This window comes from Ceratotherium simum, chromosome 2, assembly GCF_057802395.1.
Source record: "Ceratotherium simum simum isolate JZ-2026a chromosome 2, ASM5780239v1, whole genome shotgun sequence".
Classification (NCBI taxonomy): Eukaryota; Metazoa; Chordata; class Mammalia; order Perissodactyla; family Rhinocerotidae; genus Ceratotherium; species Ceratotherium simum.
The window spans coordinates 54,909,316-55,486,031 of NC_141901.1; the positions used below are offsets into that span (position 1 = coordinate 54,909,316).

The 576,716-nt window shown below is 42.6% G+C and overlaps 8 protein-coding genes and 1 long non-coding RNA gene across 23 annotated transcripts; 4 read left to right on the forward strand and 5 right to left on the reverse strand.

Annotated features, from left to right (window-relative positions):
- Positions 1 to 54,546: 54,546 nt before the first annotated feature.
- Positions 54,547 to 72,124, reverse strand: TAFA3 (TAFA chemokine like family member 3). 3 transcript variants are annotated; one of them, XM_087445549.1, is made up of 6 exons: positions 71,757 to 72,124; positions 59,233 to 59,290; positions 57,833 to 57,948; positions 57,032 to 57,181; positions 55,983 to 56,107; positions 54,547 to 54,881 (listed from the first exon to the last, which is right to left on the reverse strand). In XM_087445549.1, the coding sequence occupies exons 3-6, from the start codon at positions 57,945 to 57,947 to the stop codon at positions 54,870 to 54,872; spliced, it is 402 nt and encodes a 133-aa protein (XP_087301675.1). In that variant the 5' UTR covers position 57,948; positions 59,233 to 59,290; positions 71,757 to 72,124; the 3' UTR covers positions 54,547 to 54,869. The 3 variants fall into 3 exon arrangements, with proteins under 3 accessions (XP_087301675.1, XP_087301671.1, XP_087301665.1); XM_087445545.1 differs by lacking the exon at positions 71,757 to 72,124 and adding an exon at positions 60,539 to 60,882 and having other exon boundaries at positions 59,233 to 59,286; XM_087445539.1 differs by lacking the exon at positions 71,757 to 72,124 and adding an exon at positions 60,535 to 60,882 and having other exon boundaries at positions 59,233 to 59,286.
- PPM1J (protein phosphatase, Mg2+/Mn2+ dependent 1J) lies at positions 64,106 to 69,607 on the forward strand. 5 transcript variants are annotated; one of them, XM_004420661.3, is made up of 10 exons: positions 64,106 to 64,432; positions 65,762 to 65,876; positions 66,346 to 66,633; positions 66,920 to 67,032; positions 67,572 to 67,656; positions 68,227 to 68,345; positions 68,548 to 68,611; positions 68,768 to 68,875; positions 68,991 to 69,142; positions 69,286 to 69,607. In XM_004420661.3, exons 1-10 carry the CDS (start codon positions 64,107 to 64,109, stop codon positions 69,431 to 69,433), a joined length of 1,518 nt encoding a protein of 505 aa, XP_004420718.1. In that variant the 5' UTR covers position 64,106; the 3' UTR covers positions 69,434 to 69,607. The 5 variants fall into 5 exon arrangements, with proteins under 5 accessions (XP_004420718.1, XP_087301627.1, XP_087301622.1 ...); XM_087445496.1 differs by lacking the exon at positions 64,106 to 64,432 and having other exon boundaries at positions 64,451 to 65,876; positions 66,346 to 66,456; positions 66,556 to 66,633; XM_087445487.1 differs by lacking the exon at positions 64,106 to 64,432 and having other exon boundaries at positions 64,451 to 65,876.
- A 66-nt stretch (positions 72,125 to 72,190) lies between the features above and the next one.
- On the forward strand, positions 72,191 to 78,624 carry RHOC (ras homolog family member C). Its single transcript, XM_004420662.3, has 5 exons — positions 72,191 to 72,296; positions 75,749 to 75,912; positions 76,496 to 76,616; positions 76,956 to 77,086; positions 78,001 to 78,624. Exons 2-5 carry the CDS (start codon positions 75,757 to 75,759, stop codon positions 78,172 to 78,174), a joined length of 582 nt encoding a protein of 193 aa, XP_004420719.1. The 5' UTR covers positions 72,191 to 72,296; positions 75,749 to 75,756; the 3' UTR covers positions 78,175 to 78,624.
- Positions 78,625 to 78,994: 370 nt separating this feature from the next.
- On the reverse strand, positions 78,995 to 100,808 carry MOV10 (Mov10 RNA helicase). 2 transcript variants are annotated; one of them, XM_014780021.2, is made up of 21 exons: positions 100,529 to 100,666; positions 91,133 to 91,277; positions 89,122 to 89,325; positions 88,604 to 88,839; positions 88,148 to 88,406; positions 87,021 to 87,155; positions 86,177 to 86,345; positions 85,226 to 85,380; positions 84,806 to 84,982; positions 84,546 to 84,693; positions 83,975 to 84,133; positions 83,618 to 83,721; positions 83,352 to 83,449; positions 83,035 to 83,251; positions 81,732 to 81,849; positions 81,323 to 81,514; positions 81,015 to 81,089; positions 79,971 to 80,096; positions 79,803 to 79,891; positions 79,406 to 79,527; positions 78,995 to 79,320 (listed from the first exon to the last, which is right to left on the reverse strand). In XM_014780021.2, exons 3-21 carry the CDS (start codon positions 89,292 to 89,294, stop codon positions 79,229 to 79,231), a joined length of 2,844 nt encoding a protein of 947 aa, XP_014635507.1. In that variant the 5' UTR covers positions 89,295 to 89,325; positions 91,133 to 91,277; positions 100,529 to 100,666; the 3' UTR covers positions 78,995 to 79,228. The 2 variants fall into 2 exon arrangements, with proteins under 2 accessions (XP_014635507.1, XP_014635504.2); XM_014780018.2 differs by lacking the exon at positions 91,133 to 91,277 and having other exon boundaries at positions 100,529 to 100,808.
- A 4,945-nt stretch (positions 100,809 to 105,753) lies between these two features.
- On the reverse strand, positions 105,754 to 154,541 carry CAPZA1 (capping actin protein of muscle Z-line subunit alpha 1). The gene is made up of 10 exons (XM_004420668.3): positions 154,409 to 154,541; positions 131,005 to 131,068; positions 129,048 to 129,099; positions 124,613 to 124,676; positions 119,486 to 119,692; positions 116,033 to 116,112; positions 115,349 to 115,427; positions 110,090 to 110,161; positions 107,784 to 107,846; positions 105,754 to 107,395 (listed from the first exon to the last, which is right to left on the reverse strand). The coding sequence occupies exons 1-10, from the start codon at positions 154,445 to 154,447 to the stop codon at positions 107,255 to 107,257; spliced, it is 861 nt and encodes a 286-aa protein (XP_004420725.1). The 5' UTR covers positions 154,448 to 154,541; the 3' UTR covers positions 105,754 to 107,254.
- Positions 154,542 to 154,571: 30 nt separating this feature from the next.
- On the forward strand, positions 154,572 to 309,830 carry ST7L (suppression of tumorigenicity 7 like). 5 transcript variants are annotated; one of them, XM_087445464.1, is made up of 16 exons: positions 154,572 to 155,366; positions 157,154 to 157,236; positions 161,303 to 161,462; positions 165,932 to 165,986; positions 168,955 to 169,070; positions 174,345 to 174,423; positions 191,097 to 191,251; positions 192,983 to 193,080; positions 193,345 to 193,459; positions 195,748 to 195,820; positions 196,740 to 196,842; positions 214,327 to 214,477; positions 217,631 to 217,723; positions 224,344 to 224,483; positions 253,894 to 253,937; positions 255,010 to 255,475. In XM_087445464.1, the coding sequence occupies exons 1-15, from the start codon at positions 155,159 to 155,161 to the stop codon at positions 253,900 to 253,902; spliced, it is 1,638 nt and encodes a 545-aa protein (XP_087301590.1). In that variant the 5' UTR covers positions 154,572 to 155,158; the 3' UTR covers positions 253,903 to 253,937; positions 255,010 to 255,475. The 5 variants fall into 5 exon arrangements, with proteins under 5 accessions (XP_087301590.1, XP_087301579.1, XP_087301595.1 ...); XM_087445453.1 differs by lacking the exons at positions 253,894 to 253,937; positions 255,010 to 255,475 and adding an exon at positions 308,167 to 309,830; XM_087445469.1 differs by lacking the exons at positions 253,894 to 253,937; positions 255,010 to 255,475 and adding an exon at positions 224,866 to 226,272.
- Positions 242,496 to 255,826, reverse strand: WNT2B (Wnt family member 2B). Of its 2 annotated transcripts, XM_087445510.1 has the most exons (6): positions 255,399 to 255,826; positions 253,259 to 253,351; positions 249,192 to 249,412; positions 247,881 to 248,158; positions 246,907 to 247,171; positions 242,496 to 243,389 (listed from the first exon to the last, which is right to left on the reverse strand). In XM_087445510.1, exons 1-6 carry the CDS (start codon positions 255,584 to 255,586, stop codon positions 243,160 to 243,162), a joined length of 1,275 nt encoding a protein of 424 aa, XP_087301636.1. In that variant the 5' UTR covers positions 255,587 to 255,826; the 3' UTR covers positions 242,496 to 243,159. The 2 variants fall into 2 exon arrangements, with proteins under 2 accessions (XP_087301636.1, XP_004420726.1); XM_004420669.2 differs by lacking the exon at positions 253,259 to 253,351 and having other exon boundaries at positions 242,498 to 243,389; positions 255,399 to 255,820.
- CTTNBP2NL (CTTNBP2 N-terminal like) lies at positions 296,516 to 346,803 on the reverse strand. Of its 3 annotated transcripts, none has more exons than XM_004420670.3 (6): positions 346,752 to 346,803; positions 334,850 to 334,973; positions 331,664 to 331,771; positions 305,514 to 305,744; positions 301,737 to 301,844; positions 296,516 to 300,656 (listed from the first exon to the last, which is right to left on the reverse strand). In XM_004420670.3, the coding sequence occupies exons 3-6, from the start codon at positions 331,760 to 331,762 to the stop codon at positions 299,175 to 299,177; spliced, it is 1,920 nt and encodes a 639-aa protein (XP_004420727.1). In that variant the 5' UTR covers positions 331,763 to 331,771; positions 334,850 to 334,973; positions 346,752 to 346,803; the 3' UTR covers positions 296,516 to 299,174. The 3 variants fall into 3 exon arrangements, with proteins under 3 accessions (XP_004420727.1, XP_087301561.1, XP_087301568.1); XM_087445435.1 differs by lacking the exon at positions 346,752 to 346,803 and adding an exon at positions 346,360 to 346,695; XM_087445442.1 differs by lacking the exons at positions 331,664 to 331,771; positions 334,850 to 334,973; positions 346,752 to 346,803 and adding an exon at positions 322,912 to 325,220.
- A 142,119-nt stretch (positions 346,804 to 488,922) lies between these two features.
- Positions 488,923 to 495,467, forward strand: LOC147918020 (uncharacterized). Its single transcript, XR_015549098.1, has 3 exons — positions 488,923 to 489,000; positions 490,597 to 490,666; positions 493,039 to 495,467. It is a non-coding gene; the product is annotated as an uncharacterized LOC147918020 (long non-coding RNA).
- The last annotated feature ends 81,249 nt before the right edge of the window (positions 495,468 to 576,716 follow it).

The window sequence follows — 576,716 nt, forward strand, 5'->3', positions numbered from 1 at the left end:
TTGACCCAGCATCTCAAAGTAGAGTAACGAAGGATAGGTCTGAAGCTGAGAGACGGTAGCTGAATAGCTGGCACACACATTAAGGTGCTTGCCTATGGCCTAAGCCCGGTCTGAGTAGGGCTTTCTCCTACACAGTCATGCTCTGCATAATGACATTTCAGTCAAGGATGGACTGCATATACAACGGTGGTCCTGTAAGATAAGTACCACATAGCCTAGGTGTGTAGTAGGCTATACCATCTAGGCTGTGCATAGCCTAGGCGTGTAGTATACTATAGTATATGTACTATATAGTATATGTATATAGTATATAGTATATACTATACAGTATATAGTATAGTGTAGTATAGTATATAATCTAGCTATACCGTCTGGGTTGTGTAAGTATACTCTATGATGTTCACGCAAGGATGAAATTGCCTAACAACGCATTTCTCAGAATGTATCCCCGTCATAAAGCAAGGAGTGACTATACTTACCTCCTGGCCTCTGAGAGCTAAGAGGTGGTTGAGTAAAGCAAAGATTAGGGGAAGCAGACATCAGCTGAGAGAGCTGCCATCTTGGGGAAAGCCTGTTAGTGCTGAGATCAGAATGGAGCTGCTGGGAACCGGCAGTGTAAGACACCTGTAGAGAAAGCACTCGAGTGACCTAGCTGATGGAAGGATGGGAGGAGAGGCAAGAGCGAGGGGAGGTCAGCATTCCCTAGGAACAGGGATGAGAAAATATTTAGGCCTTCAGCTGGGATTCAGAAAGTAGAGCTCAGAGAGCTAATTTCATCTGTGATGCCTCCTCTCACCACATCCGTCTCTGGTAGGGGCAGGGAGGAGACAGGGAAGCTTTAGTAGAACTAAATGACCCCCTCCTTCCTTTCAAATCCCTTTGGATTAGGTTCTTAATGGACTTCACTGGGGGCGGGGCGGGGTAGGAAACTTCAGAGATCTGAGAAGGGTGTGGGAACACAGGTGATGGGAGAGTCTAGGCAATTCAGTTATCTGTCTGGAGAGCTCCCCTATGCTAACAATTCTTTACCTCTAATTTAATGTCCTAAAAATTAACAAAAGACACGAGAAGTATTGCTGCCCCACTAGGTCCAGATTGACTCACTCTGTCAGCTCACCCATCAGATTCTTCCCACGCTCATCCCCTGCCAATCAGGACCACAGCTCCTGAACAAACATGATTTATAGACCTGTTACCCATCTCTATATCAACAGGCTATCTGAGCTTAGCCTTCTCAGTCTCCAGCTATCCAAAGTTTCCTGTGGAGGTCCTAATGCTTGGTAATTTGAGTCCCACTCCCAATCTATATGGTCGTATAGATTCCCTCACTCTCCCTGTTCCCTATACAGCCTCCAGACACTGGAAGCATTTTAAGTGCTTACAGTCAAGGACTGGGGAAGACATCGTATAATGCACCGATCTGGCTTCCCATGACCAGATGACCCCTGAGTCCTTCAGCCTAGCCAGTGCCAGGCTAGGGACAGGAGTCCTGGACCCTGAGCCAGGACTCTGGCCACTCCCCTCCTCACGTCTTCCTACAACTCATAGCTCTGTACCTTCTGCATAGGGCAGCCACTTGATGCCTCTTCCTGGAATTCTCAACCTGCACTCTACATCATATCTGTGCAAAAAAAGATGAGAGAACCTAAGCTCACCACTGATTTGGACAAAAGCCTTGGTGACTATTTAAACTGAAATGCATTAATAGCTCTGAATATTTCATGGCAGGTACATTAGAACAACCAGCATTATTTATTGAAGGCTGATCACGCATCATGGGTATTAATATATTTTGCTTCACAGTGTCAGCCAAAGGGAAGTTAGCTTCAAGGAACAAGGTAGGAGGCTTTTGGCCTCCCAGGTATTTTTGCCTCAAGAAATAAATCATGCATGGATGGAAGATGTGACCTTATGGTGTTATCCAACCTCATTCCGGCTTCTGACAAAACTTCTGGAAGGCTTATCAGGAGAGCCTTTAAACCACCATGTGAGTAGGATCCCCACTGTCATATCCCAGACACAATGAGGCCAGGCTGAGACACAGCTTTCTCCAGCAGATATTAATTCCCCAATGTCTGAAATGGAGCCCAAAGTCTGCTTTTTTACACAGGGTAGTAGAGGAGTAAATGGGCTTCATTGATTAGAGAGGGATTTGGTTGATATGAGAGAGAAACACAGCAATGAGCAGCTTTGTTCTCTCTCGCAGGACTGCTGTCTTCATCATCTCGAGTCTCTGACATCTCCCTTTGGCCTGTGCTCTTGAATTCATTTATCAGTCAGGGTCTGCGCGAGAAACAAACCACTCTAGCTATTTTAAGCAGCAAGAAATTTAATACAGAGAACTAGGTGCTTATAGAATTGCTGGAAACGTTGGAGGAGTTGGCTCTAGGCTAAGCCTCCAGGGGTAACTCATGGAACTTCACCCAACTGACCCACCACAACTATTAGTCTAACTTTATCTTTTCCTTATTTTATGGTCATACTGATGTTAATTTACCACTAAAGAAATTAAGAAAGTATAAAGAAAATATATCTCAATGCTAAAGCCATGTAAAACATTTTAGTTATATTTAAAATTTTTTTTGTCATAAATATCTGGCTCTTCAAGCCTATTGCAGGGAGTGAATTAGAAAAAATTTCCTAAGAGCACTGGGCTCTTTTACTCACAGGACAATTTCACTTGTATGTTGCATCCTGCCTGTTTACCCAGCCTTGCTCTGATCCCCTCCCTGGGCTTCTTCTCTCAGCATTCAGCCACTCCATCAGGTCCAGACTGTTAACATCAATAAGGGTGGAGTTCTTTGTTCAAAAAGCAGGGAAAGAAGTGCCATTAAAGTTACTAAAATATAAAGCCCTTTCCTTTCTTTCACAGCTTCTCTCTCGACTGTTATGGAGTTTATTTGCCATGTAGTGTCATTCTAAGTAAAAAAAAAAATTAACCCCTATGTTCATTGCAGCATTATTCATAATAGCCAAGACTTGAAAACAACCGAAGAGCTCATCCACGGGTAAATGGATAAAGAAGATGTAGTATATATCCACAATGGAATACTACTCGGCTATAAAAAAAAGATGAAATCTCGCTATTTGTGACAACATGGATGGACCCTGAGGGTATTATGCTAAGTGAGATAAGTCAGACAGAGAAAGTCAAATACCATATAATTTCACTCATACGTGGAAGATAAAACAACAACAACAACAAACACGTAGGAATAGAGAATAAATTGGTTGTTACCGGGGGGAATGGGCAAGCAGGAGGGTGAAAGGGGTAGAGGGGCACATGAGTATGGTGACGGATGGAAACTAGGTTTCTGGTGGTGAACACGATGTAGTCTATACAGAAGTCAAAATATGATGATGTACCCCTGAAGTTTACATAATGTTATAAACCAATGTTACCCCAAGAAAAAAAATTTTTAATTAAAATTTTGAATTGTTTGTTTTTGGTTTGTTTGTTTTTTTGTGAGGAAGATCAGCCCTGAGCTAACATCCATGCCAATCTTCCTGTTTTTGCTGAGGAAGACTGGCCCTGGGCTAACATCTGTGCCCATCTTCCTCCACTTTATATGGGACACCGCCACAGCATGGCCTGACAAGCGGTGCATCAGTGCGCACCCGGGATCTGAACCTGGGCCGCCAGCAGTGGAGTGCTGGCACTTAACCACTACGCCACAGGGCTGGCCCCTAAAATTTTGAATTGTTAACATAAATTTTACTGTTTATCTTTATATTGCACAATTCCAGTTTTAAATGCAAATGTAAAGTCATTTAGTTCATCTGCAGAATCACCAAAGTCACGTAATTCGTGTTTCATAGTTTGTACATCTATGTGTATTTTGTTCTCACCAGAACAGTGGAAATACACAAAACTAACTCAGGTTTTCTTACTTTACTTCTTGATATGTGCATATCCTACCAACACTTTTTACTTACAGCTTGCTCATGGCTAAGAAAGACTGAAGGGAAAAGGAACTACGGGTTGTCCTGTCTTTCTGTTTCCTTCTGTGTCATCATTTTGAGTGTAAGTGGTTGGCTAATACGAGGAAGTAACAGGAGTGTGAAAGGAAATGATAAGGCTCCTTGGTTGGTCATGTTTCTTAGAACTCTATTGCCTTCCTTCTGGTTTGAAGCAAGTTCCGGTTTGAAGAGAAAGTGTGGCCTCTAGGGACTGTCAGTATCCTGGCACCCCTTACTCAGACTTAAATGTAACACACTTACCTTGTGTTCCTCCCACACATCTGGGCCAAAGCTTGTTGGGCATCATGAAAGCTACATGCAAATGGGGCAGCAAGGAATAGCAAACATGCAGATTGTACATATCTCTTGTTGGTGTACATACCCCATTGTCCCACTGGACTTCACAAACACAAGTTCAAAGACAAAATTATTAAGAATTTCAAGCAGATAGCATTAAAACAAACATATGGGCAGGGTATGGGGAAACCAGAAGGGATGACACATTATTCTGGGCTAGCTGTAGCAGAATATTTAGTTAGCCCTTTGGCCTGAAGGGACTAGCACCCCAGAAGGAGAGGGTGATATTAAAAGTGCTGCCTTGAGAGAAGCTGAGACCTTTGGTTGAGGGGCACAGCCAATCCTAGGCAACTCCACAGGGAAGGAACTGGTGAAATAAGTACTTCCACCTCACCTTCCTCCCTCCATCCAGTCTCCTGCTGGAGCTCCCAGTTGCCAAACCCAATGGGAAGCCAGAGGGCAAGTGAGCCCATTCATATTGGTTAGCTTCCCAGAGCAGAGAGCAGGGTAGAGAGGTGTGTATGGTGGATCTGGAGGGAAACAGAAGATATTCCTGGGTTACGAGGTAGGAAGAAGACCCCAGCTGGGCCATTCAGAGCCTTTCACCTTGGAATCTGAATTTTGAGTGGAGCAATACAAGTATGGGAGGTGATTAGAGCTGATTCACCCTAACTGACAAAGCTGTTAGTTCTTTTTTTTTTTAAAGATTTTATTTATTTATTTTTTCCCCCCAAAGCCCCAGTAGATAGCTGCGTGTCACAGCTGCACATCCCTCCAGCCGCTGCATGTGGGACGCGGCCTCAGCATGGCCAGAGAAGCAGCGCGTCGGTGCGAGCCCGGGATCCGAACCCGGGTCGCCAGCAGTGGAGCGCGCTCACTTAACCACCAAGCCACGGGGCCGGCCCAAAGCTGTTAGTTCTTGCTACCTAGATCCCTGGAGTTGCCTTAGTTCCTGTCCTTTCCAAGACTTGATTATTCAATTGTTCCTGCTATGCTATAGGATACTCCATATTCATCCAGTAAATTCTCCTTTTGCTTTAGTTAGCAAGACAATTTTTATTGCTTGAAACCAACAAACCCCCAATGATATAAACTCTTAAACATGGAAGGAAGGGAGGAAGCCCTCAAACTGGCAACTGGGTGGATTTTGTGGGTTTAATGTGGGAGAGCCAGGAAGCAGCAAGACCAACTAGGAGGCTACGTCAATAGTCCATGTGAAGGATGATAAGGACCTGGACCAGGAACAAGAGGAAATGATCTGGTGAGCATCTAGCCAGTCTCTGCCGCAATTTCCTGCTTTAAATATATAACATCCTGTCAGACCATGTGGTGAATGGTGAAAGGCCTAATTTTGGATTTGGAAAATGTGGTCACCATATGTGTTGACATCCAATCATGGGCCAGGCATGGTGAAATTTTGGGGAGAGACAAAGATTAATAAGTTCTAGAGCTGGCTGGTCCTTTAGGAGGTCACCTACATAAAGATCTCTAATTTGAAATAGACAGTAAGGTGGGCCCTAATGGAGGTAGCAACGAAATCCAGTGAGAGACCTGGGAAGAAGGAAGACTCATTCTGACAGTGGGGATGTGAGAGAGCAGCCTGAAGGACTGGACTTGAAGTTGGTACACTTTATTTTGTTCTTAGTTCTATTAAAGAAAAAATTGTTCTGACACTTGTCAAATTGGTAAAGAAGACTTTATTCAGGACTATTGCAAGAGGGGTATTGCAATAGGGGAGAGAGATTGGGCTCCACTCCCAATACAGGAAAGACAGCTGGGGATTTGTGGCCAATGAACAGAATGCAGGGGTCAGTGGATGGAAAATTATTAAGATGAGACATTAAGGGTAGAAGGATTCTTGCTAAACTGACTTAACAGGATTCTTGCTAAAGGCAAGGTCAAGGATTTATATATCAAAGGCGGGGAAGAGGATCTTGGTCAGATATCAAGATGGAGGAATTCTCACCAAACTGACTTAGCAGGATTCCTTGCTAAGACTGGGCTAGGCAGGCACATAACACAGGACACAGAATGGAGACCAAGGTCAAGGCCTAGTCAAGAAGAGGGCCTAGAGGAGCCTGACTACAGTTTGGTCAAGGAGAGAGTGTTTGTCAGTTCTCAGCACTTTGCAGAGAGCTGTGCACACATGTTTACTGTTGTGGCTGCAAGCATGACTGTGGGGATAAGGAAGGACGTGTATAGGTGGCAGGAGGAGGGGAGTACACAAACAAATACAGGCCTCAGGCTGGGGATCTGGCTCTAGTCTGTTAACCATCAATTGTGGGAATTTATTCTGCTTTGGGACAAGTGGCAGAAACCCTCACTATACTGAAACAGGAGGCTTATTTGTGCCTCAAAATGAAGCCAGCAAAAGCTCTAGGGTTCCCATCCTGACTTCAATTTCTCAGTGCCCTACAGTCTCATTTCCAGTGACTGAGTGTAGGTGTGGGATGGGAGAGCTGGGACCACTAGGTTGGAGAGAGGGTCCAGGTGAACCTCATTCCTGGAGCCTCGTGGGACACCCACACTCCCAAGCTGCTCACTCAGAGGTGTCAGCTGCCACATAATTGAACTGTGAAACTCAGATGGAGTTGTGGGGTACTTCTGGATGTCAAGAAAAATTATCCAAAACTTGTAAATAAGGCAAAAATTTTGCTGCATACACTTTCAGATTTATACTAGAGCATTTCCCAAGGAGCCTGCCTCTTCTGACTCTCAAGGGACTATATCTTTGTCAACTTTGATTGGAACTTACATTCTATAAAGTTAGATGTTAACTTTTAGATGATTGATACGTTGTAAAGGATTTCTTTGTCCAGTAGAGGTGCAAATGTATTCTGTCCAGTTAGAAAAGTAGGTCAAAATGTTTTTGTAGGGGTCGGCCCAGTGTTATAGCAGTTAAGTTCTCGCGTTCCGCTTCGGCGGCCCAGGGTTCGCTGGTTCGGATCCTGGGTGCAGACCTACTCACTGTTCATCAAGCCGTGCTGAGGCGGCGTCCCACATAGAAGAGCTAGAAGGACCTACAACTAGGATATACAATTATGTACTGGGGCTTTGGAGAGAAAAAAGAAAAAGAGGAAGGTTGTCAACAGATGTTAGCTCAGGGCCAATCTTCCTCAAAAAAAAAAAAAGAAGGCAATTTCTTTTAAAAAAAAGTTTTTGTAGTTTTGTAGTTAACTTGGCAATCTTTCTTTCTCTGGCTATATATACAGTCTCACATATCCTTCTTTGCAACGGCTTTACCATTCTGCTCGTTCCCTCATTAAGGAATTAAATAAATGCTCACTATGTATATACATACATATATATATATGACATATATATATATATGAGTCATGTTTTCACTTTTTGAAAATCATATTTTGATAAGGGGTACTTCCTTTTACCTGCAGTTTCTATTCCCTTTAAGACTCCACCATAGACAAACACATCATCTAAACACAACCAGGCAGAGAGACCGCAGGATGTTTGAGCGATGGTGATGGTGATAGTGGGGGTGGGGGGTTTCCAAGGAGGTCTCTTCTCATTTTCCTGGGGGCTAGGACGTCTTCCCACATTCATCTCACAGCAACCGTTTTGCTCTGGAGTCTCTGAATCCCACAGGCCTGAGTGTGGGCACAAAGAGATGAGTAAGACACCGAGGAGAGGAGCCGGAGCCTGAGCCCCCTTCAGCCTTCCTTGGGTGGTCCCTGCTTCACTGACCTATGCAAATTGTAATTATGTCGCCTCCTGTCACTTTGCCCTGCTCTCTCAAGGGAGGGAGAGTAGAAAGGAAAGCACCTCATGCAATCAATCAGTCCACCCATCCGATTTCCATTCATAAGGGGCAGTTTTCCTTTTGGCCCCCTTATGAATCCTTTTGCACCCAACTCTCTCGCACACACACATACACACATATACACACACACCATACACCACACATACACACACACACACCATACACCACACACACACACACACGTACACACACACACACCATACACCACACACACACACACACACACACATACACACACACCATACACCACACACACACACACACCATACACCACACACGACACACACACACACCATACACCACACACACACACCATTCACCACACACATACACACACACCATACACACACACCATACACACACACCATACACCACACACACACACCATACACACACACACCACACACGACACACACACACACCATACATCACATACACACATACACACACCACACACCATACGCACACACACCATACACCACACACACACACATACACACACACCATACACCACACACACACACACACACACACACACCATACACTACACATACACACACCATACACCGCACACACACACACACACACACACACCATACACCACACACACACACACACACACAACTGGCTCCATAGGACCCTGCCCTACTTTTCTCTCTTCCATACCACCTCCCAGTGCTCCTCCTCTTTTTTTCCTAAATGCATTAGGGAAGTTGGAGTTAGAAGGAGAAAGATATAAATGGCAAGGACCCAAAGCCTATTTGTTTTAATATGCTAATGAAGCGTCTGCTGAAATGTATTATTTTTGCATTTATTACTTTGAAATGCAAATTACAAGAACTGTCAGTAACTATCTTGCTAATCTCCTGGGGTTAAAGGACTAAGGGGAGAAAATGACTTGGAAACTCATTTGCCAACTCTTTTGTAGCAGAGAAACCTCTGCCATTCCCCAGTGGAAACCTCTGGTCCCACTCAACAGAGTGCACAGAGTGAAATCCTAGAGTCCTCTTCACACGAAATGGAACATGTTACTTTCACAGCCCGTGGCCTTGCAGATAACTACCAGCCTGGGGGACAGTTCTGATAGTCACAATGAAAACATGGTGGCCTTGTTTCACTTATATTTTCCTCTCTATAACACCAACAGGAAAAAAAAAAAAAAAAACACCAACAGGGACGCCAGAAGAAAAGGGACCAGGGACGTCAGTGAAGGGTGTTGATGAACAACTGAACTTTCCTCAGCAAAGTTGATTAGAGCTCCAAAGTTCAGAGCCCAGGCTAACGCATTTAGCCCTTCTGTTCCTAACTTTATAATTCTCTGGCCCAGCCTTGTAGGTCACAGAAACACTGCTGGTCTGATTCCTTTATCATATACCTTCTGAGGAGTCTGACTCCTGGTTGAAAACCTGTGTGATTTTTCAGGCCGGGCTGCCATAGGCGCTTACAAAGGCTTAACCTGGCAGGCCTTATGGGAGAAGCTGCCCTCCCACAGCCAACTCACAGTCTCTGAGGGGAATTGCAATCAAGAGCTCAACCTCCCTGGTCATGCTCTTTCGCATATTTACGTTTCTCACTCGGTGACTTCACTCCTAGGTCTTTTTAACTGAGGCCTTGGGTGAGGTCCTCCTTCTGCCCAGGCCTCCTTACCGGGGAGGCAGGGAAAACCCTTTTCCCCACCGTTGTAACCACGGGCCCTCTAGGACCAGTTTAACTGACTGTATCTTATCAACAGAGTAATTAAGAGTGGTTTTTCAGAAACTGAGACCTCTTATCCAGTTCAGGCCAGTTGAGACCACCAACCCATCAACTAGGCCTGCACAAATGCCTCATAAGTGACCTTTTTGACATCAAAGGGCTGAAAACTCCACCCTCAGATCGTGCTAACACTACTGTTTTGTGAACATGCATCCTATGAAGAGGCGTGAAGCTTGACTATGCTTGCGCAGATCATCAATTTCCTCTCTTCTCCTCACCTCCAATCATCTATCTCCACACTTCAGACCACCCTGCCCTTTACCCCATAAATTGTGCCCCAAGCCCTAGATCGGGGAGACAGATCTGAGGGCATATGGCCCCCTGTCTGCTTGTGGTTCAATCTAGCAATAAACCTGTTTTCTTTTCTCAAAAGCTGATGCCATAATAATTGGCTTTTTTTATGTTCATCGGGTAGGAGAACCGCAATTTTGTGCGGTAACACCAGGACCCAGGTCTTTCCACTCCTAGCTCTCCCTCCTCGCTCCCCTCCCCTGACCTCAGTGTCCATAAAACTGCCAGAGCCTTTTGTTCTGGGTGGGGAGGGGGACGCTCAACAGTGAGATGACCCCTCACCTGTGCTGATCTACCTGACCCTTGACTGGTGCACTGCTCCATGGAGGAAAATGGAACAGAAGGAGGTGGTGCTTCCTCAGTTTTAGCCTCTTATACCAGCAGAGGAAGTGGTCAAAGCCTTAAGCCTTTCATTTTTGGCTGGCTGCTTTAATCAGCTGCACAGATACCTGACAGCTCAGCTAGCACTCTCTGTCTCTGTCTCTGTTTCTCTACTCCAGCTCAGCTGAGCTCCTAACACCCTCTCTTGCAGTTTTCACATACATTAGACTCGAGATGCTTAAAGTCAACAGATTTTTTTCCTGATAATAACAGATAACATTTAGCATTTGCTGTATGCCACACACAATGCTATGCACTTCAGTATGCATCATCTTGACTAATCCCCATGAAAATCGCCTTTATTATTGATGATTATGTGCCAGAAACACTCATTCCTTTTCTTAAGATGGGGGAATTGTGATTTAAAAACATTATATGACTTACCCCAGGTCACACAGCTAGTAAGTGGTAAAGTGGCAATCGGCACACAGATGTGTGTGATCTTACGTCCAAGCACTTCATCACCCTGCTTTCTGACTGTGCCCCCAGGCTCCTGTATGCCTGGCACTTGCCTGAATTCCTGGCATGCAGCAGGGCATCAATAAATGTTTCTTTTGTGAATAATTCTCAAGTCTCCATCTTCTGCCCTAATCGCTCAGTCCTATGTCTATCACTAATACAGGACATTTCAGTTAGTTGACCTAAAGCCACTTCTACTCAACATGTCCAACACTGAGTTCATCTTCTCCACCTAAATGTCCCTCCTTCCCAATGGTTCCATTTCTCCTTATAATACCACCGTTTTCCAGCCCCCAAGCTAACAATCCTACAGTCATTTTGCACATATTATTCCCCAAGCCCCGCCCCCAGCCACATATCTAATCTGATACCAAGTTTGATTGCTTTTCTCTTTGAAGTGATTCTTAGGTTTGCATCTTTTCCACCTCTCTGAAGCCACTCTGACCTTAGCTCTCCTCACTCAATCTGATGAACAATACAGCGTCCAGTCTTGGAGCCTGTCCCCCTGAGGACGCTTCTCCTTCCCCTGGCTTCTCAGAGTCTTAACCACACACATTCCCAAATTCATAGATCTTGGTGATGGGTCATAGAATTGCATTTTATGATGAAATAATATGCCTGTTTAGGCTTGGGTTACATTGGAATTGAGGTCTCTGTCTTGTTTGTTTGAGAAAAGGAGATTGGTAGTTTCATGTCATCCTAAATGAAATACAAATTCATGCCCTCCAGAACTTGTCATGCTACAAAGAGCACAAGCTGCCCTGGTTGCCCTCCCAGAGCATAGTTTTCGTAGTTTAACCTCTGACCTCCCACCATTTGCTCCAAATTCCAGTTCCCCTTGTTATATACAAACAAACAAAACCCCACCTAATATTTCTGTTTATTATGCTTATTATATTTATTATAGTTGTTATTCATGGCAAATTTCCTAGGCACAGAAAATTGCATAGAATAAGTATTTCTCTGGCTTTGAAATATAAACAGAAATAATTCTATTAATAATTGAATATTCTAAACATACTGGTAAGAGTCAAGTTTGCTGCTCGGGACTACAAAACAAAGATTTTAAAAGGCAACACAGTTGGCTGATTGGATCAGAATTATTGGACAAGTAGACTTGGGGAAGTGGAGAGTAACTACTCTCTCATCCTTAAGGTATCCCTACCCCAAGCCACTGTCAGTCCCATCCACCAAGGGGACCCCATCAGCTTTGGAGCCAGGCCATAAGGAGGGGGTGGAGTGAAAGCCTAAAAGTGGGGACCCAGAGAAGAAAGCCGGGCCCTGAAACCACTGGTCCCCACCAGCCCTCAGTCTCTCCTCTCCTGTCCTAAAATCAAAAGCACAGGCATTTTAAAGACCATATCTGTCAAGATATATGAAGCTTTTGCAGACTATTACGAAAGTTTATACAAATCTGATTATCTCCCTAGTGAACCAAATCATGGTGAGTTCTTCCGACAAGATTAGCATCAAATAGATTTGCTGAATTTACTGCCAGCAGCCTGGGCCAGTAAGGGGGAAAGAGTAGAACAAGCAGACTTCTGTCCCTTCCTTAGTCCTTTCCTTCATTCTCTTTTCCCCTCCCCACTCTCTGAAACTTCTAGATCTTCAAGGGTGAGAGCTTATAAATCACACATGCCATTCATTCAATGATCTGCATCCACTGGGGCGGAGTTTCCTCCATTCCCTTCTGCATCCTGCCCTGTCCTTCCCTCCTGCCAAATGGTAAACAGCCCTTCATTATCTCAGCAGCTTTGTCTCTCTTCCCTGGCAGTTCCTGCCCACTGGGGAGGAATAATTGAACCAAAGTTTGGAGCTGAGATGAAAGTGATTTTTCCTCCCAGAGGTCTGGGCGTGGATTGGGTGTGAATTGACCTATAATTGGGTGCAGCCTGGGGAGGTCCTGCCTCCATCATTACCTAACTCAGAAATTTAATCAAGATCTAAATCTAAAGCCGTTTCCCCTTGGAGTCACCTGCCCAGCTTTCTCTTTGGCATTCGACTTCTGAATCTCGCTTTAATGTGCCAGGAGAGTAGGACTTGCCGTTAGTCATAACTGTCAATCATCTTCCTCCTCCTCCACCTTACCAAGTGGTGTCACATAACTTCATCTCCTCTAACCTCACCTCAGTCCAGCTGTTACCTCTCTTTCACAGAAGATGAGGATGAAGCTCAAATGACCCTGAGCCAGGTGGAACCCCATCCTGCTGAGACCTCAGTGGACTCTACCCTGTGCTCTGCCCACATGCCCTTGGCATTCACCCCGGCACCTCCAAGGCTGCCACTTAGAACATCTGCATGCCTGGCAAACCAGAAGTACCAGAGAGTTGAAGGCCCCAGAGGCGGCCTTCAGCAAATGACTGCAGAGTAGGGCATAAGCACCTAGCTTCCTCCTCCTCAGTGGAGATGACTCCACAGCACATTCCACACCGCCTCCTAAAGTTCCCCAGCAGGACGGGGCTCCAGTTGCCCACAGTGGTAACTGGCTTGATAACACCCCTTTATTGGCTTACTTTCTTTCCCTATCCCACTTTCCCACCCCCACGGGTGTTCCCTGGGATCGCCTCCCAAAAGCACTCTTTGCACTAAGACCCATGTCTCAGGTTGCTTCAGGAGAACTCAGACCAAGACAAGTCACTCCAATTTTCGGTGTCCTAACTTCTGGCCTTGCCATGGCAGCAGTAATAACAGAAGATGATGGGCTACTCTGGAGCTCCCAGTGGGGCACAGGAGGGGTCTACAAGGTGGGATCTGAGTAGAATGACCTGCCCTCACCAAGAGGTGAAAATCCCACACCCTGCAGAATGGGATGGGTGATGGGCCCTCGTGAGAGGGTGATGGTGAGAACATAGCGCTGGAAGTCAGGACACCTGGCATGAGATAGTGGAAAACACTTAGTGAAAACCTGAGTTCATTATGCATTTATTCAACTTTAAAAAACTTCTGCTTCTCCATTTATAATCCTATCTGAGTGACCTCAGGCAAACCATTTAACCACTCTGTGCATTGTTCATTCATCAGACATTTCTAAAGCTGTGTGCCAGGCCCGGTGCCAAGTGCACAGATAGAGAGATGTCTCTGCCCTCTGGGAGATCCAGTCTAGAGGGGCAGACCCAGACTGGACCTGTGCTATGACAGAAGTAAACTCAAGATGCAGTGAGGAGTGCATGGAGAGGCTTCTAACCAGGCTTAGAAAGCCAGGAAAGGGTTCCTGGAGGAGCTGCCACCTGAGATGGGTCTTGAAGTAGCAGTTAATAAAGGGAACAGCATCTGCAGCAGGGGGAACAGTACATGACAGATATGGAGGGCAGAGAAACCAGAGGGAGATGGGGGTCTGAAGCTGGTTCCACATGGTGTGTTCCTGAACAAGTCACTTCACCAGGGTGGACCATGGCTTCCCCACTTGACCTGCTTTCTTCAACAATTGGTATGAGATTAAATACTATAATGAATACGCAAGTATAAAGTTCTTTAGAAATATGAAATATTGAAGAGTGAGCCTGACAGAACTTACCCCACCCCTGTTGTTGGGAAAGAAGATGGTGGTGGGAGAGGGGATGCTCAGGGTCAGATTTCCCTTTTTCTCCTTCTTGTCTAAAGTAGGCAGCATGGTTGGAGAGGCCATAAATCAGACTAAGCAGCAGTAAACATAATCCTGTGTAATGGTATTTGACAGCTGAGGAGACACTTTTACAATGATTTATTCTGTATATGTTTATTGAGCCCCTGTGCCTGGGACTCTCCCACGTGCCGGGAACAAAATGATGACGAGGAAAGACACGCTTCCGCCCTGTGGAGCATGGAATGGGAAAGTCAGACAAGTAAACAGCCTCACAACAGCCACGTGAAGGAGACAAGGCTGAGATTCCACTTCCTGATTTATAAATTAGGAAACTGAGGCCCAGAGAAGAGCGGTGACTTGTCCAAAGTGACAACTAGATCATGGTGGTGCCAGGACCCACACTAAGGTCCCACCCTGACTCCACGCCTCATCTTTCCACAGAGACAAACATTATGCCAATCCCTGGGCTGACCAGAGTTAGAATAAAGGAAACCAATTCAATCTCATAAGACGTGAGGTACACAGGAGAAGCGGCCTCTGAACGCCCAGCAATAGCCCCCAAGCAGGCGAGGTGGAGAGAATAAACAACTGAGCTTGGAAGTTTCTAGTCCTAAATCCAGGAGGGCCTTCATTTTTCATATTAATCCCTTCTACTGCCTCCACTCCCTCAACAAAGCTTGACTCAGGCTTCCTCAGACACTAATTACTTGTTCTGAGAGGAAATAATGTATCCTTGGACTCCTTTTGTCATCCTGGCTCCCTCCATGGCTCCCATCTGTTTCCTTCATGCCTGCAAATAAGGCGATGGAAGAGAATAAAAATGAGACTACAGATAGGTTGCTGCTGATCTGAATTTCTCATATTGAAATCTCCCCTCCAAACATGGCTTGGGGGGCCGTGCTGAAAGGTTGCCAAAGCTTCTGCTAAATACAAACAGCTGTGGGGGGTGGGTTAAACTGCACATGCTGAATGGAAGTCATTAATAATCCCGTGTTTCATCAGGCAGAGCCAGATGTTGAGGCCAGTGGAGGGGGGCACGCTGGGGAGTAGGAATGACAGGAGATTAGCAACCTGTTTTCCAGGAGTCGGAGGCACAAGTCCCCAGGTGCAGCGGGAAGATCCCAGGCCAGGGTCAGGGGACTGACCTTGGGTACCCTCTGTCCAGACAGCTAAAGTCCTTGGCTAGAGAAGCTCAATGACCTACTCATTCATTCATCCACTGGCCAAAGGTTTACTGAGCACCAGCCAGGGACCAAGCACTGTACACAGTGCTAGGAAACAAGGTCAATGAGACACAGTCTTTGTAATCAAGGGACTTATAGTTTAGGAAGGGAGATGGACAGGTTAACTAATGAGTGACTAGAATATTGTAATCTTTGCACAGTGGGGACACACAGAGGCAATAGCCAATCTACTTGGGAATATCTGAAAAGATTTTGTGGTGGGAGGTCAGTCTTGAAAAATGAGTAGTTTGCTAGGCAAAGAGGGAGGAATGGCACCCCAATGTTAATACCATTAATAGCAACAGCCTTTATTGGATATGTAAACATTCCAGACATGATTCTAAGAGCTTTACATATATATTCTTTCATTTGATGCTCATAATGGCCCTATGTGGTAGGTTTTATTGTTATTCTGGTTTTACAGATGAGGAACCTGAGGCCCAGAGTGGTTAAGAAACTTGCCCAAGGTTAGTTTGGGGATCTGAGGTGATTTAGTGGGACTGGACTCACGAAAGTTTGGAGGTGAGGGTGTGCCTTAAATGATGAGACCAGAAAGGTGGGCAGGGGTTGGGCCATGAAAGGCCTCAACAGCTTTGCTAAGCAGTATGGGTTTCACCCTGCTGGGCAGGGAAAAGCATGACCTGGTTTCTGCTTTCCAATATTACTTTGGCAAAAGAATTGAAGCACAATTGGAGGCAGCAAGGCGAAGAGGCCAGTAAGGAGGAAATTTCAAGGTCCGGATGAGAAATAATGAGCTCATGACTAAGTTGGTGACATTAGCAATGGAGACCTCAACACCAGAAGACAAAATGGGCAAGAATTTCTGGCTACCCAAAGGAGAAAAAATGTGCTTTGCAGAGTCACACAGACCTGAATTTGAGTCCTAGTCATGTCACTTACCAGGCTTGGGCAAATGCTCTCTCAGAGTCTCTCCATCTGTAAAATGGAGATAATAATATAAGAGATGATCCCACAGGATTCTAATCACTCAAATCAGAATTATCTACTTGACTATGAGCTCCTTGAGGGCAGACATTGAGCCTAAATATTCTTTGCAGTGCCAGCACTTGGCACTGTGCCTGGAACACAGTGAGTGCTCAATGCTTCTTTGAACGAACATGCAATGGTTAGGGGTGAGGAAAGGGAAGAATCGAGGGTGACATCAGGTTTCTGCCTTGGCTAACTGATGGATGGTGGTGCCAGTCACCAAGACAGAGGATATGGAAGGAAACTGGCACATCTGAGAGGGAAAGATCATGAGCTTTGTTTCAAACAGGGGATAGCATTCACCGTGATGAGGGCTCAAGAAATGGTCACAGGAGTGAGTGGTAGCTGAGGAGGAGTGGGAGGCTTTGAAGTGTCGGAGAAGTTGTCTACACGGTTGTTGAACTCTCTTAGGTCAGACACTCATTATCTCTCACATGGACCACTGCAAATTTACTCCTAATGGGCCTCCTTGTCTTGCTGCCTCTAATTGAGCCTCTATACTGCTGCCAAAGTGATCTTGGAAAGCAGGAATCAGGTCATGCCAGATATATGTGGACTCTGCAAGGTGCTGAAGAATGTGAACAGTGTATTACTATTCTGTGTTAAAAAAAGTGGGGGAGTGTATTGTGGGTTGAATTGTGTTCCCCAAAAAAGATGATCAAATCCTATCCCCTATTACCTAGTGAATATGACCTTATTTGGAAATAGGGTCTTTGTAGATATAATCAAGTTGAAATGAGTTCACACTGGATTAGGGTGGGCCCTAATCCAATGAGCAGTGTCCTTATAAGAAGAGGGAAATTGAGACACAGAGACACAGAAGAAGACCATGTGATGACTTAGACAAAGAGACACAGAAGAAGGCCATGTGATGACTTAGACAAAGAGACACAGAAGAAGGCCATGTGATGACTTAGACACAGAGACACAGAAGTAGGCCATGTGATGACTTAGACAAAGAGACACAGAAGAAGGCCATGTGATGACTTAGACACAGAGACACAGGAGAAGGCCATGTGATGACTTAGACAGAGACACAGAAGAAGGCCGTGTGATGACGGAGGCAGAGACTGGAGTGATGCAGCTGCAAGCCAGGGAATGCTAAGGACTGCTGGCAACCACCAGAAGCTAGGAAGAATCAAGGAAGGATTCTCCCCTAGAGCAGTCAGAGGGAACACGGCCCTGCTAACACCTGGATTTCAGACTTCTGGCCTCCAGAATTGTGAAAGAATAAATTTCTGTGGTTTTAAGCCACCCAGGTTGTGGTACAGTTTGTTACAGCAACCTGAGGAAAATAATACAGAGGGGGATATGAATACATGTATATAATTGCTTATATTTTCAAAACTAAATAATGGAAAGACCCAGGAGCTGTTGGCTGATCTAGGTTAGACTTGTTGGAATGGCTGGGGGGCTCAGCTCTGCTCCACGTTTCTCTAGCAGGCTTGTCCAGGCATGTTCTCAGGGCCTTTGTAGAGGTACAAGTGAGTAAGCAGAAATAGCCAACGAGCCTTAATGCCTGGGCTTGGAACTGGCACACCATCACTTCTGCTTCATTCTATTGCCAAAGATAAGCAAAAGGCCAGCCCAGATTCAAGGGGGTAGTAAAACAGACTCAACTTCTTTAAAGAAATGCTAAAAAAGATATACGGCAGAGGGTGTGTATGCAGAAGCACACAGAGTGAAGAATTTGAGCTATTAATGCAGTCAGTCTACCACACTAATATATATGCATATGTATATATGTATGTGTGTGTGCGTGTGTGTGTGTGTGTGTGTGTGCGTGTGTATGTAGTGGGATAAAACAAATGAGCCATTATATTCATGTTTTTAAGATAAAAAATTTTCAGAATAAGACAAGAGATACAAATCGAATGAAATGCAAAAACAAAAAACCAAGAAGTGCAAATTGTTATATGTATATTTTGAGTTGGAGATAACAATATGAACTCAGGACATGTTTTTCTTTTTCTAATATAAAGAAAAAATGTTTTAAAATATATTTTATTTTTTAATTTAATTTCCAAGAAAAGTTATATTTTTTTTCTAAGAAATATGTATTTCTTAGCTCTGTACATCAAAAAGACCTAGAAGCAGTGAGAAGCTGGTAGCAATGAGCACTGCTACTGTTCATGTTGTGTTCTCAAAGACCATTTCTCACTGGCAAATGACACAACTAAAACAATTTAGTAATGAGTTGATGTCCTTTATTAAAGGCAAAACAATCCATGGATTGGGGGAGTACCGTGCCTCACAACCAGTGGAGCCCTCTTCCTGAAGGATTTTGGACAAGAGTGAGTTTTAAGAGCAATAGAAACAGTGACACAGAAATAGGGCATGATTAGCTAGGCTTGCATATTTTACCTTATTAAGAAAGATCAAGGAACAAGGAAATAAGTAGAGACTCCAGAGTTGGCTTGGCATTTGGAGATTGGCAGACTGGATATATATACTTCGTTTCTGGTCACGCAGAGCATTTACAGGAACAGGAAGTTCAGTTTGCTGACATGGCACCCCGGACAGGAGCAGCTCCATCTTGGCCTAGAAATTTATTTCAACACACTAAAAGGAACCAGGGCTATTTGGAAAAATGGTTAATTCCGGTCTGGAGCTAGAAATGTACAAGATAAGCCTGAGTCTTCTTGTCTTGCCTGAAATCAATAAAGCTCTTGAAGACTTCTGGGTTTATGTCAAAAGGACACAGCAGTCAACTTGATTGGGCCCCCACTAGCCAAAGCTGGAAAAATATGAGCATCAAGAAGAATAATGACAGTAAGGGATTATAACATGTCATAAATATAAAATCTAAGAGTTCATAACTTAAAATACTTTAAACTTTAAAATAAAAAACTCATCATTTTTCACCTTTGGAGGTTGCTGGGACACTAACTCATTTTTCTGAAAAGTGATTAAAAAAAAGAAAAAAATCAATGGAGCATTTATCCTGCCTTTCTTGTATAAATTGTATTCAGGTTAACCAAATAGACAATGTTATTTTTAATGGAAGGACCACAGCTAATAATTTCAGGATGAATTATTGAAATAAAAAACCACCATCATTATAATTCATGATAAAATAACGAATCTAGGCAAGCATTAGGCTTGTTGGGAAATTTATAATAAATAGGTCAAGCTGACATTACCTGAACCCAGAGATCAGTCTTAACTTCAGTAAAAGTGGGACAACCGAACATCATGTTCCCCCTGGTTTGATGCATTAGAAGTGTACAACACAACCTTTGACACATTCATTCGAAAAATGTGAACTAGAATCGAATGGTCTTGGTTTGTGTAACCCTAGAAGCAGACCCTGAGACTAGGATTCACTTTAAGTAGTTTATTTGGGAGGTGAAAACTCCAATAGGGGAATGAGAAAGATACACTGATATATATTCAGATATCTGAATGAAACAGATACACTGTGGATGACTGGAACTCTACCTCACTGGAGAACTTGGACAGCGCAGCACAAATTTCAGAGTTTACCCAACTGAGGGACGATGAAGCTGGGGCCTTTTTCCACCAAGTCCCGATCCACTGGTAGAAGGTTGCTTCTCACGGATTCTCCTGCATTCCCAACTTGCTCAAAACACAAGTAACACAAGTGTGCTTCACAATGGAACAAAGAGTTGTTAGGCAGCAAGATGCCAAACTTTGGCATGTGGAAATGAATGCGCAGGGGAACAGAAAGCATCTACAGTGTCTGCTACATTAATCAGGACTCGAGATCTGACTGCTAGTTTACAGTAGAATACCATGTCAAACACTATCAGGAAAATACAATCAGCCAAATCCAGAATGTGGGAAATGCCTCAGGAGAAATGACAGAGTTTCTTCCACAAATTAATGGCTTTAGAAAGAAAAGGGGGGAGTGCTGTAGATTAGAAGAGACTTAAGAGATGGATCAACCTCATGCAATTTGTAAACTTTGGATCCTCATTTACTCATATAGTAAAAGAACTATAAGAAGACATTTTTAATATAATCAGAAAAAATTGAACATGGGGACTGAGTATTAGATAATATGAAGAAATGACTGTTAATTTAGTTGAGTGCGATTATGGTATTGCGACAATGTTATTTTTTTAATAAGTCCTTATCTATTAGAGATTTTAAAAAGTAAATGAAGCAAAAATAGCAAAATGTTAACAGCTGTTAAATCTAGGTGATGAGTGTATGGTAATTAATTATTCTATTCTCCCTACCTTTCTGCCTGTTTCAAACTTTATAAGAGAAGAGAAGGGGAAAGCCGAGGGGGAGAAGGACTGAGGGAGGAGGGGGACCCAGACTACCTAGGTTTCAATCCTGGCTCTGATGCTTTCTAACTGAGCAAAGTTGAGCAAGTTACTTAAACTCTCTGCCTGTATCGTCATCTGCAAATTAGGCTAATAACAGTCCCTAATTCATAAGATTAGAGTAAAAATTAAGTTAATATCAGCAAAGTGCTTAGAGCAGTGCTCAGTAAACATTAGCTATTTTTACTCCATCAAGAGCTAATTCCAACGTATAGCATCCGGGGAATGCTGACCCCGGGACCAATCACATCTGGCTGGGGCTGTGGTTGGGTAAGAACATAGCAGCTCTCCCCGGAAGCTATGGGGAGATGGGGAGCGGAGGAGAAGCAGCGCTCAGGGAATGGTAATCCCAGGAGGATTAGACTAGACAGAAAAAACATGTGAAGGGGAAGTGTTACTTCCTAGGTGCATTTCACGACCAGGAAAGAGGTAGCGTCAAACTGCAAAAGGGCTATTCAGGCACCAGAGCAATGGTTGCGGAGGTGGGGAGTGAGGTAGAGCCCAAACGTTTGCGGAGTGTCCAAGGGAGAATACCGAGGAGAGCGGCGGGGGAGCAGTTGCTGATATCTCCTTCATTCCAACTGCCACAGGGAACCCAAAAGTCTGGAACAGGAAGCATCAGATGCAGCGTATACCCATTAATGGGCCCCGAAGTGCCCGATGATGTGAATGTCCGTAAGTGAGGCCCATCAGGCTTCTAATGACTCTCTTATTCTGGAAGATGAGTGGTGTGCAAATTTCGAAGAGCTGATAGGGCCGAAGTTACATCTTTCTGCCTCAACTCAAGCCTCTGAAACCAGAGGAAGCATTAATGCCCCAGCCTGGAAAAGAGGTTTATGTTTTAGTTCCTCTCCAGTGGCCTAAATTCACTTAGCCAAAGTCAGAATGAACAGTGTTTACAGAACAGCTTAGGTGATCGGGCTCCTCTCCCTCGTGTGGAGCTCCTGGCAGGTGGAAATCCCTATGAGGTCACCCCTCCTGACTCCTGGATGGAGCATTGTGTTTGCTAGGTTTGGGGGACAAAACTTGCCTAACACACCCCAAACAGCCTTCTGGGCCCCTGGGGAGAATTCTCAGGCCTGTGAAAGCAACTGCTAATGCGGCTTCCTGGCACTCTCCACCCAAAAGTGGCCATTTTCATTCTGTCCTGGACTTTAGCGCCCTCTGAATGAGCACCAGCTTCAGTACACACATTCCCAGGAGCTTGGGAATGAGTAGAGAGAGCAGTGTGGTACAATGGGAAGAAGTTTGAATTTGCAGTTCGGAGAACTGGTTTTAAGCCTTAGCTCTGCCCCTTACTTGCTTATTTATTCATTTGTTTATTTGCTTATTTCCCTTGGGAAAGTCAGTTAACCTCTCTGAGCCTCTGCTTCCTTATTTGTGAAATGGGAATAATAATAAAACCTTAACTACCCGCGGCTGTTGTGAGATCAGCTGAGATAATGCGAGAGCAGAGGAACTCTTTTCAAAATTCAATTTCATGCAGAACCCCAATATATAAAACAGATTTAAATAGTATTTTATATGAATAAATGTATTTTATACGTTAAGATTTATAATGTTAACTTATTAAAATCAATAACTGTAATAATCAAGAGGTTGCTTTGATGAATAGAAAAATTTTAAATTGAAATATTGGATGATAGTTGCAATGTCATGTATCCTGTTTATTTCTGAACTTTATTTTAGTTACACAGAACAAAAATCCTAATTCGCACAAATTAGTAGCTGTAAATAGTAACAGTATTTTAAACCTTATAATCTCAGGATCCTCTTTAATTCTCGTAATACCAGAAGCTTCAAAGAAGAATAGTGAGGATTTCACATCAAACGGAATCAAGAACAACTTCCAACAGCAGCTCAAATTCTTTATTTTAATATTGTAGTTAAACACAAGGTAACTCACACTGACAACAGATGCTAACCGTCTAGAAAGACAATATCGTCACAACGCATCATGTGTTAACTTATTGTACAGCAACAGTCATGCCATGAGAAAAAACGTGCTCCAAACCCAGGAACCTCATCTTGCATTTTACTGAGTGTTTTTTGATCCTGCTATTTCTGTGTTCTCACCAGTATGACTGTGAGTGGACACAGGCAGGCCTGGATTTTTAAAACGACAAATCTACCACCTTCCCAGTCAATGAGGCTTAAAAGTCCTAATTGAGTGCATAGCAATGGTGAGAAAACGTTTATTTGGAGATCTGTCTTTCTGCTAAAGGAGAGTTGGGGAAATATTGCCTCCTGTGCTGCCCCTACATACCCCTAACCTGAGCACCTGGAGGATGGGGGCAGTTGTTCCCCCTCCCCAATGGGCCATTCTGGAACTGCACACTGATGAGGCAGGAGGGGCTCCTGGCAGATGGTCTTTCTAATCCCTTCCCAGCAGACTCCATTGCTGTCAGCTGTGGATGGCAGGAAGTCCGTGTGGCCCACCTGGATGAGAGACCCTGCTGCTCTGCCCCTTTAAGGGGGCACCACTGCCCTGAGGGTTGTCCGAGACTTGGGCAGCCTGTACGCCAGCCACCTGATAGACTTGTTTGCTTCAGAGAACTCGGTTGGTTGAGGTCAGTTGGAGAATCCAGCTGGAAAAAACAAGTCACAGAACCATGCAAGGCTTCCTGAATAACCACAATTAAGACAGAGGGTTGCCCCTTGAGGGGACTTGAGATCCTTAGTCCAAGAGTAGCTGGCAGTTCATTTACTTTTCCAGGGAGGAGAGGAAAGTTTCCAGTAACTTCTGCAGTGATCTGACTTCATGGGATGGGCCCAGTCTGTTCTGAGAAAGCCAGTAGATAGCTGTGTTGTGTTGAAAAGAGCACTAAACTTGGAATAAGGAGACCCTTAGCTCAGAATTACTAGCTAAGGGACCTCCAACAAGTCACCTGACCTCTTAGAGCCTCAGTTTCCTCTTCTGTGAATGAATACAATACCTTAGAGGGTTGTGGTGAGGATTTTACAAAACCGCGTACGTGGAACACTTAATGCTGAACCTCAAAAATTATTACTTACATCTGAATATAATATATCTCAATAGGATACAAACCTTTTAAAATATGCTAACAGATACTAGGAGTTGGGGAAGGAGGAAAGTGTGCAAAAGTATATATGTAGACTAATGTCACTATCTAAGGAACAGTGGGTACCCAGTCAATAGTAGCTATTATTATTATCTCACTTTTGAGAGTTGAAAGGGACCTGAGAAGTCATCTAAGAAGGCTCAGAACAGAAGGACTGTTCAACTGGTTCACAGATTTGTGAGAACTATAAATGTTTGTTTTTAGCCACTAAGTTTGGGGGTGATTGGTTATACAGTAAAAGTTAACTGATACAAAATATAATGGACATCTTTCATTGTTGCCTCCCTACATCCATTTTGCTTTTACGTTTACAGCACCCATTTTTCTTCCACCAGTTTCAGTCCATGTAATTGTGGGAAAGCAGAGTCTATCACAGCTCCAGAGGTGGACCTGTGAACCAGGCCTGGCCAATCAGAGCACTGCACCTGTGGCAGACATCATTGACTGGCTAACCTAACTCCCGTTCCCAACCCCCTTCTCCCTAACCCACTTCAGTTAGAGAATCTGGAAGAGCAAAATGTTTTCCCCAGCCTCCCTTAAAGGAAGGACTGGCTTTGTCACCCAGTTATGGCCCACAGGTTGTAAACAGAAAAAAATCCGCCAGGAGCCTCTGGGAAAGCATTTTCTTTTTTCATAAAGGAACAGTTGATGCTAGTGCCTTCTGTGGGGGAAGAGGGAGAATCCCCCTCTGCCCTTTCCCTTAAGGTTCTTATGGCTGGCCAAATAATCAACAAGACAGGTTAGCAGGAGAAAATAATACCAAGTTTAATAACATGTATACATGGGAGAAACTCAGAAATGAGCAACTCGTCCCTCTGTCTAAGCTGCTTGCTTAAGTATTGTAGCTAAAGGCGAGGAAGGTGTTGGGGGTGGGTAGTGGTCTAGGACTTCAGAGGGCAAGAAGACAATTCTTTTCAGGGTCATCTATAGATAATGTGGTCAGGGAGAGAGAGAGTTTTTTGATCAAAGGGGCTTGGTGCCCCTCCCATTGTAACATCTATTTTACATTATCATTATAGCCATCATGATAGAAGATCTGTTCCAGGAAGGAGCCACCATGTCAAATTCTTTAGACAGTTAGTGGGGGAGGTCAAATGTCCCTCAGAGAAAACAATCAAGGTAAAGAGATATATTTCAGGGTGTCCAAATCTTGATCTCCCACATTACCCTTCTCTTCTTACTGTCTTGATTTTTGGAGTTGCAGCAGCCATTTTGTAACCATGAGGCAAAGGCTAAGAGCATTTTCTAGATATTGATCCATTGCTGAACCGGTAAAGTGACAGTGGCAATTGCCCACCTCCAGACTCCCTAATATACAAAAAAAATCTCAGGGTCAGCCTGGTGGCATAGTGGTTAAGTTCGCGTGCTTGGGCGGCCCAGGGTTCAACGGTTCGGATCCTGGGTGTGAACCTCTGCACTGCTCATCAAACCGTGCTGAGGTGGAGTCCCATATAGAGAAACTGAAACCGGCAAACAGCCATTGATGATTAAGCAGCTAGTAACTATAGGGGATTGGAATTTGCCAACTCAAAATATGTCTCTGCCTGAATGACAGTTTGACCCCCACCCCCACTAACTGACCAAAGAAGTTTGGGATGGAAGGCCTGCTCCCAGAAAAGGCCATTACCATAGACATTTCCAGGTACTTGGGTGGGTCGTGCTAAGCCCATTCTTAGTTCTGGTTACCCTTTATAGGAGATATTTATGTTTGTAAAGAAAATCTCCATTTGTAAAAGTATCTTCTTCCCTGTACCAGGAAGAAGGCGGGGCTGGCCTTACCTAGAAACTTATCAGAATGGAAGGCGAGGACTTAAATCCGCATGATAAACTTACTCATTGTTAACTGTGCTGTTTGGGCAATATGCTGTCTGACTCCCGCTAGGTTCCTATAGATGACATTTCCCTGGAGCCTGGGTCACCATGGTAATGGGTGTTTGAGCTATTTTTTTCAGGAACTGAACCCCTTGTCCACTTCAGGCCGGATTGAGATCACCAACTCATCAACTGGGCCCTTTTGACTGCAAGGGGTTGGAACTCCACCCTCAGGGCATGCTAATGCTGCCATTCTGTGAAGATGTGTCCTACGAAGAGACATGAAGACTGACTAAGACTGACTACGCTTGTGCAGATCATCAATTACCTCATCTCTCCTCACCTCTGATCATTTCAGACCACTTTACCCCCCACTTCTCCATAAATACCCCTGAGTCCCTATTTTCAGGGAGGCAGATTTGAGACTTGTTCTCCCATTTTCCTCACTTGGCTGCCTTGTGATTAAACCATCTCTCTGCAATCTCGTCGTCTCGGTGATTCGCTTTCTGGGCGGTGGGCAAAAACGGACCTGGTGCCGTAACAGAACTAGAAGGACGTACAATTAAGATATAGAACTATGTGCTGGGGCTTTGGGGAGAAAAAGGGGAAAAAAAAGAGGAAGATTGGCAACGGATGTTAGCTCAGGGCCAATCTCCCCCCCCCCCAAATATATATAAGATTAAATTTGCCGTTAAAAAAAAAAAACTCTGTTTTTTAAACACTTATCTTTGTTTTGGTAGTCAGATTGTCTGTTTCTTACAGTTGAAAGCATTCCTAGCAGAGCATTTTACTAGCTGAAATAATTATCAAAGCCATAAAGAAAATAGAGATCACTATGGATTACAAATGATTTTTATATTCTTTTTTGTAACTTTCAGTATTTTTTTAAATGCCTTTTAGTAAGCATGCATTTACCTGGTAATCGGGGGGAAAATGAAGACTGAAATATTTTGATAGCAACAAACCAAACTTTCAAGACCCAAAGGACAGAAGCAGCCTGGTCCACTATCAGGAGACAGACCCAGGTGTGACTTTTTGATGTTCCATTTCCTTGTCTATAGAGTGGAGATAATATTTCCTGAGTACCTACTTCATATGGATATTATTAGAACTAAATAAGATAGTGTTTATAAATGTACCTGGTGCTAAATAAAGATTCATTCTTTTGTGTTTCCTATTAAAGTAGGAGTTCAGATGTAAGTGGCTGGGGTTAGTGGGTGCAAGGAAAAAAGACTGGGGATGAGAGCCTGGACAGCTACCCTCAGGTCACCCCCCATACTCCAATATGCACCCCATCTTGGGTGGTCTCTGCTGTCCTTGGGCAGGGGGCAGCCCAGCCCACTTCATTTGCCTCTTTGTAAAGGAAAATTGCCAGCTCCACATCTTGTCCTCCTTACTCATCTCTGGGATCAGATCCTTTTGTTGTTGATACTTAGTCTGTTTCACCTTCATGAAGCTTGTGTATCCTTGAGGTTATTTTACAGAATCCAAGGAGCAATTCCCTTTTCCCCTGCTGTCCCTGCAGCGTTTTTCTGGCCCTCTAAAGCTCTGTCTGTCTGTGTCTCTTTTCTGTTCTCTTCTCTCTCCCTCTCTAGAGGCTAATTAGCATTCACAGACATGTTCTTTATGGTTATATCTTCAATGTTAAAAAAATGTGAATGGCAAGTAAGTTTCTAGTCTGAAGTTTCTCCTTTGATGTCTTTTAACAAGTCACCGGGGACTGATAAAGGTATAGAAGTAATGTCTAGAATACTGAGACAGGACCCCAGAGCTGTTGCTGCTGTAAGGGAAGGGGTCCCAGGCCCCCATAATTCCAGACAACACTTGAGGAATCCCCTCTGAGGTTTCCTCCCAGGCTTGTCTGGAGACCTCTACAAGAAGGACGGAGAATGCTGACTTCTCACCTACAGAGAGACCACGCCACACAGACTCTCAGAGCTCCATTGACACACAGCTGCCCTCCACAGGCTCACCCTCCCGCACCATGCACTCACCCGCCCCTCATACACGTCATATGTTCTGTTCCCCACACTCACATGTAGTTCTGTGCTCATACTCAGCCCACAAACTAGAGACACATGACAGAGCTGTTTACTGCGTGCCTACTGCAAAGGAAGACGTTACACACACTGTACTCAAATCATCATACTAATTCTGTAAAGTAGGCGTTATTAACTACCTTTTCATGGATGAAGAAATTGGCTTAGAAACGTGAAGACAGTTGCCTAAAGTCACAGAGCTGCTAAGTGGCAGACCCAGATTCTAATCCTCAATCGGTCTGGTCTGTCCAGTGCTGTGCTATTTTGCACTTCACGGTCCCATGTTGCCTTCCATCTGAAGCTGGGCCCTAAAACAATTCGTTAGTGTAAAGAACACCCAACCTGATGGATCTCAACGGGAGGAAGCTGTTTTCCTCTGTCAGGCAATGTGATTTTCTGCAGCAAGGCAGCTTGGTACTTACATGAGCGTCATCAGTGTTTTTCTCCCTCTCCCTCCTTCCTTTACTATTTGCTAGAATTGAGTTTTGATTGAAAAATAAGCTTTAACCATTTACTTAGTCACTAGATATTGTTTTAGTCAAATGGCAGAGAAAACAGCCAAAGAGAAGGGTGGAGCTGAGCCACTTCCTTCAGCCCCTCCTCCAGCCTGGGGACAGCTCCTTCAGCACCCACGGGGCAGGGACCTTCAAAACCACACAGGAGGCGCAGCTTCCACCAGCCAGCAGCAGTGACACCAAATTCGTCTAAGTAAAGGTTGTTTCCTCCAACTTCAGGCTTGGGGAAAGTCATGTTTCAGAGGTGAAGGAGCAGATGTGATTATTTGATCCATTTTCTAATGAAATGATGTTTATAACTGGAATATGGAGAAAGGAGAAGCACATCCAACATGTTGTTAACACCTGGCCTTCCACAGCTGCCTCTCCATACATCCTGGGATGGAAGAAATGGAAAGGCATCTGTCAACACGGGCTGTGTTAGAGGAAGGTCTCCTGTGGCTCTAAACACACTCATCACCCACAGACCTGTGTGCGTGTGAGCACACGTGCACACACACACACAGTCTTCAAAAAGACACACAGAGCCTTGGGCATGCTCCCCAAACATGGTAGTGATTCAACAGGCATTTATAGGATTAGACTCTGTCTATAAGGAAGACAGAAAGGAGAATGAAAGCAAACAGAAATCCATTGTGTTGTTAAACAAACAAATACATGATCAAATAAATATTTGTTCCTATAACAAATATGTACTGAGCACTGTTACATGCCAGGCACAGTGTTTTGGGCTGAAGATATCACAGTAAATGAGAAATGGTAGATGAAGCACAGGCCCTGGCCTCAATGTGTTTACAGCCAGTTGGGAGAGAAAAATGAGTAAACAGGCAATTTCAAAACCCTGTGATAAATGCTGTAATATCAACTCTGTTCAGACTGTACACCCCTGCATTCTACTCAATTGTCAAATTGATCTACGGATCACAGTCCAATCAAAATCCCAGCAGCATTTTTTGTAGAAATTGACAAGCTGAATTACAAAATTCATATGGAAAAGCAAAGGACCTGGAATAGCCAAAATGACTTTTAAAAGAACTAAGTTGGAAAACTAACTCTGTCTGATTTCAATACTTATTATAAAGCTAAGACAATCAAGACACCGTGGTCTTGGCATAAAGGTGCCTGGAGGGTGGAATCTGAGTGGTTATGGAGAGAAAAGAGCTGAGATAGGTAGGCCGTGCCACCTTCTCGATTGGGTCCTGTTTCTGTCTGCAACTAGGTGTGGTCTCTGGGCTTCAGAGCAGGGGTAAATTAGGTGACATCTTGGTTTCCTCACACCTCCGAGAGGCCATGTCTCTGAATCGGGCCAAGTGTATGGGGGCACAGCTACAGTCTACAATTGCATTGAGCAGTCATGGATTTCACAAATAACTTGAGAACAACTCTGAGCAGTCACAAGCCAGGGAAGGAGTCTACATACTTTGCCTAGCAGAGAGGGGTAAGAGAAGGGAAAAGGAAGTGGGCTGGATTCACAGTGTTCACACACACACACATACACCCCGGAAGCTTTGAGGGCTACTTTGGTGAGAGATGGAGTCAGCCTGGTGCCAAACCTCTGCTTCTCATGGAGTGACCCTGGGCAAGTCCCTTACCCTCCTGGGCAGTGGGACAGTAGTCGTACCTCCCAGGGTCTGGGCTGTGGTAGGGATTAAATAGTTACTTTAGGTAAAGTGCTTAGAAAGTGCCTGACTTGTCACTCTGCAAGTGTTGCCAATATTATTGTTTTGTTTGTCGTCTTCTCCCAGACTGGGCGTGGCAGAGGCCACTGTTTCTCTCTGAGAGCCAAGGAGTTGCTGGGAGGGATCAAAATAAGAGACAGCAGGAGGTCTCTGTGGCCTCAATGCTGACCAACCTTCTCACTCCCATCCCATCTGCCCCGACTCTATCTTTCCTACCTTCCACTCTGCCAGTGTCCTGCCCCCTCTGCCCTGACTTGTCTTCCTCTCCCTCTGAGGTAGGAATCAAGCCTGGGAGATGGATCGAAGGAAGGGGAAAGAAAAGAGGAGGAGTGGAGATTTCTTTTTCTTTCTTTCTTTTCTTTTTTTTTGAGTCAGACCTCCAGAAAGGGGCCCAGATCCATTCCAGCCCTGTACTTTGGTAAAAAGAACTGCTACTGTGTTGTAATTACTCTGTATTAGGGAGGCTCCTTGTCCCCAAGGTCAAACCGCCAGATGCTAGCCCAGGTCGGCTGCACCCTGAAGTCCGAGCTCTTTCTACCTCCCAACACCTGGGAACAGCCTGGGAGTGTCTACACACACCCCCCAGCTCCCTCAGGAGGGCGTGTGTCCTGCCTCCATCCCCAGGTAGGGAGCCCTCCCCACTTTCCCCCTACCCTCTGCCCCAGCCCCCAGCAGCCTGACGAACCTCCCCTCTCAGCTAAAGCAGCCTGGTCTGCTCCAACTCCCTCCCCCATTTCTGTCAACTTGTAGGCATCCAAGGTTTGACATTCTCTGATGTTTTCTGACCTTAAGACAAGGATTAAATTTTTAATCTGCAAATTACAATGTTCACTGAGTTCGTGTCTTTGGTAAATATCACCAGTAGAGTCCAACCCCACCCCCTGCCCCTGCCTCCAGTCCCTACCCCACATAATGCAGCCTGTGTCAGTGGGGAGCAGAAGGACTGGGGTGGGGCTTCCCATTAGCTTGAGAGGTTGTATGCTTCAAGCGCCTTCCTCTGAGCTCAGGGCTGGGCGTGGCCCGGAGAGAGCAGGGGCACATGGAGCCCTGTGGGTCCTCTGTCACCTACAGTAACAGGCACAGGGACATTTCAGAGGCTGAGCCTGCCTGTCCACTTGCTTCAGTTTTAATGGTTTCTACATTTTCCTCCTGGGACTCTTTCTCTTCTCCTCTGCCTGGGTCAGAATGTTATGATGGCACTCTCTCTTTCTCTCTCTCTCACTCACACACACTCCCAACCCCGGGGTAAGACTAGCGCATGGAAGCCCACAACAGCCAGTGGAGTGGGAGATCTGAGGAATAATGGAGACGATTCCCATGAGCACCCCTCCCATGCCGTGTGAGTGACCTTGCGGAAGGAAAAAAAGAGGCTGTTCTTCCTCCGAGGGTCCTCATGGTCTGACAGGGGACAAATCCCCCACTCGCAGCACACATCTAGTGACCCAGAGGCCACATAGGAACATGTACAACAGATGTTGGGCTAGTGCGTGTTGGAAGGCAGCGTCAACCCAGGATGCTGGCCTGGAGGTGAAGGGTAGGAGGAGGGGGGTTGCTTCAGAGGAGCCACTCGGGAACACAAGAGGGCCAGGGGAGGGAGGAAGAGGCTCAGGTGCCATCAGCCGGGTAGCCCTGCTGCATCTGCATCTCCCATAATGAAATATTTGCCAGAGACTAATTTCTCCTCAAAGGAAACTCATTCTTAGACCCTTCACCTGTGTATTAATTTCAGAGCAATTTAGTTTTCCCTGATACAGGGACAGGAGGAAATACTGCAGCACAGCAACCCAAATGTGGTGTTTATTCTTTGGTGGGACAGCCCACATCTCCAACCCTACTCTCTCCCATCCCAGGAGATAAGAAGAGCAAATGCTTATTTCATGCCAAGCGTTCTACACAGACTCACGTGTTCCTCGTAATATCACTGTGAACATACTATTATTAGCTCTACTTTATCAGTGAGGAAACTGAGACACGGCGAGCTTAAATAACTTGCCTAAAGACACTCAGCTAATAAGTGATGGGACCTGGTTCAAAGCATAGTGGCCTGGCTCCAAGGCCACAGTCTGAACCACTGTGCATCACTGCCTCTTGGATGAACCACAAGTCTACTTCTTCTTCATAGAGAAGTCAAACAAAACCATCTCTGGAAGCCCAGGGCCTTGGCACTTCCAGGAGCCCTTGTCAGAGGCTGAGGGAGGTCAGGACTCAGGTTTGAAGCACATTGAGTGACAGGTGCAAGAATGGAGGGGGACCTGGAGCAAATGGACCCAGAACCATCAACAGCCATGAGGCACCAACCACAGGGCATCAGCCTAGAGGAGCCATTTCTTCTGGCTATTTGCTTCTCAACAAGCACTCCCAGTCCAGAGCAGAAATGACCTGTACAATGCTGCCCAACATAGGGACAAGGATGATTGCCAGCAACGTGGCTCTCAAGAGGCTGGTAGGGTTCTCTCTGACTCTTGGCCTCTTTCCCACTGCTCTCTGCACCCCTCATGGTGCGCTCCCTCCCTAGGGAGTAGCTCTGCCAACATGGGACAGCTGTCTTTCCCATCCTCCAGTCTCCACCGTGGCCACTTTGACTGCTCAGGGAGAGGAGGCTGGCTGGGATCTGAGATGCTATGCAGGTGAGGAGGTTGAGCAGGAGAAAAGCTACAGCCCAGACCAACCTGCTGAGAGACTTGGTGAGAGCTCAGCCCAGGAGGCCCTGAAACTTGGGGATGAGAGAGAGAATCACACACTAAGTGGGACGCTTTGAGTTCCTTGATGCATGTTGATTCAAAGTCCAGGTCTGTGGTTTTCACAAGGCTCAAGTCTGCAGCTATGCCTGAGGCCCTGTTGGCTGAACATCAGGATATGGGGTTAGCCACTGAATAGCTATGTGGTTTGTGAGCAAATTCTGTGCCTTTATCTGAAGAATAGGATTACAATAATCCTTTCCTCAAAGAAAAATAGGTGCTGACACTCACACTTTGGCAAATCACACGTCCCCTCCTTCTCCCATGTCAGGCCCCCTTTCCCCTTCCCTGTTCCCACAACCAGGAGTCACCCAGGTTGTGATCCTTTAAACCCAAGAATAAAGCACCTCCTCGGCCCCTACCCCACGCCCATTGTTGTAGAGACCAAGGAGACAAAGCACAAAGAAATGCTTTGACAATGGCCAAATGTTTTGCAAACGTTAAACACATATCCAAGCCTGTGCAAAGCCTTTTCTACAAGGAGTGTCAGGAAATCAGTGAGTTCTCAAGTCTTTGTTCCCCGCCAGAGGAAGGGGAAGGAGATTGTAGACCTCCTGCTATGGGCTGAATTGTATCCTCCTAAAATTCATATGTTAAAGCCCTAATCCGCAGTGTGATGGTATTTGGAGGTGGGGCCTTTGGGAGGTAATTACATTTAGATGAGATAATGAGGCTGGCCACCTCATGATGGGATTAGGGCCCTTATGAGAGACACCAGAATGCCAGCTCCCTCTCTCTCCACCATGTGAGAACACAGCAAGAAGGTGGCTGTCTACAAGCCAGGAAGAGAACTCTCACCAGAACCCAACCGTGCTGGCACCCTGATCTTGGACTTCCAGCCTCCAGAACTGTGAGAAAATAAATTTCTATGTTTAAGCCACCCAGTCTGTGGTATTTTTATGGCAGCCTGAGCAGACTAAGACACCTCCCCAGGGAGGGCCTACCTGACCTGTGCTGCTGGTCTGCCCATCCTTTACTCCAGCATCTATGGGTCAACTGTCCAAAATAAGGTACTCCCAGTTCACGTGGTCTGGATAAACACATCACTGCAAACCTAGTTTTTAAATGGAGCATGGAGACCCTGCTTCCTCCATGAAGGATTCATTATGCAATGGTAATTGCCCTCATGCCATAAATAACTAGAAAAACAGACAAAATATATGAAATAGCTGTTTTCAAACACTGAGTAACAGTCAGTGCAGGACAGTTGTAAAAAGAGTTTGACTCTATGTTTGATGTTTGACTGCTGACAAATTTCAAGCCCATCTCTCCCTGTCCCCTTTTTTCACCCTTCTCAGAAAGCCCATAAGAAGGCCACACACTCCCCCCTTGGTGTCTGCAGAGGAAGTCCAAACCACTCAAAACCTAGCCTCTATGTGGGAACCCTCACCCTGGCCACAACCACATTAAAATCTAAAGCCACTCACCCCACCTTTTGCTCAAGCCATTCCAGATGGCTTGGGGCCTGCCCTGCTCTCCTCAGAAAGTCCCATTATTTGTTTCATACCTTCTTGGTGCATGTCTGGCGTCATCAGTCTCTGGGTGGGGAGTTGATCCGCCCCCATGTGGCAACCACGAAACAACAGTGATCCTGAAAGAAGGGAAACAAATGAGGTGAGCCCTGTGATTGCACCAAATTACTGCCTGGCGAAAGTTTCCAGGCCATAGTGCAGGGAGGGGAAACCCAAGCAGAGCTCAGTTACCTTACAAGATTGAGGACTCATAGATCAGAGTTCAGAGATGCTGAAGCAGTTAGAGATTGTGGGAAAAACACCAAAGAGGAGGGTGCTGCCCAGAGATTGAGCTCCAGCAATCTGCAGACGAATCCCCTCAAGTCTTTGGTTGATTACCAATCTGTATATACTTGGGGGTGAAATACGAAGAGGCTGAGCCTGGGCAAGAACAACTTCCAAGGAAAGAAAAACAACCTGGGAGCTGGAAGACCAACAGTGTCCAGAGCTGACACAGTTCTGAATTATTTGATTCATCTGACTCTCCAGACAGAGTAGAGAGATCCCAGAAAGGCTACACTTTAGAAATGAGGCTAAAATAGTCCTAGAATAAAGGCTACTCTAGAACCACAACAAACCAAGCCTCCAGAGGATGACACTAACCCACAAGTAACTTAACTACCTGCCAGTAAAAGCCTAACAATTTTTAAAGGAGTACAACAAAATGGGGCAGGCTAGAAAAGTCCAACAAAATGTAGACACTCAACAACATAAAATTCGTAATGTCCAGCATCCACTCAAGATTTATTAGACATACCAAGAAGCACAAACATGTTACTCATCACCAGAAGATAAAATCAGTCCATAGAAACAGATCCAGAAATGATGCAATTAGCAGACATGGATGTTAAAACAGCTGTTTTAAATATGCTCCTTATGGTCAGTGAGGCCAAGAAGAACATGGAAGTGACAGAAAATGAAAATATAAAAAAGATTCAAATGAAACTTATAGAAACAAAAAAAATACAACAGCTGAATTGAAAAATACACTGGATGGGATTAACAGCAGATTAGACACTGCAAAAGAAAAAATGAGAATAGGAACTAACAAAATGAAGCACAGAGAGAAAACAGACTGAAAAAATGATATTGTTCCTCCCAGTGACCTGTTGAACAGTACCAAGTGGTCTTATTTTACACATAATTGGACATGTACAACATCTACAGGTTATACATATATTTGGAGTCCCAGAAGTAAACGAAAGAAAGTGGAAAGTAGAAAAAAAAATCATGGCTGATTAAAATTATAATCCCAATGATCCAGGAAGCTCAATAAACCCCAAGCAGAATAAACATTAAAAAAAGGCAAATTATAATCAAATTGTTGAAAGCCAGTGATAAAGAGAATATCTGAAAAAGAACCAGAGATAAAAAGACATTATTTACAGAGGAACTAAAATAACAAGGATAAGAATGACAGCAGGTTTCTAATCAAAAACTATGCAAGCAAGAAAGCAATATTACAACATCTTTAAAGTACTGAATGAAATAAAACAAAAATCCTGTCAAGTAAGAATTCTATACCTAGCAAAAATATATTTTTAAAAATTGAAGTTAAATAAAGACTTTTTTCAGACAAAAAAAGGTTGAGAGAATGCACTTTGAGCAGATCTACACTAAAAAAAATATATTAAAAGAAATACTTGAGGCAGAAGGGAAATGATGCCAAAGGAAATCTGAATGTACACAAAGGAATAAAGAACACCAGAAATGGTAAACATGTGGAAAATATAAAATATAACTTTCTCATTTTTAATATATTTTTTAAAAATTGACTGTTTAATACAAAAATAATAACAATGTATTGTGGGGTTTATAGTACATGTATAAGTAAAATGTATGACAACAATAGCACAAAGAATGGGAGGGGAGAAATGGAACTATCCTATTAGAAGGATATTACATTACACATAAAGTGGTATACTATTATGTAAAAGTAAATTACAAAAAATTAAAGATATGTGTGGTAAATCTTAAATCAACTGCTTAAACATAAAATTAAAAGGTATAAGCTAATAGTGGAGACAAACTGTAATCATACATATACTTAATTAATCAAAAAGAAGGCAGGAAATGGGGGAAGGAACAATAAACAGATAAGACTAATAGAAAACAAAGAGGAGCTGGCCTCATGGCATAGTGGTTAAGTTTGGCACGCTCCACTTCAGTGGCCTGGGTTTGTGGGTTTTGATCCTGGGCACAGACCTACACCACGGGTCAGCCATGCTGTGGCGGTGACCCACATACAAAATAGAGGGAGATTGGCACAGATGTTAGCTCAGGGCTAATCTTCCTCAAGCCGAAAAAAAAAAAAAAGAGTAAGATTGGCAACGGGTGTTAGCTCAGGGCAAATCTTCCTCAGCAAAAAAAAAAGCAAAAAATAAAATAAAATAAAACAAATAGTAAGATATTAGATTTAAACGTAATCATATTAACTATTATTTTAAATGTAAATTCTCTAAACATTCCAATTAAAAGGCAGAAATTGTCAGATTGGAAAAAAGCAAGATTCTACAATCGGCTCTCTACAAGAAATCTGCTTCAAAATAGGAAGACTCAGCTAAGTTAAAGGTAAAAGGATGAAAAAATATATGCTGTGCAAATATTAACCAAAGAAAATTGGAGTCACTGTATCAACATTAGGCAAAGTAGACTTTAAAACACAAATATTACCAGGGGTAAAGAGGAATATTTCATGATAAAGGGGTCAATCCATCAAGAAGACACAATAGTTTTAACAGTATAATCAACTAATAACAGAGCTTCAAAATGAAGAATTATAACCTAATAGAACAAAAAGGAGGAATAGACAAATCTACAAGTATAGTTGGAGATTTTAAACTCCTTTTTCAGTAATTGTAGAAATAGACCGGAAAAAAAAAAAAAAAACAGTCAGGCCATAAAAGACTTGAACAATCCTATCAACCAACTTGATTTAACTGAATTTATAGAACACTCCACCAACAACAGTAGAATACACATTTTTTTTCAAGTGCATATAAACATTTAGCAAGATAGACCATATCTAAGGCCAAACTGTGTCACAATATATTTGAAAAGATTACAACCATGCCGAGTATATTTTCTGACTACAGTGGAATTAAACGTAATAACATAAAGATACGTGAAAAATCCCCAAATATTTGGAAATTAAGCAACACACTTCTTAATGACCCATGGGTAAAAGGAGAAATTAGAAAATATTTTTAATTGGATGACAATAAAATCACAACATATCAAAATCTGTGAGATGTAGTTAAGCAGACCTTTAAAGGAAATTAAGAGCGTTAAATGCTATAGTTGAAAAGAACAAAGATCAATGATTTAAGATTCCACCTTAAGAAATTAGAAAAAGAATGGCAAATTAAACCCAAAGTAAGCAAAAATAAAGATGAGCAAAATAATTAGAAAAGACAATGTAGAGAAACCAATGACCCAAAAGCTGATTCTTTGAGAAGATAAAATTGATAAACTACTAGTCAGACTGAACAGGAAAATAAGAGAAAGATACATTTAACAGTATCAGGAATCAAAGAGGGGACATCACTACAGATTGTACAGATATTAAAAGGATATCAAAGAAATATTATGAACAAGTTTATTCCAATAAATTAAATAACTTGGATGAAATAGAAAAATTATTTTGAAAGATAGATTGTCACTCAAGAAGAAATAAATAACCTGAATATTTGCTATAATTCTTAAGGAATTTGAATTGGTGGGTACAAACCTTCCCACAAAGAAAACTCCTAATCAGATGGCTTCACTAGTGAATTCTATCAATCAATGAAGAAAGAAATAACACAAACTCTACATAAACTTTTCCAGAAAATAGAAGAGGAAACATTTCCCAACTTATTCTATGAGCCCAGCATTGCCCTGGTTCCAAAACTAGACAAAGACATTATAAGAAAAGGAAACTACAGACCAATATCCCTCATGAACATAGATGAAAAAATTCTTAACAAAGTATTAGCAAATCAAAACCAGCAATATATAGAAAGGAAGGGGCCGGCCCTGTGGCTTAGCGGTTAAGTGCTCGTGCTCTGCTACTGGCGGCCCGGGGTTCGGATCCCGGGCGCACACCGACGTACCGCTTCTCTGGCCATGCTCAGGCAGCGTCCCACATACAGCAACTAGAAGGATGTGCAACTATGACATACAACTATCTACTGGGGCTTTGGGGAGAAAAAGGAGGAGGATTGGCAAGAGATGTTAGCTCAGGGCTGGTCTTCCTCAGCAAAAAGAGGAGGATTGGCATGGATGTTAGCTCAGGGCTGATCTTCCTCACACAAAAAATAAATAAATAAATAAATAAATAAAAAAGAAAGGAAAATACATCATGATCAAATGGGGTTTATCCCAGCAATGATGCAAGATTGGTTTAACATTCAAAGATCACTCACTAATTCACCATATTATTCAACTTAAAAAGGAAAAGCATATGATCATCTCAATAGATGCAGAGAAGCATTTGACAAAATTCAACACCAATTCATGACAGAATTTCTCAGCAAACTAGGAATAGAAGGGAACTTCCTCAATTTGATAAAGAATACTTATGAAAAAACTTACAATTAATATCATATTTAATAGTAAACACTGAATGTTTACTATTAAACAAGATCAGAAACAAGAGCAACATTGTCTGCTCTTACTGCTTCTATTCAATATTGTACTAGAGGTCCCAGTAAGTGAAATAAGGAAAGAAAAATAATCAATGTCTTCCAAATTAGAAAGGAAGGAGTAAAATTATCTTTATTCACAGATGACATAATTGTCTATGTAGAAAATCCAAAGGAATCTTTTTAAAAAGCTACTAGAACTAAGAAGTGTGTAGAAAGGTCACAGGATAAAAGGTCAATGTACAAAGATCAATTGCATGTCTATACACTAGCAACAATCAACTAGAAATGGAAATTTAAAATACAATACCATTCAATACAAGCCCAGTCAAAACCCCAGCAAAATTTTTGTAGAAATTGTCAAGCTGATTCTAAAAATGACATAAAAAAACAAAGAATCTAGAATAGTCAAAACATTTTTTAAAAAAGAACCAGCTTAGATGGTGTCAAGACTTACTATAAAGCTACAGTCATCAGGACAGTGTGGTGTTAGTATAAGGGAGACATATAAATCCATGGAACAGAATTAAGAGTCCAGAAATATAGTTTCTATAGGTCAGGAATTCAGACGCAGCTTAGATGTGTGGTTCTGGCTCAGGCTCTCTCATGAGGTTGCAATAAAGATGTTGAATGGGGCTAGTCATCTGAATGCATGACTGGGGCTGGAGACTCTGTTCCCAAGACAGCTCACTTACCTGTCTGGCAGGTTGATGCTGGCTGTTGGTAGGAGGCTTTAGTTCCTCACTGCAGAAAACTCTCCACTGAGTAGCTTAAGTATCCAGCTGGCTTCCCCTAGATGAGTGATCCGAGAGAGTAAGGTGGGAAGCCAATGCTTTTATGACCTAGCACTGTAAGATATACTCCACCATTTCCTCAATATTGCTATAGACTGCATGTTTGTGTCCCCCACCCGCAAAATTCATACATTGAAGTCCTAATCCTTAACATGATGGTATTTGGAGGTGGGGCCTTTGGGACGTAATTCAGTCCAGAAGATGGAGCCCTCATGAAAGGGATTGGTGCCCTTACAAGAAGAGATAACAAAACAGATGATCCCTTTCCCCATCATGTGAGGATACAGCAAGAAGGCATTCATCTGCAAACCAGGAAGAGGGTCCTTGCCAGGAATCAAATCTGCTGGCACCTTTATCTTGGACTTCCCAGATGCCAAAACTGTGAGAAATAAATTTCTGCTGTTTAAGCCACCTGGTCTACGGTATTTTTGTTATAGCAGACCAAACTGACTAAGACAAATATTGTATTGGTTGCACAGATCAGCCATATTCTCTGTGGGAGAGGACTACACAGGGGCCTGAATACAGAAGGTATCCATTAGGTGCCATCTTAAAGGCTGGATACCACAAATGCCAAGGTAATTTCATAGGAAAAGGGTCGTCTATTCAACAAATGGTGTAGGAATAATGGAATATCCATATAGAAAAAAATAAACCTCAACTGTTACCTGACACCATATCCTATAAGATTTAACATGAAATAGATCATAGATCTGAATATAAGAGTAAAACTCTTATGTTTAGGATAAGAAAACAGAGGAGAAAATCTGTGCGGCCTTGTATAGAGCAAAAGCTTTCTTAGATAAGACCCAAAAATCACAAACCGTAAAAGAAAATATTGATCACTGGACTTCATCAAAACTAAAACTACTCTTTGAAACACAGAGTTAAGAAAATATAAAGACAAGCCACAGACTGTGAGAAAATACATGCAAAACATATATCAGATAAAGGATTTATATCTGAAATATATAAATATATATCAATAATATAAAGCAAATAACCTGATAAAAATGAACAAAAGATTTGAACAGACATTGCACTAAAGAAGGTATACGAATTTAAAATACCAGCACATGAAAAGATGCTCAACATCATTAGTTATTAGAGAAATGAGATTTAAAAATACAGCGAGATATGACCAGACACCTACTAGAATAACTAGAATTAAAAAGACAAATACCACCAAATGTTGGTGAAGGTGTGGAGATGACTGGAACTTTCATATACTGCTGGTGAGAGTGTAAAATGATTTAACCTCTTCAGAAAACTGTTTGGCAGTTTCTTATAAAATTAAAAATTCACTTTCCATATAACCTAGCAATTCCATTTCCAGGTATTTACCTAGAGAAAAATGAAGTCATATGTCCACACAGACTTGTTCAAATGTTCATAACAGCTTAATTCAAAACAGCCAAAAACTGGGAAAAAGTTCAGATGTCCATGGACAGAAGAAAGGATAAACAAATTGTGGTACAACCAGACAAGGCAACACTCCTCAGCAATAAAAAGGAGTAAACTACTGTTCCTTCCAACAATATAGGTGATTCTCAACAACATTATGCTGAGTGAAAGAAGTCAGACAGAAGAGTTCATACTGTATGATTCCATGTATACGAAATTCTAGAAAATACAAATACGTAATCTATAGTGACAGAAAGCAGTCCAGTGGTTGCCTGGATTCCAGGTACGTGGGGGGAGTGGCGTGGGGGGGTGGGTAGTGCGGAGAGTAGCCTGGGACAGGGCAGGTCACAAGGGAACTTTCGAGGAGATGGAAGTCTTCTGTATCTTGATCACGGTAGTGTTGTACAAATATGTCAAGCCTAAACTTAAATGGGTGCGTTTTATTGCGTATAAACTATACCTCAATAAAGTTGATTTTTAAAAATAGGGAGACAGCATTCAATTGGGCTTCATTTTGGACAGACAGTATCTGCACCTTCTGTACCTCTCCATCTGCACCCACAGGGCCTTGGGCCTTCCTGCCTGGGGACGTATCCTGAATGCCACAGGGCCCGCCATCGAAAGGAATCCGCGAGTTAACACCCTTAGCAGCTCTGGTGCCCTCCTGGGCCGCGGAGCAGGCGGAGGTGGCGCGAGTTCGCTCACAAGGGCAACTGGAGGAGGGCTCGGCCGAGGATCTTCACCGCCGCCTCCTCGCCGGGTGTGGGGGTGGAGGAGCCGAGGCCAAGCCGCGGCGAGGGGGTGTCGCGCGTGCAGAGGACGGAGACCCAGACCACTCAACTGAAGCGCGTCTCCCCCACACCAGCTCCGGCGAGGCCGCGCGGAGGCGGGATGCACCCAGAGGAGCCGGAGCGCGCGTCCACTCGGCGGGGACCCTGCCCTTGCTTCTCTGAGGCCTCGGAATTGCACCGTCCCGTCCCGAGACCTGGCTTCACCCGACTCGGCGGGACAGGCACGGGACGCCGTCCACCGCGGGCCCCCGGGGACTGGGGGCAGGCGGGAGCCGGGCGGGCGGGAACAGCCTAAGGGGCGCCGAGTGCGGTCGCCCGGGCCGGTGGGGTGGAAAGAAGCCTCCTCCGTGCAGGGGGACCTTAGGGGAAGGTCCTCACCCGTCGAGTCCAGCTAATGGGCGTTGGGGCTCAGCCCTCCGCCTCCCGCGGAGTCGCCTCTCCACGGGCCGCCTCCCCCGGGGCGAGCTGCTCGCTCTGGCCCGACCCGCTGCTCGGGATCGCCAGGAGCCGTCTCGGTCCAGGGCACTGTTCGCCCACTGAGGTTCTTCTTGTGGACACCGACAGCCGCAGGGAGCTCGCTCTCTCGACGCCGCTGCCTGCCGCCCCAAATCTCCTGCGGGCTCAAGGGCTCCCCTCTCGGCACAGCCAGACCCTCCCCATCCCGCCGCTGCTGCCCGCACAGCTCACCGCAGAGAGGCATCTCCCTCCTCAAATTTACACACATCCCTCATTCTCCCTAGACCCACCACACACACACACACATACACATACACACACCCTGCACCGTGGCCCCCACTCCACCTCCGGCTCCCTCTTCCACATCTTCTAATTAACTAATGTCTACAGTTGCAACCAATTGTTTCCATGTAAACGTAAAAGATTTTCTGGATAGATTGTTGATGTTCAGTCGGCTTACCAGCAGCTTAATCTTTAAAAATCAGCAACTAAAAGCAAACAACGTGGGAGTGAGGGAAAGAACCTCGACCCTCCAGCCTTGAAGACTGTCTCAGGTATCACTCTCAAGGAGAAGAATTCAACGCTCTTGTCCTCTCAGCCGCTTGGCTGAGGCCTTGAGGAGAGTGTTAGGGGTGGTGCAAGGCCGGCCTTGGGGGCAGGCAGCTCAGCTGCTCCTGCATTTTCGCCCTTCAGCTCCAGGAGCACTGAGGGGCCCAGAGCTGCCCTGGGGACCCTTGAGAGTCTTAGCCAGCTACCAACAGCTTTTCAGCGTCCACCTCCTGACCCTTGTCGAAAAACACATCAGAGGAGATGCTGCATCACATGGATTCTCTGGGTTCACCCAGGCTCTGGCTGGAAAAGACCAAACTGGGCCTGGGAATCCATGTGCATAAAGAGAAGTTAAAGAGAAACTTGACCCTGTGCCAGAGTGAAAGGAAAAACCAATGCCCCAAACCTCCTGGGAGACGAAGGGCAGGAAATATTTACTCCCAGAGCTACCCCAGTGCCCATCCCTCCTGGGCTGTATGGCCCTCTCTCTGTCCTGGGAATTCTTGGGCATCTGATCCTCTGAAATTCCCACAGTTCATCTCCAAACTCCTCTTCCAGCCTTTCCTCACAATTAGCGAAGTTTTGAATGATGGACCCTTAAAATGTCATTAACCACCAAAAGCATCAATAAGTGCTTTGGTTTTGCATGAATGCTGCCCAAATAAGGGACTCCCAGGGAGGGAGAAGGCAGCATGTCAGGGCGCCAGGCTTTCAGTGTCCTTCAAACAGCACAGAGGCAGACATCTGCTTTGTGCATGGGGTCAGTGCTGGCACTCATACCTCTGTGAGTGTGGGAGAGAAAAAACAAGCATCCATTAGGGAATGGAGAGAGACCTCAGAGCTTGATAATGTCCCCATCTTCCTCCATCCCCTCTCTACATGCCCAGGCAAGCACTGCTTTGGGTTCAAGGCCTTATTATTTCTTACCTGGATTATTGCCAAAACTTTTAGCTGGTCTTCTTGTCTGCATATTCACCCGGTCATCTGGGCTTACAGCCCTGTCTCTAACGTGGCAGCCTGCCTCTGCCCTTGCCCCTGGGCCCTTGCGAGGTTCTCCATTGTCTTGAGATACAACTCAAACTGCACAGCATCCAGCTTCTTTCTGAGCTCACCCTTGGCCAACTTTCAGCTTCGTTTCTCACCATCTCTCCTTGCCCCTTATATTCCAGCCACAGCTAGCAACTTACTTGAACTTGTCTGAAGCCTTTCTCCTTTGCAAAGGCTGCTCTGTCAGCCTTTACTCTCCCTTCCTTCTCATACACACACACACACACTTTTTAGCTGGCTGATTCCCACTCAACTTTAAAGACACAGTCCTCAGGCTGCCTTCCTCGTGTTGGGTTTAGTTTCTTTTCTAAATAGTTTCTCCTACAGCACAGAGGACACACCTCTATCATAGCACTTATTACCCAGTCTATTCTCTAGTCCCTCTCACCATCCCTAAGCATTAATTGTAAAGTGTTTGGACTCTGGGCCGCTCAGTCCTGGAGGAGATGACCAAAACACAGTCCATGCATGGTGAAAGGAACTGAGCTTTAGACCTGAGCAGACCTGGGTTCAAACACACAGCTTTTTTTTGCTGTGTGACCTTTAGCAAGTTACTTAAACTCTCTGATCTTAGATTCCTTGTCTATAAAATCAGAATAGTAATAACTACTTTATGGAATTGTTGTCAGGATTAAATGAGACAACTCACACAAAAAATGTCTACCTTTTAATTCTCACTTGCCGTGTGCTTTTTCCTGGTCCTGAACTCCCAGCCAGGAAGACAGCTACTGAAGGCCCTCGGACTCTTTATCCTCTTTGAGCATCTGCATCTGTAAACCACTGTTAATAGCACTTACCTCGCAGGGTCTTGTGGAGATTAAATGATTCAAGGTATGTGAGACCAGTTTATTGATGTGTAGGGCTCACACGGGAAACACTTTTATTCTTTCTTTCACCTTTAACCTCAACATGTGGACTCTTTTTTGTGGTTTTGGATGAAATCTTGGGCAGCTTCTGTATATTTTTCTGGTTGCTTTCAGGTAATAAATAGTCTGGTCATTTTCAGGAGTGGGAAAAGGGAAGAAAATCATTGGTTAAGATTTACATTAATACATTCATACTAATGTAAGGAAGAAATACTTGTGACTACTGTAGTCTTCATTTCTGTCATTGGTCATGTGGTCAAAGCTGGTATTTTTAACTTCCTTCTCTGATATTCATTCCATATCCCCTTCACTTTCAGCAAACATCTCACCAAATACAGTCACTGAAAGATATTAATATTAACATATTTTAAACAAGGCAGATAAATTATTTTCTAAAACAGAAGAGCCCAAAGTTGTGGGTCTAGGAATCAAAATTTTCCCTAGTGGATCACTAGGAGTAACAAGAGAAGCCATTCCCATTTCAGCCCCTTGATTTTCAGACTCCTGAATCCTGGCTATGGGAGAAGACTGCACGATATATTGGTCACTGATTGGGGGCAGAACAGCATCCTGGAGGGCCTCGCCCTGCCCAGTTTTGGCATTCAGCTAGTGTTGTAACTGAGTGTCCAAAAGATCATTCTGCCATTCTTTCAGGCCATTTACTTCAAGGTGATCAGATACATTGTAAGACCTGTGAATTCTATGATCACCAGCCACTGGGCAAAGACAGGGATGACTGGAGAAAATGATGGCACAAAGAATGTGGCATCTTGGTGTCCTGACTATTAAGAGCCTCATCTAATGAGGTTGTGCTTTGGTGAACATTTATGAAAGACATGAATATTTTTACACTTCGTATCAGTTTAGAGTGGTTCATCTACATACCTCTTCCCCAGACTGCCTTATCACCAATTTCCAAACATGTTCCCTCCAATACTCTGAACATCAAGTCAAAACTTTAGCCACAGCACACCGCGCGCCCCCCCCCCCACCTTTTTTAGTGTATATTTGTACCTCTGGCCATCTCTCCTTCCAGGCAAAATGAGCAACCATGTGTACTGCTCAAAGCTCCGCACGATGGGAAGATTCTCCTTTATCATTATCCTTTAGGGTCCCCTCTGAGTGGGGCAGTAGTGCTGCAACTTCCCACCTGCAGGTAGGAAGGCACCTGAAATAATTCAAGCATGCAGAACCAACTCAGACCGTGGAGAACTGTCGGTAAAGCAGGTCAGAGTTTTTTTGTTCCTCAGTCAACTGGTCATAGAGAACTTCCCGTGAGGCCATAGGTATCGGTTGAAAAAAAGGAGGTAGTTTAGCAGGAATAGGAGCCATGGGAATCTGAGGCACTTTTTCATACCACTTACTTTTGCCTGTAAGACTTGCTCAAGTCCAATCGTGTATACGTACCACTTCCACTGATGACGGTATACTGCCGTGAATGCCAAGTTTTATGGATTTGTGGGGAAATCACACTCTGTTTATGATGGGCAGCTCAGGTCACATGGTAACCTGGTGACTCACAGTCAAACATTTAATCTCTAGTAGGGCCCAAGAAAAGCTGGAAGCTATCTCACAAAAGGAAAGTAATTATCTGAAGAGAATGGCATAGTTTGATCCAAAATCCTAAGGGTTTGCTCGTGATTCATCTTCAGAGGCTGCCAAAGGCTCCACACAGCGTCTGTGGCCCCGTACAGTGCCAGACACTTCAAGCACCACTGGATGTGATGGTGTGTATGGCCCAAGGGGCAGATGTGTTTGCACAGCAGCCTGTACCTATTGTAGAGCATTCTCTTGCTCTGGATCCTACTCAAAACTGGCAGACTTTTGACTTTTCTGATAAATTAGTCAGAACAGCATGCCCAAATGAAGTACATGTTATTTTCAAAATCCAAAGAGGCCTGCTAAACATTGTACCTCTTTCTTACTGGTAGGAGAAGCCAGAGGCAGCAAATAGCCTTTCACCTTAGCAGGGATTTTTGACATGCCTCAGATCACTGGAAAATTTACCAGAGTGGCAAGCTCCCTATTTTCTGTGGGATTTATTTCCCACCCTCTGGCATGGTTGGTCTTACCAAAGCATCTAGGGTACTTCCTACTCACTAGGTCCATCCAGCATGATATTGATGTGGGGCCGCTGAGTTGTGAGTCGAAAAAGAATTTTCAGACACGAGCCGCTGGTTCGTCTGTGCACCTTTATTTTGTGTTCAGCATGGGGACAGGACCCATGGGCAGTGAAGAGCTGCAGCGCAAGTGTCTGTGTGGGGCCATTATATACGATTTTAGCTATTTTTACTACTCTAAAGAAATGTCAAAGGAAAAAGTACTAGGTGGTCCGGTTAGTCTCAAAGATTAGGGCATGGGGGCGGTTGAATGAGATGTCTCCTTGCATTCCAAGGTATGGTATACCTCAAGGAACACGTAGGCAGGAGATTAAAGTCATTGATCACCTCCTGAGGTAAATTCCTTCGCTCTTAGCCAGAGGCGATTGCATGCGAGACTGAGTGGAGTCTCATGGAAATTGTAAAATGAGTCATAAACAGGGTTTTGACCACGTCAATATCATCCATGTAGATGATACGGCCCTGAGGAAGGAGAGTGAAGGTGTATTGCTGGCCCTGCCAGTTGAAAGTAAACTGCTTCTGGTGATCTTTACTAACAGATATAAAGAAAAAACATTTACCATATCAATGGCTGCACACCAGGTCCCAAGGTATGTCTTTGCTCCAGTTAAGAAATCATGTCTGGAACAAGAGCTGAAATTGGAGTCAGCCTGATTAAGTTTATGTCACTGTCATTCTCAAAGATCCGTTTGTATTCTACACAGAACAAATGGGCACATTGAAAGAAGATAAGGTGGGAGTCACCACTGCTATATCCTTCAAGTTCTGATGGTGACACTAATCTCTGCAATCTCTCCAGGAATGATATTGCTTTGGGTTTACCATTTTGGTAGGTACAGATCATTCTAGAGGCTTCCACTTGATATTTCCCACCATAATAGCTCTCAGTGAATGTGTTAGTGAGCCGATATAGAGTGGAAATGGGAGTAGCTCTTCTCGTTGCTGTCCCTAATGATGCACTAGCAAAGTGCTACTTCTCGTTCCTAAAACTTTGGGCCCTGCTGGTTTAGAGGTATTAGTCCCCAAGAGAAGAATGTCTCCACCAGGGGACACAAAAACAATTCTATTAAAACGGAAGTAGAGGGCTGGCCCCGTGGCTTTAGCGGTTAAGTGCGTGCACTCTGCTACTGGCGGCCTGGGTTTGGATCCCGGGCGCACACCCACGCACTGCTTCTCCGGCCATGCTGAGGCCACGTCCCACATATAGCAACTAGAAGGATGTGCAACTATGACATACAACTATCTACTGGGGCTTTGGGGGGAAAACAAAAGGAGGAGGATTGGCAATAGATGTTAGCTCAGAGCCGGTCTTCCTCAGCAAAAAGAGGAGGATTAGCATGGATGTTAGCTCAGGGCTGATCTTCCTCACAAAAAAATAAAATAAAAATAAAATGGAAGTAGAGACTGCCCCCTGGCTACTTTGTGTTTGGTTTTCAGAAATCTCAACCCTGCAGCTACAGGAAATAAGGGTTTCTTTTAAGGCAATCATAAAACAATCCTGCTCCCTTACCCAGGCCTTGAGCTGGCAATTTAAAGCCCTGAACTCATGATTTTCTTTCTCCAAGTTCTTGAGTGCACTTGGAAGCAACCAACTAACCCCTTTATACCTTTTATTTTCGTTAAATTATTCACTAGCAGCAACTACTTGGTCACCCAAAGCCTTGCCTTCCCTAGGGATTTGATTACAGGTGACTACAGGTGATAATTAATGTGCGTACCTTGCCACTGCATGCTATGGTTTACCAGTGTCACCTTTACCGTTGGCAACAGTGTTATTAATGCCTTTAAATCTAATCAGATCAATTCAAGATTCCTATCCTTAAGTTTCTATTCCTCCGGAACCATTTCCAGTACTTATAATGGTATTTGATCTTGATCTGATATTGACACTACTGATATTATTCAGGGTTCAATCAGGGAAGGAGAAACACTAAGAGTATTATGTAATACAGGATTTATTAGAGGAATAAGACATACATTTTTGGAGAAACTGGGGAAATAAGCATCTGAATGGAAAAGTTGGTGGATCAGAGAAATGAAAAGTCACTAATCAACCCTTCTGAAGTCAGGCATGTCCAGTTGTTAGAGCACGATCCTAGAGAGTTGGAGAAGTTTATGTGAAAGGCTGTTGCTTCTGCATCTTGGTGTTGCCCTGGGGTTGCTATGGGTTGGCCTGAGGTTGCTATAGGTCAGAAGAGCTGAGAGTTGCTAAGAAAAGCTGGATGTGGAATGAGGGAGCCTGGAACCTGCTGGCACTTCTAATCATGACAACCTTCACAGAGTCATTGCTACTACTGCGCTTTTCTGCCTTCCAAATCATTCATAAATTAATATTTTGGCCAATTCTAATCCAGAACCATGCAGGGAAGAGGATTCTGGGAAATGTAGTTTCAGCTTACCCAAATTGACACAGTACAAAACCACTACACACCATTTATCAGCTGCTTGATATTGAGCAAATTATTTAACTTCTATAAGCCTCTCTAAGTCTCTTCCCATCTCAGGGTTTGGACATTGTCTTCTGAGACATTTTCCTGGGTTTTTGGAAGATGCCCTGTTGCTGGGCATCTTCCACTTACAGGTCCCTTGATATGGGGGATACCTCTTCCCACTGGCCACTTATGACTCTAAGCCTGATGGCTTCTGGCAGTCTTTCCCTAGCTGGGGTCATCTATCCCTTCTAGGCAGCCCTCTTGGGCACTACACATCTGGCCCTTGGAAAACATATAAACATCCGTGCTCTGCTAAGCTCTGGAGGTGCAGCTCACTCCCAAAATAGTTCTCTAGACTCACTCTCCAGGCCAGCAAGCCAACCACAGCCACTTGCCTTCAGATTATTTTCAGGCCTGAGTCCCTCTGTCTCCTGCACTCCAGTGGATTCAAGTCAGGATCTTGGAGTTCTTTTCTGTAATCCCCCTCTTAAATGGGTTATAGTTAGAAAGAATCAACACCTAAACCTTCCCCTTGGCTGGGGGAGGAAGGAAGTGATCACACTCTCTAGACGAATCTTCATTACCGCCTGCCTTTCAAGCTGAACTCTTAGCCCTCTCTTATACAGTCTGGAGGTGGGTAACTGACTATTGACCATGGTTTTTCAAATCTGTAGAAATGGTCTAGCATCTTGATTTAGAATGTTGGGGTAGCTGAGAATTACTGATACCTGGCTTTCTTTTCCTGACCTTTGGGGCCTCTGCCCAAATTTTGAGAAGGGAAGAGTCCCATTTAACATACCGTTACCTCTATAAAGAGCCTAGCACAGTGCTTGACACATGGTAGACATTCACCAACAGAAGTGATGGTGTTTTGCCAATCACCCAGCATGGAGGTCAATCTAGCCTTTGAAAATGATTAGAATCCTCTCCCCTTAAGCTAGACTTAAGGGGAGTTTGTACCCTCATGTAAGGCTTGAAAGGCAGTTGCCTGGTCCTCCTTATGCCCAGTCTACATGTCTATTCCAAATACAATGTTTACAGCCATCTAAGTCCAGTAGCTTCTGCACCCAAGCACACACTCAGACCCATGCTCAGTGACAAATCACGAGCCCAAGGAAGTCAGGAACCAGCTTAGCTCCTCACACTGGGGGAAGGGAGAAATGACCCCTCGCCTGTTCTGAAGTCCCATCTCAGCCACAGCAGGTGGAGTGGGAAGGTACAGTTGTGTGCTGGGCTACATACAGCCAGCTGGCCCTGGACTGATGTACAGGCTGGCATCTGTCTTGATTAGTCAGTCTCTGTGCTGAACTAGTTTTTATATATTTTGAATATCAGCCTTGTTTGTGGGCATGGAGATACTCAAATCCATAGATGCACAGAAACACCAGCAGCATACCTGCATACACAATTACATCTTTACGCATGGGTGTACATGAAGTTACTTTCCTTAAGTTTAAAAGTAGAAGTTACATTAACTTGGAAAATATGAACTGAGCTGATCTGGGATGTGACAACACATTAGAGAAGCAGTGAGGTATCTGCTCCAAGTCTTGCTCTTGGCCTCTGTCTTAGTCTTTACGTCTTCATTTCTTTGGTTGTTACATCTCACAAGCAGCACTGGAAGGGATTAAAGGGAACACAAGAACAGCCTACAAAAAAAAAAAACCCCTCCCAAACCCAGAAATACAACGTAGAGTAATCATTTTCTAGATTGTAATGGTGTACTGAGAAAGGTTCAATAAACACGCTAGGGCAGGGGTTAGCTAAAGTTTTCTATCAAGGGTCCGATAGTAAATATTTTAGGCCTTGTGGATCATATGGTCTCTTTACAATGACTCAGCTCTGCTGCTGTAGCAGGAAAGTAGTCGTTGACCATAACAAACAAATGAGCTTAGTTATGTTCCAATAAAACTTTATTTACAAAGACAGTCAGTGGGTCAGATTTGGCCCATGGGCCTTAGTCTGCAGGCTCCCACACCAGGGTCTAATGAACCCAGAAGCCGTCAAGACTGGCTTCACAGGTCTTCCAAAGGTTGATAGGGGCTCCATTCTGTCTCCTCCAGAAAGGACAAAAATCAACTGTTTTGGATGTGGCATCAGTTTTGTTTTAATTATTTTGTGCTCTGTTTTGATATTCTTCTGAACGAGTGTTTTCAATCCCTCCTTTTTGTCCCTACTTCCCCCTTTCTGTGCATATACCTTCTTCGTTCTGTCCCCTTGCACTCACAGGGTTGGGTGATTTTAGAATGACAATTTTTCACATTCACCCTTGCTAAAATCCTGGCTTCTTTTCAGGCTCCCTGTCTTTACTGGAGTAAAGAGGCAATGTGCAGTAGTGTAAAGAGCACTTGTCTGTATCACTGGGCGGGACATGCCACCAGCTTGCTGTGTGACTTTGAGCAAATCACCTAACCTCTCTGAGCCTGCCTTTCCTCATCTGTCAAATGAGAGAGTCAGCTAAGTGATCTCTAAAATCCCTTCTAGCTCTAAGCTTGTGATTTTAAGAAGCTGCAGCCTCAACTCTAGGCAACTGTCTGGGGCTATTAATTAGGACGTCACTCGCAGACGTTAATGACACTGCCAGGAGGTCACAAAAATTAGAAATGATCTCCTGCAGTTGGCAACCTTCCTAAGGCCTTCACAGCTGAAGGGGTGAGGATGCCAGCTAACTTCAGAGAATCTGAGATCCCATGCCACAAGACAAATGACTCCAGGACCGTATGCTCCAGGAACATTAATTTGCATTCCTAAACTGCCATTGAAGTAGCTGCAAATGTGCACAGAGGTTGACTTGGTTGGAAGCAGGACCCTAGGGAGTTGCTGTGGGAGATGGGATGCTTTCCCTTCTCCACCACACCCTCTCATGTGGGGTTCTCCTGGCCATATACAGGACACCGCTCAGAGCCCACCAAATATATGAGTAGGTCTGGAGGAATGGAAGCTTTGAGGGGTTAAAAAATGAATTAGCAAATTCCAGCACGTGCCAAAGGAAAGACGTCTTCTCTGGAAGCAGGGACAAGGGAGGGCAGGGAACCCAGACGTCAGCTGAGGCAGGGGCTGGTGGTAGTCGGCAGCTCAGGGGAGTCTGTAAAGCATCATCCCCACTCTGTCAGGCGCATCCCCCAGCTCACAGACCGGAGGTGTGTGGATGCAGTAGGTGGGCAGGGGACTGGAGCCCTTTCTCTCCCTCCTGGACACAGTCTTTAGGGGTGGGAAGGGAGTGGAGAAGCCCACATCCTGGCCTGCAGGAGAGCAGGCTCTTATCGTCTGACTCTGTTAAAGCTGTCTCATTTGTAGCCTAAATAATTCACTCACCAAGCTCTCAAGGAGCATTAGAAGAAAAACAAAACCCGACCCAGCCCTCATGCTCAGGTTCCCTGCACCAAAGGCAGGCCAGGAGGCTGGGAGGCAGGCCCAAGCTGCAGAGATGGCCTGCCTTCAAAGAGTCACTGGGGTTGGCAACGTTCCAAAAATGGCCTGGGGCCTGGTTTTATACAGCCCTCGAGATAGGAATACATTTACATTTTTTAAAAAGTTTTTTTAAAAGAAAACAAATAGCAACAAAAGATGCCAAAGAGACTGCATGTGGCCTGCAAAGCCTAAAATATCTACTATCTGGCCCTTTCCAGAAAAAGTTTGCCAACCCCTTCATACATTCCCCAGCCTTGAAGGAGGTGATGACAATCTTTGACCTAATCTCCAACTACCCCACCCTGTGACCCCACTATGTGCAGAGATTCAAAGTTGTCAGAGTTCTGATATTGACAGTCCAGCGAGAAGCTGGCATCATTGTTCACCCCATTACCAAAAACAAAACAAAACAAAAACAAGAAAATAAACCCTGGAGTGAGGTGAACAGTCTTGACTCTACCATGTGGAGAGGGAGAGAGGGGAGGGCCGAGACTCAGCCCCAATCCCTCGTCTGATTTGCCTTCTCTGAGGGTCAGAATGGAGCACTGTCCAGATTGATCTCTACTGACACCACTTCCCTCAACGCCCCTACCACACGCTGCAATCCTGGTGATCCCAGCTGATCCCAGCAATTGCTGAGGCTGTAATTCTCTTACTGATGAGATATCCAAGTAGCCCATGTCTCTGATTTCCTGAAGCCTGTGTGTCAGCCTGACTGTGCCAACCCTCAATCCTAGACAGAGGCTCCACCCAGCCCAGCAGGGGCTCCCCTCCTGCCCATTAGGACCTCTGAAGGGAGAAGACTCTGATCACCCCTGGACCCCATTCAGACCCTCTCTTGGAGCCAGAGCCTCTTAGAGTTTCAATCTAAGGACTCTGGAAGAGATGGGTCGAAGTGGGCAATGGGGCTGCCAGCTCAGAATGCCCCAGACATAACTGGGCTGAGTGACCTCTGGGCTGTCATGGGTCTGTTGGAATTTTAGGGGCTGAGGGCAGACTGGAGATCCAGTGGCCCCACATCCTGGTATGTAGGTATTCTGGATTATTTCAGATAGGAGAACAGAGACCTTTGTAAAACTTTCTGCTCTAGCATCTCCCAAGAAAAATGTTTCTGCTGTCCAGCCAGTTCTTGGCAGGTTCCTGTTCTTGAGATAAAAACAACATGGAAGGCCCAGGCTGGAGTCCCAACATCCAGGCTAATTGAAAGGGCAGCAGTCTTAGAGATTTGGGAGCCCCGGCTGTGAGACCTTGGGCAAGTCACTTCACCTCTCCGGGACTCAGTTTCCTCATCTTTTAAAAAAAGCAAACAAACAAAAACCTGCGGTGCTTGGATGGGGGTGGTTTTAAGGTCCTGGCCATCCCATACTCAATGAATAGCCCAAACCAGGCCACGCCTCTGCAGAAGCTTTGCTGACAAGTTGTATGCCTTCAGCACTGCTTCTCTTCCCCAAATCAAGCCAGTACTATCCAAATGAGATACAGCTGGCCTGGCACAAGGGGAGCATGTTTTCCTTCAACATGTTAGCAGCTTTTTGGGGGTTTGGACTGATGCGAGGAAGGGAAATGGTAGGGGGTGAATGTGACCTCTTGTCTTTGTGCCCTGTGGCCAGGGGGTGGCTGAAGAGCTGTGGGAGTCTCATCCCCAAACCCCCAACATGCCCACAACATATGGCCCAGAAGCCACAGTCTGATACCACAGGGTTTAATCTCAATTACTAAATTGTCTTTTGTCAGCTCTCCAACTTGACTGCACATTCCTTGAGGGCAGGAATTGCATCTCAGCCTTCTTCTGCCCCAGGAGAGCCCAGCACAACACTAGGTATGCGGCTGGAGATCTGTCCACAGCTGCTGAGCAGCTTAACTGAAGTGCCCCTGGAAGGGTGATGCTGCATTTGGCATGGGCGTGTGTCCAGGTAAGAGAATCTCCATATTTGCTGGCTGATAACTGGATACCATCCTTCAGTCCATGGCTCAATCAAGCTGTCCTGTCTAGGCCATGACCTCAAGAGCTATCGTGTGACCTAGAAAGCAGGTAATGGGGCAAGGTTAGAGAAGGGAATGCCTATCCCATCCCAGCGTGCCTGAGACTCCCCAGGACATGCAGCCCACGGAGAAGTCACTGATGCCAATCCCCTCCCCCTGAAACAGTCCAGACTGGGGAAGCGTGGCCGGGGGCCCTTCACAGACATAAACCAGGTGTGCCTCACACTGTTGGCTGCAGCGTGCCAGCAAACAAAGAGCCAGCACAGTGCTACAAACCCAAACCTATCACATGGTGACAAAAGGTCACAAGCTCTGTGGGGGGTCTCACTCTCTTCTAGTCTTAAATATACTCAGAACGGCTGTCTCCCTTGCCTCCCTGCAGATGGGAAGCTCTACTTTATATCCAGCCATACTTTTTCTTGCTCTTTCTGTTCTGTGCTCTAGGAGAATGTTGCTCTCTTCAGAACCCTGAAGGCTACCTTTCCTTCCCTATTTTTTTGTTTGCTCCTTTGCTGTGTGTGGTGGTGGGGAGGCAAGGCAGAGGCAGAGTTCTGACTTGCCCCACAGTGTCACTCACCTGTACAAATGGCGATGACAGAGTGATGCAACTGATTAACTATGATACACATGGAATTGCTAATGAGTTTGATAAAATTTTAATTACCCCTTGTTCTGCAGGGCAGGCAGCAAACCATGAAAATAATAATCCTCTTGGGTGCTGTCACGGCAATTTGACTAAAGAAAGGCAGGTATGAGCTGTAGGTAGTTAATAATCGTGGGAGTGTGGGGGCGGGGCCTGTGGGGAGATGCGGGCAGAGTGGCTACTATAGAGAGCGCCCCCTGAATCATCTAGATAATTTCCTCAACTTTCTACTTTGTTCTTATAGACCTGATATTTTCTGGGAGGCAAACTCGCTCTAGGCAGAGAAGGAAACCAAAGCACAGAGCGTCAGGAATTCCCTAACTCTGGTCCCCAGAGTCAGAACAGACCCAGGGGGACTGTCCGGCAATGTGCCCACATGGTTCACAGATCTCACGTTGGGACACCGCCATCCGAGACCCCCAGGGCTCTTGTGCCCCCTTTTCCACCCCCAGTGAAGGGAGAACAGTGGGTGGATAAAGTGTCCATCCCTGGATACCTTGGTGGTTTTGACTTTGTGTCCACTGCTGCAGCTCCATCCCGACAGGTCCGGGAGCACTTTACACTCCTCCCCCAGCAGGCAGGGCTCCATCTGACACCACCACTTCTGCAAGACGATGGAGGCTGTGGGAGCAGGAGGAGTGAGGGCAGCTCTAATCTCTCTGCGAGTACAGCATGCAGAGAGAAGTCTGTGCAGAATGAAGTGCATGTTTCCACACACTCCTGGCTTTGAGCCCTGCATTTCCCCTTGTCTTTCCCTACTGGGGCTGCCCAGAGAGGCAGGACTCAGGCTGACACCTGAGCATACAGCCACATCAACATCAATCCCACTGACCGCTACACCTCATCAAAGACAGCGCGGGGGGAAGGCAGGGGAAGTTGTCTCTAAGGCAACCCATGATTTGAGCCACCGTGTCATTAGCAAAGAGGCACAGTCTTCAACATACCCCCCTGGTGCTTGCGAGCAAGTGTGCGAGCCGTTTGGAGGGCTCCACAGACCAAGAGTGCACAATCAGGTGTGCGTGTGAGCACAAGCGAGCACATGTATAGTGCTGCAACAAGCGTGAGATAATGAGCCTGGGTGGGGCCGTGAGAAAGGGGGTGGGTGTGAAGGCATGCAAGTGTGAGTGATACACGTGTGTCCACGTGAGGGGAGGGTAAAGGCTGCTTGAGAATGAGAGGAGGGCATATGTAAGAGGCTGGGAAGGAGCAGCAGGTGAAGTCCATGTCTGGATGAGTAAGTGTGAGGCGATGAGTCTGATGGGAGGTGTGAGAGGATCCGTGTGAGGGAATGTGTCTGTGCATGTGCCAGGCAGTGGGTGTGGATGAGGGGGAGGGTGTGCACATACCAGGGGCCTTCCTTATCTATGAACTGGGGATGGTCACACCTGCCCTCCACCCCGCAGAGGTTACCCCATCATTTGAGACTCTGATCACGAAAGCCCTGAGACGGGTATGCAATTGCATCCCCAGCAGATGGCGAGGCCTAGACGGACCTTCTTATTTCTCTGATCAGGCCCTCCCTCTGGGTCCCGGCCTCTCACTAACCGTCCACACAGGAGGGCTTTGCCCGCGTGGTACCAGCCACCTGGCCAGAAAAGCAAGAACATTTGACCGTCTGGGAGTGCTCCTTGATGTGGTTCCGGTTGCAGCAGCGGTGAGCAGCAATCACCTCGCAGGTGCCCTGCTTCACGAGGACTGAAGGGGCCAGCACAAGATCAGCCGCCCAGCCCAGGCCTGCAACCCTGCCCCACTCTCGCCCTCCCTGGTTCTTCTCAAACCCCTCATCCCAGCTTAGGGGAGGGGTGTTTAAGAGATTTGCAGTTGCAGGGGAGGAGGAAACAGATGACATCTTCCTGCTGCTTCACCGTGTTCCTGTCCTTCCTTCCTCCCCACTGAGGACACTCTCCCCACTGAGAAAGAGGGGAGTCCCACACCAACCTCCACCTCCCCAGGCTTCCTCCGGGTGAGGGCAAGGGCCCTGGGGGCTTACAATGCGTGGGGAGGATCATCCGCTTACACAGGCTTTAGCCATCCCAGAAGGAAAACCAGAGAATTAGGCCAGGAGGCTAGACTTAAGCCCCTACCCTAGGGCTTCTCTCCCTGCAGAACACCTTCCAGCCTGGAAGGGAAAGTGAGCAATGTGTCTGCTCATGCTTCCTCTGGGCTGGGAGAGCAGAGGGGGCAGAGTTTCCTGGGTGAAGAACAGAAGAGGAGCCAGAACCCTTAGAATCTGTGGATTTTGCTCCACCTTGGAGATCTGACTGCTGTGGAACAGGGTGGGGTGGTGTCTAGCTCTCCAGGTATCCTGGGAAACCCCCTCCCCGGGTCCCACCACCTTCCTCAAACCTGTGGGAGTTGGAGGCTGCAAGGAAGCAGAGGCCAGGAAGGTCCACAGCCAAGCCAAGCAAAGTGCTAGCAGCCAGCTGCCAGTGCTGCAGTTCCGCGCGGCCCTCTCATGCATCCTGCAGAGACAGCGACACCTGCTAGACTCCAGGCAGGAGCCCCCCAGTGCCCAGCCCCAGCACCTCTGTGCCAGGCGCTCTGGGAGGCACAGATGTGGGGTGCATGCACACCTTATCCCTAGGTGGTCTCAGCCTGGCACACTCTCTGTGGAAAGTGGTGAGGGCTACAGTAGGAAAGGTAGCAGGAAGGGAAACTGTCCTGCTGGGAAAAGCATGGAAAGCTTTATGGAGGAGATGACATTTAAGAAGGGTCTTAAACGGTGAACCAGACATGGTCCCATGAAGGGCTGTGACATGAGAGGAACAACAATGCTCACTCCCAGTTTTTGAGCACTTGACCCGTGCACTTCACAAATATGCTCTTGAATCCTTCACAAATGAACTACAAAGGAGGATTATTGGTACCTATTTTACAGATGAGAAAACTGATATTCAAAGAGCCTGGACACAACCTAAACAGCCATCAATAAAGGACTGGCTAAACACATTGTGGAGCATCTATACGAATGCAGCCCCATCCACGCAGCTGTAAAAAGGAGGAGGACAGTCTTCATGCACTGAGGCATCCAATGATCTCCAACGATAATCCACTGGTAAGGGGGAAAAAGCAAAGTGCAGGATGGTGTGTGTAAAATGTGTAAAAGGGAGGGATTATATATGTTGCTCAAATATGCATAAGCTAGCTCTGGAAAATGTACAAAAAAAAAAAAAAGAACTAATACCATTCGTCGCCACCAAGAAGGAGAACTGGTTGGCTGGGAGATAGAGGTAGAAGGGAGATTTATTTTTCTCCTTATGGCTCTCTCACTTTTGGCTTTTGAACCATGGGCATGTACTAGCACTTCAATTCAAACAAATTTAAATTTAAAAAGGAAGAAATGAAACAAGGCTAATAGAAGTCAAATGACTTGCCCAAGGCCAGGCAGCATGTGGGTGGCAGAGACCAGAGGCCTGCCCTAGTCCCTCTGCGTCACCTTGCTTCTGCTCCATTCTTGATGGTTTAGGCCTCCCAGATCTATTCCAGAGGGTGGGATAGAAGTGGGGGCATCCCAGGGAAGCAGAGGCACAGAGCCGCAGGGAGCTGTCCAGGCATAGAAGGAGCCTGGACCACCCCCTCTGCTGCACTGCTGGCCCCTTGGGCATCGCTGGCTCCCTCAGGTGCCAGCACAGTGCTGGGAACGTCAGAGGCCAAACCAAAGGCCAGGGCCCGGCTGCCCCCTTGGATAGGGTGCTGGATCACCTTCCACCCTCCTGCTGCCCCTCTTCAACTGTCTCCTCACTCACCTTTTTGGGGATCTTTTAGCTTCTGTCTGTTCATCCACTGGCCTCAGACTCACTCTACCTAGACAAGTAGGAAAGATTCTTGGAGGGTTGCAAAGGACAGAGGGAGCCCATTGCCCTGCAGGGGGTAGAGGGGAGGCTGGGTGAGGGCAAGGGGGTGGGCTGGGAGTAGAACCCAGTTGTGAAGCTGTTCCCCAAGGTGCCAGGGCAGGGGGCAGAGTCTTCCTCTGCTCGGGGAATTTGCAGGGGTCCTTGCAGACTCTGGGAACATGTAGGATGGTGAGCCTGAGACGAGTGGCCTGAGGGAGTCTCTCTGTCCCCAGAGTGAAGCAGGGCTGATGGTAGGAAGTGTCTAAGAATCAACATTGTCACCTCTCTGGCCTTAGGATGGAGCTGAAGGCCAGGGAAGGGTTCCTGAGCAGAATCTGACAGAACGCTGCCCGAAGAGGCACCTGGGAAATACCCCTGAGGTCCTGAATCCTCTCTGCCTCCACCTCCCACCCCCATCGCCCCTGCTTCCTGGACTCACATGGAGCTAGCTCAACTCTGCCACCTTCGCCCCCGGAAGGCTAGAATGGGGGTCCTCCAGGTCTCTGAGCCTCAGAGGCCACAGGCCCAAGGGATTCTCCATTTTTCCCTAAGACCTCTCCTCCCTCAGCCTGCAAAGGAAGGTGGAACTGAGGCAGGTAGGATTGGCGCCCAGGAAGGACTGGGAACCCTGTGTCCCAGCTCCCCTGAGTGAGATCCCAGAGAGGACCATGGGGGCAGACGGAGGCAGTGGTGCCAATACCCCGGGAATGGGTGTGCTCCACGGGCAGAGAGCCTCCCACCCTTCTAGGTGGACCTCTTTTCTGGGTAGATGTCTCCTCTCCCTGTCCACATCAGAACCTTCATTTTCTTCGCTACAAACGGAGCTTTGTTTTCTCTCAGACAGTCCCCATCCCATTTCTCTCTGAGCTGCCACACCCTCCAATCCAACTCGCTCATCTCTCTTACGAACTCCAAGACCTAAAAGACTGGGAGTGAGCATTTGAGCTGGGTTCTCTGGCATTCTATTCCGTCCCTCAGAGAGAGCTGGAGAAAGAAGCTTCTGGGATTTGTTCTCGGGCTTCCACCCTCCTGCCTCAGTTTCCCAGGCTGTTTTCTCCAAACCCCAATCCAGGCTATGGTGAGGCTGAGTTAGCAGCCTGCATACCAGCGTGGGGTTGAGGATGCGACCCATAGGCCCCTTTAACCTTTCCCTACCTCCCCTCACCCCCCAGCGCCCACTCAGTCCTCCACGTTCGGAGCCCCCACGCCTAGGACCTACCTGCCCCACGGCGGTGCCACGGGTTCCCCCACCGGCTGAGGCTCTCCTGGCCTCTAAGCCCGAGACCAAGACTCGGACAGGCGGACTTCAGGCTGGAGCGGCCAGCTTGGGTGCTGTGTAGTTCGGAGCCCCGTCCCCCTCACCAAGTTGCTGTGTCGCTGATGCGGCGGGGCTCTGGCCAAACTGGCATCACGGTCATGCCGGGTCCCGCCCTGGGTACAGGGGGGCTCCGGGCCCGGCCCGGCCAGCTCTGCAGAGCTCAGCCGGGGTCCCTTCGAGACTCCCGCCGGCAGGCGAGGGAGCGCGCAGCCGCCGCCGCCTGCTGCTCACCGGGGGCCGCCCTCGCTCCGCCAGCCCCGCGCGGGGGCCGCTGCCTCCTCCCGGACAGCGCGGGGCGCCGCGCGGAGCGCCGCGCGGAGCGCTTGGCCCGGCGGACGGGCGGGCGGGCGTAGCGGCCCCTGGCGGCCGAGGCAAGGCGAAGGCAGAGAGACCTCTGGCTCCCGCGGCTCCGCCGGGATGGACATCTCTGGTGCAGGCTGGGGTAACTCCGAGAGGTCCCTCAAGACTTTCGTGGTCTTGGGGCTTCCTGGGACCGGGATGGGGCGCTGAGTGTGAGGAGTGATTGCCCAGCCCTTCACGGGTTTTGAGCCTTAAAGATTCTAGAACTGCCCTGTCCAATACCATAGCCACTAACCGAATGTGGTTATTTAAATCTAAATTAAATAAAATTAAAAAATTAAATTTCTCCTTCACACTCACCGCATTGAAAGTGCTCAATAGCCACATGTAGCTAGGGACTACTAGTATTGGGCAGAAAATATATAGAACATTCCTTTTATTGCACACAATTCTATTCGACAACGTTCGTCTAGATTGATATGTTAACCCTCCGCTGTTACAATGTTAAAATCCAGGAGGGAATAGCAAATGATCTCTACCCCAGGAGTGGCGACCTCGGGGGAGAGGAAGGACTAGGGGAGGAATGAGGGTAGAGAAGGGGCGGGCAGGAGGGCTGCAATGGGCTTGTGAATGGTCCCTATGAACGGTGTGTGTTAACCCAACTTGGGAACCAAACTCTGAGACCCTGTTTCATTATCATAAAAATTGCAATATAATTACAATTTTATAATTCTTTACAGGGTAAAATTTTAGATGTGAAAGTAATAGACAAATGGGAGAGGGAGGTGGTCTGTAAATTTGTCTCTTAATGGGAGAGACATTCCTTGTAGTTTAAGAGGTCTTTGGGGGTGGAGTAACAGGGAGGAGAGAGGCAAGGGGAAGAAGCCCAGTTCTGGGCCCAAGCCGCTGCATGTGGCCAGGGATAAAGGGGCCTGTCTTGAGGATGCCCAATCCCCCTCTTTTAGCTGAGGCCTCACGTACCCCTGGTAGGGCCAGCCACTGAGCAGAGTCTCAGTTCTCAGCACAGAAGAGTATCTCTCAAGTCTGCTTTCTCCCACCCCACCTCCCTTTTCTCTCTCACTCTCTGCTGCCTCAGGGATAAGTAGAGGTGATGACCTTCTCACCAGGTTCTGGGGAAGTCTGAGGATGGAGGAGGTGTGACGATGCCAGGAATAGGAGGTGAGAGTTTCAGGGAGAGGAGAGCCTTAGGATTTGGGTATGGTCAGGGGCTGTTCTGGAGCCCAAGGGAGCCGGTGACATCCCTGCTGACCATCTGGTGCTGAAGCTAGGCGGTCTCTGGGCATTAGTTCTGTGGCCCACTTGTAGCTGCACCATGATGGGTGCTTCAAAGAGCAGGGATTAGAGAGCCGGGTGACACAGTGAAGTGGTAAGCACACTGTCCCAGAAACACTGCATAATAAAAATAGCCAGGATGTTATATATTTTTTCTTCAGTCTTTGGCCTTGTTTACGCCATTTATCTGAGAGCTGGCTCCAGTTTTTCTCAAACAGGAGGGAAATATCCATAGCACAGCATGTTCTTTGTCCCCCTGTCTGCCTGTGCCCCTCTATGTGCCTATGTCTTATTTTTTTTTTTCTCATGACTTCTTTTTCTCTGGCTGTCTCTGCCCAGAGTGCAGGCATAATTATAGCAAGTCTACAAACCTGAATGACTATTGTGAGCTTTTCATTTGGAAGCTGCCAGGAAAGCCATCCCTTCTGGGGGCACAGTTTAGCCCAGGGAACAGAGAGGGTTATGGTCACAAAGCACTCTGCCAGCAAAGCCCAGAGGTAGAGTCCCAACCATGAACTGGGTGCCAGTGGTCCCTGAGGGCTACCCCCGACTTGCATTAGGGCCACAAGAGCCTTGTCCCCATTTGGACCATGCATGGGGTAGGAGGTGCCTCTGGAGGCCTAGTGATCAATTCCCTGATACCAGGTTTAGGTATAGAGCTCTTCCACCATCAGTACCATCCTCCTCTCTCCGGCAGGGGCTTAGTCTGGCCTCTGTCTCCCCCTGGCGGCAGCCACAGAACTTGTTCCGCAATCCTGGGACTGCCCTCAGCCTCTGCCTTAAGGGGAAGAGGAAGGTGGGAGAGGAGGAACCCCTACTCTTCTCTCTGCCATTCACCTTCCTCTTAACCCTTCCTCTCTCAGGCCGACAAATCAGCTTGGTTCTTAAGACAGAATCGGGTTGGGCGTCCAGGGACTGACATTGGTGTGAATCTCTCACTGGCTGTGTGACCTCTTGGGGGCAAATCATGTAAAATGACAGGAGTTCCAGTTCTGCCTTATCAGCAAAAAGAACATAAGACACACTTGAAGGGTTGGTGTGCGGTATAAATGGCCTAATATATGGAAAGTGCTTTGTAGAGGGCCTACTATGTGGTAAGTCCTCAACAAATGGTAGTAGTTGTTGTTATTGTTATCCTTACTAACTAGTCCTGCTGGGGTCAGGGAAGGTCTAAATGTGGAGGGAAATTGAGTCCTGAGAAAGAAAGTGGAGTCGGAGTGGCAACCGCTCTCCCACATCTAGAGGTGGTCTTCACTGGGAACAGTGCCGACAGGGGCCCAGGACCTCGCCTCCGCTCCCTAATTCAAGTTGGTGGCTCCAGCCTGCGTTGTTACCACTCCCAAACCACCCCCCACCCCCAGCACCAGCTCGCTTGCCCTCACTCTCACTCCAGCAGCCCCAGCCAGAGGTGTTGTCACACCAGGTGCTTTACACCCAGCGGTCGCCGAGGCGGCTGGTTTCGCTGTGAGGTCATCAGTTCCATCACCCTCCGGACGGGCTGGCCACAACGAACCGAGGGGCGAGGGGACACCACCCTCCCGTCACAATGGGGAAGTTCTAGCTGATGTCTAATCCAAAGCATGCCTGAAATAGGGTTTCCTTCTCTCCGCCCCCTTCCCACAACAGCAGACCCTTCTTCCCCAAAGAAACTGAGGCGGGGCGAAGCCGGAATGGGGCGGGGAAGACGCCGCAAGCCTGTGGGGCGGTTCGTGGGGTGGCCCAAAGCAGGATGAAGTTTTGCCGGGGACCGGCCCTGCCCGGCGCGAGCCAATGGCAGGGGAGAACCGGCAGGAGCGAGCACCGCCCACCGCGAGCCCTCGGGGGCGGGGCCTGCCCAGGGGCGGGGCCACGGCCGAGGGCGGGGTAGGGAGGCAGCATGCTAAACCGGGTGCGCTCGGCCGTGGCGCACCTGGTGAGCTCCGGGGGCGCCCCGCCTCCGCGCCCCAAGTCGCCGGACCTGCCCAACGCGACCTCGGTGCCGCCTGCCGCCCCTCCAGAAACGCCCAAGAGCCCTCCGGCGAGGACTGGGAGCGGGAGCGCGGCGCCCGCGAAGACAGTAGAGGCTCGAGCGAGCTTCTCCAGACCGACCTTTCTGCAGCTGAGCCCAGGGGGCCTGCGACGCGCCGACGACCACGCTGGCCGGGCTGTGCAAAGCCCCCCGGACACCGGCCGTCGCCTACCCTGGAGCACAGGCTACGCCGAGTGAGCGCCCCCGGGGGCTTTCCAACCAGGATGGGAACCTCACCCCCACCCCCTCCCCACCTCGGCATCTCGGGCGCTAGGATGCGTCCCCCTCGCCGCGCTTGGTGCCAGGACCTCCGTTTTCCCAGGACCTTTGCTCTCCTCTGGGCTTTGGGCCGCACCCTTTCCCCTTTCTCAAGTCGGGCGCAGCCTTCCTCAGGACCTTCCAGCTCGTTGACTACCCTCACCCGCGCCGCTCAGGACCTTGTTCCCTCCCGAAGCCCGAGGGTGGAGGGCGCCGTGAAGGATGAGTTGGCCAGTTCTCAGTCGCGGCAGGGCCGTTTAATGGCTAAGGGAGGAGAGGTTTCAAGGAGCGGGGCTCCCTTTTAATAGGGGAGATGGCGGCTGGGAAGACTCGCTCCTGGACTTTCCGACCCCAGCGCCCCAGTTCCCTGTTCCTCTTACCGTTCCCCTCCCCCTCCACACCCAGAAATAGCCCGCGACACCAGGCAGCCTCCGGCTTCCCCAGGGACGGGGGAGGGGGCAGCCCGGGGAAGCGGGAGGGTCTCTTTAGAACGCCCCTCGGAGGATGGACTTGCGCTGGCCAGGCAAGGAGGTCGACCCCCGGCCGGGAGCGCTCGGAGTGGCGGGAGCAGCCGGCTTGCTCCCAGACTGCGTGTATTTTTAATGCATCTGCTGGGAAAGCGGAGCACTGGGAGATGGGGCGCTGAGGTCGCTGAGGGTGGTGGCTGGTGGCCCCGTGGCCCCACCACCAGCTCTTTTGGCTTCCTATTTAGGAAGAGGTGGTGGTTATGTGACTCCTGCGCAGTCCAGGTGGGCTTCCACCCCTACCCTATTTCAATTCCTCTTTCCCGATCTGGGCCGGTGCACTTCCTCATTGCCAAAGCGGCAGAAACTTTAACTGGATGGTTTTAGGATAAGGGTGGTCGTGCCCATGAGGGTGGGGTGCTGTGGACAAGGCACTAGAAGAGTTCATTGGGGTTCAGGGTGGGATGTAGGGTCTTGGCCAAAGGAAGTAAAACCTCCTGCCCCCTATGCAGACCCTCCCCCAGCAGCACCATTAGGGGTGCCCCCTTTGCCTGGGAGGGGGGAACTGAGGCAGGCAGGTGCTGCTGCCCGCCTTTCTATGAGGTGGGAGAGCCTGCCACCCAGACAGTACTCCTTGTGCCTTGCCCTGCCTCCCTTCTCCTCCCTCTGGCCTGGATCCCAGGTGGCTGTGACCTTTCTCAGCTTGGCCAGCAGGCCAGAGAGGGTGTGTGTATCTAAGGTGGTGGTTATTCTAGGACCCGGTCTGGTGTCCAAACTGATGTGGTCACTCTGGCCTGGCAGGGTCATCAACGCTGGCAAGAGCCGGCACAATGAGGACCAGGCTTGCTGTGAGGTGGTGTATGTGGAAGGTCGGAGGAGTGTTTCAGGGGCACCAAGGGAGCCTAGCCGAGGCCAGGTAAGCCCCCACCCCCCTTCCTAGCCTCCAGTGACAGGGTGACACCTCTCCCCAGGGATTACAGCTAGCCAGTTTTAAATCTGAGACATGTGAAAGACCTACCTCCTAATTCACTAGCTTTCTGTCTTCTGGCATGGAACCTTTATCTGGCATTGATCAGTTAGATTCTACCATGTCAGTATGAATGTTTAGTTTTCCACTTAAAATACAGATGCTCATGAATTTATGGATGATTTAATTAATTATCAATACTTATTCTTGCATCTTTTATTCTCTGAGTTTGGCTTTTTTGATGCTTTCCTTTCTCTGACACATAGTAGGCCTTTGGTGAATAAGTGAATAAATCTAATTTGCCTTTAATGCCAAGCTCTGACCTCCTCTCTGATGTTTAGATGGATGCCTAGAGGCTAGCTCTTCTTCTGCATCACACACACACACACACACTCATCTCCAACTTTTCCTCTACCAGGGACTCTGCTTCTACTACTGGGGCCTATTTGATGGGCATGCAGGGGGTGGAGCTGCTGAAATGGCCTCTCGGCTCCTGCATCGCCATATTCGGGAGCAGCTAAAGGACCTGGTAGAGATACTCCAAGACCCCTCGCCACCTCCCCTCTGCCTCCCATCCACGCCAGGGGCCCCAGTTTCCTCTGATTCCTCTCACTTGGTTGGTCCTCAGTCCTGCTGGTCTTCGCAGAAGGAAGTGACCCATGAGAGCCTGGTCATAGGGGCCATTGAGAATGCCTTCCAGCTCATGGTGAGTGGGCAGTCTGGACCAAGGGCCTGCTAGGCAGACACTGGTCAACTCTATATGGGAGTCAGGTGGCCTGAGGCGGTGACCCTGGGAACTCACACCACCTTTGAAAGCCCGAGCAGAACTTGGTTCAGAGGGCAGGGAGAAGGGGCAGTTATACCCACGTCTTCCCTCCTCACTTCCAGTGTGGCTTGGCTGGGCCAGTTTATTTCTGCAGATGGAGGGGGGGTGGCTGTGTGCCTGGAACCTCTTCTTCACCCACCCCCTTTGACCCTTCCTCACGTGGCAGGATGAGCAGATGGCCCGGGAGCGGCGTGGCCACCAAGTGGAGGGGGGCTGCTGTGCACTGGTTGTGGTCTACTTGCTAGGCAAGGTGTATGTGGCCAATGCAGGCGACAGCAGGTATGAAGGGGGGCTTTGAAAATGGCTACAGGGGGCATACTCTCTGGGGTGGGGGAATAGAAACAAGTGAGGTGGCAGGTGTTAAAAATCAAAGATTGGAGGGCCAGCCCGGTGGCGCAGCGGTTAAGTGCGCGCACTCCGCTTTGGCGGCCTGGGGTTCGCAGATTTGGATCCTGGGTGCGCACCGACGCACCGCTGGTCAAGCCGTGCTGTGGCGGCATCCCATATAAAGTAGAGGAAGAGGGGCACGGATGTTAGCTCAGGGCCAATCTTCCTCAGCAAAAAAGAGGAGGACTGGCAACGGATGTTAGCTCCGGGCTGATCTTCCTCACAAAAATAAAAAAAAAAAAATCAAAGATTGGAGAGGGTCAGGAGGGATCACAGACGTAAGGAAGGGACTGAAATAGTCATGAAGGAGAAAAGATGGGGGTCTGAGTGAGGGATCCTAAGGGTCATTATGGGGAGGGCCTCGTCTTTCTGGAATTCTCCTTGAAGGGGCTGAGGAAAGCCAAGCCCAAACCTTTTCTTTCTCTGGGCAGAGCCATCATCGTCCGGAATGGTGAAATCATTCCAATGTCCCGGGAGTTCACCCCGGAGACTGAGCGCCAGCGTCTTCAGCTGCTTGTAAGTAGGAACTAAACTCTCTACTCCCACTTTCGGTTGTCTTGTGTCTCTCTGTCCCCAAGAACTCTCACACCCACACCACACAGACAACTCCTTACTGGGAGCTAACTGGGAAGGCCACTCTGCAAACTATGGAGTGCAGGGCTGAGCTGGTAGAGGGTGCAGTAGGAAGAGCGTGGGCTGCTCCAGGGCTCCCACTGTGGCCCCAACTGAGGAAGGAAGTGGAGTCAGAGGAGGGGGAAGGAAACAGCGAAGGCCCCTGAGAGGCGGTACGGCTCAGTGTTTTAAAGCACTGGCTCTGGAGCTGGACTGCTGGGGACTGAATCCGGGTTCGAGTACTTTGCTGACTGTGTCACCTTTGACAATTCCCTTAACTTGCATCAACAGTTCCTGCCTTAGGGTTGTTATGAGGATTAAATAAATTAATAAATGTTAATAGTAGAACAGTGCATGGCACAGAGCACACTCCATTTAAGGGTCTGCTATAATTAACATCACCTCTACAGCAGGGTGTGCTGTCAGCCTAATGCCCCTGGTCCTTCTGCTCTCTCTGGCCACTCCCAATCCCAGGGCTTCCTGAAACCAGAGCTCCTGGGTGGTGAATTCACCCACCTTGAGTTCCCCCGCAGAGTTCAGCCCAAGGAGCTGGGGCAGAAGATGCTGTACAGGGACCAGAACATGACCGGCTGGTAACACTTCCCTCAGAGCTGGGGCCCGTTCCCATCGCAACGCAACCAATCCCTTACCAGCAGCAAGGTGGAAGCTCGAGGCTGGACCAGGCTGGGAGCTGGGGCATTGGGCCCTTCTAAGGGGTCTGTGTGAGGGGCGTGGCTCCTAGGGGAGAGGGGCTTTGATGCCTGGGTGATGCCTCTTCTACTCCCCCCTCCCCAGGGCCTACAAAAAGATCGAGCTGGAGGATCTCAGGTTTCCTCTGGTCTGTGGGGAGGGCAAAAAGGTAAACTCCATGGTAGAGATGGGAGAGGGCAAGAGGACCCACTGCAACTTGTCTAGGGAGGTGGAGGTTCTACCTGAGGGTAGGGGTGGGAGGGGTCCACGGTTTCAGAGAGTCAGGGAGAGGGCTGTAGCAGCACCCCCTCCTCATTTCCTTTAGGCTCGAGTGATGGCCACTATTGGGGTGACCCGGGGCTTGGGAGACCACAACCTCAAGGTCTGCAGTTCTACCCTGCCCATCAAGCCCTTCCTCTCCTGCTTCCCTGAGGTGAGCCATATGGGGGCCCCCTGAACCACACCTTCCCTCCTCTGGGGGTCTCAGGCTGGCTTTCATTCCAGGTCCTTTTATCCCCAGGCTCCCTCTCCATCCTCTTTCCTACCAGGTGCAAGTGTATGACTTAACGCAGTACGAGCACTGCCCAGATGACGTGCTAGTCCTGGGAACAGATGGGCTGTGGGATGTCACCAGTGACTGTGAGGTAGCTGCCACTGTCGACAGGGTGCTGTCAGCCTATGAGCCCAATGACCCCAGCAGGTATGGGTTGTATGGCAGCGAGGGGGGAACAGTGGGGAAGGAAGGGGCAAGGGAAGCAGTGTTTGGGGACCCACATGAGGGCCTGTGCATCTATCTTCCTGTATACATGTTGGTACATGAATGTGCACATGTGCTCCTGGCAGGTACACAGCTCTGGCACAAGCTCTGGTCCTGGGGGCCCGGGGCACCCCCAGGGATCGTGGCTGGCGTCTTCCCAACAACAAGCTGGGTTCCGGGGATGACATCTCGGTCTTCATCATCCCCCTGGGAGGGCCAGGCAGTTACTCCTGAGGGGCTCAGCCCTGACCCTCCCACCACTATCCCAGCCTCTCCAGTCTTACCCCTCTCCCAGCCCAAATTCTGAAGTTGTCTCCCTGACCTTCTTTAGTGGCAAATTAACTGAAGAAGGGGTATCAGTTAGATACAAAATTATAGCTATTGGCAAATAAACCAGATGGATAAAGGTGTGTGTCTTTATGTATTTTGACTAGAAACAAAAGATAAGAAAAAGCTCTTTGGGGTAGGGGAAAGAACACCAGAATAGTCCTAAAAATGTAGTGTTCCCAGGTTCTTTCTTCTACCCTCTGCTCTTCCCACTCCACGCACTCTCATCCTCTTCTGATTCTCATCCACTTCTGTGGCTTCATCTACCTGCTGGTGTCTCCCAAGTCAGTATTTCCAGCCCAGCTCTCTCCCGAGCTTTAGACCCACATATTCCAGTCGTCTCCCAAACATCTCCTAGACATCCACAGGCACTTCAGTTCAACATACCTCGAGCTGGATTCATCATTTCCCCCACAAACAGGCTCCTTCTCCTGGTTCATCATCTCAGTGGGCATCAGCTCAGCCTCTTTAGAAATCTTGGAGTTGGTCACCTTTGACTTCCATCTTTTCCTCATCAAGCTAATCAATCACTAAATATTGTTGATTATATATTTTAAAATACATTTAATATCTGTCCACATATCTCCACCTCCACTGTCATTACCGTAGTTCTTTACTACATCAGCCTCCTAACTCATCTCCTAACTCTGTCTTCAGGCCACCCCCCCTGCGTCCCCCAATATATTAGGGACACAGCAGCCAGGGTGACCTTTCCACAATGCGAGTCTGAGTTGGTTATTCCCCTGAGAGAACATTACAGTGGCTCGTTACTGCACCTAGACCAAAATCGACACTCAAATCTTGAGCATGGCATATAAGGACCTTCATGATCTGGCCACTGCTTCCTTCTCCAGCCACCTCTTTCACCACCACCACCACCTTCCTGGGGTTTCAGTAACCCTGTGGGCCTGTAGTAGCTCCAACTCATTTTAAAGTGTACTCACCACCTTATCTTGAACACTTCACCTGTCTTCCAGGGCTGGGTATTGCACAGCCCACACGCCCCACTACAGCAACTGCCTCCTGTATTATAACTGCCTTTGTGAGGAGTTGGTGTGGAGCAGCAGCTAAGAGCAGAGCTCTAGAGTCCTGCTGTCTGGGTTCTGGTGCCAGACTCAACACTAGCTCTGTAACCTCTCTGAGCCTCAATTTGCTTCTCATTAAAATGGAGATAACAGTACTAGCTAAGAGCAGAGCTCTAGAGTCCTGCTGTCTGGGTTCTGGTGCCAGACTCAACACTAGCTCTGTAACCTCTCTGAGCCTCAATTTGCTTCTCATTAAAATGGAGATAACAGTACTACCTTATATGGTGGTTGTAAGGTCTAAAGTAGTTCATGTATGAAGAGCGAGGTCCATGTACAAAGGGTTCGATAACTGTTAGCTATCTTTAAGTTGTCTGTCTTCTGAATTTAGATGGTAAGTACTTTGAAGGCAGAAATTGATCTGAACTGAGCACATAGCTCTCAGTTCACACTCAATAAATGTTCACTGAGCAAGTTAAGAGGCCTGGGGACCAAACTGCTCTGGACCTCAGTTTCTTCATTTATCAAATGTGTGGGTTGCACTTCAGATCTTTAAAGTCTGTATGATTTCTAACATTCATTCAGGGAATATTTGTTGAAAAGCTAGTATGTGCCATACACTGTGTAAGACAGTGGGGAAGGGACAGGTTGGAGGAGCATGGGGGACAGCAGGGAGGGAACACCGGCTTTGGAGCCAGGTAGACCTGACTGAATTCTTGCTCTGTCACATACAAATCACAAAACTTTGGGCGAGCCACTTAACTTCTCTGAGCCTCAGTTTCCTTACAGGCAAACAGGGATCGGTATACTAAACCTAAAGATCTGTGTTGAGTATTAAAAGGGCTGAGCTATACAGTGTACGGAGCACGAGATAATAAAATGTTGGTAGACTTCCTCATCCTCCATCCACCTCCTCAGCCACCACACAGGGAAGGAGATGCACTTGTAGGTAAATACCCAGTGCGACCAGTCAGACGGGGCTAAGTGTCCCTAGCGGCACAGAAATAATACAATGGTGGTAGGAACTGAATTCCAGCTGGGGATCTGGAAGGATTTCCAAGAGGGCCTTTTGAGGGATAGGTAGGAATTGGACTCCTGGAATTTCCAGACAGGGAGAAGGAAGAGAACTGTGAGGCAGAACGATGGCATGGATCTCAAAGGTTCTGAAAGGTCTTCAAGACTGGGGGATGACGTTGAGCTGTACTTACTCCGCAAAGATTCTAGGAGCAGAGGGCGGGCATCTGCAGCCCTCTCCTCAGGCGTCCCGGAGTCCGCCGTTTTCCAGTCCGGCCTCCCGCGAAGTCCCAGGTGGTGTAGGCGCGGGTGGCTAGTTGGCCACCGGAGGGCAGCAGCGGCCCTTTCCTGACCCCACCCCGAGCGCCTCTCAACTTTCCAGACGCCGGTCCGCCCCTCGGGGCTGGAAGGCGGGGCAGAGGCAGAGTCCTCGGGGGTCGCACCCGCCCCGCCCCGCCTCGCCGCCCATCCTCCACAGTCCAGGCATCTCTCTACCCAGGGGTCGAAACCGCAGACCCCGCAGCTAGCTGCGGGGCGACCCGCGGTGGCCCTGGGCTGGGGCGGTGGGCGGGCGGAGCCAAGGTTCGTCGCTGGCCTGGCCCTCCTCCCGGGCCCGCCCCTCCCCGCGGGCCCGCCCCTCCCCGCCGCCGCGCTGAAGGAGGGCGGGGCGGGGCCCCTCGGGTCAATCTCAGCCTCCGGCAGCGGCCGCGCAGCTGGAGGCGGTCGAGCGGAAGGTACCCTGGGCTGAGGGCGGGGGGCGGCGGGCGGCCCGGGAACTCGTCCCCGGGCGAGTACCTTTCCCCTTCTCCGCTAGGCGGGAGCTCGGGGCGCCGGCTGGGGAGCGGGCTTTGGCCAGAGCGCGGGTCGCCTTCCCACCCCCTCGGATGCGGCGTCTTGGCTGTGCGGGGTCGGGCAGGCTTGGCCCCTCCCTGGGCTGCAGTAGGGGACCCCCGGGAACTGCCCCGCAGGGCCTCTCGCCTCCTGGTGTCCGAGCCGGAGTTCGTTCCTTTCCCCTCCCGGCTTCCCGGAACCTGCCCCGCCGGGCGAGGGGTGAGGGGCGAGGGGGCAACTTGAGTCTCCGCGATGGAGCCCCAGCCCGGACTCTCTAGCTCCCATGCCCGGCGGCCCGAGGTGGACCTGGGTGCGGTGTGGGTCTGGGCCCGAGTTCGGGTGTCGGTGGGAATTCCCCCGGGCCAGACTGGTGGAATGGCGGGAATAGGGGCGGGGTGTGACCACGGGGGCTGCCACCGCTCGGCGGGGTCTGGACGCCGCCCTAAGCGGTTCCAGGAGCCTGCCTGTGGTGGGAGGTTGGGGAGACTGGGAAGGATCCAGCTCCTGTGTGTTGTGTGTGTGTGTGAGAGAGAGTGAATCTCCTCCCTTCCAGCCCTCTCCATCACACTCCCCAGTCTGGCTAAAGATTATCCTAGAGGTTTGGGCTGGAGGACTCGAGGCTACGTCCTCCCCTCACTTCTGGTTTTAATGTTGAAGAGTAGGTATCTGACTCCTTCCCTAGACCTCAGGAGTGGTGGGCAGGGTGCAGTGGACCCCTGGGTCATCTGGAAATCTAGAGAGTGATTAAGAGACAGGGCAAGTGTCTTGTCTCAGGGAAGGCCCCAGCAGTTCCAGGCTCCATTCCAGGCCCTGTATGGGATTTGGTTGCCCCTTGTAGGGTCAGTGGGGTAGTTCCTCTGGGGCTGCCTCTCACAGGGAGTTGTTGTCCTTGCCATCTTGGCCCTGGGCCTAGTGGCCTGGTCTGGCCTGGGCTAGCTGTTCTTCTGGCTCAACTAGACCCTGAAGGGAAAGCCTTCTAATTGAGCTGGGGGCCCCAGTCACTTAATGCATGCCCTTGCCCCTGAGTTCTGACCACTGCCTCCCACAGTCTGGTGCCACTTAAAGTGCCCTGCTGGGGGAGGGCAGTGGCATACTGGTACCTGAGGAACTGTTATTCACTCTCCACCAACATTGCCTATCCCAGGTTGGCGGTATCCCAGCATGTTTTCACAGAGCTGGACCAGTGGAACTGGTGGGAGTGGGTGGGGGGAGTTGGTCACCTGGCTAGAATTTCCAGGGATCCCCTTTTGGAAGGATGGTTTCCATTTTGGAGGGGATCTGCTGACATGGTGAATGCCTTCTTGCCTGTGTTTTGGGGTATCAGGGAGAGCCCCTTCTGTGGTTGGGAGAGTGTGGCTGTGTATTCTCAACTCCTATAAATTCTCTCTGACTCATATCCACTACCCCTCATCCCAGTTTTCTGTGTATGAGTGTGAGTGAGTGAGGGGAGGGAGGCCGCCGGGGATTCCACTGTTGAAGAGAACTAGCCTTGGGCTGGAGTATTCAATTCCTAAAAGGCAGGCCAACCGAGGCAAGGATGAGGTGGTGGTGGTGTGTGGGGAGTAAAGGAGTTCAGCCCAGTTTGACAGGATGTGGGCCTGAGAGAAAAAGCCAGGTTTTGGGCAGAGATCAGGTTACCATCCCCTTCTTTCTTAACTACTCCCTGCCTGGTTGGTGCTGGGACTGGCCCTCATTTGTCTCTTTTTGGGGGCTCCTCCCAGCTCAGGCTCTAGCCCCCTCCCCCTTCCCAACAGCCTCGACTTCATCTCTGCTCCAGAGCCCGCCCTCTCTTCCTCCCCGGCTGTGGGCCTGGGAACTTCAGCCGGCTGGAGGTCAGCTCCTCTCCCCAGGGAAAGAGGAAGTGAGGCTCAGCTCAGGGGCAGGGAAGCTGGGAAGGTGTGATGAACTGTGCAGATGCCCATTCCTGTGTGTTGGGGGTGGGGGACACATGGAAACCCCGGGAAGCTGACTCCTTGCCCTGAGTCACAGGGAGGGTTGGGCAGTGCCTTGGGGTGAGCTGGACAGAGGGGAAGAAGGGAGTGGGTGGAGGTGTTTCCCTAGTGGATTATTCTCAGTCACTCTGCTGTGGTGGATGTGTGGCTCCCTACAGTGTGGTCATTGTCCCCTGCCTGGGGCTGAGTGACCCAGTGTTGCTGCCAGGCCCAGGAGGAAGGGGGGAGGAAGGCAGGCTGCCCAAATGTGGGCTGTGGGCACTGCCGGGACTGAGCCTCCTTTGTGTGACTCGGGGCTTTGGGGACCAGTTTGGGGTGGGCCGGGGAAGCCGCTGGCTGCTGCCACTGCCCTCTGTCTGGATTTCCCTCCCTCTGCTCTCCGTCCCACCTCTGGGGTGATATGTAGAAAAGACAACAGACTCTAGAGTCACATGGCCCTGCTTTGAGTGCTGTCCCTGCCACGACTCTGAGCATGTGTCTTAACCTCACTGAGCCTCACTTTCCTAGTTTCTCAAAATGGGAAGCGCACCATCTCCCTTCCAGGCTTCTGGGGACTGAGAGAGATGATTTTTGTCAAAATGCCCAACATAGTGCCTGGCCCCTAGGGGCTGGAAAAATATTCTTTGCCTTACCCACCCACCACCTGGTAGCTGGTTCTGCTAGCTTGTGGTCTTGGAGAGGGACTCCTCATTTGTGACTGGGCAGGCATGACTACTGCTGAGTGAGGGGCAGTGTGTTCTAGATTTTGGACCTTAGCCATTATTAAAATTTAAAAGTATCAAATTCCTGGTAACAAATGAAGTCTGACTTGAAACCCTGATGTGGACAGTTATGCACCACATAACGATGTTTTGGTCAACAGTGGACCACATATATGACGGTGGTCCCATGAGATTAGTACCACATAGCCTAGGTGTGTAGTAGGCTGTACCACTAAGTTTGTGTAAGGTACACTCTCTGATGTTCCCACAATGGTGAGATCGCCTCACAACGCATTTCTAAGAACATGTCCCCATCGTTAAGCTATGCATGACTGTATAGCAGATAAAAGCTGGCTCTTCTGGACTTATCCCTGATCCCTGAGTACCCTCCAGCTGTCTAGGGTCCCAGACTTGGTGAGCGTGTTAGATCAGAACTCAGGTTTTCTTGGCTCCCACGTAGGTGGTTCTTCCACCTGCTCTGTATTCTGACCCACTGGAGGAGACCTGGCCCTGGCCCTGAAGTTAGGAATTTCAAGCTCAGTTGCCGGAACAATTGGTTCTTGGCTAGAATATGCTGGAGTTAGCCCCTTTTCCCTCCCTTTGCTGGATGCCTTGGTTTCCAGGGAGGTCTTGGGGGCCCCAGAGAAGTGTTTTTGGACTTATTGGCTTTTCCCAAAATCTTCACTGCCTTTTCCTTGCCAGCCCAAGCCATGGCTGCGATCCGAAAGAAGCTGGTGATTGTGGGGGATGGGGCCTGTGGGAAGACTTGCCTTCTCATCGTCTTCAGCAAGGATCAGTTCCCAGAGGTCTACGTCCCTACTGTCTTTGAGAACTACATTGCAGACATAGAGGTGGACGGCAAGCAGGTAAAGGCGAAGAGCCCCTTCCCATCTCACCTTGGGACCCCGCCCCTGCCACTTATGGACCTGGGATGTCCTTCCTCATCACCTACCCAGTCCTTGCTCTGCTCTCCCTACTGGAACCAAACAAGTTAGGAAGTGGATGGAACTGCAGTCTTAGGAAATCTAGCTACACCTCCTGGTTCTCTACACACTGGCTCTGTAATCTGGGACCAGTCCATCTGCCTCTGAGCTTAAGCTCCTCGACTGCAAAATGGGGATAATGAAGGAGGGTAAGGCCCCCTTTACAGGGTTTTGTGAGGATTAAATAAAATAGTGGTGCTCACAATGGGAACTCTTCCATTGCAGAGTTTGGCATTGCACAGACTGCACAAAGATCAAGCACTGATGTCTCAGGATTTTAAAAAACTCACCTAATTTATGTCGTATGACAGTGATTAGCACTATCCCTGGCACATAGCAGGTGCTCAATGGATAGATGTCCAGTAAGCCTGAAGTAGCAGTGGTTTCAGTGAGGACCTCTGGGTGGCAGGGGAGGGATGTGTGTAACCGGGCCCTGAGACCGCTACTTACTGGCCCTGTGTGTCAGGTGGAGCTGGCTCTGTGGGACACAGCAGGGCAGGAAGACTATGATCGCCTGCGGCCTCTCTCCTACCCAGACACGGACGTCATCCTCATGTGCTTCTCCATCGACAGCCCTGACAGCCTGGGTGAGGCGGGGGTGAGGCCGTTGGAGGGAGGGAAACAAGAACCCCTTGGAATCAACCAACCGGAGGTAGCTCTTGCCTTGGCTCATTTTGGCCATCTTCAGAGGCTGAGGCTGTGGGGGAGCAGTGGGGGGCCCTCGTTAGCCTTCTTCACTGTGGTAACTCTGGCCCTTGTGAGGGCTCGGAAAGTGTACTGAGAGGGGGAGAGGTATTGAGCTGTGAAAGGAACTGTCACGCTGAATAGCCTCTAAGACTTGGCTGTGGGGAGACAAGGGGACCCCCCTGGGGGAGCTTTCTAGCCTGAGTGGAGGCACCAACACCTATTGGGACATGTTTGTGCAGAAAACATTCCTGAGAAGTGGACCCCAGAGGTGAAGCACTTCTGCCCCAACGTGCCCATCATCCTAGTGGGGAATAAGAAGGACCTGAGGCAAGATGAGCACACCAGGAGAGAGCTGGCCAAGATGAAGCAGGTCGGTGGGGCTGCCTGGCTGGGAGCTCTGGGGGAGGAGGGTGTCCTCCGACGGGTTGTAGGCTGGGAAACAAGGGAGCTGACTGCCTTGTGCTCCAGGTGCTGGTGGTGTACGCCTCCTAGCCCTCTAGTCTGCATCCTGGTGAGGAAGAGCCAGAAGGGCCCTCAGTGTCTGATCCAATATCTGATTAAACTGTCACAGAATGAAGTGATTTGTCCAAGGTCACTGGCATTTTAATGTATTCATCTGTTGTCCATTCTGTTTGGAGTTGGGGCTGTTAAGATGAATGAGAAAATCCCTGTCCTCAGGGAGACAGCTTATGATAGACGTTTCACTTGGGGCATGCAGGTTGTGCCATCCAAGTACATCTGGGGAGGTACGGGCTGACATGGATGTGAGAGGGAGGGCATTATTTTAAGAGGCTGAAAGAAAAGCCCAGAGTGAGGGAGCTGGCTTATTTGGGCACCTGGTAGGTGGGTCTCTAGCCAGATTAGAGTTTATTAGAGAAAGCTGCCAGGATAAGGAATATAGACTATCCTGCAAGGATAACCATGGTGAGGTTTTAAACTGGGGCCAGATGTGGTCAGGTCTGCATGTTAGAAAAATTATTCTCGCAGCCGTGGAGGATGGATTGGAAGAAAGTGAGAACGGAGGCAGGGAGGTCAGTTAGGAGATGCTAGGGACTCATTCAGGCAAGAGAAGGGTGTACTGTGTGGTATAGGGCTGATGGAGAGAATTTTGAATATAACCATAAGTCTTGGGTCCCTGGCCCTGAAGCTGCCCAGAGTGGCTGGGGGTTGGATGCTTTGTGGGGTCAGGGATGGAGGAGATATTTTAGTTACTACACGTATAGGGGAAGTGGTGAGAGGTACACCTAGCTACCAGCTTCTTGACCTCACCTTCCATCTTCCCAGGAGCCCGTTCGATCTGAGGAAGGCCGGGACATGGCGAACCGTATCAGTGCCTTTGGCTACCTCGAGTGCTCAGCCAAGACCAAGGAGGGGGTGAGGGAGGTATTTGAGATGGCCACTCGGGCTGGCCTCCAGGTCCGCAAGAATAAGCGCCGGAGGGGCTGTCCCATTCTCTGAGACCCCCAAGGCTTCCCCTACTTCCCCCCTCCCTTCACAGGGGTACAGAAACTACCCCCTCCCACCCCCATCCTCTTAGGGCTCCAAGCTGAAGGCTCCCTTTTTCAGTTCCTCCAGCCCAGGACTGCACTGAGTTTCCCCAGGCCCATGGTGGTAGGCCCATCCTCCTTCCCCTCCTCCCAGCTCTGGGAACCTAGGGCTATGCCCTGCCCTTCCAGAGCAGAGTCCCTCCTTCTGCCGCCTGGGTCCATGGGTAGGGCTCCTGATCCCTTTGGCCTTCCCCAGAGGATCATCACACACCAGCACTTTATACACTCCTGGCTCACAGGAGAGTGTCTGGGGTAGGGCACTGGGAGGGTGTAACCGAGCCCCTGGTGTTTCTGCTTTGGGCAGGGGCCTTGTCTCTGGCTATACTTGTTAGGGGGCATGAATAAAGGCCACAGGCTCCAACATGTGTGTGGCAGCTTCTTGTCTTTCTCTCGTGGTCCCTGACTTGGCTGTGAGCCTAGAGTCCCATCTCTCCGAGTTGCTTGCCAGGCTGGCCCCCTATCTGCAAAGGCAGGACTCCCGGGCAGGAGGGTGGAGTCTTGGAGCCAAGCATGAGGTCATGCCTGGCTCTGGGCCTTGGAGGCGGGTGAGGGGAGTGGTTTGGAGCAGAGGCTAAACTTAGAAGTCTGTGGGTGGCTTCCCTGCCCCCTCCCACTGGGTTTCCTCCCCTGGACTTGGGGGCTGGGTTCCTCTCTAGTGGGGAGGGGGATATGGCCCTAGGCAGTGTGACAGTCCCACTCTTCCCTCTGGGGCCAGGCTGAGGAGACAAGGAGGCTTTTGCATAGAACAAGATTTTGTTTACAGAGTTTTTCTTCCTCCCCCTTCCCCCAATTGTTAGCAGCTTGATGTGTCATTCTCCCCAGCAGGGGAGGGGGTGGAATGGCTTGGGTTGTAAACTCCCTCCCCCAGCCTTCCTGTCCCTTGGAGGGGCAGCTTGGCTGGGTTCTGGTTCAGGGTCGGTGGGCGGTTAAGGCTTGGCTGGTGTGAGAAGGCCGCTGCTGTGTCTTCAGAGCTCATTCCTCCACTCTGGCTCCACTTGCAGGGACAGGCCGCCTTCACCCTCCCGCTCCTGGGGGAGGTAGTCGTGACTTTGGGGCCCTAGTAAAAAAGGAAGTGAGCTTTGTCTTCCTTGCCTCCTCCCCCAGCACTGGCCCCTACCTGGCCCACCCTGGCCCAGCCATACCTGAGGTAGAGGGGCTGAGCTTGCTCAGACCTTGGAGTAAGTTCTGTCCCTGTGGCAGGTCCAGTTTGGCAGGGAAGGGGCACCCGGTATACCCCCCGTTGTCTTTGCAGAACTCCAGGAATCTGTGGGGTACAGGGACATTCACACACACACAGCTGCACAGGCCTGCCTGGGGAACATCAGCAGAGGCTGGAGGCTGAGCCGTGGTCCTGCCACAGCAACGTGCCTTTGGGCAAGTTGCTTAACCTCTGACTGTCAGGTAACTTAAATGGGGGTATTGGGAAGATGAACAGACCTGAGGATTAACTGAGCCACAAAGAGGTGCTTAACAAAGGTACACCTGCCCTAGGCTGGGGGTTGTGGCTACCAAGAAGGATTACAAGGTGGGAATGCTCACGTTTTCCAGTCGGGGTCATGGCCCAGGAGGAGCGGGTTGCCCACCACGATGAGCAAGGCCTTGGCCCGGGTCACAGCCACGTTGAACCTCTGAAGGAAGAAGTGGTGGGGTCACTGGAGGGAAGGGCCCCAAGAAAGGAAGGTTCCCGCCACCTGCCAGCCCTCAAACCTTGGGGTTCTTCAGGAAACCCAGGTTAAAGTCCAGATCCAGCTGCACAAAGCTCTGGCTGCTCCGCACGGTGGAGATGAGGATGACGCTGCGCTCTTGGCCTTGGAACTCCTCCACCGAGCCCACCTAGAGGGGAGAGGGGCAGGGCCTGAGCCCAGGGGCTTAGAGGGAGCCAGAGGAACAAGCCCTGCTTCAGGGGGCTTGAGCTCCAACAGGGTGTGGAGAAGTCACGGGCAGCTGTCACAGTGGAGTGAATGAGTGTCCTGACGGGGCCAGGAAGGAAGACAGGAGGATGCCAGGAAAGCAGAAACCTGAAGGGTGAATCCAGTTAAAGGGGCAGGGGCTGGAAAGTGTTCTGACCAAAGAAAACAGGGTTGTAAAGAACATGGTAACTCAGAGCAGTGTGTTTCAAAATTTCCTGAAGATAATCACTAAGTACTTGTTAAAAATATACAACCAGACCTCCTGAATCAGAATTTCCAAGGGAGACGCCTGTAAATCTTAAAGCCCCGGTTTTCAACCCTGGCTGCACACGAGATCACCTGAGGAGCTGTAAAAAAAAAAATACCGATGCCCTGGCTCTGCTCCCAGACAGCTGTGTTAAGTGGTTGGGTGGGGCCCTGGCGCTGGCATACTAAAGGCTCTCCAGGTGATTCTTCTCTGCAGCCAGGGCTGAGAACCACCACCTAAGAGGAAGAGTCAAGCTACTGACTGACTCAAAGGGTGGGAGAGGTGAGCTGGGATGCTATCACATGACAGGTGGGACAAGTCGGGGAGTGTGGACTTTATCCTTAGGGCAAAGGCCTTAAACCAGCCTGATCATGAGAATCGTGTAGGGTGCTTACTAAGCATGCAGGTTTCCTGATCCTATTCCAGACCTACAAGTTGGGAGCTCTAGGAGTCAGAGGCTTGGGTCTTAGGCAGCGAGGGTGGGGTGGGGACATGTGCTGGCCTGGAGCATCTGAGCAAGAGCCTGAGGTTCTCTCAGGAAGCAGAGAAGTGAGGGGCACAAGGCAAGAAGAGAATGTGAAAGAATGGTGTCACCTTCAAGTCCTTGATGTCATCCAGTCCCCGAAGCTCCTTGTCAAGTTTGGTGATGCAATAACGGATTTTTTCCACCTGGAAGATGGGGACAGGTGCCTTTCTCTCATGCCATTACTCGAATGCAAGAGGGAGCTAGGCAGGAGGCCAGAGAGCTGGGGGCAAAAAGGCAGGGGGCAGCTGACCTCTGAGCTCTTTCAGGATATGGGGCCAGCAGAGGCCTGAGCTCTTGGAACCTCTGCCTAGTGGTCTGGCTATGAAGGAGGTACCATCTGGGGGTTCCCAACCCTGATGGGAACTGAGGGCCTGACCTGCTTCCGGTATGGGGAGATGACGCCCACACTTCGGGGGCTCAGGCGGGCTTTGCCCTTCTTGGAGGACGGGGCCAGGAGCAGCTTCAGGTAGGAAGTCACAGTGGCAGCCTCTTCGGGGTTGAAGAAGGACGGGCTATTGCCCTCACGCTCGTCTTTGCCCATTACGCCATGAAAGATGATGGGAAAGCCCTGGACATGGGGTCAGGGGAAACCCTCAGCCGAACCTCCCTGCCTCCCTTCCCTCCCACCCCCAAACCCTTCCAGGGAATGTGGGATCCCAGGCCAAGGTGACAAAGGGAGGGACCTGTAGCTTCCACTCAGAGGCCCCTCCTACCCTGTACCTTTAGGAGGAGGCAACGTGGGGTACAGGGGTGAGAGCCTTAGCCCCTGCCCTGCTCAGCCTCACCTGTCGAGGCAGACCCTCCCAGCGGCAGAAGCGCTCTCGGTCCACAACATCAGCACAGGCCTGCAGCTCCCCTTCATAATAGAGCCGGTTAGGAATGTCCAGGATGGTGGGGTGAGACCTGGGACGCAGGAGGAGGAAGAAGAGCAAGATCAGGGGCCAATTACTATTGCCCTGCCCTCAGGGACCCCGCTCCACCTGCTCTGGGCCGACACACATTATCGTCCTACCCTGCTGCCCACTGGATAGCAGACTCATTCACCTATGATGTCTGCTAGTAGGCACTGTAAAACCACAGAAAGCAGAACCAAATGTGATTCCCGAGAACATCCGGTCCAAGGATTTCATAGACCAGGCAAATTTAAAAGAAAAAATAGGGCCGGCCCCGTGGCTTAGCGGTTAAGTGTGCGTGCTCTGCTGCTGGCGGCCCGGGTTCGGATCCCGGGCGCGCACCGACGCACCGCTTCTCCTGCCATGCTGAGGCCGCGTCCCACATACAGCAACTAGAAGGATGTGCATCTATGACATACAACTATCTACTGGGGCTTTGAGGGAAAAAATAAATAAATAAAATTAAAAAAAAAAAAGAAAAGAAAAAATACAAGAAATTAGGGACTCCTCAGGTTTCAATTTTGCCAAGGAAGGACAGTACAAAAACAAGTATCATCTACTATCCCCATTTTTTTTTTTTATAATTTTATTTATTTATTTTTCCCCCCAAAGGCCCAGTAGATAGTTGTATGTCATAGATGCACATCCTTCTAGTTGTACGTGGGACACGGCCTCAGCATGGCCGGAGAAGTGGTGCCTCAGTGCGGGCCCGGGGTCCGAACCCGGGCAGCCAGCAGCGGAGCACGCGCACTTAACCGCTAAGCCCTGGGGCCGGCCCGGAGGTATGAACTCATTGACTAAAGGAACTATAGCTCTTTAATTTGAATTAAAAATTAGGTTTATGAAAAACTACATTGTCCGTATTTTTCTCATTTCTCCTTGGATTGCCTGGAAACTTCATCTGGGACCTGCACCAGACACATCCCAGTGTCTGGGAACCACTGACCATTCCCCAATATACAGATAAGCCAACTGCTCTAGACTGAAGCAACTTGCTAAGTCACACTGCCAACGAATAGCACTGATGGAGCTAGAGAGGAGCCCCATCACTTATATATATATAAACCTTGCAGTTTATAATCCTTCTGTGTCACACAGCCTCTGAGCAGCAGGATCGCAAGATGGAGCCTCCAGCCGGGGCTGCACAGTGGGTGTGAAGGCATGGGATTGCAGGAGAGCCGAGGGTGCAGGATACCTGTAGTTGCGTAGCAGCTTGGTTATGAACTGGGGGTTATAGCCGTCGGGGCCCTTCTTGTACAAGGTGTTGTAGGTGAGCAGCCGCTCCAGCAGCGAGTACCCCAGCCCATGCTTCTGGGTCAGTGGGGAACGCAGCACAGGCCCCAGCTGCCGAGGGTCTCCTGCCAGCACCAGCTGCCCTCCTGGATTATCTGTTTCCTTGACTTCCATCAGCCCTGGGAGGCAAGGTAGGGTGGGGAGACAGGTAAGTGGTAGGACCTCCCCGACCCCATCCATGCAGGGTGGCACACCCATAGCCCACCCTGAGCCCTTCACCTGCTATGGCCACCAGACTCTCGGGCTCCATGGAGTGGCCAGCTTCATCGATGAAGATGTGTGTGAAGTGATCAATGGGAAACTGGGCCGAGACCAACCTGGGAGGTGTCAGGCCAGGGAGGGGTCATACCAGGCACCTGACTACCCAACCTGAATGCTCATCCAGACTGCCCCTCACTCACCTCCCCAGGCACCATTCCTCCCCGTCTCCCCAGCCTGCCCTTGACTTACAAGACCAAGAGACACACATCATACACACTTCCTACCTGCTGGCAGTGATGAGGGTGGTAATTAAGACACGATATTCCTGCAGCTTCTTCTTGGCAGGAAACACGTAATCGCCCTTCCTCGCATCCCAGTTACAGCAGGGCTGCGGGTTATGAAGGGAGAGGGGGAATTAGCTTGGCTCCACCCATTCTCACCTGCGCTCTGGCTCTGGGACCCCCCAGGCAATTTTATCCACCTCTTTCACTTTACACACAGGGAAACTGAAGCCCAGGGAGGAACCCTGACCCACCCATGAGTATCAGAACGCAGGGCTCCTGCTTTCCTGGCCCCAGTGACTACCCTGAGAGCCTCCCCAGCATCCACCATCCCTTGGCTCTCTGCACTGCCCCTCGTACCTTGATGTCCTCGGGCACCATGCGGATATCCCTGCTGGGGGCCAGGAGGCGGTAGATGGAGCTGGGCAGGTGGACCCGGAGCCGCTGACAGAGGAGGTCAGCCCCCGAATTGGACGGAGCGCAGGCCAGGATGTGGGCTTTAGGCAAGTGCTTCACCACCTAGGGTTGGGATAAGCACAGTGTGGGATGCAGCTTCCTGGTCTCCAGGGGAGAGGGAGAGGGAGAGACTTAGGGGTGACTCAGGCTGGCACAGTGTAGCATTTGCCTCCCATAGCTGAGGGAGGTAGTGACACAAATGGCAAGTTCTGATCCCCAACCCTCTGCTAGTCCAAATGGCACTTATGCGGGAAAAGTGCTGCAGTAAATATACACATCTACGACGACTGAAACATGAATGGTGATTCCAAGAGTCATGCAGTACGCAACCTGTGCAACAATGCTCAACAGCCACACTGACCCTTGATGCTAGCTCAGGGGCGTTCAGAGAGCAGGACAGAACCAGAATCTGGCAACAACTGCTTGGTCCCGGGGGAGTCAGAGTGTAGGACCCAGGTCTATGCTCAGGTCCCACCTGCTTGATGGCTTCCACTAAGGTGACAGTCTTGCCGGTGCCTGGAGGCCCAAAGATGATGTAGGGGGCTGGACGGGTGGTGCCCGTAACAATGTGCTTCATGGCCTGTAGCTGCTCGGGGTTTGACTCCAGACTCCGGTCATACAGCCTGGCAGAGGGGCCGGGAACATGAAGTCATCCAGTGTCCCAGGGGCCTCCCTGCCTCCATCCTCTATGCCACACTCCAGGTAGCCCCAGAGCCCTCCTGCCCACAGTCTCACTTGAGCTTCACATCTGAGGGCAGCAGCGGGACCCCACGGGAGGCCACGGGGAAGAGCATGGGCCACAGCGGCCAGCGCCCCGTCAGCTCCAGGGCACGATGCTGCACCCGCAGGGGCTGGCGGTTAAAGGTGAAGTTCACCTTGAAGGTCAGCCCATCCACAAAGCGGCTCAGGAGGCTTTGGGAAGGGAGAGAGGAGGAAGAGTTCCAGTTAGGGGTGGGCAACAAAAGGCCAGGACTCTCTCCATCTACCCCAACCCTACTTCCTTTTTCCAAGACCTCCATGCAGTCCCTCCAGGAGAGGAAGCTGCTGAGGCATCTCAGGGTCCCCCTGATCTCAGGGAGAAACACTCCTCCTCCCCTCGCCTCAGAGAGGCATCTGTAGAACCTTCTGGCAGCTCAGGGTTCCCCCAACACCCACCTCATGGAAAAGCTCAGCTTGACACGGTCCAATTCCACCTTGTGTACAAAGCCCTTGTAGGTGACAGGGTCCTCCTGGTGTGTCTCGGAGGACAAAAGGGCAAACAGGTGGTCACCTCGTAGCACTGAGGGGCGGCTTTCGGTCACCCCGGGAACCTATGGGGTGTGAACACAAGCAAGCTTCTATCCCAGGGAGGGCCCAACCCCCAGGCTCTCCAGGCCTCCTCTGAGGGTCAAGGACTGAGGCTCTACCCTTCACCCCAAGATGCAGGGGGCCTTGCCTCTTGCCTCTCCCACCAGACAGCATAAGAGTCACGGGACGAGGAAGGAGACAAGTCTGTTCAGGCTGCTCATAGATGCTAGGCCCAGGAATCCCGGAAACCTCCAGAGCACGACTTCAGGACGTGGAAGCCAGCTTTCCAGCCTGTCCAGCTGCCCTGTTGGCCAGCTCAATTCCTACCCTGCCTTTAAAATCTTGTTCAAAACTCAGTTCCTGCAGGAATCCTTCCCCGATCATCCTCACACCCGCCCCGCTTCTCACCGGGTCCCTTCCTCAGTGCTTGTGTGCAGGAATTCATTCTCATGTGTAATTCTGGGCTTATGTGTACACATTCATCTGAGAGCTGGAAGGGGCTCTAAGAATTATCTAGTCCAGCTCTGTGCTTTGCAGATGAGGGAACTAAAGCCTAGAGAGAGCAAGGGACCTGCCCAAGGCCACACAGCCAGTGGTAGCAAAGTCTGGACTAAAACCCAGGTCCTCCCCATTGCCTTGCTCTGCCACCTCTTTGTGGGCATAGGATGCCCACTCTGCTCCTGGCTGAGCCCTCTGGGGCAGGAACAACTTCTTCCTTCCTCTTGTTTTGCCCTGCCGTCAGGAACAGTGTTCTGCTCATAGCCTGTAGGCTAGTGTCTGACTTGAGCCCACCTCCCTGCACCCGATCCAAGCCCCGACCTCCAGTGTGAGCAGCCTGGGGTTCTGGTCTGCGGGGTCCCAGGTCATGGGCACCGACTCCAGGTCATAGTGCCGGATGTCGTGCTCCATCTGCAGCTCCTCCAGGTGCAGCAGCAGCCGGAGCTTCACCTCGTAGTTCCTCCACTTCAGGGCTGTCTCCAGCTGGGCCCTGGCAGTGATGGGGGGGGCCAGTGAGCAGGGCAGGAACAGGACGGGTCAGGCAACTCCCACACCCAGGAGCATCCACCCTCTCCCATCTGCAGCTCTGGGACTACGAAAGCATCAGGAATCAGGGAAGACTAGAAGGGCAGAGAAGTGGACGGGGGTCAGAGATCTCGAAGAATGGGGCCTTGGCTCTCACTCCCTTCCTCGGGTGCCCCTGCCCCCTACCTCAGACCCAACTTGGCATTTGCACTGGGGATCCTAGCCCTGGAACATTCTCCTCCCAGATCCTCCTATGACCCACACCCTCACCTCACTCAAATGTCATTCTCTGCTCAAATGTCACCTCCTCAAAGAGGCCAGCGCTAACTGTCCTCTTCAAAACAGTATAGCCTACCCCTTACCCTGCTATAGTTTTAGTTAGCTTTAGTTTAGTTTTTCACAGCACTCATCACTACATGAAATTGTAAGATAAATGCTCATTGTTCCCCACTAGGGTGGGCAAGCCCTTGTGTGACTGATTCGCTTTGAACAGTGCCTGGCACACAGTGCGTGCTCGGTAAGGGAATGAATGAACGGGTAGCATGGGAGGCTGAGGACAGAGGTATCAGGGCAATATGAAGGAGCCAGCAGGGAAGAGACAGATAAAGCAGCACAAGGGGTGTGGAGCAGTAGTACTTACTTGATCTCAGCAATCTCCTTTGGGGCAGTGAAGATACTTGTTCCCTGAAGAAGGATGGGGAGCAGCTGCCGGAGGCGGGGGGGTGGGTAGTACGTCCCTAGTGCCATACTCAGCTCCAGGTCATAGCCCTTAGCACTGCAGGGGCGGGGAAAGGAAAGCTATCACAAACACAGAGACCCGTCACCTTCAGAGACTCTGAGAAGACCCCTCCCCGGAGGATGCACAAGCCCTTCTACAAAACTTTCGCTGAAGGGGGTCAGCAGCCTTTGCCCAAGGAGGCAGGACTCACAACCTCATGAGGCTGCTTGCTCCCAGGCTGGGCCTTCTCATTTTTGGAAAGCATGATACTTGGAACATTTAAAAAATATATATGTAATACATATATAGGAATATAATATGTGTGTAAGCAATACATGTTCATTAAAAAAGAAAAAATCAGAAAATAGGTAATAAATAAATAAATAACATTCTCACCATCCAGGGATAACTGATGTTAACTTTTTGGTAGGTAGCCTTCCAGACTTTTTTCTTTGTCAATTTGTATCATATACATGTATTTTTAACAAAGAGAGAACAATGGTCTATAGTCTGCTTTTATAGCTCAGTATTTTGTGAACACCTAGCTATGTCAAAAAGAGATGTCTACACATATATGATTCCATTCATATGAAATTTCCAGAATGGGGAAATCTATAGGGAGAGAAAGTAGATGAGTAAGGTTGCTTAGGGTTAGGAGGGAATGAAGAGCTAAAGGGTACGGGTTCTTTTGGGGTAATGAAATGTTCTAAAACTGACTGTGGTGATGGTTGCACAAATCTGTGAATATACTCAAAACCAACGAACTGCACACTTTAAATGAGTGAACTGTATGGTATGTGAATTATCTCAATAAAACTGTTTAAAAAGAGAAATAGACATGTCTATCCTGCGCTGCCTGACAATCCATCAATCATACTGTCAAAAATGCTTAAAATTTTTTCACACTGTCCTCATATCTGCTGCCCAGAGGAGTTAAGAACTCGCAGTTAGGAAAGGGCGCTCTGGCTCCCAGCTCTATGCTCTTCCCCAGGGCCCACAGTGTGTGTTGGGGCACCCTCAGCCCAGACTGGGTTGGAGAGAGGAGTTACCGGTCAGGTCTCTCTCCTTCCTCTATCCGGTTGGTCACTACAGGGTTTCCAGGGATCCGAGTCCGCTTGAAGGGAGTCGTGGGCTTCAGTTGTGCTGCCAGGGGACTGTGGGCAACGGCAGCCAGGAAGCGGGCAATGTAGAAAGTGCCAGCTCCTTCTGAACCTGGTTCCCCGGGTCCCAGTAGCTCCCAGAGCACCGTGGCTGGGAAGTAGCCCACAAAGCTGGTCTTACAGTGGACATGGAGCTCATAGCATTCACCTGCAGGAGGATGGGTGAGTCAGCGGCGGGCAGGGAGGGAGCCGCCCACCAGCATCTCTACCCTGGACACCCACCCAGATAGCCCCACCCCAAGGCAGGAGCCCACAGGACAGTGACAGCATGTTTCCTGAAGCACTAGCCCTTCCTAGGGCAAGCCCCTATCCACCAGAGGCTCTTTCCTTTGGAAACCCACTCACCGGGGCCCAGTGGGCAGGGCAGCTCCTGGTCTCCATCGTAGAAGGCAAACTGGGGGGTCCGGCAGAGTGGGAAGAGGTGGGTGAGGGTGACAGGCTGGGTTCCTCCATTCCGAAGCCTCAGGGTCAGCACCTCCTTGCGGTTCAAATCCAGGCGGATAAGGAGCTGCCCATCTCGGGCTTCATGGGGCCCCTGGACTTCCACGTCCACCCCATGTTTCCCGTGAAGATACTCAGCCCTGGGGAGAGTGGGAGTCAAGGGGGGGGCTGGGGCGGGAGGGGCCTGGACTGGGGGCAAGTTGCCTGGGGAAAGTTTTAGGCTGGGGAGGCTGGATAGGTGCCAGCTGTGCTCAGAAAACCCACCCCCTCCCCCCAGGCCCACTGGCTCCTTCCCTACCCTTCCCCCAATCCTTGAAGGAGGGGCCTTCCCCCAACCTGAGAAAACACACTCTTTCCTTAGCCAGACAGCTTCCCCCATGCCCAGGCCCCTCTCTACACAACCCCCTCACACACATACACACCTGTCATAAAAGATCTTGGCTAGCAGTGACTTGTGGTGTTTGCTGATATCTGACCCCAGCGTCATTCTCCTCTTTTCTGGAAACCCCTCGTCAGCCCAGCGGTCGAGTCTGAAGAATCTGACCCGAGTCTTGGTGACGTAGGCCAGATTTGCAATCTTCATTCCATACAGCATGGAGGAGAAGCCAGGGGCGGGGGTCCCAAAGCTGCCGGAAGCAGAGGAGACTGGGAAGTGAGGGAAGGCAGGGCCAGTGGGACGCAGAGTGACATGTTGGGGAGCGTGGGAGGGGAAGGCGTCTGAGGACTGCTTTGTGCTGGACACACCAGCCATGCTGCAGAACAGGACAGGGCCCAGGGACAGACTCGGGCGAGGGATCGCAGGAATTTTTAATGTTTTAAGGGAAGGCAATGGGACTTCCCAAGACAAAATATGATTGTTTTAAGCAGCAGGCTGTGGATTGTGCAATTCTGAGGAGAAAAGCCCAATCATGGGCTGTTGATTTGGAGAACTAAGGGAAGAGAGAAAGAAAGGAAGATTTTTTGGGGAAAACTATTTGGGACAGAAAAAGACACAAATAACCCAGCAGAAAGAGCTAAGGCTAAGGGAAAGCTGAATCGTTGATTCGAAGGGGTGGATCTGGGGTCCAGTCTGATGGTGAGGAGTGAGAGAGGGGTCAGAGAGCACAGATGTCCAGGGTGTGTGGGCAAGGTGGCTGATCAGACAGCAGTTTCCACCCGAAGTCAAAGGGTGCAGGTGGAACCCAAGCAGGAAGGGAAGGGATCCTTCTCCAGAGATCAAATAGCTTGGCTTTGTGCCTAGAGAAGGTGAAGACAGGGAAAACTGGTCAGAAGGACAATAACCTCAAGATTCAGTGCCTGGAATTCAGTTTAGTCAACTCAACAAACACTTACAGAGACCTGTTATGTGCCAGACACTGCGCTAGATGCTGGGGGTTCAAAGAGGCAGGAGATCCAGACCTGCCCCGAGGCGCACAGACTGAACACAGCAATTCCAGCATGCTGCCAGGAGTGCAGCAAAGGAGGCTTCCAGGCAGCCCGGGGGCAGGGCTGGGTATCCATGAAGGCTTCCCTAGGAGACAGCGTCAGAATTGAGTCCTGAAGGATGAATGGATGTCAAACAGGTGTAGTGTGAGCCAAGGTGGGGGGTTTGCAAGAACAAGTGCTGAGGGGCTGGGCGAACCACCCACTCTGCCACTAGCTAGGTCACCTCGGGTCATTTCACCTCTCAGAGCCTCGCTTTCCTCCCTATAAAATGGCAACAATGGCAGACTTACCTCGCAGAGTTGCTGTGAGGATTACATGAGAGACGGACACTGCAGTGTCCACTTAGCTCAGTGCTTGGCACATAAGGAGATCTCAGTAAGAGATGCTAGGATTAGTATCACATACAGTCTGGTTGTACTAGAGTGAACAGTGCAAGGAAGGGAGTGGCAGGAGGCAGCAGAGGTGGGCAGGGACCAGGTCACTCATAGTTTTGCATGCCAGGTCCTGAAGCCTGGACTTGACCCTGAAGGCCAGCAGTCGTCCTCCTTTAGTGACACCCAGGAGCCAGAGGACAACTCCATATGAAACATACTTCATGGACATATTCAAGATCTGGACAGCTGACCACCAGCTGACCACCCTCCCTCTTTGCTTTGTAGGGAATAAAAGCACACCCTAGTTCCTAAGGACCATGGTAATCCATACTTAACTATTAAGGCTAAATCAGCACGGTCACTCACTAGCATATAACAAGATCATTTATGGTTATGGACATCTCCCTGGTGCCCCCTGCCTGTAACTCTGCCCCTCTCCCTCACCCCAGGCAAATGAGAATGATACTCTTCAGAAAACTCGGAATTGGCTCTCACTTGTTTTAAAAAGATAATAAATCATTTTAAAACATCATAGCAAATGCTCAGTAAATGTTAGCTACTATTATTAGTATTCGTATTAGTAGTAACAGTAGTACTAACAGTAGCAGTAGGAGGAGGAGGAGTAACAACTTACTTTCAGCCCGCCTCAGGCGCTACACTGTGGTTACAGAACCACCGAGTGGAGTCGGTGGGTTTTAAGCAGGGGAGTGGCAAGATCAGATTTGCATTTCAGATCACTCTGGCATCAGGATTGGAGCATGGATTTGCTGGAGGCAAGACTGCAGGCAGGGAGACCAGTTAGAAGAAAGCCATTGTAATAGTCCAATTAAAAGGTGACTAGGGTCTGAACAAGGCAGTGGTAAGGACAGAAGAGGGGCTAGATCTGATAATATTTAGAATGTAAAATTAGTAGAATTTGGTGACCAGCAAGAGGGGGAATGGAGGCTGGGAAGAGGGAGGAGTCTAGGGCAATATCCAAATCAATGGCTTGGCTTCCGGGACTATTCCAGAGACAGGAGGTAAAGAGGAGGGAAAGGGGAAAGGGGAGGAAGCAGAGGAGGAGGGGGAGGGAGGGACGGAGCAGAGGAGGGGGGCAGGAGAGGAGGGGGGGAGGAGGAGGAAAAAGAGGCTGTTGGAGGGACTGACCATGACATTTGGATTTAGACATGCTCAGTTTGAGATTCCTGTGGTCCAGAGGCAGCTGGCTTCATGAGTCAGAGAACTCAGGCCAAAGGCAAAGTAGAGCCTAATATTCCAGAATCCTCAGGTAGTAGTTACAACCATGGAAGTGTTTGCGATCTCCCCAGGGAGGGTGAGCAGTCTGAGAACAGCCTCGAGACCAGGACAACCCAGGGAGGAAGAGAAAACAGAAGGAACTCCCCCCAGGAGAGGGAGGAGAATCAGGAGGAAGTCTCAAATCAGGTATCAGGCTCAAATGCCGCTGGGGGCGGGGGCGGGGTCCAGTCCTAAAGGGACGGAAATCAGGAGGTCCTCGGTAACTTTCACCAGGGCCCCTTGGTCAGTGAGCTCCATGGATCAGGCACAAACTCAAATGCCAACAGAAGCCAGGCTCCGTAGTATCTTTGATACCCGTAGCCCTCTCCGGCATCTGTACAGTCCCATTTTTGAGTCATTAGTGTACGAGGGACTATACGTCCCTCGTAACTACTATAAGAAAACAAATGCAGGTGCCCTGAAATGCGGCTGGGCTCTCGGCTTAGTGCAGGGGAGGAAACAGCGCTCTGACGGGATTGAACCATGCCCTGTCTAAAGGGGTGACTGATGCTCATCTCCAGACAAATGCTCCCAGCAGGGAATGTAGGCCCAAGTCAGCCAGAGCTTCTGGGTTTTAGGAGAAGCCCAAATCAAAATGTCAACGTGGAATCTCCTATTTTTAGAAACTTCTGCATGGGCACATGGGCAGGAGGAACTCAACTTCACAAGATGTGTAACATCTACTGTGGGTGCTACCATCTAAGTATTTCTCAAATGATTCTCCATGTCTGTTACCGCTACCCTAATTCACCTATCCCTGGTCTAAGGTGAGAGCCATAAAAATAAAAATCTTTTTAAATCACAAACTTAGTACATACTTGAGAAACAAGCCCCAATTCTTGTATTAAACATCTAGTCACTTAGATTTCCAGGGAAAAAAAGACAAACAATTCAATAGAAAAATTGAATATTCAACTTAAAGAACAAATCCGGATGAGCAAAGTATGAAAAGATCTCCAAAAGTAGAGAAATGCAAATTAAAGAAAAAAATGAGATACTTTATTTCCATTAGACTGACAAAAATGGAAAATAGTCACAACATGTATTGCCGTTATGTATATTTGGAAAAGTGAACTCTCATACATTGCTGGTAGAAGATGAAGTGTATTACAATCTTTTGGAAAACAATCTGGTAACATCTCTAACATTTGAAATACAGGTATCCTTTAACTCAGGAATCCCATTCTTGGGAATGTATCCCATGGAAAGGAAAGCACCAATGTACAAGGACGCTTCTGCAGTCATTCACAGTAGCCAAGAACTGGAAACAAAACAAACGCCCATCAAGAGGGAGAGGGCTGAATAAATTGTACACACCCATGCCACGGGATATTATGCAGCCATCAAAAAGAACACATCACACCCGCTCAAATGGCTAACATTTAAAAGGCTGACAACACCAAACATTGACAAGGATATAGAAACACCAGAATGCCCATGCATTGTTGGCTGGAATATAAAATGGTACAATCACTTTGGAAAAAGATCTGATAGTTTCTTGTAAAACTAAACATATATTGTAATGTTCTGATTTTTACTGAAAAGAATACATTACTACATTATATGTGCAATAAAAAGTCATTAAAAAATAATGCAACTATAATACCTGGTGTAGACCTAGCGCTGGTATTTATTCAATAAATACTTGCTGGGAGAATGCCGAAAGAAATACCAAATAATTCCACATTGTTGTTTTATAGACAAAAAAAGATGACAATGCAAACATTGAATAGCTGGGCTGGCATACAGCACCACTGTGCAATGGCCTGGAATGCTAGGTGTCAGGTTACATACCTTGTCCAAACTTGGACGATATATATATATAAAGGAAGGAAGGTAGTGGAAGGGAACTAAAATGTATGAAGACATGGTCACAGTACTTTTTTGTCTGTGTGTGTGTGTGTGTGTGTGTGTGTGTGAGAGGAAGATTAGCCCTGAGCTAACATCTGTCACCAATCCTCCTCTTTTTGCTGAGGAAGACTGGCCCTGGGCTAACATCCATGCCCATCTTCCTCCACTTTATATGGGATGCCGCCACAGCATGGCTTGACAAATGGCACGTCAGTGCTCGCCCGGATCCGAACCCTGGGCCGATGCAGAGAGTGCCCGCACTTAACCGCTACGCCACCTGGCCAGCCCCCTGGTCACGGTACTTTTAGATGGCTATGTACATTTGGAGTCACTAGTTGTAGGCAACAGAATAAATTATGGCTGATTTAAGGCATAAGAGCTTCAATAAAATTGCTGGGAGGTTTGGAGAAGCAGACTCAGAAAATGGGCAGGAACTAAGGAAGGCTGAGCAGCCCAACCCCAGACAAGGTCACACCAGAAGACCAGTTCAGAAGACGTTGCTGCTGCCACCAAAAAAGAGGTTAAGCAACTTGCCCAAGATTAAAAATAAATAAATACTGCATGACCCAGCAATTCCACCTCTAGGTATAACCCCAAGACAAATGGAAACATATGTCCACAAAACGACTTGTGCAAGAATGTTCATGGCAGTTTTATTCATAATCGCCCCAAACTGAAAACAATGTTCAAGAACAGGAGAATAGGTAAACAAAGTGTGATTTGTATTCATACAAAGAATACTATACAGTGATAAAAAGAAACTACTGATACACACAACAGCATGGATGAATCTTAAAAACATTATGTTGAGTAAAAGATGCTTTACATAAAGAGTACATACTATCTGGTTCCATTAAATGATGTTCTAGAACAGGTACTCTCTCAAAAAAAATCAGCACAGTGGTTGCCTCTGGGTGGTAAGGGTGAGGACTGCCTAGGAAAGGAGATGAGGGAACTTTCTGGGGTGATGTCAGGTTCTGTATCTTGACGGTGTGGCACACAGGTATATGAATTTGTTAAAAATCATAGAATGGTACAATTAAAATGTGCCCATTTCGTTGTAAAAAAAAAAGAATTGTAAACAAATTTTGAACTCTTATAGCTAATGATAATCATGCTGAAGTGTTTAGGGGTGAAGTGCACTGACTTCTGCAACTTACTTTGATATTCATCAAAAAAATGAAGAAGGCTAGAGAGATGGATGGATTGGCAAATGTGTAAAATGCTAATTAACAAATCTAGGTGAGGGTATAATATGGGTGTTCACTGTACAATTATTTCAACTTTTCTTTATGTTTGAAATTTGTCTTAATAAAATGTTGGGGAAAAAACCCCAACAATGCATTAGAGGTGTGTACCAGATGATTAGGAGTGATTTCCATGACATATTTTTGAGTAAGAAAATCGGGATGTGGAAAATGTGTATAACATGATCCTTTTTTAAATAAAACAACTAAAAAGATACCCTGGTTGATATCAAGATTTACCTGAGCATGGGGCAGAATGTGGAAATGGAGGTGGGATGCTAATATGGGGAGGGGTCCACAAGAAAAAAGGATATATTATAATGATCCCACCTGGGTAAACTCACATAGCTGTGATAGAAGTATCACGCATAAAGAGATGAATGAAAGGGTGGTCACCAAAAGTATTAAAAAACATTTACACAAGACAAATATCTAACATAAAATATTACGGACTCCCACTCCCTCACTCCCAACTACTTGTTAAACTGCTTGACGTATATTCTTCCACTCTCTTCTATGCATATATAAACATATTTTTTATGCTACACAAACTATTCTGCAACAGACTTCTTTCACCACCATGGATATCCTTCCATGACATTATCCCAAGCCACCTCACTCTGCAAAGGACAGCCGAGTTTGAATGCACTGTGGGTGTTTTTAACTATTTGTCCAATGATAGGCCGCCTACAATGTTTGGCTACGTATTTCAAATGTTACAATAACCATCCTTGTACAAAAACTCTTGTACTATAGGTGATTTATGGGACAAATCCTTTGAAGGAGAACTTCTGGGTCAAAGAGAATGAATCTTTAGAACTTGAATTTTTGCCAAATTCTCCTCTAAACAGGTTGTACAAACTTACAGTCTCACTAACAAGGATTTGGGAACACTCCTTTTCTTAGACCCTAACATCAGAAATCTCCAATCTTTTAAATTTTTGACAATTTGAAAAGCGAAAAATGTTACCTTGTTTAAATTTGCACGTCCCTGGGGGCTGGCCCCATGGCTTAGCGGTTAAGTACGCGCGCTCTGCTACTGGAGACCCCGGTTCAGATCCCGGCATGCACCAACGCACCGCTTGTCTGGCCATGCTGAGGTGGCGTCCCACACACAGCAACTAGAAGGATGTGCATCTATGACACACAACTATTTACTGGGGCTTTGGGGAGAAAAAGGGGGAAAAAAAAAGGAGGAGGATTGGCAATAGATGTTAGCTCTGAGCCGGTCTACCTCAGCAAAAAGAGGATTGGCATGGATGTTAGCTCAGGGTTGATCTTCCTCACACACACACACAAACAAAAAATTTGCATGTCCCCAATCACTAATACAGTCGAGGATCTTTCCTTCTGTTTATTAGTCATTTGTATTTCTTCTGTGAACTGCCTGATCATATCATTTTTCTCAGCCCTATTAACTGTTGGTCCTCCTCTTCACACCCCTCTCCTGGTCCATCCCCTAAATTGGCAAGAGTTATTATCAAACTCAAATCAGATCATGTCCCCCAATTTATGACTTCACAGCCTACAGGATTAAGTCTTCCACTTCGATGCTCCGCCTTAACAATGATAATGCAAACACAACAACACCATCAACAACAATAGAGAACATTTATTGAGCACTTACTGTGTGCTGTTCTAAGTACCAGATGCATTATCTCATTTAATCCTCAAAACAACCCTTTGAGGTAGCAACTGTCATCACCCCATTTTATAGAAGAAACTGAGGCACAGGTCCTCACTTCACATGAGGCCTCTCGTCTATTCATCCTTTTTTTTTGTGAGGAAGATCAGCCCTGAGCTAACATCCATGCCAATCCTCCACTTTTTGCTGAGGAAGACTGGCTGTGGGCTAACATCCGTGCCCATCTTCCTCTACTTTATACGGGACACCGCCACAGCATGGCTTGACAAGCGGTGCGTAGGTCCACACCCGGGATCTGAACCTGAGAACCTCAGACCTCTGAAGCGGAGCGCGCGCAAACTTAATGGCTACGCCACTGGGCCGGCCCCAGTAAAATGTACTTTTTTACTGTGGATGGGGTCCCACCACCAAGCCATTCTCCATGACAGAAGCCAGGATGATCTTTCTAAAATCCTGATTGCCTCAGTCTCCTACTTTGAAACTTCTGTGCTTCCCTATTCTGTTAAGATTAAAAACAAAACAGAACTAACCAAACATTCCCACAACACCTCGCCACAGCCCACAAGCTCATGCCCAATCTAGCCCCTGCCTCCCTCTGGCCTCAGTCACTGGGTCCCCCCAAGCCTTGGAAGGTGCTACTCCCTCTGTCTGCAATGCTCTCCTCTTGCCTCTTACATCTGCTAACTCCTGTTTATCCTTCCAGATTCCGTTCAAACATCACCTTCTCCCAGAAACCTCTGATTCCTAGACTAGGTCAGATCTCCAAGCTATATACTTCTCAACGCATGCTGGACTTTTTCTTATAAGCCCTTATCACAACAGTAATTAAATTACTTAATTGCCTCCTCCTAACATAGACAGTTAGGTTTCTTCTGTGTATCTGCAGCAACTCCCAAGGCAAGAGAAGTCTTCTCTCAGCAACTTCTCATGACACCAGTCCTTACTCCACACAATGGACTCCTAACCATCACTGTACTAATGATAGCTACTGCTGCCAAAGCCTGCACAATATGCTACACAGAGTAAATGCTTTGGCTCAATTTGGCCTCACACAACCCTGAAAAGCATTATTTTACACACTTAACAGTTAGGAAAATTTAGATAGTTGTTCAAAATCAAACGCAACTAGCAAGTGGCAGAGCCAGGATTTGAACTCCTGTTATCTAAACACTATACCAGCACCGGCAGTCCTGTGTGGCAGTCTTCACACCTGCCACTCCCTACTGACTACCCTCTTTAGAGGCAGAAACCAAGGCACAGGCACATAGTAGAGCCTCATTAAATATGTATGCTAAATGAATAATGAGAGCTGAGAAAAGGCAAGAGTTGGGAGCAGAGCATTTCATAACATCATAAAATAACCTAGTTGGAAGGGACCTATCCCTGCCAGTGTAGGAAGCGCCTTAGAATTCGTGACAAAGGGTGACTTGCTTTACCTCCTCCACAGTCTATTCTCTTGTAGATCAACTCTTCAATCAGATTCCACAAGCATTTATTGAGCATCTACTACATACAAGGCTCTATGCTGGGGACTGAGGGAAGGGGCGAATGATGAAAAGCCTGTCCCTGCCTTCAGAGGATCTGACAGTCTGGTGGGGGAAGACAGCTCCATACTAGCTCTAACGAGGATCGCGCTATGACCAGGGTGTGAAGAATGAGCTATGAGAGCCCAGAGGAAGAAGCAATGCATTCCCATTGGGAGGATGAGGGTTGACATCACAGCATTCCATCCTGGGTTTAAAGGATGCATAAGTTCTCTCTAATCAGAACAGAAATCTGCTCCACTTGAAGCATGGAGCATGAGGGGGCATGTTGAGAGAATCTAGTTCTGCCTTCTGGAATGGCACGGAAGTATAGTGTCTCCCCCGGCACAGTCTTTAAAACATTCCGAGATAACTACCTTGTCCTCTCCAATCCTTCCTCTTTTCAAGGCAAACATTTCTCCATTTCTTTGACTGGATCTCCCGATAGAATATGAATCAACCAAGAAGACTTTCCTCCTCCTCCGAATACTAAAACTATATCCTTCAAGGCCAAGGTCAATGCCACCTTCTCCATCGAATTCCCCAATAATTACTGGGGAGTGGTATCTTACTTGCTTAAAACACAAGTGCATACAGTAAAAATTACTTTTGAAAATCTCTTCAATTCACCCATACTGTACAGTATATGTGGTTTTCTGTGTGCAACCTGACATAGCCTGTTTTTCGCCAGTATTAGAACATATTGTGTATCTTTGGTTTAGAGCTGACAAAAACTCTCCTCTTGACCAAACTTCAGTCAGGCTCCTCTGAACCCTCTTCTTGATTAGGCTTCAACTTTGCTTCCCTACCCCCACGCCTGTCTCTGGCCTGCCTAGCCCAGTCTTAGCAAAAATCCTTCTGTCAGTTTTGTGAGAATTCTCCCACCCTTATCCAATTCCTCATCTCACACCTTTCAGTGTAAGTCCTCGACCTTGTCTTTAGCAAGAATCCCCCTACTCTTCATGTCTCCTCTTAGTAATTTTCCATCCACTGACCCCCTCTTTCTGCTCCTTGTTTATAAATTCCCAGCTATCTTTGCTGTATTGGAAGTTCAGCTAGATCTCTCTCCCCTATTGCAAGTCTTGAATAAAGTCTTCCTTACAGCTTTAACAAGTGTCAGAATAATAATTTCTTCAACAGAGCCAAAAGTAGTTGACTTGTGTTCAGAGCCATGTTGTACTCATTTTTTGTGGACGTAGATGAATTCACATATGTGAAGTGTTGATGATGTGAACTCATGGTATTTGCTTTCTTTACTTTCCTCCAGCATTTTTATTAGCTCTATTATAATCTTCATCTTATTTTACCATTTATTATAGTATATTGGATGCATGTATACTGCTTGCACACCATAGCTTCTACTGCTCTCCTGGGATTGTGTATTTTTCATCTTTATATTTCCCATAGTGCCCAGCACAGTGTGGGAGCATACAACAGGTCTCATCTTGCCCTTTCTTCAGATGTTGCTCAAGCCTGTTAACGTCCCCCTTAAAATGTGACACTCATTATTGAAAACAATATTCCAGATACGATCTGGTCACTACCTCTTTCCCTAACCCCAAACCACACTTCCGTTAACACAGTCTACTACTCCTTTTCCTCTTTTAGCAGCCATACTGGCCTTTTTGTCTGCTAAAACCCAGTCTATTTCAGAAGGTCTGTGGTTAAGCCTAAATTCCCACCACCCCGTGTTTATTTGTATGTCTTTACATGTACCCCTGTTAAATTGTTTCCTGGTTTTCAGCCCAAGGCTGCAGCCTGTTGATAGAAGTGTTTTGAAAACACAACTCCGTTGTTTGACAGATAGAAGTCTCTTTTTCACTTGGATGGTAACAGGAAAGGGGAACGGTGGGTGAGAAGGGGCCTCCAGGAGACTGGCTCTGGCCCTGGGTCTCCATGGAGAAGCCACAGGTGCTAATGGAGGTTTGGTACGTATGTAGTTTGTGCCCTTTTCTTCTTTCCCGAGCGCCCTGAGATTCTCCCTCCTACACTAGGTCTCTTCAGCTCTCTGAGATAGTGGATCCCGAAGAAGCAGCCCATCAAAAAGGGGGCGGGGGTCCCGGTCAAGCGCGCGCCCGGGCTCGCCGCCACCAGCAGGCAGCTCCTTCCCTGCGCTCCCGCGATGCCTGGGCCCCTCCCGAGGCTCCCCTCCCCCACGCCGAGCGCTGTCCCCCGGCCCCCGCGAGCGGCGCGTGGGCGCAGGACCCTGCTCCCGGCCCGGGGCCGCCGGGGGAGCGGGCTGCCCGGGAGGCTCTCCGCGGGGACTCGGCGCAGGGGCCCGGCCGGGCAGAGCGGGCGGGCTCCGGGCGGCGCTGGCGGGGCGTGGGCACGGCGCGGTAGGGGAGGTCTGCGCCGCCCCGGGACCGGCCTGAGCCACTGGGGGAGCTGCGTCCTTCCGCGCCCCGGGGCGGGAAAGGTGGCCCCGCCGCGGGGGTCTTGGCGGGCGGCTGGGCCCGCGATTCTGGGCCGGGGAGTGGGCCGGCCCGTACCTGGTCTTGAAGTCCCGATTATAAATGTTCCGCAGCCGCTCGCGATCTGTCTCCATGTCCAGTCCCTGAACGACCAGGAAACTCTCGAAGCACTGGCCCGTCTCCCGGAGCTGCCGGCAGCTGAACTTACTGGGCATCGCGGCGGCAGCTGCGGCCCAGGCAGGAGGGTCCGTGGAAATGAAACTGAAAGTCGCCGCCGCAGCTGGAAGTTAGCGACCCTAGGATGAGGGTGCAGCAGGGGAGAAGCCCCCTCACTTTGACCCCTGATCCTGCAGGATCCCTTCTCCCCACCACGCTTCCCACCTCCGTTCTTTTCCTACCTGAGCCTTCCCTTCGATCTCTTCGTCCTATCCCCTCCCCCTCTGCCCATTAACTCTTTCCTCAGGAGTCTGACCCCTCCCTCAGGGCCCTCCCCTTAACCCAAGCTCCCTCCCCTGGCTTCTAGCCAGACTCAGAACGTGGCTACCTCCTGGGGCCCCCTGAACAGTCCAGGAGGACTTCCGAGCCTCGGCTAGGGCTACTCCCACGCCCAACCCCCAGAGCCTGGGGACCTAGTGAAAAGCAGGAGAGCAAAGGGCAGGGACTGGGACCTGGGTCGGCTGCAGCTGGACCGAGGCAGCTCATCCAGCACCTCCCCCAGACTGCCAGGGACATAAACCAGCACGGAAGCGAGCGGCACGCCCCCCTCCCCCATTTTCCCTTCTTGGGCTTTCAGACGCAGGGAGGAAGGCATAAGAGCCAAAGAAGTTTGGGGAAAGAACCAAGTGTCTCTGAGATAAAGGTGTGTACATGTGGGAGGCAGGGACAAGGGGCTCCGCCAGGATGAACAGTCACTACCTTTCTCTGCCGCACAGGCTTCGCTATGTGGAAAGGCTGGTGATCCCTACCCTTGAGCCACATATTAAGGCACTTAATTGCACTCCAGTCTGTAGTGCTCTTAATTGTTACTAGTATATAAGTAAGGGTTGCCCAAGTCATCAAAATACTAGCTTCTTGAGAGCAAAAGACTGATAAGTTAGGCAATAAATGGTTAATAGCTACAGCATCAGTACCAGGAAGGAAAGTAAAAGACGGGCGTGCTTCAGAAGACAGAGACAAACTAAAGGGGGTGGGGCTATCACCACAACCAACAGAAAACAAGCCTCTGCATCTACTTGTCCTCCGGAATAACAAAAACACACACACTAGAATGGGGCAAAAATAATAAAAGTATATAAAAAAATTTTAAACATATATCAGATTTCCAAATGTCTCTCTTAAAAATGAGGCAGCAGGCCCAAAATAGAGTCATCAGTGCCCCAGGACAGCAAACCAAGACTTATATGCAGTTTCGACTCCTCCTAGAAATGTGACCTTTAAAACAAGTCAATGTGAAATTTCCTGATTACCACTAGTGAGGTAATCTGCATGATAAAACCGCTGCCATTTCCTTCCCCCAAAAAACAAGACCTGGCCTGAACCAATTCTTTTCTTTTGCTAATAATTTCTGTGCCCCACCCTCCTCTCTATAAAAACCTTCCATTTTGTACAAGTCCTTGGAGTGCCATTCTATTTGCTGGAGGGGATGTTACCCGATTCACGAATCGTTTAATAAAGTCAATTAGATCTTCAAATTGACTGGCTTGAATTTTGTGTTTTAACATATCAAAGGTAGTGTTGTTCTCCAGATTAATTCCTTGTAGGAGGCCACACACTCAATCTAACCTAGTGTGAGGAATGTCCAGAACTCAGCTCATGCTCCAGCTGGGCTACCCTTTTGCCTTTCCCCAGCTAACAACCAACTAACGCCAGGAATAACAGGCTTTAGCAACAGGAAATGCAAAGGCAGTGCGAACCAAAACTATAGGGTGGGATGGAGAAAGGGGAGGTGGGGGAGGCACATTATGTCTTAGGGTTGATTACGCAAACTAGAGGAAAAAACTAGGAAAGTAGCCAAAGATTTTACTTTTTTTCTTTCCCAATTACACGATGAAGCCTGATATTAGTACAGAGAGTGAACTCCTCAAAGTTGCTTTGTTACTTACCATTTCAAAAAACCTACTTACTATCCATTGAACCCAAACTGAATGTCTGGCTCCATTCTAGTCAGCAAATCTAAGTACACATTATTCTTAGATACATAACCTCCTCTTTCTGGTTAGGCCTATCTCTTGGATGTTCTCAAAACATACACAAACAGCTGTGAAAAGTAAAAACTTGGGTAAAAATGTGATGTTATGTGGCCTTGGTTACAATGGAACCTCACTAAACCAGTTTCATCTGGAAAAATACACTTTACATGGAGTTGTAATTGTTTTTTTCACACATGGCTGTCTAGGTGTCTAGAATGGTCTTCCTTCCCACCTTTCCAGCTCAGGCCTCATTTCCTTGAAGCCTTCCCCATCTGCACTTATAAGAATTTGATTTTAAAGTAAGGTTGATTTTAGTATAGGTCCAAATAGCACTGAAGGCAATCTGAAAGTTAACTTTGGCCAGTGATGGTACTGGAATAAACTTATAGGCTCCCACGATAACTACTATAGAGATTAAAAGCTCTGTATTTTCTTAATTGTCATTACTCCAGTTACTTGGTTTCTACAATTTGGCATTTGAATGTTCTCTAACTTTATTCCAACTAGACTGTACTCCCTAAAGCAAGCAGAAACAGCCACTAAACTGAAATGCTGAAATTGGTTAGTCTACCATAGACCAGAGAGGCTGTGGCTGGTACAGTGGATCCTCATTATTGGCAGATTATGTAAGTGCAAATTCACCTACTCACTAAAATTTCTAACCCCCATATCAATACTCGCAGTACTTTTGCAGTCAATCATGGACATGTGCAGAGGGGCAAAAGAATTTGAGTTGTCCAATGTGCACGTTTCCAGCTGAAGTGGAACAGGTATGTTCTGCCTTCTTGTTTCAGTTCATATTATAAACAAATGTCCTTTTCGTGGTCACATTTTTTGCATTTTTGTGTTTGTTGCTGATTTCACTGCCTAAAACGGCCTATGTACTGCTGTCTAGTGTTCCTAAGCACAAGGCAGCTGTGATGTGCCTTACAGAGAAAATTTTATGTTAGATAAGCTTTATTCAGGCATGAGTTATAGCGCTGTTGACCATGACTTCAATGTTAATGAACAACGTATATTAAATAAGGTGAGTTAAATAGAAACACACATAAAACAAGATTATGTATTGTTCAGTTGACAAAAATGTTGTGACCAGAAGCTCACAGGAACCTTACCCTGTAATTCTCCTTGGAGCAATGTTTCAGTATTTGCTAATTCACTGTTCACTGGCAACTTGACAGAAAATAAAACTACAGTGAACAATGAGAGTCAACTGTATATATTTTTATACATAACAGAATGCTTTCTGGTACTGATAAATAAATGAAAAGCAATAGGATATACTGGAGTATATGAGGAAGCCATTTGGTGTAAAACTAATTCAGCCAGACCTTGCTTTTCCAAAAGGGCCTGACATGGCCTGTTGAGCATGCAGTGTACATCTGCTTTAAACATTTACTATGTCCCAAAGACGAGAATGATGCCCTTAAAGATAGGGATGTAATGTCCCCCCATATCGGCATTCTTTAAGGATAAGCACCTCTTCCTGGAAACTAAGGATTAATTACCAACCTGCTATGCTCACCTTGTGACCACTGACCTGCTGTGCCAGCTAAGCATCTTGTGACAAGTAGTAAAAGAGATCTTCCCGTCATATGTATGCTTTGTTCCAAGATGGTATATAACCACCCTGTACACCCCACTTCTTTAGCGCCATTCCTTCCTTGGGGAAGGAAGGCCCTGGGCTATAGTCCTCAAACTTTGCTCATAGTAAACTCATTTGATTTATAGATTGACCACGGATTATTTGCATCAACAAAACTTTGAATTTGAGGGGGTGTGAAATTGGTTTCTGCCCTCAGAGGATTTAGATCTACCCTGTCTTTTTATATATACTTGGTCTGTTCAAGGGAGAATTTTAGTTAGTTTATCTTATGAGACCATCCAGGTTTGTTCTAGATTAACCAATCTTCTTTTCTTTCTTTGATTTCCCAAGTAGAAGGTAGCTTGGTAGTTCTATATAAAATTATAAATTCATAAATTGGCATTCAGGTATGTATCATTCTTTTGTGAGTTTGGAGAGAATGTGCCAAAGTTTGCCAAGTATCCTATGAACCTAGATGAGTCCAGCATCAAAGTTCTAGATTATAAAACAGAGAACAGGCACTGAAACTAGGCAACTAAGAGGAGCACAACCACCCACCATCAAATGAAACAAATAGTCTTCAGCAGTATAATTTCAAACCCAAACATATAAGTGAGGCCTCATAGAAAACTCCTTTCCATCTGGCTGGGAAACCTTTGCCCTAGGATACCACAGGCTGATTTCAGCACTGTGATAAAATAAGACACAATTCAAGCAAATATTCTACTGAAGGAGGTTAAGGAAGTCAGGAAGTCTCTGCAGGACTTGGCGAGGAGGGTTGACTTCCTCTCAATTAATACAAGTAACCAAGGGCTTTAGATGGCCAAGAGATTAAGAGTTTTTACAAAAATTTGTATGGGCTAAGGAAATTGATGGGATAGGCTGGAGGCAGGCTGACGGAGTTAATAAATTAAAGGAAAAGGCAAGAATGTTTGGATCTGTTTGTACTACAAGTACAGAGTGTAGTATAGCTGAATGTGCCTCAAAAAGGTGGGAATTTGAACTGGCCTTGGATGGAGGCGAAGCACTGAAACTCCTCTAGTTCTCTGTTGGGAACCAGGATAAAAGCCTTTCCCACATGTCTGTAGTTAAGTCAGACTTGTATGGAATGAAGGCAGCAGAGTTAAGTCAATGTGAAATATTACCCAAGTTCAGGGTACAGGGATTCTTTCATTTCTACTCCTGCCCAGTGACTACAACCATACTTGGGCCTTGCTTTCTGAATAACAGGTAGAGAAGATAACTATATTTTTCTTTTTGACAGAAATGGAAAACCCAAAACAAAACCTTTGAACCACCAGTAGCCTCTGAGTGAAGAGCAGTATGATCCACTGCTCAAACTAAAAACAAAAAAAAAAAGACCTGTTCTTTGCAAGTCTTTGGATATTTACAGAAGCTGTAATAGTTGAAGGTAGGAACCAATTTCAGAAACCCTGAATATTCTCATCAAATAAGAGCAAATACAGTTCTACATCTTACCTTGAGAACAAGGGCTAAAGGGATGGATCAAAGAGGAGAGACTCAGACAATTTAAGAACAAAACAGGTATATTTCTATTGGACTAACTGATACAGAGGATAGTGTGGTATGGATGGATAGTATGAATGACAAATAATACAAATATATTTTATTTGAAATAAACAAAATGCTTACACAGCTCAACGGATCACTTGGAAACAAACTCTTGCTTGACTGTATTACTGAGCAAAAACAAAGCTTGAAGCACAAACACCCTTCTTTTTTGACATGTATTTGGAGATAGGTGGGAAGACACTACTCGGTTTTTAAAAAACTGACCTTCCCTTAAGGCCTGGTCATAGAAGTGTAAACAATGTAAATGAATCCACCATTACCAGTTGTCATATCAAATCTATGTCACCTGTGTATTCTGATATCACACATATACCTGCCAATATACCTGGGAAGGGTTGCTATATCACAGTTACATTTGAGTTCTTGGCAGGCAGGACTGAGGAAGAGCAATTTGGAACAAGTTTTACATCCTATTTAGAACAAATCACTAGTATTCCCTTAAATAACAGGTTACAATAGAAAGATACTGCCCGGAAGCTATCCTTTTCACTTTGGTTCATTTTTAGTTTTTGTTTGTGACTTACATAGTTGTTTGACTCATTTGCTTATAGTACAATCCTGCCACAAAATATTAAAGCACAAGATACCTATTATTCCTTCAACATCTGCATTTTTCAAGTTTTATACTCTATTACACCTCTAGTTATGTCAGCAGTTCTTGAATATCAAAAAAATAACAATAAATGGGTAAAACTCTTCTAAAAATGCAGATGTCTGTAACTATAATGGTACTAGACGGGAAGGAGACAATGAGGGAACAGAAAAAGGCAAACACGTTCACGTGCAGGGAATGTGGTTCAAGTCTTTGGATTTAAAAACAACTTCCCCAGAGAAGCTGGCTATAATGGAACTTCCAGAAAACTTTCAGAAAACTTCCTTTGCCCCCCCAAAGGACCTGAAAAGCCCCAATCCAAACATTTGAAAACTACAGTTATGAGATGCTAGAAATGATGATCAAAGCAGTCAGAGGGAGAAGGATGAATGTGTCTTCCATTCAGCTATAGTTTGTAGCATAGCCTCTTTAGCTGTTGGTGGATCAGTAAAAACCACTGAAGTAGCAGAAGTGCTTAGAAGGATAGGGGTAGAAAAGTACTGAACATATTACCTGTCTCTACAGGGCTTCATGGCTAGGAAAATTTTCTAAACAGTAAAATGACTCCAGGATAGATCTGATCTCTCGCTCCATCATTAAACGTGGCAGAATTAAAAAAAAAAAAATTTACAAGTAGATATAGTGAAAACAGAAAATTACAAGGCAGAGAACACAAAAGAATCAAGACAATGCTATAGGTTTAACAGTATTCCATGAGGCTAGAAAACCTGTTAACTTTGAAAGCCCTAGCAAAATACCACTCTTGTTTATAAATCACTTATTTATCATATGACCACATGTTGAATCCTTTCTTTCCACGTACTGAAGAATCCTACATTCAGCCTTTAAGCATTCTGCATTTCTTTGCCAATCTTGTAGCTGAGTATCTTGTTCCAGTCGATTTTGGTGCGCGTAACTGGAAGCTGCCGGCGCAAGGCCTTGAATGTGGTGTCTGACATTGTTTGATAGTTTTCACTAATTGCTGTCTGCAATAGACAATTGAAGATAAGTTGTTTGAACAGAAATGTGATGGCTGTAAACAGGAAACTAAGTCTGTAGTTAAAGGACATGCTTCAGACCCCTAAGAAGGACACATAGGACATAATATTTCCAGTAAGCTCCTCTCCAAACTCTAAAGTGGGTTAAAAAGCCCACCTATATTATTTCTAAAACTAGGGCTCTAGTCCCTTCCAAGGTTGAAACCTTGATTGTAAGCAGAATACCAAGTTACAAGGTCTACAAAATCTCCACACTTAGTAACATTGAACAACACATATATTTATGTTAAAAAGACACAGGGAAGTCTAATAAAATATGTTAACAGCAAAATAATGAAGTACTAGATCTAGAAAAACTACTTCCAAATCTTCTTACCTGATACTCATTTTCTGCATGTTCTATGATTTTAATAAACTCCTTGGCAGTTTGGACTTCATTCTAATGAAGGGAGGAGGAGGCGAAAATATGAACTTTTTAAAACGTGTAAGCAGTAAGTGAATAAAAAGATAGTGAAAAGTCCATCTTAACTGTCACTTGCATAACAATTTATAGTTTTTTCAAGTGTTCCCATGCACATTACCTTCTTTGATTCTCACAACAACGCCGTGAAGTAGATCTGTTATTATCATCACTCCATTTTGGAGATGAGAAAACAGAATCCTCTCAAGTGACTTGACCAAAAATATACAGCTTTTGAATGATACAGATGGAATCTGAATCCAGGTCTTTGCCAAAAAAAACCCATGCTCTTTCCAATCTACCACAGTATGCCCAAAACACATTATTATGATGTCTTGACATTTTTATGCCTCTATCTCTAGTTTAAGATGATATAAACAATGCCCTCAGACATATCAGTCAAGTATGTTAAGCTCATATACGCCTTTACTTGCTACTTATGATGTTAAACCAACCAATCACATTTTGTTGTACATGATTCAGGTACAAAACAAACTAAATCTCTCTCTTCCTTTCACCATTAAGTACAATAGAATTAAGAGGGTAAGATTTAATATCTAGAGCAGCAGTCCCAAGATTCTTTCAAATAGTCAAAACTATTTTCTACTTTCATAATAATACTAAGACAAAGTTACTTGCCTTTTTCACTCTTGCTCTCATGTGTGTACAATGCAGTTTCGTAGAAGCTACATGATATGTGATGACTTCTTCACTTTGAGAGCTAATGGAATGTGTGCAGCACATACGAGCGTCCAGTTGTCTTTTATTAAGTCAGACATTATTCAATTTGTGAAAAAGTAAATCAATGCCATTCTTTTCACTAATTTTTTTTTTTGGTTTGAAAAATATAGTTGTTTTTCATGAAAATGTTATTTAGGTTAACAAGTAATGGGTTTGTTATTGTTATTTTTTTAATTAATAAATATTTTTGATATTTCTCAGTTTTAATTTCTAATGTAAATATTGATAGATATAACACACCTAAAGAAAAGCTATTTGAGGGTGTTCAATAACTCCTAGGAATATAAAGAAGTACTAAGAATGCAAGAAAAATTATGTCCTTTCTTTCCTTTTTTTAAAATTTTATTTCTTTTTGTGAGGAAGATCAGCCCTGAGCTAACATCCATGCCAATCCTCCTCTTTTTGCTGAGGAAAACTGGCCCTGGGCGAATATCTGTACCCATCTTCCTCTACTTTATATGGGATGCCGCCACAGCATGGCCTGACAAGCAGCACATCGGTGCACGCCTGGGATCCACACCCGGGCCGTCAGCAGCGGAGCACGCGCATTTAACCACTACGCCACGGGGTCAGCCCATGTCCCTTCTTTCTAAGTATAGAACACAATACTTTTTGACTGAATACTCCTAAAGATGTTCAGTTGTTCTAATGATATGAATGTAGGTCCACAGGATTTAGCTTGGCAAACTTTCCTGCCTCCTGGTATTTAGTGATTGAAGATAGTGCTGTTTTTGAGTAAATCTCACAATTGAGAAAGAGAGAAAGAAGGCAGTTTAAGCTCTCTAAAGCCATTACCACTATTCTGAGTCAGACTGTGAACTAATATAGCTGGTTGGTTATAAACTCTTATAAACTGCCAAAATCAAAGCATTGAAAACAAAGTGAATTTCTAGCGGCAGAATCAGTATACTCAGGAGCAAAACTAATTTTTTAGGGCCGGCCCGGTGGCTTAGCGGTTGGGTGCATGCGCTCCGCTGCTGGTGGCCCAGGTTCGGATCCCCCGTGTGCACCGAGGCATCACTTCCCCGGCCATGCTGAGACCGCGTCGCACATACAGCAACTAGAAGGATGTGCAGCTATGATATACAACTATCTACTGGGGCTTTGGGGGGAAAAAAATAAATAAAATCTTTAAAAAAAAAACAAAAACTAATTTTTTATTTTTTTTTCATTTAATTTTTTTTTGTGAGGAAGATCAGCCCTGAGCTAACATCTATTGCCAACCCTCCTCTTTTAGCTGAGGAAGATTGGCCCTGGGCTAACATCTGTGCCTATCTTCCTCTACTTTATATGGGATGCTCCCACAGCATGGTTTGACAAGCGGTGCGTTGATGCACGCCCGGATCCGAACCCGTGAACCCCAGGCCACTGAAGCGGAGCACACACATTTAACCGCTGCGCCACCAGGCTGGCCCTCAAAACTAATTTTTTAAAGAAAAACAAGACACAAGTGAGACAAACATTAAATATTCCACACTTACCGAAACAGTTACTGAATCCTGTACATCTTTATGGCTAACCAACTGAACATTGCCATCTTCATAATAGTGAACCTGTGTGAGACAATGTTTGAGCAAGTTTATGTGTAGTTCACATAGAAATCTATTGCTTAGGCCACAAATCCACGCCTTGAGCCATCCCCAATCTTTACCAACTCTGAACGAATAATTAATATGACCAATGTTAATTTACAATGGTGGTTAAAATTCGCAGAACACTTAAAATTTAAAAATTCTCTCTTTCCTTAGCAGGGAAAACTAAATTATTAGTTAAGTTCAACAAACATTTATTATGTGCTTATTGCATTTCAGGCACTATGTCAGGCAGTGTGGAAACAAGGATCTTAAACAAGATTCCATTTTTTAAAAATTATTTATTTACTTATTTATTTTGTGAGGAAGATCAGCCCTGAGCTAACATCCGTGCCCATCTTCCTCCACTTTATGTGGGACGCTGCCATAGCATGGCCTGACAAGCGATGTGTCAGTGCGCACTCGGGATCCGAACCCAGGCCGCCAGCAGTGGAGTGCATGCACTTAACTGCTATGCCATGGGGCCGGCCCCAAGATTCCACTCTTAACAGTATGAAAATAATTAAAATCATTGAACATTAGTATGTCTCTGTGAAAACCAAAGAATTTTAATGAATCTTAGTCCCTTACACATCTCTCCATATACACTATCATCAATATTGATAAGTAGATCTGACTAGGTGCAGGAAAAGCTTAATGGAGGGTTACAGACAGGATTGAAAAACAAATATTCTACTGGCAAATTAGACTACAAAAATAAGTAAGACAAAAGCAGTTCTGAGGATATAAGGTAAAGTAGGGTGCTACAATTATGGAAACAATTAGCAAGGAGGGGTACAAAAGAGACAGACTAACCAACAAACCACACATAAGGCTCAGAAATTTTTGGCAACTTACGAGACAGGTTCAGTCACCTTAACATGGCTACAAACTGGTCATATAGAACAGGAGAGTATCCTTTTGTTAAGTGCATTTGAACGGGGTCTCGAAAATAGGAGCTGTCACCTAAGTGGACAAGGTAAAGAAGGGTATCTAGCAAGGGGATGAAATAAAAACACAAGAGAAGGGAGCACAACTGGTTTAGTTTAGGGAAGAAGAACTCACTGCAGATGAGTATGTGTGGAAGGGAGTGTGGCAGGAGGACATTGCTATGAAGTAAGCTGGAGAAAGACTGTGAAAAGCAAACTGCCTTATAAACCATGTTAAGAATTCAGACTTTTTCCTATTATAGGTGATGGGGACTCAGGGAAAAGGAATGTTTTAGAAAGACTACACTTGTGTTATGAAGAAACATAAGGGAGCTGAAATTGAGGGCATAAAGCTAGAACAGCAGTCCAGGTAATGCCTATTTCCTTTATCTAGTCCATACTACCAGGAAATATTTGAACAAAAAGGAATATTTTTAGAGATAGGGCAGAAAAGGAGAAGGAAGGAGCAATAACTTGTACCACTACAGCTATTATTTATTGAGTCCTTACTATTTGTTAGGCACTATGCAAACATTTTACTGATTACTTATATTATCTCGTTTAACCTTTATAAAAACTCTGAGATAGGGACTATTATTAATCCTATTTTACAGATGAGAAAACTGAGGCTTGAGGCAGTTTAATAATTTACCCATGTTCATATATCTAATAGGAGAAGGAGCTAGGATCTGAAATTAGGTCAAATTCCTAAACTAAAACCTTACTCAAAATGCATAATACCTCTCAATGCTATGTTTTGTCAAAAAGTTAGAAATTCCCTGATCCAGGCAGAAGTAAAGCATCTCATGAGGGACTTCTACTCTCCTAAGATATCATCAGAAGGGGGTAAAAACAGCCAAGCTTCACCTAGGCAGAAACCATGATCCTAATAGCAAAAAAAGGACTTACCTGGGCAAAATAAACCCACTACTTGGCTTGTTTAAGGGATAAAAATTGGTGTCTTCCTTAACGGGGACAAATAGCTGGCTCTGTCCAGATGAGCAAGAGAAGCCAGACTTTCTATACCCTCTCCAAACCTTAAATTTCATCTTTGGCTTTCTAAAAGAGGTTAAAGAGGGCCGGCCCTGTGGCTTGGTGGTTAAGTGCGTGCGCTGCGATGCTGGTGGCCCGGGTTCGGATCCCGGGTGCGCATCGAGGCACCACTTCTCCGTTCATCCTGAGGCCGAGTCCCGCATACAGCAACTAGAAGGATGTGCAGCTACGACATACAACTATCCACTGGGGCTTTGGGGGGAAAAATAAGATAAATAAAATCTTTAAAAGAGGTTAAAGAGGAAAACACAATTTAACAATACACTGGAAAACTAGGGAGTTGATAAATGCCTGTGATACTTACATGCAAAAATCAGAACAGCAAAGATATGGGCAAAAAAGACTGGGCTAAATAATGATGACATACCACGGCTAAAATTCCAATAGACAAAGACAAAGATATTCAAAACACAGGTGGGTCACACTCAAACACTAGTTTCTTTTTTCCTTTTTGTGAGGAAGATCAGCCCTGAGCTAACATCCGATGCCAATCCTCCTCTTTTTGCTGAGGAAGATTGGCCCTGGGCTAACATCCATGCCCATCTTCCTCTACTTTATATGGGACGTCGCCACAGCATGGCTTGACAAGCGGTGCATCGGTCCATGCTTGGGATCCAAACCTGTGAACCCTGGGCAGCCAAAGCTGAGCACGTGAACTTAACCACTATGCCACCGGGCCAGCCCCAGTTCTGTTAGTTTTTTAACTAAAAAACTGGAAGTCCAGAGGTTGAAAAGAACACTAGGAAGAGGAGTACAAATAACGTGGAGGATGTTAAAAAAATGGAGATCTGTCCAGAGAAGGAACAAGAACTTGTGTATTTGAAACATATCTCAGAACCCATGCAGGGCACATCTTTTTTGTCCAAGAATAAAGACTATGCAATTGATTTGAACTTCTATCATGTTTCTTAAGAACTAGAACATGGATAGGAATATAGGGTAAGGCCAGTAAGTCTTGCAGCTTATGAACTCAATTGAAAATTCTAAAAATATCTATTTCAGTATCTAACACATTAATGAGAACTTAAGCTTAAACTCTACCTGTTTCAAAACAAAACTTTCTTTGGGGGGGTGAGGAGGGATCAAACCATTTTACTGAGGGGCTTAGGGGAGGAGTCAAAGGGCTGAGAGGACAATGAGATCTGATATTCTTGGCTTGGCTGGGATCTCACCAGCCTCACAGTCGCCAAAAGCAACAAAACCTTTTCTAGGTCTCATTTGCTAATAAAAATTTCAAGATGACTACCATCAACATAAATCCTCAGAAACTGCTGCCTTCCCAGAACTACCCTTTTGCCTATAGAATAACCAAAGGGCTAAATATTTTAATGACTTTTCCAAATAATTCTCACTCTGATTATTAAAAGATATGTAAATGAAGTAAGCCTTTCCCTAAAACATGATCAGACAATCTGTGGTTAAAAGGTGATAAATAAGGTCTGGGTACTGGGCTCTGTTATAAAAGTCTTATCAGAAACTGTCACTCTTTGTGATGTGTACTCTTAATTTATAGGTTTGCACTGGCAAAGCTGAAACACAAATAACTATTTCCTTCTAGAAGGAAAATAAATTTACTTACATAAACTTATAGTAAACTGCCAGGTTAACGCTGACACGATAGTTACCAGAGGTCTAAAGCATTAGGCTACTCACAGATACGACTAACAGAAATAGAACAGTATTTATCCTAGGTTGGGCTCCCCCAGAAGCAGACCCAGAGATAAAGATTTTAGAAGCAGACCCAGAGATAAAGATTTGAGAGGAAGTAGTTTATTTGGGAGGTAATCTCAGGAAGTACTAGTAAGGACTGAGGAAGTGAGACACAGAAGGGAAGGAAGCGCTATGGGTGCATTAAAGATCAGGTTACAACTGTGGGCACTGGACTCTGAAGACTAAACAGAACATGCTTCCCAGTTGTCCCATGTGAGGGGTGAGGAAGCTGGCATATCTATCTACCAACTCTTGTATGACAATAAGGGCTGCTCCAGAGCTGTGAACTTAACACTTCCAGCTTGCCTCATCTGAGTTGGGCATGCTCCAGTGGCTAGGAAAGGGGCACAGGAAGAGTTGCAGCTACTTGTACAGCAGGAAGCTATGGGTACACATGAAGAGTGGGTACAGACATCTATTACATATGTTTTGATTAAATTATACCACTAAAAAAGGCAACTCTTGCTAATTGTTATTAAAGCAAGACTTACCACAATATAATAGAGGTACAACTAGGTACTGATCTTCTCAGTTAACAGTAACTGTTTACTCTGACCTTAAGAGTTAGTTAGGCTTAAACATTAAATCACCCTGAATTTTGAAAGACAAGCCTCTGCTAGAATATCAGAAGACTTCAGTCCAGATAGGGATCAAATGAGTTAATAAACTCTTTATTCACCTTTCTGTCTGTCCTAACACCAGCATTAGAAATCTACTCTGCTTGGTTATTTATATTCCACAACGTGATGATACTTGGCCATTCTCTCTAGTTTCTGTTTTAGTCATTTGATTTTAAAACCTTCTGTCATTACTGTAACAAAACAAACAACAAACCCACTCATGTAGCTCCCTTCAGAGCCAGGACTTGTTTTATATACAGTCATGCGCTGCATAACAACATTTCAGTCAACGACGGACCGCATATACAGTGGTGGTCCCATAAGATTAGTATCATATAGCCTAGGTGTATAGTTGGCTATACCATCTGGGTTTGTGTAAGTACACTCTATGATGATCGTTCAACAATGACATTGCCTAACGATGCATTTCTCAGAACATATCCCCATTGTTAAGCAATGCATGGGGCTGCATATGCATATGTACACACTTACATGAAATAATATACGTGAAAGACCCTAAGTTACAGTAGCTGCTATATAGGCACTTCTTAATAATTATTTATTTTCTTCTTTCCTAGAACTAATGTTTGATAATTTCTGGAAAGATCTTAGGTTATCTTTGAAAGAGAAAAATAACAAGCAAGCAGTACACTCCACATCCTTTATCAACACAGAATAGCTCTCTCTGTTTAACTACTTTCCCAGGAAGGAGGTTATTTCTATTCACTACTATAGATCTCCCTTTGCATCTACATATAGTTGTTCCCTATTTCTAATACCAGAACAAATACCAACTTGCATGTTTCTTTTAAAGATATGACATTTTAACATGGCCTCTTAACATGCTGGGATCTCACCTGAATCTTAAGTACTCCAACCACCTGGGCTGTAGGTGGTGTGATAGTGAACTTCCACTCTGATCTCCAACGACCATTCCTATTAAAACATACACACACACATCACTGCAGAATTAGCAACAAGCATAAGAAAGAGGTGATTTCCCACTGAGGCAGAGAATTTAGGAAAGAGGGAAAAAAAGAAACAAGTCATATCCAGTTTGACAAATCTAAAGTTCTTTCCACTCAAATGTAAGTTTGTATCCAAGTGGCCTAATCATAAGCCTTTTCTAAGTTATTTTAACTTTCATTTTTCATTTTTTTAATATTGGAGCAGAAAATCATGCCTATTCTGTTCATGGGAGGCTCCTCCATAAACAGATGGATGGGCAGCTCAGTTATGCAATTAAATCAAGTATTATTACCCAAACCCAAGTAAAACTCAGACTTTCAACTGGATGCTTTATTAATCACTTATTCTCACTCAATATGAGTACTTTTTAAAAAGATAGATTATAAAATGTTAGAATTGGAAGAAATCTAAATGATCACGTCTAAATCCCTCATTTTGCAGATGGGGACTGAAGCCTCTAAGTTAAATAACTTATCCCAAGCTAGTCAGATTAAAAACCAAGTCTCAACTGTTGGTTTGGTTTCTTTCCAATGTAAATTAGATACAAATAGAAGAGAACATCACTCTCTTACCAGAAGTTTTTAGGCTGAAACTGGTGGCTTTCAATACATGCAATAATGGTCTGTTGCCCGTCTATAGTTTTAGCATAAACCTATTGTTAAAAAAAAAAAGTTAGACTCTGAAAACATATTTAATCTAAATGATAAACACTGTACAAAAGCAGCGTGTTAAATCCTTGGGGGACACAAAGAATCAGACAGGATGAGCTTACAACATGAGATATGAACACAAAGCAGAACATGTTAAGTTCTAGAGGAGACAGTGGTACAATTAATACACAGGGAAATACTGCTCCTGGTTTAGGGTACAAGGGAGATGGCCATTAGGCTGGGCCTTACAAGACAGATGAGATTCTGATAAGCAGAGACTGAGAATAAAGTGAGTAAACAGTTCAGGCAGGAAACCAGGGGTTTGTTCAGTGAAAGGCAATTAGTTCTATCAGGTTAGAGAGCATGTGTGAAGTGGACTTGTGGGAGACAATGGTAGAGGATGGGAGGATGGCAGATTTAGGTGATGTAGTAGTAGATGTAAGATGCTAAGTTTGGATTTTATTCTACAAGCAATGGACAGACACCAAAACAACATGACCAGAACTACTATTTTGGGAGAATAATCAATACTGGTGTCTAGGGATTTCCAGATACAGGTGTAAAATCGAAGAAAAGCTGAAAGTTGGTAAGGAGACCACAGAATTAATTAGGTAATAAGTTAGGGTAGTATCAATGGGTATCAGGATGCAGAAGCACAATCAAAAGTCTAGCAATATATTGCAAGTGAAGGGCAAAAGAAAGGAAGGAGCCAAAGTACTTGTATGCTTGGATGACTAGAAAGATGGTGGTGTCATTAATAAACTGGGAAACTCAGATGGAGATGTCCAGCTAGTAGTTAGAAACACCAACTGTTATTTAATGTGAGGGAGGTGAACAGAAATGTGATTACCAAAGGAAAGCAAAAAAAATAAACAGTGCTGTATAGTCCACAAAATGTTTTTACATGTATTTTCTTTTGCTCTAATAAATCTAGTGAAACACATTGTTAATAATCAACAGATGATAAAGTTGAAGTTCCTAGAGCTTCTTGCCCAAGGCCATTCAGAAAGTAAGTGGTAAAGGCAGACTCCAAACCCATTACTTTTCTGACACTAAATTCTGTTACTTTCCCTACATTAAATAAATTATGAGTTTTCAAGAGAAAGAAATACGGCAATGGGAAATGGCTACATTTACAAAAGTAGGGGAGGAGAAAAGAAATAACTAGAGATAGAGTAAGAATAATTAGAGGGTGCTGACATAGCAGTCTAAGTAAAAGATAATTTCTAGAAGTAGCTGGTTGGCCTCAGTGTGAAAAGCCATATAGAAGTCAAGGACCAAGAAAAGGACACTGGGTCAGGCAATTCAGGAACCAGTGACCTCAGAGAACATTTTCTGTAGAATAGAGACTGAAGCTAAAATTCACAGAGTTAAGAAGTGAATGAGTAATGAGGAAATGGCACTGGTAGGAGTAGAATGCTCCCTGGTTTAGTTGTGCAGGAGAGAGACACAGATAAGGGAAGGGAGAAAGTGGAGGGGAGGGAGGAAGGGCAGGGTAGAAACAGAAGAAGAAAGAGAAGTAACTTACAGGAATTATTACGACTGAGGAAAAGGTTTTATTCTCCCTTAAGGACAGGAGAAATAAAAATTTTTCTAGGTAGCGGCCGGCCCGGTGGCACAGCAGTTAAGTGCCTGCGCTCTGCTTCGGTGGCCTGGGGTTCGCAGGTTCGGATCCCGGGTGCGACTGACGCACTGCTTGTCAAGCCGTGCTGTGGCGACGTCCCATACAGAGCAGAGGAAGATGGGCACGGATGTTAGCCCAGGGCCAATCTTCCTCAGCAAAAAAGAGGAGGATTGGCATCGGATGTTAGCTCAGGGCTGATCTCCCTAACCAAAAAAAAAAAAAAAAAAAAAAAAAAAACAAAAATTCTAGGTAAGGAGAAATACATCAGAAGAGAAAACAAAGTCACAAGAAGACATCTTGAAGTAGATAGGACAGTATGAAATCAAGAATAAGGATCCTTCGTCCTCAGATTCAAGTACAATGGAAGAAGGGGAAGACTTCTGAGCGTAGAAAGAAGAGAAATAAAAAGATTTCATGTCATTCTCAATCCTATTAAAATGTGGGGGATTAGATGCCTCTCTAAGGACAACGGGACAGGTTTGGAACACACTACATAGAAAATATCATAGGGAGTACTGAGATGAAATTAAGAATTACTAAGCAGAACAGCCGAGGATATAAGACACTTGGGTACAGTAGACATTGTTAGAACAATTCCATGACTTTCCGTAGCTCATGTGTTAGCTAAGAGAAGAAGTGAGAAAAGGACACAGTAGGGTTATTCAGTGTGGAAGCTCTCCAAATTAAGAATGGGTAGTGACAAACTTTGAATAGGTAACAAATGATAAGTTGAAAGGATATTTAGAATTGAATAGCCAATTTCTAAATTGGCTGGGTCATATCTTCCTTTGTAATACTGGGTTCCAAAATGGAATTCTGTATTCATCCACCGTAATGGGTTTTCTCCATTATTTAAAAAAAGAAAAAAAAAAATCAAACATATAATATTAACGATATCCAACATTTAGGCAGAGCTCACTTTGTGCCAGGCACTTTTCAAGCACTTTATATGCATTATTAACTCATTCAGTCCTCATAACAATCCTATGAGGTAGGAACTATTATTTCCATTTTATAGACGAAGAAATTGAGGCACAAAGATGCTAAATAATTTGCCCAAGGTCAAACAACTAGTTAAGTGGCAGGGTTAGGATTCAAATCAGTTCGTATGGCTTCAAAGTAAGTACTCTTAACCAATATTCTATGCTGCCATTTAACTCATTATCATTACATACTTAAAATATTCTAACCGACATTTTTCTTAATAATATGCCACAATTTTACAAAGGAGAAATCATGATAGAGCCAAATTTATCATTTCTTAGAGCCAAGAGGTAGTAAAAGAAAGTCAGATTACCTCTGATTTTTAAGACACTGTCTTGTTCAAATAGTTTTGACTATCCAATGAAAGCATCCAAACTATGTGGAAATAGCTTTGTGTAAAAATACCTATACCAAAAAGTCATAAATGTAGCCAGTAGCTCTCCTGACAATCTTTACTTTTTTCCCATGTTTAAGCTAAAGACCTTTAAAAACTTTGTTTGATGGGTGTAAAGCCATTTCTGATGAGTAAACAAGATAAATGTGAAATAGGATACACTGACATCTAAAATTTTTATGCACTGAGATTTTAAAAAAGAATTTCCCATATAAAATTTTCCATTTATACACCTTTCAAAAATTGTTTAGGGAATAAAATGCAGAGGAGACTGTAACTAAGAAGTGATTTTTGGCTGGCCAAAGCCCCCAAAGGATAAGGTAAATGTAAGAAATAAAACATTCTCTAATAATGAAGCAAACAGATACTTAACAGTACAGAAGCCGTTGGAATAATGATCTTTCACATAGGCCCTTAAAGCACTGTCACAGGATTCTCTCCAAGACTTCAGACCTCCCTCTACGTCCTCTGGCTGGGGGTCACTTGCTTCTTTCCGTAAGTGATCAAACTTAAAGGAAATTTTGTTTCTTGGATCTAAAAATCTGCTATTACCCAGGTCACCGTGTTCTGTAATTAAGACCTTACAAAGAATAATTGCAAATATGAGTAACTGTAAAAAGAACAGTTCTTCTTGTCACATTTTACAAAACAAATAAAAATTCTGAAGAAGACAGTTAACTTTTCATTCAGTCAGATTTCTGTCATATCAATTTTTTAATCACCACATTTTTATTCTTAAAAAAATACTATGTTTATGGGTAAGTCAGCTCTAAACTGCAACATTTCCCTTATCCTAACAATACCCTTCATTTCTTGGTTTCTGTCTAATATATTACTTACATATATACTTTATACATAGCTGTAATAACTTATATATACACTTTTATATTCTTTTTTACATATTTCATGAAACTTTTCTAGTCATTATACTTTGCATTTAAAATAGGTAATACATTTACATGGTTCAAAAATGAAAAAAAAAAAAAAATAAAGTCGTCTTTTTCTCACCTTTATCTCCCATCCACCAAATTCCTAACAAACTTCTCCTTCCCCACCAGGTAACTGCTTTATTAATTTAGAACAAGGATTGGCAAGTGATGTGTGTGGGTGCCACTTGTTTTTGTAAATCAAGTTTTATTGAACACAGTCCTGCTTGTTTGTTTTTGTATTGTCTACAGCTGCTTTCCTGCTGCAAGAGCCAAGTCGAATAGTCGCGACTGACTCGATGTTCCACAAAGCTGAAAATATTTACCATCTGGCCCTTTACAGAAAAAATTTGCCAATTCTTGATTTAGAGTGTTCTTTTAGCATTTCTTTTTTACAAATACAAACACACATGAATATGTATTCTCTACTCCCTTCTTTTACACAAAAACTGGCATACTATATTACTTTGTTTTTTCTTTTTTTAACTTAACATATCTAGAAGATCTTTCCATATAATACTCGGAGAACTTTTTTGTTTTTGTTTTTGGTTTTTGCAGGGGAAGATTCACCCTAAGCCAATCTTCGTCCTTTTTTCTTCCTTCCCACCCCTCCCCAAAGCCCCAGTAACATAGTTGTGTATAGTTTTAAGTTCTTCTGGTTCTTCTATGTGAGCTGCCGCCACAGCACGGCTACTGACAGATAAGCAGTATGGTTCCCGGGGGAACTGAACCTGGGCCGCGGAAGCAGAGGGCATTGAACTTTAACCGCCAGGCCAACAGGGCTGGCTCTCGAACTTCCTTGTTTTTTACTATAGCTGTATACTACTCCATTGCATAGATGTACAAAAATTTATTCAACCAGTCCCCTATTAACGGATAGTAGGGTTGTTTCCAATCTTTTGCTATTATGAACAATACTGCAACAAATGTCCTTGTATGCTTATGTACTAATTATGTACATGTGTCAAGCATGCCTATGGGATAAATTCTCTGAAGCGGGACAAATGGGTCAAAGGGTAAATGCATTCAAAATTTTTATAGAGGTCGACAAACTGCCCTCTATCAATAGGGTGTTGTACCAAGTTACAACCCCATCAATAGAAATTTTAATTGGCATTTCTTTTCACCTTTTAAAAACAGTCATTTATATTTCCTCTTCTGTGAACTGTCTGTTCTTATCTTTTGCCCATTTTTCTACTGAGTCTTTGCTCTCTTTCTAGTTGAACTCTTCACTAATTAGGAAGATTAATCCTTTGCATGTGTTTTGAGTTTCACGTATTTTCCCCTAATTTGCCATTTGTCTTTTGACACATTTACCATTTTTAATAATTATATATGATTTCACAATATTGACATATCAAAGTATACTTAATCATTTCTGAACTAAGTGAGGTTTAAGCTATTTACAGTTTCTACCATTAAGAAAGCCACTATACATTCTACTATAAATAATGTCTTCTTTTTAAAAAAAATTCATTGGAAAGAATTCATAGTTTTGAGATTCCTGCCTTATTACCAGACTACCCTTAAAAAGCTTGTTTGTAATGATGGTAAAAACAATATACGTAACTGTTTCCCTAAGTCTTACCCTCATAAAGCTTTTTCATTATAACTTTGCAACTTTTGTAACTGAAAGGTAAATATAACCACACTAAAATTTTAATCTGCACTTCCTTAATTACTATTACTAGGTGATCTAACACTTTTCCAAGTTTACTTTGTATTCCTTAATTGGGTGCAATAGGTTCATGTCTTGCTCATTTTTCTATCAAACTCTTGGCATCATCCTTAGATATTCGAGTAACCCCTTTATCTTTCATGTTTGAGGTACATAGTTTCTCCTTTTTAAATCTATTTTTTTATTATGCAGAAGTCACTTTTTTAATAAACTTTTATAATGTTTCATTCATCATTACTCAAGTTACGATTCTCTTTCCATTTCCTACTAAATTTTTATAATTTACTAAGAAACGCCTTTAAACTCCACCTGAAATTAATCTAGGTATATAATTGACACTGGAAATTAAAGTTAGATTAATCTCAAATATTTTATCAACTGTTTCCTTTTCCCTTCTGTTTATGATACTTAGGTTTAAGGGCACTACGACTGTTGCTTTATGTCTTTATGTTTGCTAGCACTAGTCTTCCTTAATTGTTGTTCTTGATCAGAATAATCCTGTACAGTCTATTACAATTTTCATAGGAATTGTATGAAATCTACTGGAAAAAAAATTTCCTATATCATTTATATTTCTTATTCAAATAAGCTTTCTATAATATTAATATTTCTTATTCAGAAATGTGGCATTTAAATCTATTTAATTTTCCATTTGTTTCTCTGATTAAAATGTGTATGTGTGTTAAGTGTATATTTATATTTCTTATTCAAATAAGCTTTCTATATTATTAATATTTCTTATTCAGAAATGTGGCATTTAAATCTATTTAATTTTCCACTTACTTCTCTGATTAAAATGTGTATGCATGTAAGTGTATATGAACTGTGTGGCAGGCTCTTGCCAGTTTCCTATCCAATATTTATCTTCTCCTTTTTCCTTACTCACAAAACCTCAAAAGTTTTCAAGAAAGCAATGTGTCCAACTAAAAAAACAACACTTCCCAGCTAGGAATGATAAAGTGATATGCGTTCTGGCAATAACTTATCAGTGAAAATTGCTTCTGGAATGGCCAGTAACACCTTTTGCATCTTCCTCCTTATTCCTTCCTGGAACATGGATTTCGTGTCCAGAAATGAGGCAGCTATCTCAAGAGCATGATAATGAAAACCATACCTAAGGATGGCAGAATAGAGAGCTAGAAGCAACTTGGGTCTCTGATGACATCATGGAGCTGCCACAACAGCCCTAAATATTACCTCTGGACTTCATGTGTGACAAAAATAAATTCTCTATTTAGTTAACCATTGTGGTTGATTTTATCTATATGCAGTGATGGCATCTACTTTAATAACTTATACATATTTCCTTATTTTAGTGTCCAGGTAATGTCTTTTTATTGTTGTTGTTTTGTTATGGCTAAGAATGTGATCTCCTTTTGACTACATTTTTAAGCTGGCTACTACTGGTATATGGGAATGTTCTTATACCATGCATCTGGATACAGACCTTATTATTTCAATAATTCTCCTGCATTATTAAAGTATACAATATCAACTACAAGCAATATTTATCATTTTTCCAGTATTTTTTCTTTTATACTTTTAATTAATCTAGTCTCATTGAGAAAATTAAGATAAGCAAAAATATAAACCAAAACAAAGAAAAAATAACAAACAAATTCTAGTAATCCTGTAATGCCAACACATAGGGAGTCAACATTTTGGTGTACGTTTTCCCATAGTTTCTTTTCTATGCATATCGATATACTCTTATTTCTCCAATTCCTAAGATGCATACATTCGTTCCCCACCATGATTTAACATCTCACAAAGTGGGATGCATCTGACACTTGATGCATCTTAGGACTGTGTCATAGTTTAATTCGCAGTGTTTTTTCTTTCTTGGTGGTACATAAAATAATGATGCATATTTCACTGAATTTAAGATGCATTGATTCTAATACAGTATAACTGTTCATTTAAATATTTAAAAAATAAAACTAGCATAAGTCAACATATGTTACCTTATGTTTTAGCTTAATATATTAAGAACATCTTTCCAGATCAATATTTATATCAGTTTTCAATGGCTACACAGTATTTTGGTCTACAGATATTTAATTTAATGTTGGACATTTAGATTGTTTCAAAATTTTCAATATTATAAACTCTGCTTCAAATAATCTTTTTACACATTTACATATTTATTTTCCTAGGATAAATCCTGTAGACTTACGGGTTCAAAGGGGATTCAGACTTTTATTTTATTTTATTTTATTTTATTTTTTTTTTTAAAGATTTTATTTATTTTATTTTTCCCCCCAAAGCCCCAGTGGATAGTTGTATGCCGTAGCTGCACATCCTTCTAGTTGCTGTATGTGGGACTCGGCCTCAGGATGAACGGAGAAGTGGTACCTCGATGCGCACCCGGGATCCGAACCCGGACCACCAGCATCGCAGCGCGCGCACTTAACCACCAAGCCACAGGGCCGGCCCGGATTCAGACTTTTAAAAGGCATGTGGTATTTAGTGCCATATTGCCTTTGAAGTGTACGTTAATGAATTTGCAAAGTCCTGTCATACAATGTTAATAACTATGGTAATAATGGGAATATTTGCTTTGTTCCTGTATTTGAATAGAAATACCTGTTTTCCCATTAAATAAAATGTCTCCTCTTATTCTTACCAAGGAGAATTAGAGACAGCAGGAAAACCTGTGTAAAACTCAGCTCCTTTTATTTTCACTGCTCTTGTTAGGGCCAGCTCTCTTTTCCTGTCAAAGAAACTCCTAGTTTTATCAGAAAGAGGAAGAATTTTCTAATAGGTAGAATATTTACAAAAGCTATGAAAACTAAGACATGAATTTATACAGCATCTTATCTTCAGACATCTGATTTGGTTTATAGGATTTCTACTACCTTCCAGGCATAGCCTATCTAATAGGAACTATTATTACCTGATCTTCATATCCTTCTATCTTCACAGGCGTGAACTGATCCATGTTATACTGGGCAAATGCACTGTTTTTCAAAAAGTTAAAAAAGGGGGGGAGGGGAGAGAAAAGAATTATATGTAAATAAACACAAAAGGTAGTTCACATAGTGAAAGAGAATGTGAAAACACTCCCTCGTGCTTTTTCCCTTTCTCTCCAGACAACTGGGTGCTATCATAATGCCTTCCAGGTCTCTGAAGGAATTCCTCTTCACAGAGATCTCACAAGTGCCCTAAGCTCTGAAATTATTTTTCCCTCTCCACTCCTAAACTCCAATAGAGCCGCCACTTAGACAATTCCGAAGTTTTAAGCAATCTAACTATTGTGAATTACCAACAATTTTATTAATTTTTTCTTTTTTTTTTTGTGAGGAAGATCAGCCCTGAGCTAACATCCATGCTAATCCTCTCCCTCCTGCCGAGGAAGACCGGCTCCAAGCCAACATCCACCGCCAATCCTCCTCCTTTTTCTTCTTCCCCAAAGCCCCAGTAGATAGTCATATGTCACAGTTGCACATCCTTCCAGCCGCTGCGTGTGGGACGCGGCCCCAGCATGGCCGGAGAAGCGGTGCGTCGGTGCGCGCCCAGATCCGAACCCGGGCCACTAGCAGCAGAGCGCGGGCACTCAACCGCCAAGCCACGGTGCCAGGCCCCCAACAATTTTATTTTTTTTATTTTTTTTATTTTTTTTTTTTATTTTTTCCCCCCAAAGCCCCAGTGGATAGTTGTATGTCGTAGCTGCACATCCCTCTAGTTGCTGTATGTGGGACTCGGCCTCAGGATGAACGGAGAAGCGGTGCCTCGATGCGCACCCGGGATCCGAACCCGGGTCACCAGCATCGCAGCACGCGCACTTAACCACCAAGCCACAGGGCCGGCCCTTTTTTTTTTTTTTTTTTTTTTTTCCCCCAACAATTTTAAACATTTAGCCAGAAGCTTCGGTAATTTAAAAGAATCTTCAATTAATGCACTATTTTGGAAATGTCGTCTTCTTTATTCTGGGCTCTCTGAGGCAGGAAAGAGCAGGAGAGACCATAATTAAATGCACTGGAAGGCATCTGACACGGGGAGAGGGTAAGGTGAGAGATGAGCATGAGTCAAGTCTCAGAGGAGAGCCTAAAGCAGAGTAGAGGTTATTAAAGAAAACAGATATGAATCATCAAAGTACATGCCTAATATTATTGTTTATTTGTCCAGTGCCTAGATTTATGAAACTCGGTGTTTTCAAGGCTCTCTAATACATCTTACAAAGTAAGCTAAAGTAAAAGATAAGGCAAGAGAAAGATGGAATAAGCTGTAGTATAAGAAAGCATAATACACTTATATTCTTTTTTTTTTTTAATTTAATTTATTTATTTATTTTTCCCCCAAAGCCCCAGTAGATAGTTGTATGTCATAGCTGCACATCCTTCTAGTTGCTGTATGTGGGACGTGGCCTCAGCATGGCTGGAGAGGCGGTGCATCGGTGCACGCTGGGGATCTGAACCCGAACTGCCAGCAGCGGAGCGCGCGCACTTAACCGCTAAGCCATGGCGCCGGCCCAACACTTATATTCTTATAAAGTTATCAGTCTTCTCACAGAATTCACTTGCCAAGGTAAGGGTTAAACATCTCTCTAGCCCAATTTTAACCTACTAAAACACCTGTTAACTAAATACCTCTTTGAAACTTTGATGAAAATGTATACCTGGGTGTGTTTAAGGTATATTCTTTGTTCTAAAAAGATATAAGACTGTACTGAAAACCATGCTTCTCCAGAACGCTTTCTAAGGCCTTCCCAGCTTATAATCCTCACTCTGGCTCAAGTAAAACTCACCTTATTTCTCTTATGTATAAAATAAAATAAAACACCTGCTAGACCACTGGTTTTAAGCAGAGCATTAAACTTTTCCTAGACTTTTTAAGAGAAACCAAAGTAACAAATATTTAAACTTCTTCAAATATTTAAGGCTAATCTTCAATCTTCTCATTTTAAGTTATTATTATTTTTTTAATGAATCATTTCCTGATAACACCACATCTCCTTGTAGCAAAATGAGTCTTAAATACACTGGTTCTTCAGAATGGAATATAAATTAAATGTTCATGGAAAGTGGATTAGATATTAATTTTTCTTTAAAAGCTTAAGGTGTAGGGAGTACATAAGTATTCCATTCTAGGATATGTCCTTAAGACTACAGATTACAAACACCAACACCAAAATTTGTTACCATTTAATCCCACCTCAAGCAAACGGTATCTCCATTCTACCAACTGCAGAGGCCAAAAACTTGGGATCATCCTTAATTCTTTTTTCTCTCACACTTCACATCCAATCCATCAGTAAATCTTGTAGGTTGCACCTTGAGTACATATTCAGAATCTGACTCCTTCCCACTACCCCTACTACTACCACTCTAGTCCAAACTACCACCATTTACCTCTGAACTACTCTAATCATCTGCTAAGTAAGTACTCATCTTACTTCAATCTTTGGCCCGCTGCATAGCTGCCAATGATAATTCTAAAATATAAGTCTCATCATGTCATTCTCTGCTCAAAACACTCTAATAATAATTTCCTGTCTCTCTGAGAATAAAATCTACTCTTTAACATGGCCTACAACCCCTACTTAGTCCAGAAGTGCTGGGAATTATCACAGAATGGTTCCAGTGGTCACAAGCATAGGTGGAAATCTAGAAAAGAGGGTAAATCCTAGGCAGTTCAGGGCTCCATCATTTTATATAGAAGGCAATAATGATGAGGATGATGATTATTGATACAATATGTACTGAGCGCTTACTATGAGGAATATGGCCAAAGAACTAAAGCGCCTCATTAAGCCAAGTCATTAGAAATAAAACCGAACTCTTCATCCCTATGGAAAATCAAATATTTGAGCATAAGACCATTCTCCTTTAGCAAGAAGGTTCTTCAAGAATCTAGAGTCTATAAGAACCCAAATATTTATAAACACAAAGCTTTATTGTCAGTGCAATGAAAGCAACTGAAGCATTTGAACTACATACCAAATTCCAGTGTCCTAATTGGAAATGGAACAATAGGCTTAGGATGCAATCACCTTTGGGTCTTGGCATTCCACTCCTATCCCCCTTCAGCAGTACATTATCAAGTGAAGTACGTATAGATTTATTTTGGGTTGCTCTCAAGGATAAAACTAAGACCAATATGGCAGGCAAATTGAAGAACTTGCCTTGTGAGAAAGTGAATTCCTTATTATTAGAAGCATTCTGATTGGATAACCATCTATTAACAGAATGTAGATGAGATTCTTTCAGTGAAAGAGCAGACGGTAGACAGGGGTTGAACTAGCAAATCATAAATGTGTTTTTCTATGGCAGAGTCTATGCATCTAAGAGAAATCAGCATTAGAATGTATCTTTAGCCTGCGCCTATATCAATGTACAATTTTTTAAATCAATGTATAATTAGAGTATCATTCATGATAACAATTAGAGAGATGCTGTGCAAATTTAAGGTTTGCAGAATCTGGTCCCAAAATGAGTTCCAAAAAAGCAGCATGGACAGGGCAGGAGAAAATGATTATTTCTCAGGAAGCAGCTCTTAAAATAGTTTTCTATAGCTAAAATCTAAACCAATTATATATCATACCAAATGCCTTTATGATAAATATTTGTTCTTCTACATCAAAATCTTTGTCCCCTCTCCCCACCCCACCCTTTCCCAGTCATTATCCAACTCTGGTTTCCTCTTCACAGAGGAACTCTGGGCCAGTTGAAGAGATAGTAATTGAAATAGAACTTTCTATTAAAGAGTAAAGGAGAGTGAGTAGTGATCAAGCCAGATAACAATGGGCCTTGAAAGCTACACAGTGCTCAGATTTGAAGACTAAAAGCAAAAACAAAAAACACCACTAATGCTTTTGAGGACAAGGACAAAATAAAAATGGTATTTGAGAAAGATTAATTAGCCTGACCATGATAAGGAGTCAATGACTGGGTAGAATAATCATGCTATTATCCTATGGTTAACTCTAACTATTAAGGCACTTTATGAATATCTGCTATTCTTCGGCAATTTGAGAAATATTATCATTCCTCAATAGCAGCCTAATCTTTCTATAACTAGCAGTTTTTTAAAAATCCAACATGAACTAAAAGAACTAAAGAAGAAAACCGAACAACTAACATTAAACTCTGCTTTAATAGGGAAAATCTGGGCAAAAATAAAAATAAATAAGACCATATATAACAAGCTTTAAGGAAGTAAACAACATTTTAAGGAAACATGTTTTCTTCAAGAAAACAACAACTAAAACTGCTAAAACCAACTGCTTTATTTTGAAGAACTTAAAATTTGGTTTTCGGGGTACTGGTTACTAGTAACATAGTTTACCCAGTATTATAATAACACGTAAGTGGATTTACAAAGATACTTACTGTGCTGCCCCTTCCCTGAGGAGATTGTCATTATTAAGTAGTAGCCGAACATCTGAGGAGAAAAAAAATGTTAAAAGACGTTAAAATTAAAATGTTCAGTAGAGGACAAACTTGAGAAATTTTAGCAGATTTCTAGATTAGATTTTTTAAAAATCAGGCTCTGCAAGGTTAGTCTTTGGATACAATGTATGTGTAGAAAATTCTAAAAATGCAAATAAACAGATGCTAATGTTCATAGATTTGCATACAATTATTTGTGGTACAATAATCCAACAATAAATTCTCAGGGAATTTCACAGCAAATGAACAACATGGTTTACAGAAGGTTACAGTTAGGACTGCGAATTTTGTATCGAAAGAATCCTCTAAAACCAGATTAAGATTTGCAGGCTTTTCTATAACATCAGATCAAGAAAGCTGGGCACAATTCAGTCAGCAACAGTGAAAGTGCTGAACATATTTTTCTTTGGAGAATTGAATTTGGGTGCCTACAATCTTTTTAAAAAGCTGTGTGTCAAGAGTCTAGTCACTTTTCTTTTGGAAGAGGAGGGTCCTTGTTACTAAGAAACTACCAAGCATTAGCTCCAAGAAGGAAAGCTAATTATAAGCCAAAGGCCATTGACACTTCGAGCTTCTGAAAGAAGGGGCTGGCAGAGGCCAATGCGTAGCATGCCAATAAACACCAGCCCTCAAGCCACAAGTAGCTTGCCAATTCTTAATCTAATGCTTTGGTATCAATTATTCTCATGATATTCTTGTAAAGTACTTTCAATTGTCAGAAATAAAACAAGATTCCTCTAACTACAAAGGCCATTAATTTTTGTTAAGTCAAGAATTTATCTAAGCTAATCAGCTGGATAAAGTTCAAGTCGAAGGAGAATCTTCTAAAAGCTCAGTTGTTGAAAATTTACATTTGGTCTTACACTTCTTACATGGAAGACAGACTAGGGAAAAGAAAGGCTGCATTTGTTTCTCTTCATGTTAGACAGTCTAAAGGAAGAATGTCTTGATTTACTTCTATTGTATTATTTACTCCTTATAGTAAATGTTTATACATTCTCCTAGTTACTTTTCCTCTGCATCATTAATTTTACCAATGGAGATTACTGATTGTTCTCTGATGTGTGGGGCTCCGGGCCAGGTACCGATGAATATCCTCTAAGTAGGTAACCTTCTAATGTGAAACTAGAATTTCAAAATAAATGTTTGCTAAACTGAAGCAAGATGCACAAAGATCATGATTTTACTTAAGCGAAACTTTAAGAATTAAGTTAACAACTTAAAATGGGATTATGATGATTGATATTACCATGAAGTTTAAGATGCCTCATCTACATTTTTCATTCTCTAAGTCATGTTAACACATCGAATAGTATGGAAGGTTGTAAATGTACTGGAATAGGGGTTCCCAAACTGTGACTCAGAATCATTGGAAGAACTTGATAAAACACATTATCTGATTCTACTCCAGATCTAATGAATGAGAATCTTAAGAGGATGATGACGCTGGAATCTGTATATTTAACAAGGTTCCCAGATGCTGTCAGTTCAGTTCCAATGGTTCTAGAAAGTGTCCTCTACTATGGATCTTCCTGAGTGAAAGCACTGAAGAAATTTAAGCTATGATTTATAATAATAGATATAAAACTATGAAAACAATTTAGTATTGTATCTACAATTGTTGATCTTGAACTACTTTAAATCTTTTCTCACGTAAGATAGGTGTCCCAATTTATGGATTAAGAGCATGCTTTTTCCTCAGACCTGGGTTTGAATCCTTGCTCTCATACTTACTAGCTGGGTGATGTTAGATAATAAATTATTTTAACCTTTGAATTTTGATTTCTTTAGCTATAGGTACAATGTTGTAAGGATTAAAAGAGATAGCTAGCACTCAGTAAGTGCTTACATGTAATTAAGAAGAGCTTAAAATAACTAAATATTAATCTTCACTCACCGTTGAACACTTCATTAAATTCTCCTGGGGGTGCATGAGTGATGAATTTAGCAGCTATGCGTACCTAAAGAGAAATAAAATTTACAGTAAGAGAATTATTAAGAGTAACATACAAAAAGAGAAGAAATTAACAGATTACAAAATTTGTACCACATCCTGTGAAATAAAATTTCCTGTTTAAACCTTTACTATTTAAGAGTCTTCAGATTTTCTTTTCACAAAACATCCCAAAGCTTTCATATCAATATAGGTTTGTACTGATTTGGTGATATACGTGCTGCTTTGATTAATTTTGAATTTTTCTTTTTAAAAAGTTGAATAATCAGTTTTGTTCAAAATATACTAGCCAGAAAAAGAGAAAGCTATGATCCTATTTCATTTATGAACATTTAAGCAAAACTAAATAAAATATTAGCAAATTGGTAGTGTACCAATTTGTGTTTATAGTGTTTATCCCAGTGCAAGGATGTTTCAATACTAATAAATCATGTAACTTACAAATTAAAGGAGCAAAACTTTGTGATCATCTTAACTCATTCTGGAAAAAAAGGAAATTCAACACCCATTCAAATATCATAAAACAACAACAAAACTACTGGTTTTTGGCAGGAACTGAATAAACTTCCTCAACTTGATAAAGGGTTATCTACCAAAATTCTACAGCATACCTAATAATGATGAAACATAAGCAGTGTCACTAATTTTAAAAGCAAGGCCAAGATGACTCTTATCACCTAAACTATTCAACACTGTTCTACAGGTCCTAAAGAATGCTATGGAAAATATTTCTTCTGTTACTCATTCTAATTCCCTCTCCTGCCCCGTACCCCGCCATTCTTCTTTTCTGGATCTCCTACACAGACGGATGTTGAAATGTTAGGATCTAACCTGTGTATCTCATTTTTTTCTCCTATCTTTTATCTTTTTTGTCATCTTATGCTTTGTGTGGGGAGAATTCCTCAGCTCCATTTTTCAATTCACTAATATGCTCTTCAGCTATGCCCATTTTGCTACTCAATTATTTTAACTGTTCTATTTTTAATTTCTTAGACTTTTCTTTTTTGCATGTGCAATAATCTCTCAAGTCTCCTTGAGCATATTAACTATACTTATTTTAAAGTCTTGTTCTATTGACTGTTTCCTAAGAATTCAGATCTACTGTTTGTTGAGTTTGGTGCTTCTCTTTCATGGTACCAGTTTTCCACAAATGTTTGGTGCTCCTCTTTGGATTTAATTTAGCTGGCCTGTTCTGTTTACCTATAGTTTGTCTCCAGTGATTGCAGGGCAGGGAAAGAATGGACTTGCTGCTGCTGCTGAGGGTGTGTGAGCAGATTATCTTCTGAGTGAGCCTCTTAAGGGCCACAGGATACCTGAGGCACTGCCCTGCCTCTCTGCTCTCAGTGTTCATTCTCAATGCCATATTCTGAGGACAAACGCTATTTGTCTGCAGCTTAGCCCAAATGGGAGAGAAAGGAGGAGGCAAGCGGTCCAGTTAGCTTAGAAAACAATTCTCCAATTAATCTACTCCAAGACTGTTCTGAGTCCTTCACTTCTTGCTTCTTAAATGGAGCTCCTCCAGAATGGCTCCTACTTCCATAACAGTTTTCTTCAATAAACTTTGGGTTACAGTTTCCTCTGATTTTATTTTTTTTAATATATTTGAACCATTCTGCTTTCTCTCTATCAAGAATCGCTAAAAAGTTTTGGTCCACTGATGGCACACTCACTTTTTAAACTGTCACTAATTTATTTCTCTTTCCACTCCATTTTTTTCTACTCTTTTGTTTTAAAAGGTTTGGCATAAAAGGTGAGGTAAAACCACATGCTCAGTCTGCCATATAATTAATCTGCCATATAAAATGTGAAATACAAAGAATGTACAAACCTATTTAAAAGAAAAAACAATTTGGAATATCATTTGGCAATATCTATATATACGTAATAATGATGTTAGCAATAATAGTACTGACTTCAAGTGGGTTTCTCAGTACAACTCTAACACACCATGAGAGAAAAGATGTTGAAAATTCCCTAATATCTGATGTGATGAGTATGAAGAAGATTCAATTCACTGATGAGGAGCAAAGAGAAACATAATATATCTAACAATAAACTGAGCCCTACTTTCCAGACAGGCATCCTCTGTTGACTTTTTGTTTCCTTCAAACTATTTTAAGTTCTTGTTGACCCAATCAAATTAAGGTCACCAACAAAGTCAAACTATTCTTAAAAAGAAAAAAAAGACTTTCGAAAGTCTTTTGAAAATAAAACTGAAACTGACAAGAGAACCAGAAAAATACAGAAATACTTTACAACATCAGCATCCCTAGGTTCATACAGAAGATTTTAAGTGATTTCACTCTTATTCTAAAAAGAATAAAAGAAAAGGTGCTCCATGGCCAAACATCTTTTCAATCACGAAAGGCCTACTGATTAATGGAGCCAGTAGAATGGAAAACCTGGATTCTAATTACTGGCTCTGCTGGTCCATTAACTAACCAGATTTATGATTCTGGAAACATTACTAACCTTTTTTGGTCCTGAGTTTCCTCATTATAATCCAATTCCTAAAAGAGATTAGAAATCTGGAAAAATTTCTTTCAGCTATAACACTCTACATGACTTTTTAAGACTTAGAAAATAAAACCTGTATGCGGACTATCTGGAAGCAGGGGTGAGGAATCCATACTATGAACACCTTAGAATACTTCTATTCACATAAAGTTTGCGAACCCTGCCATGACAGGGTAATCATAGATAACATATTATTTTTCTGGGATGAAAATTGGTGGAGATCAAGAGGAAATAATCGAGGGGCCGGCCCGTGGCTTAGCGGTTAAGTGCGCACGCTCCGCTGCTGGCGGCCCGGGTTCGGATCCCGGGCACGCACGGACGCACCGCTTGTCCGGCCATGCTGAGGCCGTGTCCCACATACAGCAACTAGAAGGATGTGCAGCTATGACATACAACTATCTACTGGGGCTTTGGGGGAAAAAAATAAATAAATAAAAATTATATATAAAAAAAAAAAGAGGAAATAATCCATAAAGCTCTTATATTAATTGAACAACAACAGTAAAAAGAAGAGTTCTAATTAGGAAGTAAGAAATGCTGCTCAACTCATGAAAATTATACTACACAGGACTAATAATTCCAATATAGATTTTTGTGTATATTTGCCTTGGCATGTAACTTAATCATATTTCTGTACTCATTAACTGTTGGTGTCAATCACTTATTTAAGAAATTAGTAGGGCCGGCCCTGTGGCTTAGCGGTTAGGTGCGTGCGCTCCGCTACTGGTGGCCCGGGTTTGGATCCCAACGCACCGCTTCTCCGGCCATGCTGAGGCCGTGTCCCACATACAGCAACTAGAAGGATGTGCAACTATGACATAAAACTATCTACTGGGGCTTTGGGGGAAAAAAAAAATAAATAAAAATTATATATAAAAAAAAAAAAGAGGAAATAATCCATAAAGCTCTTATATTAATTGAACAACAGTAAAAAGAAGAGTTCTAATTAGGAAGTAAGAAATGCTGCTCAACTCATGAAAATTATACTACACAGGACTAATAATTCCAATATAGATTTTTGTGTATATTTGCCTTGGCATGTAACTTAATCATATTTCTGTACTCATTAACTGTTGGTGTCAATCACTTATTTAAGAAATTAGTAGGGCCGGCCCTGTGGCTTAGTGGTTAGGTGCGTGCGCTCCGCTACTGGTGGCCCGGGTTTGGATCCCAACGCACCACTTCTCCGGCCATGCTGAGGCCGTGTCCCACATACAGCAACTAGAAGGATGTGCAACTATGACATAAAACTATCTACTGGGGCTTTGGGGACAAAAAAAGGAGGAGGATTGGCAATAGATATTAGCTCAGAGCTGGTCTCCCTCAGCAAAAAGAGGAGGATTAGCATGGATGTTAGCTCAGGGCTGATCTTCCTCACCAAAAAAAGGAAAAAAAAAGAAAAAAAGAAATTAGTACATCTATTTTGAATAGCAAAATTTTTTTTTTTTGGTCTATGTGTAGTAAATCTGCTGAGCGGCTATGATCTATCCCACTTTCTGTCAAGGTGCATTTTCCATAATCCTTACATAATTGTGAAATTCTCCTCAGTCAAGCAAATTTAAGTGTATGTAGTTTAAAAACATATTCATATACTACCAAAAAACCATCTTCCCTAAAAGAAATAAAGCCACAGCCATATTTTACATACCACTTACGTAACATAATGTTCGAATGTATAATAGTAAAAATTACCAAACTGAAAATTCAAGTTACTAACATTTCTGAAGTTATCCCCAAATTTTCAAAAGTTACAAAATCTAATGGAATTGGCCTAATTGAAAGAACAGTCATTTGGATAATGGATGAACTGACACTGCATATAAAAAAGTAATAGTTCATCCACTCAGCAAACATTTACTGAGCACCTAGGAAGAGAAGTACCAGCAGATGAAGATTAAATACTGAATAATATATTGTCACTCTCCTCAAGGACTTGACACCTAGATAGTAATATAGCAAGCAAGTACTAAAAGGCACAGTGGGGCACAAAGGAAGGTGTAATCAACTCTACATATGTATATAAGGAGGGAGTGGGGTGGTCTTCAAAGGCATTGATGTTGGAGCTGGACTGGAGGAGGAGCAGATACCAAGGAGGGCATTCCAGGCAGAGGGAACAATATGTACAAACTAAGATAACACAGCACAACAAACTGAATGTAGATATTAAAAAGATTTGCAAAATGTAAAACAATGCTACTTTTTCTGCTAATATTTTGTGTTTTGGAAAATAAAGGTTTTTTTCCTTTAAACAAAATACTAATCATTTATGTTAACCTGCAATAGATTTATTGTATTTTTAAATGAATTAATGTTTTAAAAATCTCTAAGTTTTTATATCTAATACAACAGATTTAAGCCACATAAATAAAAACTCGATTTCTAAGAGTTTAAGGGGTCCTGAGGGCAAAAATGTTTGAGAAGTGCTCTTTTGACATGGGTTGACATTTATCATATGCTGTTGAGTGAAAAGTGTTCACAAATTGTATTCCTGTTTTATTAAAAGTATATATATTTACATATAGGTATAGCTACTAAATTGTAACTGAGACTATGTCTGGTAGTGGTAATACAAAAGATATTTTTCTTCCCTTTTTTGCCTTATCTCTGTTCAAAAAGTTGTACAAGGAATACAAATTATTTGTATGAAAAAGAGGATTTTCTAATTTTTTACAAATCAAAAAAGAAGCACGCCAACATCCTCTACCCAACAAGTAAATTTTTTTAAAAGATGAAAGGGGACATAAAGAAAAATAAAGGCTACTGAGGGACATCAAAATTGAAAGAACCAGGTCAAGGAAGCTACAGGTCAAGGAAGCTAAAGGATGGAATGAAGTGAGGTTGTCAAAACACGAAAGACAACAAGGAAGGCTTTTCAAAGTTACACTTTGCATATGCTCCTTGACCAAGAGCTTTGCCTTATTCACTTCATATCTGCATAGTGCCTTAGCTTGAAAATATAGGCTGATTAATTGGTTAAATGAGGGGATTATACTGAAAGAGAAAAGTAAACTAAAAGCTTGCTTTTGTTTTCCAAAGGAAAAAAAACGCAGCGTACAAAAGTCAGAGAGGAAGGAACATCAAGTAGTAGTATTTGAATTCAGGTTCAAATGCTGAAAAAACTACTAAGTGAGACCACTACATCTGAGAATATCAAGAACAGGAGAAACGTCCAATTAAAGAAACCAGAGGCCCGCCCCGTGGCTTAGCCGTTAAGTGCGCGCGCCCCGGGCGCGCACCGACACACCGCTTGTCCGGCCATGCTGAGGCCGCGTCCCACATACAGCAACTAGAAGGATGTGCAACTCTGACATACAACTATCTACTGGGGCTTTGAGGGGGAAAAAAAAAAAAAAAGGAGGAGGATTGGCAATAGATGTTAGCTCAGAGCCGGTCTTCCTCAGCAAAAAGAGGAGGATTAGCATGGATGTTAGCTCAGGGCTGATCTTCCTCACAAAAAAAAAAAGAAAGAAAAAGAAACCAAAACATCTCCCAGTTTTTAAAATGAAAGTGGAGAGATCTGAAGATACATATGCAAGGGCAAGGGTGAAATTTTAAATAAGTGGTTAAAAAGAATGTAGTCATCATTAGATGCCATTGTGGGATCCTAAAACATTGTCACGGTAAACAATCCCCATGTTATTTTCTGAGAGTTACTAACAAAGGTGGAATTACTTAGTATTAGATAAACATTTGACAGTCTTTAAAGATAGACTTGCCAGTGTTAAGTTGATTTATCACTCTAACAATACCATAAAAATACCTTGAAGCAACAGTAGAAATCATAATGAACATTTACATAGTAACTATAAAATCTAAAGTCAGCTCCATGGTCTCCAAGGCCCTTCACAATTTGGTACCCGCCCCGGCCCCCAACATCTCCCCATCTCTTACTGCTTAGCTCCTAGACCTACAGCTACACTCCTGCCTCCAGACTATTGCATTTTTTGTTCCTTTTGCCAGAAATGCTCTTCTATCAAAGGGTTCACTTTCCTCTTCACTCAAGTCTCTGTTCAAACATCACCTACTAAAGTACTCTTCTCTGACTTCCTGACTCCTATAAATTAGCTATTGTACACTCCACACCCTTCACAATTCTAGCTCCTTTACCTGCTTTATTTTTTTTCAAGGAACTTGCCACCACTGAACATATACTTATATTTATTGCTCAAAACTCCAAAAAAGAATTCCAAGAGCATAGGGCAGGGGTCGGCAAACTGCTAATACAAAAGGCCAGACTGTGAATACTTTAGGGTTGTGTGGGCCACATGGTCTCTGTTTCAACTGTAAACAAATGAGCATGATTGTGTTCTAGTAAGACTTTATTTTGTTTTTTTAATTGAGGTATAATTGACAAATAAAGTTGCAAGATCCTTAAAGTGTACAATTGATGGTTTGATGTATGTATACATATACCTATACTACACTGTGAAAGGACTACACCTACTGAGTTAATTAACACATTATTTTAGATGCTGAAATTTGTATTTTATGTAATTTTCGCATCGTGAAATATTCTTCTTCTTTTGACTTTTTTTCCAATCATTCAAAAAACATTAGTTTGTAGGCTATATAAAAACAGGCAGTGGACCAGATTTGCCAACCCCTGGCATAGAGCATAAGAACTCGTTATGTTTGTTCACTGCTATATACCTAGGACTGAGATCTGGCACATGCTAGGAATGTAAATAAATGAATACTATTTTACTGTTCACAAAACTGTCATAACCTGTCTCTCTTTTGATGTTAAAATAGCTTGTTAAAATAGGCAGAGAAGAGACTATTATCCCCATTATAAGTGAGGGAACAGGTTCAGAGAGTATAAGTGCCTGGTTCAAGGTCATGTACCTATAAAGGGGTGGAGCTGGAACTAGACAATCAACTATACTATGCAGTAGTAACAGGTATTAAAATTTGGGAGGATTATCTTTAGTGTCACATGGACTTGGCCTAGTACTTTTAGAAATGATTTTTAACCAAGAATTGAGTCAAAGCTTTGCTTGTGAAAGCTTCAGTTGTCACAAAGTTAGGAGGGATAAATAAAATGATAAATAATAACTTTAAAAGTCAAAATTTTATCATCCAGCTTCAAAACTGGGTCAAAACTAATAAGATGAAATTTAATAGAGGTAGGGCCGGCCCCATGGCTTAGCGGTTAAGTGCGCGCGCTCTGATGCTGGCGGCCTGGGTTCAGATCCTGGGTGCACACCGATGGGCCGCTTCTCCAGCCATGCTGAGGCCGCATCCCACATACAGCAACCAGAAGGACATGCAGCTATGACATACAACTATCTGCTGGGGCTTTGGGGGAAAATAAATAAATAAAATTATTTTAAAAAAATAAATAAAGTTTAAAAAAAATTTAATAGAGGTAAACAAAATCAGTGGCACAAGCAAAAGGGGAAAGAGAAATGGCTAAACAGCTAGTGACTACAAAAATATTTTTACTGTGATACAAATGAGGGACGACACTTGCAATAACAGTGATTTAGTCAATCATTCTCAAGATTAGGGTGGGGAAAGAAAGCCGAAAGCAGGAATATCCCATGGAGGGGAGACATGCCATCCCCTGCCTAATTGAGAACCACTGATATGGAGGTTTTATTTGAAAAACCAACTTAACTGCTGCTTAAAAAAAGTTTTCCTTTTCCATAAAGTAATAGTTTCACTGTACAAAGCATTCATCTGATAGTGTTTGCACTAAAGGGTATAACTCCATGTATATTTTAAAGGGAAAGTAACTCAAGCCTTATACACAACTCCACTCCTTCATAAATTTAAATATCCCAATAATGTTAATTTCATGGAATCCACTGTATTATGTTTCTAACCAACCTAAAAAAGGGAATTTAAAATCTCTAAGTATCAATGAAAGAAAAATTTTCCTAGATTTCAGTTTCTTCCCATTCTCCTAATCCTCTCACCTCTCCAAAAGGGGAAATAAAAATATCCAATCTTTGCAAGATTCAAAATTTCACTTTTACATTACTACTATCTCTACTGAAAGTTTAAAAATCAAACTGAGAAAGTAATATAGCCCATTGTTCCCCAGAAACTGCTTAATTTTGTTAATTTTCATATACCAAATTTTAGTAAGAAACTTTAGAAAATGTATTAGAAAAAGAAATCTACAAAATTTATACAACTCAAGTTTTTAGCTTATTAAAGAATCTTTTAATAAGACCCCACACATTTCAACATTGCATCTATTCATAACTAGCTCTTGAAATGATTTCCTTGATAATTACATACATAAGAACTTCAAATTGAATATTTAACAACTGCAGTTCTTTGTGAACGTCAGGTGGGTAATTCCAGACAGGCAAGGAAGAAATCTTTCACTAGATGATATCCACATTCCACTTATCAGCAAGGCCCAGGCCAGTTTATACTGCTCAAATTTTATATACTTCAGGAGTCAAATCTCTGCCAGCATGTCTGCTGGGTGTCTACAAAAATCTTTACCTCCTCCATTAGTTTACTGAGTGTATTAAAGACTGTGCTGGGCTTGGCCCCGTGGCTTAGCGGTTAAGTACGCGCGCTCTGCTGCTGGCGGCCCGGGTTCGGATCCCGGGCGCGCACCAACGCACTGCTTCTCCGGCCATGCTGAGGCCGTGTCCCACATACAGCAACTAGAAGGATGTGCAGCTATGACATACAACTATCTACTGGGGCTTTGGGGGGGAAAAATAGATAAATAAAATCTTTAAAAAAAAAAAAAAAAGACTGTGCTTCTTAGCCTTGACTTGCACTGTCCTTGAAAGTTGTGCCTCTCTCCTCATCTAAATCCTTGTCTATCTAAACAAGGATTAAATCCCTCCTATCTTTTAAGGTTAGGTTCTTCTGTTTCTTTCCAAGAAGTATTCCCCAGTACTTAAGAGTCTCAAGAATCCTCTGTACGCCTCCCATACTTTACCATACTTCGAACATTTATCACAGCACCTAAAATATAACTGCCGTTGATAATTAGTTCTATAGATATCACTCTGTCCCCAAAGACTACAAAGTTTTCTTTGGGCAAACTGTCTTGCTTTCCTTTTCTATACTATACAGAGTCTAGCAAAATAAATGGTACATGCCAGGCAATTAGTAAACATTTACAAAACTCCTTTTGAATAAAATGATACTAAAGAAGTGTTCTTAGTTTTTAAGATTATTATGAGGTACTATAGCAAAATGGAAAGATATTGGCTCTAGAGTTGGACTGACCTGGATTTGAATTTCAGTCTCTTAATCTCTTTGAATCACATCCTCTCCCGAAAGTGGGATAGTATCTACTTAGAAATGTTGTGAAGAGATTAAATGAGATGATAATATATGTCAAGTCTTTAGCAGAATATTTAAAATATAATAGGGAGACTTAATAAATGTCAGCTATTGTTAACTGGTCACAGAAAGATAACTGCTGCTTTAAATTATTAAACTGAACAAATCCTTCAAATTATTGAGAAAATAATTCCTCTTTTCTAGAAATTCTTTGGGTCCTACCACCTTATATTCTCCAACATTACAATCTTTATCAATAACTATAAACAGCAGCAACTTTTTTGCTGACCAAAAAAAGTTTTCCAAAATGTCTCTGTTACACTTCTCTTTAAACACATCTTTGAAAGTTTACTTGTTTTCAACTAGGCTAAACTTCAAAAAAGAATAGTAGTAAATTGTGCTTTTGTAAATACTTATTTTACTTATTTTTATTCTACATCATTCCAGAAGTATTCAAGGATAAATAGTTGCATTTCTCTTTCCTGAAAGAGATATACCTTTTTCTTATCCTGGTAAGAAAGTAAGTTATATTTGCATAGACTTCAACACTATTTCCTAAAGGATTTTTTTCTATTTGAAGATATTTAGGATATTATTATTTTGTATTTTAAGACTTTATTTTTTTAAAAACAGTTTTAGGTTCACAGCAAAATTGAGAACATACAATAATTTCCCATACGCCCCCTGGACCCCCATGTGCACAGCCTCCTGCATTATTAATATCCCCACCAGAGTAGTACATTTATCACAGTCTATGAACCCACCCTGACACATCATTATCAACCAAAGCCTATAATTTACATCAGAGTTCATTCTTTGTGTTGTACATTTTTATGGATTTGGACAAATGTACGACATGTATCCACATTATAGTAACATACAGAGTATCTTCACTGCCCTAAAAATCCTTTGTGCTCTGCTTATTCATCCCTCTTTCCCTCTAGGATGTTATTCTGAAAAGAGGGAAGAAAAAAATTTTTTTAAAAAAATACACCTTGCCTCAACGTGGTTCATTTTTTTCAATTTGGTTCTAAGGTTTTCTAAGCATATCAACAATAAACTGTCTGGGGCAATAATTTAATAGGTGTAAGTTCCAAGCTGTTGAGATGTGTATATTTCAGTATCGAACTAGCTCTAGAATTCCAGTTTCAGTGCCTTTATCAAATAAACAAAACCCCTGCTGGCACAGAGTTCTCAGAGGCTAGTGAGAATTTAATTTGGGGCTGTAATTCTAGAAAAAATATATTCTCACCAATCTCCAGGACCAAGTGTAATACTGATTTCACTAAATAAAACTTACTGTTAGCTATGTTTTTTTAAATTCCAAATAAGCTAAATATCATTATTTTCCCAGTTTAGACTTGGAGACACTATAAAGACTCAGAATGCACTTAGAAATAAAATTTTAGATGTGTATAGTTTATTTTGATTTATCATTATTATCAGTAAGGGCTAAGGTTTAAAATGCATAAAGAGGGCTGGCCCCGTGGCTTAGTGGTTAAGTGCGCCAGCTCTGCTGCTGGCGGCCCGGGTTCAGATCCCGGGCGTGCACCGACGCACCACTTCTCCGACCATGCTGAGGCCGCATCCCACATGCAGCAACTAGAAGGATGTGCAGCTATGACATACAACTATCTACTCGGGCTTTGGGGGAAAAATCAATCAATAAATAAAAATTTAAAAAAAATAAAAAATAAAAAAAATAAAATGCATAAAGATATGTCTTAAATTAGAATCAACATTATAAAAAATACATGGTGACACTTTCAAATAATTTGCTTTATGTTTACTTTTTTAAAAGCCATTTTAAGTAGTTGTTAGAAACCATTTTCTCTATTAGTAACCAATTATAAGTTTTGTCAGATATAGACAAATAGGTAGGGAAGGTTGGCAAGTTTGTTTTAAGTAGAGCGATTTCATTTTAAAAAATTCTCCCAAGTCTAAGGAATAACTGCTTGAAGATTTATGAAAGTAATTATATAACACACAGGGAGTACCAAAGACTCTCTCCTTGACCAAACTTTAGTCAGGCTCCTCTGAGCCCTCTTCTCAACTAGGCCTTCATCTTGTCCCATCCTGTCTATGGCCTGCCTAGCCCAGTCTTAAGAAGAATCCTGCTGTCAGTTTAGTGAGAATTCCCCCACTCTTGATATCTGACCAAGTTCCTCATATCCCACCTTTGATGTATAAGTCTTTGATCTACCTTTAGCAAGAATCCTGTTAGGTCAGTTTAGCAAGAATCCCTCTACCCTGATGTCTCCTCTGAGTAATTTTTCATCCACTGATCCCCTCACTCTGCTTACCAGCTAAAAATCCCCAGCGATCTCCTTTATTTAGAGCTGAACTCTTCTCTCTCCTCTAATGTGAAGGTATTGAATAAAGTCTTCCTATCATTTTAACAAGTGTCAGAAAAGTTTTTTCTTTAATGGGGGGTCATCACTGTATTTTTTTTTTTTAATAATTTTATTTATTTATTTTCCCCCCAAAGCCCCAGTAGATAGTTGTATGTCACAGCTGCACATCCTTCTAGCCGCTGTATGTGGGACGCGGCCTCAGCGTGGCCGGACAAGCGGTGCGTCGGTGCGCGCCCGGGATCCGAACCCAGGCCGCCGGCAGTGGAGCGCGCGCACTTAACCGCTAAGCCACGGGGCCGGCCCATGTATTTTTTGCCACCCAGTATAATGGCATATAAAAACAACATACTTAAGCATAAAATTTACAACATACAAAAAAGAACCAAAAAGTAGCTCCTATTTTATTTTCTAGTTATCTTTCTCAACTATTCCCTTTTACTTTACAACTTCTCTATGCATCAAGTTAGAAGGAAATCATTCCTTAGTTCTCATTCTGGACTCTCCCAATATAAGACATACAAAATGTTGGTAAAAAGATTTCCAAGTATACATCTTAAGTGTTCATTTAGGTAAGTGGTAAGCCTTAAGTCATCAACTATTAAACAGAAAAATTTTTAAGTACTGGTTCAATCTCAGTGAAGATTAAAAAAGTTGTCTTATCTTAAATGCAAAATAGCATTGATATACATATAGAAGGAGGGAAAGGACCCTACTTGCTTTAGAGGATCTGCCTAAAGCTCCAGATGAAGAACTGAGGAAGTAGAAAAGTCTTAGATACAATGGTTTAATGAGTTAGAAAAAAAGATAAAAATGAGTGAAAAGATCACATAAGCAACTTGTTGTTTAGGAGCTTAAATGTGTTAAAATACACACACTCTCACCTCCTACCTTAGGTGACTGGGCAGACAGGTAAAGGGTTTCAAGTGGCCACATACAATGAGTAAGTATTGTTTTGGAAATAGGACCAAATTAAGAAATTAGGGAAAAATTCACACCAAATACCTTTAGATTCAGGTGCCAGAGAGCAATGATGCAAATACCAAGTAAAAAAGGGTAGAGTTCCACAGTGAGAGCCCATGCTGGATTGAAACAGAGCAATGGGAAATAAGCATTTTACCTTTAAGATCCAGTGCGTATCTGGCATGTTATGGTATTCTAACTTAAAGGTGTATCTTTTTTACCAATTTTATTTTTTCTTCAAAATCATTGGGAGTCAGACCTGGTTTCACATGCCAGCTTTAGCACTTAACTGCTTGGGTCTTAGTTTCTTCATTTGTGAGTAAAATATCTGCTCACATGTAGGACTGTTTTAAGAATCCAATGAGGTAACAAGAGACGGACTTAGACATAGCAGATACTTAACTCTTTCTTTAAGCAAATGCCCAGATGTTACTGAATTTTGAGTAACGTATCTTCTCTAAAAGTTCAGATCTTTGTGTTTACCAATTTGTTCATTCATTCAAAACAAAACAAAAAACATTATTGGGTCCCAGGCACTGAGTACTAAAGACAAAGACAAAAAGAGAATAGTGAAAGAAGTAAGCCAACAAATTCCCTTTTGCCTTAAGCTTGTGGTTCTGAACATCGGCTATACACTAGAATCACCTGGGGAGCTTTAAAATTACTGATGCCTGGGTTCCACCCAGAGAGATTCTGATGTAATAGACCTGGGGTAGGTCTTGGGCATCAGGATTGGTAAAAGCTGCCTAAGGTGATTCGAATGTGCTGCCAAGGCTGAGAATCACTACCTTAAGCTGATATTAAGTGCAAATCAACATGGTGGATTCAAATAACGTAAGACAAGCATATAGTCAGCATCTTGGCTTTTCAAATCTTTGTATATATTACCACTGTTAGCAAAACAATTTATACAAATAATAACCCTCAGTAAAGATGTGTCAATCATTTAAAAATAACTATAATTTAAAGCAGTAAAACTGCCAAATCAGTAGTACAGATAATATAATATACAGCACAGAACTTAAGAGGAAGGAGATGGATAGGGCTGGGTTGCTGAAGAAAACTATGAGGAAAGGGAAGGTGGCAACTAAACTGGGCTCTACAAAGTGCTTTAGACAGCAGGGGGGAAAAGAGGGAGGGCATTACCAATGAGGGAATACAAGGAATGAAAAAAAGGTGGGGGAAAAACAGCCTTTTGTAAGTCGACCAGTTTGTTAGAAACATTTATTTGGAGATAATAAAAGGGAAGGGTAGAGTAAGATTAGTCAGATGGCAGTAGTTATGCTAATATCAAGTCTTGTTTTACTCTGTAGATAATGGAGAACTGCTCAAGCTTTCTGAGTGGGAAGCTCCATTAATAAAAACTAACATGGAAGTAATGGAGTCCTCAACATGGCTTCACAAAACTTGGAAATCAGTCTATCCTCTAAGAGTTAACTAGGAAATCATGACAGATGCTATCAAACCAAGATTCATTCACTCATTCAACAAATATCTGAAGGCCTACTATGTGTCAGCCACTATTTTAGGCTATGGTGATTCAACAGTATATGGTCCTAGTGGAACTTACATTCTAGTGGGTAAAGAGACAATAGATAAGATTAAATAATGAAACTACAATGGTATGCTAGCTAGTAATAAATGCTAAGGAGTAAGAAATAAAGCAGGGAAAGGGATATGAAATGTTAGGATTTGGACTTGAATACGGTGACCAGAGAAGGCTTCACTGAGGTGACTTCTGACTAAATATCTGAAGGAAGTGAGAGATATAGAAGGAAGTGAACTCCAGAGAACAGAGCAAATGCAAAGATCCTTTAAGTAAGAATGTGTGGCTGGAACAGAGGACCAGGGGAGAATAGGTAGGAGATGAGGGCAGAGAGGTAAGTGGTAAAGAGGTAAAATCCCAGATCATGTAGGGACTTGTAGTCAGAGTAAGAACTTTTATTCTGAAGATGGGAAGCCACTAGAGGATTTTGAGCAGAGGAGTGACATATTATGACTTACATTTTTTAACCAGATCACTTCGGGTGCCGCATTGAGGACAGACGGCTGGCGGGGAGGTAACAGCAGAAGCAGGAAGACCAGAGAGAAGGCTAATGCAATAATCTAGGTGGGAAATCAGTGACTTCTTCCAGAGCAGTTGGAATAAGGATGTGGTGAGAAACAGTCAAATTCTGGGTACATTCTGAAGGCAGAGCCTACAGGATTTGCTAATGGGCTATATGCGGATTGTGAGAGAAACAGGAGTCAAAGATAACACTAAATTTTTTGGCCTGAGCAACTAAAGAATGAAGATGTCATTAACTAAGAAGGGAAAGACCTCAGGAGACACTGTTATATGCAAATTTTTGATACACAAGGGCTTCTTTTCTGTCCTGTAAAATCTGGCTAGAGAAAGGATGTCCACTGCTGTTAAAAGTTAGAGGGTGCCCTACCTTAAAAGTTAGAGGGTGCCCTACCCAAAGACCTGACTTGGTCCTGGTGTTGGGTATATATATCCCTATTATGGAGGAAAATGCCATGAAAATGTTAGACTGTATAGTAAAATTCCCTTTTTCTGACTTTATGCTTTAACTATGAAAACATTATAATTTGTTTTCCCATGTGCCTGACCTACCTGAAAAAGAATCTAGTCCCTTCTGTATTTATTATAGTAGTCGTTATTCTCCTTTTATACATTTGTTTTATCAGCCTACCTAAAAATATGAGTTTGTCCCTGAGAGATCTGGTCTAAATAGCCCGATGAATCAAGCTTCTGAGCTTAACAGGCAGAGGACTAAGATCTGGATAGTTGTTCTTGAGTTGCACAATCATTTTTGGGAAGCCTATTAAAAATAAAAATAGAGGGCTGCCCGGTGGCGTAGCGGTTAACTTCGAGTGCTCTGCTTCGGCGGCCCAGGGTTCACAGGTTTGGATCCCGGGCACAGACCTACGCACTTGTCAAGCCATGCTGTGGCGGCGTCCCATATAAAGTAGAGGAAGATGGGCATGGATGTTAGCCCAGGGCCAATCTTCCTCAGCAAAAAGAGGAGGATTGGCAACGGAAGTTAGCTCAGGGCTAATCTTCCTCACACACACACAAAATAATAAAAATAATAATAATAAAAATAAAAATAGATTCCTGAGCACTGGTCCCCCCAAATTCTGATTCAGTTGGTCTAGGACAGAAACCAGAAATCTGCTTTTGAAAGAAACACAAGTGATTCTACTGTAGGCAATAATGTTCTAAGGTACCGTCATACCCTAAGGTTCTTTTTTTTTTTTTTTTAAATTTTATTTATTTACTTTTTCCCCCAAAGCCCCAGTAGATAGTTGTATGTCATAGTTGCACATCCTTCTAGTTGCTGTACGTGGGATGCGGCCTCAGCTTGGCCGGAGAAGCCGGGCCGCCAGTACTTAACTGCTAGGCCACGGGGCTGGCCCTACCCTAAGGTTCTTAAGAAGGCAGACAGTGCCCTTGCCCTTGTCATGAGGACTTGCATGATATTTAAACTCCTAAAGTCATGTTTCTCAACACTTTGAGTTTATAACACATTTTAAACATTAGAATTCTTAGTAGCACACTTGAAGTAAAGAAGCTCAAGAGCACTAAGATAATTTAGCAGTAATTATAATGCAGTCACGACCAGAGAACATCAATGTTTCAGTGTATGGAAGTATCCACGGGGGCTGGCCCTGTGGCTTAGCAGTTAAGTGCGCGCGCTCTGCTTACTACTGGTGGCCCGGGTTCAATCCCGGGCGCACACCAACACACCGCTTGTCCGGCCATGCTGAGGCAGCGTCTCATATACAGCAACTAGAAGGATGTACAGCTATGACATACAACTATCTACTGGGGCCCTGGGAGAGAAAACGAGAAAAAAAAAAAAAAAAAAAAGGACAAGGATTGGCAATAGATGTTAGCTAAGGGCCGGTCTTCCTCAGCAAAAAGAGGAGGATTGGCATGGATGTTAGTTCAGGGCTGATCTTCCTAAAAAAAAAAAAAAAAAAGAAGTATCCATGTTACTATGCCATTAAACTTGATTACTCTTTAGGGCTATGTCATTATTTCAGTAAAATTGTTTGCTATCTTAACTCACTACCTACTATCTACTCAAAGGAATCAAAGTGGCTAAGAGCACAAGTCTGGAAGTAGATTGTCAGCACTGTATCTGCTCTACTATTACTAGTTCTGGACACTTGGCCATATTTTTTTAACCTCAAATATGCCTGTTCACTCAACTGTAAAATGGAGATAATATAAGTATCTATCCTATGGGGATGTTTTGAGATGAATACATGTTAATACATAAAGTATCTAGCATATAACAAGCACCTGTGTTACCTAGATGCAAAACCAAGAATTCACAAGGCAAAGTTCTCTCATGTTCCAATAAACCCACCACCTTTCTTTGGTGCAGTTTGGCATTATGCTGTCTCCTTGTTTACACGTTATACCATGACCTACAATGCATCATATGATCCACTCAACGGAACATTCCATCTGATAGACACTGCATATACAACATTATGTATATGCAGTTATAGCAAAGATAAATTTTACATACTGTTCAAAATTTAGTAGTGTGAAGGAAGTGTGGTAAATCAGTGAAAACGTAGAAAGAAAGGAGAGGCTGGAGGCAAAGAGAACAATTAATGCTATTAAAAATAATTCAAGCATAAGAAAAGGTCCTGACTGAAGACAATGGTAGAAGGAATGTGGATAGGTTAGACATATTGTTAAGTGAAAGTATATTTGTCTGTTTGTACATGCATAGAATAGATACAAAAGAAACTGGTAATACTGGCTGCCTCTCAAGGGAACTGGATGGTTGGAAAATAGGGGTGGGAGGGGACTTGTTACTCATGCCCTTTCCTACCATTTAAAGTATGTGATTACAGTTCCTATATACCTAAAATAATTTTTTAAAAAAACTAACGGAACTGGAGGAACAGAATCTAATGATAGGAAGGAAGAATTTACAGGAGTGGACTACTAATTGAACATGAGAGGAGAGGCTAAGGGCGAAAAAGATGATGCCAATGTTCTAAGCCTGTGTGACTAAAAGAGAATATTGGTGGCATGAACAGAAACGCAGAGGTTGGTAGGAGGTTCTTTTTTTTTTTTTGTGAGGAAGATCGGCCCTGAGCTAACATCTGCCAGTCCTCCTCTTTTTGCTGAGGAAGACTGGCCCTGGGCTAACATCCATGCACATCCCCCTCCACTTTATATGGGAACCCGCCACAGCACGGCTTGCCAAGCGGTGCGTTGGTGCCCGCCCGGGATCCGAACTGGCAAATCCCGGGCTGCTGCAGCGGAGCGCAGGCACTTAACCAGGTGCACTTAACCGCTTGCGCCACCGGGCCGGCCCCAAGGAGGTTCTGATAATGGGAGAAGGGAAAATAATAGTAAGTGTATACAAAACTTATCACCTAGTTCAGAAATCCCCAAGTAGTCAAATTGTCTTCAGTATTATGACTAATTTCCCCTATCCAGGATTTTTATTTTCAGAAGCTGATCCATATAAGGACTTTTACCTTTTTTTTTTGTGCTAGAAGATAAGTTTGTGCACTGAAGACAGAAAAGAGCAAATGATACCTGATCCTATAGTGTGTGTTTTTCTGAGCTCTAAAGAAGACTTTCAGTAGATGAAGTAAATACTTTCACAAGAGGTTTTGCAAGGCTCGAAGTGTATATACATAGTCATCTGGTAAGCATAAAGCTTTGCAGCTTTATGGGATTTACGAAGAAAATAAATCCCAAGGGGGTAGAATGTTCCCAGCCGTGGTATGGCAGAGCACCAGTAACGGCAGCAGATGCTCAGGCACAATGATGCCCAAATAGGCACCCAGAGAGTGGACATATTCCTGAATACAAGAAATACCTACAGATTACCAGAAATAATTGGGGGGGGATGAAGGAGCATGAGCTGGGGAAATATGAGAATGAATAAAGCTGTGACTGACTCGTCTCTTTCATACCAATAGGTTGTGCCTACACTATGTGTACCTGGTACTATGCTAGGCACTAGATATAAAAAGACATGGTTTCAGTTACCAAGGAATTCAGTTTCATTACCAGAATAAATGTGCAAAAGCAGACAATGACAGAAACTCCTGGAATATTTTAATGTTTCAATTTTTAAAATAGAAATTTTTTTTCTTATCAGAGTTTGAAAAAGTACATTAAACTTTGTTGGGTCAGTTTGATCCAATTCCCCTTAATTCTCTATTTTAGAAGAAAATTGAGGCCCACAGAAGTAAGTGATTTTTCCAAAATCATACTGGTGACTAAAAGCACAGCAAGGAGAGGCCAAATCTCCTGACACTCAGAATCATTCTTTCCCACTACATCACAATACCTCATTTATAATTCATTAAATGGACGCCTCTATTCTGTTTTTTTCATTCATGGTTACGTTGAGGCTGGTCCTAATAAAATAGCTAAATGTTCTGGAAAAAATTATAATAAACCTACACTCTTAACCAAAGATTGGCATCTGGGTTTGCACCTGCTTAGGGTTTAGGCTCCTGTCCAAGGAGTTTGTAACGGATTATATGAATACTACTTAGCAAAGCTAACTAAAACGAAGGGAAGATAAAAGAACGGCAGTATTAACACTAATCGAAGACTTGTTAGAAAATACCCATGGCAAATAAGCTTTAGGGCTTACTTCATCCTATCAGGTAATAACTCAACTAGTAAATTAAGGAAGTAATACATAATCAAGGAAATCCAGTTTTAAAGTATAAATATTTTTCATGAGCTCTAACAGGGCCCTCAAATTTCTGCATTTATTTACAATATTTTCCACATCTCTCCTAAATAATTTTGACAAACTTGTTTCTCAAAAAGTGCCTTAAATGGGCCGGCCCTGGGGCTTAGCGGTTAAGTGCGTGCGCTCCGCTACTGGCGGCCCAGGTTCGGATCCGGACGCGCACCAACGCACCGCTTCTCCAGCCATGCTGAGGCCACGTCCCACATACAGCAACTAGAAGGATGTGCAGCTATGACATACAACTATCTACTGGGGCTTTGGGGAAAAAAAGGAGGAGGATTGGCAATAGATGCTAGCTCAGAGCCGGTCTTCCTCAGCAAAAAGAGGAGGATTAGCACGGTTGTTAGCTCAGGGCTGATCTTCCTCACACACACAAAAAAGTGCCTTAAAGATGATATCATTGTCTAAACTTAAAGCACATAGATCATTTCTCAGTTACGGTACTTTTGAAGTTGTACACAAATATTCTGCTAGTTAGGCTGAAGGGAAAAAATATGCTTATGGCACTTTTTTTCAGACCTAAAACTGTTTGCATTTATATTTCAAAAATGCTGAATCATGAAATAAAGGAAACGGAGAGTGCAAAGAACCCAAACAAGTAGTTCATCTCATATTTTAAGTTTCCTAATTATGGTATCTTACCATTTTGGTCTTGTTAAGCATTTGCAATCAAGTAACTGAAGAGTCTAAGTAACCAGAGGAGTACAGCTCATTCTCAGAAACTGAACTTGAGGACAAGACTAAAAGCATTTATTTCTGCAACTTATTACACTTTCAACTTCCTGTTTTATTTAGGCAGCTCATCATGACCATTTCAGGTAACAGTGCAGAAGTTAACAAACCCAACTTCCTCTTTACAAAGTGATAAAAACTTCAGCAGTAGTTATGAGAATGGTTGATCTTATTAGCTTTTATAGAAAACACTTGCAAGGAAATCAGAGCCCATCACCACCAAATTCACCTCTGGGTTCACTGCTTTCAGAAAATGTAACAAAGATAAAAAGCAGCACTAAAATATATTCAGCATCATGACACACATGCCATAAAAAAATAAATAAATAAATCGAATGCACTTGAGGTCTTAGCTAAAAAGAGGAAAAAAAATGGAAACTAGAGTTCCTTCAAGGAAGAATCAATACAAACTAAGGCTGAAAATACCTTGTTTGTAATAGTGTCTCAGTTGTGAAGGTTTTCTAGGCCAAGAATCTCATTTAAGGATTATTTATTGTTTCTGAATGCTAAGATATTCACATCAAGAAATCTTGTTGGAAAAATACTTTCTCAATTCTCGAATTCAGTTAAAAGGAATCAGGAGCCTGGAGGAAAAGGGGGCAAAGCAGGTATGAAGCTGAAGGAGAATTAAAGTAATCTTACAAGTCAAAGCTCTTTCTTTTTACTTACAGATTCACAACAGAGAAATACAGATGGGTTTCATCTCTGTCTGGGAATAAGAATCTAACAAAATTTCAGTAATCTCAAATCATATGGATTTATTATACAAGATTTTTACTGTATCAGCTATTCTCATTATCCACACTAATGAAGACAATGTGGTTAATCTAAAAACTGTTTACTGAATATGAAATTCATCAGTATTTTTTGGCAGTAGATTTACCTTACTAATTATGATTTGCTTGCTATGTCATTATTACAATTAAACCACAAAAAGAAGTATGCTGGGAGACAAGAGGAAACTGGTCACAGATCTTCTGTTATAAAATCAAGACTATTAAGTTATTAATTTAAACACTGTTAATATCCAAAGACATCTTAATTTGCACTTTGAAATACAGATATATTTCCCAAAGTTTAATTAAAAGGGCATTCTAACCTGGTGTCAAAGACAAAACCCAACAGCACTAGTAAATGTAGTATCGCTCAGGCACAATAAACTCCTAAGTTTATTGTTATTTAAATTCTTAGTGAAATATTGTTGTAACATTTTTGCTTAAAATAAGTGGACCATCAGTTGGGCTAAAAAATGTTTTGTTATCCCATGATCTTCACTGTAATTTAATTTCATCTGAATCAAAACAATTTGCCTTAGAATAAGCATTTTATTCTAGATTTTTCTCCAGCATAAGTTCATATTTAAGATGCCTTTTTCCCCCCTAATCTTATACATCTATGAGAATTTCCAAGACAGAGAAAATCTAATGCTAAAGTGTCGTTCATTGGCCTGTGAGTGTTTGGCACATTCTTCAGCATTTCAAAATGGCATGCCATATGTAGGTGTGATGTATCAAATTATTCTGTACAGAGAACTCACGGATCATAAACAGTTCCCTCCTACACCTCAATCTCTTTTATTAAAAAAAGAAAGAGCTCAGATACATTTACAGAGAACTCAAGGGGGCACATTTTGTAATAGCCACCGCGGAAACAAAAGACATAATTCTTGTCCTATAACAAGTCGTCTAGTGAAAGCATTCTAATTTCTACAGGCCCCGAAATCATGTATTTACTGAAAAGCCTGACAAACTGTTAAGTGTGCAGTTGTCAGAAAAAAAGTTATTCCACCTAAGGTAGAATATGCTTTTGTATTTAAGACACTTTTTAAGAACTAAGTATACAAATCACACACTGGCAAATTCAACTATAATCAGACACCACAGTGGAGCATCAAAGAAGGCACAATGCTTTGTCCAGACCTGAATGTGTTAACATAAGGTGTGTGCTATATACAAAGCCTTTCTGGAGTTTTAAAAGAAAATCCGTTGGCTATTCTTGATTTGTTAACAAGAAATCGAAAACTATTTTTCAAAAATTATGTTGAGGATGTAAGCCGCAGTGGATGGAGTCGCCGCGGGGGCCGTACGTACACACATACAATCAAGGGAGTGTCTGCGGGGAAAAGAGTGGTGTTCAAATTCTGAAGCAAATGTCCTGGGGCTTACACATTTATCACTGCGAATTAGTTCAGCCGATAGCATGTGAGAAAAGAGGTGGATGTGTGGAGAGGCGGACAACACATGGGGACCTTTCCCTGTCGAGGAGTCGTGACAGCAAAATCACTTCCTGAGGAAGGAGGAGCAAAAGGGAAGTTAAGAGGCCACCCTGACCAGGAAGTGACTTGCTCTAAACTAGTCTCAATCATATCTAAAAATGGGGGTGGGTGGGGTGAGCCCCAAAAGCTAAAGGCGGGTAAAATAACTGCTTCCTGATACGTCGCGACATCACCATCGCCCCCTCTCTTAATTACAGAAAAGAGTCCACAGTTACTATTCAATAAGGGAAAGTCTCTTCTGCAGGAAGGCCACTGGGCTGTGCCTCAGGCCCCGGAGGAAAAGCAGAGTTGAGGAATGGGGAACTGGAGCCACCGTGAGGCAAAGGAAAGCCCCTCAAGAGGGAAGCGTCCCGACTGCGGAGAGCGTATGCCAGCACGGGCCAAAAAGCTTCTTTCTCCTGGGGACGCTGCCAGGGTTCCCACTGCGGCCAGATCGGGCCCCTGTTTCCTGTCGCGGGACCAGGTAAGAGAAGATGCGGACCCCTTACCTTCTCCTCATCCGACACCCGATCGTCGAAGTCGGCCATCTTGGGCTGCTCTGGCACAGCCCGGCCCCGGCGCGAGGCAGGCCGGGAAGAAAGCCGAGTGATGGAATCACCGCGGGGGCCGTCGGAAGGACCAGCCCGGAAACGCCGACCGAGAGGGCGCCATGTCAGTTACGGGCGGGGGTGATGGCTTCGGGCGCTAGCGCCCCAGGAAGTCGGCTTTGCCTGAAAGGATTTTAAGTCTAATATCTTTCTCACTGAGTTACGTTCATTTCCCCATTCGTCTATTGGACGCTGGGAGCGTGTTTCGACTGTTCTTGGCGCCCGAGCTCCATCCGACCAAATAGCAGTTGCTACTTCTATGGGTTTTCCCAGTACCAGTGATCTCTATGACAGCCGAGTCCAAAGGGCTAAGTGCTGCTCGGCCCCTCGAACGATCGGTGGATTTTCCAACCCCAGGAATGGGGTGAAAGGTGACCCTCACTCGTAGGGAAGCAAAAACACTTCATTCTGGGGTCACATCTCAGTCCAGTTCCTCCAGAATAGGTGCTGCTATTCGCCCCTTCCCGCCCTTCGAAGGAGGAGGTAGCCCCACTCCTGGCGCGTTCCTCCACTTGCCAAAGCTCAGTCCCCGTGCCCTGGAACTTTCAGCCTTCACAGAGACCGACTTCAGGTCCGCCACTATCCCAGGATTCCCGACTCCCAGTTTCCTGCCCTCCCCTCCCAGCTCCCGGCGTCTGAGGGAGCGGCAAGATGGCGGACGGTGACGGCCTGGGTGAAGCCGCGACTACTGCGGCCTCTTCTCCTGTACCTACTCCCGGCCTGAGCCCGCCGCTGGGCTGGAGGGAGCGGCTGCGGGCAGGGCTGGCAGGGACTGGGGCCTCGCTGTGGTTCGTGGCGGGGCTGGGGCTGCTTTATGCTCTGAGAGTCCCGCTGAGGCTGTGTGAGAATTTGGCAGCGGGTGAGAGGCCCAGACTTCCCCTGGGACGGGCGGCAGGGCTAGGAGAGGTGCCGGGGACAAAGGCCAAAGGGCAGAGATTCTCAGTAGTCACTGGAGGGCCTCGGAGCATGAGTCGGTGGTCCGCGACCAAGTGGGTTCTTTTCTCCTGGGTCAGAACCCCGCAGCTGATTGTCAAACCTGAGCTGCTGCTACCGGCTCCTCCCAAGAGCTCTTAAGATCCGCCCTCTGTCTTCTGTCCTCGTTTACCCGAGGAAAAGCCACCTGACAAGCTGTAAGCTTTAGGTGGTAGGACAGATGAGAGCATTTTCAGACTTGGATGCAGGATTTATATACACCCGCACCGTTGGTAGGATCCCTTAAAAATCATTTCTTTTGAGTCTCTCGCTGCTCAGCTGCGAGTACCCACACCCAGACAACAAAGACGAGCGCTTCTGTAATTCAAAGATCTAAAAGAAAGAAAATGATCTTAGCCAACCATTCTCATGTTTTAAAATAGTTCTGTCAAGAAACAGTTTTCGTGATATCTTTGTCTGTTCTTTGTTTTAGGCTTTATCTTTAGTAATAAAATAGAACAGTGCAGGAAGAGAAAGAGAGCCACGAACAGCAGTGGGTTCTTTTCTTAGTTCTTTTCACATTTTTAGAGAGCTTGCTATGTAGTCTGGCCTGAAGATACAAAGACGTGTAAGAAGTGATGATCCCCGTGGATTCAGCAAATATTGTCCTTTAGCTAGAGCCAGGACTAAGTGGATGGGAGCCAGCGCCTCTTACCTTGTCATTACAATATTTCAACTCAAGCTCTGAGCAGCAACCTCAGACCAAGATGAAAGTATTTCTGTTATGTGATGACTGTGAACTATCAGTACTGTGGTTTATTTTTCTGTAGAAAGAAAAGGCAAATGTCCCCTTTTCTTTTCCTTGACATGATGTGAAAGACTGAGATAATGTTCTGAAATATTTTAGACTTTTTAGAACATAGGTACTATGTAAATTCAGATATAATTAGCACACTAAAACAAGCTAAATCAATTGTTCTTCTTAGACTGTTTGAAGGAGCTAATTTGGTGTCTGTAACAGGTTAATGAAGTGCTTACTAGTGGTTTGTATGCTCAGTGAAATGTTATTCATTGAGTTTATCATTTATTTTTCTATGTGTTAACTAGGTAACACTGTTTAGATGAGAGTAGTTGACTATTATAGATTTTTATTTCTTTCTAAAACCAAAAGTATGTATGAGACAATTATTTGAAGAATCTGGTCCAGGCTTTCAGTGAGTCAGGTGCAGGGAGCTCTCAGTTTGTTGCTGTTATCTTTGGTCTGTTTTGCCTCTCAAGCTGACATATCAAATACATACACTGTTTCCCTCCTAATTTGAAAGGCAGGTTTGTATCTCACCAAATCATGAGGGAGTGGTTTTAAATCTTTGTAACAGGATGTTTATTTAGCTTATCCTTATAGATTTGTAAAAGTTCTTGTCTAAATTATGCTTTATAAGTTCTTAGTTTTATTCTCAAAAACAAGCTAAATTATCTCATTTTGATTTGCTTATTTAACAAATCAACAGTGTAAAATTCTATGCTTACATGTGTGAAGGCATTTTTAAGATATGATACAGTGGGAATTTAGCTTTTTAAATTTACAAAATTAAAATTTACAACTTTCTCAAATGAATCTCATACCAGATATTAATACTACTCGTGTTCCTTCACTCATAAAGATACCTACATATTTGTAACTTGAGTACTTTGAATTTGCACTTTTTAAACTGATTTTTTTTTTCCTTTTGGCAGTGACAGTATTTTTAAATTCATTGACACCCAAATTCTATGTGGCCCTTACAGGGACATCTTCTTTGATATCAGGACTAATATTTGTAAGTAGTTCCCATTTCTTTCATGCTTTGGTGTTTATCTAAAGATCAAATCTTTTTATATGGCTATAGTAATTATGAATACTTATAGATCAGTATGCTCAAAATGTGTTCAGTATTTGAAAAAACATTGCATCTTCCTCCCACTTTTAGAAATTGGCAGTATTTATTTGCATGTAAAAGACTACTATATATGGTAGGGGGCAGGGGCTGGGAGGTGAGTTGTGAGCTAAATACCTGCAGGGCCCAGCTTGGTAACAAAAATGAGTGAAATGGACAGAGTGTAAGAATTAAATTCCTTATTTGAGGACTGGGTAATCTGGACAGTGCATGCTCCTTCTAGAAGACACTAAAGCTAATTGTTGCCATTTAGATTTGCAGACCAGTATTACCAGATCTTCCAATTCTTTAAAAGATTTCAAGAGAACCTTATTATACAAGTTTTTATATAAGATCTCCCAGTACTTTAATGTGGGCAGTATTGGGCAGACTAAAAATTTATCTCTGTCTTGAATTCAGCCAATAGGCTGCCAGTTATCTTCTCTGGAGTGCTTTTTTTGTGTGTGTGAGGAAGATCAGCCCTGAGCTAACGTCCATGCCAATCCTCCTCTTTTTGCTGAGGAAGACCGGCCCTGAGCTAACATCTATTGCCAATCCTCCTCCTTTTTTTCCCTTTTTCTCCCCAAAGCCCCACTAGATAGTTGTATGTCGTAGTTGCACATCCTTCTTAGTTGCTGTATGTGGGACACCACCTCAGCATGGCCGGCCAAGCAGTGTGTCGGAACTTGCCCAGGATCCGAACCCGGGCCGCCAGTAGCGGAGCCCACACACTTAACTGCTAAGCCATGGGGCCGGCCCCTCTCTGGAGTGTTTAAGAGCAGGGTTTTGAAGCCAGGCTAACTGTCACTTTAGTTGCATGCCTTTGAGCAAGTTAACTTTTCTAAACCCTGATTTCCTCATCTGTAAACTGAGGATAATAATAGTATCAACTTCATAGGATTATGAGGACTGAATGAGATGATATGTGTAAAAGCTTGCAGCAACATGGGAGCTAGCTCAGAGTGAAGGCTTAATGAATTTTGGCCATTGTTATTCTGAGAGGTCCCACAATAAAGAAACCTGTTTAACTTTTTTGTGTGTGTGTGAGGTAGACTAGCCGTGAGCTAACATCCGATGCCAATCCTCCTCTTTTTTTGCTGATGAAGATTGGCCCTGGGCTAACATCTGTGCCCGTCTTCCTCTAGTTTATATGGGACGCTGCCACAGCATGGCTTGACAAGTCGTGCGTTGGTGTGTGCCCCAGATCCGAACCTGCGAACCCCGGGCCGCCGAAGCAGAGCGCGCGCACTTAACTGCTGCGCCACCCAGCTGGCCCCGAAACCTGTTTAACTTTAATTCAGCTTTTCCTTGTCTTATTTGACTAAGCTATCATTTTTAATTAAAACATTGTTTTAAATTTTATAATCTCTAGTAACGTCCCTAGGAAATAGTGTTTCCTAGCATAAACTTTGTAAAAATATTGCTGCAGATAAAAATCTTAGAAAGTATTATGGCATACATGGCCAATGAATTTTTCTGTACTTTTTTCTCATCTCTAGGTGGTGCTCTCCAACTATAGTAAAAATAATGACATGTGTATTGGAATGTTTTGGTTTTTTAAATTTTCTATAGAGACTAACACTTGACCATTTTGTTAAAGTGACGTGCCAGACAAGAAAGGGATTTTTCTTCTGACTTAAAAAAAAATTATTGAGGAATTCTGGATGAAAACGATGTATAAATAATAAGCCTCAAAATTTATTGATTTATAAAGCTCACTCATAATTAAGCATATTTTAGCATATCTTGTCAACAGCATGTAGAAGTCTAAATAAAGAGAATAAACTATCTTTAAACAGCTGATATAGTGGAAAAGGCATTGATCTTGGAACCAGGAGGTTTAGTTTTGAGTCTTGACTCTGCCACTTACTAGCTGATAACTTTGGGCAAGTCACATAAATTCTCTGAGTCTTAATTTCCTCATTTAGAGGCTGGCCCTGTGGCTTAGTGGTTAAGTGCGTGCGCTCTGCTACTGGCGGCCCGGATTTGGATGCCGGGCGCACACCGACGCACCGCTTGTCCAGCCATGCTGAGGTGGCGTCCCACATACAGCAACTAGAAGGATGTGCAGCTATGACATAGGACTATCTACTGGGGCTTTGGGGAGAAAAAGGGAAAAACAGAAGGAGGATTGGCAATAGATGTTAGCTCAGGGCCGGTCTTCCTCAGCAAAAAGAGGAGGATTGGCATGGATGTCAGCTCAGGGCTGATTTTCCTCACACACGCACAAAAAAGTTTCCTCATTGATCGGGGGGGATTTGTTGTTACTCTTTTTTTTTTTTTTTGGTGAGGAAGATCAGCCCTGAGCTAACATCCGATGCCAATCCTTCTCTTTTTTTGCTGAGAAAGATTGGCCCTGGGCTAACATCCGTGCCCGTCTTCCTCCACTTTATATGGGACACTGCCACAGCATCATTTTGACAAGTGGTGCGTCGGTGGGCGCCTGGGATCCGAACCTGCGAACCCCGAGCCACTGAAGTGGAGCACATGCACTTAACTCCTTGCGCCAGGGGGCTGGCCCCCTGTTACTACTCTTTTTAAACCGGAATTTTAAATTTACAAAAATTAGGAAATTCAAGTAACATTTTAAAGGTTAAACTATGTCATTACGTTTGCAATATTGATAAGTTTTATTAGAAAAGGTTGTTATTGGGGGCCGGCCCCGTGGCTTAGTGGTTAAGTGGGTGCTCTCTGCTACTGGCGGCCCGTGTTCGGATCTGGGCATGCACCGATGCATCACTTGTCTAGCCATACTGAGGCAGCGTCCCACATACAGCAACTAGAAGGATGTGCAACTATGACATACAACTATCTACTGGGGCTTTGGGGAGAAGAGGGGAAAAAAAAACTGAGGAGGACTGGCAATAGATGTTAGCTCAGGGCCAGTCTTCCTCAGCAAAAAGAGGAGGATTGGCATGGATGTCAGCTCAGGGCTGATCTTCCTCACACACACACAAAGAAAAGGTTATTATGTTTATAATTTCTTTTACTACCTGAAATGAGGAAGCTAGCTGTGCTGCTTTTGTTACTACTACCTGAAGGGGTAGTGTGCTTGGGAGGTTGAAGAATAGCAGCAAAGCCAATTGTCTAACTAATTATTACAAGTGAAAAGATCATTCTGAAAAGAAAACACAAGATCCAGTGGAAGTGTATAACACAGCTTTCTGTTCTGTGGAATCAGGAAAAGTTCCCTGAGGACGTGTCATTTAAGCTAAAACCCAAAGGAGCCAGGCAAAGGGAGTTGAGAAAGCTGAAGTGTCCAAATAGGAAACATTCTGCTAATTCAGCACAGAGAGCTTCTTTTGATTCCTCTTTTTATAACAGTGATAAATCATGGAAACAGAAAGAAGTGAATAGCCTGGTTTTTCAGTAGTTCAATTTGGGAATCAACCTGGCACTTAACGTACATTAATAATACTGCCAAATACTGGAGTGTGCTTGGTTGTTCAAAACGCACTTATAATTCTTGTTAACCATATTTAATAGGTAGGACATTGAGGCTTTGAGAGGTTAGAGGTTAAGTGACTTGCCTAAAGCACACAGCTAACATATGGCTGAATTGGGAGTTAAATGTGGGCATTCTAACCCTAGTCAAGTGCTTAATCCACCATGTTAGATGTCCCAAAATTGTTTTTCTTCTAATTATACTACAGATAGAATAAAATGACAGTGTAACATAATAAATTATTTATAGATTAAACACTTCTTATTGTTTTTTAATGGTTTATTTACAGATGTGTTTCTTCTAGTTTTGCCTAAGCTCGTCTAATGACAAAGCTATGAAAAAGGTATTTCAGTTTTGCTTGGCATGTGTTATTGGAGAATCTTGTGTTTGGTTATTTTTTGGAAGGAGAGCACATTTAAAATGCTGAATGAAACAGGAACATCTTGAGAGAACGTTTTGATTTGAGCTCATATATCTGCTGATCAATTCTATTATAAATGAAGGATTTTTTTTTGTTTGTCATAGGTATTTGAATGGTGGTACTTCCATAAGCATGGCACATCTTTTATTGAGCAAGTATCTGTAAACCATTTGCGACCACTGATGGGAGGAACAGAAAGCATTTCAGAGCCAGGTTCTCCTTCCAGGAACAGAGAGAGTGAAACTAGCAGACACAATTTGTCAGGTGACTACTTACCTAATGTGTTTTCAGAGCTGTATAGTTAAGACTGTGTTTGGCCGTGAGAGATAGAAAATTCACAACAGCATAGAGAAGTTTGTTTGTCTTTCATGTCAATATAGGTAATCCATGGCTGATATGGAGAGCAGTGATCATCAGAGACTCACTCCTTCTATTTTGTTAGCGTGCCATTTCCAAATGCGGTTTTTCCTTGTGGTCCAAGACAGTTGCTTTGACGTCAGCCATCATATCCAGATTTGAATCAGCAGGAAGGAGAATAGGCCGGGAGAAGACACCCTTTCCCCCCACCCCACCCCACAGTAGCCAAGAACACTTCCCAGAAGTGTCGCGTACTATTTCAGCCTAACTTCCTACTGGGCAGACTTTTTTTTTTTTTTTCTCCCAAAGCCCCAGTAGATAGTTGTATGTCATAGTTGCACATCCTTCTAGTTGCTGTATGTGGGACGCGGCCTCAGCATGGCTGGAGAAGCGGTGCGTCGGTGCGCGCCTGGGATCCGAACGTGGGCCGCCAGCAGCGGACTGCGTGCACTTAATCGCTAAGCCACGGGGCCGGCCCGCTACTGGGCAGACTTTTGTCAAAGGGCTGGAGTTATCTGTAAGGGAGGCTAGAAATTGTAATCATTTTCTCAGTGTACATATGCCCAGCTAATAATCAGGAGATCTTATTAGGTAAAGGAGAGAACAAAGACGATTAGCATCTCTGCCAAGAGAGCAAAGTTAGGAAAAATACTTTTTATTTTCAATGTATTTAGAAAGACATCAAAATCTCAGATATTTATGTATGATATGCCACTGTCATAATTTAATTGTAGACTATTCCTCTGTATCCAGTAATACAAAGTAAATATTAATGCTATGCAATTAGGAAAGTAAAATTTTCAAAGCCAAATAGAAATGATATTTTTGGAATATTGTTCCTTTCATTTGGTATAGATAATAATCGTACAGTAATAATACAAATGAATTAATTCCATAGATTGCCATAATATCTCATTTGTTCAATAAACCTAACCACTAGAGTTATATTAGTTTAGTAGAAAAATACTACCTGAATGCAGTTGCTGGCACTTAAGTGTAGTCGAGGAAGGTCTCTGAGAACATACCATTTAAGCTAAGCCCTGAAGCACGAGTAGGTGTTGATTAGGAATACTAGAGATGAGGTTGGCAGCCATTCAAAAGTACAGGAAGGAATAACGGTAATTTTCTTTCCTCTTCTCCTTTCTCCCCTTTCATAAAATAATTGCAGAACTCCTAAGGATGAAACATATTAAGATGAATATGACATAGATCTGTCCTCAAGAAGCTCAGTGTCCAGTATGTAAATAATTATAAGAATAATGCATTATCTAATCTTATTCCCTGTTGTAAGATTGAGTATACCATTTCGTGAGAGTGAAGATAAGCTTAAAAACGTTCTAGCTTGGTAGAGGATACAGACATATAAATAAGTGATGGCAAAAGATATGAAAGATGCTTTTATAGAGTATATAGAAGATACTGTGGTGACAGAAAAGAGGGGTAGTCAGTTATTGGAAGAAGGGCCACAAAACGTTTCACAGAAGAGATGCTTGGGTTGACCTCAAAAGTGAGTTAACGTTCTCCTTTGGTTCAACTTTCTCTCCCTGGGTAACTGCATCTCATTCTTTAATATTAACTTCCATGGACATATATGCTGAGGGAAGCAATTTTAAATTTCTACCCCCAAGCCTCTAAGTTTTTAGACCCACATTTCTAATTCTTTGCTAGAAATCTGCACCTTTAATAGCCCCAAGCACCCTGAACTCACTTTCTCCAAAATGAAACTAATTATCTTCTTTCAAAAGTGCTCCCTCCACAATCCTAAAATCTGTTAATGATATCCAATTCCCATACTAGAAACCTTTGAGTTGTTTCAGATTATATCTCTTTTGTTTCCCCTTCCTTCTTCAAACAATTGACCCCTATCATGTTCTATTGATTCCACTCAAAAATTATCTTGAGGGGCCGGCCTGTGGCTTAGCGGTTAAGTGCACGCGCTCTGCTACTGGTGGCCCAGGTTTGGATCCCGGGCGCGCACCAACACACCACTTCTCCGGCCATGCTGAGGCCGCGTCCCACATACAGCAACTAGAAGGATGTGCAGCTATATGACATGTAACTGTCTACTGGGGCTTTGGGGGAAAAAAAAGGAGGAGGATTGGCAATAGATGTTAGCTCAGAGCTGATCTTCCTCAACAAAAAGAGGAGGATTGGCATGGATGTTAGCTCAGGGCTGATCTTTCTCATTAAAAAAAAAAAATTATGTTGACTCTATCCTACTTTCTTTTATTTCAATGTTTGTTGCCCCATATCTATCCCCTTGACATTTCTTTCCTAGACTATTGCTATAGTATCCTAACTGGTTTGTCTGCCTCTGATACTTCTCCTTTTAGTACATCCTCTTCCCTTACAGTGTAAGAAAGTGGTTCTCAAACTTTTTGGATTCAGGAGTTCTTGACACTCTTAAAAATTATTGAGGACCTCAAAGAGCTTATGTTTATATATATTGATTATATCCTCAGTATTTACCATATTAGAAATTAAAACAAATTTTAAAAATATTTATTTATTAATTATTTTAAATATAACAATAAACCCATTGCATGTTAACATATTTTTATGGACTGAACTGTGTCCCCTCCCAAATTCATATGTTGAAGCTCTAACCTCTTATGTATCTATATTTGGAGTTAGGACTTTTAGGAGGTAATTGAGCTTAAATGAGGTTGTTAGGGTGGGGTCCTAATCTGATAGGATTGGTAGCTTTATAAGAAGAGGAAGAGAAACAGTTCAATTTCTCTCTCTATTATGTAAGGAGACATGTAAGGAGACAGGGAGAAAGCAGTCATCTGCAAGTCAAGAAGAGAGGTCTCACCAGAACCTGACCCTGTTGGCATGCTGATTTTAAACTCTCAGCTCTCAGAACTGTGAGAAAATAAATCTCTGTTGTTTAAGCCACCCAGTCTATGGTATTTTGTTATGGTGGCCTGAGCTGACTATTATGAAAAATAATTATATTTTCCAAAACAAAATTTTAGTCAAAAGACTGCCACTCTTTTACATTGTTTAAATCTCTTTAATGTCTAGCTTAATAGAAGACAGCTTATTTTAATATCTGCTCCTGCATTGTCTTTTGTGATATGTTGTTTTGGTTGAAGTATATGAAGAAAATTTGGTCTCACACTGATATGTAGTTGGAAAAGGGAGAGGTATTTTAATAACCTTTTCGGAAAATTGTGGATATTCTTTTTTGACACTACACCAAAACTTAGTAAGAGTTACTTTCTTAAACTTTAGTTGCAACGTGGAATCTGAAGCTGTACCAATTAATTTTTCATGCTCTGTTATGTTAAAATCTATTGGTATATCTTACATTTTGAGTAAGTCTTTTACTTATGCATAATTTTATAACATCACACGTTGGTCATTTAGAAAATACTCGTTCACTGAGTTATGCCTATCTTCCAAATGTTGGCACATTTTATTGTACAATTTTTAAAAATCATGTTTGTTAATATCACTGCCAAGCTCATAGAAAAGCCATTCAGTATTGGGAAATTGCCAGGCTCATAGCAAAATTCTAATATTTACTTTAAAGCTATGCTGTGTGATTTTATCATACTTCCGCTGCTTAGAATGTTCTTCATCTGGCAACCTTCTACTCATCTTTTACAGTGAGTTAATGTTAGTTCAAATATCACCTCCTTTCTAAAGCCCTCCCTCATTTTCCCAGAGCAAAATCAATCGCTTCCTATATTTCTCTCAGGTCAAAGCATATCTCTACTGTAGTACTTATCACACAGTTTAGTGGTAGTTTACATGACTAACTCTTCTGCTACATTTAATTCAATTAAACAAGCTAGTTCCAAATGCTGTGCTAGGCTCCAGGAATGCAAAAATGATCAAAGTTTTTTGTTTTTTTTTTTTTTTAAAGATTTTATTTATTTATTTTTTTCACCCCAAAGCCCCAGTAGATAGTTGTATGTCATAGCTGCACATCCTTCTAGTTGCTGTATGTGGGACACGGCCTCAGCATGGCCGGAGAAGCGGTGCATCGGTGCGCGCCCGGGATCCGAACCCCGGGCCGCCAGCAGTGGAGCGCGCGCACTTAACCCCTAAGCCACGGGGCCGGCCCAATGATCAAAGTTTTAAGAGCTCATATTTCAAAGGGAAAAACTGAAAACCAAACAGATAATCACATTGTAATATGGTAAGTGCTGTAATTGAATTATGAACCAAATGCTATGGAGGCACAAGTAAGAGAATGACTAGATTTAATTGTATGCTGTGTGACAGCAGCCTTATTCATCTTTGTGCTCTCTGTGGCTAGCACTGTGCTTAGCATACAGTGACTATACAATAATTTGGTTAATTTAAGATTTAACTGCATTTGATTAAACTGTCTCATTTTCCCCTTTTTCCCCTTTGTTTTTTAGAATGCAAGGTATGGAGAAACCCTCTAAATCTTTTCAGAGGAGCAGAATATAGGAGGTATTACATTTTGCTTTCAGTATAATTATGGCCTTGGTTTTAGAGTAAAAGTATTATGGAAACATTGGTTTTTATAAATATATCACAGCTCTTCTAGTTGGAGATACTGATATATAATAAGGTAAAATGATTAGCCCAGGGTTTAGTTTTTTAAACTGTATTTACTTTTATAATCATGACAAACATTGCTTCAAACGATATGTTTGTGATACATAATATATATACATTTGGCTCCTGGTTTATCACAGAAAGCCTTTTCAAAGAATTCATGAGATGAAGAAAAAATTACAAATGTCAGCGTATTCCTATGCATCTGAGCTCATTTTCAAAATTTATTTGAGGATTCGCTAAAAAATATCAATATGAATATGAGCTTCATTTGTGCAACGGTACAGGGTGTAGTGTTTTTATACTGCATTTTATATTGCCATTTCCTATCTGCACTACTGTGTCCATTTCTTTTCCAGTTTTTACTCTAAATGAGAAAACATCTTTTGAAACTTACAACCAAAGATACTTTACTTTTGTTTTGAGAAGGCTGTGTTTTACCTGGAGGTAGACTGGGACGTGTTATTTAATTCATTGAACAAGGAACATTATGTGTCTACTGTGTATAGGCACTGTGCAAAATGATGGAGATACAAAATGATTAAGCAGTAATCCCTGTGCTTAAGGACTTGATATTGTAGGACAGTCACCTCCTGGGAAGTGAAAGCTAGGCTTTTCTAAGAGATGGCATTAGCCTGTATTAAGGAATTCTTCAAGAAACAAGTCCTTGAACTTCTCACAGTATTTATTAAAAAGTTTTTAGGCTGTTCCTTGTTGTGTTATATAGTGTCCTCTTCATGAAGATCTTAAAGAGAAATTTCTTATCTTAGTATCAGGAATATTTATGCTTCTTTTTGAATGATTAGTTTATCTTTACATAAAAGTATAGGTTGCATTGGTAATCGTTATGTGGTTCTAAAAAGCTTAAAGTCATATTGTAGCCAACCCTTAGCAAGTGCATAGAACTCTTTGGTATCCATTTCATATGTTAGCTTCATTCCAGGCTCCCTTTTATGGCCCGATCCTTGTTTTTACTTTACTTGAGTCTTTTTTATTTACTTCTAATTTATGTTATTGATATTGTACATGATATTTTTAATTGCTTAAATCATTTTGGGAATAATGCAGATTGTTGATAAATAATTTTTTGTGGTTTTAGAATGTGTAGCAAAACTTAGCTAAGTGAACAAGGATTTGTTTTTTCTCTTCATGCTCATTTCTCACAAAATAGCTAAAAACTTTATTTTTTTTATTTTTTAAAAATTTTTTATTTATTTATTTTTTTCCCCCAAAGCCCCAGTGGATAGTTGTATGTCATAGATGCACATCCTTCTAGTTGCTGTACGTGGGACGCGGCCTCAGCATGGCTGGAGAAGTGGTGCGTCGGTGCGCGCCTGGGATGCGAACCCCGGGCCGCCAGCAGCGGGGCGAGCGCACTTAACCGCTAAGCCACGGGGCCGGCCCGGCTAAAAACTTTAAATAGCAAGGCAACTTATACTATTAAATAACTTAAAATCATTGATCATATATATAAATACCACTTACAATGTGCTTTTAAAATGCTTATTTTTCTGATTATAAAATGTATGCGTATTCATTATGGAAAATGGGAAAATAAAGAGATATATAAAAAAGAAAGTAAAAATCACCTTTTCCTACCACTAAGTGGTAACTGCTAGTAGTATTTCCATCCGGTCTCTCTTCTGTATGCATATATAGAAATAAAACTTGAACATCATAATGTTTATAAAGTTTTACATCCTTCTTTTTTTCTAACACAATGTGTGAATTTCCTACAGAATTTCTCCAAAACATGAATTTCTTCAAAAACATGATTTTTCACGCTTGTACTATGTTCTATTACATGGAGGTAACTTACATTACCTACTGCTCCCCTGTATGGGTCACAGATTATATTTCACTGTTAACATTTACACTAGAAGGATATCTTTATATATATATATAAATATATAAATATATATATATATATATTTAGCCACATCTGTGATTATTTCCTTAGAGTTGATTTGTAGCACTGGGATTAGTGAAACAAAGGGTGTGAACAGTTTTTTTTTTGTTTTCCCTTTAATCTTTTCTTTTTTTAATTATGGAAAACTTCAAAAATAAACAAAAGTAGGGAGAATGATATAATGGAATTCCATATACCAATCCCCTAGCTAGATGTGAATATTTTTAAGACTCTTGATAGATATTACCTAAATGGTTTCTGGAAAGAGAAATATAAATGCCAATTTACATTTATACCAGCAGTATGTGTGAGTATTACATTTATATCCTTGACAACCTGTATTTGCCAATTTGATAGGTGAAAAGTAAAAATGTCATTTTAATTCGCTATTTGTTAATTACTAATGGGATTGGACAGTTAAAAATGTATTTATTAGCCAGTTTGTTAACTTGCTATTAATTATTGTGGGTTTCAGGGGAATCTGAAAGTTTAAATTTCTAATTTAGTAAAATCTGGAAGGAGTTTCTCTTTGCTTTCATGCTTTGAAAGCCCTTTACCATTTTGACATCTAGTAAAAATCTACCTGTGTTTTTTCTAGTTTCTTTGTAGTTTTACTTTTAATATTTAATTGTAGCTCACTGAGAATTTATTTAATTATATTTAGTAAGGTATATGTCTAAGTCAAATTGTTTTATCCCTTCAAATCCAATTTTGAAGCACTGTTTGTTGATAATCTAGCCTTTTCCTTTTTAGTTTTTGATGTTTTATTATTGTACTCTAAGTATTTTTTGTATAAGCTATCTCTTGTTTTACTGATTATAATAAGCTTTTAAAACATCCTAAAATAGAATTTGTAACAGTATATTTTTGAAATTTAAGGTAGTGTCTGTTATAGCAGGCAAACGCTCTCTCTCATGTTCAATTTACATATTTTCTTGTGTTTTGGTAAAGATACACTTGGGTGACTGGTAAAGAGCCACTTACATACTATGACATGAATTTGTCAGCTCAGGACCATCAGACCTTTTTCACCTGTGACACGGACTTTTTACGTCCTTCAGACACAGGTACGTCATATCTGTTCATGGGATAAACAGTAGTCATAAAAATTATTTTAAAAGTTCTTTAAAATTATCTGTTATAATATACAAAGTTATTTGGCTTGGAGTTGTTTGCATCATTGATAAGAAACCAGATTAAATTGAAACTAATTATGATTGTAAACTAGGTTGTTATATTACCTTTACTTCTTATAAAGAATTTAAAGTGTTTTATAAAAATATTAAATTGCTTCTTTTAGTACTTAAATAACCTTTCAGATCAAATACAGCAACTGCTTATGCAGAGAACAATGTACCCAGTTTTGGTCTGGGAAATTAACACCTGCAATTATACATAAAAGAAAAGAGTAAGACAAAGTGTAAACATTGGGGAATGGCATGTAGAGAAAAATGTCATAAGTTAGAGTCATATGACTTCCAGTCATAAGTTAGAGATGCACGTACAATGGTGGAAGATCATAGAAATGTCTATGTTTAGTACTCTCTAAGCTCTTCTCTGTGAAAGAGAGTATTAAGACTGAAATGTATGGCTTAGAGACAGAGATCTGTATCACAACTGTTCTTCTACTTTGATTGCCCTCTCCCTCCTTACCTATCCTACTTTTAGCGTTCCTACTTTTATCCTTTAAGATCCAAATTAAAAGTCCCATTCACGAGAAAGCTTTCACTGGGATCTCCTGTCTTCTCTGTAGTTCAGTACTTAGTCCAAACCTCAATAAAATAATTTTAATTAATTTGTTCAACCACAAATATTTATTTATTAATGTTATCATGTTGCTTTAATGTTTGTCCTCCCTAAGATGGTGTGAAACTTTGGAAAGCAGGGACTGTATTCTCGTCATTTTTGAATCCCTATCATCTAGCACATTGCCTGGCATACTGTAAATGTTAATATTTATTCTTTGATGAAAATACAAATAAATGAATTGCTTGGTGTCACAGATGTCTTAAGCAATTTCAGTAATAATAGCTAACACTTGTATAGCACTTATTATGCACCAAGCACTATTCTAAGCAATTTATATAAATGTACTAATTTAATCTTCCCAATCATTTTATGAGATAGGTACTGTTATCAGCCTCATTTTAAAAATAAAGGAACTTAGGCAAAGGGGAATCAAGTAACAAGCGCTAAGTCACCTAGCTAATAAATGATAAAGTTGGGTTTCAAACTCAAGTCTGGCTCTTAACCACTACACTGTTACTGCTTCTACTCACCACATGGATATGCAGAAGAAAATCACCAATAATAAGGGTCTGAAAACTAGCCAGTTTTCCACCATTGAAGTGAGTTCATTGTGATATATCTCTGCTGTATTAAATATATTAATGATAGATGGTAGCAGGAAACCCAAAGATCTTTGCTGTGGTTACATAAAACAGTTTAATTGCAAAAAGGAGAAAAAGGAATTGCTTTATGTTTATATGCTTAATGTTTATATTAATGGCAAAAATGTAGGTATTAGGGAAATAACAGCAGTGGAAAATCAGTATTATATGTTAACTTTGAGGACTGAGGTGACTCTGGAAATTAAGGCTTCATCTCCTTTTCATAGGCAGAATTGCAGACATTGGCAGGCTTTTCACATAGCACCCATGGCTACCCACTAAAGCTGTGGTCTTAAAACTTTTTTGTTCATAGACCTCCTAAAAGAATTTTGAAAAACTGTGTATCCCTTCACACATTTTTAAGTTGATATCATAAGGTTAAATAATTGTAAAGAATGTGATTTTTGACATACTGTATAGACATTTAAAAATAAAACTAGAATGCCCTATATTTAAATGCATCTCAAGAATCTAATGACTTGATAGCCACCATTATCCATTGAAAAATACATGAACAAATACTCTTTAACAGTAATAAATTTTATATAAGACCTTTTTTCTCCTTTTAACTCATGTCCATTCCACAACTCTATATGATTTTATTATAATTATTTTATACTTGAGAGTCTCTTATCACACTTATATGCTTTTACACAATAAAATTTTTTGTACACATTTTTTAAAATTTAAATATCCTTTGATCATAAGGTTCTAAATGGTATCATGTACTTTATATTTTTGTCAAATCCTTGGAGCTACATATTTGGCTCTTTCAACTTTGGAAAATGTCCTTCATATAACCTAATTAGCTGGATGAGTTCTCATTGTCAATCCTATCAATCAAGTCTGACAGAGAAGTCTGACTTCATTTTTCAATTCAAATAAACATGTTAACATGCATCTCTCTTCTGAATTCAGATTCTAAGATAGAAAGATAGATAAGTCTTGGAGCTTTGCCTAGGGGTTATCACTTGGCCAAAATAAGGTTCCACTGCCTTTATTATCCCTTACTAATGCCCCCTTTGCCTTATTGTGAGGGGACCCTCCCTTAGGAGCAATGCATGTTTTGATAGTAAGGGAAGAGGGGTGCTGATAAATGGAACTGATAAAAATTATCACTGCCTCCTCATGCTACAATATACTTGAATTCAGAGCATCCAGGGGCCAGAATACTCTACTTCTAATGCCAAGCTTCACTGTTAAATAAGTAAAAGGCAGGAATCCCTATTATAGGTGCCTTGATTAAATAAAAATGGCTGCCCCAAACCTGAACTTTGAATTGTTCCTTTGGCACCTGGAGACTTTTACACTCTAGGGCAACGCACCTTGGAAAGATTCAGGATAGCTGAAATGTAAGCCTTTCTTTTGTAAAGTAGGAGAAAGGATTCTATCTTTTGGGGAGTAGGGTTCCTACCCCGATGTTGGGTAGGAAAGGAAAACAGCATGATGCATAGACCAATCAGAGGAACATTCTTAAGGTAGATCAGTTATAGGAAAGAATCGTATAAAGTTGAGGCTTTAGAAATTGATCCTCTTAAAACCATGTGTCCCATTGTGGTCTTTGCCCAGTTCCATGTACTTCTAGAGGTGTGCATAATCCCAGCTAAAGACTGAACTGAAGGATAGACTTTATCTGTGAATGATAATCCAGAAATGGACTATTGGTTCCATAATGATCTTTTCAAACACTCACATAAAGGTAATGATTTATAACTGTAGTTTTATATTCAAAAAAGACAAATGTGTGTATATGTGTGATGTGACAAATTTCTCTTGACTATTGTCATCCGTAATTACTAAATTAGTTGATTTTGTTATTGATTTGTTTATCTGAGACAGAGGACAAACATATCTTCGGGGCCAGCCAGTAGTATTTTTTTGGATAATTTGTGTTCATGGTATTTTTTTTTTCAACACTTAAAAACCAGGAGATTTAACATTAAAATCCAGATTTATACTTTTTGAAAATTGGAAAATATGGCAAAACTAGAGCTGCATTTCCACTTGGCAGCAGTCAATTAGATCTGAGCTGTGACTCTCCCCTTTAGACAATGCATGTGCTTTTAGTTCACTCATTTATGTTTTCTGCCTGGTCTTTGTAGGTATTTATATTTGTGACCTCGACCTTGGCATAAATGCTAGTCTCTTTTCTGCTTGTTAGCATATTAGAATATTATTTAACTTGAAAAATAGATAAAATAACTGCTTGTATTATTTTTTTAAGCATATCAGTAGTTCTTAAACAGGACAGTTGAATACCAAATCGGCATTTTGCTTTAAATCATTCCTTAACCTTGTTTTAGAAAGAAATAGATATTTTTCTTCCTCTACTTTATTTCCCGTTTTCCCTTTGGCTTAGAACTGCACTGGTTGTGAGGAATAATCTGAAAGACTGGATAGAGCAATTGAAAACATAAGAATAAGAAAAAATGCTTAATGGTGGATTCGATGACCTGACTAGAAATAAAAGAAATGAAAATGAAAATGAGGTAGTTTTCATGTATTAAATTAGCAAAGATTGATACTACTCAGTGTTGATAAGGAAGTAGGGAAACAGTCACTCTCCTTCACTGCTTGAAAGAATGTAAATTAACACAATTTTATTGAGAGGAGTTTGGGAGTATATATCCAAAATCTTTTAAAAGATGCATACATTTTAACCAACCATTCCACTTCTAGAAAGGAAATATTTGGTCACGTACGCAAGATAGATATTGAAAGATGGTTATCACAATATTTCTATATTAGCAAAAAATTGGGTGTAATTTAAATGTCCATCAAAAGAGAATTGGTTAGATAAATTATGATATATACTTAATGTACTAGAATACTGAATAACCATTTAAAATGTTGGTAAAGATTCAGTGTCAAAATTTGACTTGTAAATATCATGTAACTTATAGAAGAGACCCCCATCATCAGAAATGGCAAGTCTAATATTATACTTCATTTTTATGTAATATTTTAATGTTACGGCAAAATGCTATTCTTTACCTGGTTATTATCAAATGGGTGCTGACTTACATCGATTTGTCAAGTTCAGGAAGCATTAGCTGTCAGCTAGCTGGTGACATGTTTGGTATGAGAAATGTATTTTTGTTACACAAGTAGAATATATTGTCTCCTTTTCTAAGCCAAGACTAATATTTTGTTTCCAAAGGAAAATTCAAACATTTTCCACATTATTCTTTCTGGACAGTTGTAGGTTTTGTTCCAAAAGCAACATTCATAGATTCTCTGTTTTTCTTATCAAACTTAAAATAGGCCATATAGTTTTGTGAATCTACTTTATTTATTTGTTTACTTTTTAAAAATCTTTACTTAGTGTGAAATTTTCATTTTGACACAGCAAATGGTAGCAAAACAACTATTGTTATTCCAGAGAGATTCTAATTCAGGCTTTTTTTGAATCTTGGTAGAGACTGACATTTTCCATAAATGTACTATATTCTAAATTAATTTTTTGCCCCTTTTTATACAAAATGCAAGTTCAAACATTCTTCCTAGATCAAATCATTGAGTAGACAAAAACTTTGTTTTTAAGTGTTGTGTATATTTTTAACAGTTTCATAGAACCTTTTCAAAATGATAAAAGAACTGGAATATTTCATAGATTATAATCTGATGTCACTCAAACTCAATTTTAATGTGCATTTAGATTTGTAAATATTCATGTATAATAATGATGCAATTAAATTAAGTACCTTATATGTTGTTATTCAAATAAATCAGAGAAAGAATATGTTTATCTTTATTACATGTGAAGCTTCCAAATTTAATGTAAATTTCTCATAAGATTAATGTGAGCTAGCACCCCACTTCCTTGTTTCTGATGTTCAAGAACATGTTATTTAAATCTTTGTTGTCTCTCCTAGCTCATTCGTCATACATTTTGCATAAGATTATTTATGTTTACCATCTCATCTACTTTTTGAAATATTTTTCCTACAGTTATGCAGAAGGCATGGAGGGAAAGAAATCCTCCAGCTCGAATCAAAGCAGCCTATCAAGCTTTAGAATTAAACAATGAGTAAGTTTGAAATATGTGGAAAATAAGTTTGTTTTGAAGGAAACCCAGGCAGATGATTTTATGTTTCCTTTTGTCTGTCCCTAAGATACTTGGAGTCATTAGCAGCCCCCTTTCTCTTTTTGCATACTAGAGACAAAATTTCCAGTGTTCACTGACATCTGTACTTTGCTTCTGAAATTGTAAACTTATCTATGCTTTTTTTTTTTTTTTAATTTTTTGTTTATTGCAGTAACATTGGTTTATAACATTGTAAAAATTTCAGGTGTACATCATTGTACTTCTATTTCTGCATAGATTACATCATGTTCACCACCAAAATACTAATTACAACCCATCACCACACACATGTACTGAATTATCCCTTTCACCCTCCTCCCTCCCCCCTTCCCCTCTGGTAACCACCAATCCAATCTCTGTCCCTATGTGTTTGTTTATTGTTGTTATTATCTACTACTTAATGAAGGAAATCATGCGGTATTTGACCTTCTCTCTCTGACTTATTTCACTCTGCATTATACCCTCAATGTCCATCCATGTTGTCACAAATGGCTGGATTTCATCGTTTCTTATGGCTGAGTAGTATTCCATTGTGTATATATACCACAGCTTCTTTATCCATTCGTCCCTTGATGGGCACTTAGGTTGCTTCCAAGTCTTGGCTATTGTGAATAACGCTGCAATGAACACATGGGTGCATGTACCTGTACAAATTGGTGTTTTCAAGTTCTTTGGATAAATACCCAGCAGTGGGATGGCTGGATCATATGGTAGTTCTATCCTTGATTTTTTGAGGAATCTCCATACTGTTTTCCATAGTGGCTGCACCAGTTTGCACTCCCACCAGCAGTGTATGAGAGTTCCCTTCTCTCCACATCCTCTCCAACACATGTTGTTTCCTGTCTTGTTAATTATAGCCATTCTGACGGGCGTCAGGTGATATCTCATTGTAGTTTTGATTTGCATTTCCCTGATAGTTAATGATTTTGAACGTCTTTTCATGTGTCTGTTGGCCATCTGTATATCTTCTTTGGAGAAATGTCTGTTCGGGTCCTTTGCCCATTTTTTAATTGGGTTGGTAGTTTTTTTGTTGGTAAGATGCATGAGTTCTTTATATATTTTGGATATTAAGCCCTTATCAGAAGTATGGTTTGCAAATATCTTCTCCCAATTGTTAGGTTGTCTTTTCGTTTTGTTGATGGTTTCCTTTGCTGTGCAGAAGCTTTTTAGTTTGATGTAGTCCCATTTGTTTATTTTTTCTATTGTTTCTCTTGCCCGGTCACACGTGGTGTTTGAGAAGATGTTGCTAAGACTGATGTCGAAGAGCGTACTGCCTATGTTTTCTTCTAGAAGTTTCACAGTTTCAGGTCTTACATTCAAGTCTTTAATCCATTTGGAGTTAATTTTTGTGTATGGTGTAAGGTAAGGGTCTACTTTCATTTTTTTGCATATGGCTATCCAGTTTTCCCAACACCATTTGTTGAAGAGACTTTCTTTTCCCCATTGTATGTTCTTGGCTCCTTTGTCAAAGATTAGCTGTCCATAGATGTGTGGGTTTATTTCTGGGCTTTCGATTCTATTCCATTGATCTGTGTGTCTGTTTTTGTGCCAGTACCATGCTGTTTTGGTTACTACAGCTTTGTAGTATATTTTGAAATCAGGGCGTGTGATACCTCCAGCTTTGTTCTTTTTTCTCAGGATTCCTTTAGCTATTCAGGGTCTTTTGTTGTTCCATATAAATTTTAGGATTCTTTGTTCTATTTCTGTGAAAAATGTTGTTGGAACTTTGATAGGGATTGCATTGAATCTACAGATGGCTTTAGGAAGTATGGACATCTTAACTATGTTAATTCTTCCAATCCAAGAGCACGGAATATCTTTCCATTTCTTTGTGTCTTCTTCAGTTTCTTTCAGAAATGTTTTATAGTTTTCGGTGTACAGATCTTTCACCTCTTTGGTTAAGTTTATTCCTAGGTATTTTATTCTTTTTGTTGCAATTGTAAATGGGATGGTATTCTTAATTTCTCTTTCTGCTACTTCGTTGTTAGTGTACAGAAATGCAACTGATTTTTGTATGTTGATTTTATATCCTGCAACTTTACCATATTCGTTTATTACTTCTAAAAGTTTTCTGGTGGATTCTTTGGGGTTTTCTATATATAAAATCATGTCATCTGCAAATAGTGACAGTTTCACTTCTTCCTTTCCAATTTGGATCCCTTTTATTTCTTTCTCTTGCCTGATTGCTCTGGCTAGGACTTCCAGTACTATGTTAAATAGGAGTGGTGACAGTGGGCATCCTTGTCTGGTTCCTGTTCTTAAGAGGGATGGCTTTCAGTTTTTCAGCATTGAGGATGATGTTAGCTGTGGGTTTCTCATATATGGTCTTTATTATGTTGAGGTACTTTCCTTCTATACCCATTTTATTCAGAGTTTTTATCATAAATGGATGCTGTATCTTGTCAAATGCTTTCTCTGCGTCTATTGAGATGATCATGTGATTTTTATTCTTCATTTTATTAATGTGGTGTATTACGTTGATTGATTTGCGAATGTTAAACCATCCCTGCATCCCTGGAATAAATCCCACTTGATCATGGTGTATAATCTTTTTAACGTATTGTTGTATGCGATTTGCTAGTATTTTATTGAGGATTTTTGCATCGATGTTCATCAGTGATATTGGCCTGTAATTTTCTTTTTTTGTGTTGTCCTTGTCTGGTTTTGGTATCAGGGTAATGTCAGCTTCGTAGAATGAGTTAGGGAGCTTCCCCCCCTCCTCAGTTTTTTGGAAGAGTTTGAGAAGGATAGGTATTAAGTCGTCTTTGAATGTTTGGTAGAATTCACCAGGGAAGCCGTCTGGTCCTGGACTTTTATTTTTGGGGAGGTTTGTGATTACTGTTTCGATCTCCTTACTGGTGATTGGTCTATTCAAATTCTCTACTTCTTCTTGATCCAGTTTTGGAAGGTTGTATGATTCTAAGAATTTATCCATTTCTTCCAGATTGTCGAATTGGTTGGCATATAGCTTTTCATAGTATTCTCTCATAATCTTTTGTATTTCTGAGGTGTCTGTTGTAACCTCTCCTCTTTCATTTCTGATTTTACTTATTTGTGCCTTCTCTCTTTTTTCTTGGTGAGTCTAGCTAAAGGTTTGTCTATTTTGTTGATCTTTTCAAAGAACCAGCTCTTGGTTTTATTAATTTTTTCTATTGTTATTTGGTCTCTATTTCATTTATTTCTGCTCTGATTTTTATTATTTCCCTTCTTCTACTGATTTTGGGCTTTGTTTGTTCTTCTTTTTCCAGTTCCTTCAGGTGCATTGTTAGATTGTTTATTTGAGATTTTTCTTGTTTGTTGAGATAGGCCTGTATCGCTATAAACTTCCCTCTTAGAACTGCTTTTGCTGTATCCCATAAATTCTGGCATGTCGTATTTTCATTTTCATTTGTCTCCAGGTATTTTTTGATTTCTTCTTTGATTTCTTCGTTAACCCAGTCGTTGTTCAGTAGCATTTTGTTTAATCTCCACGTATTTGTGGCTTTTCTGATTTTCTTCCTATAGTTGATTTCTAGTTTCATACCGTTGTGGTCAGAAAAGATGGTTGGTATTATTTCAATCTTCTTAAATTTATGGAGACTTGTTTTGTGGCCTAATATGTGATCAATCCTGGAGAATGTTCCATGTGCCTTTGAAAAGAACGTGTATTCTTCGGTTTTTGGATGGAATGCTCTGTATATATCTACTAGGTCCATCTGTTGTAGTGTGTCGTTTAAGGCCAATGTTTCCTTATTGATCTTCTGTTTGGATGATCTATCCGTTGGTGTAAGTGGAGTGTTAAAGTCCCCTACTATTATTGTGTTACTGTCTATTTCTGTTTTTATGTCTGTTAATAATTGCTTTATATATTTAGGTGCACCTACATTGGGTGCGTAGATATTTACAAGTCTTATATCCTCTTGTTGGATTGTTCCCTTGATCATTATGTAATGCCCTTCTTTGTCTCTTTTTACAGTTTTTGTTTTAAAGTCTATTTTGTCTGATATGAGTGCTGCTACCCCAGCTTTCTTTTCATTGCCATTTGCGTGGAGTATCTTTTTCCATCCCTTCACTTTCAGTTTGTGAGTGTCTTTAGGTCTGAAGTGTGTCTCTTGTATGCAGCATATATATGGGTCTTGTTTTTTTATCCAGTTAGCCACCCTATGCCTTTTAATTGGAGCATTTAGTCCATTGACGTTTAAAGTAGCTATTGATAAGTATGTACTTACTGCCATTTTTTAAATTTTTTTTTTTTCTCAGTGTTTTAGTAGTCCTTCTCTGTTCCTTTCTTCTTCTATACAGAATTGATGGTCACTTTAGTTTGACCTCTGTCTGAAAGCTGTACTCTTTAACTCCCCTCCTCCCTCATGTTTTTGATATCATATCTAACCTCTTTGTTGTGCATTTGTATCCATTACGTTCTAATCATGGAAATAGATAATTTTTCCTATTTGTGGTCTTTTCTTTTCCCCTTAAATCAGTCCCTTTAACATTTCTTGTAGCACTGGTTTCTTGGTGACAAACTCCTTTAATTTTTGCTTATCTGGGAAAATTTTGATCTCTCCTTCCATTATGAATGATAACCTTGCTGGGTAGAGTATTCTTGGCTGTAAGTTTTTTCCTTTTAGCACTTTAAATATATCGTGCCATTCTCTTCTAGCCTGTAAGTTTTCTGCAGAGAAGTCAGCTGATAGCCTTATGGGGTTTCCTTTGTACGTAACTTGACATTCTCTTGCGGCTTTTAGGATTCTCTCTTTATCTTTAATTCTGGACGTTTTGATTATGATGTGTCTTGGTGTGGGCCTCTTTGGGTTTATCTTGTTTGGGGCTCTCTGTGCTTCCTGTACCTGGCTGTCTGTTTCCTTCCTTAGGTTAGGGAAGTTTTCATCTATTATTTCTTGAAATAGCTTCTCTGACCCCTTGTCTCGCTCTTCTCCTTCCGGGACACCTATAACACGGATGTTAGTGCGCTTGATGTTGTCCCAGAGGTCCCTTAGACTGTCCTCAGTCTTTTTAATTCTTTTCTCTTTTACCTGTTCACCTCGGGTAATTTCTTCTAGTCTTTCGTCCAGCTCACAGATCCATTCTTCTGTATCCTCTACTCTGCTTTTGAGTCCCTCTAATGAATTTTTCATTTCCAGTATTGTATTCTTCATTTCAGATTGGTTCTTTTTTATATCTTCCATTTCTTTGTTGACATTCTCACTGAGTTCATCTATTCTTCTCCCCAGATCAGTGAGCATCCTTAACACTCTTAGTTTGAACTCTCTGTCAGGTAGGTTGCTCATTTCTGTGTCACTTAGTTCCTTTTCTGGGGTTTTGTCCTGTTCCCTTACTTGGAATGTATTCTTTTGCCTCTTCATTTTGCCTCTTTCCCTGTGCTTGTGTCTACGTATTAGGTAGGTCAGCTACGTCTCCTGCTCTTGGATAGGTGACCTTATGTAAGTGATGGCTTAGGAGGCTTCCAGTGTGCTTCCCTCAGTTCTCAATGTTCCAGGGGTGACCCCTATGTGGGCTACGTGTATCCTTATGCTGTGGCCTGTTTGCTCTCCCTGTAGGCGCCCAGGGAGGCTGAGTTATGCTCCTGGCCAGCTGTTGTAATGCTCAGCTGCTTGTAGTTGTTGTGGGCCCTTCAGTCTCTTTATCAGGTGTGGGGATCCCCAGCACAGTTGGCTGCAAGTTCTAATACCACATTTGTGTTGCAGTATTTCTTTTAAGTGAGTAGGCCCCCAGTGTGGCAGGTTGTTAGGCTCAGGGCCTTACAATTGCTGTAAGCCTCTAGCCTATTAGGTCTCTTGTCAGCTCTCTGAGGATTGCAGCTGGGTGGGGCTGGCCTCAGGCACAGGAGCACCCAATTGTTTCAGGTTTTGGAAGGTGGAGCAAACCTCCTATGTGGGTCTTTGAGAAGTACAAGTCTTCTGTGGCTGAGAATCCCTGCCGCCCACAGGTCCACACACACAGTCAACACAGTCCTGCCCCGTGTGAGTGCCCCGACCTCCCCAAGCGGACCCAGTCTCTCCACGGCGGGAGCCCCACACACTGTGCCACCGCCCCACACTCTCCACCCGCTCCTTGTGCGCACCCTGCCCCGCTCAAGTCGGCTCAGTTGCCAGGCTGCAGAGAATCCAGTCCCCAATCTATGCAGGCCCACAAGTTGCCTGAGGGCTTGTTGTTGGGTGGGGCCAGTCTCTAGGGTGGGCTGCCTGCCCTGGCTGAGCTGGATTTAATCGGTGCTCTAGCGGGTGGGGCAGACCCTGGGCTAGCAGGCCTCAGGGAGAACTCCAATGGTGTCTGTGTCAGCACACCCACACCAGGCCACAACAATGGCCGCCGCCAATGTCCCAGTCCCTGGAGAGGTCTCACCCCTCACCCAGATGCACTCAGGGCCTATTAGGTGAGTCTCTTGTCACCAAAGCACTGTACACCTTTCTTTCTGGTGATTTTAGGGTGCTTCCTGAAACGGGTGAGTTTGCGCGCGGGCCCTTTAAGAGCCAGTTTTAGTTTCTTTGTGAACCGGGTTTTCTGGGGGTGCTCCTCAGTGTTTTAGTAGCAGGCACAGTCAGATATTATGCCGCTGGTGTCGATTGTGCTGGGTCCACAATATGCCCACAGCGGGGGCGCTCCCCGGCTCAGGGCCCCACGTCTCCAGGGAGGCTACGTACCTGTGCGCTGCTCCTGGCGGCCGTGAAGCTGGCGGCTTGTGAAGGCGGCGTTTTTCCTCTCCAGAAGGGAGTCTCTGCCTCTTCCACCTCAGTTAGGATTATCCGTTGTTGCAGGAGTTCCTCTCATCCAGTTTTCAGTTCTGTCTCAGGGGTAATTTTTCCACGAGTAGTTGTAAATTGGCTGCGTCCACGGGAGGAGGTGAGTTCCGAGTCTGCTTACGCCGCCATCTTGACTCCTCTCTTATCTATGCTTTTGAATAGAAATTATGCTAGAAATACTTTTTACTAGAAATACTTTTTACTAGAAATACTTTTTAAAGTGGAGAATGACCATCTAATTGGTGATAATACTTGATAGAGTACTAAAATACTTATATCACTTGGTTTAAGTTTGTTTTTCATTTAAATCATTCATTTAAAGCATTCATTCAGTCCTGAGAACTCTAGTTGCTAATGGTATTGGAGGCATGAGAAGGGGATTCAAGATAAGTGAAATGCAGCTCTAACTTAATTTTTTTTCATGTTAGCATTTATTTTTTATAATTCTTTGTATCAACTTTTATTTTGAAAAAACAAAATGTAAAATCATAAGTCCACTTAATATTTAAATGGGACAGATCAATAAGTATTAATCTAATATTAAATAAATGCTAAGAGTATAAATATGGCATCAGTTGGGATTAATTAAGGAATGATTCCTTAATAATGTGAATTTAGCATTGTCCCTCTATCTCTCCCCTCACCAATATATTATCATTATTAAGAAGACTGTCCAAGGTGGAACAAAAATAGCGGTGTAAGGAACTCCAAAAGCAGTCAATCAACTTTATTGAAACTCTGGAAACTAATCAAAAGTTTATAGCAGCCTGGAGAATGCTTAATCAATTTTAAAAAACAACTGAATTTCTATAAGAGAGCTTTGTGATGTTTTAACTTACGATGGCCTCATCCCCCACTCCCTAGCTCAGGGGCAGCCTTGAAGACAACAGTCTGCATTCTGGGTATAGGTTCCTACTACCAGAGGAAGCAGAATGAACCTTATTCTCAAAGAATTGTGGTTGTTTATTTTGACCTGTTTGGTGGCTCCCTGAAGGACCAGCTCAAAGAGCTTGCCTTTACTTCAGTTAATTCAGAACTCTCCCAGCACTGACAGAGCTACACTGTGGGGGCATTTGCTGAAATGATTTAAAGGCAAATGCATTAGCCCCTGCTGCCTTGGGCAAAGGATAACAGCTGGGGCAAACAATAGACAAACCATAAAGCTTGGGAGGAAAGGTTGGGGAATGAGATACTTTGGGAAATAAAGGCTTTGAAAAGCTCCTTCACATTCCTGGAAATCTCAAAGGCACCACACATGCCCAAGATTGATCACATGCTCAGACAAGACTCAAGAAGGCCCTAAGCTCTCATGTCTGTCTAACTTTCAGGTTCTGAACCATCAGAAAGTAAAGGCTAAGGCAGAGTTGTAAATTGCCTGACTGAATGTTGAAGGTGTGCCCCAACACACGCACAGAACCCATCGGCAAAGACTTGTTTTTTGTTTTGTTTTTCGTTCCAGGTATTTAAGGCAGTCTCTATCAAATCACTGGCTGACCATTAAGCTAAAGGAGCAGAGACTTCATTGGTCACATGTGACAGAGAATACAAACTTTACAAAATTAGTTCAGAAAAGTCATTAAACAAACAACTACAACAAGCAGCAATAACAAACCCTGGGGAGGAGGGGAAAGTTGATTTCTAGAGTTGCTAGATTATAATATTCAAAATTTCCAGTTTTCAACAAAAAAATTAAAAGACATACAAAGAAACAAAATTTGCCTCATAGAAAGAAAAGAAAAAGGACATGAATAGAAACTGTCCTTGAGGAAGCCTAGACTTTGGACTTTCTAGACAAAGACTTTAAATATGCTCAAAGAGGTAAAGAAAGCCATGTACAAAGAACTAAAGGAAACCATGAGAATGATGTCTCACCATTAAAGAATACTGATCAAGAGGTAGAAATAATAAAAAGGAACTAAATAGAAATTCTAGAGTTGAAAAGTATAACTGAAATAAAAAACTTCCTATAGGAGTTCAGCAGCAGATTTGAGTAGACAGAAGAAAGAATCAGCAAACTTGATTTAGGTCAATTGAGATTATCCCATCTGAGGAGCACAAAAAAATAAAGGAATGAAGAAAAATGAACAGAGCCTAAAAGACCTGTGGAACACTATTAAGCATACCAACCTATGCATAATGGAGTCCCAGAAAGAGAAAGGGGCAGAAAGAATATTTGAAGAAATAATGGCTGAAAAGATCCCAAATTTAGTAAAAGACATGGATCTATACATCCAAGCTCAGTGAACCCCATGTATTATATACTCAAAGACATCCACAATGAGACACATTATTATTTTTTTTTTCTTAAAGATTTTATTTATTTTATTTTTTCCCCCCAAAGCCCCAGTGGATAGTTGTGTGTCGTAGCTGCACATCCTTCTAGTTGCTGTATGTGGGACTCGGCCTCAGGATGAACGGAGAAGTGGTGCCTCGATGCGCACCCGGGATCCGAACCCGGGCCACCAGCATCGCAGCGTGCGCACTTAACCACCAAGCCACAGGGCCGGCCCTGAGACACATTATAATCAATCTTTCAAAAGCCAAAGACAAGGAGAAATTCCTGAAAGCAGCAAGAGAGAAGTGACTCGTCACATATAAGGGATCTTTAACAAGATTAATAGCTTCTTTCTCATCAGAAACCATCGAAGCCAGAAGGCAGTGGGATGACAAAGTTCTGAAAGAAAGAAAACTGTAAACTAAGGATTCTATATCCAGCAAACTTATCCTTCAAAAATGAAGGAGAAATTAAAACATCCCCAGATAAAGAAAAACTGAGAGAGTTCATTGCTAGTAGACCTGTCCTACAAGAAATGCTAAAGGTAGTCTTTCAGGCTGAAATAAAAGGATACTAGATAGTCTTGACTTCACATAAAGCAATAAAGAACACCAGTAAATGTAACTACCTAGGTAAATATAAAAGTCAATATTAATGTATTTTTGGTTTGCAATTCTTTTTTTCTATATGATTTAAAAGACAACTATGTAAAATAGTAATTACAAATCTATGTTGATGGACATACAATTTATAAAGATGTAATTTGTGACCTTAATAATATAAGGAGTAGGGGAAGAGCTATATAGGGAGCGCAGTTTTGTATACTATTGAAACTAAGTTGGTATTAATTCAAACTAGATTGTTATAAATTAAGATGTTAAATATAATTGTTAGCCATTAACCACTAAGAAATAACTAAAAAACATATGATAAAAGAAAGAAGAAGGGAATCAAAGTGATATACTAGAAAATATCTATCTAACACAAAAGAAGGCAGTAATGCACGAAATGAGGAGAAAAAAGATAGGACATATAGAAAACAAATAGGAAAAGTTAGGACATATAGAAAACAAATAGGACAAAACAAGTCCTTCCTATCATTAGTTACTTAAATGTAAATAGATTAAACTCTCCAGTTAAAAGGCATTGATTGGCAGAATGGATTAAAAAACATAGTCCAACTGTATGCTATCTACAAGAGACTCGCTTTAGATACAGAGACACAGAGAAGTAGAAAGTAAAAGTTTGGAAAATGATATTCCACGCAAATGGTAACCAAAAGAGAGATGGAGGGCTGGCCCCGTGGCTTAGCAGTTAAGTGCGCGCTCCGCTACTGGCAGCCTGGCTTCGGATCCTGGGTGCACACCGACGCACCGCTCGTCAGGCCATGCTGAGGTGGCGTCCCATGTACAGCAACTAGAAGGATGTGCAACTATGACGTACACCTATCTACTGGGGCTTTGGGGAGAAAAAGGTGGAGGACTGGCAATAGATGTTAGCTCAGGGCTGGTCTTCCTCAGCAAAAAGAGATGGATTGGCATGGATGTTAGCTCAGGGCTGATCTTCCTCACACACACACACACACACACACACACACACACAGAGAGATGGAGTGGCTAAACTAATATCAGACAAAACAGACTTTAAGACAAAAATTTTTATAAGACACAGACATTATATAATGATAGAGGTTCAATTCATCAAGATATAATACTTATAAACTTATATGCATCTAATAACAGAGCTCCAAAATGTATGAAGCAAAAACTGACAGAAATGAAGGGAGAAATAGACAGTTCAACAATAATAGTTAGAGACTTCAACAATGAATAGAATAACTAGACAAAGGATACACAAGGAAATAGAAGACTTGAACAACACTATAAACCAAATAGACCTAAAAGACATCTAAATAACACTGTGTAACAACAGTAGAATACACATTCATCTGAAGTGTACATGGAACATTCTCCAGGATATGCCATAGTTAGGACCTAAACAATTCTCAGTAAATTTAAAAAGATTGAAATGGTATGAACTATCCACTTAGTGGAATGAAATTAGAAATCAATAACAGAAGGAGATCTGGAAGTTTCACAATATTAGAATATGTGGAGGGCCGGCCCTGTGGCTTAGCGGTTAAGTGCGCGCGCTCTGCTACTGGTGGCCTGGGTTCGGATCCCGGGTGCGCACCAACGCACCGCTTCTCAGGTCATGCTGAGGCCACGTGCCACATACAGCAACTAGAAGGATGTGCAACTATGACATGCAACTATCTACTGGGGCTTTGGGGAGAAAAAGGAGAAGAACTGGCAATAGATGTTAGCTCAGTGCCGGTCTTCCTCAGCAAAAAGAGGAGGATTGGCATGGATGTTAGCTCAGGGCTGATCTTCCTCACCAAAAAAAAAAAAAAGAATGAAACTGGGGACATTACTACTGACCTTACAGAAATTAAAAAGATTATAAGAGAATACTGTGAACCATTGTGTGCCAACAAATTAGATAACTTAGATGAAATGGACAAATTCCTAGAAATGCACAAACTACCAAAACTGACTCAAGAAGAAGTAGAGAATCTGAATAGACCTATAACAAGTGAAGAGATTGAATTAGTAATTTAAAAACTTGCAAGCAAAGAAAGCCCAGGACTAGATTGCTTCACTTGTGAATTCTACCAAGCACTTAAAGAATTAACACCAGTCCTTCTCAAACTCTTCAAAGAAATAGAAGAGAAGTAACTCTTCCTAACTCATTCTATGAGACCAATATTACCTTCATACCAAAACCAGACAAAGACATCACAAGAAATGAAAACTACAGACTAATATCTGTTTTGAATATAGATGCAAAAATCCTCAACAAAATACTAGCACACCAAATCCAGCAGCATATTAAAAAGATTGTACACCATGACCAAGTGAGATTTATTCCAGGAAGACAAGGGTAGTTTAACATGGAAATGAGTCAGTGTAAGACCACATTAAGTAGGACAAAGGACAAGAACCACACAATCACCTCTAATTATGCAGAAAAACTGTTCAACAAAATCCAACACCAGGTTATGATGGAAACACTAAAAACAAGGAATCGAAGAAAACTTTCTCAAACTGATAAAAGACATCTGTGAAAAACCCACAGCTAACTACATACTTAATGACAAAAGACTGAAAGCTTTGCCTCTAAGATCAAGAACAAGGCAAGAATGTCTGCTCTTGCCACTTCTATTTAACCTCATACTATAGGTCCTAGCAAGGGCAGTTAGGCAAGAAGAAGGGAAAAAAAATGGCTTCCAAATTGGAAGAGAAGTAGTAAAACTATCTCTGTTCACAGGTGACATGATCTTATATGTAGAAAATCTTAAGGAATTCACGCACACAAAAACTATTAGAGCTAATAAAAGAGTTCAACAAAGTTGCAGGAGACAAGGTCAACATATAAAAATCAGTTGTATTTCTATATACTAGCAATGAACAATCTGAACAGGAAATTAAGAAAACAGTTCCATTTACAATAGCATCAAAAAATATTAAAGTGCTTAAGAATAAATTGAACCAAGGAGGTGCAAGAATTGTATGCTGAAAACTACAAAATATTGTTGAAAGAAGTTAAAGAATACCTAAATAAATGGAAAGACATCCAGCGTTCATGAATTGGAAGACTTAATATCGTAAGATGGCAGTGCTCCTCAAATTGATCTACAAATTCAATGCAATCCCTATCGAAATTTCAATTGCCATTTTTACAGAAATGGACAAGCTGATCCTAAAATTCATAGGGAATTGCAGGAGACCTCAAATAGCCAAAACAATTTTGGAAAAAGAACAAAGTTGGAGGACTCACTTCCTGATTTCAAAACTTACTGTGAAGCTATAGTAATTAAATCATAAGGATAGACATCTAGATAAATGGAATCAAATTGAGAGTCCAGAAGTAAACCCATACATCTATGGTCAATTGATTGTTGACAAGAGTGCCAAGACCACTCTTGGTCATCGAGTGGGGGAAATAATAATCTTTTCAACAAGTGATGCTGGGCAACTGGATAACCACATACAAAAGCATGACCCTTACCTCACACCATACACAACAATTAATTCAAAATTAATCAAATGGGGCCGGCCCCGTGGCTTGGCAGTTAAATGTGCAAGCTCTGCTACTGGCAGCCCGGGTTTGGATCCCAGGCGAGCACCGATGCGCCGCTTCTCCGGCCATGCGAGGCTGCGTCCCACATACAGCAACTAGAAGGATGTGCAACTATGACGTGCAACTATCTACTGGGGTTTTGGGGAGAAAAAAAAAAGAGGAGGAGGATTGGCAGTGGATGTTAGCTCAGAGCCAGTCTTCCTTACCAAAAAAAAGAGGAGGATTAGCATGAATGATAGCTCAGGGCTAATCTTCCTCAAAAAAAATAAATAAAATTAATCAAAGACCTAAATGTAAGAGCTAAAACTCTTATAAAAAAAAATAGGGGCCAATTTTCATGACTGGATTTGGCAGCAGTTTCTTAGATCTGACACCACAAGTCAAAAGAAAAATTAAATAAATTACACTTTATGAAAATTAAAAGCTTCTGTGTACCAGAGGATATGATCAAGAAAGTGAAAAGGCAGCCCACAGAATGAGAGAAAATATATGCAAGTAATATATTTAATAAGGGTCTAGTATCCGGAATATGTCAAGAACTCTTATAACTGGAGAACAAAAAGACAACCTAATTAAAAATGGGCAAAGGACTGGAATAGACATTTCTTCAAAGATGTACAAATGACCAATAAGCATATGAAAAAATGCTCAACATCATTCACTATTAGGGAAAAGAAAATGAAAACCACAATGAGATACCCCTTCACAAGATGGGAGTAACAACAATAACAAAAACCCTCCAGAAAATAGCAAATGTTTTTGGAAATGTGGAGAAATTGAAACCCTCATACACTCTGCAGATGGGAAAGTAAAATGATACAGCCACTGTGGAAAACAGTTCGGCAGTTCCTCGAAAACTTAAAATTAGAATTACCATATGACCCAGCAGTTCCACTCCTAGACATACTGAAGAGTGTTGAAAGCTGGTTTTCAAACAAAAATTTTTATACAAATGTTTATAGCAGTATTATAATAGCCAAAAATTGGAATTTCCTCAGATGTCCATCACCTGATGAATGGGTAAACAGAATTTGGTATATCTGTTACAATGAAATATTATTCAGTCATAAGAAGGAATGGAGTACTGCTACTTGATACATGATGAACCTGGTAAATATTTTAAAAGTCCTTGAATTATACACTTTAAAATGGTTAATTTGTTATGTGACTTTTGCCTCAATTTAAAGAAACAACATTCCCAATAGTAAGATTCATTGGGTATTCATAAAATTAATTTTTTGTATTAACATCTCCATTTAAAATACTTTTTAACAAATACAAGAAAGCTTTAAGGGAAAAGAACCTCTTTTTATCATATAGCTATACTGTAATTTAAAATTATGCTTATATTTTGATTCCACTGCATCAATTTATACCCATCTGATCTTTTAAAAGTATTTTTATTTTGGGGCTGGCCCTGTGGCGTAGTGGTTAAGTGTGTGCGCTCTGCTGTGGCAGCCCTCCAGGTTCGGATCCCGGGTGCGCACCCATGTACCGCTTGTCAAGCCATGCTGAGGCGGCGTCCGATGTAACATAGAGGAAGATGGATGCGGATGTTAGCCCAGGGCCAGTCTTCCTCAGCAAAAAGAGGAGGATTGGCAACAGATGTTAGCTCAGGGCTAATCTTCCTCACACACACACAAAAAAAGTATTTTTATTTTGTTATTTAAAAGCGTTTGAATTGGATTTTAGAGGGCACTTAGGGAGCCTAGTGTTTAAAGCAGCAGTATATCTAATGCGTCAGAGAAATCCAGTGTAATATAATGGAGAAATCTCTGTTCATTGGTGAAATTTTTATATACTTCAATTTAGGGTATTATTTGAAGGATACTGAAATGGTATGTTTTGCATTTTCTGTATCTAAAAGACCCTTTTTGTCCCCGGTTGTTTGATTGCTATCTTGCCATCAATCTTGTTTCATTTCTGGTCTTGTACTTTTACCAATAATTTCTCTCCTCTTGCTTAAACACTGTTCAGTAGAAATATAATGTAAACCATATATTTAACTTTAAATTTTCTGGTAGCCACATTTAAAAAGTAGAAAGAATTTAAAAAGTAGAAAGAAGGGGCCAGCCCGGTGGTGTAAGCGATTAAGTGCGTGCACTCCGCTGCGGCGGCCCGGTCGCCGGTTCAGATCCTGGGCACGCACTGATCAGGCTGCCAGTTCAGATCCCGGGCATGCACCGATGCACCACTTGGCAAGCCATGCTGTGGTGGCGTCCCATATAAAGTGGAGGAAGATGGGCACGGATGTTAGCCTAGAGCCAGTCTTCCTCTGCAAAAAAAGAGGAGGATTGGCAGATGTTAGCACAGGGCTGATCTTCCTCACACACACAAAAAAAGTAGAAAGAAATAGATTAAATTAATTTGAGTAATATGTTTTGTTTGGCTATATTCAAAATATTAAAATATTATTTTAACATATAATCAATATTTTAAAAAAACTATTAACCCATTGTTTTACGTTCTTCTAAGTCTTGAAAATCCGACGTGCATTTTACACTGACCACATACTGACCAGTGTGCATTTTACACGTCTCAATTCAGACTAGATGCATTTCAAGTGCTCAATAACTACACGTGGCCAATGACTACAGTACTGGACGATGCAGGCTTAGATAATCAGAACTAGGACATTGTCTCCAGGAAAGATGTACTTGTTATTTCTGGGAACGGAAAGGAAACTTTTTGCTTCTCTTTTTTGCCTGGAAACAAGTTCGTTTATCCTATTAGCCAGCTTTTGACTTAAAAGATACAAAGAGAAATCTCAGTGTTTTAGTGGGGTGAAGAAAAGGAAACTTGGAGTAAGCATGGGTGTGCCTAGCGAGAGTAGGAGTGTAGGAGGAAAGACTAGAATTCGGACCAAGGGAAGTTTTGCTGCAGTACTATTGTGAGTAAGTCCAAGAAAGGATGGGGCAGCATGCAGAGGGAATACTCAGGGTTGGACAAAAGGTCTAGTCCTGGAATGTTGTGTTTCTGAGTCAAATGTTAAAGGTGCCTAGTTGGCCATGGGACTTTCTTCTCAATCGTCACCCTCTCCCATACCTGCCCCCATTAGATGGATATTACCAAGTATACAGTGACTAAGAGCTGGCATGACCACTAGAGAGTATAGTCCCTCCAACTACTTTTCAGGTAATTCTTTATATACCTTTCTTTCTCCCCCCTTCCACAAAAGGAAAATACAGGACAAAGGGTCAAAGAATGCATAGAGAAGTAAAAAATATAGAAAATAAAGAAAAGAAAAGAAAGATAGGAAAGAAGAAAAATTGTGGAAACAGACGTAAACAATAAACCAATGTGCCCCTAATAAAATATTGAATGAAGTTTTTCTTCTTCGAGAGATGGAAAGTGTAGGTAAAGGTAGGGAAGTGTGACATAGAGCAAAGGGACATACCCAAGAGAAAATGCTTGCTTTACCATTTTACTTAAAATTGCCTTGCTTGCTTTCTTCATAGCTGTGCCACTGCATATGTTCTACTGGCTGAGGAAGAAGCAACAACTATTGTAGATGCCGAAAGGTTATTTAAACAGGCACTCAAGGCAGGAGAAACAATTTATAGGCGGTCACAGCAGTGCCAGCACCAAAGTCCTCAGCATGAAGCTCAACTGAGTAAGCAAATTTGAACTGATTTTTACCTGTCCTTTAGCTTCTGCAGTTGGCTCTTTTATGTTTAAAACACAAAACAACAATAATAAAAATACTTTAATGCTTAGAAGTTCACTACTTTTCATAAGAGAGAACTAATATATTCATAATATCTACAAGCCAGCAAGACAGAAATATGTGTTAGCTAGAGAATGCTTGTGGAAGGGAACAGATCTGCTCTGGTTATTGAGAGATGTGCTGCTCTGAGAGTTAACAATAATTTATTTCATGTGAGAATTGGGCTGGTCTTTGGAGAAACACAACTCAAAAATATTCAAGATTCAGGAGAACCATTTAGTAATGATAAGCAGCTTTTACATTTATTCTCATCCTTAACCCAAGCAGTAGTAGAGGTACATCATTTGGTTTGCTCTTCAGATTGTATGTATCTCCGTATAGTGACATGAAGTGACCCCTTTAGCACAAAAATCAGCCTTATACTTGGCATTGATTCTTTCTTCGGTTGATTTTTTTCTGTGATGTGTTTGAGATCATATGAGCCATAGCAACTGAGGTCCTTTTTTTTCCATTCTTAGGAATACTTTCCCAGTTATGATTGAGACACTTTTACTAAAGATGTTAGAATCTGTAATGCTGCTGCTTCCTGCTATTTTTTTGTGGCCAGAGCATTTTAACTTCGTGATTTTGGCAGATAGTGGACAATAAATTGAAACATGTTTACATAATGTATTATCGGCTAGCAGTTAAGTTCTAAATCTTTTGTTTGTGGAAATTAAAATTTAGATAGTTTTCTCTCTAAACTAAATATTGATGTATACAGTATGTTTCATTAATGCGTGTTGTTATAACACAACTGTGGGAATATATAATTTTGCAGTCTGGAACTAATGAACTACATCTGTAAAAAAGTCATGCCATTTGTCCTTGTATAATCTCAACTATGGTTATGAGATAGTTACAGAAATAATTGTTAGCCCTTTCTCAAAGTAGTTTTATAGTTTGTTAGTTAGTAGCTGTTGACCAAAAGTTTACACGAGCCATGGAAATTTGGTTTTGAACATCTATTGTTTGTTGGTGAAAACAATACAGAATATTAAAATAATAGATTATATATGCAGAAACTTAATAGGTTAATGTTACTTTTTCTTATTTTTTTTTTTTTTTTAAAGATTTATTTATTTATTTTCACCCCAAAGCCCCAGTAGTTAGTTGTATGTCATAGTTGCAGAGCTTTCCAGTTGCCGTATGTGGGACGCGGCCTCAGCGTAGCCGGAGAAGCGGTGCGTCGGTGTGCGCCCGGGATCCGAACCCGGGCCGCCAGCATCAGAGAGCACGCACTTAACCGCTAAGCCACAGGGCCGGCCCTACTTTTTCTTATTAATGTATATTTCTTTTATGTTAATATTAAAATGCACTTGTCAAGTATACACAAATTACTTTGTATATACTGTACCCATTACTTACTGTTAGAGGCAAAAGTAATCCAATATATATATTTTAAGCTTTTAATATAAAAGACTTCAAAAGTATACAAAAATAGAGCACTATAATGAACCCTTGTTCAATGTTAATCACCCAAATTCAACGATCATTAGTATTCTTCCATTCTCACACAATTTAATTTTAATTGAAACTTCCAGAATAAGCAAATAAAATTAATACATAATATGTTAATGAAATAGCAGGTCATAATACAAAAGGGAAATTTGTGTCATTTTTTGTTTTTTTAAATAGGGAGAGATACCAACGTACTGGTATATATTAAAAGAAGATTGGCAATGTGTGCAAGAAAATTAGGAAGAATAAGAGAGGCAGTAAAAATAATGAGAGATGTAAGTAAATTTGATGACTGGACCATTATATTTATTCCTCCGAAAACTGAAAATGTGGTTTAAGTTGCCAATTGTGTTAATGCAGAATCACTGGTTTTTAATCGGTAGTTTTTATAACAAGATATTTATTTAATATACATACATTTCTCAAGAGTTGAGTCTCCACAGTTTTCGTTAAGAAACAAAAGAATTTCTAATGAATCTCATTCACCTCTGTTGAGTTCCTTTGCTATAATTTTAATCTTTTTTCCTTTTAATATACAGTTGATGAAAGAATTTCCTCCTCTTACCATGTTGAACATCCATGAAAATCTCCTAGAATCACTTTTAGAATTACAAGCCTATGCAGATGTTCAGGCAGTCCTAGCAAAATATGATGGTGAGTGATATATATCTCAGTTGAACGAATGTTTCAAGTATTTTTTTTTCAGCCATGTAATCATAAATTTGATCCTGTTCTAGTATTTCTGTGATTTTCCCTTTCCACTGTTACCAGTCAGTGTTTAGAATCTGTGAGTACAAGTTGCTTTTAAGTATCTTCTTGGGACGGCCCCGTGGCTTACCGGTTAAGTGCGCGCACTCCGCTACTTGCAGCCCGGGTTCGGATCCTGGGCGTGCACCGATGCACCGCTTGTCCAGCCATGCTGAGGCCGCATCCCACATGCAGCAACTAGAAGGATGTGCAACTATGATGTACAACTATCTACTGGGGCTTTGGGGAAAAAAAAGGAGGAGGATTGGCAATAGATGTTAGCTCAGAGCCGGTCTTCCTCAGCAAAAAGAGAAGGATTAGCATGGATGTTAGCTCAGGGCTGATCTTCCTCACTAAAAAAAAAAAAAAAGTATCTTCTTTATCAGGACTTTTGGAAGCAAAAGCCTGCAAGGAGGAAATTTTCTTCTCTCAAGATTTATATACGAGTGAGGTACTTGGAATACAACAGTGAGCAAGAAGTCATGGATTTAGCCCTCACAGGATTTACAGTGGAACATACAGACCGATGAATAGTAGTTATATTGAAGGCTAGTGTGTTAGGTGAGATCATTGGAAAAGTGTGTGGTGCTGTGTACGTAGGATGGTACCTCATTTGTTTTGGAGTGTCAGGGAAGGCTAACAGAAGTTGTTCAGTAGTATGTATAAGAGTAATTCAGAATAACATTTTCACAATGCTTTTTAGTTACAAAGTGTAATTTATTATCTCATCTGATCCTTATAGTAATCTTGTGAAGTGGTAGGACAAGTTATTTTTACTATCTCCAATTAGTAAATAAGGAAACTGGAGTTGAAGAAGATTAAGTAAATGGGTAAGGTCTTCCAGCCAGTAAGTAAGGTAGCCTTACTTTAAGTTTAGGTAAGCCTAAACTTAAATCCAGGTATTCTATTACTTTGTTTACTAGTCTTCCAATAGTAAGAAGTCAATATATATTGGCTATTTTTATTATTATAACAGTGCCGTTTACCACAAATGGAGTTGGGAGAATTTTTAAGAAGCTTTCTCCTCATTCTGAGTGAGGCATCAGCTTTTCGCACGAAGCTGAAAACATCCTCACTGGCTTAGTATTTCTGGTAATATCTTTCACTATAACAGAACACATAAAAGTCACTTATTCACACTTGTCCTGTTGTAAGTTCCTACCCATTAACTTGGGAATCCCCATGACCTGGAAAGTTTGAAATGTGTTACACTTGGAAAGAGAAGTTTATTTCTTTTAAACATCTGGAATTCTTAGGAAGTGCTTCAAAATAGTATAGGCTCATGGAAAAATTTTTGAGAAATTCTTTCCATATGTAACTTTTTGGGTGCATGGCCTGCTTATGGTACTTATTATTAAGCTTAGGACTGAATATAGAAAATCAGATAGGACCTGATTCATTAAAAATAAAACTAACAACTTAGATATGCTTCTGCGTTTTCAGTTATTTTTATGAGTCCCCAGTTTTTACCATTCTAGAATCCTGAAGAAGTTAAAAGCAAATTTATTTTTTTAGTTCTCCATTTGCTGGTATAACTCTGGAATCTAAAATTTCAAGAGAGTTCTGTAGTCTTACTCTCCTGATAACATTGTTTTGGGCATTCTTTAGGAAAGAATTTATATAATTAATTTCATTATAGTTTCCAATTAATTTTTTTTATTTGATAAAAAATCATCATTTAAGAAAATGTAGAAAATACAATGACATAGGAAGAAGAAAAAATTGAAATCACCTGTGGCTGTATCACCTAGATTTAACTACTGTTAAATTTTTGTTTTTTTTAATCTTATTTTTTCTCTGTGAACAGGTGGAGTTTTTCTGTAGTTTTAACTGTACTTTGCCTTTTGCCCTGAATAGTATTATTGTAAGCAGATTATTGTAAATATTTGTTGAGTACTTTTCACCATCACACTGAGGGCTTTCACAGACATAATTTAATTTAATCTCTGCCAGAAAAGTACCATTTCCCTATTTTGAGAAGAGAAAACTGAGGCTAAAGAAGCTGCTACTGGTTCAAGGATACATAGCTAGTAAATAGTAGAATCAAGATTCAAACTCAGGTCATCCAGTTACATGTCCACGTGCTTCTACTACTATATTATATCTGTTGAATTTGTGCTATGATTTATGCCTATTAAAAATTGTCTTAAGATATTTTTTGTGATTCTTACCTAAGTTGAAAATTATTATTGCAGATATAAGCCTTCCAAAGTCAGCAGCAATCTGTTATACAGCAGCACTATTGAAGACAAGAACTGTTTCAGATAAGTAAGTAGTTATGAAAACTACAATAATTTGGAAAGACTGCTAAACTCAGTATTATGTTTTTCATCCTCTGCCTTTAAACAATACTCTTTTGCCCGCCTACTTCCTTCTGAATGACTCTTGATCTTATAGGGCTTTGAGACTTCTTTTGTGTAGTAGAAAGAGCAAGGTTTTGATAGCTAAGTAAACGTGGGTTCAAATTCAAAGTCAGCCACATACCAGCCATAGTACTTTGGGCAAGTTAATCAGTTTGAGTCTCTTCCTTTCTGTAAAATGAGGATAATAATACTGTAGGATGGTTGTGTGAGGATTGTGTGTGTTAAATGCCTAAAGCAGTGTTAGAACAAAGAAAGTATGTATAGTACATAATAGCTATGATAATGATAAGCTGAGTGGTAGGGAAATGGGTTTCATGTTGTCTGTTCTGAGATAAAAATTCTGAGTTATTCTGTTTTCCTTATATTTTAGGCTGCCCTTAGTGAATTTCTCTTTATTCCACAGATAAGATATTCAGAAACCAACCAAATGGCGACCATTTTCTTTCACCTTACATTACTGTGCCTTGATAAGAATTAAAATGGGATATTCAGCCTGTTTCCTCTCATTGAAAATTCCATGAGAATGTACTTCTATTTCATGCGATTCTCTGTATGTCCCTGTGTAGCATTTCTTATTTTATTACCTTCAATGGACTTCTAAAGGCTTTCTTTACCTAAATTTGAAGATTTCCATTTCTTATGCTGCCTTTCTTTATATGTTGAATCAAAGGCTTTACTTTCATATTTAGGAGTTACTTGGCTTTGGCCTTGGCCATGGCCAGAAACCTCTGATTTAGGGGGCTAGATTATGATCTAAATTCATATATATATATATATATACTTTTTTTTAATATTTATTTTTTCATTTTGTGGTTTTCTTACAGATTCTCTCCAGAAACAGCCTCCAGAAGAGGGTTAAGCACAGCAGAAATTAATGCTGTGGAAGCAATTCACAGAGCTGTGGAATTTAATCCTCATGTTCCAAAAGTGAGAAATTTTATGATGGAAATACTACTTATTTAATTTTATCAAATTGATGACAATGTATAGACCAAAGTTTGGGTCTCCATAGTTTGAGTCAAAATTGTTTTAGTCAGCTATATTTTGATGCTTATTATTTGCCTTAAAGGGGATATTAAAGGGCATTTAGAAAGGTGGATAGGAGCAGTAGTTCACTATAGGCCTTGTAATTGCTTTCAAAATAAAATTTGAAGTGTGTTCACTTAGCTGTTCATTTTACTGTAGTTACAGAGAAGAAATACAATGGTTTGGTCCTAATAAAAGATTATTCATATTTCAGATCATTAATAAAACTTCCTGTTACTATAAAAGCTTTTTACATCTAGACAGATGTCTAGATTTTGAACTAGGGCTGGGTAGACAAAGACCGACAAATAGATTAAAATAATGAATGATAGGAAACAGACGTGGAACTTCCCAGAAAAACTGCCGAGTTGATGTATGTTTAGTTTCATATGAAACTGTACCCATCTTGTTTGTCTTTATATTGTACACCTTGCAAACATATAGATTATTGGTTAATCTTTGTGTGTTATCACCCAAGATTAAATTTTGGATTTTAAAAACAATGCCCCATATTAGAAAGTATAGAATATTCAAGAATAGATGCCTTTACTACAAGATGTAATTATAACTGTTGATTCCAGTGTAATGTGTGTTAATGGAATTTGGAAGCTAGTAAACATTAAAGAAAGTGATTTCTAAAAGATAATCTTCAAGAAGTGAAAGTTGTCTGTTAGAGTAAGTAAAGATCGAGTCAAGAAAATTACCAAAATCTAAAAATGACAGTCAACAAATATTTATACCATTCTCTCATTAAGTGACACTGGTCCCATAAATTTAAACAAAATTTTTAGTATGAATTATAATACATATACAGCACAAGGTAAAAAACAAATGTGCATCTTAATGATTTATTATAAAGCAAATGAGTGGAAACTACCTCTGAGGTCAAGAAATAATATTGCTGACCCCCAGAAACCAACCTGACTGCCCTTGCCCAATTACAACTTCTTCCTTCTTGCCTAAAGGTAACCACTATTCTGACATTAATTATGTTCATTTCCTTCTTTTCTTATATTTTTGATCTATACTTTTCCTTTATTGTTGGCTTTAATAAAACAAGTTAAGGAGTGGTCCCTCTTTTTTTATTCTCTGGAATAATTTGTGTAAAATTAGAATTATTTCTGCCTTAAATAATACTTAAATGATAGAATTTGGTGAAAAAGCTATCTGATTCTGGAGATTTCTTTGAGAGAGGATTTTCATTGCAAATTTCATTTCTTTAATTACAAGTTCAATTTCTTTTCTTTCTTTTTTTTTTTTTTTTTTTGCTGAGGAAGATTTGCCCTTGAGCTAACATCTGCTGCCAATCTTCTTCTTTTTCTGTGTGAGCTGCCGCCATATCGTGACCACTGAGAGACCAGTGGTGTAGGTCCAAGCCTGGGAACTGAACCTGGGCCGCCGAAGCAGAATGTGCTGAGCTTAACCACTAGGCCACCAGGGCTGGCCCACAAGTTCAATTTCTTTAACCATTCCATAACTATTCAAATTTCTTGTTTCTTCTTGTGTTAGCTTTTGGTAAGTTGCATTTTTCTGGGAATTTATTTCATCAAAATTTTCAAATTTATTGGGATAAAGATTTCATAAAATCCTTTTATTACCATGTTAATATTTGCTGGGTCAGTTGTAATATCTACTTTTTAATTCCTAACACTGGCTACTTTTGTTTTACCTTGATCAGATTCCCCAGGGATCTATCAATTTTATTAGTCTTTGCAAAGAACCAAGCTCTGGCTTTGTTGATTCTCTCTACTGTTTGTTTTCTGGTTCATTCATTTCTGCGCTTTATGGCCTTCCTTCAACTTTATTTGTCCCTATTATTTTTTATTTCCTGTATCTTCTGACATAGATACTTAACTCATTATTTTTCAGCCTTTCTTCTTTCTAATATATCCATTGAAGTCTATAAATCTAAGCACAATTTTAACTGCATACTATAGCCATACTCATTATATAATTTAGTTCAAAGTATTTTCTAATTTCCATTATGATTTCCTCTTTGATTTAGAGGTACATTTATTATATTTAGAGGTTTATTTCTTAATTTCCATACGTATGAAGATTATCTTTTTATCAGTGATTTCTAGCATAATAACATTGTGGCCAGAGAACATACTCTGTGTGATTTCATTCCTTTGAAACGTTTTTCACTTCTTGAATTTCTGTTTATTTTTCTGTGTTATTTATAGTTTCTAATTCTCTGCCAAAATTTTAAATATAATCTTTTATCTCTTTTAAAATAGTGTAAAATAGTTCTCGTAAAGTCTTTCTCCGATAATCCGAATATCTGGAACTTATGTGTATCTGTTTCCATTATCTGTTTTTTCCTGCTGCATCATATTCATATTGTATTGTTTTCTCTTATCTCTTATTTTCTTTGGCTATATACCAGATATTTTACTTAAAAAATTGTAGAAATAGCTTGAAACCTCAGATAATTTTATCTTCCTTCAGAGAGGGTTTTCTTTGCTCTTAGTTGCCTGGAAGAAACACTAGCAGGACAGGATCACCTTAATTTGGTTTAAGGGATTGATATTTTCTGGTCTACCCAGATGACTTGAAACTGGGCTGCAGTCCATCAAAGTTTAGGTTTATTTCTCATTCACCCATATTCCTGGGATGCAGCCTTTCAGGGTCCCAATCCAATCCTGAGGGTTTTACCAGGGCTTTCACTCTTTTTTTTTTTTTTTTAATTTATTTATTTATTTTTCCCCCCAAAGCCCCAGTAGATAGTTGTATGTCATAGCTGCACATCCTTCTAGTTGCTGTATATGGGACGCGGCCTCAGCATGGCTGGAGAAGCGGTGCGTTGGTGCGCACCCGGGATCTGAACCCGGGCCGCCAGCAGCGGAGCGCGCGCACTTAACCGCTAAGCCACGGGGCCGGTCCCAGGGCTTTCACTCTTGATAGGTCTTGGTCTGACTTTTGTTCCTCTAGCCTTATGAAACTGGCAAAAAGGCTAAACAACGTCTTAGCCATCTTGTCCAGGATTGACAAATATCCGTATAGTAAAAGAAGCCCCAAGTGTGGCTTACTTCTCTGATTTCGGCCTTCTTTGGACTATGGACTGATAATTCTTTACTGTTTGTTAATTCTTTGATGTATTTGATTAGATTTTAAAAAATACTTTGTTCAGCTTTTCTAGTTGTCTGGGAGGGTTGAGCTGAATTACCCAGTCTTCCATTACTGGAAGCAGAGGTCTGAAAATACTTTTATATGAAATGTTTTGCTTTCTCATGCTGTGGAGAGGTTAAGAGAAGGATTCTGTAACTAAACTGCCTAGGTTTGAATTCTGGCTTCACTACTTCCTAGCTGTATGACCTTGGACAAGTTACTTCTCTGGACTTGAGTTTCCTCATGTATAAAATGGGGATAATATTCCCTATCTCTTAGAGTTGTTATTAAGATTAAATGAATTCATATCTTTAAAGTGCTGAGAAGAGTGCCTGATACATGGTAAACATTACAGCAGTGATTGTCATTGTTATTATCCAAGATGGGATGGAAATCTGTTCCTTGTGTAAGAAGATAAACAGCAGTTATTAATCAGAACTATTCAAATTAAATATATCATCCAGATATCTAAAAATTTTATTTAATTCCTACTCAAAATAACAAAATATAAACTATTTGCTCCCTATGGTTGTGAACTTCTTTTCTGCTTCAAAAACCATTTCATGCAAAATGTATTTTCAGCGGTAACAATTCTGATGATGTGGATTGTGCATTGGTTTTCAAAACTACTGCTGGAGGCACATAAGTACGGGAGGGTAGTGGAACTCTCAGGCATTGCTCTAATGATAAAATTGAATTGTTGGATAGGTAATATATATTAATCTCCAAATTGGATCTGCTCTAGATGATCTGTGATGCTTTTAAGGATACGTATTTTGAGTTTAAAAACACACACGCACACATATACTGAAATACAGCAAAATAATTCTGAGAGAAAGAAGACTTAAATAAATGGAGATTAATACCATGTTTATGGATTAGAAGACTTAATATTGTTAAGATCACAATTATCCCCAAGTTGATCAATAAATTCAATGCCATTTTTATTAAAATCCTAGTAGGCTTGTTTGTAGAACTTGACAAGCTCATCCTAAAATTTATATGGAAATGCAAAGGACCTAGAATAGGCAAAACAATTTTGAGAAAGAACAAAGTTGGAAGATTTGCACAACCGAATTTCAAGACATTTTTAAAGCTACAGTAATTAAGATAGTATAATATTGGCATAAAGATTGAAATATAGATCAATGGGAGACAATAGAGAATCCTGGAATATAACTCAAAGAATTATGGTCAGTTGATTTTCAACAAGAGTTGCAAGGCAATTCAATGGGGAAAGGATAGTCTTTTCAATAAACGGTGCTGGAACAATCAGGTGTCTATATGCAAAAAAAAAAAAACAAAAAACTAGACCCTTCCCTCACACCATATACAAAAATGAACTCAAAATGGATCATAGATCTAAATGTAAGAGGTAAATTTATAAAACTTCTAGAAAGAAACAGAAGAAAATCTTTGTGACCTTGGGTAAGGCAAAGATTTCTTCAAAAGCACGATCCATAAAAAGAAAATTGATAAATTGGACTTCTTAAAATGTTTGCTCTTCAAACGACACTGTTAAGAAAATGGAAAGATAAGGCAAAGGCTGGGGAAAATATTTGCTAGTCATATATCTGTTAAAGTTCTGTATCGAGAACTTATAAAGAGCTCTTACAACTCAATAATAAGACGACAAACAACTCAATTAAACAGACAAAGGATTTGGATAGTCACTTCACCAAAGAAAATATATGAATAGCTAATAAGCACATGAAAAGATACTCAGCATCATTGGTCATTGCGGAAATACAAATTAAAACCACAATATGATACTACTTTATACCCACTAGAATGGCTATACTCACAAAGACTGTCAATATCAAGTGTTGGCAAGAATGTGGAGAAACTGCATACATTGCTGCTGGGCATGTAAAATAGTATAGCTACTTTGGAAAATAGTTTTGCCGTTAAACATGTACTTAGCATATGACCCATCCATTTTATTCCTAGGTATCTACCCAAGAGCAATGAAAATGTATGTCCGAAGACTTGTATGCCAGTGTTCATAGTAGTATTATTCACAATGGCCAAAAACTTGAAATAATCCAAAGACAGGTGAATGAAAAAATAAATTGTGATATATCTATATAATAGGAACACTTCTTAGCACTAAAAAGGAACAGACTATAAGTACATGCAACAACATAGATGAACCGCAAATACTGTATGCCAAGTGGAAGAAACCAGACACAAAAGACAATATATTTTATGATTCCATTTATATGAAATATCCAGAAGGGGTAAAACTATAGACATGAAAAGCAGATCAGTGGTTCCCTGGGGCTGGGAGTGGGAGTGGGATTGACTGCAAACAGGCATAAGGGAACTTTTTGTGGTGATGGTTGCACAACTATAAATTTACTAAAAATCATTGAACTATATACTTACAATGGTGAAATTTGTGATATGTAAAGTATACCTCAATAAAACTGTTAAATATATATAATTTAATATAAATATATTTTGATAAGTATATAATATGCATATACTTTAACATTTTAAAATAATTTTTATTTAAAGGTAGAAATTTACATATCTTCCCCTCAACTTAATGTCACAGCGAGTTGACAGTTCAACTCTATCAAAATAGCTAAGTAGAATGGTGTTATAACCCTACATTATTGTCTGTGGATAGACACGTTAAGCTGGGTGTTATCAAACAAGATAATTATTAAGGTTTTTTGGAGAAATTTTAAGCTCCAACGACTTGGGTAATATCCTACTTAAATAACGTTATTGTTATATGAACGGGGAGAGCTCTGGAATTTGTGGCTATTGGTTTTTGCTAGGGTTTTACACGTGTTGAAGTACGTACAGATATTCTCTGTCTCTCTTCTGTTATGGTCTCTATTCCTGATTCTTAGTTGTAGCTAGCAAACACAAATGCTTTAGGGGTTTTCTGCCTCAAACTTCAACTGTGGGTCATGATAACTTATTTATCCTAATGAATAGTGATATTTAAATATATATTCATTTTAAGTCTTCTTTTATTCTTACAAATTTATTATGCAGATTTGTCAAATATTGTATGACTCTTACCAGTAAAATGACAGAGGATGAAGCTGTTTTAGCAGGAAATATTTTTTGGCAACTTTCCATATAACTATAACAGAAACGGCTGTAGGTGTAGAGCTGTGCAGTTTGTTAAAGCTGGAAACTATTAGAAGTGCGGTAGAGAAAGATCACATAAATCTCTTCAGACTATGAATTTGCTTTAGATGTTTCATTAATATTGATTGCTTGTATAGATTTTTTTAATCTACTGAATGAATTTCAGTGTACGGTGACTGTGATAGTAAGAGTAAAAAATTAGAACAGCATGTTTTCATAGTTTTTGACTTGTTCTTCATCACCTAGCTATGGTTTTGGTTCAACAAGTGTTTTTTTTAGTCACCAAACAAGAAAAAGATTGTGAATCTTTCAGCTACTATAGAAATTGTCAGTTTTTAAATTTTATAGTGGAAAATGTTTCATACCTTTTCAATATTCCACAGCATCCTGTTTCAGTCATTCTAGTGTCTCATATTCTTTGTTATCTAACCATCAAGAAGTTTTGTAGAAGGTATTCTTTTTTTTTAATTGAGATAATTCACATACCGTAAAATTCACCCTTTTAACTACATAATTTAGTGTTTTTTTGGTATATTCACAGGGTTGTGCAATCATCACCACTACCTAATTCTAGAACATTTTCATTACCCCAAAAAGAAACCCTGTACCTATTAGCAGTCACTCCCCATTCCTCCTTCTCCTAATCCCTGGTAACCACTAATCTACTTTTTGTCTTTATGGATTTGGAATCATTCAATATGGTGGCCTTTTATATCTGACTTTTTTCACTTAGCATAATGTAGCATGTGTCAATATTTCATTCCTTTTTATGGCTGAATAATTTTCCATTGTATGAGTATGCCACATTTTATTTATCCATTCATCGATTGATGGGCATTTGGGTTGGTTCTATTTTTTGGCTATTGTGAATAATGCTGCTATGAATATTCATGTGCAAGTTTTTGTGTGAACACATGGTTTCACTGCTCTTGAGAGTGTACCTACAAGCAGAATTGATAGATCATATGGTAATTTTATGTTTAACTTTTTGAAAGACTGCCAAACTGTTTTCCAAAGTGGCTGTGCTATTTTACATTCCTGCCAGCAATGGGTGAGGGTTCTAATTTCTGTACATCCATGCCAACACTTGTTATTGTCTGTCTTTTGATTATAATTATCCTTGTAGGTGTACAGTAGCATCTCATTGTGGTTTTGGTTTGCATTTCCTTAATAACTATTGATGTTGAACATCTTTTAATGTGCTTATTAGCCATTTGTATATCTTCTTTGGAGAAATGTCTGTTCAGGTCCTTTGCACATTTTTTAATTCGTCTTTTTATTATAGAAGGTATTCTTTAACACTCTTATTACAGTAGGCCATTGACATTCTTGATTAATATGGTCCAAAACCATTGGGAATCTCCATAGTTGAAAGCACCACTATAACATATAATTTCACCCATGAAATGAAAATGGGGTGGCTCATGAACCTTGCTGAGATGTGGATGCTAAAGAGTCAGCTAGGGTTATTCATTAAGTAAGTTACTCACGTATGTGCACAAGCCTCAGAGCACATGATTCAAATTTGTGCCTTAGTAGAATGATGGATTTATAAATCATGGATGTTTAGAGATACCACAGATGATTGAAACTGTAAATATTAAATCCATGAATGTTAGTGATGTACCATAGATGTGATTGTTCTTAGTATGACACTTTACACATCAGTTAGAATAGTATTGTCCAACTCTAATTTAGAATCTAGCAATAGCTTGCTGCAGTATTTCACTGAAGGTTTTTTAGTAGGCATTCTACCACCAAATTTTTTTTAATTTTATTACTTTTATATTTAAATTTGAAATAATTACCTTAAAAACAAATCATAGACTATAAATTCCAAAAATATATCCATAGGTATACTGTCAATTGACTTTTGACAAAAGCACCAATGCATTTCAATGGGGGAAAGGAAGCTCTTTTCAACAAATGGTGCTGGAACATCTGGGTGTGAGAATGGGGGAAAATCATGAATTTTTCTCATAGCATACATAAACATGAATTTGAGATGGATCCTTGACCTAAATGTAAGAACTAAAACTATACAATATCTAGAATAAAACATTTAAGAATATGTTTGAAACTTTGGGGTAGGCAAAGATTTTCTAGGACACAAAAGGCACTTAACTATAAGAGAAAAAAATTATAAATTGGCTTTTTCAACAATTTAAAATTCTGCTCATTGAAGACAGTGTTAAGAAAATGAAAAGACAAGCCACAGACAGGAAAAAAAATTTTGCAGTTTGTTTGTTTGGCAAAGGACTCATACCCAGAATATATAAATTAAAAAAGACAACTTAATATGAAAAATGGTCAGAAGCCTTGAACAGATAGTTCATAAAACAAGATATTGGAATGTCCAATAAACATTTAAAGAGGTGCTCAATATTGTTAGTTATCAAGGAAATGCAATATAAAATCACAACAAGGTACTGCTTCACGCCTACCAGAATCACTATAATTAGAAAGACTGATAAAATGTTGCTGAGAATGTGGAGCAGTTAGAACTCTCATACATTGCTGCTAAGAGTATAAAATGATACAACCACTTTGGAAAACTGTTTGGCAATTTCTTAAAAGTTAAACATATATCTCACCCTATGACCCAGCAATTCTACTTCAACGTATATCCCCAAGAGAAATGAAACCATATGTCCCCAAAAAGATTTGAACATGAAAGTTTATAGCAGCTTTATTCATAATAGCCCTAAACTGGAAACAATACCCTAATAGTGTATTAACAAATAAACAGACAAATTGTGATATATTTATTCAGTGGGATACTATTCACCAATAAAAAGAAAAAACAACTGATACAAGCAAAACATGGATGAATCTCAAAAATAAAGTGTTGTACAAAAGAATACATACTGAATGATTTCATTTATGTGATGTTCAAGAAAAGGGATCTATAGTGATATAAATTAGAACAGTAGTTGCCTCAGGCGGTCAGGATAGGAGATTAACTGGAAAGAACTTTCTGGGGCGATGGAAATGTTCTATGTCTTGATTTAGGTGTTGCTTGTCTCCATTTGTCAAAACTCATCGAACTGCATACTTAAGATCTGTGCGTTTTAATGTTTTTAAATTATACCTCAATAAAGAAAAAAGAATCTGACTCAGCATGGAAAGCACTGTCAAAGTATCATGCCTTTTGATTCAATGAAAAGGATATATGTGAAGTGCTTAACACAATGCCTGAGTGTCAGGCAACAGTATTGATTTTCATGGCAATCATTGCTTTATTATACTTCTCTTACCATTTTCTCTTCCTGTTTAAGCTGTTCCAGTATGTACTCTTTCTTTGTGAATATTTTTTTAGTACTTATAGCCTTAGAATGTGTAAGATTTGGGGATTCCTTTGTTGAGATGAGGTGAAGGTGAAGATGTTGAGATATTTAGGCATTAACTAATTTGAATTAGTTAATACTCTGAGGACAATTTATTTGTGTCTTACAGAAGAAGCCCTTGAGGGGAAGAATAAAGTAGAACATTAAAAACAAACCAATAACAAAAACTTGTTTAGTAAATCTCTACAACTTGAGTATATGTTTAGGAATATGTTATTTGTAGTGTCAAGAAATTGTTCTTTCTTTTTTTTTTCTTTCTTTTTTTGTGAGGAAGACTGGCCCTGAGCTAACCTCTGTCAATCTTCCTCTTTTTTGCTGAGGAACATTAGCCGTGAGCTAACATCTGTGCTCATCTTCCTCTGTTTTGTACGTGGGATGCCGCCACAGCAGGGCTTGATGAGTGGTGCATTGTCCGCGCCAGGGATCCCAACCTGCAAACCCCAGGCCGCCAAAGCCGAGCACGCGAACTTAACCACCACGCCACTGGGCCAGCCCCAAGAAATTATTATTTCTTATTTTACGTAAAACTGTTTTTAGTATTGTGCTGCCAAGAAAGCAGACTGTACTTGGAGGCTTTTCTAAGTGCAAGGGGAATTTTAAAAATAAATTGATACATAAAAGGTAAAATCTGCTCTGGTTGATCAGAAATTGAAGCCTGTAGGATGTTATGAGTCTCATCCACTAGAGAAGATACTAGCTCTTTAGCAGCAGGCTTATATTTCATTGGCCAAACTACCTATGTTATAGCAGCATATATAAAAGATAAGAAGGAAACAGGCACTCAATTGAGATTCTGAGTGGCATAACAGGAGTAAAGGGAGAAAACCGGAAGTGGTGTTGAATTCTATGACCTGAACTTAGAGCACAGTGAGGCCGAGGCCTTTGCCTTTGCCTTTGCGTTACATTGTACTGTGGCCTAGGTGGAAAAGTTGAGATGTGAAAGGCTTGTCTCTTGAGGTGCTATACAGGAAAGGAGTTTTCCTGTGGCAAATGCCCTCTCTAGCCTCCCTTCCCTCTCCTTTCAATATAAGATGATTTTCTCTTTGCTCCTGAGGCTGTTAAGTAGTATTATGTTTTCTTTCAGTTTATTCATATAGCAGTTCTGTTTACTTTCTTTCTGGGAACTGTCTTTAGTCTCCCCGCTAATACACATCCATGTGGACTCTTTGCATTCAGCCTGCCTGTCCAATCTCATAGAATGTGCACTGAGAAAACTAATTGCAGAGATAAATTGGTTCTTGGTGTGCATGACTGATCAAGAGCAAAGTACCTTAATTTCCAGATGCCTTCAGAGAGATTTTTCTTGAACCTCTGCTTTTAAGAGGAAGATTATAAAGCATTATCATTACTTCAGGTCAGAATTATATTGCTTTTGGTCAAAAGCTGTTGTAAGATTTACAAAGTAATAAGAAACAAAGTAATCTAAAGATAAATTGTAAAGATCAAAGCAATTCAAAATTAAAGTGATTGAGTATAAGCATAGGTATGGTTTTAGAGTTATAAAAGAAATCATCAGACCATACATCATTATGTCTTTTTAACTATAAGTAGCTATAGAGCTACTTTGGAAGTAGCTTTAATTTTTTATATTTTTAGTGCAAAGCAAGAGACTTGAGTAGTTATTTGAGTATATTGTCCATAGTTGAATACTAGTTACAATTGTCCCAAGCAATTTCTGATTTATTCCAGATATAACAATAAGATGATTTGGAGTTAATATGGAAGGTCCTGTAGCACATACTAGGTGCTAGCCTTGGTTTATGTCTTCAACTGTATTTTTTTTTTAATTTTTTATTTATTTACTTATTTATTTTTTTCCCCCAAAGCCCCAGTAGATAGTTGTATGTCATAGTTGCACATCCTTCTAGTGGCTGTATGTGGGACGCGGCCTCAGCATGGCCGGAGAAGCGGTGCATCCGTGCACGCCTGGGATCCGAACCCCGGGCTGCCAGCAGCGGAGCGCACACACTTAACCGCTAAGCCACGGGGCCGGCCCTCAACTGTATTTTATTTGCTGATAATTTCCAAATCTGTATCTTTTAACTCTGGCTTCCTTCCTCCTTAACAGACTTGCATTTCCATCTAGTCGTGGAAAGGTTTACCTGGATATCTAATAGGTACCTCAGACACTTTAATGTGTTTCCAACTTTAATGTGTTTCTCTTCTCCAACTAGCCTCTCCTTCCTTATTTCTATACTTTGATTTATAGCTTCATTATCCTCTTCTCTTCATTAACCTTTACTTCTGCCCTTTCTAAATTACCAACTCATTATAATCTTTGAAATGTCTTTCAGATCTAGCCATCTACTCCATCCCCACTGTCACTGACCATTTTGTACCTTCAGTACCTATTCTTTAAAAAATTATTATTGTTATTATGGTAAAAGTAATGAGTGCTTTTTTAAAAAATTCGGACCATTTAGAAGTCTATAATGTAAAAAAATCTCTATTTTTTCCTCTTCCAATTCTACTTCTCTCAAGTAACCACTGTTTTTGTTTGGTGTATATATTTCCAGACATTTTCTGTGCATTTTTAAACATACAGATATAGAAATAGTCTCAAATACTTTACCATCTCTTGCTTGGACTATTAAAACAGGTTCCTCACTGGGCTCCTTACCATCAACCCCTCTCCACCTTGGCCATTGCCAGAGTTGTCTACCTAAATAGCAGATCTTCTCTGCTTAAAGAGCTCTGCTTGTTGCCTATCACCTATAGGATAATGACCAACCCCTTAGTATTGCATATATAGAAGCCCCTCACTGTCTGGGCCCATTATCTGTCTCCAACCTTGTTCCTTGCTATTTCTGCCTTGCTCCTTATTTCAGTGCTACTATTCCCTGGATTGGTCATGTCTCATCATGTCTCCCTACCTTTGTACATATGCTCAATCTCTGCTCCACCTGGCATTCTTCAAGACCCTGTTCATCTGTTGCCTCCTGTATAGAGGTTTTTTCCCCACTTTTCTCAAGCAGAGATTATGGCTCTCTCTTCTCTGTTTCTTCAGTACCTTAATCATATCTTTTATTTGTTTATTTTTTTGGTTTGTTTATATGTGTCTCCCTTAGTTCCCTGTGAGCTTTTTGAAAAGCAGAACTCGTGTCTTACCCAGCATTTTATGTCTGATGCTCTGCCTAGCACATAACAGGCATTCAGTAAATGTTTGGTAATTGGACATGTCTTTAATTTAGATCTGCATTGCTGTAAAGGCCTATCTAAGTTAAAGAAAGTAAAATTTTAGACCCCATCATTTTTTGGAATTTTTAAGCCATTTAATATTTTTATGAGTTTTGCTTAATGATATCGATTTTGGCCTCTTAGGAGGCCAAATTCCAGCAGGACTCTATTTTTTAACTTGTAAAATAACTCAGCTGTTAATGAAATATTATACAACAATTAAAAATAGTGAGGGGGCCGGCCCCGTGGCTTAGCAGTTAAGTGCGTGCGCTCCGCTACTGGCGGCCCGGGTTCAGATCTGGGGCGCGCACCAAGGCACTGCTTGTCCGGCCATGCTGAGGCGGCGTTCCACATACAGCAACTAGAAGGATGTGCGACTATGACATACAACTGTCTACTGGGGGGTGCTTTGGGGAGAAAAAGGTGAAAAAAGGAGGAGGATTGGCAATAGATGTTAGCTCAGAGCTGGTCTTCCTCAGCAAAAAGAGGAGGATTGGCATAGATGTTAGCTCAGGGCTGATCTTCCTCACCAAAAAATAAATAAATAAATAAATAATAGTGAGTTAGAGCTATATAGAGACAAGAAGAGATGTACAGATATATTGTGAAGTAAAAGTGAGTTGTATAATGGCTTGATCCTATTTTTAAGAAAAATAGAGTCAGTATGTTATGCTTAAAAAAAGAAATCCAGACAAACACAAATCAGATTATCTTTATTCTTTTATTCTTCAATCTTGTAATATGTTATTTTCTACTATGTAACTCTGCAATGTTTGCATGTTTGTACACTGAGCATGTACTTGCATAAGCAGAAAAAGAGAACAAAACAAAACAAACCACCCCTCAGTTTTTAACCTTTCATATTCTTCGTAGAAAAGTAAAGTCTGCACAGCAGAACTTTTTTGGTTTTGGTTTCCCCAGAGAGTTAGAAAATATTTTTAAGTAAAAACTGAAATATGAGTTTGAAGACATTTTAGCTATATATATCAGATCAAGTCAGTTAATAAGTATTTTACTGCCTACTGTGGGTAGTATAATATGCAATGTGCTGTAATATTGAAGGATATGGTTTCTATTGTGCAGTAACTTATAGCTTATGCTGGATAGCAGAAATTCATGAGTAGCAGTTTGTGAAGGAGATAAAATAATAATCATATAATTATCTATTTTAAATACATTTTCGTTAACTGGAAATTTTCTCTTAAATTTTGAGAGTGAAATTTTATTTCAATGTCTTATTAGAAACTCAAAAATAAGAATGGCTTTGCTTTAAAGCAAATTGAAAAAGATCTTTGCTGGTAGGTATGACACGATAATAAAAACTAAGGTAGCATAAGGAAAAATTTTTTTAATCATTAAATAGCAAAGATTTTTTAATGTAAAATCCTGAAGTATTATTTCCTAAGTGTGCTATGTGTTTGATTACTATCTGAATTGTCACTTAGATTATTAAACAGTGAAAATATAGATACATAGTTGCTGTTCAAAAAGTATTTTATTGACATAGTAAGTTGATATTTTTTATAAGTTTTACTGAATAATTTTTAACTGAATATCTTTGCTTACCATTTGCTAAGTGGCTACCAAGATAGGGTTTAGTTTAAAGCTTCAGGGTTCTAAAAATCACTGAAAATAATTAGAGATATTTTGTCTCTATCTGTAAAATGAAGCAGAATTTTAATAGGAAGGACTTGGATTAAGTATTAAACAATTTTCTTCTGAAAATAAGAAAAATTGTATTAAACAATTTTCTTCTGAAAATAAGATACTGTTTTTATGATGGAGATTCCACTGTGATTGCCACATTTTCTTTGCTTCCTACTGAAGAAGCTCTTAGTGCACTTGCAAAGAGCATAAGGAGTCATGTCAGAGGTCAGCTATTTGAGTCCATTTTCCCACAGCCGCCTGGTGCGAGTGATCTTTTACTGTGTTTTAAAAAAATGGGCAAGGATTAGAGAGGATTAGAAAGAATATTATCCTCCTGAATATAGGCCCAAGGCACTAAAGGGAGAGAACCCAACCAGGCAGCAAATGGGCTTTGCTTGACCAGGACACAACCTCTGCTGCATTCCTTTAAGAAACTGAATGGGAAATGTTAAGTCCCCAAACTGGATTAGTAAATAATCTCATAGCTTGTGACATCTGCTAAAATAAATTGATGAGCAGATCGCATTCTTACACTTTGAGGAAAGAGCCAGAGACATCAAGACTAAGAGTAATTAATCTCTTTTATCTTTTTTTTTTAATTTCAGCCTTATTGGGGTATAGGAGTAAGAATAATTAAAGATGGGCATTAAGCACAGTAAATGTTGGAAAGGCATATTTCATAAACAAAAAAGAAAATTATTTTAGATGTATTAATACAATGAGTATATATATATTGATTAATAACCTAAGGCTTAAATTTTGAAACTACAGCTTTTTGTTTTTAAGATTCTTCCTGCTTGTAGCAGTTTTACAAATTCAACTCTTTAATTTATGTTGTTTATCTCAGTTTGTGTAACAACCTGAGGAACTTGGAATTTGAAATGTGAAAATATATCTTTTGAGACACCTCTGGAATGTTTGTCTTTTTTATATTTTATTACAGAAGTTAATGTTGTTTGGATCTTATGACTCATAATTTGGTATCAAATTATTTAGAACCAAAGAGATTGTTTCACACTTATTTTAGTAGGGGAAGTGTACTCTAGTCTCAGTCTTTGGAGTAAGTATTTAGCTAACTAAATATTTTGTTTGTTTGTTTTTTGTTGTTGTTGTTGTTTTGTGAGGAAGATTAGCCCTGAGCTAACGTCTGTGGCCAATCTATTTTTGCTGAGGAAGATTGGCCTTGGGCTAACATCCTTGCCCATCTTCCTCTACTTTATATGGGATGCCACCACAGCATGACTTGACAAGCTGTGTGTTGGTCCGCGCCCAGCATCTGAACCCGTGAACCCCGGGCCACTGAAGCGGAGTGTGCGAACATAACTGCTATGCCACCGGGCAGGCCCCTAACCAAATATTTTTTTAAAGATTTTGTTTTAAGTTGACCATTTTAATAGTAAAGATCATGTACAAGTGGTTAATTTTGCATCTTTCTTCATATAATTAGTACATTTTGTAATAACTGATTATACAGCTTTTGTTATGGATTGCAATATTAAGGCAAGTATTTTCTTCAAGAGTTTAAGATAGAATTTAATTTCATTTGTGAATAAGAATTGATAGGCTCTAACTTCTTCAACAGGGATACTCACTAATCCCTTAAATGTATCTTGCACTATGCTCTCTTGGCTCAGTGTCTTGGTTGAAGTTGGCCTTGTACTTTGAATATGTTCTCCTATTCTTCTCCCCACACCACTCCCCAATCTGCTCATCCACATTCCACCCATCTTTATGTATCAGCTCAAATCCCAAATTCCAAGTGGTTTATTTTCAGCCCCTAAGTCATAATTAATACCTCCTAAACATAGAGTTACCAAATGACCCAGAAATTCCACTCCTAGGTATATACGCAAGAGAGATGAAAAGATGTTCACATAAAAACTTGTACATGAATGTTTATTACAGCATTATTAATAATAGTCAAAAGGTGAAAACAACCAAATGTCCATCAGATAATGAATGGATAAACAAATGTGTTATATCCATACAATGGAATATTATTCAGCTACAAAAAGAATGAGGTACTGATATATGCTACAACATAGATGTACCTTGAAAACATTATGCTAAGTGAAAGAAACCAGTTACAAAAAACATGTATTATGTGATTCTGTTTGTGTGAAATATCCAGAATAGGCAAATCTATAGACAAAAAGTAGATTAGTGGTTGCTTAGGGCTTAGGAGGGATTGGGGAGTAGAGGGTGATAACTAAAGAGTATAGAGTTTCCTTTTGAGGTGATGAAGATGTTTTAAAATTGACTATGGTGATAGTTGCACGTATTTGTGAATATACTAAAAACCATTGAGTTGTATAGTTTAAATGGGTGAATTGTAAAGTAAGTTGTATCTCAATAAAGCTGTTATAAAAAAACTAAAAAAAATTAATACTTCCTATCCATATTCCTATATACATTGTTTATACCTCTAATGAAGCACTCAGCACAGTCTATTTATAATTATTAACTTAAAAAATCTGTTATTCTCAGTACCTTAGACAGTTCCAGAGAATAGAGTGTTTTTTGGTGTTCCCTAACAAATATAGTGCACTCAGTAAATATTTATTTAATTGAACTTCTTCATAATTAAGTTCCTTCATCTGTAAAATGGAAATAAGAGAAAAAAAGAATTGAATGTTACCACAAAGTGTTGTTCCAAAATTGTATTTTATAATTTTTACACTTAATTCTTTTTTGGAAAAATAAATATTTGCTCTCACGTTATTTCCTCAGCTCAAGTTTTCATTTTGTATTTAGCAAGGTCACACCTAAGCCATTTATCACCTTATTTTTATCTATAGGAATATTCTAGTCTTTGGAATTTGCATATATAAGCATTTTATACACTTGTCAGTAGGACTCTCAAGTCATTTCAACTAGCTTAATGTTTTTTAAATCAAATTGGCTTTATAAAATTTGAATCTGCATTTTCGTGGGTGTTTGAATAATTTAATCTTTCTTTTTTCTGTGGTGTGTCTGTGTGTTATTTTTCTAGTATTTACTAGAGATGAAAAGTCTAATTTTACCTCCAGAACACATTCTGAAACGGGGTGATAGTGAAGCAATTGCCTATGCTTTCTTTCATCTTCAGCACTGGAAGCGAATAGAAGGTGCTCTTAATCTGTTACAGTGTACATGGGAAGGCAGTAAGTACTCTTTCCAAATGTAATGCTAATCTCTCTGACTATTCATTGCATTCACAGGCAGTCGTTTTTAATGAGATTGTCTGAGTTTCCATAAGGATTTAGTGTTCAGATTGGTTTCAAAGTGAACTCAATAGTGTTATATTTGGTTTATTGGTAGAAGAAATACTTTATGTATTTATATTGATGCTACATTTAGGAAAAGCAGAATGAGAAACTGTTACGGTATTCTGCCATATGTTCATTTAAATTACATATTTGTAAGGAAAGAAAGTGAAAACTTAACATCCCTTGGTTGGTAAGCTTTTTAATGTGGTTGAGCTGTTGTTCTAATATTTTTTAAATTGGACTGTTGTTTTGTTTTGTTTTCAGATGTGTACAACGTGAAACTATTTTTCTCACAACTAATATCAATTCTATTCTTTTTTAAAATATTTTTTATTGTAGAAAAATGTACATAAAAATTACGATTTTAACCATTTTAAAATTTACAATTCAGTGGCATTATGTACATTCATGTTGTTGTGCAACTATCACCATTATCCATCCCCGGAACTTTTTCGTCATCCCAAACTGAAATTCTATACCCATTTATAATAACTTCCCATTCTTCCCTCCTCCCTAGCCCCTGGTAACCATTCTACTTTCTGTTTCTATGAGTTTGACTACCCTAAGCATCTCATATAGTGGAATCATACAATATTTTGTCCTTTTATATCTGGCTTATTTCACTTAGCATAATGTTGTAGCATGTGTCAGAATTTTATTCCTTTTTAAGGCTGTATAATATTCCATTGTATGTATATTTCACATTTTGTTTATCCATTCATCTGTCAGTGGACATTTGGGGTGTTTCCACCTTTTGGCTATTGTGAATAATGCTGCTGTGAACATGGGTATACAAATATCTGTTCAAGTTCCTGCTTTCAATTCTTTTGGGTATATACCCAGAAATGGAATTTATAGATCATATAAATCTGTTTAATTTTTTGAGGAACCGCCATACTGTTTTCTATAGCAGCTGTGTCATTTTACATTCCACCAGCAATGCTCAAGGGTTTCACTTTCTCTGTATCCTCGCCAACACTTGTTATTTTCTGTTTTTTTTTGATAATAGCCGTCCTAATGGGTGTGAAGTGGTATCTCATTGTGTTTTTTTTTTTTTAATATAATTTTATTTATTTATTTTTTCTCCCAAAGTCCCAGTAGATAGTTGTATGTCATAGCTGCACATCCTTCTAGTTGCTTTATGTGGGACGCTGCCTCAGCATGGCTGGAGAAGTGGTGCGTCGGTGCGCGCCCGGGATCCGAACCCGGGCCGCCAGCAGCGGAGCGCGCGCACTTAACCGCTAAGCCACGGGGCCAGCCCTTCATTGTGGTTTTGATTTGCATTTCCCTAATAATAAGTGATGTTGAACATCTTTTTATATGCTGATTGTCCATTTGTACATCTTCTTTGGAAAATTGGACTGCTTTTCAGTTTACTACCAGATCTCTTATTTGTAACTTCTTAAAATCACTAAGAAAATGAAGAAGCTTAATCAAAATATTTTATCAGGTGAATCCTTATAATAATTCTCTTGGGAAGTATACCTCTGCTATCAAAAATTCAAAAATAAATTCAGTGCTCATTCACTAAAATTGGTTGATCCCGTCAGTTCCTAAACTTTGTACTGAGGCACCTTGGGGCAATGCAGCAAATTTACAAGAGTGCCACAGCATATTTTAAATTTTCAGTAGAACACAGCAATACTCAACATTTGTCAGACACCATTCAAACTCTTAGCTCTAGAGAGTTTATGGTTTCACCATTATGTGGCTCTCCATTCTCTGTTTCTTTCAATGTTGTCATAGCTTCGCAAAGCTGGGTTTTTGTTAATTGCTGTGATTAAAAGAAGTACCACACGGGCCAGCCCGGTGGTGCAAGCGGTTGGGTGTGCACACTCAGCTGCGGTGGCCTGGGTTTTGCCGGTTCGGATCCTGGGCGCGGACTGATGCGCTGCTTGGCAGGCCATGCTGTGGTGGCGTCCCATGTAAAGTGGAGGAAGATGGGCACAGATGTTGGCTCAGGGCCAGTCTTCCTCAGCAAAAAAAGAGGAGGATTGGCACATGTTAGCACAGGGCTGATCTTCCTCACAAAAAAACAAAAAAAGAAGTACCACACAAAAATCATTGTGGAACAGGAAATGAGGATGGTGGTGTTCAATCTGATTCAAGGTTTGAGAAGTTATACAGTGCCCAACAGGCTCATACATTGCATTAGTAAGAAATGATGGTTATTTAAAAATGAAATAATTACTTTTTCTATTAATTTATGTCTATTTTTTTTCTAATCACTGCTAGGTTGTTAGAACATAAACTTTTAAAATTGTTTGGACCCACTACTTAATAAGTGGAATTGTTAGATATTTCTTTCAGCCTAGGGGTGTCATAAAAAATTACTGAGACACAAAGGGCACCATGTATCCTTGAGCCAAGAAAATTTGGAAACCTCTACGTTAACCATTTGCTGAGGGTCAGACACTGTGCTTGACACTGACGATATACAGATTAATGAAACTGAGACTACTAAAACTGAGGAGCTGAATGTCTGTGGGTAATTAGACCTTCTTTTGCTTTTTTCACTACTATAAGCTCCTCAAAACCAGATACTGTATCTCATTCATCTTGTATGTGTCTTCAATCCTACTGTTCTGCTTGGCACACAGGAAGTTTTCAATAAGTCTATGACTTATACTGTATTTCATGAATAATCATCTTGATGAATGATTTCCTAGTGTTATCACTAATTTGCTCTGTGACTCTGAACAAATCACTGCTTTTTATTGTGGCAAAACAAAATTCATATTTTGGCCAAAGTCTGTTGTGTTTGCAATGAGGAGACTGAGGCAAGAAGGACCCAGCCAGTCTTATTATCCACTACTCCCTTTAGTTGTATTCCAGCCAGACCATTCACTGTTGTCTAAATAAATCTTATTCTTCCCCTTATTTCTTCTTTTGCTTTGTTTCTTTCATCTAAAATGTGTCTCTAAAAAAGAAAATAAAATTCTATGTGAAAACTTTATAAAAATATGTCTCCAAAATAGCTTTGATCTGTAGTATAGGATGAAAATGAGTCTGAATTAAATGCCAACATATGTATTTTTTTTTTCTCAGCTTTTAGAATGATTCCATACCCATTAGAGAAAGGCCATCTATTCTACCCTTATCCCAGCTGCACAGAGACCGCTGATAGAGAGCTATTACCTAGTAAGTAAATATTCTAGTTTTCTTGAACTTAGAGTTGTGAGATTATTTTTCGTAGTATTCTCCCATTTTAGAAATGCCTTTTGTTGAAATTCAGGATGCTGTTTAAATACTACTTTAACCATTTCTTGGATGTTGTTACATAATTCAGTTCATTCCCAAATACTTTTTGGGTAAAACTTTGTGCTGGATGCAATGAAGGAAAAAAGATTAAAGATATTAAAAAGAGCAGTCATCTTATAAACCTTAAAGAAGAAATAATACCAATCCTTCACAAATTCTTTTCAGAAAATAAAGAAGGAAGGAACACTCCCCAACTCATTCTGGGAGACCAATATTACCCTGATACCAAAACCAAAGACTTATAAGAAAAGGAAACTATAGAACAATATCCCTCATGAATATAGACACAACCATCTTCAACAAAATATTAGCAAACTGAATCCAGCAACATGTAAAAAGGATTATACTCCATGACCAAGTGAGTGAGATTCACCTCACAAATGCAAGGTTGGTTTAACAACTGAAAATGTAATGCACAATGTTAATAGAATAAAGGACAATAGATGCAGAAAAAGCATTTGACAAAAATCCAACACGCATTCATGATAAAAATTCTGAACAAACTAGGAAAAAAAGGGAACTTCCTCAACCTGATAAAGAATATCTATGAAAAATCCATAGCTAACACCAAACTTAATGGTGAAAGACTGAGTGCTTTCTCCCTAAGATCGGAAATAAGGCAAGGATGTCAGCTCTCATCACTTCTCTTCAGCATTGTGCTGGAGATTCTAGTCAGTGCAATCAAGCAAGGAAAAGAAATAAAAGGCATTCATATTGGAAAGGAAGAAGTAAAACTGTTTTTATTCACAGATGACATGATCGTCTATGTAGGAAATCCGTATAAATACTATTAGAACTAGTAAGCAGTTTCAGCAAGGTTGCAGAATATAATATCAACATACAAAACTCAATGGCATATTTATATACCAGCAATGAACAATCTAAAAATGAAATTTAGAAAACATTCCAATCATATAGCATCAAAAAGAATAAACACCTTAGGAGTAAATTTAACAAAAGAAGTGTAAGACTTGTACACGAAAAACTACAAAATATTGCTGAGAGAAATTAAAATCTAAATAAATGGAGAGACATTCCATGTTTATGGGTTGGAATACCTAATGTTATTTCTATGGCATTTCTCTCCAAATTGATCTGTAGATTCAGTACAATCCCAGTCAAAATCCCAGCAAAGATTTTGCAAAAATTGACAAGCTGATCCCAAAATTTATATGGAAAGGTAAAGGTTCCAGACTAGCTAAAACCGTCTTTACAGAGAAGAAAGAAATATGAGAGACCACATTTCTCAGTTTAAAAAAACCAATCAAAGAGTCAAGAGGAGAACCAGAAATATGTAGGGTTATGATTGCTGAGAGTGTTTCCATCTAATCCCTGCTGTCAGGAAGCCAGCTTCTCAAAAGAAGAGTATACTTTTTGTCTCAGCTGCCTTATTATCCACTCACTCTTTTTCTCTGTGGACTGGTAAGTTTCTCTTTAACTTTTCTTTTTATGATTTAACCAATGAGTAAGCATGCTGAAGGTTATAAACACTAGCACCATGTTTCTTTATATGATATAAACCTGTGCCATAGTTTTTACAGTTCTGGGGCCATTAGCACTGAAGTCTAAGAAGGAAAGTTGCAGTTTTACAACCATCAAATTTAATGAGCTGAAAGTTCAAACAGATAGATGAAAATTTAGAAGAGATTGTAGAAGTTGAGCAGGCTGATATTTTTCTCCCAGGGTCTTTTATTTTCCTCCATCGGTGGCTGATAAGGAGTCTGGAAGAAACAATATCTCTTCTTTCTTTGAACTCTCAAAGTGCTTTGTATACTTCTTAATTTCTCCCTTCTAGATTGAAAACTTGAAGGCCAAGATTCTTTGTTGTCCTTCTATGTATCTGTATAATGTTCACCATAAAAATTGATATTCAATACACATCGTTTGGATTAGTCAAATTTATTAATTTATTCTTATAAACATGCCAGGTACGTTGTAAGTACTCAATAAAAATTTTAAATATTAGTATCTTTTCCTTCTTACCCTACTGTGAACTCCTAAGCTGCTCACAGGTTAATAGAAAAACTGATAAACAATGTATTAAATATATGGAATAGATTATAAGAAAGCTGGAGTCAGGAGTACCTATCTCTCCAAGGTCAGGGATAATTCCCAAATATGACTTGGGTGACTTGCATGGTAAATCTATCATACAGCAGGAAGAGCAGGTTTGGGAATAGGAGTAGGGGAAGTAAAAAGTTCAGGCTTTGAGTATGTTGCATGTGTAACATCTCACCCATTGTTATTAAAAAACAAATCAATAAAATAAATTTGAAGATGTAATGGGCTTTAGTCAATGATTTATGAATCGGGCAGCATCCCACCTAGCAGAAAGGAAGAATCTCTGAGGAGCTGTACAAAACAGAAGGCTTTTGTAGGCAGAAGGGAGAAAAGAATGGATTGTTTCAGGCAGCGTCACCTTCCTTTAGGAGACAAAAGGGATCTATCAGACAGATTGCCTCACTACTGCTGACTAGGAAATTCCAAACTGACTGGTTAAGATACATTCCTGGGGGAGGTTGAAACTGCAAATAGGTTAACTATTAAGTCTCCATTTGGTGATGTGGGCTTAGCACAAGTGACTCCATTTTGGGCCTGTCTCTTTTTTTAACAGTGTGTGTATGTGTGTGTGTATATATATATATGCTTAAATATTTTATTACATAATCTGTTTAACATATACACATACATAGTCTTTATATTTTATATCTCTAAATAATAAGATATTTTGTAAGTATAATATGTATATTTTTAAAAATATATAAATATATTTAATATATAGTATTAATATATACTATATTAAATATAGTAAATATTGTAGGCATTCTTTGGGTATAAATAATAGAGAGCTGCTTCAAACTAGCTTAAAAATAAAGAGAATTTGTTTGAAGAAGACTGGATTTTCTCAAAGAATCCAAAGGCAACAATTACAGTTGGATCTCAGAAGGGACTAGAACCAGGAACTAGAAGGATATCAGGATTTCCAGGAGTCAGTTATCTGTATATCTCTATCTCTGGCTGTCTTTTTCAGTCTCTCCTATTCTCACTTTCTTTTTTCTTTCCCCAACTCCATCTTCTCTTTGTATGAGTTCTCATTTCTGCTTCTCTCAATGTATCTGCTTCATTTTTATCTCTCTCTCTTTGCAGTTTGGCTTTCCCTGCTTGGACACTCAGGTAGCCAAACTTGATGCCCCTTTACAGCTCTGAGTTTACGTGTCATCAGTCAGGCAAACAATACAAAATGAATAATATCTCAATCCCACTACTAAAACTTCTGGGAGAGAGAATCAGATTTACCCAGGTGTTCATCCCTGGTACAGTCAGCCATGGCCTAGGGACAGAATCAGGTTGTGTAAATAAAATTACCCAGAGTCCTGATATCTCTTTCTGTCTACATCACAAAACCGATTTGGGAGTCATCATTTTTCCTACATGAATGAGATCACTGAGGGAAACTGTATAGAGTGAGAAGTAAACTAAGAGTGGAACCATGGGGGCACAAAAATGTCTAAGGAATGGGTGGCTGATAAGGAGTCTGGAAGATCCTGTGAAGGAGTGGTCAGAAAGACAGGATAAGAACCAGAACTAGATATCCTAGAAATTAAAAGGAGGAAAAAATTTCTAAGTGAGGAGGAGTATCTAAGATATTAAGTAAGGTAATTACTGAGAAGAATCCATTGACTTTGGCAATTAGAAGGTCGTTAGTGAGAGAAATTTTATTTTCTTTTCTAGGATGGTGGTGGTAGTCGTTGTTTTTGTTTTTCCATTTTAAGAGGAACAAGAATATTTAAGGCAAAGGAACCAGTTATTTAATTATGGAACATCAATTTGCAAGAGTGTATTATATTAGGCTAATACATTTAGCCTAAAATAATACTCCCTAAATTATTACAAAGGTTGCCTGATATAAGGCCAACTTTACATAGCAATATGAATAAAATCAGGGTTATTATCATGCATTGTCAGAGCCATAGGCTATAAGAACAGACAATTTACTTTTTGGCAGGCTTTTATTATTTCTAGGGTGCTGCTACTCATTTGCAAATTCCAGGATGTAGGAGAGGAGGGATATCTGGGGGGTTTCGTTTGATTATATTGTATGTTCTTAGAGTACTTTTTCTGTCTCTGACTGTGGTAGAATGAACAAATTTTTAATAATGTGGAATCTAATACCCAGGAGTACTTAATGTTTTTTGTTTTCAGTTCTCCTTCAACCTTGATATGACTTACAGCATTCTGGTATTTTCTTATGAACCTCATATAAGTTCAGACTTGAACTGTTCCCTCAGTTCACATAGCTATTTAGTTGTCTTTTATGCCTCCTGATAAGTTTTGTCTCTACAAACCAGTGATGAAATTTGAACTTTACTTCCAGGGAGTGTTTCTGTACCAGCCATCCATTATATTGATGTATTAGCCAAACATTGACGGACAAACACATCTACAGAAAGCAATCCAAAAAGGAATAATTAGGTTTCTCCTACAGTATAAAAATCTCATATTTTAGAAAATTATATTACTAAAAGCTGTACAGTTTTCTACCTTATAAAGTGGGAATAATATTATTTCTTAGGGTTATTGAAAAAAAATCAAACAAATTAATATAAATTAAAGCTCTTTGTAAACCATAAAATGCTATATAGTTTAATATTACTAATTTTGCTGTCTCTCATGCGATAGCAATTATAGTAACCATTGGTATACATAAGTATTTGTTCCCTATCTTCACAAATACCATGGTTTATTTCTCTAGGTTTGCTGGAAGAAGTTGGCCTCTCATGGCTGAGGGATAGGGCAAAAGGGACTGCTGGTTTTTTGGGTGCTGAAAGCACAATGTTGTCCACAGCTTCTAATGTTTCTAACTTTTAAAAAAATACAGATCTGGTGTGCTTTTACTTTATTTTTTTTTATTTTTTATTTTTTTAAAGATTTTATTTATTTTATTTTTTCCCCCCAAAGCCCCAGTGGATAGTTGTATGTCGTAGCTGCACATCCTTCTAGTTGCTGTATGCGGGACTCGGCCTCAGGATGAACGGAGAAGTGGTGCCTCGATGCGCACCCGGGATCCGAACCCGGGCCACCAGCATCGCAGCGCGCGCACTTAACCACCAAGCCACAGGGCCGGCCCTGTGCTTTTACTTTAAACATGACTCGGGCTGGCCCGGTGGCTTAGCGGTTAAGTGTGCGCGCTCCGCTACTAGCAGCCCGGGTTCGGATCCCGGGCACGCCCCGACGCACCGCTTCTCCGGCCATGCTGAGGTCGCATCCCACATACAGCAACTAGAAGGATGTGCAACTATGACCTACAACTATCTACTGGGGCTTTGGGGAAGAAAAAAAGGAGGAGGATTGGCAATAGATGTTAGCTCAGAGCCGGTCTTCCTCGGCAAAAAGAGGACTAGCACGGATGTTAGCTCAGGGCTGATCTCCCTCACAAAAAAAAAACAAAAAACTTTAAACATGACTCAAAGCTGTGGAAATTTTCTGAATTTTTAATGAGTTTGGTTTTTGGTATATACTTTCTCAATATAGTATAAGACAGAAAAAACATTATGGCTACTGAAGGAAACTTAGGTGTGATCTTAGGTGAATCATATTTTAAAAAGTGAAATTTATAGCTGACCTTGATTCAGCACTGAATTAGTCATCCCTTACTTATGCAGGATATTACATCAGGAATTCCTGGGTTTGTGTCCAGCCCTGAGCGGTCAACTTCCTGGACTAATGTAGTCCCAGAATAGCTGTCAGTTTGCCAGACATTTATTGAGCACCTACTGTGTGCCATACATTGCAATCGGCTTATCTCAGCATTGTTATTCAAGTATTTTCAAATTTCAAATAAGCTATAAATGCTTTAATACCATTGGTAATGAAATATCTAATCATTAGAAAAGTGATTACCTGTGATAAAATAAGACAAGGGACTTCATTTATGTTCAGAATCCTAGGGCTTTGGTGTTCTAGTTCGATTTTTACAGTGCTCGATGAAATGCCACGTATGGAACACTTATTGATAACTGGGTAAAATTATTAACTGATGATAACCTGTCTCTTGATCTCTGTATTCGTCTCTGAGCTCCCCAAGAGCAAGAATTATAACAAGTCATATTTATTAAGGGCTTCCAGTGTTCATCATAACAACTCCATAGCAACTACTAGAGGGTAGTAGCAACTTATTCAAGATCACACAGCTAATAAGTGACAAAGCGCTTTTTCAAAACCACCTCAGCATGACTTTACAATTAATGTTCTTTCACATGATGCCGTCCTATTCCCAGTCCCCAGCACAGTCATCTGGCTATGTAGATATGCTGTCAATGCTAGAATCAATAATGGATAACTTTCTTCTACCTTGCTTGGCCAGAGACTTCTTGTTCTTTTTTAAAAAAATTATTTTCCTTTTTTGTTTTTAAAAATAGATTTCATCTGAAGATATTAAAACTGCCTTGCTTACACTGTATTCTGAAATAAAATCCATTTCTACCTTTTCTCCCTTGCAGCCTTTCATCATGTTTCTGTTTACCCAAAGAAGGAGCTTCCTTTTTTCATCCATTTCACAGCAGGACTGTGCTCTTCTACAGCAATGATAGCTCTTCTCACACACCAGTTTCCTGAAATCATGGGTGTTTTTGCTAAAGCTGTAAGTATGATCTCAAGGACTTGTGTAGAGTATTTGTAAAACACACAAGAAACCATCTCTGATCTGTTTGTGCTAAACCAGTTGATCAGTGAAAGATATTTGTTATAGTAAGTTAAAGGAATTGATTTGTAAAGTTGCTGCCATGAATATGTCAAACATAAGTTTTTGGTGATTTGAGCTATATTTTGTTGCTTAAAAGCTTAAAGAATACAATGGCATAACATTATAAAATTGGTCTTTGTAGATCACTTTTGATGGTAAACATAGCACTTATTACTAGCTAAAGAATAATCCAACTCTTAAATGCATTTTTTTGGCATTTAAAAAATTTCCCTATTTTGTAACAAGCCTTTTGATTTTTCCTTTTAAATGAAATCTTTAGTTCTAAGGATTTGCTGAACTTTAAATTCAAGAGAACAACTAGGATGGAGAATAGGTAGGTAAGATGAGAAATATGGGACATTTGCCCTGGGTACAGAATGTGCCTCTTTACTCAAAGGTTCTCCCTGTTATTGTATCTGCATGTTCTTATTGACCTTCCCCAACATTGGGTTTAGAACCATATATAGAGCTTTATTTTCATTTTTACCCTTTAGTTTTGAAGTGCTTCCCCATTTCTTGACCCAGGTCCAGAAAGTACTTGAGGATTGATATTAGAGAGGGTATCCCATGATTATTTACTCTTCTACATAAACATAATTAATGTCACTGGCTTAAAGTGAAATTACCAAAGATAAGTCCTTTTAAGTCTCCAAGCCTTTTAATAAAACGTGTCTTTCTTGTATGTCTTCGCATTTTCACCAGATCATAAGAGTTCAAACCCAAAAAGAAAATGCTGATGCATTATATTCCCAAATAGAAAAGCACTGATTACTGTAGACACAGTAGCCCTTACTTGGTAATGTAATTTCTATGTTTGTCTCTATATGCCTCCATTCTAACTCCCTGTTTCCTCACAATTTCTTTTCTTGCCTTAAGAATAGTTTATTTTGTACCTTAACGATTAGTTGGTTTTCTTCTGGCACCAGTAGTAAGAGCACTGGTTTCCCTTTTTCCCTGAAGGTCAACTGTATAATGTGTTAAGTTGCCACTGGCTGTAGGCCTAGGAGTCTGAAACTGCACTTGATTCTGGTCAAGCTTCAAGAAGAATGACTTTCTACTGGTGTTCAGGGAGTATAGATATTTGAGTTGGAAACTGACTATTCTGTTTCCTTTTAGTGTGAAAAGGAAGCTTAGTGATCATACCATAACTCTGTTGTTTGCAGTGGTACTGACTGGGGAGCCAAGTCTGTCTCATACTGAAATGACCTTACTGTGTAATCTGGCATAGAAAAAAAATTGACTAGAAAGGGAATCTCATCCATTTAACAACTGGAAAAAAATATGCAGCTGTTTATTTGAGATCACAGGCAAGCAGTGGGAGAGATGCTCCTTAGATAGTGGGAAGGAGGTAAAATATAACAAGCAGGGAGACCTAGAATCTGGAATAGATATGTAGCTATTGTAAGTAGTGTACTTACATGAGGTACTGGCTGAAATTAATGTGGAATGTGCTCACTATCTGTTCTATCCATCATCATTGGTATATAGTGTCTGCCTGTACCTAAGAGATCACTGACGAACCAGAAGAGCCTTTAAGGTTACATAGCACAAGCTCCTTAGCACTCCTCTAGCACAGTCTGAGAATGAATACTTATGCATTTTAAAGTAGAAACTTCTTTTTTAGACCAAAAGTTATTAATTTACTGTGATGCTAGTTGATGAACAATAAACAGGCATTTATTTTCTATCTTTTGGTGTTCGTATAGTTCATGATGTATAGTGTTAAAAATGTGCCTGAGAGCAAACTTTTACAGCCACGTTTTATCCTTGTGGCCTTTATGTGTACATTTTAAGTTCCTAAAGCTAAGTATTTACAGAAAGTACCTGCAAACCAATATTTGGTATGCAGCAGTTCCAAGGGCATGTTCCGTTTAAGAATTAATGAAAATGATTACGTTATAGGCAATCTCCAGATTATAAACACAATGTATAAATGCCTCAACAGACAGATAGCCAGCTAGGGAACTAGAGGCTCAAATTCTACTTCCTAACAGTTAGTAAAGTGTGGTCTATGCACTAGGAGCATCACCATCACCCAGGAGCTTGTTAGAAATGCAGAACCTCAGGCACCACTCCAGACCTCCTGAATTGGCATTTTAACAAGATCTCCAGGTGATCCTATATGCACATTTAAAGCTTGAGAAGCCCTGCTCTGCTCTACCCCCAATAAGAGGAATTTAGAATGCCAGGATAGTGCCACCTCTTCACAGTGGAGAAGGGGCGGCATTGCAGAGTAGTTATGAGCATAGGTTTTGGAGCCAGACTGCTTTGCTTTGAATTCCAGCCCTGACACTTTAATGGCTGTGCAGTCTCGGGTAAGTTACTTAACCTTTTCTCCCCCTCATTGTAAAATGAGAATAGTACTATTTTTGTGAGGGCTAAATGAGTTTAAAATATGTCAAGTGTTTAGAACCATATCTGCCCATAGTAAAAACTAGGTGAGTGTTCGCTGTTGTCGACACCGTCTTTGTCATCATCATCACCAAAGTGCAGCTATAGTGGGAAACCCTATCCCCTTCACATTTGGAGGAACTATGTCCAAATAGTAAACTCAAAATGCATTTTCCCATAGAAGTTATAGTATAAATGGTGGTTGAGTGTCATTTAACCAATACTGTTAGTACTATACTTCTGGTACATCATGTGTATGTGAACCACAGAAAGTGGAGAAATGTTTCAAATTCTAGGCACTGGCAAACTACATTGTAGAACAGAACCTATTTGTAAGTTGCAAACTGCCTATGTTAAGATTTTCTGTTAAGTCAGATATTTGATGGCCAAATACAGTAGAAATCAATGAGAAATCTTGGAAACATACTTGTTCTTCTATTTGGTAAGGCAAAGCAATTTAAGAAAATTTCCTAAATTTCTTCCATTGTTACCATTGTCTCTTCCTCATCTAATATCTTTTTTGTATTAGCTCACATGCTAGAGTGAACTCAATTTGAATTTGTTAAAATGGATTTTTTACAAAAGTTGCTTTTCTGTGAAGCAAGGCACTAGGGATTAATGATTTTTAATAATCCTCTCTGTACATCAGATTTAAGTAAATGGAAGGGAATGAACTAGAATAGTTAGTGGTTTTAGTGCGCCTTCTCCTTTTGCATGGTTTAAAGCTATGTGGAATAAGACTTCATTTTCAGCAAGTTAGTACTTTTTTTTCCCTGATTTTTCTCCTGGCTGAGATGAAAACCTCGTCTGATAGGAGACATAGAGCAATGAAAAAAAATTGCATAAATCCCTGGAGATGTGGAATGTGCTGATATGAGAACTGATATTCTCCAAGGCTAGAATTCCTGAAAAAGGAAAAATTGCTTTTAAGTGGTAGGGCATTTTCTCACCTGCTTTGAAGCCTGCTGGGTTAAATATGAGAGTTCAAAGTAAGGGTAGCCAGCAAACCAAATGAACTAGAATCTGATTCTGCTTATCTGAAAGGAGCTTCTTTATTTAAAAGCAACACTGTCCTGTCCTTAGAGAACCAATCTTCATCTTCTCTGGCCCCTTTCATTTCTCTCTTGCAAGAAAAGCTTTCTTCTTAGTAAGCCTTGGGAGGGCGTTATCACAACAGTGAAAAGACTAAAGATGGTCTTTGGAGATTTCACTAACTTACAGATGAATTCAGGCTTGTGGCATGTGACCTTAGTGCTCTGAATTCAAAAGTGTGTTTGAATATAAAAATCCATAGTTGGGTTTTAACTAAATAGGACAGCCTTTGCAATGTTGGCAGAAAAAGGTGTTACTGGTAAAGACAGAAATCAAAAAGATTCCCAAATAAATTGTTTGTTTCACTAAGGCAAAACTTGGTTGAAATTTGTTTCAGTGAACACATATTATAGCTCTGCTGAGGTGGGAATGGGCCCTGTTTCCACATATTTCTACTAATCTTTATGTGGGAAAATGTGGTTGGACATGCCAGTGATGCATTTCTGAGCAACTCATAATTGGCTCGCTTCACTGTAACTAGGGCCTAACAATCTGCTTGATTAATTCTTTAAGAACTGCATTAGCCAAGTTGTATGATTTCCAAAGATATAGAAGGTCAGATGTTACACTAACAAAAGACCTCTCTACAGAATGTCTGACGTGGATTTCTCCAGCCCCTTCCCAAAAATAATTAACATTTTTCTTTTCAGATTACATTTTTAAAAATAATAAGCAGATATAAATGCCAAGTGTCTTTTACTGAATAGTGATCAAAACTTTTGAGGAGGTTTGTCCACTATTCTCATCATTTTTTCCAGGGCAAAGATCATCTTCATAACTAGGGGAGTTGATAGGCAATTATAGCTATATATTGATATATATGAGTAGAAAAATGTTATTATTTTTAAAGGTTCCTAATTTTCCATTGTCATAACCAGTGAAATGAAATATGTTCATAGGTGAAAGTTTTTTTTTATATTCTCCATCTGACTTCATTAATACTAAAAACCTATGATAGTTGTATTCCTCTTTATTAAATACATAGGGCCACATTCAGAAATTAAACTGACAATTAAAATAAATTTCTTCAAAATGGATTATTTTTCAAAGCTGTGAGACTTCTTTAGTTCCTAAGAACTGATAGAGCTTTTAAAACATTTTGCATTGTAACTGAGCTTATATTCCTGTAAAATATTGTTCTGTAACCATGCTATTTACACAGTAATAAAGCTGAGGTATTTCCCAGAGACTATCCTGATAATAAAATGAGCCTATTAGGTGACAGGTCAAAATTTTTAAATGTTTACATTTTTGTTCCCATGTTTGTGCCGCTGAAGTCTTTATTTGGGCAGTCTAGCATATTCCAATGTTGCTTTTCTTAATTAACTGGGATATTTGTAGCAAGAGAAAAGATATTTTCTACTTCGTATAAGGGTATTTCTCATGCTTCATCCTCATTGTTTTCCGTCAAAAAGAATTAGACCGAGAAATCTATGAAATTGCTAATTTTCTTATTTATCCAAGTTTTCTAAGTACAGAAATCTTCAAAGGAAAAAAAAAAAAAGAATAAAAGTTAGGACAATGTACTTTTTAATGCATGTCTATATCCTTTCCTCAGGGTTTAATTCAGTTTTGAAGTTTTTGGAAAGCACCCTCTTTGCCTATTAACATGTGCCTGTCAATTATGAAGTTCACAAAAGCTCTCCCTGAATTTATTTGGCACTATATTTAATCATCTTTTCCCGCCCAAAGTGAAAGTCTCAGTGCCAAAGTTTAGGACATCTTGTCACTAACTGTTACTAATATGTTTATTGCTTAATCATTAGCACTTGGGGCAAATGGACTACATAGCAGTTTTTAGAAGCGCTGTGTTTAGATATTGATGTAAATCGCTCATTCCAAACCGATTACACTAGTGATATTAGAATTCACATTAGGAAACCTACTAATTTTTGTTTTAGAAAACATCTTTGTTTTTTGAAGACCCAGCATAGTCCTCTAAATGCAGAGAATAATAGGATACAGAAGAAAATTATAATCTTGAGGAATAGTTTTTAGCTTTTTCCTTGAGTGGAATTTTGCTCCTTCCCCTACCAATCAAATTTCTAATGCTCAAAAGAACTAAATTAGTATGCCTACTTAATATTAAATTATACTTATTATTAAATTAGTATGATTACTTATTAACTTACAATTCTAAACCATGAGTAATTTGGACTTCATTTAGTTATCTTTTTTTAAGAGTTTATACTTATACTCTCATTTTATTCTTACTAGAGCCATTGTGAGACAGATTGTGATCTTCCATTGTTATAATGGGGAAGTTTGAGTCATTAAAGTTAAGTGATTTGCTTGAAATCACACAATAGATAGCTCTGTACTCATGATATATATGCTTGGTTTCAATAATATATCACTTAACTTACACCAAAACAAGTACAAAAGAATAAATTTCAAACCAAATATAGTAATGCTGAGCGGATATAGAATGATGGAGTGGTGATAGTAAAGTGGTTTTGCTAAAGTCTTCCTATAGGAGATGAATTTGGAGAAGAGTTTTAAATGAAGAGGCCAACGTGGATTGTCAGAAAATAGAAAGGGCACTTAGGTTGCAGAACTACTTACTGTAAAGGCAGACACAAGTAGACAAGCTACCTGGAGAACTCTTCACAGTATAAGCCTATTTGATGAACTCTGGTACTTTAAAATAAAGAATGCACATTTGCTTTTCTGCTTTCAAACTGATTCACTCTAATTTCATTCCTGTTCTTGCTAGCAAGCCACTTAAGAAAGAATGCTGTTTGCTCATTTATATTATATACTCACAACTGTATAAAGAATTTCAGCCTTTCTAATTGTCTGAAATGTACAGTAATACTAAAGAAACAGTAGGCACTGTTTGTAATGATTCAGGGGGAATTTGATTGACTCTCTGAAATAAAAAAAAAAAAGTCTTAATATAATGTATAAATGTATATCTTATGTTTCAACATCACTCTTTCAGAATCAAAGGGTAAATGTGAAGGATTATGGGGGAAGTTTAACTGAACAGAATAAACTTTCTGTCTAAAATACCATAACTCTTGGGTATTTTTTGCTAACGTGGGGATCTTAGGTGTCAGGTGTATTTATAGTAGTTGTACCAATAGGTAGGAAACCTACGTATGTTCCTTAATGCTGATGAGGCCTCAATGAAAGATTGGGTGTTAATGGTATTCTATCTGAATTTAAGGAAAAAATAAAATTATCTCTCTCAGTTCTATAATAACATTAGATTGCCTTAGGTCCATCTTGACAGCCAGCTTCAAGAAAAGAAATTATTTGGGCTTCAGATGATGCTCAACAAAATTAAGAGAACTGATATTTAGAGAAGTCAGACCACATAAATACCCTCTGACCTCATCCTGTAATTTCAAGCATTCTGGAAATGAAACGTGTACGTACTATTCAAAGTGTAGAAAGGGGCTATATTCCCATTGAGCACTCTTACGTATTACCAATATGATATACAGAGAAAGAAGCAGTTTGGGGGAGAATTTAAAAAGGAAGCATATTCTCACACTCTTTGTTAGAAACATGCCAGCTCGTTTTCATCTATTCAGTACGCTGGAGTCCCAATTTCTTTCTGAGGCCAGAGTTCAAGCTTTTACTCTCAGGTAGCAGCAGCTTTACAATTAAATTTTAATCCCTCAGTGTTGTTAGACTCCTATCTAGAGTATAGCCACAACTGTTTTTGGCAGGCAGATACATTGCTGTTTTTCCTTCCGTCACAGTAAGATAGAAGAATGTTCTCTGGCTGGGGTGTGGATGAAGGCACTTTACTAATCTTATAAATAATTCATCTTTGGTTGCTGGGGTACTCAGAGTTGAAACTTTGCCCTCTGATAAAATTCAGCTGGACTTTTTATTTACTTCACTCTGATCCCTTTGGGATTTAGCCCTTGTTGGGAGCCCAGGGATTCTAATTCAACTAAGCCCTAGCTGTGTAGATTTTTCTTATTAATTTTCTCTTGGTGTATTTTAGCTATTGGAATACTACCTTAAAAAAAATGCAATAGAACATGCAGCTCAGAGTCCTGGATACCCTAAGAAGATTCTTCTTGCAGTATTGGCGTATTGAATGGAAGGACTCCAGTAGGGCTTATCTTAATTTGTTGTCAAAGTTTAGTTTTTAAAGAGCCTCAGCATTTAAAAATATGTTAACTATTTTTCTATAACATGCCATAGTATAGTAATGATTATCCTGTAACATACTATAGGTTTTTGACTTTTGAAATCATTGCATTAAGATGTTACTACTAATGAATTTGTTCATTTGTTCATTCAATGAACAGATATTTATTGGGCACCTTTATGAAGTATAAAATACAATCCTTGTTCACATGTAATTCATAGTCTAATGACAGGGGGTTTGAGGCAGGTAAGAGATGTATAAGACAGGGGCTACTGCAGCAACAATAGATTAGTCCATCCTTGCATATTTATTCACTTGACTGGAAGTGACTGATGAGTTATTTTCACGTGCCTCAGATAAGATTTAGTGACCCAAAAAGTCAATCTAGACTCATAGAGGACTTTTCTTTTCAGAAGAATTTATTTGGTTAGGATTCCTTTCAGTCAAACAAGAGGAGATAGAAAGAGGTCTCTCTGTCTTTTTCAAATATGAGACTTGGAAGACTTTCATCTTTACACCTAACTGACGAAGTTCATGTTTTTGTAAACAGTAGTATTCATTATGTTTATCTGAATAGTTTAGAATTTATCAAAAAATGAAGTGCTCCACAATTCAAAATTTAAATAAGAAATGTCTCACTTCACATTCTTGTAGTAGCTACCGTAAGACAAAAGCCTCTAATACTCATACATTTTCATCTTCCTCTTTTATCTCTTCTCATCCTAATAATGACAGATTAATAAGGGCTAAGGGCCATCCTGGTTTAGAAAATGAAACAGTGCAATATCATTCTGAAGCAGGATGGGACAGCAAGAGTTAGGACTAAAACTCTTTGGCTCTCTGGTCATGTGAGAGAGAAGGGAAAGAGCCACTCATAATTTCCCAGAGCCCACCATTAATGTCAAAGCTGCATCCTGCAGTCACTGATTCTGAAAATAGGCACATATCAGATTAATTTAAAAAAATAAAAAATAAAAGGATATTGGTTAAGGCACTAAAATAAGGTTCCCTTTCCCTCTCTTCCAAACTGAATTTTGCTCATCAATTCTGCATCCTGGACAATTATAACTTTTTGCAGAGGGAACCACTGAGATTTTCTAAGTAACTGAAAAATATTTCCTATCTTTATTGGGCTCTGTCAAGTATATGTACTAACTGGATCATTGGGGATATGACCTTGGAAGAAATATTTAAAAATAGGTACAGAACCTGTCCTTGGGGGAGTTTCTACTAATTAGGCATGTAATCAATAAATATGGTAAAATGATGAAGGTATATGGAGTAGAAGAGTAAAAAAAGTAGGCCCAAGGTTGTACCAGAGGGTTGGAGAGTATACTGATTTAACTCAGTGTGGCAGCAGAAGAAAGGAAGTGGGACATTTTGAACAATGACTTGGAGGCAGAAAACTGCAGATCAGGCTTTGGAATTGACTGGTCACTGTTAGTTCTCTAGCAACCCATCTGACCTTGCTATGTTTTAGTTTAGTTAGTGCTGTCAATTCCATTCTGACTCCTAGCGACCCAGTGTACAGCAGAGCGGTACAGAAGACCCCTGCCCAGTCTTTTTGTGCCATCCTCTCACCTTCCAGTGCTATATCAGACAGAGCTCCACTGCTATTCACAGGGTTTTCATGGCCAATTTTTCAGAAGTGTCCTTTTTCCTAGTCTTAGTCTGGAAGCTCCGCTGAAACCTGTCCACCGTGGGTGACCCTGCTGGTATTTGAAATACTGGTGGCATAGCTTTCAGCATCACAGCAACATGCAGCCACCACAGTATGACTACCGCAGGATGCAGCAGTAGGAGGGTGGTGTGGTTCCCTCACCGGGAAACGGACCTGTGCTGAGGCGGTGAGAGCATGGACTCTTAACCACGAGACCACTAGCACTGGCTGAGCTTGCTATATCTCCCGGAATAAGCAGAAATTATTATTCTTTGGGTAGATTATAGAATATACATCTCTAGAATGTGAGTTACATACATGATGGCATCTTCCAATTCAGGACTCTGATTTGTGGGCCAGCCCCGATGGCCTAGTGGTTAAAGTTTGGTGCGCTCTGCTTCAGCGGCCTGGGTTCGCTTCCTGGGCATGGAACCATACCTCTCATCTGTCAGTGGCCATGCTGTGGTGGCGGCTCACATTAAAAAAAAAAAAAAAGGAAGATTGGCAACAGATCTTAGCTCAGGGTGAATCTTCCTCAGCAAAAAAAAAAGTCTGATTTGTACCGTGCTGGTAAGGACGCAAATGCATATTTCTGGGTTGTAAGGAGCCCACTCTCATCCATTTACCTGTGTTCTCATTTATACTAGACCGGGTCTGCTAACATTAGGTCTCTAGAGAAAGACTTAAGTAAAGTCCAGACCCCCTGAGTTCCTGTGAAGCTACTACCTACTCTCATGGGACTTGGATGAAGCTAAGGAACACAGTTACTTAACTTTTTCTTTTTTTTAACTTTTATCTTTCAGATGGCATTGAGAGTAACTGTATCTCTTGTTTGGCCTCAAGCTCCATATTGAATTGTTTTTTTTAAAATTGCTTTTGAGCAATAACTTTTCCCTGGTTGCTTAACCAGTCATACAAGTTGAGACTTCTGTCTGTATGCCCATTTTATAATAGCTGCTCTGGGAAAACAGATGAAAAATAATAAGTCAGTTAGATATTTTATGAGTATTGAAATCCCTTCCATTCAGAAATGTAAATAAAATAACCAGCATGAGCAATCAGCTTATGTCAGATTCCATGGGTTTATGTTACATAGGGAAATTATAGTGCAACCTGAAACATGCTTCTTAATGAATTCATAGTGGTGTCACAGTTGAATGTAAAGCTTGAGCTTTTCTATTGTGAAGGGTTTCAGAAATCACCTTTTATAAACTGCCTAGGGGAGGAGGAAAGAACTAAGATGATACCCACAAATGCTATCACTGTTAAGTGGCTGCCCCCAGCACCAAATTGTGCCAGTTAAATAAAGCATAAACTTAGGATACTGCTCACCTTTTGGCTTATTCAGTGGTCATATATATATATATATATTCCAATATTCTGTTTCTGAAAGTGGCACCAGGAAAGTGCTGTGGGAGAACAGGTGGTTTTGTCCTCATGGGTTAGGGAAGTTCAGTTAGGAGGTATGACAGAAGCCCGATAAATAGCTCTGTTTTTACCTTCAACAAATGCCAGAAGCCAGAGTCCTAATTGGAAGTCATGAAATCGGAATTTGTCTCTTATCTTTGGTGCTGCTCTAGCAGCCTGGAGTGCACAAGAACTATCTCCTTACTTATTAGTGAACTGGTTTTGCAGTCCCTAAAGCTCTCTCATAACTCTTCTCCTCTTCACTACGGCCTCAGATATGATGAATCTGCTAGCCAAAAAAGTCCCCTATGCCAAACAGGATACAGGAGACCAGTCAAGTTTTAAGGTTGGGAGTGAGGGAAAGAAACATGGATTTTCTATTTTAAATTATTCCTTTTTTATATTCTAATTTCTTAAGAGTTTGGCTTGATTTATGCCAGTGTCTGGGCCTGTAAGCCTACATTAATGCATCACAGTTCTAGATGGGATATTTGATATCTTTTATTTAGCCCAGAATCTCAAATGATAGGGAGCTGTAGTTAAGGTTACTTAGCACTTACATAGTTGGGCTTTACAGTGTAGCTCTCTTTTAGTCCCTGTATCTGTAACAAATGGACTCATCCATGTGCTTTCCCCATAGGTGCTCTGGTGTTTACTGACAGATCAAGATGCTGTGTGGTTCTGTAGGGGACTCTGAACCATTTGACAGTCTAGGCACATGCAATCACCTCACGTTATTTAAGCCCTGATCTCAGCATTCTAATTTCTTTGTATTCTCCTGTGTATATAATATGTACTTGTTTGAAATTCCTTATATATTGCTTGCATACTCTTGCTTCTAACTTTCAGCACGTACTGGTTTCCTTCTATTTAGAATGCCTTCCTCTGACTGCCCTCAACCAGTCCATACTTTATCTTTTAAAACTCTACTCAGAAGTCATCTCCTGTAGAAAGCCTGATTCAACACATTCACCTGATTCCCTGATTCTGACACTTGTTTCTCAGTCTGTTACTTAAACTGTTTTGTTGTTTTGTAATTGTTGCTTCTGTACATTGTCGCCCAACAAGCATAGTGATTCTAGGAATGATGTTCCTCCTCCATCCCCTTGTCTTTGTTTATTATACACAAACATTTTGAAGGCCTACTGACAACCTTTTCATTTTTCCCTGAGTTCTAGTCCACTTTCCATACCCTTTCCTTTTACTTCATAGTTACATTCCTGGAGAAACAGGGCATGTGTTTAGGGTTTAGCCTCCACCTCAGCATGTGTGTGTGTGGCAGCCTGCTGACTAGATCCCTACAGTTGGGAAGGATTTAACTCTTTGGTTTGACAATTCCTGCATTCTACTTGGACACCTTCAAGAAGTAGATGTGAGACCAGTAGAGGGTCTGGAGATGGGAGTAGGGAAATTTCCACTGAAAGCGAAGTTAGCTTTTTCCTTCCTTTTTACACAAGACCTATGAAGCTGCTGTCGTCAGCAACTCACCCGACACTCTCCTGCTCTGCCTCTTTTCCAGGAGTCAGGGTTAGTTTAAGAAAAAGCCTCTTGCTAGAAGCCATGACCTCGTACTTTTATCCCCTCCATCTGGTGTGCGGCCTCATGGGGCTGTGCTGCTATGCAGGAGGTGAGCAATGGAATTCTTTAGATGATGACTTCTGAGCCCACATGCGGAGGCAGTGGGGGTGGGAAGCAGGGAGAACAGTGAGCCAAGATGGATGGACCAAAGAGTAAGGTTTACTCTGGAAGAAATACTGACTATAGGTAGACTGTTTTCATGAGGTGTTCTTCCCTTAGCTCAAATAGGGGCCCAGGTTAGGGAGCTGTAGCATCCTAGGTCTATGATTGATGAACACTGTGTTCCTGCAGTTTTCCCTTCTGCCTTCACAGTTGGGGTGCAGGAGTGGGATAGATAGGGTATGTGAGGGCTTATGCTGTCTCTAATGGAATGCATTCCAGGATTGAGCAGGGAAGGGTTCCCTTTGCACACATCATCTCTTGGAGCTGCTTTGTTTCACTGTCTTGGACCTAAACAGAAGTCCAGATTTTGAATGAGGTGGGGAGGAGGGGTTGAGAACAGCAAAAGTTTGTGATCAAGTGAAAATCTGTTGTCTGCCTCTTCTTGCAAGGCTTTCTCTGCAGGGTAGATACTCCTTGCCTTGGTGTAGATAAATTGCTTGTCTCAGGTAGAGGTCCCAGGACCTTTACTAGGCTGTGAGTAGGCATCTGACCTGGGATAGGACGGTTTTTTAGCACTCTCATTCCCTGTTCTTACTTGCCTAGCTCAGGGGTTGACAGCATTTTTAAAAAGAGTAAAGTCTCAAAAGAGATTATAATACGTATTTTAAAAGCCCAAAGTCTTAATAATGTCCTCTCATGACTTCCCATAACTACTTCTACTCTGTCTATACATTTAGCATCACTTTAAAAGAACTAGATAAAATTCAAACAAATTTTTAAGTGTTAATCTGAAGAAGAAGAAAAAGGAATAGAAAGAACTAGGAGCCAGAGTTGATTAAATGTGGACTGCTTAGTATAGTGATTATTTGGTGGTGGTGGTAATAGTGGCAGAAATGGCAAAAAGATTCATTGATGAGGTCAGGGAAAGCCTAGACTGTTCCTTTTGTCTGCTCAGATAAAATCTCCTAAAATATTTTGTGTCAGTTTCTGTTCTGAAGGTGCTGGCATGCTGGCACCTCCAGCCCTAGGCATCTTCAGTCTTTGACGAGAGCACACAGGATTTGAAGTCAGAAGGCTGGGTTTGAGTTCTGGATGAGCCACTCAGTATCCATGTGACCCTGGACAAATCACTGAGCCTCTCTGAACAGCACCTGTACAATGAGAATAACTCCTACCTCACAGAATTAGTGTGCGAATTACATATGTGCTAAAGCATTTTGTACATGAAAAAGCTTTTTATGAACATCACCCTTATTCTTGGGGAAGTCCCACCTTGAAAGTTATCAAATAGGATGGACAGCTGTGGATTAAACTGTCTTCCTTTTTTGTCACTCAGCTTAGCCTTCCTGTTTGGTCAGGCCTGCTTACAGGGGCTGGTAGTGTTGAAGTAGTCACCAGATTTCAGCTTCTTTTGGTCAAAGAAAGGGAACTCCCATGTCCAGCTGCTCCATCCATAGACTCATAGGCAGAATGGAAGTGAGCAAAGGCAAATTTTAAGCCAGGATAGTTCAGAGTTAGGGGGCTAAGGGGAGAATGCTTACCTTGCTTTCTCAAATCCAGGATGACTAAAACATCTTAAGTAAATGAGGAATAGCCACAAAGATGGCTCAGAGATCATTTAAGCCATGAATGGGAAGTGGAAAAATATGCTTATAAACTCTCCTTCTCTTCTATCCCTTTGACCTTTGGGGTCAGGGACAGGCATATTACTGATACCCACTGGATACTGCCTGAAACCTGCCAATCATCCAAAGAGAATAACAGCTTCTAGGAAAGTTCAGTTCAGTGCAGTCACTGTGAAATATTTACAGTAAAGCCACTGCTTGCTCCCCTCCAGAGCCTTTCTCTTGTGGAGATCATCTTTGGAACCCAAAGCTATCCTGTTTTCTAACCTAATAAGAGTTAAAAACAAGTCCTGAGCAGCAGGCTTAGTAATTATGTCATGCAGTCGTCAGCGACTGCCCCATCATCCATAGCACATAGGGCACGAATCACACTATCTCCAGTGTGAACCAGCCAGAAGTTCTGTTGTGTCAGCCACTTTACCTGGGTGGTAACTGTCCACTGTTGACCTCTTATCTCCATGCCCTTTCTGCATCTTCCCTTGCCACCTCCCAGGGGAGTACCAAGCCCCAAATCAAACAGCTGCCTACATGTTGATAATATAACTTTTTAATATTCCTTGGTTATAACTGAACCTCTGTTGGTATGATTTTTAAAGGATTTGATTGAAATCTAGTTGCTTTTTTTTGTTGGGGAGAGGGAGAATGACTAGAACGCTTATGCAGCCTGAGAGAAGCTATGTGTATGTCCGTATATGAGCACCTCGTGCATGTGTATCCTTAAGGTTGTGTGCAGGCTGACAGGGAGGGCAAAGAGGGGAAAGGAAACATCTCTTTCTTATTTTCTAACATTGCCTCAAAGATGCCCAACCCCCGTAGTAGCAGGCAGTTCCCAAGTGGAGGATGGGGGCAGAGGCCTCCACCAAGGCCATCAATAACCAGGTGTGAGCTACAGGTCTCTGTGTAATGTGAAGCTCTCCCGTATTTCATTTCTGCACCCAGGGGGCGGCTCTGCAGGATTGCTTACGGAGAGCTCTGTGTCTGGCACCTCTCTCCACAAGGCCCAGGCGCCCAGGGTCCCACCGACCTGCCCAGGAATGCATCACATTGTTCTCTGGTGCTGTAATTTGGCTGCAGGAGCTAGGCTGACTGCCTCCCAGGGATGAGAAACATACTCTCCCTGTTGTCCTCCCTTGGGCTTCTGCCCTATGACCACTGGGGGTATTTAAATAAAACCTCAGAAAGGCTGAGGAAAAAAATCTTGATTATCTCTCTTATATTAAGCGATGTAGAAACCAGTGTCCTGAGTGGGTCTGAGAATTTGGCAGAGGACTTAGTGGTTGATATCTTGCTAAGAGAGGTGAGAGAAAGGAGAAGAAATTACTCTCTGCAACAGGGAAGAAGAGAAATGAGACAGTGAGTGGTCATAAGTCAGACCTACAAGACTTTTTGCAAACAGACCCTCAGGGCCACGCAATGTTTGATTCTTAAATAATCTGAAGTCCCTGATTTCATTTTTCCAGCATCACTCTAAGGACGAGTATGGATTAGTGCTGTTATTCAAGGCTAGCAATAATACAAGTTGGCTCTTAACTGCAGGGCTAGGTTAAGGCTGGCATTCTTTTACATAAAAGAAACTGGCTACGGGCTGTGCAGCTGAGGTACTTCAGTCATGTGCCCTCTCTAAAAGACTCTTAAGATCCTTAAAGGATAGAGATAATGTTTTTTAAGTTAACTTTGTATCCAAATAGCACTTTCTGCCATGCATTATACCTAAATAATTAAAAGTTAAAAGAAATGAGGACCAAAAGGAAGGAGAGGAAGAAGAGGAGAGAAAGGCTAAGAGACTGCTGATCTGAGGGACAGACCTCTATTGAATAGGGAGGGATGGGAGAGAGAGATTAGCAGCAGTGAGTAGCAGCAGAACTAAATGGAGCCCTGACTGCACCAAATAAAGTTCTCACTTTGCTGCTTATTCCAAATAAATTAGTTTCTGTTTGTATAGTGCAGAATGGGTGCCAGTTGTCTAAAGGCAATCGGAACGCAGAGGCAAGCTAAGGAATAAGAGGAAAAATTAATTGCTTGGCCATCATTCCTTCTTGGGGCCAGATAGTCTCTGTAGTGGGGCTTACATGGACCTTTTCTCTCTCGCTATCCACCTCACTTTTCAAACCTCTCACTCTCTGGACAGCTTGCTCTTCTCTTAACGTTACATTTACAGGAAACTGCAAAACTTGGGTCTTTTTAAACTAGAATCTGGAACCCAGGGTAAAATGTGACATGCCAGAAGAGGCCCACTTCCTTCCACAGGGTGAGAACCCAAAAAGAATAGATAACAGAGCACAGGTAGATTTCACTCAGGTTGATTTCCCATGGAAGGCCTATGCTATCATTTATGTGGTAACTTGGATGTTCTTGTGAGAGCAGAAGCTAACAGGGACCTGAGGCTCTTTCCAGTGGCCCAGCATACAAGATAGCACCCTGTTGTAAATTCATTCAACTCTCTTCTGTGTTCAGACTGACTATGACCCCCTTACCTTCCCACTACCCTAGAGCTTTCCTCCTCTTAATCCAGCTCAAGCTGTCAGAAGCTCTTTTCTTTCCCTCCCATTTCCCCCTCCCTAATCCCACCATTGGCTCATCAGTTATCCAGTTGACTCCACTCTGCAAGGAAGACATTCCCTTGGCCTGACTCACTCAGTCGCATTTCTCCACAGGAATCCCCTCACCGCAGACCACAAGGGCCCTGACTAGCTCATGTTTTGTGTTAATGGATGTGAAACCGGAGCAAACCCCCTCACCAAAAGAAAAACCACCCTAAACTCTCCCACACAGGTCTCAGCAGGTTACACAAATATTAGTCCTATCATCCAAATAAATCTGCCCCCATGGCCCAGAGCTATGGCTCCCCCATCCTTCTGCTGCCTGTGCAGAGTGAAGCTGCCCCACAAACATGTGAGGACCTCAAGGGATGTTGGAGAGGAACTTGGGAAAGGAGGAGGGGCACTATATTCAGAATTCCTTGTGTAGGCCCCTTAATCTACAGCCTGCTATCAATACTTTATAGTCCTGAATTAAAGGTTCCAAGAGAAGTCATGATGGACCAGACCAGGGGCTTTGGTAGTAGTGTCTGTTGGCTGGAGTTTGGGGCATAATTAAAACTCAGTATCTGAAATAGGTTCATACCCTCATTTTACAGATTAGAAGATAGAGGCTCAGAGAATTTGGGTATCTTGCTCAAAATATCAAAAACAGTTAAGTGGCACAGCTGTGATTTTAACCCAGGTCTGTCATAACTGCAAATTTCTATACCACTCTGCTCCTTTAAAATATCAACAGGCAAGAGATGACCACTGTCCAAGTCACATAAAAATAGGACCTCACAGTTTTGGGGACTCCATGTTCTACCCTCTAATTTACAAAGGCTGCTATCTCTGGAGACTACACTACTGCAAGCTCAATTAGACAGTGGCTAGTAGCATTGAAGGAACTCCCTTATTTAAGCCAAATGTGAGTGAACAATAATAATCACCAGGACTTGGAGAGTCACTAAATAAAGATTTGTTGAATAAATGGGGAAAGGCTGCCTTCTAAGCTATTTACCACTTTGGCCCCAAGCCCCAGCTCTCCTTCCCTTTGTAGACAGTGACTCCCGCTCCCAGCTTCAAAGGCTAGGATCCTCTCCTAAAAATTGCCAAATCCCGAGATCCCTACCTACCTATATATACTGAGTCCTCATGTGGGCCCTTGAGATCAGGCCTACTACCCTCTCCCACCCTCCATGAGTCGCATGTCTTTTACTCAGTGTTTCCCAAACCTGGCTGACCACCAAAACAATGTGTGGAAAGTTTAAAAAAATAAAATCCCAAGGCCTAGGCAGACTTACTAAATTATTCTTTCTCAGGAGTGTTCCAGGGTATTCTAATGATTGGTTAGACATGGGAACCATTGCATGCCACTCAGTTTGAACAGGTAGCAAGTGAGCAAAAATGGCAGTGCTGTCTGATAAAAGTTGAAAAGGAGAAAGATTGGAAGAGAATGTATGTTTATATAGTTATATAATTTTTTCCCCTACAAAACACAGCAGTTTATAAACATATGAACATGTGAATGGAACCTTGTCCACTATAGCTAACTCTTGTCTAGCAATCCCAGGCTCTGGATAATGAAAGAATGTTGTAGTCTGAGACTTTCTTTTGGGGTACCAGGCAGTCTGCTCAAACTGACTCAGGGAAGAGATATATGGTTTCATCTCTGTCCCATCTACCCTCAACCAAGTAAGAACAAGAAGAAGCTCTCTCCAAGTACCCTTCCTCTTGCACAGACAAGAAGTGTCAGGAAGCCAGTGCAAGGGAAAGGAAAAATGAGCGTTGACCATGCTTTAGTGCAACTCATATCACTCTGAAGACCCCTACCTCTTCCACTCTCCCTTCTAACCTCCAGAGGGGGATGTCAGGGAGCCGCTCAGTTTCTTACATCCCCTGTCAGCTCCTTCCCAGGGCTAAGGAACCAGCCAGGACACGAGAGTCCCTCTGGATCACTTTCCAAGTGCTTAAATAGAAGCTCTAGCAGCCCGGGGTTGAGGGTGGAGGAAGGTGTGCATGCAAAGATCTTGTGCTTTTGAGTCAGGAGATTTGAAGTGGAGGGATGAGTCAGGTATCTATATGTTCAGGTCTGGTCCAGCCACTCTGCCTTCTTGGGGGCCTTGCAAGTATGGACGTCCACAGTGTTTCTGCACTCCTTGCACCGCACAGCACAGCACCAGTGGAATTTGCACTCACACTGGGTGACACGGGTGACTCGAGTTGTGTCGTATCCTCGGCCACAACACATGATTTCACAACCGTCTGTCCCTTTAGATGTCTTGCTGCAAACGCGGCCTGCAGTGCCTAGGGAACCTGGGTTGGGGAAGAGAGAGAGAAAGAACCAAGTTACCTTTTACTTCAGCTGCTCTGGGTTGCCTTACCCACATCCTCATGAGGAAACCATAAGAATCCCTTGTCCTAAAAATATACCCACTAGCCAAAATGATCATCTCCTCCCTGCCCTCTGCACCAGACTTGTTTCTTCCCACCATCAAGCCTCCCCAAAGACCATTGACTTCACCTGCAGTGCTCTCCCTGCCAACAGACATCTCCATATCCCCTTCAAAGCCTAGCTTTTTGTTTGTTTGTTTGTTTATTTATTTTTCCCCCAAAGCCCCAGTAGATAGTTGTAGGTCATAGCTGCACATCCTTCTAGTTGCTGTATGTGGGACGTGGCCTCAGCATGGGCGGAGAAGCGGTGCGTCGGTGCGCGCCCGGGATCCGAACCTGGGCCACCAGTAGCGGAGCGCACGCACTTAACCGCTAAGCCACGGGGCCAGCACATAAACCCCAGCCTTAAAATGTTCATAATTGTTAAAACTGGGTGAGGGCTCTCTATTTATGTTTGAAATTTTCCATAATAAAAAGTTTAAAAAAAAACAGCCTATAATTTATCCTTTCCAAGAAGTCTTGCCGCAACTCTGATCCTGCTACCATTTGTTAGTCTTTTGGTACTTAGTTTGTATTTTATTAAGTTGTACAATACAGGGAAGTAGTATAACATGGCCACTAAAAACATGGACCTGACGTCAGATTGTCTATGTTTAAATCCCAGTTCTGCCACTTCTTAGCTGTGTGATTTAGCAACTTAGTTAATCTCTTTGGGCTTTAGTTTTCTCATATGAAAAGAGGCATAATAATAGCATCTAACTCAGTGGATTGTTATATCTGTAATCTCTGTTCAGCTGAGGTGAACTGATTAGCATGGCTGGCTGGAGGCATACCCCTAAGGAATTCCTAATGAATATCCCATTGTCTTATCCTTTACAGTGGGAACTCTTGAAGGGTAGTGATCATGTTATCCCCTTGCTTAGAGAACGCTCAGGACCTCATTCTGACTGATTTTAGCAAAAGAGATTCTGCCAACAGATCATAAAATCATAGAATTTTGGGTGGGATGGATCCTAAGAGAGTATCTACTCCAACCCTTTTCCAGAGATGGGAAAGTGACTAGCCCGGGGGGTTGCAGAAGGGGGAATAGATTAACTGATTTCTATAGCAGTAGTCTCCACATTCCTGGGATATGGGAAGAAAATGCTAGAACTTCTATATTTTTTATCTCATCAATTTAAAATATCTATTTCATATGTATGTTTTATAATATACATATTAGTACAATGGAACATAGATATAATTTATTAAGTAAATATACATATATTGGAGGTACATGCTCAAATTTTTTTTAATGATAGGAGTATATAATCCAAAATATTAGGAGACCACTGCTCTAAGAGTGTGGGCTGACTAGGTCTACTATATATGTTATTTTCCTAACTCCAAGGGCTGGTCTTAAGTCCTTCTCTTGAGCACCAAAAGACTCTTCTACACTCTGGAGCTGAGCTGTCCAGTGTGGTAGCCACTAGCCACATGTGGTCATTTATATTTAAATTAATTAAAATTAAATAAAATTTAAAACTTAGTTTCTTGGTCACACTAGATATATTTTAAATACTCAATAATCTCATGTGGCTAAGTGGCTACCGTATTGGAGAGCACAGATGTAGAACATTTCTATCATCACAAAGTTCAACTGGACGGTACTGCGTTGGAGGGAATTCCTGGCTCCATACTCCCTTCTGGGACAACTTTGAATTCCAGGCCCCACTTTGGATTTTATGAGACCTAATTTATGCCTCTGAGAAAAACCAACACACATATGACTCATCCTCCCTCCTAACTCCAAAGATCCTTCCCCAAAGGTGCATTTTAGGTATGGTAGCATAGGCTTACATTTTGCATGTTATGGAATTATTTCCAGGCATTTGGAGAGTAGCCCTCTGAATTATACCACATGGGAAGAAAACATTCCTAGTGGCAGGAAATCACTAGGAGAATCAGAAGGGCTCTCTTAACCTTTTCTCTCCTAGCACCCTTCAAAGTACACAAACTACTTTTTCTGTTACTTGGGTGGAGCTCCACCCTGTTTCTGTGCCCAGTTTTGCTCTGAGCCACTTGACTCTCCAGGAACGACAGTGATGGGTGAAAACAAACACTACCAAAGACAGCTGAGGTTTTTGGCTCCACCTCCCTCAAGTCCTGATTGCTGAGTCTGCATAGAAGAGCCTGGGAGCCCACAACAGTAACCAGGAGAAGAGCAGTTCTGTTGCATTGCATGTTGTTCCTAGTTTAACCTATCTGAACCTGAAATACAAGCCAAGCTGGTAATTTCCACTCTTTTGGGAGAATACCATATCACCTGCCAGCATCCCCAAGAATTCCACCACAAATATCTGTAATAGATAGAAAAACAACGATTTGCTGCTTTCTGCCAATGGTTAGCCTTTGGTAGAGACTGCCTCTTTCCTTGCTTCCCCAACTCCACTTTAGAATTTTCAATGGCAGCATGCTGGATAAAGCCTTTCAGTCATTCACGGTCTAGTCCCAACCTATCTTTCTACCTTTAATCTCCCTTACTCAAAACCTTCACTCGGGGGGCCGGCCTGGTGGCGCAAGCGGTTAAGTGTGTGCGCTCTGGCAGCCCAGGGTTCGCCGGTTCGGATCCCGGGCGCACACTGACGCACCGCTTGACAAGATATACTGTGGCGGCGTCCTATATAAAGAGGAGGAAGATGGGCATGGATGTTAGCCCAGGGCCAGTCTTCCTCAGCAAAAAGAGGAGGATTGGCAGATGTTAGCTCAGGGTCGATCTTCCTCACCAAAAAAAATGAAAAACAAACAAAAAAAAAACTTTCACTCAGTCAGATTAATCTGCTGTCTGTAATCTGCTGTCTGTTCCTGGAACAGATCATGTGCTTTCCCATCAACACTCTGCTTGTGTGTAGAGAATATCTGCCTGTTCTCTCTGGCTGTCCAGATAATCCCCACACTTCAAGAAACAGCTTAAATTCCACAATTTCAAATAAACTGTTCTTGATTTCTCTAGTCATCTCTCTTTTACAGTTGCATTGTCTACTTGTTACATCTCATTTTTGTAGCTAGATTGTAAAGTGCTGAAGACTTGGGGCTGCATCTTATGCTTCTGTGTAGCCCAGACATTGTGTTGTACTGAAAATGGGTGACTCATTTAAACATTCACTGAGTAGTACCTACGCAGATCCTAGATGCTGGGGATACATACAGGAGTGATAGATGACCTCAGGCCTCAAGTAGCTGAGTGACCTTGACTTTCTGCTTGGGCAGCATTGGGCCTGGCAGATTGAGGCATAAATCAGCCATCTCATTACAAGGTTTTCCTGTCGGGAGGAGACTGACTCCTCCCACAGCAACCCCTTCCCTAAATCCTGAGGCTGAAAAGACCGTGATCAACCAGGGGTGCCTGCACTAAGAACTGGGGCTCCATATCCCTACCTTTCCTGCTTTCCTTACTCACCTGCAGCCTTGTCCAAGACACAGTAGTCTGGGGAGTTATCAAAGTAGACAAGGTCAGTCCGGGTGGCACGACGATAGCCTTGGCGGGCTGCTGTGAAGTTGGCGCCATCCTGAGTGGCTGTCACCTGCACAGCCCCATCATAACGTCGCCGCAGGTAATCACCTGTGCGGCGGAAGTCTGAGAGTGCACGCCAGCAGGTGCGCAGAGTACAGGAGCCACTCACGCCATGGCACTTACACTCCAGCTTCAGAAACCGCCGCACAGCCTGGGAGATGGGGAGGCAGGTAAGGGAGAGGCAGCCAGTCAAGGCACTTTTTAGTCATCCCTAGGACTAAAAACATGAGTGCTCTGAGGTCTGCTGGACCAGGCCCTGGCTGGCTAGTGGAGCCATTGGTTGTTCTCTCCTCCATCAGATCCCACCCATTCTTCTTGATCAAATTCAAGAAACTCTTCTTCCAGGAAACCTTCCTGGACCAACAGTGCTTTCTTTTTCATGATGGCTCATCTGAACTTTAGAGCCACAGGATTCTGTTCATGATTACAGTATGCTGGCACATCCTCTAGTTTTCATGTGTTTTAGAGTTTAAGTTACCATGCCTTCTATTTTTGTAGCATGTCATTTTCCAGCACAGTACTAGGCACATAGGAGGTGCTCAAATGCCAGTGAACTGACTATAACAAGTTCTTATCCTCCTCAGTCCTGATGGAGGTGGTTCTTTTCCTTCTTAAAAAGTTATTTCCCCTCTTTTCTCCACATTTCCCTACTTGCCACCTATGTGAAGACTCTTTATGCACCTGGATGAACCTAGACATTCCCAAGCTCCCTTGCATTTACTGCTCCTGTCCAGGGGGTTGAGACTTTTGGAATTGATCCACAAGCCTTCAGCACTTCCACCTTCACATTTGGTTCATGATCACATGTACTGGTCACCCCCAGCAAATATGAATGTACGTACACAGACGTGAGTACTAACCGTGCGACCACAGCGGTTGTTATGTAAGTTCATAAGGGCCCGAGCATCCTTCAGCCTCTTCTCCTTGGCATCCACAAAGGCCTTGGCAAAGCGAACACCATAGTGGATGTTGTCACTACAGCCACCCCAGTCAAAGTCCCCACGTTGGTCATGGTGTCGGCCACGGGTGTAGGGGTCACAGCTGCACACACTTAGTTCACCCTGGCTACAGGCACGAGTGATAGCGTGGACCACCCCTGCTGACGAGATGGCATATACAAATGCTGCCTCCCGGCTACCTAGAGAGAGAAAGGTGGAAGAGTGTTTCAGGAAGGGGGCCCATGTCTGTCCCCTTCTTCAGCCCACACAACCTCTGACTCTGAAACCTCCTCTCTTCTCCTTTTCCTTCCCAGAGCAACCCCTGCTCCCTTTATTCAAGATGTCCTTCCCTTCCAAGAGTATCTGACATTTCCCCTCAGCCCTCAGTACTCTCTATCTACTTCTTTGTACATCTGACCTCTTGGGCTGACCTGTACTCTTGCTTCCTTCCAAACTCCCTGGGTCCATCCATTGAAAAGTTTCACAGTGAATCATCCCCTCCCACTAAGCGCCAACACTGGCTCAGCTAAGCTTGCCTTAGTCCACATTCTAGGCCTTTTCAGGCCCACTCTGCTGGACAGTTCCCCTACATCAGAGACCCCAGGCCAGGGGTCAGCCTGTTTGGAGAGACATGCTACTTTCTCCTGCCTGCTTCCTTCCCTCTCTGCTCTCAGGGATTGATGAATCATCACTCCTGTCCCCCTGACACCTCCAGATGCCCATCTCATTCCCTTTCTCCTAGTTTACTGTCTAGCTCTGCTTAGCTTTTTTGCTGAGCTGGGGCCAAGCTGCTGACTCTCCAAATATTTACATATCACCTTTCTGTTTATTCCTTGCTCCCATTACTGGAGTGTTGGGAGTGTTGGGGTGAGGGTAGTGATGCTGTTGGTAAGAACAGAGCAGCCATTCCTAGTCCTCAGCCTTACAGTGCATGGAAACCCGCAGGCTGGGGATTGGGGAGGGAAGAGAAAGAGAGGAAGAAAGATGGAGGTACTAGGAAATGCTGTTCCTTTGTCCCACCATCCCAGAACACTGGGGATTACAGGGGCCTCTGCCTACATATCTAAGGTACTGAGGGTCTGCTCCCAACTGTATCCTGGGCTCTGCTCATAATTGTTTCTCTGATTATGAAGAGTGTGTAGGAGAGGGGAAAGGGGATCATGCCTACCCTACCACTCACCACCCCAAGCATAGAAAGAGAAGGAGCTGGGGCAGGGTGGAAGAGGCCCCTACTTCTGAGCATGACACGGCCAAAGACAGTGTGGTCCCGGTCCAGCGTGGTGCAGTTCCAGCGGTGGTGGCGGAACTGGTGCTGACACTCTCGGATCCATTCTCGGGCCCCCTCGCCCACTGAGCGCATGATGTCTGGGTAACGCTGGCACAGCTGCCGCTGCCGGCTCACCAGACCAGGGATATTGTCACAGATCACTCGGGCCCCCAGTGCCCCGATGTACCTGCAAGGTGGAGATGGCCCTGTCAGAGCATCCTGGCCCTTTTTCTGCATCAGGAGGGGAATAAGGAGGGGAAAGGTTTGGCACTCAGACCTTGGAGAGGTTCCTTCCCCTTCCCCCAATCCACATTCCCTGAGGCCCATGGGTAGAACCGTTCCCCACAAGCTCTGGAGAAATAGTTACGCAGTTGCAGAGAGAGTAATTAAATGGTCTCCCTCCATCACCAGTTCCCCAGCCAAACACCAAAGTGACATACACTCCCAGAACACAGGCCAGGCATGTGTCACATACACAGAAACTGTGGGCATGTCACACAAACCCATTGCCTGTTTATTTAATAAACATTAAGAGCCTCATGGAAAAATAAACTAACAAAACGAGAATCTGAGACAACACTCTTACACTGCATATAAGAGGCACATCCTGCATGGCTGGTCCATGAAGACATGGTTTAGGGGAAGAAGGATGGAGACAGGGAGGGGCCAGTGGGAAGAGACATAGTGGGCAGTTTTGAGTAATGTTTACAGCTCTAGTCAGATCCATGTAGCTAAAAATCCTCACTCCCAATTCTGAGGTCTGGGGAGGAAGACCCCACCCTCACCTCTCCTCCCCATACCGTTTATTTCCAGGCCCCTTTATTTCCAGGGGCCTTTCTTAACTAATGAGTCTTTCAAGATCATCTTCCCCAACCTATAGGGCATGATGTCCTTTATGGACCTGCATGGGCAGAAGGCTGTTTGCAGTGGGTAGCCAAAGGCCAAGATAAAGCAACAGGGTGACACGCTCCATATTCCAGTCCCCAAGCTGCCCAGTATGAACAATTATAAGAGCAATTGAGGTGGCCTACTAAAAGACAGGTGGGTTGCTAGAGTCATTCTCAAATTTCTCAAGGCAATATTTTCTCTTCATTCAAACACTCTTAGTCCTGGACTCCACTACAAGCCTCAGGAAGAACACTTCAGAGAGAAGACAGGCATGCATCACCACCTTTCTCCCCACAAAGCCCCCAAATGAGATCTGACCCCTTCACCCACTTCTCACTCCCTTTCTAGCTCTCCAGCACCCAGTACCTTCCTTGATTTGCTGGGAATTCTCTGTTTTCCTGTCCTAATATTTCAAAGGGACACCTTCTCTCCCTTTTTCTGTACAGGTGGGGGCCAAGGAGGGCAGTTGCTGCTATAGACAGAAAAGATTTGGTTTGGGCTGTGAATGAGCCTGTGGTTTGGGAAAGGCCCCAAAATGGGTCTAGAAGTGGGTGAGGAGAAGGGGGGGTGGTCAGTGGGGAGAGGGGAAAAGCTGGACTGCCCCTGGTTCTATGTCCCCCACGGCTCCCTCGTCGCCCTGAATTTTCACACTTGGCCCTCACCCACAGACTGGATCACTACTGGTGACACCAACTCAAACAAACAAGGAGGGCTATGCTTGCCTCTTCTGGAACTCAGCAGGGCTGATGGGGCCCATCTGTCCCGGGGGAGGGATGAGAGGGCTGGCCCGCCACTAACAAATCCCATGGAATCAGCGTCCCCAGCACTGTCTATCAGGGCAACAGCTTCCAGGAATAAACAAAATAAACACCCTGGGCTGGGCCAGGCCGGAAAGGGCTGCTTGACGCACAGCCTGGAGTTACACCCACTGCCGCGGTGCTTTGTTTGGGGAATCAAGACCGTTGGAGTTGGAGCTTGTCCCTGTCTCACCACCGTTCTGCTTCCCCAGTTCAGCCTTGAGTACTGCTTTAGGCAATGGGTGTTTGTTTTTTCAACTGGGGCTTGGGAAGAGGGGGGTTGGATGGGAATGGGAGACCAGTAATCCAGCCCTCATGAGACAGTCTGGAGTGGAGCAGGCCAAACTCTGGCAAACAGTCCTTCCTGTGGTCTGACTTAAATCCACTCTGCTGCAGCCCACATCGGTCCTTCTTGTTACATCCTCACTGAGCGTGGGAACATCTGTTCAGTATCTAAGACAGAAGGATAATTTTCTCTACTACCACACTAAATAACTGCTTCAAGATTCTGCAGAGCAGGGTGCTTGCCTGCTGACCAGTGGTCAGCCCCTTGTAGTCAATTTAGGGGCCTCCAATAAAACTGAGCCTGCACCTGGTCCATCCCCCTCTCAATTCAACACATGCCTGCAAAATGTCTACCATGTGCCAAGCACTGAACTGAGCTGTGAGGGGCACAAAGATGTCTAAAGCATCTCCAGCTCATGGACTGGTAGAGGGCGTGAGATGCCCCTGCCTCTCCAGCTCTGTTTTCCCCTCCAGAAGTTTTCGCTTCATTCCCAGCTTCCTGCCCCAGAATGTTCTCTTCACCTACTTTTGACCCATTCACATCCCTTCCTTTGACAAAGTGACTCATACCCTACTCTAGCCCCTTGCTGCTGAAAGTGTGGTCCCCAGAACCACAGTATCGGCAGCACCTGGGGATCTGTTAGAAATGCAGAGTCTCAGGCCCCATCCCAGGCCTACTGAATCAGAATCTACATTTTACTAACATCCCCAGGTGATTCCGATGCACTGCTCCATGAAGGCAGGGAATTTTGTCTGTTTCCTTCACTTTAATATCCCCAGTACCTAGAACAGTGTCTGGCACATAGTAGGTAGTTAATAACTATTTGTTGAATAAACACCTAATTGCTCTGATTTACCCCCAATTCCCTTCTCCTCCTAGCCAGCCACAAACTTCATTTCAGTTACAGCTTTACTCCTGTTGACGTTGCCAGCCTATTTGCAGATGTTTTATGTTCGTTTTTTTTTTTTTTAAAGATTTTATTTATTTTATTTTTTTGCCCCCAAAGCCCCAGCAGACAGTTGTATGTCATAGCTGCACACCCTTCCAGCCGCTGTACGTGGGACTCGGCCCCAGGATGGACAGAGAAGCGGTGCCTCAACGCGCACCCGGGATCCGAACCCGGGCCGCCAGCATCGCAGCACGCGCACTCAACCACCAAGCCACAGGGCCGGCCCATTTGTTTTTTTTTTTTTTGTTTTTTTTTAAATAAGGCCAGGGATCCTCTTTTTATTTGGCCCCTTTCTTTTACAGCCCCTAGTACATGATTCAGCCCAGCCCATCCAGGGCTTTGAACTCAGGGATAAAACTATTACCCTCCCTTGATCTCTTAATACAACATCATTTATATGGTACTTTACAGTTCACAAAACATTTTTCTACAGAAAAATCCTATGAGAAAAAGAGAGATTTCCATTTTACAGGTGAAGAAACTGAAGTTGAGGGAGATTAAGTGATAATACCCAGCTCTGTCCATCAGAGCTAGTCAGAGGAGAACTGGGTAAACCAAGGACATCTTACTCCGAGGTCCAAGCTCATTTTCATTCCAAGGGCGAGCGAGCCACACAATGCTTAACCAGGAGTAGACCAATGTGGCTCCAAAACTGGTGTGAATTTGAGTTTCTTACTACTCCCCTCCTATCGCTCTCTTTCTTCATGCATAAAATGGGGATAATAATAGTATCTACCTCACTGGATTATTTTGGGGATTGAAGAAGATGATGCTCATAAGTGCTTAGCCACGGTGTCTGGAGCTGAGTAAGAGCTCATTAAATGGCAGCTGTAGTTGGGAACAATAATGCTAATATTATGATACCACTCTGTTCCTCTCCCTTTGTGAATCCATGCATCTTGTGATTCCCTACATCCAACCCCCTGCAGAATGCAAAATGGAACAGGGAAGCACAAGCAAGGAGCCCCCTCTTTCTTGTTCTGTTTGTCATATGTTACAAAGAGACCATCCATTTCCTTCTCCAGTTAAAGGTAGGGAGAGGGAATGTGTGTTTGGAGAGTAAGGGGAAGGGCTGTGAGCAAGATGACACTGTTAGCTGGTGATAGTGATGACCTTCTGCTCCACAGTGGAACATGGACACACACAGAAGTCAACAGGCATCTTTTCCAGGGGTTGTACAGAATATCAATCTTGCTGGGTTTTTTCCTAAGGGAAAGAGAGATAATCACCTTGGGGGCCTGACTTGCCTTTAGAAAGCAGCTTTCCACTTTATCTCAGAAGTGATGACCACTGAGGCAGGCACCTGGTGGCTGCCGCTATGACAGGTGTGAGGCAAGGAGATTGAGATCACTTCTGCACTCACTCCCCATCCTGGTCCTGTTGCTGCCTTTCTCCATTTCACAGGGACTGCTGAATCCCTCTGTATACCCGCCTGCCTGCTTTCTTCACTAGATCTTCCACCCAGGAGTTTTTCCAAAATCTTTAATATGAACCACGTTGGGGGAGAGAGGTAGAGGGAAAAAGGAAAAGGAAGGAGTAATCAAGGGGACAAAATGGGGACTAGGAAGAACCCCAGTTGGGTCTACCAGGATGCTGAAATTACCAGAGTGACACTTGCTCACCTAAACACCAAGTGGTCCCCAAGACTACCTCCTGAACTGGTAAGAAGCAGTCAAGAGCCCCTAAAAGCAAATTGCCATCAGAGATGGATAAGGATGTGCAGTGGTCACTTCATCCTCTTTCTACAGGGCCACTGAAGATGCAAGCCCCCAACCAAACTGAGCCCTTGAAGGTAAAGGTGGCTTTGATCTTACTCTGAACTTTGAAAGGCTTTTCTCCTTGTCCCCCTTCTTCCCTTTCCCTTTCTAAAGGAATGTTTCAAGCCAGATGTAAGATATGGGCCTCCCTGCTTCCCCATCCAGAACCCCCCTCCTTGCCTTCCCCAACACTGGAGAGATAAAAAAGATCCAAAAGAGAGATTTTTCTGAAACAGGAAAACGAGGTGGGGGTGGGGGGTGGGATATGGAGAGAAACGCATCTTGAAATGATAGGAATCTGCAGCCCAAGCTTGCTGGCCCCTCAGCCAGCTACCCCTCACCCTTCCAGCCAAGATTCCAAGTCAAGAGAAGAAAAGGCACAGGGTGCAAGGGGGGAAGTGAGCACACTTGGTGGTGGGAGTGGGGGTGAGGAGGTGGGGAGCAGAGTAAGGAAAGGAAGGGGGTGGCTGCATGAGTAGAGAGGGTAATTGCCCAGTCCAAGAGGCCAGTTTGATTGGGGGGGTGAAAGGAAAGATGAGAAGACTGAGTTTTTTTCTCAGTCCAACTCTCCAGCTGCCCTGCCCCCCAGAAGGTGGGGGTGGGGGAGAGCAGCTCTTTCTCCTGAGAGAAAAAGATAAGTGCCATCCAAGGCTTGAGGGGAGGGGGGATTCAGAAAAGAACAGATATCCAGTGGATTTTTAATGCCTTTTGCCTCATCTGCCCTCTTATGAAGTGTCTGGAGTCTAAGGCCTGCAAGAAGTCTGAGGAAAGGGTCTCAATACTTTGGGACTCCAGAAACCTCTAGTTCTTGGAGGGGAGAGATGGGGTCATCTGGGGAAGAAAAAGGAGGAAGAAGGGAGGGACATATCAAGGTTTGAAGTGACATCTTGAAAACTGAGGCTGAAGACAAATGCCTAAATTATGCAAACCCAAGTGTTTTGTTTGTTTTAATTGTGAGAGTTAATGGGGTAGTTTTTGCCTGGGTTCCATTTCTAAACCTTGCGCTGGGTGCTGCTGACTAACCAAAGCCTTACTGCATTACCGGGCCGGGTAGACTGGCGAGAGCCTTGTCCGCCCTTGCCAGCTGTCCCTTTCTCCACACCTTAGGGGATCGGGGGTCCTGTTGGACGGCCACTGAAGGCCCCAGATGGGTGATTGGTTCCCTAACTCCACCCTGAGAGAAACTCGGAAGGTAGCTTTTGCCCTAAGAGGATTGAGCACAGCATATGGGGGTCTGGGAAGCTTCAACCACCGGGCACCCTTGCTCCAAATACCCAGCGCCCACCTCACCCGGCGGGGAAGGCGCGGCACCCCCTACCCCCACCCTAGCCACTCCGCATCTTCAGTGACAATCCTGCCCAGATCGTCTCTAACTCCATCGAAGCGACAACCTGGTCTGCTGGGCAGCCGGTGCCGGGAGCTGTACATTCCCTCCGGGGCCCTCCTGCCTCTCCGACCCAGCGCCTAACCCTACCAACCCTGAGAGCCACACTTACCACCAGGATGTGTCTACGCGGGCCGGCAGAGTCAGCAGCAGCAGCAGCAGAAGGCAGGCAAGACTTAGGCGGGGCAAAGCCCGAGAGCCGTCGGGGGCCGCGGGTCTGGGCGCGGGCGCGGGGACAGGGGCGCGGGCGCGCCGAGGGGGGAGCTGCGCGGCTTCCTCCGCACCACTCGGCCTCAGCATAGCTCCCCGAAGACACCCGCCGCGCGGCCCGGAGGGGCGTGGACGGGGCACCGGCTGGGGGTACTCAGGCTGCTCCTACTTCACCCCCTTGGGGGGCCATAGGGCTCGCCGGCGGCTGGGGACCTAGGGGCACCTGGAGTCCAGGAACCGGGGCGCAGGGTCCCGGAGAGGGGCGCAGGGAGCGGTGTCCGGAAGCCGACGACGGCGCGCCGAGCCCGGGGTCTGGGGCGCGGTGCCCCGGCGCGGGGTGCGGTGTCAGGGGGTTGGCGGCGCGGAGTGGGGCTACGGGCAGAGTGTGCGGACAGCCCCTCTGGCCGCGGGCTCTCATTGGACGGCGCGGGGCGGGGCCGAGGCCGGGGACACGCGCGGCCCTCAGGGCGGTTCCGCCCGCGCCAGACCCGGGCGCTCCCGGGCGCCCTAGGTGTGGCGGCCGCCTCCGCCCCTCGGCCCTCCGGCGCAGTACCGCGCCGCGCCCCCACCTGCTGTGGCGAGATGCGACGGGGCGCAGCGGCGCCCTTCAGCGCCCAGTCCCTGCCGACGCCGCGCCACCGGGTCCTAGCGCCCTTCAGTCGGCAACCCAACTTCCGTGGTGATGGCCAGGAGCGCGGAGTGAGGGGGGCTGCAAGACACTTCCCCCTGTCCTCTAACCTACAGTGACACTGGAGCAGAGCCACAGAGGACGCACTCATTTCCTCGGGTCCTCTGTCCTTTCTTGCGCTTCTGTGAAATGGGTAGAATCGCTGCTACGGGAAATTGCGGGAGAATCTTAACTCCGTTTTCAACGCTGCCGGCGCCGTGGGCAGCCGGCTTCAGGTACGGGCTTCTTTCATCTAGGGCTCGTTGCCCCTGGTTCCTCCGACCCACTGCCCACCGCACCCCCCGCCCCAGCAACGTTTAGACATGGCTCCCGCCCGCCTGCCTGGCCCCGATGCTTTCCTCTGGCCTGTGGACCCGAAATCGATGGCCGAAGCGGAGGGGGCACACCTGCGGACCGGACGCGGATTTCCTGCCTTTTACCGCCCGGGCTCAGCAGAGCTTAGTCGCTCCTGGCTTCCCCGGTGCCTCGCCCCCCACCTCGGGCGGGGCTGCGAGTATGAAAGAATCAGAAACAGGTGGGCGGCTTTCCCGAACCAGAGGCCAGGGTGGGGGTCCTGCTGAGCGAGTGGAAGCCCCGGAGCCATTTCTCTCCGTCGTTTTTCCACCCTTCCTCCTCCCCACGGCTCCCTCACCACCCCCCGCAACCTACCCCCACACACCGCCCGGGGGCGAGGTAAAGCGCGAAGGGGTAGGGAGGTACTGACTACTGAAAGTGACTCCCCTCTTGTCCCCCTACACTTCCCAGGTTGGCAGGTAGAGCCTCTGGGGGCAGAGTGCCCCTTACTGAGAAGTAAAAATTCGTTTTAAAACCCTGGTTCTTCCACCTTCGAGAGTTCATCTGGGGTCTGGCCCCAACCTCTTCTCCAGCCTCAGTTTCTCCTGCCTAGTTCCTCATTCCCAGGTGTCTTTCGTGCCTCTCTTTGTGATTTATCTATAAAGCCCTGGTGTAAACGCACTAGAAACTGCCCACTCCCTTCACCCCCTAACTCACTGTCAGTTCTTGGTTGGGGGCTGAGGAGGTGGGGAAGGGTGGGGGGGCGGTGTTAGAGACACCGAGTGTGAGCGGACAGGGCGCAGCTGGCTGCAGAGAGGCTGCAGACGTCCCCGAGGCAGAGATGGGGGTCAGGGCTCAGAGGGACCTTTCTACCCTCTCCCCGCCTCTCCTTTACATCGCTTTCTGTGGCAGGGGGCAGAATGTTGTCATCACTTCAACGAATATTTATTTATTCCCTTCATGTGCCAGACTGTGCTAGCCAAGAAAGACATCAGTGAACAAATCAAAACAAAACAATTTCTGCCCTCATGGAGTTTACTTTCTGTTGGGAGAAGACAGACAAACAGTAAACATCATAAGTAAAACAAGTTAGAAACTGCTAAGTACAGCGGGAAAAAATAGTTGTAACTAGGATGATCAGAGTAGGCCTCCTTAAGACGACATTCAAATAAAGATTTGAAGGAGGTGAGGGAACAAGCCAGGCAGATTCTTGGTGAAGAGCATCCCAAGCAGAGGGAACAGCCAGAACAGAGACCTTAAGATCGGAATGGGCTGGTGTGCTGAGGCTAACAAGGGGGCCAGCCAGCTGGAGCAGAGTGAGCTAGGGAGGAGGAGAGGAGTTGAGATAGGTGAAAGGGGCGGTCCTGGTCATGCAGGGGAGAAGATGCCTACCCTTGCGGGGAAGTGGAAAGTGAGGGCTGGACTGGTGTTGGATGGGAGTGGGAGAGGGTTGAATACAGAGATCATGCTGGTCATATTCCTCTCTGCCACCCAGCTGATCCTTCCCTTCCCCTTCTCACAGTCTGGGAGGCTCTATTTCCTTAAAAAGAAGCGGACTCAATGCTGAGCTTCCCTGAGAGGGCCAGGTGAGAGAGGAGTGGGCCCAGGCTCATTCCTGGCCGGTCCCCTTTCCTTAGACCACTCTTTCACCTCCTCCCAGCCCAGCTCCACCCTGATGCTGGGCAGCGGTCTGCAAGCTCTGACAGCCTCTCCCAGACTCCTCTGTGTCCTTAGGCCTGGGTGTGACTCTGGCCTTGTGTTTCTTTCTACATATGGGCCTGAGGTTGTGGGGTGGGGAGCTGAAGATGATCACATCAGCCCTAACCTTGGGTGGACTCGCCCACATGGGCCCCAGACTCACTTATGAGGCCCCTTCTTTGGCTTCAGCTGTCTTCATAGTCAAGTGGGACCGTGTCTTGGCACAATATAGATGCTCAACTATGAAAGCATGTTGCTGAGTTGAGGGGGCCCCCAGAAACATCAGCAGCTCCAAGAGGGAGGGAAGTGGGTGAGGGGACAAGACTTCTCCCCAATGCTTACAGGCTACCTCTGGCCTAGAGTGGACAGCCCAGGATGGGGTTTTGCTCCTTCCTTTTCTTCTTCCTGTGTCTTCTGAGCCCTCGGCTCCCCAGGAGGAACCCCAGGCTGCAGGAGCCAGCTGACTGCAAGAGCTGCACTCAACCACTTAACTAGAGAACAAATACGGAGCCAGAGAAGAGGCTTTCTGGGATCTGCCACTTTGGAGCTTCAAATCTCAAAATAAACTTCCAGTCTCAAGGTCCGAGACGCTACTGGAGAGCTCAGCTCCTCACGCAAGGGCCTGTTGTGGGGCTGCCAGGCAGAGGGTCAAGGCCAGAGGCTCAGGCTAGCCCTGACCTGTTCCTCCTTCCCATGCCTCAGCCCCACTCCACCATACTGGGAGCCAGGGGAGGAGCCACTGGTTTGGGAGCCAAGTTCTCATCTGGAGGGCGCTGCATGGAGTCAGGTCAGTACTTACTGAGCACCTGCTGTGTGCCCAGCACTTGCCAGGGCATCCTAAACGACACAGGAGGAGTGAAAGGGTCTTAATCCCAAGGCATTTTCATGCAAATACAATAAAGCCAGCTGAGGGGTGGCACACTAGGCTCTGCTGTTCAAGGCTGCATGCTGCAGATATAGTGAGCTGTGTCAGCAGAGACCTGAGAAAGAATCCCAGACCCCCTCTGCCCCCAAGGCCTCTAGATTCCCTGGGCCCTCCAGCAGGACAGCTTCTACCCAGCCAGGAGAGCCACATCATCCTTCTTCCTCAAGGTGGCACCGCAGCCTCCTGCCCTCTCAAAAGTGGGTGCCCAAAGGGGAAGGGTCCCCTCTGACCCTTGATATCTCACCTCATGCACTGCTTCCCCATGGGGCCACTTAGAGTTAAGATTCATCTTCTTTCACTCTGGTCTCAGCTGTGTGTGGCTGAATGATTTTAAATTTTTACTGGCCCTTGGATGGGAGTGGAGATGAGCTAAGGGGAGCTCGGGTGTGGGTAAACAGCTTTTACTCCACCCGGGTCTACCCCCTAGGAGGCCCCCACTTCCCTAGGCCCCTTTGGCGATGACCTTCTCTCTTTCCCGGTGGGTGGGAGTTGGTGTGGATGGTAACAAGCAGAGAGAAAGGCCGAGAAGGGGCTGGGGGGAGGTTTGGATGGGAGTCAAGGAATTCCTGAGCCTGCAGCTTGCACAAGGGGCCCTGAGACGCCTTTCCTGAGATTTCTTTGCAAACCGAGGCAAGTCTCATTTGAAATGGGGCCAGGTTCACACAGGACCCTAGTGCCCCCCTCCCTCTGTCTCACTCCCCAACCACCCCATGCAGGTGTCTAGGGAAGAGAAGAGAACTTGGTAAGAACCCAGGGGCTTTTAAGGGCGGGGTGGGGGGGGGATCTATGCTTTGTACACAGTCCGACTGGCCTCTCCTTGGTATTTATGAGCTCCTGGGCGAGGCATGGAACGTGTCTCAAAGAGGCCAGGCCAAGAGGGCTTTGGAAGGAAGGAGCATCCAGCCCCAAACCAGGGAAGGGGACTTGGTGGGGCAGGGCTATAGACAGGGACCTCCTTCCTCCCAGCCAGTGGCCAAACAGGGCGGGTAGACTGCTCCCCAGGGGGGCCTGGAGAAAGGAAAAGGGAGCTAAGGGAGATGGGGAAGGAGGAGGGTAGGCGGGACCATGGGGGCGGGGCAGGGGGGTCTGGAGCCTTTTAGCACTTTGGCTGTAATCAGACTGGAGCCAGGCGGTAAGCGGGCTGACAGCCATCCTGGGCGGGTGGCCCAGGTTCTGTGTGAGGCCAGTGGGCGTGCTGCTGGGATCCTGGGTGGTCACTGACCAGCCTAACCCCAAGGGAGGGTGGTTCCCACTCTGCCCCCAGCCTCTCCCAATCATATTATTTGCCTGTATCAAATAAGCTAAGCATTGACCTTTCTTTCTTTCCCCACCACCTGTCCTGGGCCCCAGAATGATCTGGAAACACGATTTGCTTCCAATGGACAAAAATTTGCAGGGCCCACTATCTGCCTCCCTCCCACTCTGCCTCTTGCTCTCGTCATGTCTCTTTTCTGCGTCTGTCTCTCTCTGGCTCATATTTCTGTCATTCTGTGTGTATTCCTCTCTGTGTTTGACTCTCTGTCTTCATCTCTCTGTGTGTTTGTCTGCCTGCCTGTCCTCCTCTGTCTAAATCTCTGTCTCTCTGTCAGTCTCTTTCACTCCTTGTCTCTTGCTGTGGATTTCTCTCTCTCCCTCTTTCTCTCTCTGTGTGCATCTGTATGACTCTCTCTCTCTCATTCTTCTTTCACTCTCCCCATCTCTCTCTCCATGTCTTTTCTGACTCTCTGTGGCTTTCTCAGTCTCAATCTCTCTCACTTTCTGTGTGTGTATCTGTCTGTCTGTCTGTGTTCCTCTCTATATTGTTCTCAGTGTGTAATTTTGTTTCTTTTTCTCTCTGTCTCTCTCTTGTCCTCTGCCTCACACCTTCCTCTGCAGTTCCTGAAACACAGTACAAAGTGCACTGGACTGAAAGAAATCAGAAAACTTGAGTTTTTTTTCCCAGCTCAGTCATGCACGATTTACATGACTCTGTAAGTCACTTTCCAACTCCTGGCCTCGGTTTCCTCACTGGTGAAACAAGTAGGGTGGAGATCTAGTTCCCTCTTTGGAAGCCTCTTTTTATCTTTATCTCTCTCTTGTTTCTTGTAGCACAGCCCACCCTGCTGTCTGAGGCCTCTGCTTCTCTGCTCCTTAAATTTGACCCTGAAGTTAGGACTCCAGCATCCTTTGGATCCCAGTGAGAAGGAGTCTCTGATACTGTCAGCCAGCGGGCCCCAAAAGGAGGACTCCTCGCTCCTTCACCCCCTTAAACACCAGTGTAGACAAGGTCCCTTTCTGGGGCCATGTCTGGGATACAAACCAGATTAGCTCATCTGTCTAATCCTCTTTGTGCTGGGGCCTCTGCCAGGCAGGGACACCCACAGCGCAGAGTGAGGGTGTGTGTGTGTGAGTGTATGTGTGTGTGCAGATTCTTGGAGAAGGCAGGACCAAGGTTCTCCTCCCTCTTTACCCCCTCCTGCCTGAAAAGCCCAAATCAGCAGCCTTCACTGTATAAGAAACCTCATCAGGCTTGAGCCAAATCAGGGTTTTCAAAATCCCAGTCTTGTACCCCCCATCTCCTTTTCTACAGCTTCTCTAGGGGTGGAGAAATCATTCCAAGCATCCCCCTGCTCCTGAACAGCCCTACCCACCCTTCTCCACACATACCCCATGCCATATGTGCATATATTCTTCTCCAGTCATAATAGGAGAAGGATCCTTCCATCCCTTCTTGAAAAGCCTGGAGTGTCAGGTAGGAAACAGGGGATATGGGATGGGGGAGCAGGCTGTCCCTGGGCTTCACACTCCAAGTTAGAGGCCTCCAGACCCTGTCTGAAGTTTCATTTGGAGAGGTCTTTCTTGGCTGATAAGATCAAAGCATTCCCTCTGCCAAATCATTACCTTATTTTCGAGGCAATTACAGAACTTATTGTATCAATTAGCAGGGTCTCCAGCTGCAGCCATTTATCTCTGTCGTGCGCTTGCAGAAGAGTCTGCGCGGCGGCCCAGCCAGCCTGGCCAGTGAGGGGAGGGCGGGGAGCACCGCCGAGGCCCGGGGAGCTGTCCGGCTGCCTTCAGCAGGGACAGGCAGGTGGAGGGCATCGGGGGCGCCCTTCCCCGGACTGGAGAGCCGGACTCCTCCTCCCTGCGCTCCCCGCTACTGCCTCAAAAGCTCTCTTTTCCACGGGCGCCACACCTGCACGCCTGATGTGGCCCGGGAGGGCGAGCCAACAGAGCCTGGAGTGAGGATAAGACCGCCCTGGTCAGGCCCCGGCCGGGCTCCGCGCAGGAAAACGCTGAGCCGAAGCCAACATGCCCGCCCCTTCCTGACTCGCTGGTGGGCGACTCACTCTGTGGGCCGTGCGCCCCGCAGTGGCGTTTCCTGCAAAGGCATGGCAGGGTGAGCTTCGTCTTCGTGGGGACTCGTGCGGTTCAGACTGGGAGAAAACCTTAGGAGGGAGTGCGTGACATCGAGAAGTGGGTGTCCCCAAGGGTGCGGGAGTGTAGCCTCCTTTGCTTCTGCCCTGTCTGCAGGCCCTTCCTGCAGAAGAACCACGCCCACACCTGGTGTTGGGGTCAGGTGGGGTCTCTTAGAGCAGCGGTTCTCAAACTTTTTATTTTCAGAACCCCTTTACACTCTTGGAAATGATAAAGGACCCCAAAGAACTTTTGTTTATGTGGGTTTTATCTATCCATATTAAAAATTGAAACGAACACAGGAGCCAAGTGATAAGAGCTCCCAGTGGCCAACACTGGACAATTTAAGCAACAAAATAGTTATGGGTTATAACCCAAAGTACAAAATAAATATGCATGAGTCTATACTGATACAAATAAATGATTGAGTGAGTAAATATATGGAGAGAAGAGACAAATCTCCCATGCAGAAGAATTCCAAATAATTTATGTAGCTACTTTGCCCTTAATAATTATGTAGCTACTTTGCCTCCCCATTTGTTAAGTGTGGGCTACAGGTTGTGACGTCCTTCCAAAGAGTACAGAACAGAAAAGGGTGTGTGTGTGTGGGGGGGCAAGTGTGTGCAAAGTAACTTCCCAGTGGAGAAACCTGACAAACCTCAGTCAGCTGATCAAGGTCAACATCAACAGTGATAGGTCATGCTGATAGTATGTTCTCTTGATATGATGTGATGGGAATGACACTTTTTTCCTCCCCATAACCCTAGTCTAATCATAAGAAAAACATCAGACAAATTCTATCAGAGAGACATTCTACAAATACCTGGCCAGTACCCCTCAAAACTGTCAAGGTCATTCAGAAAAAAGGAAAGTCTGATAAACTGTCATAGCCAAGAGGTGCCTAAGGAGTCATGACAACTAAATGTAAAGTTGTATCCTGATGGGATCCTGGAAAAGAAAAATGACAGGGAAAAACTGAGGAAATCTGAATAAACTATGGACTTTAGTAAATAATAATGTATCAATATTGGTTCATTAATTGTAACAAATGTCCTATACATTGGTAATGTAAGTAAGATGTTAATAATAGGGGAAACAGTGTGGGGTATATGGGCACTTTGTACTATCTGTAATTTTTCTGTAAATCTAAAATTGTTCTAAAAGTTTATTTTAAAAGATTAGAATATTTAAAAATATTCATATATTTTAATTTATTTAAAATTAGCAATAATACACCCAATACTTGTTAATATTAATACCATGTTTTATGAAAAATAACTAATTTCCAAAACAAACGTAGTGAGAAGAGTGGCATTATGTAACATTTTTGCAAATATCTTTAAGGTCTGGCCTAATAGCAGGATTCTCATATCTGCATCTACATTCAATCTATTGTGATATTACAGGTCTTGTAGCCTCTGGAAAACTCAACTGTACACTCGTGAGAGAATGAGGGTGAGAAGGACAAATAATGTCTTAGTATTATTGTGAACCTCTTTGAGAACTGCTACCTTAGCAACCTCGTCCATTACTGTGATTCTAGATTCCCAGTTCGAAATCCCTAGCTTTGACAACTCTTCTGAGTTCTGACTGTGTTTGTCATCACACCCTCACCTTCCTCCCACCCCCAACCATCTACCCTTTCAACACATCCCAGTTCATGTCAACATGATCATCATTCCTCCATCATAATAGCTCTGTGGAGTTACTGTGTAAAACACTACACTTCCCATTGTGCAAAATCATTTAGTAATAGGACTGTTGCCCCTTTCATTTTTCTTAAAGAGCTGAGAAGTGTCACAACCCCTAGATTAGCAAATGTGTAATAAATGTTCGTGGGATGACTAGAGGCAATTCTGTAGTCAGAGCGCTTTCTTTCTGATGAAATCTCCCTCTCGCCCCTGCATAGCAGCCTGTTGCCACTGTGCAACGAAAACACTCTATGATTTGGTAAATGTGATATTTGCTTTGCTTTAGCAAAGATTAGTTTCTATCATTGCCATAGCCAGATAAACCCAATTTGGCCAAGAGATACACTTTTTTAGGGCAGCTTCCCGACTTCAGAAATTAGGTTTAGGGGCATTCAATTTCAGTAGAGATGTTCCCATCCACAGATTGCTATTCACAAACCACAAAGGCTGCCATCCTGTCAACCAAGTGACTCTGGGCAGGTAGCTCTTGGAGCTTCAGTCTTCCAAAGGATACAGGTGTCACTGTCATTTTCTGAGTCACATGTATGCTTTTGTGCCTCATCTTTCATTGTGATCACACCCTGTCAGTTGTTTTCAATGTCTCTCCCATCTGCTTTTTCATTCCCAGAGCCACTACCCTCAATCAGTCCTCAGACCCTCAGACTTCAGCTATCAAAGAAACTCCCGAGTAGATGTGCTCAATCTGCGGTCAGACTCTTCTCCCCAGATGTCTGCCTTTATCACTGCTCCCTCATTAAAAATCTTCATTGGTTCCCCATTGCCTGAATGGTGACATAGAAACTCCTCAGCCTGTTTTCCAAGAACAAAGATAACCGGCCTTCACTTGACTTTACAGTTTTGTCCGCCACTACTGCCTCACTCTGTAAAGACTCTGCTTCAGCCCAATAGGGATTCATTTTGTGCTTTTTTGTTGAGGTATAACTGACAAATAAAATTGTATATATTTAAAGTGTACCAATGTAATGATTTGATATACATATACATTATGAAATTATTCTCACAATTAAGTTAATTAACACATCCATCACCTTTTTTGGGGGCGAGAACACTTGAGATCTACTCTCTTAGCAAATTTCAAGTATACAGTACAGTATTATTAACTGTAGTCACCATGCTGAACATTAGATCCTCAGGACTTATTGATCTTATAACTGACAGTTTGTACCCTTTGATGAACCTCTCCCCATTTCCCTACCCCCAACCCCTGGTAACCACCATTCTACTCTGTTTCTATGAGCTCGACTTTTTTTTTTTAAGATTCCACATATCAGTGTACTATGCAGTGTTTTCTTTTTCTGGCTTTTTTCACTTAGCATAATGCCCTCAAGTTTCATCCATGTTGTCACAAATGGCAGGATTTCCTTTTTTATGGCTTAGTAACATTCCATTGTGTGTGTATGTGTGTGTGTGTATATATAATATTTTCTTTATCCATTCATCTGTTGATGAACACTTAGGTTGTTTCCATATCTTGACTATTGTGAATAATGCTGCAATGAACATGGGGGTGCAGATATCTCTTTGAAGATACTGATTTCACTTTCTTCAGATATATTCCCAGAAGTGGGATTGCTGGATCATAAGGTAGCTCTATTTTTAATTTTTTGAGGAACCTCTATGATGTTTTCCATAATGGCTATACCAATTACATTCCCACCAACAATGTACAAGGGTATCCTTTTCTCCACATCCTCACCAACATTTGTTATCTCTTATCTTTTTGATAACAGCCATCTAACAAGGTGTGAAGTGGTATCTCATGTGGTTTTGATTTGCATTTCCCCAATGATTAGTGATGTTGAGCACCTTTTCATGTACCTGTTGGCCATCTCTATATCTTCTTCGGAAGAATGTTTATTCAGGCCCTTTGCCCATTTTTTAAATTGGATTATTTGGGTTTTTTTGCTATTGAGTTGTATGAGTTCTTTATATATTTTAGATATTAGCCCACGACAGATATATGGTTTCCAAATATTTTCTCCGATTCCATAGGTTCCCTTTTCATTTCATTGATTGTTTCTTTTGCTGCACAGAGCTTTTTAGTTTGAAGTAGTCCCACATTTTTGTTCTTGTTGCCTGTGCTTTTGGCATCTTACCAAAAAAAAATGGTCAAGACCAATATCAAAGAGCTTTTTCTTCTAGGAGTTTTACAGTTTCAGATCTTACATTTAAGTCTTTAATCCATTTTGTGTTAATTTTTGTGAGTGGTGTAAGATAGGGTCTAGTTTAATTCTTTTGCATGTGGATATCCAGTTTTCCCAACACGGCTTATTGAAGAAACTATCGCTTCCCCATTGTGTGTTCTTGGTTCCCTTGTCAAAAATTAGTTGACTGTATATGTGGGGGTTTATTTCTGGGCTCTCTATTCTGTTCCATTAGTTTTTGTGTCTGTTTCTGTGCCAGTGCCATACTGTTTAATTACTATAGCTTTGTAATGTAGTTTGAAATTGGGAAATGTAATGCTTCCAGCTTTGTTCTTTCCCAAGACTTCTTTGGCTATTCAGGGTCTTTTGTGGTTCCATAGAAATTTAGGATTGTTTTTTCTATTTCTATGAAAATCACCATTGGAATTTGATAGAGATTGCATTGAATCTGTAGATCACTTTGGGTAGTATGGACATTTTAACAATATTAATTCTTCCTATCCAAGAAAATGGAACATCTTTCCATTTTTGTGTCCTTCAATTTCTTTCATCAATGTCTTATAGTTTTCAGTGTACAGGTCTTTCACCTCATTGCTTAAACTTATTCTTAAGTATTTTACTGTTTTTGATGCTATTGTAAATGGGATTGCTTTCTTACTTTCTCTTTCAGATAGTTCATTGATAGTGTACAGAAATGCAACCAATTTTTGTATATTGATTTTGTTTCCTGCAACTTTACTGAATCGTTTATTAGTTCTAACAGTTTGGTGGAGTTTTTAGGGTTTTCTGTATATAATATCGTGTCATCTGCAAACAGAGACAATTTTACTTCTTCCTTTCCCATTTGGATACCTTTTATTTCTTTATCTTGCTCTAGCTAGGACTTCCAGTACTATGTTGAATAAAAGTGGTGAGACTGGACATCCTTGGCTTGTTCCTGATCTTAGAAGAAAAGCTTAGTTTTTTACTGTTGAGTATGATATTGGCTGTGGGCTTGTCATATATGGCCTTTATTATGGTGAGGTACATTCCTTCTAAATTTGTTGAGAGTTTTTTTTTCTCTTGCTGCTTTCAAAATTCTGTCTTTGATTTTTGACATTTTTATTATAATGTGTCTTAGTGAAGTCTTCTTTGGGTTTAATCTTCATGGGGGCCTGTGCGCTTCATATACTTGGATGTCTATATCTCTCCCCAGATTTGCGGAGTTTTCAGCCATTATTTCCTTAAGTAAGCTTTCTGTTCCTTTCTGTCTCTCTTTTCATTCTGGGACTCCTGTAATGCAAAAACTGTTTTGCTTGATGATGTCCCATAATTCACATAGGCTTTCTTCACTCTTTTTCATTCTTTTTTCTTCTCTGGTGGGATAATTTCAAATACCTATCTTTGAGTTCACAGGTTCTTTCTTCTGCTTGATCAAGTCTATTGTTGATGCTCTCTATTGAGTTTTTCATTGCATTCACTGTATTCTTCAGCTCCAGAATTTCTTTTGGTTCTTTTTTATGATTTCTTACACTCTGTTGAACTTCTCATTTTGTTCCTGATTGTTTTCCTGATTTTTCCTAATTGTTTCATTTTCCTGATTTTGTTGTCTATCTGTATACTCTTGTAGCTCACTGAGCTTTCTTGAGACAATTATTTTGAATCTTTGCCTGGTTCTTTGTCTTGCACAGGGTTGGGGCAGGGGTGAGGGGTTGTTGCTGACAGCCCTGGCCCCAGGACAGTGCAACAAGCAGCTCCTTGAGGGGTGGTGCAACAGTGTCTTCCTCCCTGGGGGTTTGTGACAGTGATGGCTTTTCGTTGCCTCGTGAAAGCTGCTAGTGTCCTCTGTGGAGCAGACTGCTGGAATCTGTGCCATAGAACACTACAGGGTCTTCCACTTTGAAAGCTGTGGGGAGTCCATGGCTGTTGAGGTCCTCAAAAGCAAAGCAGAGCAGGCCACTGGGGACTGCACTAGCACCCGCTGCCTTGCTTATACTGATAGCCCCTACCCTTCTTCTTTGTTCCTAGCTGTCTCCAGATGTCTCTGCTAAGCTGGTTTCCCTAGTGGTCCTTTCTGTGCAGTTATTCTCCATTTTTTGCTGTAGGTTCTTAATTGGACACTTGAGCCCTCCCAGGGCTATTTTAGTTCATGGATAGCTGTCTGATTTTTGTTTTTTGTGTAGAGACTAAGCTGGCATCTCCTACTCTGCCATCTTGCTGACATCATCACAAGGTACTTCTCATTCTATGCTCTGAACATGCTCTATGCTTCCTCAGCTCTTAGAAAGTTTTATTTTAATTGATTTATTCTTCCCCTTTTTTTGTTTTTAAGTTTTAAAAGTAATGCATTCATGTAGGAAAAAACTCCAAACATATACATGTAGTGAAAAGTGAAAGTCCCCCTTTACACCATACCCCCATTCCACACCCCTTCTTAGAGTTAAGCACAATTAACTGTTTCCTTTCAGATATTGTTATGCACTTTCTGGCATAAATTATATGTAATTCTTTTAATAGAATTGGGATCAAACTATTATTATTCCGTGACTTGCATTTTTCCCTCAACAACATACTTAGGTTATCTTTCCATGCTATTCTTTGTAGTTGTTATGTAACATTCCAAGCTGTGCATATATCATAATCTACTTAATTATTCTTCTGTTGATGAACATCTGGGTTATGTCCAGATTTATGGTACAATTAGTATTACACATATATCTTGCAGCAATATGTACTTCTCTAGAAGTGAAACTGCTAAGTCAAAAAGCATGTCTATTTTAAAAAGTTTGTTGTGTATTACCAAATGACCTTTGAAAAGATTGTATCAATTTACACTTTTAACAATGATATATTATTGCCAATTTCTGTATACCCTCACCAAATTTGAACATAAGTATTTAATTTTTTTTCCAATCTAATGGGCAAATAAGTGGTATCTCATCATTTTAATCCATATTTCCCTGATTATCAATGCTTGATAGACATTTGTAGACATCTGAGAATTGTCTATTCATAGCCTTTGTCCCTTTTGAGTGTCTTTTTTAAAAAATACTTTGTTTTTAAGAGCAGTTTTAAGTTCAAGCAAAATTGAGAGGAATGTTCAGAGATATCCTATGTTCCTCTTGCCCCTACATACACACAACTTCCCCCACTATCAAAATCCTGCACCAAAGTTGTACATTTGTTACAATCTATGAACCTACATTGACACATCATTGTCACACAAAGACCGTAGTTTACATTAATATTCACTCGGTGTATATTTTATGGGTTTTGACAAATGTATAATGACATGTGTCCACCATTATAGTATCATACAGAATAGTTTCACTGTCCTAGAAATCCTCTATGCCCCTCCTATTCATCCCTCCCTCCCCCCAAACACCTGGTAACCACTGATGCTTTTACTATTTCCATATTTTGCCTTTTCTAGAATGTCATATAATTGGAATCATACAGTATGTAGTCTTTTCAGATTGCCTTCTTTCATTTAGTAATATGCATTTAAGATTCCTCCATGTCTTGATAGCTCATTTCTTTTTAGTGCTGAATAATATTCCATTGTCTAGATGTACTATGGTTTGTTTACCAATTCACCTGCTGAAGAACATCTTGGTTGCTTCCAAGTTTTGGCAGTTGTGAACAGAGGTGCTCTAAACATTGTGTGCAAGTTTTTGTGTGGACATAGTTTTGAACTCGTTTGGGTAAATACCAAGGAGAGTGATTGCTGGATAACATGGTAAGAGTATGTTTAGTTTTGAAAGAAACTGTCAAACTGTGTTCCAAAATGGCTATATCATTGTGCACTCACACCAGCAATGAATGAGAGCTCCTGTTGCCCCACATCCTCACCAGCATTTGGTGTTTTGGACTTTGGCCATTCTAATAGGTGCATAATGGTATCTCATTGTTGCTTTAATTTGCGCTTCCCTAATGACATATTATGTGACATCTTTTATGTGTATTTGCCATCTGCATATCTTCTTTTTGGGGTTTCTTTTCATGTCTTTTGCCCAATTTTTAATCAGGTTTTTTATTTTCTTATTGGTGAGTTTTAAGAGTTCTTTGTATATTTTGGGTAACTGTCCTTTATCAGATGTGTCTTTTGCAAATATTTTCTCCTAGTTTGTGGCTTGCCTTTTCATTCTGTTGACAGTGTCTTTTGCAGAGTAGAAGGTTTTAATTTTAATGAAGTCCATTTATCAATTATTTCTTTCATAGATTGTGCCTTTGGCGTTGTATTTAAAACCTCATCACCACACCCAAGGTCACCTAGATTTTCTCTTCCAGGAGTTTTATAGTTTTATGTTTTACATTTACATCTATGATCCATTTTACGTTAATTTTTGTGAAGGGTGTAAAGTCTAGATTCATTTTTTGCATGTATATGTCCAGTTGTTCCAGAACTTTTTATTGAAAAGACTATCTTTTTTCCATTGTATTGCCTTTGCTCCTTTATCAAAGATCAGCTGACTGTATTTATGTGGGTCTATTTCTGGGTTCTCTATTTTGTTCCATTGATCTGTTTGTCTATTCTTTTGCCAGTACCACACTGTCTTGATTACTGTAGCCTTACAGAAGTCTTGGAGTCAGGTAGTCCCAGTCTTCTGATTTTGTTCTTTTCATTTGATATTGTGTTCGCTATTTTTGGTCTTTTGCCTCTCCGCATAAACTTTAGAGTCAGTTATTCAATATCCACAAAATAAACTTCTGGGATTTTGATTGGTGTTGCATTGAATTTATAGATCAAATTGGTTAGAAATGATACTTTGACAATATTGAATCTTCTTGTCCATGAACATGGACTATCTCTCCATTTATTTAGTTCTTTGATTTCATTCATCAGAGTTTTGTAGTTTTCCTCATATAGATCTTAGACATATTTTGTTAGATTTATACCTAAGTATTTCATTTTTGAGGGGTGCTAATGTAAACAGTATTGTATATTTAATTTCAAATTCCACTTGTTCATTGCTGATACATAGAAAAGCAATTGACTTTTGTATATTAATCTTGTATCTTGCAACCTTGCTATAATTGCTTTTTAGTACCAGGAGTTTTTTTGTTGATTATTTCAGATTTTCTACATAGACAGTCATGTCTTCTGTGAGCAAAGACAGTTTTATTTTTTCCTTCCCAATCAGTATACCTTTTATTTCCTTTTCTTATCTTATTGCATTAGCTAAGACTTCCAGTACAATGTTGAAAAGAAGTGGTGAGAGCGGACATCCTTGTCTTGTTCTTGATCTGAGCAGGAAAGCTTCTAGTTTATCACCATTAAGTATGATGTTAGCTGCAGATGTTTTTGTAGATGTTATTTATCAAGTTGAGGATATTTTTCCTTTTATTCTTTTTATTCCTCATTTGCTGAGGTTTTTAAAAAATTTATTGTGAATGGGTGTTGGATTTTGTCAAATGCTTTTTCTGCATCTGTGTGCATGTACATCTATGATCATGTGATTTTTCTTCTTTAGTTTATTGATGTTACATATTACATGAATTGATTTTTGAATGTTGACCCAACCTTGCATACTTGGGATAAATCCCACTTGGTCATGGTGTATAATTCTTTTGATACATTGTTGAATTTATTTTTAAAATTTTAATTTTTATTTATTTATTTATTTTTGTGAGGAAGATCAGCCCTGAGCTAACATCCGATGCCAATTCTCCTCTTTTTGCTGAGGAAGATTGGCCCTGGGCTAACATCCATGCCCATCTTCCTCTATTTTATATGGGATGCCACCACAGCATGGCTTGACAAGCAGTGCTTCAGTCTGCGCCCGGGATCTGAACCAGCGAACCCCGGGCTGCCAAAGCAGAGCGTGCGCACTTAACTGCTACACCACCAGGCCGGCCCCACATTGTTGAATTTCATTTGATAATATTTTGTTAAGGATTTTTGCACCTATGTTCATGATACATATTGGCCTGTAGTTTTCTTGTAATGTCTTTGTCTGGTTTTGGTATTAGGGGAATACGGGCCTCATAGAATGAGTTAGAAAGTATTCCCTCTGCTTCAATCTTCTGCAGGAGATTGGAGAAAGTTGGTATAATTTCGTCCTTAAATGTTTGGTGTAATTCACCAGTGAACCCATCTGGTGCTTTCTGTTTTGGAAGGTTATTAACCATTGACTTATATCTTTAATAGATATAGGCCTATTCAGATTGTCTATTTCTTCTTGTGTGAATCTTGGTAGATTATGTCTTTCAAGAATTGGTCCATTTCATCCAGGTTATCAAATATGTGGGCACAGAGTTGTTAATAATATTCCTTTATTATCCTTTTAATGCCCATAGGATCTGTTGTAATGCCCCCTCTTTCATTTCTGATATTAGTAATTTGTGTCTTCTCTCTTTTTTCCTTAGTTAGCCTGACTAGAATCTTATTGATTTTATTGATCTTTTTGAAGAATCAGCTTTTGGGTTTATTGATTTTCTATATTGATTTCCTGCTTTTAATTTCATTTATTTCTGCTATAATTTTTATTATTTCTTTTCTTCTGCTTACTTTGCAATTAATTTGCTCTTCTTTTTCTTGTTTCCTAAGGTGGAAGCTTACATTATTGATTTTAGATCTTTCTTCTTTTCTAATATGTGCATTCAATGTTATAACTTTCTCTCTAAGCACTTCATTTTGCTGCATTTCACAAATTTTGGTAAGTTGTATTTTCATTTTCATCTGTTTTAAAATATTTTTAAATTTCTCTTGCAATTTCTTCTTTGATGCATGTGTTATTTCGAAGTATGTTGTTTAATCTCTAAGTATTTTGGGATTTTCCGGCTATCCTTATATCATTGATTTCTGGATTAATTCCGTTTTGGTCTGAGAGCAGACATTCTATGATTTCTATTCTTTTAAATTTGTTAAGGTGTTTTTATGGCCCAGAATGTGGTCTGTCTTGGTGAATGTTCCAAGGGAGCTTGAGAAGAATGTGTATTCTGCTGTCATTGAACGAAGTGGTCAATGGATGTCAATTATAACCAGTTGTTTGATAGTGCTGTTGAGTTCAATTATGTCATTAGTGATTTTCTGCCTGCTGGATCTGTCCATTTATGATAGAGGGGTGTTGAAGTCTCCAACTGTGGTAGTGGATTCATCTATTTCTCTTTGCAGTTCTATCAGTTTTTCCATCATGTATTTTGATGCTCTGTTGTTAGGCACACACACTGAAGGATTGCTAAGTCTTCTTGGAGAATTAACCTCTTTATCATTACGTAATGCCTCTCTTTATCCCTGATAACTTTCCTTACTTTGAAATCTGCTCTTTCTGAAATTAATATAGTGACTTCTGCTTTCTTCTGATTAGTGTTAGCATGCTATATCTTTCTCCATCCATTTACTTTTAATCTATATGAGTCATTATATTTAAAATGGGTTTTGTGGGGGCCGGCCTCGTGGTGTAGTGGTTAAGTGTGTGGGCTCCGCTGCTGGCAGCCCGAGTTCGGATCCTGGGCACGCACTGACACACCGCTTGTCAGGCCATGCGGTGGCGGTGTCCCACATAAAGTGGAGGAAGATTGGCATGGATGTTAGCTCAGGGCCAGTCTTCCTCAGCAAAAAGAGGAGGATTGGCATGGATTTAGCTCAGGGCTGATCTTCCTCACACACACACACAAAATAAATAAAATAGAGTAAAATAAAATGGGTTTTGTGTAAACAATATACAGATGGGTCTTGTTTTTTGATCCACTATCTGTCTTTTAATTGGTGTATTTAGACCATTGATATTTAAAGTTATTTTTGATATAATTGGATTAATATCTACCATATTTGTTTCTGTTTTCTATTCGTTGTCCTTGTTCTTTGTTCCTATTTTTGTCTTCCACTCTTTTTCTGCCTTTTGTAGTTTTGATTGAACGTTTTATATGATTCCATTTTCTCTCCTTTCTTAGCATATCAATTATACTTCTTTTTTTCTTTTTTTTTTAAAGGTTGCCCTAGAATTTGCAGTGTATATTTATAACTAATCCAGGTCCACTTTCAAATAACACTGTACTCTTCACAGGTAATGTGAGTACCTTATAATAATAAAATAATCCTAATTTCTCCCTCCTGTCACTTGTATCATTTTGTCATTCATTTCATTTATACATAAGCATACATAAGCATATGTATATACTTAAGCATACATACTCAAATACATTGCTATTATTATTTTGAACAAACTGTCATCTGTTAGATTAATTAAGAAAAATGAAAGGTTTTTTTTTTTTTTTTGGTGAATAAGATTGGTCCTGAGCTAACATCTGTTGCTAATCTTCCACTTTTTGCTTGTTTTTTATATATATATATATATAAATCCTGCTTGGTGTTCTCTGAGCTTCCTGGATCTGTAGTTTGGTATCTGACATTAATTTGGGGAAATTCTCAAATATTATTGCTTCAAATATTCTGTTCCTTTTTCTCTTTCTTCTCATTTTGGTACTCCCATTACACATATATTACACCTTTTATAGTTGTCCCACATTTCTTAGATAATCTTTTCTGGGTTTTTCCTCTTTTCTTTCAGTTTTAGAAATTTCTATTGAGATATCTTCAAGTTCAGAGGTTTTTTTTTCCCTCAACAGTGTCTAGTCTACTAATGAGCCTATCAAAGGCATTCTTTATTTCTATCACAGTATTTTTGATCTCTAGCATTTCTTTTTGATTCTTTCTTAACATTTTCAGTTCTCTGCTTACATTTCCCATCTGTTCTTGCATGCTGTTTACTTTATCCATTAGAGTCTTTAGCATATTAATCATAGTTATTTTAAATTCTCTGTCAACATCTCTGCCATATCTGAGTCTGTTTTTGATGCTTGCTCTGTCTCTTCAAACTGTGTTTTTTTACCCTTTTGTTTTGCTTTGTAATTTTTTCTTGATAGCTGTACATGATGTACTGAATAAAAGGAACTTTAGTAATATAGTGGTAAGGTGTTGGGGTGAGGGAGGCATTCTATAGTCTTATGATTAAGTCACAGTCTTTTAATAAGCTTATGCCTCTGGACTATGAACTTCACAAGTGCTTCTCAGATTTTTCCCCCCCTGTTTAGGTGGTAAAGGATGGATAGAGTGGTCTAGAGTTGGCTATTTCCCTTCTTCCACATGGAAGGCTAGAGTGGGCTAGAGTTGCATATTTCCCTTCCCCCAGTTTGGTTAGGCTCTGAAAAAACACCAATAGTTTAGGCTCGGGTAAGATAGTTTCTCCTGAGGGTGGGCCTTGTTGAGAACAGAATGCTCTGGTGTATTTCAAAATGATTACTTTCCCCTTCCCTCTGCTGGAAGCATGAGGGGATTTTTCTCCAATATTCACTATGAGAATCTGGTCAAGCTCCTGAAGGTAAAACTTAAAAACGTGGTATGGACTCCTATGACTGGGTCGCCCTGGAGTTTTTAACTCTCAGACTTGTCCACACTGAACCTCTAGCAATTTGTCAACTACACTTTAGGTTTACCTACTGTGTAGGTTTTCCTGGCACTATTTTCTGAGGAGGTTTCTGCTCCTGGGTTTCTGCTTCAGTAAGTTGTGATTCTCTGTACTCACCTCTCTGTCTCTCCAATTTGGGGGGCAGTGGTTAGCTATGTGATCTCACTTCTCTGATGCATCTAAGAAGAGTTGTTGATTTTTCAATTTGTTTAGCTTTTTCTTGTTGTTAGGATGGAGTGACAACTTCCAAGCTTCTTAATGCCAGACCAGAAACCAGAAGTCTTGAGTGTCTTTTCATATTGATTTATAAAAGTTTCTTTACATATTATGGAAAATAAATCTTTGTTATATATGTTGCAATTTTTTTTCCTATTCTGTTACTTTTTCTCTAAATTTTCTTTATGATGAGTTGTTATACAAATATGTTTATGGCTTCAGGGTTACTATCTTCCCTAGAAAGGTATTCTCCAATCCTATGATTAGGAAACTGATGTCCTAAATTTTTTCTAATACTTTTATGTTCTTTTATTTACATCTTTAATAATTTGGAATCTATTTTGGGGATGCAGTTGTGAGGTAGGGATCTAATTTAAATTTTTTCCCCAAATTTTCCTAACTCTTCACCCTTGCTCATGCTTTTCCCTTAGCCTGGAATGCTCTTCCTGTCTCTATCTAATTAGCTGAATCTTACTCTTTCAAGGTCCTGCTTTGTGTGGCCTTTCCTGACCAGCTCAAAATATTTTTGGCCTCTTCTGAAATTTTATCACATTTGTTATTTGACTTATTGATTTATCGCTTATAATTTGCTATCTGTCATTTTAACTATCATTTATATTTACTCTACAAACATTTTTTGAATGCCTACTGTGTGTAAGGCGCTCTACCTGCCAGTTACTACTGCACTCAAGGATCCCTCAGTCTATTGGGAAGGAGAAACACAAGCATAACTTAACAAAAGTAGAAAGTGCTATGGATGTTCAGCAGATGGAAGAATGATTTCTAGGTTTATTTGGGGGGGGGGGGAAGGGTTGGAGATCAAGGAGATAATTCTGGAAAAGGTAGATTTTGACCTAGGCCTTGAGAGGTGGGTAGTATTAGATATATAAAAATGGAAGACTGAGTATTTCAGGCATGAGGAATGTCAATATTGTCTTTTTGCTAAGAATATAAATTCTTTGAGAATAAAGGAACTTACCATTCTCTTACCTCTCTCTCCTTTTTTAAAATTAATTAACTAACTTATTTATTTATTTATTTTATTGAGGTCACATTGGTTTATGACATTATATAAATTTCAGGTATACATCATTATATTTCAATTTCTGTGTGGATTACATCCTGTTCACCACCCATTCATCACCATACACATGTGCCTAATCACCCCTTTTGCCCTCCTCCCTTCCCCCTTCCCCTCTGGTAACCAACAATCCAATCTTTGTCTCTATGTGTTTGTTTCTTCTTGTTGTTATCTTCTATTTATGGGTGAGATCATACAGTATTTGACTTTTTCTCCCTGACTTATTTCGCTTAGCATAATACCCTCAAGCTCCGTCCATGTTGTTGAAAATGGCAAGATTTCATCTTTTTTTATGGCTGAGTAGTGTATATATTCCGTTGTGTATATATACCACGTCTTTATCCATTCATCCCTTGATGGGCACCTAAATTGTTTCCAAGTCTTGGCTACTGTGAATAATGCCACAGTGAACATAGGGATGCATATATCTTTACTTATTCGTGCTTTCATGTTCTTTGGATAAATACCCAGCAGTGGCATTGCTGGATCATATGGTAGTTCTATTCTTAATTTTTTGGGGAATCTCCATACTGTTTTCCATAGTGGCTGCACCAGTTTGCACTCCCAGCAGCAGTCTATAAGAATTCCCTTTTCTCCACATCCTCTCCAACACTTGTTATTTCTTGTCTTGTTAATTATAGCCATTCTGACCGGTGTGGGGTGATATCTCATTATAGTTTTGATTTGCATTTCCTTAATAATTAGTGATGTTGAACATATTTTCATGTTCTTGTTGGCAATCTGTATATCTTCTTTGGAGAAATGTCTGTTCATATCTTTTGCCCATTTTTTAATTGAGTTGTTAGTTTTTTTGTTGTTGCGATGTATGAGTTATTTATATAGTTTGGGTATTAACCCCTTATCAGATATATGGTTTGCAAATACCTTCTCCCAGTTAGTTCAGTTGTCTTTTCATTTTTTTGATGGTTTCCTTTGCTGTGCAGAAGCTTTTTAGTTTGATGTAGTCCATTTGTTTATTTCTTCTTCCCTTGCCTGGTCAGACATGGTACTTGAAAATATGCTGCTAAGACTGATGTTGAAGAGCTTGCTACCTATGTTTTCTTCTGGAAGTTTTATGGTTTCAGGTCTTAACATTCAAGTCTTTAATCCATTTTGGGTTAATTTTTGTGTATGCTGTAAGACAATGGTCTACTTTAATTCTTTTGCATGTGGCTGTCCAGTTTTCCCAACACCATTTATTGAAGAGACTTTCGTTTCTCTACTGTATGTTCTTATCCATAGATGTATGGGTTTATTTCTGGGCTCTTGATTCTGTTCCATTGATCTTTGTGTCTGTTTTTATACCAGTACCATGCTGTTTTGATTACTATAGCTTTGTAGTATATTTTGAAATCAGGGAGTGTGATACCTCCAGCTTTGCTCTTATTTCTCAGGATTCCTTTGGCTATTCAAGGTCTCTTGTTGTTCCATATAAATTTCAAGATTCTTTGTTCTATTTCTGTGAAAAATGTCATTGGAAGTTTGATAGGGATTGCATTGAATCTGTAGATTGCTATAGGAAGTATGGACATTTTAACTATGTTAATTCTTCCAATCCAAGAACATGGAATATCTTTCCATTTCTTTGTGTCTTCTATTTCTTTCAACAATGTTTTATAGTTTTCAGTGTACAAGTCTTTCACCTCTTTGGTTAAATTTATTCATAGGTATTTTATTCTTTTTTTTGCAAATGTAAATGTAAACTGTATTCTTTTTTTTGTGTGTGTGAGGAAGATCAGCCCTGAGCTAACATCCATGCCAATCCTCCTCTTCTTGCTGAGGAAGACCAGCCCTGAGCTAACATCTATTGCCAATCCTCCTCCTTTTTTTTTTTCCCCTTTTTCTCCCCAAAGCCCCTGTAGATAGTTGTAGTTATAGTTGCACATCCTGCTAGTTGCTGTATGTGGGGCGCTGCCTCAGCATGGCCAGACAAGCGCTGTGTCGGTGCACGCCCGGGATCCGAACCTGGGCCGCCAGTAGCGGAGCGCACACACTTAACCACTAAGCCATGGGGCCGGCCCCTGGGATTGTATTCTTAATTTCTCTTTCTGTTACTTTGTTGTTAGTGTATAGAAACACAACTGATTTTTGTATGTTGATTTTGTATCCTACAACTTTACTGTATTCGTTTATTATTTCTAAAAGTTTTTTGGTGGATTCTTCAGGGTTTTCTATATATAAAATCATGTCATCTGCAAATAGCAACAGTTTCACTTCTTCCTTTCCAATTTGGATCCCTTTTATTTCTTTTTCTTGCCAGATTGCTCTGGCTAGGACTTCCAATACTATGTTAAATAAGAGTGGCAAAGGTGGGCATCCTTGTCTAGTTCCTGTTCTTAGAGGGATAGCTTTCAGTTTTTCTCCATTGAGTATGATATTGGCTATGAGTTTGTCATATATGGCCTTTTTTTTTTTTTTTGTGAGGAAGATCGGCCCTGAGCTAACATCTGCCAGTCCTCCTCTTTTTTTGCTGAGGAAGACTGGCCCTGGGCTAACATCCATGCCCATCTTCCTCTACTTTAGATGGGACGCCGGCACAGCATGGCTTCACAGGTGGTGCATCAATGCGCGCCCGGGATCCGAACCTGTGAACCCCGGGCTGCCACAGTGCAGCGTGGGCACTTAACCCCTTGCGCCACCGGGCCGGCCCCCCATATATGGCCTTTATTATGTTGATTACCTCTCTTTTTAAGCCCTCTTCCTCACTCACACTTGGCAGAACACCTTTGCTACATATTACATGGAAAACAGAATCCATTAGAAGCTCTTCTTTTAACTTCTCTCTCAGAACAATGAGGTGATCCCAAGGCTAAGCTTCTCTACTTGGATCCTAGATTCTCTTCTCTCCCAACTCCCTTGGGACTTCCTTCCAACAATTACCCCCAACTCCAGAGCTTATTATTGTTTTTTGGACTTCATGTGCAGAGAGTTGAGTTAATACTACTCCTCAGTTCTTAATACATGACCATCATCAAACTGTATAAAGACTCTCTCTTTTTTGTTTCTTTATTCCCTTTATCACATTCCCCACTCCTATGCCCTTCCCCTGTTCCATAGGCATCCATTCTAATGTAAATGAAATATGCCCTTCAATATATATGTATCCTTATGTGTTTTGTGTGTTTCTTGTTTTTAATTTTAATAGATTGTATTGTGATATAGACCTTGTATCAGTCAAGTTTGCAGCAGTAACAAACAATCCTAAAATCTCAGTGGCTTATGACAACATTTATTTCTCACTCACGTTACACATTAGTGATTGTGGGTTGGAGGTTGAAGTTCTCCACCTCCATCTTATCACTTTAGGATCCACGCTGAAGGAGCAGATCCTTTTGGTGGACATGATAATCTCTTGCAAAAGAAAACAGCAAAGAGTTGGCAGAACTTGTGATGCTTCTCAAAACTTCAGCTTGGACTTGGCATGTGTCACAACTGCTCCCACAGGCCATATCTCAGCCTAACAATGGGATAAGGAGGTATATCTATTGGGACCACTGGCATCACAAGTTTCATCCAAAAGGTGGAATGTATAATCCTCTTACAAGGAAGAGAGAACAATAATACAACTGACCTTAGACTTCTTTGGTTTTTATTTTTTTATTTTATTTTATTTTTTATTTATTTATTTTTTGTGAGGAAGATCGGCCCTGAGCTAACATCTGCCAATCTCCTCTTTTTGCTGAGGAAGACTGGCCCTGGACTAACATCCATGGCAATCTTCCTCCACTTTATATGGGACACCGCCACAGCATGGCTTGACAAGTGGTGCGTCTGTGCACGCCCGGGATCTGAACTGGCGAAACCCAGGCCGCCGCAGTGGAGTGCGCGCACTTAACCGCTTGCACCACTGGGCCGGCCCCTGGTTTTTATTTTTTGCACACTATTATGTTTAAAAAATATATATTCCTGTTGCTATATAGACATGTATCGTTCATTGCTTTAGGCATTGCATTGTATTCCATAATGAATATTTATCATATTTTATTTATCCATTCTCCCAGGAATGAATATCTAGGTACTTGAACCTGTGCTATAACAATGAATGCATCCCAAAATATTTTCATACATGACCTTCAAGTGCGTAAATTTATCTAGGATTGCTGGGTTTCAGGATGCACACATGCTTAATTACACTATAGCTTACACTCTCCCAGCAGTGAAGGAGAATTCCTTTTTTCTCCTGTTCTTGACAACAGTTGGCATTTTTCAACTTTTTGATATTAGTTATTCCATAAAGTTGTTGTTTTAACGTGCATGCATCTGATTATCAGTGAGTACGACTGTCTCTGTATAATTGGGGTTTCTTTTCTGTGAGTTGCCCATTTGTCCATTTTTCTGTTAGGCTTCCAGGCTTCTTCTTATTGATTTGCAGAAGTTTCTTGTATATTTTAATATTTCCATGACCGTTTAGATGTTGCATTGATCTCCTCTGAGTGCAACTGTCTGTTAATTTTATGTATTATGTTCTTTATTGAATAGAAATCCTTAATTTTGATGTAGTCATATCTATCAATTTTTGCCTCATGGTTTTATACTTCTTGGGTTTTATTTGAGAAGTCTTCCTTATTCACAGATCACAAAAGTATTCCCTTACATTTTCTTCACCTAGTTTTGTAGCTTTATATTTTATACTTCAGTTTTTATTCCATCTAGATTGGGATTTCGTATATGGTTCAAGGTCTGACTTTACTTTTTTCCATATAATGAGCCAACCTGTGTCTGAATTTTCAACATTTCTCTGTCCATTGACCAAGTACTCCTGGTCTATAAATAAACTCTATTTTTTTTTCAACTTTCTTTCAAACCTAATTCCCCTTGTCCTTCCTTAACCTCTAAACTTCTTGAAAATATAGTCTACATTTTCCATTAAGGAGAACTTCAAACTTTTTCCATCTTAATTTTCTTAACTCCTATTTGTTTCTTAATCTGCTATAATCTGGTTTCAGTACCCACAAGTATATTTGGAATTGTTCTCGGTATCATCACAAAATGTCTCCTAATTGCCAGATTTAGTGGCCTATTTTCATTTCGTATTTGCCTGGTTTGGCCTTTCTGTAGTTTATGACACTGCTGAAGCCCCATACTTCTTCAAAAGCTCCCCCTCCTTTGGCTCTCAGGACCCTGTTTCCACTTGGTTTCTCTCTCTTCTTTTTTAATCTGTCTTCTTTCATTCAACATCATTATTTTGAGATTCATTCAGGTTGTTCCATATATTGATAGTTCATTCTTCTTAATTGCTGAGTAATTCCATTGTATGGATATACCACAATTTATCCATTCACTTTTTGATATATATTTGGATAATTTCTAGATTTTGGTTATTACACATAAAACTGTTATAAACATTATTTTACAATCTTTACAGACATATACTTTCATTTCTTTGGGATAAATACCTAGGAGTGGGATGACTGAATCATATGGTAGGTAGGCATATGTTTAATTCTTAAAGAAATTACCAAACTATTTTCCAAAGTGGTTGTACCATTTATATTCCCATGAGCAGTTTCAGTTGCTCTACATCCTCATCAACACTTAGTATGGAAAGTCATTTTAATTTTAGTCATTCTAATAGGTGTGTAGTGGTATCTTATTGTAGTTTTAATTTGCATTTCCCTAATGACTAATGACGTTGAACATCTTTTCCTTTACTTATTTGCCTCTTATATACCATTATTGAAGTTTCTAGTAAAATATTTTTTCAATTTTTTATTGGATTGTTTTCTTACCATTGAGTTTTGGGAGTTCTTTATATATTTTGGATATAAGTACTTTATTAGATTTGTGATTTGAAAATATATTTTCCTAGTCAATGACTTGTCTTTCTATTCTCTTAATAGCATCTTTCAAAGAACAGAAGCTTTTAGTTTTGCTAAAGTCCAACTTATCAATTTGTTCTTTATGGATAGTGCTTTTGGCATCATATTAAGAAATCTTTGCCTAACTCAAGGTTACAAAGATATTCTCCTATTTTTTATATCTCCTAGCTTTATAGTTTTAGGTTTTACATTTAGGTGTAAAATATACCTTTGAGTTAATTTTTGTATATGGTGTGAGGTATGGATCAAAATTTAGTTTTTACATATGGATATCCAATTGTTCTAGCACTATTTGTGGAAAAGACTATGCTTTATTCATTGAATTGCTTTTGCATCTTTGTAAAAAATCACCTGATAGAATATTTGAGGGTCTATTTCTAGACTTTCTATTCTGTTCCATTGATCTGTTTATTTTATTCCAGTACCACACTGTCTTGATTACTGTAGCTTTAAAAGAAGTCTTGAGGGCTGGCCCCGTGGCTTAGCGGTTAAGTGCGCATGCTCCGCTATTGGCGGCCCGGGTTCAGATCCCAAGCGCGCACCGATGCACCACTTCTCCTGCCATGCTGAGGCCGCATCCCACATACAGCAACTAGAGGGATGTGCAACTATGACGTATAACTATCTACTGGGGCTTTGGGGAAAAAAAGGAGGAGGATTGGCAATAGATGTTAGCTCAGAGCCAGTCTTCCTCAGCAAAAAGAGAAGGATTAGCATGGATGTTAGCTCAGGGCTGATCTTCCTGACAAAAACAAAAAAATAATAAAAAATAAATAAAAGAAGTCTTGAAATCAGGCAGTGACATTTTCCAGTTTTGTTCTTATTGTTCAAAGTTGTTTTGACTATGTGAGGTTCTTTGCATGTCTGTAAAAATTTTAGAATTATCAATGTCTACAAGAAAACCCTGTTGAGATTTGGTTGGCATTGCATAGAATCTATTGATTAATTTGGGGAGAATTGACATCTTAACAGTATTGTCTTCTGATCCATGAATACAGTGTATCTCTCCATTTATTTATGTCTTCAGTTTCTCTCAGCAATGTTTTGTAGTTCTCAGTGTACAAGTCTTGCACATCTTTTGTCAGATTTATCCTTAAGTATTTCATATTTTTGATGCTATTATAAATGAATCATTTATTAATTTCTATTTCCATTGCTAGTATAAAGAATATTGATCTTCTATTCTGCAGTCTTGCTAAACGTACTTATTAGTTCTAGTAGCTTCTTTTTAAATAGAATCCACTATGTTTTCTACTTAGAAAATTATGTTTTCTGCAAATAAAGACAGTTTTACTTCTCCCTTTCCAATCTGGATACACTTTATTTCTTTTTCTTGCTTTACTGCACTGGTTAGTAACTCCAATATAATGTTTTAATAGAAAGTGGTGAAAGCAGGTACTATTTCTTCCTAATCTTAGGAGAAAGCATGTAATCTTTCATAATTAAATTTGATGTAAGGGCCGGCCCAGTGGCTTAGTGGTTAAGTGCGTGCGCTCTGCTGCTGGTGGCCTGGGTTCGGATCCTGGGCGCGCACCGACGCACCGCTTCCCCAGCCATGCTGAGGCCGCGTCCCACGTACAGCGACTAGAAGGATGTGCAGCTATGACATACAACTATCTACTGGGGCTTCGGGAGAAAAAAAAAATAAAAAAAAATTTGATGTAAGCTGTAGGTTTTCCTTTGATGTCCACTATCAGGTTGAGGAAGTTCCTTTCTTGTTTTTAAAGACTTTATTTTTTATTTTATTTTATTTTATTTTTGTGAGGAAGCTCAGCCCTGAGCTAACATCCATGCTAATCCTCCTCTTTTTGCTGAGGAAGACTGCCTCGGAGCTAACATCTATTGCCAATCCTCCTCCTTTTTTTCCCCGCAAAGCCCCAGTAGATAGTTGTACGTCATAATTGCACATCCTTCTAGTTGCTGTATGTGGGACGCGGCCTCAGCATGGCCAGAGAAGCGGTCCGTCGGTGTGCGCCCGGGATCCGAACCCAGGCCGCCAGTAGCAGAGCGCACGCACTTAACCGCTAAGCCACGGGGCCAGCCTGAGGAAGTTCCTTTCTATTGCTGGTTTGATTTTATCTGAAATGGATGTTTCATTTTTTCAAATGCTTTTTCTGAATCTATTTTATTTTCACTAAAAAATCTGTATTTATTTTCCTCAAAACCAAATGCTGGGGCATGATTATATTTCAAGATTCAGTGGGGCGGGCCCAGTGGTGCAAGTGGTTAAGTGCGTGTGCTGTGCTGCAGTGGCCCGGGGTTCACTGGTTCGGATCCCGGGCGGGCACCAACGCACTGCTTGTTAAGCCATGCTGTGGGAGCGTCCCATATAAAGTAGAGGAAGATGGGCATGGATGTTAGCCCAGGGCCAGTCTTCCTCAGCAAAAAACAGGAGGATTGGCATTGGATGTTAGCTCAGGGCTGGTCCTCCTCACACACACAAAAAAAAGATTAAGTAATGGCATCAGACATTGGATTTGATGGGTAATTACAGTAGCCACATTCTGAAAATCCAATTTTCCCTTGAAAATAAACTTTATTAAAGTTACTTTTTCAGAAACTATATTCAGTAAATATGGTAATGTAGCAACAAACTTGGGCTCATAAGCCTTTAAAATTTTTAAGTAATCTTTAATGATGTTGATCAGGAAATTCATTGGTGGAATTAATTCTCCAGTCTCTAGAATTGTATCACCTGGGAATATTGACATGATTATATAGTTTTTCTTTTTTCAATTGTTAATATGGTGAATTACATTGATTGGTTTTCAAATGTTAAACCAACCTTGCATTCTTGACATAAAACCCAGTTGGTCATTATATATGATCTTTTTGTATATTATTGCATTTGACGATAAAATTTTGTTAAGATTTTTTGTTTCTTTGTTCATGAGGGATGTTGGTTGGTAGCTTTCTTTTTTTGTCATGTTACTGCTTGGTCTTACAGAATGAATTGAAAAGTGTTCCACCTCTTCAGTATTCTGGAAAAGTTTATGTAGAATTTGTAATTTTTTTTTCTTTAAATGTTTGTAGGATTCACCAATGAAACCATCTGGGCTTAGATTTTCCTTTGTGGGAAAGTTTTAAACTAAGAAGTCAATTTCTTTAATAGTGAAGGGCTGTTCAGATTACCTATTTCTTCTTGAGTGAGCTTGGCTAGTTTGTGTCTTTCAAGGAATTTGTCCATTTCATATAAGTTATTGAATTTATTTGCATAAAACTGTTCATAATATTCCCTTATTATCCTTTTTAACATCTGTACACTCTGTAGTGATCGCACCTCTCCTTCCTGATATTGGCCATTTGAGTGTTTTCTCTTTTATTCCTGATCATTCTGGCTAGAAGTTTATCAGTTTTATTGATTTTAAAGAACCAGCTTTTGGTTTCACTGATTTTTCTCTATTGTTTTTGTTTACCATTTCATTGATTTCTTTTTTTTTTTTTAATAATTTTTATTTATTTATTTTTCCCCCAAAGCCCTAGTAGATAGTTGTATGTCATAGCTGCACATCCTTCCAGTTGCTGTATGTGGGACGCGGCCTCAGCATGGCTGGAGAAGCGGTGCGTCGGTGCTTGCCCGGGATCCAAACCCGGGCCGCCAGCAGCAGAGCGTGCGCACCCAACCGCCAAGCCACGGGGCCGGCCCCTCCATTTCATTGATTTCTGTTCTTATCTTTATAATTTCCTTTCATCTGCTTACTTTTTTCTATTGTCTTAATTGACTTGAATCTTTCCTTCTTTTTTAATATAGACATTTAGGGTTATAAATTTCCCTCTAAGTACTGCTTTATCTGTTGATACTTGTATTGATAAAACACAATATTGATATGTTATGTTTTCATTTTCATTCATATCAAAATACTTTCTTATTTTCCCTTTGATTTCTTCATTGACTTATGGGTTATTTAGAAGTGTGTTATTTTCCAATTATTTAGGGATTCTCCAGAGACTTTTCTGTTATTGATTTCTAATTTAATTTCATTGTAGTCAGAGAACATGCTTTGTGTGATTTAAATCCCTTTAAATTTGTTGAGACATTTTAATGGTCTATCATGGTGAATGGTCTGTGTGCACTCGAAAATATGTATTCAGCTGCATTTGGTTGGAGTATTCTATAACAATTTACCTTATTTGTGTCTTTATATTTAAAGTGGTTTTTTGTAGGCAGCATATATTTGGGTCTTGTTTTTTGTTACAATCTGACAATCTCTGCCTCTAATTGGGTTATTTAGACCATTTACCTTTTAAGTGATTATTGAGATGGTTGGTTTTCAATCAATAGTCTTGCTATTTTTCTATCTTCTGTTCTTTGCTCCCTTTTACCTCTTTTTCTTTGTTTTGGATTATTTTTTATGATTCCATTTTTATCTCTTTTGTTGCCTGATGAGTTTTGTTTTGTTTTTTGGTGGTTGCTTTAGGGGTTATAGTATACATCTTTAATTTATTGTGGTCTAGCTTCATATGGTATACTGATTCATGTATAGTACAGAATTATGTATAAATTCATATTCATTTATAGTATAGATTCAGGTATAGTATAAGAATCTTACAATAGTATACTTCTATTTCTTTTCTCTGAGCCTTTGTGCTATTGTTGTCATACATTTTACTTCTACATATGTTATAAATCCCACAATATATTGGGATGAATTTTTAAAGAGATTTAAAGAATAAGAAAAATAATCTTTTATATTTACCCACATAGTTACCATTTTTAGTGCTCTTCATTCCTTTGTGTAGATCCAGATTTCTGATATCATTTTCTTTTCACCTGAAGTACTTCCTTTAATATTTCTTGTACTGAAAGTCTTCTGGTGATGAGTGCTTTCAGCTTGTGCATGTTTGAGAAAAGTCTTTATTTTGTGTTTGTTTTTGAAAGGTATTTTCACTAGGTATAGAATTAACTAGGTAGGTTGACAGTTTTTTCCTCAGTACTCTAAAGCTATTGCTCTATTGCCTTCAAGATTGTATTGTTACCAATGAAAAGTCTGCTGTTAATTTTATCCTTGTTCAGCTGTATATAATATGGTCTTTTCCCTCTGGTTGTTTTGAAGGTTTTAAGCAATTTGTTTATGATACTCTTTGGTGTGGTCTCCTTCATGTTTGTCTTGCTTAGGGTTCATTGAAATTTTTGTATCTGTGGGTTTATTATTTTCATCAAATTTGGGAAAACGTGGCCATTATTGGTTCCAATATTTTCCTTTAGGGACTCTAATTAAACATATTAAATCACTTGAATTTGTCCCAAAGCTCATTGATGTTCTGTTCATTGTTAAAAATCTTTTTTTATGTTCTATGTTTCATTATGGATAGTTGTTTTTTTGTGTGTGTGTGTGTGAAGATTAGCCTGGAGCTAACATCTGTGGCCAATCCTCCTCTTTTTGCTGAGGAAGATTGGCCCTGGGCTAACATCCATGTCCATCTTCCTCTACTTTATATGTGGGACGCCTGTCACAGCATGGCTTGATAAGCAGTGCCTAGGTCTGCACCTGGGATCCAAACCTGCGAACCCTGGGCCACCAAAGTGGAGCATGCAAACTTAACCACTATGCCACCGGGCCGGCTCCCATAATGGATAGTTTTTATTGCTATTTTTTCAAGTTTAACAATCATTTCTTCCATAGTGTATAATCTGCTGTTAATACCATCCAATTTTTTTCCATCTCAGATAGTATGGTTTTCATCTCTAGAAGTTTCATTTGGATCTTTTCTATATATTTTGTGTCTCTATAATTAACAAACTCAATCTTTCCTCTATCTCCTTGAACATATGGAATACAGTTATAGTAGCTGTTTTAATATAATTGTCTATTAATTCTACCATTATGTCATTTTTGGTTAATTTTCAATTGATTGATTTTTTTCCTAATTATGGGCCATATTTTTCTGCTTCTTTGCATGCCTGGTAATTTTTGATTGGATGCTAGACATTGTGAATTTTAAGTTTTTGGGTGTGGATGTTTTTGTTTTCCTATACAAATTCTTGAGCTTTGTTCTGGGATGCAATTATTTGGAAATAGCTTGATCCTTTTGAGTCTTGCTTTTGAACTGTTTTTTAGGTGGGAGCAGAGCAGCATTTCGCCTAAGGCTAATCTTGACCCACTATAGGGACAAAACCCTTCTGCGTACTCCACCCAACGTCTCATGAATTATGAGATTGGTAATTCTGGCTAGTGAGAACAGAAACTATTCCCAGTCCCATGTGAATTCTAAGTATTGTTCCTTCTAATCCTTTTGGGTGTTTCTCACATTGGCGTTGGGTAGTTTCCTCACATGTATATCTTGATTAGTACTCAGCTGAAGACTCCAGGGGAAGCCTCTGAAGATCTCTGGAGGTCTCTCTCATTGCAGCTCTTTTGTCTCCAATACTCTTCTGTCCCAACTCCAGCTTCATCTCCTCACCTTAGGGAGACTGTCAGGCTATGCCTTGATTCCCCCTTACTGCTGGGGCAATCATAGGACTCACTTCATTTGTTTCTCATCTCTGTCCTTTGTTGCCTGATGTCCAATGTCTTGAAAATTGTTGTTTAATATATTTTTCTCAGTGTTTAGTTGTTTTAGGTGGGAGAATAAATCCAGTCCCTGTTATTCCATCTTGAACTGGAAGAATCAGAATTCTCTAAAATTTTAAAAAACATATCTTTTGACTCCATACTTTTTGATTACATCTTCATATTTGTGGTACATTTATAATTGTGTACACTGCATTATTGAGTATTTTCCTGACAAGAGAGAAATTTTGTTTTGACTAGGCATTGATGAGAAATTAATCACCCACTTATAATTTTACACATCCAATAACTGGAAGAATTTTCCAGAGACCAGACTCTGGCTCCATACATTTAAAACCTTGTTTCTCCTCCACTTACCACTTTACTTTTAGTGCCAGGTGCTATAGGGTATATTTATAGCGATACAACCTTTGGTGCTGCTCCTTCATGTTGTTATGCAAGGTGAGGCAGCATGATAACTGATAGGCACATTCTTGGAAGACATTCCTACACTGGGATGGCTGCAAAAACTCAACTATACATGGAAGTGACTGCAAACCACACAAATATATTTCACTCAAAAATAGTCCCCTATTCAACTTACCTTTAGCTGAATTCCAAAAATTCTTGTGGCCACCACTCCAAGGCTACCCAACATGGGGGAAAGTGTGATATAGGAGAAGTCAGAGTAAAAAGAGATAGCAGTCTTAACTGATAGCAATTAAGATATCTTATTTTTGCAAATTTTATAAAAACATGACCATATGAACACATTGCTTAGGCCCTTCCGGGCTTGGAAGGGGCTGTGCCAGTGAAGGTCCTTGAAGCTTAAACTTCATTAGCTCCATGGTAAATCTACCTCTGCTCATGAAGCCTCCTCAGTTCAGCCTCCCAGCGGCTCACCAAACAGAGTCCAAACTCTTTCCCTGGGCAGACCATGCCCTATCCTGTTCTCATTTACTTCACCAGATCCACACTCCCACCCTAGACTTCTCATCATGCCTGTTGGCAACTCGGTGCATTGCATATGTTGTTTTCATTACCTGGAATGCCCGTCATTCCTTTCATTACCTGGGAGCATCCACCCCTCCCTCAAGACCAGGTCAAGTGTCACTTCCTCTGTGAGACCATTCCTGATTCCACGGGGGATTAACCGTGTTCCCACAGCTTGTCCCTATTTTTATTATAGTCCACACAACACCGTGTTTTGTGTTTGTCTCTCCCACCAGCACCTAAAGCCCCTAAGGGCCTGCAACTTATTTATTTCTCTATCCCAGTGCCCAAGTCAGTAAGTGGCACCTAGTAGGAGCCATTGTATAGATGTTTGAATGAATGAAATCTTTGTTTTCCTCCCACAGAGTGCTGACTCTGACTTACTTGGCTCATTAAGTTATTTTTTACAGCATCAACAGTATAGAAGAAGCATAATTAAATGGACGAAGGAATAAATAAATGTTGATAGAGTCATCCTGACCCCTGTTTAACAAATAGTTATCAGAGCACCTACTATGTGTCAGTCATGTTCTAGTAGCTACATAATACTAAGAGCTATCACTTGCTGAGTGCTTCCTTATGCCCTAACTAGTTTGAAGTCTTAGATTTGCTCATTTAAGGCTCACAACAGTCCTGTGAGGTGGTTTCTGTTATTCTCTCACCTTTACTAGTTTGGGCTTCCACCCGTGTCTTAGGCAGGGGCTGGGGCTGTGCTCCGGACTTGGCCATCAGGGGGCGGTTGAGCGCGGGCCTGGGGCGGGGACGCAGCCCTGCCCGCGCCACCATCTCTGCAGCGGGTCCCTTCCTGACTACAGACCGGTGTGCTGCCAGACTAGAGAGAATCACCGCGACTGAAACGCTAGGGGGCGCGAGCAATTCAGCTTTCCGACAAAGGGCGGGGCGTCGGAACCACTCTGCTTCCCATCTAGATGCTCAGCCCTGGGGCCGTCCTTTCACCTGCTGAGCGTTTCCACAAAGGCAGCAGATAATCCTCCGAGTACTCACTATGTGCCCGGCACTTGCCTGCTTTATCTCATTTAATTCTCACAAAACCGTAGGAGGGAGGTTCTCATATCTTCATTTCACTGATGCTGAAATGGAGGCTAGCAGAGGTTAATTGACTTACGCAAGGCTACACAGAGAATGATAAAGCTCTTGTTCTGAACTACTTTTCTTGCTCATCCTGTTTTAGCATCCCCGTGTCCTACATAGGCAGAGTGTACACAGACCCCTATCAAAGCAAACCGGTATCCTTCTCCCTTCTGTTTATTTAAACCTGGTGCCTCTAGACCCACAGATTTTCCTGCTCTGCTGAACTTCTGAGGCAGTTGGGGCCCCACCACCCATTTGGGGCACCTGCTGCATCCTTCCCAGCTCTGCCCTGAGATGTCGCATCTGCGAGACTGGTTCCCCCATCAAGTGTAAATTCCAGCTCTTAGCATGAGGCTTGACACAGAGTCAGTGCTTAATAACCATATGCTGAATAAATGACTGGCAGGCACAGCAAGTGCGTGTGCCTGTCCTTCTCAACATAACTCAGGGCTCGCACAGAGCCAGCAGCAACAAACACCCGTTGAAAATATGTGAATGAGGATTTAATAGTTTATTTCTATTTTGTTCTACCTCCGTTATGTTTATATCCAGCTGGGACTGCAAACTCCTGGAAGGTAAGCGGAAGGAATGTGGGCATGTGTGTGTTAGGGTGGGTGGGTGCTGGGGAAAAGTGAGGAGGCACAGGGCAGGGAGCAGAGCTTTCCCATGGTGAGAATAAGGCCTACATAGAGAATGAAGAGAGAGAGAGAGATGCCAAGATCTGAGTTAGAGCAGGAGGAAAACGAGCCCTGAATAGGAGCCTTGTGTGTGGCCCTATGGTGCTGACTCACCAAGACTCAGGAGAGGGAAAACATGCTAGGGATGAAGAAGGAGCCTGTATGCTGTGGTCACTGCCGCCAAACCACCCTACCACCCTGAGGACACCCTGTCTGCTCTGAGGCCCAAATGGTCCTGGAAGGCTTTGATTTGGGTTGAATTGGCTGGGAGAGCAGGGGGAGTGGGGGAGTGGGGGAGTGGGGGAGCAGGAGGGTGGGCACTAACCATGGAGAAGGGAGATGGGTAAGTCTTTTGAGAATGCGAAAGGCCCTTCCTGGGACAGCTGTGTGTTTGAGTTCAGGTGGGGAAGGAGGACCAGGACGAGGAGCTGTCTCTTTCTCCAAGCATTCAGCTGCCCCCTCCTCCACAGGCAGGTGCGGAATGTCAGGCTCAAAAGCAGGGAGGGGATAGATGCTCATGGCTTCAGTGGCTTCTTGTCTGCACCTGAGGAGTAAGGCATGCTTTAGGAGTAAGTGCTTCCCAGAGCTGATGCTAGATAGACGAGGCACAGCCTGGGAGTAGAAGCTCCACCATCTTCCCCACTCCCAGTCTCACCTCAGCAGTCAAACCGGTTCAGAGACATGAGGACAAGATTTTTGTGGCAACAAGTGTGGCAAGCAGCCCTAGGCCAGTGGACAGAGGGCAAAGCTTGGAATATGGGGCAGCCCACGTGAACAAGATCAAAGCCCAGACATTGTAGAAAAGCAGGTGAGAGGAGGAAGCCGTGCCCGAGGGAGCAGCCAGGGCTGGGCTAGGAATTCCTAGGCCCAAGTCAGCTCAGGGAGGAGCAGTCGGCTGAGGCCAAATGAGGGAGCCCCACTGACTTTATAGTCTGGGCTCTGCCATGAACTAGACATGTAAGCTTGAGCAAGTCACCTGGCCTTTCTGGGCCTCATTCTCCTCATCTGTAATATAAGGGAGCTGGAATCAAGGGTCTCTAAGCTTCCTTCTAGCTCTAACGTTTGATGACTCCATGTAGGCAAATCTTTCCTCTCCTTTCTCCTCACCAAAACCCCCAGTCATTCCTTCAGTGTCCTGTTCCTAGTGGAATTCTCAAAAGAAAGCTGCTAACTAGTGGATTCATACTTAGGTATATGACTGACAATAAGCTAATATTCTAAACTCCCTAAATGCATTATTATTATTTTGACAGTAGTGTGGTCAGTGGAAGGAGAGTGGACTTGAAGGCCAAATAGATGAAGGTTTGAATCCTAGCTGTGCCACTGAATCTCAGCCCTACTTTGCTGTAGGACCTTGGACAATTTACTGTGCCTCAGTAGGCCTTAATTACCTTATGGGTCAAGTAGTAATAACCTGCTTTTTTTAGTAGTTGTTTTGATTAAATGAAGTAACATAGGTAAAATACCTTGGCACCAAATAAAATACTCAGAAAATGTTCTGCCCTCCTTTAGAGGACTTAATCATGACCAAAAGGAACAGAGTAGAGTCTGAGATGGAGATTAGGGTGCGGGAGGCTTACCAGGAAGTACCCTTGGGATCCACATGAAGGGAAGAGAAGGGAAGGGGTGGGGAGAGAGGGGAGGAAAAAGAAGGGGAGGGAAAGTTGAGCTGCAGTACAGTCTCAATAGAGGGCTCAGCCAACTCTACAAGAGGTTTTGAAGCTGGGATGACCCTTCAGAGTTCTCTTGATGTGGGACAAGGGGCCAGGTCTTTATATTCCACGTGTCACACTTTGGATATGAGCTGCCTGTGATTTCTTTCAGTTACGGCTATTCCTATAAGGGGCTTATAGCCATCAGCATTCTCTAAAGCTAGGGAAATAAATCCTTCATTCCTGAAAGGGACCTGAGTGTCTACCATGTTGAGTTAGTGAGTAGGACTCTTGTCCAGTTAAGTAGGTGACTCCCCAGGGCTAAGGCCAGTCTTGTTGCAACACTCCCAGTAATTTGCCAGAGCCCAGTTTCCCAGTGGTGTGGACAGAGCCACAGGACACTCCCTGTGCTCCTGCAGTCTAACAGCAGCACAAACATTCACACTACTGGAGAAGAGGAGGAGATGCTCTTACATCACTCCCAGGAAATGTCACTTGTAGGTGTCCCTGAAGGACACATTGGATTCTTTTCAAAGCTTCATCTTCATTTCTCTCTTTTGCTTTTAAAGACTTAGAAGGTAGGAGAGGATATTTATGGGTAATGCAGTATTTTGGCAACAAGGTCCTTTCTCAACCTGTCTTTTCCCAGGTCTTCTCTACAAGTCGTTTAAGAATGTTTTGCCGAGTGCTGTGACCTGGGAGCTCCTTCTTCCACCAGCCCAAGCGTATCACGTTGGTGTCCGTCAGTCTCTCTTTAATAGGACTTAGCTCTTGGGGACTTCTGGTGACTGTCTCTGACCTCATCCTAAGACCAAGACAAGCCAAGTGAAACAATGCAAACACGGGGAGATACTGCAGAATTCCAGATAGATAATGCTTTGGAGAGAGGAGAAAAGACATTTGCTCCTTTTCTAGTTAACTTTTTCCTGCCCATAAAGAGCTCTGTCACCTCTGTGCTACCACAGTGCTTTTGCCAGGACCACCTTCAATAACACTTTGCACCTCATTTGCATTATTTAGTTGTCTGTTAACTTTTTATGTGTTAATGTTTTGCTTCCCCAACTAGACTGTGAGTACCCTGAGGGCAAGAAACATGTTAAAACTTGTGTTTTCCATACCAGTTACCTTGGTTTCTGGCTCATCTAAAATATTTAAGAAACATCTGTTGCTTGAGGGGAATTAATAAGAAAGATGTCTTGTTTTTGTTCATCTTATCTGACCTGCTAAAAGTCTGACAGTCCACTCCTGGGGGTGGGGGTTGTTAGGGTGAATGTGAGTAGTGTGGTGTCCTGTAGGGTTTAAACCTGTTCCATCTTAAGAATTAGCTCAGGCACTTATCTAGAGCCCACCTTGTTCTGCCTGGGAATAGCGTTAACAAGGACCTCAAGCGATTCTCACTGGGGAAACACAGGTCGTGGAAAGAGCAGAGCACTGGGGCTTAAATCCAAGCTTTGTCACTTCCTAAGGGCCCTTGTAGAAATCTCTGGTCTTCATCTGCACCCCAGGGATAATAATACCTCACAGCACCCTTGTGAAGACTAGTAAGGTAATATGTATGTGATATCATTAACATGGTGCGCGGAACCCAAGTAGGCATTCTTGACTCTGAATATCATTGAAATTACGGCAAACCAGATTCAGGAGCTTAAGACACCGCCTTAGGTCAGAGGCAAATAACAAGTTCTTGTGAAAGAACAGGTGAGAGCTATGAGGCACTCGTTTTCAAAATGTGATCCTCACACCACCTGCATCGGCAAGCCCCTAAGCCCAACTCCCAGGAATCCTTCTTTTTAGCAGGCTTCCCAGGTTATACTTAAGAACGATCAAGTTTGAGAACCACTACCCCAGTCTCCTTTCTCCTCCTCTGCTTCTACCAATGAACTGGCGGTTGATACGTGAGCAGATGGGTAGACATGCTCTCAAATTTTCTCAACTAGTTTTATAGCAATTAAATTAAAATTACTCCTGTGGAACAATGCTCATTGCCTACCTCTGACTCATGATTATGAAAATATATCCTATTTGGAAGCCAGCATTTCAAAAGACATTTGAAATTCTGTTTCAAGGACTAGGCATCAGAAGCACTCTATAAATTATATATATATACACACACACACACACACAAATTGACAAGTCAGCACTGCTGACAGTGAGGCTGTTATGGGAAAACGGATATACCCAGTGTTTGTTGAAATGATCATTAATTGGCTTAAATGCTGGAAATTTAAGATATGTAAACATCCACACTGTTTAAACACTTGTACATCAAAGGATTTTCGTCTGGCTACAATTTGCATTTGCTAACAATGTAGCATCAACAGCACTGGACTAGGAGACAAGGGATGCATTAGTCATTTGTAAAATTAGAGGGCAGGACAAGATCAGGCATTCTTAAGCTTGAGTACATGAATCATGAATGGCTTCAGGGTCTTGGGATCCGGTGAAGAAATTAACCAAATTTTGCACATAAGCATATCCATTTTTCTGGGGATAGAGTCTAGCTTTTCTTAAATTCTGAAAAGGTCCAGAACTCCCAAATGGTTTAAAAATTACAGACTGGATTATTGCATAGCCTTCTTCCAGCTCTAAGGTTCTAAAGAAAACCAATGTCCCAGCTCCTTTTGGGGTCTCACCGGGATAGGTCACTGACTTCATTCGGTTTTTTAAAGCCACGACCGAGTGCTCCCTCTACACCACCTGCTCCTTCCCCAACAAAACAGGCCCTGTTGTGCAACATTCTTCACTTTGTACAAACAAGACTATTTTTCCCGGAAACGGTATGACAACTTGTTTTAATGTAGTCTGCTATAAAAATGGATGAAGACTTCTGCATGGTACATTTGGCTTTACAAATGTTAATGACTAGTTAATGCTTGTGTTATGTGTTGCACATCATTATAATCTGTTGACCAGTAACACAGCTTTCGCAACATGGGTTAATACCAAAATTGTGAATCATGGAACTTTTACTTAGCACACACACAATCTACAGCAAACTTAAATACTAATCTATACTACCTAACTGGATTATTGGATCCATTGCAGTATTGTGCTTATTTATCTCAGAAGATAGGCAACTAGCAAAAATACACATTTCTTTTGCATTTCCCCACCCCCATATTACACTGTAAAAGAAATACATTATTCAGTGCACTTCCTAAGAAATAAACTTCCTTATAGTATCTCTCTCTATATATATCTATGCCAAAACAAAGAAAGAGCACAATGCAACTTTTAAGATTACCATTTAAAGCAAGAGAGGTAATAATGCTCTGGGACTAGAGCCCCCTCTCCTGTTTAGAAAGTTCAGCTATTTTATCAACACTGTTCATTTGGCTATGCATGGGAATAAAGTTTAATGCATGATTGCTTTGGGCAGTTTATAAGATACCCCCTTCATCATTTGGTAGACACCCTGGGGCATTAGTAGTAGTTTAATTTTTGATGTATTGGCCTTAATCAAACCATAACCTGTGGAGACGCCAATATACTCCATTGTGATTTACACAGTGATTTCCATCACCTGCCTTTCTCTTATCAATTCTGATCAGATTAAGATGAAACAGATTTTAATTATAGCAGGAGGTCAGGGGCTGCTGGATAGATGTTGGCTAGGAGAATGTATGTGAGGACACCAAGGCCTCTCCATCCCTGTGGACACAACGTCATATAACCACCATGTCTGAGCTGGGTTGCAGAGTCTTGTTTGGAACAGGGGTATAGTTATTATATTCTACGGACTTTGTCGGCTGTACTAGCCTACCAGTTGGAAAGAGTGGAGGCTTTTGTCCTCACAAACTCACTATGATGGAAATGACAGAAGTTTCTAGAATGAGAGGTTGCAACTTGGCAGCTTGTGAGCTAAATCCAGCTGCAGAAGTGTTTAAAATTTTGAATCAGTTTCGATATTTAAAAATGAGAATATTTCTCATGAAAATTTGGATTTCATAAAAATTTGAGGAGCTGGTAACCCTGGTCTAGCATTACTGCATGGCAACAAGCCCCCGGAGCCGCCCAGCGGTGGCCCTTCTAAATGGAGCTTGGGCACTTCAGTTTGCTCCAGCTCCACTACCCCCAGCTGTCTTACGCCACTTGATTGAGTGACTTATTTCACATATGACCAGCTGAGTTCTGTGACACTGGGGTTAGTTTGGCTCTGCCTTTTTATGATGCTGAAGACCTGACTTCATTTGGAATTTCCCCACCTCCCTGTGGACAACATTTCTTCATTGACTGATTAGGTCCCAGCCACATCTAGTTGCTTTGGTAGGTAATCTTAACGTGCATTTCTACTCGTCCTTTATGCTATATTGCAAACTCCAAAGATATAATCACACTAATATTTATGTGTTTAAGTGTGTGTATGTTAAACACGTAAAGGGGTGTGTCTATACAGATATATGTGTACTTCCATTTAGGCAAAAGTTAATTTGGTTCCACAGATACAGACACCAAGTGGTGGCAGCTTGGAGAGTAAGTGTGACAATTTAGTAAAACCTGTATAATTCTGACTTATAATATTACAAAGATAGTGAATTTTAAGTTATTGCTTTTTGATTACATAATAAAGATCTCATTCTGTTGCAAAACTTTTATACAGAATGAGTAACCATTTCGTATTCAAGTACTAGCAATAGGAATCAGAAGTTCCTTACACAACAGTAGATGCCTGAAGACATTTTTTGAATGGAGATGTGATTTCATTCTATTCAAGAATTTATGCAGGAAACTGGGAGTGACTTAATTTTTCAAAAGTACAAGAAAAGCAGCATCCCAACTGCTTAATGCTCAGGAGGGTTTCTCAAGGACCCTGTAAAGCTCAGCTCTGTGGTGAGTTTATACCCACCTTTGGGATTCCCATTCTACGTATGCAGCCTTGTTTCTGAACACAAAGCTTGTATTAAAATCAGTAAAAGAGGATTAAAAGTAGTGTTAGTTTTTAACATTCAGAATTCACAGAGGATCTCATTTTCTGCAATTAAATAATCCATTTTGTGTTTTCACTGCAGAATCACATTCATATGGCAGTCTTATTTCAGGCACTTTTTAAACATGTTCAAGTGGAATAAAAATCTGCATGAACCACTTCTGCATAATTCAAAATGAGTGTTGAGTGATTCTAGTCCCAAAATAGACAGCAAGTCACCGCCTGGTACTCAATTAGCTTTCTCCGTCACAACATGATGGTGACTGCTGAGCTTGAGATGTCTTTGAGGTGCCCTTCTAGCTTTAGTACAAAGATGTGAGGCATAAAAATCCAAACTACTCAGTTTCTACTTAAAAAATACAAAAAGGTGAAATACACTAAATGTATTATACAGATGGTTTCAGCTACTATCAAAATAAATAACATCATCTGACTCAACGGTTTGACTCTGAGCTCTTGGACGAAACCTGATGGAATGTCAAATGTGGAGGCTGCCTCCTAGGGACTAGCTGCTGGTAGGCAAGAGTATCTCGACGTCCTTGCCATTGGCTACGACAGCATTAGAAGAGCAGCTGCTGGCAAGCTCTTCTGTGGTGGTCAAAGAAGATGCCTGGGAATGAGTTTTGGTTAGTGGAGTGGTAGTGGATGGAGAAGGAGTGAGACCAGGTTTTTTAGGTGGGATGGGTGGAGGGTTTCCTCTCTCAGCTCTGGGGATGGTAGGGGACTTGATCCCTGGAGACAGGGGGCTCAGAGGACTGGACACTTTCCCTGGAGTAGGTGAATGGCTGGTGTCACTTCTTGGGTTGGCAGTGTTGGCCAGATTTCGATAGTCTGTGCCAAAGGGAGAGCTGTTGGGAGAGACGGGCTTGACTGGCCCTTGCTGGCTAGTGAATCTGGAGAGCACCTGAGTGACTGTATTCCGGGCCAGCTGCTTAGCGGCAGAGTTGTCCATGAGGGTAGGGGACAGATCCCTGGATGGAGGACTCTGTAGACCACTGGCTTGTTGATCCTGATCTGCTTGGGACTGAAATTTGTGCCGAGCAGCATGGAACCGCTGGTTGATCCCTACTTGGTAGGATGACTGATAGCCGGGGCTGCTAGCTGAGGACCCCAATAAGCGCTTAGTTAGTACTGGTGAAGAGCAAGGAGAGGATGTGAGAGAGGAGGAGGCAGTGCTGCTGGGAGACAGTGAGCTCCCACCGGAAGGGAGGTGACTAGGCATTGGGACTGGAGTCTCGATTCCCATAGGACACCCACCATTCTCCACTGCTTTCTCTTGGGCCAATCCCACAGATTTCTCTCGTGGAGGCACTTGGTTTTCTACACTGCTGCCTGTAATCAACTCCTTGGTAGTTTGTATCTCTGGGTCAAAATGGCCATTGGTTTTTGCATAACAGTAAGTAGGAGTGGTGGGACCAGGCAGCCCAGTGGTTGCCACCTTGGCTATGTTGTTCCCATGGCTTCTTTCTGCCTGAAAACTCTCTGTTTGGCAAAATACAGACACTAGCGTGGGAGGCTCAGTCGCTGTGCCTTTAGACATAGTCACCGGTTTCTTCAGTTGCTCACTAGGGCTACTATGCTGGTGAGAAGCCTCGAGATCCTTCACTATTTTCTTCAAACTTTCCATTTCTTCTTTCAGAGTTTTGGTCCGGTTCTCTTCTCGGTTGAGTTTTGCTCTCAGTTGTTCTCTTTCGATGTCAAACTCAGACAACTGCTTCTCCACCTGGGCCTCGGTCTGCAAGCCTCGCTTCCTCTCAGCTGCCAGCTCTTCCTCTAGTTTACTCACACGGCTCTTCTCCTTCTCCAATTTCAGGCTCAGCTCTCCTGCCTTCTGCCCCTCCTCGGCTGCCTTGCTGGTGGCTTTCTTGCACTCGAGCACCAACATGGACGAGAGCTGCTTGTGGCGAGAGCGCTCCTCTTCCAGCTGACTGGAGAGCTTCTTCTGCTCTTTTTCAAACTTTTTCACTTGGGACTTTTCAAATTCCAACTGGAAAAAAATACCACCATACATCATGATTAGAGTAAGAAAACAAAGAGACAGTGAAAAACTAACATCAAGTAGTGTCCTGGCTAGCCCTTCTCTGGCACACAGGATTACCACATATGCCGTGTGCTTAGATCAAATATTTCTGAAGTATTGGAATACCCATCACAAAAACGTACACACCATGATTTTATCTTTCTTTGACGATTTAGGAAGCACTACTAGTTCTTATACTGTCTCAGGGTTATTAGTGAGAATATGAACCATCACTGTGTTTTAGGTCTGTGGAGAGTGCAGACGATTAGAACCAATCAAAACAGAAAACAGAAAGCCATATATACCAGATTTGTGATGAATGCTGCTGAAAACAAAACTTTAAAATTTTTAGTAATAAGACTTTCTGATCTTACAAACAAACAAACAAATAGTTGCACTTGAACCATACTTTCTGCACAAATGCAGTCTGTTTTAATCGTCATCCCAACCCTATTTAAGGCACAGAGACTCTGAGTGAGAGGGAGAGGGTTGATGGAACCCTTTTGGTCAGTGTTTTACAAACTCTGAGACCCATTAAAGGATAGGGAAACCAATTTAGTGACCCACGATTAGAATGTTAAAAAAATGAATGTGTATTATAAGCAGTATGGGTTATCTATGATTTCATGAGATTTTTGTTTTAGGCATGTGTATACTGCATATATATACTGGGCTGTGATGTAAAATGTATGTCTTACCGGGAGTCCTAAGTCAAAAAAAGTTTGAGAGCTTGAAGTTAGTGTTCCCCAAAGTGTGTTCTATGGAATGACAGTCCCACAGTGAGTGATCTATGTCAAAAAAGGATTTTATGAAAACATAGATTTGCTAAACACAGATACCCTATCTTGTTGTTGAAGACTCACAATGTGCTTTTTGCATACTGAGGACCCAAATTGAAGTTAGAAACCTGTTTAACTTTGCTTAATCCAGTAATTCCTAGCCTTATTCGACCACAAAGCCCTTTTTTTTGAACTACACCCTGCAGAACAATCTTTGAGAAATGCTGTTCTAGGTACATGCTGCTGCGAACACCTCCATCTTCATTACCTGTTGAGTCAGCCGCTCTCTCTCCTTCTCCAGCATGTAGGTGACATCATCTCCTTCAGCTGTGTCCTGTGCATGCCTTTGCCTTTCTTCCTCAAGGTCTAGGATCACCTTTAAAGAATTAAAAAAAAAAGTCATTTCTAAATATCAGGGAATCACACTTATAAGACAATTAAATACTAAGTGCCTATCTAAGTACCTAAGATAATCCCTGAGATAGGTAAATAAGTAAGTAAATCCCAGTCAGGGCCATTAAGGAGCACGCTGTCTAGTAGGGTGAAAGATATGCAAGCTATGTGCTAGAAAACAGTAAGGTATATGCTTCATTTTAGGTATGCACAAAATGACATGTAAATTGAAGAGAGCAACTAATCAGCTGTAGGGGTTGAGAAGGTTTCAGAGGATTCATAGAAGGTCCAGAAACTGCAGGCAGTTTGGTGGGACTAGGGGACAGGTGTAGGTGATGAAACAAGACAGGACCATGCAAAGCTGAAAGCTGAGGTGCTCCCCTCAATGCTCAAATCACAGGAGGCACCAGAGAGGGGGCCCAAAATTAAACATTTCAAATAGCTGACATCCTAGCTGTGCCTTGCTTAATTAATAATATGCATGTTGTATATAGTTAGATAAGAGGTGAAAAGACTCTCTTGACTTCATCCTGCATGTAAAAAGGCTCAATTATTGGGATCTTAAGGGGGGATTTTTCACAAGGCCTTTTTTGGGGGGAGCAAGATCAGCCCTGAGCTAACATCCATGCCAATCCTCCTTTTTTTTTTTTTTTTTTTTTGCTAAGGAAGACTGGCCCTGGGCCCTGGCTAACATCTGTGCCCATCTTCCTCCATTTTATATGGGACGCCACCACAGCATGGCCTGACAAGCAGTGCATCAGTGCGCGCCTGGGATCTGAAGCCGGGCCGCCGGCAGCAGAGTGCGCACACTTACCCACTATGCCACGGGGCCGGCCCCTCACGAGGCCTTTTAATTAACCTGCCTACCCCACTCCACTTATTCTAGTGCCAAAGAATTAAACCCAATTTTAAGAATACAAATTTAAAGGGACATTTCCCTCATAATCCTGCCTCCCATAACTGTACAATACTCCTATTGGCAATGGATTTCCTTCTAGTAGCTTCTGCTCATGCTTCAGAGGTGCCCTGGCCCAGACCTCCAAGGCAGAGCACTGTCATCCCAATGGCCATTTCTCATTGTTTCTCCTAACAATTTTTATGAATGGAGAGAAAAATTTTCTGGGACATGAGACTCTTCTTTAAACACAAAGTGTTTTTGCTTACAAAAATGAAAACATTTTGGTGTACTTGCTTCTGGTTTTAAAAAAGCTAATTTTTCAATTTAATAGAAAGACAAGCTTTTGGCTAAAGGTGGTAGATCATTTCCTCTCCCTTCTGAGAGCCCTCTAAAATTATAGAAATGAAGTGAAAAGAATAAAAACCCACAAAGACAAAGAAAGAGACGTGAGCAGAAATTTTAATAACATATGAAGAAGGAAAGGCTGGATGCGTGGTAACTCTCTTGGTGTGTGTTGGGAGGAGGAAGCTGTTTTGCCCTGCAGGGCCCCAAAGAGACACAGAGCCTGGAGGGGTAGGTACTACAGAGGAGAGGAGAGGTGAGGTGAGACAGAAAGCAAGGGGACTGGCTCAAATTCTGTATTTTCCAGATTTGTTTGTCCCCTCAACTTGATTCCTGTACATTGAATGTTAGCAGCCAGGCATGTACTGCCCAGGCGTAAGCCAGATGTTTATCCTCTAAGAAACAGAATGTGACAGGCTCAGGATTTGGGAATACCGGGGATGACAGAGAATAGGGGTGAGGAAAGGGGATTATGTTTGTTTTGGCAAGATGGTAGAGGTGGAGAGGAAAGGGAAGTGGGGTGTAAGATAACAAAATCTGCCTCTATAATAAAAGGAAGTAATATAAGTGTCTAAAATTGATAAAGCGAGAGAGAAGTATACCATTTAGAAATACGGAAGTTAGCTACCAAAATAAATGGTTAAAAGAAAAAAGTGGTTGTCTCTGAATACTGACGAGAAGAGAGTGGGAAGATGTGGACTGGGGAAGTCTATTTTTCATAATGAGCAGAGTAACCATGTAATTTACTGTTCAAATCACAACACTTCTGAGAGTCAAAGGAGATATTGTTAATAACTATGCCAAGGCGATAGGCATAAACTGGGACTCTCGCAGGCAAACTGGGTCAATAAGCACCCTAATTATATGCCTCTAGGTACTATTTGATTTCTAACAAAGTCAGTGTTCTACTTTGATAAAACACTTAAGAATAGATAGGCAGTTGGTTTAAAACATTTAACACTCACTCAAAGAATCTTACATTGAAATATAACATTAAGAACTTTTTTATTATTTTTAACTTCTTCCTCTCCCCAGTCACCTAGAGCCACAACCATCCCATCACTACACCTTCCACGGGCATGACAGCCAGCCAGCCTGCCCTTCAGCACAGCTCTATTGCTTCATGTAGGAAGTGGAAAAAAGGCCTATCAAACAAGGATGTTGGGAAGATTTTCTTAGAGGATTATGTAGAAGTCCCCAAAATTTAGGCAACTAACTCAAGTGTATGGACACCTTTTAAATTAAGGTATAAATGCCTTCTGATTATTTCATTCTAGATCAGAGGTTAAACTTTTCTGGGTCTTGGACAACTTTAAGAATTCAATTAAAGTTACAGGAAAAAGTTCATATTCTACAAAACTGCATAAACTTTTGGCATTCTGTATATTTTCTGGGGGATCATGGAACATCTGAGGCCCATCCATGGCTAAGAACCTCCACTCTGGTCTTTCCTTTGGACTTAGTGAAGAGAAAGAAAAGTCATGGGCAGGACCTAAGCCTGAGCAGTTGGTCAGCTGTGTTTGAAGCAGATGGCTCTCTAACGCAGGTAACTGTAAAAGTAAATGAAGGCCCATCACATGGCAGCTGCTAACCCAATTTTTCAGAATAAAATGCTTCCTACTAAATGCACTGATGTCTCCCCTTGTTGGTATAAATCTAAACCAATAGTTTTAAAAAATACAGATTCTAGCCAAGCATCTCTTTCAAGCCAAATCTGAGCAGTAAATGACAAGTTGGAGAATAAAATCACAAGCACTAGAATTCCAATGAGATGAGGTGGAAGAAAGCACAGGTTTGCCTTCCTACCTAACTTGGGGCTGTAAGACCTGGAAAAACACACACAAACACACTTTCCTAATGGGGTAGAACAGCTTTAAGGTAAACAACTCCAGGGAATGTTTATGGTTTCACGAAGTAAAATGCAATGAAACTCAAAACAAGGAAAAAAAATGAAAATAATCTATTGGCTATTAGCATGTTTATAGTCAGGTAAATTCTCTCTCTCTGTCTTTTAGATATAGCATTCCCCAAATACCTGTTAATCTTTCTATTTATCACTTAAGTAAGCAAATACAGAACACTCCGTTCAGCTACAAGCTTGGTCAAACCCCAGTTTGTTGCTAAAGTTTGGATGATCAAGAGCTGAAAAAACATACCAAGTATCTTGGAGTGTCATATCAAGAAGGAATCCTGTCTTAAATAATGTGTCTGGCACACTACCTAAATTTAACATTTGCAATAACCTGTGTTTTCTATCTTGTGGCTCCTAGGTAAGCTAAGGGGCTTTTTGACACCTGTGAGACCTCCCAATTGAATTACTATGAAAACTGGCAGCTGACAAGAAAGTATCAGGCACGATTTATCAAGTCTTCACAAGAGTTGACGTAGCACAAGTCAACTGTGTGAACCCACCTTCCGGTGCCTGCTCTCAGCAGCAGCCAGCTGGGACAGCATGTGCTCCTGCATGTTCTTGCACTGCTTCATCACCACCTTAAGAATGGAGAGTGGGTTTGTGCAGACCGGCTGCTTTTCGCCATCATTCTTCTCCTTCAGTGTTTCAAAGTCTCTCTGTAGAGCCATCAAAGGGTCACTGATGTTATATTTTCCATAGCGTTCTTCAATGAAAGTATCTCTGTGTTGGGCCTGGGAAAGAAAAAAAATAAGCATTTTGCTTTTAAAAACTATTGAGGAGGGAGATCTGCTAGCAGTTATACATTAAAGGTGGTAATGTTAGTATGAACGTAACCTGACTACAAAATCAGACTGGGCCATCTAAATATAGAAATAACATCAGAAAGGGGGCCTAGTATAATAATAATATTAACAAGAACAAATACTTATATAGAGCTAACTATGTATTAGACATTGTTCTAAGCATTTATATTCATATTAACTTATTTAAATTTTACAACCCTATAAAGTAGTGCTATTATCTCTACTTTGCAGATGAGAAAACTATCACAGAGAGATCAAGTAACTTGTTCCAGGTCACTCATCTAGCAAGCTGTCAGAACTGGGATTTAAACCCAGGCAGCCTGGCTCTAAAGCCTGTCCTTAACCACCATGCTTCCTGCCTCTGCTTATGAATGCTTATATTACCAACAGGCATATCTTATCTTTTCTTTCTGTTATACTATTTGCATTTCTAAAATATGGTAAGCATGATAATTTTATAAGTTTACATATTTAGAGACCCAACAAAGTGGCTGTAGGTAAGTAAAGGATGCTAGAAATATTTTCACATTGTAATCTAGGACTATTTGTGATTTGTACATACAGAACTTCCCTCAGTTGTTGGTAGGTCAAGAGGGCAGAGGCACTCACAACTAGAGGTCCAGACAAAAATCTCTTCTACTTGCTGCCAAATTCCACCCCCTCTTCTAGTCTCTGTTCAGATGCTATCTTCCATCCTCCAATCTGTCCCCTTCAGGGCTTGGTGAGCTTTGGGGATGAGAGGGCCTGGACTGAGGGCTGGTGCTTGAATTCTGGCCTAGGGCTTTGGGCCTGGGTGCCAAGGTGGATCTAAGGGTCAGGAGGGGAGTGGAGAGATATTCTTAGGCTCCCCTCTTCCCTTCTCTCTGCTAGGAAGGACTTGAAGTATTACTTCATATAAGCATCATATATTTTGTGCAGGTGAACAGAGTGACATTAACACTTACTTTACCACACAGACACTAGACAGTTTCCTGAGACATTTTATAATAAAAAAAATGAAGTGTTAATAGAAGATTGAGGAAACTCTCAAAAACCACAGCAAAGTACTACATAATTTAAGCTTTCAAATGAAATTTAGTTATTAAAACTATTATCTTTTATGAATTTTTAAAAATTATTTCATCAGAAGCTATGTTTTCTTACTACCACCATTGACAAATAGGAACCCATTTGAAAAGAAAGGAAAATTGACAATTCAATAGCTTAAAGAAAAAAAGAAACCTCAAGAAAATAAAGCAAACATGGAGTTTCTTTAACACAGAAGTATGTTTCAGTGTTGAAATTTGATGCCTCTTTCTTCATTAGACTGTCCAAGTTCAAGACCCAGGAATCACTTAGCCTTATGCTACAAATTGGTGTTGATATCAGTTGGTAAATGTTCAAAGCAGAGTTAGAAGCCCTGGGTTTTACTTCTGGCTTGACTACAACCATCTTAAGTGATGACATTATTGGAGTATTTGGATAATATTTGTATACTGGAAAGATGAAGAGAAAAATCTATTTGTTCCTTTAAGTTATTGGTAACGATCTTCCTAACTTGATTACAATTATGTGTATGTGTGTGTGTGAGCATGCTGAGAATTAAAGGGAGGAGAGATTTGAAAGACAGAGTCCAAGATAGAATCCTATTTTTTTCAGCTTCACGTTGAAAAGGAAATACTCAAAACAAATTTCAAAATAATCTCTAATCCATTTCAGATGGAGAAACAAAAGACCAATTCCCAAATTGGCTACTTTTATTATTATTTTTTTATTATTTTTAGTGAGGAAGATTGGCCCTGAGCTAACATCTATGCCCACACACCTCTACTTTTGTATGTGGGACGCTGCCACGGCATGGCTTGATGAGCGGTGCATAGGTCTGCGCCTGGGATCCGAACCTGCAAACCCCTGGGGGCCACCGAAGCAGAGCACACAAACTTAACCACTATGCCACTGGGCCAGCCCCTATTATTATTTTTTTAAATCATGATAAGAGTAAAACAAAAAAGCTAGACTTTAGTTTCAGTCAAACATGGGCCTCATCAATATTTTCCTTTTACCAAGAACATGTTTCTTTAGGTATAAAACATAAGATTGATAACCCAGGATTCAATACAAGTATCTATTTGTAGATAGCTATTAACGTCCTAAGGCAAATCCATATTTAAAAACAGGCTTCAACAAAGGAAGTAAGAGGAAAAAAACTCGTTAAGAAGTTGAAATTCCACTTTTCTGTCACATTTTTTATTCATGATTACCGTTTCTGTATGATTAGCGGTGGTAAAGGAATGATTATTGATACTGAAATTAGTTTAGTAGGGCAAAAAGAAAAAAGTAAACCTAAATTTTATGACCTTTTCCTTTTCAGAATACCACGGAGAAAGTGGGATCAGAGAGCAGGAGCTGGGAGTACAATTCATGACCTTGACATCAAATCTGCTGAGAAGCTCTCTCTCAGGTTTGAGTATATAGTTAACTATTCCTTAAAAATATGACTTTTTAAAACCCACACTGTTATTATCCTGTATAATTAATAAGCATCGCAGAGTTACGAGTAATAGATGAGGAGCTTCTTTGGTGAGATCTCAGACTTCTCTGAGAACAGTTGTTAAGCTGTCTGTTTTCTCTTGAAGTACTTCATAGTAATTCCATAATCACTTGCATAGTAATTACAAGTTATACAAAATTGGTGGCTTTGCAAATAAATGAAAAGAATGTGTGGAATAATCTAAAAAAGGTTCCTTGTCACAAAACAATTCCTTTAACTACATCTAATATGAGACCCAAATATGGGAAAAGTGAATTCAAAGTCTTTATTTATTATATGAAATACTGGATTGGAAAATGGCAGATGGTATAGGGTATTTTTCAACCAACTTAATGCCTCAGTCAGGTGAATTGTATGGATTTCGAGTTTAACAGCACAAATAATAACAATAAGCAAAAACAGATGTTAAGATTTGAAGAATAAAAGAGCTTTAGTGGAGGTGAGTATTGGTTATCTATTCCTGCATAACAAATTACCCTAAAATTTAGCAGCTTAAATAGTAAATGTTTTTTGTCTCACATAGTTTCTGAGGGTCAGGAATCTGGGAGGGGCTGAGCTGGATGGTTTTAGCTCAGTGTGTCATGAGGTTGCAGTCAAGCTGTCGGCCAGGGCTGCAGTCACCTGGAGGCATGACTGGGGCTGTGGATCCATTTCCAAGCTTACTCACATGGCTGTTGCCATAGGCCTTGGTTCCTTGCATGTGCTGGCTCCCCACACAGCAAGTGATGTGAGAGAGAGAGGGAGAGGGAGAGACAAAGACACACACCAAGATGGAAGTCCCAGTGTCTTTTATAACCTAATCTCAGAAGTGACATACCATCACTTCTGATGTATTCTACTGGTCACACAGACACCAACCCAGTAAATGTGCGAGGAGACTACTTAAAGGTGTGAGTATCAGGAGGTGGGATCACTGTGGGCCACCTTGGAGGCTGGTCACCACAAGGTGAATGACTAGATATGCCACCACTATCACTGACACCTCAGGTCAAAATTCAGAGACCAAGTACTCATACTAAAAACTGTCAAGGCTAATTTTTAATACTTTAATGATATTTCAGGTATTTTATGAGAAATTTTAAATGATCTGGATTTGACTTTTTGGGGGAGGAGTTCAATAATACAGCTAAAATCAATCAATTTCTTACAATTTCATTATTTTCACTTCAATGACAACATATATTTTAACTGAACAGAAATTCCTACATTGTCAGAAAACATGATGGTTTTTAATTGCAGACAACAGGAAAATAATTGGCTAGACAGATTCAATGATAGAGGGTATTACTACAGCAGACAAAACATACTAGTCATCTATTACTCATTTGTTTTTACTGTCAGAGAATGAATGAAACATACCACTACTGAAAGCTTAAAATAAAATCACAGAAGGTCCTTGGAGTCTGCCATGCTTGCTCTCCAAAAATTTCAGCTTTGCTATGACAGACTTCAAAAAGAAATATGAAGCAGTCACCTTCTCTTCCCTCCCCAATATTACTTATACTATTATATATATATGTCTAAAATATATCATATTATATCATATATAATAATATAAATAATAGTATAATAATATAATAAATAATAGTATAAATTATATATATATATATCTATATTCCAATCTTAAAATAGGAAATCAATCTCTTTATTCTTTGGATGATAATCACCACATGAAAAGTGGTTCCAAATCTAAGTTTCTTTAAGGCCCATTTAATTGGGGGTTTATATTCAAATATAACATTTTATTTTCAAGACTGAGGCTGGTAACAGAACTGGATTAAGATGCATCTTTGCCATTTATTGCCAATTTTGAAGTGATACTTTTAAAAGTAATCAGCAATATAAACATTGTGCCTTTAAAAATACCTGAATACCTCAATGCCAGGGATCAGAAGGACAAAAGAACCTGATTCCAAGATGGTTTCTATTAATGCTACCAAAAGCATGTTAAAAGGAATCCTTTTCACACACAAGTTGAATCTATTAATCTTCAAATAATTTCAACTCTGGATCCCTGATAAACTATAAATAGCTGCCTGAGCAACTGGAAATAAAGCAACCATTCTGGACAAAGACGATAACAAGCTTACAAATATACCCTTTGTTCTTGAAGTTCCTTGTCACTTGCTGAGAGAAAACTGGATTTTAATGTTTGACAATATTGATAAAAAAGGATTTAGCCTCATTTGAATTAAACTTTAATTTTTGGAAAATGGTACAGAATTTAACATGGCAGTAAAGAAAGAAAATTTTCCTAATTTAAAAAATATTTCTAATATATTATTGAAAACCCAGTGCTACTTCCACTTAACCACAAATGCTATATTCTCAAATCTAGCCTTTTCTAAATGTTTATTTTATTTAATACTTTTTGGCCCTAAATCCTAACAGAATTGGGATTGTATCTTGACTCTATCACTTTCTATCTGTATTATCTTCAGAAATTCCCTTAACTTCTCTGTGCCTCAGATTCCTCATCTGTAAAATGAGGATAACAATCTACCAATAGGCTTGTTATAAAAATTAAATGAGTAATGTACAATGCTTCCTACAGTACCAGACACATAGTAAGTACCATAAATATGATTTAATTTTTTTCAATAACCAAGTTTAGAAAACAGGTTTTCCTTTATTTTAGACCCAATGACTAAACCCATCCCTGCAGATTTAAGATTCTATAAAATTGTATTGGGCAGGAAATCTTTAAAAGCAAAACAAAATTCACCAATTCCCAAATAACTCCAAAGTAATACATCACTAAAAATATATTGGGAACCTGGATAATCAATAACAGTATCTGTTCATTTAGCAATTAATCCTGCTATGTGACATTTTATGTAATGTGGTTAATTGGTATTTATCTCTTGCATTATGATTAAACATTTCCCATTTTTCTGTCTTTTTTTTCCCTGCCTAGACTGTGACTCAAAGGAAGAAGCATTTCTCACATATCTTTCTTCTTCCCATAGCCTTAAACCCAAGACATTTAACCCAGATGTTTACTTACCAGGCTCTTTCCTGATGTCTCAGCCTCTCCTTACTCTCATCATTCTAGTGAGGTCAATATTTTATTTTGCTGTTAGTAAATCATAGAGTAAATCTATGATTTACTTAGTATAATGACTTAAGGTAATATCAATTTATACATTTAGCAAACTGACTTTGAAGTAGAATGAGCTTCAAAGATTCCCTTCGGAATCAGTTTGCAGCCACAGACATTTATAAAAGCAATTATTTACATAAGGATAGATGATCATTTATTATTATTTGAATACAGAGTACTAAATTCTTTTGAAGACTAAAAATGGTAAGTTTAGTATAAATAGCTACAAGTGTGGTGCTTCCAGCTAGTAGGCTGCTTATTGATAGAATAAGAATATGAGTAAACAGCATAATGTAGCTGCTTCAACATTCAAATTCCAAAGAGTCCTGCAAAAACTCCTAATGAAATTGAAATAAATATGTTGAGGTTTTTTGTCTTTGTTCTGTTTTTTTTTTTTTTTTTTAATGTCTTCAGTTAAAACAAGTTACATATACATCCTGGACTGGGTCTACATAAATAACTTTTTGAGGTGGGGAATAAAATGTGTAAAGGAATTCAACAAGCACAGAACAAATTAATGGTCTGAACATAAATTAAGGATTTTAAAGTATAATTTTTAATGATGCATTAGATCCTAATCACTTTTATTCAGGAGACCATATATCTCTTAAAATATAACGAGAGTCCACACCTACCTCATACTATACACAAAAAACAGGTATGGATCACAGACCTAAAGATAAGATATGAATGGCCAAAAAGCAGATGAAAAAGTGCTCATTAGTGATCAGGGAGATGTTAATGTAAAGTAAAGACTAAAATTAAAGACTGACAACACCAAATGTTGTCAGTTAGGATATGGAGCAACTAGAACACTCACATATTGCTGGTAGGAGTATAAATGGTATAACTACTTTGGAAATTTCTCATAAAGTTAGAAAAATGCCCGCCTGCAATTCCACTTCTAAGTATTTATTCAAAAGAAATAAAAACATATATCCACACAAAGACTTTTACACAATTGTCCATAGCAGCTTTATTCATAATAGCCCCAAAGTGGAAACAATCAAATATCAATCAATAGAAGAACAGATAGATAAAATGTGATGTATTCATATAGTGGAATACTCTTCAGCAATAAAAAGGAATGAATTACTGATACATAAAATGACAATGATAAACCTGAAAATCATTATACTGAACAGCAAAATGCTAGACATAAAAGAATACATTCTGTGCGACTCTGTTCTAACAGGCAAAACTAATATATGGTGAAAAAAATCAGAACAGCAGTTGCCTCTGGGTATAAGGGAGACAACTGACCGGGAAGTGCACAAGATAACCTTCTGGTGTGATGAGAATGTTTGCATCTTGACAGGGGTGTAGGTCAAATGGATGTGTGCATTTGTCAAAACTTATTGAACTGAACACTTAAGATCTGTGCATTTCACTATATCTAAATTATATCTCTAGTTTAAAAATATAAAAATACATAATGAGAGTTAAAAGGAAAATTAAGTTATACATAATATATGCTTTATATATAGTGTTTCAGAAACATGGGAAGTTCAAGCCAAAGTAATTTTAATAGTAACAACAGCAGAAACAACAAAGGAGGCACAAACGCTGCAGCACTTATTACCTGCCATGCAGGCTGCTCAGTGTTCTACATGTCTAATCTAATCCTAACAACATTCCCCTGGAGGTAGACATCACTAGATCTCCATTTTATAGAAGAAACTGAACATGCACATGCGGCTTTCCCAAGGTCACGAAGCCAGTGACGTAGTGGAGAAGAACAGTAAATGGTACATCATAAGTACTGAATATGTTAGCTGGATGAGAAATACATACACAGATATTCCCCCGGACTGTAGGAATGAATTCAGTTCAGTAGGTCTCGATCAGTAGCTTAAAAATGAAATAGAACAGAATAGAAAACATCACAGAGCACTGAATGTTTTAAGGTGAGTACGGTGTTGAGAAACTTTTCTTCTGGCATAAGAATATAGGGGTGTGTGTGTGTCTGTGTGTGTGTGTGTTAGTGTAACCCCTGGGGTCACAATACAAAGTCTATTTTTTACTATGTGTCCCTGTCAAAAGAGTTTGAAAAACACTAGAATAGAATGAAGAACCCAAGAAGTCTGACTCCTGAATCTATGATTTTAAATAGTTTAAGCTATAATAAATATGTAAATTCTAAACCAAGTGATAAGGAATCAGTATTATTGTTTTATTTTAAACTAACAAATGTTACAGAAATCTACAAACCAGGAGAAGTTTGGCCTAACATCAAATATACAAAATGTAAAAAAAAAATTTAAAAATCTGTGTTATCAGGGTTAGACAACCAAAAATAGCATTGGAGAAGTCTGAGAAACTTTTCTGGACATGTGGATGACTCCCAGGGGCATGTGCTTTGAATGCTTTTATTGAACACAATGTTTGCTGGATACTTCATATGCCAAGTGATGTGGGCGATGCTATGGGGATACAGACTTGACTAAGTAAGATGTAGTCCCTGGCTCTCAAGGAGCTTGAAATTTGCCAGACAAGTTTAAGGCCTAACAGCAGAAATAAACAAGCTACCACGGCTTGTTTAAATGTTTTCTAAACAATATCATTAATGTTTAGAGGAACACCAAGTACAATTTATTTGATCAGAACTTTCTAAGACTCAGACCTTACACTCCTAAGGAATAGGAAGGAAAAGGCCAGCCCTGGAAGTGGGCGGGTTCTGACAGATAAATGGGACTATCAGCAATTTAATGAATCACAGGAAACACCATAAGGTTGACAGGGGCACACAATCCACAAACTGTCTCTGAAGTATTACACAAGGAGACCCCGCCCGCAGACTATAACCATAAGTGACCCTTTAAGTAACTGTGAACTTGAAAAACATCTTTATTAGAGATGTGCTCAGGCTTTTTCACTCAGTGTATATTAACAGATAGTGTAGAAACTAACTTCAAGATTAAAATATTGAAAAAGAGCTCACTGAATAAGATGTGAAAGGATATCTTCTTCTTCCTCCTGTTAGGGGATTCTATGGAAGGAGGATTTGAAGCTGTACAATTGTGGGATGGGTCTTAACTCTAAAAATTTGTTTGAAGAAAGATTCTTAAATTACAAACAGACTGATAATACAAGGAAACATGGTAAGAAACAAGTGGCTTAAATGTAAGGTCCTGGGAAGAGGTCGTTAGCCTGGCTGAGAAGTAAAAGTTGTTCACAATTAAAAGTTAATCAAGTAAATAGGAATAAGAAGTTTGCGGGGGTAGAGGAGGGTATGGGGGGAGTGGAGAGACAGGGTAGAATGAAAAAAGGGGACCAGTATGGTTTGAGAACCACACCATGGTGAGAATAAGATGTCAAGGCAGGCAGACAAAACCAAGGACAGGGCTAATTATACCTCCTAATGACAGACAGTAGAACAGAATATCTACGATGACACATTATGAGAGAACAAGTCCCACGTCACAAGTCAGAAGATGGCAAAGTGGCAATTTCTATTGTCACTGCAGCCTTATGGGGAGGGAGGAAGCTAGCATGTGCCGTCATACAGGTAGATTGGGACTCAAATTAGGGAAGGATCGTTTTTCTTTAGAGAACAGAATGGGGAGAGGGGTAAAGAAGCCAAGATGGAAAAAGTAAAAGGTGGGCTATAAGTACATTATGGGGTGTTTAATGATAATTTCAAGTGTGAACTGGCAATGTTCATCACTACAGTAAGGCACTGAATATATGGTGAAATCGAGCGTGCTGAAGTTGACCACTGCTACCGTTAATTCCAAGTAATCCCAACCCAAGGCTGTCTTTATCTTCGTAATAAGTGTCCTGAAGAGGATTAGAATATGCATGGATCTGAAGAAGAACAGGAGTTATCTTTGTCTGGAGATATATGAGCTCTTCCTTTTTATTCTAAAAGGTAGCAACACCATGAGGAAACTTTAACTGTCAAAGAAGAATGGGATAACCAAGACCCCTTTCCCATTTTAATCCCATAAGGAACAGGAAAATTGGCTCTGTCCTAAGCCTCTAAGACTTTGTTTCAGTACTCTTTTCCTTTAGGGACTTCGAGGTGTGATGTGGAGAAGGTGGTCATTCATCCCATTGATGGAAGAGATTGCAGGAAAGGAAGGACAAGAGACTGAAAGGAAGATTTTAAAGGGAAAAGAACTCAGAGCTATTAATTTGGGAAACAAACAGAAAAAGGGGGGATGATGAAGATTTTGTGGAAGCCAAAAACAAAAAGCCACTGGAGAAATGGGGGATAAGTAAATACGTTCTGAAAGAGAGAGGACATGTGAAATTTAGACAGATGCCCACAGAGGTCCTTAGCTGACAAGTCTGGGAAACAATATTTTGTGTATATATCTAGACAGATGAAGAAACATAAGCAATACTGTCCTATTTTCTCTGATGCTCACAAAGTTCCTGTTTACTAATCAGTCAGGGCACGCAGATGGCCACATCCCAATTTGACAGGATTATGTCCACCATGGTAAAATGTCACCTGAAAACTGAATATGGTTTCTGATTTTTTTTTAGATGAATACAAATACATAGTGAACAAAGATACACATTCCAATTATTTGGTATCCTTTACTACAAATATGGAAACAAACACAAAGTAATGAGTTCCTGTCTGAAGAACAAATTGTTCCTTCTTAGTACAAGGTGAGATGCAAATAATGTCACTGAGTGGGAATTATCAACAACAGTAAAAGTTATGAAACTATATTACTATAGCTAAGCCTCTCTTCTAAAAAATATGAATTAATATTCAAGTTAGCCTTAAAGGGCCTGATCTCATTCTATCATATGACAAATATTTCTGAAGAACTTACTAGGTTCCAGAAATTTGGGATGCAGTGCTGAACAAGATTAAGTACCTCCCTACATTTAGTGAAAAAAAGAAATACTAGACATAAAGACAACAGCAATGAAAATCCCTATAATCTGTGATGCTTATCAGCATGAATAGACTAATTCTCATATTATACTAATCTAGTGCAGACAAAGAACAAAGAGAAGTCACATTAAGTATGAGTCAATTCTACAAAAATTTATTGGGTACATTTATGTGAGAGGTTCTATGTATGAAGTTTCCAATGAACAAGAACAGAGACTTCTGAATTTAATAACAACACAATCACATACTCATTTCTACCAACGAATTCAGTCTTTTGTTGAACAGACAGCATGTTAGGTATTGAATTATATTTAAAAATTTTTTGAAGTTATGCATATCTTAGAACTCACTGAGTAGATTTGGCCTTCTGAGGCAGAAGATACTTTTTGTTGTTATTAAACAATGGAATATTATGAACTACACATACGAAAGTGAAGACACGAAAAATACTTTGAAGGGTTGTAGGTGTCCTGCTATGATGATAAATTTCTTAAAATTTTAATCATGTAGCTCATACATATGTTGTCAGCTTTATTTAATTTGAGTCCATGACCTGTGAAAAAATCTGCTTTGAAAGAATAACTTTTAAGTATCTTGTACCAAAGCAGAATTTGAAAATTAAGGAGAAATTTACTCTGCTCTTTTGAGAGAAAATCAGAGATATGGAGGTAACAAGCTCATGCTTTCCCTAGGCATTCTATGCTTGTCTCCACTCCCTTAACTATATTTTAGAATTAATACATATTTACGTGAGAAGTATTCACTACCTGGAAGTAAAGATAGTTAAAAAGTAAATGTTATTAACTCTGTGCTACCCCACTGCTCATACTATATTTCTTACAAATATAATTTTTATTTTAATTTCACAATAAATGAATACTTTCATAAAAAATTTAACTATATAGATAAAGCTGAAGTCTTTCCTGAACACAACCCAATCTCTCTTTCTTCTCCAAGAGTTCTTAGTATGATGGGTATCCTTCCAGACCTTTTCTAAGCATATACATATATTAAATTACGTAGATATTATTATTCTGTAAAACCGTTTTACAACTTGTTTTTATTTATTGTGTCTTAGCGATATTTCTAAGTCAGTACATAGCTTTTTTTCCTCATTAAAAAAAAAGCAATTATATAATAGGTCATAGTAACAACGCACCAGCTCATGCGGCTATATTTTATTGATGGACATTTAGGTTGTTTACAGTTTTCCAATACTGTATTAAATAATACTGCATTGAGCATCCTTGTGCATATATGAGAATAGTTTGGTAGAATAGATATTACTATGCTTTTTTAGGGAAATAATTTCCCATATAATAATATAATATAATAACCTTCCTTCTGTAAATGCTCCCCTTCCATAAAGATTTTCAGGAAACATATAGGATGGTTTCCTCCTACCTTTCAAATTATTCCTACAACTGGCTGAACTGAAATACTAAATGATGGACCTGGGCTTTAATTTTAGAAGCAACCTCTTTGTCTTCCTTTGTCTTTTCTTTATGGGGACAACTAGAAATAACCTCTGATTAATCCCAAATCACAAGGCTAACACATGCAAGGAAGACACAATAAGAGGAAGTCAAAATAACAGGAATAAGCTGTTTCCCTTTTTTATTTGTTTTAGTTTCAGGCTGAATAAATGCAATGAAATTCCCCACTCCTGTAATCTTTTCTGAAGTCTCTCCCCAACTGCTAGAGGACTGTGTGTTCTCTAAAGAGGTAGCACTTGACAAGCTGAATTCCCCCTTTCTTTCCTCAAAGGCGTAAGAAAAACAGAGCCCACAGGAAGATGTCAGTTAAATGAGAAATTTGTTTATTCTTCTGGCGCCTTTACTCTTTTTTTTTTTTTTTTTTTTTTAAACATTTTATTTATTTTTTTATTTTTTGCCCCCAAAGCCCCAGTAGATAGTTGTATGCCATAGCTGCACACCCTTCTAGTTGCTGTATGTGGAACTCGGCCTCAGGATGGACAGAGAAGTGGTGCCTCGATGCGCATCTGGGATCCGAACCCGGGCCGCCAGCATCGCAGCGCACACACTTAACCACCAAGCCACAGGGCCGACCCTGGCGCCTTTACTCTTGAACCTTTAAATGCCAAATTTGTGATATGAATGATGACGTGATAACAAGTTGTATAGCAAGTAGCTGATACCAGACAATATTTTTAAGAGTTAGCTGTTATATATGGGGCTCAAAGTTTTTCTGAATGGAACAAAGATGCTTAATCACTTAAGAATGCAGTCCTCTTTTTTATAAAGAACCAATTTATAAACGGCCCCTATATATGACCAGCCTTCCCTGCTTCTTTTGGCGTTTTTCTGCCAGAGTACCCCACCTCTGAACCTGGGACTTCCCTTTCATTAATTTCATTCCCTTCTCAGGGCAGACCATTTGGGGAGCTCTTACCATTCTCAAGGGAACCAAGCCAAGGGGAAGGAAGGAAGAGGCTTTGTGAGATGTATTTCTGGCTTCACTAGTTGCAACTTAATACTGTTTCTTTTTTGTTTTACTGTGCACACTGTTCTGTGTCTTATTTATTTATTTTTTTTGTGAGGAAGATTAGCCCTGAGCTAACATCTGTTGCCAATCCTCCTCTTTTTGCTGAGGAAGATTGGCCCTGGGCTAACATCTGTGCCCATCTTCCTCCACTTTATATGGGATGCCGCCACAGCATGGCTTGATAACTGGTGCATAGGTCCGCAACCAGGATCCAAACCCGTGAACCCTGGGCCGCCAAAGCGGAGCACGTGAACTTAACCACTACGCCACTGGGCCGGCCCCTGTGTCTTATTTTTTCACTTACTATATCTTGGAGAATATTATACATAAGGATCTGTATTCTCTTTAATGGTTGCATAGTATTCTCTTGTACAATCATACCATAATTTACTTGACCAGAATCCTAGTAATTGAATGTAAGTTGTTTCCAGCATTTTGCTGCTATGAACAATGCTGCAACAAATATCCTCACACATTCACTTTCTTGTACACGCCTGGGTGCAACTGGAGCATAAATTTCTAGAAGTGGATCATGAAACTAGGTTAGTGGGATCACAATCAGCACTTAAAGAAAAATAAAGTACAAAAGAAAAGAAAATAGTATAGTATAGTATAGTGTAAATATTATAGTTACAGTAAAATATAAAGTTAGTATACGTCTTAGTGAAATTTTTGTTTTAGTAATATATGTATGTGGGTGTGTATTTGTGTCCTGGATTGGGGCAAAATGGTGAAATGCATTTCAAAAATGTTTGAAAGACACCTCTTTAGACTCTTGTATGATAAAAGGTATCTTTATCACAGCCTTCTTTTCTCTTCCCCTAAACTCTGATTTTTTCACTGGATAGTCTGGGAACTTGGGTTGGTTTTTCAGGCAGAGAAAGTTGAATTATTTAGAGTGGGTTGGAAAAGAATAATATTAACAATATCAGGAACAACAAATAAGGGAAGAATTTAACTGTAGTTCTAATTAGCTCTAATATCTTTTCCTACAAAGTGAATAATATACAACTAAATTATCTGCTTATGGCTAGACAGTTACTAAACAGAAATTTGAGCAAGAAGGTATACAAGATTATTGCTATTTAAAAATAAGTGTGTCTGATTTAAAAGTAATTTACACATAATACAGAAGTTTTGAAGAAAAAGATTAAAATGCACATATGATTCCACTACCCAGGGACCACTATTAACCACTATTAACCCTCAAACTACAAATTTCAATCTATTTGCTTTAGTCTTTTTTCTATATACATATATATATGTTATTCTTATAATTGAGATTAAAGGATAGAATGTTATGACCCACTTTTAAATTTAGCACTACACTGTAAGAACACTACCATGTCATTAAAAGTTCCTCATATGCATCATATATATATATATTTTTTGCATCATATTTTAAAATAGATACACAATAGTCCACTATATGGATGTACCACCCACTTCATGTAGCCATTAACCAAGGGTTTATGTTTTATAAAGAATTAATTGGAACTAGGTCAAGAGAACTATGTTATCATAGGTTATCTGGGGGTAATTGGAAATAATTTATAGAAAATTCTTTTCATAAATAAATTTTTACATAAAACCATGTAGTCTGAAGCAATTCTCCTCAATAAATAGGTGTTCTGAGACTAGTAAATTTAATAAAAGAAACCAACATTGATTTTTTATTCAAAAGCATAACAGAAAAGTAATACTATGTCCACCTATTCTGTCTGTGATAACTGACTCTGGAGCAGCATTCAGATATAGGGGTATCAGCTACAAAAGCAATCCCCTTTAATATGAATTTTCCTCCTGTGGTCCAAATTAACAAAGAGAAAAATAATGCTTTCTAGGAAATAGTAAAGGAACAGTACATTTTGATGTCTATTTCCTGAGTAGTGATATGATATACTAAAATACAATTTAAATGGTTTAATATGAAAAGGTAATCTTTAAGCTTGTTTCAAATAGATAGATTACTTTTGTTACTCCTAGGAAAAGGGTAATAATATTCTATCAGAAGGTGAAAAAAATTGTACATATGTTTTCTTCTTTGGAAAAATTATTTATCATAAGAAGCTAATAAACTATTAAAAGTAAAAGAAAAAGGATACAAGCTGCTTTAAAGGAGAGCAGTTCATTAAAGCAGCAGAGGTATTCTTTGCTTCTTTTTTTGAAAGGTTTATGATTTTTAAATTACTCTTAAGTTTTGCCATTGGGAAAATAATTTAATTACTGAACTCTACTCAGCAAAATTTTAAAAATTAAGGTATAGAATTCTAGTTTCTAAAAAGCAGCAGAAGAAAGCTGAAGAAGCTACTCTACGTCACTCTGTCTGATCTGTGAGAAAGTCAGTAAGAAACAGGATGCAGGTCTTTTTCAGATAATATTTCAGACACACAGCAAGGACACAAAAGCCAATTATGTTCTCAATAAATACAAAAAAAGCATAGGACCAAATCCAATATCCATTCCTGATAAAATCTGCAAGGTAGGAATAGAAGGAAACTCCCTCAACCTGATAAAGAACATCTGTGAAAAACCTACAGCCAGCATCATATTTAATGATGAAAGACTGAGTGTTTCCTCCCTAAGCTCAGGAACAAAACAAAGATATCCTTATCACTTCTATTTGACTTTGTCTGGAGATTCTAGCCAATGCAATAAGGCAAGAAAAAGAAACAAAAGGCATCCAGATTAGAAAGAAATAAGTAAAACTGTCTTTATTTGCAGACATGATTGTCTGTAGAAAATCCAATGGAATTTATAAAAAAGCTATTAGAACTAATAAATGAGTTTAGCAAGGTTGCAAGGCAGAAGATCAATATACAAGATCAATTTTATTTCTGTATAATAGCAATAAAAGATCAGAAATTAACATTTAAAAAACAATGTCCTTTATAATAATCATAAAAAATATGGAGTACTTAGTGACAAATCTGACAAAAGATGTAAAAGAACTATACACTGAAAACTATAAAGCACTGCTGAGAGACCTAAATAAATGGAGAGGAATACCATGTTCACAGATTACAAAATACAATATTGTTAAGATGTCAGTTCTCTCCAAATTGATCTATAGATTCAATGCAATCCTAATCAAAATCTCAATAGGATTTTTGGAGAAACTGACAAGCTGATTCTAAAATTTACATGGAAATGTCAAGCATGATGAATAACCAAAACAACTTTCAAAAAGAACACAAGTTGGAGGATTAACACTACCTGATTTTAAGACTTACTATATGGCCATAGTAATCAAGACAATATGGTATTGGCATCAAGGTAGAGAAATAGATCAATGGAACAGAACAGAGTCCAGAAATAAGCCCACAAGTATATAGAAAACAGATTGTAACAAAGGTGCCAAGGCCATTCTACACAGGAAGGATAGTCTTGCCAACAAATGGTGCTAAAACAATTCGATATCCATTGCAAAAAATAGGATTTTGATCCATTATGTTGCACCATATAACAAAATTAATTAATTGAAGTTGTATCATAGACTTAAGTGTAAAACTTAAAGCTATAAAATTATAGAAAAAAACATAGGAGACAACCTTTCTGACCTTGGTTTAGGCAAAGATTTCTTATACATTACACTAAAAGCAAAATCCATAAGAGAAACATTGATAAACTGGACTTCATGAAAATGAAAAACTTTTGCTCTTCAAAAGATACAGTTAAAAGACTGAAATGAGAAGCCACAGACTGGGGGAAAATATTTGCAAGGCATACATCTAATTAAGGACTTGCATCCAGATATATAAGGAATGCTCAAAACTCAATAATGAGAAAACAAATAACTCAATTTAAAAAATGGGCAAAAGATTTGAACAAATACTTCACCAAAGAAAACAATACAGATGGCAAATAAGCACATGAAAAGATGCTCAACATCATTAGTCAATAGGGAAATGCAAATTAAAACTGCCATGAGATATTACACACCTATTAGAAAGGCTAAAATTAAAAAGACTGGCCAGATCAAGTGTTGGCGAGGATGTGGAGCAATTGGAACTCTTATACATGCTGGTAGGAATGTAAATGATACAGCTGCTTTGAAAAACAGTTTAGTAGTATCTTAAAAACTTAAATATACACCTACCGTATAATATAGCCATTCCATTCCTAGGTATTTATCCAAAAGAAATGAAAGCATATGTCCATACAAAGCCTTGTACATGAATGTTCATAGTAGCTTTATTTGTAATAGTCTAAAAACTGGAAACAATGAAAATGTTCATCAACAGATGAATAGATAAACCGTGGTACATACATACAAATGCAACTACTACTCAGTAACAGAAGGAATGAACTCTGAATACAATAACAACATGGATGAATCTCAAGATAATTATGCTGAGTGAAAGAACTAGGCCAAAAAAAAGGTATATACTGTATGATTCCACTTAAATAAAATTCCAGAAAATATAAGCTAATCTATAGTGGATTAGTGGTTTGGGGGTAGGGGGTAGGGAGGAGTGGGGAAGGTTAGGTAAAGGAGTTACAAAAGGGCACAAAGAAAATTTGTGGGGTGATGGATATGTTCGTTATCTTGATTGTAGCAATGGTTTCATGGGGGAATACATATATCAAAACATCGATTTGTACACATTAACTATATGCAGCTTATTGTATGTCAATTATACCTCAATAAAGTTGTTTAAAAAAACAAAATATAACAATATACCAAATCAAACAATAGAGAAATAAGCAAAGAAATCAATGGAACAAAATCAGTTCTAAAAAGGCTTCCACAGTGTCCCTGTATCTCCTGTTTTCATTACCAAGAGAGAGAGAAGGAAATATAACATAACATCTGTTCCATGCCCCAGAGGACACCCTTAACCCTTGCCAGCTGTCTCAAAATACATGCTTTTGGTTGTGGGGGTGGGGATGGATCAACTCAAACCCATCAATTCCCACAAGAAAAACATGCCAAAGAGCAAGCTCTGCTGATAACAAAGATTTAATTTAAACACTTATCTTTCTTACAAAGGACAGCATATTATCAGTAGTTCTTGCTTTATGGAATATACCTTTGCTCCTAAATGGATGGACTTCAAAATCTATGTCCTAATAATAATAACTAATAGTAAATGAGCACTGAGCACCTTGATTAGCATTTGCTATCTCATTTAATCATCACAATAACCATACCATTTTACAGATAAAACTTACAGGGTAAATAACTGGTCTAAGATCACATAGCAATTAAACGGCAGAGCTCAAACAGGTCTGTCTGATTTGAAAGCCCATGCTCTTAACAGCTTCACTTAACAGTTACAGAATGTTCTAGTTGATAGTTTTGTAGGGTGCCTAGTAAATGTCTCTTTTTGGAAGAGCTAGGATTTCATGTATGCACTTTACTCAGAGATAGTAGAAATAAAAAAATCAGCTGTTCCAACTATAAAAAATACATTAAAATATGGCCAAAAATGGCCACTGATTATTTCCTTCTAAAACATGTTTCATAGTAGAGGTTATCAATGTAAATCTAAAACCCTTACAATTCAATTCCCTAAATAAATTTCTGTTTGCTTCCTAATATTCCAGTTCTTATCCAGGCAGAAATTGGACTTCTCTCAGTTAGAGCTTATGGACATATGATCTTTATCAAAGATCTAAACTACCTACCCCAATCCTAAAAGCTCTTCCTAAAAATCAGCTATCAAAATGGGATCATTTTTGGCCAAAAAATTGTTAGGTCCAGGCTTATGGGTGCCAAAGAATGCTTCAACTTTGAGCCTATTTAAGTACATTCACAGATCTGTTATTGAGCAAGCTAACACCTGATTTTTTTTTTATGCAAACACTCTTGACAGGCTTACTAGTATAGGACTATGTATGGTGATCGCTAAATTTAATGTTACTTTCCTTGTCTCAGACCAGCTTTATAATAATCTGCTTCCATAACAGGCACAAGGCCATGACCAAAAGCAGATGTCAGACTTGACTTACAGTGAACTTGTGTTTGTGATGTTCTTGAGCCACAGCACCTTCCATTCCCTGATAACTTTTGTTTTGTTCTATATCTTTGGCATGGTCATAAGAGCCTTATAATTATTACTATTTTAAGAATATTTTCAGCAAAAGTAAATCATCTGTTGTTTCAACACAGACATATATGTAACATTTAGATTTTTTATTTTTGACCCCAGCTGCTTAAAAAACTCAAAATAGTTAAAACAATAGAGTGACATATTACAGTCTCATACTCTAAATATATTTCCAAACTTTGTCCTGTCTACAGCATTTTTGTCTGTAAATCTTCTTGCTTGGGGAATTCTGCGATGGCCTTTGGCCAAAAACAACAAAGTTCTATCCTAGGCTTAAAAGAGTTATACCTGTTTTATGATTGAGGTATCAGTGGAAAGGAATTCAAGACTCCTTAAGCAATTCTACATGAAAGTTGTAATACTTTACCATTTATTATTGTAGAAGCAATTTAAAGACTGCTTTACAATAAAATGATACTAATACAGGATAGAATCTACTTAATCACAGTAAGTGTGGCTTTGCATCAGATCTGAGACGTGCAGATATACCCAACGTGGAAGACTCAAAAATAAACTATTTAATCTAACTTTTATTAGCAGTCAAATCTATTTTCCAAATTTTTAAAATTAAGGTTCTCTCATCTTCCTCTGGAGTAGTCAGACCATGATAGGAAGCCATTTCCTAGATCTGCTTAGAATTAATGAGCTCAGGGGCTGGCCCGGTGGCATACTGGTTAAGTTCCTCATGCTCCACTTTGGCAGCCTGGGTTCGCGGGGTTTGGATTCTGGACGCAGACCTACACCACTCATCAAGCCATGCTGCAGTGGTGACCCACATACGAAATAGAGGAAAACTGGCACAGATGTTAGCTCAGGGCCACTCTCCCTCACACACACACACACAAAAAAAATTAATGAGCTCAGATTCTCTTCCTGAACAGTGTAGTCCCACCATAATCTCCCACGTACAGTTCATGAGCAATGTAATTTGCTTTCACTGTGGAGCGGATTCCTATAGTGTTCTCATTCATGAAAATAAAGTGGTCAAAGGGAAAGACTTTCATAAAGAATGTTTTTCGTGACATAATCCCTTCTAAAACAGAAAACACTTTATTTAAAGTTCATTTTGGGCCAAATACAGTATAAATAACCACTGTAACAAATAGACTTCAAATACAGAAGAGGCTGAATATTACACTATTTTCTATTGGCTTCCCAGGTTCTATGCAAAATATGTCTTGGCTGCAACAAAAGAGTGAAGAGGCTTTTATATTTTGGGGAGAAAAAGAACATAACTATGGGGGTTCTGGAAGGGTGTAGCTGGAATCTGGTACTTTGTAGAAATTTTGGAAAATGAATGAAGCTCTTTTACATTCATAACCCTATAGGTAGGATCTACTTACAAACTATGGGAACTTTATAATATATCCCTATATAAACCCAACCCTTGCCAATGTGTCCTTCTATTTATTTAGCAGCAACAGTAAACCATATGGTTTTGTTCAGAGATGCAAGGTTGAAGAATAGATTTTATGTCCAAGAAAAAAATCTATTTTGAAGGTAAGGAGAAGAAAAAAAAAAAAAGATTAAGTTTTTTTACTTAGAAAGGAAAAACTACTCATAGCTATTGGGAACAAAGACCAAAACCTTTTCAACCCACTAAGCATGAATTAAGAAAGAATACTAAAAGGAGGAAAATTAGTAAGCTGCCATATTAGTCCAAGAAGTTCAACAGGTGTTTGTTGTTAAGCAAGAGCTATACAAATAATGCAGTATGCAGCGTTATACACAATAGCCAAGACTTGGAAGCAACCTAAGTGCCCATCAAGGGACGAATGGATAAAGAAGCTGTGGTATATATACACAATGGAATACTACTCAGCCATAAGAAACGATGAAATCCAGCCATTTGTGACAACATGGATGGACATTGAGGGTATAATGCAAAGTGAAATAAGTCAGAAGGAGAAGGTCAAATACCGTATGATTTCCTTCATTAAGTAGTAGATAATAACAACAATAAACAAACACATAGGGACAGAGATTGGATTGGTGGTTACCAGAGGGGAAGGGGGGAGGGAGGAGGGTGAAAGGGATAATTCGGTACATGTGTGTGGTGATGGGTTGTAATTAGTATTTTGGTGGTGAACATGATGTAGTCCATGCAGAAATAGAAGTACAATGATGTACACCTGAAATTTTTACAATGTCATAAACCAGTGTTACTGCAATAAACAAAAAATTAAAAAAAAAATAAATTAATTAAAAAAAAAAAAAGAAATAATGCAGTAAACTCTTGACATATTACAGAACCAAAGCAAACACACAAAAACAACAAGAAAACCAAATGAAACCAAAAAATTGCTCCACAAATAAAATAAGATTTCACTTTAAGAATCTGGTATGGCAGTTGCTTTTCTCAAAGGACTGAAACAATTTTGACCCCAGCTGCTACTTATTTTATCTAACAATAGATTGTTTAAAGACATATCACTTCTGGTGAAGCTATTCATTTCACCCAAACTGCATATAGCTTAAGCCTCAGAAGATAATTTTCTCACCTACAGGCAGTATGCACAGACTAAATACAACACTTGTGCCTGATTCTGAATGGTATCTTATATCAAAATGCTCCCTTAATTATAGCTCCTGCTTCTCAAGCTGCTCTTTCAACTTGTCAGAAGCTGCCTAAAGAAACTAAAATTGGATTCATGCAGGAAAAAAATATATTTTAGGAAAACATGTGCAACAAGCACCTAAGCATCTGTTAACATTAAAACCAGAAGGCAGTGTGTTGCAGCACACATAAGACAGGCTGTAAAATTTAATAATTCACAACATTCACTTTGAAATATTATGGCAACCTTTTAAAATGGCACAATCATTTCATCTGTTCAATAAATATTTATTGAGCATCTATATGCTAGGGACTATGCTGGGTGCTGACAATATAATGATTATCAAAATAAACATATAAAGCTCTACAGGTTTGTATGGTTTCTAAGGCTGAAAAGCAAAGAGAAAATAAGGTCATCCTCTGATTTTTCCATTAGAGGCAGCCCTCCCCCATCCCTATCCCAATTATGAGGGAGTTGAGGCCCACAAGTTTTTGAATAAGTCAACTGTGATATTCATAGGAAACTGCCTCCTGGAGTCCCAGAGCAATTAGGGGTAGATCCTTAGGTGAGTCTATTTAACACATGTTGCCAAACTATTGTAGTTTTCTAAAATCTGACTATTTATAACGCTGCTTCTGGAAAATGCTTTCCAAGTTCTAAAAGGAGTCACCATGAACAAGGTTCTTCCTGGTTCAGCCTAAGCGGTGGAACTTCCAGTTCTAAGCTGATAACTCCTATGGACAGGAGAGCCAGGGGTCTCCGATGAGAACTGGCGGAAGAAGTGGTAAAAACAACAGGCATTAGAAGTGAGGATTAGGAATAAGCTCAAACTTTCCCCAATCCTTCTTTTTCTTTTCTCTTCATTTTTTTTTTTAAAATTTTATTTATTTATTTATATTTTCCCCCAAAGCCCCAGTAGATAGTTGTATGTCATAGCTGCACATCCTTCTAGTTGCTGTATGTGGGACGCAGCCTCAGCATGGCTGGAGAAGCGGTGCGTCGGTGCGCGCCCGGGATCCAAACCAGGGCTGCCAGCAGCAGAGCACGCACACTTAACCGCTAAGCCGCAGGGCCGGCCCTCTTTTCTCTTCATTGATCAAATAAATATAGGGTAAGAAATGGGAGGGTGTCCTGGGTTTAAGCAGATTAGGACTATTGGTTATAGTGGGATAGGGTTATGACAAATAGAATAGTTTTCAGGGATGTACAGGGAAAGGAAGAGAAATCACCAATAGAGATAAAAGGGGAAAGCCTGTGGATGTGGCAGAAATGAGTCATCAACCAGAGTGAATATTTATATGTAACATATGTTGGCAGGGGAGTCATTAAAAAATTAGGCACCGTTGAGGGCACACTAGAGACATCCATTCAAATGATTAGCAACCATTGACTGGTCCTTGGATATGGGGTACGTGATATGCACTGACAGAATATAAATAAAGGGAAAAGAAGAAATGAACCCTACACCACTGAAGTATTTGCAATGCCATGCAAATCACAGTGTTATACACAAATACTAGTTATTAATCATTTATCCTTATTACAGACAAGGAAGCTTTGCTTTAGAGACAGATTGAATGACTTCACCAAGGTCACACAGTTATACTTAGTGGCATGACAGGCAAAGACTCAGGAAATGAACTTCAATGTATGTGACTAGGCATGTGTCAAAGCCATCAACACGTGGTCCCCAGGGAAGCCATGCAAAACAAGACTGAAGCAAGCAGGGAAAGAAAGAAAATAAGACATATTCCATCCCCCCATACCAGAAGGGAGGTGCCTCATGCACCCTGGAGAAATGAAACCACTGGAAATTACTTATCGCACATTACAAAGCTACAAGGGAAAACAAAAAAGCAATAGTTTTCAGTGATAAATTACCCTGAGGCATATTTAATTAGATAGATGTCAGTCTTTTTCAGTCAGCCTCAAAAAACATAAATTAATATGTCACTCGAAATTTAACAGCAGATAGAAATAATAGGTTTAGATTTTATTTTTATCCCAATTATAATTTCCGAGTAATCCAAGAAAAGACTACCCAAATATGACTAAATGAACACACTTACTCTGTATCTGTGCAGGAACAGAAAAAAGAAGACAGGCTAAAGAAGAGAAAAGATATAGCTTTTTGTATGAACTCTGTTGAGTGGGTATCTTTGGCTACTTAGGAAATCACTGATTCTCTAAGCCTCCAAGAATGGCAATGAGAAAATTACCTTTGTTGGTATAAAAAAATGTTTACTGTCTACTCAGACAAGGGAAACAAAAGAAAAAATAAACAAGTGGGACTTCATCAGATTAAAGAGCTTCTACAAGGCAAATGAAACCAGGATCAAAATGAATAGGGAACCCACCAGCTGGGAAAAAATATTTGCAAACCATATATCCGACAAGGGATTAATCTCCATAATATATAAAGAACTCACACAACTGAATAACAAAGAAACAAACAACCCAATCAAAAAATGGGCAGAGGAAATGAACAGACACTTCTCCAAAGAAGTGTCAATGGGCCAACACATGGGCCAATAGGCACATGAAAAGATGCTCAACATCACTAGTCATCAGGGAAATGCAAATCAAAACCACACTAAGATATCACCTTACACCCGTTAGAATGGCTATAATCACCAAGACAAAAAGCAACAAATGCTGGAGAGGCTGTGCAGAAATGGGAACCCTAATCCACTGCTGGTGGGAATGCAAACTGGTGCAGCCTCTATGGAAAACAGCATGGAGATTCCTCAAAAAATTAAAAATAGAAATACCTTATGATCCAGCTATCCCACTACTGGGTATCTACCCAACGAACCTGAAATCAACAATCCAAAGAGGCTTATGCGCCCCTATGTTCATTGCAGCATTATTCACTATAGCCACAACACGGAAGCAACCCAAGTGTCCCTCGACTGATGATTGGATAAAGAAGATGTAGTATATATATACCATGGAATACTATTCAGCCATAAAAAAAGACAAAATCGTCCCAGTTGCAACAACATGGATGGACCTGGAGGGTATTATGTTAAGTGAAATAAGCCTGAAAGAGAGAGACAAACAGTGCATGATTTCACTCATATGTGGAAGATAAACCAACACATGGACAGATAGAACTGTTTGCTGGTTACCAGGGGCTAGGTGGGTGGGGGGTGGGCACAAGGGGTGGAGGGATGCACTTATATGGTGACTGATGAACAATAATGTACAACAAAAATTTCACAATAAAAAAAATAATAAAAAAAAAAGAGAAAAAAAAGTTCAGCAGAGGAGCTTCATATGAACACACATGAAATACTAATACAATATTTAATAAAAAGCTAGGATAATTTTGAAAAAATGTAGTAAAGCCCTTTATAAACCTTTTACTAATGAACTGTAAGATGTACATCAATATACATAACCTCTAACTAAAATTTTAAACTATAAAAATCTTCTCAGATGCTCAGACTTGGTTGCACTTTGCAGGGACCATGCGTTCTTCGGCATGCTCAAGTCTCCTCTTCTTTGGCCATTTCTCCTCTCCTTTTGGGGGTATCATCTTCCTGCTCCTCACATAGACACCTGTATGGTCTTTTCTTCCCCTTTCCAAATCTGATCTCAAGACACACTGGGAAATATCCTTACTAAAGTGTAAAGGATTCATGATACTTGAAAGGAGTTATGCCCTCTTGTATTTTTTTTAATTAGACTTCATTTTTCAGAGCAGTTTTAGGTTCACAGCAAAACTGACTGGAAAGTACAGAGTTTCCAATTACCACACCCAGCCCTCTACCCCTTGTATTTATTTTAACAGATATCAAATACTGAAACAAAAGTAAGAATTATTAATCTGGGGTCTAGGGAATCCATGGATGGTCTTCATGGGGTCCTTGATCTCCCAGATACTATATACTGAATTTTGTTATATTGGTGTACATGCATTTTTTAGGAAGCAGGTCTCATCAAGTTCTCGAGAGGTTGGCATTCAAAAACAGCTAAGGCCACTAACCTAAAGAATGAAGTTCAAGGTCCAGACATCAGGTAGAAAAACTAAAGGAACTATTTTGGGGGCAGAAAGTCTTCACCAGTGTCCCTAAAATTATACCACATAGATGGCCGTCATAGCAAGTATCAGTATGTATACCCAGGCCTCTAACTTGATGGGGGCTGTAGAAATACTCAAGTTAAATAAATTACAACCAATGAAACAACTTTCAAACATCTGATGACCACTCTTTTTTTTTTTCTTTTAACATACCTTTAAAGCTTCTATAACCAGGTCCCTTGCTTCAAGCTCTCCTTCAAGAATACTGAATAGTGTTAGGAGTTCAGGCTTGCTGAGTTTTTCCAGATTCATCCTGAAAGCCTAAAACAAAGACAAGAATCAGACAATCTCCAGAAGACAGAGTTAATTTGATATTATTAAAGAAAAAATAAAGACAGACAAGAAAAGAGCAATAATTATAGTATAAAATGCTTTAAGAAAGGAAATGGTTACAATTAAATAGAAAAATAAGAGCTTTCTAATGTTAATCACAAACTGAGCAGTAAGAGAAAATAAAATTGACTTTATTGATTTCATCACCACTCACAAGATCAATTTTTCATCATTTTTCCTCTAGGCATATTTACAAACATCCTAGAAGGTCTCAGAAAGAATTAGTCATTAATTTTGTTCACTAGAAGTTCAGGTAAAATTGTATTACAATGAATACTATTCCACTGAAAAATTGTTAGACCATGAAAAGATTTCCAAGTTTTAGATAACCAAATTCCAAAACTGTATATAAAACATTCTGGCATCCCTCTGAAATTGGCTGAAATAAAATCTGAGCAAAGATAATGTTTGGTGGGAGTATAGGTGAAATTCTTCTTTTAAATTGTCTATTTTCACAGAGAACATCTATCACAATATTTATATTCCATATAGTAAAATAAGACTTAAATGCAAATATATACAAATACACTTTTAAATGACTGCTTAAAATATATTGTTTAAACAGCTTATTTGGCCAGGCTACTACAGACTGAATTTATTTGACTTAACAAGTTCACATCTCTATGAAGTCTTGCATCTTTTGAAATATGTTAAATGGCAAATTGCATGGCACAAGTTCAGTCCTTTCCACAAGATTAATGTCTCAGCAACTATACATAAAAGTTAGACTGCTACACAATCTTTAAGAGTCTCCTGACCACTGTGTATGGTAAGATACATTTTATAACTTCCAAAGTAGAGCAAATACTATTTTCCCTCTCCCACTTTTTACTTCCAAATTGTCACTTTTAGTTTTCTTTTTTTTTGTGAGGAAGATCAGCCCTGAGCTAACATCTGATGCCAATCCTCCTCTTTTTTCTGGGGAAGACTGGCCCTGAGCTAATATCCGTGCCCATCTTCCTCTACTTTATATGGGACGCCTCCACAGCATGGCTTGACAAGCAGCGCGTCAGTGCGCACCTGGGATCCGAACCGGTGAATCCCGGGCTGCCGCAGCGGAGCGCGCACACTTAACCGCTTGCACCACCGGGCCGGCCCCAGCCACTTTCACAGTTTTCTTTAAGGTGAATCACAACATAACTAGTTCACACACCCTCCAGTAATTCCTGACTCCTAGAAGCACATTAAATTTTAGGAGGCACACAAAAGAGTCATTGACTCCTTCCAGAGCTACTGCCTTTAAATGAAGGAGAGGACGTTAGATTGTGTTCCAGGACATGCTGTACCAATCTTTTGCCCCATGGTAAAATATGTTCAATGTAACTTCACCTCTAACTGCTAACTTTCTACCTAGTAAGTTTTAGCAACTAATAAGTGATTCTCACTTCAGTATCAGAGAGACATTTCACAACAGTTATTTTAAAAATAAGAACTGAAAAAAACAACAAACCCAGAAAAGCTATACTTAATATAAGATGGCATGCTGGAGAGAGCACGTGGCTTTGCAGTCAGATAGATGCCAGGTCTGCATCTTCCTAGTTGTGTGACTTTGGACAAGTTTTCTTATCTGTGAAAGGGGGATGATGACATCTAACTCATTAGGTTGCTGTGAAGACTGAGTTAATAAGTGGAAAACATCTTGCCAAGTTCCTGATATAAGCTGAACAATGGTTTAATCATTAATAACTACTATCTTCTCTTCTTCCAAAAGAATTCTAAGAAAGGCATTCCCAAATCTGGGGGCAGCCAAGATCAATGACCTCAGAAATAGCTTCAGCTGCCCTTTTGTAGTTGGGAACCACAAATGAAGAAGGGTGATAGCATCCTGGAGTGAAGAACGGTGAAGGATTTAAACTACCAGATGAGTCACACTGGTTTCTTAGATGAAACCCTTCTCCCTCTTCCTGATGGTTTCATGTTTTAATCTCTCTCTGAGAGATTATAAGGCAGAGGAAAAATCCTATCATTTTATGCCCTTCCTCTCTCCTCCTATGATGTTAACGGAAATAATGGGGACTTGGTAAGGAGGCTCCATAAATACCCACTGCACTGAATAAATCAACTGGATGGACAAGCACCAAGGTAGGAAGGTAGGAATAGAACTAAAAATGATAGTGTTCACACATATTACTCTTTTTTCCTTCAATATCTTCATAGTCCTTAAATATTCTTATTTAGAGATCCAAAACTGTGGCTTAAAGAAGCAGTATGATATGAGGAAAACTGGGAGTGAGGAGTGCAGAATTTTAATATCAGCTCTGCCACTAAACAGCTATATGGCCTTGAAGAAAAAAATTACCCAGTTACTCTGGCACTGAATTTCCTCACAGGTAAAATAAGACAGACTAGATAATCTCTAAGGTCCTTCTTGGTTCCATTCTAAGCTTTCATGGGTAAAAATCAAGAATTATTTGTTAGAGAATCCTGTTAAATAAGAGTAAGAGGTAAATACACAAAGAACTAAAACAGACTGTACCTAAATCAGTCTTTGATCTGTTGTGATAAATATACATCCTCATAAAAATTGAAGTAAAATTGAAACAATCTGCATAGTTACTTTAATTATAAAGCAGTCCAGCCTAGGCAGGAAAAATTCTATTCTTTGTCAATGGCATAAACAACAGTATTCTTGTTATCTTTACATTTGTAAATCACTTCTGTACACCAATTTTAATACCTGGAACATTCTGCTAATATGTACCAACTCATTTAGCTTACTGTCTACATGAAGTGAATACAATACAAATATGACACAGGAGGAAATAAAGGGCCACAGCTGTATAATTAAAAAACCAACAGGTCTGTTTTCCCATATTCCCATAACTTTTCTTTATAAATATTAAAATTTAGCAGTTTTTTACATTTGTATCTAATCTCAATACACAAAACATTGCAATAAATTTTTGTCAGAAATATAAATGAAAGATAGTAAAACTGCATTATGTTTTAAGATGGCAGTGATATTCCTGGGGTGGGGGTGGGGGTGGGGATGGGGGTGATACTGACCTGATTATTGGCAGTCACACTTCAGTCCTCACGTATAAATTCTTAAGGTTTTCTTCAGTTACAATTTGAGAAAATTGACGAATATATTTAAAATGCCGTCAGCATGGTGGAAAAGTGTCCAATGCTGCAAAATAATAAGAAATTTATTGTTTGTGTGACCACACTACAAACAATTTGGTAAATCCTACGAATGTCAACTGTCATTACAGCTGATGAGGCCTGACAGCTGTAGGTTGATACAGACAAGAAAGAAGAAAATAGCCACTTCTTCAAATTGAGGCTGAGCGATACAGGAAAAACACCAGGAATCTGACTTCCCTTTTGCAATTATAATTAGGAAAAGTGAGAACTTTCAAAATCTTTTTTACTTTAAGATGTCCACTGTCATTTCAAGGACTAACTTATGAATGTCACTAGAAGAGACTGACTTTCTCTCCCCGTATTGACAAAAGCCTATTTGCTTGAATCACCATGACGTATGCACAAGGCACTCAGATAGAAAAATAACATAATTACAACTGAACTTTTTAAACTGCCAAATTCGCGTAAGGAGAATTCTCATCTGCTCACCTCCTGCCAATCAATAAACAAAAAGACAACCTGTCACCATCTCAACTTTGTCTGTAAGGGTGATCATTCATCCCAGCTTCTACTTTTTCCCATTTATTTTAAAATATTAAATGTTGAATTATATACAAATTTTTTTATGTTTTCATAAGAGTGTATTAGACCCAGCAAACTTTTAAAAAAATTGTAGGCTTTAAATTTTATTTGATAAAACATAATTTTTGTCTCATATTTTAAGGCACCAAGTCTATTTGACTCTACTTTCTGCCCAACATATAAATCATGTGGCCCAATATTTTCAGAAAAAGGCTGTATCTAACTCCATATTCATTATCAGAAATATGACTGCTAGATTTTTGGTATGCCAGGTGGTAGTCTACAGAGTCATTCTCTACTTATTTTGTAAATGAGCTGTTACTTGTCATTGTCATCATCTAGTAAGTAACTTTGAAAGACAAGATCATTTCAACCAGATGCTCAGCTCATTCCTTCCATTAGAATCTCTCTAAGACCCAACTTTCCTTAGAGTTTAGAGGCAGATGTTTCTGTCTAAGGAATGCTACAGTCTATAAATTTGAAATGAAAACCATTTGTGGACAAGTTGTCTGGATACATTATCATACCCTGTGGTACAGCCAGCTGTAGCTATATTAAGCTTTATAGTTTTCTCAATTAAAAAATACATATAATAAAAAACATAAAGTTATACATATTTTAATACCCTGGAAAAATAAGGCTATTTATGGGCTAAGTAGGAAACTTGTTTTTAAGTCATCAGTAAATGATTTCAAACATGAGTTTGCCCAGCATACCATTTGGTCTATTCACAATCTACTTCCCACCAAGTCAGGGCCAATAGCCAGGAGGGCAGAAGTCTCTTCTATATGAACTTTCACGTGCCAACGGTCACAAGAGTTATGGCTATTAAGAAGGGCACCCTCCTTCCCACCCTCCCAACCTCCTAAAGGGCAGTGCTGATTTTGCCATGGAAGTATGCTGCTGTGGCCTGGGCTCTGTTCATTTTATTCTGACCTTTTCCCTTCTCTGGATAATACCTAAGCTCCACTCATTCTGGTTGTGGTTGTGCCTTTTCCTTCTTGAGGAAGTCCCAGCTTTTGCTTTAGAACTCTGAATTAATTCTATAGGATAGCAGGCATTGTTGTTGTTTTTTAACACATAGAGATTGGGTGGCAGAAAAAGAAACACCCCAAACAGCTTCTATAGCTATGTAAGCAGTAGGGCAGGGCAGGGTGGAGTATAAGTAAGATGTTTGTCTATCTAGTATCTGGGTGTGCGTATGTCTTTATGTGGAACTGAAGGCTTTATTTCTAAGTGGTGGGTGATATGGGGCATGGAAGAGGGAAAACAACATTTCTAGATGAGTCTTGGATATTTCTGGACATAGAAACACCTCAAAAAAACTACATTTTTTTTTTAAATCAACTTGGCTAGAATAAAAAACAAATCAGTTGTTTTACCCAGGAGATCACTCTTGCAAAACTGGATAAAAATCACTTCTTTATTACATACTCAGACATCAAATTTAAGAAATTTATACTTGGGCTACAATTGACTGAGATTCAGGCCATTCAGTAAGTTTTTAGTATTAGTGATAAGATATGGCAAAGATATAAAGCAAGTCTGCTCCAATTATGTAAAGACTCTTTCACATACATATAAACAAAACCAAAATACAGGAGGCCAATTAATTCTCAAAATTCAGAGTCAACACTGACATACAAAATGGGTGTTTTTTGACAGCTTTCCACTAGATAACGTACTTCCTTAAAAACTTAGTATACAAAATGGGTGTTTTTTGACAGCTTTCCACTAGATAACGTACTTCCTTAAAAACTTAGTATATATGAAATTAAAAAAAAAATAAACATGTCACATTTATAAATACTAAATCTAAATATGGACAAAAATGCACTGCTATTTTTAAAAATGTATCCAAAGCAACCTCCTATCTAGGGGTGGAAGGTGTTGACACATTACCTTGACTATCTCAAAAGATGTAAGTTTCCCCACCCTCTGGGCACTTCTGGTTTTTCAGAAGGGTTATTTATGCATTTGGGGGTAAGAGAGTGACAACATTCCAAACTATACCTCTCATTCCACTTGTGGCATTTTAGGATTAGGCTAGGGAAGAAAAATACGTCAAAAAACTAACAGAAAATAATTTTCTGATCAAGAAAGCAGATCTTCTGTATATTTACTAAAGCGAGGTGTTTTTGCTATTATTATTTACAAAGTTTCTAAAACCAAGGTGTAAAATCTCCTTTTACTGAATTCTACAATACTAAGCAATGTAAGCTTTACTACAAATGTCAAATCGATCTTCTTTCAGTTGAAGTTAACAGGTATTACGGGACTATTTGGACTTTTATGTGTCTATGTATTATAATGTGTTATGGGCTGATTTATGTCCCCCCCGCATTTCATATGTTGAAGTCCTAATCCCCAGGACCTCAGAATGTGACTGCATTTGGAGATGAGGTCTTTAAAGAGGTAATTAAGTTAAAATGAGGTCATTAGGGTGGGATCTAATCTAATATAACTGGTATCCTTACAAGAAGAGGAAATCTGGACACAAACACGGGACAGGGAAAGACCATGTGAAGACAGACGGAGAAGACAGCCATCTACAAGCCCAAGGAGGCCTCAGAGGAAACCAGTTCTGCTGACAGGTTGATTTTGGACTTCCAGCCTCCAGGACTGTGAGAAAATAAATTTCTGTCGTTTAAGCCACCCGGTCTGTGGTACTTTGTTATGGCAGCCCTAGCAAACTAATACGACATGCTAACCATTTACTACTTTTAAAGACCATCAGAGCAACTAGATCTAGCCTTCCCCTTACCACAAGACTGCTATAACACATTTTTCAGAATGCCTTGCTTTGTCTTATCAGTCTGCTTTTTCCAGCCATACTATACATAGCATTATATAAAACAGAATGGTTTTGAAACACTTTTAGAGATTATCAATTTCAGGATCCTGAAATATAATATGAATAGTACACTTACAAAGAAATTACAACAGTGCTAAGGGATCGAGATGCTTGTTTATCCAGTACTGTCAATATAGACTTTGAAGTAAGCCTTAAGAAACCAGTTCTGTAATAAAGCTAATACTCTTTAAGGTCAACATTGAAAATACTTTCAGTACTCTATTCAAATACACAGTGCTCTACTCAAAGCAGATTCTAGGATAACAGATTTTCTGGATTTATGCTTAGTACAGAAATTAATGATGATATAATTGAGCTTATCAACCTTAATTACCACTACCTCAGAGTTTTATAGCATAGTTTTCTAAGAATTCAAGCAATAATAGTAATAATAAAAAAGATAAACATTTATTGAGCTAAACATTAATATGTTCCAGGTAGTGTTCTAAGTACTTGACATGCATTAATTCAGTCCTCACAACAACCTTAGGTGATGGGGATCGATGTATAACCAGCACTAATGAATTCATCGTCATCATCCCCATTTTACAGATGGGAAAACAGGCACAGAGGCTAAATAACTTGCTCAAGGTCTCACATCTAGTATATGGCAGAAATGGGATTTGAACCTTGGTATTTGATTACAGAGGCTTCCTTAGTAACCACTGCTTGGTAACCACTGTTTACATCTGATCTTCTCATTTTATCAGCCTTAGGAATTGTGTAGTGGAAAAACCTCCGCTAAAATGTGATTCATAAAGCTGGAAGGGACCTCAGAAATAATCTGATTCAGCACTCTCATTTTATAGATGAAAATTGAGGCCACAGTTGTTAAGTGAATTACTGAAGATTATAGTTAAATAGTAAAACTAGGTCTCACACTCATGTCTTTTTAAGATCCAGTCTAATCCACTTTCTGGGACACCATGATGGGTATCAGCTTTTTGTTTTGTTTAGCTCTGTTTTAAGACTCAGGCATCTCTGGCGTATCTCGGTGGGTGTGGGCGAATGTCTGTCTCTTTCTCTCTCTATGTGTGTACATCTGTTTCTCTCATTGTTTCTCCTATATGTTGCCAACAAGATTTATATCTATATTGAAGAAAAGGAGGAAGTGGCCTCATGCCCACAAACATTCAAACACCTTTCCCCCAAAATGAGGACATTTAGCACAACGTTATTAAAAACAGGTCTGTCTACCTGTGTATCTGTTTACACTCTTTCAAGTATTCTCATCTGAGGCAAGACCAAACCAGAAGAACTACATTAGTTAAGCTACTGGAATGTATGTTAATGAAAACGATTAATAGTTTTTGCATTAATTTTTTTCATTAAAATAAAAAAAAGTCTTTTAACATGAGAAAATTACCAGAAGTATGAACCATTTCAAGTATATTTGTCAGTTGCTTTATTTAGTTTAAATGAAATTACAACATGATTTCATTGAAATATGTATATCTGTCTATATCATCTATCTGTCTATCATTCCCCTAAATTTTTGCGTTTTCTAAAATAATGTCACTATGATTTGTAAAATACCACTATGAGGGAAGAATAACATGTAGATTGATTTTATTTCCAGTAAAAGGATTCATGGGCCACAATTCTAGAGACAGCCCTGGAATACAAAAACCCTTTAAATGAAGTTGTTGACTCCATCAGGATTCCAAACTGAGAAGAAACAGAGCGTATGGTATGGTACGGAGGATGAACCATAAAACAATCAAAGTATCTGTGTTTTAGTTATGCCCATAACCTGACTCTCCCTGAACTGCAAAAAATTTCACAAAAGCCTCTAACAGAAATATTATAACTGATAGGTGTTGTTTTGCCTTTTAAATTTTGTCTTCTAAATCAGATCACTGATTTTTAAAAAAGTTTAATAATTTGGTTTCAGTTGAAAATTACCAACAGAGCTAGCAATTGTTTTTGCTCCAAGGTTCTTCTGGGAAAATAATTCTCCTGGGAGGCAGTGTGCTGCGGTGGAAAGTGCACGGACTTTGGAGTCCCACAGACCTAGTGTGCATCCTGGCTCTGCCACTTCATAGTTCCTTCACTCACTTAACCTTTCAGTTTTCAGTTCTTCATCTATAAAATGGGGATAACAGTACATACTTGAACAGGTTACTGAACCATTTAAATGAGTTAGTGACTGCTCAGTTCTCTCGTTTCTCATCCCTGGAGAGCATATATTTGGTTTCATCTGCAAGGATAATGAAGTTTTCCTTTTTGCAATGAGTCATCATTTTCTATCATTCATGTGTCTAATTTAGAAATCAAAACAAGTCTACTCCTTCTGACTTGACAGGTTGATCTGCTCCAAGAAGGAGATGGCCTGGCCAGTTCCTGGGAAAGTCAGCTTAGGAACACGCACAATGCTTGTTTAGGCCAACAGTTTCTGCACACTACTTGGCAAAAGAACAGGACATTCTTCTGCCTAGACTAGCTTTTGTGACTTGAGCATACAGGTGAAAAGCATGCTTTTGTTTCCACTGAATTTTTACAGCTTTTTTTTTTTTTTTTGTGAGGAAGATCAGCTCTGAGCTAACATCCATGCCAATCCTCCTCTTTTTGCTGAGGAAGACTGGCCCTGAGCTAACATCTATTGCCAATCCTCCTCCTTGTTTTTCCCTTTTTCTCCCCAAAGACCCAGTAGACAATTGTATGTCATAGTTGCACATCCTTCCAGTTGCTGGATGTGGGACGCCGCCTCAGCATGGCTGGACAAGCGGTGAGTTGGTGCGCGCCTGGGATCTGAACCCGGGCCGCCAGTAGCGGAGCGCATGCACTTAACCGCTAAGCCACGGGGCCGGCCCCTACAGCTTTTAATCAAGTCACAATTTTAACTTGTAATGACTGAGAAATGGATTTCCTAAAAATATCACAGCTATTTTTTACATTATGTTAAATGCATAATGGGTATGTATCTATATTTATAACACAGGAGCAGTTATCACATTCTGTTACATCTGTTTACATATCTGTCTTCTGTCTCACAAGACTCTGTTCTTCTAGACAAATACTGTCTTACTCAACTTGATTAAACTTAGCACCTCACAGTCTATGGTTCAAAGGGGTACTCAAAAAATGCTGGTTGGAAAGAAATGTCTGGTACAGTACCTTGAATTACAGCCAACAAAACTGGACTTAACCTTTTAGGAAATGAGATGCTGCTAAACATTTTTAACCAGGTGAACATCATAATGAAAGCATAGTTTTAGGAAGGTTATTGAGGTACAGAGCTAATTTGACTGAAGAGAAACTGGAAGAAGAAAGAGCAGTTGAGAGAAAACTTGAACAATATAGGTATGAGGCAAAAATGTGTGAACTAGGATGGTGGCAGAAGAATGGAAGAGAAATGACTGATGCAAGAGGCTTTATAAAGAATTTACAGTAACTTGGTACTGGTTCCATTTAAGGAGATAAGAGGGGAAATAATCCCAGATCAGCTGAGGTTTTAAGACTGGGTGACTGGAAAGATGATGCCATTAACAGAAACAGGGATGTTAGAAAAGGAACTGGTTTTAGGGGGAAAATGATGACTGTGATGTGAGACATGCTGAACGAGAAGTAATTAGACCCAAAAAGAACATGTTAAGTCTGTCAGTGGGGTGAAGGCTGAAGGTTTAGAAGTGGATAAGTCTTTAGGGATGGAGCCTTTTCAGAAAATTTCTTCCGTGACTTCAATTTGAGAACAAAAGGCAATAGGAAGAGGCCAACTCATAGAACTAGACCAGATCATTTTTGTACCCTCAAATATTAAACAAGTTAAGAACGAGATTGGTTCTGTTCTCACTCCTGTACGACCTGCTGCAACAGCGAGGACTACTTAGCAGAAACCATGTAATGGGACACCCCTTCCCCCCAAAAAAACAAAGTTAGTGCTTCTCTCTTTTTCCTACAACTTACCTGTCAGTTATCCTTCATTCTTCTTTCCTTTATAACTCAGAGTTCTATCTCTTGGTAAAACAATTCACCCCGCCTTGCTTCTCTCTTCTGTACTCCTTCCTCCCTGGCTCTCACCTTTCTAGAGAACAGACCCAGAGCACACTTCAGCCTGGCCTTCCCCAGCAGCTTGGCACAAAGGATCTATGCAGATGCTCCCAAAGATCATGGTCAGGAGTCTTTTTTCTCTGTAAACCCCACCATCCTGTGCCCTCCTATTTTCCTAGTTTCTATTGAACTCAGTAACAATTAAGGATTATATTCTTTAAACTCAGTAACAATTAAGGATTACATTCTTTGTGGCTCCAGAAATCAGAAAGGATTCATTTAGCAGCAAAGGACACATGTAGATTGGAAGCTTTGGCTTTGTACCTGAAATACAGAGTGTGGAAATACTCGGCAGGGAGGAACCACATTACTGCATTCTTTACTTCAATGCCTGCTTGTAGTCCTGTGTTCCTCAACCCACAAACCCCTGTCCTGACTCCCCCACCTCCACTCTTATCTCCCCATCCATGGTTTCTTCTCACCCGTTTTGGTTATTCCTATGATTGCTCCTTACTTTTGGGGTAGCAGGGGAGTTGTCTTCAAAAGGCAAAAATCACTTTTAATCAAAATTACCATTGAAAATCCCTTAAATCTCACAGAAGGTACAACCTTGCACTGTAATAACAGTATCCACAAAACCATTTATATGACACTCAGGATGGAGGTACTTAAGACAGTAGAGTTTGGAGTGGAACAATGCACAATTCAGAGAGAAGATATCAGATGGTTGAATCCCTTGCCTTTCTTTTTCCTGGACCCAAAAGTTCAAGGAAGATGATTTGCAGGACAAAATTATGAAACATGCACACTATAAGACAGACACACATTCTCCTAAAATTCCTTCTATCAGATGTCTGAGATCATGACATATACAAGCTTTGTTTCCCTCTACTTAGGAATCTTAGCTATATATTGACAAATTTAAAACAAAACCAATCAATAACTAAAAATTAGACACTAATTCTTCACTTTTGCTAAAATGCTAAAGGAGGAAAAGAATATTTAATATTAAATTCTTTAACTCACATGCAAAGTGCTAATGACAATAACACCTACCAATTATTGAGTGCTTCCTACATGCTAGGTACCTTACTTTGTGATTTATATATATATTACTTCAGGCAATCCTTTAAAAAAACCTCTAAAAGTTATTTCTATATCACAGCTGAGGAAACTGGGAGGTGGTGAAGATAGAAAACTCTGCTCCAGCCCTGGGTCATACAGTGAAAGAGTAGCGGAGTTGGGATTTGAACTCAGGTTTCCCTTCAAGTCTGGGCTGTAAATTACCACTATACTAACTACTCTATAGCCTCACGTTAATAAGTCATTTTCTCACTGAAACGCTTAGAACGGAAACTGGGAAGACTTGATTTTTAGTTATTAGCAGCAAACATTCAGGAAATAAGAAAAAATGGCCTTTAGAAACAGGCTGACAAGCCATTCCTGGGGTCAACCACCACAGACTGGACAAATTTCCTCTAGAAATAAATCTCTGCTTCTTGTCTCACGCCACCAAACACCATTTCAGTGGCAACCCCTAGAAACACCACTCTGCTCCACTCAGAAAAGCCTAGAATTCCAATCCTATTCTGCAAATTAACTGGTAGCGCTGCAAACCAGATTCTGCCAAGATGCAAATCCATTGTAGACTGCGCACATTATGCCTACCATAATCAGTATGATGAATCCGTTCAGAGACTGGATACTGTTTGTGCTCCTGTTCATGAAAGTGCTCGTTCAGAAAAGCACAAAATCAACTAAAAATCCATTTAAAAAAATCCCAAAGTAGATCAGTAACTTGTCAAAACCAAACACTCAGACACCATTCTTAAACAAAAATCCACAATCATTTTCTAGTATGCTCTCCTAAATTCACTTCATTCCTCAGGTCAGATTCTTAGAAAAATAAAATCCTAAAATGACTAGCACTGATTACATTAATAAGTCTAGTTCAAATTTCATTACAGCAAAATTATAAATCAAACCAGCAGATATTTTTCTTATAAGAAATTCAATATTTTAGAGTCAATTAAGATATTGGAGTTTCATAAGATATCAGAGAGGCAAAATAAGATTAAATCAAGACAAAAAGTAGATTGTTTATACTAACAAGATGTACCACATCTTATCAGTGCATTGTCTTTCTAGTCTACTCTTAAGGTGACAGTTTCAAAGTAAATTCAACACTCATTAAGTCAAACTATATACCAGGCACTGTGAAAGATACAAACATGAAAAAAAACATAGTATTACCTGCTCTCAAAGAATTTTTAATTTAATGAGATAGAGTAAATATATACATAAAAATCCTCTGCATACAATGCTTTTCTTTGTCTAATATGACCAAATAGGTGTTGAAAAAAGTCAGAGGAAAGATTTCTAAGACCCAAATATGTATCAACTTGCTTATTGTGCCAAATAATCACACAGCATTATTTGCTTTTTCCTCTCTGCTCTTTAAGGGCCTGGCAATCATCATGGCTTTGGTTTCCTTGGTCTCTTACCTTAGTTTATTCTCTGTTCTCTGCTCGTGTAATAAGATATATCTTTTTGGGATTTCCTGTTCTGCTTTTAGTTTTTTCTGCTGCTATTACTGGGGGCACATGTCTTACCCTCCTATGGCAGTACTCTTTGTGTCTACTAGAGAGACCCTCCACACAGTTTCTTCTTTGTGCTTTTTTATTGGAGATCTGGAAGCAATCACTAAACAGATTTGTGAGCACTGAGAGTGGCTCTGAAAACTTTGAACCTAACTATTCAAAAATAATTACCTTCAGGAAGTCTACCTTCAGACAGTCTAATCAGGAAGGTAAGAGACAGCCATTATAACCCCCCTCTGTGATTTCAACTCCTTGCCTCTCATTGCTGTTAGCTTTGGCTATAGATAACAGTAGTAAGATGGACTTCAGATTGAAAGTAAAAGAAACAATGCTAAAAAATATGGCAAATTCTGATATATCAAAGTGCTAGCAATAGATGATTACTGGGGATTCAATGGCATTAATATTAGGCCCAAATCATCAATATTTTGCACCTGCTGAAATGAAGGTCAACTTGAGAAAGCCTTTATGAGCACACTACAGAGACACTTTTTGGTAGTCACACGTGTGTGAATAGCTGGAGTTAGCCTTGCTTTTATTTATCCTTATCTCTAAGATTTAAAACTTGCTCTTACTTTTCCCCTGAATTTTGGTAGCTAATATTGGCCTTGTAAAACCAATCAACAACATCGTATATGTATCAGTTTCGCCTGGAGGGAAATACCCACCATAAAAGAGGGGCTTTTGGAAAACCAAAGGCCACGACCAGATTAATCATAAACCTAGACGACTGAACCTGAATTTTCTTCAAACACTTCCTGCCTTTTGTTTCAACAGAACTATACCTTCAAGGTTAACTGCAGTCTCCCTGAGCAGACCAGCCCACCCTAGACTGGGAGATACTCATTCCTAATCTAATGCTCTTTATTTGCTTATCTATACTGTTTCCTTTGAAAGCCTGCTGTTATTCACTGACAGTCAAACAATATACACTGCATTCCTACCCACACAAGGCCAGCTCCACAGATATCCAACACAACCACTTCACTGTGAAATATAAAAGGATGGTTTTTCATCAAGTTTTCAGGGAAGAAATAGGATGAAAAGCAAAAATGAAACGCAACTCAAACCTAAAAACCCCTTAGAAGTTGGGTTCTCCCTCAAGGAATAGAAAGTAGACGGAAGGTGCAAAGGGTGTGGCGGTGGGGAGTTACTATTTCTCCTTCCTCCAGTCTAAAAAAGTCCCGAAGCAGGCGAGCTCTCGACCTCCCACAGGAGAAGAGAGGATCCGAGGGGCTTCAGGAGGAAAGGAGAATGGGGGATGGGACGAACTGAAGTCGGGGAAGGCCGCTTCGTCTGTGGAGCTGGCTGTCTAGATCGGGTCTCTGATTTTTGCTTCGCCCCATCCCTCTTTTTTGGAAAACACTGATTTATCTTACGGAGGAAACCAGCTCTGGTCTCACCTTAGCGAGCAGGGACAGGTGTACGGAGGGATGTCTGGCCTCCCAAAATGGGGTTGGGGGCGGCAGCCTAGAGAATGGGAACCTGTGCGCCCTCCCCAAGGTTGAGGCGCTGGGCGAGGGGTCCTTTAGATGAAGGGTGTCAGGAGGGAAGCCCCTTCTGCGGAGCTGGGATTGCCGGGGGACAATAAGCAGCTGCGAGGACCCTCGGAGGATGAGGAGCCGCCTCCTCAGGGAATACCGGGAGGTGGAGGACACGGCCCCGCCCCCTCACGGGATGGGCGCGAGCGGCAGTTGGGATGGTGGCAGGAGGACACCGGTGGTCCAACCCTTGCTATTCTCTCGAGAACCCGGCCTCCCAACCACGGCCAAGCTCCAGCCCCAGCGGCTCCTACCTTCTCCCGGCGCTCCGGGCTCTGTTCCCCTCCGCCTCCGCCACCCGCTCCCATCCACAGCCCCCTGAAGCCCCGCCCCCAACCGCCAGGCGGGGGCACTGGCATTCACCAGGGCCAATCGCTGCCTCGCCTTTCTAGCCCCGGCACCAATCCGCGCCGGCCGGGGGAGGGGCTTCTCCAGTGTCATTTAGGCTCCTCCCGGGGCCCCAGGATCCCTTTTGTTTGGGGAGAGCCAAGCTGGGATTGAGCTCGCGTCACTTCCGAGAGGAAGCGCCCTCCTCCGTCCGGGGCTTGGGGGTGAGCTCGCGCCCCTCCCGGCGCGGGTTCTGCAACTTTCCACCTTCTGTACGGTTTCTGGGCAGGACCGTGGCGAGTGCTCGGTGCCTTACCCCCACCGTCCGGGAAGCTTAGGAATGGCGGGCTTTGGGTTCCCTGATTGATTGGCACAGTAACATTTCAGTCCATCCAAAATGTTAATAAATGACGTGCTCTTTGGTGTCTGCTTTACAATTGGTGTTAAAAACCTGGGAACGTGGCTTCCCTGCTCTATCTTTTTTTTCTTGGACGAGCTTGTGGGTGTCGTGCTAGAAGAAAGGGCGCAAAGACGAAAAACCCGAAGACCCTCTTTCTCTTTTCACATCACATTTGGAAGAGAACACTAGCTCTGGAGCCCCTGCGGCGGGGACGCCGAGTAGCACCCGGGAGAGCATAAACCCGTCCCGACCTGCCTTCCAGGTAGAAGTCGAATGAATAATTGTAAATTTGTGTCTTAAGGTTTTCCACGCTATGCTTGCCAGATGAAGGGACTTTTTTGTGCCCTTGGCATCATTATACTGTGGGCAAGGGCGTTTGCAGTGAAGTTGAAACAAAGGACAATGTAGAGGATGCAAGGAGTTATCAGTCCCTTCTTGTGAACACAGGAATGCAGATCTTGCTGGTGGCAGCCAGCCCTACAGGACCAAATAACCCAGAGAGGGGAGAGGATGCATCCCTACCTGAGGTCAAGGTTTCTGGATTCCTTTTCCAGTTCAGATTGATTCAGCTGGTTAAAAGAAAAATAACCGTGTGATTTTTAATGTTAGAATAAATATTTATATTGCAATTAAATATATATAATGCATAAAGTGTATTAATTTTAATACATAGTTCCCAATCTTAACAATTATTATTAAGCAAGACAGTATTAGGGGCCTAGTACCTACGGAGGCCCTCCCATGCAGCCCTGCCCTCATGCAGTTTACAGTCTTGGGGGCAGAGTGGGGATGTGGTCAGTCTGTGCAATCAGGCAAGTTTGAAGGAAGTAAACCAGTATTTATGTCATCACTGTGCCAGGTACTTTCATATAATTATATCTTATTTAATCTTCACTACTATGTAAAAAAATCTTTCTTAACGTAAGACATACATCATTGTGCCCATTTTACAGATAAGATAGAGATTCAGAGAAATCAAGTAAAGTCAGAACTAGTACATGGTAAAAAACTTCCAACAAGGATGTGTGACTCCTGACATGTGCCATATTCTGCTCACCGCACACTAGCTCTCACAAGGAGGAGTGGTCCAGAGCATGGGCCTGGATGACTATAAAACCAGTTTTAGAGCCAGAAAAAATCTGCATGTCTCCCCCTATTGATTGTAGGCCTGAGAGGGTCCTCTCTGTATATGAAGGACAGCAAGACTATACAGAGGTGCTCAACAGCAGCCCAAGTGCTTTTGAAGTAATGAAGTAAGAAATTCAGAATGTCAGAAAGACATCATTCCCCGTGTTCAGGAGGAGACTAACAATCTGAAAGATAAGATGAAGGGGCAGGCACATAGTAGGTGCTTAATAAATACCAACTTGACTTGAAACAAAATGTCTAAAATGGTTAAAAACACAGAGTGTTAGGTGCTGGAATAGGCCCACGAATTTGAAAAATTCCATTTCCTCCTCCTCCCTTTTGCCTTGCCTATGGGTGTGCAATGAGGAAGTGCCTCATTGCCTGACAATGAGGCAGATGTGGGAGAACAGGCTATTTTCTACCCGCTTCTGAGTCACCCTAAGAGTTGTCCTAGTGAAGCAGCTCCTCCTCCCTCCCACTCCCTCCCTTTGTAGCTGTTAACCCATGGCCACCCATTCTACTCCTAGGCTGACCAGTAGGGGCAGTGCTCTGTGGCTTAGTTCATTTATAGCCACTGGTAGCTCCCCTGACTCTCTGGCTCCCTCCTGCCCATTCCTCAGTGAGTGTGGGAGGACCCAGGGAAAATGAGATCATTCCTGCCTTGTAGAAGTCAGAGTCCTAAGGGTATTCAGATTGCTTTCCTTTTACTTCATTACCCCTGGAGGTAGCAGCCTTGAGAGAGAGTTCTGGAGTCTGTGATTCTTCAATACATAAAATAAATAAATTTAGAGCCTGGTACAAGGAGGTAGAAAGTGGGTTCATAATAATATCTTAAATCTGTATAACACAATGTACCATTTTTGTATCTATTATTTTTTCAACTTGCTGGTAAATATTTATTAAATGCCTACTATGTGTCAGGCAACAACTTAGTAAGAAGAAGTAAAGATTATAGACTGTTAATTTTTCTTCAAATAGGTAAACTTTCTAGGTAGGTGTTCCATAAATGTTTTTTGTTGGTTTGGGGAGACAGTGATGGAGTAAAAGAAGGCTAGATTGGAAGTTAAAAAATCCAGAGTTCTGTCAGAATTCTCCCTCTGTCACAAACTATTAGTTTCCCAGGGCTGCTGTAACAAATTACCACAAATCGGGTGGCTTAAAACAACAGAAATTTATTGTCTCTCAGTGTGGAGGCTAGAAGTCTGAAATAAAGGTGTTGACAAGGTTGGTTCCTTGGGGGGTGGGGTGGGGTGTGAAGGAGGATCCATTCCATGCCTCTCTCTCAGCTTTCGGGGGTTCCTGGCAATCCTTGGCATTCCTTGGCTTGTAGCTGCATCACCCCAGTCTCTGCCTGTCTGCACGTGGCCTTCTTCCCTCTGTGTCTTGATGTCTCTGTATGTCCTCTCTTCATCTTATAAGGACAACAGTCATATTGTATTTAGAGCTCACCCTAATCTAGTACAACCTCATCTTAACTCGTTCCATCAACAAGACACTATTTCCAAACAAATTCACATTCTGAGGTTCCAGTTGGACATGAATTTTGGAAGGGGAAACCATTGAAACCAGTAAGCAAACCTTCGCAAAGTAACATCCCCACTTAACTTCATCTAACTTCATTGGTAAATGGCATGAAAGTAATGAACTAATGCCTAAAGATCATTTCAGTTCTATGATTATATGATAATTATATATGCTAGAAGCATTTCTCAAGCCTTACTATATGCCAGGCTCTATGAAATTGCTTTACAGTACATCTCATTTAACCTTTAAAAGAATCCTAGGAGATAGATGTGAATATTCCCACTTCACAGATGAGGAAATCGAGGCATAAAGAGGTCCACGGTCATGGAATTCATAAGTGATGAACACAGAATATTGACTCAGATCTCACCCCAAAGTGCACCCTCATAATTACTAGGCTCTATCATCTCTTCTTCATGCTAGATGGGTTAGGAAGATGGGGAATGCAAGAAATATTTTAAAATTTGATTTATGGAATACTTGGAGTTGAGTAGCAATCTTCCTGGGGTTATGTGTGTAGTTTGGACCGATTTTAAAACAAGGGAAAGCAAGAGAGGAGTGAATAGTGGTGGCAATGAAAGCTTGGTAGGGAAGAGGGCAATTGCCTGAACCTCAGTTTCCTCATTTATAAAATGGAATAATAGTTCCTGCCTACAACACCAGGTGGTTGTGGAATATCCAAGTGAGATGATGGACATGAAAGTATTTGGTAAACTCTATGAGGGATTATTATAAACTACCTGGGAGATCTTGCTCAAGCTCTTTCTCCTCTCTGGGGCCCAGCCTTCCAGCTAAACATCTGCAGGTTGAACACCTGGGGCTCTATAAGACTCCTTCTAGCTGTGACCCACTGGGACTTAATAAGGTGCTGGGTGAGCTAGATGTAGAAGTTGGAGTGAGTAGGAAAAGTGATGTGGCCTGTCTTCCCTGCCTCCTGTTCCTCAAGCCCACATCTGGCTTCTCAGACAGGATCTGGAGGTCGCAGTCTAGAACCAGAGAGGGCTCTCTAGGTGGGACCAGGCTGAAGCCAGGAGGAAAGTGTGCTCTCCGTGGCTCCCTGCATTTTCTTTCTTTCTTTTTTTTTTTTGTAAGGAAGACTGGCCCTGAGCTAACATCCACTGCCAATCCTCCTTTTTTTGCTAAGGAAGATCAGCCCTGAGCTGACATCTGTGCCCGCCTTCTTCTATTTTGTATTTGGGATGCCGCCACGGCATGGCTTGATGAGCGGTGTGTCAGTCTGCGCCCAGGATCCAAACCTGCGAATCCCGGGCCACCGAAGATGAGGGTGCGAACTTAACCACTACGCGGCCATGGGACCGGCCCCTCCCTGCGTTTTCTCCCATCATTTGTTCCCACAAAGGCCTGTCTGAGTTGTCCTTAAGCGTTCTCTTCCTGCTTGGATCACACACAACCGGGAGATGCGGTGCAGCGGTAGAGAGATTTCTGGGCGTGGCCCTCACTGTGTTCCCGAGCTTACTGCTCCCCCTAGTGCTGAGCAGTGAGTCTTGCAGCCGTCCGCTTCCCTCTTGGCTGTGCCAGTGCGCTCTAGGGAGGCCTCTCATCGGACAATTTTTCCTTTTATGGATGTGGCCTGAGAGCACAGGAGGTGTGGGGCTCCAAAGACCAACAGTTCGAAGAACCACCTTGAGAGACAGATTCTTCTGGTTTTTAGCCAGATGTTGGGGCTACCTTGGCCATGAGGGAGCCAGGAAACTCTTATCCTGGATTGCATAAGAGGAGATTGGGAAGGAAAGGGACAGAAATCTAACGCTGAGTGCCTACTATGTGTCAGGCACTGTGCCAGGTGCTTTACTTAAATTAACGTGTATAATCCTTGTAATCTTTACATACATAATCCTTGTGACCATCCTAAGAGGTAATTGTTATTACTTCTAGTTTTTCAAATAAGAAAGCAAGTTCAGAGAGGTCAAGTGTCTTGCCAAAGGTCACAGAAAAACAATAACAACGATAACATCAAACAATTATTTAGTGCCTACTTCACACCAGGCACCTTATTTCTTTTAATCCTCACAGCAAACCGTTAACATAGTTACTATAATCTCTATTTTACTGATGAGGTCACTGAGATTTAGGTGCTTTAAGAAAGGGATAACTGAGAAGCTTGACTGAGATCAAAGAACTAGGTTCTCCTGACCCCGGACCCACGCTGTTTCCTTTCCACCATTGCCTCATGGAGCTGGTGGGTGGTGGAGGTGGGACTGAGCCCAGGCCTGTGTGACTCATTGTTCTTTCCATGGCTGAGACTGCCTGGCAGCCCTTCCCGACAACCAGGAAACTAGGGCCATGTGGTGTTTTGGATTTCCAGACCTGAGATAGGATGGCAATGAAAAAGCCAAGGTCTAGGTCTATGGGATCCTGGAGACAATTTGCTTGGGGAAATGCATACCCAGGGCAGCACCCTGGGAATTGCACAACAGTATTGCTGTTGGGGTCTTGGGGAGAGCACCCAGAGGACCCTGAGTCCTATCTCCCTCATCCTAAGTGGAACTCACATGTTCCCCTGAAGTTGGCAGGCCAAGATGGGGAATGCAAAGCTCACAGAGGGGCTAAAAGGAAGGGTAAATGGGGTGTAGTCTAGCCCAGATAGAAAATTCCTGGAAATAGATGAGATAAACCATGGAGTTCCCAAATCACCCAGCAAAGTTCCCAAGGATTTGAGTCATTTTTAACTCTTCCCCTCACCCCAAAATACAGATTAGTCATAGGTCCCTGGAAGAATGCTCTATGTTCCTTTGGATGAGTCTCAAATTTTCCTTTTCATTCTAATCTTTGAAATTATTAAATTATTATTGAAAGACATACACCAGATGATGAGTTGATAACTGGTTGGTGTTATGTTTGTTATTTCCAAGTATAAATTTCATGGATGTGACAGATGGGAAAAGATGTCAGTTGGTTACAAGTTTTTTTATTTGTAAGTTGACTTATTTCATTAAAGATTAACTCTTTCCCTCTCTTCCAACCCCTCCCCTTTCTGTCTCTCTTCCTGTTCCTCCTCTGCCCCAGGTGCCTTCTTCCCCAAAAGTCTGGAGCCAGATCGCCTTTCTGTCGCGGCTGGCTATTCAGACAAAGCTCTGGGCCGAGTAGCCTTGCCAGAAGGGCTGAAGTTGACCGGAAGGCTGGTGCTGTTTCTCTTTCCCCTCTATTTCCCCTTCTTCCTCACACATGGCCTGACATTAAGCAGAAAATAATCTCTGTGCTAGGGTCAAGAGACAGAGCTTCGGCTCGGCCAGGCTGCCCTATGGTTTCGATCTGATGAAAGCCATTTACACATTTCTCCTGGTCTACTGTTTCAGCTGACACACCACACTGTTGGCTGAATGGGTCCTTGTGGCTCACAAAAGGGAGAAATATTTGTAGAGGAAGTAATGACCCAGTTATGGCTGCACCGTCATTTCTAGGCAATTTCCTGGTAAGTGGTCCTTTGGAGTAGGCTGGTGCTAGAAGCTTCTATGCCCTCATTTCCTGCTGAGCCCCTGCAGGAGGCTCTGCCCTGAACAAAGTGACCAGGTGACCCAGGCTTCCTGCTTCCTTGAGAAGAGCCTGTACATTTCTCATCCCCTTTTCTCTCTGCTACCTTGCCTTCCTCTTGTGCTCTTTTTATTCCTAAAATAATCATTGAGTGCCTATTATCATTTCCACAAGAAATAATGCACAGCTCCGGACCTCAGGGCACTCACAGTCTTGAGGAGAGGTAGACTTGTGTAGCTCGTTCTGAGTTCTCCTGCTTTCTGTACCCAGGCTTTCCAAATAAAATAACTCAACCTGCTGTCTTACATCATAATCAGGACTCCTCCAGATGTAAGGGACAGAAAATGCCATCCAAACTGGCCAAAGCGACAAGGGTTTTTATTGGCTCACGCAATGAAAAAGTCCAGGAGTAGGCTGACTTCAGATGAGGCTTGATCTGGCTTCTCAAAAATGTTACCAGGACCAGGTTTCTCTCTCTGGATCTCTCAACTCTACTTCTGTGTTGGTTCTGTTTCCAGACATGCTTTCTTCCACAATTGGCAATAAGCATAGTAGCTCCAGCTTCATATCCAGTCATATTCAATAAAAAAGAGCACCTCCCTCTTTCCCAGAAGTCTGTGAAAAATTTGCTCTGTCTTTTTGGCTCTGCTTGGACCATATGTTCATCCCTGAACCAGTCACTGCAGCCAGGGGGATGTGTTGCTTTGATTGTCTAGATCTAGGTCATGTGCTCTGTCTAGAGCTATGGATTAAGTGTGAGGAAAAGCTATAACCTCAAATGAAAGTTCATTCATTTATTTCCTGAAAAAATAGGTATGGATGTTTGGGAAGCAAATAGTGAGTATTTACTACACATTTGAGAGTCTGTCTCACCTTTGCTCTCAGGTCAGCTTGACCTTGAGCAGGCTGCCTCAACCCTTCCTTGGCCTGGACTGTCCTGGCTGCTGATCATTGTCAGAAACTCTAGGATGGCTAGTCTTTGTCTTCTGTTGCCCAAAACACTACTAACAAAAGACTGTTGTGTGGAGCCAGGCCTAGTGGTTGAAGTTCAGCACTCACCACTTCGGCGGCCCAGGTTCGTTTCCCTGTTGTAGAACCACACCACCCATCTGTCAGTTGCCATGCTGTGGCAGTGGCTCACGTAGAAGAACTAGAACAACACTCAACTGGGATATACAACCATGTACGGAGGCTTTGGGGAGGAAAAAAAAAAGAGGAAGATTGGCAGCAGATGTTAGCTCAGGGCGAATTTTTCTCTATTAAAAAAAAAAAAAAGACTGTTTGTAGCAGCTTTTCATTGAGGATTTGGGGGCCTGGGGATGGTATGGGTAGTGTTAAAAGGTTTTTAAAGAATAGAGGTTCTCAGATTTGAGGGTGTATCAGAATCACCTGAAGGTCTTATTAAAGCACAGATTGCTGGGCCCCACCTTCACAGCTTCAACAAAAATATGTTGAGTCCTGCGTGCTAGGCACTAAGGTTACAGCAGTGGCCATGGTCCCTGCTCCAAACTTCCTCCAGCTTTGTCATGCAGAATGATTTAATTCCTTATTGCCCAAACCTTTCTCATCTCAGTTCTACCCAGGAGACCCTCACTTTTTATAGCCAGATAAGCCCATGAAGTCACTTCTTTCAACAAAGAAATTGATGTGTGCTATCCGTGGAGGTCAACTGACTCAAACTGCAGCCAGCTTCTGTGATAATATTTTTATTTATTTTCCTGTTGCATGGGCAAATAGGGACTATCGTGGCTGAAGCATAATGGTAGAGGTATTGACTAGGCATAGCTTTCAGAGGCACAAAAGTGGGAGTGGAATCTTCTTCAAGGAAGAGCTGCTTGACTCCTGTGTAGCATAGTAGAAGGAGTAACTTTAGAGTCCCACCTACTAGCAGTGTGACCTGGGCACATCACTTCACTATGTTGAGTTTCAAATCCCTTACCCATAAAATTAAGAAAATAATATTTACTACAAGGTTGTAGTAAAAATGAAATGAGATACCAGGAGACTTATACCTTTTTCTCCTTACCATCAATCTATCACCAAGTCCTGTCAATTTTACCTCCTGAATATCTCAAATCCCTTTACTTCTATTTCTACCACCATCACCACCTTGGTTTGTCCATTATCTTATCTCTCTCCAGGACGACAGCAACAGCCTTCTAAGTGGTTTTCTAGCATTCATTCTAGCCCTCTGCAGTCCAGTCTCCACACAGCAATCTGGGTAGATTTTAAGAAAACACAATCGGATCATGTCACACCCCCTTTCTCCCAATTAAAACTTTCAGTGCTCTTAGGATAACCAGATTCACAAAGCCCTCCTCATTGGCTTCCTGCTTGTCTCTCCAGAATCATCTAGTGCCACTCTTGCCCTTGCTCTCTCTGCTCCAGACAACTGGTGACAGATTATCTCCTTGACCAAACTTTAGTCAGCCTCCTCTGAGCCTTCATTTTAACTAGGTCTTGCCCTTGGCAATGCCACCTGCCCCGCCCCCGGCCAGCTTTAGCAAGAATCCTGCTAGGTCAGTTTAGAGAACTCCTCTACCCTTGATATCTGATCACCCTGGATATCTGATGAAGTTCTTCATCCCCCACCTTTGAAATCTAAGTCCTTGGTGTGTCTTCAGCAAGAATCCTAAGTCAGTTTAGCAAGAATCCCGCTACCCTTGATGTCTTCTTTTAGTAATATTCCATCCACCAATCCCTTCACTCTGCTTGTTGGCTATAAATCCCCATTTGTCATTTGGATTTGGAGTTGAACCTGATCTCTCTTCCCTGTTGCCAGAGTCTTGACACCTATTGCAATAGTCCTGAATAAAATTTTCCTTACCATTTTAACAAGTGTCAGAATAATTTTTTTCTTAAACACGACCTGCTTTTCTGTTCCTCAGAGTCTTTGCTAACGTTATTCCATTTTCTTGGGCTGCTCTTCCTCGCCTATACCTAAAGCCTACACATCCTTCAGATCTCATCTCAATGTCACTTTCTCAGGAAAGTTTCCTTAGCCCCACAGAGTGAGTAGGTTACAGTGTATTGCCTTTGCAAAATGTGGCATGGTTTGTAATTGTATATTTGTGCAATTATATTGATTAATGTGGCTTTTCATAACTCCTTTGTATGCTCCATGAGGGCAGGGAGACCGTGTCATTTTGTTCATAATCCTTGTCTCCAGTACCTTAACATAGTACCTGGCATATAGTAGGTGTTCTATAAATGCTTATTGTTTGATTGAATGAATGAATGAATGAAAGTACACTATATAGAAAAGGTGCTCTATAGATCATTCCTTCTAGTCTCCAGCTGTGGTAATAATTCTGGGCACTGTTGTGGAGACACAACCTTCTATGGCTTATTTCAAACTATGGCAAACCCTCCTGGGAGAAACCTAGGGTTGCACTCTTGGAGGTGCCTGGGAAGCTCAGAGAGTTTAGGTGCCCCTCCTGAAAAATCCCCTTCTAATGATGCCCCAGGACCATGATTTGCTCACCTTTTAATCCTCAATGCCTCGAACAGTGCCTGGGACCTGGTAGTTACTCAAATAGATGATCTTGGAATTGAGGAAATGACCTATTTGGGTGTTTCCCCGGAATACAGATAATCCCCTTGAGATGGTTTCCTGGATGAATGCTAATGGAGATGGATGCTAGTTCTGTCCTCATGGCTGCCAGCCTAGCAAAAGATGCCTGTTGGGAATAAAGTCCATGAGAGTCTTTTCTAGGTGCCTAGTACTGTAAAACAGGGAAATGGCAATATGAACTTAGTAAGATTTCTTCACTATTTATATTACTGCCGCCTGATCTCCTATAGTATTTATCAGTAAAACTGGCAGTGGTTGTGGTGGGAGGAGTAAGGAGGCAGCACGCACAGCAAGAAAGCAGGGAGCTGGGTGTCTGTTCTAGGACTTAACCCCAGTACCATCTCCCCTAACTCTCTCCCTTCCCTTAGTACCAAGCTTTCTGAGACCACTCCCTGCTCCCCGTCCTCGGCTTCCATCGTCTCCTCTTCCCTTTGTAGTCTCACTCTGCCTGCACTGTGCAACTGCTCTGCTAAGATTTCCAATGATCATCTTGTCGATAAACCATGTGGGTATGTCTGGGCCCTAACTTGTGCTCCCTGCAGCCTTAGGCACTGTTCTCCTTCTTCTCTTGGTGGCTGTGATGACACCATGCTCTCTTAGTTGGTCTCCTGCCTTTCTTTCTCATTCTTCTTTGTGGCCATTTCTTCCTCTTCCCACGCTACACACTCCCCTGGGTGAGCCACCTAATCCAAAATGGCTCGGTTACCACCTCTACTTAAATGACTTCCAAATAAATCCATGTCTCTTGCCCAGGCCTCTCTCCTGAGCTCCAGACTCTGAGAGGACATCTCCGTGGCATCTGTGGCCCTCCTTTCCACCTACCCAAAACATCCTGCCAATCTTCAAGTCCTGCTGGTCTTAGCTCCTCAGTCCACCCAGTCTCTCCACATTTCCTGTCACTACCCTAGTTCAAGTCACCTTCCTCCCTCCCATGCATTCTGGCAACAGCCTTCTGTCTGGGCTTCCTGTGTCTGCTCCAGCTCTTCCCTCTTCAATCCATTTCTGTATGATAACCAGAGTGACTTTTCTAAAGTGAAAATTTGATCAGGTCTCTTCTCTGCTTAAGTGCCTAGAAAGTCAGGGGCTTCCCATTAACTTCAGGATAAAGCACAAACGTGAGCATGTCAGCCACGTCTCTGGCCTCTGCTTAATTTCCAGCTCCAACTTTTGCTACTTCCCTGGCCCCAGGCAGCACTAGAGCTCTATTGAACTCTTGAATCTCCTTACTCCATTATGATCTCTTTGGCCTCAGAACCTCTGGATGTGCTCTTCTGCCTGAACTGCCTTTTCTTTGTTCTTCCAGTCCAGCTAACTACTCATTCTTTAGGATCTCCTCGGTGTCCCTTTCTCCAGGAAGCTTTCTGTGACCTTGTAAGGCCACATTAGGTGCCCCTCCCCCATCCTATTTTTTCTCAATGCACCCCATACTCTCTGCCCTTTTACTTGTATCAGCATCTCCCCCAGACTGAAAGCTCCTCAGGGGCAGGGACTCTGCCTGGTTCATGGCTGTGTTCGTAGTTTGTAACATAGTGCCTGGCACATAGTAGGCATGCACAATATTTATTGACTGAAAGAACAAGTGATTTTCTAAAGCTTTGTCATAGCTAGCCTACCACAGTGATTAAGAATAAGGACATTGAAGCCAGACTGCCTCAGTTCCAATCCTGGCTCAAACACTGACGACCTGTGTAACCTTGGGCAGCTACCGAACCTGGCTAAGCCTTGGTATTGCTGTTTTAAAAGTGTTTCTCGCCTCATAGGATTGCTTTGAGGATTAAATAAGTTAATGTTTACATGCCTGGCATAAAGTAAGGACCATATAAAAAGAATAACTTATTCTACTTTATGACCAAATACGAATAATTTTGGGAGTGAAAGGGATTCTATCAATAAATACATCAGGACAAGAGGTATAAACTAGGACTGTCCTAGGCAAACAGGGACATTTGGTCACCCTACATATACAGGCTCACTAGGTAAATAAATATTGTCCTCATTTTTATTGGTTTTGTTACTTCTTGTCCATTTTCCTCTAGTGATTAGTAGTAAACTCTTCCAACCATAAAAGCCCACATGCTTATCTTTAGGGACAACAGACAAAGGAAGAACTGGGGAGACAGTGTCTAAGGGACGGAATTGGTAGGGCACCATTAAGGAAACAGAAATGAAGTTGAATTCTTGGGCTGTGGGTATAGGAAAAAAGGGAGCCTTCCGCCAGCCCATGGAAGCCTGAGGGCTTGACAGTTATAAAGCCCGTGTGGTTTCCTGGTGGGTCCAGCCTTTCCTGGAGCCTTGACCGTGGGGCGTTTTGTGCACGAGGCAGCCTGTGCTGATCCTGCTTGACATGCGCTTGTTGTCTGCTCATTGAGTTTGCTGTTTTCTCTCAAACTGTTTCAGAAACATGCAGTTCCATTTGCTTCCCCAACAGGGAGTGTTTTTTCATTACCTTAAAATAGTCGTTTTTATAAACTGGGCTAAACACCTGGTGGGCAGGGGTTTTACCTCATGGTCATTCCAATTTGAATTTCATTATTTCTCCTGCTTACCTGGGGTGGGGAAAAATATAGTTTCTAAACACAGTTTTCCTTTTTCTGGTTTCCCAGCAGATGCACCATCAGATAACGGCACCTCTGCAGCTGGCTGCATCTGCCCGGGATACCAATTGCAGCCAGTTCTGGGGGTGACCATGGCGCTCGAGGGGAGGGGAAGGGGAAGAGCATCTTTCCTTGTCTTGAAATACTGAAGCCTGTCAGTCTGAGAAGGTGCCATTCAGAGACGGTTACCAACTCCATTCTCACTCCCTCTTCTTCTAAGGTGGGAGTAGAGGTGGTAGTGGGGAGGGAAGGGATAAGAGAATGAACTAACATTTAGTGACACTTCCTATGTGCCAGGCAGTGGTAACCTTCCATTTCATTGAATACTCCGAACAACCCTAAAATCTAGATATTAGTCTTTTTACTTCACAGGTAAGGAAAGGGGAGTTCAAAGAATAAAAATAACATGCTAAAGATATATCGATAATAGGTGGGAATTTGAATCTGCTTCTGTCTGATTCTAAACCCCATGCCTTTTATGTCTCTGAGGCCCTGAGTGGGGTGAGAATTTGTTCAGTGTCACACAGCCAGCCAGAAGGAGATTATATCTTTCTAGCCTCCCAAAAGAGAGAGAGGCAGGGCTAGGCGATTTCCACAAAACATGTTGGTCATGTGCTTAATTGATATGAGAGGGAGAGGGAGAATTGAAGAAGTTTTTGGCTGTTAGTGATTCCATCTTTCATCCATTCAACAAACGTATATATGGTGCTTACTACGTGTCAGGCACAGTGTGTCAACTTATATGAAGAATAGAGTAGAAAAGGCAGGCTTGAGGTTATGTGTGATAGTTGACCTCAGTTTTGGAAATGTTGAGCTTGAGATATATGGATATAACTGTCTGGAGCTCTGGGGAAAAGTCTGTGCAAGACATATAGATTGGAGAACGATCCTCAAATAGGTGGTAGTTATACCATTAACAATGAATGAAATAGTTAGGATTATATGAGGGAGAAGAGCATTGAGGATGGAACATCAGGTAATCCCCATTGTGTTTCAAAGGGCAAACAAAGTGAAGAGTTCATAAAGAAGATTAAGAAGGACTGTCTAGAGATGTAGGTGGAGAATCAGGAGAGAGGGATGAATTTAGATTTTTTTTCTATTTCTTTTTTAAAAATCAGCGTCTTGAGGTGTAATTTGCATAGAACCATTTTACACTCATTCTGAGTGTACAGTTCCCAGACAGATGCCACCATCAGATGGTACCTCCTCAGCAGCTGGCAGGCAGTTCTGGTGCAGTTTTGACAAGTGTATACACCCATGTAACCTCCACTGCAGTCAAGATATAGAACATTTCCATCATATTGAAAATTCCCTCCGGCTCTGCCCTGGTTATTCCCCTGCAGCCTCCAGGCGACCACTGATCTGATTTCTATCACCACAGATTAGTTTTGCTTCTTCTAGAATTTCATATCAATGGAGGCAGACAGTATATACTCTTTTGAATCTTGCTGCATCAATGTCATTGCATGGGTCAGTACCTTGTATCTTTTTATTTCTGGGTAAAATTTCAGTGTATGAATATACCCCAAGTTATTTATCCACTCACCTGTTGATGGACATTTGGGTTATTTCTAGTTTGGGACTGTTATGAATGAAGCTGTTATGAAAATTTGTGTATAAGTCTTTTTGTGTATATATTTTTTCATTTTTCTTGGTAAATACCTAGGAGCGGAATTGCTTGGTCAAATAGTAAGTGCATGGTTAAGAGAAATTGCCTAACTTCTTTCCAAAATGGTTATACCATTTTATACTCTCATCAATAATATATGAGATTTCCAGGTGTGCTATATTCTCACTGTACTTGGTATTGTTACTATTTTTAATTTTCAGCCATTCTAGTAGGTGTGTAGTAGTACCCAACTGTGATTTTTTTTTTTTAATTTATTTTTCCCCCCAAAGCCCCAGTAGATAGTCGTATGTCATAGCTGCACATCTTTCCAGTTGCTGTATGTGGGACTCAGCCTCAGGATGGACGGAGAAGTGGTGCCTCGGTGCGCGCCCGGGATCCGAACCCGGGCCGCCAGCATCAGAGCGCGCGCACTTAACCACCAAGCCACGGGGCCGGCCCCCCAACTGTGATTTTAATTTGCACTTATCTGATGACTAATGATTGAATATCTTTTCTTGTCCTTATTGGCCATTCTTTGGGTTTATTTCTGGTCTATTTAGCTCCATTTGTATATATGTCTATCTGTACTGCAATACCACATTGTACTGATTATTGTACTTGTAATAAATCTCCAAGTCAAGTTATATAACTCCTCTAACTTTGTTATTCTTTTCTCTAAACTGTTCTGTTTATTCTAGGTCTTTTGAACTTCCACATAAATTTTCAAATCAGCTTGTCAATTTCAACAAAATAAAGCCTGCCAGGAGTTTTATTGGAATTATGTTGAATCTATCAATCATTTTGTGAAGAGTTGACGTCTTAACAATATTGTGGCTTCCCATTCATTTATTTAGATATTCTTTAATTTCTCTCAGCAATGTTTTCTAGTTTTCCACGTATGAGTTTTGCGCATATTTTGTTAAACTCATTCCTAAGCACTTTGTGTTTTGATGTAATTTTATGATGTGCCTTGGTTTTTCACGTTTGTCGTGCTTGGGGTTCATTCTGTGGACTTATGATTTTCATAAAATTTGGAAAAATTTTGGTCACTATTTCTTCAAATATTTTTTTTGACTTCCCCTTTCTCTTTTTTCCCTGTAGGGTCCAAAGGCATATATAAAAGGTCATTTGAAGTTGTTTCACAGCTCACTAATGCTCTGGTCATTTTTTTTCAGTCTTTTTTTCTTCTTGTCTTTCATTTTTGTTTAGTTTTTGTTGCTATGTCTTGAAGTTCACTAATCTTTCATTTTTCAGTGTCTAATATGCTGTTATTCATCTCAAACATTTTCATTTTTATCTTTAGAAGTTCAGTTTGAGTCTTTTTATATTTTCCACGTTTTCACTCATCATGCTCAATCTTTCCTTGACCTTCCTAAACATATGGAATATGGTTTTAATAACTGTTGTGATGTCTTTGTCTACTGATTCTATCATCTGTGTCATTTCTAGGTCAGTTTTCATTGATTGATTTTTCTTTTCATTATGGATTGTATTTTTCTGCTTATTTGCAGGTCTTGTTATATTTTTTTATTTTTATTTTTTATGAGGAGATCAGCCCTGTGCTAACATCTGCCAATCCTCCTCTTTTTTTGCTGAGGAAGACTGGCCCTGGGCTAACATCCGTGCCCATCTTCCTCCACTTTATATGGGACGCCGCCACAGCATGGCTTGCCAAGCAGTGTGTCGGTGCGTGCCCGGGATCTGAACCAGCAAACCCCGGGCTGCTGCAGCGGGAGTGCGTGCACTTAACCACTTGTGCCACCGGGCTGGCCCCAGGTCTTGTTATTTTTGATTGGATTCCAGACACTGTGTTTTTTACCTTTTTGGGTGCTGGATATTTTTATATTCCTATAAATACACGTGGGCTTTGTTCTGTGATGTAGTTAAGTTACTTGTAAACTGGTTCTTGCTTTGTTAGGCATGACGAGAACTGTTTTTAGTCCATGGCTAATTTTGCCCGCTACTGCGGCAATACCCTTCTGAATACTCTACCTGATGACCTGTAAATTATGAGGTTTTCCACTCTGGCTGGTAGGTGAACCCTGAGAATTTTTCCCCTGTATTCCTTTCAGGTGTTTTTTTCCTTCAGCTTTGGGTAGTTTCCCCACATGAATGTGCTGATCAGCGCTCAGCCGATGGCTTGAGGAGGACCCTCTGCAGATCTCTGGAGCTCTCTCTCATCTCTGATGCTCTTCATGTGAACTCTGGCTGCCATGGCCTCCTTGGATTTCCAGCCTGATCTCCTAAACCAAGGGATACTTTTGGGCTCTGCCTAGGTTCCCCCTTCCAGTGCTGAAGCCTGGAAGCCCTTTCCTATCACAGACAGAGGCAATCATAGGGCTATTTTGTTAGTTCCCTCTCTCCTAGGGATCACTGCCTGTGCTGCCTGATGTCTAATGTCTGAAAACTCTTGTTTCATATATTTTGTCAGGTGTTTTAGTTGTTTTATATGGGAGAGTAAATCTTGTCCCTGTTGCTCCACCTTGATCAGAATTAGAAGTCCTGATGCTATTTTAAATGATATTAATATTTATAAAATTTTTTCAATTATTTATTCATAGTCTGTGGAAGAACAATTGATTTTTGATATTTGACCTTGTATCCTGTAACCTTGCTCAATTCCTTATTAGATTTGCATTTTTGGAGGTAGATTCCTTAGGAATTTCTATGTACACAATCATGTCACCTGTGAATGCAGAAAGTTTTATTTCTTCCTTTGTAACCTGTATGTGCTCTCTCTCTCTTTCTCTTTCTTTGTCTGCCTACCCAACTCCCCCCCCACCCCCCCACTGCCTTATTGTTGTGCTAGGAACTCTATTACTGTGTTGAATAGAAGTGGAAAGAGCAGACCTTCTTTCCTTGTTCTTAATCTTGGGAGAGGAAAGCTTTCAGTCTTTCATCATTAAGTATGTGCTAGCTCTAGGCTTCTTATAGATGTCTTTATGGACTAAAGAAGCTCCTTTCTATTCCTAGTTTGCTGAGAGCCTCACCATGAATGGATGTTGAATTTTATCAAATGCTTTTTCTACATCTATTGAGAAGATAATATAATTTTTCTCCTTTATTCTCTTAATGGGTAAATTACAGTGATCAAATGTCAGTAAATCAATCTTGCAGTCCTGAGATAAACTCCACTTGATCATGATGCATTATCCTTTTAAAAATCTTTTTTGTATATTAATGTATTCTATTTACTAATATATTATTAAGGATCTTGCATCAACGTTCATGAGAGGTATTGGCCCAGTTTTATTTTCTTGTAACGTGTTTGTTGGGTTTTGATAACTGAGTAATACTGGCTTCGTAAAATAAGTTAGTAAAAATTCCTTTCTATTTTACTTTCTAAAAGAATTTGAGTATGACTGGTATCATTTCTTCCTTCAGTGATAAGTAGAATTTTTGTTTTTTTTAATTTTTTGTTTATTGCAGTAACATTGGTTTATAACATTGCATAAATTTCAGGTGTACATCATTATACTTCTATTTCTGCATAGATTACATCATGTTCACCACCCAAATACTAATTACAACCTATCACCACACACATATGCCGAATTATCCCTTTCGCCCTCCCCCCTCTCCCCTTCCCCTCTGGTAACCACCAATCCAATCTCTGACTCTATGTGTTTGTTTGTTGTTGTTATTATCTACTACTTAATTGGGGAGATCATATGGTATTTGACCTTCTTCCTCTGACTTATTTCACTTTGCATAATACCCTCAATGTCCATCCATGTTGTCACAAATGGCTGGATTTCATTGTTTCTTATGGCTGAGTAGTATTCCATTGTGTATATATACCACATCTTCTCTATCCATTCGTCCCTTGATGGGCACTTAGGTTGCTTCCAAGTCTTGGCTATTGTGAATAACGCTCCAATGAACACAGGGGTGCATGTATCTTTACGCCTTGGTGTTTTCAAGTTCTTTGGATAAATACCCAGCAGTGGAATAGCTGGATCATATAGTAGTTCTATCCTTAATTTTTTGAGGAATCTCTATACCACCTTCCATAGTGGCTGCACCAGTTTGCACTCCCACCAGCAGTGTATGAGAGTTCCCTTCTCTCCACATCCTCTCCAACACTTGTTGTTTCCTGTCTCGTTCATTATAGCCATTCTGATGGGCGTGAGGTGGTATCTCATTGTAGTTTTGATTTGCGTTTCCCTGATAGTTAATGATGTTGAACATCTTTTCATGTGTCTATTGGCCATCTGTATATCTTCTTTGGAGAAATGTCTGTTCAGGTCTTTTGCCCATTTTTTAATTGGGTTGTTAGTTTTTTTGTTGTTGAGATGCATGAGTTCTTTATATATTTTGGAGATTAACCCCTTAGTGATAAGTAGAATTCATCAGTGATGCTGTTTGGCCTGGAGTTTTTCTTGTGGAAAGTTTTTAAATTAAAAATTCAATTCATTTAATAGGTAAAGGACTATTCAGGTTTTCTATTTCTTTTGTGTCAGCTCGGGTAATTTGTCTTTCAAGGAATTTGTACACTCATGTCCCTTTTTTCCCCAGCTTTATTGAGATGTAATTGACAAATAAAATTGTAAGATATTTAAATCATATCCTATTAATATTTATAGAATTTGCAGTGGTTCCCTCTATTGTTCCTGATATTGGCAATTTGTGTTTCTTTCTTTTTTCTTGATTTACCTATGTTGAGATTAGTTGGCTTTTGCTGCATTGCCAAATCCTACAATCACAATGACTTACAACATGTTGTAATGACTTACATTCATGATTATGGCTTTGTGAATTGGCTCTGACAGCTCAGATCTAGGCTGTGGATGGTGTTCAGGTCTGCTCTATGTGTTTCTCCTTCTAGGACTCAGGCTGACGGCGAAGCAGCTACCCTGGGCACTTGCTTCACATGGCTGAGGGCTGAGTGCAAGAGGGCCAGTAGTAAGTCTTTTTCTGGAACAGACCACATTGTCAGTTCAGTTCGCATGTCATTGGCCAATGCAAATCCCATAGCCAGCCCAAAGTAAATGGGAGCAGGGAAGTATACTCTGCCCACAGTGAACCATAGCAAGGCTGGAAGAGAAGAAAATTTTGAGCAAATAATACAGTCTAATACAAGGAAGGTCACAGAATCCAAGGAAACAGAGAGTAGTTGTTATCAGTGTAAAGTGCTTAGATGTCAAATAAAAAAGGATAAGAATAAAAATTATCCTTTGAATTTCATTGATGTGTTTGGGTATAGAAATTTCTGTGGATAGTGGTAGTTGGAACCAGGTGTGACAGGAAAATAGAAAAAAGAAAAGAATGAGTGAGGACTACATTTTCTAGAAGCTTGGCTTGAAAGGAAATAAGACAGATATTTTCATAACTAGTGGGGAGCATAGAGCCTAGAGATGTGTGTGTGTGTGTGTGTGTGTGTGTGTGTGTTTAATTGGTAATACTTGCACATGTTCATCAGCTAAGTGAAAGAAGATGGTAAAGAAAGAAAAGTGAAAGATACCAATTATGTTAGTTATCAATGTATTGCCTCTCCACTTCAAATATACCCTTCAATGCCTGCTCTGTGGTAATGGAGATGGACCCTGTAAATATTTCTCTTTTGCCATCTGGCACAATGTTAAGCTTCGTTGGTAGAGGGTGCTGAAGGGACACTGAGAGGGAAGAGCTTTTCTTCCTGGTTTCCATGTGTTTCTCTTGAGGCAGAGCACCAGCAGCACATGGTGGCCAGCTACAAGTATGGTAACTAGCCACATGCATGGTGGCCAGTAGCACAGGGCCCCTCCTGTGGGCAGCTTTTCCCAGCATACCAGAGTGTGGCTTCCTAATATACCATCCTTAAAGGTGTTTTCTCAGCAAGCTTTGCAAGGCAACACCTCCTCAAGAATGTCCTTTGACACCTCAGATGCCTTCCTGGGCACTGTGTGGTGGCCTCAACAAGTTCTGCCACACAGACCCTCCATATAGGTGGTTTCCTCAGGTACCCCAAAGGGTGGCGTCTTGGTGAGTTCTGTTGGCACAGCATCTCAGTCAACCTCTCTGCCACCCAGTAGGTCAAGGCTGCATCCTTTCCAACATTGGTTAGATATCAGCCTAGGGGCTGGGGCCTCTCCCAGATTTCTTTCTTTCTTGTGTGCTCCATCTCAGCCCTAGAGGCAGAGGCTGCTCCCTATGTTGGGTATTTGTGTATTTCATTGAGTTCTTTCTTTTCCTTTAGGAGGTAATCCCCTGTTATAATTAATAATTCCTTTCATTAAAATTCCCCTGTTCAAATTAGAGTGTGGTTTCTGTCTCCTGAGTGGACCCTGATTGATACACCAACAAAAGAAGGGAATAGGGGCCAGCCTGGTGGTGTACCAGTTGGGTTCGTGTGCTCTGCTTCAGTGGCCTGGGGTTCACTGGTTTGGATCCTGGGTGCAGACCTACGTACAGCTCATCAAACCATGCTGAGGCAGCGTCCCACATACAGCAACTAGAAGGATGTACAACTATGACATACAACTTTCTACTGGGGCTTTGGGGAGAAAAAGGGAAAAAAGGAGGAAGATTGGCAACAGGTGTTAGCTCAGGGCCAATCTTCCTCAAAAAATAAAAAAAGAGAAGGAAATAGAAATTTCAGAGATGTGGAGGACATGGAAGACAAGAATTTAGGCTCAGATGGAAAGGCTGACTCTGAACAGGGAGAGGAATATCCTTTGAGCCTGGAGGCCAAAAGGAAGGATATGTGGTGGGTAATCTGAATATGTTTATGAGAGAAGGGGGATGAGAAGCTCAGGGAGTTCTTGGCTTTGATTTTCCCAGTGAAATAGGAAGACAGGCTATCTGCTGGGAGCTTGGAGAGAGTGAAGCAGATTTGTTATAGCCCTTGGTTGACCTTGCAAAAGACCAATTTGTGCCAGAGTATACAGTTTTCTCTACTGGGACTCAGAAGTCTAGGCTTAAGAGCAGAGCTGGCAGTTGTAGAATTGACTCAGGGTCAGGGTTTTCCAGGACTTGTGAGTGGAAGGAAAAGGGAGCAAGGGTATTGAGGAAGCTGATGAGAAATCACTCAAATTATTGACCAGACATCTAGCTTGGGTTTCGAAAGACTAAGGCCTGGGTTGAGAGGGGAGGGAATATAAACCGTGAGGCAGTAACAGGGTTAAAGTGCTGGAACTCAGTGAGGTCAAGGAGTGGGAAGTGGGAGGAGTAGAATAGAGTTGGAAGGACTGTGGTGCAAGTGGGATATTGAAGTTTAATTTTTGAAAGGTGGAGCTGTGCTAGTCATGGTCCAATTGTGGCCTTGAGAAGGGTAGCTGAGAGTAGAGGAGAAGGTTATTTGAAGTGATCAGGACAAAGTTAGGGGGAGGTTAGGGTGCCACATTGGTTGGCCTCAGCAGTTTGTCTCAGGCCAATGGTGGGAGTTAATGTGTAGCAGGGAAAGTGGGGAGAGCCCTCAGCAGGTGAGCCAAGGGTCATTGACAGCAACATGAGGTAGAGGGCAATGAGCCATTCACTTTGAGGGGGGCCTGAAATGAGGGTAGAAAAGTAGTAGTGTGAACTGGCGGGGATGCCGGGAGACTGCCAACCCCACGTGCCCCTTGGCTGGAAAATGGAACTCATGTGGGAGGGAGAGCCGGCTCCATGCAAGAGGGCTGTGAGGGAATCAGTGTCCTTGGGTAAAGCCAGGTTTCAGTTAGGGTGAGGAGGAGGATATAGTGAAAGTTCTTGGAGGGTGCTGTGGATGTAGAATTTGTTTTTAGTGGAATGAGGGTTACTAAGAGCACAGGTGAAAATATTCAGAAGGAAAACAGTGACAGGAAGGTGCAGAGGAGAAAGGTGGTGAGTGGCCCCACAAAGGGACTGAAGGTACAGTGACTGAGTTTTCACCCACATATCACAGTACCAGGTACATAGTAGGTGTTCAGTTAATATTTCTGAATGAGTAACTGAATAAATGAATGAATAAAGTCTGTTCCCTGTGGCTGCTTACTTTCATCCTCTGGGACTTAGTTTCTCCATTTGTTTACTGGGAATGCTGTTGTTTTTATCCCCCTAGTTCTGAAATTTATAAGTTTCTTCTCCAATGCCCCAATTCTTTCCGTCTTGCAGAGTGGATATCTTATTATTCTATCTCATTTCTCCCTAAGAGGGCAGGGAAGGAGGGCTGAATCTTCCTCTGGTTACAAGTTGGGAGAAACTTGAGGTTTAGAGAGAGCAAAGACTTCACCCAATATCATAGAATAAGATTTACAGTAAGACTGAGAAAGAAATAGGGGTGCCTCCCCCATTCCAGCCAGTTCTGTGCCCCCAAAGCAGCCCCAGAGGGGTAGCTCGGGAGGCTCAGAGGAGAGCAGTTGTCCAGTGCGGGCTGTGGATGGTCAGGCTCTGAGCAAGGCAGCCTCCAGCAGGTGGGGGTGTGGAGTTGCAGAAGGTTGGCAGCCTTGCCTCAAACGGGAAGGCTGAGACCCGTGCTGCTGCCAGCCTCTGATCCAGAAGGGAGAGGCTCTTCGGAGGGATGAGATTGTCTTTGCGGTGCATCTAGCCGAGCTTGGGAGATCGGCTTCTGCTACCCCCTCGTTCTCCAGCCATCACTCCAGAGCCCTATTGCCTCATGGGAGGGGCAGGAAACAACAGGAGATGGATATTGCCTGCCTCTTTTTCCTCTTTGCCCTCAAGCTCTGAGTCCTGAGGTCTTGACGGTGTAGCCTAAGGGAGTAAGAAGAGAGTTTGTGGGTTCTGAGTCCCAGCTCACCCACATTCTAGCCATGCACAACAGGCTACTTCCCAGATCTCTGTGAGTGAGTGATAAAGGTGCCTGCTCCCCCTCCTTCTCAAGCTTTTGCCCTGAAACATACGTAAAAGCCTTGGTAGAGTGAAGACTCTAAAAATATAAGGATTTACGTATTATTAATGATTAATGGGTAGTTAAGAGCAAAAATATGTTCCTTGACCTATTGTAGAGGAGGGAAAAGGAACTCTAGGGAAGGCATGAGCTGAAGATTAACCTATTTGCAGAAGAAGTGACCCTTTGACTATATGTTTTCACCTCTGTGAGGTCATAGAGTGGAGGGGCAGGGATACCAATTTGCCATAGAACCTTGTAGGGAGGTTGTAAGCACTCAGAAAACAGAGGCCATTAAATAATAGTGATAAACTGGCATCTATTAAGTATCCACTATGTTCTAGGCACATTACATGTGTTATTTAATTTAGTCATCTCAAAGGCCAATAGGATAGATGTAATTATCTACTCTAACTAGAAATGGAACCTTAGACTCTGAGAGGTTAGGTAACAGCAGAGGGTTACAGAGATGACAGGTAGTGATGGCAGGATTGGAACCCAGGCCTGTTTGGCTGTGATAGCCCACGCCTCTCCCATTGTAGTGTGGGGCCTTATGCTTTACTAAAGCTCCAAAGCCTTTCTAAGGACCAGTTTTAAGCCGGTTACTTAAGAATCACTCAGGGACCTTGTCAAAACGCATCTTCTTGAGTCCTCCCCCAGGGAGAGTGTCATCCGTGATTTAGGTTTTTTCCTTCTCTTTCTCTCTTTTCATTCCATGTTGCTCTCTCTTACTTTAGTTGTTTAAGGTGTCATAGTGATCAGTACTTCTGTCTCTTGAACACCTTATACTTTATACCTTTTCTTGAAAATACTGGAAAATGCAAATTCATTTTGTCAAGCCAGCGACCCCTGAGTTTCCCCAACAGAGTATTATACAACCAGCAGCTCCCTCTTGTTCCAATAATTCACTTTTATCCACCTTATTCTGCTGCGGGTGTGGGAGCCATCTTTGGACACAGATAGTTCCCTACTGGGGAGAGGCCTCCACTTGGGGAGGACTTGGCCCTAGGAGGGAAATAGAAGCAGAAAGCTGGTGGATTCCTGGGGTTTTATTCACCTCATCAGTCAACAAGTAATTACTGAGTACTATGTGCCAGGCACTGGGTAAGGTGTTGAGGAGGCAGCAATGTATGAAACAGACGAAGTCTCTGCTCTCATGGAGTTTTAGATAGGTGCACAGAGAAGGCCTTTCTGATGAGGTGGCGTTTGAGCTGAGACCTCAGTGAAGTGATAGAGTGAACCACGAATTGCTGGAGAAAAGCATACCAGGCAGAAGGAACAGCAAGTGCAGAGTATTCAAACAGGGGTCCCTTGGGTGTGTTTGAGGAACTTCAAGAAGGCCAGTATCCAGGGCCGGCCCCGTGGCTTAGCGGTTAAGTGCGTGCGCTCTGCTACTGGCGCCCGGGTTCGGATCCCGGGCATGCACCGACGCACCGCTTCTCCGGCCATGCTGAGGCCGCGTCCCACATACAGCAACTAGAAGGATGTGCAACTATGACATACAACTATCTACTCGAGTTTTAGGGGGGGAAAAAAAGGAGGAGGATTGGCAATAGATGTTAGCTCAGAGCCGGTCTTCCCCAGCAAAAAGAGGAGGATTAGCATGGATGTTAGTTCAGGGCTGATCTTCCTCACACACACACACACACACAAAAATGAAGGCCAGTATCCAGCAAGGAGACTGGAGTGGAGTATGTGGAGAGGAGCAAGGCAGGAGATGAGATGAGAGAGGTAGCACAGATTGGAGTATGTGGGGCCTTGTAGGCTGTTGTGAGAATTTTGGGTTTTGTTCCAAGCAAGATGAGAAGGTACTGGGGGGTTTTGTGCAGGACAGGGACATGATTCAATTTAGGTTTTAACAGGATCACTCTGGGTGCTGAGTTAAGAATAAACTCTAGGGGTCACGGGTTCCGGCTGAATCCTAAGGCAGCTCTGCATCTCTCTTGAACATTTTGTCTGATTTTAACCCTCCTCTCTCTACCATGATGGCCAAATGGGGAACACAGGCCAGCTGTGACCCTCCACCATCCTCTCTGCTCCTGCTGCTCCCTTCCGGTCATAGCACCATGATTCTCAATAGTTGCAAATTGATGGTGGTGTGGGGATCTTGGCCACATTACTAGTGTCTGGATACCAGATAAGCCAAGCCAAAATGCTCCCATTATACCAGAAGTAAAGCAATTTTGACTTTAGGAACAAAGTGGCAGAGCCATAACTCATTTACTCACTGACTCATTCACTCATTCTTTTAGCTCTTGTTGAGTACATATCATGTGCCAAGCACTGCATGAGCCACTGGAGAATCAGAAATTTTTGAAAAGGCCCCTAATACATAAACTCTGCCCCAGAGGAGACTCTCAAACTAATTACCAACATTTATCAAGCACTTTTGATGAATCAGACACTGATTCAAGTGTCTTTTTTGTACTGCCATATTTAATCATTTAAATTCACTTTGTTAGGCAGGTACCATTTTACTTGCCATTTTAAAGATGAGGAAATTGAGGCACACAGAGGTTAAGTACCCTGTTCAAGGTCACCCAGCTATGAAGTCAACTGAGATTTGAGCCCAGACAATCTAGCTCTAGAGTCTAGACTACTGTACTTCTTAGACTAGAGGGGAGATAGCTAAACAGATAATTATAATGCAGGGTGACGAGTACTCGCTAGAGCTACAGGAGCTTTTGACATTATTGAGGGGCGAGGTCCAAAGCCTTTTCAGATTTCCAATCCTGTTAATGCCACTGTAGTATATAACTTCTCCCCATAAAATGCTGTAAAGTACAACTAAGATTTTTAAGTGATGCTTCCACATTCTTAATAAAAGATTAAAGTAATTTATAAAGCTATTTTCTGGCTAAGAACCATCCCTTTCTTGGACTGCTTCACTCACTCATCATTTCCATCACAAGCTGATAGCTTTTCTTTGGGCAGTCCATTCTTCATAAAGGAGAAAATAAGTTTTTATAACGAGTAGAGGCCAACCATGCTGGGTTGGGCTATGAAGGCCTGGAAGTGAGTGGGGGCTTGGCTCACGCATTATCTCAGCTACTCCTCCTCTGTAGGGACCTCACAGCTGGCTGGAATCAAATTTATGCCTGTGTAAAGTGGCAAATCAGTGCAAATTGTGGACCTTTAGGATCTTTTGGAAACAGTTGAAACCACAAATCTTACATCCTAGAATGCCAAAGGGATATATTACTGGATTCCCAGGTGCTAGGAGAGCACAGACTGAGCTACAAATGAATTCTGCCTGGAGAAGACAAGGAAAGCTTCAAGGAGTAGATTAGATGTGAGCTGGGCTTGGAAGCTGCATTAACATTCACCAGACAGTAAGGTGAGGGAAGGGTGTTTGAGTAAAGGAAAAGTTTGTGTAAATGATGTAGAGAAGGGTCAGCCTTTTGGGTCGTCTGGGATCATTCCATCTGAAAACACTGAAAGTCTTGGGAGTGGAATCTAAGTGGGACTTTTTCCACTTTGTAGGATACTGTAATTATAAATTATATCTTCACTCATGAATGCTTTCTCTCTCTCTCCAGCTTTAGATTGAGGTATAATTGACATACAATAAACTGCATATATTTAAACTGCACATATTTAAATTTTATGCTTTAAACGTACCTATGAAACCATTGCCACAATCAAGATAGTGAACATATCCATCACCCCCAGAAGTTTCCTTGTGCCCCTTCCGCCCCTTGCCTCCTCCCCTCCTTGCCTCTGGCAATCACTGCTCTGCTCTCTGTCACTGTAGATTAGTTTGTATTTTCTAAAATTTTATATAAATGGAATCATACAATATTTACTCTTTCTTGTCTGGCTTCTTTCACTTAGCATAATTATTTTGAGATTCGTCTGTATCCTTGTGTGTGTATCAATAGTTAACTCCTTTTCATTGATGAGTAATATTCCATTGTATGGATATAAATACCACCATTTTTTCCTCCATTATGCTGATAATGGGAATGTGGGGTGTTTCCAGTTTTTGGCTATTACAAATAAAGTTGCCATGAATATTCTTATACCCGTATTTTATGGACTTATTCTGTCTTTCCTTTTGGGTAAGTATCTTGGAATATGGTAGGAATATGTTTAATTTTTTTAAAAATTTTAATCAATTTTCCAAAATGGTTGAACCATGAAAGTTTCAGTTGTTCCACATCCTTGCCAACACTTATATGGCCATTTTTAAAATTTTAGCCATTCCAATAGATAAATAGTGGTACTTCATTATGGTTTTAAATGTGCGTTTCCCTAATGACTAATTATATTGAGCATCTTTTCATAGACTTATTTACCATCTGTCTATTTTCTTTGATGAAGTGTCAGCACAAATCTGTAGCCCATTTTAAAAATTGGTTGTTTGCTTTCTTATTGTTGAATTTTTAGAGTTTGTTATATATTCTGGACACAAGTTTTTTATCAGATACATGTTCTACAAAGAATTTATCTAAGTACATGGCTTGTTATTTCATTCTCTTAGCAATGTCTTTCATAAAGCAAAAATTTTAATTTTGATGAAGTGCAATTTATCATTTTTTTTTTCTTTTATGGATTGTGCTTTTGGTGCCGTATCTAAGAAATCTTTGCCTAACCCAAGTTCACAAAAGTTTGCTCCTAGAAGTTTTATAGTTTTAGTTTTTTTATTGAGATATAATTCACAAACCATAAAACTTACTCTATAAAAGTGCACATTTCAGTGGTTTTTAGTATATTCACGAAGTTATGCAACCATCACCACTATCTAATTCTGGAACATTTTCGTCACCCCAAAAAGAAACCCTGTACCCATCAAGCAGTCACTCCTCATTTCTCCCTTCTCCTAGCCCCTGGCAACCACTAATCTACTTTTTGTCTCTATGGATTTGCCTATTCTGGACATTTAATATAAATAGGATTGTACAATATGTGGCCTTTTGTGTATGACTTCTTCACTTAGCATAATTTTTTCAAGGTTCATCCATGTTGTAACATATATCAGTACTTCAATCCTTTTTACAGCTGAATAATATTCCATTGTATAATATACTATATTTGATTTATCCATTCATCAACTGATGGACATTTGTATCTTTCCACCTTTTGGCTATTATAAATAATACTGCTATGAATATTTGTGTATGAGTTTTGTATGGACATATGTTTTCAGTTCTCTTCGATATATTTCTGGGTCATATGGTAACTCTATGTTTAACTTTCTGAGGAACTGCCAAACTGTTTTCCGAAGTGGCTGCACTATTTTACACTCTTATAAGCAATGCATGAGAGTTCCAATTTCTCCACATCCTCTCCAAAACTTGTTTTTGTCCCTTTTTTAGTTATAGCCATCCTAGTGGGTGTGAAGTAGTGTGTCATTGTAGTTTTGATTTGCATTTTCTTAATGACTAATGATGTTGAAGAACATCTTTTCATGTATATACTATTTGTATGTTTTCTTTGGAGAAGTGTCTATTCAAATTCTTTGCCCATTTTAAATTGGGTTATTTGTCTTTTTATTGTTGAATTATAAAAGTTCTTGATATATTCTGGATAGTAGTCTCTTAGATATATGATTTGAAAATATCTCTTCAATTTTGTGAGTTGTCTTTTCTCTTTCTTGATAGTGTCCTTTGAAGCACAAAAGTTTTTAATTTCTTTAAAAGACTATTTTTTTAGAGCAGTTTTAGGTTCATGGCAAAATTGAAAGAAAGAACAGAGAGTTCTCATGTACTCCCTGCCTCCACACATGCGTTATACCTCCATTATCATGCACCGTGCACCCCTTTTATCAACATCCCCCACCAGATTGGTACATTTGATACAGCTGAGGAATCTACATTGACACGTCACAATTACCGAAATTCCATGCTTTACATTAGTGTTCACTGTTGGTTTTGTACATTCTATGGGTTTGGAAAAATGGACAATGACATGTATCCATCGTAATGGTATCATACAGAGTATTTTCACTGCCCTAAAATCCTCTATGGTCTGTCTATTCATCCCTCCCCACCCCCAGCCCCTGGCAACCACCGATCTCTTGGCTGTCTCTAGAGTTTTGCCTTTTTTATGATGTCATATAGTTGGAATCATATAGCATGTAGCCTTTTCATATTGGGTTCTTTCACTTAGTAATATGCATTTAAGGTTTCTCCAAGTCTTTTCATGGCTTGATAGTTCATTTTTTGTAGTGCTGAACAATATTCCATTGTCTAGATGTCCCACAGTTTATTTATCCATTCATCTACTGAAAGACATCTTGGTTGCTTGCAAGTTTTGGCACTTATGAATAAAGCTGCTATAAACATCCTTGTGCAGGTTTTTGTGTGGAAATAATTTTCAACTCCTTTGAGTAAACACCAAGGAGCACAGTTGCTGGGATATATGGTAAGAGTAGATTTCGTTTTGTAAGAAACTGCCAAACTGACTTCCAAAGTTACAATACCATTTTGCATTCCCACCAGCAATGAATGACAGTTCCTGTTGTCCCACATTCTTGCCAACATTTGGTGTTATCAGTGTTTTGGGTTTCGGCCATTCTAATAGGTGTGTATTGGTATCTTACTGTTATAATTTGTATTTCCCTGATGACATATGATGTGGAGCATCTTTACATATGCTTATTTGCCATCTGTATTTCTTCTTTTTGGGATGTCTGTTCAGGTCTTTGACCCATTTTGTAATTGAGTTGTTTCTTTTCTTATTGTTGAGTTTTAAGAGTTCTTGGTACTTTTGTACTTTGTACTTTTATAACAGTCCTTTATAAGATATGTTTTCTGCAAATATTTTCTCCCAGTCTGTGATTTGTCTTCTCATTCTCTTGACATTGTCTTCCACAGAGCAGACATTTTTAATTTGAATGAAGTTCAGCCCATAAATTGTTTCTTTCACGGATCATGCCTTTCATATTATATCTAAAAAGTCATTACCATACCCAAGGTCATCTAGGTTTTCTCTTATGTTATCTTCCAGGAGTTTCATAGTTTTCTGTTTTACATTTAGGTCTATGATCCATTTTGAGTTAATTTTTGTAAAGGGTGTAAAGTCTGTGTCTAGATTCCCTTTTTTGCATGTGGATATCCAATTGTTCCAATCCTTTATTGAGAAGACTATATTTGCTCCATTATATTGTCTTTGCTCCTTTATGAAAGATCAGTTGATTATTTTTGTGGGTCTGTTTCTGGGCTCTCTGTTGTGTTCCATTGATCCGTTTGTCTATTTTTTTTTTTTTTTGCCAATACCACACTGTCTTGATTAGTGTAACTTTATAGAAATCCTGAAGCCAGGAAATGTCAGTCCTTTGACTTTGTTCTTCTCCTTCAGTGTTGTGTTGGCTTTTCTGGGTCTTTTGCCTCTCCCTGTAAACTTTGTGATCAGTTTGTCAATACCCACAAAATAATTTGCTGGCGTTTTGATTGGGATTGCATTGAACCTATAGATCAAGTTGGGAAGAACTGACATCTTGACAATGTTGAGTTTTTCTACCCATGAACATGGGTTATCTCTCCATTTATTTTTAGTTCTTCTCTGATTTCTTTCATCAGAGTTTTGGTTGTGGTGTATAACTCTTTTGGTACATTGTTGGATGTGATTTGCTAATACTTTTTTGAGGATTTTTGCACCTATGTTCATGAGAGATGTTGGTCTGTATTTTTTTTTGTAATGTCTTTGTCTGGTTTTGGTATTAGGGTAATGCTGGCCTCACAGAATGAATTAGGAAGTATTCTCTCTGCTTTAAAGTTTTTAAGTATGATAAAGTACAATTTATATATTTTTTCTTTTTTTGCTTGTGCTCATTTGCTTTTTTAAATGGAACACAGGAGTCACAAGGCATTCTCATTAATCACAACATATAATAAAACTCTATATCTCAATTCCATGTCACGGCAATTTAAGGGGTGGAATTGCCATGGGGGAAAGGGAGAAAGTGAGGGCGACTGTTTAGTTGGACATTAGACTTCAAAGTATGGTTGAATGTTAGCCACTGACTTTGAGCATTGAGCACCTAATAGTCAAGGATAACTAACTGTTTGGGAACTCCTCTAATCCTTAAACCTTTAAAGATTTCCTCTGAAAGGGATGAAACCACAGCTACCAGTAGGAACCCACTCTCTGGACTGCAGCAATGTTACCTTAAGCGTGAGCGAGAGTGAGGATAAAGAGTCAGAATGAGCAGGAAGTTGGGAGTCAGACTACTGGGAGTCCTGGCTGGGTTCTCTGGGAACCAGATGCTCTGAAATGGAGTTAGGTGTACAAAAGGGGAGTAACACCCATCAAAGGAAAAGGCAGAAAGCAAGACTGGCCAGGAGGAGGTCTCAGCTCATGTTGCAGACCTGACAAAGCCTCTGCCAGTCCAATAGGGTGCTCTTGGGCAAAATTGCTTGTTAAAGGAGTTCCATGTTGGTAGAAAAGGGCTAGGCCCATGGAACACCATCTTGCTCAGCCATTGGCTGGGGGTCACCCCTGGGAAGAGCATGACTGTGGCTCAAAAGCTGACAGGTCCCTGGAACTAATTGCTGGGGGCAACTAGAACCAATACTCTTGGCAGTAGGGCGGCAAGTCCTTTACTGAAGAGGCAATATAAGCAGTAAATCTCCATGTATGCCACACAGACATACTGAGATTCAAATCCCAGCAACAAGTGACCTTAGGCAACCACTCTGACTCAGTTTCCCCATCTGTAAAATGGAGAGAATGCCTTCCTTACAGGGTTGTGGGAGGATTAAATAAGATGAGGCTGAACATAGTGCCTGATACAGTCCATAGTGCCTGAACATAGTGCCTGATACTGTACAGGCATTCAATAATGTTCCTCCCTTTCTCCTAGATGGAAATTAGCCAAGGGAACATCCTGTTCCCAGAACCAGTTCCCACCCTGCTCTTTATAAACTTCATTTCCTCTCACTTTCCGCTAGGGTATCAAGACCCTATGGCAGTTTCCTGACCCTCTGGATCGGCTGCCTCTGTGCCCCAGGGCCTGTGATGGCCCCCGACTTGTTCCTCTCCTGCCTTTCTCAGCTTGGAAAATCAAAGATGTCCATGGTTCTTGGCCCTTTCAGGCAGGGACCACTGGACGACATTAGTATGAGATGGGGGTAATGCTTCCTGGAATATACCAGAAGTAAGCAAATTGCACCATCTCTCTCAGCTGCCTGTGAGTGCATTCCATTGAGGATTCCTGTAAGAAGAAACCATCGTGTTCCTCTTTCTAAGTGCCTCATTAAAAGCCTGAGAACAGATTCCCCCTCCTTCACTTATGATCTCTACCCTGGGAGGTGAGACAGCGCCTGAATGGGAAAGAGCAGGACGTGTTCTGTGCGAGTCCTTGTCCTTCATCAGGGTGCTCTGACCACAGGGACACAGGTCTCCCAGGTCCAGTTATTTCCTGTGTGCATATAATTGGGCCTGATTTACTGGGGAGACTCAACTCGTTGGAGTATAAACACAAAACAGTTTTATTTTTTCCAGTAACTGCCCCTGGCTATACCATGCCAGATTTCTCTTTCCTGCTGGGGAGCAGCTCCCTTAACGACGTCTTGGTCTGGTTCCATAACTTTCCAGCCACTTTCGGTTACTACAACAGTCTCGTTCCGGTAATTAAGACTCAATCTTTTACATTTTTAAAACTTTCATTGCAAACTTGATTCAAAGCTCTTCCTCTCCCTCCCCTCCAGCTCAAGCTAGAGCAGGCCCTGGCAGTTGGGGGCAGGGGAAGGGAAGTGGGGACTGGCTTGAAGATAACTCATCCTCTTCTTTGAGGCCTTAGCATCCCTGTTTGAGGCTAGGAGGAGGGATGGGGAGTAAGGGCCTCTTTATATGACTTATGGAGACAGAGGACATGTCTCCTCTCCTTTACCCCTTCCTCGTTCTTTCAGATTCTGTTCAATGCTGGAGATTTCACCCCAGCCCTTCTCCATCACTGAGGACCACCCTTTCCTCCTCCCTCCATGCCCCAGCTGCACCTCCCCTTAGCCTCACCCGTGGTAGAGGCTCCCAACAACTCCATGCTCTGGCTTAAGTATCCAACTCTTAATTCAGCAGCAACCTGGGCAAACCATTGGCTCGTCTCCTTGAGCTGACTTCTGTGCATCTTCAGGCGGAGCCACAGGTCCTGCTGGGATGATTGTGGCCTTCAAGGGCCACACAGACCTGGGATGGGAGAGCTGCTCCTATCTTCATCCCAGTCGTGCTGTACCAGGTCCCTTCAAGTCCTGCTGGGTGGGCTACTGCTGTGGGCCTCTCGCTTTCAGAATCTCCAGGCCTGAAGTGAGTACTAGTGTTTATATTCCAGTGTAGACTTCAGGGTACAAATGGCAAGCACTCTGCTTTTCTTGCCCATAGTGGGGGAGTGGGACAAAAGGGCATTGGGCTGCAGTCCTAGGCTCCTGGGGTCGAAGGACTCTGACAATGCTCTGTGCCTGTGAGGCATTGTGGGGTCGCCTGTGCATCCTCTTTCCCTTTGCATTGGGACAGGAAAGCACCCCCATCTCTTCTCCATGGGGGAGAGAAGGGCCTAACCTCTCCCCACAGGCCTGCTGACTTTCTTGTCTCCTCTCAGTCCTTTTCCTGTTGTGACTGGAGGTGGGCTGGGCGCTGGTTGATTTGAGGGGTTCTGGTGACTCCATCAGCCCTGTGCGGAGGTGGCTGGCTCTGCTGGTAGCTCTCCGGGGGTTACTTAGCTCCTCTTGTCCTCATCTTTAGGCCTTGGCTGCAATTCTAGTGTAATGGGAAAACACGTGAGGATTTGCCCAGCACTATACAAGAATATCCTGTCTCTCCTCCTTTATTTATTTATTTTTTTTGTGAGGAAGATCAGCCCTGAGCTAACATCCATGCTAATCCTCCTCTTTTTGCTGAGGGAGACCGGCTCTGAGCTAACATCCATTGCCAATCCTCCTCCTTTCTTTTTCCCCCCAAAGCTCCAGTAGATAGTTATTATGTCATAGTTGCACATCCTTCTAGTTGCTGTATGTGGGACGTGGCCTCAGCATGGCCGGAGAAGCGGTGCGTCAGTGCGCGCCCAGGATCCGAACTGGGCCGCCAGTAGCGAAGCGCGCACACTTAACCGCTAAGCCACGGGGCCAGCCCTCTTCTCCTTTATTTATTTATTTAATGAATTTATTCTTTTTTTGTGAGGAAGATCAGCCCTGAGCTAACATCCATGCCGCTCCTCCTCTCTTTGCTGAGGAAGACTGACCCTGAGCCAACAGTTGTGCTCATCTTCCTCCAGTTTACGTGGGGTACCGCCACAGCATGGCCTGACAAACAATGTTCTTGTGGGCGCCCGGGATCCGAACCCAGGCCGCCAGCAGCAGAGCATGAGCACTTAACCGCTACACCACGGGGCCGGCCCCCCTCTCCTCCTTTAAACTGTGTTGAAGTTGCTCTTCCTCTTGGAAGGATTCCTTGGTTAAATCCCATTAGGCTGAAATTCTCCTGTGCTGTGCACTCCCTCAGCCCTCAGGCTCTCAGTTGGTAGTAAGCTCACATGCATGTGAGTGAATGGGTTTTTATCCATGTCTTGACTAGTTTTTATGTGTTACAAGGATAGCTAGTGTTTATGAAACTCCTCCCACATGCCATCTACTGTCCCTAAGCACATCACATGCTCCATCTCATTCAGTCCTCACACCACAATCCAAGGGACTAGGTGCTATTATTACGCCCATTTTACAAACAAGAAAACTAAACAGAGATAAAAACATTAAATAACTTCTCTAAGGTTTATAGCTAAAGTGATATAAACAGGCAGTCTAAATCGCAAGCTCACACCCTCTACTAATATTCTGTTCTGCCTACTTGGTCCCCTCCCCCACCTCACTGCTAAAGCCCTAAGTAAGTACTTATAGATCAGTGTGAAGTACTTCCCATAATAATTTTTGTTTGGACTAACAGCATCTGCCCAGTTGGGACTTGTGCAAGAGCTGAACTAGCCATAGTGAGATTGTGGTCAACTTGTAAATGGGCCAAACTGTGTGGTCATGTTGAAGTCTTCAGCACAGACCCTTGGACAGAAGGCTCATGATGCTCCCTCATCCAATCCCTTCTCTAACATTTTTAGGTTAATTTTTTCCCAGGGAGGCCTACAGTCCTCACCATATTCTCCAAGACAGTCCACCTGAGCAATTCTTTTCATCTGAAAAATGAGAATCTCTATTGTTTGCTTAGTACATTTATTTCTGTGGTCTCCTAGATATTTGTAACCACTCTGAGTAAAAAAGGGTTCTTATCATTCTCATTTTATGGGTGAAGAAACAGAGGCATGGAGGTTAGACACTTGCCTGAGGTCACACAGCTTAGATGTGCTGGAACTGGGACCTGGAAGCAATCATCTGCCCCCACTCTCTCACATGCAGGTTCATCCTCAATGCCCTTCCCTGAAACCCTCAGCTTCCCGCCCCCTCGCTGTGGGCTCTGCTCACTGTGGGTATTTCATCACTTTTAGCCATGTCCATGCCCCTTGCTCCTGTCTCTTCTTCTAGCCTCCTCTTGGCAGCCTCCTCCACATCCTCCCTGCCTCTCCCAGGGCCTGGAAGTGCCTCTCGGGGTAGGTGGACTGGGTCTTGAAGACTTCTGACTGTGACCCCCAAGTCCCTGGAGGGGCTGCTCACTGCCTTTATCAGCCTTAGTCACAGCGGATGTTATTTATTGTTAGATAAATGTATTTCCAAATAAAACAGAAAACAAGCAAATAACTGCGCTGACAGAGCTGTAAAAAACCTTGCCGGCTCGCTCACTTGAAGAAAAGCCTGCGCAACTAATTAAACCGGATAGGCCTCCTTGGTGTTTGGAAACAAGCTTGGAATTAATACCGCCCTTCTCAGCTGCTGGAGCCAGCCTCTAAATCTTTACTGGGCAGCAGCAAGAGAGAGACACAGAGAGTTATAGAGACAGGGAGCGGCCAAGATGGAAGAAGACAGAGAGAGAGAGCGAGATAAATACAGTTATCCATTCGCCTCCATACCCAGATACATCACCTTCGCTAGACTGGATTCTAGAAAGGCAGACAGACAGACAGAAAGGTAACAGGAGAAAATCGAGCCTTTGTCTAGCTCAGAGTACATCTTGTGTCTATACCACTAAAGTCAGAGAATCACAGCCTTCTGGACTAGAAGGGGCTTATGAGAGGTCATCTATTTCAGTGGTTTTAAAATTATTTTTAGCAGCAAAACCCTTTCTTGAAATGAAATCACACACAGAAGTGCAATGTACAAAGCAGATAAAAGCGAGCCCTCCAGTTGGAGCTAGTTGCTCCTCCCGGCCCCTCCCTTCCTCTCTCCACAGGGGGGACAGTGTCCTCAGGATCCTCAGGGCTTGGGAGAGCACAGTTGGAAAACTGAGGCTTCCTGGCCTCTGTGTGGCAGGGCTTTGGGAGTGTCCCTCTTCAGTGGATTCAGGCTGAGCCTATTTGGGAGTCACCAGGGGAGGGAGTGTGATAGAGAGGATCCACCAGCTGGTGAAGGAGGTGGGTTACCTGGGGGGACACCTACTCTCTTGCCTCTGAAACTGTTGGATTCTTGAACTCTGATGTTTACTTTCCCTGGGGGCCTTTGTTGGCAGGAGTTGGGGAACTGGTTTGTTGACCTTCAGTGATGGAGTCTCAGTGGGTGAGCTTATGAGTGATCATCTGATCCCAGCTTTGCCTCAAGGATGCTTTGTATAGCTTCACATCAAGTTCAGGACAGGGTAACCAGAGTACTAGAAGGATACCTCCCTTCTCTGGAAGAGTATGGACAGTGGCTTGAAGGGGACTTCCCAAGAGACCATCCTGGTATGCCTTGTTGGGATGACTGGTGATCTACAGGGAAACTGTACTTTGTATATTTCTATTTTTTCTTGTAGAGGAAGGAGAGGCAGTGCCTGAGGCTGGAAACCATCCAGTTGAGTGGCACTGCGGGGATTTGTCTGGTCTTCTCTGGGGAAGTTGTCACTTGCTTCTGAAGGCCCTGTTCTTAGCATTAAGAGCAGAGCGCCGAGGCTGGGTGGAAGGGCCTCTCTTGGAGGCAGTGGTGAGTGCGGGGGAAGGATGGAGAGAGCGAGACCAGGCACTGTATTTGAAGCCTTTCCTTCTCTGATTAACCCTAGGTGCCCTTGCTCAGGCCTAAACAACAAGGGGGCACAGGAAGGAGGAGAAAACACAAATCAAGAAGTAAGGCTTTTTTTGAAGAAGAAATTATAAATTGCAATTTAATCACATAATCACTTTGACACTCTCAAGCAAGCTAATTTCTTCCCTTGCCTCATTTCATCCACTCGGTGAGATGAATCTTAATGAATAATGTCCTATGAATATTTAATTTTTGATCAATTTGAATTTTCTCTGGCATACCTGCTGGAGACATAAATCAGCTCCTCTTCTACCCAGCAGAGTGAATTTGGACGGTGGCCTGGGTGGATCTCTGCGCATGGCCATAGAAGTGGCCTGCCTGAAGGTTTTTGGGTTCTGGTTTGCTACTTGCTCAATATTCTGACTCACACCTCCCTGGATGCCTTCTGTAAGCTGTGTTCTCTCACACTGCCCCACCAGCAGATGCCTGAAGCCAGTGGTTGCCCAGGCGGGTGAGATGCATCTGAAAATGACTTGCTGCAGGTGCTCCCTCTTGCTCCACCCTTTTTCTTCAATGACTAAAAGAAGCCTCCCTCCTGACACTGGCTTTATCCTTCCCAGCCCCTGGGGACAGATGTTATCATTTAGAAGACAAGTATCTAAGAGGCAATGTTAGAAGTACCATTCTCAGCTGTTTGAGAAGGCTTCTTTGATGAGATAATATTTGATACTTGTACAGTGTTTTACAGTTTGCAAAGTGACTTCACATATCTCTTTTCTTTTCATGTCTTAAAACATCCCTGTGTTTGATCTCTCTTTCCTCACTGTGAGGTGAGCGAATGGGGCTGGAGAGAGCTCTTTCTTACTCTGGGTCAAGAGGGTAAGTATAGGAATTTCCACCCTGGAAGGACTGCTAAGTTCAAAAACAGGAAAATGGGTCCAAACTGAGCTGTCCATAAAGAGGGAAGATTGAGTATTTGGGACTGGGACCTTGAGGAAGAAAGAGGAGTATCCTTAATAGGTAAGCTGGAGTTGGGCCCAATAATGAGTCAAGGACAGTGATGGGACTTTTTGAGAAGATATTTTAATTGTTTAAAGGGGAGAGATAACATGTTTAAAATGTATTTTGAATGTATATCCATATCCTGTAAATTTTGTTTTCCTGCAGCTCTCCACCCATGAAAGCGATGAGTTTTAGTGCTTCAGGAAGGGCAGGAATCAGCTAGAACAAAAAGGTCATTGTTTAGCTTTAAATCTCAAAGGCAACTTCCTGTGTTTGAGTCTATCTGGATAAAACAGTCTTCAGAGTAAGGCTTTATATAGAAAGAAAAGAAATTTCTAAATTCATTACCCTACCAATAATATGATCACAGAATTTCCCCATAAATAATAGAGTAGAGATAATTCAGACTATGGTGTGATGGAAGTCACTTAGGAAGCTCACCCCTTCTCACCTGAGGGAGTGTAGAGGAAGAAGGGAAAGATGGAGGAAGGACAATAGAGTCAGAATCCAGTGTCCTCATTTTCCACTCTCCTGGGCCAAAATACCAGACACTGTAGAAACATTTGATGATTTGAAGGAACTCAAGAACATGGGACTTAATGTCTCCAGCCTTATATTACCCTCAACGTGGCACAGGAGTTAAAGTGAAGGGAGGTGGGTATTAGATGAGACTGAGGCAGTTGCTCTGTTCTCCATGGCCTGGGGTGTTGTGCAGTAGAACTTTGAAGCTCTTATTTGTTGTGGTTGAGATGCTGAGAGAGTTTGTAGCTGAACAGAGGACTAGGTATTGAACAAAGAGTTCACAGAACAGGTGACCTTGCAACTGGAGAAAAAGGACCAGAACTGTGGTCTTTAGTTGTGGATGCTAGTGTGTCATCCTGACAAGTCAGTCAGGGTCAGTTCTGGACAAGTGTAGGAACCAGACTAGATGAATAACCCAGTGGCAGAGGTCAACTTTAACCCGAGGTAGTTCTCTCCCATTACTCTAAGATCAAGGAAACTCCACCATCTACCTAGCTACCATTAAGGAAGAGTCAGGGTGGTGGTGGAGTGTTGGAAGAAGAAATCTGGAGGACTGAACATTTACTCTGAAGAGACTGAGCCATCCAAAGAGATATTTATTTCAATACTAGTAATTTTCAAGATTAGTTCCTTGTCTTAACTCTAGTTTCTAGAACAGAGAACTTGAGACAAAGCTTATATGCTAAAGCTTCACTGAATAGTGCAGTTTTAGGGTAGCAAGATTAAGGGAAAAAAGGAAAGTGGGGCAGGAAGAGAGAGAAGGCTTTACTGAGCTAGCCACAGCTTCACAAGAAGACCCATTTGGTTGTTCAGACACATGGGACCTCTTCCACTTGGACCATGAGAAACTGCCACACCTCAAACTAGTCTGTGGATTGTTTGAATTTATTTACTGTTTTTAACTCTTTCCTGTCTTTCAGTGGTCAGTATTTGCTTCTACTGCACTATGAGGTTGTGTTACCTGATTCCTCTGGGAAGATTCTGAGGAAGTAGGAGATCCTATACCTATGCTGTGGCCCTTTGTGTAGTTTAAAAATATGTCCACAAATGTTTTCATGCTCTCTTCAAGAAGTGGAGTCTAATTCCCCTCCATTTGAGCGTTGGCTGGACTTAGTGACTTGCTTATAACAAATAAAATAAAGTGAAAATGACGGTGTATGATTTCAGAGATTAGGTCATCAAAGGCATTGTGTCTTCATCCTTGCTCTTAAATTACTTGCTGTGGGAGAAGCCAGTTTCCATGTTGTGAGGATTCTCATGTAGCTTACCAAGAGGCCTACATGGTGAGGATCTAAAGCCTCCTGCCAACAGCCATGAAAGTGAGCCGTCTTGGAAGTAGATCTCTAATTTTCAACTTGACCGAAGTGCAGTCAAGCCTTCAGTGACTGCAATTCCTGTCAACATCTTAACTGCCATTTCATGAGAGACCCTTGGCCAGAAGCACCCAGCTAAGCCACTCGTAGATTCTTGACCCACAGAAACTGTGAGATAATAAACATTTGTTACTTTAAGCCCTAAGTTTTGGAGTAATTTGTTACAAAGCAATAAATAAAAACACACCCTTTATCTGAGTCTGAAAGTGATGAGAGGAACCAGAACCTTGATGAGTCTTATTGAGTCAGACCTGAGCACCAAAGCTGCTGTGGCTCCTGCCAGCACAGGCACAATGCAGTATCTGCTAAAGCCCACGCTTTGGAAAAGGCTGAGATAGCTAGCAGTGTTGGGAAATGAGGCAGTGGTGGCAGTGGCTGAGACTACCCATTGAGCATGTGGTGGAGGGGAAAGGCAAATAGGGCCAAGCAAATCTGGGGAGACCCATACTGGGTCTGGTCTGCTAGACTCCTATTCTCTAGTCCTATACTTCCCGCTAGGATGGAGCCTCCATAAGCACAATTAAACATGTTACAGAGAAATAAAGAAGCCACAAATGTTTTGTATATCTGCATAATAGCATGAGTAGAATTGAGACAACTGTTTCTGTTAAAATAATAAATTCCCATTGCAAGAAAAATTAAAACAATATGGAAAAAGCACAAAAAACAAAGCAAGCATCACCCAATAACCCATGATCCAGAGAGAACACTGTTATATAACTTAATTTTTCACACTCACTCCCTATGTTTACATTTTCCCTTTCCAATAAATATAATTACATTTTTCATCAAATATAGTGGACTAGATATTCCATAAAACTTCTCTAGGGACAGTATGCCTGCAAATGATGGAATATATAAATATATTCCCTCCCCCTTTAAAAAATGCATTAGTGCATGGCTGAGTTGGCATAAAATGAAGGGAATTTCTTAGAGACAAAAAACAACAAGAAAACATGAATCTAAAAGAATAAGTGAGCTGTAGAGCTTGTCTTTGTCTTGGAGCCTATTTGGAGTTTAATAGGTAATATGGGCCATATACATGACAGATGGGAGATACAGCCCAGGGCCCAAGCAGGCTGGATTCTCACACAAAGCTGGGAACCCTGAAGGGTGAAACTCCCAGTAGATGAACTAGAAAAAACACACTCCACAGAAAGAGAAAGTTGGTGAAGAGACTTGCTTGTCATCCTTGACTCCTGATAGAATAGAAAAAAAAAAAATAAAGAAAAATGTTTTCTTGGAGAATTCTTAGGTAATCTTAAACCTGAATTTACCACAAATCCCTTTCTAAAAATTTAAGTATCCTGGATTGGTAAGATCCCCAGGGCTTGATAAAAAATAAAAAATAAATCCTCCCAGAAAAAAATATACTTTAAACCTTGGCCTCAGAGAACTCCCACAGATAAAATTCCATGGGACATGGACTTCACAATCAAAATTCATCAAACACCTGAGGAAATAAATTACCCTGAATGAGACTCGGTATAAACAACAAATTCCTCAAAGACTATAATGACCTGTATTTATCCAATATAGAATATAAAATAAATATATTTAATTTGTTTATGAAATAAAAGAGAGTATTGGAAGCATAATGAGGAAACAAAAGACTATCAGAATAACCTAGTCAGATGTAAAAGAGAAACAAATACAACTTTTAGAAAATAAAAAATTATAATCACTGAAATGACCAACTCAATGAGTGTGATAATAAACTGGACACAGCTGAAGAGAGAATTAGTGGTCTGGAAGGTTCTCTGAAGAATGCCCTAGAATACAGTAGAAAGACAAAGAGATGAAAGAGTTAGGAGATACAAAGAACAGAGTGAGGAGATACAACATACATATAATTGGAATGTCAAAGGATGACAGAGAGAATGGTAGAGAAGTATAAAAAAAAGGTAATGACTGAAAAATTTCCAGACTTGATGAAAGACGCCAGTCCTCAGTTTTAATAAGCCCAGTGAATCCAAAACAAGATAAATGAAAAGAAGCCCACATTTTGTAGAAAAACAGAAGAACACTAAAGACAAAGAGAGGATTCTAAAAGTAGTCAGAGAGAAAAGATAGATTACCTACAAAGCAATGAGAATTCCACCCACAGCTTATTTCTCAACAGCAACAAAGGAAGCCAGAAGACTATGGAATGATAGCTTTGAAGTGCTAAGTGAAAATATTGTGCTAGAATTCTACCCCCACTAAAATGATCTCTTAAACATGAGGGCAAAATAAAATTTTAAAATATTTTAAAAACAAAGTTGATACAATTGACTACCAAGAGACACTTACTAAAGGAACTTATATAGATATACACCTGGAAGAACAAAAGTGATCCCAGAAGGAGATAGGAAGTACAAGAATGAATGATGAAGAAAGAAAAAGGTAAATGTATAAGTAAATATTAATTGTGTAAAATAATAATAGTGAACTAACTTGTGGGGTTAAAAATCAAGTTAGAGCTAAAATCATGGACAAACGTTATAAATTGATTATATTTGGATAGAGACCAAAAAAGGAAAAATGAAACTTTTCTTTTTTTAAGAGATACATAGTGTTCAAAGTCACTAACTATCAGGGAAATGCAAATCAAAACTACAATGAGGTATCACCTCACGCCTGTCAGAATGTCTGTAATTAACAAGACAGGAAACAACATGTGTTGGAGAGGATGTGGAGAGAAGGGAACTCTCATACACTGCTGGTGGGAGTGCAAACTGGTGCAGCCACTATGGAAAACAGTATGGAGATTCCTCAAAAAATCAAGGATCGAACTACCATATGATCCAGCTATTCCACTGCTGGGTATTTATCCAAAGAACTTGAAAACACCAATTTGTAAAGGTACATGCACCCCTGTGTTCATTGCAGTGTTATTCACGATAGCCAAGACTTGGAAAAAACCTAAGTGCCCATCAAGGGACGAATGGATAAAGAAGCTGTGGTATATATACACAATGGAATACTACTCAGCCATAAGAAATGATGAAATCCAGCCATTTGTGACAAAATGGATGGACATTGAGGGTATAATGCAAAGTGAAATAAGTCAGAAGGAGAAGGTCAAATACTGTATGATTTCCTTCATTAAGTAGTAGATAATAACAACAATAAACAAACACATAGGGACAGAGATTGGATTGGTGGTTACCAGAGGGGAAGGGGAGAGGGAGGAGGGTGAAAGGGATAATTCGGTACATGTGTGTGGTGATGGGTTGTAATTAGTATTTTGGTGGTGAACATGATGTAATCTATGCAGAAATAGAAGTACAATGATGTACACCTGAAATTTTTACAATGTCATAAACCAATGTTACTGCAATAAACAAAAAGAATACACTCATATATATATAAAAAAAGAGATACATAGATGTGTGATCAGACGATAAAGGAAAGGAAAGGAATAATTAGCACAAAATTTGGGATAGTGGGTTACTGGAGTGGGGGGGGGAGGTAGATGGGATGGGATAGAGCATGTAGGGGCTTTGAAGGTATTATGAATAGTCTATTTCTTAATATAGGTGTTGGATATTTGGCTGTGTATTTTTTATTGTGGCAACTCTTTAAAATGTAAACATTTATTATATATACTTTTTGTAGGTATGATATAATAAAAATGCAATAAGTATAAATGATGTTGTGATGATCATTGTTATAACCTGTATTTTTTCACACACCTTAAGGTAAATTCCTAGAAAGATTTTGAGGAAAAGGGTGAGTACAATAAGTTTTCTTTGAAACTTATTGCCGACCCCCTCCCCAAAGGGTGCACCAACTTATACTTCTACCAGCAGTGCATAATAGGGCCCATCTCCCCACACCCTAGGGTCTCTCCTTTCTGTGCACTTTTTCTAAAATGTACTTTTATTATATATGCCAGTGTGCTGAGCTAGGCTTATTTAAACAGATTGGAATGGGATGAACAATTTATGAAGTAGGTGGTATAATTAATCCCATTTTACAGATAACACAACTGAGAATCCCTGAGGTTGAGTGACTTGTTCAGGGTTGCATTGCAACCCGGTCTCCTAGCTGCATGTTCAGTTCAGTGATCTTTTCACTACATCCCATTGCTGGCCAAACTCCACTGAACCTTTGTGTTGGAGCAGTCTGTTGCTGCACATAAAAATCTTTTCCAGTCCAGTCAAGCCAGAAAAGAAGGCAGAAAGAATGTGTGCTTTGTAGGGTGCTGGTGGAGATGGTGGAGTATGGGTGGGGGAGAAAGGTTTTCAGCATTTGTATCCTCAAATCTGAGGACCACTCCCTTCCTTGGTCCTTGTTGCTTTGGCCCCTGATTATAAACTTTGGAGACGGAGGGTTGGAGCCCTGTTTAATCAGCCCAGGTCTGGCACGTGGACAGACTCACTAAATATTTACTTGCTCTTGAATAAACTCTGGTTGATATTTTTGTCACCAAATATGGAGAGAGAGCTGTCCCCTTGGCTGGGCCAGATTTCTTTCTCTGCATGAAGTGAGTTTGGGCCAGGGCAGGAAAAGGGACAAATTGACCTTCCAAGGTCCCTTCCTGCTGAAAGACAAGAACTGTCAGCAGGCAATGCTGCAGTGAGCAGCCTCCACCCCAGGCTCCCTGTGAGGTGCATTGGCTTTCTTTTCTCCAAGTGATTAGCAGGGAGATTGGCAGGCACTAGTGGCAATGGAAGTTTAATGTTCTGGAAACCCAGTCTTTTTCCTTTTCCTCTGAGGTTTTCCCTGGTGAGCCAGCGAAAGGTCTTGCAGCTTAACAGGCAGACAGTCATGGGGCCCGGGAGTTTTACCATCAGAGACTAGAATTTATCACTGTGACACCAAGCCCAGGCATGGCTGCATTTGTTGGGGAGAAGGGGCGGGTCGGGAGGAAGGAACTACTGTCCTGCCCTGGGGACATGATCCCTCTCAGGGCACTGAGACCCTGCCACGACCATGAGATATGACTAACAATCCTTCCCTTGGGCCCACTCAGCCCATGGCAGGCCAGGATACCTTTGGCTTATAGCCTCTGGCTATGGCAAATGGAATCAACTGGTCTTGCTGCTCTAAGCTGGTATCCAACATCCTCTGGTGGGTTCTAAGTCCTTAGGCCTGTTAAACAGAGGACTTGGGGTAATTGGAAGAGCTGACGGACTTGTGTTAATATCTCCTACTAGCTGTTTGATACTGGGGAAGCTACTCTATTCCTCTGAGCCTATTTTACTCCTCTAAAAATAGGGGCAATAATAACTACCTTTAAAATTAAATTAAGTGGTGTATGTACCTGGCTAGCACTCTTCCTGCCACTTGGAGAGGCAGAAGAGTGAGGTGGTAAGGATCACACCAGTGGAAACAGATTTCCTGGGTTCAAACCTGATTCTGACAACTTCTAGCTGTGGGAACTTGGGCAAGTAATTGAGCCTCTTTATGCCTTGGTTCCTCACCTGTAATATTGGGATAATAATAACACATATCTTAGAGGATCGTCGTGATTATTAAATGAGTTAACATTCATAAAATGTTTAAAACCATGCCTGGCACATAGTGAGTGCTGTACAAATTGTTTATTTTGATCATCTCCCCTCCTCCCCGCTTCCCCTTCACCTTGTCCCTGTTTGTTTGCTGGGCTATAAGACCTGATTTGGGTCTTGGTTTCCTGATTTGTAATCAGTGCTTCTTGGGGTCACCCTTCTTGTCTGGGGCCCCAGCTCTTAACTTAGTCTCACCATGTCCTTCCCCTTGGGATTGGAGACTTCCTCTAGAAGCCCTGCCTAGATGGATCTAGTCTAGATGGATGCTTCTAGAACCCCATTGACATCTTTATGATTCTAATCACTGCCTTTGTCCAAAGACCTCTGCTGTCTACTCATGCCTCCCTTAGGGCTCCAGTGCTGCCCTCTCAGCCCCATACCTTCCTGGTTTCCTCTTGTTCTTTTCTAGCCAGTGCTGCCAGGGTCCCAGTAGGCCCCAAGGTTACGTCCATCTGAGGGACAATGGGGTCTCCCTAGGTTGGGCTTCATCTCTGGTGAGCCCAATGTGGGCAAGGGCCCATACCTGGCTTTTAGTCAAACATTCCATCCAGATACTTCTCATTGCCAAGTGTGGGTATCGTTTCTGGGGACCTCATGTTTTTGCGAGGCAGCCCATCTCATTGTTGGATAGCTCTAATGGATAACAACGGCAACAACAATAATAGTAGCAGCTATCATTTATTGAGTGCTTACTGTATGTCAGGTTGCTATACATATATCATCTCTAATTTTTACAGCAACCCTGTAAGATAGGTTTTATTATTTCCACTTTACAGATGTGGAAAATGAGGCCTAGAGATGGTAAGTGATTTGCCTAGGAGGTGCAGACAGGAGGTAAGCCCAGTTTGCTTACATCCAAAGTCAGTGCTCTGCCACCTGCACCGAACTACCGCGGTGGGCCAGATCTGCCTCCGTCTCCTCCATCGCTGGAGGATGCAATACACAATCTGTCTTCCCTCTTCCACATGTTTGCTTTTAATGTATTTGAGAAAGCTGTCATGTCACTTTTAAGTTTTGTCTTCTTCAGGCTAAATATCCTCAACTATTTGTTAAATCATATGACATTGTTTCTGGGCATCTCAACATCTTGGCCTCCCTCTTCTGGACATGCTTCTTGGTTAATGTCTTCATGACGTGTTGTATTCTGTATCCCAGACTCAGAGCTTGAGGCATTAGGGATCTCTCTTGGCAGTGTACCGTCATGGTTTAAGATCACAGGCTTTGCAGTTAGACTGATCTGGGTTCAAATACTGGCTCTACCCAATTTGCCAGCTGCGTTGTGGCAGATTGCAATTGCCAAAGGTGGCGGCCACAATACATCGCATCCCATACGTTCTTCTTGCAATGTGACAGCATTCTTCCTCCCAAGTGATGGGGTCTCTGTTCCTTCCCATTGAGCCCGGGCGGGCTTTGTGACTGCCATGACCAATGAAAGATGGCAGAAGTGATGCTGTGTGACTTCTGAGGCTAGATCATAAAAATGCCACACACTTCCATCTTCTTCTCTTTGGAATGCAGTCATATTTTGTGAAGAAGCCCAAACTGCCCCGAGTGGAAAGACCATATGGAAAGGCCATGTGTATGTGCTGAAGTCCTAGCCTATAGTCAGCCACGTACATGTCCATGTACAGCCACGTGGACATGGACATGTACATGTAGTGAGGAAGTCTTTGAGACTTTAAGCCACCATCTGACTGCAACCTCATGAGTGACCTCAAGCAAGAATCACCTGGCTGAGCCTAGTCAACCCCCAGAACAAAATTGTTGTTTTAAGACACTAAGTTAACGAGTGATTTATTATGCAGCAATAATTAGAACGGTGATCTTAAGCTTTACACAAGTTCCCTGAGCCTCAGTTTCTTAATCTGCGAAATGAGGACTATGAAATCTACCTTAGAGGATTATTATGAGAATTAAAAGACAATGGATATAAAGTACTTAGCATGTGCTTGCCACATAAAGATTGTGCAAAAAATAATTAATTATGATTAATGACATCATGAATAAAATAAGAAGGGGACCTGGGTTGAGACTTTAGAGCTAGGAAGAGACAGAAGATTGGGAGACTGAACTTGCTATGGGGCAACCTCTAGAGAGGAAGCTGAGAGCTGAGCCACAGGTTCCAAATGTGCAAGAGTTGTGACAAGATTCAGGCAGCATCCAGCAAGATGAAGACGGTCCAGTGTGAGGAGGCCTTTACCGCTGGGCCCGCATGGTGCATGTGAGCCAGCAGCATTGAGACTGGAGGTGAGAAGCAAGACCTTGGTCACACTTGGAGCTGGTTGTTGGGAGGGTGTGGCCAGGACACAGAAATCTTTTGCTGTAAGATAAAGCAGAGTTGGGGATTGGCCACTGGGGTGCCCCACAGCAAACCTCAGAGGTGAGAGGGGTTTGTGTGAGCATCTCAGATATTTGAGGTCACAGCTGGCAGAGTTAACAAAGCAACGCGGTGTGGCGCCAGGGAGGACGTCTGGTTAAAGTCATGTGCGTGGTGTTTTCTTGTACTTGGCCCTCCTGCTTCAGAGGGCAAAGATCTCAGGGTCTGAAAGTACAGCCTGCTGAAGCAAGTGTCTGAGAAATGCAGGCAGTCGTGAACTCTTAAATCTTAAAAAGAAAAACTACTCCTCCCCCGCAAAACCTATCACAACAAAACCCTGTACTCCACCCCCACATAATACGTATGTTCATTGTAGAAAAATTATATGATATAAGAAGCAAAAAGAGCAAAATAAAAATCTCCCACATTCCTACAGCCCAGAGATAATCTCGGTTAACATTTTGGTGTACACGTAGCCTTCCAGATGGTCTACAAAAATAGAGTCATACTGTGCATACTGTTTGGTAACCTGCTCTTATCGCCAGATGATATGCCCTGGACATCTTTCCATGTTATGAAATATGCATCTGCAGTTCTGAGCTTGCAAACTGGAGACATAGCAGTGCGCCCAGGGTTCTATGAAGCTGCAGGAAAATCATGATTCATCACTCCAGAGCATCAATTTTACTCAGTGGTAAGTCACTTAAAGTATTATTTTTATATTAAAACAAACCCAGATATAGTATGATGGAGAGCACAAAATTTGCATGAATTTTTAGGAGAAGATATGAGACTTTAAAGCAATATCCAGCTTGCTTTATTGTTCTGTACCATCATTTTTAACAGCGGGCAGCATTAACTTACAAGGATCAGTTAAATGAGCTGAGTGAGAGGAGGAGGGGGAAGAGACGTGACAATTCAGGGGCAATAGGGTGCCCAGGGCCCTTCCATGAGGCACAGAGTCCCTTGCCGGATAGGCAGTGAGACGATCTGGAGAGTATGTGGATGTCTTGATGTCATGCTTGGCCTTTAGAGCCTAGGCCTGAGTGGGTGGCTCAATTCTAAGCCATGCCACCCCTCACCTCCCCCACCTTACCTGTTGGCAAGGAACAGTCGAAGGCTGGGGTGGGATCAGGTAGGGAAAACGTGGCTGTACCTGACATGGTACTCAGAACTAACCCAGTAACTCCAGATGTGGTCTGAACAGTGCACAGCTCTGCTATTTCTGTCCCGGGTCTGCTATTAACAAGCTCTATGAACATATGCAATTCTCTTAACTTCTCTCTGCTTCAGTTTTGTCATCAATAAATTAGTGATGAAAGTAGCAGCTCATAGGGTCATTGGGGCATTAAATGAGTAAAGCACAATACTTAGAGTGTCACTTGGGACATAATAAGTGTTCAATATATGTTAATTATTATGTAATCTATGATTGCATAAACTTCTCGTGGTAAATGTGTCCCACTCTTGTTTCAAACTGAGCTTGTGGCTAATTGAAATTCTTGGGTCTTTTTCATTGGAATTGTTATCAAGTTTGTATTCTCCATGCTGTTATTAGTTTTTAATGCATGGCTTATTAGTATTCATTTTCTTAATTCTGGTCTATTATTCTAGCCCATGGTAGTTATCCAACAACTAAGTCTTCCTTCCCAGAGTCAGTCGAGTTTCAGGTTCTAATGACATTTATAATTTTATGTCCCATTTTACAGATGACAAAACTGAGAGAAGGGAACTATTACCTTTTGAGTATGTTCTTTGGGACAGACATTAGGACACGTGCTTTGCATAAGGCATCTCATTTCATCCTGAGAACAATCTAGAGAGGCAGGATTTATTATGTCATTTTACAGATGTGGAAACTGAAGCTCAGAGTGGGGTTAAGCAAATTGCCCAAGGTTACCCGGATGCCTCACCATTTTTCCCCTACATCACACTATCTCCTAGTTTTGGGTCATCTGTCAACTTAAATGGCATGCTTCTATTCAAGCTGTTGTTTTATAGGACAAAGCCAAAGACAGAGACAAATCACTGGAGAACCCCTTCTAGGTGGATCTATGACTCTCACATCAATTCCTGAATCAATAATCTTTGTATAGGATCATTCCACCACTGAAATTGGAATCAGATGCCACCATTGGAAACTGAGGTCTAGAGCTTCTTAACAAGTCGTACAGAAACCACCTTCCATTACATCTTTAAGGGGAGGACCCCTTGTCCCAGCTCTTTCCTTGTTCCCGCTCAGCTGAAGTCTGGATGTTTATAGAGTCACATGTCCCAAATCAATCCCAGAAAATGTTCCTTTTGAAGCTGAGTGTGAGAAGCTTTATAGCGCATCCTGGGAACAGTCAGTATCTGCCTGTATTTACTTTTGCTGTTGATTAAAGCTGACAGCTGGAGCACCAGGAGCCCAGACTGTAGGCACAGGACTGCTGGTAAGAGGAGAAAGAATCAATATCAGTGGCTGGACCAAAAGAAACCCAGCCCCTTCTTTCCCACAGTTATGACCCTAGACTTGACAGAAGAGCAGTCAGGTCAAGAGAAGAGGAGGGGGATCTGTCTAATGTAAATTTCTTCTAGGATGGTCTCTGCCCCATTTTGGATGGAAAGACGCAGTGGAGTAAAGATGGTGGCATGGAGGCTGTGCCAGTGGGCCCAGGACTATGCCCAGGGGCCTGTGGGCTGCAGCAATAATTGCACTTTTCCCTAGGGCTGAGGAAATAGTGGAGGCCTAAGCCCTGGACACTCTGATTAACTCTCTGATCTCCACTGATTAGGGAGATCTTGAGAAGAAGGAGGAGGGCGAGTTGGGAGAGGGTGTGTCTGATCCCTGCCCATGGAATGCTGGTCCGATCTGAGACCTGCCATCAACTCCCCAAACTCCCCAGTTCCCATCTCTATGGCTACACAGTGGCAGGTGTAGTACAGCAGGATGTTTGGATCTGGAATAAGCTTGATCTTCTTCTTCCCTCATTTGACCCTTGTGGAGGTGGGATGATTAGGGTAGTGTCTTAACCCTGTGTCTTCTGCTTCTGTCCTTCACACAGCTGCTCGAAATCCTCCCAGGTCTTCCATTCCACTTAGAATAAAATGCAAAGTGCTCACTGTGGCCCCCGTGGCCCTGCATGCTCTGGCCTCTGCCTCCCTCTCCAGCCTCACCTCCCACCACACGCCCCACAGTACCCTCCATGCTGTGTTTTGAACACGCCAAGCATGCTCCGCCTCAGGGTCTTCACATTTTCTGTTCCCTCTCTCTTAAGTTGCGAGATTTAGTCAATAAAAATATGGCATGCCCAGATAACACTGAAGTTCGGATAAACAGTAATTTTTAATATAAGTATGCCCAGTGCTATATTTGCTTATCTGAATTTCAAATGTAACTGGGCATCCTGTACTTTATCTGGTAACCCTAAGAGTTCTCTGGGCGCTGTTCCCTCCGATTCTCACATGTCTTGTCCCCTCACTTCCTCCAGGTCTCTGCTTTCCTCACGTTGTCATTCTGTCCCATCTACAACAGCAGCCCCATCAATCTACTCTCGCATTCTGCTTCGTCTCTTTCAGAGCTCTTACCACTGATGTGCTATTGTTTATTTATTCATTTGTTTGTTGACTCCGTGTCTCCCCTGGCACATGTGAGTTCCACAAGGGCAGGATTTATGTCTTCACTGTGGTATCTTCAGTCTCTGGTCTCACTGTTGGTACTCAGTAAGCATTTGCTGAGTGATCAAATGACACCTCTTACCACGGCTCACCCTTTGTGATATGGCCCCGTTGACCTCTTGGATCTCATCTCAGGCCTCTCCCTTCCCCACGGGGCACCAGCTACGATGGCCTCATGGTGGGTCCTCAGACATGCCAGGCCCATTCTTGCCCCAAGGCCTTGGGACTTGCTGCCTGGTGCAAGCCTCCCCTGCTGTCTGTATGGCTCTTCCTTCTCTCCTCTTATGTCTCAGAGAGGGCTTCCCTGACCTCTCTAGCTATCTATCTTCTCTATACCTCTGACCCTAGATCTTTCATTCACAAGACTCTGCTTTATTTACTTTAAAACTCATATTGCTCTAGGAAATCATATGTTTAATGATTGGTTGGCTTTTTCTTGTTTGTCTCCTGCAGACAAGAATGTAGATTCTGGAGACATCAACCGTGTGTGACTTGTACCTCACTGTGTCCCCAGCATCTAGCCCCATGCCTGGCATAGAATATGAAATCAATAAATGTATGTTGACTGAATGAGTGAGGCAGTGATTTTGGGGTGGGCAATGAACCCCAGCTTTGCAGGAGCACTGGGGACTGCAGTGAGGGGGAGGACTGAACCCGGGAACCAGCCTGGAGAGGGTTTCCACTAGGAAGCTTGCCTGCACCTCGCCCCGTGGTGACCAAGCATGCGTAATTAGCAGAGCTGATTGCGAGTGAGGGAGTCTGGAAAGGACTTCCTAGCTCTCTGCTTCTTTCGGTCTCCCTGGCAGTTAGGAGAGGCCATCTCCTTCCCACTGGAAGGTGCTCCTTCAGGCCCAGAGAGTGCCTCCTCTGTGCTCCCTGTCCCCGTTTGTCACTTGCTGCAGTTGATGACAAGACCCAAAGGGATGATGATACCCCGGTGACCTTGGAGGCTGCCATGGAAACTGGCAGACTGGCTCCCCAAATGATGATGGAGGGCGTGTATATCCTCCCTGGGGTGTCACCTGAGGAAGAAGCCAGCTTCTTGTGTTTTCACTCACTGAACTTTGAGCGTTTGTTACCAAAGTGAAGCCTAGCTAATTAATGTATGGCTGTAACCATTGTGTCTACTATATAGAAAGCGCTCGATAGATGTGTTCTTGAGTTCCCTGGGGAGGGAGATCTGTTTATTCCGGCAAATGGAACAGAATTGTGTTAATTAAAGGGAGCCAGCTGTGTTCCCTCATTTGCCCAGACAGTGCTCGTGTACTTCTTAACTCCCTATCAAAGGTCATCAAACTTATGTGCATGGGTCCCTCTCTCTGGGTTTAGCAGGGGACAAACGTGTAAAGTGGTGTCCTTCAAGGCACAAGCAAAAAGGAGTTTGTGAGGGATTCCTACAGTCAGAGAGAGGCAGCTACAATGGTATCCCACTCTATCTGTGTCACCAATAAGACACCCTGGGGGTAGATGCCACAGCATGATTGGCTGCACCTATAAGAGATCCCTGTGATGGATTTCCAGGGACTCTTTTGATGGAAATTCATCTTAGCAGGTTGGTGCTAGATCTTCCTGGATCAAATGCTTTTTTTGACATACCTCCACTCTCAGACTGGTTCCCTGGCTCCTTTGTGTTCAATGACCCTTGGAATTTCTATAGCCTGAGGCTTGGTTGCACATTCTTAATTCAGTTTCTTTTAAGAGTTTTTGCATGAGCCTTGACAATTTTCTTCATGCAGAGTCTTCATCTCCCCTTACAGTGGACCTTGATCTTGCTTTCACAGTTGCCACTATACTTGGGCATGGACAGATCTTTCTCTGTGGTTCAACCAAGAGAGATCAGATTTTTTTTTAAAAGAAATTTTACTTTGAAATTAAGGAAACAAGAAAAATTTAAGAACACAGCCCTTAACAAGCTTAGAGAACGTTGGTTCCTTGGTGGGCATAACTCATAGGTGAATCACTCAACGAGTGTTTATTGGGCTCCTATAAGGCATTGCACTGGTTGCAGGGTATTAGTTGAATTAGTTGAAGATGAATAGTTTTCAAGCTTTGACCTCAAAGAACTCCTGGTATATACAAAAAAACCAAAAAACAAATGGGAAAACATTATACAATATAATGTGATAAATGCAATAATGGAGGCACATAGTGGGTGGGATTTTTCAGCACATTTAAGAAGGTCCCAAATTCCTTCCTTTCCTAGGTATTGTCTGCAGAGCCCTGCTCCAGGGTCTCTCCTCTCAGTTTGGGGCGCCACATTCTTCTTGTTTCCTAGTTTGCCACCCATTGCAGGGGCAAAAAGATTGCAGAAGGAATTATGTTCTCCTGTACCAATGACAGCCTCACACACTGGATTTTAGGGGTAGTCCTACATTTATGTATGTATTATCCTTTTAAATAAATAATATTCAATAAATGCAAAACTTCATGTGATTTGATTAGCATACCTTTATAGGGCTTTGTATATAAAAAGATGTAATAAATCAGAAAAAAAATCCCTTGAGTAGAGTAGAGCCCCCTTTCTAATTTGGAAAATATGACTGCTTCTTTAAGTGAACAACAGGAGGAAAGTAGCCCCTACCCAGGGATATCTGTTTACTTCTGGAAGAATCTGTGCCCCAAGTTGTAACTAGCAGTCCCCAAGGTACCCAGCCTTCAGGTCCCCTGGGAGAAGTACCAGATTCTCTGTCACCAATGTTCCCTCCTACTGGTTGTTCTCTGACATGAGAAGGAAGGAGGCCTGGTCAGCTCCAGAAAGGGCACCTCCCTTCAGATCACCTTCCAGATTGGTCAGAGAACCTCACTGGAAACAGTATCATCAGTCTTTGCTCTCTTGATCCAATTCTGGGCTGAAAGAAAGAAGAAGGAAAAAGAGAAGTGAAAGGCCCTGGGCACTGGGGTGGGTGGGGGTGGAATGACGGCAGAGAAGATGGCTGCTGCCCTGGTGCTTTCCTGTGCAAGGCCCAGGTCACGGGGCTCGGGGAGACGATGTTCTCTTCTGTGTTGGCTTCTGTCCTTATCTGTCTCTGATTCTGCTACTTCTTCTGTATTCTGGTGGCTTCCTGGAGGGAACTATAAATGACTGAGGAGTGGGAAAGGAGGGGTTCTCCAGAATCAGGGGAGATACCTTTATTCTTTAGGTTGGGGTGCTAAACTAGGGTGCCCTAGGTACAGACACTCAGAATTAGCTCTCAACTCCATGTGTGAGGAAGAGAAGGAAAAGGAATTAGCAATAAGTTATCCACTTCTATCCATTTTAGAAACGACCCTGCTGGGGACACTGAAAAGGCTCCTGCAGTGCCCCTCCCCACTGTACCCATCCCCCCATCTATGGACAAAAGCCCTAGTGGAAAATACCTGAGTTTTAGAGGACAGGATCTGGCTTGAGTTCTAGTCCTGCTGCCTACTAGCTGAGTGGCTTAACTTCTCTGAGATTTGCTTTTCTCATCTGCAAAATGAGGAGTGAAATGAGATAATGTGTGAAAAGTGCCTCTAAATAGCAAAGTGTTATACAAGCAACAGCTAATGCTACTACAGGTAAGTGGCAGTCTTGGGCCTCACATGGGAACACCGACCCTTGGTCCTACAGCATAAAAACCTTGGGACTCTCTTCAGACCCTGACATTCTTCAGAGTCTCCCATCTTCCCAGGGCCCCAGAAGAAGCAGGAGGTGAGCAGAGCCTTCTGCGGCCTTATGAGATTCTCCCCGTCTCCTAGGGAGGACTTGCTTGAACATCTCCTTTCCCCTGTTCATGTCTGTGCTCATGCTCCTCCCTGGCCTCACCTGCCTTATCTGCTAGGATATTCCTGACTCATGGCCCAGGACAAACGTTACTTGCTGTCTGTGACTTTCTCTGACTCTCTGAGAAAATCAATTTCTTGCTTATCCATGTTCTGTAGCACTTTGTAGAAGCTCTGTTGATGTCTAGCCGAGTCTAGTTACAGCTGTTTCTTACATTTGTCTTTCTCATTAGACTGTGAACTCTTCTAAGCCAAGAACCATGTTTTCTTATTCAGGGCCAAAGATGTAGGTGTGCGTGAGTGTCTTTATTCTCATGGCTGAGCCGCTAGAGGAGGGCTTGATCCTAGTCCTGTGGTGCAGAAAGAGGAAAGGTTGATCGGCGGGGAGTGGGAAGGAGGTGTGTAGTAATCTTCTTGGCTTTTCAAATGCCTGGAGGTAAGCAGAAAAGGAGGTGGCATGGGCAGGACCTGGGTCATTCTTAAGCCTCAGTAACTTACTCAGCAACACGTATCCACAGGAAGGAGAAATTCTCCGTGAGATAAAGAAGAGACTGGAGCTAAAAGACTTGAGTTCAAGTCTTGCTTCTGTCCATTTACCGACAGTGGTGTCTTGGGCATATCAACCATTCTGAGCTTTAATTTCCTGCTTTGGGGTGAAAATAAAAGGACAGTGCAGTGCTGTTCACCAAATTCTGTCTCCTTTCCTCCTGAGCACCCAGCCTCCCTTGGAATTAGGAAGGTCGTATGACTGAGTTCTGGCCAATGAATGTGGGTGGAATTGATGTTCCCCACTTCTAGGCCTGGCCCATAGAAACCTCCTGCAGGATCCTCCATAATCTATCTTTCCTTGTCTGTGCACTACAAATGAAGGACTTGGGGGTTCTAGGGGATGACAATGCCACAGGATGAAAGGAGTCCGGTCCCCAATGTGGGGACCCTCTATCCCTCTATGTGGGATAGAGTTTCCCCTCTTTTCTGCCCATCTGCATTGAACTATGATGAGAACAAGAAATTCTTTCATTATGTTAAGCCACTGAAGTTATGGGGTCATTTGTTATAACAGTTAGCCGCCTTTGACAGGGTTTAAATGGACAAAAGTTCTTCAGAAACTTCAAAGTGCTATACTAATGTTACTGGTTATTATCATGGCTTTTATTCTAGAAAACCTTTTGAGTGCACAGCTGCTGACTTTTTCCAGGCTCTACATAGTCCCTGCATTTTCTCAAGGATGGAGAGGGGACCAGGGGAGACCCTTAGAAAGTATCCAGTGGTCTGACTGCATGGAGGTGTGCATGGCTGGATGCCAAGAGTAAGACTCCTTCCAGAAAGAGGGACCCTGATTGACTCTCATGCTTGGAGGGGCAAGCCCATCTCAGAATAGACTCTAGGCAGTGGTACCCAGCACAGAGGGCTGTCATGTGGGCTTGGGGCCAGCTGCTTAAACGCTGAGTGCTCCAGGGCTAAAAATGGGAGGCAAAACTGAATCAATTGTCAACAGGCTCTGGGAGACCTTGCTGACCATGTGAGCCACCCAGAACTCTGCACCCTCCACATGTGGCTGCTCCCAATCACAGGCCAGATGCTTTATCTACATTAACTCTGAATCTCTACAACTCTGGGATATGCATTGTTATTCCCCCTCTTACAGATGAAGAAACTGAGGCCCAGGGAGGTAGAGTAACTTGCCTAGGATCACACAGCTAGTAACTACCAGAGCCAGGATTCAAACCCAAGTCTCTCTGACTTAAAGCCTGTGTCCTTGATACTGTACCTTGCAGCCTTCCCAACAGGGTAGAGGTACAATCCCTCCCCCCAGGTCAGGGCTGAGAAAAGTGACCCCCTGGCTCCATCCTGGGATTCTTCATGGTGTTGGCCCCTCTCACCAGCATGTCTGTCTCCTGAGTTCGGGAGAAACTCCTTCCTGTGATCATGAGCATGTGAAACCTCAGGTCGACAGGTAGAGGCCAGCAGGAAGAAGAAATGGAGAGAACGCGAAGTGTTGGTGTTGGGGAGAAGGAAGGGGAGAGGGTGAAGGGAGAGGAAGAAGAGGAGGGCGAAGAAGGAGCTGAGAAGGTCAAACATGGAAAGGAAGGGAAAGGCAAGGGGAAGGAGGAAGAAGTTGCCTCCCTGGAGGTTTTCATCTTGAGTTGAGTGCCCTCACTGTGGGGAGGGAGGGTGGTGGACTGTCCCTGGGTGTCTGGGTGTCCTCCAGTACCTGAGAGTCTGTGAGCATTTGATGCCTCTCTGGGACCAAGCTGCTTCTCAGTTTAGCCTAGCCCAGAAATTGAGAACAGTTTCAACTATTTTCAGTTAAGCAATTGATTGTTCAAAACCTAGCCCACTCTGAGAGTCATCCTGGAGCCGCACAAGCCATACCTGGAGTTCTCACAAGCATGAACCCTCTTCTTGGATGTGTGCAGTATGTGTCTGGGAGAAGTCATCCCTTCCGATCTGCCTGTGCCTGGCCTGGGAGGCTGGGATGGATACCACCACATGGTTTTCTGGCAGCTCTGCTGGGGCCATCTAGCCAGCTACCCTGAGAGACGCCTGGCATAATAATGCTATATTTGTCTTTTTCCAACTGTCATTCTGTTAATGTTTGTGTCTAACCCAAAAAGCTTTCAACAACAGCCAGCACCACTTCTCTGATCCTGATTGGGAGGAGAAAATACATTAAAAAGCAAGTTGCTTCTCCAATTGTTGCAGGCCTATGGCTCAGGAAGGCTCTGGACTGGGTCCTCCCAGGAGCTCCGCCACACCGCAGAGTCCCTGCCAGCTTCCCAAAGCCTTTCTTTGGGGCTGAGCTTCAGGGAGGGTAATGAGGGTTCTGGTTCACAGCTTGTGGAGAAGATGGACTTTCTGTATTTTTCTCAGACTTGGAGTGAAGTTGGAGGAATGAGCGGTGGCTGAGCCTCTAGAAGTACACCCTGGTGACCTGAACATGTGCCCACATGTTGGCATTGGTGGGGGAAAAATCTTCAAGCAGAGTCTCATTAAACCTCCTTACGGGAGAATTCTCCTGTTGTGGAAAATCGAGATTTTGCATGGTGTTTTGAAGTTAATCTGTTAGAACCTCTTGTTTGTTTTACTTTCAAAATAACTTTTTTGTTTTTGAGGGAAGGAAAACCTTTAGTCATGTTCCTAATTTTAAGAGGCTCCGCCAAGTCTTTTTCACTGGTTGAATTATAACAAGACCAGTGAGGTCATAGTCAGTGGATTAATTATAGCAGGGCTGGTGAGAAAATTCAACCTCCTTTGATAAACACGGCTTTAGTTACTTTAAGTGAACAATTTTCTACAGCAAACATTTCAACACGTTGTCTCCTATAGCAAACTTTAATGGTCTCATGTTTACAAGTCAACAGTCCTTAGAACTCAAACTATTCAGTATTATAGGAAAGTTCTCTGCCTTTTTTCATGAACAGACTTCGATGGAAACTCAACTTTATGATGACAAGATACAGAAAGAGTATGGATTTAACCTAAATTTTGTATCGGATATGTAAATATTTTCTAACCTTTTTCATCTGTCTAAGCAAAGGCCCACGTTAACCCCAGGTTTTGCATCCTCAAAGCACTTGTGTCAATAGCTTCTTTACTTAATGTTTTTTTCATTAGGTGCCATTTAATCAAATCTGAATAAAATAATTTGGGGCTTATTTTATTTACACATACATATATATATATATTTCCATATCTAGTTGTGCTATTTGCTGAACAAGCTACTTTGCAATACAATGGGGTAGGATTAGAATGAGCTGGAAGCTTGCCTTGGAAGGAAGAAAAGTAGGGAGGCAGGTTTCTTCAAATTTGATCCTCTCTTGTGTGCCACCTGAGACCTGGATATGGAGGCCTGCCTTGCAATGGAGCCGACCCTGGGGAACGTGGAAGCAGAGAATTAGGAGGTGCAGTGTAGTGTTTCCTGCCTGGGTCTTTGTCCAGTCTGTGACTGTGTCTGAACTGTATCCATAGTGGGGCTCCCTATGAACCAGTACCCACCGTAGGGCCTGGAACACAGTGGGGGCTTAATAAATATTCAGTGATTAGATAGATCAATGAGCAACTTCTCTGGGTAAGGGGCGAGCGCACTGCTTCCCAAGCTGCCTGCACTGTCTGGACCCCAGAGAATGAATCTAATGCCTCTAACTGTAACTCGCTGTGACTCTAGCCAGTCAGTGCCCCATCTGTCTCCTTTGGGCCCAGGACATGGAGTGACGGTGGGACAATTAGAAGCAGGGTGCTCCCAAATCATCCTGGCTGATCATCCTGGAGACGGAATAGTACTTGGATGACAGGCTGGATATCCTCTGGCTGTGGTGTATTGGTCACTTCTTAGACCGAAGAGCTCAAAGTATTGTCCCTACCATCACCTCATGTGTCCTCCTGATGTCCCAGGGAAGGGCAAGATGGTTTTATTTCGCTAGACCAGGAGTTGGCAAACTTCTTCTGTAAAGAGCCTATAGCAAATATTTTAAGATTTGTGGGTCATACGGTTTCTGTCACAACCACTCAATTCTGCCATTGTAGTGTGAAAATGGACATAAACAATCAATAAACAGATGAGTGTGGTTGTGTTCCAATAAAACTTTGTTTATAAAAACAGGTAGTGGCCAGACTGGGCCCATGGGCCATACTTTGCATTAGACTATAAGTTCTGTGAAGCAGAGAGTGTAACTGTTTTGGTCTTGACAGGGAGTATATGGTAGTGGTTAAGAGCATGGTCTGGGATCAGACAGTCTGGGTTCAAATCCTGTTCCACCACTTCCTAGCTGGGTGATCATGAGCAGGCTGTTTAATTTCTCTGTGCCTCAGTGTCCTCATATGTAAAGTGAGGATAATAGTAGTGTCTACCTCATAGGGTTAGTGTGAGAATTAAATGAGATAATATGAGCAAAGTGCTTAGAACAGTGTCCACACATAAAAAACACGTAGTGAATGTTAGCTATTATTAGTTTGATCTCCAATATTTAGTACAGTGCCTGGCACAATGAAGATGCTCAGTAAATATTTATGTCATGATCCTGAGGCCCAGGAAGGCACAACATCTTGTGTGATGTCTCAGAGTGAGGTAGGAGTGGCACTGCATCATGAAACCACATGGCTGACTTCCAGACTTCTGTGCTATGTTCCAGAAGCCTTTAGTGGCATGACAAGTTCTTGTTATGAGAACTTCAAATTATTTATAGTCTCATCGTTCTCCATAGGACAACTTTTTTATAGGTTCATTGCCTTCAGTCTCCCAGCCCTGGAAACCATCTTCCCTAAAAGATGAGGGTTAGGGAAAAAACCTTCAACTTCTAGGTTGCCCTGTGTGTCCCTACCTCCCTACTTCCTTCAGTGGCCTCCACACCTACCTTTCCCAGGGTCTGACTCAGTAGCAGTGACAGGGGAGTAGGATGAGGTCCGAGTAATGAGGTAACCATGAGAACAAAGAGGTGCACGGTACAGGAAGGGGGAGCCTCACCCTAAGTTGAGGCTTGCTGTCTCACCTATTCTATCTCCTGGATTGCCTGGACTGGAGGATCCAGGAGGTGAGGACTTCCATTTCTGAAAACAGATTAAGGATGAAGTTCACACCCTATTTAGCTTTCAGGAGCTTATCACCTTTACACCTGAGCACTCTTGATGATCCCTTGTCCCTGCCATTCTCAGTTACGGTCTGTTTAAACTCCCTCCCCTTCTCTGCAGCCACCACAGCCAGAGGATGGGGGCAGAAGGTGAGGTGAGTGGGCCCTGCCCCTCCTCTAGTGTGCTGGCATTGCCCAGGCCTGGGCAGACAGGGGACTCCTTAGGCAGCTGGCAGATCAGTAAAGGGTAAGGGAAGGGAGGATGCCAAGAACTGGGCCTTACAGGGCAGGAGGACTTGGGTGAGCTCATGGAGGCTGCATGTGAATGGCACTGGAGAAGCTCTCCTAGAGAGGACTCCCCTGTGTGAGGAGCAGGCCCAAATGCCCACCCTCAGCTCTCATGCAGGCGTGTTCCCTCCAACTCTCCACAACAGACGTGACTGCACACTCACTCCAGGTGGGGGCACAGAGAAGGACCCTTTCCTTGCAATTCCACACTCCTCCGGTGCTCTGTGTAAGGTATTAACATGTTCCCTACTCTCTTTTCCACGTGGGAGCTGAACCTCGGAGCCTGACTCTCCTCACCCTAGTCCCAGCCCTCCTCCTTTGTGAACCCCGAAGGCCCCATGCAGCAAGACCACCAGCTGGGCAGCTAGAAGGCCTTGTAGGGTGGAGGGGAGGCACCACCGCAGGAGCGGTGCTGCTGCAGCTAGAGGACTGCCACCAGTGAGGTGGACAGCTCATTCGCTTTGGTTTGGGGTTGCATGAGGTCAGTGTGACCAGAGCTGGATGACCTCTCCAAGCTCTGGCCACTGGTTCTTCTTCATTTTCTCCCCAAATCTCGAAAGAGCAAAACACTGGCAAGGGAGGAGGCTAGGGGGCTTTGAAGGGAGGGACTGAGGGCTTGGGTTTCATTTTGAAAAGAAAAGGGCTTGTCCTTTGCTCCTTGGTGCTCTGATGGGTTGACTATGAGCCGCTCAGGTCTTTCTTTCTCCCTCTCTAGGAGGGATTCTTAACACGGGCCACTGAATGTTGTATGGGCTTTGGGAAGCCTGTGAACACCTGAGTTGGCACGTAAGGTGTGTGCTTATGTGTGTATGTGCATTTTCCGGGGAAGAGGCTTGTAGCTTAGATCAGATTCTCAAAGAGGTCAGTGGTCCCCAAAGGGTTAAGAAACACTGATTATTTGCTGATTGAAGCAGAAAATTGTTCTGGGAAGTTTGTCTGGGGACTTCCTTAACTAAAGACAGAGCTTTGTCTTTGGAGATGAGTGGAAATAGGGGACAGGAGCCAGGGGAATTGTTAGAACCATCTGGCCCACGTCTCTGAGCCTCAGGAGAACTTTCACAGTGGGGCATTTGAGAGTTCTTGTAACACTCACCTTTCCCTAAATATTTATTGTTTTTACCCTTTGTCTCTTTGTTACTAAAAGATAACAAAACAAAAACATCAACCAGCTTCAAGAGAGTGAGAAGATAAGCCACAGACTGAGAGAAAAATATTTGCAGAAGACACATCTGATAAAGGACTGTTATTCAAAATATACAAAGAACTCTTAAAACTCAACAATCAGACAATGAGAAACCTGATTAAAAAATGGGTAAAATACCTGAACAGAAACCTCACCAAAGAAGATATAGAAGGCAAATAAGCATATGAAAAGATGCTCCACATCATATGTCGTCAGGGAAGCGCTAATTAAAACAACAATAAGCTACTACTACACATTTACTAGAATGGACAAAATCCAAAGCACTAACAACACCAAATGCTGGTGAGGATGTAGGGCAACAGGAACTCTCACTCATTGGTGGTGGGAATGCAAAATGGTCTAGCCACTGTGGAAGACAGTTTGGCAGTTTCTTACGAAACTAAATATACTCTTAACCATACACAATTGCACTCCTTGGTATTTACCCAAGTGAGTTGAAAACTTATGTCCACACAAAAATCTGCACACAGATGTTTATAGCAGCTTTATTCCTAATTGCCAAAACTTGGAAGCAACCAAGATACCCTTCAGTAGGTGAATGGATAAATAAACTGTGGTACATCCACACAATGGAATATTATTCAGCACTAAAAAGAAATGAGCCATCAAGTCATGAAAAGACATGGAAGAAACTTAAATGCATATTACTAAGTGAAAGAAGCCAGTCTGAAAAGGCTGAATACTATATGACTCCAAATATATAACATTCTAGTAAAGGCAAAACTATAGAGACAGTAAAAAGATTAGTGGTTGCCAAGGGTTGAGTAGAGGAAGGGATGAATAGGTAGAGCACAGAGGATTTTTAGGGCGGTGAAACTATTCTGTATGATACAATATTGGTGGACACATGTCATTATACATTTATCAAAATCCATAGCATGTACAACACCAAGAGTGAACCCTAATGTAAACTATGGGCCTTGGGTGATAATGTTTGGTTCATAATTGTAACATCATGCATCCCACTCTTGTATGGGATGTGGATAGTGGGAGAGGCTGTGTCTGGGGGGTCAGAGTATACATGGGAACTCTCTGTACTTTCCACTTGATTTTGTGGTGAACCTAGAACTGCTCTAAAAATTGAAGTCTATTAAAAAAAATCAACCAAACAAAAAAGAGAGAAACAACCCAACTTTTCAAGGCTGCATGTTTTCCTTAGGGATGGGGTGGGCAGGGTGGGAAACAGAGGTGCTGTCCTGGTCCCAGGTGGGTTGGAGCTGAGGGGAGCTCTGGTGACCACGGGAAGCCAGCAGTGGGCTGGTTCTTCACAGCAGAGGGAGAAAAGAAAGACATGAGAGGGGAATTGGCCCAGGACAGACATGTGCATCCCAAGGTTGCAAAGACTAGCAAGGGACCCCGAAAACAACATCAAAGTATCTTCCACCAGTTGAGTGCTTTCTTGATGCCAGGTGCTCTGCTAAACACCCTATGGGCTTCACTCATCTAGTCCTTACGACAACCCTATGGGGGTAGTTAAAAATGAATACGTTAAAAATATTCAAAAACTGGTGTGACATGGGCACTGCCCAATAGAATAGAAGCAGCTGGAGCAGGGACCTGGAGGCCCCTCTGTGCCAGGTGCTGCCGTCCCTTTAGTTGCTGGGTTGGGCGAGGTCTGGGCTGTCCTGGGCAGGGGCCAAGGCAGTGGTCGGGGTGTGCACGGGTTGGGGGGCTGACCAGGGGTTCTCAAACTTGAGCCTGCTTTGCAATCAGCTGAAAGGATTGTTAAAACATAGATTATGAGACCCCGTTTCTGTAGTCTCTGACTTAGCAGGTCTGGGCTCGAGCCCAAGAAGGTGCATTTCTAACAAGTTTCCAGGTGATGCCAATGCTGCTGGTCTAGAAACCACACTTGGAGCACGACTGCTCTTTACGAAATAGTGCGATATTTTAGTAACTGGCACAGCCCTAGTTGAACATCAGGCCAGGGAGTAAGAAGTGCTTTCACCTCCGTTTTACTGATAGGCAAAGAGAGGCTCAGAGAGGTGAAGAAACTTGCTGTAGATCGTTCACTCGCTGGATGGTGCCGGGGGCCCTGAATCCGGGCTGCCTGACTGCAAAGATCAGGCTCTGTCCCTGAGTGTCCAGCCTCCCAGCGCCCTCAGGGCCAGCAGAGGTCCAGGCAAATGGCTGACTGCCTCTGGGGAGCCCTGAGGCCTTTGACAGGCTGGAGGTGACAGAGGCATGCTGGAGCCCTGCCCACTCGTATTGGGGCTCGCTCTCTCTCAGCTGGCCTGAGGAATGCTCCCGATGCCTGAGCCACTTGGCTCTTGCTTCCTCAGGCCCCCTCCCTCCCAAGCAGCAGCTGTGAAGTTGACGAATTACACTAAACTGTGATGCCTCCTTGGGAGCCTGTTCCAGGATGTGCTGTGATGGCTTCCTGAGAAGGCGACAGGCACGTGGTCTGCAAACGAGCCTCTCGAGCCTCTCGGCTCCCTGGCTCAGCATAGCAGCTGCTCAGAGGCAGCGTGGGCCCTGAGCGGCCCCCTGGGGGAGCCTATTAAGAGCCACAACACTGTGAAAAGCACAGCAGAAACGCTCCATTAAATCTGGTGGGGGGCCTGCTTAACAATAGGACCTGCCCCAGGAGTCCTAGCTCTGCTCAACCCTGCCTCAGTCTCCAGCTTGCCTCTCCCTCTCTCCACCCCTGCAGGCCCTTCCCAGAGGAGCTTTGGGCCTGAGTGACTGAGTTTCTGGCTGGAGCTGGTAAGAGTATGGCTGGAAGGGTGTGGTGAGAGCCCAGGCAGGAGCAAATCCAAGGGAGATGTTCTCTAGACCGCCTAGGGTGGGAATGGGCGTGCTGTTCGGAGTGTGTCATGATGCTGATGAGGATGCAGGATGCTCTGTGCAACAGGAGCCCTTCTGGACCCTGTACTTTAGAGGGTCCCATTCTGGCCCTCTTCCAGCCATAACCCTCCCCAAAGGGCAAGGAATCCTTGGGGCCAAGAGTATATGCCCGTCCAAGTCCTGTGACCCCCTTTCTACACCACACTTCAGGTACCTGAGAACCTGCAATTCCCTGCCCAAATGGCCCTAAGCTGGCTTCCAGTGTCTGCGTAAGCTTGTACCCCAGCACATCCTTTAAAGAGTGGACCATGCCATTGTGAGGTGTGGACGGAGCTTGGACACGTGGGCTGGATGTCCACATGTGTGTGTGTGAAGTCCCTTGAGGCTGAGACAGAACCAGTGTGGGAAGAGGTGGGGGGCAGGCTGGGGGCTAGATCCCCATCCCTTCATGTGCCAGAGCAGAACTCCAAGGAGTCTGAGAATTCTAAATTTAAACTTTCCAGGCTTATGAAGGTATATTTGTCAAGGATAGAGTCTATTTTATCTCACAGTTTGTTAGCTTGATTTATAGCTTTTAACTGCAGTATCTTGCTCTTGGCCCTGTAAGTGTTAGGGGTGGGCCCCAGTGAAGGTGAGAGCAGGCTCCAAAGGCCTCCCTGAAGCAGGCCAGGCCGAGGGATGGCCCCGGGCTCCCTGACTACCCAGCACAGCGTCAGTGAAAAGGGCAAAACAGGTAATGCTCCAAGCCCCGGGGAAAATGCTCATTTGTCTTCTGGGGTGAGAACGATGAAGACGAGGGTGCTGAACAGGCAAGCGCCCTATGAAGGGCCGCTTGGATGACCCATGGTCTTGTGAGGAAAGGGCCCTAATCCAGGTACACCTTTCTTGACCTTTGACCACAACCTTGACCACACCTTTGACCCGCTGCTCTCTCCCCTTATAATCTGGGGCTTGCGTCTCTTCCCCTTCGTAGTTGGTCTGCCCTATGTGGCCCTCACTCCCACCCCACTACAGACTCACCATGAAATTGTAACTCTCAGGAGGGAACAGGCCACCGGGGAAGGAAGCCCCTCCTCAGGGGCCCCCTACCATGATAGAGACCTCTGTTGGACTCGGCAGGGTTAAGAGGGGTGCTGCTGGAGGGTTCATTTGGGAGAGGAGGCAGAAAGGAGAGTCCACTTCAGTGATTCCCAAATGGCCTCGCTACTGGCAGGGAGTGAGAGGAGAGGAGGGAGTAGAAGTTCCTTCCTTTATCGGAAGCCAAACATTCATTGAAGGGCTTTCCTGCATCTGGATCTCTGTCTCCATCTTTATCATCTCTACATCTATCTATCTATCTATCTATCTATCTATCTATCTATCTATCTATCTATCTATCTATCTATATCTATCATCTATCTATCTATCTATCTATCTATCCATCTATATCTATCATCTATCTATCTATCTATTTATCTATCATCTATCTATCTATCATCTCTCTATCTAATCTGTCATCTATTTCTGTATCTATCATCTCTCTCTCTTTTTTTCTTTTTCTTTTTTTAAACAAAATATGGGGTTTTTAACATATTTACTGAGTGCCTACTATGTTCTAGGCCTTGTTAATACCTTATTTAATCCTCATGAGACCACTGTGAAGTATTATCCCCATTTTATCAATGGGGAAACGGACTTTCAGAGGTGAAACAACTGGCCTAAGATTGGCAGAGTCGGGGCCTCAGTCGATCATCTGACTTGGAGTTTTGTGTTTTTGTGCTGCTTCCACTGAGGGAAGATTATCCTTAGGTACTTTCTTAAAAAAAGTCAGGAACTGGGTGCTTTTTTTTTTCAAATCAGGAAAGAGAAATGCTGTCTGGAGTGTTTGCTTATCTCTCTCCAGCAGCGTTCCCCGGGGTCCTGGTTCCCAGCTCCGAGGAGCGTGATGGGCGCCAGGCACTGTCTCCTGCCGAGCTGCCTGCAGACCCAGCGCATCTGCTCCCAGAGCGCCTCGCCACCCGGGCTGCTGTCTGGGTGTGCCCGGCAGTCAGGCTACACAGGCCAGCTTTGACAAAGTGACAGAAACTGTAAAAACAGCTGTTTGATATTCTCTGCTACTTTTTAAAACAAAACAACAAACAAAGAGGTTGAATGAAATGCAGAAAATACCCTGTTTTCACGTGGGTAAGGATATTTTTAGAGAACATTTATTTTCCCTTTTCCTTGCTCTCGTCACTATTTATCTACCCAATCCTTTCTTTCTCTCCCCACCTCGTTCCCTCTACCTCTTCCTTCCTTCCTTCCTTTCATTAAAAAAATCTTCCTGCTTCTGTTTCTGTGTCCTTTTTTCCATCAAAATTTTCTCTCCAAGGATACTCTTTAACTATTTCTCTTTGTTCCTAATTTTTCACATCTTCCATGCTTTTGTACAGTAATTCATCTCTCTAGCTTTGGGTACATACCATCTCAAATGTGTAGTTTTAGGAATTCCAGTGTTAGTTTTATGATATCCAAGGCGTCCTCAGTTAACCAAGGTGGGGGCAGGGAATTCTAAAACCAAATGAACCAACCCCTCCTCACAAACCATCATTTAATTTAGATAAATAAACGTGTGTGTAGATGCACAAGGTGTCTGACAGTAACTGGCAGTCCCCTCTGGCTACTTCCATTGCCGTCACCTACAGGAACTGGGAGGGTCGTTTGCATATTTAAACTTTAACGTTGGGATTGTGGCCCAGCTCTGTGCTGCAGTTCCTTCATGCTCAAAAGCATAGTCCTGTCCAACCAGCTGTTCCTCCCACAACGTTCCTCCTTATTGTGCGAGGAGTTCCGGGTTCCAAGGTGTACACAGATAGGAATAGGTAAATTACGGGCACTCAGCTGAGTCGTTAAATGCAGCTTGACCAAGCTTAACATAAGAGGTGGACTTTTACAGCCTGTGGCCACCTTGGTCCTTCAAATCACTGGGCCCTTCTTCTGGATTCCAGGTCCTCACTCCTAAGCAGGGTATGTGCCCCTCTGGAGTCCTTTTAGGTTCTCTTGAACATTTTCTCTCTATGTCCATGGCTTACATTAAATTCCACTAGTGCCATGTCCTCTAACCTCCAGCTCCCTTTCTAATCCCTGTTTTCCTATATTCTCTCCAGACAAAGCTATTTCCTTCAACTGTTACTTTCCTGATTGCCCACTGCAATTTGTTCTCTATGGCTCCTCATCCCTTGTTCTAGTCGTCTTCTTTCCTGAACTGATAAGTTTCTTTTCTCCTTCTCCTTTTTTACTTCCTGTTGTCTATTGTCTACCAAGCCCCCCATGGTTCATCTCAGAATTGGCCTTGCTGTAGTTGTATATGCATCACCACGTGCATAAGATGACTTTGAGTCTGCAGCTAGAGAGGTCTGTGATTGCTGCTGGAATGGAGAACTCAGTCAGATCTATGGCCAAAGGCCGACTTTCTACTCCTTCCTCCCCAAATTGGATCTATAAACATACAGGATGGAGAAGCTTTGATCCTCCCTGGTGACACCTGCATGGAGGAGAAAAAGTGATGTCTGCAGGGAGGGAGAGTCTCTAAGAGAGCCAGGAAGGGCTGAGCTATGCATTTATAGATGTTTCTCTAACCTTACCAAACAGACAAGACTTTCCTCCTCCTTTGGGGAGAACCAGAAGGAAATAGAGAGAGGATGGACAGAGTTTAGCTGTTCTCTCCCAGGGGATAGAGTGGAATGCCTCTCTCTCCATGGAAATATGAGGTATGGGGCAATAAATAGCCGTCTAACATTTGGTTGTTAAACAGGGAATAGAAAGAGGCTGTGCAGAAGTCAATTGTGATGGCATGTCACAATTCCCAAGAGGCTGGGAGTCTCTGGTGTCTTCCCTAATGTTTTCACAGTTCAGGCAAGAGTAGAAATTGAGGCCCTTCTAACCCACCTCCTTTCTCTTTCCCTCCATCCCTCACATGGAGGGCCTCATGCCTTTTACGCACTTGTCCAAACTCTGTCCATACCCTCTCCCAACAGTATCCCTTTGGCCACCCCTTGGGCCTAGGTATGTTCAACATTGGTGGCACTGTACACCCTTGGGAATACGGACTCAGGGAGGAGAGCTGTGAAGGGCAGGGAATTCCAATATCCTAGATACTCAGAGTACTGTCCAGAAGGGAGCTCATAGACTCCTGGTGGGCATGTCTCTTAGCCCTGTGGACTCCTCATCCCGTGGGGAGGGGCATAATCAGGAAGAGGAGTGGGCATCAAGTGTCCCTAAACTGTGGAGCGCAGGGCAGAGGCCCTGGTTGCCCAGGTTCAGGGATGGGACTGTATATGTCCACATAGACCCCATAAATTTATCTGTCCTCCACCCATCACTCTGGGCTTTGCTGTCTTCCTATTCCTGGAGATGTTCCTGTCAGGAGATGGCAAGGGCAGAACTGTAACACAAGTGAGATTGAAGACCTGAGACCTCTTCTTTAGTTTTATCACCTTTCTGATTCCAGCCAAGAATGCATTGTGATTCCAAAACAGGCTCAGCAACAATGTGTTAGGTCTATTCTGGTTTCTGCATTGATTCACAATGAATAAAAATTAAGTACTAAATTTTATGGACTCTTTTTTTAAAGAAATTCCTCCTCTTTAAGCTTTAACGATAGCGCCTGTGGGAGTCAAAGGCAACTTTTAATTAGCACCTAACTACTGCAAAGAGAGGAACTCTGATAATTGCCCAGCAACCTCAAATTGCAGCCTTCTCTCACTTGCAACCCGCCTCCAAGTACATGTCTAAGCATAGTCTACCCATCTTGTAGGGAGCCTTTCTAGACTCATTTTTGTCATAAAGCCTGCCCTGGTCATTGCAGCCCTAGCTTTCACTTGTCTGACCTCCCAGTTATGTGCCCAAATATGACACCACCCCCACCCCCATCCCAGGTTGCCTTGTGTTACTGATGAATTCTCCATGTATATGCTCACTCTTCTTATTAGGTTCTCCAGATAAGTAACTTGATGGTAGGAAAAACATCTCAAGGGGTTCTTATTAATCATGTGACTTTCCTTATATTTTAATGAGTTCCCAAGTATGAACGAAGGAGAGAAGGGAGAGAGTTACAGCACCAAGGAGCACTTACTCACTTCACTTACACAGTGTGGAGGAAGCTGTTCTCTGGGATGACGGTTCTCAAGCTTTCATGTTCAAGCAGCTTGTAAACAGTGCAAATGCCCAGCATTATAGACTCAGAGTCTCCCAGGGATTCCAACGCAGACCAAGATTTGAGAACAACTTTCCAGGGGCATGACTTGCAAAACCAAATCTACAGACAGGAAATATCACACGAATTTTTAAAAAACAAATATTTTTTTAAGAAAAAGAAGTTTCTTAAAGAATGTTGAGAAAATACAAATGTAGTACGTTCTGAGAACATAGATACAGACACACACACACAAATAAAAATTGTAACTAACAAGAATATATGTAAATGTCAAATGCAAAATTGGCTGTTTAATTTGAGCTGGTAGGTTTAATTCATTTATAATTAATCCTAGGTTTATTTTTGACTCTGTCCTGTTTGCATTTGACCTTCCTACCTGTCTTCTAGCTCTCTGTCGTTTCTGAAGCTTTGCTCATTAACTGTTGGATTTTACAGCCCTGAGGAAGACACTGGCTCCCTGGGTGAGGCTTCCTCACTCTGGCTGTTCAGGACCTATCTTTCCTTCCACCTGCTGCCTGAGTGCTTGTCTTCACATGTAGGACTATCCTCTCTCTCTACTGCTTTACTCAGAGTTTAAGAGCAGAATCAAACATTTTAAATAGTCTCATAATTCCTTACACTTATTTAAAAATCCAAAGTATAAAGTAAACAATAAATGTATGGCTTATTCCATCTTCCAACCGACTCAAAGTATCCTTTAGATGTTGGAGAGAAGATTAGAAAGCCATCCTCTGAAGTTGAAAAAAGAGGATGAGTTTAGAATACACATAGCTATCCCACTGTGAGTTTGTCAATGTATCTCCAGTGAGTTTAGACCAATTTGCAAATCTCCTCAAGAAATAAAGATGTCTCCCACGTCTTCCCAAATTAAAATGTGATGTCGTATAATTAACTGCAACATGTTTAAGGCAATGTTGTCAAACAGAAGGTTGGGTACCATCTTGACTCCAGATAAAAAGCAACCCCAGATAAAACTTTTTTCAGCACATGCACCTGCTATTCCATCTCCTTTGTAGGGATATTCTTAGAGTAGAGAAGGGATGTACTCAAATAGAACATATGTTCCAGAACAGGACAAAATTTCTAATAAAACATTTCAAATTTCTAATTCTATACTTGGCTTCTTAACCTGGCCGAGTGGGTTTTAATTCATTTATATTTTGTCTCAGATTTTTTGTTCCTTACTAGTTTTTCTACACTTTTGTAATTGTTCTGATGAACCATTGCTTTAACTTGTGTTCTGAGATTGGCCTTTGAAACTAGTTTCAACTTGAAAACTCGAACTCATAGAAACAGAGAGCAGAACAGTGGTTGCCGGGGGCTGGGGATGGGGGAAATAGGGAGAGGCTGGTCAAAAGGTAAACTTCCGATTATAAGACCAATAAGTTCTGAGGATCTAATGTACAGCATGGTGATTACAGTTAATAATACTTTATCGTATACTTGAAATCTGTTGAGAGTAGATCTTAAGCATTCTAACCAAAAGAAGGAAAAAAAATTGGTAACTATGTGAGGTGATGGATGTGTTAATTAACTTAATTGTGGGAATCATTTCACAATATATATAGATATCAAATCATCATGTACACTTTAAATATATTACAACTTTATTTGTTAATTGTATCTCAATAAAGCTTGTGTCCTCTGAAATGCAGTTTCAGTATCTCCTAAGACCGTCAGCTGTCTTTGTCCTGTTCCTCACTCCCACATGGGAGCTGTTGGCTGAGCCCATATGAAAAGGAGCTCCTTGGAGTCTCTTGAGTAGAAGGTAGGGTGGGAAGCTTCTAGCTTCAGTTCCAGAAATGCAAACCTCTAGATAGCTGAGTTTGTCCTTGCATCCTCAGAGCAGGGTGCAAAGGAGAAGAGCCTCATTTGGAAGCGGTGTTGGCCACACCTCGGCATGGACAGCCATCTGCTGGTCCTCTACCCGGTCACCAGACAGTAAACAGCTTACAGAGACTGAGGAACTTGCACGTCTAATTAGAAGAAGAGAAGCAAAGGGGACATTGCCAGACAGATAATAAAATAAGAGCAAGTATTTTAAATATAATAAAATAAATAATTATTAGTTATCACAATTTGTTACTTAAAAACAATAACCACACCACACATCATTCTATGCATTTTAAATATATTTTAATTCTCAAGACAATCTTATGAGATAGGCACTAGTATTATCACCACTATACAGATAAGGAAACTGAAGCACAGAGTGGTTAAGCAACCTGTCTAAGGCTAGTAAGTAGCAGAACTGGGATTCCAACTTTGTCTGATTCCCGGGTCCAGATGTCTGACCAGTATGTTATACTCTCTTCTGTGGAGCGTGGAGTAGAGAAAAGCTGACATTCAGAGTTGTGACAGGCCGAGGGATTAATTACCCTGGATACTGGGCTTAGAATACCACGACCAGTCTAGGCCCTGACAGATGCTGGGCTGAGGCTGCTGAAACACTCTCTGCCCTGGTCAGGATGGGTCCTGGAAGCAAGTAGGCCTGAGGCCACAGGTGGAGGACAACAGTGCCTGGGACAGACCGAGGAAGGACACAAGCTGACAGCCTCTTCATTTCCTCACTTCGTTTTAACTTTGTCCAAAACATCTGCTCTTTACAGAGGTGTAATTTGTTTGACTCATGGAAACCAGAGTTCAAATTCCCAAGGACAGCGACAAATTTCTGTAAGGAAGGGGCTTAAGGATGACAATTGGTGGAAGAGGAGGAGGAAGGCTGGGGGCCTCAGCTTGAAGCTGTTTCGTACAGTGAGTCCTGACTTGACTTTAAATAGTATATTTGTTTGGGGTAGCTTGGGGCCTGATGGCGATTTGGGGGGACTAAAATTCCTTCCTCAAGCCATTCCCTGGTCTGCCACTGGTGTGAGCTGGGGGCAGCATTATTAATAAGCCCATAAGTTCACCATATCTCCATGTGTGTGGTGTGATGGCTTACTTGTGCCCTTGGACATATAGAACAGTCAGGCAGGCCTAGAGACCCAGAGTCCTGGAGCTTCTCTTCTGAGAAGCGGAGACATGGCTAGCGTGCCTGAAATCTACCCTGCTGGAGAACCGAAGAGGAGGAGCTTGGGAATCTGCACTCTGGGATGGGAGCGTGCTCAGTGATCAAGAGTGGATAAAATTCCATTAGAGGTAAATGTTGTCAGACAGCAGGCTGGAAAGATATATTTTAAGCTGAGAAATTACTTAATAAATTCAGACCAACACTCTGTGACATTTCCCACAAGACTTTAATGCTGTTTACAAATTCCAGAGAACACCCTGAGTCGTTTCTGGCATGGGCTTATGATTTATTTCAAAGGAAAATGGGACAGAGTGTGTGGGTTTGTGTTTAATGTGAAAAGGGATTTGGAGATGAAAAGTCAACTGGCATGAAAGATTGCAGGGCAAATGCAAAGTAGCGGAGCATGTGGGTGGCCTTGGAGCATGTAATAGGGTATTGAGAAAGGAAGGGCCTCTTACCCTTCCAGCACTAACCAAATAGTTCCATTTGCACAGGCCAATAACGCATTAAAGAGGACAAGTTAGGAGGCAATGCTAGAGCCAGAGTTTCCGAAGCACTTCAATCCCAAAGACTTTCACATCAAGAACAGGCAGAGCTTCCACCCTAAGGAGGGAGGCCAGTTATAGTTCATTCTCTGCAAAAGTCAACATTTAGAGGACATCACCTTCATCTGTAGCAAGATAGACTTCAGTTAGACCAAGGGAAGGCATTCCTAAAGAAAATAAGGTCTTGGACTAAGAACATGAAGGAAGATCTGGGAGCAAATTTTCCAGGTCTGATATTCTGTGTTTCTTGGAAACAGCGGGATGGATTAGGTGACCTTGTGATTTAATCTCTGTGTGGTCCAGAGACCACACAGGGGTGAGGGAAAGGGATGTACCCCCAGTTGGCTGTGGGAGTGGTCCAGGGGTCAGTGGGTTCAAGTTCTGGGTGACAAGGGAGGCAGAACTGTGGGGCCAGGCTGGCAGGGAGAGGACAAAGTGAAGAAGGATCTTCTCTCTCCCTTTCCGTCTCTTCCCTTCTCCCAGGGAAACTCCCAGTCCCATTCATCTTGCTTGCCATGGAGTATGTGGTTTGAATGGGAAACGAGGACAGTGACGTCCCCCATCTCTCTTGGAAAAAAAAAAATGACATTCCATTTGGTTTTGGAAAACACACAATATTCCACTTATAAAATATTCAATCACTGTCATTAATCCTCCCGCTTGGGCTGGCCCTGCCCCACTTAGGCATGAGCTGCAGGCTTTGGCTGTGCCGGAGGCCCAGGAACCTCTCAGGCTTCTCCTTTGTGGACGATATAATTAGGGGTGCAAGGGTCCTCTGTTCTCAGAATTGCGCTCTCCAGGGTAAAGGTCTGGGTCTGCTGGGGCCTCCAGAGCAGTCTCTAGGCTTAAAGTCAAAGAGCTCCAGCCGACCTGGGGCTTCCTGTGACTGGGCTGAGGGTTTACAGAGAAGTTCTAGGCCTTGATAAAGTTATTCCTCTCAACACAACAAATGGCACCAACTCCAGACGTTCTAACCCAGTCTCCGAAGCTCACCTGCCAGGAGATGTGGACAACCCTCCCCACCTGTCCCGTTCTTTTTCTTCTTCCTCAAGTTTTTCTCTCTTACTTTCCTCTTCTCCTCTCAGTTTTTTTCTTATTGTTTCAATATTTATTTTATTTATTTTTAAATAATCATAGAATCTCAAAATGTCGGAGCTGGAAGGGGCTTTAGGAATCACTTCTTTTGACAGGGGGGGAAACTCAGGCCCAGAAAGGAGAAGTCAGTAGATGTTTTCCCCAAAGCTTCAAAGCAACAATTTCCTCCTCTATTCTTTCCCCCCTCCCTCCTGAGGAAGAGTCCATTTGCCGGGAACGGAGGCTTCTTGGCTGGGAAGCACTCCCAGACATGCCGCCTGCGGCCTGGCGCCCTGAGGGTTCCCTGACCTGCTGCACTCTCAGATGACAAACTGAGGCCCCGAGGTGGGGCGAGTTGGCTGATGGCCCTTCCTTTCTAGCTCCCGGGACAGTTTTCCATGTATCACTCTGCTTTCTGCTAAAAGAATCTTCTTGTCAAAGCCTCATTTTCCTGCCCAGACTCTCATCACTCTGCACATCAGCTTCTTGTGCTTCCTGAGCCCTCTTGGCCTCATATCTTGGGCCCTCCTAGGATACACCCTCTAGGACTTACCTAGAGGATCATAGGGAGGATCTGTGCTCTCTACCCTGGCCTGAGGGCTCTGTGCTCCTGCCCCTCCCAACCCTTGGGACACTCACCTTTCTCTCCCCGCTCACTTTGCCTACCTGAGACACCACTCAAACTTCCCAGAGCTCCAGACTGACTTAGAGTTGGCATTTGGTGAATGTTCCTCAGGAGTTTTTAGGAGGGAGCTTTGAGCCTAAACAAGTAAGGAGCAGGTGTGGGTATTTTTCTCCTCTAGGGGAAAACCAGCTACCAGGTGTGGATGGCACTTTGGTCCACCTGACTGTCCCCTGAGCCTGACCCCAAAGCCCTAGGAAAGCCATGGAAGTTCTTGCTGTTCCATTCGCTGCTAGAGAGACTGCCTGGGCCCAGATTGGGAGGAGACTGTGGGTAACTGTCCTTAACGCCCAGCTGCTGGCACGAGGCTCCTGCTAAGGGTGGGGACGTCAACCTCAGGGCAGGCTGGTCAGATACCCTTGATGCTCCCCCTCTCTCTACTCCTTCAGTTCTCTCCAAAGGCCACCAGGCCCAGGAATCTTAGTGCCTGGGGTTAGGGCCAGCCCAGAATCACAGAGTTGGGGAGATCTCAGGAGTCATCAACTTCTTCACAGCTAGGATGGGGAAAATGAAGGGCAGGAAGATGAAGTTACCCCAAGTGCCACAGTTTGTTGGTGACATAGCCAGAGCAAGAGTGATCGCCCTTGATTTCCAGGATATAAGGCGCCATCACCAACGCTACCTCCATGAGCTTCCCAACAGCTCTGTGGGGTCAGAAGAACAGGGAGATCACCCCATTTTCCCAGATGTGAAAAGAGTCCTGCCCAGTGCTCTGACACCAGACTGCTTGGGCCTACTTGGGTTGCAGTATTGCTCGGAGGGGTGCTGAGAGACCTGGCAGACATCAGTCCAGGTTCCAGACCAGCACTGCCAAGACCTCTCTGGGGATAGCTCTCTCCTTTTCTGTACTTCAGGGTCTCGGCTACCTCAAGGGCATGCATAAGAAGTGGCCAGCTACTTCATGGTGGCTGGAAATTACAAAGTCCTTTTAGTCATGAAAAGGACCAAGAGCTACATTTTATTTTGCACGCCTATAAAGTTGCTTGGGGATAAAGTAGGGAAGGGGGTGGATTGAGCAGGGAGAACGACCTACCCCCAGATGCTCATGATACTCAGTCTGGTTCCGTTTTTCTCCTGCACCTTTCAGCATTGTTCCATGATTCTAAAATGAAACATTCTGTTTTCCGATTATAACCTTTCTAATGAAGGGGTTGAGCTAGTGGCTCCAAGAAAAAAAATAAATCATGGGAGCTATTTGACTCCGCATCTGCACATTCCCCAGCTGAAGTGGAGACTGGAAAAAAGTGGCTGGAATCCACAAATCCACTTGGGTTTGTTCGGTTGAAGCAGCACACTTCAGCAGCAGACTTCCCTCAAAGCCTGGTCAGCCAGTCCCTGGAGAGTCAAATGGAGTTAAAAAAAAGACTCTAACAAGAACAAAGCTAAAGCTAAATAAGCCATAGCAGCCAGGACAGAGCTTCTCTCTTATCACAGAAAGATAATTGCCTGCTCTGGCTTTGTCCTAATGCAGTGAGCAGCCTCCCCTCTCAACATTCCCTCACCTCCAGGATGTCCTTTCATGATGAAGAGAACAGTTCATGTGATCCTGCTAACAAGGGCTTATGGACCGCTGGGGTGTGGACAGAGCTGCACCTTCTACAATAAACATTTTCCTTCTAGAAGCAGCCCTTGTCCCAATACTGGTTCTGGGCTTCCTGTGATGCCCATTCATAAATGATTTAGGCCCTACTTTTTGCAGAGCATTAAAGCTCTCTCCCTCCTTCCTTCACTTGGGAGCACAAACAGCAGCCCGATGCTGGAATTTAATACCCAGTAAAGCTTTCAGGTTCAAGAATAATAAGGCAGCACTGTAAACAGCACACAAATCCCACATCCAGCCAGCAACAGTTGCCAGCTTGGCCGGGGCTCAGGGCAGGAGGGTGAGAGGGAGAGAAAGTGCTGCTATGACCTATCTGGGGGCTCCTCTGGGAAGGATATCATGCCCTTTACAGGGGTGCAGCCGGGGTGGTGCTGCTAGGCTCCTGGGAAGCAGCTGTCTTAGTTCTCCACGAGCCTAGGACCAGCTGATTTGATCATGGCTCAGGAAGGCAGACAGCTCCCCAGGGCTGGTGGTCTCAAGGCCAGGCCACCGAGAAGGGCTTTTGTTACTTCTCCACTGCCCACAGTTTGAGGGGGAAGCAGTGCTAGTTCAAGGCTCCCACTGCCCGCCAGGAGGCTGGAATCCTGTCTCTTTGCCTCCTCTGAGTCTGAAGTGCCGACTTTCTCAGTGCCCCTAACAATCTTAGGCCAAAGATGGACCCCTTCAGAGAACTTTTTTCAACACTCCCGCCCGGTTTTGTAAAGTCCAGTGGTAGTAAATGTTTCTAACCAGTAATAACAATGGTGATGACATAGTGACAATAATCATGATAACAGCTAACATTTACTAAGTGCATCCTTTGTGCTAAGTTCTCCTCTAAGTGCTCTTTTGTATGAACTCAGTCTCTCCTCACAAAAGCCTTATGAAGCAGGTCATAACACTGAGGAAGTGGAGGCACTGGTCATTTTTGGTTTCATGTGTGTCAGTCTTTCCCCTGCACTGAGCTCTCCGAGGGGAGGCGGTGTGTTACACGGTGCGGATAGTGAGTGTTTGGGGCTCTGCTGGGCAGGATCTGATCAATCCTCACAGCAGCAGCATGAGGTAGTCAATATTCTGCCCATTTTTCAAACGAGGTTCAGAGTGGTTAAGTAACCTGCTGACCGATCTCAAGTCACACAGCTTATAAGTACCACAGTTGGACACAGAATATGGTGTCTGTGTCTTCTATACTCTGGTAGTTGAATGCACAATCCCACCCCCACTTATCAGGTCTATGACCTTGGGCTTAACTTCTCTGCACTTCAGTTTCATTGTCTGAAACATGGTAGGTAGAAGTACCTACTTCTAAAGTTGTGGTGAGGAATGAATGAGATAAATGCATGTAAGCAGCTTAGAACAGGGTCCCTGGCATACAGTAGGCACTCAGTAAATGTTGGTTGTTATAATCACGGCTCAGTGCTACGCAATGCAACAAATGTATAGCCACCGACGACATGACTCTGGACCAAGTGCTGTATGAGGTGCTTCCCTGGTTTATTCCTCTTCTGCACTTTCCACGGTGCCTTGAAACGCATTAAGCACATAGTAGCTGATCAATACATGCCTTCTGATTGATTTCTGCAATATAGCTTGGAGATGGGTCCCAAAAGAGCTCTTCTGCCTATCACTGTGAATATAGCCATCTGTCAGTCTTTTTCTTTTCCTCTCTGCTCCACCTGATTTTGGAAGAACCAATGGCTGTGTGATGGTAAAAAAAACCTGGTTCTCGAGCCAGGTGACGTGGGGGTCTGCTTTAGGTTCTACACTGACTTTGACCTGGTTAAGTTACTTCCACATTTGGGCCTCAGGGGTTTGGCTTACTGTTATCTCAAGTCCCTTGCAGGCTTCAATTCTTAGGGAAAGTGAGTGTTAAGGGCAGGGACACCTTCCAATGGTCCCCAACTCCTAGCATGTGGGTCTCAACTTTAGAACTTGGCTGCTATTTTTAAGTTGTTTTCAGCCATGGAGTAGAATAAATGGTTGTAAGAAACCCTCCGTCGTTTGGGTCCGCCCATCTCTCTTCTCCTAACCAGGGCTGTGCCCACGCTGGCCGCACTAAGCATGCCTCTTTTCCTTTCGTAACCCAGCTTAAGTCAAGGAAGGATTCTGTGAATATGTGTGTATGCACAAACGTGAAGTAGCTACTTTGGGAAAAGTCCTATTTCTGATCTGGCCATTGGCACCTTTGGCTGCAATTATTTGGAGGAAAGAAACTAGCAGTATTTCAACTTTTCTGAAGTAGGCTCACTTTGATCCACTTGTTAGGCTACCCTCCAGGGACCCTGGTATGTGTGTGTGTGGGGTGTGGTGGAGGGAGCAGTCAAACCATATGCTTCACCTGAGCAAATGGAGAAATGCAACCTGGCTCAGTCCAGGAAGCTGGGTGGAAAAGTCAGGGCAGAAAGTTGACATTGCTGAAGTGAGAGAGAAGAAGGGGTCTCTCCATCCTAGACAATTGAGGCTTTCCCTTCAGGTGTGTTGCCATGGAGAGAGGAAGCAGAACCAAGGCAAAGCTCCCCAGGAATTGTCATGAGACTCTACAGGAGCAATGCTTACCTAGGAGTCAGGAGTTGGCATCAAATGACAGGAAAAGGGAAGGCATGCAGTCTTTCTTGGAAATTTGGGATAAATTATGTGACTGCCTAACTTCTCCTTCGGCCCCCATGGGAGTTACTGGTAGTCAGTGCTCTTTGGGATACTTCTTACAGAGAAAAGACCTGCTCTTACTCTTTGAATTAGCTTCTACTAAACCCTTGGTTGTAAAGGAAGTGGATGGACCTGGCCAGGAATGAGAGAAGGATGCAGAGGAGAAAGGGTGGGGAGGAGCCCTTCTCCTTCTCTCTGAGGGTGGGAGCAGCAGGGGCAGCTGGCCCATCTCATCTCTCCAGCCTGGATTTGTACTTTATTCTAAGACTATATCCTGAAGAGTGCGTTGACAGAGAATGCTTTTAAGAGTTGCCTTGTACCTGCCAAAACCATGGTAATGGGTTGGCAGGGTAAAGTCTCACTGTAGAAATCTGTGTGAGAGAGGCTCTTATTCAGATGCTGATGTTCTCCTGTCAAGTGCCTGGAGTACACCTTGTCCCAGCAGTAGGGCCTGGAGCATGAGCCTTCCTTGCCCTCTGCAGGGATCACGGGGCTGCGAAAGGAGGCAGGAGAGAGGACAGCAAATCTGGGAAATTTGTGACCTGGCAAAGGGAGCATGAGCCTATGGAGCGGCAGACCCAGGGCACCTTCTGAACCAGCAGACGAGTGGAGTCAGCTCCAAGACTCGGCCCCAGCTCCCACCCTCTCTGGGAAACCTTCAAGAAACCCTCGGCCTCGGCTCCCCCTCACCCCCTGTACACCCCCCAATCTTAGCTCTTACAGTATCATATGGAAATGACTTGATGACACTTGCACTCCCCATCTAGACTGAGAGGACTAGTCTCCCTGAGGGACTGTATCTCCCTTATCGTGAACTTCTGTGCCGGGCAGGTATCCGGGTTGCAGGAAGTGTGGGTCAGTCAGTCAAACTGAAAGCACCCACACATAGCACTCAAGTGCTAGCTTCCTTCTCTTCTGAATATTGTCACAATTGACCTGGCTCTGAGGATGAAGATTACTCACTTTGAAGATGTACAGCTTTCCAGCCCGTGCCAACTTCTACCTGCCCCCTCCCACCTTTCTGCCCTCCCAGCCCCCTCAGTCTCATGGCCTGTGCTCAGGGAAGGGAGGCTTTTACGTTAGGCCACCTTTGGCTGTTTGGCCTAACTGAGCTGAGCATACTTACACTCTGTGTATAAATTCTAATGCTGAGAGAGACATTTAGGGGGGTCATCCGCTCTGGGACGTTGCCCATGCCCTGTCCCCCTCTATTAGTTTGCATTGCTGAGAGCTGGCTGTGGATCCTCACTCCTCAGCAACCCCTCCTCTTGTGAACTCCAGCTCAGATGGAGCAAGGCAGAGCCGCTGGTCTAAGAAATTGTTTCTGCTTCCTGCCAAGGAAGGAAGTCAGGAACAAGAGGCTCTTCCTTGGGGACGAATTATTTAATCACTCCTCTTTCCCCTTGAATCAATGCAACTAATGAATTTTGCCTCTTCCTCCTTTCCCCTCTGCCCTCCCTCTTCTCGCATCAACCTCTTATTATTCACACTTCCTCTTCTTGCTTTTGCTGGTGTCATCAATGACTTTACCTGGGGAAGGCTGGCTCACATTGCAACCCAGCTCTTCTGTTCCTCTTCTTGTCTTTCTCCCACCAAACCTCACTTCCCCTCTGGGTCACAATCAGCCTTTCTGGAATGATACCCACTTTGGGGGACAGGAAATGCCAGGACCTGCCAGTGTCACATAAAGGAAAGGCCCTCAAGCTGCCTCTGAGAGGGAGACTTCAGAACAAGGAGGTGGGGCTGAGCAGAGGGAGAGGGGAGCAGCAGAGTCATTTGTCATGGCTAAATGAAAATTTATTGCCATCCCCCAGGGCTATAGAAAAGCTTCAGCTAGGCTGGCAAAGGGAATAGGAAGTTCAACAATTGCTAGATAAACAAGCCTCATCTCCAAATCAATCTATGGGCTGGTGATTCTTATTTCCAAGGTGTGGTGGCACTGGGCCCCCAGGTAGCTCTGGGGCATAGGTAGCCTGAGGTCGGATGGCATGAAGAACTGGGCTGACAGCCCTGCAGGTATCAGCTCTAGGCAGTTCCTGACCAGGGGTCAAGGTGTGAGTCCTTCTGCCTGTCTCCTCCCCTTCCTGTGAGGCTGAGGCATACACTCTTTGGTCATCGTGCTGACACTTCAGCAGAGCTCCATCAACAAACCTGGATAACGTTTATTAAATGCCCAGCACTTCCCTAGGCACCAGGGAGGGATGTAAAAGAGTATGATGTGTACAAACAGCAAAAGGTGGCCTAACATAAACGACTCCGTTCCCTGAGCACAGGCCATGAGACTGAGGGGGCTAGGAGGGCAGAAAGGTGGGAGGGGGCAGGTAGAAGCTGACACGGGCTGGAAAGCTGTACATCTTCTACTTGCAATCCAGTTAAGGAGAGAAGACTAACACACAGATTGAAGTTGAGAAGACACAGGGTTTGATGTTGAGTGTGCACAGACAGGAGCGTGGACAAGAGAGAGCTCCAAGTGAGCTAGGAGTCAACTAATCAGTTCAGATTCTTTACATTTGTGCAGCAATTTGCAAAGTGCTTTCATACAAAAACTTATCTTATTTTGCTTTTTTGATTCTTATGCCAACATTTCTGTTGTGAACAATCATTATTTCACCATTTTAAAGATGGGGCAACTGACATGGAGAAAATTTAAGCCGTAAGTTGACTTGAAAACCTGTGTTCTGACTTTGGGTTCTTCACTCCTTTCATTATAATGTGTCAAGGATTTAAAGAAGGGGAGACAGGACTCAGGTAAGTGGGACTTAGATTAGTGAAAAGTAAAAGGAATGAAAATTCAAGTAGGAGAAATAGCATGGACAGGATGTATGCTTGGCACATAGCAGAGGCTTAAGAGTGTTGGATGAATGAATAAATATACAAATGAATTCAAGAATGCCCCCTGTCCTGGGATAGCCAGGAGATGGAGAGGGGAGCAGCAAAGTCATTTGTCATGGCTAAGTGGAAATTTATATTGTTACTGTCCCAGGGCTAGAGAAAGCCTTCACTGGCATGCAGGGCATGTACTGCAGAATAGTGAGGGAGAAGGGTGAATGAGTAGGGTGTGGCTAGATTATGGAGGCCTGGGGATCCTGGCAGAGGAGTTTGGCTTGATGTGAGAGGCCCAGAGAAAGCCACTGAGGTTCTGGAACAGGACCATCTCCCCTGAAGGCAGGAGAGTTGTGCCTACCTCTGTATATTCCATGCCTAGCAACACGGCCTACCCAAGGGCACAGTGGCATGCAGGGCAGAGTACCGCACTGAGTCAGAAGATGACAGTTCTGAGCCCACGTCTGTAGCTTCTAGACCCTGGGCAAGTTTAATAACCTCTCCAAACTTCAGTTTCTCCACTTCTTCAGAGCTCAGCTGAAATGTTACTTCCCTGATACTCTAAGTCAGGCTCTCTGTCATACATCTTTGTGGCACTCTCTACTTCTCCCGCGTGGCACTCATCACTGTTATGAATAGTTGTCTAACATCTGTGGGTCCAGGAGGGCAGGGGCTGTACCTGTCATGTTCAATGCTGAATCTCCAGCACTGAGCATGGAACTGGTTCTCGAGAAATATTGGTTTAATGAATGAATGGATTTGTCAAATGGGTATACAAATGTTAACTCACAGAGCAAATGGGAGGATCTGAGGTCGTCTCATAAGTTCTTTGTAAAGCAGTAGGTAAATGAGAGCGATTATTGTTAGTGGATAGAGACCACGTCGAGAGTCTGGAGGCAGGGAGAAGCTCCGGGATCAGTCATCCAGGGGGATGTTAGGGTGGAGAGGCGTTAAGAATGTCAGAGATATTTGGAAGAAAGAACAACAGAACACAGTGCTCAGCTATCCATACTTAGAATGAAGGAGAGAATAAAACTCTCAAGATTTCCAGGCAGAAAGATGAAGGAAATGGAAATGTGCTTAGGGCGATGGTGAGGCGGCCAGGAGAGCCCCCTTCCTCAAGAGTTCTGTTGGCCTCCCACCCCGCCTCTCCAACACTTCCACTGTCTGCTCCTCTCTGTCTTGCCTTTCTGTACTTTCTCTGTGCTATACATCCCTGACTTGCTGTAATTCTGTTTTGGTGTTTCTTTGTCCCTCTTTACAGTTTTTTAGTCTTTGGCCTTCCCTGCCTCTGACCCCACCCTGAACCTCCTATTCTTGTCTAACTTTTCTCCCTCAGCCTCTTTCCTCTCCATTTGGATCCCTTTGGCTTTCCCTCTGTTTTCAGTTCCCCTCTCTACTCAGTGCTTCCCCCTTTGAATGTTCTCTTTCCCAGCCTCTCTTTCCTGCCAGCTGTCTGCTGTTTCTGGCACCCTGGGTGCTTACTGAGATCTGTCAGGTGGATCAATATCAACAGTGAAGACTTCTTTTGGTTCTTCTCTCAGCCCTTCCACCCCACCATCTGCTTCAGTCTCCCTCAGTTCTCCTTCCTCCCTGAATTCAGAGACCAAACAGATACTTACTGATTAGGGAAGCTGGCCCGGGACTGACAATCCTTGAGCCTCTTTTACATCCCTTTCTATGTATTTCTTGTTCGTATTGATCAGGCCTGAAGCTTTCCCTCCCCTGGGGTTCAGGCCCCACTCTGACCTAGAATGCCCTCAGCTGTCCCCTTATCTGCCCTGACTAGCTCTTGCCTCCCTCCTTTCTCCTAACCTGATAATGAGGCAGATGCCTCACTGTCTCTTTGTGTCTTAATTTAATGCCCTGTACATTTGTCTTCACATCAGAATGCCTGTCTAGAAAACTGTCAGGGGACACGGGCCTGGCTGGTGTCACTATCTTTCAGTCTAGCCAAGTATTATACCAAAGTAGGCTCTTCATAAATACTTTCTAATACTAATGTTCATGAAGTTGCTGATGAAGATGATAAGTGAGATGAATCATGGCAATGTTTCTGGAACTGTGCCTGGCACATAATAGGTATTCAATAACCATTAGTAGACTCTTAATCTGAATGATAATGTTAATTGCTTTTCAAGACTCCTTTTTTGATTGGAAATAATGGAAACCGACTCAGAGGAGCTTCAGGAAGAAGGAAACTCTATGGGGTGTAGATGAGCCTAGACCCAAGGGCACGCATATATTTGGGCTTCATTAGAGTTAGGAACTAGGAACTAGAAAGCTATCAGGGCCTGGGACAACTACTGTCCAGCTATGTGGTCTCATCTCTTTCCCTGTGCAACTGCTTCTTTCTTCTCTTTCTTGGCAGACAAGTTTCCTCTGCTCTTTTGGAAGAATATGACCACAGCATCAGTCATCTCTCTAAGCTCTGGTGCCACCAACCCATCTTCCAGTTCTTCAAGTCCGTATTTGTTCTTCAAGTCCTTCAAGGCCCAGTTCTTAAAGTCCATTGGCCTAGCTGAGGTTAAGTGCCCCCTCTGGCCCTCAGGATCACATTCCACAAACATAGGCACAGAAATGCTCCCCTCCAGAGTGACAGGAGCGATTCTTCAAAGGGTGATGTGTGTTGGTGGAGATGTGGTGGTGGGGTGACAGGGCAGACATGTCAGAAAGTGCCTCTTACTCAAAACACAGTAGAAAGAATGAAATCTGTCAGATTTGATATACCCTCGTCAGTCAACCTGAGCTCTCTCATCCAATTACCTTGGACTTGTGCATCCCAGTTGGGGATCATTCCGTGAAGTCTGGCCCCGAAATCGGTGCTGAACTCAGCTCGTCCAATGTGAGGAAGGCAGCACCAGAACACTCCTAGATTCCTCACCCTGGCAGGATCTTTTAGGTTCAGGCCTTCTCTGTCTAGCCCTAACTCACTTCCTGTGTACCCCAAGGAAGGGAGATTCTTAAACCCTAGCCAAACCTGAGTGGCAGCTCCTTCACAGAAGCTGATTACCAAGGCAAAAGCTCTTCAGCTCCTGGCGAAGATAAAGAGAAGCATCTTCCCACACTGGCTGCAGCGATGGATGGGTTTGCCCTTCTGCAAGTGATTACTCTGGCTCAGATAAGGAGCCCAAGTGGCTGGCGAACCTGCAGATTTCCTATAATCTCTTTCCTAAGATTTGAGCTCAAACAACCTCAATTCTCTTCCCCATCATCCCCCACCCCTTGCAATATCTACTTTGTGATCTCCTCTGAGAAGAAACAAATGTTGGGGCCTCTTGGAAGGTCTGGGGGCTCTGGATGCTGGGAAAAAGCCAAGTCCACCTAGTGATGGAGTATTATATTTAACTCAGGCCTGGAGTAGACAGATTGGGGTTTGCATCTTGGTAGGTTACTCAATAGTTGAGGAAGAATTTTTATTATTATTTAAAAAATTTATGTTTAAAAAAATCATGGGAAAACTAAGAACTTTGTGGATGCCTTTACATTTATTTTATGATCTAGTTTTGTTTTTCTTTTGCATTTTATTTCAAAGGAATGTCATGATCTTTTCAATGCCTTGGGCCTTGAAATTCTGGATCCTTTATTTATTAAATATGTGACCTAAGTCAAATAAATAAGATGGGACTAATTATATATCAATCCCATTGGGTTATTCTGAGGATAAAATGGGATGATCTATTTGAGCCTGTAGTCCAGCTCCTGGCACATAGTAGCACCTTCTAAATTGTAGTGGTTATTACTGTTTCATAAAATGACCATCAGCTCTGAGAAGAGAAGAGTTTTTAAAAATATGGGCCTGGAGCTGGCAAACAGCTGCATCCTGATGAGAATTGTTCTATGGGTGTGACCAGTGTGGACTGTGCCCCAGGCTAGGTCCTATAAAACTGTTACTTGGTGAGAAGTACCTGAGATTTGGGGTCGGGGAACAGAAGGAGGAGGGTGGGCCATCCTGATTTTCCCAATACTTCAACATCTAGAGAAATATGCTAAAAATCAAGTGCTAACATCTTATGTTTCACTTGGATTGACCCTTGTTCAATTTCTCTCATCGTTTTAGGATTCAGATGATGGATGTCATTCTGCCCATTCCCCTGTGGTCCTCTGGCCCTGGCCTGATATTTAGGAATCTCTTTCTTGGGGTTGGCATGTCTTCCCTCATTCTTTGTCATCTGTTTCTTATATTACACTGTCAGGAAGTTCTTTTTCAAGATTCTCCTAAGGACTGGGGTTCTCTCTGAGTTTCCTAAGATTATGGGGCACTGGGACACATCCCAGATTCTTTGCTACCTCTTGGTAAGAGAAATTGTTTGGTTGTTTCATTCATTCATCTATCCATTGATTCATTCATTCAGCTATCCTTGAGCATTTACCAAGGACTGGGCTCTGTGCTGAACAATGGGTTCTGGGCCTCTGTGAGACACTTAATCTGCCCTGCACCATCAAGCTGCAAAGGAAGGAGGTCTAGCACTGAAATCTCTCCTTTCCAGGTGGTAAGGGAGGGGTTCCCACACCTCATATTCATTCTTGCTCCTAAACCCACCTGTTCTCTAATTGAATAGTTTGCTCTCAGAGTAAATTTTCTAAATATCTTCAGTGCCTGCCTGGCTTTTCGGGCAGAGAATAATATCCCTTTGTGAGCTAATCGGCTTTCTGGGATCATCCACATTCTCTAGCTTCTCAAATGAATCTCAACCTGGACCCTCTTTGGCAAATAGAATCCTGGCATTTGCATAAATGATTAAATCTGGCCTTTTAAATTGGGCCAGGGTGCTTCCCAGCTTGCTCAGCGTCCCCTCCTCACAGGGCATGGCACTGTGGTGTGAGGAGGAGCAGGACCTTTGCCCCAAGCCTGTGGGCAGCAGACACAGGGGCCGTTAGAGGTCAGTCAGGCGGAGACCTCTGGCTTTAGAGCCCAGTCCCTGCTTGGCCGTTGTCACCTGTAAAGCCTCAGGCATGTTCCTGAGCTCTGTGTGTCTCATTATCCCTTCCTCAAAGTGGGGCTAATCGTTCTGAACTGTTGTAAGAATTAAATGAGATAATGCAGGTAAAGCACCGAGCACAGTGTTTGAGCCAGAGTAAGCACTTGGTAAATAAAAACAACAACAATAATTATTATTATTTTCAAGGTGCAGGAGGCAGCATGGGCCTGGAGACTATCTGGCGCTCCGGGATTTGTCAGAGGCTCCGTGAAGGTGGCCACCTCGTGCTGTAGTGGAAAGAGGGAAAGAAGGAGAAACTGCATTTATTAACACAGACACGATGCTGGGTGCATTATGTGCTTTCTCACGTAACTTTCAAACACCCCCATGAGGTGGGCATTATGGGCCCCCCTTTCCAGAGAAGGAAACTGCCAGAGACTCTAGTAACTTGCACCAGAACCACACAGCCAGGTGGTGAGCAGGGTTTGAAATCATGTCTGTCTGACCCCAGCTCATTCCCTGTCTACTCCGAGGAAGGGAGATTCTTAAAGGCTAGCAGAAGACAAGAGAAGAGTAGACATGTTGATTTTTCTACTCGGACCTGGGCCCTATACACATATCATCTGCCTTAACTGCCCAAGTTGTTATTACCCGATTTGGCAGATAAAAACAGCAAAGCTCAGAGGAGGCCAATGGCCTGGCCTAGGGCAGAGCAGGGATGAGGCTTGGGTTTGTCTGCCCGCCAGGCTGGTGCTCCCACCACCAAGATGGGGCTAATTATATACCAGTCCCATTGGAATTGCCCTGCTCTGTCGTGAGCTGCCTGTGTGACCTTGAGCAGGTCACTTAACTCATTTGCACTGCAGTTTCTTTACCAATAAAACCGAAGAGGATAACAGTCACCCTGCCTGCCCCTTAGAGCTGCAAAGAGGCTCAAATGAGGTAATGGATGTGAGAGGGCTTTATAACTGGAAAGTTCTGTGTAGATGGAGGAGTTGTTACCATCACTCCATAAAACCTTCCACACGTACCACATCTTCCATCTCCTTCCCGATGCTGTCGCCCAGCTTTAGTGCTTTTAGAGTCTGCCAGATCATCTTCCTCTCTCCTGGCACTGAAAGGAAGACCTTCCTGCCTGCGCCATCCCGTGCCTCACTACAGACTCTCAGAGTGGAATGGATTGCGGTGGTTTGAACTGGCCCAGGGCTTGATGGAATGAGCCAAAGTCTTCCCGAGCTGACTGTGGCTGTCTCCGGGGGACCTGTGCCCCCTCTCAGGCCTGCAAACACCTTCCCAGGGTGGGGCTCTGCTGGACCTCATGGAGTGCCACTGTGCTCCCAAAAGACCCCAGTCTGCAGCTGGGCAACTCCCATCACATAGCTCTTCCTGCCCAAGGTACTCAGACTTTCCATTTTAAGTTGCTTTCACTTGAGGACTCAGAAGAAATAACCTCACACACTTTAAATACTCCTTTTAAAACAGTTTCCTGCAACCTTCTCTGTCTTTCTTCTCTCCTTCCTTGCCCTCCTTAACCTGGGGCACAGCTGCACTGGTCTCCCCCTAGCATGGCCACATCCGGTAGTTGGGAGCTAACCTAAGCCTTCTAGTTGGCCTGTTTCCCTTCGAGAGTCCAGCCGGTGTCCGAGTTGTAAGAGATTGTAAAGATTGTCTCACCCGACCCTGTCATTTTACAGATGGGGAAACTGAGAGCAGGGAAGAGAGCATTTATTCAAGCACCCTCAGTTTGTCAGCTCCCTTTATCCTTACAGGAGGACCTTGGTTGGACGTGGTGCGAAGGGGTAGAGGGGTGGGGGTGGCAGAAGGACTTGAGATTCTTCTCATTGACAAGGCCAGATCTGATGGCCTTAGCTACTTAGTACCACTCCCCACTGCCTCCAGATATCAAGAAGAAATGGTCTGAAAGTGAGCAGAGGTGCGTGTGTGTGTGTGTGTGTGTGTGTGTGTGTGTGTGGCAGGCATGGGGAGGAGAGGGAGTGGGGAGTGGGGACTAATGCCAAAGAGAGAATTCACTGAGTACAAGCCATGTTCCAAAATGACCAGTGGAAGAAATGTAAGACTTGGCCATATTCTTCCCTTCCTGGAATATTCTAGGTATACACATATCCAGAGGCATGAGGCCTGGATAAAATGATCTTGGGAGTTTTCCTTTCCCTGAAACAGTTTTGTACCTGCCTGCTGAATCCAGTTTCTAAGCTGGGGAGAGGTTCCTAGGTCCCTAGCAGCTTCTTGGCACTCAGGAAATGTTAAATAACCATTATCATCAGTTGCAGCAGACAGGAGTAAGCTGCATGAAATTCCATTTTCTTACCTGCTCCCATGATCAAAAAGACAAAGCAAATGAGATTATCTCCTCCCTGCTCAGAGACAATCTCATTGCCTCCGCTCCATCGACCGCATAACCACGAGCGGCGTTATTGCCGGCTCTTTGTAACAGATGTGAAACAAACCTTATGAGAGGAGTGAAGAGTTGCTGTTCAAACTCAATTGCAGACTCCGCAGTGGAATGAATCACAGAATCAAAGCCTTCTTTCTCTCTGCCTCCAGGTTGGAGGCTCTTTCCTCAGCCCAGTATGAGGAACGCAGAGGAAAAGTTTGCTTCAGCTTTTCAAAAAGAGGCTTGGGTCCTCCTACGGCCTCTGCCTCTCCAGGCCCTGTGTAGGTCAATGGGGCAGGCACAGAAGGAGGGGCGCACCTGCACTGGGGCTGTACGAACACAGCCTGCTATAAGCAGGGCCAGACCCATACAGGGGCACCCTGGCAGGGTCCTAATCTGACTCCCTTCCAGTTGGCTCAGTTATTTATAGGCAAGGCTGAGAGTTTTGTGGGGAAGGGTGGAGAAGGGACTGCTGGTGGCTAGTCTTGCCTGTCCCCTGTTGTCCCCAGCAGTTCAGGGTTGGCTCCAAACTTGCCTAGCCCACCTAGTGAAATAAAAGCCCTGCAGTTAAGGAGAATGGTCTAGCAAGTATCTATGACCAGGACATGCCCTCCCTTGGCCTCCTTTATCTCTGAGTTCTCTTCTTATCCCCCAATCACCCCTCCACCCCCCACTCCCAATGAGGCTCAGCAAAGTACTCTGCCAGCACTCTGGCAGTCCTCTCTCTGGGGGTGGGTGGGGGGTTCTGGCAAATGCATTCTCTTAGCTTCTTACATCTCTGGGGATATTTTAATTCCATTTATAGATGGCATCAGGGGTAATGGCCTGGCTGGTCTGCCCTTGGCTCTGTTCAGACTACAGGCCCTGCACCTTGCTGGATCTGCTCGGGAATTCTAATCCTTGCTTGGTGGACCCTGACTCCTGTTTTTTCTCCTGAGACTGATGCCAACTTGTTTCTAGCTCTAGTTTGTTCCAGCCCTCCTCTTCCTATACTCATTGGGCTCTTCTTCCCACCCTCTTGGCACTGGCCTCCCAAGGCCCCAGGGAGGTTCACATCTTTGCTCTCTTATTCAGATTGTTCTTTCTCCTGCCACTAAGTACCCCGTTTATCCAGAGCACATCTCTGGCCATAATGGAGTTACTGGGCAGCTGGCTTCCCAAGGGTCGGTGCTCTGCTGCCCCCTGGGGGTGCACAGTCTACAGGCCAATTTGGGAGACCTGTAGTTTCCACATCTAGTATAAACCACAGAAAAATACCCTTCCCCTTCTTCCCTCCACATCTCCCTCCCCCTCCCACAGCTGCTTCTAAGCCCACAGATGTTTTCTCCAGCTGCACAAGCCCCCTGCAGATGCCAGGTGAGAATGCCATGGTCTTCCTTTCCGCTCGGGGATAGGAACTGTGGAGAGAATGCTAGTTCCTTCTAGGCCGCCAGATCCTTTCATCTCCAGAGCAAGCAATCTTTGTAGATTTGCTCCAGCCTGGACTCCGCTAGAACAAACACACATGTGCACATAACACCCACATGCCAAAAATTCAATTTCGGCAAACAACCAGACCCTGCTAATTAAAATGTCTAATCCATTTAAATGAAGGCCACAATTAATTTAGCCAGACAGTAATTGTGTGATTTGAATATTCTTCCTTTTCATTCCCATTTAGTTGGCTGGAAGACTCATTTTCTGGGTGAGGTCCAAACCTTGTGATCTTTGAAATTGATTTCATTGCTCAGCTTCCCTCCACGGAAGACCTCCCAGCTCACCTGGCACGGATGACGGAAGACCTCCCAGCTCACCTGGCACTGATGAGACTGGTCCCTCCTTTCAGGAAACGTTGGCCTGTTGGATTACTTTTGGTTCCAGCCACACAGATGGAGAAACAGACACCCTGGGTTAGATTTCTCCCCTCCCTGGAATGCTGCCTATCTGCAGCTGCCTCTCCCTGAACTCTCTGCCCGGGCTGGGAAGATTTGGGGCTGTGATTGACTTCCATGTTTCCATTCCTGCTCCTTCCAAAGACTGCTATATTAGTCCTATTACCACAAGGGCCAAAGAGAGAGAAAGATAAAGAAATAGAGAGGGAGAGAGAATCAAAGAGACAAAAAGAGAGTCAGGAATTGAGACACAGGGAAATGGAGAAGGAAATCTTTGCCCAACCAATCTGAGTGTACAAAAGATAAACATCACAGAGATATTCTGCTGTTACTAGCCTGCAGACCTGGGATCGAAGGGCTGCCCTTACCCCTGGACCTGGTCTACTCTTTGCCTCCTGACTCCAGGAGGGCTCTCATCTTGAAACATTTATTGAGTGTCTACTCCATGTAAGGCCCTGAGGTGGTCGCTGGAAAGAGATAAAACAGGAACATAAATAAGTATAATATAAGTAAATAGTGATGAGTGCCACAGGAGAAGTATGTGAAACTGCAGCCTTGGCCCCAGATTGCCTGCATGGAACAGCATCGGGGGCGACTGTAGCTGGTTGGAAGGAGGGGCTGGGATGCTTGAAGTGGTGTTTACATAGCAAGAGTGCTGTTTTTACTGAGATTCAGGGGGCAGATCCAGATTTTGGGGGGATCTGAAGCATATTAATTCAGAGGGAGGTTACTTAAGAAAAAGAAAACAAAATTGTAAATACAGAATTGGGTATAAAATTGAATACTTATTTCAAATAAGAAAATAGATCATAATAAATTATACATGTTAAAAGCTGATAGTACTGCAAACACCACAAAATCCAGAAAAACAATAGAATTAAAAAATGAATTAGCTGAGTGGCACACCTCTACAGCACTTTTTCCCTACATTTTTTGGTTGCATATTCTTTGATACTTCTTCCTGTGACAACAGTTTTGGGATGTCATTTTCCAAAGAGAGAATAGAAAGATAATTCTTTCTTCCTGCACAGTTGATCAAAATTTGTTTTTCATTATTGATACAGTAGTTGAGATTCATAAAACATGCAACTCCACACACAGATGTACTTGTTTTTGTGATAATGCTACAGGCTTGTGCCCTGCAACTTTGGAATTGTGATAAATTCTGCGTGAGGAGCCAAGGGCGTGTTCACCACACAATATGACCTCTGGCTCTGTGCCCTTGAGTCATGGTGCCAGGTGATTTGGCATGGTGGTTGGAAAGTACTTCCTGAGTCACGTCTAAGCAATAACTTGACTATGTGCAAAACTATGAACTAGTTAAATATAACTAACCCAACTAAAAATTCTCCCAATTCAACTTTCCCTGAGCTGCATCCCTAAGTGCCCACGGCCATTCTGGCACCACTGACCTGAGGGGAAGTGTGATGGAGGGAGACTGGGATAGAAAGAGTTAGTTGCTTTAATCAATTTTGTTTAAAATATGTTACTTTAGAAAGTTTTATAAAAACATAAGGTCATGTGAACACATTGCCAGGGCCTCTCCCAGAATTTCTAAGGGGTCTGAGAAGTGAGGGGCTTTGATACAGAAGGTTTCATTGGCATCAGAATAAATCTATCACTGCTTAGATTATAAACTGATTCGAGATGGTGATGAGAATTGCAGGAGAGATGAATCCCTCCCTGTTCACCCTTTGGAGCTGAAGAGAGAGTGTTGCACAGTAATTAAGGGCATTAGTTTTGGAGTCAGGAGTTCTGGGTTCAAGTTCTGGCTCTGCAAGTTAGGAGTTCTGTGACCTTCGGCAAACCATGTAAACCCCAGCTTTCTCATCTGTAAAATGGGGATAGTAATAGAATTGATGTGATGGATAAATGTGATAATGCATTTAAACTGTAAAACACATGAAAGGCAATCAATAAATGCTGGCTGTTGTTTATTTTTCAGAGGGAGGAGAGATATCTTCCAGCTTGTGGAGTGGCAGAGTAAGGGTGGAGGGGAGAGCGCCATGAAGGAGGGAACATTTGTTCTGGGCCTCAAAGGTCTAGGATTTAAACATTTGAAATGGGGATGCATATTACAGGGGAGACGTGTCCAGTCTGGCTGGAGTACAGGTGCCAGAAGGAATGTTTGATATGAGTTTAACAAGATAGTTTGGGGCTGAGGAGGGCCGCGAACACTAGAGTTTATTTCCCATTATTTGACACAATCGGATCTATGATTTTGAACCACAAGTCTTGTGGTGTAGGAGAGGACAGCTGAGGGGAGAGAGTGTGTGGAGTCAGAGACCTGTTGGAGATCACTGAAGCAGCCCAGGCAGGAGGCGATGAGGACAGAACTGGACACCATCGGAGGTTCACACGCACAGACACAGACACACAGACACACACACACACACACACACACACGAACACACATCTAGAATAACAGACTCCACATTGATGGCATGGTTATCCTTTATCTCTGAATTGTTGATCTTGCTCTCTGCTAGGACTTGACAAATAAGAGACCAGCTTGGCAGAGCTGTCGCCAGTGCCAGCCTGAAGCTGTGCCCTTTTAAGCATGCACTGGGTCCTTGCATGACAGAATCATGCTCCCTGGGCCTGAAGGGTCACTCCCAGCACTTGCTGCAGCTGGCTGACCTGTTTTCACATCTGAGTTGGCTCTCTCTGAGATCCGGTGGGAGCTGCCAGCAAGTGCTGGCCTCCAGCAGGCTGATGGGCAGTGCAATTTATTTTATGCTGAAATGACATTGGAACAACAATGCCTCTTGCAGGAGACAATTTGGGTTCTGTAATTGCTAGCCTGAGGGCAGGAGGAGCGGTACCCCTCTCTCTCCTCTCAACACCTGCCAGAGTAGCAGGGACGGCAGCAACAGGCCCCTTTGGAAACAAGAGACTCAGAGCCTCCTCTCCCATCCACCTGCCTGGAGCCTTGGCCCACAATCTTTCAAGCCAGGCAGGAACAAGAAATGAAGTGATTAGGGGCCCAAAGCATTAGCCAGCCTGAATGTGGCATTTTGCCCAAAGGTTTCTACTTTGAATCTAGCACTATTCTGGAAGTTTCTGCCCATTGATTCACGAGCCTGCTGCAAACCAATGAATCATTAATGGTAATTCTTACACGTCCATTTTCAAGATACAGAAAATGGAGAGATAGAGTGCTTCAGACCAGGCAAAATGGAACTTAGAGTCCCCTAGTATAGATTATATTTCTCACGAGAAGCCCTGCTGCCTCCGATTTGCCTATATTTGTAATTTTATCCCAATTGCATAGTGCCTAATACAGTTTTTGGCACATCAATTAGTACTAATTTGTTGACTACTGATTGCATTCTGAGATGAATAATAATTTGGACCAGGTAATTAATTTCTATTATTTTACTGGGGAGGAGGAAAGAAGACTAGTATATGTCTTTATTTATTCACTTATTCATCCCACAAATATTTACTGAGTGCTGGCTGTGTCCTAGGCCCTGAACTATGTGCTGGAGCTAGAACAGCAAACAGGCTACAGCTCCTTCCTCAAGGAGCTACAGTCTCATGGGAGATAGATAAATACTTAACACACTACGTTAGAGTGGGCACTTAACCCAGACAAGGGGTGCAGGGGACAGCGGTCAGGGAAGGCTTATCAGAGGTGTTGATGTCTCACCTGGCACCTGAGGGAAGGGTAGGAGTTAGCCAGGTGAAGAGAGGATGGAGAGGTGAAGGTGAGACCAATCTGTGGTCCAGGATACCATGGAGCTTCTGGTCTAGGGAATGAGTTGGGCAAAGAGAAAAAGGTGATTGCAACAGTGTGCAAGTACTGGGATGAGGAGAAGGACGGCGCTTAAGGGAGCTTTTACCAATTAAGTGTCTTCGGAGGCAAATGACTGAATAGATTCCAGGCAGCTCAAGATGAAGGCCACTACGGTTGTTCACTGAATCAAAGGTAAACCAGAATGACTGGGGTAGTTCCAGGGTCCTCACCAGTGGGTCCTCCTGGATCTTGTCTCCAGGACAGTGAATGCCATGAGCTCCAACTGCCTGGTCTCTGTGTGGTCAAGTCTTCAACTTCCTGGGAGGAAGAATCCGATTGGCCCAGATTGGGTCAGGTGTCTCTACCCTTGGACCAGTCAGGCATGGGCAGGGAGCGGGAGTATGGGTAGACATGGCCAATGGGGGATCCTTGTGAAGCCTACAATTGGCTCTGTGGTTTTTCGTTTGTTTGTTTTGTTTTTAGAGTGTGAATAGGAAGGGAGGGCACTTCACTAAGAACAGGTGCAGCAGGGAGGTAGGAAGTTAGAGAAGGTTTCCTAATGTCTCCTATTCTTTATAGGGCTGAGAACAGTCTGGTATTTATTTGTAAGGCCCATGGGTTTCTTTTTTTTTCATGCCAGCAATCCGTCCTCATGAGTGGATCTCACACAACCAGCTCCAGCACTGCTAGACTTCAGTATGTTCTCCAATGTCTCTGACAAATTCCGGAAATCACTGAGTCTTGAGAATTTTCCAGGGCTGTGACTTGAGGGGGTTTAAGAGAGGGAGAAAGGTGTGTGTGGAAGTGTGGGGCAGTGGAGAGACTCTCTAGACATCTAGAGGGTCAAGAGAAACATGCTGCTTCCCTAAGTCTAATTTGGGTTTATCCAAGTGAATAATTTCTCAGGCAGCCAGGAGGAGCCATAAGCCCCGTGAGACCAGGGCTGCTCAAAATTCAAGCTGTAGTTCTGACAGCTTCAAATTGGAATCGGGCTCAGCCTTGAGGCCTGTGGGGTCCTTAACAGCTTCACTGTATCCTCCAGACCCAGGGCAGAATTCCCAGAGGCTGAGAACTTTGCTCTGCCATATCTTGGCAGATACATGAAAGAGGCAGATACGTTTTTGGCCACTCGCCTCTTCACTTATTTACCAGGAAAATGAATGATACCCCCTGGCCAGGAGAATCAGAAGGAGTCTGGCTCTGAATAAACATCTCTGCTTGAACAAGACACACTCCTGCCCCTTCCTCATGCGCCTGGGTGCTCTTGGCCAGTTGGGTAGGCAACTGCTCTTAGCCTCTTAGAATCCTAGACAACCAAATCTAGAAGGTTCCTCAGACATCTTTTAGTGCATCCTTTAATTTTATAGAAAAGGATGTTGTGCCCAGAGAGGAGATGAGACTTGCCCAATGTCAATAACCTAATTTGTGGTTAGGCAATAGAACCAAGACCTCTCATCGCCCAATTGAGCCATTGCTTCTCACACCTCTACTTTCTGTGAGACGACTGAACGCGCTGAGACCCCAGAGTCAGCTTTCCCTCTTGCTGTCACCTTCTCTAAGGGTCAGAGTTGTTTTCAAGCCAGCTCCAGGGGTAAGGAACAACTCTTGAACCTCCCTCCCTTTCATGGAGCATTTTTCCTTACATAAGGAGCTCCTGGGTCCAATAGTCAGACCCAGGCTTTGCTGAGGAGAAGGAGCCACCTGATTCTAAGAACATGCTCCTTAGAGTTTTATTACCAATTTAGGGAGCTCCTAGTCCCAGACTCCAGCTGGCCCTGAGGACAAGTGTCCTCTTAGGAGGATTCCTTGCATCAGTCTGAACTACAGAAGAGAGCAAGAGGAGGGGTTAGACCACTGCACTGGAGGGGTTAGACCACTTGTCAGCTTGGGGACTTGTACTTTGGGCAATTGTGCATGGACAGGGTGGTAACAGCAGTGATCCAGGCTCCTGGAGACCTCCCAGTCACCAGTGATGGTGTCACCTGCTCAAGGCCAGACACTTTGCTTGCATCTCAGAGCCAGCAGGCCCTCTGAGGAGAGAGGATCTGAGCCTATCACCTTTTCCCTTTCCTTTCAGGAAGAGCTTCTTCAGAACTAAATGCCAACCTCACAACTCCAGGGACAATGATTTTATTTCTTCTGTAGAGAGTGGTATGATATTTTTCTTATTTTTGGTAGGGGACAAGGGGGAGTGATCAAAAGGAGAGAGAGAAGAGTTTTGAGACGTTTTTAGGTGGAAGATTTTGTGTGCATGTGTGTGTGCATGCTTGTGTGTGTGCTTATGTGTGTGCGTGTGTGTGCTTGCTCCAGGCAAGCTCATGATGAACAGCAACCTTCAATATCCAGAGATGTGCCTCATTTCATCTTCTCTGGTAGATTACGGGTACTTGGTAAAGAGAGTACCTATTAGGCATGGTGATAAGCCCTACTTGAGGGCCAAACTGGGTGTCTTTTTACTGTAGGGACAAATGACAATGATTAACTGTAGGGACAAATGACAATGACTTACTATAGGGACAAATGACAAAATAATTTTCTTTCCTCACTAATCCTTCCTGAAAATGATAATAGCTCGCACTTCTTGGGCAAGTGCTCAATGTTGGGCACTTTTCTACGCTCTCCATACACTGAGGATTACTCATTTAATCCTTGTAACAACTCTATGTAGGTAATTTTATTTTCCTTATTGTACAGATAAAGAAACCGAGGCACTGAGAGGTTAAGTAACTTGTCCAAGTCACACTGGTGGTAAGAGGTGGAGCCAGGAATTAAACTCTGGCAGTCTGGCTCCAGGTCCTTGCTCTTAGCTGCCATATCATTCTTCTTCTCCTCCTCCCCCTCCCCCTCCCCCTCCTCCTCCTTCTTCTTCTTCTTCCTCAGAAACCTACTATTGTAGAATCTGAAAGTTGCAGGGTTTAAAGGGAGCCTAAAAGACATCTAACCCAATATCCACTGGAGGTAGATGTGTCAGAGAGGAGACAGCCCTAGACACATCCTCAAACCAACACGCAGGTATGTTTCTAGGAGATTCAACCACTGTTGCTGGTCACCCACCTGCCTCCCCCAAAGTCCGTAAAGTACAGGCCATTCTCACTGGCAGAGAGGTCAGTCTCTAGTTCAGTGCTCTTTTCCTTCCACACCACCCCCACCGCTCAGTTGTCCAGGCAGTGTTGAACAGCCTGCAGTGACAGAGACCTTGCTGTCCCATAGAGCAGCACCTTGCATCTCTGGATAATTGTGATTGCTGAGAATTATGGCTTGCACTGAACTGAAATCTGCCTTTCTGTAGCCTCCTGCCCAGTGGTGGAACAGATCTGGGTCCTCAACCACAGGGCAACCTTTTCAATAGTTGGAGGAAGCCTTCATCTACACCCACAATCTTCTCTTTCCCAGGTGACACCTTCTCATTTCCTCCTATGACAGAGTTTCAGGACCAACCAAGCCTCTCAATGCCTTGTGCATGTTCCTGTTCAGGCATCACTGAAGTATGGCTTGGTAAGAACAAAGCATAGCAGGGCAGTTCACTCCCTCCTTACAGAGATTCCATTAATGAAGCTTAAGATGAGAGGCGCTCTAGACAAACTTTATCCCAGACTACTTAAAGGGCTTATGATTGATCATCTGAGGCATCAGAGGAAATATTTGTCACTTTACATAGAAATCATTTGGATATCTTTTAAAAATATGAGAAATTCTTATTTAATTGGTCTGGTATGCTGCTTGGGTATCAGGATTTTTAAAATTCTCCAGGTATTTCTAATGTACGGCCAAGATCGAAAACCACTGTTCTCACTAAGACCACACTAGAATGTAAATGTAATTTTTATGAGAGCAGGAACTTGGTCTCTTTGGTTCACTGCTGTATTCCCAGCAACAACAAAGGTGCCTGGCACATGAGATCTTGCTCAAAAAGCATTTGTTGAATGAATGAATGAATCCTGTGCACATAGCTGGGTGTGTACTCATCATTTCATGAACCCTCTCTGATAAGGTGATGATTGAAGGGCATTGAGAGACCATCTCTGCCTTGGACAGGGAGGGATGAGTCGGTTGTGTCCGGGTCCTGGCCAACATGCAGTTAAAATTATCTAAGTACGACAGAACAAATCTTGTTGGCACATGGGAAGGGCTCTTGGGTCACAGTGCCTGTGAAGGAGGCTGGGTTGAGAACACGGTGACAACTTTGTGTTTAATTAACATGGTTCCAGAGGGATGGAGGCCAAGATTACCCACAGGCTGGGGAAAGGGTCAGCTCAGATCAAAGGAAGCATCTGCAGGCATGGAATAAGGCCATGTTGAGGAGAAGCAGGCAGAAGATCTCCTTTCACTGGTTGGAGTTTTTGTGAGGCATTTGAGACAACTGAGCCCTGAGAGGTATGGAGAGGGCCTGCTGTACAGGTTGCAGCTGTGCCTGAGAGTCTGGATGCTCTCCCTGCATCCAGGATGCCATGGAGACCTGAGGAGCTCATCCTCTCCCTCCCCTTCACTTTCCATTCTGTGTTGTGTGGGGAGCCATATAGTGGGTTCCAAGGGGGAAGAAGCAACACAGAACCTATATACAGTAGTCTCCTTTTATCCACAGTTTCACTTTCTGCGGTTTCAGTTACCCGTGGCCAACCGTGGTTGGAAAATATTAAATGGAAAATTCTAGAAATAAACAATGCATAAGTTTTAAGTTGCACACCATTCTGAGTAGCCTGATGAAATCTCATACTATCCTACTCCGACCCACCTGGGACATGAATTATCACTTTGTCCAGCACATCCACACTGTATACGCTACCCACCCATTAGTCACTTAGTAGCTACCTTGGTTATCAGATTGACTGTCATGGTTTCACAGTGCTTGTACTCAAGTAAACCTTATTTTTTTACTTAATAATGGCGCCAAAGTGCAAGAGTTGTGATGCTGGCAATTTGGATATGCCAAAGAGAAGCTGTAAAGTTCTTCTTTTAAGTGAAAAGGTGAAAGTTCTCGACTTAATAAGGAAAGAAAAAAAATCATATGTTGAGGTTGCTAAGGTTCAGAGACTCTCTTGCGAACAGGGAGGGGGACCTGATAATGTGTACATTATCTCATTTACTACTCACAACTGCCCTATAAGGTAGAGAATGTCAACCCTGCTTTATAGATGAGTATGCTGAGGCTCACAGCGATTGAGTGACTTGCCTAAAGTCACCAAACTGAGAAAGTGGAGAGCTGGATTATGCGTAAATTTGCTTCTCTTAGAAGCATGAGCTCAGAGAGGAGAAGCGGAGATGGGTGGGGAAGGCTCAAAATTAAAATCTCAATGTTTAAAGAAGCTAAGTCTATATTGACACAAATAATGTAGGTGATAGTGTCTTCCTTCCCAAGTGCCCAGTCTATGTAGGAAAAATTAGACTATCAGGAGGCTATGAATTACTTGCAGGAGGAAGCACATTACAGTTCCAACTCAACTTTCCAAGGTCTTGCCTTCCAGGTTTCCTTAAGATGGGACATTCCCCTAAATAGGTGGGGAAAATCCTCCCAATGCCAAGGGATTGAGGCAGGGTTTCCATGGTGTTGGGATCCCACTCCCCTTCCTTTGTTTTCATCTGGAGTATGAAGCAATTGGAGGCAACTAATGGAGTGGAAAGACCCCAGGTCCAGCAGACATGACATTTGAATTTGAGGCTTGTCTCTCTGCCACTGTCTCTCCTACACCTTTTTCTTTCTTTTGGTTAATAGAATCCTTCTTTCCTGTGGGGAACTCATTCTAAGTGGTTTTGATGGAGCTGTCCCATGGCCATTGTCTGTAAGGGTTTTGTAACCCAGAGCTGCTGATTACTGTCTTTCCAGCCAAGTGTAGAGAAGAAGAGAGAAAGAGAATTCTGACAATGTTTGAGCACCTGGATCTGGCTGTGCTGGATTCTGTACATTTCACTTATGTGATCCAACAAACATTAGATTGTTTACTAAGACGGCCCCAGTAACTTCTCCCATATCTGGGTCATGCTCATTTGCAATGTGACTTTGTCTCCCTTTTAGACAGATAGAGTCTGTTTCCTCTCCCCTTGAATCTGGGCTGGCCTTGTGATTTGATTGGACCAATAGAATGTGGCAGAACTGACACATGTGACTTCTTTTTTTCTGTGTGTGTGTGTGAGGAAGATTAGCCCTGAGCTAACATGTGTTACCAATCCTCTTCTTTTTTGCTGAGGAAGACTGGCCCTGGGCTAACATCCATGCCCATCTTCCTCTACTTTATATGGGATGCCACCGCAGCATGGCTTGATGAGTGGTACATAAGTCCATGCCCGGGATCCGAACCTGTGAACCCCGGGCCACCAATGTGGAGCGCGTGAACTTAACCACTATGCCACTGGGTCAGCCCCCACATGTGACTTCTAAGCTTTTAAGCTTTGGTCTCAAGAGGCCCTGCAGCTTCAGCTCTCATCCTCTTGGAGCCTGAGACCACCACACTGTGAAGAATCCTGGTCTAGTCCCCTTGACAATGGGAGAACACATGAAGAGAGAGGCTCAACCAGCTCAGCTGCGTCAGCAGACAACCTGCCAGCTGAATGAAGCTACAGTGAGTGGCAGAAGAACCACCCAACTAACCCACAAAATTATGAGAAATAATAAATTGTTATTGTTTTAAGTCACTAGCTTGGAGGTAGTTTGTTATGCAGAAAATAGATATCTGACTGATGAAAGTATGGTCACCAACTTACTCTGTTACCTTGTGTATCAATAATGGTTCTTGATTTCAAGCAAAACAAAGTCAGCTTTTGCTAATTTGATCTGTATAGTAATTTACCTAAAAGATATTGGACCATGAGAAGGCCTGAAATACTGTGATCAAAGCTACTCAGCCAGAAACATGCTCCCAAATTTGTTGCCACCAGGATCTCTCCCATGGCTGTGCCAGAAACTCAATTATACTGGAATTGTCAGTGATGCCAGAGAGAAAATCCCTTATTACTCCTGGTTTCTTTACATCACTATCTCCCAATTCAAAGTCCAAGGTGGGGGCTTCTGACTGATCATCTCTAGGTTACGTGTCTGCATCCCAGCTACAGGGAGTCTGGGAAACTAAGTGTCTGTCATTTCAAGACATTATAATGGGAGGCAAATTCATAAGATGGTGAATTTTTACAAGTGTAGAAATGGCTTAAAAAAGAATGATCAATGTCTTTACAGTCCACCTCTTTTCTAGATTAACATCAATGTACCCTCTTCTTTTCCTATTTGTACTTCTAAAAGAAAAAAGACTCTGCCTAATATAATTCAGCTATCTCTTTCTCAACCAGAAACAGCTCATCACCTCCCCAGATTCTCATCAGATATTGCACCTAGCTTCAAGTTAGGGATCTGTGGTTGATATTTATTGCTCCTCCAACTCTGGCATGAATTTGCATTAATATCATGTAATTTATAGAATAAATTGTGAATCTGATCACAAAAAACATACTCTATATGAAAAACTGAGGGAAAAGGAGAAGAACTGAGAGTAACATTTGTTAAAATCTATGATTATATGCGTAACGCAACATGAATGGTAGTTCGCATAGGTACTTCTATCCTTGTTTTCACTATAGTTGACATGTAGTTTCTTTATGGTTAGTATTTAAATTTTCCTCCTTTATTAACTTGCCCATATTTCTTTTGTTTTCATCCAGTACTCAGTCATTCCAGGTTTTTTAAATTGGTGGGTGATGCAAACATTTACTTTTGAGGGATTTTATCCTTTCGTAGTTTTATCTGCATAGAGTTGCAATGGTTTTCCATCAATCTATTACCACTGGAAATAGAAGAACCATAAATTGCCTTATGGTATCCCTTGCGTTCAATTCATACTCTTGCTGGACTCAATGTGTTGCAGCAATATTATTTCCCCTTAATCATCAAGAGTAAGTACTCTAAACAATATAGTAATCCCATTTTTTGTTTTACATATTCATTCAGAGGGAATAGGAGCCACAAATGGCTAAGTTAGAATCTCAACTTTCAATTTAATGAGCTAATTATTGTGTTTCCTGGTAGACACACTATTCTTTGCATGCTAAAATTTCTAAGTCTGTAACGCCCAGAGTCATAAAGATTGGAAGCACAAACTTTGATAACATATTTAGTATAATAGTGAGAAGTACCCTCCCCATTCCCACTCCTTAGTTTCTAGACTCATGATTTCTAGGTATGTAAGAAACAGCATTATGTGTGGTTCAAAGAATATGCTTCATCCTGTATATTTCATGGCACCTCAGCAATGGAAGTTAGTTGAGCGAAGAGTAGCAGCACCTTAGGAGTAGGCATACTAGGAATATAACCTCGTGAAACTCACTTGCACCATTAGGACTTTTTTGAGCCTGATGCTGCTTACATCATTTCCATCGATAATGGTGTGTTGCTGGGCCTGTCTGGTTTGTAGTTAGGTGGATCAGGTAACATCAGTTCAGGATGGGTAGCTCAGGTTGCCTGATTATCTGGTGTCTAATGGTCATACATTCAAGCAGGGCCTAATAGCAAGCTAAGAGCTGTTCTTGAAAAGATAATAGTAACTTGCTGAAGAGGACATGGCTTTCTCTAAAACCCCAGGGACCTATTCTACAATTCTCCTATCCAACCTTGCTTCAAACTCCATCCAGCATTCTGATTTGCCAAAGGCACCTCAAATAGCATTGGATCTTATGGATCATAAGGGTCAAGTTAAGAGATGCTTATACTGCACCCTGAACTAGTTAGAGAATCTTCTCTTCCTCTGAACTCTACTAGAAGTCGGCAGCCTTCTTAATCTCCTAGAAAAGGGACTGGAGCAATAATCAAAATGTGGTATACGTTGCTTCTAAACTCCAAAGAGACCCTCAAAATGTTATGCTGGTTTTCTTCATTGTAAGAGGTACAAGGTACAGAAAACTGTCTTTTATTTTGCAGGGAAAGGCCAGACATTCTCCACCATTGGCCCCCTCCCACTATAGTAGAAGACTCCTATGCTTTCATGGTATTTTTCCCATATTTCTGGTATATGTGTATCTTACTAAGGCATCTAGTGAACCACTACTTCTTGCTCTTCACACTCTATTGTGTCAACATCTTTGTAAACCAGCATATTCTTGGTGGATGTGTGAGATGATCAAGGTCTCAGAAAACGACTTTGTGGCACATAGCTGAGGGTAGACATGCCCCTACACTAGACATGCCCCTAACACTACTAACCCTAGTTAGTGTTAGGGTACTCCTGTCCCTAGCAGGTGAAAGCTTCAGGTGTTCTCTGCTTAGGGAGAGAGAAAAAGTATTTGCCGGATAGCTGCATTCCAGGTGCCAGGGAGTATGTTGATTTGTTCCAGGAAAAAGACCACATCTGAAGCTATGATTATAACTGGAATTACTACTTGATTATGTTTATAATTATCCATGGCCATTTGTGAAGGCCCAACTGTCTTCCAAATTGTCTAAATTGGTCAGTTAAATTGGAACGTAAGCGAAATCAATACCTCTGCATCTTTCAAATATTTAAGAGAGATACTAAATCTCTGATTCTTTCATAGAGGAAGCCTTGTATTTTATTTACCATTTTGGTAATGAGAGGGAAGTCCAGGTGTTTCTACTCGACTCTTCTTACGTAGCAGAATTTATTCCCTTGCTCTCTAGTCAGAGAGCCTGTGTAAGGATGCTGCCAATAACTAAATATGTCCACTCCAGGCATATGCTCAGGAACTGGCAAAATTGGGCTTAAGGTCCCATTGGGCCTACCATGAGGTAGACTTAGATGAAACTCTGTTTATTGCCTGTGTCCCATTAGTACCTGCTCTGACATCATGATAGTGTTCTGGATCTTCAGATCTTGTATTATCTTAGAGCCAAGCCAGTGTTTAGTAATCTTGAGAGTGACTCCAGGTATTTCCTTTTCCCTAGTACACAGATATTCCGGTAAGCAGTTGTAGGGCAATTTGGGGACTGCTGGGAAAAAGATTCAGGGTATAGTCGCCATGTATTTGCAGATTTCTTACTGAAGGGTACTCAACTTCCCCTTCATATGTAGAGAACTGAGTCTATGAATTGACTCAGGTTGGGAGATTGAGTGAGGGACTATGCGTCATTAGGTTACTTTAGGCTTCAATAACGGAAAATCTTAATCTGCTTAAACAATAAGAAAATGTATCTCATATAATAAAAAGTATGGAGCAGAGAAGTACCAGAGTTGGTTAATTCAAAATATCAAAAATATCAGAATATAATTTTGATGATATCAAAAATATCATTAAGAACCTGGGCTCCTTATATTTCTTTGCTCTGCCCATCTCAGTGTTTTGGTTTACTTCCCTCCATGGCTGCAAATTGGCTGCCACTCCAGCTGCCAATGCAGTCAGATAATATCTAACAGAAGAGGGACTCTTCCTTCTTTAGAGTTTGTGTTTTGGAATAAGGAATCTTCTCCAGGAAGTCTCATGGGACTTCTGTTAGAAAGGAGGATGTAGAGGTTTGTGAATTGTTGTTGAGTGGGAAATGAACAAGGTCTGCTATAGACTGCAACTCTCAGTCATGATGGCATAAGTCAGGCCTCTATTCATTAGGTCTGCCAAATAAAAATAAGGACCTTGTTGGTGTGTTCATCTCTTTTTCTTTTGAGACACCATGAGTTGCCATACCAAAGATCCCTATGGGTCAGACCATTCTGATTATTAGGCTGGCCAGCTGCCTACTGTGGCAGCCAAGCTCACTTTGCCTCTGGCAATTAGAGCTATTCCCAGGCCTGTGTTTCCTTGTGACATTCCCAATCCAATTGAAATTATGCATCTCATTTCCAACTATAACTTTGCTCCACCATTATCCTTGGATGACAGATAACAGCCACTGTATAGCTTTTTAGAAAGATGTTGGCACTCCCCTCACTAATTTATTTGCCATTGCCTTGACAAAGGAAGTGTGTTTTATGTCCTATTGGGAGATATAGTTAGGAGATGAGTAAGCAGTCATGATAAATCCACTCCAACATTCGTATCTCCCTTGGTCTTTGAATTTACTTCCTCTAAATTATACCTTGTAATTTTTGGCATCTCAACTACGTTTAGTATGGAGCACTAATGAGTCCAGGTTTCTGTCAACCCACTCAGCAAACAATTAAAATGACTCGTAGATGCTCAAGCTAGTACATCAAATGTGGACTCACTGGCAGATGCCACTATATCAATAAACTCAGCTTGACTAAAATTATGTTTTTCCCTTGTTGGCCTAGTGCCTTCAGAATCTACTCCCTCATCTATTCCCTCCAGGTCTCTGCTAATATCAATTATCAAAATGATAATTGTCTATTTGTCTATAAGACTTTCCCTTCAGACATTGGATATAGATTTCCAATATGGAATTCACCCCCGCCCCAACCACCCCACCCCAGAGACACGTTCAGATCTAACTCTAGTTGTAGGTGTGGAGGCAGTGAGGGGTAGAAGGGGTTAAGCATGGAGAGAATTGGCTTCCCCTTGCAGAATAACATCCTCAGGTTAAATCATTGGGATTTTTAAGCAAGGTGGGAATAGACACATGAGAAGCAAAGAAGGGGCTGATTTGGCTGACAGGAGAGATAGGAATCAATGAAGTTTAGAAATTCAATGCTTTCTGAATTATCCGAATCCTCCCATAAATCTCTGTTCCAATTCCCAGGTCTACCTCTTTCCTGATCAATGCTCTAATTTTCACCTAAGCAATAGTGTAAGCCTGCAAATTCAACTAATCTTGCAATTCAGCAACCTGCAGGATCAAACTTTGTGTTTGATTTTTGTCTGTTTCAGCATTGTGGCTATATAAGACAAAAGAGATTCTTTTAGTACAGTCATAGAAAATCTTTGGTTTTCATTATGTGCCTTGAGTTGAGAACTTAAGAATTTCTGTTTTTTATTCTTTCAAAAAATCCATCTAACACTATAGAAGCAAGCATTTTATCCTATAGATCTTGAATTTCTCATGTCTTTTATATTGTTCTCTGGTGGCAACATTTCATACCCTAAACCTTGACTTCAATAGGTATAGGTGACTACAGGTTAAAACTTAAGGGTTTTGCTCCTGTTTTGGCACAGTCACGTCTCTTAATCCTAGCTGAATTTTCACTGCTTTCAGCCCTGACCATGCCAAATAAACCAACCCAGATTCCAATTTCTGGAGTTTCTGCCCAACTCTTGGTACCATTTTTGGCATCAGCTAAGGTTTTTTTTTTTTTTTTGCAAGGAACATAAAGAGACTGTGGCTAAGTTAGGGAGTAAAAAAAGGATTGATTAAAAGAATATTAGGTAGTTTATTGAATCAGGAGTTTTACAGGCAGTAACAACATTCAAAACCATGACCTTGGAGGTAAAACCTTCCTCTGTCCCCTTCTCACTAAGTCACTATCTCTCAATCACGATATCATGATATAGGGCAGGAGATTGCCAATCTCTTGTTGGCAAGAGATTAGGTCAAGTGCCTGTGCCCTGGCTGTAAAAGAAGCATGGGAAGTAATTGTCTGGCATTTTCAGCTTCGATAGTAGGAGATGGACTCCAGACCCTACCAAGACTCCTAAGGCTGGAATTCTCCGAACAAAGGAAGGAGTTGAATTGCTGAAGAGCCAAAGTGAATGGTAGATGTCCATTAGCCCTGGGTGAGTCACTCCTTTCTCTCTCAGTTTCCTTATCTGTAGAAAAAAGGGTTTGGACTAGACAGTCGCTAAGGTTTCTCCCAGATCTGCCCTTCTGAGGCTCTGCCACTCCCCTTTGGCCTCTGCGGAGTAGGCAATTCCAGCTCACCATTGTTCCAACTAAAGGCAATGGGGCCTTGTACTGCTCCTATCACAGGTGGCAGGGGTGGGGGGCAGGGGGGAGTTGGCCTGAGAATGGCAGCCTGAGGGGGTGAAGGCCGCTCTCCCTGCTCCTGGCAGCTGTCGTGTTGAGCCCTTGTGCAGCTGTTTTTTGCAGCAGGCTTCACACTGATGCAGAAAATAGGAGCAGTGTCAGGCCAGCGCCGTGAGTGATCCAGAGAACAAAGTCATTTTTCAAGACACTGCCCTGTTTGAACACTGGGTGTCGAGGTGACAGATTTTGTAGACACGTTATGGGAAAAAATCCACTACCTTGAGTGATTTTGAAGCCTTTAGAAATATTTGTCAAGTGCCAACAGTTGGTTCCCCACATTTTCTCTTTAATCAATTGCTTCTTTAAGAAGTGGCTATGCTGAAGAGCGAGAGCTGTAGATTTCATCCCCCTCCCTCTGGCTCCCTTTCCAGTGCGCTGGTTTTTCAATATGAAGAGGCAAAACTTTCTCCACAATCCCCTAAGTGGTGCCTGCATATTAAAAATACACCAGCTTTCTTTGCTGTTTGCCTGCGGATTTGTTTCACTTCATACCTCACTGAAGCCTCCTCTCTGTTCGGAACATGCTGTACCCAGTTGTGAGGAGACAGGAGGGGAGGGGAGGGGAGGGACTTGAGACAGCATCACTTGTTTTCTTAGCAAACCTTGAGAAATGTTAAAATTGAGGTTTAAGCTTTGAATGGACAGACACCTGAGGACTTTGGGAGGAATGTTAATTCACCGGCTTACCTGGAAGCTTTGATCCTGGCTTTTCCTTCACCTGACAGTGGTCCCCACGAGTCACTTCTCAGAAGGTGGGCATTGGGCTGTGAAGTCTGAATCAACACTACCTTTGGGCCCATGTCCAACAGGGATCCAGAAGCACATCCATGCTGCCTAAATGGGTGGAGCAAAGATTTGAAGAATTGAATATGAAAGCCTATATCAGAAACCAAACCATTTTCTCTTACATCTATTTACCACCTGTAGTAGATTAAGTTGTCTCCCCAAAATTCATATCCACCCAGAACCTCCGAACGTGACCTTAATTGAAAATAGGATCTTTGCAGATGTAATTAGTTAAGGATCTAACCATCATTTCAGATGAAATCATCCTGGAGTTAGGGTGGGCCCTAAATCCAGTGACTGGTATCCTTATAAGAAGAGGAGAGGACACAGACAGACACACAGAGAAAAAGGCGGTGTGAAGTTGAAGGTGGCGGTTTGGAGCAATGAATCTATAAGCCAAGGGCCGTCAAGGACTGCTGGCAACCACCAGAAGCTAGGAGGAGGCACGGGACAGTGCTCCCTCACAGCATTCAGAAGGAACTAGCCTGCTGGCACCTAGATTTTGGACTTCAGGCCTCCTGAACTGTAAGCGAATAAAGTGTTGTTGTTTTAAGCCAGTAAGTTGGAGGTAATTTGTTACAGTAGCCCTAGGAAACTGATACCTCCCTTATTGACTGTCCCTTTGCCATCTTCCCCTCAGCCCATAATGTCCTGCAAAACTTTCTCCTCTCTCAAGTTTCAGCTCAAATGTCACCTCCTCAGTGAAGTTCCCTGAATCTTCATTAGAAAATAATCATTTCTTCTGTGATCCCACTGCCTTTGGCACTGACTGTATTCTCTGTTGTGTTTAGTGAATTGTACCGGTGGGTTCCTCCTTCCTTGACTGTGGGCTTCCTGAGGGCAGGGACGGGTCTCCTCAGCTGTGTCTTTCCAACTCCCGGTAAAGTGCCTGGCACATCGTAGAAACTAGTAAAGCATGTAGAGAATGGATGGAAAGGAGCAATGGCAGCCTCCAAAGGGCGCTCCAGGTGCTGCTGAACTTCTGGGAGAGGGGCGGCTTGCCCCTGTGACCTTTCGCACCCCTCACCTGCGTGCTTTTCTTCCCTTCTGATGTCCCTGTCCTCCACGCTTAGCTGCCTACTGTTAACACATCTCTGCTTATGTGTTCACATAATCCTGCTGCCGGCTGGTCCCAGTTTAAGGCGAAGCTCTTTCTGGGATCATCTATACTCACAAGATAGAAAAGCCTCACACTTAGGAACATCTGGTGACGGTGGGAGGAGGATGGGAGGGTGACCTACAAGGACAGAGAGATGGAAGACATGAAGGAGCACAGACTTGTGCCATTTCTGCAACACTGTGCACTCCTGGGAGAGATGGTCCGTGGTGGCCCTTTCTCCCTCCGCACTGTGCCCACTACTGCTCCCCCTACCTGCCTCCCCCACTCCCTCCTACTCCCCACCCCCATTCCCTGCCAACCACCAAATGATCTGGATCATTTGGGGCAAAGGAAAACTCTTTGTCCTCATTGGGCTAGCTTTTATTTTGTCATTGTTGTTACTACAAGACAAAATGCCAGGAACTTGACAGAATTAAATGATTTTATCTTCTTTAAAATTTTAAATAAAAGAAAGAAAGGAAAAGAGAGGTTGTGTTAAGACAATGTCCTGGGCACACAGCAAAGTGACGTAGTGATAGAGGCGGGGCCCTCCGTGGACAGCACAGACCCCCGTGCTCCAGGGGTGTTGTGCGCCTTCCCTACAGGGTGGACCCAAGGACTTGGGTGGGGCCCACAAGGAGCTCTGCCTGTGTGGCTGGCACGTGATAGACCTGGGAGAAGGCAGGTAGGGAGAGCCGGTGTCCCTCCTCGGTGATAGAGACTGCTGCCTCTGTGTCCTCATAGAGCCTCCCGCAGGCTGTGGGGTCCTCTCCACCAGCGAGCCACAGGGCGCCCTGGCTACGCTCAGCTGCTTGGGGAAGCGGCTGAATGTGGCTATGATCTGTGGGGACCATGGCAGATTCCAGTTCAGAGGCCATGGGCTCTGAGGCTGAGCATGATTTATGAGGAAGGCTCGGATTCCCTTACTTCAGCTCCCTCTGGACTCTCCGGAAGGTTCTGGACATTTTATTTGATTTCTAAATCACCAGATTGTCCTTCACCCTCGGCAAATGGTCCTGGGACTTAAAGGGAGCAGCTTCGTGGAGCCATTCATCACAGAAGCCTGGCAGGTCTTGGGGGAGCTGTCTTCTTGCCTTCCCTGCCCCACTTTCTCGGCAGGCTCTCTGTCCTTTCATGTCCTCTTCCCGTGACTGGGATTCCACTGTGACAGTGGGCCAGGGCTTGTGCGGGGAAAGCTTTCAGGAGGAGGGCCAGAATGAGAGAAAGACTGGCTTGATCACTCCCTCATTCATTCATTCATTCATTCATTCATTATGTATGCACACCTACTTGTGCTGGGCTCTGTCTTAGGCACTGGGCGTATAGCCACAAACAAAACACACAAAAATCTGCCCTCAAGGAGCTCACGTTCTACTTCTATCCAGACTTAAACAATGGCTGTGCTGTATTTTTTTTTTTTCCCAGAAGGTAGAAACAAGGCAGGGGATAGAGAGATTTTACTGCTAAACTGAAGCAGCAAGTGAGTCACAGGGACACAAGCCAGGTATCTGCATGCAGGAACCCTTGTCATCAGACACCATTGTTGCTCAGAGGGGTTGCCTGGGGCTTAGGGGATGTTGCTGAACATCCGCCACTTTACCGAGGAGGTTGCTTTTTCCTCTACTCAGAGTCAGCTCAGCGAGAACCAGGCTGGAATGCAGCAGGGCCAATCACGCCAATCAGGGCCTCTGCAGACAAGTCACAGCGGAAGCCACAGGTCCTCCTGGGAGGGGACCCAGGGCCAGAGGGTAGTGTGTGTGTGTGTGTGTGTGTGTGTGTGTGTGCATATGTGTGTGTTATATCTATGTAACAGGAACAGACGGTTCTGAGCAGTGTGAAGCCCTTTATTTTAGCACTTATTGTCTGTGGTCTGATCCTTCTGCTAGACATGGAAGGTTCTGGTTGGATTAGAGGTGGTATCCTCTGCTGAGCGGGAGTTCTGAGACTAAATAGTCTAGATAAGGGAGATTGTGTTTGGTCAATCCCTCAGAGAGAACCAAGGACCAGTATCAGACCAGCCTCTAGGGGTCAAGAGAGCTGCCAAGAAACTAGGGAGAAGAAAGGAGATCAGGGGTGGAGCTGGGTGGGGGGAATCCACATATCCTGGGGTGTGAGGAGTCCAGTGGAGCCACAGTCGGAGAGTCGGGGACTCAGAATTAATTAGAAAGGAGACATTTCTGAGTGACCTTACAGAGCCTGGCTCTCCCTTACCTACCTTTTCAAGAAAGCCAATATGTCCAGTGTCTTACATTCAAGCACCAGTCAGGCTGAGGTCTCACCAGGGGTGTGGAGGGGTGTCAGGTAGAGCAGGCAAAGCAGCAGAACTGTCAGGCCCCAGGGCTGGAGGGACTGCCCTAGAGTGACAATGAGAGGGAGAAGGCGGGAGGAATCCAAGCCCCAGGCTGGAGGGTCACTGGTCTCCGGGGAGAGAGCCCTCATGGCCTGGGCCCCAGGGACCTCTGCTTGACAGTCTGACAGCTGCGACGTCTGCTGCAGCAGCTGCACAGCCACTGTTAGCTCTGGGCAGGAGCCTGACTCCTCACAAGCTCCTGGGTCTCCTCATCTCCAAAAACGGGGCCTGGATTTGATTTGTGATTTGCAGTCTTTTTTTTTTTTTGATATAGAACAACTTTCTTTCTTTTTTTTTTGTGAGGAAGACCAGCTTTGAGCTAACATCCGATGCCATCCTCCTCTTTTTTGCTAAGGAAGACTGGCCCTGGGCTAACATCCGTGCCCATCTTCCTCTACTTTATATGGGACGCCACCACAGCATGGCCTGACAAGTGGTGTGTCGGTGCGTGCCCGGGATCTGAACCTGCGATCCCTAGGCCGCCACAGCAGAGCACGCACACTTAACCTCTTGCGCCACCGGGCCGGCCCCAGGAGAACAACTTTTTAACAAAATTTTATAAGGAACCTCAGTTTTAAAAACAGCTTTAGATGCCGGCCTGGTGGTGCAGCGGTTAGGTGCGCGTGCTCCACTTTGGCCGCCTGGGGTTCGCAGATTTGGATCCCGGGTGTGCACCAACGCACCGCTTGTCAGGCCATGCTGTGGTGGCATCCCATATAAAGTGGAGGAAGATGGGCATGTATGTTAGCCCAGGGCCAATCTTTCTCAGCAAAAAAGAGGAGGATTGGCATTGGATGTTAGCTCAGGGTTAGTCTTCCTCACACACACACACACAAAACAGCTTTATAAAGCAGGGCTGTTTTGGTTGAAGCGGGCAGGGGCTGGAGACCCGCCTGCTCAGCCTCCCTCCTCCCCCTCCCATGGCCCCTGAGAGACTCTTGGAAGCCTGGGTTCCTCAGTGCGGAGTTTGAGAATCACTGGACACATGCTGTGTAAGGCCCCTCTGGCCTGTGACATTCGTGGATGTGCAGCTGATCTTCCCAGAGACCAGCAAGCAAAGGGCCAATAGAGCTGAGGATATGCATTTCTGGCACCTTCCAATGGGGTCTAGTCATGAAGTGTTCTTCTCTCTTCACAGCTTCAATTTCTTTTCAGTTGATCTCTTCCGTTGCTTTTGGTCTCTATTTTTCACATGAGAGGCTCTTGTCAGATGTCTGGTAGTGTTGGGGAAGCACTCAAAATGCCCACTGTGGGCCTCCCTGTTCTGCTAAGGAAACTGCCCTCGCTGGCGCCTGGAAGCCCCAGTTTCACCCTCTATGGAGGGTAGGCCTCCAGTCTTGGGCCAGCGTGGGGGAGGGGTGCTGCCCAGGTACTGAAATGGGGGAGGCCATCCAGAGGCTGCTGCTGCTTACACAGCTTTCTCCCTCTTCTCCTTATTTCAGCCACCCCTCTTCACCTCCACTTCCAGAAATCCCCGGTGCTGCCAATCCCAGGGCATTTTGAGGATTCTGTGATATAAATCAGGTCAACTTTCAGCTCTCCTCACTACAGTGGTGACTTAGCTTTCTTGAGTCTGTCAAGTTCATTATCCTTTGCCCATCCACGGTGCAGCTTCCAAAATTTTATTGCCATTTTCTCCTTTACCATTTTGCTTTGTCCTTGTGGGTTTCTGCCTTGGTAAACAATCCCTTTGCTGTAGTTTTAGTGAGGTTTGAGGAGGGAGTGAAATTAGACGTGTGTATTCGTTTCACCACCTTTACCAGAAAATCCGGCCATTTACTTTTATCATTTAAAGAAAGAACTTTCCCGTTTCCTGCTGTGGCAAGGCCCTGGATACCAGGCACAGGCTGCGTGCATTAGCAGAGAAAGCTGCTACTGTTCCTGTCTTGATGGTGCATTGGTCATGGTTCTAGGCCCAGCATCTTCTCCCCATCCTGATGATACCCTGTCAAACACACTGCTTCCATTTGTCGTACTTCACCATCTTCCCTGTTCCTGTACATCACTCTTTCCACTTAGATGCCCTTAGGCCCTTGTCAAGATACTTTCAATCTATCGAGGGGAAAAAAAAAAATCAATGGAATTTTTTTTTTTAACTGAGCACCTAGGTAGTCTCTACGGGTATGCGAATCAGATTTTCTGAGTCCCAAACTGGAATTTTTGCTGTGGTCCTATATTAAAAAGATTGTTTGGCCGATGCAGTTTAAACATTAAAATTTTCAAAATTCAGGGAGCACCAGGTTGGAATACTTGAAATCTGATCTGTCCCAACATCCGGGATGGTGTCATTGTATCTGGGGCAAAAGTGAGAAAAACTCTTTTTTTCCCCTCAAATATAACTTTTATTTTTTGTGATAATAATGAGTTAGTATAATCAATGAGAAGCAGTACTTATTTACTTAATTAGAAGTTACTAGATATATATAGAACAATAATTTTAAGCATCAAGCTGAAAAACCATTCTTCTCAACACGAAATATTAATTTTTGGTGCAGTAATCAGTTAGCACAATAAAAAACTATGAGTACCTAGGTAAGAAGTTTCCTAGGGATAGCTAGAGATAACCAGGAAATCAGTTTGAATCCAGAAGTTGCAAAATCACTTCTCACAACCCTAGAAAAACCTTTTTTCTCCAGGACCATATGGTCTACCTGGGTTTGGAAAATGGAAACATTCTCAAAGACAATACCAGGCATTTGGGCCAGTGCCAAATAAGTAACAGAAAGTACCCCAGGAACTTTGAGGAGGGGAGATCCTGGAGGTGCTGGGCTGGTCAAAAAAGGGAAGGCTTCCTGGAGACAGACTTTAAGGACGGGCTTTGAAAACTGCCCATAAATGTATGAGGCTGGTTCTGTGGCAAAGAAATTGGGAGATGGCATGAGAAGAGCACTGCTCTTGTTGTCAATTCTTCCTCTATTACCTTTCCCACCATCTGTTACCCGACCTCCACCAGTCACTTTCTGCCATCTGACTGTATGGGTCTCATGGTAATGCCTTCTCAATCTTAAAACTTGTATCATTTATGCTTAGGTTCAGCTTTAAGTAACAGAGACTCAAAATAACTGTGGCTTGAAAATGAAAGTTATTTCTCAGCAAAAGTCCAAAGGGATATAGTTTGCGACCAGTAAGGATGTTCTGTTCTATGAAGTCCTCAGGGATGCAGGTTCTTTCCAGCTCACTGTGGTTCTTATCCTAATGGACCAAGATGGAGGTTAGTGCTCCAGCCATCACATCCACGTTCCAGGCAGCAGTATGGAGGAGACAATAAAGAAGAAAAGAGAGCAAAAGATGATCACCAGCTGTCTTGTAAGGAAGGTTCCCAGAAGCTGCCACATATCACTTTTTTTTTCTGTCTGATAGACCAGAACTTAGTCAAGCACAAAATACATGGGGATCTATAGACTCTATTCTGGATGGCCAGTTATTACTATGGAAGAAAGGATACTGGGACAACTAGAGATCATGGCTACAGTATCACCATCAATCACTTTCAGTTCACATTTTCCCACCCCATCTATTGGGCCTTCTCTCATAGGTACTTTCCTCCATCAGTTCATCTTTTTCTGTGTGGCAATCATCACTTAGAGCTGATGAATGTCAGAGCTGCAAGGAAACTAAAAGTCATTCAGTCTAGACTTTTCCTTGTCCAGTTGAAGAAATGAGGGTGCAAGAAGGGTCGTAACTTGTCTAAAGTCAGTGTCGCTGCTGAATAGTTACAGAATTGTTATTAGATCACCAGGATAAGAGTTGTCCAATCTAAGCACCTAAGTGCTGAGGGAGCGAGAGGGAAATACAGTGCTCAAGCCAGGTCTGCTAACCAGGGATGTCTTCTGGATGAGGTGAGCCCTAGAATGAGTTTGGGGGTGGAGAAAGTCATTCAGAAGGGAAGAGAATGTTTACAGAGGGGAAATGGCCTAAATAAAGCCACAGAGTCAAATTAGAACATTTTGTTAGGACCTATGAGTTTGAACAAAATGGAGGATATATTGTCAGCTATGATGAAAAGTTAAACGGTGGATTGAGGTAGGGGGTAGGGGAGCATTGGTTGAATGGGCTTTGAACTGTACCCAAGAGCTTGGAATCAATAAAGAAACATGGCCATTTCAGGCTTTTTAGGTTTAACAGAATCTGGTCGAGCACCATCTCTATCCATCTGTCTCTCCCCTTCATTTCTGCCTCTGACCCTGTCTCAGTTTCCATCTCCCTGTTCCTGTGTCTTGTTTGTTTCCTCTCTCTAGCCTTTGGCAGCAGCTTTTATGCTTAGAAAATGTTTCCTATGATCTCCTTAATAACTGTTGATGGGTTTCCAACTCTGAACCTGTACAGATCTCCCATCTCCGTACCTCTGAGGTCAGTACTCTCTTAGCCTCCCTCCCATACTTTATGAAAACAGAGTCCAGGCTGGTTTTTTCCTGGCCTGAGCACCCAGGACAATAGCAGACACTAAAACGGCTGGAGAGTTGCCTCTCCCCTCCGTAATGGGGCTTGGGAGACATGCTCACTCCACACTTCCTGTTCCCTTGAAATCTACCAGCTCTGAAATTTATGATGTATTCCCTGTCCCTACTCCCAGAGGTAGCTGCCAAGGAGACATGTTAAAAGCCTATATTTATGGCAAGTGACACTTTCTGAACAAGATGTTGATTAAGGAGCATGTTGAGTTCTTACTGTTCCACAAGCTCCAGAGGCTGAGCAGCGAGTGAGGGCACCCACCACCTGCCTAAGCCCAGAGGCCCTCAGGGGCAGTGGTGGGTAGGGGCACCTGACAGTGCTGTGCTGAAGTTAACTCACACCGGCAGATTGTCAATTGCTCAGGAAGGTTACAAGCTGGTCGTTAAACTGTTGGTAGCTTCAAACTGGCCATGGTGGGAATACTTACACCATGGAAATGAGCAAACACTATAAATCAGGACTGTTCCCTCCTCTTCTTCGCCCTCAGAACTGGTTTATCAGCACTCCACTGGGCCACCCCCACTTTGGGCTCTTTGTGGGGAGAGTGGGAATTGTCTGAGAGCCTCAAAGCTTCATCCAGGGATCTGGCCAGATTGGAGGAATTCCTGGCCTGATTGGGGAGAGTGGCCTCACCTAGGGGTGGGAAGCTGATATTAAGAGAAGAGCAGAAAAGTAGATGAAAATAAACTTCGTTATCCCAAGTGAGGCAGAGCTGTGGCCGAGCTTCTCTGGTCCAGGACCCAGGACAGCTGGCAAATGCATCACAGTGACGGTTTCTCTACAATGAACAAATTAGCTCAGATATACTTTTTAGTCAACATATTCCTCTCTTGGTTATCTTATCTACTACGTCCTTGCTTCCTTAGTCTCATTTTCTTTCGCAAAGGGAAAGAGTAGCTTTGCAATCACAAACCCCAATATACAGATGTCCAAACATGTTTTGACTAACATTTAACATCAGGCTGACAGCTGGATAGCTACTGCCAGTGTGTGCAGTGCTGCAAAGGGCTGACTTATGTCCAGTTATCAATATGAACCAAGGAACAAGAAAATATCTCACTAGTGAAGCAAATACCCAAATGCAACTGGTCAACCAGCGCCTTTTGCAAGCTGAGGCTCTGACTTGTGATCATGAAGTAAAAGTTGCTTCTGTGCCCTCAAGTGAGTGTTCTGGCTTTAACTGAACATTAGGTCATGGGGGCTTCTTGGGTTAACACTGGGCATTAGTCTATTGGTCAAGCACTCCAGACTCTTTCCTAGATATAGCAATTACAGTGCACACTCAAACACACAGAGAGAAATAGATCCTCACAGACACATTGAGGGAAACCTTGGAGAGTCAGAATAGGACAGAGACACCCAGAGCTACCAATCTAACTGCTGGAAACAGACCCAGGGAAAGTAATATAATTGCCGTTAACCAGAGTGAATGGCCCGGCTGATGGATGCCAGCAACGTGTGAAGGCTTGAAAATCGTCTGTTCATCCCAGGATGAATGTGATGCTCTCGTCCCCTGCAAAGTACTTATTTGTATGAGATTAGATTTGACTGGGGAATGCTTTTCCGTTTTCTAAATTATTAACGTCTAATAAAAGGTTATAGCCAAATTCCCTAACTACCTCACATGTGGAAATAAAACCATCATTTTTATGCAGCTGCCATGCATTTTCCCTTCATGATCGACGAATACAAGAAAAAAGGAAAAAGAATTGGGGTTATGTTCAGTTCACTGGGAGTGATTCTCTCTCCATTGACATCCTTCTTTGAAGGTTCATTTTTTTGGGGAGGTGTGGGGAGAGTTCTAGTTTTTGGCCTCTCTCCGTTTACCAGTGCAAGATTGTGGCTTTTCCCAATCATTTTAGCTTCAGAGCTCTGTTCCCACTTTAAGGCAGAGCTGCCACTGTGGTTAATTCTGAAGGGGGGGATCTTCTGATGGAGACGGGTTTGGGTTAGAGGCAGTGTGTCAATCAGTCAGTCTGTCAGTCAGTCAACAAGTCTTTATTTATCTCGGTGGGTGCAGAGCTGCCTACGAGATGGTTGGGACACATGGTCTCCCTGCCTGCAGTTTCTCCCCCTCACACCATCCTACACACAACTCTCACATTAACTCTTTCTCAGACACAATTCTGATCCTGCTGCACTCTTGCTCAAACACTCAGTGGCTCCCTATTTCCTCCAGAAAAAAAAATCCATGCAGCTTAGCCTACTTTTCTGGGGTATCCTCACTTTAACCCATCTTCAAAACTTTAACTTGTCTCCCATAAGCCTCTTCATGACCCCAAATGGAACTACGTGCTATTCCCATCTCTGTGCCTTTGCTTACTTCTCCCTTTTCCATCTCATCTCTATGCGCTCAATTTCTTTTCCTCTTTCCTGGTCCAGCTCAAAGGTTACACCAGCAGAAGGAATTTCCTCCACCTCCACGCTTTGACAGCACTCCATTTCTACTTCTTTTCTGGAACATAAATTTTTACCTTGTCACCCAGAAATACATGAGGCAGGAGGGTAGGGTGGTGAGGAGCAGAGATTCTGGAACCAGACCCAGAATTTGAATCCCAGCTCTGTTCCTTACTACTTATGTGACCTCCCTGTCTCAGTTTCTTCATCTTTAAAATGGGGAGAATTATAGCACTTATTTTGTGGACTAATTGCAAGGATCAAATGGCTTAACCTAGCTAAAGTGCTTAGAATATGGTCTGGTAGATAGGAAGCACCATAGATACCTTAGCCATCATTATTTGAAAAAAAAATTCATACTATTTTACCATGGCTTGGAATTCAGTAAAATTTACCTACAAACTAGGCAAGACTGGTTCCAACTCTAAAAGTCTATATCTATACTAACAACGCAGACACATAGAATTTAGCATTTACACATCATTTCCTTGTCCATGATTTGACTCCACTAATATTCACTGAGAATGCCCTAGGTGCCAGGCACAGTGTCTCACTTTAACTCTTTTTTTTTTTTTTTTTTGTGAGGAAGATCAGCTCTGAGCTAACATCCATGCTAATCCTCCTCTTTTTTTTTTTTTTTTTTGCTGAGGAAGGCTGGCTCTGAGCTAACATCTATTGCCAATCCTCCTCCTTTTTTTCCCCCCAAAGCCCCAGTAGATAGTTGTATGTCATAGTTGCACATCCTTCTAGTTGCTGTATGTGGGACGCAGCCTCAGCATGGCCAGAGAAGCGGTGTATCAGTGCACGCCCGGGATCCGAACCCGGGCAGCCAGTAGCGGAGCGCGAGCACTTAACCGCTAAGCCATGGGGCCGGCCCTCACTTTAACTCTTGACATGAGTATTATTTTCGCCGTCTTCAAGCATAAAACACTGAAATTCAGCAAGGTACAGGGACTTCCCCAGGGAAACTTATCTTGGATGGACTGGAACCAGAGTCTTCTGACTTTCAACCACATCTACTCTTTACTTCTGCCCTCTGTCTATGACTCATTAAGAAGACTTTGTAATTCAAGTTGCTATTCTGAGGCATTTGGATCCTCAGGGGAAGAATTAGAGAGCCACTGTGCATCAGCAAGGGCCTGCTGTGTCCTAAGAACCTGAACTGCGCTCTGTAAGCACAGACCCATGATCTCAGATCTTACAGAGTGAAAATTTCAGACTCAGGTAAAAGTGGGTGGTGAAGTATAGTGGGCTATATATGGGCAATCTGCTCCTTAGCCTACTTCCAGGAACATTGGAGGCCAGATTTCTCTGTTTCTACCTCCCATGTGGCAAAGGTTTATGTGATCTCCAGGAATACTAACTCCCTTCGCTACCAGTCTAATGAAAATTAATTAGGAAGGCATATCTACTGCAGAAATCCCCAAACAGAACAATGACGTATTGTCTAATCATGCATGTCGAAGCCAAATAGAAACCTTTTGGGATCGTTTGCAATTTTGGATGATCTGACCCATTGCTCTCCTCCGTCTAGTTTGGAAACACAACATACGCTTTTTCTAGATGTTCAACCCTCAACTCCCAAATGCATTTACTTTCACCCCATAGGATACCCTCCGCCCAGCATTGTCCATCCAGGTGTTGGTTTGGGATGTCTCTGCCTGGTGCATGTACTCTACAGAGTGGCTTATGTCAGTATGCTTAATGCAGCACAAAAGTTCCTGGAAGGCAGAGTTTGTATTCTTGTAATTCTTTCTGTAAGTGGCCCTGTACAGTGCCAAGTGAAGTATGGGACTTAAAGCTTTGATGGTAATGACAATTAGCATGTCTGAGTCTGGAGCAAATTAAATTTTTTAAATTATTCAGGCCTGGACTCCTAGGGTTTTGATGATCTGGGTTCTAGTTCAGATCCCAACTGATTAGTTGCGTGTCTCAGTCAGGGTCCTGGAAGGAAACAGTGGGCACAATCAAGAGTCAATGGAGAGGGTTTAAAGAAGCAGTGTGTGCGGGCTTAAGGGAAACCAACCAGGAATGGTGAGGCACCCTGAGGCTAGCAACAGCAGGGAAACTGCTCCCACCCCAGACTTGCGGGGGCAAAGGGAGGGACTGATTATTAGAACCTGGAGAGGCTTGTAGCTGTCGCTAAGGAGAAGGCCACCTGGCAGGACCTGTGGCTGTAGATGGAGGAAAATGGCCACTGCCAAGCCCTGAATGGACAGGGAGGGAGCCAGGGAAATAAAAATCCCAATTTCTCTCTTCTCCCATCCTCTGTTTGCTTGCCATTGCCTCTTACTGGCCCAATCTAATAAAGCCAGAGAGTAGGGAGCCTGTTGATGCAGTCCATAGAAGCCAGGCTTCCGGGGCACAGAGCATGGTGAAGTGTAGAGAGCGATTCTGGAGGTGGGTGGGGGTAACAAGTAGACACTATCCAGCTCACTATGCAATCTTGGACAGGTTCCTCAAAAATTCATTGATTCTCATTTTTTAATTTGTAAAATGAGGATAATTATCTCATCTAGCCATAGGGTTGCTGAATGTGAGAACTATAAGACATATAAATGTATGGGGTTGTGATAATTTTTTGTACTTGTTTAGCTGGCTTTTATTTCATTTGTTTGGATAAACTTGACCAAAGACAGGTCATGGGAGATGCAGGCCTAGATCAAAGAGAAGACTCTAGCAGGCACACTCAGCAGGCCAGGGGTCACAGAAGGACCCAGGCCTTTCACTGCTGCTATCTCCACAGAGTAGGACAGAAATCTCAAATTTGTTCTTGATTCATATTGAAATAATCTTTTTTTCTTTGCTGCAATTTATTCAGGTTTACGGAGCACATAAAGACGTACAAAGGCAGCCTTTTGATGTAGTTATGCAGCTATAAACTTATACAGCTGTAATAATTGCATTTTAATGATTTCTTTATATTGCCATAATTGGTAGAGTTAATGATCACATCAACTGGACGATGAAAAGAATGCTCCTTGCAGCCAATCCCCTTCTCATTCTCTGAGGCTCTCTGGAGAATATGGAAAGATAGATGTTTTCTGATTCCCTTTACCCACAGCTAATGGACCCCAACTGGTAACCACTGAACCCTCCAAAGTTCTCCTTGGAAAGGTATCCATTTGATACGTACAGTTAATTTGCCCTTGTTGTATGAGCAAACTTCCTCACCTCTCTCTTCTGAAGGATCCAGGCTGCCACGTTGTCTGTTCTTCTTCCTCTTGTTGCTACAGTTTCTCTGCACAGTAATTTTCCATTTTAGGCTTCATTACTGAAGAAAAATCTGGGAAATAAAAGGGTTTGGGCTAGTGCGTGCACGTGTGCCTGTTATTTAATCACGTCCCAAGTGCTGAGAAAAAAGTCCCTCTGAGATCAGAGATGGATGAAAGATCTTGATTTTAGTAGCTGGAGGGGAAAGGGGGAGCGAAAAATCAGCTTGACTGAAAATTCTCATAAAATTTGCAAAATCCTGAAACTGAAAGTTCTGCAGTGCAGAGGCTTTCCCATGAAACCTAAACAGGGTCAGTTAGAGCCTCTTGGAGCTGGGCTGAGGTGGGGGTCACTGTCAGTTAAGCTAATGTTGGCCTTAGGATGGGGGTGGAGGGAAATGACCCTCAAAACAGAGATCGCTTTGGGCAAGACTAGAAAATAAATAATCCCCTTCCTCCCAACTTTCCCATCTGCTTCTGGCAAAGAGAGGAAAAGGAAGCCAGTTAACCGCCTCCCTGGTGTGATGTGCAGTGCTGAAATTCTGGACAGCTCCCGACGGGGAGGGGGAGCTGCTGTCAACTTGATTACTGGTGATAGTGATGATGGTGGTGGCAGTGGGGTCAGTAAGGGGGGGGGGTGTCACAAAAGAGTCTGTGAAGAGGAAGTGAGGGGTGAGTATTCAGAGCAGAGCATAACCAGACCTAGTTGATGTTCAATAAATGTGTATTGACTGACTTGATCATTTAAATTGGTTTTGCAATGAGTCAGTTCCAGCAGACTACCTCATTTCCTTATGCTTTGTTGAGGATAATCTGAAAAGCAGATTTTATACTCTGAACACTCACCAACCCATGGTGCAGAGAGGAATCAGGGGAACAGCCAGTGTGGCGGGGGAAGCCAGGCTGGCACAAAATGTTTGTCAGAAGAGCTTTATGAAATGATTAGTCCCTATGAGAATGCCTTGGAATTGGCTGCAAACTGGTCTTGGATAGAGAAGGAATCTCTTCCATTCCAAGAGCTGTCAGCACAAACAGCCTACTGCTACCCCCCTAGAGATATGAGGGGATAAAAATCTTCTGGGTGGGTTTGCCTCTGGCCTCCAACTTTGAATTGGGCTCAGAGGAAGAAAAGTTCTTAGAATGAAGGAAAGATTCCCAGCATGACCATTTTGGCCTTACTTTGAATATGAATAATTTGTTCCTAGGAGTGTAGCCTGAGGGGCTTTAGAAAGACCTTCTCTTCCGCTTTCCACTCTCCAAGTATCTTCTCCTGTACTCTGCCTGAAATATCATCTGAAGACATTAGGGCCAATGTGCAGCCTTTAGAAAGTTAGCACTCCATAATTAAGGGGACTCGCAGGCTATATTATACCTAGTTGTGAATTGACCATATCAGCATCTTTAAATTCTAACAATGAGGTGAGATCAGCAGCAGCAGAAGAGGAGGAAGCTGATGTAGGGAAATGGGAAGGATGGACAAAACTTGGTACCCTTGGAGCACTGGTCTTTGGAGGAAACCTTAGATGAGGAATGTTTTTCTTGAAGATAAGGAGAAGGGTGCCAGAGGGTGAGGGAATCAAAGAGATGCTTCATCTACTTTGGTAATTTTCATCAATCCAGATCTGATCAGTGGCAACTCTTTTTCCTTAGTGAATTCTGGTCACTCTCTTACTCTTCATATGAGCTATTATATTCTGGTTTTTCAGTAGGCAGATCAATCCTATATGATACAGCCATATGACCTGGGATTACAATGCAGCTAGAGGGTTTTAGGTTACATCTATGTGGACAACTGATTGACTATAAAACAAATGACATTGTGGTGTTGAGCTTTGTGATTTTCAATTTTCTTTCACAACCATCTCATCTGGTCTTCACAAAAATCTGTAAGGAAGACAGGAGAGGACCAGGAACCTTAGACTCATGGAAGGGTGCTGACTTTCCTATGAATACTCAGCAGCTAAGTGGCAGAGCCAGGAACTTGGCTGCTCAGTGCTCTCCTACACCACAGTGTCAATAGCTGAGATGGAAATATCTGTTTTATTGATATATTCAGCATAACCCTGCTTATTAGGGGAATGAACAAAGTGGCTTTGTCTCTGAATTGTTAATTATTCAAGGCAATATACTCAGAAGAAGGATGCAGGATTCTGAGAATGTAAGTGTTGAAAATCCCTAAGAACCCTACAGACTACAGTTGTCTGGCCAATCAGGTTCTTTCAAGCCCAGAACTATAGCCATTTGGCAACTTCTTCAAGCGTACGTGACTGAGAATCAATGGTGCTGAGGTTCCTTCCATTACATTTCCTTCACTTTGCAGAGACTCAGGCATAATAAATGTGATGGAATTGCCCGCCAGTTGAAAATTAGGACTATTTGCCGCTGATACACCTTCTCCCTTGGCCTCTGCCAATATAGGAAGGGATCCAGAGAGTGAAGGAATGAGTGGCTCACTTCAGATACAAGGAATAAACTTGACAGAGTCTCCTTCTGTTTTTGTGCTTTACTAGCTTCTGGATTCTCTTTTGGCCTGACTTGTGGCAGTACTTCTGTTCTAAACCCCTGGCCGTTCTTATGAGTCTCTTGGAATCACCTTCTTAGTAGTTCTCTTGGAATTTATTCCTTTATTTTCACAAATTAAAACATCCTCATGAAATCACGAAGAGCCATCAATCCTTTCATCTACCTAATCACATGACCATTCATCCATCTAATCAACTATGTTCCATCTGTCCATCCAAAAAATACTCAGCACTCACTCAGAAAAATCACTGTATCAGGTGCTGTGGGAGACTCAAAGATGATTAAAATACTGTCTCCATATTAGTTGGGGTCCAAGCTGAAAAATAGAGAGACCACTTTAAGTATTTACAGTAGAGGGGATTGAGTATTAAAAAACTGATGATAGAAGAATTGAGAAGCCAAACAAGAGGTGGTGTGGCAACACAGAAATTAGCAATACTTGGATGACACTACTCCCCCTAGGCTGGGGAGACAAAAGAGAGTGAGATGTTATCAGAGTCCAGGGGTTGGGGTCACCAGGTGGAAGCCACAACCATGGTAGATGTGTTCAGTGGGAACTCAAAAGAGAATGGACTTGTCTAGTGGGAGCTGGGGCCATGGGGGAGTCATGGCTGTTACAGAGACACTACCTGAGGCAAAGGGGGAGAGAGAAATTCCCTGGCTTCTCCCTTCCTCCTGTCCTCTACTCTTCTGATTCTACCTCCCACTGGCTGAACCCAGCCAGAAGCCTGGGAGATGCAACCTTCGGGGGCCAATTTCATTGTCCTCACTACAATACAGAATAGAGCAAAGGAGGGGTGAGGAATGGATCTGAGGGTAAACAGGTCTAGTACCAGCACAGCCCCCATACTGGGGATGGGGAAGGAGACTCCAGGATCTAGTTTACTCGGACCCTGGTAAAATCTCTGATTTTCGAATGGCTTCAGGAAGGAAATTGGAACTTTGGTAAAATATCCTAATGATCCTTTCAGGAATCCAGTAAAAGACTGGGTGCTCTTTCCAGCATGACTGCCCAATGTAAGGGCTAACTGTGATTATGGACATTTGGGTTGAGTGTAAATACATCATCATGGTGCTTCTGTGCCCAGGAAATTGTTGTTTATGATGCTTGATCATCAGTTACCACTCCAGGCCCTATGCATTCCACATGCCAATCAAACTAAATCAGTCATGCTCTTTCACATCATCTTGCCTTGGCTGGAATTGTTCCCTCTGCCAAAGAGTCCTCGTCCTCTTTTCTACTTGGAGAATTCTCATCCTTCCTTTGATAACCAGATCAAAAACCCCATCTTCTGTGAAGACTCCCTCTATCCTGTCTCCACGTCCCCCTAGCATTTCTTCCTATCTCTGTTATTGCACGAGCATCATGTGTGTTGGTGGTTAGTTGTTTGTGTGTCTGTCTCGTCTGTTAGTCAAGAATTCCTGGGGAACAGGGGCCACATCTTCATCACTGCACATCCACACAGAAGTATACGTCTGGCACACAGTAAACAATAAATGTTAGCTGAGGGATTGAATGTGTTATCATTGTATATGTCCAAAAATATATAGATAGATAAATAAAACATCTTTTCTCTGGGGGCCTCGACCTTCCCAACCTCCCCCAGGGGTGATGATTTTCAGTTATTGAGGTGGCTGGGGTGGTTGTCCAAGTGAATTTCCATCCCTGGATTTTCCATGCATGAGACTCTAGAAATATCCCTTTGGAAAGAAATTCCTAGAGGAGTTGTACCTGAGGGCTGTGAACAGCTACTGGAACTTTCCTTTTGATGTTTTATAAATGTGTCTTCTCAGCCCAGCCCAGCCCAACATGACTAGGCAGAGCGCTCGTCAGGTTTGAACAACTCAGATAGCTTTTACAGCTTGATCATTTGGGTGAATTTTCAGATGTGGAGAACGGGATCTTTTCTCCCTTACTCATCCATGTTTTATCCTTCTTTCTTTTCTTCTGCCAAGTGAAAGACCTCCTCTGCCCCTCTCGTGGCCATGCCCAGACCTTTGGGGTCTCAGCCTGGTCTAGGGAACAAGCACTGTCAGGCTGTCTCTTTTAGGGCACCGATTCCTCTGAGTCCTAGAAATTCTGAGCTTATTGAACGCCTCCCAGGCTGCTCCACGGCTCCCACGACCAAGGGGGAAGTGGGTCTGGATAGGAACCTCCTGTAGTTCAGGTAAAATGTTAATAACACAGCTAACATCCTTCCTCTTAAGAATGCCAATCTTTTTATGCTCTTTTTCATCTTCAGTGCTTTCCCAGGCAGTTCTGTAGACTAGAAGGAGATGCTGGCATCAGCCCCTTTACGCTGGGTAAAATGCGGCCGGAATAGACAAAAATCACAGTAAGAGGCAGTGAGCAGAACCAGAAGTCGAGGTGGGGCTCCTGAGTCCCAGCCCCGGATGCCACCTGAGTCTGCGGAGGAGGTAAAAACCTATCTGGGGCAACCTCAGGTGCTGCCAGGTGAGGAGCTCTGGCCCAGACACATGACAGGTGAGGACCCCATATCTAGGCTGGTAACAGAGGTCAGGCTGGGGGCCTTCTGGGGTTTCTGCCCAGCCCCTTGTTTCACATCCACTTCCTCTGCCTGCTGGTGAGAAATGGGAGATGAGCAGTGAGGCTAAGATTTTCTTGGGGATCCACAACCAGGATTTCTCTGAATCCTGCTCTCATTTGTTTTTGTGGCCTTGGGCAAATTACCTAATCTCTCTGAAAGTTGTATTTATCACCTGTAAATAGATAATATTTCTGCCTAGAGGCTGTTGTGAGGATTAAATGAGAAAGGGAGTTTAGCCATGTGCCTGGCACATAGTAGGCACACAGTTGAGAGTATTCATGACTATAATGATTTTTATTACACCAGCCCACTCCCTCTTACTTGTCCCTGGCCCTGCCTTCACCTCTGGGGCTAGGCTGTCCTCTTGGTCATCCCAGGCCTCTCAGAGGAAGGACAGGCTCCAGCCACAGGAAGCCTGCAGCCCCTGAGCCCAAACCCACAGGTTCCCTCCACTGCCTTTACTTTCCCAGCTCCTCTCCCACTAGTTCCCAGTTTGCATGTGCAGGGAGACCCCCTGGAAGACAGGTTAGGGGGAGGCGGTCTCAGGGATGATGGGGGGACGCACGGGCTCTGTGAACAACGGCAAGTGAGGGAAAAGAGCTGATCTAATCAAGACGAAGGAGAGGCCCAGGATCACACTTTTGAAATGAAGGTGTATGTTGAGTAGGGAGTGAGGAGGAGCTGTGAAGAGGGTACACAGCATTGCTCAATTAACTTGGAAAAAAGAAAAAGCAACAAGAAACACAGCTGCGAGTTAAGTCAGAGAAGGATCGTAGAGGACTGAGTGAAGGGAGAATGGCCGGATCCAACCTCCCTGCACAGCATAAAGGGCTGGGCCTGCCGCCGGGGTTTCTTCTCCCCGTGTCGCCCCAGCCCCTATCACATTTCAGTCAATTCTGCTCCTAACGTCATGAATTCCTCTCACTTATATCTTGGTAGGAATTGACCTTATATGCTCATATTTTCCAGGGGTACTTGCTCTGTGGAGTGTCTGGCTCGTTGTAGAATCCCAGGCACTGGCCCTTGGTCGTTATATCACGTTGGGGGCTTCAAGGTGGCCCGGTTGTTCCCCTTCATGCCATTTCCTGAGTAGGCCTCCCAGACTCCGCTGGGAGGCTCACTTCTCTGTCACACCCTTTGTGCTGTGTGCTGTTTCCCCTCTTTGCTCTTATTCCTGGGGTGGTTGGAGCTGAGCTTTGCTGCCGAGCAGGGCTGGCCTTCACTGCTGTCTGGGAAGATTGGATCTGGCTGCTTGTAGACATTTCCAGGCCATTTGATGAATGGGTCCATGTAAATAGGGGTGGCAAGTGGCTGGCAGGGAGGGTGGGGAGGGGCAGAGGGCCGCTCTCCTTGCCCTCACAGAAAGGTTTGAAAATTTCTGCAGACGTGGATTCTCCTCCTTTTTCTACCCCAATCCTCAGCCTCCTTTCCTCACTGTCGCTTCTTTTCTCCTCCACTTCCAGCAATGACTTGGTGGCTCTCAAAATAACAAGTGTCTTCAGGGAGGCCTGCAGCTAGAGGAGATCTACTTCTCATGAGCTCTAGAATGTGCCCCTGTGGGTGACCCCAGATGGTGGTGAGCTGGGATACCCCTGACCTGGTACTTTGACCTGGACGCTAGCCAGGATCAGGGGAAATGGCAGGGTTGCCCCAGGAAGGGCCAGGGTGGAGCCACATATTGGCAAGCTGAGGGATCGTGCTTCAGGGAGCTGGCTCACTGCTCCTCTGGGAATGTCTGAAGACAGAGGTTTCAGGTTTGGGGCTGCATCTACATTGGCACCAGAAATAGGTGGGGGAAGTCACAGGCTGACCCATTACATGGCAGCGTCCACAGTTCCCCCCACATTGTGCTGCTCAGTTGTACTAACATCCTCTGTCTTTTTATGATGCAGCATATTTCACTGACATAGACTTCCAGCAAGTGGATTGGAACTCACCTGTTGATCCACACCTTGCTAGAAAGATCCAAATTTGTAAATCTGTTTCTATAAGTATGGAATCTCTTCCCCATCATGCCTTCAAAATGTATGATCTAACCAGACCCAGAGCCCATAGGAAGTTTCCAGTTTTGAAATGCCGTGAAAATCCATCTGGGATTAAAAATCTGAGTCTGTGAGCAAGATCCTCCAATAAACTTGCATCATGTCTGATAATCTAGAAGCTCTGGGCCCATGAAGGAAGGCAGATTGCGACAGGGCAAGAGAGTGGATACCCCTGGGCTCAGACTCTCTTCAGTCTGGGCTACTCTTAACAGTCCAGAGCTTGAGCCACATCTTGGGACATGGTGTGACCTTGCAGGCTTGGGCAGACCCTGGACTAGACACGTCTATGGGGTGGGGCAGGTCTGGGGGAAACAGCTGTGAGTAAACGTCTGAATGGTAGGAAGCAATGGCCCAGGTGAGCAGTCAGCGCGGGTGAGGGTGCCGGCGAGGGAGGAGGCAGGTCTGATGAGAGGCGTCCTGACAGGTGGGCTCACCAGACAGACAAGGAACCCAGCTCCTGTGATTCTTGGAGGCCAGACAAGCATGTGGTTGTCATTAAGCACATTTTCCCACGTTGTTTCTTATGACGTTCATTTATTTATAACATTGTGATCTCAAAAACAATCTCATGTGGCTTTATTTAGATGTTACTAAAATCGTTCTGGAGCTTTCAATCATTAATGTAAAATGAACAATATAGACTAGGACTGCAAAACTACTATAAATAGATACATTGAACCAGAACTCCATCTACTCTTTTAAGCTTTTAGTGTTATACATATAATTCACACTTAGAGAAAAGTTATTATTTTGCCCTGTTTGCTTGATTAGCCTATCAGATATTTCTGAAGCAGGGAGCAGCACTGTAGCCATCAGGCCTGGGGAAGGGTTGCCGGCCCTAAGGGGACGTGCAACCACGGGCAAGGAGGCCCTGGAGAGATGGGGGACAGAGCTGGTCAGCAGAGCAGTAGAGAACCTGCTGAAATGGCCACTGAGGTAATTTTGCAGAGGGATGGGGCTACTTAAAGCCACTAAGTTTGGCCACTTCTAATTCTGCCATCTTGGGTAACGGGTAAACTGCCGAACCTCTCAGAGCCACCATTTCTTCCTTGGTAAATGGGGACATTAATGTCTACCTCAGCAGGTTTCTTGTGATGGTGGAGTGATCTGATGTGTGTAAAGTATCTTACAGGACCTGGCACATAGTTAGTGTTCAATAAATGGTAGCTATTAATAATAATGATGATAATGATTAGAATAGTAAAAAGAATACCACCTGAGGTGGAGATTGGAGCCAGAGGCCTGGCCCAGCTTGACTCTGCAGGTGAGGCTGGCTGGGTGGGCCTGCAGTAGTTGGGAGAGAGCACACAGCCCTGCATTCCAGGCTGGACTGATGCTTCCCTGGGCATCCTGGTTGACTGCTGGTGTGGGGTGGCCCACGTGAGGAATTCTTCTGCGTGAGAAACCAAGTTCCTCTGGTCAAACTCCAGGGGTTAGGGATCTTGGGTAAGGAAAGATTAAAACTGACAGCTATAGAATGCCCGTCCCTTGGCCTGAGGAAGGATGAATGGAATATTTGAGATGCTGGAAGCCCTCCTACATGGTAAGTTCAAAGAACAGAAAGTGTCTCGCTTCTCAGAGGATTCCAAACAGACTTTGCAAAAATGTAATTAAGTTCCAAGTCCCTGGAAATCAATCATGCTCCCAGGAACTAATACCTTGGCTTGTTGATTAGAAGTGAGGGGAGCCAGGGGCAATTACTCTCTGATGACGGAGAGTCTTCTCTCCAAGATCCAAGCGCTCAGAGAGCCAAGGCCAGGGAGCTGGGGGCTGGAGAGGGGTGCGGGTGGTGAGGCAGCCTCTGGGAACGGCAGCTAATTACACATGACCTGTTTCTTTGGGCTGAAGTTCTCCATTGGCTACAAAGTCCACTTTCCTGATCTACACTTGAGTCTCAGGAGCTTCTCTTTATATTAGAGGAAACTGAGTAGAAACAATTCCTGGATCCCAGGACTCAATGAGGCCACCAGTCATTGTTTAGTCCATTTCCCTACTGACAGCCAGAGTGAGAGCAAGAGGGGAGACAGGACAGCCTGCTGGTTAGCCAGACCTGCTGAGAGGCTCCTGAGTACCGAGCCCCGCCCTGGGCACTGGGCTTGGTACTTGCCCCCAGATCTTGATGAACTTCCCTCTAGGTAGGTAGGAAGGAGATAACTCTGAATGGGAAGTGAAGAGCCCTGGGGTCCAGCCAGAGCTCTGCCTCTAACCAGCCACGTGACTGGAACAGCTGGCCCTCTGGCCTCAGTCGTAGAATGAAAGAGTTGGACAATACAATCTGTAAGGTCCCTCCCAGCTCAGACACCCTTCTCTCTGATTCTTTGCTGCATAGGAGGGAATGGGGAGTAGGCTGGTGGTTGAGAGGCAGGGTGAATGCAGAGAGACATGGAGGAGACAGAGCACAAGGAGACAGGTTGGATGTGGTAGGGATGATGGATGGAAGGTTGAGGACTGTGCAGACTCAGAAAACAGTCTGCAGCCAAAGCGAAGCTGGCTCTGCAGCTGAGGATCTTGGAGGGCCGAGGGCATGGCAAGGGGAAGGAGCGTGATGCAGCCCAGCATAGACTTCTCTCAAACTAGAAAACCAGGCCCAACTTGTTTCAGAACCAGCCCCAGCTCTCTCTGCCCCCCTCCAGCCATCCCCATGGGATGCGGGTGTGCTGAGGGAGTGAAGGTGGAGAAAAGAAGATGAGAGCAGTCAGAAACACTTTTAGAAGCAGTTGCTTCAGTGTCCTTCCCTTGAGGTCAGGGCAGCTCCAAGGGAGCTCCAGACCCGAAGCCCTCTGAGTGCTGGTGAGTGGCCAGCAGCAGGGCAGCCTGAGGTGGAGAGGGGCTGAGGGACTGAGAGTTGGAGGTGGCGCCGGGCAACGGCTGCAGGACATGGCTGAGCGCCTGGTGTCAGTGGAGCATCTGCCCCAAGGCATCGTGGGCCAAGGTCTTCTACTCTCTAGGGCCTGGGAAGTGGGAGGGAACAGCCAGGGTCCCAGAGGGTGCGTGTGAAAGCACCTGGAGACACTTCAAAGCCCTTGCTGGAAAAATGTAGAAGGATGATTATTACTGTCACCTTCATGGCTGTCACCTCCGAGCCTGGCCTCCTAAGCCCTGTCTCTCTGTTGAGCTGGTTGGCCCCACCCCATCAGGCAGGACGCAGAAGGCGGCAGCCCCCACCTCTGGCAGTTTTCTTTCCGGGGTTTCCACAAAACTTTGGGCTGGAAATTCCTCCCTTCACAGATCAAACAACTGAGCTTGTCCTACTGAAGCTGGGACTTTGGAATCACAAGGACTTCAACTCAAATCCCAGATCACCCAATTATTAGCTGAGTGATTCGAGGCGGTTTCTTTACAGTTGGAGACTCATGCCCTCATCTGTAAAATGGGGACAACAATAATACCTTCCTCCTAAAGCTTGTGAGGATTACATGAGCTCATCCATGTAAAGAGCTTAGTACGGTACCTAGTTCCTAAGAAGCTGTTACTACTATCAATATTATTATTCTTATTATTGTTATTTAAGTTCCTGGCAGAACCAGACCTAGAATCCAGGTCATCTTAATCGAGGGTAAGTATTATTTTGAAACTTCACCTTGACCTGATTGAGTTATTTTGGGTTCCTTGACCTGTTTTGGGCTCCTCAGAGGCAGAGGGATGGCTGAGATCAACTCTGGAACTTTGGGCTCCATAATACTTCTCCTGGTGTGTGTGCTCTCCACTGTCTACCTTGGTAGTTCTGTACTCCGTACGTCCATTTCCGTCTTCTCAGACTCATATCCGGGTGGGCTGAAGGTCCTCTCACCTCCCATTTCCCAAATGGCAGCTTGAGGAGCCGAGCCCCTGGCCCCTGCACTTCCCTCCGAGCACACCTGGGCCTCTCCCCTGCCCTGGTGTTTGTGCTGAGCCATTGAGGGCTGTTTGCTTTCCCAAGCCCAGCTGCTAATGGCCAATTTTCCATGAATCATAATTGCTTTACCCCATTAGGCAGGGTAATTAAGATTGGATGGTGGGCCTGTTTGCTCAGCACACGGAGGAGCTGACGGCTGTCCTGGGATCTCCCCCAGGGCCTGTCCACAGCCTCAGCTGCCTCCTCCCCTGAAGTCTGGGTCACCCCTATGCCAGGGGCTTGGAAGGGCTGCACACTGTCCACAGCCCCTGAGGTCCTTCAGTGAATTTCACAAGATGTGATTGAGCACAAGGTGCCAGAGATCAGCTACCCAACTTGCTGAGAGCTGGTTGTAACTAACATTGACTGGTATTAATTTACATCCATTGAATGCTTCCTGTGTGCCAGGCCCTGTGATAAATACATTGTGTAGATGATCTCATTTAAACTTCACAGCAGCCTTATAACAGTGCTACTGTTATTAACCCCAATGTACAGATGAAGAAACTGAGGCTGGGAGAGGTTAAATAAAGTGCTCAAAGCGACACCTAGTAGGAGCCCCAGCCAGGACTTGAATTAGCGCAGCCTGAAACTCCAGAGCCCATGCTCTTAATCACCTCTCTCTGGTCTGTGTGCGGAAAGTACAAAAATCCAACAGTTTCCTTTTTTCTCACTTCCTTGTTCATCCTCCCACCTTGTATTTTTGTTTATAAATACCATCCAGGCAGCTCCCGCATTGCAGGCATGGTGCTGAAACCTTGGTTGTTTTGCAATTAACAGAAGTTTATAGTTCCCCCAGCTCTCTGGTTCTACCCTGAAGACAATTAAGTACAGAAACCTAAAAATGTTGAGGGTGTAGGATCCCAAAAAGGGAATCCCAACTCCAGCCTCGGGAAGGCGCGGACCCACAGACACAGAAGACCGAGCTTGATGCAAATGCAAGAGGTTTTATTAAGCGGAGCTCCGGGCCGACACGTATCTCTCGCAGGAGACAGAGGAGTCGACCCCGAACCTTAAAGGGCAAGCTCTTTTATAGGATTCGGAAGCATAAAGCGGGAAAAGGTTGGCGCGGTCTTACATGATTGGCTAATTTAAAACATTTAAAAAGTTACATTTTATGGCGCGAATTGCTATGGCGCGAAGCGATTATCAGGTTACACACACGCGTCCCCATCTGGACCCCCTCCACCCCGACCCTCCCAAACTTATCCCTCTGGAGCACTCTCTTGTTCTCAGTTTTTTCCCCGAACAGTTTAGGGTGGGTCTTTCATGAATAGAGTCAGTCAGGATCGATAAACGTTCCCTTCTATACCAGGAATCCTTAGGGCGTGGAGGTGCCTGTCTCTAAGGTAGTAACTTTTAAATTTTTAATATAATTTACTTCCTTCAAGGGAAAACAATCCTGCATTATGAAACCAAACAGAAACCATTTGAGGTATCTGTTGTTTTTGGATTATCCATAAGTGTGGATAATCAAGAGTTGGCTGGATTTTTATCCATAACTTAATCGGCAGCTTCTGAACAACTTCTGCAGTACAATTTTGGACAACACATTAGTTTCAGATGAGGGACTCTTGCTCCTCCTTGAAAAACATTTTTCATTTCAAATTATCCTCGCCGCCAGCCATCAGGGCTGACAAGAAAGCAGAGAATTAAGCTGTTGATGCAGATCCTGGCTCTCGGCTGTCTCTCATTGGCTCATCACAGATTCTCTTTGTATCTTCCCCTTCAGGGGACGTCCAGAGTGGGGAGGAGGAGCTGGTCCAGCATTATGGCGGGCTTCAAAGCTTTGCGTGATCTTTCCTTTCATCCTCCTGGAGGCTGGATGAATTCTTGATTCAGGCAATTCTTGAAATAGGGCCAGCCCAGAGGGGCCTCTGAGCAGTTGGGATTGAACCTGCTTCTCCTCTGGGCAGAGCTCCTGGCGTGAGACCACACCAGGCGGGCATGGCTACCTGCAGTCGTTTCCCTGTGCCTGGGCAGCCAGTGGGGAATAAGGATCTTTCTCCAGGCAACAAGAAAGTGGAAGTTGCAATGGCACCCACAACAAAGCAGGCTCAGTGTAGTGCCCTGTAGCCTTGTCTTATTTAATTAATCTCTGTTACAACTCCCGGATGTGGGTAGAATTACTTCTGTCTTACAGATGAGGAAACTGAGGCTTGGGGAGGTGGCACAGCTCCCTAGTGGTCTTTTTGGGATTTGAACTCTGACTGTATTCCAGAATCCTTGTTCTTTCAGTTGTTGTGGGCTACCACTTTTCTGCACCTGCCCTTTGGTCTCCATTTGGGAGGGCTCCCTTTAAATCCAGCTCCAGGCAAAATTGTGATTCCTCCTTTCCTGAATTGGACTCCCATATGCAGTTCCATATCTTGAGTGGCAGGTGCCTCTCAGCTTCCAAGAAGGGAAGAATATCATATCAGAAATGCTGTAGAACTGTCTTCAAAAGAAGGTGAAATGGGGGGGGGGGCGGCCTGGTGGCGCAAGCGGTTAAGTGCACACGTTCCGCTGCGGCGGCCCGGGGTTCGCCGGTTCAGATCCCGGGTGCGCACTGATACACCACTTGTTAAGCCATGCTGTGGCGGCGTCCCATATAAAGTAGAGGAAGATGGGCATGGATGTTAGCCCAGGGCCAGTCTTCCTCAGCAAAAAAGGGGAGGATTGGCATTGGATGTTAGCTCAGGGCTGGTCCTCCTCACAAAAAAAAAAAAAAAAAAGAAGGTGAAATGGGCTGTGTAACTTTCAAGCATGAACTTGTGGTTCTATCTGTTTTGCAATAGTACAAACGAGTCACAAAATTTTTAAGTTAGAAAATACAAAGAAGAAAGAGAGCTTTGGTGTCACTTGGCTGATTACTTTCCGTACTAGCATATCTACTCAGTTGGCATTCTGCCCTTCTGCCCACGTGAATTTATTCTTTCATAATAGGAAATCATAGCAATAGCAAATGTGTATAGCACTTCCTATGTGCCAGGAACTGGTCTAAGGGCTTTTGCTTCATAACTTACTTGCTTCATAACTTATTTAGTCTCTATAATAAACCTGTGAGGTGGGTACTACTATCATCCTCAATTTACAGATGAGGAACATGAAGCACAGAGTGGTTAAGTTACATGTTCAAGGTCACACAGCAAGTAAGAGACAGAAGTGGGATTTGAACTCGAGCAGTCCTGTTCCAGAGCCTGTGCCCTTAACACACCCACATAAATTCTTGCACAGCTTTGTATCACTCAGTTCACAAATTTCTTGCTCTCCTTCAGTAGTGTACTCTGTTGGGTGTGACCCTTCTGCTGTGATCTCTTGCTTGGTTCTCTGGGCCTCTGGTATACCTGCGCTTAGCCTCTCTGTCTGGGGACAGCTCTTGCGTCAATATTGGAGCTATGTGGCACCAGGGGCCTTGGCTTTTCCTTCTCCCTGCACGCAGCCCAGTGCTGCATGTCTGCCTGTTTGCAAGAACCTTGCACGTTTGCTCCTTTGCTCAGGAGGAGCATTTGCTTATTTGGTAAATGCACATTGGCTGTACATCCTGTGCTGGTACTGGCCTAGATGCTGAGAAGTGTGGAAGCAACACACAGCCCACTGGGGAGCTCTCCTCTCTGTTCCACCCTCCACCCCACTCCGTGCTTACCCAGAGGGCAATGACAATGGAAGACCCGGGGCAGCCTTGAATGGAAAGCCCATCACCCCAGGGCAGACCAAGAGGGGTGTGGGGAGGGGAGAGCAGCCTTAGCCTTTGGCTACAGTGAGGTCCGGGTGTGCTGAGGAGTCCCCAGGCAGCAGGTGACCCCAGGTAATGATCCTCAGGTCTCTGCAGCCTCAGCTCTGACTAGAGTATGTGCTCCGAGAGAATGGGCTCCAATCTGAATCATTTCCGGGTGCCCCACTGTGCCTGGCACGGAGTAGACCTTTAGTAACTGGGTTTGGGATGAGTGAAGCTACCCCTTGGTAGCTTCCTTGTTTGGTGTTGGTTACAAGGATGATTTCTCAGGGAGGCTTGGGGCTGGCATCAGCCAGTGTCCCCTAAAGAAGATGAAGATGAACCATCCTAGGTGGTTCCAATGAAGAGACCTTAAAGAAGGGATGATTTGCAGAGTGTGGGCAGGGTTAAGGAAAGAAACACAGAATGGTGAGGCACCTGGGGACCAGCCACACTAGCCCTCAGGTTGGAGAAAGAAGGAGGAGGGAACGGTGCCCCCAGAGGAACTGTATACAGGGGCCACCCCGCAGGAGCTGCAGTCGTGGAGGATTAGAGCCAGAGATGTGGCCCTGAAGCAGGCAGGACGCAGGGAAGAAATGCCCCAAACTTTCTCTCCTCCCACCCTCTGAACTCTGCAAGTGCCTCCCATTGGCTCACCCTACTGGAAGCAGCAGGGAGCCTGGGTGACACAGTCTTCTGGGGCATGGAAGGGTGGAGAACAGATGGGGAACATACGCAGATTTAACATAAGCAGAGCACGGCCCTTCCTGTCCCTCCTGCCCACCCCCACCGGCAGGAGGCCTTTAGCTTCTGCTCTGCAGGAGCTTGATTCTAGGTGCAGCTAGAGCCTGTGGCTCAGTCTGATGTGGGGGAATCTCTCTGTCTCTGTCTCTCTTTTCCTCTCTCTCCCCCCTCCTTCTTCTTTTCTATCTTTCTCCAGTTAGACTCCAAATTTTAGAGGCCCCCGGTTGTCCTGCCTGATTCTAGGCATCTGGCACTGCATCTCTTCTCCTTCCCAGCTTTCCCCTCCCTCCTTCCAACCCAATGGAAGCACTTTAACAGCTGGGCCAGCTGGGCCAGCCCAGAACCAGTGGTTAGCTTAGCTCTGCTCCAGCTCAGAGCCAGTGGTTGCTCCTGAGCCCAGGTGGGAAGCTGCTGCAAGCCAAGGTGTGTGTCTAGGAGGTGGGTGTGTGGCCTGGGGGGTCAGGCTCTGTGGCTCAGTTTCCCATTCTTCCAAAGCCAGGCCACAAACCTTCTTTGGGAAACAAGTAGGCACCAATGCTGCTCAGCACCACGGCTCCTGGCCCCTCCCCTGTGAGGAGGAGGAAAACAGGTGGTCCTATACGTCTACAGAGCTTGCTCAAAGAGATTTTGTTGAGGGGTTGAGGACGAGTTGGAGTAGGACCACAGCCTATATCTCTCTGCAGCCCAAGAAGTAGAGCAAAAGACCCCTGTTTTCCAGGGACCAGCTCAGCAGGGTTTCAATTGCTTTATTCATTCATTCGGTAAACATTTTGGGGGCACCTACTACGTTCCTGACACTGTGCCAGGCCCTGAGGATTCAGAGATGGCTATTGCTGTGACCGGCAGTGCCCCCTTCTAGTGCTTGTGGGTGCATTTTGCCAACCTGACCCCGCTCCGAGCAGGCTGTTCTGATATCAGGTGACGGGACTCAGTTTGCAGTCAGCCAGATTTTGTGCATGTGGGCAAACAGGGGGAGGGACCCGTTTCCTAGAAATTCTGTGACTTTGGACAGGCCACTTAGCTTCTCTCTCTAGTTTCTCTGTCTGTGTGGAAGATACACCTAGCAGCCCTCCCCTTGAGGAATTACGGCTTTCTCATCCCATGGGGTCCCAAAGGGGCTATCCTTCATGCTGCCCTGCCTCCCACCATTGGCACACGGCACAGCTGGCTGGTCATTGTCCCCATCCGTCCTGTGCAGTGATTATTCTAGCTGTGGGCCTGGAACCTGACAAGTATCAGTGGGTTTTCCCTGATTGTTCCCCCTCTCCCCCAACCTTCCTTTCTTAGCCTTCACCATCTCAGATGATGACAATTCCATCATTCCTGTTGTCAGGCAGGAAATCTTGGAGTCATTCTTGACACTTTTCTGTCAATTCACATAAGATCCATCAGGAAGTCATGTTGGCTCCATTTCAAGATATAGCCCAAATCTTATCCCTGCTTCCATTCTAGTTGAAGCCACCATCGTCTCTCCCCCATATTATTGTAGTCGTCTCCTAATTGGTCTCCTCGTTTCTATTCATGCCCCTACAGTCACTTCTCAACACAGCAGCCAGAAGGAGCTCTTTAAAATGTAAGCCAGATCGTGTCATTTCTCCACCCCAAACCCTTCAGTGACAACCCATTCCTCTCTCTCTACAAGGCCATACGCTGCTCCCTTCCCCGCTGCTCTTTCTCTGACCCTATTGTGTCTACTCTCCCCTTTCTCACTCTGCTCTAGTCACACTGGCCTCTTCTCTGTTCATCCATCATGCCAGGCACACTCCTGCCTCAGGGTCTTTGCACAGGCTGTTCCCTTTGCCTGAAATGCTCTTCTTTCAGTTACCTGCCTTGCTCACTCTCTTGCCTCCTTCAGATCTCTGCTCAAATGCCACTGTCTCAGTGAGGCCTTCTCTGCCCCCTGCCTCCAATCTAATAATGTACCAACTGGCACTCCTATCCCATTCTCTGTTTTATTTTTTCTGTAATTATCACCATACTTATCTTGTATTTTTATGTTCCCTACCCTGCCTCCAATAGAGTGTCTATTCCATACGGACGCGGGATTTACATTTGTTTTATCGCTGTGCCTGACCATAAATAGGTGCTCCCTAAGTCCTTGTTGATGAATAAATGGACTTGACATATCAGCTATGGGAGAGGGGGTCTCTCCCCCTTCTGCATGGTTGGCCCTCAGAATGCAGGCTTGGGCCTCTTGGGGCTGTTGTTTCTCCCACCACGTGGAGAGAACCTCCCTGAGAGTGTGGCCCACAGACAGAGGGGCAGAGATGGAAACATTGAGTTCCGGAGGCCTTGTTTGGGTCCCTGGATGCAGCCATGTCTCCAATGGGCCAGCCCACTCCTCCCTGGGCTTCCCAGTCCCCCCAGAACCTCCTCTTTGGCTTCGCTGGCTTGAGATAGGGTTGATCACTTGCAATAGAGTGAATCCTGGGCAAGAAAGTCGAGCTCTTCGGGACTGTGATAATTCAGGCAATTGACAGAGTGGAGCCACTTGGAAGGAGGAACTAGCCGTGGAGGCGAGGGCTGTTCTGCTGAGTTCTCTCATCTTAGAAGGCAGGGCAGAGACTTCTGGCTATGAGAGAAAACTTCTCAGAGCAGGAGCTGGATTTCCCCTGCTCGTTCCTTTGCAAATCTACTGAGGGCAGACCTTCTCCACCCGGGACTCAGGGCCACATGGGAAAGACAAGGAAGACTGGTTGTCCCCACGTGATCCAGCCCCTTAGTCCCCTCAGATCCCTGCAAGTGGCAACAGGAAGGGGTGCCCTGGGTGCTTGAAAGAGCTTTGACTATGGTGTCTGAAATCATAGCTCTGCCATTTACCAGCTGCATGACCTTGGGCATTAACCATGTCCCCATTGGTCTCCGTTCCCTCATCTGTAACGTGAGAAGTAAATTACTCCCCAAGTTCCTTTCAGCATGATGTTCAATGGTGGTGGTGGTGCATTATGGTTAAGTCTGCAGGCTCTGGGCTCAGGCTGCCCAAGGTCGGCTCCACTGCTTACTGCATGCTCAACCACTGAGCCTCAGTTTCCCCATGTTAAGATGGGATTCACACTGGGGACAGCCCGGTGGCGTAGTGGTTAAGGTCGCGTGCTCTGCTTCGGCGGCCAGGGTTTGCAGGTTCGAATCCCGGGGGTGGACCTACACACCACTTATCAAGCCACACTGTGGCAGACGTCCTGCATATAAAGTGGAGGAAGATGGGCACAGATGTTAGCCCAGGGCCAGTCTTCCTCAGCAAAAAGAGGAGGATTGGCAATGGATGTTAGCTCAGGGCTAATCTTCCTCACCCCCCCGGAAAAAAAAAAAAAAGATGGGATTCACAGCAGTACCTGCTTCATGGGGTGGTTGTGAGAATCAAAAGAGTAGAGCACAAAGAGGGCTCAGAAGTGTGCGAGGCACATATGAAGTCCTCAAAAATAGTAGGTATTATAGTATTATTATTTATTGTTATTACTATTGTTGAAAGGATTTTTCCTGGATCCTGGAGTGATTTCTGCCCCTGTCTCTAAGGGAAGGCCCTCCCCCAGGTTTGCATTCTCTGCCCCTCCCTGCAGTGACTGGCAGCAGCTGCAAGAGTGCCCCAAGGGCCGGAATCATCTTCCCCTTCTTGTGGCTGGAGGCTGGGTCTGGCACCACTCACTTAATTTGGAGAATTTCCATAGCACTTTCAGCATATTTTGCTTGGGCTAGCTTATTTACGCCAACCATACATCTTATCACTGTCGTAAATTTTTATTCCTATGGACGTGGCTAAACTTATGGGTTGAAATAACATAATTTACATGCTTTTCAGTATGCAGATTGGGTTAATCTGCTTCTGTAAATTCACCACCAGGCCTGTGCAGCTGCCCTTCCCTCCAGGACCTCAACCTGATTTGAATATCACACTCTATTGTATGTGGGACAATGTGAGATGCTTGGGTCACAAGCCACCCCTAGACAGCTGAGCACCTCACTGCCTGTGCCGCAGCACACAGCGTCCCCCAGCAGAGGCCTCCTTCCCTGGGTGTCACTCCCGCAGATCCTCCATTTGAAGGTTGAGAAGCCACCGGGAACCAGGTGAGCTCTTTTCTGTCTGTGGCTGCATCCTGAGATAAGGATTTTAGTGCCAGTGAGTTCAGGGAGCAATGAACCGGGAAGCACCGGCAGGTACAGGGAAGGAAGCCGATGCATGGTGTTATTGACCGGGTCACCACCGTGGGCAAGCAGGCCCGTCCAGTGGGGCCTCAGAGATGGTTTTGAACATGCCTCAGACTTATCCCACTGAAGGGGAAGGAAGGGGTCCCCGTTCCCGGACTCCCTGCTGGCATCGGCTGAGAGCTGCTCCCAGAGGCAATGACTCCCGGGTGCAGGTGGCCCACCCCACCCGCAGGCCAAGAGAAGCCTTCAGGTGAGAGTAGGCACTCACAGAAGGACACCCTGGCTTTTACCTGGATAAAGAATGAAGAGGGGTTATGGGTGGGGCACTGTGCTCATAGCCTCTCTTTCCTGTTTTCAGTCCTGGTTCTTGCTCTCTTCACCTAGGTCTCACCTCCATTTCCTTCCCGCAGGGAGGCCTTTCCTAACCACACTATTTGAAACAGCACCCTCTCATTCTCTAGCTCCCTCCCCTATTTATTTTTCTTTATAGCACTTATCACAACCTAATATATTATGTATCTGGGTTTTCTCTTGTCTGAATCATTTCAGTGCGGGAAAAGACAGTAAGCAAACAAATATTTAATGTGTCAGGCAGTCATCAGTATGACAGAGAAACTTAAAGTAGAGGAAGAAAACTCAGGAATGTCATATGGGGATGGGTTTCTATTTTCCTTGGGGTGGTGTGTGTCGCGGTGGTCCTCTCTAATAAGATGTCTTTGAGCTGAGAGAGACTTTTAGGAAGTGAAGGAGTAAGCCACGTGGGAGAGCTTTCTAGGGAGAGGGAATTATAGGTACGAAGATCCTGAGGTAGAAGCATGTTTGGCTTATTTGAGGCCAACATTGTGGGAGCACAGTGCTTGAAGGGAGAGGACAGAGATGAGGTCAGAGAGGGAATGGGGAGGTCTGACATGTAAGACTCTGTAGGTCTTGGTAAGGACTTGGGATTTTACTCTGTGTACTAGTCAGTGTTCTCCAGGGAAATAGAACCAACAGGATGTTTATATATATATATATATATATATATATATATATATATATATATATATATATATATATATAAAATAAGGAATTAGCTCATGTAATTATGGAGGCTGAGAAGTCTCAAGATCTGCCATTGGCAACCTGGAGACCTAGTTGTAAGTTTTCCAGTCTGCTAGCAACAAGCTTGAGACCCAGGAAGAGCCAATGTTTCAATTTGAATCCAAAGGCAGGAAAAGACTGATGTCCCAGTTCAATAAGTTAGGCAGGAGGTGTGCCCCCTTGCTTGAGGGAGGGTTAGCCTTTTTGTTCTATTCAGGCCTTCAACAAATTGGACGAGGCCCACTCACATTAGGGAGGACAATCTGCTTTACTGTCTACTGATTCAAATGTCAATCTCATCCAGAAACACCCCCACAGACACACCCAAAATAATGTTTGACCACTTATCTGGGCTTTCTGTGGCCTAGTCAGGTTGATGGATGGGGAGACGTCGGAAGTTTTAGAGTGATATGATCTGACTTATGTTTTTGAAAGGTCACTGTAGCTGCTGTGTGGAGAGAAGTCTGCAAGGGAGAAAATTTCAGAGGCTATTGCAATAATCTAGGTGAGAGATGGTGGTGGCTTGGATTATGGTGATAATGGGTGGACGTGGGAAGAAGTGGTTGGATCCTGGATATATTTTGAAGGGAATGCCCACAGGACTCATTGATAGGTTGGAATGTGGGATGTGACAGAAGGACAGGCATCAAGGATGATCCCAAGGTTTTGGGGCTGAGCAGTTGGAAAATAGAGTTTCCATTAATTGAGATGAAGAACACTGCTGGAACGGCTGGTTTGATCAGGATAAATTAGGTGCCAGGTTTTTGACATGCTGAGTTCAAGATGTCTGTTTACTTCTAAGCAGAAATGTAGAACAGGCCATTGGATATATTTGACTGGAATTTAGGAGTGCAGTTTGTTCAGCTTGGTGCTCAATAAATACCTGTATGACTGGTCAGGTTTCTCCCATGAGCCTCCAACAGCCTTCTGTATGTCACTAATGTCTGTGGTCTAGAGAGACCACTCCCAGCAGGTGGTATTGAAATCCCTACTCTAGAACGAGGACCCATCAAGCTGTTTGCCATGATGCTCTTGCTAATTCTCTGACCTGGTGGAATCTAGACCAGAGATTCTCACTGGCACTGCAATCACCTGGAGACCTTTTAAAACATTCTATACTCCACTCCCAGATTCTGATTCGAGTGGTCTGGGGTGGCCTGTACGTTGCTAATTTTAAAAGATCCTCGGATGATTTTAAAGCACCTCTAGAGGTTGAGAATGATTATTCTATGCTCCTGCCTTAACTGACCCCCTGGACTTAACTTTTTTTTGGTTGGGACTTAAAAAACAGTCAGCTCTTTTGTCAAGCCCCCAGGAAAATTCTGAAGTCTTAGGCAGAAGTGTTAAAAAAATACCACCAATTAGAAGAAAAGCACTATGCAAAAAGACATTTGGCATAGTATTATGTTTAATAGTTATAATTTAGAAGCAACCAATGGAATATTATGCAGCTAAAATAGATGATTTTGTAGACAGAATAGTAACTTGGAAAAATGCTTATGAGAGTCGGTTAAGTAAAAACAAGCAGAATGCCAAATCGTGTCTACATTATGAATGCAACTATATAAAATTATGCATGCATAGAAATAAAGCACTGTAGGGGAACAAAGAAAAATAAAAGCAGCTGATATGTTAGTTTAATAGAATAGTGGATGATGCTTCTTTCTCTTGAATTATTTCTTTATCGTTGCAGTAAAAGAAATAAAGAAATGGCAGTGTTGCTCCAAGCGCTCAGCCAAATTCCCGGCCTCCTCAGGAGAGGTCTTCAGGCTTTTTTCCTCTTTCCATCTCTATGACACTGGGATCAACCTCTGGATTCATTGGGGAATCTCTTGTTTGCCTATTAAGTGCCTAATATATGCCTGCACGGTGCTAGCCACTGGGGTAGTGGGACATAGAAATCAGTCATTGCTCTCCGGGAGCTCATAGTAAAGAGGGAGAGATTGGCATATAAGCAAATATTACAATAATTGTGAGACAAGCTCATGAGCATGATAATGGGAGTATGAACAAAGTTCTGTGTAAGCTCAGATAAATTTGCTCTAAGGGAATCTGGGAAGGTAGAAAAGAGGAGGTGATACTTGATCTTGGTCTTGAAGGATAAGCGGGAGTTCACCAGGTAGAAAAGGGATGGGAGTAGGGTGAGGTGGGGAGGAACAGGCATTCCAAACAGAGTCTGTAATGGCAAAGAGGTATAAAAGGCATGGAGTGTTTAGGAATCATTAGGTTGGATGGAATATATTCATTTATTAATTTACTCAGCAAGTAATTATTGAGTATTGTGTCTCAGACATTGGGCTAGATATTGGGAGGACCAATAATTGTCAGCCTTGTCTATACCTTGAATACCGATCATAATAATAGCAGATATTTGTTGAGTGCTTAATATGCATTAGCTCATGTATTCCTCCTAACAGTTGTGTGAGAGGGTACCACTCTTATTTCCATTTACAAGTGATGACATTGAAACTTAGAGGTTCAAGGATTTTTTTCCATGGCCTCACGTTTATCATGCAATGGAGCTCCCGGAGCTTAGCGTCTAGTGGAAGAAATAGACAAGAGACAGATGATTACAAATCAAGGTGATAAGTCTAAGATGGAAGTAAGGGAGCTCAGAGGAGGGACGTAGATACAGTCAAGGTAGACTATTTGGAGAAGGTGACTTAGGCTCAGTCCAGGATGAGTGGGCATTAGATACGGAAAGTAGAGGTGTGGGGAAGAAAAAGAGGGGCTTTATGGTGATGATGGATAATAGAGCTGGGGAGGTTGGTTAGGGCCAGTTTATGAAAGGCCCTTTGAATGTCCTGCTAGGGAGTTAAGTCTTTATTCTATAAGCAATGGTGAACTAACAAGCTTTTTTGTTCTCTTTTTAATCAGGAGGCTGAGTCACTTGGGCAATGATTCAGCCACACCCACCATGAACTCTCAATGACTTGAGGAGAAGAATAGCATGGATAATCTAAAAATAATGGACAGTGGGAGAGAACTTCAGCTCTCTCACGGATTGCATGGATCATGATTTGCTGCGATGGGGGAGCAGCTGATTTGCTTCATTCATTACAGTCTCGTCTCTGGCTGTTGTTAAATCTACTTCTTCTTGAGAGCACCTGCAGCCATCATGCCAGGCTCAGTATCACAGGGGCTGGGGAAAGAAAATCCCTCTGGCCAGGGGTAACAGAATAAAAATGTAACTGAGTCCCAGATATGCTAGTGTTTACCACCACTGCATCTCTAATGTATCAACAGGACCTGGAAAGATGGAAGTGAGTTCACTGTTCCCCCAGGGGCTAAGGTTGCTGGGATGCTGGAGCAGAGAGAAACTTGGAGGTTTTAGAAATGCTTTAGCTTCAGAATGAAGGGAGCAGAGTGATTAATGCTGCAAGCTGCATGGAGCGGCCAATTGGAAAAGCTATAAAAGTCGGAACAGCACTGGAAGTGTTGACCCTGAAGACACACGCCTGGAGACGGGATTTTTTTTTGCACTTTTTATTGCAGTAATGCAGGGACATTCTGTGAGTAGAATCCAGGGGGCCATCAAGCCTGTGTTCAGATGGCTGTAAGGGAAGGGATTTGATCCTGCTCTGAGAAAGCTGTCTCGGGACCCAGGCAGAAAGCACATTACTATGTTAGAACCCTCGGTAGTTAAGAGAAAGTTCTTGGTTGAATACGGAAAGGAACCTGTAAATAGCTGTAAAATCCTGAACTAGCTGTGCCTCATTCTGTGCTAGATACAGCCCTGGAGGCAGAGGCCCAGAGACTTGAGGTCAAGACTCAGCTTTGCTGCTAACTTGGGCAAGTCACACCATCTCTCTGCACTTGTTTCCTTCATTGTGCAATGAGAGGGTTGGACTGAATGATATCTAAACCGCTCCCAGTGTCAATTGTCTCCCATTTGTGGATGCTATTTTATGGATAGAGAAATCAAGACTATTGATAGAGACTGCAAAAGTACAGATTTGCTCATAACACGGAAAATCTCAGAGAGCCGGTCAGTACCAAGGGAGATAGAGTGGTCTGCCCTGGGCGCAAGGAGTAAGGAGGTGCATTGTCGATGGAGAATTTTAAAACAATAATGATGGGCCGGCCCTGTGGCTTGGTGGTTAAGTGCGCGCGCTGCAATGCTGGTGGCCCGGGTTCGGATCCCGGGTGCGCATCGAGGCACCGCTTCTCCGTCCATCCTGAGGCCGAGTCCCACATACAGCAACTGGAAGGATGTGCAGCTATGACATACAACTATCTACTGGGGCTTTGGAGGGAAAAAATAAAATAAATAAAATCTTAAAAAAAAAAAAAATAAAAAAAATAAAACAATAATGAAACCAAGGGAAAGTCAGTCTGCTTTGTATTATCACCATGGACTGACAATTCTAAGCAATGTCAGAGATAAAATACTCCTCCTCACCTGGGTGGACCACTCCCACCATCCCCCTCCTTGGTGTGCCACTGTTTATCTGAACAATTCTCTTTTTATTCTGTGCTCTTTCAGTTCCTCTGACTACAAAGGGAGAGGAGCTCACTACAGTGTTAACTCTTTCATTGCCACCTCTTAGTGTTGATTTGTCTCCAGTGAAGAAGAGTGATGAGTTACTCTGAGTCACAGCAGTGGACTGGAGTGGCACCAAGGAAGCAGGGACAATAAAAACAGAACATGGAGTGAGGTGTGGAATGTTAGGAAGTGAAGTCCTGAACTTGTGGCCTGTGGACAGGGTGGGGACAGCTCCCTGAAGGCTCAGGTCAGGCTGGACACGTGGTGCCTGAGAACAGACTGCACCTGCATCTCAGTTCTGATTTCTCAGAGCCCTGGCACTCTGGCTCCTTCCTGGAGCTTTCCTCTGCAGCACTTCAGATGCATTTCTTAGAAGTGATCTGCTCTGTGCTCCTCATGTCACACCACCCACCATCCTCCTTTGGATTGGATTTCCTCTCCACCCTGTCCTGGTATTTAGAATATGAAGGGACTCTGTCGCCCTTCTGGGGACTTGCATAGCTTGCATTGATACCTCCCTTCTGCAGGCTTGGTCCCCTTGGTGCCCAACCTTCTGCTTGATGGTGTTGACACTCTCCAAGGAGCCATTCCTGAAAGCGGTAAACTAATCTGTGCAAATTCTATGGGGGTTGATGAGCTGCTCTGGAGAGGACCAGGGAGTCTCTTAGAAAAATGTGAGTGTGGTGGGGGGAGGAAGCTGGAGAAGGGATGTAGAACTCGAAGATGGAGATCCTTGCCAAATTAAATAAAAAAGTTTTTTTTTCAAAGTGAGAGCCCAGTTCGAAGCAATTAGATTGACAATCAACTCAACCCAACCCAAACCATGAGGACCGAGTTCTCGTTTCTTACAGATTTATAATTTGCTAAAATTTGTCTTTTAAACACACACCAGACACATATTCCCTCTTGCACATTTAGTTCCTAATTGTTATCCTAAGATGATTTATTTATTTTGGCAGGGAGAGAAAAGGAAGGAACAGCTTCCACTAGAGTTTATTTCTTTAACCCTTTCTTTTCTGATTATAAAAGCCACACATGCTTATTGTAGAAAGTTTAGGAAATGAATATTCCAGATAGAAATAACTACGTCCTGTGAATCGCATCACCAGAGATGACCACTGTCAACCTGCGGCTGTAGCGTCAGTAGTATCGCTGGAGAAGTTCTGTTTGCAAGGGCTCGCTCGATTTGGTGCAGGCTTTTCCTGGAGACCCCCGGGCACCAGCCGTCTCCAGACCTGGGTGGAAGGGAGGTTTTCTGTTCTTGCCTAGGCTTCGTGCCAGCCCGACAAAGGCTGCTGGTTCTTCCTCAGTTGGTTCCCTGGAGGTTCTGGGAAGTTGTACTTGTTCTGGTCCTCTGGCCTCTGTGCTGCAGTCTCTGGAGCTGTGTCTGCCGATTTTCTGTTGAAATCCTTCTTCTTGCTTACAGCTGGCAACCTTCGCATTCACAAACACTCATACACATACAAAATTTCTTCATTTATTAACATAAAGTCATTTCAAACTTATTCACAGATATCGGTAACACCAAAAAATATGGACATTTATCGTTTCTTTGGGCTGCTCAGCAAGCAACACCTCCATTCTAGTTTGGGAAATCCCTCCTCGTGTGCAGACCACTCATCTCTCACAACGGAAATCAAAGGGGAACGTCTCTCTCTCCCCCAGCCCAAGGGCCATTAGGGAGCTGGCCTGTGATCTTGGTTCAGCCGATCAGTCACTATTGTCTGACACATTGAATCTTGATGAATCTTGAAGGAGCCTTCAAGATTCGGACAGGAACAGTTTGGACATTATTTATGATGGTGGCAGAAACTTTGAGATCTGGCGCTTAGCCATATTGGTTTTGAGTAACCCCAGGTTGCAGTGGCCGGTGGTGGCAGAGACGCGGGCCTGCCCAGGTGGGTCTGAGGAGTGACCCGGATCATTCCTGCTGGCCGTCTGGACATGTCTTGGAGCCTGGTTCTCCAGCCTCCTGTTGTTCTGTGAACTATATGATATTCTTCAAAAATTTTCATTTTCTTTTAACTTTAGCCAGACTGCTTATAATAAAGAACCCTAATTTATACCATTTGATTTTTGTCTTACAGATTCAAATGCTACTTAGTAACTCACAGCATACTAATTGGAATTTCTGTTGTAATTTGTAACCTCTGCTTCCCCAGGCCACATAGGCGGGGAAGAGAGGGAGAGGGATGGAGGAGACAAAAACGAAATCACAACAGTGGTCCCCGGCTCCACCCTTAGCTGCAGTAGTAGAGAACTCCAGTCCTTCCTTCCAAGAACCTCCACAGCATTTCTGGGCTTCTAACTTCCTGGTACTTAGCCCTGCATCTCCTCCTTTGCCCATCCCAGAGGTTTCTGGGGGCTCCTGCAAGTCTTTCTTCTTCCATCCCCGTCTGTGAGCTGCCTGATTTGCTCAAATCATATTCACTAATCAACCGTTCAGGCTGGCTCTTCTCTTTGAAGAGACCTAGCTGTTTCAGCTGTTGTTCTGGGCCACAATCTGGACCTCAGAAATGGCCATGCACTCAGTGGTGACCACATGGGCAAATGCCACAGTCCCTTTCTGGAGCCTGTGTGCTTAAGTCTTTGCTTCTCTGTCACTCTAGTTCTGTCCATCCCCAGGGAGAATGTTTTTCAAGCGTCACAATCTTATCTCAAGTCACATCCCTGGCAAAGTGCAGGGGAGAGAGAAGTGGGGAGGTGCTCTGGAACTATGTCTACTGCGCTGGAGCAGGAGCTAAGCAGACAGACCCACGCAAGCGTGGGGAGGAAAGCCAGTCCAGCAGATAGAGCACAGCATAAGAGGAGGTGTTGTGGACAATGGGCCCAGAAAGATCCTGCCTCAGGCCAGAGTGGGAGGCAAGAACGTGGTTTTTTCCAAGCTCGTAGGTCTTACAAGATATTTAGGAACCCAGGAGCCAGCAAAGAACAGGAGTCCAGCTAGGCAGACAGAGAATTAGTGTCCTAGACACTCAGTGAAACTTTGTGGCCAAGAGTGTAGAAACGAACAACTCCAGGTTGAGGGTAGGAGGTGTGGCAATGAACTAGGACAAACAGAATATTTTCCCAAACCATATCTGTATTCTAGCTATTCCAAGTCCAAATAGTCCATGGTTAGGAAAGTTTGGGAGTTATGGAATTCTAAATCCCTCTTTTGGAGATTTATGATTCACATTACTATTTTAAAAAGTTTCTGAGTCCTATAATTACAAACAAAACAAAATCTGTTTAGCAGGCGAAAAAACAAGATTATTTAGGCAGAAGACATTTTCTTTTTTTTTAATTACTTTTTTCAACTTCAAAAGCATTTAAAGTGGCAGCCAGCTAAGTCACAAAATTGCTTTTTTAAAACATTATGATTATCTTGTAATTCTAAAACAGTATATATAATACATACAAGTGGCTTTAAAATAATAGTAAAATACATTCTGAAATAGAATATTACCAATCCTTTTGAAGTGCCCTGTGTGCCCCTCCTGGCTCACATTCTTTTCCTTTCTGCGGAGGTAACTCCAACCTGAATTTTATCACTTGTGTGTGTATTCCAAAACAATATGTTGTTTAGTTTCACCTGTTTTAATGTCGTACCAATTTGGAATCATTCTCTTTGTAGTCTGAGAATTGTTTTTTTTTTCTCATGAAACATTATATTGGTGAGAGTCATCTACGTTGATGCATTCTATAATTAATTCATTTTAATAGTCATTTAATATTCCATTGTATGAATATATCACAAGCTATTTATCCATCTCCCTGTTGAGCATTTGGGGATATTTCCTGGTTTTTTTTTTTGTTGTTATAACAAACAATGCTGTTGTGAACATTCTTGTACTTTCTTCTGTGCTTATGGGCAAGAGTTTCTCTAGGACATATCCCTCAATGTGGGCATAGGAGGAATGCATATCATTGACTTTACTAGAAACTGGTTTTCAGAGTGGTTGTACCAATTTACACTCCTATTGCTATTCACATACTAACCAACACCTATTTTCAGAATTTTAATTTTTTTTAACCAACTGCTGGGTGTGAAATATCTCATTATGGTTTTTATTTGCATTTCCAGGATTTACCACCCTCATCTCCATTCTTCCAGTCTTCTCCACATGCATGGCCTGGGAAACAGAGGTTACCATTGAAATTAAAGTTCATATGATGTGAGTTACTAAATAGCCTTTGTAACTGAAAGATAAAAATACAGATTTTATAATTCATGGTTATTATAGGCAACTCTGTCCAACTTCAATGGAAAAGGAATTTTGGGGTCAAATATCAAAGTAAACACAGTACTTACAGGAAGGCTGGAGGACCAGCCTCAGGAAAAGGGCCAGAAGCCAGGAAGATGAGCAAGAAGCACAGAAGGATTCACCCTCACAGGATCTGTCTGGGTATGAATCATCACTGTTTACATAGGCCACTGCTGCCAGGGGACATGCAAAGATAATACCATTGAATGCTGCTGTCCCTGGAATTCCAACAACTCAATTTCTTCTCTATTTTATGCCAGAGAATTTTGGCAAATCAATTTCATTTATTATAGACCATTGTTGAGTCCAGATTTCCATTCAATCAAGCTTATTGTTAGAGGCATTCCTAACGACTAAAAGTAGTGCATTAGATACAGTCTCAGATAAGTGTACCTATATTGATAAATTCTGCCTTATTCAAAGCTATATACCATCCTCCTTGGAATCCACTCTGATACATATTTCTTGAGTTTCTAACAGTATAAATGAGCAGAAACGTGAATCTTTCGGTGTGTATAAGCTACAGCCTCTTGCATAGACTTTTACTGAGATTCGATTATAGTTATGAATGTGGGAAGCAATAGATATGTATGGGGTGGATTTTAAGGAGTATTAGAATTCCTTGAAAGGCAACTGCCTCAGGTGAGGTTATTACAAGGTTGGCTAGTCTCCCTGGGCAGGGGAGAGGCAACTGTTTCTGTTAGCAAGGGAGGCTCAGGGGATGTGAGTGGTTTGGTTTCTTAGATTCTTCTAAATCCACCAAAATGTTTCCATTCAAAGTCTCAGGTCCTACTCCTTCATAGTCAAGCCCTAATTGTCACATAAGAGAACTGGTGAAGCTATGAGTTAAACTTGTATCGTAATTCTGTAACATGCACAATGACATTTGGGATCTTATTTTCAGCTGTATCTGCTCTGTGGCTACAAGAATTAAGGGATAATTTTAGTGCTGCCGTGGACAGCACTCTCTAGTTCTCTGACCTTGCCTTATGCTGAAAGTTTAAATCTTTAAATGTATCATTTTCTTTGTGTAAGCTCTCCAGTGTGGTCAGAAATAGCTAGCCTACCTCAGTCTCCATAAGTCATCATCACTGTCATAACGGTCAAGTGCGGCAGCCACTTGGCCTTCCAAAGCCTGGTCTTTAATAGGAACGACATTCCAAACAACCGTGAGTGATGATTTGAGAAATTGTAATGGCACCACAAGTCATGGATTTACAGTATCCCATTTTCCACTTGTAAGAGATTATTACTGCACTTATACTCACACAGGCCAGCAACTCAATTCCAGAACCCCATTTTTGAGATTCTCTTTCTAGGAGCACTTCTGATACTGTACTGTTTCAGTCAGGGTCTGGTCAGAAATACAGAAACCACTCTAGATATTTAGAATTTAGATATTTAGATATTTAGAATTCTAGATATCTAGAATTAAGTATAGGGAATTGGCTATACATTTGCCAAAGGAGTAAAAGGAGAAGGAGAGGGGCTGGAGAAGTCAAGAGGAAAAAGAGGTGATACCTCATGATTAGAATGTCCCTGGATTGGAACCCGTTACAGACCTGCTGTAGTGCTGTTGAAGAAGCTATTGCAGTTGGTTCTGGATCCATCAAAAGGTACTGTCTTGACCAGGGCTGGAATCACTACAGAAAAGATGGTACTTTGGCCCAGGCTTCAGGAGTTCAGAATCTCCCTGCCTTTGCTGTCCCTACAACAACTAGCAACGGCCATGCTGTTGGAGCCCAAAGCTGGAAATTTCTCTTTTTCCTTTCTGATCTTCCAATGGTAACTTTGTTTTTATTGAGGTAACATCGGTTTATAACATTATATGTTTCAGGTGTACAACATTATAATTCGACTTCTGTATATACAGTGTGCTTGCTACCAAAAGTCTAGTTTCTATCCATCACCAAACAATTGACCCCCTTTACCCATTTTGCCCTCCCCCCACCCCCATCCCCCCTGGTAACCACCAATCTATTCTCTATATCTGTGTGTTTGTTTTTGTTTTGTTTCTTCTTCTTTTTTTCTTAAAATACTCCACACATGAGTGAGATCATACAGTGCTTCAGATTTCCATTAGCAGAATCTAAAAGAAAGCCAGCCAGCAACGGAAGCTGGGAAGTGTGGTTTGCAGACTTCAAGCCCCAGCCATATAGGACACAGTATAAAAAGGCAGGTGTGGAGTTGAGACAGATGAGTAAATAAATGGCACATATGGTTTGTTAGTTTCTTTTAAAAATTTTATTACTGAGAATTTCAAACATGTACAAAAACAATAATTTAATGGACTCCCATGCTTCTATTAGCAAGTCAGCAACAATCAACTCATAGATAATCTTGTTTCACTGATAAACCCCCACTAACTTCTCCTTTATTTTGAAGCAGATCCCATACATAATATCATTTAATAATACTTTAATATCATCAATATCCGGTAAGTATGTGGATATCTAACTTTCTCTTAATGTCCTCCCCCTCAACAGTTTATATGGATCAGAATCCAAATGAAATCCAAACATTGCTGCTAATTGAAATGTCTTTAAGTTTCTTTTTAATTTATATTTTCTCCTCCATTCTGCACCCCCCACCACTTCCAGAAATTTATATGTTTAAGAAGCTGGATTGTTTGTTTTATAGAGTTTATCACAGTCTGAGTTTTGATGATTGCATCCTTGTAGTATAATTTAACATGTTCTTCTATCCTTGTATTTCTAGGAAATTGGTAGATGTAAATCAGATTTAGATTTGATATTTTTAGAAAATCTACCATGAGTTTTAAAATTTACTGGGAGATTTTTAATTTTATCTTTCTTTTTGATTTATAACTGAATTGTGTTGTGTCCAGAGAACACTGTCTGTCTGTATCAATTCTCTGAACATCTTGAGGCTTGCGTTATGGTCATGTACATCATAAATTTCCACCAGTGTTTCATGAATATCTTGAAAGAATGCATATTATCCAAACATTGAGTGCAATATTCTGTAGCTATTTATTAGATGAAGCTTGTAAATTTTGTTGCTTGCTGATTTTTTTCCTGTTCTATCAATTATTGAGAAAAGGATGTTAAAATTTCCAATTATGATAGTGAATTAGTAAATTTCTCCTCAGAGTTTTTATGATATTTGCTTTATATATTTTGAGCTATGTTTTCAATGCATACGAGATTAGATTTGTTATGCCCTTCTGGCGAATAAGACCTTTTATTTTTATATAAATAATATATTTTTTACCTCTTTACCTCATCTTTCAATGTCTTTATGTTCCTGTTATGTCTCTATCAAAAAGAATCTAACTGGATTCTTGAAAAATTGGGTATGATAGTCTTTGTTTATTCCATTTATATTTGGTGTGATGAATGATATATTTGGATTTATTTCTACCACCTATTTTTGTGATTCCTATTTGTTTAGCTTTTTAATTCTTAATCCCTTCTACTCTTAGTTCACTACGAGTTTTTATCTTGAATTGGAGTTGTATTTTTTTCAAAGACTTTTCTTGAATCTGATGAAATGATCCTATTATTTTCTTCATTAATCTGTTAATGTGGTGAATTAATGGATTGATTTTATAATGTTAAGCCAGCCTTGCATTCCTGAAATAAACCCAACTTGGTCACGACTTTTCTCTTTCAACATTTATTTGTGCCTTCTTTTTCTCTCTCTCTCATTTCTTGTTCAGGGATTTATTGACTCTTCTTTTTTTTCAAAAAAGCAACTTTGGCTTTGCTTATTCTGTTTTATGTCTGTATTCTATTTTCTTAATTTCTGCTCACACCTTTATTATTTCTTTTCTTTTCCATACTTTGAGTTAATGTTGGAAAAAAGGCTTTTATTTTATTTTATTTTTTATTTTTTTATTTTTTTTAATTTTTTAAAATTTTTTGTTTATTGCAGTAACATTGGTTTATAACATTGTAAAAATTTCAGGTGTACATCATTGTACTTCTATTTCTGCATGGACTACATCATGTACATGTGTGTGGTGATGGGTTGTATTTAGTATTTTGGTGGAAAAAAGGCTTTTAAAAAAACTTCTTGTGATGGATATGTTGTTCAACAATTTTCAGCCTTTATTGTTTCCTTAACTTCTTTGTAGGTATCGCTTTAGCTGCTTCAATAAATTTTGACATATGGTATTTTCACTGTCATAAAGATATGAATATTTTCTAAATTTCCATTATAATCTTTTCCTTTGACCTACAGACTATTTATAAGTGTATTGCTTAATTTCTAAACATAGTGATATAGCATACTATCTAGCTTAACTGCATTATGATCAGAAAACACACTCTGTATGATTTTAATCCTTTTTGAAATTTTTGAAACTTGATTAACAGCCAAGTAGATATTCTTATATTTTTGTAACTCTTCCATGTGCGCTTGAAAAGAATCTGTATTATGGGGTTGTTGCATATAGTGTTTCATATATGTCGGTTGTCAAGTTTGTTAATCATATTGTTAAAATATTTTATAGCTTTACTGACTTTATTTGTTCTATCAATTATGGAGAGAGGAACACTAAAATATCCCATTATGCTTTGTCTTCTTCTCTTGTAGTTGTGTCAATATTTGCTTTCTGTATTTTGAGAACATGTCTTTAGATACACACAAATATAGCGTTATATATTTTCAGTAAATTGAACTTATTATTATGTGTGCTGCTTTATTTTTTGTATTGCTTTCTATCTTAAAGTTTATTGATTGATACTCATATAGCTACAACAATTTTTTGTTTTTGTTTTTTTCTAGTGTTTTTGAGATATAATTGACATATAATATTGTATAAGTTTAAGGGGTATGATGTGATGATTTGATACATGTATATACTGTGAAATGATTACCACAATAAGGTTAGTTAATACATCCATTGCCTCACATAACAATTTTTTTTTTGTGGTGAGAACGTTTAAGATTTACTCTCTTAGCAACTTTCAAGTATATAATACAGTATTGTTAACTATAGTCACCTTACTGAATATTAGATACATCAATTTTTTAAAAACACTTTTCCTGAAGTATAATTTACAGTAAACTTCCCATATCTAAAATGTATACTTTGATAAGGTATGCTGTTATATATGTACTCATGAAATCATCACCACCATTAAGATAATTGATTTTTAAATTCTCTTTGTTTTTATCTCTCTGCTTTTCTTTCTTTCTTTTTTTTTTTGTGAGGAAGATCAGCCCTGAGCTAACATCTGATGCCAATCCTCCTCTTTTTGCTGAGGAATACTGGCCCTGGGCTAACATCCATGCCCGTCTTCCTCTACTTTATATGGGATGCTGCCACAGCATGGCTTGACACGTGGTGCATTGGTGCGTGCCTGGCATCTGAACCGGAGAACCCCGGGCCGCCACAGCAGAGCACGCTCACTTAACTACTAGGCCGGCCCCTCTGCTTTTCTTTTTGAGTAATTTCTATTGCTATGTCTTCAAGTTCACTAATCTTATCTTCTTCAATGTCTGATCTGTTGTTAATCCTAACCAGCATATTTTCATCTCACACATTTCAGTTTTCATTTCTAGAAGTGTGATTGGAATCTCTTTCTATAGCTTCCATGTTCCTACTTAACTTTTTGAACATACAAAATACAGTTATAATAACTATTTTAATGCCTTGTCTGGCAATTCTAACAACTGTGTCAATTTAGATCAATTTTGATGAACTTTTCTCCTCACTATTGATCATATTTTCCTGCTTCTTTGTATGTCTGGTAATTTTTTATTAGATGCCATGTGTTGTATATTTTATCTTGTTTGGTACTGGTTATTTTAGTATTCATATAAATATTCTTGAGCTTTGATCTAGGGTGCATTTAAATCACTTGAAAACTGATCCTTTCAAGACTTGCTTTTAGGGCCGGCCCCATGGCCAAGTGGTTAAAGTTCTGCGTGCTGTGCTTTGGCAAGCCAGGTTCATGGATTTGGATCCTGGGTGCAGACCTCCACCACTCATCAAGCCATGCTGTGGTGACGACCCACATACAAAATAGAGGAAGACTGGCACAGATGTTAGCTCAAGGCTAATCTTCCTCAAGGAAAAAAGAGGAAGATTGGCAATTGATGTTAGCTCAGGGCAAATTTTCCTCAAGAACAAAACAAAACAAAACAAGACTTGTTTTTATCATTTGTTAGGTGAGAACAGAGTGGTGCTCAGTCTAGGGCTAATTATTCTCTGCTACTGAGAAAAGATCCTTCTGTGTACTATGCTCAGTATTCTATGAATCTTGAGGTTTTCCTGTCTGGCTGGTGAGAACAAGTACTATTCTCAGCTATATGTGATTGCTGAGATTACCTCTGATCCCTTCAGGTGGGTGTTTTCCTGGCTTTGGGTAGTTTCCTCACTGCGTACACTGATCAGTACTCTTTTGAATACTAGAGGGCGACCTTCTGCAGATCTCTGTAGTTCTCTCTCATCTCTGGTACTCTGTCCTGCTAACTCTATCCACATTGACCTTCCTGGACTCCCAGCTTTATCTCCTCAACTCAGGGAGTCCTTTGGGTCTGCCTGGGTGCCCTATCCCTGTGCTGTTGCCTGGAAACTCTCTTAAGACATTAAGGTTGGGCAGTTGTAGGCCACATCTTTATTTTCCATCTCTCAGGGATCATTGTCTTTTATTACATGATATGTGCAGTGTCTTGGCAACTGTTTTTCCATATGGTTTGTCAGTTTTTGGTTGTTTTAGGTAGGAGGGTAAATCTAGTCCCTCTTACTCCAACTTGGTGGGGAGTGGAAATATACCAGCTTTTTTTGGTTGTTATTTTCACTACTGTTAATCTTTCTGTATTCTTATATTAGTTAGATTTTATTTCTTCATCTAGTCCGTCTATATTTTTCTTTTAACTGGACAATATAGTTTATTTATGTTTAATGTTATTACTGATATATTGTAGTTCAAACTTACCACTTATTTTTGTGCTTCCTATTTTCCCCCAACATTGTTTTTCTTTTTCTTTTTCTCTCCTTTTTTACTTTCTTTTGGATTGGGTTTTTAAAATCTTTGCATTTTCACCCTCCGCTAATTTGGATGTTATATATTCTATTTCTATTATTTACATTCTATTATTTCTCTATATTTCTATCTCTATTATTTGATTACTCTTAAAATGATGTATACTTATTGTCAAAATATAATGTTAATAAGTAACTTTATTCTTTCTTATTTTTATTTTTCATTTTTGATAAACACACTTATTTTATGTTCTGTTCGATATCTGAAGTCTTTGTGGGCCTAATTTATGAATTTAGATTGTGAGATCATGATCACTGGAGCTTAATTGTGAGAATTCTCTGAGCCTAGGTTTAAGGTATATTACTCCGGAGAGAATTTGCATTTGCTGTGCTCAGTCTGGATTATGATCAACTTGAGACCTTTTTAACTTATTATTGGATTTTTAAAAACTTGTCAGAAAGTTGAATTCCATACATATTCTTCTTGAGTTAGTGTCTCAAGGGAGACCTTTATATTTCTTCCTTTCTTCAGTCTCACGACTCAGACAGGCAAATTTCTTTTTGTCTCTCTTCATGAGGTTATTTTTCCTAGTTCATCTTTTCAATGAAGGGATCAGCTTTTAAGAGTTTCAGATTCATGCAAGGGTCTCAGATTCACCTTCACACCTTATGTCGGCCCAGGCCTTTTTTCCTTTTCTCCAGGAAAAGTCCCATTTAAAAGGAAGCTCCAGGTTGCCAGTGATGAGCCCTTGTCCTCAGGGCAGCCGGCTGCTCAGCACTCACCTCTCTGGGTTAGTGCTTTTGTCTCCTTTTTGGCTTATGAGGATTTTTTTTTTTTTTCTGTCATGCCACCTCTGCTATGCACTATGCATTTAAAAAGATATTTAAAAATATTTCATGCAGCCTTTTTGTTTCTTTGTACCTGGATGGTTTGTCAAGCTATGCAGTCTGAAATATTGTCATAAATGGAAATCACACTCTTCATTTTATTTTCTACTTAACTGCCAACATCCGCCAGAATACTTTTCTATTAACAGCTGTTTGGAAGATGCTGTGCCATGGCAAGCTAAGATTTCAGTTCAGTTTAAGAAAGGACTTTTTGTTAGGGCATACAGAAGGTGGAATGTGCTGGGGTGGTCGTGAGTTCTCTGGAGATTTTATCCTTTTTTTTTTTCTTGGTGAGGAAGATCAGCCCTGAGCTAACATCTGATGCCAATCCTCCTCTTTTTGCCGAGGAAGATTGGCCCTGGGCTAACATCTGTGCCCATCTTCCTCTACTTTATATGGGATGCTGCCACAGCATGGCTTGACAAGCGGTGCCTCGGTGCGAGCCCGGCATCTGAACCTGCGAACCCTCAGGCTGCTGAAGTGGACAGCGCGCACTTAACCACTGCGTCACCGGGCCAGCCCCACTGGAGATTTTAAAGTGCAGACATGATGACCTTTTTATTGGTAATTTTGGAGAGCAATTTATGCACCATGGAGAGAAGAGTGGAGAGATAAGAAACATGGACATTTGTTACGCACAATTCTTTGGTATGGGTGGTTGTCCTAATGGTGAATATGGTGGTAGAAATGCACTAACATCTGCTGTGTACCTGTTGTATATGTGGCCTACATTACACTGAAAACTTACATGAGTTTTCTCATTTATTCTTTTTAACAATCTTGTGGTATGTATTGTTATCCCTAATGTACAGATGGGAAAAGTGAGGTTAAAAGAAAATAAATTTCCTAAGGTCACATGTTCAGTGACTGAGCCAGAGTTAAAATTTGAGTCATTGGCTTCCAAGCCAAGGTGCTTTCCTCTACACTGTGCTGCTGATGGTGTCTGCAATAGGATGGTAGAGAGGGATGAGGCTGTCATAGCTATCTCCCAGGGGTAGTTAAGCAGATTCTTTCCTGCTCTTGCTTTAAGCTCCTCCATATTCCTCTGCTTAATTCCTCACCATTCAGATTTTCAATTGCTGTTTGAAAGGGAGAATTATACACAATCCCAAATCAATTTTGGCTAAAAAAGGATAGCTTCCAGGTACATGCCACCGGGGGATCACATAATGGCATCACTTTGATTTTTACTGCAAATGCTTAGGGATAAACACGGTAGTAAATTTGCTATCCTGTTTAGCAATTTAAATATGCTCTGCAAGCTTGTTAGGTCCTGTCACCTCCACACATACAGCTGCTCCTTGTGTGGAAGTGATACTCCCACCCCAACAACCTGCTCTTTCCAGAGACAGATGTTCGGGGGCGGAGGGGGTGGTGCTGGTGGATACTCCTCGCACCGAGGGCAGAGAGTTGGAGAGGCAGCTCTTTGAAGGGTTTATTATAGCGTTGCTGTAGTAAAGAGTCTGACCCCATTTTTGGTGCTTGACTGCTGACAGCATTTTCGAGCCCACTTCTCTTTCTCCTTCTGCCCACATTTGGGCAAGCTTATAAGAAAGTCAGTGTGCTTCCTGCTTTAGTATCAGTGGAAAGTTCAAACCACTCAAGCCTGGCCCTCACCCCAGCCTTGTTCCATAATCACCATAAAACCCCAACCCAGTTGTGCTTCACTGCTCTCTTTCAAGCCATTTTTGGCCCCTTAGGAGCCTATCCTGCTACGTGTATGTGAACGTGCCCATGTACATGCGTGAATTTCCCGTATGTCCATTCCCAGAGAGTCTCACGTGTGAGAAGAAAATCTTTTCATACCCTCTTGGCATGTGTGTGTATGACATCGTTAATCTTAACATCCAGAGCCAAATTTTGGGGGAGAGGTGGTCCATTCTACCTCTGTGGCTGATCAGAACAGTTAGTAAGGGGAAGATTGAGCGAGAGATGACAGGGACTTGGGTTTCTGAGTGCTTGGCCGTCTAGGTCAGCCACTGATAACTCTGCAGTGTCCCCGAAAGCAGGGTACGCAGAGGGTAAAGTGAGGCAAATGACACAATTTTATGACTAGGAGGCTTCAGCACACAAACCCCTATGTATTCCTCTGGTCACGTGTCTATGCCACCAGGGATAACTCTGTTAGCCTGGGCTGGAGGCAGCTTAGTACCAAGAATCAAGGCAGGTTGAGCTGCTGAGCCTCTTGCTCCCTAAGTTCATATGCAAATATCATCTATCCCCAGGCCATTGAGAGCATGTTAGCAAGCAAGGAGTAGCTGGATATGATGTTTACCTAACACCTAGAACTTTTCTCTTCCCTGCCTTTTCAGAATGAGGAAACTCTCCAGAACAAGCATATTCTGAGACCGTTTTACCTATCTGGACTCTTGGAAATGAGAGAGGACGTCAAAAGGGAGAGAAATGGATGAGCAGCCTCAAACAGGAGCTCAGCACTGACTTCCTTAATTGTCTAGTCTCCTGGGAAGAGAGAGAAAGGGAGAGAGAGAGAAGAAGGAGGAGGAAGAGGAGGAGGAGAGGAGAGGAGAGGAGGGAAGGGAAGGGAAGGGAAGGGAAGGGAAGGGAAGGGAAGAGAGAAGGTTGACCAGAACTCTAGCACTATGGCATCAGAATGGAAGTCCCTGACTGTCCAATCCTAAGCAGTCCTCATCATAGGGAAGGTGGACAAAGGGGCAGGCAACATTACCCAGCACCCAGCAGATAAATGAGACTTTTCCAAATTCCACCATGCCAGGATGATAAGCTTATGAATTTAGAGAATAAATTTTAGGATAAAGAGTTTTATTTTTTTTCTTTCTAGTCTAGAAACCTTTTATTTCTTATTTTGTTTTTCTCAATTGCACTTAGCTAATACCTCCAGTACAATGTTGAATAGGAGTGGGGAGAGCAGAAATCCTTGCCTTATTCCTGATCTTAGGAGAAAAACATTCAGTTTTTCACCATTTAGTATTATGTTAGCTGTAGGTTTCCCATAGATGCCCTTTATCAAGTTGAGAATGTTCCCTTCAAGTTTGCTGAGAGTTTTTTATCATGCATGAGTATTTTGAATTTTGGCAAATGACTTTTCTATAACTATTGAGATAATTATATGGTTTTTCTTTTTTAGACTGTTAGTGTGATTGTACTGATTGATTTTTGAATATTAAACTGATCTTGCGTTCCAGGGATAAACTCCACTTGCTCATGATGTATTAGCCTTTTATATATTGCTGGATTCAATTTTATATATTGCTGGATTCAATTTGCTTAAATTTTGCTAAGAATTTTTGTGTCTATGTTCATGTTGGAAATTAGTTTGTAGTTTAGTTTTCTTAAAATAACCGTTTGGTTTTGAGATCAGGGTAATGCTGGAATCAGAATGAGTTGTGAGTGCCCCTTCAACTTTTATTTTATGGAAGAGTTTATGTGAAATAGGCATTATATCTTTCTCAAATTTTGGGTAGAATTCACCAGTAAAGCTGTTTAGGCCTAGAGTTTTCTTTATGGCAATGTTTTTACAAACAAATATCTTTCATAGAAACAGGGCTATTGAAGCTATTTCTTCTTGAGTGAGATTTGATAGTTTATGTCTTTAAAGGAATTTGTCTATTTTATCTAAGTTGCATTTATTGGCATAAAGTTTTCATAATATTTGCTTATTCTCTGTTTAATGTCTATAAGATCTATAGTTATGCCCCTTCTCTCATTCCTGATATTAGTAATTTGTTCTCTCTCTCACCTGCCCCCCATCAGTCTATCTAGAAGTGTATCACTTTTATTGATATTTTAAAAGAAAAATTTGGTTTTATTGGCTCTCTCCACTATTTTTCTGTTTCCCATTTCATTGATTTCTGTTCTTATCTTTATTACATACGTCCTTTTGCTTACTTTGGGTTTGCTTTTCTTTTTCTAATTTCTTAAGATGGAAGCTTAGGTCACTGATTTTAAACCTTTCTATTTTTCTTTTTTTTTTAATATAAGGTTTCCAATGCTATAAATTATCCTTTTAGCCCTGCTTTAGCTTAAAAAAAAAGAAAAAATTTTGATATCTTGCATTTTAATTTTTTTCAATCAAAATATTTTCTAATTTCCCTTGTGATTTATTCTTTGGCCCATGGGTTATTTGGAATTTAGTTGTTTATTTTCCAAATATTTGGGAATTTTCCATATATCTTTCTGTTATTGATGTTTACTTTAAATCATCTCCAGATGGTTTTAATCTTTTTAAATTTATTGAGACTTGTTTTATGGCCCAGAATATGGTCTATCTGGTAAATACTTAGTGTGTGCACTTGAAAAGAATGTATCTTCTGCTGTTGTTGGGTAGAATGTTCTATAAATGTCAGTTAGATTAAGTTGATTGATAGTGTTCTATCCTCTTATTAATTTTCTGTTTACCGGTTGTATCAATTATTTAGAGAGCTGTGTTGAAATCTCTGATCAGAATTGTAGATTTGTCTATTTCTTCTTGAAGTTTTGTTTCTGCTTCATGCATTTTAGAGCTCTGTTATTAGGTATTTAGTATTGTTATGTCCTCATGATTAATTCACTTCTTTATCCCTGATAATTTTCCTTGTTCTGAAGTCTGCTTTGTCTTTAAAATAGGTACTCCTACTTTCTTTTGATTAGTATTAGCATAGTATATCTTTTTCCATTCCTTTACTTTTAATCTTTCTGTGTCTTTATATTTAAAAAGTTTCTTGTAGACAACTTATAGTTGGGTCTTATTTTCCTCTTTTTTATATCCACTCTGACATCTCTGTCTTTTAATTGGTGTATTTAAGCCATTCACATTTAAAGTGATTATTGATATAGCTGGATTAGTATCTACTAAATTTTTAACTGTTTTTCATTTGTTACACTCATTCTTTTCTTTTCTTCTTTGTTTAAATCTTCCACTCATTTTGCCTTTTTGGTTTTAATTGAGCATTTTATATAACTCTATTTTCTTTTCTCTCTTAGCGTATCAGTTATACTTCTTTTAAAAAAAAATTTTGGTGGTTGCCCTAGAGTTTGTAATATACATTTATGAATATTCTAAGTCTACTCTCAAGTAACACTATAGTATTTAATGAGTAGTGTAGATATCTTATAATAAAATATTCCCAATTTCTCCCTTCCATTTCTTATATTATTGCTGTTGTCAATTTCACTTATCCACAAGCTTTAATTACCCAATGTGTTGTTGCTATCATTATTTTAAACTAACAGTTGGATAGGGATAAGAACATAAAGATTTTTATTTTACCTTCATTTATTCATTCTCTAATGCTCTTCCTTTCTTTACGTAGATCCAAGTCTCTGACCTATATAGTTTTCCTTCTCTCTAAAGAACTGCTAACTTTTCTCTCAAGGCAGGTCTACTGGTGACAAATTCTCTCCAGTTTTTGTTTGCAGGACACACAATTCTAGGTTAGTGGGGTTTTTTTCTCTTAACATTTTAAATATTTTAATCCAATCTGACAGCCCTGCCTTTTTAGTTGGTGTGTTTACACTATTTACAGTTATGTGACTATTCATGTGGTTGGGATTAAGTTTGCCTCCAAACTATTTGTTTTCTATTTGAATCATTTGTTCTTGTGCCCCTCCCCATTATTTTTACCTTTACTGCCTTCTTTTTTATTAATCGCCTATTTTTAATGATTTCATTTAATCTTCTTTAGTGACATCAGTAAATCTGTTTTTTTGCTTTTGTTTTTAGTGGTCACTCTAGAGTTTAGAGTATATAGCTTTAACTTAGCACAATCCACCTTCAGATAGTGTTATACCATCACACATATTCTATAAGAACTGTACAATAGTATATGGTTTCATTTTTATTCTCCTCCCCCACCTCTGGCCTTTGTATTTTTGTTGTCATACGTTTTACTTTTATGTCTGTTATAAATTTCCAAAATGTGTTGTTAATACTTTAAACAATTATCTTTTAAGTAGATTAAAAACTGAGAAAAAATATCTTTTATATGCATTCTCATATTTACCATTTGTGGTATCTCCATTCCCTTGTATAGATCCTGATTTCTTTCTATCCGGCATTGTGTTTCTTCCATGTGAAGGTTTTTTAACATTTTTTATGGTGCTGGTCTGCTGGGGATAAATTATCTCAGTTTTTATATACATTAAAAGCCTTTATTTTGTCATCTTTTGTTGAAAGATATGTTCACTCTGTAGTATTTTAGGCTGACAGGTTTTTTCCTTTCAGTTCTTTGAAGATATGACTACACTGTCTTCTGATTTGCGTTGTTTCCAATGGGAAGTCTGCTGTCATTCTTATTTTTTGTTCCTCTCTATGTGATATAGCTCCTCCCGCCTCCCTTTGGCATATTTTAAGATTTTTATTTCTATTACTAGTTTCCAACAATTTGATGATTATGATGTTCTTTGATGTGGTTTTCTTCATGTTTCTTCTGCTTAGGACATACTGAGCTTCTTGGATGTGTGGATTTGCAGTTTTTTGGGTTTTTTTCCCTTTAATTTTAGGATAAATAAAAGGAAGTTTTCAAAGGTCAGGTCCTATGGAACCATATCCTTAGATGGAGATTTTCATGCAGAATGTTTATTGGGGCGTGCACTCAGGAACAACATCTGAGAGAAGCAGTATTAAGCAGAGGGAAAACTTGAACTGTAATACAGTTAGAAGAGACATTCTAGTCAATTCTTTGGGAAATCTCTAGAGTTAAAATGGTCCTTCAGAGTTGTCTCAAATTGAGACAAGAGGGCTGAGCCTTTTATTCACTGGTCATTGGGTGTGGGCTGCCCTCAGGAAGGTGGCATAACCTTAGGTAAGAAGGCTTCCTTTGGCAAGGAGAAATTTCTGGAGATGGATGCAGCTGTAACTTACAGTCAACACTCCTGGCAGTTGAGAGACTGTCTGTCTCACTCCTAAGGGGAAACATAGGCAGTATACCACAGCATCCATTACAGAAATGCTTTCTTCTTTAATGAACTTGAAATCGTTAGTGCTAGAGGTGATAAAGACCCTCAATTCCTGCAATATACATTACTTCTACTATTTTTGGCATTTCCATCAATGATGGTCTTGGCTTGTTACTCAACTGTTTCATGTATATGTCTTATCTCCTCAATTAAATTGTAAGCTTCTAGAAAACAGGTGCCATCTTTACCACTCTATAGCTTCCAAAGTGACTATCAGAGTATTGTGCTTACTTACTAATAGAGTACTGATCCCAAAAAGAATCTTTTAGATCTCCTCATCCAAACCCCTTACATTACTATAGGGTAAACTAATGCTGAGAGAGATTGAACAGCCAATAAGTATCTGACCTGAGGCTAGAACCAAGATCTCTCAATAATTCAGTGCTCTTTCACTGTGCCTGAGTATATCATAGTGGGTCATCAGTAATTAATACATAAATATAATTGAGTATTTACTACTATACCTCTAATGAATAAAAAGATCCAAGAAGATTTTTTTTGTATACCTGAATGGCATTGCATAGAAGCTTTAAGGGAACACAGGATTGGCGAAGACTTAAAGATCCACTCACACAATAAATTATGACCAATATATTTTATATTTGTAAACAAATATAGATTTTAAGTGCTAAAAGACTATAAGGATATAATCCATATAAACATGTTAACACTTATTATCCCTGGGTTGTAGAATTGAGTAATTTTTTTTAACTTGCAGTTAAAAAATTTTTTTAACAATAAACATAGATTAATTTGTGTAATTTTAAATAAAGCTAAATCAAACATCTAGTCCAATGAGTCATTTTAGGATTGTATTGCTCTTCTGCATCTCTGTGAAAAGTTGCTTACCACCTCTGTAGCTAGCCTAATCTGTCTTTGGACATCGCAGCCTCTTAGAATATTACTATATTGAACTGAAGTCTATTTCCCTGGAGTTTTCACCTTTGATTCTATTTTCCCCTTGTGGTCATTCATTGGAAGTTTTGTTTTTATTCATTCGAAAGCCCTTCAGACATACGAAGACAGCCTATTCTCCTTCTAGCCAAACATATCCCCTCTTTTCCTCTTTTCAACTTCAGGTATTTGGTGATGTCCTTAGCCATTGAGAACAACCTCAAATCATACCTCAACAGGTCTCTGGGAGCCCCAGTCAGAGAAAAACTGTTAGGTGAATCCAGAGTGGCCATTGTTGGGTTATTTACTCACTGAACATTAATCAAGTGTTCAACATGTGCCATGTCGTGAGCTGGGGATATAGGAATGATTGTTAAGATGCTTTCCATGGGCTTCACAGTCTGGAAAAGGCAGATTTATGACAGATGATCACTATGCAGCTCAATTAAGGTATGAAAAGAGATCAGTGGGAGCATAGAATTGTGACTAACTCTCCCCAGGGGAGTGTGGAAAGTGGTGCAAAGGAACTGGCATCAGAGCGATGTCTTGAAGGGAGAGAATGAGTTTGTCTTGATCTAATACATAGATAGACAGGCTGAGTCCAACACCTTTTTTCTAGGGGGTTTTACTTCTCCAAATACAGTGATGAGTTCCTTAGTGGCTGCTGCCCAGGCACAGAGTTTGTTGGTCAGTCCACTTCTTGGGCAGGTGAAGAATGGAAATGGAAGCATGGCAAAGGCATGAAGCAACAGGGAGATGCTATAATCTAATAGACAAATCTCTAGGCATTTTCCTCCCCTTGCTCCCAATTTGAGTTAAGAGATGTCCTTAAAGGAAAGTGAGAGACTAGAGTCAACTTTTCCTATAGCAGTTTGTAAATTGGGTTCAGCCCAGAGTGTGGCATTCAGCCAGACTTTCTGAACAAAATATGTCAATTATTTTCTCCCCATGCCACCTCATTCTTAGAAAACCTGCCCATCCACAGCCTGGCAGAGGTGGCTCTAATTATCATGTGTCTCTACCTCTGTAATATCTGATTGTACTAGTGTAGACACCTAGCCCTCGCTGAGCAATTAAATGGCGCTTTGCAGGGAATATGGAATGGGACTGTAGAGACTGAGCCATTAATCTGGGGGAGCTGAGCTGTAAAGTTCCATCAATGGGGGCATGGGGGGGTGAGGCCACTATTTCAGGGCATTCGTGATGAACTATGCAAAAGTGGATGAATGAGCACAGAAACTGCTCTGGGGAGAAAGAAAGATGAAGAAGATAACATAAAATATTTGAAAGACATGCAGTTCAAGGTGGAAAGAGGATAGAGGGAGGAAGAGAGAGAGAGAACATGTCAACTTGCCATTTCCTATAAAGCCATTGTAATTTTTAAAATAATTTCATTCTATGATACTCCCCTGGGTCCTTAAAATAAATTCTATTTTATTCAAGTTAGCTTGAGTGAACATCTGTTCCTTGCAACCAAAATAACCCTAAACATCTGATTTACTCAGTTTACCTCTTTACCTGTACCTCTTTAATTCCTGTACAATAGCTAGAATAATTAGCTTGAACTAGCCCCTTCTCCAGACCCCCTATTGTCCTGGCTGTGAAGCAAGAATTCCCTTTGAGAGAAAGAGCAACTTCTGTTGGGACTGGTATTTGGCTAATAATGATTCACAGCATCAGTTTGGAAATGTGAAATTGGCTATTCCTGCCTAGTTTCTGCTCTCTTCACATCTGTTTGGTCTCACAATATACAGGAATCAAAGGCAGCTGGCATCAAGAACTGTCTGTGACTTTGAGAACTGCAGCAATGTCTCCCAGCTCCCCTGGCTGTAGCCTGAGAGGATCACTGATTTCCTCAGAGGGTAATGCCTGGGTCTCACACTGCAGTGCTTGGGGAGGCAGAGAGCAGTCACCTAACACGAGGGCAGAGATGTAGAAAATAGACTCAGTGTCCCTTGAGCCAGATTTAACCTTAATCTCTTCACCCAGGTGGTTTCAATTAATTTGCACATATTTATTGAGCATCTACTCTGCATCAATTATCTCATCTCTTTTCCTTATTTGGTCCTCTTCTGACTTCTATCTCTTAATTTACATTCCAAGAACCTTTTCTTCTCCAATACTCCCCTGGGTTACTGACTCATTTCTCTGTTTTATTGCTGAACTTTCTCAAAGAGCCATCCACAGTTGTTATCTCTACTTCCTTAACCTTTCACTAACTCCTTATCTCTGTGCCATCTATCTTCTGCTTTCTTCATGATATAATTTGGTTTTCCAAATTTCTCTGTATCTTTATGTTAGGTGCCTCTCTTCTTAAGTTAGTTGAAGTGACTTTCTTTTTTTTTTCTTTTTTGGTGAGGGAGATCAGCCCTGAGCTAACATCCGTGCTAATCCTCCTCTTTTTGCTGAGGAAGACCGGCTCTGAGCTAACATCTATTGCCCATCCTCCTCCTTTTTTTTCTTCCCCAAAGCCCCAGTAGATAGTTGTATATCATAGTTGCACATCCTTCTAGTTGCTGTATGTGGGACGCGGCCTCAGCATGGCCAGAGAAGCGGTGCGTCGGTGCGCGCCCGGGATCCGAACCCCGGCCGCCAGTAGCGGAGCGCATGCACTTAACCGCTAAGCCACCAGGCTGGCCCTGAAGTGACTTTCTGTTCCTTGTAACTAAACAATTTCTGAGACAATCTCATTTTCTTAGTTTGCTTCTCTGACCCTTACACAATGACCAATTATACTCTGACTCAGGGTATTTTTTTTCCTGTAGCATCCAAGGAAATGGGGATTTCTCTGGAGAAGACCAAGGAGGACCTAGGAATACCCAAATCTTGTCTTGGCTTGGCCACGTATTCTCCTCTGATGTTCTGAAAGTGGCTGTACATACACATAGCAAATGGAAAACCATGAGCCACTCTGTCCTTGGTTGGGCTAAGGCTTGATACCTCACTATAGAGATTTGTGGTTGGAGCATGCAGCTTGGGCTCAAGCCCAAGGAGGATCTCTCTGCAGCTGGTCTTCAAGTTTGAGTAGGCAGTGGCTCAGTTACTGCTCCTGAGACAGGAAGCAGAAGAGAGGGCCAGTGAATGGCCTGAAATCTGACCAGTGAGATCAGCATTTGACTCATTCTCCACTAGGGACTTGGAGATGGAGATCAGGGAAAGGGATAAGGATGGTAGTGGAGACTTTACTCTGCATAGAGTGATCAGAGTGAATTAGTTATAAAAATTATTTTTCTCTAAAGTGTGGAGACATATAGGTAGGTGAAGTGGAAGAACACCGTCCCTTAATTAAATCTGATACTCACCACCTATTAACCACAGCCCATCTTTAGTATGCACACTGATACATTTACCCTCTATTTGTACTTTAATTGCTCTTGCCCCAGTCAAATAATTATTCTCAAAGTAATTTGGTATGTAATTGTTATGTCATTCATTCACAAAATTGTTATATCATTCATTCATTCAGCAAATGTTTATTGAGCCAAACAGTAGGGATAAAAAGTGAATCTGTAAGGCAAGGTCCCTAGTCTAAAGAGCTCATAGTCTATAAGATGGAGGAGGGGGTGGGAAAAAAACAGAATTATAAGCAAGTAAGTGCCACAAGGTGTTGTGAGAGAATTCTGAACAGTGAGAAGACAGAGGAGGGAGGATCTGAGCAGAAAGGTCCACTTCCTGGTTTCCCCTTTCCTGTTCACCTCCAGCCCAAACAAGGCTCTCTTGACTTTGTCAGTTGGTCAGAGAAAGCCAGGCCCTTTGGGCTGGGCTCCTTAGGCTTCATTTTTGTTTGTGGCTGACAAACAGCCCCTGATAATAGACCTTTAGTGCTGGAAGGATCCAAGAGGACGTTTGGCCAATCTCTGAATTTTAGGAGTTGGATGCCCCGAGGGGAAAGCATTTGTCCAGTATGACCAGCCAGCCAATATCACAGCAGGCCCAGAATAGAGCAATGACCAAATCCTGCATTGTCTGTGTTGGAGGGACTCATAGAGATCTTCTAGATCAATCTCTTCATGCTCTCCTCTCCTCGCTTGGGGAAGGAAGTAGATTAGACCAAAGTCACAGAGCTGGTCAAGGGCAGGCCCTGGATCTCTGGCCTCCCGGCGCAGCGATCCCCTCACTAATGCGCCTGCCCCAAGCATCCTCGCTCTCAGCCTGGGGGTCCCCAGTCACTCTCTGGAAAATGTGCCCCAGGAAAATGTTCACGGGCTGCAATAATGTATCCTGGCCTTTTATTTCCAGACTTCTCTCTCTAGTCTTCCCTGGATGTGAAGCCTTCTAGTCAGCTCCTGGAGCTCCTGTTCTTCTCTGTTCTCCAACTTGTAAGCTTTCCATAGCTTCCTGCTTCCCTTGACCTTGACTGGTTTGTCCTTGGTCTGATCTAGTTTTTCTAGTCAGCTTCCCTCAGGCTGTTTCTCCTCCAACCCTCATTCCTCCACAGTCCCTGCGTTCCCCTCTTCCCCAGACATGGTCCTAGCTCCTCCCAGGGACTTCGAACTTATTCTGTGATACAGAATAAGTTCTCTGGTCTGGCTCTCTGGTCAAGCCTATGTACCCTTTCTCACAACAATGCTTTTAAATACATTAACTAAAATATAGAACAAGAAGGGAAATCCATTATTTTGAAAAATATTTATCAAAACATAAAAAACTCAAATTTGTGATATAGCAATGTATGTGCTTTTTAGTCAATGTGTTAAATTACAAAATCTAGTGGTAAGTCCAATGACATCTATAATGTTTAAGTAGTGATGAGCACAAATGATATTGCAAGATATCTGTAACAGTTGTAACGTGATATGAAAATATCTGTACTTTTTATTACTGACAGATGTCACAGGTGCTGCGTATACTTCTGTAGTTTGTTGTCTACATTCATCATTGAAGAAAATGCTAAATTTCAGTTAGAATTTAGTAAAACCGAAGACGTAATATTTTTTCCCATCCAAGTTCATGGACCCTTGGTGTATTATGCATGAACCCTTTGGCCATTGTAGACTTTAGGTCAAGAAATCCTCTCCTAGATGATCCCGTGGCTTGGAATGCTATGTCTGTGTAGATATTACCTAAATTTATATCTCCAGACCAGAATGTCCATTTGGATATCTCATAGGCATCTGTGAAACTCAATATGTCAAAAAATGAATTTTTGATCTTATCCCCCAAAACAGCTCCTCCTCATTTTTTCTCATTTCAATAAATGTCACCTCAATCCTCCTTAGTGCTGAAACCCAAACATTGGAATTAACCCTGTATACTTCCTTCTTTTTCACTTTGACTGCTAATTTATAAATCATTCCACCATAAGTTTATTCACCAAATATTTACTCAGCACTTACTATATGCTATAGGGGAAGAAGAACTATTCCTTTACGCTCTAGGTCCTTCTGGCTGGTCTAAGAATTAAATTGACATGAGACAGAATAACAGGAGAATATCAAAGTTTAAAAACATGTGTATATGGGAAAAACCCAAGCAAACTTTGTAACTCAAAATGGCTGAAGCCACCACCTGAAATACCATCTTCAGCTAAAAACAAAACAGGATGTTGGGGGTAGTGGTTTGGGGCTTCAAAGGGGAGGAAGGCAGTTCACATGGAGATGGAAAAGCAAATGTTTGATAAACAAATGTTCACTGGGCCATCTATAGACAACGTGACCCAAGAGAGAGAACTTTGATAAAAATGGGCTTAGCAAGGATTCTCCCAGTCTTTCATACCCGGAGTTATCTATGGTGTTGGCCTGTGCGGGGGACATGTCATGTATCTTAAATTCTTTTAGGCAGTTAGGGGGAAGGTTAAAGTTTCTTTTGGAATCTTTTGTTCTTAAAAATAATTAAGCCAATTCTGATCCTCCACAACACCAAACACTGTTATAGGCATTGGGAATTCAGCAATGTATAAGACAAGCCCTTAATCTCACAGACTTATGAGACATTGTTGTAAGATACTGACAATAAATAAGAAAATATAATACTTATGTTAAATTAGGTGTTAATAAGGACCTCTAAATTATTATACCTCCAAAATATTTCTCCAATTTTGCTGCTACTTTCCATATCCACTCACCCTTTCAGTCTAAACCACTTTAGACTCTTGCTTGCAATGGTCTCCTACCTACAATCTCTGCAGCCAAAGATTGTTCTTTTCCATCTTTTCTTCATGCAGCAGGCAAAGTGAGGCGAGGATCATGTCCCTCCACTGCTGAAACCCTTCAGTGATTTCCCACTGCACTTAGAATAAACCAAGACTCAGCACCTGGAGACCCCTGTGCAATCAGTGGGTACACATCCTCCTCTCCTACAAATACCCCGCCTGCACTTGGGTCCTACTGGCCTGCAGCTCCTTACGGGCATCAGTTTCCTGCCTCAGGACCTTTATCTGTCTCTAAGCCTGGCTGACTCCTAATCACCTTTTAGATCTTAACCTAGTTAACCTTTATCTAAAATGCCTCCTCCTTGGAGAGCCCTTTCCTCACCCCTCAGTCTAAATTATATCCCTCTCTCACTCTCCCTTAGAGGAACTTCTTTTCCTTTATATAACAAGCTACTAGTTACAATTATTATTTTATATAATATTCAAGTGTCTATTTAGTATACTGTTTCTGTTTCTCCCACTATACCGCAAGTTCCAAGAAGATGAAAATCTTGTCTGTTTTGCTCAGCAGCTGTGTAACAGTTCCCGGCATATTGTACAAACGCATAGCTGTTGAATGAGTTATGAGTTACTATACCTTTCGTCTCTGACATCTGCCCCCAAACTCATCACATATTCCAGGTTTATACTTCCTCTTTAATGCATGGGCATATTAAAAGCTCTATCTGTACGTAAATTATTCCCGACCTAATCAGATACAGTTATTCTCAAATTCAACCAACCATCCATTCATTCATTTAATCATTATTTATTGAGCCTTCTAGTTACAAGGCACCGCGCCAGGCAGTATATAAGATTAAAAGATGAATAAGACGTGGTTCTTGTCCTCAAGACATTTACAACCTAGAAGAGAATTTAAGAAGTTATCCAACAGTTATAATGGAAAATGGGCACTATGTGCCATGATCAGCATAGTCAGTGGTGATGGAGGTGCAGAAGAGGTAGATAATATTTCCAGCTAGAGATTTTAGAGAAGCTTTCATGGAGAAGGTGGCATCTGATTTGGGTCCTGAAGGGTGGACAGGATTTAGATAGCCAGAGGTGGTAGAGGAGCATCCCAGATGAAGAAACAGAATAAACAATGTGCAGAGGCAAAAAACACAGAGTTGTGTAGGATCCCTGAGTGACCCACAGCCCAGGCTACCTACATGGAAGCTATGGGAGGAAAGAATGGGGCATGTGACACTTTGTTCTTTATGTGATACCTACTGAGGGGTCAGTAAAGGTTGTTGGACAGAGGGATAAAATAAGAGTTAGGAGGGAGAGTTGGTTAGGGGAAGAAAGACCTATCTGCTTATATGATTTAAAGTTAGGTAGGCTTCCCTTTTTCAACTAAGAGAGAAACAAAACATGGGGCAGGAAGAATTCAGGGAAGAAAGAATCTATGTGGTGGGGGTGGATGGAGAAGCCCTTGGGGACGAGGTAGGATATCCTTTTGCCTTCAAACTGGGACACTAACTTATGGACATTAAAGGAGTGAAACTCAAAGTTATGACGGCCACTGTCGTCCTTGGACTGAGAGGCCAACCTCCCCACAGCTGGGCTGTGTTAGTTTGCTAGGGCTGCCATAACAAAATATTGTCGACTGGTGGTTTAAACAACAGAAATTTATTTCTCACAGTTCTGGAGGGTCGAAAGTCCAAGATCAAACTGCCAGCTGATATGGTTCCTGGTGATCATCCTGGCTTGCAGACAGCACCTTCTCGCTATGTCCTCGCATGGCCTTTCCTTTGTGCATGCACGTGGAGGGAGAGAGATCTCTCTCTCTTTGTTTTCTTATAAGGCCACCAATCCTATTGGATTAGGACTCCACTCTTATGGTCTCACCTAACCTTATATACCTCCTAAAATTCCTATCTCCATATGTAGTCACATTGGGGATTTGGACTTCAACATATGAATTTTGGGGGTACATTATTCAGTTCATAGCATGGGTAAAACAGCCTCCGGATCCTTTAGAATCAAAGAACTTGCAGGTTTCTGATTCAGTGGTCTCCATGTTGTGTTTCAACGAGCATTAGGCATCCCAAGAAGCACCTTCTGGGGACCCCCTTCAAAGGGCAAAGTACAAGTGGTCTCTACTTCACCTGTTTTCTATATTAGGCCTACACAGAGGTTTATTCTGAAAAAATGACTATGCTGCTAAAAAAATATTAGGAAACCCTTGATCTAGTTTGAGGTTTCATTTTACCAGAGGAAGAGAGGATCCTGAGATTCAGAAAGATAAAGAGAATTGCTCACAGTCACACGGCAAGGTAGGGACAAACTCTAGTAGCCAATGAGCAGAACTAGAATCCTGTGCATGGGCTCCTTGTCCAGTGTTTTGTCCATTGTTCCTCTTAGATTCCTGCAAGTCCAAGAAGGGAGGCCATGGATGTCCCATTGTGGGCATGAGTAATGGGTGACCCTCCTGGCATAGAGCGGTTGCTTACTGAAGATCTTGTCCAGAAGGGGAACTAGTGCCCTGGGACTCCAACAGGGCATTGGTCTTTTATCTGTTTTTCCTTCCCTTCTTGGTCTGCATGCCCAAACTTGTATAATGAGTTGACAGGAGTTATGGACTATTAAATAATTTAGGTGTATTTCCTAAACAACGGAGCCTGGAAAATTATGCTTTAGATACCTAACTACTGCTGTAATGTGCTGTCTGTTAGCCATCCAGAGGACTCAGAGGTGATTCTCTGGTGCTGGGGGAGACAGATCCTTGCCATGTAGGGGGAGGTTGATGTGCTGAGGATTTTCAGATCAGCTCTAATTCTTCAAGGAACCAAAGACACATGATGAAGGCAAAGAACAAAGCTGTTGGGACAAAGAGGAACCTGTCTGGAGTTCCTTCTGAGTTTAGAATGAGCACACTCGGGCAAAAGTTATTTTTGTGGAAAAAGAATTGATTTTTAAAAATTCTATTTGTTTTATGGCTAAATGGGAGCATGAGAGTGTAGTAGAGAGCTCCATGCATGGTCCTCCCTGGTCCCTGAGTAAGGGCCCCTTCACTTTCCCTGCAAAATGAAGACATATGAAGACATATCCATGGAGACATATCAACCAAATCTTCTCACTGTGACTTTAAGACACAGACCATCCAGATGGCCAAACACTTTCCATTGGACCATCTCTCTTTCATTATTCACTCATCGTTTTTCAGGTGGCAGCTTAAATGTTTTATTTCTTTTCAGAGAGGCATTTCTTGACCACCCTGACTCTCCCATTGCTATTCTCAACACGACACTTTCCCTCTCCTCCAAAACACTTAACCCAGGGTACAATTATATATTTACGTGTTTGACGTTTGCCTCTCCCAGCCTCCAAGCTCTACTCAGGGGCTGTTATAAACACCAGCATATTGCAGGTGCCTGATCAGTAGCTGGCATATCATAGGCACTCAGTGAACATTTGCTGAATGAATGAGTGGTTTATTTCCACTAATGTGGAAGTTTTGTCGTTTTCTCTTGTTTTGTTGAAAATCAACTGCCTGTGTCTTTATGTTATATCCAATAATCTTGGTAGCTCTGGATTTTCAGCCTGGAGCCAACAAAGTGAAGGGGTGTGAGAAAGGACTTTAGTCTGTAATTGGCCAATGAAAGATCAAATCTTGGAATGGGACTTCCTGTCACAAATTCATTCATTTACTCTTTCAGCAAATGTTTATCCATCAAGTACTATGTTACTTGCACTGTAAAAGTGCAAGGGATACAACATGAATAAGATAGAAATGGTGTCTGCCCTCATGGAGTAGATAGAAGAAAGTCAACAAAAATCAGCAAGGTTGTTGAGAGCATAAGCAGGATGCTGTGCTGGAGTGTAAGAGGGGCAGGCTACAGTGAGAGGAGCCCCCAAAAGGCAGCTCTATACCAAGACCTGGAAGATGAGCATGCACTGGCCATGCAAACACAGGCAGAGGGAACCACAAATGCAAGAGCCTGAAGGTGGGAATGAGCTTAGCATGTTGGAGGGACAGAAAGGAGACAAGAACGGCGAGAGTAGAGTGAGCAAGAGGGAACGTGGATGGAGATGAGAATGGCCACAAAAAACTCCAAAACCACAATAACAGGTTTGGATTTTATCATAAGAGCAACAGGAAGCCATTGGACAATTTTAAACAGAAGAGTGACACGATTTGATTTATATTTTAGAAAGATCTCTGGGTGGGGTTTGGAGTAGATAAGGGCAAAATAGGACCAAAGAGACAAGTGAGTCTATGGAAATAGTCAAAGACAGAAGAGAGAGGGGCTTGACCTTGGGTAGTGGCAGTGGGATGAAGACAAGTGAACACTTGAGATTTATTTGGAGGTGGAACTGGCAGGTCTCAGTGATGGATTGAATGTAGAGGGTGAGGGAGAGGGAGAAATTGAGGATGACTCTAGTATGACAAATGATCCTTTCCTTGAAGTCATGCATCTTTTCAATTTGCTACTGACTTGACCCACCCTGCTTTCCATTGTTATAAACCATTAAGGCTTTCACTATTCCCTCTTTGGCATACTTAAGTTCCATATTTAGCACCTTAATTCAATAATGTACGTCTGTATGGCTCATATCTTGATCTTCACAGCTCATTGAGCCTTTATAAATGGTCTGCAACACATATGAATTAAACATGGTGGACAAAGTGAGAGACTCTTAAGTGGCAGATATCCCTACTCTCTTAGCCAAGTGTTCTGAGCAGAACACAGGTGGGGCTTATGATTGTAAGGTAATGCTAATAGCCCCTGTCTCAGCAGGTATTTTCAGGAAAGATGGAGAAAGTAAAGTCGTTCAAGGAGAGAAGGATATGGGGAAATGAAGGAAGCAGAGAGAGACAAAGTCTGAAGTACCGGGATTGCTAATCAAGCATCTTGACCAACTTGAGATACTGGACGAGAAGATATGATCAGTGTTTTGTTAAGCCAGACTGTGTACGTGTGTAGACACAGAGCCAAAGGGAAAGGGAAAGATAGAGGGAGCTGGGTGGGGAGAAATGAGACTAGTAGTAGGAACAATAGTGGCCACCATTTATTGAATTCTTACTTTATCAATGCATTGTGCTAAGCCCTTCAGGCAATATATGCTATTTAATCCTCACAACTGTGAAGATTATCTACCTTTTACAGGTGAGAAAACTGACACTCGAGGAGATTTGGCTAACTTGATTACAGACAAATAGCTAATAGCTGATAGAGCAAGGATTTTTTTTTTTTTTTTGGTGAGGAAGATCAGCTCTGAGCTAACATCCGTGCTAATCCTCCTATTTTTGCTGAGGAAGACTGGCTCTGAGCTAACATCTATTGCCAATCCTCCTCCTTTTTTTTTTTTTTTTCCCCAAAGCCCCAGTAGATAGTTCTATGTCATAGCTGCACAGCCTTCTAGTTGCTGTATGTGGGACGCGGCCTCAGCACGGCCGGAGAAGCGGTGCGTTGGTGCGCGCCCGATCCGAACCCGGGCCGCCAGTAGCGGAGTGCGCACACTTAACCGCTAAGCCACAAGGCTGGCCCTAGAGCAAGGATTTAAACCCAGATTAGTGTGGCTGCAAAGCCTGTGCACTTAACTGTACTACACTGCTACTTTCAAACTGAGAAGGACTAGATGGAAGGCAGAGGTGGGGGCAGATGGAGAGAGGGAGAAAGAGCTTGAGAACAAATGTACTTGATCTTGCAAAAAAGTAGTTGACTAAAATAAAGGAGAGTCTAACCTGAAGGGAAAAAAGTAGATTAGTATATGACGATCAAATCTTATGAAATTTCTGGAGATGGATACGGTGTGTTAGCAGCCTCCCACTCTATTTCCCTACTGGCTATAGGCTCATAACTTCTGTATTTATTGCTGTTTCTGCTCCCAGCCTTGAAACTCTCTATCTTGAGATGAGCCAACAGCCCCTGACTCCTCTGACCCAGACCAAAGCCCACCCTGGGAATGGAGGGGTTGGGGAGGAGAGCTGTATGAACCTGATTCCTGAGTAAAGGAAATTCATGGTAGTGAAAGACCCCAAAGCAGCAGAGCTGTACTGTAATTAGCTGAGATTTATAACTGGGCACAAAAGCTGCTCATGTTAGATACTCAATTTCCCTGTTCCACGTCTTCAAAGAAATTCCCCTAGCATTCTTGTGGCTCCTGGATCCCAGAGGACATTCCAGGCAAAGCCTGTTTTACTGCTCAAAGAAAGAGGACTATAGTAAGTGAAGGCTCATATCTTCTGCATCTGTGTTCTGGGTTCACTGCTCTCAGTTAATCTATTAACAAATATTTATTGAGATCCAACTGATGGCAATTTATTGATTAGTTTATATCAGTCTATTGTATGATCATCAGTACACTCGATATTGGTGTACCACATCCTGTACTACTTAGCAGAGCTACACACAACAAACCTGACAGATCCAGACCCTGTGCTCATGAAGCTTACAGAGCACTGGGTTAGATAGATATTGAATAAGAAATTATGACTGCCAAGGTGCACTGTAGCACAGGAGAAATATAAGCATTTTGACATTCTGGCATCAGAAGACCTTTAAGAATAAACTTTGTGCCTTTAAGAAGCTCTTTGTGAGTGGGTAAGCAATTTTTGATCACAGTGAGCCTCAGTTTCCTCATCTTCAAAATGAATACCATTCATTCATGCAATAAATATTTATTAAACAGCTCTGAGATTACCTTAGCTTGAGTGACAAGAGAAGGCTTCACTGGAGATGGTGTTTGAGCTGAGACCTGACTGATGTGAAGGCATCAGTCACGTGGAGGTTGGTGGTGGGGGCAGGTATTCCAGATGAAGAGAATGTGCTTGCAAAGGCTGTGAGATGGGAGTGAGGGCACCCTGTCCTCCACAGCCCACAGGCAGAATACCATAAATTGCTGGTTTCTTATTGTCTTGTCCTCTACATTTTTAGATGTGGTTGTTATTCTGAATCTCAAACCCTACCCTCAAGGAACATCTTTTATAATTAGAGAGGGAACATCTAGAATCGTTAAAGAAGAATATAAGGTGATGAATAGCAAAATGTCAAATGGAGAGACAGAGAATGTTCTGTGAAAGGTTGAGGTGGCAGGAGGTCAGTGTGGGAGGAAATAGGTATGTCCTCTTTGTCCTGGGGGTTAGATACACCAAACTGTGACTGTGGTCTGCTCCGGAGATGCCCCAAACAGTGGAAACCACCAATACTGCACTGCGGGCTGCAGCCCCACCTTCCTCTGTTGCTCAACCTGCCCCTGGTGTGGAAAGGCCATGTTGTTGGGATGGTTTGGGCTCCCTCTGGAGCCAGTGGCCTTGGGAAGAGCCCTTGTGGGGTGTAGGGAAGTAGGGTCTGGATCTAGAAGGAAGTAGGAGGTAGAAAGAGAAGAATTGAGGGGGCCAAAGGAACAGCCCTAAATAAATAGGAGTTGGCTTAATTGGTTAGGCCTTTGGTTGTCAGAACCTAAGCTCTCTCCTGTCTCCTGCCCTCCCCAAAGCACTCAGGACTATAGATGACATGGTTCATGGAACTGGCTGTTTAATTCTGACTTCATTTCACCTCCAAGATTGGATTTTTTGCTGTAACCTGTGTTGGGGACCATATGGGCATTTCAAACATCCCATGCCCACAAACCAATAAATACAAAAGAAAACAAATCAGCTCAAAATATGTTATCTCTGTTTCTTGCAGGCTGGGCCCCAGTGGTGACAGCTGCAGAGGAGGTGCAGAGCCCCATGCTGCTGTCTGATTAGCTGTCTCCCAAGCTCCTCCCACTGTGGCAATCCTTTAATCACACTGGCACTTCCTTTGAAGGGACCTACTCCACCTAAGGTGGCTTTCTCACCTCTGGAAGGAGGCCAGACAGCTGCAATCTTTGCTGCAGTATTAGGGACTTTAGTTTCTCTCTGAGTGTTATGGTGAGTTTCCCCTCCAGCACCATGTGGTCCACTCTCCTGGGGGAAGAGGCAGGCCCTTCCCATCTTCAGTAGAACAGAACCCTCTGTTGTAGATACAGTGGCTTCACAAAGAGAGTGGGCTTGTCTCTTGGTGAAGGTAGTTGTCCAGGGCCGGGAGAGGGGGTGGGTGTGAGTTTGATGCATAGACTGTTAGTCCTCAGTAGAGAAAATCTCAATTCACAGATGAGCCAAGGTAGGAGGGAACCTTCCTGACGTAAATTAGACACAAAAATAGACAATTCAGGTAAGAGTGGAATCAGCTTTCCTGTGAAACTATAATCAAAGAACTGTTTATTTTTTGGTGCTACCGCCTGGATTCAAGCAGATGGTGGACAAATGACCTGTAAATCAACCCACGTGTACTTATTAGCACCTACTGTTTGCCAAGTATTCTCCATTCTAAGTCTCTTTTCCCTAGAGCTGTGCTGTTCCTCTAGAGCAGCGTCAGCAAACTATGGCCCTTCGACAAAAGCCAACTGCCTTTTTTTCTCAGTAAAGTTTTGTTGGAACACAGCCATGCCCATTCATTTACCTATTGTTTGTGTCTGCTTTCACACTGCACTGCCAGAGTTAAGTAGTGTAACAGAGACTGTATGGCCTACAGAGTTGAAAATACTTATGATTTTGCCCTTTACAGAAAAAAGTTTGCCATCTCTGCTCTCAAGTCTTGTGTCCTGACAAAGAATTTCACAGTGAGGTGGTAGCTGGGGAGGGATGGATGGGAAGGGAGAAAGGAAGCGATGTGTTGAATGGGACATTAGTGCAGTAGTTCAGCATACAGGCCCTGAATCAAACAGACTTGGGTTCAAATCTCAGCTCTGTCACTTACTAGCTGTGGGTTTTGGGCAAATTGTTTAGCCTTTGTGTATCTCAGACTCCACATCTGTGAAATGGCTCTGACAATTGGACTAGTCTTATTGGGTGGTCATGAGGATTGGGGTGATTAATGTAAGCGCTACCTAATGCATAATAAGTGCTCCATAGAGAGAAGCTGTTATTTTTATTACTAATCTTGTGTTCCAGGCAGTAGGCTAAAGACATCCTGTATATTAGTTCAGTTAATCCTTGTACTGTCCCTATGAGGGAGGTATTATTTCCACTTTACAGGGAGGGATCTGTAGCACAGAACATTGCTTTAGGTCACAAAACTCATGGGTGACAAAGTGGTCAGTGTGAACCGATATCCTGTCGATCTCTTAGGGGGGAAAATGGTAGAATAGCTCCGGGAATCACAGTGGGTCCACGTAGAGGCTGAGGAGAGCCATACCACCTCTCAGAGCTCAAGCTAGTGTCAGCACCAGTCCCAACTGCAGGAGGAAACTGTGAAGACATTTCCTGAGTAGGCACAGAGGAGTGGGGCTTCTCGGAGGCTGAAGGCATAGTGCACCCAACAGCCTGTGGAGAAAATGGGCCTCTGCATAATTTCCTTTTGAGAAATGGAGCAGCAGCTGCCAGAGCCCCGAGAACCCTTGTGTCAGGGAGTTGACAAGGTCTGCTTTGGGACATGGTATGGAATTGCATGGTTTCCTCCGTTTCCTGTCACTTTCACCTTTAATTTCCACCCAAGGCCTCTTCATGTCATCCTGGGACCAGACAGGAAGTGCCTGGGTTGGGAAGGGGAGGGTAGCACTGAGATGAGGATGGTGTTTAATAGTCACAAAGGATTGAAGGTGAGGGAGGGGAGGGTGGAGAAGCTACCAGTTGGTGTCTTGAGTCTAAATCATACACATTTTAAGGCAAAGTCCAGAAGCTTTATTCAGTTACCTGGGTCTATTGATGTCACATGGACTGGATCAATATATCTTCCTGGAGAATTCAGAGGAGAAAAATCTATGTGGGGCCTGCTTTGTAGGGAGAGCACGTTGGTGCCAGAGTGACAGCTCCGTGAGGAGAGTGTTAAGCACTCATGAACTGATGTCCATGCTGTCTCCCTGGCTGGAGCCTGCCCCTACCTGTGAGATATGGCAAGTGACATAAGGAAAGAGTGGACAAGTGGGAAGCTGTCACACCTTGACACACAAAAGGATCCAGCATTTATTGAGCTCCTATGGAATGCCAGGCTGCATGCTGTACACTAGAGTTTCAAGACTAATGCGACACCATGACTGTCCTTAAGGGACAAGCTCTGGGTTTGCTTTGCCCTTGGAGTGGGCTCTGAGAGAGACTCCAACTTCCAGGGCCACTGGCAGAGCAGGGGTGTGGAGATGCCTCCTTTGCCAGCTGCCTTGGTGATGCTTTTTGGGGTGATGACAAGGATTGGTTGTTTCTCCAAAACCAGCTTCTTGCCCCCCCATGCCTGGGGTACAACAAAACACCTGAGTCTGAAGTCTGAGTCATCAGGGTTGTTTAGTCTCACATTATTTTTTCCTACCTCCTTGATCCTCTCCTTTTTTTTTGCACCCACAAGAGGGAGGGCTTCATTAAGCTAATTAAAAAGGCATCGGGGAAAAGCATGACAGAAAACCGCTTGGGCTTTCCTGAGTGACACTGTGGAGCATCGGCTCTGCTTTCCTTTCCCACAGTCTGAGCTGCCTCTGGTCCTGTGGCTGGTGGGAGAGAGGTGGGGGTGGGAGGAGAAGCAGCAGCAAGGAGATGGAGGGGGAAAGACAGAGACCTTTCTCAAGTAGCTGAGCTAAAACCCAGGCTGCCAGGCCCTAAGGTAGTCTCCACACCTCTACTCATCCTCCTGTTCTTCCACTTACACTGTCTTCTAATAAACTGCAAAAATTACAGCTGAAAATTGCTGGTGAGCTTTGGAAGAAGCATGCCCATATAGAGCTGTTGCTTTAGGATCTTTATACAAGGAGATGCCACAGATTCCTTGACCAGTATGTGGTGCACCTAGGCATCAAGACAAGTCTTTCTTATACCTAATGCAAATACTTTTTGTTGTTGCCCAAAACCAGATCTCTTGGCGAGGGAGAATGGAACAGATATTTGGCATCATGATAATTGTTCTTGCTTAGAAACAACTCAGGAGGGCCTCTCCAGCCTGAATTTGCTCCATTCCTGATATGACATAGACTTTGTCCTATGATGGCTCACAGTTTGTAATGCAACTCCTGTCCTGGATCCTGCAGGGTACACAGAGGAAGGAAGTGCAGTCCTCGTCCTGGGACAGCTGGAGGCAGGGAGAGTGTGGGCTCAAGGTTGTCATGGAGACTGCATCGTGCCTCTTGGTGGCTGAGGATGGTCACATATTTTCTTTCTCTCTAGCCCGAAGCTCCTTCTATGAGAGAATGACCACTCTCTGGCTTCCAGTCTTTCCCTTCCACGTGCCCTTAGAGCACCAACCATCCGGCATTTGGCCCCAAGGGAAGCAGTTGCTAGAGTACTTCTCCACCTACGGAGGAGCGCACACCCACTCCCGCTAGCCAGCCTGCTGGAGCAGAGCTGCTCCCAGTGCAACGGACTAATTAGTTAACGTTGGGAAAGTCCAAGACTCAATATCTTCAGCCTCCCTTGGTGGTCTCTCTTTTCTAAGGAGGAAAAGAGAGAGACAGAGAGAAAGAGAGAGAGAGAGAGAACGGATAGGTCTGAGCTGTAGATTACTGTGGGCTCTTTAAAGCAAGGTACTCAGGCACTGGGCACTACACTGTAATTTTTTTCCAACATTTTATTACGGAAAATTTTAAACCTATGTTAAGGTTGAAAGAATTTTACAGCGAACACCTATATACCCACTACGAAGTTTCTATCATTAGCACCGTACTATACTTGTCCTATCACATAATCATTGATTTCTCTATTCTTCTAGCCATCCATCAAACCTTCTCAGCTCCCAACCCAGACCACAGACAGAAGGAATCAGAAACTCTGGAGGTAGGCCCAACTATCTGTTTTAACAAACCAGGTGATTCTGATGCTTGCTCAAATTTAAGAACCCCTCAACCTTTTTGATGCATTTCAAGGTAAATTGGAGATATGGGTACACTTCCCCCTAAATACTTCATTCAATAAATATTTATTGAGCACTTACCAGGTGCAAGGCACTATTCTTAATGCTAGGGAGACAGTCTTTCACAGCCTGATAGACTCAAGATAGCTATCATTAAGTTGAGAGAAACAGAGGGAGGGAGGGCAGAAGGGAGGGAGGAAGGGAGAGAGAGGCATGTGGGCAGGAAGGTGAATAAGTAAAGCAGAGCTGAAAACGTTTCACCTGATTATTGGCACATAAGTGACTAGCAACTGACTAGACGCAAATGGGATAGAAGCCCATTAAGTTTTTGAAGGACTTGTACTATTATAGTAAGAGATTTCATAATGTTTTGCCAGTGGGATTCAGGAATTTATTACAGATCAGGAACTGCTGTGCATCTTTTCTTCTTCCTCCTTTTCACTGGGAGTGATTACTTCAGTGACACGGTGCTGCTTCTACCACTGTGTACAGAGCACGGGGCTGCTCTCCAGGGTGCTGAAGCCAGAGCCCATCTGTCTCCGCTAAGGACTGAACCAGCACGAAGCAACCCTAACTATTGGGCAGACATTTGGGGCCCTCAGGTGAAATTTCAGAAATGGCCTTCTTGGGCTTTTCAAAAAATAAACTGCTCTCTGGATTCCATCAATACAAAGAGGGAAAAGGACAGAGAGAAAGAATGAGAGAGGGAGAGTGTGAAAGTGAGCTTGTGCTGCTTTGTTGCTTCATACTGGGTCAGGCAAATAATTAGACCTAAGTAAATAGGATTATCTGAGTCACTGAGTAGTGTTCCTTGTAAATTTAAAGGGTTTAGCTGAATTTATTTTGATATTTAAGTGAAATGCTTTGTGACACTTTAGAACACTGGTTCTTTAACTGTGGTCCGTGGATTAGCAGCATCAGCATCACCTTGGAGCCAGTTATAAATGCAGATTCTCAGCTCCCACCCAGACCAACTGAATCAGAAACTCTGGAAGTGGGATCCCAAATCTGTGCTTTAACAAACCCTCCAAGTGATGTTGGTGCTTGCTAAAGTCTAAGAACCTCTGCATCTAGAGCAATGGTTCTCAATGCTGGCTGCACATTAGAATCACCTGGAGCTTTGTAAAATATTGAGACTAGGTCCCACCCCCTAAAAAAATTGAATCAGAGTTTGTGGGAATGATGTTCAGGCTTTGGTGTGTTTTAAAACTTCCACAGGTGGTTCTAATGTACAGCCAGTATTGAATCACCGCCTTAAACGTTTAGAGAACACATAGAAATATCCACGGAGTAATCGAGAGCTTCAACTACCAACAATATGACCTCTAGCTATCAGCCTTGGGCTTCTGGGTGCTTTCTGGGGTTCCTTGAAGACTGACAAGACCCATCATAGCTTCACAAGGACATCTCACCAGTATGAAGTAGGAGGCTACCGAGGACACTTGCATAAAATTGACATACATAAGTGGAGTTTTGCCATCATAGATTATAAGACGTAACTTGTGGCACCGTGTAGGTAGACACCAGCACATTATGGCTCTCTGGTGAGGTCACCACATTTTGATTTGTCTCTGATTTCCCCCCACTGTCTCTCTCAATTCCCTGATTCTGGATGGACAGGGAGACGTGTAGAAGTCATGAAAACAAAAGATGTTGAAACTTTCCTAAGCCATCCTTAGGAGTGACAATGGGAAGCCCTCAACACATCACCTCTCCATATCTGGTATGGTATATGGTTGGATCTGTGGTGGGAAAGGCTAAAAGGAAAAAAGATAATATGTACGACTGTGCTTTGTAAACTGAAAAGCATTACAGAAATTTAAGGCAGTATTATAATGTTTTTCTTCTAAACTAATAATGATGCACCCTCTAGAAGTGTGGTTTGATTCTAGAGAAATCTGAATGCTGCATGTTGAATGAAGCATCTTAGCAGCATTTCTGCTAAATTAGAGTTCCTATGAGCTGTGGACTCAGTTGAAATTTTAATATTTAAGACCAGCCAGGGTTTCATCTCCTGGTCTCTTCTCTGGGTTTTATAAAATGACTCAGATCTGAGGTCCTGTAAGAGTCTATCAGATTACATCTATTTTAAGGGCACCACAAAATGGTATTTTAGAAGGAATTAAGACAGACATGGGCCATTTTTTGGGCAATACAGCTAAAATGCCTTTCATCTCTCCCATTTGTTTTTCTCTTAAGTCTCTGAGACACTTTTAATCAGTATTTTAGAAACTGGTTGTCATTTAAAGAAGCTGAGATTTCAGTCATAGCAGTGTTAGAAAAAAATTTAAAATAAATTTATTTCATTTCACTTTGAACAGATGCCAACAGGTATCTCTTCATTCTAGTGCAAAGCTATTTGAGAGACATTGAAAACTGCTTCCTTCCAAAGTTGCTTCTAGTTACTTCATGCTATTTCCCTGCATTATTTACCATGATGAGCACCCAAAATAGCATTAGCCTGGCAAATATAGGGCATGGAGTGGGAGCTGGAGTTGGGGAGGTAATTACCCAACCCATCATTGAAGCTAAGCCTGAGTTAAATAGGAAAGTTAAGCTCCTTCTTCAGGCATCATTCGAATTGAAAGAGATTTCAGATCATTTAATATTGTAGGCTTTGGATCACTGTAGGGGAGGTTAGAGGTTAGCTTGCCAGTATAACCATTTTCTCTGCACTACTGCAAAATGCAACAGAGGGAGAAGGTTATGGGGTAGTGTAGCTCATATTCAAGGCTAGTTCTTGGCATCATTGTGAAAAAGAATTTTGTCCCTGCCATCCTTGTCCTTATTCCATGCCTTTTGTTCCTTTCTGTACCCTCCATCCCAGGGCCAGGACTACAGTGAGGCAAGTACAGTGCCTAAGATAAAAAATTTAAGGAAGCACTCACTCTCAGGTTTGTTTAAGTGCCAACTCTGCACTTGCAGGAACCTGAAAGTGATTGCCTCCTTAAATTTTGAATCGTGGGCACCATGCTTGCCTCACTCTAGTCAAGGCCCTGCTCCACCCACTCTAAACACCTCGTGTTTACATACTGGTGTCCATATACTTCTTCCCTACCTTATCAGCAGGAAAATCATCTGATAAACCAATTCATGCCAGAGCGTTGGGAGCATACTAAGCTATTCACTCTCAGGAATATATGTGCGTCCTAAGAGGACTTCTGGAGAGGCAATATTTGACACAAAGAAAGGTCCACTTCAACCTTAGTGATCTCTCCCTTCTTTTAACTACTAGAGCACTCTTTGTCCGTATCATCCACTAGGCACTTGGAATATCCTCAGTGAAATTGTAGGCTTGTTTAGGGCCTTATACTTCTGAATATCCTCCACAGCTTCTACTTTGTCTTGTATCAAATAGAAACTCATTGAGGTACTGATGGACTGAGACCCTAAAGGTGAATATTTAGATATCAATAGGTGTTATATTACAGGAATGAGATTCCTTGTAATATAGCTAAGATGTATGTAAGAATAACAACCACACAGAATAGAAAATGGAAGTCATGAGAGAATTGCCATGGGAGGAATAGGAGACCATCCCTGTACTGGGGAATCAGGGACTGTTTTGTGCTAGACATGGACTTTGAGCTTAGTCTTAAAGAATGGGTAGAATTTGGATCTGCAGAGATGAGAGTATGAGCATGCCAGGCAGATGGAACAGCATAAATAAAGCATGGAGACAAGAAAGCACCAAGTATTCCATAGTGGCTGCTCCAGTTCACATTCCCACAGACAGTGTACAAGAGTTGCCTTTTCGCCACATTCTTGCAGACACTTGTTATTATTTTTTTAAAATAATAGCCATTCTGACAGATGTGAGGTGATATCTGATATCTCATTGTGGTCTTGATCTCCATTTCCCTGATGGTAAGCGATGTTGAGTATCTTTTCATATACCTGTTGGCCATTTGTACGTCTTCCTTGGAGAAATGTATATTCAGTTCTTTTGCTCATTTTAAAAATCTGGTTATTTATGGGTTTTTTTGCTGTTGAGTTATAGAAGCTCCTTATATATTTTGAAAACTAACTTCTTATCAGATATATGGTTTGCAAATATTTTCTCCCATTCCGTAGATTGCAGAAGCTTTTTAATTTGATGTAGTCCCATTTATCTATTTTTGCTTTTGTTGCCTGTCCTTTCAGTGTCATATACAAGAAATCATTGTCAAGACCAGACGTTCCTCAAAATATGAAAAAATAGAGCTGCCATATGATCCAGCAATCCTGCTTCTGGGTATATATCCAAAGAAATTGAAATCAGGATCTTGAAGAGATATCTGCACTCCCATGTTCATTGCAGCATTATTCACAATAGCCAACACATGGAAGCAGCCTAAATGTCCATTGACAGATGAGTGAATAAAGAAAATGTGGTATATACATATATCGGAATATATACGTTATACATTATATACAATATATACATTTAATGGTATATATAACTCAGCCTTAAAAAGAAGGAAACTCTGCCACAACGTGGATGAACCTGGAGGAAACTATGCTGAGTGAAATAAGCCAGGCACAGAAGCTCAAGTACTAATGATACCATGTATTTGAGAAATCTAAAATAGTCAACCTCATAGAAGCAGAGACTGGAATGGTGGTTGCCGGGGACTGGAGAGAGTGATGTAACTGGGTTGACTATGCTTAATTTGAGGAATGTGGAAAAGGTTTCGTCCATCTATGATCTCTCTCTCTTTAGCCCATTAGAATTTGTGTTTCCATTAGAGATTAATGCATTTGGAGTAACAGGTCCTGAGGGTTGGACAGCCCCTGAATATAGTAAACATTTATTCACACTTTAGTGTAAACTAGTAAAATGGCCACGTTCCTTGTAACAACTCACGGAAATTGGGCAATTTGGGCTATATTTATAAAAAAGGGGCACTGTCCATGGAGGGCAGACTTTGAGAGCATTCTCCAGTATGGTACTCAAGACAACAGACTAGGACCAAGAAAATGATAAAAACACAGGAGGCAGCCATGGAATAATATATATCAATGATGACAACTAATTTACAATTCACAAACCAGTTTCACCTTCATTATTTCATTTTATCCTCACAAGGACTCCAAGAGGAAGATGACACAGTGATTATTTTTATCCACTAGGACACTGAGCGTCACAGAGCTTCATGCCCAAAGGTCACCAGGTCACTAGAATCCAAGCCTTCTTTTCACTACTCTGTAAAGCACACCTATTTCACACTCTTGCCAAAGGCCAGCCCTTCAGTGAGTTAAACTTTTGGTTTTTCTATTAAATGCTATCATGTATCTGAGATTGTAACCCGTGAGGTCATAAACATTGGCAGATCTGTAAGTGACAAAATCAAGGCAGCCTAGCTGGTCCTAGTCTTGATCTTCCACCTTTGGACTTCTATTTATGTTCTATTTGTCAGTGGATTTTCAGAATAAATGGAGTATAGAGAAGGGATATGAGTAGTTACAAATGTAGAAAGAGTATTATTATTTTTATTAAAAATACAGAATATTTAAGATTACAATTATTGCTTAGACATATCACTGGCACTTGTAGGGAGAGGACCCTGAGCCAAACTGTTGCTGGAGTCCTTATTGTGCGTTGTTAATACTGCACGGCTGATATGCTCATTACCCCAAAACTCCGAGGAAACTTGTTTCCTATCAAGTCTTTACTTCACTCTTCTCCCCACGGAGACTCTTGCTTCCTGAGACTGGAGCCTAGAGCTGGAAACAGATGCTTGGGGACCTAACTGTAGCCCCAAGGGAGTTGTCTGGAGGCTTGGAGTTCATGTGGCAGAAAAGGAAGCCCTTTGTTAGACTCGTCCTTGCTCTCAGGGAGCAGAGAAGAAGGGATGTGCCAAAACAGAGGGAAATAATGACTCGCTAATGTAGTACCATAGTTGACAGAGCTTTTGCACCTGGCTTATCTCATCTTCTTCAGGACAACCTGAGGATGCAAGCAGGGCAGACAGCATCTTGAGGAAACTGAGGCTAAGAGAGGCAAAGTGCGTCTCTGGGAGCCATCTGGCTGGAGAATGTCAAGGCTGGTACATGAACTCAGAGCACCCGAGACCAGGTCCCAAGTGCTTTCTGCTACACCACCCTGCCTTTCCAGGGAGTGGAAATTTTCCAGACTCAGAGAGCACCCCTGTCCAATTTCAACCCCCATGACCATTTCTTTTTAAAACATTGGCGGGATGCACCATTGGTTCTAAGCTTAAAGATCCAGCTCTGGTATCACCATCTTGACCTCGACCTTTCAGTTTGGTTTTGTATGCCCCTCAACTGGACCCTCACCTAACCTTTACCTCAGTGACAGCACTTATTATTTGTTTACTAATCACTTGTTTGTTTACTTTGTCTCAGCTACTAACCTGTGGCTGCTCTGGATCTGGGTCTTGTTCATTGTCTTTCCACAGTGCTCAGAGCAGAGTAGTTTAGAACGTAGTTGATGGGCAATACAATTTGAACTGAATAACTTTGTCTTAATCCTTTGTCCCTGCATGGAGTTAGTGCCTCTCTTTCCCTCTTGACATTTTCATGTCTCCTGCCCCTCACTCTCAGACAGGGATCTTATGCCCCTACTCACCCTGAGCTTTGAGTGACTAAGAGGCTGAGTGCAGGATCCTTCCTTGGAGTGTCTGCAGTTTAACAGTCAATTGACACTGCCATTGTAGCCTTTACAGAACTGGGAATCCGGTAGGCATTGTTTGGTGGTGGTGCTGGTAGGGGTGTGTTGTCAAGAGAAGACTGATGTTCCCCTGATGTTCCACTGCAGTGCACAGTGGCCAGGTAAAGGCGGAACAGGGCATCTCTGAGACCACTGGAGAGAGCATGAGGGGTACATGATATACATGTGTGTGTGAGTGTGTGTGTGCACCTGCACACACTTAAGCTCCTAGAACAAGAAGGAAAAAGAGAGAAGATGAACCACACACAGTCTATTTCTGCCCCAGAGACAAAGCCATCCAAGGAAGGTCCCCAGAGACCTTTTTCCTGCCTCCCCATCCTCTGTCCCTTCTCCCTTCTGACACATCTGGGAAGACCCTGGCCTGTCTGGAATTTGTGAATGCCTAAATCAGATCACCATCAGGCTCCTGGAGGGTCCAATAAATTTCTACAGTATGGAGGGCAACACAGGCATAGAGCAGGCTGCAGGAAGGGACGGAACAAATAACCAAGGGCAGGGAGCACTGCATGCTGTTCGGTCACTCTCCAAAACATCATGAAATTTTAATGCGCACACTTGTGTGCTCAGGCCACTTAGTCTGTCCACAAACTCTCCCGCACACACTCTTAGTCACAGGCACATTTGTTCATTATTGGGTCAACAACTATTTGGTGTGTGTCCACTCTTGCCAGGCCCTGTGAGTGTCACTGCATGGAGTAGATTGCGCTAAACCTCCTCAGGACCTCATCTGCACCTCCCTTCTTGACGCTCTTCTCAACTTTGCTTAGGTTATAAGCTCCTGTGGGCAGGATCTAGGTTCTAACCATCTCTGTCTCTCTCTAAATATCTCTTGCAATACTTTGCCCACAGGTCGTACACACATATTTCTAATAAATAAGTAAATTAATGAATGAAGTGCAAGATACAACCTCTACCTTGAAGGAGTTTACATTCTATTAAAAGGGAAAATACTTAAATAAAAGACTTCCAAGATCCCTTCCAATTTTGTGATTCTGTTCTTATTAAATGTTTACAATACAATGCAGAATGTAACACATTCCATATAAGTGTGTGTGTGTGTATGTATGTGTGTATATATATATAGTATCACAGGAGAGAAGAAACTTGGCTTTGGATTCAACCAATTATTGAGTATCTGCTATTTGTCCAATAGTCTTCCAGGCACTTCTGAATTGTCGCCTCATTTCAATTTGACAATAATTTTCTTATTCAGAGTGCAATATAGCTTAATGATGATAGTAGGTATTGTTTATCAAGACTTGCTCTGTGCCATGCAATGTGCTAAACTCTGTGTATAAATGATCTCATTTAATCCCCACAACAAGCCTGTAACTAGGGTATTATTTTTTTATTTTAGCAATGAGAAAACTGAGGCCAAGGGTGAGTGAACAACTTGTCCAAGAAACATGGTCTTAGGTACTGGCCACCTTGGTGCTTAAACCCCATCTGTTTGACATCAATAGCTGGATTTTTAAGTACTTTGGCTGGGATGCATATGGGCTCTGGGGACGCGTCCTGCGTTTGATTCCTGGCCCTCACTTTCTAGCTCTGTGATCTTGGGAATCTCATGCTCTCTGAGCTTCAATTCTCTGATTTGCAAAACAGGGATAATAACCACCACCTCAAAAGATTGTTGTAAGGATTAAATGAGATAATGTATGTGCATGCCTGTCTTACAGTGGGTGTCAATGCCTGTTAGTTCTCTTCCTTTTAAAAATAAGGTAACTTAAAAAATAGAACAGCAAATAAGTACTTGCCCTTCAAACATGCCCTGTTGGATCACCCTTCCCTGCCCCTGGCCAGATTCTATAACTTTTCCAGTCATTTTCAGATATTAGAAGTTTTATTTTCAGACGTTAAAAAGACCAGGTGGATCTAAATCAATACTTTCCTTTCACATCCAGTTTAAGCTTTTCTCATTCTTCCCAACTCAGGCCCTGCCCGTGCTCAGTAACCAGCAGTGGGGTGGAGGTGGTTGTTTATTTCTTTAATATCCCTGTTCCATCACATCCCACCTACTGGCCACTGCCTGGGGCTCCTCTCGGGCTGGGGCTGGAGGAGAGATGAGAGGGAGGGGCACATCTGACTTGATCGCTGCTGCTGTGATTTGGTAGCAGGCTTCCCTGCATGCTCTTTGGGTGCCCAAATGCTGGCTCTTTCCCTCGTGGGGTACTTTTGTGGGTTCTTGAAAGGTTTCTCTCACGGTTTTCCCTCCTCTTACACCGGGGTCTCTGGATGACCTCCAATGACTTCCTATAAGCTCCTTCTTAGCGTCACCCCCAGTGTCTCTGTTGGAGTCACTTCACCCAGCAGGTGGTCCTCTGGGGCAGGCCCCCTCAGGACAACTCTAGTCCAGCTCCTGCTGTGACACCCACTTCCCCCAGGGAAAGCTCCACCAGACTCAGGACACTCAGGCTCTCCGTACAGGCAGCTCCAGCCTGCCCCTGGCCTTCCAGCTTCACCAGGTGAGGACCAGATCCCAGCCTCCAGTCTCTGTGCCCCTCAAGCTCCCCAAGATACAGTTCAAGTTCTCCAGAAACTCTTGCCCTTCTTTGCTCCTGTCCCATGGAACAAAGATTTCCTTCTCTTCTTTACAATCTGTACCTTCTAGAAGTGATTCTCTTCAATGCTGAGGTGAGGGGGCAACGATCAGGACTCCTTCCTAGGCCAACAGCTCTCATTGAATCCCCTCTCTGAACCGACCTTGATTAACCTCCGGCCTTCTCTTATATACATGGTTGAGGTGGGTGATGGGGTGAAGGTCACAGATTGAATTTCCCTCTTTCTTGGTAAGCCCTGCAGAGGAGATGTGTCTAAGCACCCTCTTTAGAATGTGTGGGCAGTGAACCGTCATTTTTCTCAGTTTTGGGTCCTCAATCCAAACTCCAAGACAATAAAAAATTTCAATTTAACATATGGTTACATTTTCTGTTTCTATCCCCCTCCCTCTCTCTCTCCTATGTACAGTGCACATAGTTTTCAAAGTCAAATGGTATCACAAGATTAATAACAAAAAACAGCAGTTGCCTCTCCTATCCATTCCTGTCTCTGCATCCCTTTTCCCAAAAGCAACCATTTACAACTTTTTTCTGCTATTTATTTTGGTAATTATGTCCTTATTTCTAAATAACATACATTTATGATCATTTCTTGATTTCTAAATTTTAGATATTATCTGCTGTCCTCCTAATGCAGGAAAGGAGAACTTAGATCTTACTACCCTCCTTCCTTGCGCCCTCCCCCACCACAAATATTTCCTTTCCCTCACCTTCCTAATATAGTTACATAACATTTTTGGATTAAATAGTGTATCTGTTATTGCTGCTATGTAAATGTTAACAGTTAAGCCACATAGTGTACTGATTATATTTCTGTTCTTGAATAACTTTTTGTTTTCCCTAGAATCAATCTTTGCTCATTTTAGTTGTTTGCTTAGTATGTAATACATAAATAATTCATCTCCAAATTCCTTGCCAGAACTATAAAACTCCCCTCAATAAAGTTGAAAACATGAGATACTCTGCCTGTTCTGTTTTTTCTGGGAAAAATACCCACGAGAGCCCTCAGCCATCCTGTTCTCCTGGACTGGTTGCTCTCTATACACTTGGGGGTTCCCTTCTCTGTCATCTGCACTGCTGTACACTTGGGGGTTCCCTTCTCTGTCATCCTGGGAAATCATGACTTTCAACATGGTAGATCTTCCATTTCTTGATTTGATATCTTTCTGTTTCTTGCTTTATTCATTAATTTATTTTCTCTCTCTCTCTCTCTTTTTTTTTGGTGAGGAAGATTGGCCCTGAGCTAACATCTGTGCCAATCCTCCTCCGTTTTGTATGTGGGACACCACTACAGTGTGGCTTGATGAGCGGTGTGTAGGTCTGCCCCATGGATCTGAACCAGCGAACCCGGGGCCACCGAAGCAGAGCGGGTGAACTTAAACTTAAATTAGCGCCACTGGGCTGGTCCTAATTTACTTTTTTCATTTTGGTGGAGCACATCCTTCAGGAGCTCCCTGAGAAGGGTTCGTGGAGGATAAATTTTTTCAAACCTTGCTGAAAATGTCAGACAGAATAAGAGGAAGTTTGGCTGCATATTGAATTCTTGGTTAGAAGCAATTTTTTTCTCTCCAATTTTAAAGGTATTGGTTTATTGTCTCCTAGCTTCCAAAGTTTCTGTTGATAAATCTAATGCCATTTTGATATATGATTTTTTATATGTGTTTTTCCCCCTGAGGTTCTTTGTTATTCTGGAATTTCACAATCACATGTCTTGGCATGGCTCTTTTAAAATTTATTATACTAGGCAGGCTATGTGTCCTCTCATTCTTTCTTTGGCATTTTATTAGCTGGATATTGGACCTCTAATTGATCCCCCCCCCCTTTTTTTTTAACTTTCCCTCTTGTTTTCTTGTTTTACTATCTGAAAATATCCTCACTTTTTTCCTTCTAGTCTACTAAAACTTTTATTTCTGTTATTATACTTTTTAAAGACTTTTATTTATTTATTTTTCCCCCCAAAGCCCCAGTAGATAGTTGTATGTCATAGCTGCACATCCTTCTAGTTGCTGTATGTGGGACGCGGCCGAGGCCGGAGAAGCGGTGCATCGGTGCGCGCCCGGGATCCGAACTCGGGCCGCCAGCAGCGGAGCGCGCGCACTTAACCGCTAAGCCACGGCCGGCCCGATTATACTTTTAATTTACAAAAATTCTTTTGCACTCCTTCAATTTTTTCACAGTACTCTGCTCTTGTTCCATGGATGCAATATCTTCTCTTTTAGGAAATTACAGTTAAATTTTTTTTTCCTGTTTTCTACATTGTCTCTGTTTCCTTCAAGTTTACTGTTTCTATTTGTTTCTTTGGATTCTGTCTTCTAGTATTTAGACTCTCAGTTAATCTCCATGTTCTCAATAAAGTGACTCAGTCCTGCCCTACTTCTCCAGTGAGTAAACTTTACTCAAGGCTTATGCAGGGTGGTGGAGGTGTAGTTTCACGGCATCTGGGAGAAAGAGCGGATCTGGGGTTCTGGACTTCCTATACGGACTTTTAAATATCCCCCTGTCTTTACCCCCATCCCCCACACTTGCTTTCAGAGGTACCTGGAGACTGCCTTGGACCTTTTTGTAGTTTTGTGGTGATGTCCTAGCTTGGTGATTTCCTCAAAAATGTAGCCATTATGTACTGTATTTCCTTAGGCAGTACAATTCCAGGGATACAGGAGTGAGGGAAAATGGGAGTAAGGCAGGAAAGGAGGGGGAGCCAATGCAAAAATGTGTTACTGTGCTGGCCACAACTTGGTTCAAGAGCAGCTGATTCCTCAGTCTTTTAGGACTGACCTTCAAATATGACTGAGTGCACTTCGGTACAGTCTATCTGAGGAGAGAAGGAGAGAAGAATTTATCCATTAGTCCCTTGCTCCTAATGGTCAAAGCTTCTCCCCTTAGGGAGTTAACTTCCCTGTGGTTCTGAGTTGCTTATGATGGGCACTGAGCAAGTCCCATAGCGTCAACGGGAAAGCTCGCGGGCAGCAGCATGATGTATGCAGTGCAGACGTGAGATGAGGTGCTGTTGGATTGTGTTGGCGTGAATTTGCTTGGATCCCATGCGCAGCTGGTCACGGCACATTGGATGGTGGGGAACAAGTGGTGAAAGGCAAGACCAAGATGCATAAGACGCGTTTGATATGGGTGGGAATCCGCTGCCCTCTCATTAGCTTCCTTACTACTGGAATTTAAGTTTCTCTGCTCCGCTAAATCAGCTATCTCTTTTCCATCTGCTTTCCAGTTTCTAAAATTATGTTGACATTTCTCACTTGCTGTGATCTTTCCTTCTATGGTTTTTGCCCATGTGGGTTTATATTTTAAAAATAATTTTCAATCATTTTTGAAATTTAGAGTTTTGAGAAGAAATAAATGTGAACTTGTGTGTCTATTCTGTCATGAATCAATGTTCATAGCCCCCCATGTGGAATGATTTTTATGAGCACCTTGGTCCTCTCTGCCACCCCTCTATTCATTCTGATACTTAAAGTCCCATAATTGTTTCCTTTTGTCCTTGGTATGAGACTAGTCCCTTTTGTCAATGTGTGGTGGGCTCCATTATTGAGATTTCTTGGTCACCTGTGTCTTTAGAGAAGGGAGGATCTCTTTCAGATATGGGATGGGACATTCTAGAAGGCATTCTGAGACAGTGGACTCTAAGCTAGGACTCAAGGGGTCCATATGATTTCCATAGAGGAAAATGGAATGTGGAGGCAGGTAGGACTTTCTAGAATAAGGAAGAGCAAGGAGTAAAGATGGAGATGTAGGAAAGAGCACAGTGTGTTCAAAGACTGGCAAGTAGCTTTGATTGACTGGTGTTTGGGGCATTATAGGATATCAAGTTGGGGAGGTTGCTTGTGGAGGGCCTTGAATGCCTGGTTAAGGAGTTAGGACTTTGTTCTGTATGCAATGTGAGTGTTTGAGCAGTGAGAGATCCAAGCCTATCAATGCTTTGGGAATGTGAACCCAGTGGTGATGGGCTGGGATGCTAGAGGAGGAAGATCTGGAGGCCGTGAACAACTTGAAGAATGTAGTAAAGATTTGGAAGAGAAATTGGGGGACAGGCCTGGAAGATCCCAAAAGAGGTCTTAAAGTTTTGCCGAGCAGTGCTAAGGTCTGAGGGTCAGCTTGCACATTCTCTCTTCATAGGGCCAACTCCCTCTCATTCTTTAAGATGATTTTGAGGGTCACCTCCTCCAGGAAGCCTTTACTGCTACCCCTCCCTAGGCTGATCCAGGGACCCCTCCTCTGCACTGCCATGGTCCTTGGGCTTAGATCCACCATAACACTTCTCATATTATACTGTAAGTATTGAACTTGTCTGAAAGCTCTCTGTGAACACAGCCTCTGTTTTATTCAGCTACATGTCCTCAGAGATTAGCACATAGTCTTGCCCATAGTAAATGCTCAATAAATGTTTGTTGAATTAATGAGTGAGGAAGTCTAGGGGTGCCCATTAATGAGTGTTTGCTGGCTTTCTCTGGCGATGTCAGCAGCCTGTGAGCAGGAACAGGGGGAGCAGTCAGAGGAGCTAGACCAAGATCAGGAGCTGGCGTGGTGGTTCTGAGAAGATCAAGGCATTGGGGGTCTGGGATGTCAGAGAGGGCAACACCAAAACAGATTCCGTGGAACTCAGGCTGGGTCAAGAGATACCCCTCGTGGACCAGACAATAGTTGTAATGATCAGTAGCATTTATTGATCACAAAGGAGTAGCTCTGTTTCTTGTGTCCTGAGCCTGACGACAACCCTCTGAGGCATGGAGGATGTAGATTATTACACCCACTTTACAGATGAGTCAATTGAGGCTCAGGTCACACAGGGATACTAAATATCAGAGTCAGAACTCAAACTCATGCATCCCACTCCTCAGTCAAATCTGTTTCAGCTTTGTCACACACGCTCTGACACACACACACCTGGCAGATGCACAGGTGAGCACACACAAGCCTGCATTCACAGTGCACACAGATACACAGATCCTAAAACTGGAGGCTGTAACAATTTATTTCATTGTGGGTCTTCCAAAAACCTGTGTCTCTCAGGCTGTCAGACTGCATAAGCTGCCAGAGAAGGAGGAGGAAAAAAACCCAAAGAAGCTCCTTGACAGCTCCCATTAAGTGAAATATGAGGTGAAATGGAACGAAATAAAATTGGGAACGAGATGACAGGGTTTTTCTATCTGACGGAAAACGTTTGAAAGCCATTGGCCTGATTGCCACCCATTCATCACGCGCCTCCACTGTTGCAGACCCTCTGCAGGGCCCTCCTCACACTCATCAGAGAGAAAGTCTTTTTGGAAAGGGGATGCCCCTGCCAAGTCGGCTCAGAAAAGCACTTGGTGTCGTAATGGGCTTCAGGCCTCCCACAGCCCCTAGTTGTCGAACTCACAGCACTAAGTTTGCATTCCGGTATGGTCCTGTTCCTGACATCTCCTCTTCCTAGTTCCTATTTCCCACACAGTCTCCACATTCCCAGAGCAGCCCTGCATTCCCAGACCTTATTCTCCTATTCCCAGCATGTCCCTCCTTTCTAGAACATTCGATAATCAACAGCAGCCCATTCTTTGGGTCACCCTTCATTTCCAGATCATCTCATATTCCAAGCCCACTTCTCCCATTCTTCGCTCAGGTTCCCATTTTCAGGACAGTCTCCCATCCCCAGAATCTACTACCCAGTTCAGGGAGCATAGCACAAATTTCCCAGGTCACTCTCCCTGTCCCCTGCCCATCTTGAGCAGAGCCCTGGTTTGTGGGGACTTTGGTGGCTTTCCTGGTCACCACAGCCTCCCTCTCCCAAGCCAATCTCTTCCCTTTGCCGTCTTCCCCCACCCCCTGGGTGAGTGAGAACCACAGAGCAGGTTGCAAGGCTTAGGGTATGAGGAGCTATAAGGCCACCGAGAATTAAAATAAGTCCAAGCAAATCAGCTCATGCCTCGTGGAAGCCTCTTCAGCTATTTTCCAAAGCTTTATTTCAATCTGAGCCTATGAAGAGGCTTGATACTCACTTCTCTGCCTTCTCCACCCCCTGCCCGCTATAGTAGGACAGGAAACCTTGTCACTTCCCACTAGGAGTAGATATGGGAACAAACTTCCCCGCCTCCATCTTCTCTCTTTACTCTGTGCTTCTCACATCAATTTTAATCATCATTCCAGAGTGCCATTTTTATTCCATTAATTACTTGCTAAAAAAAAAAGTCCATACTGGTCCCTAATGATCTCTCCTTACAGATCCTTCTCCATGTATCACAAAACACCACTCTTTCCTATCCCCCATCTAACTACTCCTCTGTACTTAACTTCAGAAACACTAGCTGTTACCCTCATCTCTTGAGCACTAGCTCTGTGGCCTTGGGGAAGTCACTAAGTGGCTGTGTTCTCACTTAAATTGGGGGTTAATAATGCTTCTCTTTGAGAGTTGCAATGAGGTTCAGTTGAGAGAACGCATCTGAAAGTGCAAAGAACGTGGTGCCCAGTGACACGTCTGTCTTCTTCTCATCCCGCTGGCTCTGTTTGTCTGTGCGAGCCCGGCCTAGGCCAGTCAGCTGCCTGCCTCCAATACAAGGCTTGGTCTCTCCTGTCTTTGTGCTTCACCATTAGGAAAGAGGAACCCGCTCAAACTACCTCAAGACAAAAAGAGGGCTTTCAGGGAGGTTAAGAAGGTATCTCCTCAGCCCAGGAGCATGAAGGAACTATGGGGAGCTGGAGATCAGCCCTCACAACCCCTCTCTCCATCTGCCCGGGCTTTGCGGTTTGCTGCCTCCTCTCTCTGCTTCTACTCTGTCACCCCATTGCTCCCTGCAGACTGGCTTTCCTGGCACAGGGTGCAGGTGGCAGAAATGGCCTCCAGCCCTGCACCTCATGCTCCCTCAGTTCTGGTGCCTAAAACCACTAACTCTAATCCCTGAGTCCCAAAACCTGTGGCAGAGAGACTCTGATCCATGCTGCATGCCTAGTTGTCCTCCTGTCCCTCTAAACACTCCTTCAATCCTTTGCAGCTTTATCCTCTTTCAGCCTCTCTGTTCTCACTCTGTACTACCTCCCTAGGTGACCCAGTGGGAAGGCATGACCACTCCCATTCCTTCGGTGACCACACAGATGATTCTTCAATTTATAAACCATCCCACACCTCTCATCTGAGCTCAAGACCCACAGATCCAGCTTGTTAGTGCCATTGAGTCAATTCCAACTCCTAGTGACCCTGTGTACAGCAGAGCGGAACCCTGCCTGGTCTTTTTGTGCCATCTCTCACCTTCCGGCGCTGTATCAGACAATGATCCACTGGTTTTCATGGGGTTTTCATGTCCAATTTCTTTGTGAGTGGGTGGCCATGTCCTTCTCCCTAATCTGTCTAGTCTGGAAGCTCTGCTGAAACCTGTCCACCATGGGTGACGCTGCTGATCCTTGGAATACTGGTGGCATAGCTTTCAGCATCACAGCAACATGTAGCCACCACAGTATGACAGCTAGCAGACAACAAATGCCTACTTGATTTCTCCATTTTTTGTCTCAAAGACACTTCTGATTTCATATGTGCAAAACAAAGCTCTTGCTGTATCCACTCGCCCTCACCCCCACCCCATCCATTCAGCTACTTTTCCAGTGTTGCACACATCCTTATCCATCTGGGGGGATGGACGTCTCTGTCATCCTTGACATCTTCCCTTCCTTTATGCCCTATATCTAGCCCATCATCAAATTTATAGATTATACTTCCCACTTATCTCTTGAATCAAATCTCTTCTCTCCATCTTCCATGATATCTCCCTAATATAAACCGCCACCATCTCTTGACTGGATTACTGCTATAGCTGCTTAACTTGTTTCCCCAGAGCCACTTATACCCTTTCTCTAATATTCTGGGCATTCTTCATATTGGGCCAGAAGAAACTTAAAAAACAAAAAAAGCAAATCTGATCAGGCCCTTGCTTAAAACCCCTTAATGGATTCCCCTTGAGTTTAGAATAAAATCCTAAATCCTTGACATCCTGCCTTTTCTGGTCTGCCTGTCCCTCCAGCTTCATCTTTTGGTCACTCTCTTTTCTCTCTCTATTCCTGCCACACGGGATTTCTTTTAGTCAAGGCCACTGAGAGCAAACTCAGTGGGAAAAAATTTCTGGGTAACCACTCATGAAGTGTATTGTAAACCATCAGTGCCTTGTACAGGCTTCCTCTCTTCCTTTGCCTTTCGTTGGCCTTGTTTTCACTTTCTTGGGCCTCTATCCAGAAAACTACACCATCCCACTGCATTATCTTTAAATCCTACTCATCCTTCTGCTCTCAGCTAAAATACTGCTTTTTCAAGGGAAGACTTTCTTGATCCCCCAACATTGTTGGGTCAACTTTGTCAAGCACTCTCAGCATCCACCCTGTAACTGTCATCCAGAGCACTCAATTATCACAGTTGAATTTTATAATTTCTTGACCATTTGATGAGTATCATTCTCTACTAGAATGTAGTTATATGAAAAGAGGTCATGTCTATTATTTGCTCACTGTTGTATCCCCACTGTCTAGCACTGTGGCTTGCATTACTCAGAATTCAATAAAAATTTGTTGCATGCATTAATGTCCCAGCTTGGGTTGGGTCCATGCCCGTCCCCATTACCTGAAGCCATGGATTTTGGAATCTAAGGGAAGGTGGACCAAGTCCACCAATTTACCATGGGCAACTGGTACTGACAAGGTCTGGAAAGTCACCTTGTAAATCGTTGAACACCATGCATATTGGGCGTTTTAAAGTTATAAGTCTGGATATCTCTCTAGATTTTCAAGATGCATAAAATAACCAGTATGAGAATAAAGACAAAATGATAGAAATTGGACTTAAGAAAAGAGTCCATCATTCTTTATGTCCATTGGTACAACGCGGGTTCATTCACTCATTCAACAAATATTTACTGAGCACCTACTGTAGCCGGGCACATAGTCGAAATCCACAGCAAGCAGGATGCACCTGGAGCTATTTGGTATAATCCTGCTCCCACATCAGTTCTGAGCCTATCAAGACTTCCCAATTTGTCAGCCTGACAGTTAAGAATATCTTCTTCCTGTGGGCAGTAACTCATTTTCTTCTCACCTTTGAGGGTCACCCTTCTCCATCCAATAACACTCCTAATCCCATAAATGGAACCCTGCTGCACCTCCAAACCCTTTGCTCTGAACAGCAGAGACAAGAGCGAAACTGCCACCAACTCAAACCTCAGCCTGAAAACCCAGCCCCAAATCCCCTGCTCAGGGATCCTCTAGAGTCTGAGTGGAGGGTGCTTTCCACCAGGGCTGCCAAATTTGCATGCTCTCAGAAGGCAAAAAGGCAGGAAGGGGAAGGAAGGTAAGAAGGCGGGAAGGCAGGCTTCTTCATTCTTGACCCAGGCTGGGCTACCCCCAGCCCTCTGCTCACTTTCCTGATTGTGATTCCTTTAATAAACCTTCTTATGGAGCAAAGATGCTCAAAGCGCGTGGCTTTTCTTTTCTGCAATGGTGTGTCATTTGTCTTCCCTGTCTGAGGTGAACATCTGTAGAACGAAATTGATAACAATAGGGAAGCTGTTATTGACATGGTGCAGAGTGCATCATCCATCCAGGTGCTTAGGAGCTTAGTCCTGGGGACATTTCCCTGGTGATGGGGAAGGAAGGGCCAAGTGGGCAGGCTGGGTGAAGGGCTGGGTGGGATTCTTAGTTACTCGGCCCATTAGCTTTTGCCGCTCCCCTTTGTGCTTGTCCCTTTCCATTTGTTTTCCCTTTGTCTTTAGTCAATTCACATTACTCTGCCTCCCTATCCAGGCGTGATGGTACCTGGGACCATTCCAATTCTGAACCTGCCTGCATATTAATCTTGACAATGCGCCTGTGGTTTCACTCATTCTTCCTTCAGCTGCTAATCCACACAGTCCCATCTGTGCAACGTATTGGCTTGTTTATATCAAAAGAAGAGTTGGGAGCAAGGCCCGTTAGTTCACACTTCCATTGATCACTGGCCAAGGTAAGCAATTTGTTAGGGAATTGATCCACAGGTGAGGGAGGCCAAAGTTGGTGCTCTAGGCCCTGGGAGCCCTTTTGTGGCTACATGGCTCCCTGGTTCCTCTAAGGTGTGTGTGTTTTCTTCTTTGGGAATGTTTTCCAAGTGCTTACCTTGTGCTGGGGGCCATTCAGAGCTGACAGGGACCTGGCACCTGCCCTTTGCAACTTTTGTCTTGGAAAGTATTTCTCAGTGTGGTGCCCAGAATACCTAAATTGGAATGTCCTGGAGTTGGGAGTGAGCTTGCTAAAGTGCAGATTCCCAGGCCTCCACAGACCCAGAAAATGTGAATGTCTGCAGTAGGTGCTCAAGTCTCTGATGTTAACAAGCTGCCCAGGTAACTCGGATGCAACTTAGGTTTGACAATTACTCAGATCGAGGCACTGCTGCAGCGTGATGTAGAGTAGGGGTCTCCAACCTCAGCACACTTGACATTTTGTGCTGGATAACTCCTTGTTGTGGGGGCTGTCCTGGGCATTGTAGGATGTTTAGCAGTGTCCCTGGCCTCTACCCACTGGATGCCAGTAGCAACTCCTCCTATAGTTACGATCACCAGACTTGTTTCTAGACATTGCTGAGTGTCCCCTGCAGGGCAAAATCACCCCCATTTGAGAGTCACTGGTGGATAGGACAGAGCAGAGGAGCTCCAGTTGGACCGAAGGAGATTCGAATCCAGGTTCTGCCACTGACTGGCTGAGAAGCTTTGGGCAAGTTACTTTGCTTCTCTGAGCCTCGTGTTCCTTAACTGTAAGACGACGAAAAGAACAATACTGGCCTCTCAGGATCGCTGGGATTGCTGCAGAGTGAGTGCTCAGCAAAGATAACTTTCTATTTTCCTCCCTGGAGAGGGTAGCAGCTCTGCATGGCTGGATGTTTGGGGGCTGGGGGGTCAGGGGGGGCAGGAAACCTCTCCCATCTGGGGACAAGGAGGCATCAATTGGCGGAACAGAAAGTTAATGAGCAAAGAGTGAAGGCAGCTCTAGTCTTGGGAGGGAACAGAGGAGATGGGGGGCAGGGGGGAGAAAAGCTAGAGAAGGCTTAGGTATATCCCGGCAGCCACTGTTGACCTCCCGCCCCACTGGCTCTGGGGGTGGTGGCCATGAACCATCTCGCTGCTCGTGTTCGCTCTGCAGCCCCACGGCTTCTGTGACAGACTCTGTCGCCTGCTGTGTGCTCCCAAGTTGCTGATGGGCCTGCAGGCCTCTGGTGTCTGCCTGTGCTTCTTCCTCCCCCTCCTACTCCTGCCCAGCAGCAGACACCCCTCCTCCTCCAGCCACGCAGCTGCAGACCCCAGGGTTCCCGAAGCCGCTGCCCAGTGGCCTGCAGTCTGTGGGGCACAGGAAGGTTGCATTGTAAGAAGTGTATTTTTAGCTGCCCTAGCCCCTTGATGCCTATTTTTAGCACCTGGCAGAGGGCCGGGCAGCTTGGCCCTGCTCCCTGGGAGGGCGGCGATTGGCTTCTGACCGGCACGCTGCTCCGCCAGCCCAGCCAAGTTGGCCCAGCTTCAGGTGGGGTAATTGCAGTAGTAAAGTCTGGATTTCACAGCTCGAGCTTCATGGAGGCGCTGGTGATCACCATTCAGGAGAGTTCATTTTCCTGCATGGAATTTGAAAACCCTCTGACACCATAACGCTCCAAGTCTAAGGAATGGAAAAGGAGTCTAGGCCTGTAGGAAATATAGAATAGCCAAGAGGAGAAACAGGAAAAAGAAAGGCCCAGACAGAGAGAAAGAGAGACTGGAGGAGAGAGAGAGGGAGCTAAAAGCAGAGACAAACTAACAAAGACCGAAGTAGAGAAAGGTTTAGAGATGGATACGTGAGGACAGAGGCAGAGACCTAAAAAGAAGAGAAAAACAGAAAAAGAGAGAGAAGAGAGAGAACTACACAGCCCAACAGCTCAGGCTTGTTGAAGGTTTCCAGTGTACCACGTACTGTTCTGAAATCCTTACATGCATTATCGTTTTAAATTTTTACCCCCACAATACCTGGATTGTCATTACCATCTTTTAGAGGGGGGAAGGGAATGGTTATGTAACTTGCCCAGGATTACAAGAATGAGTGGCGGAGCTAGGATTCGAGCTCCTGTTTGACTACAGAGCTGGTATGTTCAACGGAGGGAATAGACACATATAGAGGCAGGATAAGAGGACTGGGGGCGAGATGCACATCACAGCTACAGTCCGCTGAGCCCTTTGAGGCTGTCCCTGGGAAGAAGGCTCTGTGAAATGGCCGCCATTGATCCAGGCGTCAGCACTGAGTTACAGCTCTTCCCCAGAATGTGTGTAACACAGATAGGGGCCTTGTGCCACCTCCAAGGCCGCCTGACATGCTTCGCATCAGCAGCCAGAGTGGTCACAGCCCAGCCGTTTCACTGTTTGGAAATACCATCTCCCAGCACGTCATTAAGCTAACTGAACAGGCCAACTTTTCTGAGGATGGAGGTGGGGGCTGAGGGAAGTGGGAGGTAATAACTTTGCATTTTCCCATTGTCATTCACATCCTGACCTAACGCTGCCCACTGCTCTTCTCTGGAATCACCAGATCCCCAGCCCCCACCAAGGGCACAGATGATAAATGCTGTGCATGGAGAGGAATTATTTTTGCTAATGCTCTCCACCTCAGAAAATCTCAGCCCCTGACAGAGCCCTCCAGTTCATCTTTCTACGTTTGTTGAGGCTTCCACCAACAGAGGCAACAAGAAAGCCATTTCCAACAAGTGCCTGCCTGTGTAGACAGCAATCATAAGTCATTCCTTCTGCTCCTGGCTCCCACCCCTCCCATCCCCACACAGACATCCATCTCCATAAATCTCCTGAGCAGGTGGAGATTTATACAGGAGAGGCGGCTACCTCTGTCTGTGTGGCCCCTGATTATCTCTGACACATTCAAAAAGAGAACCATGAGGATATATTATATATTATATTATATTATATTATATTATATTATATTATATTATATTATATTACATTATATTCCTCAATCAGAATATATGAATACTCAGGTTGGTGCTTCATGGTGCCATGTCTATCAGGGAGGCAGAGAATGGAGACAAGACTCTGCTAGTCTGGAGGTGTGTTGGGAAAGGGAGAATGGGGGGGTCATTTTTCAGGCCTGATGGGCTGGCGAAACAGCTGTGTCGTTTAGTGCTATTGTGGGGCCCTTTGCAGACTTCCTGCCTCAACTGAAAGGGACAGATACCTTCTAGAACACCTGACTTTACAGATGTGACAGGGTACATGGAGAGGCAGGAGATGTGAGTGCATTGGTACAAGGAACCAGATATTGAAATATTAAGTCACGTCCATACTAGTTGGTAAATAGTATAAGTGACTGAGACCATGAGCCTCCATTTGATGTTGCCCGGAGGTGGCCACAACGGGGGGCAATGAGGTCTGGGAACAGTGAGGAGCAGATATGGGGGACTCCCAGCAGCTGCTGAGCAAACTGAGATTGTGGGGGTGTATACAGCCTTCACCTCTTCCTCCAGAGTGGCCTGGCATTGAAGGGACATTGGAACAGGTACAGTGCAGGCAGGGTTGGTGGCGGCATTGTCAGGGGGACCTAGGACAGGTGCCCAGATTGGGGCCGTGTGGGAAGCGTTGGCATTGGGTGCACACTCAGCCATGGTGTGACTTCTGCATGAAGCTCCTGACCCTGGGGACCTCCTGACTAGTAACTGAATAGGAAAGTCATTGGAAGAGTTTGATGCGGTTCCTACATCTTATCACAGTCAGAGGGCCATTATTTAGCTGGCGACAGCTGCATCAAACAAAAGATCACACCAACCATTTTTAAAAATCAACGAGCGAGTGGGATATGATTGAAATGGTTTGATGAATGACTTGCAGTTTCACTTGGTGGGTAGTTTTAGTGAGAGAACAGCAGGGAATAGATTTAAATATTTTTATTTATATATTGACTTATGTGTTCATTTATATTACCATACTGGTTATTAAATATTTTAAATATTACCCTTGCTCAGATACATACACTCCAAGTCCAGGAACAGTTTCAAGGTCAAAATAGCCAACACAAGCTCAGTGCCCAGTCCAGAAGTGAGGACCAGCAGGCAGGAGGCATGGCCGCAGAGAAAGGGGTGGAAGTGGGTGGTCACAGTCAGAGAAGGCTTCCTGGGAGAGAGAAATTTTGAGTCAGGCTGAGAAGGTCAGCAAGAACATTCTGGGGCAGGACATTGTGTGTGGGGGGCACGAGGGGGCAGGCACTTGGCACAGGACACCTCCTCCTCTCTCAGAGGGCAAAGCTTGGAACATCGGGACCCTTTGGGCCTGCCAGTGACCACACCAGACACTTGACCTTCAACGGCCCTTTGAAATCTGGGAAAGAAAAGCCGCCTTTGAGTCCTTGAAAGTCTGGGAACAAACATAGTGTTTACCACCACCGTACAGCAGGAAATGGGAAGAGGGAGCTAGTGAGTCTTAACTAATAGTTTCTTTTGGCTTATTCCTGCTTTGATCCCGAGGCTGATGTTTCCGCAGTCTCTTACAAACCTCAATAAGTTCATTTGCCTGCCAGGCACCTACCCTTTCTCCTGTCCTGTCTTGTCAAAGACAAATGACTCCAGTGGCTCAGCTGATGCCTTCTGAGCATCGCCTCAAACCGTGGGCTGGTGGCGGACACTTGAAGGGAAGCCATGGTGTTGCCCGACCAGAGGAAACCAAGTCCAACGATCCTCCCGAGTCTGCCTTTTACCGCCAAGATGGCAAGATCACATTCAAAGCCAGGCTACCAATCACTGAATTCAAAGTGCTTACGGACCTCCATGCGGTTTTTCCTAAAGTTGTAAGTGAACAAGATAATGTGGGCTCAAGCCAGCATCCCGGCCAGCGAGGTGGTCGAGCAAGCAATTTACCATGACAATTGTGGAATCTCAGTCTTGAAAGGGACGGGAAAGGTCACCTCCTCCAGCCACCCATCCGAAGCTCAAGTCTCTTTTGCACAAGCAATTGCTGCGATTACGCTTGAACTCCTCCAGCAACAGGGAGCTCATTATTCCAGAGGCAGCTCATTCCACCCTCAGATAGCCCTGACTGAGTCCAAAATCTGTTCCATCTAACTTCAGAGTTATGGTCCTAGGACTCTCAATTGAGTCAATAAGTTAAAAAAGAGAAAAACTAATTTATCTTCCACAAACTTCATTGTATATTTGAAGAGAGTCTGTTGTCCCAGGAGTGTTCTCTTAAATCTGGCTAAACATCCATAACTTCTTCACTAATTCCTCACATAATGTAAGTCATATCTCTTTAAATATATCATTCCCAGAATTGACAAAATACTCCAACTATGGCCAGGCCAGCACGAAGCAGAGCAGGACTATCACCTCCCATATTTCAAACATTATGCTTCTGATAATCACATCGGCTTTTGTGTCAGCCACATTACTCTGTTAATCAGCCTTCTGAGACTTACAGATGGGCCAATAGTAATACACTATAAGGTGTACTAGTTTATTAGAGCCAGGAAATAGCTTAATGGCCTGGGTAAGGATTGCATTGTATGTTATGGATAAGGATGCCAGAGAAAAAAACCCCAGAAAGCTCTGCCAATTTAACTAGGGGATTGTGGCGCAGTAAACTGAGATTTTTTAAAAAATCATTTTAGATTATATTAATGAATTCATTAATTGATCATGTTTAAGAGAATGATTTTAGGAGTGTGCTGAATCTGTTCAAACCAAAATTAACAGGTTAACTTGTTTGCCATCAGGACAATCACCCAAATAATAAGCTATTAAATGCACATTAACATATAATAATTGTGTAAAGAATAACTAAGCAATTAATTAACATTTAATGCAATTCATAGCAAATTAGATAGCAAGACTTGTTAAATGTCAATTAGCCATATTAGCTACTGACACCTAAGTGATTCAACATGCTAATGCTAATTAATTTGTTATTTCTTACAAGCTTAATGACTTAACAGAAATGTATTTACATATGTAGAGATTCTTAAAGTCACCAGACAGCCAGCAGTAAGAGTGGCCGTCGGCATAGTGGCTTGGGAAAAGAAATTAGGGGAAATCGGTTAGTGTTTTATTTGGAGCCTCTTCTCAGCGTCTTTTTTACTGTATTCCTCTTGGATAATTTTTTTAGAGAGAAAGAGTGTGCAAAGAGTTTATTGGAGGTGAGCCAGGGAGCACTGTGAGGGAATGGAGCATGAGTCAGAGAAGGGACTGAGCCTGTAAAAAATGCTGTAATGGGCAGGTTTCTGCTGTGGACAGCCAACGCTCACTCTGCATGGGGACCCTCTGAGAGATTACGTGAAATAAGAGGTGGCATTATCTCCCTGACGGACAAGGGAGTTATTAACACCAACTCCCATCTTAGGAGATGGTCTTGTCCATTTGGTTCTGTCTGACTCGCTGCTTTTGTGCCATCTAAGTTCAACATGAATACACTTTGAGGGCATCCATTAATTCAGTCATTAAAATATTTAAAGCCCAAGCTGCTGGGAAGCCAAGAATGTGTCTGAGCTTCAGGAACACTCTGAACCAGGCCCCTCACGCCACCAGGATTCTTCATCCCTGCCCCACCTCCCTCCTCAACATGAGAGCACAAGTGGGTCACAGCAAGTAGGAGTGTCCACTTGGACTCTGTCCACAGAGATACAGAGACAAATCCTCCAGTTAATATAATTTGTAATTCTTGGCATAAAAAAAATGCCTTCCAGAATAAGAAAACTTGTTAGCGAGTGGATCAGTTTGGACTCTAAAAATATTATATTCCATTGGCTTCATCATTCTTAATGCACAAGTTGTATGGGCCAGTTTCTTTACTTATGTATTAAATTCTCCTAACATCCCCTATGATGTAGGGGTTATTATTTCCCATTAACAGATATGGACACTGAAACTCTGAAATTGAGTAAATTGCCTAAGGTTTTAACTCAACCTGTGAGTGGTAGAGCCTGTCTTCAAATCCAGATTTGACTGACCTCAAACCTATATTCCTTCACTCATTTGACACTACTGTGTAATGGGCACTGTGCTGTGCGCTAGAGATGTCTGATGAGACCAGACATACCCACAGGGAAGGTGCCAGAGAAGACAAGAGCATGGAACCAACAAACTTCAGGGCAAGTCTTGGCTCTGCTCTTTACAAACTGTGGTATTGGGCACATTTCTTAAGCTCTTCCTTATCTGTAAAGTAGAAGACTGGGCAGGGCTATTATGAGAACTAGATTAGATGTATATAAGTGCCTGACCCACGGCAATGAACCCAATAGGTGTTAGTTCTCTTCTCCACAACCAGTCTGACATTCAGAAATCACTGTACATAAACACCAGTAATTGTCTACATACATAACAGAAAGCTACACAATTACATCTGCAAATATTTGAAGACAAAAATTGTTTGCCTATTAAGACTTCTCTTCTACAGGATAAATATTACCTTTCCCTCCAATCATTCTTCATATGACATGCTTACCATGCTGAATGTCTTCTGCTGGATAATTTCTAGTTGGTAGTTGTTTGCTTCAAAAGTGTCTTGGCTGGAACAGGACCAGAGTCTGGATGTAGTTGGACAGCACTGAGCACAGCTGGGCCATCACAGCCCTGGTTCTGGGTTCCATAATCCTATCAGAGCAGCCTCAGCTACCAACACCTTCTGAGCAGCTACATCTAACTGGAGGCACACATGGAGTTTGTGATCAACTCTAACCTTCTCCTCCACCTTACCCTCCCAGCCACTCCACACCAAGTCTTGCTCATTTAACCTACTAAACTGCCAGGTCTTGAGGAGAGGTTCAGTCTTGTTCAGTTCTGGCTACAGCTCAATGCCAGTGCACAGTGTTGGGGTTTTACGTAAATGTGGAGTCAGTGTGGTGTAGAGGAAAGAGAGTCAACCATGGAACCAGATGGATCTGGGTTCAGATGTCAGCTTTGAAATCAACTAACAACAAAACCATTTAGTTAGGGCAACTTAGTTAACATCTTTGAGCTTTAACTTTGCCATCTATAAAATAAATATAGTAGGATTGTTGTTAAGAATTAAGTCATGGATGGAAAATGTCTCGTGTGTGTTACCTGGTCCACTGACCCCCAAAGACATTAACTGCAGCCCTGCTCAGAATCAGCCTAACAGGTTCTCTTTAGCTTACAGGAAACCACAAAGAGAGGAAGGAGGAGATGGCTGAGACATGTAGTCGAAACCAGTTAAAACCAGTTGAAGGCAACATGGCAGTCTGACTTGACCTGACATAGATCTTGCAGCTCATTGTAATACATTACCATGCTACATAACACACCCACTGGTGCCATGACGGTTTACAACTGCCATGGAAATGGCAGGATATAACGAAATAAGGAAAGAAAAGAGGTGGCACCCTTATTCCTCCAAAAAGCCTGCCCAGTTCTCCAAATAACTATTACTGTTTCTCTCCTTCATTACTTTGACCTCTTACAACAGCTGTTTAATTGCTCCAAGAGCTGAGAAGCTGATATGTGAGCATAGTTCCCACTTCTCCATTCTTTGGCCATTGAATAAAAGCTTGTGCTATTGAACGCTCAGCTTTGGTTTCATTCCACATCCACGACACTGAACAGAAAAGGACCCTCCAAGGAAGAAAGGGCCAATTGTGGGTTAGAGGCCCACTGGCCCTGGGCTCTTCTTCAGGTCCCCTCTGATTGTTGGTTCAAGTCCCACCTGGGGAAGCAAAATTGGTAACACCTATGGGCATTCAAGAAGTCTTTGTCTTTCTCTGTACCTTGCCTTAGGCTCTGGGATACAAAGATGAGGCTTGGTTCCTCACCTGGAAGGGAAGTAGAGCTGATTTTAATAAAGTGTACTATATATAGTGATAGAAGTAAGCACAGGGAGCTTGGGCTTGACATAAAGCAGGTTCTCAGTAAGATTTGATTAATGAATAAATATGTCTGCCATCAAGCCAGATATCCCAAATCTTGTACTTATACAATTAATTTTGAAGAAATCTAAAAGCAAGGCTTAACATTTATTTGGTAAAATTCATCTAATTGGTTTTAACCATTGTTCCAGCTTGTCAAAATATGTTTAGTGCCTTTATTCTATCATACAATATGTTATCTGTTGTGTGCAGCTTTGTGTCACCTAAAGGTCTAGTGTCTTGTTTAGATCAGAATTGGCCACCTCAAAATATGTCTCTTTATCTTGATTACTTTCTATGAGGGACATTTGACTTTCCCCTAAACTGCCTAAAAGTGATAGTCTGGAAGGGTCCTTGCTAAGCCCATTCTTATCAAAGTTCTGTTTAAGGGAAATCTCCATTTGTAAAGGTATCTCCTTCTCTGTACCAGGAAGGAGGGGGAATGACCTTATCTCTAGAAATTCTTATCAATGCAGAAGGTGAGGACTTAAATCTGCATACTCTTGATAACTGTGCTTTCTGGTAATCTCCCATAGCTGACTCCCCCACCCCCAACATCCTCCTTTGTCTACCTGAACATGCTATTTAAGGCAAAAACCTCTGCCATTTGTGAAGAAACTCAGTTTCCCTGGTTTCTCCCGTGTATACATGTTATTAAACTTTGTTTGATTTTCTCTTGCTATTCAATCTTATGTGAATTTAATTTGTAGCCCAGCCAGGAAAGACCCAGAGTGGGTAGAGGATAGTATTCCTCCCCTTCAGTCTCATCCAATTTATTGACAAACATATTGACCAGGATGGCACAGGATAGAGACCTGTGGCAGCCCACTAGAGACTTCTCTCCAGGATATTCCTTTGTGCCTAGGATACCTGGGCATTGAAAAAGCTACTGGAGTAAAACTCTTCAGATTCTGCCAGAAGTTCCTTCAGGGGCCCCAGCCTGGGGGAGGGGTCAAGCAGCCACAACTTATTCTAAGCAATGACAGCTCTCAATCAGCATATTGGTTAAACCATGAGTCAAAGGGGCTGGACATGCAGCCTCCCATTGTCATCCACTTGCTGAGCACTTTACATTCTCCTTCTTTCCCTGATCCACCTGCCACACTGCGCTAGAGGGATCCATAATTTAACTGACTATGTTCACTCACAGAAGGTTTACAGCCCTTCTGGGGTGGGTTGCCTGAACCATGAACTCCAAGCTCCTTAACACAGTAGAAAAGGCCCTCCATGGTTTAGTTCCTGCATATTTCTCAATAGTATTTCCTGCCACTCCATTTTGCATAATTTAAGCTCTAGAAATCCTTAATTGGTCATGCTTACTCACATACATCTCAACATTCTACTGTCATCCTTCTGCTCATGCCATTCCTCCTGCACAGGATACCTTCTCCTCTGCCTGTCCCCTTCACCTTCTCTATTCTACTCAGTCTTCCAGACCAGGGTCAACTCCTTTGCCCACAGCCTGCATCTGGGACTAAGTTAGATGGCCCCTCTGGGATCTCCTAGACGCCTGTGAGTAACCTATTCTTGATGCACTTAGTACACTGATGCTAATCATTCACTTACTAGACTTGAAACACATTACACGGAAGGACCATGTTTCAGTTATCTGAGAATTTCCAGCTACCATCTTCAGACTTGGTACATGGTCAATGTGCAATAAATGATTGTTGAAATGTGTGTGTGTGTGTGTGTGTGTGTGTGTGTTTACTCTCAGATCATTTCTACTAAGTTCTAATGATTTCCCTGAGAGTTAGAAAAGAGAGAATTTTTAGGTAGAAGCTGAGGTCTAGAGAGGTTGAGTGACTTGCCCAAGCTGCCTCAGCTGGGATTAGAGTGTAACTTTACCATCTAGCTCATAATTTCCACCAATAGCAGCACTACCCTCTTGTTTCTGTAACATTCAGACTACATGTATTTATTGCCCTGGCTTACCTGGGGTGCTCGGGCACTATTTTGGAGAGAGGAGGTAAATTTACACTGGCGTATAAATGACAAGTCACTGAGTTTATCTCTGGCAAGGGTGTTTTCACTCTAATGGAGTATTCCTGGAGACAGTCTGCCTTATCCTATTGGAATGAGTCTTTATTGGTAAGATTTTAGACACTCTGGCAACTGGCACAGGAAGTACCACCACGAAATGGATTTTTAGTGACTGTGAAGTCACACGGTGTAGGTAACTGTCTTCTCCGGCTACCTACAGGCTCAGTTCAATCTGAGAGGAGTTCCAGGTAATCTGAGGAACTGGCCACATGCTAGGTCTAAATGTTGGAGGGCTGACAAGGAGGAGAAGGGAAGAATGAGTCAGAGAAGGGAGGGGAGAACCCTGGTAAATGGCCTTTGAGAGTAGAAGTCAAAGTTACACCCATCCCCCAAAAGGTTTACAGAAAAGATGGGCTACAGATGAAACCTCACACCTATTTAATCTAGGCTATACCGCAGATCTCTTAAGGATACCCAGCATGAATAGACCACCCCTCTATGGAACAACGATGCCAGAATTCTCTCACACAGACAGAATATTTATGAGGTGGCCCCTTGGATCTTCAAGGCAGGCTTTGAGCTCAGTTGTTTCCCATGGCAGAGCTTTTGATTACAGCCTGGGGCTGCTTCCAGCTTAGTCACTGGAGGCCTTTAGTTCTGTTTGTCCCCTGGTTCCGATGTCAACAAGGAACAGGAGGCTGCCCTGGGGGCAGCTGGCCATCACCTTCACGTAGGAAGCAGAGTTGAGAGCCCATGGACCCCCAGCCAAAAGAATTCAAATGCTCAGCCCTATTTGTAGGGAGCAGGCAGAAATGGAGTCTGCAGAGTGTGAGGCAAAATGAACAGAGGACAGAGCCTATGTCGATCATTCAAAGCCAAGGGAATTAAATGGGACATTACCCTTGTATCTTCAGGCTGGCAAAGGCACCTCAGGGACTGGCTATAAGATGAAGACAGATTGCTGGAGAATAGCTTCCCCCCTCATCTCCACCTCCCACACCCACAAACCTGAATGGTTGCCCAGTTCTCTGGTCTCCTGAGAGGTGAGTCACCTTCATGTCATAATTCAAGTGTTAATCTCCACGTCATGTATGCTGAATTTCTCCTATCAGGAGACATTTCTGGTGACTTACAAATCATGCTGACAATGCACGGGGATTCAGCTGGAGTGGGTGGGCTCATCCGGGCTCAGCCTTCAGCCTTTTTCCCTACCCTCTTGGCTGGCTGTCAGAGACTGTGCCCTCCCTACTCTTGTTCCCTCCTATTTCAGCTCAGCCCCTCATAACTGTCTTACTTTTGCCCCCCTCCTTTCCTCACTCCCATGCCCCCAAAACCTGGAACAGAATGGGGGGCTTCCTGGTCAGGACCTGGGAGAGCTCCAAACCCATCCAGCCTCCTTGGAAATGCAACTACTTCTGTAGAAAGTAGACGTTTCAGGGCTTAATCTCCAAAATATATAAAGAACTCATGCATCTCAACAACAAAAAAACTACCAACCCAATTAAAAAATGGGCAAAAGACCTGAACAGACATTTCTCCAAAGAAGATATACAGATGGCCAACAGACACATGAAAAGATGTTCAAAATCACTAACTATCAGGGAAATGCAAATCAAAACTACAATGAGATATCACCTCACGCCTGTCAGAATGGCTATAATTAACAAGACAGGAAACAACATGTGTTGGAGAGGTTGTGGAGAGAAGGGAACTCTCATACACTGCTGGTGGGAGTGCAAACTGGTGCAGCCACTATGGAAAACAGTATGGAGATTCCTCAAAAATCAACGATAGAACTACCATATGATCCAGCTATTCCACTGTTGGGAATTTACCCAAAGCATCTGAAAACACCAAATTGCAAAGGTACATGCACCCCTGTGTTCATTGCAGCCTTATTCACGATAGCCAAGACTTGAAGCAACCTAAGTGCCCATCAAGGACGAATGGATAAAGAAGCTGTGGTATATATACACAATGGAATACTACTCAGCCATAAGAAACGACGAAATCCAGCCATTTGTGACAACATGGATGGACATTGAGGGTATAATGCAAAGTGAAATAAGTCAGAGGGAGAAGGTCAAATACCGTATGATTTCCTTCATTAAGTAGTAGATAATAACAACAATAAACAAACACATAGGGACAGAGATTGGATTGGTGGTTACCAGAGGGGAAGGGGGAGGGAGGAGGGTGAAAGGGATAATTCGCACATGTGTGTGGTGATGGGTTGTAATTAGTATTTTGGTGGTGAACATGATGTAGTCCATGCAGAAATAGAAGTACAATGATGTACACCTGAAATTTTTACAATGTTATAAACCAATGCTACTGCAATAAACAAAAATTAAAAAAAAAAAAAAAAAAAAAAAAAAAAAAAAAAAAGAAAGTAGACGTTTCTACTCGATGGGGCTCCTAGACTGTGCTTTAGGCACCGCCCCCCCACTGTGTCCTTTGCTTACCAAAGGCACAAGGCTGGGGTTTTCCTTGCCCTCCACTCCCAAGTCCTGTCTTTGGACATGGGCCATAGGGCCCAGGAAGCAGTGTGATTTTATGACTAAGGAAAGAATCTTCCATCTTATTTGGGTTTATTCATTCCCATTTACCCTTTACTGCTTCATTCTGCCTCAGTTTCCCTGGTAAGTGTGGCTGACAGTCTCTCATAGGCCTAGATTCTTCAGGTTATAAGTTGGGTGTGAAACACACTCATTATTGTTTTGGAAGAAGTGGGGAGGGATGGGAGGTGCAGGCATGGCTTCACACGATTAAACGCTCCCCAGGGACTGGACAAATGGGTGATTGACCCTGATTTCTTTTTAAAGGCCCCTCCTGTGCTGCCTATGGGCAGACCAGGGTTCACATGATCCAAAGGCAAAATGTGTAGCACCTCCTAATTTGCGAACACATGTGGAGGTGGAAAGATGCTAAGGAGGGAGAAGGGAAAGTGTAGAGTGAGAAATGGGTTTCCAGGATCAGAACCTTTAGGTTACAAGAGGAATGAGAAGGGAAGGTTCGGGGGCAGGGAGCAGTGGGGATCTGAGCCCCTAGGATCTGGTTTGTGGTCTTGCCTAATGTTTATTGGCCAAGGGCTTTACACATGCTCCACACATGTTGTCTCCCATCATCCTCACAAGGACCATTGAGAAGGTATCCTTGTGCCCACTTGCTGAATGCTCAGTAGGGAGAAACGAGAGATGATTTCAAGAACCATCGGTCTAATGACAAGAAACCCCGCGCCTTTGTATATGCTTTGCAGTTTAGAAAGTACCTTCATATCTATTTTTTCACACTCATGACAATTCTGTGAAATAGCCAGGAAAGCAACAGCCATGCCCTTTTTACAGGTTTGACTATGCATTTCTTGAATGGCCACTGTATTGGATACAGAAGAATATTTCCTCCTCAGGAATCTGTGGTTTAGGTGAGGTTCTCCACAGAGCAGGCAGGGAAAATCCAGCAACAAAGATTCATTGAGCTCAACGTCCCAAACCTCAGGCCACTGCTGGGGCCTCATGTCCCCAAGAAAGATCTGAAACTTGACGTTAATATATTGAAATCAAGGCCTGGAAATAGGCCCCTCACATCCTCCCGAGCAGTCTCCACTACAGCCTTGTGCAATGCTGCTCACAACCACCTGAGAGAGCCTGCAGACTCGAGAAGATAAAGGGCTTCACCAAAAGACGCACAGCTAGCAGTGGCTGGGCAAGGACATGGGTGCCGGTCTTTGGGATCTTGGTGCGATTTTTTCCACTCTGCCTTGCTCTTTCCTGAACGATCAGGGGCCATTATACTGGCCAAGGCCCAATGTCCTTAGGGTAGTGATTTTTTGTCCCGATAGGACCAGCTTTAGTTATTGTGCTTATCCCTTTAGTTCTTCTTCCCGTTACCTGCTGCTACTGCCTCCACAGATGTCCAGGGTTCTGTGATGGCCCAGTTTGCCTTGAGCCCTTTCTAAGCTGCCCCAGCAGGCATCCCTCTCAGGCAGGCTGCTGGGCTCTGGGGCTGTCTCTCAGAGAACTTGCAGATGCGGGCACTGTGATCCAGGGCAGCCACAGTCAATACTGGGGTCTGAGTCTGGGTCTTACAGAGGGATGCACTTCTGCCAACCCTGCCTCCCCCTCCACTGTTATTAAGCCTGGATCCTAGAGCTTTCAGGGCACGTCATCTATGGTCAGAGATTTCTAAAGGATTTTATTGCTTTGTGTTTGTTTCTGCCTATCATTACTGGGTTTTAAGACTCCAGATGTCTTTGGGGCTCAACCCTTGATTGCAAGTGGGAGCAAAGTAAAAATGAGGCAGGCTGCTCGGGGAGGACAGGTGGCAATTAAAGATTAAGATGAGTAGATGGGGAAGACAGACATCTTACCCTCTTGCCAGGACTAAATTAAACATCTGCCTTGCCTGATGACTCTTGTAGCATCCTAGACAAGAGTGAGAGGGAGGGAGAGATAAGGTTTTTGTTTTATTAGGAGTACTTTTCTGATAGTTTACAGCAAATTCTCAGACTTTTTAGAAAGGCAATCATGGCATCTGCAGATTGTGATAATCATGTTCTTGCTTCTCCATATTTACTACTTTTACCTTATTTAACCTTCAGTGACTTGTTTCCTTATCTATAGAATGGACATGATAATGTACCACCCCAAATGGTACCAATACCAAAGGGTTATTGTGTGAATTAAGTAAAAACTGAAAAGTATTTGAAGCAGTGCCTTGAATATAGTAATCATACAATAAAATTTTAGTTGTTTTTATTAGTATTTGTACATCATGTCTTATTTAATTAGCTAGGGCTTTCAAAACAGCAATAAATAATAGCAGTGATAACAGGAATTCCTATGTTGTTTCAAAAACTTAACGGGGCTACATCTAAGATGTTATAATCAAGTATGACATTGACTAGTATCAGTGTGAGAAACAAAGGGAATGGAAGCCTCCTAGTTCTTCTCAGGGTGTATCTTCCATCCTCTGGAGCACAGATGACTAACCAAGGCCTCCTGTGTACCAGCCGCCTCTTGCTCATACTGCCTAATTAGCATGAAGTCATCAGTGTAATGGATCAATGTGATATTCTGTGGGATGACTGGACGTTCCAGATCTCCTTAGACTATATTATGACAGAAGGTAGTAAAACAGCCCAGGAACAAAACTGAAAATGAATATGTTCCATTCCATGTAAGTGTGGACTATTTCTGATTCTCTTTCTTGGTTGGGGCAGAAGAGAATGCATTCGCCAAATCATTGGGAGCGTACTAGGCGCCTGAGACCTTATTACTCTGCTCTAGCAAAGATAGTACATTTGACATAGCAGCTGTGGCTGGGGCTACCACTTGGCTGAGCCTGTGGGAGTCTACAGTCATTCTCTCGGACCTATCCAGTATCTTCTGGAGTCAGACTGGAGAATAAATAGAGATCTGAAAAGAACTACCACCCCTGTATCCTTTAAAGATAGCATTAATCTTTGCCATCCCTCCAAGGATTCTATCTTATTTTTTGTTTACTATGTTGGCCAAAAAGGGGGCAGTTTCAGAGATTTCCACTTGGTTTTCCCATGATGTTATCTCTTCCCTCACCCGCCAAGGACCCACTGTGCTGTTTACTCCAATGCCAGTTATGTCAATCCCCATGATCCATTAAGTGATCTGGGAAATGACATCCAGGTGGGTCCACAGACCCACTAGAAGCAGACTTTGATGAGGTTGCATTTATTACCTGGCTCCTCTGTGCCCCACTCTTACAGGGAGCACGGTGAAGGTATTGGTCTGTGTGTCAATGTTAACTTGGACCTAGTGTCCAATAGTCCTTGAAATATCTGGGTATTTATCTTTCCCCAGTGTGCAGATACTCAAGTAAATGTCTGTGGTCCCTGTGAGGAAGGACTAAAAGAGTCTTTATGGCGTGTACTTGCCATGTTCTTGCAAGTTCCTTTATCCCGGGGACCTAGCCACAACATCAGATCACTTCCAGATCTGAAAATTGGCTCTCAAGGGATCACGACTTTTTTTTGGAGCAACTGACCTCTTCCTCCTGATAATACATTTTTACCTCCTTTTGATTGCATATATTAAGCAGAGCCCTTGTTGGCTGCCCATCTATTTTGCCCCTAAGAACACCGTGTTTTGTAACCGTCTCCATAACTCGCTACAAGTCAGGATCCCTTGGCTGTCACTCTGACTTTGCCAGTCATTATAGTAATTGCAACTTTCCAGCTTCTGGTGGTTAAATACTGACACCTGACTTCTATTGCTCGGTGTGAGGGTAGTTGGAGGGCGTCATCTTCATTGCTAATCAGCCAAGCTCTGTGACCACCTCTGCTACCATTAGCCCGGGCCTGCAGAGGGGAGCCACAGCTGAACTCTATGGGGATGCAGCATCTCTCACCAGTGCACTCTGAGGGCCTGTGCCCTCCCAAGTTGCATAACCCTTAAGTGGGTCTTCTGGCCTCACTTCCCTAAGCCTTTTATCCCTGCCTCCATCTGCCACTGCAATTTATGCATTTCAACTTTGCTCAGTAGGGGCCTTAACTTTTTTCTAAGCTTCTAAAAGCTACCCTAATAGATAGTTTGCCCCATCCCCTGGAGTCTTTACCAGGGTGTTAAATTTCATTTCCTGAGAGTGCCCCAAAGTCAATGAACCCCATTGTTTATCCAGTGTTATGTCCTCTTGAGCATGCATCCTAAAAATTCAGTCCTGTAGGTACTTCCTTGGCTCCTGCCTGGACATGTTAGCTAGTTCTCACAGCTCCTTCTGAGTACAATCTCTTTCCTCCCTTCTGAGGCCCAGCATTTCTCTAGCTGGTCATGCTGAGATTTGCCCCTAGTTATCAGAATGGCAGTCAGAAGGAGGTAGGGACAGCTCCAGAAGGGTGGCCCTGTTGCCTTGTATGAGAGAGGCCTCTGCAGTATCTTCCCACATGGGGGAAGTCCTAGCTATTAATAGGGAAGGTGGGCCACTCTGCAGGCTCTGAGGGTTCAGGGAGGCTGCAGAGACTCAGTCCTCTGAGGTGTCTACCCAGATGCCCCAGCCCATTTTTAAAGGGCCTCTCTTTAGCATAACAGAACTGCCTTGGTGAACCATTAAATCATCTCTGAAGCTCCATGACCCTAACTATGAGATCCCGAGTTGTGTCCATTCTCCCTCTACCAAAGAAGCCCCTGGTTCTCAGTTTTTAACTGTTAACCACCTTCCGTTTCTCAGTGTGCTTCTATAGGACATCAATGTAACATTGTAATAATCAGCCAATCCCATTGACCTTGAGTACCTGTTCCTCCATATCCTTTAAATGCCAGGATATTCCCCTCTCCTGGGATATTTTCCCAAGTCACCACTGTGAAATTTTTAGCAATGGAGCCATTACCTGGCGCCACAGACTATCATGGCCCCACATTCCACCCAACAGGGTTCTCCCTTCCCACAGAGCAGTGAGTGATCCAGTCTCAAAGCTTCACCTCAGCCCCTGTTTTCTTGACCACTTTTGGAATCAACTGTGTCATTGGGATGCCAAAATGGGGTTAGAAGTGTCAGAAATTAGTTGGAGGTTTGCTCATGAAAGACAAAGTGAAGTGAGAGCTGGAGTAGGCAGGAAAAGCCTTCAAACCATGATGCAGATGTGACACTGTGAGAGAAGAGGAGGAAGGAAGAGAGATTGGCTGGGAAGAGTCTGTGGCTGCGGTGCAGCCCCAAGAAAGTCTCAGCCAGTGCAATGGGAGGATTTGGTGCAGATCGCTCATAGAGGAGTCCTGCACTGGGCAGAAATGGCCAGGCCCTAGGATGCCCTCTGTGCTCAGTGATCAGCTGGTTGCTGCCCAGAGAGAGCATGACCTTGGCTCAACCACTGCAGTAGCCTGTAGGTGCTGTGACTGGAGGCTGTCGCCAGCTCTCAGAGATGCACCTCAACTGCCACAACTATGACTTAACAAAATCCCCAAGTCACATATTTGTGAATATGTGAGTATAATCCTGCATAAAGATCTAGAAATATACACACCAAGTACTTAGCAGAAGTTTCCTATCAGCAATAGAGTAAATAGAAGAATTGAAAGAAGCACTTTCACATTTTATTCCATATATTTCTGTATTGATTTAATTTTTATAATAATTTATTCTCATATTGATAATTTGTGTGACTAAAAATAAATAAAAATATAAACTTAACCTCTGAGGTCCCTTAAATCCTTTTTCTTAAACTCAACTCTGATTTTCACAAAATTCCACTTTTGCTTTTGTAAATTTGCATTTATCTGATGCATTCTTTATCAACTCTTTCCCTTTTAATCTTTCTAAACTATTTTGTTTTAGGTGTCTTGGGTTTAAAAATTTTAAACTCAACTTGAGATGTTTTAGTGTTTTGGAAGGAATTTTAAATCCATTCATTTTATTGTGATAACATCTATTTTGGTTTACTGCTATCATTTTGTATTATGCTATAGCAGTTGGGTTCCTGTTTGTACACAACAGAAACCTAATCTATCTAACTTAGCAAAAAAAAAGTACGTGTTGTGGGATGATGAGGAAGATAGAGAACCAGGCTTAGAGAATAAACAGGAACTGTGGAAGGCGAGGCAGAGCTGAGACCATGAGATCATGCCCAGGGGACACGCCAGGGCACGGCAGCTGGACCTTTGCTACTGCCACTCCTGGCCTGCGTCGTCTCTGGTCCCTTCCACTGTACTGCTGGGCTCTTGACTTCACAGCAGCCACTGGCAAACAGTCTCTGACTGCGCCTGCGCTTTGTGCTCCTCCTCAACTTGCAGAGCCATAGGTTGGAGCGTCTGACGGGCTGAGCCCAAGCTTACAGCCTGGCCAGATGCCAGGGGAAGGATGACCTGACCCCTTCAGCTTCCATCACAGGAGCCGGGGCCTGGCTAGAGGCTGAGCAGCCAGGAAAAACAAACATCTACCATGTGTGCGTTGGTTGTTTATGACTTCTTTTCCTATCTTCCGGTATTTGTACTTTTTTTCCTCTTTCCTTTTTTAAGAAATCATATCCAGTGTTTGAAAACTTAGGTACCACACTGAATACTCTTACATTTCTAAAAGGTACGTTTTATTTTTATTCTTTTTGTACTCTCTGTTTTTGTATTTCACTGAATGTTGTAAGTCAACAGTGAAACATTATCTTTGGGTGCCCTCTACTTAAGGCCAAAATTTTAACAATTTCTTATTCTTTTTCCTTCCCAATTTATCTCAACATGGCTGCCTATGGTCTTCCTTATTCCTCTCTCAGTTTTGTCTCTGCCCTTTGCCTCTAAATTCTGGGGGTGTTTCTCAAATTTGTCATTCAAATTACTGATTCCACTTCCTATGATTAAAAAAATTCTCCTTTTTTACTATCTTCAAGTAAACTCTAATTCTTTTACTTTCATTCAAGTTCTTCCATATATCATTCATCTCTTTTTTAATCATATTATTTTATTTTTATTTCACTGTGTACTGAGTTTTGTTCAGTTTCACAGAGGCATTTTATTCTTGCATTCTATTAAAAATGTCAGATCATTTCTGGAAATTTTCTTCTGACCCCTGTAGTATATCCTTTTCAGAGGTATAGAAGCCGAGTAACCAAATGCTTGGTTGTGGCACAAATTATTTGGATATGGCGTGGTAGGTTTTAATTTCCTGTCTTGATGAAAAGATCATAAATCTTATATGATTACCGATTAAATGGAATCATAAATTAGTTTTCTTTTACAAATGATTTAATATACATTTGATAATTTTATCACATTTCTAACAGAAAAAAATTTGATCAGCTCTCCCCTTTGCACTCCCTACCCCCCACCGGGGCCTCAGAGCTCTGCGTGTGGTCACCAGTACGCTTGTTGCTGAGTCTTCTGGATGGTATTCCTTTTCCCTTGTACCTTAGGCTCCCTATCAGGCATACTCTCTCACTCCCCGTGAGCAAAGCAAGGCCTTCCAGGCTTGCTGTTTTCCCACAGTCAGGGTGTGTGGACCATCTTGGCCTCTTTTCTGAGCACTGGGGCAAGTCAGTGGACAGACCGACGTTTGTGATTTCCAGTTTGATTCTCAGTGACACAGCCTCTCCTGCTTCCATTTCTGGTTCTGATGTGCTGTACTAGTAAGACTTCACCTTCCCCAACAGGAGGGCCTACACTGTCTCCTTTCATAAACTCATTTATACTAGTAATTACTTGTTTCATGTTTGATGTGTTCCACAAGTCTGTCAGCTATACAATGGTGGGGTCCGTGTCTGTTTTGTTTACAGCTGTATCCTTGATACTTAGCACACAGCCTGGCAATAGTATGTATATAATAAATATTTGTTGAATGAATGAATGAATGATGGATAATTACAATTAGTATATGTACAGCTGCCAAGATTTTTCCTGTTGCTGCTGCCAGCTACAACCCTTTTCTTATGTGTACTAATAGTATCAGTTAGGAACCAGAGAATGACAGATATATCATGTCTTCCAAACGTTTTAGGTCATCTCCATTTTGTGAGTGTATTGGGGAAGACTATATTCTATAACAAACAACTCCAAAATCTCAGTTCATTAATATAGTAAAAGATCATTTTTCACTTACATCCCAGTACAGTGTGCATTGGTGTTGGGAAGTAGGGCAGGGGCTAGTTCTTCTACCCAGAGAGGGACCTGGGCTCCTTCCGTCTTGTGTCTCTACCCTCCTCTACATCTTTGGGACTCTCTCCATCCAATCAGAGGATAGAGAAACAGAGCATTGAGGATGTGCTTGGGAGGTTTCTGTGGGGCAGTCCTGAAGGTGGCCCACATCACTTCTGCTCATATTCCATTGACCAGAACTCAGGCATGTGGCTACACCCAACTTAAAGGAGGCTGTAAAGTGAAGTCTATCTGTGGGCCCAGGAGGAAGAGGTGAGCACCAGCAGGCTCTGCCACAATGAGGCAAAACCTTTGTGTGACATGTGGTCAAACCTGGGAAGGATTTTTCATTCTAATTCTGCTTGCCTCTTAGAAAGCAGAGATTCCCTCCAGATTCTGTCATTAAGTCATCCATCAGTCTTTATTTTCAATGTCGTAAATTTTCATCCTTATCTATGTTTCTGTGGGTGTTTTAGTGGAAAAGTTGATAAAGGCTTCTCTGGGGAATGTTAGCCAGGTGCAATACTAAACTGGAAGGTCTCCTTGAATTCTTCCTGGTAGAGGTTTATTTTGTGTTGTTTTGTTTTGGACCTAAATGAAGGATTGTACATTTATTTCCGTTAAGGTTCATTTTGTTAGAGCCACACCATCATTTCACCCTGTCAAGATTTCTCTGTATCTTGATACTATCCCCAGGGATAATGTTAGAGTTTCTTCAGGAGGCTACTGCCCATATAACCTAGATGATTCTTTTTTGGGAAGGTGGAGATGAGTGAGTGAAGTGGAGAGGGCTTGTCTATCTTTTATAACTTGATGGCTGGTTGACAAAAGTATTTGTAATAGCTCCTCCATCTTACAACTCAGCCACTCACCACCCTCTCCTGTAGGGTTCATTTGTTTGCTTGGTGACATTGTTAAAGGGCTGCAGAGAGAGAGGAGCCCCAGGCAGGGAAAGAGGTGTGAAAACACTTGTCATTGTGCCATTAACGGCCAGCCTGTGCCCCTTCTCCTTCCTTCTTTCTATCCCTGGCTGCACTAAGGTCAAGCTGCTGGGATTATGTATTTCTCTCTACTTAGATGGAGAAGACTATCGATCGTCCTTCCCCTGAAGGCTCTGATTGGACAACGAATACATTTAAATTGGGAAGCCAATGCTAAGCGTGATGGTTAATTTTATGTGTCAACTTGGTTAGGCCATGGAACCCAGATATTTGCTCAAACACTACTCTAGATGTTTCTGTGAGGGTACTTTTTAGATGAGATTAACATTTAAATGTTAGACTTTCAGTAAAGCAGATTATCCTCGATAATATGGGTGAGTTTCACCCAATCAGTTGAAGGTCTTAAGAGGGAAAGACCGACCTCTCCCAACGAAGAGAGAATTCTGTCAGCAGCCTGCTTTTGGACTCGAGCTACAACATCAAACTCTTCCCTGGGTCTCCAGCCTGCTGGTCTACCTTGCAGATTTTTGTAGTTGCCAGCCTCCATAATCACATGAGCAAATTCCTCAAAATCTCTCTTTCATACTCTCTCTCTCTTTCTCTCCACACCTCCTCTATTGGTTCTGTTTCTTGGAGAATCCTAACAAATCTACTAGGCAATCACTTCCACATCTCCTCTAGAGATGGAGACAAAAGCACCATCTCTAGACATCCCTCTTTCCCTTTTCCCCATGTGTTTTTCCTTAGATCCACCATGACCCATTCTCTTCTTCATCATCATTCGTGTCATCACTATGACCATTTATGAAATACTTACGTTGTGTCAGATATTGCAAGGTGTTTGTATACATTACACAATTTATTCTTCACAATAATTCTATGAGCTAGAAATTATTATTATCCTCATTCTACAGATGAGGAAATTATGGTCCAGGGAGCAAAAATGATTTGCCCAAGGTCATGTAGCTACTAAGTGAAAAAATAATTTTCACACCTGAGATGTCTAACACTGAAGCCCCCATTGAATAATCACAATACTGTGCTATCTATTAGAAACCCAATACAGAGGCATTATGTGAATTAAAATTTAACATGCAATGACCTCCGGAAGCTGAGTGTCCAGCAGGACCAGGATTTGGAGAGCACCACAGACACAGAGAAGTTAATGCAGCCAAGAGTAAAGCGCCGTCTATGGAGTGGGTCAGATCTGGGGTCAAGTTCTGGCTCCACTACACTTACTATCTGTATGAACTTGGACAAGTTTCTTAACCTCCATGTTCTCCAATTTCTTCTTCAGTAAAATGGTAACAACACCGCTTACCTTGGGATTTGTTGAAGATTAGTTGAGGCAAAGTATGAAAAATACATGTTTTTAATAATCGGCTAAAAAGAGCCTCTCAATAAACAAAAGCAATCATTTATTTGTTAATTTATTTTTAAAAAGGACAATTGAAGCATGGAAAGCAAAAGCCATAGATGGAAAAAACTCAGTGGCCAGGAGAACAATGTCCATGAGAACTCTGCTCTGCTTCGAGGTTCAGGGTCAGTGACTCACTCAATTACTTGCTGCCAGAAGATTTTCAGCAGTGTCCAGCTGAGCACCAAGGCAGGAGAGAGGAGGCAGCAGTGAGACGAGGTTGTTTTGACCTTTCAAGTGGTAGCATTCTTGATACTATTATTGTTGTCACTTTGTCTTGGGCTCTGGCTCTAAAGTCACATTCTAGATAACCCTGTCCCTGCCCCATGTTTTATAGCTTTGACCCTCAATGGAAGGAGGGGAGAAAACGGCTCTGAAAATTCAGCATTTCCTCTGTTGCTGCAAATCTTCAGGAAGATCTACAAGAAAGATAGTTCGGGGGGTAGATGAATGACCTCTAAAAGACCTGGTTGCCCTTCTTTTGGTTTGTTGAAGGGAGATAATGTTTTTTGGCACTATCAAAGGCCTTACTGAAGGCTTCTAAAGACTTAACTTCATTAAAATCTCACCACCAGTTCTATTCTATCCTGGGGCCACTAATGAAGGGTAAGAGTCATTTGCAAACCTGAGCCAATGTGAATCCCCCTGGCTCCCTCTGGAGAAGACACAAGTGGCTTGTGTCAGCTGGGTGGCCTTACAGAAAACCTAATCTCATAATCAAAGTCTCTGTAATTCAGTTTCAATTACTCCATGGTGTCCCACGGCACCAGCCAGCTGCAAAGATTGTCCTGCCTTTGGTGAATTACCCATCTCCCTCCAAAGAGCCACACTAAAGGAATTTGACTCCATTAGCCATATGCTGCCTTTTTCTTTCCTTTTCCTGAGAATTGATTTCCAAATTGGACCCATTCCTTTCTCTTGCAACCTTGAGGACCCAGCCAGAGCCCAAAGAGTGAAGCACTGGCAGAAATTCTCATGCTTATAGATGACGATCTTTGCACCTGATCTTTGAACTTTGGCTGATTTCTTTGGGTTAGGAGTTCTTCTGAAAGGCCAGCACCATAAGTTTAGCTTCAATAGGCAATGACACAGACATTAAATTGTGTTTTTTGTTTGTTTGTTGTTGTTGTTTTCTCAAAGATGCTGGGCAGCACCCAAGTTATATACTAAGATCTTAGGAAAACTTTGAGAATTCCTTTTTCCTCTCAACCCGACTGGTTTCTCTG

Coding starts and splice junctions, on each gene's coding strand:
- PPM1J (XM_087445487.1), top strand. CDS start 65,367: ATGAGGGTGGGGTGCTGTGGACAAGGCACTAGAAGAGTTCATTGGGGT. Junction 68,612..68,767: donor TCTGTGGGGAGGGCAAAAAG/GTAAACTCCATG, acceptor CATTTCCTTTAG/GCTCGAGTGATGGCCACTAT. Junction 68,876..68,990: donor TCCTCTCCTGCTTCCCTGAG/GTGAGCCATATG, acceptor CTTTCCTACCAG/GTGCAAGTGTATGACTTAAC.
- CAPZA1 (XM_004420668.3), bottom strand. CDS start 154,447: ATGGCCGACTTCGACGATCGGGTGTCGGATGAGGAGAAG. Junction 131,069..154,408: donor GGGTGTCGGATGAGGAGAAG/GTAAGGGGTCCG, acceptor ATTTCTCTTTAG/GTACGCATAGCTGCTAAATT. Junction 107,847..110,089: donor AGGATTCAGTAACTGTTTCG/GTAAGTGTGGAA, acceptor TCCCTTCATTAG/AATGAAGTCCAAACTGCCAA.
- CTTNBP2NL (XM_004420670.3), bottom strand. CDS start 331,762: ATGAATCTGGAAAAACTCAGCAAGCCTGAACTCCTAACACTATTCAGT. Junction 305,745..331,663: donor TGGTTATAGAAGCTTTAAAG/GTATGTTAAAAG, acceptor TTTCTTTCCCAG/GCCCAACACAGAGATACTTT. Junction 301,845..305,513: donor CTGAGAGCAGGCACCGGAAG/GTGGGTTCACAC, acceptor AATTCTTTAAAG/GTGATCCTAGACCTTGAGGA.
- TAFA3 (XM_087445549.1), bottom strand. CDS start 57,947: ATGCATGAGAGGGCCGCGCGGAACTGCAGCACTGGCAGCTGGCTGCTA. Junction 57,182..57,832: donor GCAGCCTCCAACTCCCACAG/GTTTGAGGAAGG, acceptor TGGCCCCTTCAG/TCCTCGTGAAGCAGGGCACC. Junction 56,108..57,031: donor AAAGCCCTCCTGTGTGGACG/GTTAGTGAGAGG, acceptor CTGCTCCCACAG/CCTCCATCGTCTTGCAGAAG.
- RHOC (XM_004420662.3), top strand. CDS start 75,757: ATGGCTGCGATCCGAAAGAAGCTGGTGATTGTGGGGGATGGGGCCTGT. Junction 76,617..76,955: donor CGACAGCCCTGACAGCCTGG/GTGAGGCGGGGG, acceptor ATGTTTGTGCAG/AAAACATTCCTGAGAAGTGG. Junction 77,087..78,000: donor AGCTGGCCAAGATGAAGCAG/GTCGGTGGGGCT, acceptor CCATCTTCCCAG/GAGCCCGTTCGATCTGAGGA.
- WNT2B (XM_087445510.1), bottom strand. CDS start 255,586: ATGCTGAGGCCGAGTGGTGCGGAGGAAGCCGCGCAGCTCCCCCCTCGG. Junction 253,352..255,398: donor CGCGTAGACACATCCTGGTG/GTAAGTGTGGCT, acceptor TCTTTCCCTTAG/GAAAAAACCCAGCAAGATTG. Junction 247,172..247,880: donor ACAACCGCTGTGGTCGCACG/GTTAGTACTCAC, acceptor CCCATCTCCCAG/GCTGTGCGGCGGTTTCTGAA.
- MOV10 (XM_014780018.2), bottom strand. CDS start 100,665: ATGCCCAGTAAGTTCAGCTGCCGGCAGCTCCGGGAGACGGGCCAGTGC. Junction 88,407..88,603: donor GCCCTGCCCACTGGGCCCCG/GTGAGTGGGTTT, acceptor ATCCTCCTGCAG/GTGAATGCTATGAGCTCCAT. Junction 80,097..81,014: donor ATGACATCAAGGACTTGAAG/GTGACACCATTC, acceptor TCTCCCCTCTAG/GTGGGCTCGGTGGAGGAGTT.
- ST7L (XM_087445453.1), top strand. CDS start 155,159: ATGGCGGACGGTGACGGCCTGGGTGAAGCCGCGACTACTGCGGCCTCT. Junction 191,252..192,982: donor TCAGCATGAAGCTCAACTGA/GTAAGCAAATTT, acceptor TTTTTTAAATAG/GGAGAGATACCAACGTACTG. Junction 224,484..308,166: donor TGGGTGTTTTTGCTAAAGCT/GTAAGTATGATC, acceptor TTTCCTTTTCAG/AATACCACGGAGAAAGTGGG.